We start from the raw sequence: 501178 nt of genomic DNA, 5'->3' as shown, positions 1-501178 counted from the left end.
TTGAAAGACACATGAGCTAAGCCTTGTTAGTGACTGGAAACTGAAGCCTGGGACAGTTCCTCAGACACATTGCAGGAGGAGGTAGCACTCTCTCCTTTATCTGAAAGTTACATTCGTCTAGTCAACACCCTGCCTCCCGCAGAGCTCTTTTACACCTCTTTGCCCAAGTGTCCCAGATAATCCAGTATGACCAAGCATGAGCCTGGGGCTTTACACAGAAGGCAGGGCATTTGAGTGCTTGCAGTTTTGATTGTCCAGGTTGAGAGGCCTTGAATCTGGGACTTTGGAACTTCAGATGATGTTCCAGGAGAGCCTTGCCATTGTAGGTATTTCCCACAGAGATATTCAGGGAAGAGGACTCTATAATTAGTCTCATCTGCATAACAGAGGCCACTCATTTGGTGTTTTCTCCACAATATAACGGAACTATTAAAACATGTTTTTCAGACAGACATATGTGCCACCATTTACTGCTAAGTAATAGGAGTACTTATGAGAATGGGTCCTTTGGAAGTGGCATGTCTGTAGCAGAGGACTGAGAATGGAAAAAAACAAATGCCTTCTGTCTGTGCCTAGCACCATGTCTTCCATTTGCCCTCATGGCAGGCATGTGATGCTGAGAAGAAAGAAAGAAGCCACTGCGCTGTGAGTTCAAAAGGTCAGCGCTGTTGTTAAGAGTAGGAGATTGAGGCTACAGTGATATGTGTGAGCCACAGAAAATGCATGCCTGATACTGTTTATAATTTCCAGTATTTTAGTGTCCACTCACAGAGCTCACAGTGCTATTTTCCTGCAGATCACAGTATCTTCTAATATCCAGTAATTCCCCATATAGACATACTAACAGACTAGTTAGGTGTCTCACATCAGCTTGAGTGTTCTTTAAAGCTTACAAATTCTCCAGTTTCTTACTTCAAGATGTATTTTCTGTAATCAAAATTACGTTTTCTTGCTGAACCACCTCTGTTTTTTTCATTGTCCTTTCTGAAGTATGGACACCAGAGGGGACACGATCAATAATCACATTAATATCATATCCAAAAATGAAGATCACCTCTTATGTATCTTTGCTATTCCTCTTTACACTTGAGATATACCTGCCGTGAGTGATCCCATATTATCTCTTTCTGCTATGGAAAAAAGAGCTGTTCATCTAGGCTGTATGCAGTTTAGTCTTCAAGTGCAAATGAGCCATCACTGATTTCAAATTTAGCATATGTAAATGATTTTTTACTTTCCTTCAGAGTTCTTCTTTTCTCTACTTCATTGTTTTATATTTATACTTAAAAGCAGATGGAACAATTCACTCATAAGAGAACTGCTCAGCCACTGTAACTGAAAAGACCAATGCCAGTGTTGCTTTGTAGGTCTTCTAAAAGTTTTCTAGACTTAGTGTTTTTGAGAGGAGGAAAAAGTGATCATTATAATGCAAATAGTTACTACTGTGTCTAAAGCCTATTATTAACAAAGACTGTTGACCTTGTGGTTTTCATCCTGTTATTTTAATTGTAAATACTGTTGTATCTAACAGTATAAATTAGTTCACAAATGGGACTTGGTAACAAAGGACATGGAAGAGGCTGAGGTACTCATTGGCATCTTCACCTTGGTTTTCCTTGGTAAGATTTGTCTCAGGATTCCCAGGCCCCTGAGACTCATCAGAAAATCAGGAGTAGTGAAGACATCCTCATAAGAGCAGGATCATGTGGGGAGGGGGAAGTCCTGAGGGCTAGAAAAAGCAAGTATCAGTCCTGTCTTTGAGAAGAGCAAGAAGTAAGGAAGATCTGGGCTAGTCAGCTTCACTTCTTGCCTGAGAAAGGGGCAGAGCCAATAATCCTGGAGACCATTTTCAGATGAATGAATGAAGGACAAGAAAGACCAAAGGTAGTTGGCATGAATTTATGATAATAAAATCATGCTCAGCTCACCTTCTAAGATGAAATTACTTTTTCAGTAGATGAGGAAAAAGCAATGGCTCTTGTTTGTTTTGACTTAGGCTTTTGACAGATTCCAAATAACATTTTTGTAGGCAAACTTATGAGGTGGGGACTAGCTAAAAGGACAGTGAAGTGGATTGAAAACTGACTGAACTTTGGGCTCAAAGGGTTGTTATCAGTGACATTAAGCTGGAGGCCAGCTATTTGTGGTATACCAGGTTAATTGTATATGGCATTAAAAACACCTCTTTTTATCAATGCCTAGTATTTTTCTTATTTAAATAAGAACACTTCCTCAGTAACTCCTTGGTTTTAAAAGAAGCATTCAGTGATAACCTGGAAGTATGAGCACTTCTAAGCACCAGAAACACTTTTTGGGTGAATGCTTAATGATGTTGTCATTATTTGTCAAGAGAAATTCTTGTCACAGCAGATATACAGCTAACACAGTTGAAGGCACATGCTTACGTCCTTGCTGTGGTTCCTAGGAAAATACTATAGCCTCATATAGCTCCATACAGACAGCCTGTAACACAAGTAGCATGCCTGTTTAAGGAGTGTGGTGAGCACTAGTGAAAGCATTGCTCAGCTGGCAAGTGCTCCCACAAACTGTGTGTCACAACTTCCCAGCAAAATCCCATATCTGGAAAGAACAACATGCTGCAGGACATGTGTGATGAAGATCTTTCACTCTTAAGGAGAAGCAGTACATTTGAGGAAAGAGCCTTGTTTTGCTTAGGAGAAATGTAAATCCCTTTTATTATTCTGTTTGAGTTTGGGCCTTGTCTGTGCTGAATAGCATTTTCCAGTGGATGGATCAAGAAATGTAACTCAGCAAACCCTGCAAATGCAAGCAGATTTCCTTTGGTTGTGGAGATAAGGGTGTTCCTCTTAACTGTATCGGTATTATTACAGCATCTACACTAAGGCATTTGCTGGCCTTGATAGCAACCAGAAATGGGAGGAGTGGAGCTGACACCCCTGCCTTTCATAAGTGTGCCAAGCAAATTTCAACTACATGCATGAAGATCACTTGTTATGAAGAAACTTGTATGCCATAAGTATTTTCATTTAAATTTGAAGGTCTTAGAGGAAAAATAATCTTAGTTGCTAATCATCAGCTAAATCCCAGGCCCACACTGAATTCAGTAGGACAGCTTTTCGTTCAAGGTATAGTTTACTTAGGAGTAAGTGACAGTATGCACTCCTATTTGATTTCAGCAGGTTTCAAATGTTAATTATAAGTAATCACAGCAATCTATAATTAATGCAACTTTGACCTTCTTTGGCTTATGAAATATGCTTAGGGTCTGTCCGTACTGATAAGTAAAGTGGACCACACCAATCTGTCCCTGCAAGGCAGGAGACAGAGTGTGGCTCACATGTAGCCATTTAGGTGCCATATGTGAGTTTCAAGGGGTCTCACTCAAACTGCATATTGGAAACAGTTTGATGCTGTTCCCTGAACTGTCCTCAGACTACTTGGAGGAGGGGTAACTGTCCAGGTAGTTCAAGGGAGTGTGATTCTAATAAAAAAATATGGACTATTGCATTGTAGAGCTTCTAGCTGGGTCCATGCTCAGGTCACATTTGGTTTACTATTGGACTTTACTGGCATGGAAGTTGTTTGCAGATTTTTTTTAAATGGTCAAAACCTGTTGTATCCTGTCCATTGTGAGCTGATACTTCTGTTAATTACAGAATTACAGCTCTATGTACTGTAAAAGACAGTGAGATTCTCTCTGTGGAAATACTAAGTCATCTCACAGAATGTAACAGGTATTCTGTTGCTGCTACATAGCTTTACATAAGGAGCCAGCCTCTCCTTAGCAGTGCCCACTGGTAGAACAAGACCAATGGTCATGAGCTGAAACACAGGAAATTCTATTTGAACATTAGAAACCACTTTTTTTTCCTGTGAGGTTGGACTACATGATCTTAGAAGGTCCCTACCAACCTCAGCCACTCTGTGATTCAGTGGTTCCATACATTACTTCATCACTGCAGGACATCTTCCCCTGCAAGATCTCAAGAGCCTTTGAAAAATCTGATAATTACATAGTTTATTTGGTGGTCATTTGATAGTCAAATTAGTAAAGCTCATTTACATAAGAGAAAGGCATGGAGAGAAAAATTTAAGGATGAAGCAAAGTCCTATTCAAGTTACACATTGGTAACTCTGATTATGATTTCACACTGGCTTTATAGCAGTAAGATGCCACTGACTTTGGTGGAGTTGTCCCTACTGAATACCACTGCTGGGAGAAACAGGCTGGAGAGTAAACTCATCAGAGACAAGTGTTGATTTGGCATTAATACCACTGCTGCGAGAAGAAGCTGAGCCCATGTTTTCACATCTGTTTTCCTCTAAAATCATAAGACAGCCTGGCTACTTGGCTTCACCATCTCAGATTGAGGCGGTGAAGGTCTTTTGTCTTGGATGGACATAGGCTGATTTACCAGGCTTTTCCAAAACATACTAGACCAAATAGCAACCCCAGTGAGGTAGCAAAACTGCCTCAGTAAATAATTATATTCACAAATAAATAAATAAAAGCAAGAATGCACAGTTGCAGAAGGATTTGGGCAGAGAAGAACTCAGCAAAAATAAACTTCTGGTATTGCCTGTGTACCAGCTGATGATTTTTTTGCCAGCAAATCACCTACTGTCATGACAGTGCATAAGAATTTAACCACGTTACAAGCCAGACTCAACTGGGGCTGGCCATACCCTCTCCTTCCCTCAGTGTTTGCACTCCAGCTTGGATGCAGGCTTGCATCTGAACTTCATCCATTAATTCTAGCCTAGAAACTCCCAAGAATCCAGTGTCAATTCAACCTGCTCATGTAAATAGAGGAAAATACTGAATTCAAGAAGCAATTTTGCATGAATGTTTTTCTCGCCAGCAGCTGATTTTACAGGATGCAACAGAGCAGTCACAGGACTGCCGAGGCAGTGCACATACTAATATTGCTGTTCTGCCTCTTTATTTTTAATGTAATACCTAGATCAGTGTGCTGCTTTCTTCATATTAATCCGTTGCATGTGGAATTAGCGAGTTGTAGGCTTATACCCGAGTTTGTGTTACTCAGGACCAAGGTGGTTAACACAGAAAAGAAAATAATGTCTAGTTTTCTTGCACTTAACACCACGGATTTGCTCAGTCTCTTGAGCGTAAGTCAGACTTAGATTCTGAAAGTCCATTTCCTCCTATGGAGAGGGGTCAGGACGTTGCCTATTTTAATCCTGGCACTTGTGGGTTTTTTTGGTTTGGTGCCCAAAGCCTGTTAGAATAGGCACACTGCCACTGCCTGATGAAAGAAATTAAAAGCACAACATTAATTAAAAAAGCCCCAACCCATTATATAACCAAATGGGATTTTCTTCATTTTCGGGGCTTTCCTTGACATTTTTGTGTTAGGTGGAAATGTTGCTACAAATTTTAAACTGGAGAAATGCTTCTGAACTGTGAACATCTGGTAATGAATAGCTTTCAAATCCAATTTAATCTTTGGAAAAACGAAACAACTTTGCTGCCCTACTGCACCATCTACAGGCAGAAAACCCCCATGCTCATGTTACAAAATGTTTTAACTCTTTCAAGCATTTTCTTTGATCGTTGCAATTAATACATAAACCCGGAATTTTTCTCTTTTCATCTTAATTAGTATGAGGGTTTTATGCCTTTTGTGTGTAAAATGACATTTCCCACAACTTTAAATACCTTGTACACTTGGGCCAGGGAGCTGTGCCTCTGCAAACCTTGTGTTAATTTGGATCTTATCACGGGATTGTAGAAAACAAAATTGGCTTGGTCCTTTATTGCAGTTTAGGCATTTAATGGGATGTAGATAAAAGCTGTTGCATTTATCAGCTGTCACACCCTTTTTCATAAAAACACCTACATAGGGATTATGATTAACATCAACTCGGTTGTCACCACTATGCCTTTTTTACCCATGATTCCTCACTGGCTAGAGTTAAAGATATTCTTAAAATGACCTAGAAAATGCTGCTTCCCTTTCCCACAGCAAATAAAACCCTGCTAAATATTCTTGTATATCATTATGATAAAACGAGAAGGGAAAATTTAATGCCTGAGCTTGTAAAATATGCTCTAGTTTTGCAAGGCTGTTTAAAAAGTGAATATTATTAGCATGTGAGGCCACAGTAGCTGCACATCTGTAGCTGCTGTTAGCTTAAATCTAACATGTGGTTTGGATGCCTACGTTCTTTAAGTAATCGAATAGGAAAAATACGACATGAAACTGATGGATCGAATCTCATGAACTGCCCTCCTCCTTTTTAGGAAGAAAGCAGACCTTTTTTAGTTGTTTTCAGCTTCCTGAAAAGATATGTGTTTAAAAAATTATATCCCAATGAAATAACATCCTTACTAGTGGTAAATAGATATATGCATTCTGTCAATAAAATTTGAAGGAATTTATGTGATTTTGTTTTGGTAGGAGAACAAGGGGCTAAACTCAAGATCACTTATCTACCTGGATTTTAGTCTCATATGTAGTGCCTCTGCTGGGAAATCTGTGGAGCAAGAACATTATTTGATGCTGGATATGCAGCATCCAGAGGCAGTAAGGCATGGATCCCGATTACAGTCTTTTTCCATTCATATAATGAAGAGTTCTGAAAATACTGCATGTTTTTGGTCTGTTCTTCCACATTTTTGCCTAGAAAATTATTATTTTACATTTTGATTTGTGCCTGGCTCTCTCTTCTTTTTTTCCTGAGCTGCTGTGCAGCAGTGCTGGTTTCTGATGTTAAGAGAGCTGGCATGTTTCACCCCATCATCCGTATTCAGCAGAGGCAGAAGTCACTTCCATATGTGGTTTGTGGAGTGTTTTGGGATTCTTTAAGGATGAAAGGTGTGATATAAATATAAGATACTGTTCATTCGTTTTTTTTTCTGCAGCACACATAGTACTAACAAGTTATCCTTTCATCTTGAGCTCCCCTGACTAAATTGTCAAACATCTCAGTAATACCATGAACGTTTGCTTCAGGCACAGTCATAATCACTATTCTGTTAGCTCCATCCTTACAAAAGGATGGCTATTCTCCAGGGACACAGTTGACTCTCCTGCTACCAAATGCTTTTTCTTACCATCCTTGGTAGCTTCTCTTACAGTTCCCCTTGAGTTTCCTTGCTTCGGTCTAATCCTCCAGATCTCATTCGGGTCCCATTTCCCATATTGGTTCACCAGCAGTACATTGTTAAATCTCTGCTGATCCTGTATCCTGAGCAAAAAAGGACCATAAAGGATACTACTTTGGACTTCTGAGTCCCTCCCTCCCTTCCTTCCTTCCTCCCTTCCTTCCTCCCTCCCTCCCTTCCTTCCTTCCTCCCTTCCTTCCTCCCTCCCTCTGTGTTTAGATGGCAATGGCTCTGTCCTCTTTAGGCAGAGCACTGTGTGGAAAGCAGTAATCAGCCTCTCCCTAGCTCCTAGGTGCTACCTAAGCAGCACCTCATTCTCTTCTCAGAGAGAGGCAGAACACAATTGCTTTTCTGAGCCCTTCTGCCCAGCTCTGTGGGAAAGAGAATAATTAGCCTCGTTTAGCTACAGGGCCAGCAGCTCCTTGCCTTCTCTGCCCTCCCCTCACTTGACCCCAGTGTTTTAGAGCTGCAGCAGTGCCTGGGTAAATACAGCTGAGCAGGTGGCCACTCCCAGCTGTGCCCACATTGCCGCTCCCTGCTCCTTCTCTGGTGCTGCCCTGACACCCACCCAAGGCTCCACAATTGGCCCTTGAGAGCTCTGATGGGGAAAGCAGAACATGAAGGGGCACTTCCTCACACTCCCTCTTTTTCATTCCTCATTATTTTAGCTCAATTAATTTGCTCTCATGTTCCTGAACCCTCTTGCATTCAACTTCAGGCTATGCAGGCTACTTTTCCTCCTGACACACTGCCGTCAGGTGGTAGGTAATATGTAGCTCACCAGAGCAAGAACTTGTCAAGAAAATCAATGAGCTGCTGTGACCCTTGGGGTCAGGCAAACAAGTCTTGTGGAGTTTGTTAAATGAGGTATGGGGCTATGCTGTCATGTGAGGGATAATATAGGAATAAATAAATGTCTATAAACATTCAGATTTCTGATACTTGAAATGATCCAATTCAATCACTGTGTCTGGTGCCCAATTTAGTAAAAACACATCTTTCTTTACTTCTGATTACTTTCCCAAGCCACCATTTGTGCTGGAATATAGCAGGCTGATATATGTCATGGCACATAATCTAGCTTCCCTCACTTCCCTAAGTGTACAGTGGGACTACATCCGTAGGACCCAGTGGTGGTGTCATCATATAAAACTCATGTGTGTATGATCAAAGGAGTCCTTGTTTTTCTTTCCCCACAGCTCATAACAGAGCTCAGAAATACAGAACCATTTTGATATTTAAAAACCATTTGATATTTAATCAGAACAGAAGCTTGGCATATGAAGAACATGGGCATATAGCTGAGCTGAGCTTTGGGAGACATTAAAAATGAATTACGCTGATAAAGAACAGCTGTATTCTTACATCAGAAACCATGGGGACAAATAATTAATTTGCCTTCATTAATTTCCCAATTCTTTCCTGGCAAAAAGTCCAGAAATGCTTAGATTACAGATCTAATTGCCATGAAGTGAGTGTATGTATTAAGAGACTGTATCAATTATTGGGCCATCAGGTATATTTATAAAAGCCAATTTCTGCTCTTGCAGTGTTAAGATCCCTGCTCACCTCCACCTACCTTGGGTCTTTTTTGTTGCCAACTAGCAGGAAATCTGGAGAAAAGAAGGTGATAAAATGTTGACGATCATTTTCTTACTTAATGAGTCTGTTTCTGAACCTTGGCTGAGCAGAGCTGCGTGCAGCTGTGAGGTGGAAGAGGGAAGCAGGGTACGATGTTAATTCCCTCTTGAAAGACAGCACTATGGAGGCCACAGTATATTTGTCTCCCTTGACATTCTAGACTGTGGAAAATAGTAATTCCTAGGTTTAAATTTGGTGGCTCATGTGTGGTTTAAATAAAATAAATAAATCAAACCAATTGATCAGGTAAGTGTGGGAGTTGAGTTTGGTGTCAGAAGAGAAGGGTACTGCAGGGATGGTGGGGTTTGTACCCAGTGTTTTTGAAGGAGTGACAGAGACTCCACTTACCATGCTGAAGAAGGACACTGAGCCCTTGCTGTCATGAGGAGTGCACACTGGAGGGCAGGGAAAATGCTGGGACACACTCAGCTGCCCCTGGCTTCCAATGAGCCAGCCCATGCAACAGTCCCTTCCAGGAGGGGGCTTGCCTCTGTCTTCTCTGCCCAGCAGTGGCCTGTAACGGGATGTGTAGTAGTGGGCTTGTTTGGAGGGAAAATACATTCAAGGCTTTGTCTACCTTGTCTATGCTTCAGGTCGAGCCTTCCGTCTATGCCTCTGATGCTGGAGTGTAATGTGGGTTTACATTTGGAGAAAGATAGGGACATACACATACAGAATATAAGTACATACAGTATATAAGAAAGCTTTACATCACAAACACTCCTGTTGCACCTAGCCTACAGACTGAGGAAAGTTTTAGGAACTGATAGATATTCAAAGGATAGAATGAGACTCTTGGGAAATGGAGGCTAAACCTCTGCTGGTGTGGCTCTTCTGAAGGATATAGACCTTATATTTATAATTTATTGAGTGCTTTTGGATGAGTCAAATTTTATTTCAGTGGCAGGCAGAACAGAAATCTTGGCACTTTTTTTTGTCATGAAGCAATCTTGACAAGTATATATGGCTGGTACTTAAAAATTTCCTACTGTGTCGTTGAAACACTTCCAGGCATCATTTAATCAGGTGAAGGAGATCTTAGCTCACTCCTTGTTCTCATTCAGTTTTGCCAATTACAGCTTGTCTAGAATTTTGTCTCCTCTTACTTGCAAACGTCTCTTCAATTCTTGCTAATTTCTGCAGCTAGACCAAGTGATTAAAACCGACCTTTCTGGCAGGCACAGTATGTGCTCTCTGTCTGTGCACCATGCTGACTGTGCTGGTAATCACTGTGAGCCCTCCAGCCTGCCTGGATGTAGGTCTGGAATTTGTTTAGCATGGGCTGGGAGGGTTTGGGAGGTAGGGGTGCACCAGCCCACAGACCCCTACTCATGGGCACGGGGCCCGTGTGGCTCAGGGAACACCGAACCAGACAGCCACCTTTGCACCACAGGCTGGGCAAGCTGAGAGCTGGCCTCTGTTTGGCTTGTGGCCAGTGCTTGAATGTATTTCATAGAATCATGGAATCATTTAGGTTGGAAAAGTTCTTTCAGACCAACCATTAAGCCCGACATTAAACCTTGTCCCCGAGTGCCACATCTACACATCTTTTAAATATTTCCAGGGATGGTGACTCAACCATTTCCCTGGGCAGCCTGTTCCTTGGACAACCCTTCCCGTGAAAACATTTTTATGTAATATCCCACCTGAACTTCCCCTGGCTCAACTTGAGGCCACTTCCAAGGGATTCCTGCCGGACAGTGGTGATGCCACATCTTCCATATTCTGTTTCGGTGTGGTTTGTTTTGTTAGTTGTTTGTTGGGGTTCTTTCCGATTAATATAGAATGCTAGCAACACAGAAGGAAGCGATTTATTCCCGGAATCCCTGAGCCCCGCCGTTGGGCGCGGTGGATGCGGTGCCCGGGTGCGTGGCGGTGGCGGCGCAGCCTGCAGAGGGCGCTGCACCCCCGCCCTGTGCCCGCGGCCGCCGTTCCCTTTTCCCGACGCGGAAAAGAAGCATTTACAGCGTGTAGTGTCTCCCCGCTTCTTTTCTTCCAGCCTGCTGGCGACAGAGGAAGTCACCCAGTCCACTGTCATCTGTTTGGCTGAATAACATGCAGTTCATTTGCGTGGCATGTGATTACAAGGGTCTAGAGGACACTAATTAGGAAGAAAATCTGGGGAGAGAATAGGGATTAGAGAGTATCCGTCAGTCAGATGCCTGTCAGCCAGCAGAATAATAATAATTAATCATTATTAACAATATGTCCTGTGTCAGTAGTGCATCTTATCTGAGGACTCTACAAGCTTTTTGTGTTTAATCTGTGCAGCTCCTTCTGAGGGGAATAGACATGATAAAATATTTAGAACTGAATTTGCAAATGGCATTTCTGAAATGAGACCCCTAAGGCAAGCCTTATATACAAGCGTCAAAATAAAGTGCCTGGTTTTGAGACATGCTGAGCATCTGCAAAGCCCCGAGTTGATGTGCTGGTGTTACCTCAGATGCCTCTCAGTGCAGACAACACGAGTACCCCCTTTATTCCTGGTGAAGGACAACATTTCAAGTCATGAAATGCAGGCTGTGCTGGGAAATGCAAATCTGGCCCTGTGGCCTTGCCTGGATTTATTGCTCATCTCTCCTGTTTGCATACAAGCATGCAGTCTGCAAGGAAACTGCCTGATCACACATGCAGGGCCAAGTTCTTATGAGTAAGCTGTGCACAGGCTGGGGATGTACAAGGCCAAGCATGCCACAGGCCAGTTCACCTGCAAATACTCCAGCTTCAACTCTTCTTAACCATGTTGTGAATGCTTTGAATACATCTGGGGTACTGCCAGCAGTGCTGTTTGCAGGACTCAGTGTACTCACTCCACCTAAATCAGCTCCCAAATCATTGTACAGGCATTGTCCAAAGCATAAGAAGTGTTCTGGTGAACAAAATGCCATGTTGCCTTACAAGTCAAACTTCTGAGTCATAACCAAAACAACAGTGCTGAGAAGAAATATCCAGCAGTTTTGAGAAGCACGTTTGGTTTTACATCTATGCATTTTTTTCAGTGTTTTATGCCTCAGATAGGATCTAAGAATGTGAAATGCTATTTTTAGCAGCATCTGAAAAAACCCAAAACAACACAGAAAAACCCCACCTCCCAAAAAACCGAGACCAAAACAAAACAAAAAACCAAAACCAGGTTTTGAGCTCACATGTACAATGTTTTGCTGCCATGTTTCCCACACACAGATGATTTCCGTCATTTTCATACTCAGCGGCCCTGAAATCAGAAGTATTGCAGCCTTAAAGCTTAGACCCCTAATCTCTCCAGTATCTCACTGGAGAGATACATGCCATTTCAGGTGAAAAGTGTTTGCTTTGTCCAACTAATAATGTGGTTAGTCACTTAATTGGATGCTGCTCCACCTCCTGCAGACCTGGCAATTTTTTTGCTAACACAAGTTGACTGAATAAAAGCAAATAAACCTATGCCACAAATGACTCTTTGCAACACCTAGGGTATACAGCCCTTCCTGGCCTATGTGCAGCCTTTTTTGTCCTTTTTTTTTATCACCATCATAACAAAGAACTGGTATACTCTGTAGGGAAGGAAGCCTAAATTATGCCATGTGATCTCCTAGGTCTGTAGCACAATGGTAGAAATCCTCCAAGTTCTGTAGCAAATGCAGATTAGTTAGAAAATCCCTCTTTAAAATTGATTTAAGTATGGAAAGAAAAATACATCCAGTGTTGCAGCACTAGTGCTATTTATTTGAGATCAAAAATTTTCCCCTCTATTTTCTAGGTCTCAAATATTCTATTTCTGCCATGCTGCAGTGCTTTTGAATGAGAATAACACAGACCCCTAGAAAAAGACAGATATAGGACAAAAGATTAGGAGTCCTGACAGTGGAAAAAGTGGCAGTACACAGATTTGTAATGTCCTTTTTGAGTCTCAGACTTGTCACTGCTTTGTAAGCAAATGGTCAAACTTCACAATCCTCATAGCTGTTGTTTCAAGTTGTTTGGGAATAGAGGCAGAGCCTTCTAAACTGGTGACAATCAGATACTGAAGTCAGTAATAATCACTACTATGGGCCCCAGTGTATTTCCTCTGACTTTAAAGATAAAATTCTGCTGTTCTGTTCAACACAACATGTAAAAATGTTATTTGTAGATTTGGCAATGTGGCTGGAGAGGTTTCTGGGAGTATTGTGAGCCCACTGTGACTTTTCTCCAATGCTCAGCTGGAGATATGTAGCTTAAGCTCCTGCAGAAATCTTTCTTGCATTTTATACAGAAGGGTCTTTTTATTTCCACAGATGCCTTTTCTACCCTACAGGAAGTGTCAACTGTGCTGTGACTAAATCCACTTAAACTGCAGTTACCCCAGTGCTTCAGAGGACAGTATCACTTGGGGCACGGAGTGAAAGTTCATCCCTTAGGAAAGAGTTTGCCATGATTTTGCAAGGCACAGCAGTAACCTGGTAACCGACAAATCCATTTCTGTTACATTTTCTAGGTCAGTGTGAATCATTCTTAAGGGAGAAAATGTAACCAGGCAAGTTGAGAGGGCTGTAACTGCTCTGCGCTCCACCTTCCCCAGCTAGTTCTGCCCAAGGAAAGGCTTTTGGGGCACATGGTGTAGTCAGGGAAATGCAGTCCCTATCCTCTCCTCATCCTCTCAGGATGCTTTGCTGCTGGCAGCAGGGCTTACAATAGTTCTGGTTCCAAGGATCCCACCCCTGGCATACCACTGAACAAATGCAGAGTAAAATGAGAGAATAAAGCAATTTCAGTCTGAGTCAGGAGGTGCAGATGTAAAAGCATAAGGAACCAGTAGGAAGACACTGCTCAGAATGAGAGGCAGATTCCAAAGTAAGGTGCCAGGCAGAGAGGCAATTCTGTTATACACCCTAGTCTAGCCCTATACTGGACATGTGAAGGAACCCACAGTCTTGGAAATAGTAAGAGTTCACCCATTACACACATTCAAAGGTAGTGACATAAGTATGAAAACAATACTCTTCCATATGCTGTGAACAACAGCATCAGTGGTTGACACGTCTCTCTATTACCTAAGGAGTAATACTTACCAGCAAGACAACAGTGTATGGCATATAAATTTGACCATGCTGCACCCTTTCTTTCATGTTATCTCTGAAGATACAGTGGGGCCATGGTCTTGGCTGCTTTCAGACCTGAAGCTCTCATGCCATAAAGGCAAAAAAATGTGCTGGCAAGGGTTACAGACTGCAGTGATTTGGGCTGAGGACCAACAGAGCATAACATACTGAATAACACTCTGTCTAGGTTCAGCAGTTTGTGGGCAATGAGCATCTCTCAGCAGGAATAAACCATGAAAACCACAGAACTCATCTTCTTCAATTACACAGAGTATTTCTTAGCCCAGCGTTATCACCAATTAGGCAAATTCTTTTCTCTAGTGATGAACTTATTTCTTGACCTTTTATAGGATACTCTACTTCCTTGTGCCTCAGTTTCCACACAGGGGATAAAAATATTCCTTTAACTTGCAGAGATGTTGTGCTGATTAATTAATGCCCAGCTGCACTTTCCAGACTCTTGAGATGAAAAGTGCAATGTCTGTATTTCCTTGTAAAACTATATTTTACTATCTTGCTGAAAAAGGCATAATTTGAACCACTGCCAGTGTGGGAGGGAGGACACAGGAAATTAGAATTAAGCATATCTTGTTTACCCCTCAAACCCTGCACTTCCAGGACTTGCTCAATGCTCATTGTAAAACCAGAGTATCTGCAAAGTACCTGCTATCTCTATCTAGGTTTAATCTTGGCTAAATATTATCCAAGGAACAAATTGTGACAGCTGCTGTTCAAACACTGGGCCTTCTGTTGATGTCAGTAGTTGTATGAGAAACGAATTTGGCTTGCTGTCCCATTTTAATGAGTGCATGAGTGTGTGTATCTCCCATGCGTAACACTGAGACAGTGTTAAAACAGGTCAGGATTTGGTTTAAATACCTCAGTCTCTGGGGCTATCCTATTTCCTGCTGAAGAAATCAGCTCTTCAGCAAAATGTGTGTCACCTTAGCAGAATCAGCGGTGCCATCTGCAGTTAGAAAGCTGGGCTTTACAAAATGATGCATTTGCTTTCAGTGACTGCATTACATCTCCTCATGAAGCCTCTTGGATCACAGAAGTACTGAATGTTCTGAGTTGGAAGGGATCCACAAGGATTATCAAAGTCCTGGCCCTGCACAGGACAGCCCCAAGAATCATGCCATGTGCAGCCATGGATGTGGGCCATGATTTTGGAAGAGGGGTCCTGGTTTGTTCTGTCAGAGCAACACTCACTGTTTCTCAGACTGCTGTGCAGGGTAAAGTTTGGTTTTTCTTTTTACTGACCTCTGCAACATCCCCCAAAAAGTGTGTGACAGGGAGAAAGAGCTCTACCTATTGGAAGACAGACAGGCTCTAAAGAGAATTTTTAGGTACAAAGAATGTGTGGGTTGAGTGAGTAGCTGAGCAACATCTGAGAAGCTATGGAAATCAGAGTTTTCCTAGATCTAAGAGGTTTAAATTTTTCAATGGAGAATAACTGTGCCCCATTGTAACAAAGCCAAATGTTTTTTTGGACTGTGTGTGAACCCTTGATTTTGGCAAATAATGGCTGACTGGGAAGCTGGAAGCCATGTGCTGTGCATGCAGTCTGTAAGCCTTTTGTCATTCTGAATGTTGGTTCAAGTAATCTTTCTTTGACAGCTCATTTGCATCTAAGCTATCCCCAAAGAGTCTGAGAGTTTGGAAATAATAGAGATGACATTTGGGTAAGTGTTTAAAAATGCACAGCAGCAGCATGCTCGGAGGCTTGCATTAACAAGCAGAAACGAATTCTGAAAGTGAGCTACAAAAAAAAGAAGAGAATCTGTCTGAATGAAGTAAGTTTCACTGGGCATCTGATGACTAAGTAGGAAGCGTTTTGTGCCAAAACCTGAGAAGGTAAGCGTTACTCGCAAGATGACAGTGCCAGAAAATAAACCACCACCAATGCGGCTCATGGCTAGAATGCAGTATTGAGCACAGCATACTCCCAACCTCTGTGAAGTGCTCCATTGAGAAAATTGCTTGCAAATCAGGCTGAATGGCAACGGAAAAACAGGGCAACAGAATGATTTCAATGAGCCAAAAAAATTATGTGATTTTAAGTGTTCCTGTCCTCTAGCACAGGCATGGTGCCAGCAAATCTGTTCAAGCAAGCTTTGAGGATTAGGGCGATGCAATTTTGCTAGTTCCCAGGCAGCTGATGTCATGTGCAACTCAGGAGATGTTGCTGGATACCAGTAGGGTGTATCCTGTCAGGAAAAGAGATGGTGGCTGCTGTGTTTGGAAAAAACCTGTTTGTGCCAGGATGGGTACATTAAAACTGTCTTGGTGAAGGTAGCTCCGTGCAACTGAAGCAACACAGAATTGTAGGTATCAGGAGCGTTAAAGTTCATTAACTGGATTTACCACTTGTGTTTCCATGATGTGCAAATGTTCTAATTTCCACTCCTATTGATATTGTAATAGTTTGTAAAGACAGCAGTTCAGCTGAGGGGTTGATTTTACAAACATATAAGAAGAGACACCGTTTGCCTGAAAGCTTGTTAGTCCAAATGGGGTGAAACTAATAAAGAATTGAAGAAGTGAACAAGCAAGATGAGGGGAGGAATTGCCATGAAGTAAAAGGACAGACTAGGGAAAAGCCAGAACTATCAAGTTCAGCATCATGCCAGTAACAACCGTTCAGAGCTGCTCAGTGGATATAAACCACAAGAGGACCAGCTTTATATATTCATTTTGCAAAGCATAATTGCCTTCATAAGGGAAGGCAATGTTAGGCCCTCTGAATAAAAAACTATGAAAGCCCTCAGGAATTTGGGTCTAAAATAGGCATTTTGGGCTCTGGAATGTTACAAAAGTATATTTATTTGTTGTGGAAGGATGGAGATGAAATTCAGGCTACAGAGTCAGGACCCAGCTATTCCTACTCAGACCTGATCTGGCTAGAGTTGGTGCTCTATTTATGTGGTGCTCACTACAGCCTTGACCCAGGGCTCACTCCTGCCCAAACTCCTGCCTGTTGCTGTCTATTCTAAACAAAACTCAGCAGAAACTGCTGAACTTTGGAAATTAGTTATAAAGGTCATTGATTTCAGCCATTTATCCTTGCTTTCCACATGCTGGAACATGCTGGAACATACATGGCTTTACCTGGAGCCTTTTTTCGGAGCTTTCTTTGTCTTCAGTGCCATAAACAGCCAGCCTGCAGTCTGAGCTCCTTTGCCTGTCAGTGTCATGCTCAGGAGCACACAAAAGCCAGAACCACTCATATAAATTACCTGCAAAGAAAGATCAAAGGCGGTAAGCGAGTGTTGAGTGTTCTCATCTGTTTCAATGAGCAGCCATAGCACAGCAGAGCTCTCACAGAGTGCCAGTGTAGCCTCTCCTATTTCCTTCAGACCTCTCACCTCAAGTAGTGCCTGTTCAGTATTGCTCCCATCTTTTAGATCCAGAGGAAGCACGTGAATTACAAAGAGGTAATACTGTTCTTCAGTAATACAGGAGCAGGGGTCTTTGATACCTGTGCTGCTGCCTGGAAGGCCCACAGCCTCACTCAAGTCTAGATGCAGGTATAAAGCCAGCAGGTGAAGCAGCATGGGCAGCAGGGATCTTGGACTTAGCAGGACTGGGGCCCCAAGCTAACACAGCAACACAGACAAAACCCCTCTACAAGATAAATTGCTTTTTTGTAGAGGTCATTTAGCCACTAGGGGGCCTTTGCACAGAGAATCTCTAATAAATAACTCGGAAGGGAACAGGATTTTCTCTGTTGTGAGAAAGATGGAGATTTTGAGAACTTATCTGCTTCCTCTTATTCTTGAACAGAATCTCAGCGTTCTTAGTGTGATACCTGTCCTCTTCATCTGTTTCCCAAGCACTTTCCCCTCTTCCAAAAAGGGCTGCATTGGGAAACAGCCAGGTGAGGCACCAGCTACTTGGACACTTAAGGAGCAGGCTGAAGAAACACCAGTTTTGATAACTGCTGTTTCAAGAAACACAAACTTTTTATGTTCAAGATTTTGTGAATTCCCATGGGGAATAAAATAAGTAAGATCCTACCTCAGAAAAAAATTGAAATATCCTGCTCGCCCAACTGCTATTCTGGGATGGAATACAAGTGAAAATGTGATGAAATACTCAGACGAAATAGTAATTTAAAACAGAGTTTCCTGTTAAACAAACAAATTTTTTAAAACACCAGCAGGATCAGTTTAAGGATGGAGCAGCTGATTACTGATAGATTTTATACTGAGGTTGTAAAGAATCTCGAAGCCAAATGATTTGTCAAGTGAAAATTTTGTGTTCATCTACTAAAGCTAAAATTATTTTCCACTTTTTTGTTTCTGTCTTTTTCATCTTTTCAACAAGGATTTGAGAAATTTTGGGTTAAATAGGCATGGAAGTCTTTAGGATTGGAATTATTTTGAAGATCTTTGCTGAACCCAACCCATTTCAGAGTATGGCCAGCTGTAGTGAGAACAAAGAAAAAGTAAACAGCGGAGGACAGTAGACCTGCTCCTCCCCATAGAAACCACTGCTCAAAAATACAGATAGAAGTTGCTGGAAAGTTCTGTGGCACTCCTGGGTTTTATTTTGGAGTGGGGAGCTGAAGAAATAATTATTTTCAGACTTGGGTCAGGAAATAAGAAGCCAGTGAAATGACTCATAATATCCTAAACCTGCTAAATAAAACTTGTTTGAAATGACAGCCCACTGGAGAGCACAGTGTCTCTTGAATCAGTTTAGAGCCTCAGTGTATAAATTCTGTGATCACAAAGATACCTTAAAAGGCTTTTTCATTTCCATAGTGCTTCAGCTCCTATGGATTTTGGACCCTCCCAAACAGAAGAAAGTAGGTGACTTGCTTGTTCTTCTGGACTAATGAGAGAAGCAGGCTATAGCTTTCTTTTAAGAAAGTGAAGGTGGATGTGCCTCTTTGGTCCACATCCTAAGAAAATACCTTTGTTGTTTGGGAACAGGCGACTGTAACATGCCTTGATGGGTATTGCAAAGGAAGGGAATATCCTGTTCACTTGTCTCTAACTCTAGCCCTAACTCCCTCTAGAGTGAGCACTTCTCACAAACAGGCTGCAGACTATAAAACACAATGAAATTCACAAAATCAATTAATAGTCATTAACTACAAAGGGCTCTGGAGAGATTCTTGAATGCTTTACTACTAGGGCAATTTTCATGTTTTCTCTAGATTTTATTCCTTCAGGCTTCTCCACAATATTTCCAAATCACCCATGTCACAGATTTTATCTAGGGAACATAAAGACATCTGCATAGAGCACAGTCCTTAATCAGAGTCCTTTCTTTGTTGTTTCCTCTTGTTTCAGATAGATAAGGTTGAACAATTTGATCACATACATGGTTAGTAGGTATGGTTAGTAACACAAAATGCCTTATCTGTGGCTGCATCTACAGTTGCATTTTGATTTGGTAGAGTAAGATAGTGTTGAAATGAAACCCCTGCTCATTCTCATTTCTGGTCCACAAAATTGCTTGGCACATGGGATCTAGGCTTCCTCTGAAAGAAACTGCACCAAAAGCTGTACTCCAGATTAGCATCACACATGCTCCAGCTCTCAGTGAGATTCTGGACCTATGACCTGTCCATCAGAGAGTTTCAAACCACTTGCCTGGGGCTGATCAGATGGCACCCTGCATGAAACCAGATGAATTCAAGCTCTAGATGCAACTTGTGTAAAAGACAGAAGGGAAAAAAGCAGCTTAGACTGCCAAGTGAACTCAACAGCAATGGTACAGATCACTCTCTTCCCTGGAGATACTTGCTGTGTGTCAGTCTTGCTGACTGACTGATTCCCTCTTTCTCTATGGCATTTGAGAGCCAAAAATAAATTAGGAACTTGTTATAAATAAATTAGCAGTTAGCACTGTTAGTGCTGTGCAGGGACGCCTGTAAAATCTGGGCTAGGACGCCTGGAAATGACGCTGCTGAAGAGTGAGGCCTGGTCAGCCATGGCCTTTGCCTTCATAGAGCACTGATGCCCACCTTGCTTGGGCTGAATTCTGAGGAATTAAGAGGTTGGTGTGGCTTGAACTCTGATGCCTGTCGGGAGCAAATGCGCCTGACTGTGTTCCTGCCTTCTCATATCTGTCAATAAACCATGATTTTGCCACTTCTTCACCTACCTGCTTTGCAGTCTAAACTATTTGGTAAGGGTAGCTCCAACTTTGAAGAGTAGGCTGAGTGCAAGCAGCTCTTATTTGTTGTTACTTTGCCTGTGTTAAGCATTGGATTTCTCTTGGAAAAGCATTTATTGGTCTGTGTCTTGCACATGCTCCATTCCTCAAATACCTTATGGGGCCGAGCATTCCTCATGAGCTGAGCACTGTGCTGGGTATGCTTCAGATCCTCAGTGTTTCTCTAACTCTGCTGTAGGAGACTAGGTGATTTTTTTGCCGTATTAACTGCTTTTGTATGCTATATGATTTCTGTGTGCTTCATGCATCAGAGCTTCTCCTCATTCTGTCTTCCTGTCATTATTCTGAACACAGACAACACTGCGAAGGCACATGGTGCACACTGGTGACACATCAGGCCAAGTGGTCACGGTGAGCCGGTTTCTGCAGCTGAGAGCTAGAGGTAGGATGGCATCACATTGAGCTGCTTCTGATTTACCACCTAAAGAAACTGATTATAGCTAGTCCATATGGGACTGGCATGAGTTTTGAGCCAGACCTCTGGACCAGAAAGTCAGACCTCTGTAGCAAAAGTCTGAGTGACAATGCCAGCAGGCCCTGCCATGGGTGTAGAATCATCCCAGATTGCCTAAATCCTTAAAATAGCAAATTTCAACAAATTGTCTTTCTTCTTCCATTTCTTGTTGGTTTCTCAAGGAAATGTCTTACAACGGCTCACATTTTAATACAGTCAGAGCATCCAAGTGTCTTCCAGGGTAGTCTCATCTTAAGCCTCTTCTCTTTGTTCTCACAAGAATGTAAATATAACTTCAAACCCTCAGGTCTTGTTCTGTTCTCATAAGATGACAAGCACCCATGAGGGCTTGGGATGCTGGGGCTGTGATGGGTTGTCTGCTGCAAACTGGTTCTGTAGGTAAGATGGCAGACCAAAACCTACCTGGACTCTGTCCAAAAATCACTGGGCTGGAATACTGTCCATTAAAAACAGACTTCAAGAAAAGGGCAAAAACATGGGTATATTTTTTTCTGATCTGCTTTAGCTACAACACTTAAATATAGTGAAATGATTGTACAGCACGAATAATTATTATAGTCTTATTTGCCTGTCTGCTGTATGAAAGAATTTCTCTCCTTGAAATATTTAAGAACAATGTAGTCACAGTCCACTGAAAACAATTACAACAGCAGAAGAACCTGAGATGCAACATAAAATGCCTTTGATTTTTTTCTTCCTTTTTCCTGTCCTTTTAGATTTCCTTTACCCGGTTTTGCTGACAGCATTAAGTCACATTTTTCCTAGGTAACTTTTGTTGTGAATTTTGTAAGATTTTTTTTTAGCCATACTTCAAGGCTGATGGTAAGATGAATTACTCAAGGCATCCCACAGTTCTGTAGTTCGTATCAACCTCATGATTAAATTATTTGACATGGATATATTCTTTGCACATTGATGCACTATTTTTTCTATATATAAATCAAGTGGGAATCAAAATAACAAAACAAGAAAATAAACAATGTGCTACAACATTGTTGGGCAAAGCAAGCCACAAGGCTTCTACTAACAAGGATTATTGATATATTTATTAAAATAATCCCCCATTTCCATCTCAATGTGCACTTGATTTGAATGTCATAAATAAACAATCAGTTTTTGATTTTTGCAGTGCTAAGCATAAAATTAGAGCACAGAGAAACCAGCCCACACAAAAGCCTCTGACGAATCATAGAATCATAGAATCATAGAATCATAGAATGGCTGGGGTTGGAAGGGACCTTAGATACCATCTAGTTTCAACCCCCATGTCATGGGCAGGGATACCTTCCACTAGACCAGGTTACTCAGAGACCCATCCAACCTGGCCTTGAACATTTCCAGGGATGGGGCATCCACAGCTTCTCTGGGCAACCTATTCCAGTGCCTCACCACCCTCACAGTAAAGAATTTCTTCTAAACATCTAATCTAAATCTCTCCTTTTTTAGTTTTAAACCATTTCCCCTTGTTCCATCACTCTCTGTCCATGTAAATGTCACTCTCCCTCACTTTCATAAGCTCCCTCCAGGTAATGAAAGCAGACTGAGTCCTTTTGGCTGAGCTTAGGTGTATCTGAGGTGCTATTGATGGGCAAAGATCTGTAAGTATTGCATTCAGACCTATTTCAGCTTAATTGGTGGATCTCATTTCCTAAGAGAAGAAAACGGTGTTATTATTAATTGCTTTCTTGACGGATAAACAAAACTCAGTTCTTGGGTTAGGCTTTTTATAGGAAACTTCTTTACACTCACATGGTTCACGTGAGCTCTGTCTGTCACATCCAGGCAGGAGCACAACCATTAGGAAAACTTTGAGTATTGTTTTTCATCTGCAGACTTTGAGGAAAGAAAAAGAGAATATTACAATATTGGCATATCCAGGTAAATTTATCACACAAGAAAATAAAATCCTTAATTTTGATATGCTGTGCTATCCGTGGTCAGCCACCTAATGGCCTGGGTTCAGCTAAAAGCCAGCAGAAATTCTCCTTTGGCATAAATGGAAAGGACTTGCATCTTCACATCTGGAGCCCACTGGTTGTCTCCAGGCATCCATGACTGGTGGTGCAGTTGTATCTGCAGATACACTGTGGCCATGGGATGGTTCTGCAGATACGTTTCATAGTGGAGATGAAATGTAAAGAGGCAGCATGACAGGTTTCCAGATGGTGCTGCCTCTTCACTGAGCAAAATACTCCATATGCAAGTTGGCTATACATGACTGTTGGCTTCTTCCAAAAATAAAGCTGGTCATTAACATGATTCCGTTCTTTTTTGTTGATGTTATTAAACTGAGAAATAAATCAAGTATTTGTGGGTATGTAGGAAGGAAGGCAAATAAAAGAAAAAACAGAAACCCAGAAAGAGGCAAACCCAGACAGCAAATGGCATGAAAGCACTTGCAGAATTAGGTTGTGTGTCTCTGCAGTGTTTTTATTTATTTTTCACCCTGCCATAATATGTGGGAAAATATCATAATGTGCTGATACACCGGAGGGACACAGTGGGCTTCTGTTCCTGTTCCTTGAGGGGCTTTAGTTTATTGAGACTGCCTTTAATTACTGGGATTGAAATTATAATCAAAGAAGGGCTTGAATAGGGATGTTGATATTTCTTGTGTCCACAGAAGTGAGAAAAATACCTCAGGCCAAGGTTGCTTCCCCAGAGATATGTTTGCTCAGTTATCTAACAGATCTTGCATTTGGCAATGCCTATATTTAATTACGACTTCAGAATCATGGTAATAGAAAACTGTTTATCCTCTGCCCTTAGACTCTTAGATGTCAGGCTGATCTGCTGCTCTTTTCCAACTCCCTGATGGAACTGCAGTGAATAACAAGCTGGTGCTTCTGGATGCACTGTGCATAAATACTCCTGGAAGCTACCCAGAAAATACCCTCCAGGAAAATTCCAGAGACACTCTTGATGATTCACTCAGCGCTAGTGAACCACCTAACTGGATGTGAGCACTCACCCTGTCATAAAGGGCTTAATCTAATAAGCAAAACAGGAGTCTTGACTCCCAGTCCTTTTTATTTCGCTTCTTCTTTCAAAGCCATCTGCTTCTCCGACCTATTTCAGAACATGCAAATTCACAAGCGAGGTGAAATTTCCCATGGACCAGTAGCCTGTGAAATGTAATTACTGTGCTAATTTTGAATTCCAAGCGGTCAGCACAGGCTAGGAGTGCTCACTCAGCAAACGTGTTAACACAATTACAACGAATATTAAAAAAAGCCATGTTGAGATTTGGCAATGACTCTGAAAAATGACAGGTAGCTTTTTTGGGGTCAGAAAACAGACAACAAAATGCCTGATAAATGTTTGGGGGGTTTTTTATGATGCACAGATGCATTCTCAATAGAAACAGTTGAAGGCAAAAGGAAATGATAGCAAGAGCGCATCGCATCCAGGCTGCTTTCCCAGCAACGCTCAGAAAATGAGAGGCTGTTATGAAATCTGTGCTCCCTTGTGAGGTCTTTGCTACCTTGGATGACCTCTGTCAAGTTATGTGCTCATTCAGCACTGCAGCCTGTCTGTAACAGGGGCTAACGACACTAAGCCTGCTGGATAAATCCATGTGGGATTTATGACTGTGCAATGCACAGCATTTCAAGGTATACAGTATGCCAATTTGACAGTATCAGTGACAGGGGTAAGGCTGAGAAGCTGTTTCAAAAAAATCTTAGAAAAATCCTGCTTATAAGTCTCCCATCGCTTCACAGTGGAATAGAAGACTGAGATTTAATACTGTATTTTAATGTAAATTTACGGCTTCCAGTGAAGACAACACATGGCTGATTTTTTTTATTCTTTCAGGGATGCCTTTGGGATTCACCTAGTATTAAAAAAAGAAAAGAAAAAGAAAAAAAAACCTGTTTTGATTATGATAGCAGGTGGTATATTATCCAATCTCTGGAGTAAATTGTACTAACACAGCCTTGCCAAAGTAACCAGGAATGTCAATTTTGCCCATTAGCACCTCTAACTCCAGTGGTGGGTTTCAGGCTATGGTGCTTTTGCAGAGGGAGCTCAGCTCAATGAAGCAAAGCCCCAGATCTCTTCTGGGGAAGCAACACTCTTTGACCTTCTGTGCTGCTTACCTTGGAAGAGGAGCTACAGGCACTGCTGGTGTGCTCATGGCAGGACCTGAGGGAGTCAGAGTGACAATCATATTGCACTTTGACTCCATTTCTTGGGAGGGCTTATGTACAAGGGGTGCAAGGAGTGGAAGGGGGAATATGTTTCCCTGCATCCAAGACTAATTTCAATCTATTGTGGCATAGACAGAAGAATCTGATGTACTCAGCAGGAAATATATGGAAGAGATTCCTAATGCAAAAATAAGACAAAATGTACTGAGGGGGTGTGGGGTGGGGGTGTGTGGAATTAATTTTTATATACATGCTTAAATCAAACAGCCCAGTGGTTACAGCACTGCTTCAGATGTAATCTGACTTTGGTCAGATGTGGCTGAAAATCCAGTTACAAAAGGCAATTGCTCTTCCCCCTTGGCATTTCCTGTCAGCACAGTAGGGTTTGGGGGCAGAAGAAGTTGTAGGGGTGCTGTGAGATGAAAGTGCCCAGCAGCACAGGGCTCTCCTGCTGCAGGTACTCGTGGGAGTGTGCAGAAGCTGCCCTGCAGATTCAGGACAAGCATCTGCAGTGTAAATGTGTTTTAACAACCAGGCAACAACATCCTACATCACACGGCTGGCATCGTGTGGGAGCTCCACGAAAAAGCAGAATTCAAATCCAGCTCTCCAGCCCTGAGAAATGCTGCTTTAAGCATAAAGCCAGTTTTCTCCTCCCTCCCTGATGCTAGCATGTTCTCCAAGTCAGAATCATTTGAGTGAGAAAGGGTAGGAAGAAAAATAACCATGACAGAATAGAATATATATATATGCAGAGATGCATCGATATATGTGAATACATGCATCTATATGATTTGGATGGCACACACACAAGGGTTTTGCGTAAACAAGATCTTTTAGGATTGCAAAACAACATATTTTTCCTTCGTGTCATTCTTAGAAAATTTTAGTTGAAGTTTAAAAAAACCTCCATCAATCTGAAACAGACAGGCAACACAGTAAAATCAATTCTAAGTGATGCAAATTGGCATAGTTATTTGAATAGTGTTATAGGCAGACATAATAATTGTTGCTGCCTGCCTATATTAAAACGTTTCTGCTATACAAAGCCTTCCATGAGCTGCAGTTCTCCTTTCTCTTAAGTAGTTGTCTGAGCTTGTTTGCTATTTATAGTAAAACAATACTGAACATTTTGCTGCCATGTGGGGTCACAGGACAAACATAATGACAGACAAATGAAAGCACAGGCAGACAAAACCGAGGGGTCAATGTGTAGATGTCTGACATTATATCTGGCTGGAAATGATTCCAAAAGTCAACATATGCAAGTACTTAAATGTGGCTTATATTTTCTCTTTGGTCCAGGGCCCTGACTTCCTTAACAGCAAACACTCGCAAACACACCATCTGTTGTTGAAGAGTGAGCAGTTTAATGAAGAGGATCAGATTCTTTCCATCTCACTTATTCCTTGGTGCCCGTTCCATTTTCTGGGCAGTTGTCTGCAAGTAACACAGAATTTCCTTAGGTTTCCTTGAGCTGTTGTTCAGACTCTTAGCTCATTAGACTGGTGATTTGGAATGCAATCAAAGATGTCAAATATATTTTATGATTTTTAAATAATTTCCTTTTAAAATGAAAGAGACCTGATGGAAACACTCAAGTGTTATTGTCAGAGTAGCTGTACAGTGTTTTAAAATGAAAGTGTAGCATCAGCAACAGCAGCGATACATGCCATGCACCTGTGCATATGCAGCCTCTGCAGTCACCTCAACCCAACTTTCATCAATCTGTCAACAAAGGGACATGATACTGGTGTCCCAGTGTTCTTCTTCATATGGAACATTTCTTGTGAGCTTTGGGACCACGATTTAGGGTACATCTCCCACAGCGCACTCCCCACACTGAACCGGAGAACTCATATCTTGTGGGCTTTTGCCTTTCTCCAGCTAAACAGCTTCACATCCTTTCCCTGCAGCTTCCCGGTGCTCCTTTCCCACTACAGGCCTGGCAGGAGGAAAAGGAGGACTTTTGCTCCAGGACATGATGAGACTCACTGAAGATTCACCCAACCAGCAGTCACATTAAGCAACCAAGCAAGGAGCCCATGAGCAACCAGAAAACTTAATTTCCATAAACCCAAGCCATTTATTTCTCTAACCCCACTACACAGCTGAAGAAGCATGGCAATCCAGGTGGAGCAGCAGAGGCTGCCATATTCCATCCCTGTCAGCTACCCCCTGTGGCAGTTTGGCCCTACACTGCGTTTGTGCCAAGGAAAGTGCCAACAGGGGCCATGTCCACACAAAGACATAACTGGATCCATCCTTACTGTTGGAGATGAAGGTCCTCTCATGTCACTGTCACCATGAAATAGGGCCTCAGATATGCCCCTTTATACAGTCCGGTTGGGTTAACATCAGTATGGAGAAACTGGAAATCCTGTTGGTCTTAGCAGCATTGATGGGAATGTATGGTTTGGTGGGATAAAGGAAACAAAGCTCAGAGAATAACTGATATCTCATCCTAATTAATGTCCACGTAAAGAGTCCTACAGCAAAATGAGACATATAACTCACCTCCCTTAGTCCTAAGCAGCTCTGGAGAAAATGTTCACTTGTCAGAGAAACAATCACAAGGGAAGAAGCACAGTTAACTCACCCACCATTAGCACTTCTCTTTTAACAGAAAGGCCTGTCTTTTGTAGGAGGGCATGGCATTTTCCAGAGGATGGAAACTCCAAGGTAGTAATTACCCGATTCTTCAAATTAAAAAACAGGGGGAAAGTATGAGTGTCAGGGGGAACGAACATGTGTCACTGTTTAACAAATACAAGAGATGTGCCCATGTCTCTGCACAGCTGAGATCCTGATTTAGGTGACAGTCTTAACTTTGAGTGTCCAAGCTGGAGGTTTATCTGGTTTTGCTTCAATGTTCCTTACAGATAAAAACCATGACCAAAGTCTAGAGAGCTTGAACACTGGCCTTGGGCCTGTATTTGTGTCAAACTCTCGCACCTTGTAAGAAGATCACTAAGAGGAAATACAGATGTCACAAAAATCTTTTAGGCAGATGATAAGAACCAAAAATTCCAGTCTAGACTAGAGTCTGCTTCAGGCTAAGTCACTGACAGTAGAGAGAAACAAAGGTTTAGGAGGAATAAACAATTAGCAACTCTGATTTATTGGAGACTGTTCAGGAAACATTGCTATAAATTCTTTCTCATCTTGGATGAGTTAGCTAGAGACATGTTTCCTCTCAAAGCCTTTGTAGATTCAAGAACACCACTAGGAAAATCCCAGAATTACTGACTGCACTTTAGGTGCCTAGTTGGCTTTTTCTTCAAAAAGGTATTAGTAGCATCACCAGTTTTGGACTACACATCTGGAAGACCAGCTATCTTTTGCTTCTTTGATATTCAGTTCATCGGAGATCCAAGTACCCACGCTGTGCCATCTCATGTTTTAAAAAATGCATCGATGTCCTTTGTGAAAAAGGCAAAAGATGAGAGGAGACAGGTGATTTGTAGGAAGAACCAAAACACAGTAGGTGTCTGTAGGGATTTGGGGATTTGGCTTGAATTAAGAGTAGAAGTAAGAATTTGCTATGTAGCAAAGAATAGAGCAGCATGCAGGCAGAAGGTGATATAGAGTTGAGGAAGCTGGAACACTTCTGGAATTTGGATCCAAGAAACAAAGAGTGCAGAAAAGGACGCTCAGAAATGGGAGACTGAGCCAGGAGTGATAAGCAGGGAAGTGTTTTGTGGAGGGAGGGGGAACAAGGAGATTACAAGTAAAGCAGTTGGTGGCTGTGGAGGGCAGAATACCATGCTGAAGAGAGAACATTACATTTTGAGACATTTTTCATGAAAGTATCCTTCCACTAAGATATCCGGCACCATGAAAATTAACCTTCAGATAAATGTATTTTGATAGGGATGCATTGGACATAGAAAAGGGAATTTGCAACCATGTGGGGGAATCAGGAAGTGGTCCTAAGAGACTGAAATATCACCTTGCACATGGATAATACTTACGGGTGGGTATCCAGTAAGGTGGTGGTGAAGCTGCAGAATATTTCATACAACACTGCTCTATCCCTTTCACAAACAGGCTGTGCAAGGAAAGGCTCCAAGGACAAATGTGCCCCAATGCAATCCTAAAGGACTCCAGTCTTTAGAAGAAATCCAGGGAGACAACACTCAGCTGAGGATTAGCCATGAGGGTTTTATCTATGCCAAAACAATGTTGTTTTTATGTGACTGGTATTACATAAAGAAGGGTTTAGCAGCTTGGGGTTGTTAGTTTAACATTTGCATAGCCAAGAGTGAGGAAAGAAACAGCATATGGTGCAATTTATTATTAGAAACCACAGCAAGGTATTTAGTTTCGGGGGAGTTTCCCTTTTTCTTCTTGTCATTTGTTCCTTACCCTTGTTAGTTCCTCTTTCCACAGTCACATGTTCCCCTCCTGCTCAAGGACACGATTTTCAGCATGAGCTGTGCTGCTGATTTTACAGTCACTAGGCTGTGCTCAGTTTCTGGTGTTACTCTGCCTCTTTCCATCACTACAGAGCTCCCTGCCAGAGAGAGGAGCTACTGTTTGCAATCCATGACGATGAAATAATGACCACGAAGGGGCCACAAAGATGCTCAGAGGGCTGGAGCACCTCTCCTATGCAGACAGACTGAGACAGCTGGGGTTGTTCAGCCTGGAGAAGAGAAGGCTCCAGGGATACCTTAGGGCAGCCTTACAGTGCCTAAAGGGAGCCTACAGGAGAGCTGTAGAGGGACTTTTGATAAAGGAATGCAATGGTAAGACAAGGGGAAATGGCTTTAAACTGAAAGAGGGCAGGTTTAGATTAGATATTATGAAAAAGTTCTTTACTGTGAGGGCGGTGAGGCACTGGGACAGGGTGCCCAGAGATGTTGTGGATGTCCCATCCCTGGAAGCATTCAAGGCTGCGTTGGATGGGGCTCTGAGTAATCTGGTCAAGTGGAAGGTGTCCCTGTCCATGGCAGATGGGGTTGGAACTAGATGGTTTTTAAGGTCCCTTGCAACACAATATTACATGATTCTATGATTCTATGACCTTGGCTTGCAGGACATGGCAGTTAATTTTGACAGAAACTCTTCAGTAAGAACAGGACTTGAGGGGGAAATGCCGGAACTTACACACGTGGGAACCTACGCAGCATTGTGGTTTTTTGGGTAACAGCATCCATTGTGGCAGCACATTTCTGTCTCTTTTTTCCTTCCAAAAGTTTTTCCACACCTTTTATTCCTACCAGTCTTCTCCAAGAAGAGGCTGGCAATTATTCTTAAGATCACAAACTATTTTCTCTCCCTCTCTCTTCTTAAAAAGAAAGTCTTTTTCCTCCTGTTGTAGCAGAGGCATTTTTCACCCAGGGAATAGATCGACTGTGGTCATACTTCTTCATCCCCAAGGGAGGTTCAAATGCACATCTCCCCCAGGGCTGGAGAGCTCTCCTGATAAGGTTGTAAAGCACCACTTTCAGTGTGCTAAGTATAAAGATCCTGCACCTGCCCTTTAAGAGCATACACAGTGTTGTCAGTGGGTTGTTCAGGCAGGGTGCTCTCAGGCCACTCCAGTATTGCTTCACTTTGTGCATCTTGGAGAGGGGAAGAAGTCAGCTGCTCAAAACCACAGCAGAGCTGAAGGCATTTTAAAAACATTCCAGTTCAAACAGTGACCCAGGCAAACAGTTTTAAGGTCAAACACAGACACCTGGTGTGTCAGTGTACCTTCAGGGCCAGTTTGCTGCTGGGCACGTGCTTTTTGCATTGCCCTTTTGGAACTTCAGCTTCTGAAGCAAGACTTGGTTTGTGTTTGCAGCACAAGTCCAATTTTTGTCCGTGTCTCTGTGCCTGATTTATTTCAATCATCAATACTGCTTGAATGAGAGTCCTCTATTGACTATTTATAGTTCTAAACAAGGAAAACAAATACTGTCTCTTTAGATGAGATGCCAACGTCTCTGTAATTCCCACAGTTGCAGTGCTATGATTGGAATTTGGTGCCAGATGCATGGATTCCTCAGACAAACAGCTTTCTGGCAGGAGAGAAGAAGATCTGGCTCTGGCAAATCTGTTTATGTAAAAGTTGCCATGTTACTGGCTCTCGTTACCTGCGTTGGCTTGATTTGAAGAAGCAGAGAAGCCAGACACCAACTACTGGATAAAACAGAGTGGGCTGGGTGCCTTTACACACAGATACACCTAGTTATTCCCATTGGACCCACTAAGTGACCCTGACAGGGTAGCTACAGACAAACAGTCTAATTTAGGCACCCCAATGGTGAGAGGAAAGATTATTTTATACTGATTTCCTTTTTTCTTGCTGCCAGAGATGGTGCCCTTTGCATTCCTGACAAGGCACAGAAAGAGGTGGGGGTTGGTGTGTGCATCATCCTCACTGGACAGGCTTGGCCAAAGCAAGTCAGATTGTTTCCTGGAGCAGAGTTTATGTGAACAGCTGCTAGAAGAAGAAGGGTTGGCTTCAGAGCCTGGATTCCAGAAATAACTGGTAAGAGAACAGAAGAGTCTTCAAGAATAAGGAAGGGTTAGCAAATAGCAGAGATGCTAAATCAGGTCACTCAGGAGAGGGTCAAAGTGAAAGCAGAGAAAGGCATCAGCTTTCAGGATCAGATTGGTTTCCCACCCACCCCAGCCTCCAAGCAGCTGAAATGAATTCTGCCTTTTAGTTGATGAGAAATCAGCAAGTGACCTGTTGTTAAGCTCTGGTAAAGCTGGTATGGTCTGTTTGCTTGACCTTTTACTTTCAGGAACTTGGCATATGCATGAGTGCTTTGGAAGTTTGCTGCTGGCCAGCCCCCACAGGTGCCCTATCCTGGCATGAACCAGAGGTCATGCTGAACCCCGCTCACCATCTCTGAGCACCCAGGAGCATCAGCCCCATTCACTCTTCTGCATCCCTTGTGTCCCACTCTCAAACGGAGAGAGTTTTCAGAGTTGTCACAATTTGTGTTCTCTTAGTACTGCACCCATCAGTGACTCTTTTAGCCAGGGCTCTGAGAGTCCCTCCTCAACATTCCTCCTAGCTCACACCACCCTTTGCAGGAAACTAGAAGGCCCAGAAACCATGATAGCTTTTACCACCCAGTGCTGTTGAAGGTCATGTTAAACCATGGAGTTCCAGTTGGTGGTTTACCTTGCAGTCATGTGATGCTCAGGGCTCCTTGCAGACAGGGAGGTTTGGCTGTGGCCTGTCTGAAGAGTGCTGCAGTGGGAGTTTCCCTGGGGCATTACTGGCCTGGCAGTGGCTTGCATGCCCCAGCATGCCTCCTCTCCTGCCTGGCCCTCTCCTGCTTCTCCTAGTCTGCATCCCACCCAGCCCTTCATGCTAAGGGTCAGTGGTGTTCTTGCCAGGCCACCTGTCCCAGGGGAAGCCACAGCCCTGTACACCATAGCAGGAGCCCCCACCCACACTTCCTCCATCAAAACTGCGCTCAGGCACTGCCTTGGAAAGTGCACCTTTCTTCCAGCAGTGTACCCAGGTTGTACGTTTTTTCCCCGCCACAATTTTAGTTTCTAAACCCATTTGTCAGTTCCTGCTTTCTGTTTTAACAAGCTCCAGCTTGCTGAATCTGAGGGCACAAAATGACTGAAGCATTTGCCTGGCACTACAGCATTCTTTCCCTGAAAATGGTGGTGGGTGGTGATTCCAGAAGTACTGCGGCTGGGTAGGAGTCTGTGGCTCAGACCCAGGAAGCCGTGACCGACCCAGAGAGAGTGTCCCACAAGGGACAGTTTTCCAGAGGTCTGTGGCGGTCCCTCAGCCGCCGGGATGCTTTCGCAGAAAGGTGCCTGTCTCAGCAGGCTGTCAGCTCTTTAGTGATTTCAGCGAGAGTGACTTCAGCTCTTGTTCTGCGAGGCAACCCCAGGCCAGAGCAGGAGAGAGACGAGAGGCCCGTACAGCAGCTCTGCATGGGGCAGCTTTATTAGTCCACAACCCGCGAAGGGGAGGCTAGGGACGAGCTCTCTGAACTCAAAGGGGGAGAAGGGTAGATCTTATAGGGATACAAGGGTGGGTGTGAGAGGGTAGAAGCCAATGGGTTACAAAGAATCTACATAGGGTCTCCCAGAAGATCATGGTTCTTGTTTTCTCTCACCCTCACTGTGAAGTGCTGCCTTTTACCAAGGGGATTTTGCTGGGAGGTTACACATCTACTTATCTCAGCAGGCCTCCCTCCAGGGCAGGGGTTGGGCATACCCCACACAGAAGTATGTTTGACCAGGCATTACTGAACCTAAAATTTGTCAATTCATAATTTTAACACTCCATGGAGTTGGCTGTTCAGAAGCATACACAGGAAATCTGAGCTGTTATTTTCCCTGTCTTTGATCAACATGCCAGTGTGCTGCTGTGAAGTCAAACAGCGTAGGCTGACAGATGAGAATTTTCCCCCGAGGGCATTCTCCTAGGAAGGCAACACTGCTGATTTAACAAGGAAATAAATCTCAACATATATGAATGCTGCTGTGTACATGCTTTTATGGCACTTGGGGAAGAAATCAAAATAATTTAAAAATGCAGAAGCCTTCATTCTACAGTTCTTTAGCATCTGAACATTTGTATGTAGCTTGAAATGAGCAACTACGAGCTGGAAGATGGAGCTGTGCCTTTATAACAGCTATAGCTTGGAACATCTCAACATGCTGCCTTTGGAGCCCCTCACCAACTGAGCTCTCCATAAACAGAGACCTTGGTGCAGCAAGGGGAGGATGAAAGACAGGGAGATACGAGTGGAAGTTTGGGACTTTGCATCCCTGTCTTATTTCTTAATAACACTCAAGTATAACTGCTTTAGTAGAATCTGTCTTCTCCAGTTCTCCCACATGTACCCCTCTCCCCACAGGGCTGCTCTTAAATGCTTTTCTACCCTCAGGAGGTGCACATCACTAGCAAGGCTCTGGCTTGGATTGACCCAGCAAGTCATGTTGTCTCTGAAGGTGTTTTTCCCATTTAGGTTGTAGTTATGGTGGAAATTTGAGACTATAGCCCTTTAAAGTGACATTGCACACACCCAGTGGGATTACAGCAGCTGCACTGCAATTCTGAAGATCAAGTTGTACCAGCTTTGGGTAGCAGATTGGTACAGGAGCTGACTTAGGTGTGAGAGGTGCCAAATGAAGCTTTGCGATCAACCCTCCTGCTCCTGAGGAAGTGTCAAGGACACAAACTCCAGTTACTCCCACAAACTGTGCTGTTGTTTTCTGGTTTGGGATTTTGTTTTTCCCCCCCCCTACTATCCATTACAAATTACAACATACAAGCATCTTAGGAGAAAGAACAGCACTTCAGCAAACAAGACCTGACTTTTTCTGCAGTATGACTAACTGCCATGTGGAGTTCAAGATTTCCTATTGTTGCCTTTACACTCTTCACAGCACTCAGCAGCTCACGTGGACCAGACACAGTTACTCCTTGCAATAAAGTGTACTCCACCTACAAACATTGAGCAACACAAGTCAGAGCAGTGTTGGATCGTTAAGCAAAACTTTCCTAGGAGAGCATGACCAACATTTCAAGCAATGCTTCTGAAGAAAGAAGTCTGTGAACAAATCAAAGCTATTCTTACATAGTTTTACATCAAATGTCTTCTTACATAAAAACCAACAGAGGCTTGTGTGGTGATTTACACCACTTGGAAGAGGTGAACTGCTGATCAATTCTCAGAACAGGCAATATCGTTTCATTAAAAAAACCACAAACCCACAATGACTGGGGACCCCTCCTAACACCACGGTCTGCTTTGCCAATACGGGCCCAGGTTCCCAGCAGCTTCAGGCACAGCCTGCACCAGGCCAGGCTCCTGCATGGACTCCGACCTCACAGCTTGGGCCTGCACAGCTTTTCAACACTAAACAGGGTATGTTTACAGAAGCCACAGGCTTTGCCCAAATTCCACCACTGCCAAAGAACTGGTCTCAAACCCTACCTTGATTAGAGTTCAAACTACTGGAATTATTTTTATTAGCAAGGTCTAATGACACAGTCAATTTAATAACAAGGACCTAGAGTTCATGCTTGCCTATGTTAACAGCTTGATCATGTTGCATGCTGTAAATCAGATTCCTATATTAACATCTATTTATATTAATTTACAATCCATTTGAGCCAGCTGCCATAATGGATTAGATATTACTAACATAATTTGGTTGTAATCTTGGGAAGCAAGGAAGGTTTGATCAAGCATTACTCTATGCTGGTACAGTAGCTGGATCCAGTCTTCTCTGAACACACTTGTACACCCACTCCTTCCCTTCCTTGTCATAGCAGAGCACAGCCCTGGAAGTGTGCAAGCACCATCTCTTCAATAATGTGAAAGGAGAATTTTAAGTTAACAAGTCTGAATAGCTCCAATCAAAAAAAGACACCAACACATCTGTAATTAAGAACTTGCTCGACAGGACTGCTGGAACTCCAACTCTCTACTCGCACGCTGCATTCTTTAGTTTATATTCCCCTGGAATATACTCCATAGATTTGGGGCCATTTACTGTAGAAAATGTTCTTCACAAAGTCAGTTCTGAAGGCTATGTTACAGTTTGAATATGTCAGCTGTTTTAAAGTTCACAGTCTGTAACAAATGTCAGTTTTCTTCCCTCCTTTGCACGCACTTGAGAAAACCTCATTACCTCAAACGTGACAAAATATTCAAGGACTGTAAACACAAAAATGCTGTACTGTGTTTTCAGTTCAGTAATGCCTCAAATGAATTTCAGAACAAAATCAGTCTTAGCAATTAACACAAAGATTTTTAAAGTCCTTTATTAATCTGAATATAAAAAAGACAGAAGCTGCCTACAATATAGGACAAAGCTCTTGCTTCATGAGGAAACAAAATTTTCTTTACAAAGTGAAAAAATAAATACCCTCTTAGAGTAAGGTTTATATGCTAATGTGTCATAAAAAAGTAGAGTTTTAATATTTTGACAAAATGTCTGTGCAAAGAAACAGATGCATAAACACACATTACTGCTACATTAAGGCAATATGAAAAGTATAGTCAGAAAATTTCAGTAAAGTGACAGTGTACTTTTCTAGCTTTGATTAAGCCAGTATTGCACCCAAATATGGTCTCCAGTTCCCTCTGTACCCTGGAGAAGACACTAGGAAACCAGAGCCCAAAATGCCCAAGTAGCGGGGTGGAAATCGAAAACATTTTATTGGGTAGGTCATTTCCGGCTAAAGATGCTAACTGAAGAAAGCATTTAAAATTATACACAACCCTTAAAGACTAATGGTGAATGTTTCATAGTTTAAAATCAGTCTCCAAAAATAAAGCCAACATGAAGGGCAGCTGACTGCAGCTCCCAAGACCAACAGCCAAAAATGGACTATGGGAAACTTGGCAGTACCCTGTCCACTGAGAGCTGTGAATGAAGTCCCATAGCAGTGCTTCCACAGGACACTGTCAACCACAAGACTTTCCTGACCCACCCTCAACACTTAAAGATTAGCAATCTTGTCTTCCCTTTCTTAAGCTATTCTCTCAGAATTGTTTTCTATTTAATAAATTCTGAGTTAAGCACAGCTGCTTAGTGAAGCCTTGTAACTTCAGTTTAAGAACTAATTTTAAAAAAAGGAGTTCTCTCCTCTTTAAAGCAATTTACTAAAAGCAGAAGCCATGAGCCTTACTAAACTGGTATGTGTAAAAGCAAGTATTAATATTAAAATAAACAATGCAACTGTACTAAAAAGGATTTAGAGCATGTAAAAGAAAAGGCTGCATTGCTTTTGCCGGGTACAGCTGCATGTGTACACCACATTTCTCCAGGGTTACCGAGCTTTGTGGCAACACTGCCGTGCTACAAACTTATGGATCATTCTTTAAGTAACATGAATCAATTACACTTCTACTCTCAGAAGATGTCCCAAACCATTCTGGACATGCTGAACAAAGAATATTTATGTTAAAAATGCAGTATTTTTTGCTTTTGATCGTGGATAGATGCCAGAGTGATTGCCTTCTTCACAATCAATGGTTGCATTTCTTATTAGTGCAGTTTGAAGAGTACACGATGGGTTTCAAGTGTGTACGTAGATCATATCACAGTCAGATTGAGAAGACTGGTGTGGGTTGGCAAGTACACATGCTGGACATGCTCTACACGAGATCTGCAAACAGGACACGACTGGAAAGGAAAAACATTGGGAAATTATTTTACTTTGTATTTTGAGAATCTCTGCACTTCCTGCAGACTTTACATACACAATAACAGAGCACTTTTTCCATCATATCCCATACCTAAGACAGGGTATGGGTGGGAAGCATGCAGCTCACTCTTATCCTCACTGCAAATTACATAAGCACATCATCCAGACAGCACACTCTCTGAAATTAGTTTGCCACAAACAAAATTTTAGTAGTTGTACTAGAACATCAACACAAATGTATTAATCCCTGACCCTCAAATATACAAAAAACAAACCTTCCACACAACTTGGTAACTCATAACTCAATGGAGCTGCATTTACCTGTAACTGGGAAGCACAGGACTTGCAGCAAACTGTGTGGCCACAGGGACAAAAGGTTGAATTTATCTCTTCTTCACAACACACCATACAAAGCATGGACTCCTTCAGCTTCCGCAACTTCTCTTGCAGGGCTTTTGTTTGTTGGCAGCTGAGACCCTCACAGTTGTCACAGTTCATGCTGCTTTCTGAAGACTTAAGAGGGGAACTTGGTGGGGTTTGATCACTTCTTGAAACAAGATCCACAATGCCAGCATTATAAAGAGCTCGCCTCGCATGATCATAAACTTCTTTTGATGTTCTTTTAATGTCAAAGACGTATTTTTTACCAAGATTAATGTTTTCATTCAGAAATAGAGATGCTAGGTGACCCTTTAAGTCTCGACTATACTGCATCATGACAGCACTGGTGACAGTGTCACACCTATAAAGCAACAGGACAAATGCAAGATTGGTTAGTTAATACCAATAGACCCATACTACAGTAATTTGTTCCCAAAGCTGAAGTACCAGTACTGAAATTAAAGCAAATGAAATGGTCTGAGGTAGTATTTAAGCTCTTGAATGATCTTTGCATGACAACTCTACTTTGAAAAGTGTAAAATGGAAAGTGACAATGGCTTTACATCTTCAAAATGTTAAGTGTCTGGTAAAACAGAGGCAGCCTATGGAAGGGACTTAAGGAATTATGCTAACAAACAGCAGACACTTGCTTAATACACAGTTCAGCCTGGCAACACCTCTTTGCATGGTATTTCAAAACACCGCCTTAAAGAATTCCACTTAAGAGTCTTTGGCTCTCCATTTTTATCATAGAGTCAAGTAGTATTTTTAACCCAATTTCCACCCAGTACTTTATATACTAGTATTATGTCATTCTGAAAGGAACCAGTGCGAATGCAGTGTAGAGAATTAAGGCATTTGTATTTGCCACTGTGCATTTCAGCTACCCTAACCATGCTTGTCACTTATTTCAGTGATACAGTGGAATCTGCAGAAGCCTATTAAGGCATATTGCTTCTCTAGGCAACACAGGAAAGAAAACACAGAATGTAAGGACTACAGCCTCACAGGGCCTAAGGTCCAAGATCTAAGCTTATGGCCAAACGCTATTGCCAAACTAAAATTCTGCTTAAATTAAAATCAGGGACTGCAAAGGACAGAAGAAATTACAAGCAGAGACAGAGATCAAAAAGTAATTGAAAGTGGTGTGTGGTAGTTAATTTTAAGAAAACACTGCTAAGTGTGTTTGACAGCTAGTCTGACTGATCAGTGTTGGACACCACTGAATGAAAGGGGGCTGAAAAATTGCCCACCGACAAATGAGTATAGCACCCCTACCTCAAAGGGCAGCAGGATAGAGACAATGGATAGCTGCTGGCAGGAAGCAAAATCCTGAGCATGTGAGCAAGGACAGAAGAACTGTAAGAAGGTTTAAATACAGGGGATGGGAAGGTGGCATACAGGTAACGTAACAAATGAAGGAGCCAAATAAAGGAACTACACAATCTGAGTAACAGGATCTTCCCCATTGGTATCAATCTCCCTCCTACATTGGAACAAAAAATGTATGTATTGTTTATTAAGTATCAAGGAACATTAAAAGTTTATACTCTGAAATGCTGTTATTCATAGTGGAAAAATTTTGCTTACTTTTCTTGTTACTCCCACCCCACAAAATGGAAAGCAGCAAAAACCTGTTCAGCTTCTGGACTTAAGAGGAAAGGAGAGGCTGCAAAGACAATGAAATTTTGCAGAGTATTTCCAAACTGCAGTCAGACTGCTGGCTGCTTAAGCACTTAGTTCAAACACTGGAGAAGAGCAGCACCACACGACTCTAGGGGCAATACTGACCTGTAAAATGCATGAGTCTCTGTAATTGCTCTGTAGAGTCCACTTGCTGCCCTTGTACTGATCATCTTAAACAAGACAACCACACTATTACCAGACTCCTTGGTAACAGTCAGATACACATTCTTCCCAGACTGAGTTGCCATTTGAACAACAGGATAAGAAATCCTATAAATTAGTATTAAAAAGGAAAGGTTATTTAGTTTTTAAGGATAAGGGCATTTTCCACAAAATACTACAGTGCATTTTTATCAGAAGTTACAATGATTTCTGACAGTAGTCAGCAATGCTGATTGAAGATGCCACCTCAAAAATAAATATAAAAATCAAGAGTATTAAGGTCACTTGTTATTTTGATTACAAGCAGGTAGTGCCCTCAGACCCTATATACAGTCACTTTTAGTAATTCTCAGAGCAGTTTTGTGTATTTATGTGAAAACTAGAGGCATGCTCAGTATTTCTGAAAAATTGATCATGCAAATGGTTCCAGAAAATACATACCTGTTGATTGGACTGAAGTCATCTTTACGGATGGATATGCCTTCAGGTCCAACACCAATAAGGAGTTTTTGTCCTTCACTATCTCTCACTGAGTGCCACTCTACCCCATAGTTCTCCAGTGTTGTAACAATCTGTAGAACCTGGTATTCAGCAGATGCTTGACTTAGACCTTCAAGCTCCTTGTGCTTTGTAATAATGCTGTTGATAAAAAGATTAAGGATAGGTGAATTAACTCAAGTATCTGCTGTTACTGTCAGCAGCTTGTTTTAACACGGGTTTTTAGATGACCTAGTTAAACAGATTAGCACATGCTCCTGACCTGCTTTATCTGTCTATAGATTTCCAGCAATTGGAATTGGAAGTAGCTGAGAATTACCAAAACATCCTGAGAATGTCAAGGAGAAAATACTGTGCATTTGCTAAGAAATGAAAAAGCTACATGTAATCAAGGCTTTCTAACTAACACCACCAGCCCCAAAATATTTCCCTGAACTACCACTAAGTTCATAGTTAAAAAAAACACTACGGAAAAGTATGACACACTGAATGTTTCCTGATATTCAGGAATTGAGCTATGAAGGTGTTTCAGAATTCTGTCTGCTTTTCAGGATAAGGGTACTAAGCCAGATAAATGCTTTCATTCACAAGTGTTGGTCTAAGACATACTTAAAATTTAAATACTTTGCTCCAGGTACTTTTATATATATATCTGTATTTCCTCAAGTACCAGAGTTTTCACAAGAAAAAAAAAACAAAAACAAAAGCCACAAAAAACCAAACAAAAACCCAAACAAGTAAAAAAAACAAGAAAAAAAAAAGCCAACCCCAGAAAACCACCAAAAATACCCCCACAAAAAACCACCTAATAACTGAGCTTAAAAATTTAACTGAAAACAGACCATCAAACATTCAGGTCACATTTTCATCTCCAAAGCTATTATTGTTAAATTACTGTTTTACGCTATAGCACCAGCAATTAAATGCATAACAAAATCTTCTGCTGTTGGTCTCCAAAAAGGAGACTAGATCATTGTACTTTTTACCTCTCCAAAATGGTAGTGGTGAGCTCTTTTGCACACAACTCTTCATAATTGTACTTGGCAGTGTTCTGGTTATAATCTCCGAACTTCATCTGTGCCAACAATGCACTAAGTTCAATTGCATGCTCTGAAGAACACTGAAGATTACCAGCAAGAAGATCTTCTTTTATATGCAAGAAAAACATATGCCTGCAACACAATCAGAAACATTTGCTTAGAGAAATCATTACATGACATCTGTAATCAAAACATGTAACAAGTAACACCTCAGCTATATTTGGTAATTCCAGAATTTGCAGTGAATGTACCCAGTACATAAAGTCTGGCACAAGGGAAAGAAAAGGGCCTCCATCTTATTCTTCACTTACTCTTAAACATGAAGCTACAAGTGAAGACAGTACCTAAAAGCACTGCTAAAAGAAATGAGCACTTTAATGTCATCAATAATATCTCAAGAACAGGAACTGCTTTAACTCCTAAGGCCACTTAATAACTTCAATTTAGTGAGTAAAATATCAATGAAAGATTTCAATTGGTTTCCTATGTTTACATTTTTTGTTGCCATTTACAAGTTATTCTGCATTTCACAAAACCAAATTTGGGAAGAGCACCTCAAAACATACACACTTCTGTCATGCAAGAGGAGAAGCCACCCTTTGTCTACACAGTGGAAATGCTCCAGCCCGTAGGGTTTTTGCCAGTGACATGATTAACAGAATAACCTGAAACACCTGAAAAGGCATTGTGGAATAAAATAGAAGAACAGCTTCTGTGTAAGCATTTGTCAGACCAAGGTTTGGCAGCTTGCTCAAAATTCACAAAGCTGCTCTTAATTATCTAACAGGTTACTTTGACAGACAAATCAACATTTTCGCCAACATTAACAGCAGCATGTTAATATCCCCTATGGGCTACCCTAGCTTCTATAGAATCATCCTTTTTTCCCCCTCAGGGGACACAATATAAATTTCTTACCATTTCTTTTTAAGACTCAACATATTTATGGAATCCAGATGCAGAATTATGTACCACAGTTATGTATCACTGAAAAAAAACGTTCAATAAATGAAGCCTAGCACCCACAGGGATGTGTCTTGGCTTCCACAGGAACGGGACATTTACTTTTCTAAAGTGAAGTGTAATCTACTTTTAAGAAAAGCTTTACTGAAGCTCTGTATTGAATCTCTCATCACTGAAGTTGAAGATCCTAGTAAGTGATGAGCTTTCCTTACAATGGGAATTTTGAATAGTATCTTACATATATTCTTTTGTAGCATTCTATAATTCCTTTGTACAACAGGGCAAATAGGACTTTTTTTCGGCACTACGAGCAATTACAGAACTTGAAAAAGTTGTGGTTTTTCTTAGCTCTATTGGTAAATGTTGAAACTAAGAAGATACCAGTCCAAAAGATGCCTCATATCCACAACTTGTTGAATCAGGAAAAAAGAATTGGTATTAAATTATCCTGTAACCTTTCCTACAGTCCATTTCCTGCAACAAGCAAGTCACAGCTCCCTTTGCAAACCATTTCTCCTGCTGGAGTATCATGATAGTTGTGATGCAAGTGCTTAATTGCGTCACACTGAAGTCTGAACACCAACCTACATCCTTCAGCAGCTCTGGAAGGGGTCTGGTGGAAGCCAATGCGCAGCCTCACACTGTGCAGGACACAAGTTTAGGTGGCAAGAGGACCAGAACTTCAGACAGAGCTGCCTCTACTGTTAGCAGGTTATTCCTTGTTTAGGCTCTTTTTTTTTTTTTTTTTTGAGAGTCAAACCTCTGCTCTCATCTGTTTCTCACACCTTGCAGAGTCATAGCTCTTTGGGCTTGGGCCACAGAAAGGCCTATCTGTGGCCTTTTAAAGTGATTTAGTTGTACAGACTCTTTTTGGTGCTCAGTCCATAAACCTGAAGAATTCAGTATAAATTACTAAAACACTAGGGCCAAAATAAATTCAAATAGTAGGTATTTTCCTAACTCCAATCAACATTTCATAAAATAACAGCTTCTCATGCACTCTTGATCCTCTGACAGAACAGGATTTCCAGTCACTTTAAGTACTAATTACAAATACAGTATTTTCAAAGAAAGATCTGACCATTTTTTTCTCATTAGCTGAAACATTTACAACTACCACACCTAAATGCTTGTATCTTCAGGGTTTTTTTTTTGCATATGACAGCACTAACTACACAGGGTAAAGTCAAGAGTTCTCCCCTTGCTGGGAAGACCTTATTGACATCTCAAGGGAAGCTGAAAACCAAAATATTGCTCCAGCAAATACAGATGAATTACAGATGAATTCTGAAACAGATACAGCAGATGCATGGCTTGTCACATTCCATTACTATAGAGCCAGTAATGGCATAGAAGACAAATGAGTTTAAGGCACAATGTGAAATAGCATCACATCAGCTAATGTGCAGTAACTTTCCATAACTGGCTCATATCACATAAGGGAAAACATCTCACAGATACTCAGCTACTTTGCATTTTTTTGATAAATGGAACAAACAGCACATATAAAGGACAGTTATTGCAAAGTAACTAGTTATGCAAATTCTTGTCCCAGCTTACACTATCATAAGCTGTTTTATTAAGTCAGAAAACAGATAAGAACAATATTTAACAGTCCATCTGCACCTAAATTACCTAAACTGCACTCAGGACAGTGAATGACTTTGCACTGATCTGTTAGAGCAGCTGCCCCAAACTAAAGTTCAGGTAGCAAATTCTCTGCCTTTTTTTTAATGTGTGTTGGGGTTTTTTGTTTGTTTTTGGGATTTTGTTTGCTTGTTTTGAGTCCTTAAGTGTGTTTGATGAAGGAAAGGCATCAAGAAATTGAAAGACAGTGAGGGTTATAAGCATTTTAGACATCTGAAAAAATGGTTTTGATTAGCCCATCCAGCTGCACTCACAGTGCACACCTTCAAAGTGATATAACTATCCACTGTAAAATCATCCCTCTTCAAAGGTCCAAAACATGACACTAGCCACAACATGATTACAAATGCAGATTTAATTTCTTTTTTTTACACAAAACTAAACAAAGTCTTTTGATCCTCAAAGAAAAAGGCATAAGAACGTGATTTTATTGCTGAATACAATAGCAAAACTAATGCATTAGGAGCCTTGATGCAGTTCCTTATCTAGTTCTGCAAATTCTAAGGGACCTAATAGACTGTCTGTAGAAAATCTGGTCATATCACAGATTTATGTAAGTTTCTGTAAATTAGATTGTGACCTAATCGCTTCATACACAATCTACCATCCCTCCTCTCTCTTGGAACCTTTAGCTATGATAAAAAAAAAATGTAAGACTTTTTCTCACCTCTAAAGATATGTTGTACAGTAAAAGGATACACTTTTTCCAAGGAATTATTTCAGCACTAATATTTTACACTTAATGGAATTTTTACCTAGCAAGTTTTAGAACAATGAACTGTTAAAACTAAAAACTGAACTGTTTGTAAGTTCCCTAAAGGTTCCAACATTACTGGTAGAAAATCTAAAGTTTGTCCACCATAAAAGAAACTAAATGTTTTTGTTTCTGCATCATTCACATTTCAGTTGCACTTGATGCATTAATATTGCATGTTATAAATTTGAGAAGTAACTGAAGTCAGACAAAAGGTAGGTCTGTCTGTTCCAACCCCCAGCCCCAATTCTTAGCACATTCTACAGCTCTTTACTACCCTTGCCAAAGCTTCATTTAGTCTCTAAATCTTCACAACTATGAAGTTTGCCCATCAATTGTTGTGTCTCCTAGTCATCTTAACACCTGCCAGATGTGTTGGGACATTGATCAACTAGTGGCAACTTTAAGGACAAACAGAACCTCCCATTGCACTTGTAGCTCAAGTTCTCTACACGTGACAGCATTGGTACAAAAGACAGTCTCTGTAGCCCAAAATAGCCTTTCCTTCCTCTCTGAACCTCATGCCACCTAGACATACCTGTGTATTCAATTATGGAACGTTCCCTCTGAGTTTGGTAGTTCAAAACACTACACAGGAATATTGACTAGAGGGCAACACATTAAGTTTGCCAAAGCTACACTTTGTCAGTCACTGCCCAGACAGATTGCTTCTTTTCCAAAGGGGAAAAAGGCATTTTTACAATTAGAACAGGATCACAGGCTTTCTTCAAGCACTAGCTACAGCGGTGATCTTATATTCACTTTGCATCCTTATTTTTGGATCCACGTTTTTCATATAATTTAATATTAATGTGCATATAAAACACTCAGTAAAATAAAACGTAGTTGATTAATGTATTGCAGTTGGATGTAAATAATTCGATACAAAAACTGTAGAAAAGGAAGGTTGCAAGGAGATTTCAGCAGATGGTCTGTTTCACAAAAAAGTGTAGCTACCAAACCAAAGTCACAGATCCAGATATCAATCCCATTAATTGCTTTTCGCTTCCCTCTAAAGCAGTTTATGCAGGCTGATGATACTGAACACTGCTATCAGAAACAGACATTAAGTATTTCACTACAATGGAATTCCAAGAGGGGGACAATCACCTAGTTAGTGTTCATCCAAATGAACTGGCAATAACAACTCCACAAAAAAATACTCTGAAAAGTGTTGAGTACATGGAATATAAGATCAGCTTTTCTTTTTTAACTCAGTGAAGACCTTATGTGCATTAGGAATCAACATTCTGCTAGTAGTTTCTATTACTTTTTTTTTTTTAAATCAAGGCAAGGGAAACAGAGCAAATAGGCAGCTAAAAATTTTAAGCTCTAAACTTAGCTGTCAGTGGAAGAAGTGGAAAACCCCAGTCCTTTATCAAAGAGGTATCTGCATCTGATTAATGACTCCTAAACTAGAAGCACAGCTGAAAGACCTCATTCTCATGCCAGACTGCTGGCAAGTATCTTAGCACACCTCCCAAGGAACTACCTGTTCTGTTTGCAGTATGATTCCTTACCACAGGTTAAGTCTCTTTCCTACTGTGAAGTAAATTTACTGCTCTGTAGTCTAAAATCAAAATTAAGAGGCATAATTGTTCTCCCTAAAATATATATTGATAAAGATCTCTAAATCTACAGAATATAATTCCAGTTTTAAAAGCAGACAAGGCCACCCCACATTAAAAAAAACAATGTTTTTTGCTTTTTTAATGCTCCTCAGTATCTTTGTTGTTACTTGCTCTCAGCAGAGTGGGTAAAAAGTTACCAACTGCAATTCAACTCTGATCTAGACAAACAGATTCATTAAACCCAGCCCAGTGTCTATCACACACACTTTCATTGCCTTGTAACAAATACCATGTCACTGCTGCGCTGGCTACCCAATGCTATGGGATAATAGGATGGTTCTCAATTTCTACCTACTACATGTATCTGACTGCTCAACAGATTTTACAAGGCCATTCTTAATTTCAACTAACTCATCAAAACAACCAGCAAAAAAGTGTACTTTGTAAATGTAATTCAAATACTGGCAAACATCACACAACTTAAAAGCCTCCAAAACAATAATTGCCACTTTCAAGGCTGGCAAAATGCAGCTCTTTTGAGTGCTTCATGATATAGAGTTAGAATTTGGTCATATCTTAAACTGTCGGGGCTTACGCGTGAATATTTGATTTTCATTCGTGCTACACAAGGCAAATATGGTTGAATTTAAAACCTAAACCCACCATTCTCCCAGACTGCTGCTGGACACCATTGGCCTCTTGGGCAGCTCAGCAAACACTCTCCTTTAAAAGGTGCAAGTTTCAAGACTCCTCTGCTCCACGTTCCACAACAGCCTGTGGCTGATGCCCGGAGCTCTCTGCCCCGGAGCTGGCTCCCGGGCCGGGGCTACTCCCGGTCACTGCCCCGCTGCTGCCCCTGACACCCGCATCCGGCAGGGCGGACCCGCCCGGCCCGCACCGCTGCCGAGCGTCTCCTGCCGGCCCCACCCCCAGTCAAAAAGTCTCCTGAAAATTCCGATTAGTGAGGTATAATCCTTTCTCTAAGCCCCAGCTCCTTATTGCAATTCAACACTTCACAACATTTGTTACATGAACCACCCACAAGTCATTCAGTAAAGAAGCGAAAAGCAGGTTTGCTTTTTTCCCCCAAACTGTTGCACGACCTATCAAAGAAATACAGAAAACAGTGAAAACAAACGCAACACAAGCCAGAGTTATGATCTCGATCTTGGACCATCACATGTGTCTTTCAGCAAAAAGATAGCAATCCTTTTCAAGCCAATGTGATTTTCCATGCTAAAGAAAACATGTAGCTCTTCACTCCTCTAAAGCAGCACACTGTTCACATCTCAGACTTATTTGTAAAACTCTGACAGCAGTAGATTAAATTTGAATGACATTCTTGCACTGAAGCACTTTTATTCCATTGAAAACAATTCTAAACTATGAAATCATGTGGTGCAATTCAGTACCAGGTAGTCAAATAAAAAACCTAGAAGCTGAGATCCAAAGAATAGAAATAAACTGCTTTTAACCCTGTAAAAGAAGTGCAGTAGATTTTCCATGCAATTCCCAAAGCACTTACAGAAGGTGGTTTGTTGCCACACTGGTCAGAGATACAATTATAACCTGCTCTGTAGCAAGAGGGCTGCCTTGTATAAGAGTATTAAAATTGGCTGCAATCTTCCACTGGGCTGATTAAAGATAACAGAAGCAGAGGTCGATGTTCTGTTGCCAGATCGGCTTTCACAGCATGTAGAAACCTGAACATTAAATTGCTACAAACAAACATATACCTGAGTTTTAAATTCAAGTGCAAGGCAAGGGTTGAACAAAGCACTGCAAATGGCGTTGGCAAAGATTCCAAAAAATACAGAAAAAAACCTAGTAACTCAGTCACAATGCTTGCTATTATAATCATGATGAAGCATATCAACAAAATTTAGAATTACTTGCAGCTTCTCAGGTTTCAAAAGCAGTTCTCAACATGCATCTAATTTATATGCAAAAACAGGATCAGAGGCTGCAAGCAAAAGACTGGAAAATTTCCCCAGCATTCTTCACACACAGGACCACAAGGCAACAGCTCTGCCAGAAACACCCCACACATCAAATATGGACATAACTGCTAAAGGAAACTAAGGACACCCATCACTTTCTTCCTCAAGACTTTGCAGATAAAGATGAAACAATGTGTCAGCTTTAACTGTACAGCTAATCCTTGCAATTCTACGATACATCTATTAATCTTTAAGTTTGGCAACAGGTTTACAAGTTTTTCATCTTCTCCTTGATGCTTATGCACAAACTAAGTATGAACTCACAGTTACATGCATATGTAAATCCTCAAGCAGACCCGAGGAGAAAAAAAGTCCATCTACTAAAACTCAGTGTCAACAATCCAGGAGAACAGACATTTACCACAGGCACTGGAATTCTAGGTCTGCTACATGTGCACTACCGGGCTTACACAACTAAAAGGCAGTTATTACAACTTGACATACAACATGTATTTGGTTTTTTCTTCTGATGCGTAACCCCAGATTAATTTAAAAATTGTTTGCTAAAAATATTAGTTTCAGAACAGTCTTAATTAGTACTTAAAAAAAGCTTGCCCCCATCTACATTCTTTTAAATCATCTTTACATTGGAGAAATACTTGCTTGCTCTGATGTAGGTGTATAAGCTCTGTTACATTTTAGCTACACAAGCTGGTCTTTGAGGCCCTTGGGGCATGTTTCACCAGTTCAACGTCTCTATTAACTTCCACCTCCTGCCAAGTCTTGCATTGACAGTGTTGAAGGCAGGGACACAGACGTCTGCAAAAGCCTTGTAAAGTTGAACAAGCATTCATCAATGATAGCACAAAAATGCTACTTTCAGGTTTCCTCAGATTTTCACCCTGATTTGTTTTGTGAGTGGAGACACATCCGACATGCCCAGGGTAATCTCTTCTGCCTCATCAGGTATGAAATTACATGGCTCCTTTTGTTCTACATAAATCCCATTTGTAATTTGGTTTTATACTTACAGAGAATATTTAAATAAGAGGAGAAGTTTCTTTAAGGAAAAATACTCAAAGCTATGTCATGGATAGTAGAAATTATTTCCTAAATAACAGTATATCAAAACTGGAATTCAGTTTGAATGCATTTGCCTAACTGGAGCTATTATCCAGGACAACCATGGTCTACCACCACAGCATTCTGAAAACTTCAACCATATTGATAAGCTAGAACCACTGCTCCCTAAAAGCCTCTCCCCTACACATTAGATCAAAAAATAAACTCTAAACCTTTTTCCTATGAAATAAACACCAAATCAGACTGTCAGCCTCTGATCAAGTTCTTTAGACATCCTGTGCAGAAGCACCATGGTGTATTCATGGTCTTAATTCTGAAAGTACTAAGTTAAGGATTCTAAGAGTACCAAGTTCAGGCGAGCAGTGAAAATGAGTTTTGGCATTATCATATAAACACTAGATTCCAGTTGGCTCCATTCATATTAACTGTACTATCCAAAACTAACTGGAAAAAGTAGCTGGAAGGTCAGCATTAAATATATATTTGCACAGCATTCTTTAAAGATAATTCTGTTGGAATTCATGTGGTAACCAAAGTCCTGGAATAAAAGCAAGTGTTCCCTACTAATCCTAGAAGACTATTTCTTCTGATTTAATAACAGTATAACAATTTAGTTAAGAGGACCAGCCACAGAGGCAGCCAGACAGCTGTTTCTTTTGTAGCCTCTAAGGGCCTGTAGCTATATGAAAGTTACTGTAACATAATACCAGACAAAAAGGAATTCAGCAAGTTTTTTTGCACTGTGGGAGGAATTGTTTCCTGCCTTTCTGTACTAGTGGTTCAGAATGACCTAGAGTAACACCACAAAACAGAGGTTACTATCGGACACACAAATACCATATGAAAAGTTTGCTACTGGGAGCTTAGTTTCTTCCAGTTCCAGCACTAAGTGCTCACAAAATTACTCACACTCATTACTTACTGGTAGCTACACAAAACTTCATGTTGCCAATTTAATTACATTTTTCTAAAAAAAATTATCAATGAACTTCAAAAACACTAAGATTTTAAAACTACATAGAAAAGTCAAGCAAAATTACCATAAAGAAATAAAAACAATGTGTAGTCACTTTCCTAAGTTACAGAAATTGAAAACAAAGTATTAAATGAAATGCACTTACAACCATATTTATTTACCTTGTCTGTTCCTGTAAGATAAGATGTGGCTCAACAAAGAACTTGACTCTCAATTTCAATCGATAAGGGGCTAAACCATCCATCTGCTGGGAGATCCTGTTCCTCAAATTCAGCCATAGATTCTCGCCTTTGCTGCCGGTGAACTGCAGTCCAAAATAATCAACTTCTATAATTCCCAACCTTCTGCAAACCTGAAAGAACGAGGTTCTTTACAATCAGGCTACAACATGATAATGAAAAGTAACATCTGAAGTGGTATTTCAGACTGCTCACTTAAAACACACACACAAAATCCTGCTGTCAGCACCTTCGTACAAAGGCTTAATTACTTGGATTCTAGGTTGCATACAAAACAGCCCAGAGAAAAACACTAAGCATGAATAGGAATTTCTCCACTAGCCAAAAAACACATGGGCTTCTATGGGCAAATTTTACCCCCAGGACAGGCACTTCAGAGGGTCAGCGGATTTCCACAAGAAGAGAACATCTGCTATTCAACATCAAAGCCAGTCGCACTTGCTGGGCAAGGAGGAGTAAAAAAAGTACAGTCACCCACAAGTTTTACTTAGGTGCAACCAGCAGACCGGACTGTTCGTCTGTCTCTCCCCAGCATCCCCACGGCAGCCACCGCAGACACACCGAGGCGGTGGAGACGGAAAGGCGAGAAGGCACCTGGACGGCAGCTCCAGCCCGCTCGGCCCCTGATACAGAGGGCTGGATGCAGTGGGTGCTACATCCCCCGCCTCTGGCCCCACTCGTGTCCCCTTCTCGGGGCCACTTCCAGCAGGATTCAGTGGCGAGGCCCGGGCCTGCGCTTCCCACAGTAGAGGTGCCGGAGAGCCCCGTGGAGGGGGATGCAGCACCCTCTGCATCCAACATGGAGAAGGCGTTGGGAAAAAGAAAAAAGGAAAATAAAGACCCAAAACCGTAAGGGACGCGGGGAGACTGCGGCGCTCCCCGCCCCCACCACCGCGGCCGCCCCCGCACGGCCCAGCCCCGCGCCACCGCCGCCCTTCGCCCGGCGTCCGGGCCCCGCCGCGGGGAGAGGGCGGCGGGTGCCAGGGGGAGCCGCGCGGCTGCGGGCACCAGCGCTCGGCACTGCCCCGTGGTCACCGCTACGCCCGTCACAGCCCCCGTCCAGAGCTCTGGCGCCTGGCGGGCGGGCAGCGGGGAGAAGCCCCTCACCTGGTTGAGGCAGTCCTCGCCGTTGGCTTTCGCCTCTACCTCCACCTCCATCACCACCGCGTCCGGCCTGGTCACATAGCACAGCATGGCTGGGGACAGGCGGCACCGCTGCTGCCGCCACGGACACGCGGAGCGGCCGCCGCCGCTGTCGGCACGGGCTGAGCCCCACACGCACCCCCCGTCCTCGCCGCCACCCACGCCCGCACCCAGCCAGCGCCCGTACCCCGCCGCCTGCGCGCCGCCAGCGCCGCTCCCTCCTTATGTACCCTCCGCCGCCCCGCCCCGCCCGGGCCCGCACCTGCGGGCCAATCACGGGGCGCCGCTCACGGCCGCAGGCCGCCGCCGCCGCCAATCAGCGCCGCCATGGCCGGCCGGGCGTGTGTTGTGCTCGCTCTCGGGCGCCCCCCGCCGTGCCCGCGCGGCCGCGCGCCCCCGCCGCTCTGCGGCCTCTCCTGGCCCTCAGCGTCCCGAGCCGCACGGCGCTCTCACCCTCCCAAAGCCGCCACAGCCCGGAGCTTGTCACCCCGCCATTGTGTCCGCTTAAATCAAAGCAAGGTGTGCTCTTCCTAGTGCCGGTGGAGGCTAAGCCTACTGGCCAGGGACAGTCTGTGAAACATGTGAGAGAGGGTAGCCGTGGGCTGTGTGACAACCAAATATTGCCTTCACAGAATCACAGGATCAGTTAGATTGGAAAAGACCTCTGAGATCGTCGAGTCCAACCTATGATGAATCACCACCATGCCAACTAGACCATGGCACTGAGTGCCACATCCAGTCTTTCTTCAAACGCCTCCAGGGACAGTGACCCCACCACCTCCCTGGGCAGCCCATTCCAATGTCTTATCACCTTTTCTGTGAAGAAATTATTTCTAATTTCCAAACTAAATTTCCCCTGGTGTAGCTTGAGACTGTGTCCTCTCGTCCTGTTGCTGGCTGCCTGGCAGAAGGGGCTGACCTCACCTGGCTACACCCTCCTTTCAGGTCATTGTAGAATGCGATAAGGTCCCCCTGAGCCCTGGCTAATCTCTCGGCTTTCAAACACTCCTTTCTGTCAAAGGGAAGATAAAATCCAAATTGATGTTCTCACTCCCATACTCTCTTTGGCCTCCTCAATTCTGTGTTATACAGCATGCAAAACCCTGGAAAAGATGGAAATTTGAAGAACAACTTGTCAAGCCCTATCACAGCCTCCATGCACCACCATGCCAAGGGATGGTGGAGACTTTAAACTCGTTTTCTGTAGATATGAATCTTGTAGGTGATTCCTGACCAGGACAAGAACAGGCAAGCCCTTAGAAATATTTGTTTGTCAAACATACCCAAGGTGCATAAAGTAGTTTATGGCTGCTTTAACAATGTAAATTGAAACAACAGGGAGGACTAAGTACAAAATGCACGCTGTGTGGGTTGCCCGAGAGAAGTGCAGATCAAAGATGTACTGAGCAGTGCAGTGGTGAGGAACAAGTAGGCTGTCAGGGGAAGAGCTGTGAGAGGAAATGGGTATCTGAAAATGCAGTGAAGAATAATAGGAAGAAGAACAAACCACAGCACTAATGCGAGGTCACTACAGGGCGGAATATTAGCTTGTTCCCATGTGTATGGGTCACTTGCTTCTGTTTCACAGTTTCTGCTATGCTTGTCAGGGTTGTTAGTATTTTCAGTTTTTATTAAAGAAATGCTCAGAACAGATGCTTATTCTTCTGGGAACTCTGGCACACATGGTATATGGAGCTCGATCCATTTTGTTCATGTGAACTCTAGAAGACCTCTCAGTTCTGAACCAGGCAGAACAGTAGGAGACAAATAAGAGTCAGGACATGAGATGTCAAACCTGAGTGGTGCTACATTTCACCTGCACACTTCCTAGCTCAGATTTCCATGCCCAGGTCTAGAGTGTTTAATTTGAAGAATTTAGAGTCTTAAAGGACCAGACTCATAGATTGGAGGGTTGAAAAAGGGAACTAACATGACAGAAAGATGAATAAAATTTCAAAATTAAATGCATCTCAACTCTGTGATTTTCTGGTGGAAAAAACCCAAACTCTTTGGGAGAAGCTTAATTATAAAGGGATTAACTACTAACAAAAAATTACAAAATATTTTAGTAAGGGAAAAAAGCCTGTGTTCTCCACTTCTTTATTTTTTGTTGGAGTGGGTGCAGAAAATTAGATTTTAGTTCTATTTTAGTTTTACTTCCATATATTGTGGTGATATAGTATTTTGTCTGATTTTGATATTTCTGTCATACTCAAAAAAAGTTCTAGATGCGTTATGAAGAAACCAAAACTGCCATGATGACTCATGCTATTAGTATTCTGATATCCTCTCCCTGACAGTAGCTCATATCAGATGTTACAGAGGAAGGTGCAAGAAATGTTTATATAATTGCGAAATAATAATGTGCTTGTATATTTTCTCTAACACTAAACAGTTAAAGCTGGCTTATACCTGATAGATTACCCTTTACTTTTTTATCCATTTTTCTTGTATAGTAGAAATCAGTTCACTTTATGCTAGGCACTGTCCAGACAAAGAGAAACATGCCCTTTCTATATGTATTAATATCCATCCTGTGTTTTCCTTTAATCTGACTTAACGTGAATGCAGGTGTTCTTATTATGTCTGTAAAAGTGTTATCCTGCTTTGAAATCTGCTAAACTGTAAGCCACAAAAATAGCTTGTGGCAGTAAATTGCATAGATCGGTTAAGCCCTGTGTAAAACAAGCATTTCTTTTCGAGGGTGTCATCTGGACACCGCTGTCACAGAAATACATTTCATTTTGCAGTCTCTTTGTGATATTTTATTCATGCTCTACAGGAGGGAGTAGAGGACCAAGCCCTGCGTTTGCACCCAGGAGACAGCTCGTGTGACAAGTGCCTGCTGCAGCCCTTTGGGCTCTGTCTGAGAGGAAAAGCTGAAACATCTTGCAGTCTTCTGCCTGGTGTCTTTGATGAATTATCAACACTCAGTGAGCTACACCGTCAAACTGCTCATAGCATGGATGTTCACCTTTTGTGTATCATAAAAGAGCAATGTTTATCAACATGTCATCTCAGTGCTGTATTTCACAAAATTATGTGTGCTGTAGATCTCTATGGTGGGTCAGCCTTTTGCTGCAGTGTTTCAGTTTCAGCATAAGTAAGTGACCTTATATACATTTATATATTTACATTTCTTTGCCTAACACCGGTTGATTATTTTTCCTACATGTAATCTATCTACAAGGTTAATTCTTTGTCACATCCTGATTCAAATAGTTAGTTGTAGTGCCTCCTTGTCTGACACTTGAACGGAAATCCTGTGAGAAGTCCAATTGCTACGAGAAGGGAAACAGTAATTTCAAGATCTTCGAATTTAGTCCCCAACATGACAAGATTGACCATAGTTTCCAAAGAACACTCATGCCTCTCACTGTACAGACTTTTAATCTCAATGTGTCCGAGGCAGTTGCCTCCAGCCTATTGCCATGATCCTTCATCTTGTGAGGAATTCAGCAGTGTAGCTGTGGTGTCTTTACCCAGATGTTTTTGCAAGATCTTCTCTAAGATCCTCAGTTGTTGCTCATGGTATTGGCTCTAATCAAATTCAGGATATTTTACTGCCACAGAAAGCCAGGGTAAAAGGTTCAAAATGCTCAGCTGCTGCCTGTGCTCAGGATGGGGCTTCATCAAGTATTTAGAAGTTCCTATCATTTATCTTTGCTGTTCATTCATAGCAGTCGCATTAAAGACATGAATGAAATACTGCGTTACCTCAGCTCTTGGTGCTAAAGGTGTGCTCTGCTGACTGTGAGGGAGACAATAACCCAGACAAATTATGAACTTCTTTTGCCCTGCATAGAAGAGGCCTGCCCCTCTCTAGGAAAGCTAGGCACCAACAGGCTTCTCACAGTGCTGGTGGTGTGTGGTGTCTTTTGCTCCAGCAAGAATGAATGGCTGCATGAGAAAATACTTCTAACTGGAATCCTAGTTTATATAACAATCACAAGCAGTATTGCGATGTAGATTCTGACTGTTTCCCTACTCTTGTACTTTGCATATGCTCTTCTGTTCTCACTTGTTGTTGTTTAACTTTCTCTGACTTAAATAAGAGATATTAAGTAGGTTTAGATACATGGTTTGTTAGGCTACTGACATATTGTTTGGTTAACACCACTGCCATCCCAGGAGAGTCATGAAAGGCCCATCTTTGCAAGCCCAAAGGAGCACAGTGACAATGGCAGATAGGAAAGCAAAGTAAGGACTAAGAGGAAAGGAGATCCTCTCAGGTCCCCTCCCAGGGTGGCCCAGCAGAGTCTCAACCCTGGTGTCCGGGTATGAAACCTATCACCGTGTGTGATGGGGAGCAGCTCCCCAGGTTACTAAGAGGACCTGCTATCCGAAGGTGTGGGACACATAAGGTGGTGCAGGGCAAGAGCTTTTGGGAATTGCACAGAATTCATAATGGGTATTCAGAGGAGGAACCAAAAGCAGGACAAAGTAGGGGTTTAAGAAATTGGGACAGTAACAAGTGTGGAACAAGGGAATAAAAGAGGTCACCTGTGTGAAAAGTTGCCTGGCTGTGCTGTGCCCTGCTCCTGACCAGCACAGTCTGTCCTCTCTCCTCAGTAACTCCACCTTTAACTGTTTTCCAGTAAAGGGCTCTTTATTGCCTGCATGTATGGGGGTAGAGAAGGTTGGCTGTGGTGCAGCAGCTGAATCGAGTGTGGGTGTGATTGTTGGCAAAGATAATGCAAATGAGTCAATGAGTAGGTAAAGGGCTTTGGGGGCAGGGATGGGTTTGGAGGTCTCTGAGGGCCACTTCTGGATGGGAGTGGCTGCTGGTCGGTCTCTAGGGACAAGAGCACAGGGAGGGGGCTATAGGGACCAGGGGAATCCCCAACAGCTCTGGCTCTGTGTGTGTGATGAGTACCTGCTCTGTACCAGCAGCAGGAGTGGGGCTGTGGCTTTGAGAGCTTGTACGTCCTGGTGGCAGTAACTGGGGAGACCAGAATCCAGGAGCAGCTGCTGGACACACCAAAGCCTCCTGCTGGAGGACTCCACCTTGTAGATGGGTATATATGGGCCTTCGCCCTCCTCAGCTAGAGCAGAGAGCAGGATGAGGCTGGTGGTGGTGTCAGTGTTGGTGTGAGTGGTCTGTGTGTCTGTACATGATCTGTACGGCCAACAGAGTACATCTGTGTATTTTGTGCTGTATACATGTGCTCTGGGTGTGTCAGCTGGGAATACACGTTCAGCCTCATTACTGGTTGGACCTGGGGATGCGGAGTGGCAGCAGTCTTGCCTCTCTCAGGCTGCCGAAATAGGTACTTTCCACTAACACAAATCCTTAGAGAAAAGCACTGGAAAGCACATACCATACCATTGCTATTTCAGTCCTGCTTTCCTTTTTTTTTTTTTTGTTACATTTTCTGTCTCTTTGTATTCTGTGTCAAATTGAGTAACCACAGACCAGGTCAGCACAACTGCAGTTTAGGATGATTTGAAATGAAACTGAATGTGATCATATGATTGTAGTCAGTCTCTTCTGCTGTCTCCTCCCTGACTAAAATTGCTTTGTGCATGAACACAACAGTAGTGTCTGTCTTCCTTCTTGTCACTGTCAAGTCTGCTGGTCATGTTGCAAATGCACATCACTCAAGTGGATGATGATCTTCTAACTGAAGCATGGACAGAAGCATAACATTGAGAAGCTATTCTGGCAATGATGGTTGCTTATGGGAAACACCATAATCTATCCATAAATACACAAACATTTTTTTTCCTACCTAAAATATTCTTTTCGTGTTCTCACATGTATCATGCCTTTGCCTGAACTTTTTGAAAAATATTCCTCTGTCCACAGTGCATAATTGGCTTCTATGGATAAAAGAGTGTGTCAGTGATTGACATACTTCCCACAGTGCTGGTTCTCCTTTACCAAAATAATGAACACGGAATAAAGTGCTGAAATTGTCTGTGCAGCTAACAGGCCATAAACTGATTGTTTTATGAAGCATTATTTGGTGGTCATCCCCAGGACTTTTGATAAAACTGGTCTAGGATGTTTTAAGAACATAGCAACTATCCTGCCAAATCAGACCAAGGATTCACATACCTCTGAATCCTGCTTCTTGGGAATTTTGTCCAGTGGTAGATGACATGTGTAACATACAAGAGGTACTTATTCATGTCTATGTGCTGCAAAGTGCCCAAGGCAAATACCTCATGTTATATCAAAGAGTATAAGAAGAAATTCTTATTCTTATTCCTCACAATGCTCCCCCAGCTTCCACTGATTTGTAATTCAGGGACTTTTTTTGTATTAGATAAATAATTTTATCTTGAATTGCATTTCATTCTCCAAAACTTTCCCAGTTTGAGAACAGACTTATTGTAGAAATCTTATTCTTCTTGTTGGAAAATATATCGGCTGCTCATGAAATCTATTAATTCAATTTAATAACTAATTATTTTATAATTGCTTTCAGAAGGAAATTCCTTAGTCTGCACTTTTTCAGAAGCTCCAAACATCAAATCACCTTTGAATTCGAGCTTGTTTTCTGGGTCATTGATTCCATTTCTGAGCATTTTGCTTCCTTTAGTGCTTGTAAAATGGAGTCATCATTGATTATTTTCACGTTGCTAAAATGTGCTCTTGTGGTCTGGAATCAAAGCTTTCACAAATTAAATTCTCACCAACATTTGTTCCTACTACTGTCACTATAAGCTCATATATTAAAGCTGGTTGCCCTTCCTCACACCACCTTCAGAACTGCCAAGACATTCAGAAAAATGAGTTGGAATTTGAACAGATTAAAACATGAAGAAAGACTTGTATAATAGGTATTTTTCTCTGTGTCTAATAACTGATAACCACAATATAAAAAAATTTATATGTATATCAGAAAGTTTTACACTGTCATAGTAATAGTCAGTTCCACAAAATAGAAAAGAATATAATGATAATAAAAAAAAATCTTAAAAAAGGCTTTTTAATTCTGCTGTATCAGACCTGTCAAACATTGACTTTATAAATCTTGTAGTATAACCCTTCTGGTTTTAACTCTGTCCATCAATCAATATAACTCTTGTAATGTGCTTTTATTACAAATAACACCTAAAAAAGAGACTTGACAAAATACATATTTCTCTATTTTTAGTTATCTATGCATTTGACCTAGCTTTGTCTGTACTCATTTCCACTGTTTCTCTCCTGCAAAACCATCAGTTTTTTGTCTGAAGAAAATGCAAAATATCACCACTGGCAGAAAAATTGAAACAAACCTAACAGTGTCATTACAGCTTGATATGATAAAGGAGAATATAAATTAGTACTATAACGTAAACTCTCATAATCAATTCTACTTTTTTCTGGTTTTATTTTCTTTCCTTTTTTAAAAATTTTTAATTTTTTTTTTAAATTTTAGGTTGATTTTTAATCCATGTACATTTTCCTGATTTCACAGACCCTGCACATCCTGTGGTCAGATCCATCCTCACTTTTTAAGGATCTGTCTGGGCAATCAAAAACATGTATAATAGGGCACATATACAAGCAAGGTGAGTACTAATGACAAAGATGGTTTTAATTGTAACATTTTTTTAAAATTCAGAATTCGTATCTTTGAAAATTCAGTAACTATTCAACAAACTAAACTATAATAATTTCAAATGGTTTACAAAAAATGTCCTCTCATTGCCTCTTTTTCTTCTTTTCCTTGTTGCATTTTGTACCATCAAACAATCTCAGTGTGACATTCTACAGAAACATTAACTCCACCACGCTGGCCTAGATTGAGCTGATAAAATTATTAATAGTAGTGGTATTTTATTACAAAAACAAGAAATTATGTTCTCCTTTTATGATTGGAAAATTTAGGCTTCTGAGCATACACAGAGTTAAGATGATGTTTATTTGATTGCAGAAACTGGAATTCTGTGAGGTGAATTCCTCCAGAATTATGATTAGACAAAGGAATCATTTCTAATTCTGCTGTCCTGTAATAATGGTCTAGCCTTCTGATTTTAGAGCTGCTCATCAGATTTCATGAATCCATGTGCAGATCAAAAAGTGTCACATCAAGTTTAAAAAAAACCAAACTAACCTATCAATCATTCACAAAAAGTTGGAAAGGAAAGTGGCAATTTTATGCCAAGAAATTTAACAGTAGGTATTGCCCTGGCTTCTTTGAAATATTAATTCTGAGGAGAAGAAAATAGTATAGTTACCAATATCAATTTATATTTTTATTTCACTTAGAATTTACAGAAACATAAGAATTTTCTTTAACCTAGCAGTATTTTTTAGTTTATTATCTTTAAAATATTTTATGATATTATTTTCATCTACATCCTAATATCCCAGTTACAATTTGTATAAGTTTAATTCACACCATTCTTCTAAGCAATTGAATACATAATTTGCTTATTGCCTAAAAAGGATAGATGAGAATTACCTGGGCTATCATATATCTGTCCTCTGATACACACTGAAGAATACTGTTTGCTGCTAAATGTTGTGTCCCCCAAGTGTTATTATTAAAACAGCTTGTTTGAGAAGATAGCATTTGATAGCAATCAACTGATTTACTCCAAAAAATACAGTCTCTAGGAATTAATGTCCCAGTATTTAGTAATTGAATGTCTGAAACAAAAGCACATGAGCACAAAAGCAATCTGATTGCACAATTTTATAAGCATATTTTTCAGGAAGGCATTTTCATGGACTATTATCTTTCAATCGCAAGTATTTGCAGTCAAAACAATTACATTTTGTTCTAAATGTCAGCCAACAAGACTGCCAACAAAACAGAAGCAAAGCTGGTTGCTCTTAGAAACAACATAACTCACCACTGTTAGTCATTTTTTCTCTCCGATCTCTTCAAACTAGACTATCTCGCTTCAGTGTTCTCATTTCATAATTAGAATGCAGTTTAGGGTCTACAGCTCTCATAATCACAGTAAAGAGCTCATAAACTAATTGGAGGGACTAATACTTTCATAGTTTTCAAATGTTGCTCATTATTTTTAACAAAAGTCTATTCTGACAACGTATCAGAAGTTCCTCTTTAGAGCTTGAAGCGTGCATGGAATTTGTTGTGAGTAGAAGAGGAACAGATATCAAGTTGTGGTAATTCCAGTTAAGTGGAAATACAATGAGCAAATTAAGTCAGAAACTTTCAACTCTGCCATAAAATGGGAACAAACCTTTTACAGAGGTGATTATTCCTTTCTGTGAATAAGATTATCCTTTTCTAAGAAAGGTCAAAGTAAGCAACTGTAGATAGAGTAGGATTGAGACATTAATGCAATGTGTGTGGGTTCTCTCTCCATACCATGTTTTAGGGAGAATTTAGGTCACAGTCAATGATTTTGTCACTAGACAGATCCAGTACTTATCACTTCTACAAATAAGGGAAGATCCAAGCGACACAGAATTCTGCCACACTGGCGGCGCAGAGTGTTTTTCAGTGATGAGGTATGGAGTAGGTAATGGCTTCTTTCAAACCCTGAAGGGAAATTAGCTCACAGATTAGCTTTTTGCCTGTGTACCTATACCAAAGACAGCACAGTTAATTGGGGGAAGGGGGGTAAGAAAAAAAAGAAAAAAAAGAAAGGAAAAAAGGTATCTTGTCATTTAGGTAAAGACAAAATATTAGTTCCTGCTAAAGATATATAGACAGGTGTATGTATACTTATATATATGCATATACTTGCACATGTACATTAATTAATACTGAGTGTGAGAGGTTACTTGTGTTGCATTGTAATTTTTACTCCAAAGGGTGATACCAATTGTTTAATGAAGTCAATGAAAACATTGCCAGTTTCAAGAAATGGATGAAGTGTGACAATTGATTTTCTGACACATTTGTCTCACAGTTACATGACACATTTTTAGCAGGATCAGGAGCTTGTTAGACAAGAGGCAAAGCTCATGATACTCAGTGTGAATGAATTTGTTTGCCTGAATCAGCTCCCCAAACTGACACTTGCTCAGTATATTCTTGAATGCCAAAGAAAAACAGTAATCATTTTCTCAAAACTGTGATCTGGTAGGTAGACTTCTTATTGCAAATGTTTTTAATAAGCTCATGAAGAAAGATATTTTATTGATAGAACACCCCCACCTCCACCCCCAAACTTAGCTGTGGTTGCTTTTACAGCAGATAATGAAACTGCTAACAGTTGGTAGAAAGAATTTGATAAGTTGTTTGATTAAATGAGTATAGTAAATAATCCAAACAGAAGTCACAAATGTCATACATATTTAAGGATACATAGTTGATATATGTGAAATGCTCCAATAGCCACATCTGCAGCTGAAGGGCACTGCCATGCTTCTCTGGAACAGGAGGCATCTACCGTGGAGCATGAAAGAACATCAGCAAAGAGAAAAAACCCGCGAGGGCTTGGAGAGGTGCATTTTCTAGGAGGAGAAAGAGGTTGTTTGCCTGGTGCAATTTGGGAAATTGGGAAATAGCTTGAGCACTCAGTAGTGAGCTAAGGATCTGAGAAACTGGGGCAGAGCAAAGGAGAGGAAAATAGACATAACAGAAAAATGACATAAACTAGTTTAGGAATAGAAAGAAACACAATGAAAAAGTTATGTCCTTGATAGTGAAAGAAGATAATTAGAATTTGATTTTCTTTGGTCGTGGAAGACTGGAGAAAGAAAGGGGATAAAATCGAAAATATGAAGAAAACAATATGAAAAAGGTATCTGGAAATTCTGTGGGAAGAGCTCTGTACATTAACCACAAAACACACAAATGCATGCAATACATCACAGAGAACATAACCTCTTGATTCAGGATCATCAAAAACTTTAAAAATACTTTGAATTATTTACTTTTTTCCCCCTGCACTTGCCTTCTTTTTAATTTGATTTTATGCTTGATGAGTGAGAATGCTTATCTGTAGAAAGGAAAGTATCCTAACAACCTCTGATGCTACAAGTGAAAGTACATAACATTGGTCAGACATTCAGTTAAACCCAAGAAAAGTGGCCCAGAATTGTCCTTTTAGCTTTACAAGCAACAAAAAAATTATTTACAGTTCCCAGAAGGCAGAATGGATACACAAAAATGGGTATCCTGTATGAGAATATCTTGAAGTTATGGTTGATTTGCAGTTGACCATAGCTGTGAAGAGAACAAAAAGCAAATTGTAGAATTTTCTATGAAATACATGCTATATAAGTAGAAGTCAGATAAATTATCCCTATTCTCAGAGGCTACTTTGTATGTCTACAGCTTGGCAAGAAAAACAGTAATTTCCATAGACAGTTATTGCATCTGCAGTTTTTGTGGGAAAAATGTATTGCTCTGAAAGAATTACATTGTGTTTTGTTGCAGTCTGTGTGAGTCATGTGCAAATCATTAAAGTCAGAGCCTGTCTTCTATAAACCTCATCATAATTATGTAGGCCAAGGTTAAAGAGAAAATGTCTGGTTTATGATTCCCCTCACTCTTCTAGCTGTACACAAATTCTTCTAACGAGAAAAAAAAAGTGTTCGAGAAATGACAATTCTTTGCAATTTCCAAAACTCAGTTCAACATCCATTACACAGCATCTGCTTGCAGACTCACTTGGCTAAAATATTATATTTGCACCTCGTAGCTCTCACAAAAATTGGAAGAAAAGAAAGAACTATAGCTGCAAAAGAGTACATGTGTAACTCTAACTTCCAGCACAGGAAATATAATTTCCCTGTTTCTGCAGAAGGTCCTAGACATTCAGAAATTCCATTTACAAAGAAGATCATCTTTATATTAATTTTTTTGACTGAAGAGAAAACTAAACCAAACCAGAAGAAAAGTAGAGTGATATGCCTGTGAAAGAGCACAGGAGTGTATATCTTGCTTGAGGAAACCTATTTTTCATGTGCCATCAACATGGGCTCTTTCACTTGACTTGCTCTGTATTTTTCACAGAGCTCTAACAACTACTTTAATGTCAACGTTCATTTAAGGCCAGTAGAGAAGAATCTCTCTCTAGGTTTTTAAATCCCTAAATGACCTTCAGATAGTTTTTAGAAGTTTTTTTTTCCTGCATACTGTCTTTGGAATCACCAACCCCGTGCCTTTTAGTATCACCTTCCTCTTATTACTGAGGTCTTCCAATTAGCTGGTGACTGGAAATATGTTGTCCTGTGCATTAGTCTTAATTACTATTGTGGGAACTCATTCTCAGCAGGAATTCTGTGAGTCAAAACCTATATTTTTAAGTAGGTTTTAACCTTTTTAAGCTGTTAGCATGTAGGTAACATAGCCCTTGACCTTGTCCTGCTATCCCTTATTAGATGTTCAAAAAGGTTGTGGTTTTGTTTTGGTCTATTGGGTTTTTTTAACGTCAAACTACTCCCAGTTTTGTATTCTATTTGCAAATTATATTTTGGTAGGTGAGAAAAATGATCTGCTTGTGAAGCTGCTTTTGGCTGTGGCAGGAAGTCATTAATGGGAGGTTTCAGTGAGTGCTGGCATCCCATAAATAACAACTATTTCCATGAGCATCAAAACTAATGAAGCCTATGGATTTGTCTTGTGATTGGATTCCCAGCTGCTTAATAACCTGCTACCTCTCACTGAAGCTTTTCCTTTAACTGGAGCATTCATAATGTTCCTCTTGTGGTTTCTCTGGTGTCTAATAAAGGCTGAGTTTGTGCTGCAATCTTTCCTCACTGAAGAGACCGATATCATCTCTCTTCTTTGCACAGGTGTCCAGTTTTGCAAAGCTTATATAATAATTTGGAGTCTTTGAGACAACTGCCTCTCTGTCAGACAGCTGAGACTCGTCCACAGTTTTAAAAGTTACTGGATTAGGAGTCAGCAGAGACACGTACCATATCTACTTAGGAATCCAGGCTCAGTGTTCTGTTTCCTTTAATATTTTTTTTTGAGGTTTTTTACATCCAGGAACTGAGGCCACAGGCTCCATGTTGATTCGTTCATGCATGTCTGTCAGTTAAGTTAATAAGTGAGCAGTCAAATAACGTTAAACAAATAAGTTAGCAGTCTCTGGGTTTGACTATACAATTGTAAGAGGAGTGTGTTTGCGACCTTCTTAAACAATCCATGGCCATTTCTCATAGGACAGACTCTATAATTCAGTGTCATAAATTCCCTTAAACTTTCTGTTCCAGGCATCTTGCAGTACAGGCTGCCTGGCAGAGCACTACCCTCAGATTGCTCGTGCAGGCAAACTGGGTTAGGCATGAGTTCTACAGTAATTGCTTTTCCAGTGACTACTTGCATGCCTTCTCTGTTGGACAGAATTACCAGTGAAGACCAGTGCCTCAGGGAATTTCCATATGTGTTGTGGCATTTGCTAATTATAGCACACTAATTCCATTACTGTGGATGATATTTGTGTTTGTTCAGCTTTGGCCCAATGATCTTGTTGTTACCCCAATTTCTATGTGAGACTTTTCAGATGGTCCCTCTTCGATCAAAGCCAACCTCTATGCAAACATTCTTACTCTACGTCACAAACTATCCATGATGCTTTGTGGTGAAACACCTCATGCCGAACAAAACAGATGCGGCAGAGTGTGGGGAACATCTTATAAAACAGGTTTTTAAATCTACACTAATATGCACTCTGTTTTGCCAACAGAACCCAACAGAACCCTGCAGATACAAAAAGACAAGAAGAATATTTGACATAATTTCATCTAGAAATTCTTCCTGTGTAAAGAGCAGAAACAGTAGAAAGCTTTTCCTTTTATGGATTTGCTTATTTTTGCTATGTGAAGCATTATTTCCATGGAGTGTTTAATTTCTTCTTTAAATGTAAAAAGTTATTCTCTCTTTTTGTCCCATCTCTTCCTGAGGAAAAAGAGTTTCAGTCATTATTTTAGCATATGCTTTAGCATGGACTTTTTCTGGGGTTACAAACTGTGGTCCAGCCGTGAGCCTTTCCGCTCTGTTCTGCAGAGATCTTCCTTTTGCCTTGGAAGATATCCTTAACCTCTTCCTCAGTTGTTCTATTCTCCTGAACTTCAATTGAGATTGTCCTATTGATTAGAGCAAAAAGGAGAAAAGAGAAGGCTCTGGCATGACCTAGCTGTGGTCTTCCAGTACATAAAGGTAGCCTAGGAGAAAGATGGAGAGAGGTTATTTACAAAAGCAAGTACAGATAGGACAAGGGGGAGTGGCTTTAAAATGATAGAGGGGGCGTGTTAGATTAGATACTAGAAAAACAAATCATTACTGTGAGGATGGTAAGGCACTGTAGCAGGTTGCCCAGTGAAGGTGTGGATGCTCCATCCCTGGAAGTGTTCAAGACCAGGTTGGATGGAGCTCTGAATAATCTGGTCAAGTGAAAGGTGTTCCTGCTCGTGACAGGGGTGTTGGAACTTGATGACCTTTAGGGTCCCTTCCAACCCAAATAATTCTATGATTCTATAATAATTTTAAATTCAGTAATGGGTACTTTGAATATAATACTATTGCAAATTAACATGCTGCATGGAGACAGAGGTAGGGGCTTAAAGTAGTTTCTTGAACTGGTGGTAGTCTTTTCTTTGCTCCAGCACTTTTTGGGGCACTATAATGCCTTGTACATCTTTGTCCAGTTAAAATAGACAGAGAAGTATCCTATTTACTGTCAGATCTCCATCTTCTACTGCAAGTATTGGCTTTTGCTATGGTGGTGATTTTTTTTTTTTTTCAGAACTGAAGGTGCTGATTTTGGTGCTGTTTCACTGTTATTTACACCAGCATGCTCTGCTAGTACCAGCAAAACATTGCAGTGATACATTCACTGAAATTCCTCTGTCTTATGTTATGACTAACAAGCCAAGCTCAGCTTGTGTTATTTACCACAGCATGTGCTGTTTTTTTGCAGGCTTACTTTGACCTCCACATGTCTTTCTGCTTCAAGCTTCTTTTATCAGAACTGTGTTATCTGAGCATTGTCTATTCTCTACCACTGCTGTTCTGGACAAAATAATTTTTTGTTATCAAATCCTTGTTGTTTCATCATGGGCTAGTTTTAGCCTGCCTGTTGCACTTGTGAACAATCAGTGAAGACACAGAAGAATTCCTTACTAGGAAACTGCAGCATTTAAACTGGATTTTTAATTATTCTTTAAGGAGCCTCCTTCTTTCAGCCCTTCCCTTTCTTTCTTCATTAATAGCATATGAAAACTATCCTTCTGATTTAGTTATCTAATTCATAAGACCAAACTTAGACAGTCTGAGTAGTCCTAAATGCTCAATAATGCATTTTTCCTCGTATGTTTCTTTAAAGTTTTATAGTTACCTTTTTCTGCTTGAGCTAACTGGAAGCTGTTAAAATAGTGCAATACTATTACCCAAAAAAAAGCCACTTTCTGTCCAATCATCCTGTTTTTGCTGGCATCCACTCATTTAACCTTCCCTGGTTGTCCTTTCCACTGTACTTCTCCTGCAGAGCTTTTAATTGCTCCATCCCTTTGCTGCGGTTATTTTCATCATTTGTACCACTACTCCTGGTATCACATTCTGCAGTTAAAAAGGCATTCAGAGCCAAATATCTGACAGAGGCCTGCTTCATTCAGTATCTGACTCTGGCTGATCATCCCTGTCTGCCATAAGACTCTGAATAATCTCAGCATCCACTTGCAGCTGGCTCATGTCCCAGCTTCTTAAAAAACACAGTTCTTCAGAAACAGTGCGTTTTCCAAAACATTGGTATTATAAATCCAAATATATTCTTCAAAGCAAATCCAAAGAAAGGTCCAGAACATAAAAGTCATAGCCTTTGAAGCCTGTCCCAACCCCAGCATACAAGTTTCTGATGGCATTAGTCTACATTCAGCCATAACTAATAACCATAATCAAAAAGAAACAATATTGTAGGGTGCACTCTGCAAAGCAGATTCCTAAAGCACTTTAGCCAGATGGCTGTGCTAATCCACGAAGACTAATTTACAAAACAAAACAAAAATGTTCCAATGTTAAGAAACAAATTGCAAATAGTGGTACTAAACCAGGATGTGATTTTATTGAAAGATATGTATAGTTCCATTAAATTAATGTCTGTGCTCTAAAAGACGTAGAAATAATGCCTAATTACTCTAGCTTTACATGTGCAATTACAGTTTTTGAAGGTTTGCATCATTCATATCAAGACCAACACTCAGTTATTGAACAGAGCGTGAGGGATTTTGAGTGTGGAGTTTTGTGCCTACGTCTTGCAGACAGTTATTGAAGAAAATAGGGTTTATTTTCAACGATTTTTTTAGTTAACATTTCAATGGATCTTTTATGCTTTTCAAATTTGAATAACTTGCTAGGAATTTGACATGCAGTACAATCTACAGATTTAAAAGTACCTGATACTATTGTTCTTTGTTATTTAAAGTACTGAAATATTTAGTCATCTTCAGCATGAATCAGAGTCCTAATGCTTTGGGTGCTTCAATAGATGGGAGATACAGGTTCCACTTCTCTTATTTGTGCAGTAGGTATAACTCTGATAGTGCTTTCATCATGTATTGAAGTGGGTTGGCATCAGTCTAAGAATAGGAGGTGTTTTAAGAGGGTATCACTAACCTATCAAATCACCCATTTAAACCAGAAATTTGTTCTCGAATCATGGCTACCTACAAACATGTACAACACAGTATTAGGGTCCCGTATTTGGGAATTTGATGAAGTCTTCAGTAAAGCTTATCACTGTTTCTGCTCCTGGACAGTACAGAGTTCTTTACAGACATTTGAAACAGATTCCAAGTTCTTCAACTACGTTGATATAATGTGGGTTGTTGCTCTTTGTTATCCAGCAGATTCACCAGGATTTTTTGCTATCATGGCTCTAGATAATCTCAGCACAGACTAAATCTGGAGGTGAATATACCTCAGTGTGAAAGTACAGAGGGCTGATAACGAGAAAGATCTGAAGGATAAACAAATATTTTATCTTTAGTGGTATTTATAGGCCAAAAGGGGTTTCACTGCTATACTGGAATTAAGTAAAGCAGAATTGAGCAAAAATACTACAACAACCTAGGAAGCTATACATTAGAGGAAAATATCCTGAATGCGGCATGCTGGAACTCCATGCCTCCAGGTCCAATCAGTAGCAGGGACAGATTGTGCTGATCAGTTGCAGGACATCACCAGACAGACATCCTTTCCAGCCCCCGTTTTCCGTAAGGCATCCTTTGTAAACTTTAATGCTACTAGCTGGAGGATTTTGTACATCATAACAACTGTAATTATCTATGATCTCTACACAGGTATTACAGAGGATCATCCTTATACCCTCTTCCCTTAAATAGCCATGAAAAGTTAACTGGAGTCTCTAATGCATTATAGTTCATGCAAAAAATCACTGGGGAATGAATAAAGTGATATAGAGTCCCCCAGAAAAGAACTAAGTAAAGCTTGGGGACAAGAAAGAAATTGTCCTTGAGGAAAGAAATGGCTGGACCACATCTGTGGATTATGCAGCAAACTGAAGGGAACACAGAGTGAGCAGTAGTGAGTAACCTGCATAACCTCAAGGGATGATAGGTTTTATGGCATCTTCCCAAGATTTCAGACTTAAGACACTTACTCAACTTGTCTGCAATATGACAGCAGGACTGAAAGCTGTGTTTGATTTTTCAGAAAGGTTTTACATTCTTGAAAGGACTGTTCACAAACAACAACTTCAACTGCCTCCAGGCATTTCTCTTGCTTATATCATGTATGTAAAAATAAGAAAATTAAATTAGACTTCTTAGTAAGTAATTTTCTGAATAAATCTGTTATTGTCTTGAACTACAAGTGTTTATGAACTCCTGAATATAATTCTTTATCTTCACAAACTGTAAGACAAAGAGAGAGTTTGACAAGCAATTAGGAGTCTCAAGATAGAAATTGCTCTGAAAGTCGAAGGTATTTTTGTTATTAATCATTGTGTAGCTCCCCACTACTGTAAATCAACACCAGTACACTGAAGTCAATGGAGTAATTGAAGCAACATTGATTTTTCACAAGCTGCACAGCTGACCCAGAGCATTTCAGTTTTATTCAGGTTTCTTTAAAGAAATATAGTTCTATTTTTTTATTTCTCCCCCTTTTTGTAAGTCGAAGAAAGTAAATACTAAAGCTAGATTAATTGTTTGGAGTTGAGCATATGAGACGATTAAGGACTTATATTAAGGCCTTTTTTTTAGTCTTTCAAGTATAAAATGTTCCTATTCTTGTTTTGAACTAAATTGTAATTTCAGTTACAATAATGTACTTATGGAGCATTGCTAATGAAATAGAGTGCTATTACTGAGATAAACATCTGACTGATAGTACTTTACATGTACTCCAGTGATGAATTTACAATGCAGCAATTTTTCATATAGGAAAAGTTTGCCAGAATACATTACAAAAATGTTTCCGTAGTCACAGAATTACAGAATTGTTTGGGGACAAACGGACCTTAAAGATCATCTCGTTCCCCTGGTGTGGACAGGGACACCTTCCACTAGATCAAGCTGCTCAGAGCCCCATCCAACCTGCCCTTGAACACCTCCAGGGATGGGGCATCCACAGATTCTCTGGGCAACCTGTTCCAGTGCCTCACCACCCTCACAGTAAAGAATTTCTTCCTAATAACTAAACCCACACTCTTTCAGTTTAAAACAGTTCCACCTCATCCTGCCACTACACTCCCTGACAAAGACACCCTCCCCATCTTTCCTACAGACCCCCTTTAAGTACTTGAAGGTTGCTACATCTGTGCTTGTTTTTCATCAGGGTGAAAAATAGATGCAATGGATTAATGAGAGGAAGGGAAATTCCTACATGTACCAAATAAGACACTATGCTTGTTGAAAGTAAACTTTTGAGTGTTGACTGATCACATTAAATATACAGAATATCTCATATAATACTTTGATACAAACCACTTACTCCAGTGTTTTGGATTACCTAAATTTAAGGTGTTTATTTTGAGCTATCACATTTCCAAAAGCTATAAAAGTGGAGCAGGGGAGAGAGGAGAATATCTCCATGGCAGCCCTAAAGCAGTGAGTGGGGAACAACACTGTTCATGTCTGTGCTTCTGTGCCTGCTGTACAAGGTGGGAAGAACACAGACTGCCCTTCAGTAACCGCAGTGACTTTTGACCTGCAAATGCTGTGCACCCCCACTCCTCCCATCACGTCCCGTTCCCTTCTCCTTTCCTTCTGCCAAGTCACAAGTCCTCACTCTTTCGCCCCAAGTCTGCGCACCCCAGTCTGTTACTGCAAACCTCCTCCTTTCCTGCCTTTCTCACAAACACATGCTGCAGCCCCTCACTCCGCACACCAGCCCACCTCTTTTTTGCTAGGACATCCTCCAACCTTAGAGTTCTCCATTCGTTGCATGTCTTACACCTCTGCCTCAGGTCCAGCTTCTCTGGGAGTCTTCAGTACTTGTCACACCAGTGCAGTCTCCTCCAGCTGTTGCCAGTCAGCTGCTGTTCCTGCTGTCCTTCTCCTTGCTGTCCATACTCCCATGGCTATGTTGGGGTTTTAGTTTAGTCCTAGTTTTTTTTCCTGTTAAAGGAATTTTTTCCCATATGCATGTTGCTAGGGGACAAATGGCTGTACTTAAGAAAGACAAAACAGCTGCCCATTGAGGGTGGGGTGGGCCCGGCTGCTCCTTTGTTTCACCTGGGTGTGGAGTCAGTTCGCTCTCGGGTTCTCGGGGAGAGGAGCCTGGTTCTTTTCAGCCGTTTTTCTTTCTGCGGAGAAAGATCCCAGGACCCCTGGCCCACCTTCCCTGCCCTGCTGGAGGCCGGGCTGTGGCCGCCCTGCCCCGCTTGCTGCTTCGAGCCTTCGCTACGCTGTAGCCCTGCCCTGCCTGCCCGACCTCCGAGGGCTTCCCCGTTTGGATACATCTCGTCTGTCCTCTGGGATCTGTGCTCGTCCCTGCCGCTCCAGCCCGCCGCTCCAGCCTGCTGTTCCCGAAGCTCCAGCCAGACACCGGGGCCAGCCGTCTGGGGTTTGTGAGGCCTTTGTCCATCCCTTCCCGGGATCCCAGGGCACCGGTGCCGCGTGCTCCCCGAGCTCGCTCCGGAGCGCCCCCTGCAGCCCGCGGGGGGAACCATCGCACCTGCCCTGCTCACCGGGAGCCGCCAGCGCCCCTGCCGGCTGCGAGCGGAACTGCACCCGAGGGGAAAGGGCCCGACAGCCGAGAAGGCTGGCAACTGGGTTTGTGATTGTTTGCTGTTACTGCCAGAGTTTATTGTTGTTTTGTTTGACTGGTTATATATATAATAGTAAAGAACTGTTATTCCTATTTCCCACATCTTTGCCTAAAAGCCCTTGATTTCCAAATTATAATAACTCGGAGGGAAAGGGGTTACATCTGCCATTCCAAGGGAGGCTTCTGCCTTCCTTAGCAGACACCTGTCTTTCAAACCTAGACAGGCTACCAGAACACACACAGTCCTCGCCTGATTTCAGCGCCTTACCTACAAGATCTTGCTTGTTGCAGATAGAAAGAAATCCAGGTACAGGTTGCATTTACCAAAATTCCACTTGGATGGGACAATTAAGGAAAAAAAAGATATGTTCAGAGAAGCCCACAGATGTATCATGACCCTACTAATTTCTCAAAATTAGCATTGTACTAATACATTATTTATTTGAACATGGTGCTAAATAAACTCAGATTCTGTTATGCAACAGATCACATCACAGAGAATACAATGTACCATAGATTCATTATATCTGACATGGAATGACCTCCAGCAATAGGTCAAAATGGAAACACTTTTGATTCTTACTGACAATTGGACCCAATTAGCCCATGGAAAACATCCAGTTTTGAAAGAATGGGTCTGATTTGGAAGCCTGTAAAGCAATCACTTAGAATCTTTGTGGGGTACTTCACCAGATCTGTATTTACCCAAGCCTTGTCGAACTGCCTCCAAACAGATGTTGTAAATAACTCTTGTCTGGAGTCGTATAATTTTATTGCTGAAGTAAATGAACTGAGGAGGAGACAAAGAATGCAGAGCAGAAAGAAAAGGTCAGTGTTACTCTCTCTACAGTGACAATAAAACATGCTAAAGTGGGGGCACCAAAGCAGAGGTGGGAGGGGGGGAATTGCAAGGAAGGAGGGATAGATACCACAGTACTGTCTTGCGGTAGCATGTGATTCATAAAGCAGCAGGACGTGACGAGGAGAAAGGGTGATTCAACTGAGAAATTCACACTGCTTAGTACTGCAGCATCTCTCATTTCAGGCATCTGAAAGCTTTCACATTTCCATGCCACAACCTCAGTGCTGCCCTTGGTACTGCACAGGCTTTCTCTGCAAGCAGTGAGTCTGAAAAAAAGAGACCTCATGTCTGATCAGCTGCCATGGAAATACAGCCAAAAAGTATACACCAACTCTCAGTGTCTTTTTGAAAAAGGAATTGCATTTTTACCCTAGTTTCATTGAAAATGAACTAAGGCACAGATAGATCAAGTGCCTTTCCTGAACTCAAAATACAAATAAATCTGTGGCTAAGCTTTCATTAAAACCCAGATACATTCTCAACTGTGTATCCTTCCTGCCCACAAATGACCTCTAAAAGTCTGTATTTCCTTAGAGTTCCCCTGAATTGGCCAAAGGGCAGCAGTGGCAGAAGCTGCTATGTGGCAGCAGCCAGTTAGGTCTCTCCATTCCACTCCCCCATCACACCTTTCCCATGACTAGCTGCCTTAATAGGAACTTTTTACCTTTTAAAATCACATTTCAAGATAAATACCGGCAATTTCTAAAATCCTATTTCCATGTTGGGCTCTTACACTACGTAACTCAAGCATAATGTCTGCTAACACTTGAGCGTTTCATACACACAGGAGTATCAAACCTAGTAAGTAGAGAAAAGAGACCCACAGGAGTAACAGCATCAACTTCCAAGCAGATTGGTTGAATTTAACAAACCATAAAACATTTCATTTTGGGGTCAGCAAGCTGCTAAGCCTAACATATGCAGATTCTATTAATTTCCATGCCTGGCTCTTGGAAAGACTGAAAGGGGAAGATATACAGGATACACAGGCAGAGCTGGCTGCAGTGCTGATTAAAAGGACACAAGAAAGCTTACTCTGCAGTATTGAGTGCTCGGATGCCATCTGTCTCTCCTCCTCAGAAGATCCAAGTTCTGCAGCACTGGACAAAGAGATGGGAGGGCTCTGGGTAACTCAGCCAGCCCTGGCAATTCACTGCTGCTCCTGATCTAGAAATAAAAGGATTCACTCATCTCTCATTTGCATGCATGTCTGAGGTATGGAAAGGAGGATTTTGCTTAGGATGATTTCCACAGAACTGATGAAATCTAGTGATAGGAGGGGAGCATTGCTTTGCTGGATATTGAGAAGCAATAACTGATATTACATTGCAACTGATCTGTGACATGCTCAGCATAGCTAAGTGTGCCATCATCTACCCTCAAAGATCAATCATCTCCTGGTGAAGGCTGTCCCAGGTTTATACTGAATTAAGGACACTATAAAAGTAAATCAGGCAAGGCTGGAAACTCAGGAATGATTTTTCCAATTATGAACACAAGAAGCAATTAGTTAGGCAAAATACAGTTGGAATTTGGCCAGTAAAATCAAACCCTATTTTTATAAGAAGCAGCACAGGATCCTTAGGAGCACAAATCTAATCTAAAAAAAGGAGAGAAGATGGAATAACTGCTCTTTTTTTCTTGTCGTAGTGTGGTTCTTTCATTTTCCTGATTTTTGCTTATAAATTACTTAATTATATTCTCTATTCATAAATATTCTATGATACAGTTGCTTGGAAGTCTAATCCTACAACTGTCATTGCAAATGAACTGAAATATGATTTGAAGGACTATATATTGAGAATAATTCCTTGATCAGGAAATTAAGCTTAATTTAGTGAATGGAGTACAGGTCTCATAATAAACACATGTATTCTAATACAAGTGTGAAAACTCCAAATATGAATCTGGGGACATGTTCAATTTTTATGTCTGAATCAGCCACTTTTTGCTACTCTCATGACTACAAAAGCCAGAGAGAAGAAAGGTGTCATTTTTGACACAGATGTAAATTTGTATTATATTGAACTTTTTTGTTTGCAAAGAACATTTCTGTTGCATAGAGTGTAGGTGAATTTCTAAACAAAACGAAGAACAAAGCATAGCCATAATAAACAATGTTCCCTGAAGCTTATAGGGCCACAGCTTGTTAAAAAAACCCCAAACCTATGATAACAAAGCGCCATGAAGGTGGATAAACATTTGTTGGTAATATGAAAGGCATGAAAGCTGAACAAAGAAACCTGACAGGGTAAGATGATTTTAACTTTTAACTGTACATATAAATATATGTGTGTGTGTGTGAATGTTACCGAGAATGAAAAGAAAATATTTCTTTGGATGGGTTTACAAAGAGAAGAGCTAGAAGAAGCAATTTTCATTTTTCTTTTGTAATCTAGACAGTGTAAAATTATTCTGTCTTTACAACCTCAAGGCAAAGAAGAAAGTCTGCTTCTCTAGCTAAAAAACAATCTGTCAGAGTTTTTTAAAGGAAGTCACAACTGATTTTTCATAGAATAAAAAGCAAGAGGATTAGAGCTTTATGGCGACAATGAAATCTGCTCAAATCTCTTACAGTGAAACCCAGGGCTCCAGTGAGATTGTGCTTGAGGCACTGATCCTGCAATAAATGCAGTTTAGATTCTGTAGATTCAGGGCTTGAACTGTCAAACATATAGACCTTCTTATTCATCCCGACTTAATTTTTTTTTCATAAACTCCTATATTTGAATAGAGCTAAAAGTTATCAAAATGGAAACAACCCAACAACAGCACACAGACCCCAAACCTACAGCATCAATGCTATCCTTGTAGGAGAGTGGTTGCAAAGCAGATGGAAAAATATTTTTCTGAAAATACAGTTCTAAACAAACTGTTTTGTGTAGTGTGTCCAATTTACTATTCTGCATATTACACACTACTGTGTCCAACTGGCGTTCTTTTTGTATAATACCTATTTGCTGTAACAGCTGGTTTATAACTCTGGGCTGATGCCCAAGTCTTTGGCCAGGCAAGGCCATGACTGGCGTTAATTCTGCTTTGAGGGGATTTCCAGAGGTGCCTTCAACAGGCATTTCTGTAACACAATGAAACCACATATAAATTTCTTGTAGGCTCACTTACATAATCTTGTTCTTTTAGAAACCCTGAGTTTACAGGATTTTAACCTTCACATTTTGTGTATGAGACTGGAGATGGGAGAAGTAGCAACTGATAGGAAAGAATGAATACTCTTTGTGCTTACCTTGACTGGTGTTTTCCAAGCCCAAGGTAAAATTTAAGTAGGTATTTTGTTACTGACTGAAAAGATGTGGCATTCATGTAATCCCTGAAGAGACAGCATTCAGCACCTTAAGCTGAATTGTATTTGGATTTTGTGCATGCATACAAAAACCTCAAAAGTCAAGAAAACTGAAATCTAAGGGACAGAACCTGACTACATAGAACAGCCTGACGTTTCACTCATAATAAAAAATGTGTTTTCCAGATAGATGCATTACATAGATTCTTCTCATTACCCTCAGTTAGTTTCAACACTATCTATCACTGTGCAAGTGGGGTAGGTACTGGACAAATAGATTTGTTTTATTGTTTGTAAATGGCATTTGCTTTTTGCTTATTTAAATGGAAATTTCAAAATCAGCTTTGCTAGTGCCTATATTCTATTTAGAGATATATACACTTTTATCAAAGAGAAGTTTTCACCCCCTCATCAAGAAGAGTGTGATAATTCTCAAAGCCCAAGTACGCAACCTGTCTTCAGCTTGAAATCATGCCTTTGAAAACAAGCATCCATTTTCAGTTACTTGCAGAAGCTTTGGCTTGGGGAAAGGAGGAAGTCTGGAGGCTGACTTATTTTTCTTTCAGTCAAGAGTAAGCAGTCTCACTCCACATTACTGTAACAGAAACACAGGCAAGGAACGAGCCATGTAGAAATCTGTGGAGTTGCCTGGAGGACAGAGCTGAGTTTACAGCAGGCTGCTCACCTCTGAGCACAACAGACTGTAGCAACACCAAAAAGCAAATATCTGTGCCACACTGAGCAGAATACCACACCTATTTACAAAGAAAAACATGTCAAGAGCAATTTTCTTTAGAAAATTCCTTATTACTCATGGTGGTTTGAAGCCCTCCTATGCAACTTTAGGAGACAAAAAAAGAAGAGAGTATGTAAGAACTAGGAATTCACCTATCACACTACCTAACATTCCTGGAACATAACTGGAACTAAAAAGGTACTCAGTCATTTCATAAACCAAAAGTAGCATTACTTCTGTTTTCTTGTCTAGGAAAGGAGATGGTATTTGCAGAATCACAGAATATGCTGGGTTGGAAGGCACCCACAAGGATAATTGATTTCAGCTCTTAACCCTGCACAGCATCATCCCCAAGAGCCACACCATGTGATTCACTGTGGGAAGAACCTTTTTTAATATCCAACCTAAACCTCCCCTAACACAGCTTCAGGCCATTCCCTTGTGTTCTGTCACTGGTCACCACAGGGAAGAGCTCAGTGCCTGCCCCTTCTCTTCCCCTCTCAAGGAAGTTGCAGACTGCAATGAGGTCTCCCCTCAGTTTCCTCCAGGCTGAACAGACCAAGTGACCTCAGCTGCTCCTCACACGGCTTCCCCTCAAGGCCCTTCACCATCCTCATGGCCCTCCTTTGGACACTCTCTAACAGGTTAATGTCCTTCTTATATTGTGGTGACCAAAACTGCACACAGTATCCAAGAAAAATAGTAAAATATTGGGAAACCAGATTGGCAAGGTGTCCTATCACATACTTTAGGTTGGATTCCTCATTTATAATTTATAATTTCATGAGGCCGTTCAGTTTGTAATTTTCTTTCTTCCCTTTTCTGTCACCAAAATGTGATAACAAAGACAGAAATAATGAATCAGAGAGAACCTTTTGCCTCTAGAAATACCCTTCCCCTGAAAGTAGAAATTGTATTATTAATTTATACAGTAAAGTAGAATTAATTAATTAGGAGACAAAACACAGAAATATATTTTAGCTTCAATTTTTATGCATACGCATTTCTATATGTATTACATATTTCATAAACTATGTGCCCACCTGAAGTACGTGATGGTACCCACCAGACCTGTTTTCTGGGACATCAGTGAGTCTTCCTGGCCCTGCAGCCTTGTGGTGCTCCACAGAAATACTGCCTACCCTTGTTCTCTCAAAAGGAGATGAGAGTATCTTTCTGCAGATGAACCAGAAGCAGCTCAAGCTTCCTTAAGCGTGTCTGCCAGGTTCATCCAAATAACCTGAGGCATACCAGCAGACAGACTAGGCTGCATTTTCATGGCATTTTTCAGCCAGTCTAGATGCAGACGGCAGCTGAAATGTGTGATCTCACACTCCCCTGGCACCATAGGAGATGTTGCTGCTCCCAGCTTTGCACTGGCATTGCATTAATGTGTGAGGGAGAACAAAAAGTGATCTGGCTGGAAAATATGGGTTTCTTCTGGAGTTTCAGACAGAGCAGCCCCCTGACCTCATTTGCATGAGAATACATGAATGTAATCGGGAATGCAAGGAGGCCTGGGGAAAGCGCCTCATGGAGCAGAGGGGTGGGTAGCATCTCTTTCAGCAGCAACTATTACTTAAATCATCTCAAAATAATCATGCAATCACTACCATGCTTACTCTTGTGTGGTAGAGTTCCTCCTCTGTGGAGTCTGGAGCACCAGCACAGGAGTGTCCTTCCTGGCTGGGCACCTCTCAGGGACACATGGCAAAAACCAGCAAAGTCCTTTACCTTCCTCCAGGGTCTTAATCTGTGGCATGCAAAGCTTGTGCCTCAACCTCGAACTGTAAGTGCTTGTATTGTCTTTAAATATTCAGTATGGGCCAGCCAGAGACTTTTAAACGCAGCTGCTATCAGGTAGGTTAGACATCTAGTGGAAGAAAACACCCTTGTTTTATTTTATGAGACATTTCCCAGATTCCCGGCAGGACTGTGGTTCTTAAAGACCACATATATGGTAGAGACCCTGGATAAAAGAGCTGGGAGTGTGAGTCCCTACAAAACATTGGACTGAAACACTGTGGGACAGCAATACGTGGCAACAATCAAAGGGGCAAAGGAGAGATGGAAAGCTAATTTTATAACTCCATAACCTTGTTTCTGCAGGTCCTGAAATCCTTTGTGGTTGTGAGATTTCAGTACTGATGTCCCATGATGAAATGTGGTAAGTCTTTATCAATGAGATGATGGCTTTATAAAGGATAAAAATCTAAGGCTGCATTAGAAAAAAATGTCTTCTAATGTCAACTTCCAGTTTGCATACAATAGAACTGTAGAATATGCAATTCAATAGGAATACTTGACAACACAGAAAAAGGCATAATATTCTACCTGTTGTCTGTGGGACAAACTGCCATAGATTTGTGTGGCATATGTAGGTACAGTTAGAAGAGAATCTGTACACATATATATCTAAATAGAAAGAAAAATGATTATGTAAGGTCAGTACTCCAGTTTGATATGGCACTTTAAGTGGTCCTGTTGTGTTACGTCTTTATCTTTTCAGAAGAGCTAAATAACATTTATTTTTTGCTCTTTGTAAAGGCCATGTAGCACTGTGGGGGAAAAAAGAATGGATTTAAAGTACACCTGTCTCGGTTTTGAAAGACAGGTGTCTGCTAAGGAAGGCAGAGGCCCCCCTTGAAGTGGCAGATATAACCCCTTTTTCCCTCCAAGTTATTATATTTTGAAATCAAGGGCCTTTAGGCAAAGATGTGGGAAATAGGAATAACAGTTCTTTACTCTTTCTATATATATATGTATATAACCAGTCAAACAAAACAACAACAACTCTGGCAGTAACAGCAATCACAGACCCAGTGCCAGCCTTCTCGGCTGTCAGGCCCTTTCCCCTCGGGTGCAGTTCCGCTCGCAGCCGGCAGGGGCGCTGGCGGCTCCCGGTGAGCAGGGCAGGTGCGATGGTTCCCCCGCGGCTGCAGGGGGCGCTCCGGAGCGAGCTCGGGGAGCACGCGGCACCGGTGCCCTGGGATCCCGGGAAGGGATGGAACAAAGGCTTCACAAACCGCTGGGCAGCTGATCCCGGGCTCTCGGGAACAGCAGGCTGGAACGGCAGGGACGAACGCAAATCCCGGGTGGCAGACGAGATGTATCCAGATGGGAAAAAACCCACGGAAGCCCAGGCAGGCAGGGCGAGCAGGGCTACAGCGTAGCGAAAGCTCGAAGCAGCAGCGGGGCAGGGCAGCCACAGCCCGGTCTCCAGCAGGGCAGGGAAAGCGGCTTTTGGGGTCCCGGCGTTGTTTCCAGCAGGAAGAAAGAACGGCCAAAAAGAAAGAAGCAGCAGCTCCTTTCTCTGCAGCTTCTCTCTCCGGACGCTCAGAGCGAACTGACCCCACACCCAGGTGTAGACAAAGGAGTAGCCAGGCCCGCCCCACTCCCCTTTTTGTCTTTCTTAAGTACAGCTATTTGTCCCCTAGCAACATGCATATGGGAGAAAATTCCTTTAACAGGAAAACCTAAGACTAAACTAAAACCCCAACAACACCTTAAAAATAGTGAGCTTTATCATTTTATCACCATTATTCCTACTAGAAGGTTATTGAAGAACTTCATTTCTCTTAATATAAGGCTTAGTCTAATTTTCAGCCTAAATCAATATACTTTCTAAACTAGACCCAAAAATAAACCTCCAAAGTTGGTTATTTGGCTGAATTCTCCTTGTTGCAAATTACACTAATTTCATTTTGCCATTTTCCTTAGCAGAGTGACAAACAATTATACAGCAACAATTTTATTGATCCATTCGCTATAACCTTTATAGCCCTTTTTGTATTACAATACATACATCTCACTTGAATTTTCTTGGGTAGGACCAAAACCAGCCAGGTTGTTTGAACTTCTATTCATAGGTCCTATTTTCTGAACCTCTGGTTTCTGTTGTTCTCTCTCTCAGCCTCCTCAGAATGTGGTGACCTTAGCTGGCACACACCTAAGCCAGCACACACCTCCAGCCTCCAGAGGCCTCTGCAGGAGGAGTAGAGCATGGTAATTATCTCCATGTGTACTACATGACTTTTACATACCATTTCCTGGGTTTGGCATCATATTGCAGGGTCATATTTCATCTGTAACTCTCTAACCTTGTTTTCTGCCATGCTGTTTCTCTGCCAGGTATTTCCCAATTAGTGTTTCTGTGTTTCATTTCCCTTCCCTTCCGTAGCTCTTTGTGCTCACCTCTTCCATAGTATTTCTGCTGGAGGTGACATCCATAATGCCTACCATCAGTCAGTCTGACTCCTTTATTACAGAAGAAATACGTGGTAGCTCTTCTAGGAAACACTGCTTACAGGTATGTCAATGATTACTTACATCTGCTTGGCGGAGAAGAGAGGCACATGGTGGAAAAACATTGATCAACAATTATGCAATTAAACATTAGTGTGGGTCCATCAGGCCCTCAAAGCTCTGTTGTGCTTGTAGATCACTGTCTAGAAGTGAGTGTACAAGTGTCCTGGAGAATATCACAGAAAGAAGGCAAACTGCACAGTGGATTTATGACAAGAACAAATGTATGCATTTGTGCAGCACCCCATGAAACCGATGGATTGCGGCAGAACAGCAGGGCTGTAGGAGTCATTTGCTAGTGAAAAATGTGCAGAGCTGGTTTAAACCATTCAAAGTACAAAAGGGAACAAAAATTCAAGCTCACACATGACAGTTACCATATGTCAGGATTTTTTCATATTCTTCCTAAAAAACACTGGGTAGGGGTGGGGGGTTGGGGTGGGAAGAACATCTAATTTAGGCACAGATTGCCCTTATTTGCATTTACGGAGGTGTGTGAAGAATTTTTCTCTGTCCTTTGAACTCAGGTCACCCACAGACCAATTCTGATACTTCAGAAACCATTTGTTTTCTCTGTAGGTTCTACTGCTCACCCTGGGAGGTTGCTAAGCTCAAATCATCATCATAGTTCCCCTTCCATCTTCACCACCCTGCCAAACATGGCAAGTGGAATACACTGTAGACAGTCCAGTTCACACATTGCCAGGTGCACTTAATGAAAATTTTTAAAGCTCATCCCTGCCTGTTATCAGAGCTCCTTCTCAGGAAGTGACACTGCATAAAAGATTGTGCTAATTGTGACAACCCCGCCTTTGTCAGCAATTCTTTGAAAGGTGACAGCATGGAGGAATGGCAGGGTATTTTCCCAAGGAAACCTGAGGTACCCCTTTCTGTAGCCAAAACAGTTCTGCATCTGCTTAGCTTGATGCATATCATCACCCTACCTGACACTTTTTGCCCACTGTAAATTGTGTCTGCATATTATCTCAGTTTACTTCTACAAATGATTGGAAAATTTAATTTAGAAGAAGTACCTAGGATAGTAAAATAAGGACCATTAGAATAACAGCTCTTGTGCATTGCTACTATGGGTTTGAGAAATGAAGACTAAATTATTTGGTAGGGTAATGTAAAACTGAAATGGAAAATGATAAACAAAAATTTTGTGTCTCAACTATAGACACTGTATTGGTGCACCTATCAACAATTATTCAGCACAAATGACAGAACAATTGAAACTGTCCCTGCTTATGCATAACTATTATGTTGTGGAGTTTGTACCCTTGAAACACTGGAACATATACTGGACACTCAGATTCTTCAGTGACATGAGTATATGCACACATATACATACATGTAGATATACATCCTTCAGTATGTACACATATATAATATATAAAGACACAGACAATGTTGCACTTACAATTTTTTTTGCATTTGTAAAGTGTAGGTAAAACCAGCAGCTTAAAATCTCATACCAACCAAATATGTTTTTAACTTAAAAATTCCTATGAAGTTGCTTTATTCAAAACTATTTCATTATTATTCTTCTGTAAACTTCACTTTCTTCTGATTCTTGAAGTTAGTATTCAGGTTGAAATGTGATACATTAGGAATGAAATACAAAGCATGGATCTCACTGAGAGCCTGCATGAATTATGGACAAGTAAGATCACATTCCCTGAATTCATGTCCTTGGTGGCTGTGTGTGCCTCAGTATTGAATAGCATTCACAAGCACTTGATTTGCTTCTCTCTTTACAGCCCATGACAGGTTGAAGACACTTGGTCATTGAAATGTCCCTTTAACTCCTCACTTACTGTCAGAGGACCACTGACTAACACTGTAGAGGAAAGTTTTATCCTCAAAACTTTGCTTTTCATGGTACCGACTCTCAACCCGTTCTTCAAGACTTGGCAAAAAACACACCCCAGGCAAGATACTCTCAGATATACTTAGGGTTTATGTACAATGACAAAATCCATATTTTCATCGTGATTTCTGCTGCTAAGAGCAAATGCTGGGGAAGCTGAAAGAATTTTGCGTGTTGAGTGTCAGTATAAAATTAATTTAAAGCTAGTAGTTCTAAATGTAGCAGATTATGAAACTGAGCATCTCCAGACTGCCACTGTCTTTAAACAAAGCAGTAAACAAAATTCTTGCTGACATCCATTAGACTACCATGGTCACAGTGTAGCAGTGTAGTTGTTTGATGGTTTTAAAAATGTAGTTTAATGGTAGCAAACTGTCCTGATGGCAGTCCAAGGTGGCCTTCAGGATGCCTTGGGAAATGCATGGCCTGAATGCTTCCCACGTACAGGTGTGAGTGTGGGTGTGGAAGATAATCAACATGCCTTGCTCCTGTCAAAGTCACTCCAGTGTCTCTCCTAAGGCAGATAATCTTTAAAGGGGAAAATTCATGTTGATTATAGCTGAATGTAAACAGCCATTGACGTATTGGAAACAAAGGTACTGGGGACAAGAGAAACCCAATAAAATCCTTTTGCAAACTACAGTTACTAAGGTACATTCCTATATGTCATTATGGATCTCCAAGACTTAAGAAACTGAGGAAAACCACAAAATCTTATACCCTGAATGTTATCATTAAGAATTAACTTTCTTCATGTTGTCTGGGTGATCTTAATTTGTATGTCCTAGAAATGCTGCTAGCTATCTTTGCACACTCTCCATCCATTTGTTTAGCACTGAGCATTTTGCTTCCCCAGGTTTTGCTATATTCCTTAATAGTCACATTTCTTCTTCTTGATTGTTTGTTCATCCTATAAGCAACAGGCTATATGAAGGATTTTTTTCCCTGTGTGGCTCCAAATCAACAGATGCTGAGCTCAACCTGAATCTGCTGAATTACTCTTTGGATTGCCTTGTCAAGCATTATTTAAATGAGGCTGGACACAATGATTTTGGGTAGGACTCACTTTCTAAATGTGTCATATTCCAGAATGAAAACTTCTTTTGTAGAGGGCCAATATGCAGGGAATATTGAATCAACTGCAGTAGCTATTAGGTCAGATGACTTTCTTTGACTTTGGTCCTAGATCCTGTTTTATGCTTTCCATAAAGTCAGTGCTCCTCAGTGTCCTTTCCATACAACAAGAGGGACAAAGCCAGCATCACTCTTACAGCTTAAGACAGGCCATGATACTTTTGGCTCACAGGCTTCCTACAGATGTAGTAAATACAGACTCTTACAGCCTCTGATCCAGCCCTCAGACAAGGACCTAACCTCAGTCTCATGATGTAGTACTCTATCCACAACACAAACCACTGTACCTGAGATTGGGACCGATCTCTTCCTTACTACTGTGGATAAGGACTGCTCTCTGCAAAACAGAGAATCATAAAACAATCAACTGGAATTACATTTATTACTTGTAGACAAAATAACTTGCTATTATTATTAACTATATTGATAAGACAATCTTTCAGAAAGTGGCCTTGTCTGGTTTTGACTACAGCCTGGCTATCTTATCCCAGAGTCCAAAACAAATGACATGAATGTTTCCTTGTACAATCCACTGCCTGGCGCATGTATTTTACCAGACTTCAAAGTTCAGGGGCATCTTCTGTCTTATCTAGAGGAGTGTCAATATGAAAAACTGGCAAGGCCAACATGTGGCCCAGGCCACTGACCTCTGAAAGAACTGTACTTTGAACTCCACTGTTTGTCACTGCCAGCTCAGAGGAGCAGCAATGCAAGACAGGCTGATGCATCAATTTCTCATTTGCATCCACCTGAAGAAGACAACAACAGCTTGTGCAGATACAGACCAGCATGGGAACATGAAAGGAAATTATTTATCTTAAAGCTGCTGTGGTTCTTCTTGATGTCATCAATGTAGAGTTCATGGTTAACCCTCTGTGCCCATTTTCTTGCTCCCTCCAACAGCAGCAGACCTGAATTATGAAGGAATAAGGACCAGATGGATCCCATTCTTTTCACCTCTGCTTAAAAACATGAAGAGGTGTAGCACACACAGTCAGCAGTACCAGGTTAAAGGCTCCTCTGTCACACACAGGACATGCTCCTACATCTGTAGGGTCGTCCTGGACCCTGATGATTGCTAGATCACTGCTCTCTTTTTCTAGGGGAAGAGTAAAATTCCACAGCTGAGTACAGGAGTCACTCTGCAAAGCAAAATAAATTGGGAAAGGAAGAAAACATTGTTTAAAGGGTAAAGGATTTTTGCAGTTTGATGGATGAGTTGTTTTATTTGGCTCTGCATACTGCTGATATTCTCTCCTTCTAAAATTTATACTGAAAATTCTTTGTCAGTAATTTTTTGACACTATCAACACCAGTAGTAAAGTTCATAAAATCCTAATCTTTCAATCGAACTTTCTCAGTCCCCATTATTTCTCCTACCAAGAGGACAAAGAGCAAGCTCATGGGTACACCTCTTGCAATTTCTGTAGTTTGGAACATCTGAACTTTACCTCTGTTTTTTCTCTGAGTTGACATGAGGGTGAGTCATATGATGCCTGTTTCTGTTTTTGTTTTCCAGCTGTTCCAGCTTTGCTGGAAATGACTCACATGAAAGACCATAAAGATGTACCTGTGGCTCGCTAAAAGGAAATTTGCAAATCATCTCTGTTTCAATTTGCTCTTTTTAAAGGGAATTAATTAATCTCCTGCCTCATGAATACAATGGGAAAGACCAGTTTCTCTGTGTGGGTAGATCACCAAACTATGTAAAATCTTACTGAAGTTGTTAGATATCCATATAATCCTTGTCATCATTTGTACCACAATGAATGCAGAGAAGAGAATCAATGATTTTTGAGGCTGTCATGGGAGAAACTGAGACTCTTATGATGTGTAAATTCTCAATGCTAGTCCTACAGTAATTGAAACAGTTAGGAAGTATCACACTCTTTTAGCTGTCTCTGAATGTGCTGGACTCAAGTTTTCAGCTGGCAATAATTTTTTCTTTATACTGGGTGCCATGGTCGGTTGGACAGCAAACAGTATCTTTTTCTTTGTTAACGAGCTTGCCAGCATGAGAAAAGACCTCATTTTTTAAAACTAAGATTTGTCTGCTTGTCTCTAAAATGTGTTTTTCAGTTCTGGAGGACAGAACCATAATTTGAAAATCCTTTTATATTTTGTCATCTTGGGACCTGCTGGCATATCTTATATTTTTGGACATCCCACAGTGAAGAAACTACACAACTCTTAAACAAAAAAAAATCAGTGTTCTGGATAGCATCAGGGCCACACTGACAAAAGACACCAACTAGAGGAAAAGCAAACATTGAAGGATGAAAATATTTCTGGTATGATCTGGATGATGAGATAGGAGAAAATGTCCTTTTTTTACAATGATAAGGGAACAGGGGGATTTTTTTTTTTTTTTTTTTTTTTTGTCAGTACAGGTAAAGCTGGCACTCCAACAGAGAAATAATGTACTGTATTTTTCAGGAAGAAGACTGTATGTTAGGGATACCACTTCATTACAATTACATGCCCTTGTGTTTCATTTTTGCTTTCTACTGCATGTCAGGGTCTGGTCTTTGGTGGACAAAAAATGACTTGCTAGACCATGGTTCCCCCTTCCTGCTCCCTCCTTTCTCCCCAGCTCTGGGATTTATGACAGCTGCTTTTCAAAATTCACTCTGTTTTGCAGTTATATATAGATCACTTGCTGGAAGTCTTTAATAGTAGGGGCCACACAAGAAACAAGCTTTTGAAAAATATTCACTTTATATTTGTTCTTAAACATATAAGAACAATGTTCTTTGGTTAAGAACTTTTGTTTCAGTTGCAAATTAAATACTTTGAATTTGAATATTGAATCAAGACTGTCCAACCTCTTGCTTCTCCCCTCTTCCATTCCTACCATGCCTGTGGGAAATAATTGCCTTGTGTTCAAAATGGTACTATCTCTGCCTACAATGACAAATTATTTTACTTATAGGAACATACCTCATCTGGAACATATCCAGACAGAAGTGAATGGGTGAGCAGCTATTCAATAGACTGCTTTATTCTTGCTTAGCATAAAGCTCCAAGGTCTCAACATCACCAGCCAAGCCCTAGTAAAAGGACCTTTATAAATTTTCCCAGGGGTCATCGCTGGCAGTCATCCCTACAGTATCTTGATGAATCATCAGCATGTTCTGGCCTAATTTAAGATTTTATAGGTCTGATGTTTTGTGACTGCTTAACATTACACAGTCCCATTGACTGCAAATGTAGTGTTGCAACACTTCCACATGCCAGTTTCCTTGAACCAGGAGCTCAGAAAAATCACAAGTACAAATATTAAACTGTCTATGGAAAAGTTGACTTAAATTTGTTACCCCACAGGAATCTGTTGTACAAGCAAAACTGAGTTATTTGGTATCATATTTATCTTTTACAGATAATTTAAAAGATTAATAAAATTGAGATCAAAGCCTCCATCCATCCATCCATCCATCCATCCATCCATCCACCTACCTCTCTGTCTTAAGAACGTATGAACCTGCTGGGCAGTTTCAACCCAGTTTCACAGAAGGTCAGTGATGTCAAAGACAATTAACACTCTTCAGATTTGACATGCTTGGGTGGAGCTGGGGACTTAGAATGGGCTCAGACACAACATGCAGACATATGCTTAGGCAAACAAGGAAGTTACAGAAGTAGGGGAAGGAGTTTAAAGAATGAATGGCTGGAAACCATGGGAAAAGAGTTTTTATTGGTTCTGTGGTTCATGAAAATATTTTTCTATGGACTTCCATATCTTCCAAATTTTTTAGGCAGGGCCCCTGTTTTTTTATTATTCTCTTTCCCTATATGACCTTGATGAACTCCCAGAGAAAGCGTAGGCAAAGAAGGAATAGGTGATATTTTTAAAGACTGTACCAGAACATATATACATCAGCAACAAAGGTGTGGATAGCAAATTATACCTGCAAAAGACTGCCTTAATTCTGCCCTTTCTTCCCTTATATGTGTTTGATGCTTGAACGTCAGAAACCCTGCTTTTAACAAGGTATTTTGCAAATCTAAGCTTTACACATACACAGATGGGAGCTGCAGGATTATGGAAGTGTGCAAAGCATTTCTGACTGCAGCATCGTTCCTGCAACTGAGAGTTTGAAATACAGAGTTCTTGTCTTATTAGTGAATTGGTAAATCTGGCGTATTTTAAATTCACAGTTCAACCATATTATTTGAAAGCAGGAAACAATTACTGAATCCACTTTTAGAAAAGCCTAAATGATAGCAAGATGTGTGAAGTATGACAGCTTTTTCATGTTGATGCAGCTGGGTCCTGAGTTTGAGGACTTATTTATTTTATGGATTTCAAGTAACACTATAAATGCCTTACATCTTGAAAGAACTTAACAGACAGGGGTTCATTCATTTCAAGAGACTGGCTTACAGATACTAAAAGGATAAAAAAGTTACTTGTCCAATTTTTTTTCCAATATTCCTTGTTCTAACAGGAAAAATACAATAGTTTTAAGTACATAATTTCTTAATTCAGGAACTGGGTGATTACTGACTGAAGAGAAAAAATCACATGAGATATCTCTAGTTAATCAGTGTTAAAATATATGAGCCCAGTGAGAGTGACAGGTCTGTAAGCAGGAGGAAAACGTCTAAGCTGCACATGCAAAATACTTGCTTGCATGAAAGCAGCTGCTAACTGCACAAATGTTTTTGTTTGTCTTTCTCTTCACATATGTGTATGCACATCTCATCATCTGCAGCCATTAATTAGGAAAAAAGTCATCCTGAGGAAGGAAGATTTCTAAGGTTCTAGATCAATGTTCAAGACAAACACAGACAGTCCCAGGTGCTCTCAGGCTGCGATGCTCTGGGCTCCCAGGGTCCAGGTCACCATGATGAATTTGACATATGCTAACGCAGGTCTGGAAGCTTAAGGTAGAAATTTGCATCTGTGCATGACTAGGGCAGGAATTAAAAAAATACCAGGAGGATGACAGAGAAAAGAAGAAATAAAATGCTTCCGCTTGGTGCAGGAAGCATCCAAGTGGAACAGGCAAAACATCTGGGATATACTGGAGATGCTTTATTGACTATGTGGCTTAATTTACTAAAAGTCCTTTTGAGTCCTAACTTGTGGCTGAGGGGTTTGAGTCAATTTGCTGACAGAAGGAATGACAAACAACATCATTCAGTGGCAACAAAATCAGGTGTGTCTCAGAGATTTTGTCTCTTCCATGATGCTTTAACCCTGGGATCTAGCTAGGAAAGGCTGGTTTGAAAAGCATGGCAAGCACAGGACTTTGTGCGTAAAGTTTCCCAGCAAATCAGGTTATTTCCCTCTTCTGGAAAATAAGGTTTTGCTGCTCTGTTTTTCCACTAGCAGAATCCAGCATAATATGGGAGGGAATCATACAGGAAATGAAGACAATGTTTCCTGATTTGCTTAAGGAGAGGAAAACGTAGAAGGAATAACTGACAAAGGAGAGGAGAAGTTGCGAATGGAAGTGGCATATCAAGGCACTCACTTGATGGTTTTAACACTGTGTGAAATTCCCGATGGGGATTTGAAAGCAAGAGAGCTGGCAGCCAGGTCAGTAGTTCATCATTTCTAATGAGGTGGGGTCATGGAACTGGACAGAAACTGACTGCTCCTCCACAGAATCTAACAGCCAAGCAAAATTCACAGGAGTTCCTTATAGTTCATAAGCTAGGCTACAAACCCATGATTTAAAGGCCTTTGGAATCACTGATTATCCAGGCATCTCCTGTGATAAACTGCCACACAATTTAATTATCTTCCGCAGTATCAATTTAGTGCGATCCCTTGAGACATGTCACTGAACTCTGTCTTCACGCTGAGCAAATGGATCTGTTACATCCTCTTCAGCCCTTTAGGCACAGAGGAGAGGCACGTTCAGCAGTCACATGCCCCACTGAAGTACCAAACACCAGCAGTCAGCTTTGGCAGCTTGTCCTTGATGCTGGGTTTTTTTGCATCTGTGCCAGCTGTGAGCCCTGTGTCCCATTGAAGAGCAGAAACCAAGAGACAGAGAGCAGAGGGAAACTCCCAGCAGGACACTTGCACTGCCTGCTCTTTGCCTTCTTCCTTGATGCACCTTCCTGTCCCTGCCTGGAAAACAGTTTCCAAGGGGAGAACACTACCACCTCTTTGCCTTGTATAACCCACTGGTAGTTATGGCAAGAAGCTAGGAAAGCGTTCAAAGATGCTTTCACTTAAGCAAGGCTTAGTTCCCACACATTTCACAGGGACCAGGCTCCTTTTGTTTGATCCCACAGTGCAGCTGCATAGCTGGTATGCAACAGCCTCCTTAAATTTTGTGATGACAGGAGCTCACAAAATCTTGTGTAAGCCCATAAGAATAGCATGTGATAGCATTGAAGATTAAAGCAGTGCTGAACAAAAAATTCCAAACCCCACTCTGCCCCTTAGCTTGCAACAGATCAAGGAAAACCCATAAGGTGAACACACACAACAGTAGAATGCCTGGGATTATGAGTCCAGAACAAAGAACAAGAAACCTCAAAGTTTTCTGTGGTGGAGGTGTTCATGAAGAAACCCTACCTCTGAGCAGGCCAAACTTCACAACAGCTTGGCTCCAGACCTGGTGCTGTGGCTCAGGCTTATCTCTTCTTATTGCAGGGTGTTGTTCTGAGAGCAGAATTCTGCTTTTCTGAGGTCTTTGCCATACTCAAGGTTATCCTTTAATCTTGCAGTGCAGGTTAATTCTGCCTGGCTGAAGGGCAGTGCAGCACAGCAGGTGCCCTGCATGTATGCTTGCTTCGGACATAAAAGTTGCACAGACTCCTGCTGGGTTTTTAAGAAAACCTGATCCTCCTTATAAGGGGAGCAAAGCCAACACTCGCTGGAAAAACCATTACTGGCAACAAAGGCCAGCAGGAGCTCAACAAAAGAGTTTTCACCTTTCCAAAATTCAAATGCCAGATCCCTGGAAACAACTGAACAACACTCAAGGAAGTGTTGCTGAGCAAGCTACCCAGAAGCTCTGGGACTGGAGCAAGCAGATGGATACAAGGAGATGGGTGCATTAGATCTGCAAAGTCAGTGCTGTCCTGCCCTCTTACTTGATTGAATTCCTGTAAGGGAAATTTTTCTCCTTGTACAGCTTCAAAGACAGTGTCTTTTCCACTGAATTATTGTTATTAGTATTACTGTCTTTAAAGGCTCTCTCACCCAATTTCTGTCTCATATCTTACATAGCTTTCAGAAAATTATTTAAGTTTGCTATGTTCCAGTATGAAGCACAGCTTGCTCAAGTGCACGAAGAGTATGGCAAGGAGAAAAATCACTTATGTGAGGGAAGCAGTCAATTACTCCATTGATGTGTGCTGCTTTATAGGCTTTTCACTGCCAATCAGTGTCATGGCTTTTCTACTCTCTTTACAAACCAGTGCACATTATTTCATGTAGTTCAACTGATTTTAGCCTGGCAGCAGTCTGTAAATAAAGCTGTCCCTTGTCAAACAGTTAACTCATTTCCCGTTGCACATCACCTCTGAATACTGCTGGAAAAACAAGCCACCAGCAGTGGTTACTGGCCCAGACATGCACCAGAAGGCAATCTGACCTTCTCCATTTCATGTCAAAATGCAGCTGGAGAAGAAGCTGGGAGCCATATCAAAGCAGAGCAAGGTTCACACTATCCTCCTCTGGAGCCTTGGGGCAGGAGGCAAACTCTGATTACTTGGTGCAAAGTTGAGTTAGTTTGAGATGTCAGGGCTGCAGAGGGATTGGGTGGTGTGGGTTTAGTGTGATGTCTGGTTCTGTTTTGGTTTGGGTTTGGTTTCTTTTCTTTAATTTTTTTAAGTAGCTAAGCAAGAAGCAATCTGATGTGGAAACAGCAGCAGTCTCATCACCCTGGCACTGATTTTATCTGCACTTCTCTTTGTTGGAATTTTTTCTTGCTAATGTTCCTGTTCAGCTAATAAAGACATAACCATTTAAGTTGTTGAAGACCCTTACAGTCAGGGCTCCTGAAGCTCTGAAATACCTTCTGTTGCACTAGAGGCCTCTGTTTATGCATCCTGACACAGGCTCTGGCAAAGGCTGTGCTAGAAACAGGAGATTGTTGTGTCCCTCAGACACAGAAAAAGAAAAATAAAAGGAACATTGAACTGGGACCTCCTCAAGAGGATCTTGCTTCAGTGAAATGGTGCTGGGAACTCCTAAAAGCTTTGCAGTGTCTTACCCAGCTGGGAAATGCACTCACTGCTCAAGAGACAACTTAGTTCATTCATGCTGTGATGCAACATTCATATTTTTCCAGCTCGGTGACTCTGATATGCAGACATGGGTAAAGACAGAGCTGAGAAGAAAGATATTTCAGCTTTTTCCTCTGGCATTTTAGCTTTAAGGCAACATTATTCAGTGATTAGGTTGCTGGTCTCCAGACCCAGCTGTTATTTTTGAATCTGCCCTTTTCCTGGTTTCTGATATCAGACAGTTGCTAAAATTCAACATGCCTCAGTTTCCTCATCTATAAAATGGGGGTGAAAACCACTTTTAAATCTCAAGGCAAAATATTTTTGAAATGCTGGGTGTTTACCTATCAATGGCTCTGTGGAAAGGCAAACTATGCCCATTTTACAAGCTATTATCTTCTATTTGGACCTCTCCTCTCTTCAAATTCAAAAGAGAATGTTGTGACTGGGTAAATAGTTTTTATTGCATCCACCAGGAAACCTGCTATCAACACTTCTATTTATCTGCTTGGATCCAAACTGTCAAAAGCTTTATCCTGCAGGTCCACACATGGAGTTATCCAACAATTCAACAGATTTATTTTTTTTCCTCCAAGTAACTCCACATAGAAGCATGCCCCTAAGGTTCACATCTTTCACTGAAATCAATCAACAATATAGGATCAGGGCCTAGTAAACTGCTTTAGAGGTGCTTCATAGATTAATTTGCTCAGCCAAACTGTTATTTAATTTCATACAGAGAAATGTCCCATCCCATCTCAATTCACACAGCTTCAGAGGGACATCACAAGAAAATACTGTCCCCCTTGGAAGAAAAATAGAAAAGATAATACATCTTATTTCTTTGTAGTTAGAAACCAGTTTCTCCCTCTGACTCAAATTTTTCCTGAACTCTACAGAGAGAGTCAATTGAAGCACAGGCTCACCCCTGCAATGTGAGCAGAAATATCCCTGGAAAGGGAATGAGAAGATGTTCCTATAATCGAAATACAATCCTGACCTGCAGGGAAGAAAGCAGAGGATATTTATTTGCTTAACTCCATCAGCTGATTAACATAATTTTTTTCTCACGGTATTTTATGATTCATGATAGTTGATTTGAGAAAAAAATAAAATTGCACCAATCATGGAAAAAACTAATCAAAATTTTTGTAGAACATAGGAATGTAGAAATTGCAGTCATGCTGCTAAAAAACAAATAACACCACTCAAATGTGCCTTGCGAAGGCAGAGGAGCAAACAAACTCGACTTCACTACATAAGGTAGCAACACCTTTTTCCTGAAGGGTTTTTCCTTAAATTTTTGATGGTAAACAGTTCAAATTATTATGAGAACTGTCTTCAATTTTCCCTGTGATGAGCAAAACTTCATCCTTCTTCCCAGAACAAGACAAAACCAATCCAGCTGGGGATTTCTAGATATATTTAGATCAATTTTATTCTAAAATTTGAGAAAAAGGATGAAACTTGAAAGCATCAAAAGAGAAACTGAATGTTTCCATAGTTTGCAGCCTATTTAAGACATGCCTGCTGAGCTTTTGAATTACAGCACCAAGTTAAATGCCACTGCATCTGCCTATTTGACCACTGGTTTAGGGAGAAGTAGGATGGAGAAGGATTTTATGAAGTGCAGCAGACATGGAAGAAGTGAGAATCCTAGGATGAAATAATATCATATCAATTGTTATAGAATAATTTAAAAGTGTAATGAGCAGCAGCATTATCTGATCTGGTGAGCAGGGGAAAGTTTTGTGTTCAATTATAAGCTAAAAATCAATGCAGAGAAGTCATAAGAATGTCTTTAAGAAAGACAAAGGTAACATCCTGATCAAAAAAGATAAAGACAGTGTTTTGAAAACTGAGAGTTAGATAAATTGCTCAGGTGCAGCATTTACCTGTGAACTGTCTCACAACATTGCTGAGATAATATTTGCTTCATAATGTTTCTTAATTCTGGAAAACTTAGACAGAAATTAATATGCTTTACAGATTAATATTAGCAATTTAAAAATCCAAGAGATAACGTTTTCTAATCCAGTCTGCCTCTTTATGCCCATGATCTTTTTGCTGCTTTATCAGAAGCAAAAAGAAATTAGAGAGGCTGCCAAGGCTTAACTTGCTCAGCAGGCTGCAGGCATTAGCATCAGCCTTGTAAGAAAATGCTTGTGCTGGCCTTATCTGGGGAAGGTCAGCTCCCACAGGGTCTGGGTGGCAGTAGCTCCAGCACTTATTAAATGCATAAGTTTCCAGTTCCTAGGACTGCTTCACGAAACAAATGAGTAAATCCAGCTTATAAGAAGCCAGCAAACACCACAGTTTGATACCTTCAAGGCTTCCTGGCCCTTGTGCTCAGGAGCACAAAGGTCAGTTGGCAAAGCAGGGTTTGGCAGGCTGCATCAGAAGGTCTTCTTAGCCTTTTTAGGAGTGGTTTGAGTCTCTTTCATGATGAAACTTTAGTTTTAAGTCCTTAAAAAAACCCAAAAAAGCAAACAAAAACCCAAACCACAACACAGCCCAGCAGTAACAGGAAAGATGTTCCAAAAAAGGATACTGAAGGTATTGTTGCATCAGCGCAAGACGTCTGTGGCATAGCTCAGCTCTGCCTTACCCTGTGGCATCCAGAACACGTCTGGTTTTATCTGTTATTTTTCCACAGCTTGTCTCTTGGCTTCCTCAGCCATCACAGTCCCATATTTACACAGCTGCCTCTGAAGCTGTAAGTCAACACAGAGATTGTTGCACAAACAAATGGAACATGTGGATCTTGCCAAATATCACTTACTCCAGTTTTCCTCCTCCTTCTTAAGCAGTTTATGTTTTGGCACTAACAGACTCCCTGAAAATTAAAAAGAAAATGCTTTGTGCTGTGTGTCATGTATAATGCATATCTGTTTTGGCAGAAAAAAAGTTTTGAATAGCTTTAGGATGGGAGAAAATACAAATAAGAGAAATTTCAGTGTAAGGCAGCAAAATCCAGTGTCACACCAAGACCAGTGCTGAGGCTGCTGTGTGTTACACCCCACCTGAGCCACAGAGCCCCCTTCCACATGACCCTTTGACTTTGACCAGAGAAACAGATCCTGCCAGGTCAAGCTTATTCAGTCATAGTGCATAGTCTGACACACTGGGGCCAGGCTCAGCACTTGCTTTCTCCTTCCTCCAAAACAGGTAATCCCAGACTAACCTTCAACATCTAGTTTTGTATTTTTTCTTAATCACACCAGTTGCAATAAATGAATTTATGCTGTTACTTGTCTCTGGAAAATAGGCACTACATGCTGAATAAATGCAGTGCAACAGGGAATGTCACGCTGAGTATGGGAGACAGATCAGATGAAGAGATATATATGCTCTGAAAGGAAGTTACCAAAGGTCTCCCAAGCTACAGATGTTGCTATAAATAGACTGACATCCTGCATTACTAGAAACTTCAGAGAAGCCTGTTTCACAGTACTTCATTCCTCCACTGCTCTAAGGGAAAATACAGACAGAGGAAGATAGGGCTGTACCAGGTGGAATAACAAAAGGTGTGTTACTGAACACAAGAAATAGGCAGATATCCATTTAGCAGCATCAAACTGTAGACTCCACAGAAGAATTTAGTCTGTGAGGAAACAGCTGAGTGAGGTCAAGTTGCACAGGGCCATGTCCTCCAATGCATTCAACAGAGGCTGTACCTCCTTGGGCACCCATGCCAGCATGGCATCACCCTCAGGGGGAAACAATTGTCTTCATATCTCACATCCATTTCCCTTGACTTGTATCTGCTGCCTCTCCTATCACTGTGCACCTTAAGAGAGTCACAGAATAAGCTGAGTTGGGACGGACCCACCTGGATCATCTGGTCTGGCTCAGTCTCCTCTGTGCCCTGGTGTGAGGCAGAGGTACACAGCAATGAATCCTCCTCAATACCTTCTCTTTCTTATGCTAAACAAATCCTATTTTCTGGGTAAATCTATCCAGCAGCTTCTAGCACTGAAGGAATTCATTCTCTCACTGCTCTGCTCCCCTCCCCAGAACACAAAGGGTGTTGAGACAGACTATTTGCACGGGTTAAACACAAAGAAATAGTGCATCTGGAGAAATGAGGGCCATAAAGAAGCAAAAGCACCTCCATATCACCCCTCCTTTTAGCAAATGGCCATGGGCTTTGCCAGTCAGAGCTGTGCCTACCAAGGCTAATGATAAATCTGAGCCCATTAAACAACACTACTGCAGCAGAAAGCAGCCTACCTGCAGTCCCACTACAGCCTCATTGAACCACACAATCTGCTAAGTTTTAGTCAGGGTCCGTGTTTGGGCAGAAAAAACTGAAGGAGCAAGTAGCAGTACCTGTGGCAGAGAGAGATCTCAGCTCTCCAGCACTTCATCTCCTGTGATGAGGTATTGAAACCCCACTGTGCTCACAGTCCTGCCATGCTGGCAGGGACGTACACAGTTAGGCCTTGCTCAAGTCCAGCAGGTTGCAGCTGCTGTGGTCCACAGGGAGGCCCAGGAGCATCCCACGGCTCCTGCCCATGGTTTGGCACCTGTGCATGCCCTGCCCTAGGAGCAGGAGGGGCAGATGGCTGACCCTGCTCCAGGGAAGCACTCAGATGCTGTTTCAGAGGCACAGGTTGGGATGCTGCCAGCTTCAGAACTTGCCCCATGCCTCTACCCTGAAGCAGTAAGGTCCCTTCCATGCAGGGCAGCACTGGGTTAGGCAGGAATGCCTCAAATATCAGGCCTTCACCTGGTAGAAGTCCACTCTCTAGAAAATAGCTATGCAGGGAAATTCATTAGCACTGAAGATCAATGTGAGTACCATTCTTTGAAGAACTATAGGTTCATGTAAGTCTCTGTGAATTTTATTTCACCAATTAAAAATATGTTGTTTTACTGCAGGATTTTCCGTTGTGGTGCTTTCAGTTAATTACACTGCCAGTATCTGTAGCCAAAATACCACCATGTGTCTCTTTGTAGGTGGTTCCTTTTTCAGCTGAGACTAAATGAGAGTTCAGCCTTTGAACACATTTGGAACAGTAAGAAACAGTTGTAGCCAACACTGGTAGCTTCCGAGAGGCACTGAAAGGATTTAGGAAGACATTTCTTCACTTTGAATTTAGACCAGGTGGCGATACCTGAATTAGCATTATTATTAAAGAGCACCATCCTTAGGAACTAATTTTTTGGCAGTCAGTTTCAAGCTCCAAATTAGAATATTCCTATATTCAATTTATGCAGGTAATTTTCCATAATTATTATTAGTGACAAAGGCCAGCACATGCCTTTTCAATTTACATAAAGAGAAACTGCAAACCTAAACTTCTAATGCAGTTCAAGATTTCTGGTATTTCCTGGACTTCCTTTAACTTCTTACTGTTAACTTGTGCCAGAAAGTCCAGTACAATCTGTCCTGTGCTGCTGAAGAGTAATTATTCATTCATGGTAACACATAAGGAGGTCAGACTTTATTAATTTTAATCTGTTTTACACAGACGTTAAAGCAAATTAATTTTCAGGTTTAATTAAAACACAGGTTTTAAATATAGATTAACAATATCTAAGAAACCAAAGAGGGTAGTACTGTTCTTATTGAACTTACACCCATGGGACTTCAACAGATGAAGAATCAGAGCCTTTTCTTTCTTCTTTAGCTTAATGACCCAGACTCAGCAGTGTCTTTTATGACTAATATGTGAAGAACAGACATTTGTCATCCCCAAGTATGTTGTTTACTAAATTTACAACTTCATAAAACCAGTAATTTTATCTTTCATTTAAGTGATGCTGTGGATCCTTACAGTTGTTACACTTCCACCACAATAAAAACTGAAAATTCTTAAAGTACTTGCTCTCCTTTATTTTTGGAAACAACATTTTGGACAATCGTGGTAGGAATAAACAAATTGATCAGAAATTGGAGACAACTGTTGTCATTATGAGGAAACCAGGTGATGCTTGGGAATATTTATGCTGGAGAGAAAAGATGGGATTTTAAAAACACTTGATTCTGTGAATTGAATGAACTATAGCTGGATAGTGGTTTCTGCATGACTCATACAGTTTGTCAAATCCAGATGTGTGAGTAGTGTATCAAGTGACAGAGCTGAACAAAAGAAAGGCTACAGCTGAGCTATAATAGCACAGGATTTCTGCTGAAAAGTCAGCTGGGAAACCCATGAACAGAGCATACAAGAGGTAAGAATACACTGCTTTGACAAGATTTCTTTTATAGTTTTGACACTATATATTCTTACCCAAAGCAGATGGTATCCTTGAACAAGGTGGTGAAATTTGTCTAGCAGGTATACTTACCAAGAAATAATATTAATTACATACTATTAAATGAAAGTTTTATAGTGCTATTAAAAGTGTTTTAAAGATGGATAAGGAAGAAGCACAGTTCTGCAACTCATTTCACGCTAGAATTCCAAACAAAATAATGTCTAAATGTGACCTCTACAAGGCCACGTAGTGCTTGAAATTGTGTGGCAGGTAAGGAAGTGTTTGGTTAGGTACAGTCCAGGGTGCTTACCTTATTTGTAGTCTTGAAACTTAAAGCCAGCAGTGGAAATGACAAATCATCAGGGGGAAAAAAAATAAAAATCACAAGAACAGAGACACATAATTTCCCAGCAAATCAAAGATATAAAAGGAAAATTATGTGTGCAATAAGAAAGCCCAAACCAACTGTCCAATATGTATCACTTCCCATAGATTTTGCTTTTTCCTTTAGTGTCCCACATTTTTGGCTTTTGTCTGCAGAACACTCTTCAGTTAAAGGAACTTCTGGTGATACTCTATCTGAAGGACACTCTAGTGAAATGTGCCTTTGATGTATTGTACTCCTAGGAGAATCTCTATTTGCATCACGTTTTCTGAGCACAGTTAAGCCATTAGATTTCAAGTTATATTTCAATATATCTCAGAGATTGAAAGAAGTGATGTAAGCACATAGGTTAGTCAGGGTGGTTGAGACCGGCCACTGGAGACAGGACATGGCCTAATGTCAGTATTTCCTAAGGAAATGCAGGTTATGTAAAGAGAGAAAGCACATGGCCTTTTTTGTACTCATGACTGACACTGAACATTTCAAATATGTTGTAGCAGTAGCCTCATACTCCAAGTATTTATCCTGGGGGAAAAGTAGATTTATCCATTAAACTCTTGTTTACCAATAAAACCTTCAAACTGCTCATCTAAGGAAATGTTTCTTGTAAACAGTGAATGGGAATCTTTTTCGGCATGAATGAAGTCATTTGATCTGTATACTGCCTTGACCATGGAAAGAGAATTGGAGGCATTTAAAACAAGAATAAAAACTTGTACAGCATTTGTAAGATCTTTTGCCAATTCACAAAACACCTTTAAAGCAAATAAACAGGAGAAACCTCAGCTTAGAGGTAAAAAAACCCTGAACAACAAAACATGTACCAACACTTGCCCTGCTATATAAAGGAAAGAATATCACTACTATATTGTCCAAATACTTCTCATTTGAAGTGAGGATGCCTTGTAGTTCCAGGAAGACTTCTTTTGCAGTGCTGATTTTGAAGGATATACTGAGTTGTTCCAATGGTAACTGGCAGCGGAGCTCAGAGAAATTCCATCCAGAGCACTTGAGTGAAAACTGATAGTTCAGTGATTTACAGCTTTGTTCCATTCTAGCCCATGGCACAAGAGAACAAGAGAAAAGCCAGCAAGAGATTCAGCTGTCCCAGCTTCATGGTCTAGCATAAAGCAGGCTCTGAGAGAGCTGCTCACCTCTTTTGAAAGGTTGTGCTTCTGGATACCTCTAACAGATGTAACATGCATATCATCACATGTCATCAGTTGTGGCGACAACATAGCCAAGACCCTCTTCAAAATTTGAGGGCAGTAAACCTGTTTTGCAGTTGCAAGCCCTTAAGTGGGGCAGGAGCCTTTCTCTTAGCGTTAGAAGTCACTGACTTCCAGCCTTCACCTTCTCCAGAGGTAGCACTTACCTCGATGCCAGGGGAGAACATCACCTGCACTGCTGTTACAGATGGGATTCAGGTCTTCAAGCTGTTCATTTCAGAACAGATAGATCCTCTCTATCTCGCTTTCCTCTTCTCTGATGCTGTTCTCCTGTAACTCCTCTACTTGCCAGCACAGCTCCTGTAGGACAAAGGGCCATCTCTCCTGGCCTCAGAGAGAGACTCCAAGCATTCCCCACAGCCTAGGACATTTGCAGGGCTGCATCCACCATTTGCAACTTACTCTGTGTCAAAGTCTCTACCTTGGCACGGAGAGCTGCCAGGGAAACCACTCTATGGTGTGTTAACACCATGTCTGAGACTTTTGCAGCAGAACAATTGACCTGAGTCCCTCTTCTTTGTTCCCTTTTGTATAAATGCTATTATCTGTGCTCTGGGAGCTGCACTCCTATATATTTCTTAGTTGAGCACCAGCTAAAAGAATGCTTGGCCCTCTTCAGCTGGGGGTGGCTGTAGCAAAGGTTCTGGGCACCTGGAACAAAGGCAGCTGATCATGCTTGTTGAAGCTGCTAGAGCATCTTCCTTACCTTGTCCTTGCCTGGTAGCAGCAAGTACCTTAAATTTCTTGGAGTGTTTTCAAGCACTCCCTGATGATCTTGGATCTTATCACCAGAAGTCCAAGAAGCTTCCAAAGCTGAGCCCAGAGACTGCTGCACAAAAACTGCATCTTTAGCTGTGCTCTCATAATATCCATTTCGCAATATTTTGAATTTAGCCTCTTTTTAAACCCTAAATGGAACAGTGGGTCAGTAAAATGCCATGATTTATAAAAGATGAAAAATGATTGGGAGCCATTTTTCACAGCAGGTCCAGCTCCATCTGTAGCTGCCTCTCACTGCAGACAGGTCTGGGTGTTGCAGAAGATGATGAAATACTTTCCCTTCTTCCATTTCAACTTTAAAATTCAACTTCAGATGCTGAAGATCAAACCTTGATTCACTATCATGATTTCTGGCACCAGTGGATGTTTGTGTAAGCCATGCCTCTGGCTAGCTTTTAATCCTACTAATTTCTTGACCTCCACATTATGTCAATGAATTCAAGTGTCTATTTCCACAGAAAAACACGTCATTTCCTAGGACTTATTTTGTTTACAACCATTATCATGCAAGAATCTCTTCTCTGCTACTGGAAATGAGAAATCTGGGTGTTATATTGATCCTTCTACTTCATTTAATACAGGCCTTAAAGTGAAAATGACACTCCATCCTGCAGCCTCCAACATAGCCCTGCTTTTGTGGATCAGCATTATGAGTCTCATTAAAAGGCAACGCAGACCCTTGGTTATCTCGATAAAGTAACTCACTTCTGCTGCTTTTCCTACTCAACATGTATGAAAGGGACTACTTCTCATTTTACCAATATCAGGCACGAGCCAATATGGTTTATAGCATGGTAGTCAAACCAGCTGTAAAAATTAATAGGTACTTCTGCTCAAGTTCACTACTCTGTTCCACTCCAGCTGGAATGAAACTCGTAAAACTTAAAACACAATTGAGTGAAGGCTTTCACACCTTCATTGCTTGATGTTGTTTCATGATTCATTATGTGGCTGTTTCAGTCAATCTGACTAACATTAGGACAGGGAACAAAATTACTATTCAAACAGGTCCAACAGGAAATTTCAGGTCCAACAATTGGTTTCCTGTCTGACACAATTCACATGATGCAAGGTTGGGGATTTTTTGTGTTTTGCATCTTTTCCAGTAGAATATCAATATCAAAAAATCAATCAGTGGCTGATAGTGAATGCTAAAACCCCTGAATTGCTAAAAGATAGTACCTTTTGAATAGATAACAGGTTTCTGGAGGCAGAGGGCAAGGAGACTAAAAGGTCCAAAAAATTGTGAAGTTTGACAGACTCTGGCAATGCTTCTGGCACTTAATAAACCTACATTGCATTTGTAAATTCCTATTTCAAGATTCTTTCCTTATTTGCCTACAACTAGCAAATACATCACATGTTACTTTGTCTAACACCTTGACACCAAGGCACTGTTTAGTGACTGAGGCAGCACTGAGGAAAGAAGCATCAGAAGATGTTAGCAGATTACACATCACACCAATTTAAAGCCTTACAGAGCAAATCAATTGTGATGGATAGAACTTCAAATAATAATCTGATTACAGAGGGACAAACCCAAGAAACATCCAGGGAATTCCACGATGTAGAAACCCAGCAGATTAGGTCTGAAATTAATCTCAACTGGATAATCGCTTTTGTATTCTGCATTTGCACGAACAAAGATGACTGACAAAAATGGATGTCCCCCAAGGGACATAAATTGGTAGCCCTTGGGGCTACCTCAGGAGTCAGGGAGAGAAACCCCCTCTTAATTGGCCAACATCGATTTTGCCATTCATTTCCAAAGGGCTTGCAAGTATCAGGACCAAACTGAGCTTTATAGCTTTTCCTTTCTCAAGAGCACATTTCTGTTATGCTCCATAGATTTTGGCCATTCCAAAGGGTCATGATGAGCTCTTTTCAGGGAGACAATGTAACTCTTCTATCCTTCATGTCCTTCTGTTTAAGGCTGTGAATAGTCCCACTGACTCCTCTGGGATTACATGGATACTGGAAGTCAAGCACATATCAAAGTGTTGGCAGGATTGCTGCCTAGGGAGTGAGACACAAAAGGATGTAGAAAAAATATTCCTTAATAAGACTCTATTAAAAAAACCCACAAATGTTATTAAATTTTGGTTAGTTTGTTATTGGTGGGGAAGTACACTGAATCTAGCAGTGTGTATTTTCACTATAATTTTTATTGTTTGGATACATGCTATTATGCATGCATACAGTGATGTTATCTACTCTAATATCTTTCAGATATTTTACTCTGAATGTCATAAGCACATAAAATCAGTTAATTCCTTCCATGTTATGAGTGCAGAATACTGATTGTGGAGCTATCAGTAATATGCATTCAGAGGATACACTGCACTGACTCTGAAGGATCCGCAATTGAATACTGAATAATCCACAAAATATGACAAAATGCAAATAAGGTGACTGACATGATATTGGAATGTTGAATTACTGGAGGAATACAAAGGAGGTATTAGTATTTTGTTCCTCTTGTGGAAAAACTACTTGTGAGACTCTGACTTAACTAATTTCAATTTTTATTAAAACCTCTTTCATTACTCTGACCCACTGCATATGACAGCTGCATTTCAAAATTAACACTAATTTGCAAGTGCAGCTGGGCTCCCTTGACAGTGAGACAGAGCACAAAACATTGTTAAGACAGAAATTGAGGGTGGAGTTACACACATACTTAATTTTATAGTACATATGTTTCAGAATAATTTATTATAAGTATACCCCTGAGACATCACTGCCAGTTTTGGACCCACAGTTCCCTGCTTCTGACTTCCTATAAGCCAGAGCTCTGCAGATCAGTTTGGGCCAGGTGTACCTTGCATTACTATTTTAGCTGAGGCAGATGTTTCCTCCCTTTTTATCCCTTCTGGGTTGCAAACATTGCCATGCAGAGATGTAGAGTTTGAGTTTAGGGAACTCAAAGACTGGTTTTCCCTTGCTGGAGGCAGTGACAGCTTTGGGAGGGAAAGTTTCTTGCAGACTCCTGCAGGGGCAAACACCAGCACATCCTGCCTGTTTGGTAATAATTAGCGTGGCACAGCAGGTCAGGCCCAGACTCGGCTGGATATGTGCTTGCTAAGCATGTGTTTATCCAAAGATCTTGCTTGAAGATTTAATTTGATAAACTAGGGCCTTAAAAACACTGTTGGAGTTCTTTGAGGTTTGCTTGTGCTGTATGTTAATAAAGTAGCAACAACTTAGACAGCAATTTAGATTTTGAAATTTCTAATATCTATATATATATATAATCATAGAATCTCAAAGGCTGGAAAAGGCACTTAAGAGTCCCACCATTAACCCTGCACCACCTCGTTCACCAGTAAACCATGTTCCCAAGTGCCACATCCACATGCCTTCTGAACTCTTCTAGGGATGGTGATTCCATCACTTCTCTGGGCAGCCTATTCCAATGCCTGGCCACCCTTTCTGTGAAGAATTTTTTCCTCATATCCAATCTACTGCAAAAAGTTACTGGCACAACTTGAGGCCATTTCTGTGGGTCCTGTCACCTATTACACGGGAGAAGAGACTGACCCCTGCTTAACAACAACCTCCTTTCAGGAAGTTATAGAGAGTTAAAAGGTCCCCACTGGGCCTGAGATAGATAGATAGATATGTCAATACATACATATAACTTCTAAAATATTTAAGCTGTACTGTATATCCAATTTTGGTTCGGAAAGATGTAGTATACTACCTTTCACTCTGACAGCTTTAAAAAGGACTTGTTATTTACAAGTGATCTAAAATCCACATGCAAGAAGACAGTAAGGGAGATTAGTGCAAAAAATAGTCAGGATTCAGGCACCAGCATCGAAGGGTTCTTGCTGGTCAGACACTTATTTAGAGGTGTCTACATTAGGTTTCATGTGGCCGTTTCCAGAGCTGAGGGATTGGTAAGGTGCCATGGGTAGGTTATAATTAGGCAGATTTCTAACCTTCTCTGTCCTTCCCTCCTCCAGCCTATGACTGTCAGTCTTAGTTTGAGCTGATCTAAGTTTCTAATGTTTCTTCTTGGGCACTGCTAACAGCCTGCAGCAGTGACCTCTCTCATCCCGCATTTTCTGCCTTTCTCTGTAAGCTTTTACTACAAGCAAAATCTCTTCCTGCCCCTTTAGCTCTCATGTCACACATGTGCCAAACTGGGGGCCCAAGCCCCACCTCATCAAGGTAGTCCCTGTGGGATCACCTCTGCCTGCTGGAGTCAAATGAAGGAACACCTTTTGTGCTTAAAAAGCTGAAGTTCACTGTAGGATGTTTAAGCCTTCACAGCATCCTGTAGGCTGTTACACAACGTGACGTGTTCCCACCCACACACTTTGCGGCGGTGTTTGTCTGTGAGCAGCACCCAGCAGCGTGACACCACATTCAAGGCCTGAGCCAACTCACTTCAGAACTGATCTGGGCACCCACCATAGCACCGTGTCTTGACAGGGACACAAAGCTTTTCAAGAAATGAGGAGAATACAGACAACTCTGCAGCAGTACTGGTGCTGTGCTCACAAGCTACTTGACGTTCAAAATATGCTAGATTCAAACCTGTCTCGGTCATCTCAGACTTCCATGGGTATTAATTTTAAATAAAAATGGAATTAATGGGAAATTTCAGCTCTTGATAAAATCAGAGTCCTTCACATTAAACTCTGACTCACACAGAAAGTGGTAATCTCTCTATTGTTTGTTTAATGAAATATGTTATTTGTCTAGTAAAAGAGAACGTTATGATTTATCTATCAGTGGTTTGCTAAACATCTCATTCATTTTGGTTTGCAAAGTGAAGCTTTAGGATGAGGGTGCTGATATTTTTGAATACTTGCCCATCCCCAGGGAAGCTGGAAAAGGTTAAAAATTTATTGCAGGCACTCAGAGTCCACTAATGTCTTACAGACAGAGCTGGCATTGATCCTTTGCCCTCTCCTGCTAAATCTTCCACAGATGAGAGCAGCTATTTACTTTACATTGTGCAAGCACAGCTCCTCAAAGAGAAATAAAATCTTTCTAACTTGGAACATACTGCTTGGAGCAGAGTTGGATTTCTGTTACACAACGACTGATTATTCTCATCTTAGAAATATCTGGGGCAAAGAATATGTGTCTTCCAAGGCATCAGCTCTGGTGAGTGGAAAAAGAACTGACAACCTGGAGATGTCTTCAGACACACATAAGACATTTATTTATCTGGGTACAGGCTGAACTGGAGTAGCAGCAAAAAAAGCATGCCTTTTTTTTAAGTTAGGAAAAAATGGTGGAGAATGTTCAACAAGAAGGAGATTTAATTAATACGAATAAAAGGAATAACTCAGTATAAAGACAGGAATTTTATTGTGATGGTGACGATAACTGAGGAGCAGTGTCATATCTCCCTAGGTATATCTGATGCTTCTTTTTGCAGAGCACTTATTGAAAAATTTTAAATTGACTCCAGGATTAGAAATATGTGTCTTATGAGTGCATGCCACACCTCAGCTCTGACTTCTAACTTGAGAAATATTAGATTAAAATGGTACATGCTATTATCAATACAGCTTTATCAAGATGTTGCCAAATCTCATGCACTGTGCTATCTGCTTTGAAAAATATAGGGAACGTCCATTTAGTTCCAAATTGGGCCCTCAGAGATGTATATTCTGAGTTCTTGTGAAAACTAATGCAAAGAGTACATGAAATCTGGCTTCAGAGCACAACCCCTTATGAACTATGCTTCTGAAACACTTATTTTTGCTTTGATTTACAGCAGTAAGTGCTACAGAGGCATCTGAAGGTCTCACCTGCACTTAGGAGCCTTTTGAGCTAGGTACCATTCACATTTGTGACTGCAGGCAGTCTCTGTGGTGTCCTAGTTCAATTTGTTGCCCTCTCTGGACAGCAGGGAGGGAGCTAGAAAGTTGAAAGATGTCCTGTGATATTCTCTGCTTTCATATAAACAATACTTTGTTAAGACATAAACGGGTTTGAGATAAATTGAAGATGAATTTACATTATAACTGTAGACTTCTAAGCAAATTTCTTTTGAAGGGACTTGGCTGGCTAGACTTCAGCAGCATCCTTTTGCAAGAAGATTGGGTTGAAATGTGAAGTAAGACTAGTGTTGCACAACCTACAAAGCTGGCAAATAACATAATAGGAGCTGAAGATGTGCATCAGCCGGAGTCACTTGCTGTGTGCCCAGGTCCCAAGAGTGGTTCTGTCTCCATGCAACTGCTCATTCTTCTGGGCAGATAAAAGCCAGTGACTTCCTGGTAGCACACAGTCACCACAATTTTGCACACAAAAGGTCTGAATTGTCATCAAATACAGAGCTACTCTCGTTGTGAGCCTTTTATGCATAAAGCACGTCCTGTTTTCTGCGACTGCTTTAAGGGGAGCACATTCACTCTCAGCCACACAACTGATGCACTCAATAAATGCACATACAAGCTGTAGAGCTTCGCTTTTGCCCTGAATCCCACAGTGCAGAAAGCAGCTGCGTATGGAAGGCAGGGTGAAAGAATACAGATGGTGTTTGCATGAATCCTGCACCCCACAAGCCTCAGAAAGAAAACCTGAATGGGAGGGGAGGGCTGGCTGGGATGCCCCAGGGCTGTCTGGTTGTGGCTGTGGCCTGGAGTTACCCTCCTGACTAATCGCCACTTTGCTTGCACAGGACTTGTTTGTGAAACGTCTCTGCACATAAAGCAGAGCTCTCTCACCTCCATTTCTCCCACCAAAGAACGATACTCCTTGCACTAAAGGTTGTGTAACTGAACACTGGAACACACAAAAAAGTGCTCTCAAACCATATGAAAGTCAGGAGGCTTTTTTTTCTTTCCAGTATTCCATTTCCCTATGAAAAAGCTCTCTCTCTTTACAGGTATGTTTCTTTTATACCTTCAAACATTCTTCTCTGTCTCTCACTGATCACCATGTCCCAGAATTTTCACCATTTGTACTAACAGACATGATGGTGAGGTTGGGAACTGACTTGCAGACTGCTTTTAACTTCAATTGCTTTTTAAACCAAGAGCAGCTAAAGTACTAGAAAACCCTTGATAAAAGACAGCTCTGCTCTATTTAAGAGAGGATTATTGTGCTTCAGTTTAAACTCCTCTCTTAATCAAATTGACATAAGCTTGCTTGATATCTATTTAAGTTTCCATCTTATTTTTGCTCTTGTTTAATTAAATCCATTTCGAATTATGCTTTGAGGCAAACCTGCACTACTCTGTATGTACACAAGCTCTCAGATGGTGTTACCAACAGCCCATTTGGAAATGGTACAGCTCATTAGCTTTGCTGGCTCGCAGACAGTTCAGGACAGTTTGAATTTCCTGCCAACTCAATGGTATTATTTAGTTTGTATTTAAAAGCTCGTGTTTCCTTTTGACCCAGGATGGTCAGCAAGCACAAGCACTGAAGGGCCTGGTCTTTCATTAGCGTCTGCAAGAGCAGAAGAGCCCTGAGACTCTGGATGAGTACAGTGCATTGCCTTTTGCTTCCTTTTACTGCTGTTTTATGGAACAGAAGGAAAAGACAATGTGAGCTTTTGTACAAAAGTGAGGTGACCTTTCCAAGTTGCATGTGGGATCTGCTGCTGTTTCTATAGAGACCAAATGCATTAACCTGAGTCAAGTGGGAATGCCTGAGGCTCATTGAAAGGGATATCATTTCTCAGAGAAAGCTGGAAGATTTAAGTAAAAGGCTTGATTCATGTGTTTTACTTTCTAAACAAAGGGAAGTTGCATTTAAGCTTCCTCAATTGGATGTCTGAGCAAAGACAAACATTTTGTGTCTGATTTCAGATTCCAATCCAACTTGCAACAGTCTTACCAAAAAGCTGTCCTACTTTAGGGTCCCAAATGCTTCCTTGGCTGAATAAGACTGTACAAGAACTAGGTTTAGACTGGTTAAATATGCTTCTTGTTCAGTCACAGAGTGTGCAAAAATACTCTGAGATGCTGCTTAGTTTGTCCATCCTACATCCACAAACTCATAAACCGAAAACGTCCCCTCAAGGCAGGTCCTAAGACCTAACTCATTCTCTTCAGACCTAAACCCATTTTGTTTCAGTACTGAGAACTAGTGTACAGAATAAAATATTATTCACTATGTGTAAGAAAGATTAAAAAAAAAAATCTTAAGAGATCAGTTGCACACCTTTTCTGGGAGCTGACAAGAAAAGACGATGATAAATTTCTATACTAATTAATAAAATAAATTATTTTCACTGATTTTAGGTGCTAGGCCTATTTAATTTGCACGTGGGTGGACATGAATCATGTCATAAGTACTGCTTGTTGTCATCTGTCTAGATATAGTCTGTCTGATCACTGGAGAAAATTCAGCTTCTGCCTATGTGCCTAGGCAGTTCGGTTTTTTGGTGGAGGAACAAAAGGTAAAGTGAGGATTCTCTCCAAATCCCGATTTCTACCTAGTCCAACAGGTATATTAGGTAAAACAATTCTTCTGTGGAAAATCATCCCCAAGCCCTCACCCTTCCAGTGGTTTCCCTACAGCGTATTAGAGAGTCTGAAAACAGAGCGTATTTTAGTGATTTTTCTCTTTGCATCTCTTAGGCATGCACTCCTATGCCCACCTCTGGCTTTGGGTAGTGGAGTATGCCTGCTGTAGAAGTTAAGAAAAATAAAACAACAGTCAATACCAGCTCATTAAAAACAAAAACAAAACCCCACATCCAAATAAAAACTCCACATAGTTAAAAATGGCAGAGTTTAAAATTTGATTTAAAGGCAAATCTGACAAATGTTGCATAGGAGAGAACCATGTAACTTACAAATAGGAAAATTTCTAGTTATCACCCATGAAAAAGAAATACTATGATTAGTTTGAACTGTGTTGAACCTTTGACTACTTAAGGAAAGAATTATTCACAAAGGCAGCCAGTGCACAAAAAGCTCTTCATCTTTTACCTAGCTCAGTTGGCTTTTAGATCAAACAAGTCGGATCAAAGTTTGTTTTTACAAAGTCCCCTTTAGATGGAAGAGTCCCAAAAGTACTTCATAAAATGGCCCTTTGAGAAATATAATATCTCTTAAGTAATTAGTTAGGTATGCAGAATTTAACAGAATAAAGAGCAATGCTGGGTATTAGCAACAAAAATAACTGTTTTTGTCATCTCAAATACAAAATTAAATACTTCGAACTGACTTTCATTTTCCATTCTGCTCCCCGATCACATAACACACACAAAATGCTGCTGTAAGGGCCTGAACACTCTGTTGATCTTAGCAGTTCTGATGGCACTGCTCACTGATGGTGTTATTGTTCCCAGAATGCTTGGTGGTCAATTGTAGGGTGCCCTTCGAACTGTCATCTAATTGTACAGCCCAAGGGTGAAGGTCGTGTCCCAAACACAACTCACTGAAAGTATCTTCCTGTTTTCTGGCTTGCTGCTGCTGGGAAATGCTGCCTGTACCTGGTGCTCTGGTTGTGAGAGGTGATGGAGGGAGCAGAGCACTGTCAAGGACCAGAAATTCTTTCTAAATTGGAGTTGTTCTGGCCTGGTGCTCCATGAGTATGTCTTCTTTGTTTGATAAGGGTTACGCTTTTTATTAAAGACATTCATGTGGGTGCTTTGTGTGCCTGCACAATATCATACCTCCAGATAAATAAAAGAGCATTAGTTTTGAACACAATCGTGGTTTATCCAGTGCAATAGCACATGCATATGAATTGACTGGAAATATTGACACAGAGTGACGGAAAAGGTTAAGTCAATGTTTGCTCAGTGCTGCCGTCCAGAAGTCATTTTGAGCGCAGCAAATTCTGAGACTCCCGAGCAGGAAGTAAACAAACAGGTCAAAGCAATTAACAGATAAGTTAGGCGAGCTCAGTGCATGCACAAACAGGCTCAGCAAAGCACTCTGTTCCAGTCTGCTGCCCAGCCTAACACTTTGGCAATGTCTTACTGCCTGTGGTTCTGCACTCCTGTGTTTTCCTCCGTGCATGGGGCATTAAGTTCATGCTTACTTAGGGAAGTGTGACAGCCAGCAAGGGCATTGAGGCCTTCCTGGGGAGCAAGGAATACAGGGAGGTACATTTGTGGGGATTGTGTTTCATCAAAATAAGGAGCTGTTCCTGTTCATATTGGCAATGAATGTATTGACTTCTATAGGAGCAAGACTGGGAGCTGAAGGAGTCATCAATCTTGTTATACAGTATTGAGCAGAAGTGTAATAGGTGCTCAATCTGGTCTGTATATTTTTCATTTGCAATAGCTGTGTATCAGGGGATAACACACGTTTATAGGAATTGATCTGACAGCCAGAATCTGTAACTAAGGACAAGTAGTGCAGCCCAAGAAGGTGGGACAGGACCATAGCAGGTCTTTGAGTTTCCTGGCTAGCAGCAAGGAGAGACAGTAGCCTGGCCAAACCCCAATCTGTTTTATTGCTCTAAATTACAGCATCGGCACCACCTCACGCTGGGCAGCAGTGAAGCAGTTAATGTCACTTTTGAGGGAGAGATATGAGCTCCTTGTCAGCCCAGGTAAGTAAGTCAATATTACAAAGCAAACTCCATAAAGAACTTCATGTTCTCCAGCAGAGGACCTTCATTAAAGCAGCAAGCAAAGCAGTATGCTTATTTCCCAGGGGTCAACCACTTACAGCTTAAACTTTCAGAAATGAAATTTATTCCCTGTATTCCAAAAGACATTTTATGTAGTAGTGCCCTTTTGGGATTATAAAATCAAAATCTCTGACATTTTCCTGAAATTCCATGGTAGAAGGAGGGCATAGGGCTCACATTGTTACAGCTGAAGGATGCTAGAGTGCCCCACAGTGCAAGAGCTCTCTTTTTGAATATTTGAGCTACTGTTGGCTGAGATGGGTTACCTGCTGGAAGAAATCAACATTCCAGTAAACTCTTGAAGTATAGATGGTTTACAGAGAGAAACAGAACTAAAGTCTTAGACTGGAGCTTCTCAAAAGTCTGCATTCAGCTGACAGTGACTTTCAGGTGAGGCCTTTTTCTGTCTAAAGTCTTTGTCATGTTTGTATGAATTTGCAGCCACAAATGTGAGAACTTCAACAAACACGTGGCAACTGGAAGAAGGCTTTAGTGAATGAATACAGTTTAGGACTCAGGGCAAAAAAAATAAAAGGCTATCTTGGGGCTCTTCATCCTTGACATGAGAAGATGAAAAGGGAACATCGTAACTTCAAAGTACATGGAAAGACTGCAGCAAAAGGAGCAGCTTCTTTTCTTTATTTACTTGTCAGATGGGACAAGAAATAATGTGTTTAAATGGAAGGAAGAATCAGGTCAGGCACAAGTAAAATAAACTTTCTAGCAGCAACACACTGAAGCACAGAAGTAAATTCCCTTGACAGCTCTAGGGATTATCTTTGCTGGAGGTATTGAAGTACTTGACGAAGCTAGTGACCTAAATATATGTGGATATAGCTGACATTATCTTATGAGGACACGAGACCAGCCTTCTTCTTGAAGTCCCTTCAACACCACTTCTTTTACACAGGGTCAGGAAAACTCTACCATAGACTGTTCCATAATTTCAGAGGCACTTCAGAGAAGACAGAGGAGGGATGATTAGCCTGGCAGAGTGGTTTGCCCAGTAGCAGGCTTTACTTGTACCAGAGATGGCACTCAGGACCTTGCAGTGTGGTTTTTTTTTCTCCTCATGCATGATTTCTCTGATGGTAAATAATATTGGAGAGGTTTTTACACAGTTTGTCAACTACTTTCTTAGCTGCAAAACATGACAGCATGAGTCACAACTTGTCTGAGGGTAGAAATTATTTAAATTGAAAATAAATATCCAAGTTGAAGCTCATAGAAGTCAAAGGGAAATTGCAGACCAAAAAAAATATATTCAAAATGAATAATAATGTCTCTCCATATAAATTACTCTTCTAGAAAGCAACTTTTCTTATGCTACATATTTGAGATGCTCAGGTAATTCTTAGAAATATGCCTCAGAACACTGAAAGTAATGCACATCATGTACAAAGTTGTGCTGTTTTCCCTGGCTTCAGCTGCATTTGAGATTTCAGGAACAGCTTGTATTACCTCATTCATCAATCTCTTGTCTTGTTCTGTTCCCACATTTTTCTATTTGAAGTATAAAAAATGCTCCTGTTTCATTTCACCATTTGTATGTATATCAGACCACCAGAAGAGCAAATGGAGTGAAAGATATGAAGTGCCTATTAGGTATGTGGGATCTATGAAACAGCTCACCTGGAGGTAAAACAAAATACTGGCTATGAAAAGTTTTCTTTTTGTACTTCTTCAAGAAATATTAAGAGTTAAGGCACAAAATGTGTTAGACATTTCATGAAGATCTCTCTCTGTGCTCAGACTACTGAACTGACAGGCTAAGATGAAAAGGAGAATTAATTAGAATCAGTAGGAAAAAGGAAACTGCTGGATCAAATTCTTGCAAGAGAAAGGAAGAAGTTGTTTCACTACCTAAGAAAAGAAGCAAGAGCAAACATTTTTTGATCTTGAAATCAATTGATCCAAATCAATTTCCACCTGACCAACAGTGGAGCTCCTAAGTAACTTGAGTGAAGCTAGATGAAAGAAAGCAGTGTAAATTAGCGAGAATACCCTCCCATTCTGACATGATTAGATCACTTTCAGTGTTTAAGAGATACTATTTTAATCTACCTCAAACCTTTTCACACAGCACTAGCACAGGTTTCTTGGTTCTGCTTTCACTACAGGAAATTGTACTGTGGTTGAACAGGAAAGGTTGACTATAACTGAATTTTAGGCTGATCTGAAAAGTCTTTTTTCTTTCTTTTTCATTCTCCAGAAAAATGGTTTGTACTTAAAGACCTTTTGGTTTTGATTTTATATTTTTATAGCTTTTTCCTAGGCGGTTTCTACTCCCCAATATATGTGTCTAAGCAAAACATTATTTTGAAACAAAAAAAGATATCTAGAAAAAAAATCAATTTTAATGAGAGGAGGGGCTTGCTAAACCAATTTGACTTTGTTGGTAATTTGTGCATACAAATTAGATAGATCTAAATTTTTTGCAGTTAACATTTAAGTTACTATAACTTTGCTCTGTGCCCATCAGTATTTTCAGTGTATCTAACTAAGAAAGCCCCTTAGTTATCCATGTGCATCTGCTTGCCTGTATCATAGTGCAATCTTAACACCCAAATGGAATTTCACCATCATGTGGTCCTGCTAACAGACTTCTGACCAACAAGCATGAGAAACATCCTTGTACACGTCCTTGCCTTGCTCTTTTCCCACTGCAGTGTGTTCAGGGAATGTCACGAGTGACTTTAGACTGCAAGACATGCATCCACTTAAAAGATTTCCATCCTAAGCAGACAAAGTGTAATCTCCCTCTGCACTACCAAGGATACCTTTCATGTCTTATACTATCTAAGAAATATCCAGTTCATCCATTCTCTCTGACAGGGAAAAAGATAAAGAATTCAAGACCTTGGAAAGTCTTATGACTACTGATAGAGGAGCAAATTTGGGTAATAAGGTCCATGTGACACAAGCTGATAGTACGTGTTCTTCCTAAAGAAGAAGAAACAACTATGGGATTCAGGACAAGTGAAGATTCTTGTCTTAGAGCAGCATCTTCAGAGCAGCAACCACTGAAAAGTCTATAACCAAACACCTGAATGATCCTTTCTGGAGTAAAATTATTTATATACTACAAAATCCTATCCCAAACAGTGCTTTCCAATGTGAAGATTTAGAAGGCAGAATAGTTTGTTTAATTAATTAGAAAATAGGTATTCTCCCTAGGAGTCACTGTACTTTCACCACCCTTCTTAAAACCATTTTCCCTCCCCATTTTTAAATGAAAATTTAATTTAACCCAGACAGCTTTTTGTGTCTCAAGATACATGTTTGGACTGACGGCCATTTGATGTGCTCCAAAGAGGTGAGATGCTCCTCTGAATCTGTCTATTGGGCAAAAATGCAGGTTGCCACATGTGTATAGAGGAAAACAGTTTCAGAATGTAGGCAGGGATTTTCAAAGGTAACTAAAGGGAAAGAGCTCGATATCAAGCACTTCTCGTTATTTCACAATTACCCTGGGGACATTTACAGTACCTCGAAAAACAGTAGAGGGAACAGTAAGAAAAATCAACACATCTCAAGGAGAATAAAGTCATCAGTGTTTTAAAAACAACTCTAACTGCTTTTAGGAACTGTGCAAGGCTAAAAGGAGAACACCAAATTTGGTTAACAGAATACCCAGGTACTCCTTGGTGGTAATTAATGTTTACTGTAATGATCTGCCCCTTCATTCTCATGTTAGCTAGGTTTCAAATGACTGGAAGAAATGAGCCAAAAGAACACGGCTGAAACAAATCAACGAGCAATACTTGTCACCGAGCGAGGCAGACAGTGCCACGTGAGGGCACAGGCTGCATTAAAATATTTGCCAGGTTTTTAGACAGGCAATTATCGCCTCAGTCTTTTGTAGGCCTCTGATGTATAATGTCATATTCACACACAAACACATTCTCTCTCACTTCTGCATTTGCCATTTTAACCACATTTCTCTCACTGAGCTGTTTTGATGGAGATTAGCAGGCTGCTTTCGCGTGGCAGCTGTGGCACTTCACCTGGAAGAGATGAGGGTCACCAGGGTCAGAAAAGCAGTCAGACAAGTTAATCATCAGCTGAATATGAAAATGACAGAGCAGGGAAACAGTCTGTTCTGTGCAAATAAAGACCTTTTGTGAGAGTAACCGATTGAGCTCCATGCAGCTTGTCCACCACAGAAGTTGAATAGTAAAGGATTGGGGGGTCAAAGACACAGGCTGCACTGCTGACAACAGTCAGAACTGGGTAATTGCGTCTTACCACAAATAAGTACCCCAAAGAGAGAGAAATTTGTTACATATGGTTATTCCTGGAGGTGAACACTCAATGTATTTTTTCACTGGCTCTGCAGGAAGCTTTCAGGACTCTGTTTTTAGCAAGTGAAGAACTCCTTTTTCCCACCCCACAGCACCAATTATTTGCATCACAACTTCAATGGCAAAAGATTAGCTCAGTAACAGCATCACTGAACTCACCACAAGTGTTTTATGAAGCTCATAGTGCTTGAAGGTGTCCCTGCCCATGGCAGCAGGGTTGGAACTAGATGATCTTTAAGGTCCCTTCTAACACAAACCATTCTGTGATTCTGTGGCTTAAACAAAGAGGGAAGAGACAGCACTGCCAAATTGGAGCTCCGACTTCACTGTTTATTGGCCAAGGTGCAGTAGGGAGCAGCTTAACATAGACCCACTGGATTTTTTTCTTTGTAATGCAGTGTTATCTTAGCCATTGCAATGCAGACTAAACACCTAGAAGCAGATAATGGGAGAAGGAAACACAGAGTTATGCTCTATAACATAAACACAGCTAATTCCATCTCTGCTGTGTCGCTGGATTGCCAAAGAATTTTCCAAAGGAAGGCAGAACACCTTTAAAAACTGTGCATTTTATATGGAAGACTGAATGGCTTCCCAAGAAAGACAAAATTCTATGTGTTTGATCCTCGCATTCATGTTATTGTTCTGAAAAGCACTAAAGACAAATGTTTAGACATTAGACTGTCAGTCTCTGGGGTAGGGCTGTATTTTCTATGTATATGTATAGTGCCCAGTGCAATGAATACCTTTGCAAACTAAATAATTAGTAACTCCTGAGATACTTCTAATATCTTCTGAGATGCCTCACAATATGTGAGCTAACACCAAATAAAGCATTTTTTAATATATAAACCACCACTATCAGGAGGAATTATTTGTTTCTCCACCAGTAACTCTGAGTGGATACATAAACAGAAAATCTAGTTGTGTGTAACCACTACTGGTATACCAAACACATCACTCATCACTGTTTCTGTGCTGCTCTAATATGTGGCTGAAGGAGGCCATTGCGTGAGTCCTTCACACACATCTGCCAGTATCCTTTGAGGGTGAAGTTCAACTGTACATGATGGAGTGGATAATACATCTTTTGTTGCTGTGTGGGTAAGAACAATCATCGAAACTATTTAGAGGATAACTGGTGTGCTCTATTTTAAAAGGAAATAATCTGGTTTCCAAGGGGACTAACTATGAGACCTAAAGCCTGTAGTTTATCTCAGTGTAGGAATGGGATCATTATGGCGGAAAACAGAGCACCCATCCAGTTCAATTACCCCAATTGTATTATGAATGTAAAAGAGGAAATTGTATGTATACCAAAAAGGAAAGTTTCCCACTCTTCCCCCTCCACCCCACTTGGAACCTACCCTGGAAGCATTTGGTCTCCTTCAGGCTACAATAGGGCTTTTGTGCTCAGAAAACTTGGAAGGTTTGTTCCTTGCTGATTAGTCAGCTACCTCTTAAACCCTTCTTCATCTTACATAATCAAAATGCTGGAGCTTATCAGACTGTATTCATGCCCTCGGTAAACTGCCATGTCTACAACTCCTTGCTGGTGCTTTTGCAATCAACAAAAGAACAATTGGAAAAAACACTGCTTGGAAGGGGTGAAACATTTGCCAGGTATAAGTCAACCATAATAAAATATATTCTCTTTGGGGGAAAAGTGTTCCTTAGAACATTCAACTAAAAAAATGTTGGGAGTGGAGAGGGTAGGATCCATGTTACCCAGTCCAGAAGCTTTTTTTCGGTGTTTGGATATCACTATATTGCTCTTACTCTTCTGACTTGACCAACATCCCCACATGCCGGGGAAGTTACGCAATATCAACAGCTGGTCAACATATGAATTCTGGAAACACTGCAGTGAGAAATGAACTGCTGAGGCTCTGCTCAAGAGGTTGTTCATGCCAGGCTGGGATATTCTGCCTGACCAAGAGAACTACCTCCTCTGCTGTTGGGCTGGTATTCAATTAACCACTGCAACCATCAGCTCTCTTACATGGGTTTCTAGCACTTTATGGGGCAGGTCATCTGCTAGTGGAGTTCAATGTAAAGCTCTGATTTTCTCCTCAACAATATCTTTACCTTCTTCCTCCTTGTTAACAACTTTCCTTTTCTCTTCTTCGGTAATCTGGAGTATTCAGTAACTTGGATCCTGTTTTGGTTATGTGTATTGACTGCATATGCCTGTGACCAGATCAAATTAAACACCATTAAAAATAAATGCATCTGCACCTATTTTGCTATTCTCTTTCAAATGTTGTCATATATCCAGGCCCACTATGCTGGATTATTGAACTTTGATCAGTATGCTCTGGAAATACTTTGGCAGTCCCACTGTGACACCCAGAAAATGTTTTCAGAGGGAAGCACCAATGCATTTTGGGATGCATGTTGAGAATAGCAAGAAGCGTTAGATGTGTCATGTTTATACTGATCTCAGGGAGTAAACCAAGTTGCTTTTTACAGAGGGTTGTGAAGCTATGATTGTAAGAAGAGAAAATATATATCCCAGGGTGTTCAGGACATTCTTTGATTTTAAATTATTCAGATCTTCTAAGTAGTGGCCTATTAGCACAAGTTTGAGAGTTGGCTCCTTTTCTTCTGAAAACTGTGAGTATGGTGCAGTCTTAATAATCTGTGCCTGCTCTCTGGAAAGGAACAGATGGGCCAATTCATCAGAGTAAGTCCATAAGTCAGTATGGCAGCTGGAAAAGTTCTCTGCAAATCCTGTGCATCACTGCAGATGGGACTGATATCCTGATGATCTACTGCCAGTGGTTCTGGTAGATGATGAAAATGAGCACTCATCAAGAGGGCAACATCTAATTTTGTGTAGATTTCCACTGCAGCCATGGTGCCACTGAGGCTGGATGGCTGCTGCTCTTGGAGACAGCCGAGGGAACCCTACCTTGCACTACAGTCACAGCAGCAACTTCAGACTTCAGTCTGGAAAAAAGCCAAAATCCCCCGACCCTTCTGTTTCACAACCCTTTGCAGGTACAGAATATAGTGAAATAGATATGATGAAGGTTTTGGGTTATTTTTTGTGGCTTGCAGTCTGAAAAACATGGATTTGGAGCTAATGAACAAGTACAGGTAGAGGAGCTCCCCCATCCCCTGCTTGTTTCCTCTTCTTTTCGATGGGTAAAAATCTGGTTGGGTGGATGGCCCAGAGAGCAGTGGTGAATGGAGCTACATCCAGCTGGCAGCTGGTCACCAGTGGTGTTTCCCAGGGTTCAGTTTTGGGGTTGATCCTGTTTAACATCTTTATTGATGATCTGGATTTGGGGATTGAGTGCACCCTCAATTAATTTGCAGACAACACAAAGTTGGGTGCAAGTGTTGATCTGCTTGAGGCAGAAAGGCACTACAGGGAGACCTGGACAGATTTGATCAATGGGCTGAGGACAGCTGCAGGAGGTTCAACAAGGCGAAGTGCTGGGTCCTGCAGCACTTTGGGTCACGCAACCCCATGCAAAGACACAGGCTGGTGTATGAGTGGCTCGAGACCTGTTCAGCAGAAGAGAGTTGGGAGTGCTGGCTCAGTATGATCAAACATGTGCCCAGGTGGCCAAGAAGGCCAATGGCATCCTGATCTATATCAGGAATAGTGTGTCCAGCAGGACCAGGGCAGTGATCATTCCCCTGTACTTAGCACTGGTGAGGCCACACCTTGAATACTGGTTCAGTTCTGGACCCCTCACTTTAAAAAAGGCATTGACCTGCTGAAGGGAGTCCAGGGAAGGGCAACAAGGTTTGTGAAAGGACTAGAGACATGCCTTATGAGGAATGGCTGGGTAGCTGGGTTTGTTTAGTCTCGAGAAAAGGAGGCTCAGGGGGAAATTAATCGCTCAGGAGGAACTTCATTACTCAACCTCACTTGAAAGGAGGGTGTGGTGAGGTGGGGGCCAGTCCATGTACTGTTCCTGCAGTGACAGAACCAGGGGAAATGGCCTTAAACTGAGACAGGGGAGATTCAGAATAGACATTAAAATTTAAAAATTCTCTGTTAGGATGTATAATAGGCTCTGGAATATGTTGCACAGGGAAGTGGTGGAGTCACCATCCCCAGAGTGTTCAAGAGGCGTCTGGATGTGGAGCTGGGTGAGGTGGTTTAGTGATTTAGGGGTTACAGTGGTAGTGCTGGGTGGACGGTTGGACTACATGATCTTAAAGGTCTCTTCCAACCTTGATGATCCTATGATCCTATGATTCATTCTCTGCCATCTGGGTCCAGCTCTGTAGGAACATTTAGTTCCTCATCCATTACAGATTTCAGCAGGAATTAGGCATTGTGCAGCTGAACCTCGCTGTACTTCATCTGCAACAGAGTTCTTTCATAACACTGAGTTTGCTTTGGGAGGATGGGGTTCCAGGAGACCCTGCAAGCCGTCAGAACCAGTTCTTCAAAATGCAGATCACAGCCATTCAACAAATCACAGTGCAGCAATAGCTAAAAATCACCTCTGTGCGTCTATGCCTTCCACAGAGACACACGTTGTGTGACTGAAAGAGAACAAGCCCATCACAATACCTGCCTGATACAATGCTTGTGTATAGTCAGTGCTGTCAGTGTCTCACTTCCAGGGGAAATAAATTCAAATATGAATTAGCTTCCCTGGAAAAAAGTTTGCTATTAGGAAGGTTTCTAATGCACTTGTAACAGACCTCAATGGATAGCAGAATTGTTTTATTGCAGGTAGCATCCTGTAAGAGAAAACAAGAGTTCTTAAATCATTCAGCTCTTGACAGCCCCACTTAAAAAAGAAAATACCACAATTCAGCCTAACAACAACTCAGTAAAAGTTACTTTTTAAAATGGCAACTAGTAAATTCCAGGGGCAGGGTTACAAAGCATTTTGTTAGCAGCTCAAGTGTACTCTAGTCACTTCTTTCTGTCTATCTCTCTCACAACAGGAGGCAATTTTAGACTGCAGAGCACAGATGTGTCTAGCAGACACATCCTTCTTCCTGCATCTTAAATAAGTGTCTCACAGACTGTGAGCCATTAATCTCATAAAAAACAGGTACTCAAATAGGATTAGAAAAAATATAACAACAAAAATCACCTAAGAATTGTCACGAGCTGTAAGAACCAAATAGATACCTCCTGCTGTGAAAAAAACCCCACTGTCAGCTGTTGCTGTTATTACTCTGAATCCTAGAACAAAGGCTGGAGGAATCCATTTATCTATGCATTTCCAGCGTACCCGTCCTTGTGAGACCAAATGCCACTGCCAGATGCATTCCCTTAAATATTTTATTTAACTACCTCACAATGCATGTTTGTTATGCTGTCATGGCGCTGACTAATGTAGTAATTTTGAACTTCTGTGATTATTCTTGATTAGTGAGTGAAATGAACACAGCTTCTTCTCCCTCAGCTCCCCATGCTCACTCTGGTATTCCACAGGCAGGTCCTTCCCATCTGCCAAGGCATAAACAGGGAAATATTTCACCCAGGAGTGAGTGAACTGAACCTCACTGCTCCACAGGCAGGGATGTTCTAACCATCTCTCCAGGTCACCTAAAATGGAGTCCAGAAGAAACAATATGAAAACGTTACATACTACAGACCACATAAATGCCTAAGTATTCCAGCAAGAGTTTGGTGCAAATTACATGGAACCTCTGAGACTGAGAAAAATTATTGACTCAATCTGATATTTTTGGAGACTGGAGGATGTTTTGGCTTTAGTGAGTTCACAGCACAAACCTACACAATAAGGCACTTGCCAGAGTGGGAGCTTTCAAGTCCTGCTGTCTATGCCTTGAAGTTCTTTATAAATTTCCCTCTGACTATACTTTTTGTGCATCATGCATAGTAGGTAGGCATCAGATAAACTTAGAAGAAACAGTGTTTTCCAGTATGACTCCTGAAAAAAAGAGTTAACTTTTGAGTGAATTTCTGCGCAATGGTTGAAACAAGGACTTGAACATTCTGAAAGCCAGACTCTGCCACTGACTGACTGTATGATCATTAGGAAGTTGTTAATTTACTCTATGCCTTTCATTTCTCCATCTGGGAAAGCTGATACTTTATGCTAGGTACATACATGGAGCTCAGTTACTTGCTGATTATAGTGCACTTCGACATGTGCATACAAAAAAGGTTTTGAAAGCAGAAGTTATAAGTGCTGATTGTAACATTTTCAGTGTTTTCAATTTCAGGTGAGTTTCCTTTCAAGACTAAAATAATAGCTAGAAATGATATATGTAAAGTAATAAAAATGTTGCAGGAATGCTTTGGGTTTATTGTTTGACAAAAATAAAAAAAATTGCATTTTTCAGCTATCCTACAATTTATCACTGTTATCAGAGCTGGGGAAAAGGTTTTCTCTGCACTCCATTCCTGAGAACACATTGAGCCTTTGCCAATCAGGGTAACCCATATTTTCTTGAGCACAAATTTATTCTTCCTGCCAAAACAACTTGTGTCCTGTTTTATGACACACAGCAGTCAAATGACATTCTAGACACAGACATGAATCCACCCACGAGGTGAAATGTAGCATTCATATAACAAAACCAAGTTAACCTCTTGTGCACATTTGCTCAACACAATTCTGAAACACTTTACCTTCTGGAAACCACCTCTTTGGGAAGAAATAAAAAAAGAAGTTATGTGACCAAAATCTATGTTAATCCACCAACTTCTATTCAGAACTTCTCAGACAGATCTTTTAAGAAAACAGCCCTAGCTGGCTTTAATGATTTACTTATGCTGCATCAAAACTCATATGGTATTTGATATAATTTACTTACTGCTTTCAGTGTAAGCTCTTTCCAACTTGTTTCTTTTAAATGAACGGTTGCTTTAATGCCGTAAATATTCAGCAAACATCAATATTATGGCCAGCACAATGTGGTTCAGTGTAGCAGTGCCAAGTTTTCATTGATTGCTGCTTGTATGCGCCAGTTTTAAGACAGGCTTTTAATAAGCTCAAAATATGTTCACGGGATTGGTCTCAAAATGTCTCTAGTGGAATAATCAACCTTCTAAGAGGCTGCAGAGAAAAACAACAATTTTATTCAAAGAATTCCAGCTCAGACACTCAGTCAAAACAATTCCTGGCTTAGCCTCGTTAAGCAGGTCTCAAGCTGAACATCCAGATGACAAAAGCAGCTCTGAAGGACTGCTTAGGGCTTCCCCCAGCCCTGGCATCAGGGCCTTTGAAGATGTAGCATTGCCACCCCGTGGCTGCTCCCAGGTCCCCATCCCCAAGGCCATCAAAGTCTTTGTTGCTCCCCCAGACACCACTGCAATCAGGGATCCCAGCCTATGTCCATGAACTCTCATCAGCCACGTTTCACAGGCTGAATGAAGCCCAGCCTGCTCACCAGCCCCTGCTGCTACCCAACATTTTAACTATAGATGGCATCTTCATCATAGGCTTTGGGTCTCCAAAAACCTGAGCTTCTGCCAAAACCCTGGGCAACTACCACCCACTGATGTGCAGCTGAAGAGTGCTGGGGCAGGGGAAGGTCCCCAGGCACTGGGTCTGGGGGACACCAGCCTTCAGCCTGAAGGACACAGGCAGTAGCAGAAGGCCACTGCCCAAGGGAAATGTGAAGAGGGGAAGAGGGGCATGAGTAATACCCAGTTTTGGTGGAAAGCGCTAGAGCACAATAATGTGGCTCTGCAAAGGAGAAGCTGTTTGGAAGGTGGAATGCAAAGCTGGGTAAAGGCTTTCCACTGTCACTTGATGTCAACCATAAGGAGCTTCTCTGCACTAGCAAGCCACTATTTTTATTATTATATTTCAAAAATTCTAGCAGTTCTGCAAATGAGAATTGAATAAAGCCTGGAGCTTTCTGAGGAGAAAGAAAAGGATAGAAATAGGACAAAGAGAAACACAAGAACAAATGGAGGATACTCTTTTCAGCTGGGACCTGTGATTCTTAAAGTTTACTAGGACCTTGGAGACAGTGAGGGAATCTTTAAAGCCAGCGTGATGATTTGACCACATTAATGGTGTATATACTAAAAAGAAGAACATGGGAAAAGACATACTTTGACAAAGTGTAAAGAAATTTTTTTTAAAGAGTGATTGTGACTTCACAGATCTACAAGTTGATTTGAAAGATTTTAGACTAAAACTAAACCCTTTAAATTAATCCTTCCAGACTTTAAGAAAAGTCAAGGAAAAAGATCAGAATTAAGACCTGAAATCACCTAGGGAGATAAGTTACATTTTTTTGTTACAACATTTTCCACAGAGAACAGAATAAATACAACAACATGTTTCTGAAAACTTCTCTTGCAAAATGTGAGCTGTTGTCTGAAGTTCAAATGCAAGTGTATTTCCCTGCCTCATATTCACCATCCACCCCATTTCAAGAGCAGTGACTTTCACTGTAGAATCAGCACTGTGCCTTCTGTTAGGGACTCAGCCATGTTCCCAGGGGAACATTAATTTGACCTGTGGCAAAGAGACATTTCTCAGTGCAGTTCAACCTGGGATAACTCAGATGTAAATGAATTGAAAAAATTCAGTCTTTCTTCCTTTAATAGAAAATATGCAAACCTAGAAAAAAACCCCTGTTATTTATGTAGCCTTTCTATGACGTGGTTTGGTTAATTTTAGATTCTGGAGGTGGTACTGTTTTTGCTGTTCTGTATTTTTAAAGACCTGTCACAACATAAACATTGACTCTATCACATATCATCCAATTGTGTTATTTCCCCATTGCAAAGTTAAGAATGTGAGTTTGGGACGGATGTGTACAAGTCCACACAGGTGCAGGCTGTGGAAATGAATCCGGGTCTCTTGAGTCTCAATCAAATACTTTGTCATACGGTTACCTTTCATCTAGGTGAGATTTCTTGCTTTACTTGTGCAGACACCAGCACCAGGCTTGCACAGAAACAACACAGAGTTAGAGGGATTGAAGCATCAGACCATTTTCCCCAGTAGTTGTCACCCTTTTTGTCATAGGGCAACTGATGTGTAAGCTCAAAGTTCTGGAATAAGATCTAGTCTGTTCCATTTTCTTCCTCTCCCACCCTTTAAAAGACAAACTGCGTCCTTCAGCCTTGAATACTCCAGGCTAAACTCCAACTTTAAGCACATACACAGGAACAAGCTCTTGCTTCTGCTCACATCAAAATCCTGAAGCTCCTGCTAAAAGAGAGATAACTATTTCTAAAAATGAATCAATCAACTGAATTACCTTCTTCAGGGCTCAAAATACATAGAAATTAGTTATAAATTGTTTCTTTGAGTGTTTATTTTTCTCATGTATTTCTGGCTTTGCCCGAGACTAAAACTCACAATGTCTAATATAATTCAGAGATAGTCTTTTTCTGTCTAAAGAGAACTTGAATATTTGAATGATTGACAGACTTTATAAAACTGATCATGATTTCTCCACAACATTGACTGCTCAGTGAGCTGTCAGATATTGTGCAGCTGGAGAACAAAAAAGTAAGTGTGTTATTTGCTGGAATCGAAATATCAATTAGATCCTGTGATAAGTTAATTGATATATTTAATGGAGAGTGATATTTTCCTTTGATGTGAAGGAAAGATAGTGCCATGAGTACCAAAAATGTTTGCTAAGTTTGCTGCAGCAGGCAATTGCTCCCTCTCCTCTTTTTGAAATACTTTGCTTAAAGGGGAGGGGAAGCTTTTGAACTGAAAAATGTTCACTGAGCTTAATGCCTCCTGTCAGACTATATGCATCTGCCTCCCTGAATAACAAAAAATAAAAGTTAAACTGGAAAATTCAATAGTTCTTACACGATCTTTGTTTTATTTATTCATCTTAGAGGAAAAGAATGAGCCAAGAAAAGAGATATGAGGTCATTTTTCACTCTTTAATTTAATTTTAAAAAATAAGTCTGTGTTGAGGCTTAATTCATTCTCCTACTTTCCCTGGCAACTTTCAGTACATCTGCAGTCATTGCAACTGCTTGGATCTCAGAGCCTAATGATGGCAGGCTATGGTTGAAACACAGAGAGGTGGTAAATAAGTTGAAATATTTCATGATTATAAAGGACCTTGTTTGGCTTAAATGCTGGCCGTGACTGACAAATAATTATGAACAAAGAGTTAATAATAATAATAATTATGAAGGACCTACAGTCAAGGCGCAACTCTGGAAAGTTCTCTGGTCTTCTGCTGATAGGTATCAAAGGAACTTGATCTAACTTCAGGTATATTAGATTAAATAGGATTTTGATTGCTGTATTTGCCTCATGATCAGCTCAGGATGCATAGCTGTGGATGACAACCATAACCTAGAGTTAGTTTAACTGGACTGATGAAGACAAATTGGCAGCTCTCTATTCTGGAGATCCTCACGTTCTGATTTAGATTCACATATCTTGATTTAGATGCATCTCAAGAACAGGCCAGGCTCAGCTCACAAGGATTGTGACTAATCAGTGCCCACCCCAGGAGAGAGCTTAACAAATGACCATTCCCACGACAAGAGGCCATTAGCAGTTCTTTCCAGCTGGCCTTCCACCTTCTCTCTATTGTCCAATTCTCCAAGTCTGATTAGATGGGAAAGAAAGGATGGAGCAGAAGTCAGTAGAATAACCTAGAACACTTCAGACCTGTGCTCAATTTGTTATTTTACTGATCCATGAATTTGTGTTAAAAACATGGAATAAATAATTAGTAAACCACCCTTGTACAGAATTAAAACCATCAAATTATATCAGTTGCTTACCAGTTCTATTGTAGCACATAAAAAATAATTTTGAAAATACTGAGGAATACATCCCATGCCTAAAGCTGTTTAAATGGCTCAAAACAAATGTGTCATAGTTCGGCTTCCATAATATTTTCTTTGCCTTCTTTCTCACACACAAAAGGCTAAAGCCATTTTCTTCTTTTTGAAAAATTTTCTCCCCTGAATTGCAGTTCCCTGCAATGCAGCAGGCCTTTAATGAAGCAAATAGGATTAGACCACTGGAGGAATAGTTTATCCTGATTTTTGAAAATCTAAATCCAATATTGTTTGAATGATACTGGCTCTTCTTTCATCAATCATAGTCCAAAAGATGTTTTGAACTTTCCATCGAAGTACATTGTATAACAGCAGTGATATGGCTTACTGGGATATCTCTGCTCCTCATAAGAGCAAATTTAATCAGACCGACACTCTGTAACATTTTCTGTTGCCACCATATAAATATATGCATTAGAGAAACAATATTTTGTGCTGTCCCACTCCAGGAAACTCCAGTCAGGCTAAAATGGCCCCTGTATCCAGACATGAGAGCCATGGGCAGGTCTGTGCAGGCAGCCCACAGCACAGCTGCAATGCAAAATAGAGGCATTAGAAGCCTCACAAAACAAACCAGGTCATCCAGGTAACTGCATGGTTCTGCAAGAAAAGTGCTTCTGAACTGGCGGCTGCTCCCAGCTTGGTTATGCCAGTCAAGGTCACATCTCATCTTTTCCCTACTTATGTAAGCGGATAAAACCTGCCAGAATAGCTCTGCTGGCCTGAACTGGAGTGATTTGATGTGGGAGCCTGTCAGAGCTGCCACTGAAAGGATGAACAAAGACGTAATCTCTGGCAGTCAGCACTGAAATCTGCCTTTGCTATGGCCAAATTCAGTGCTGCCAATTCTTCTTCTCAACTATGCTGGCTCTGCCTTTTGAACTACCCAAATATGAAGCCAAAAATTTCCCTGTGTATCCTGTAAACAATACAGTGAAGAAACATTCACGTAACCATTTCCTTCCTGGTTTCTACTGACCCAAATAATGCTGTAAATGAGACTTTTGAACACATTGTGCTCTTTGGCCGATGCCAGGTCTGTGTTGTAAGCATCATTCCCGATCTGCATGGGGCAGATTCTGTGCAGCAGGTCAGTAGTTGTTGTGAACATTTGTGCTGTTTCCCCAGATATTCCTGAATTGCCACATGCAATCCCAGCTGCATTTCTTCCCTCTCCAAAGGGGCAGCATTTGAAGAGCCAAAGGATCTGCTCTACCTTTGGCAAGAAGCCTTTAGTTGTTCTTCGACTTTTTTATGGTTTCACTGTGGAGAAAAAACAATCACTGCAATATAACATGGAGAAGAGATAATGCAGGTTTACAGCAATTGTCTCCAGCACATCACATCTACCCTCCCTGCTGTGCCCTGTGTATTATATGGCATGCATTTTCCCTTTTAAGGGTGGGAAATTGCACAACTGTGATACTGTCCTTCAGGGAATCATTTGGTTTAGTGGGTAAAATGCAGCTCTGTTGCAGTTAAATTCAGTATATTTCCAATCTGGTGTTGTTGCACTCACTTTTGAGAGGTCTTTAGAGACAAATGGACAAGACATGCACTCAGTGGTCTTTTTGGGGACAGGGTTCAGGATGAGTGTGGGGGTGTGAATTTCTCACTACTCCCATTAGTTATGGCCATGGGCATGCTAGCACATTGCATTTCCCTCCTACCCCATGAACTCTGCTCATCCCAAGCCAACCCACCCGAAGTGGGTTAGCAATGCCAACCAGCTCACATGGCTCCTGTCATGTCAGGCATTCACTGCACTCATTGAATCTATTCCAGACACTTTCGCCTTTATCCTGTGTTTGTTTTTTGCCCACGCCTTTGAAGATATTGTATACCAAGTCAGATTTTCTGCTTAACCAGCTACATACTATATATGTATATTACAGTCCACTACCCCTATAACCCAGTTTCCTGTTTTCTTCCAAGTTCACAGTCTTTGTAACTTCATTTCCTAGAGACACATAGCTCTGTCTAATCTCACTCTTCTTTCTGTCCCACTCTCAGCCCTCACCCTTGACTCCATTACTTCACAGCACTTTGTCTCCACCTAGCAATTCTTTGTCTTTTCTAACGCCATTTTCATGGCCAAGATCAGCATTTGCTTCTTTACCTGAGCTTTGTTCCTCATCTGATCCAGGGCTGCTGTTTCCTGTGTATGCACCAAAAATGAATCTTTGTATTGTGTCTGTCTCACTCTCAACATGAGACTCTCGGGTCAAACAGAGCATCTTCCTGCATTACTCATAGCACCTATGATGTTATATAAATGATCCAAATGGGCACCGTATCAGGTAAACTATGTCATACAGACTGGACCGTGGCCAGAGCACAGACGGAGATTTCTATTCATGGCATCAGTCCTCTGTTTGTTCCCCTGTCCTTAGCATATTCTTTCTCTGCGAGTCCAAGTCCTGTGTATTTTCCACTGTGACTCAAAGACTGAGGCATTTTCATTTTCTTCCCATTTTCTCAATCTTTTGTGCATCAACAAAAAACCATTAAGGAATACATTGCAATTAGCACTTCCTCAGATGCACTCATCTGTCAAGAGCACTCAGCACAGAGCCAGTCTTCTGCAGGTGGGTAACTTAATGCCTCCTCTCACCACTTTTATTTATCTCAAGTTAATTGCCAGAAGTGGAAAGCTCTCAGTGTTCTGCATTGAATTCATGATCATACAAATACTTAAGATGATGGATTGGGTGTCTGTGACAGCTATCAGTAAACCAGAGATAGAACCGGGATTCTCAGAGCCAAAAACAGGAGCACTTGAAAAAGCTGGTGCAGACAGGGCAGAGAAGAAGGCCTGAAGTTGATGCACCTTTAGCAGCTGTTTAGACTCCTCAGGTCCATTCTTGATGCAGTGTGGTCCTTGTTTACAGACACAAGCATTTCTCCCGGCTAATATTTTTATCCCTACTGGGAAAAATGGCTTATGCATTGAGTGAAGTACACATCACCAGCACCAGCACGTTTTCAGCACTGTAGTCACTGTGATGCCTTTTCCTGGTCTTAAAATCAAGAGTCAAACATGGTGAGAAGGGAAAAAGGGATTTCCCCTTGGTATTTATTTTAAGGATCCTTAGGTGCACTATATCCAGGTGGAATGCACCCCAATGCACACTGCAGTGCACACCTCACAAAAGATCTGGTATAACATTATAGGTTTTACTAATTAGCATATCTATCAAAGATTCTCCAATGAGAGGCTCGAGTGAGCCCCCCTCCCCGAGGAACCTTCCCCTGGATGGTTCTATCTTAGTTTACAAAGTATGTTCTAGAGAGGACCTTGGGGCACACTAACCCCTACCTACAAAGCTTCTAAAATGTTTAGTCTCCTAGCTTAACAAACAAGTCCAAGAATGTAGGCAAAAAGCACTAAGAATACAGAAGTTGTAAAAGGGTATAAAAGGGGTATAAAAGAAAAGGCAAAAAATCATCATGGCATCAACTGGGGCCTGAGAACAGGGCTGTGAGGTGTCGCCCTGAAAGAGCAGAGCATGACAGCTTTGTACGACAACTGTTTTTTCAACCGACAGGTTTTTCAACCTGTTCTAGAGCAGAACAAGGATGGAATCTTTTGCTGTCTCCCAACACAATATCTAATCAAAGCCATACTGCCACTAGGAATCAAAATGATAGATGGGTTCATCTCCTGCAAGGCACTGCATAAACAAAAGCAATTCCAAGTCCACAGAGCCAACATTCTGAAGCCTTCACCCAACAGTCACATTGTCCTTGGAGTCAAATGGTTGGCCCTGCCTTGCATAAAGCTAAATACTCTTGTATATTAGCAGGATGGAGCTCAGAAAATCAGGTGGTTATTACTGATTAGCCCCCATCAGTAATTTGCTAATTGTTTATGGATGCTGGGGGATGCACATATTGTGGGGAAAGACAGCAGTGCCGGAGCAGCGCAGCTGTGACGCACCAACCCACTGGGCGCTGCGCAAGAGGAGCCTCACAGGAGGTGTTGCATCGAAGCAGGGACTGCCTTGGCTTTCTCAGCAAGCTCTTCCTAACAATGCTGCTGGTGCATATACTGTTGTGAGAAGCCAGCTGGCTGGCATCTGAGAGCAGATGCCAAGTGGCTGTCAGATTGTCATCTTGAGTTTTAGTATTCAACCTGTCTTTCTGTGAATTGGCTTTTGGCCTTTTTTCCCCCAGGGAAGAGTTGTGCCTCAGCCAAACCACCTCAGATTTATCTCCTGTAAAAGAAATGAAAGTATGAGTCACTATTGCTTCTGGTGAAGCAGTTAATAAATTGCAATTCAAGTGCTTTAAGGTTTTTTCCACTCCCCTTGTTTTTTTTTTTTTTTTTTGGTAGTTACATAAGTTTTTCTCAGCCATTACTAAAAGAAGCCCCAGGAAAACACATAACAGCCACTTCAGACAGTTTACTCATTCAATCTGTCCATTATGTAATTAATTAGAAAAGCTGAGAGAAATACAGTTTTTCATTGTCTGAGCTCCTGATGGTCATATTTTAAGTTTTTAAAAAAAGGCTGGTTGCATATGGTGTTCAACATAGTACTGGTCAGTCCTGGAGAAATGTCAGCAATTTATCCAAAGATGCAAGACAAAAATAAATGAAAACTAACTAAAAAATACTCAAAATTAAACAGCAGAAATCCCTGGAGCAATTTTTCCATAAGTAGTGGTCCAAAAGATGCAACTTCAAGTACCCTTAAAGGTTTGCTACTTCTGTGAGAAGTGCTTCACTTGTGTTCTTTGGGAATGGAACAATTTTCAGATGTGTCATGGCAGGCAATTTAACTCACTGATCTTGTGGGAAAATAATACACTTAAGAGTTCCGGAGACTGGAATAGAAAGAAGTCGTTATTGCCATTGAAGCAAGAACGTATCTGCTGGGAAGATGCTTACATGAGTAGAAAGACCATGTTTTCCATCGGAACAACCACCTAAAAAATATGTAAAGGCCCAGCAAAGAAATAGTTCCAAGTAACTTGTGCCATTATACAGGATTTCCATTCTGTATTATCATTTGACCACCTGAAACCAATCATATTTGTGTTAAATCCCATTAATGCAGAAGGATTCATATTCTGCTCAAAAAAGTAAAATACTTTTTTCCTTTTGTGTTTCGGGCATTTGTATTTAAATTCTGACAATAAAATACTATTTAAGTTTATCCAGTGACACAAAACATCTGCTTGTTCACTGCCAGACCAAAGAAACTGAAAGAAGGAAAAATGTTTCAAATACACTCAGTTACAGAAACAGGTTTTAAGCACAAGAATCAGAGCAAAGCAAAATGCACCTTGCAGCACCCAAAGAAAAGATCACAAAAATGTTGAAATGTCTAATACAGAAAGATCACGCTGGTCTGTGCTGCCAGCTCTCATAGAACTAAGTTAATAATGAGGAAATGCATTTAATTTTAGGTCTTTTCAAGAAGAGGGCTGATGTCCTGACATAGCAGAAAACCTTGGGATACTGCCAGCACTTGGCACAGTATCCTTTCAGTATAGCTTACATAGTTAGAAATGCTGGTTTGGATGAAGAAGTCCTGATGTCATTTTGGTAACAGCAGTAAGAAATCAAAATGTTAAAGTAGAGACAGCAAAGAGGACGAAACCACAACATCCAAATGCAGCAGCATAATATTTCCTGGATCTCAGTGCCTGGGCTACGCAGGTTCCTAAAATAAGCATTGTTTGGTATCTTTTGCGTGTCCTGAAGTGCCACATCATAATTTTCTTGAGGTTTCTCATTTAAAATGTTCTCTTGTTTGAAAGAGTCAAATTGCAGGAGAATCAGGCACGTCTTCCTTTACCCACAAGCTTCTAGTATGTGTGTGTCTCCAGGAATTTGTAATAGCACCAAGAAAGATACTAAAGCACTTTAAACTATGGTTGGGATTAGAGGCATTGCAGCAGTGACCATGGAAGGCAGGTATCTAAATTACTGTGCTTCAGGGCTTGAAAAGCCAAACAGGAGGAAGTGCAAGAAGCAGGGGCATACCCTTTCCAGTACACTGCCAATCTTGGTTATTAGAGGACCTGAAAAGAGGATAAAACCACAATTGTCACATGTTCATTAAAATAAAAGGAACAAACCAAGTATAGATTTCTTTTAAAATAATTGGCTGGTTTTGAGAACAAAATATTTCGTGTTTCTAATTTATTGTTTTGAATCTTCATGTGTTGTTTTTCTCCACATTTCTCCATCTTGTCTTAAAATTACTGCATTTGATGGAAAGCTTGTGTCATCTGACCAGGCTCATTGAAATGAACATTTCTCATGAAAATTTTATTTTTGTGAAAATGTCAAATAGAAAAGGGCTTTGCAAAACAGGAATCTTTACAGAAAAAAAAAAATAGATAGGAAAAAAAATGTCTTTTAAACAGCAATCCTTGAAATGACATCCATTTTTTAAAATGCAGTTTGGCCTGCAAGGAATTACACAGGACAGTCAAACAGAAGAATCTCCCTAAGGTTGATCTCCAGGAGTAACAAAAATATTGCCAATAAACCATAAAAATGTACCCAAAAGACATTAAGAGCCCTGAGGTACTTTTGGTCCTGGTTTGGCCAGATTTCTGAAGACCTTGCAAAGAGGGAGAGGGAAAAAATGCTTCTGTCAGCACTGCCCACGTGGTCCTCCATGCACTGGAGGACACCCCTGGGACTATGCCCAGGCCTTTCACCGCACTGGTGGCTCTGGGAGCAAGGTCCCTTGGCACACAATTGGGGTCAGCTCAGGGACCTCTGCCAGGCACTCTGCATCTCTGCACTTGGGTCACTCTGTCCTTGACAGCTTCCCTTGCATCACTGCCTGCCCTGGCTGATGTGGCCATCAACCTATTTGCTTTCCCAGTCCATGACACTTGGTCCTCTGTTTTTCCTGTGCTCCCAAAGGCATGCACCAACATTGCTTCACTTGGAGCAACACTGCAGCCACATGTGAGTGTGATGACTGTGCTGGCCTGGACATGGGTGAGAGGAAACCTGGTTCTCCCCAGATCCTGCTGGCTAGAGCCGCTCTGCCCTGGGAGGAATGGGGCAGCACGCTGGCCTCTTTGGCCGCAGGGGTGTGTGGCCATGCTGCTGACCTTCCTGCCTCTCATTACAACTTCCAGTGTATGGCAGAGCTGGTCAGTCCCAGCACCACCAGTCAGGCAGCATCATCCCTCAGCTCCCTGGCTCCTGAAAGAGTCAGGCCAGGCTGGGTCGGGAGCTCCCCAGTCTCTCTGGAATGGAGAGACAGCCGACTAATGCGGTGTCGACTGGCAGTCAAATAGGTCATTGTCTGAACTTCTGGACAGCAGCACAAGCAAGCACTTGACTGCTCGACACAAGAGCTCCACAGATGGGAATTTCAAACAGTCCTGAAGATTTTCCATAGGATCTCCTGATTTGAACATCTCTCCAAAGGCAAAATCTGTGCATCGCTGTGTTGATTAGCGCTATAGGAGGAGGATCTGACCATTCAGAAAATCCTTCAGGTGGTTTCTGCTGCAAAACAGACCAAACTGATAGATAAGATGCCAGTATAAACTGTTCCTGCAGAAGCAGAAACAGTCACACAGTGCAGTGTTAGATATTGTTTAGCTAGTTAGATGTTTTGCATATAGTACAAGGGATGATGGATCCTGCCTGTGCAGGAATAGTAATACAGGAGCATTGGACAGATGGATATGAGAATTAACATCGCAGATAATACAATCATGAACATTATACTGTTTTTCCAGCTTTTTTAAAGGTTGGTTTAAAGTACTTTAAAGTCTGTAATTTTTGAGGCATGCACCCTCTCCTAAAAACTACTTTGAAGGCTCTGGTTATTTCAGAACCCCTTTTGCCTTCTAGACCAATGGCTCAGTCTGCCTTGGATAATATTTCTATCAGTGTTAGGATGTACTTCACACTATCATAGTGTTTGGAAAACGCTTGCACACCACCAAGCCCTCCTGCCATTGTGTGGTGCCACACCATTTTATTCCTTTTGAAATGCTTTCTTTGCACTTTGTCCAAGCTGTTAGACGCTTGGTTTGCAAGCCAGGTTGCCACTTGTCTTCTGTTCAGGCTGGAAATTTGCCTTTTAGCAGCTTCAAAAAGGAGATTTTTACCTCCTCAATTTCCTAGGCATATAATAAAGTCTTTTAACAGAGATGGTGGTATAGACATGTCTGCTGTGACAATGCTACTACACTCACATAAGAAATAAAACATTGGGCTAACCAGTGTTATTTCTTGTTGAAAGGCGTCTTCTGTGAAAGTCCTCCTTCCCTGTACTACCATAGGCCTGGGCAGATCAGGGCACCCTTTTGCCTTCTGTCTCCTCAGTTTGTTGCCAAAGCTTTTTAAAACTTTCTATAAGGTCATTGATCGACCAACAAGAAAATAGGTACAGCACCAGCCTCCACCCCATGATATGTAGCTGTGATCCCCCAGAGCCCTGAGTGAAAATGTCTGTCCTCATGTATGCCACAGTCAGGGCTTCCTGCTCTGACATATTTTCATAAAATAAAAATACTTTCAATATTTGGAAATAGAAAGTCTTGTATCCAACAAAGCAACAAAGTCTCTTAATGTAGGGTTTTAGCTCTCTGATAGAGTCCCAGTATCATAACAAGGCCACCAGTTATTTCATTGAAAACTAATGACCTAAAAACTTTACTGGATTTGGCCTACTGTTCCTGTTGGTTTCTTGTCCCATGACTATAATTTCCAATCAGTTCTGACTTAAATGACTTTTTATTCTCTTCATGGCAATCACAAGCTGACAATTAAATGCAGCATGTAGTTTCCAAGAAGGAAGAACAAAGTATTTCTCAGTAATGGCTACTTGGGGACTATGAGAACTACCTAAAAATATTCAGAGCATGTAAAAACACAAAACTGTAAAAGATTTTTTTTTAAGTAAAATTAATTGGATGGAGTTGAACAATGAAAAATGTAAGTCAGACAGTATCAGGAGGGGCGTCCTGGCACTCCATGAAACTGCAAAATAACCTCCTGATGGGAGGGGTTGGAAGCATCATTAGTGCCATTCATTTAAAGCAAGACAAGGCAAAGCAATGAATGGAGCAATGATCTTTATGGCCCTAGAGCACCACAATCACTTGATGAAACACCCTTGTATTGGCATTCAGCTGAACTTGTGGAACTGGTGTAGTGGTCTGTACTTCACCCATACCACATATGTCCATTATACTCCCATTTGGAAAGAAGGAGGCTGGATTACCTGGAGCCAGAGCAGGAGGACATGCAAATACATGTCTTGCTTTATGCAGAACAACAGAGCAGCCATGAGAGGCACTTCCAAGGCTTTTGGCAGACATGAAGTATTTCCCTGCCACATAGTAGCTTCAAGGCCCAGGGGTCTCTTTCATGTGTCACAAAGTCCACTTTCCTCATAGGTGGCTGTCAAGCTTCCTGGAAAAAACAGATTCAGAGGATATCAAGCAGAGACACCAGCTGCTAGGTAAGATAATGCATCTGATGCTTCTGAATTGTCAATGGAAAATAAATTTCTATGTTGCTCCAGAGCCCTGTCTAGTCACTTCAGGTAACTGAAGCGATGAAGTTTCCATGGTTTCTCCAGTGAAACTTTTCTACTCCATAGATTCCCTGAAAGAATTGATCCTAATACTGAACCCAAGTTCTCCTTTTCTCAGATTTACTACTCAAACCCCAATTAACGTTCTTGATGCGACACGGTTGTCTGATTACCATCGCTGTTATGTAATTGGAGTAACTTAAACAACTGATGTCGAGTGGATAAGGACATCCCATTATCCCGCTGACGATAGTCATCTCCTGGAGCAGCTGCACTGTTGTGAGGCCCCTCCCAGAATGACCGTAGGCAAGAACTACCGCGAAGATTTTACGAGAACATCTCTCCGGCTGCCACCTCAGCAGCACCTAAGATGCAGATGCATCTAAACATCTGCTCCATGCTCTCAGGTGACAAAGACATACGAGAGAGATAGCAGGCAATTAAAATTCAGTTTATGAGTGGGAACACTGGTTCAGCTACATAGATCACTTCAGAAAGGAAGTTATTTTTCAAGGGAACAGCAACACTGTGTAGTTAAGCAAACCATAAACTCTGGGGTTACCTTCAGAAGGCAGATTGCTGAAATCAGTGTTTTTCAACATTAACCTTTTCCTTCTGGAAAGGTCAGTTCATGCCTCTATTCCACTGAACATGGGAGCTTAAGTGCTAGAATTAATGCATCTTGGGAGCAACCATCCCAAGAGGGGGCCCTGTCAAAGCTGTAACAGCATAAAACAAGGGGATTTGTGTTTTTTTTCAGTCTGCCACATGCAGCTTTTACAGTCACTAGTATAATGCTCTTTTGGAAATCCCCTAGTGATAGTACACTTCATTTGTTCTACATTTAGGTTACCACTTCTCAACAACTAATAGGGGGGCAAAAGGGCTTTGTATTTTTTTTTAGCTACAGAAGTAAGCAGAGATATTATGGTACTGCAGAGCAGCTCACACAGTATCTCCACACCTTACCCTTACACCAGCACCCTAGATTTGTGAAGATAAAGTGACAGCAGATTGGAGGGTTGTATTCCAAGATTTTTGCTGAAGTTTGGAAACATTTTCAACCTTGAATAAGCATCTCCTTATACAAATGGCCCACTAGGCAAATAATCCCTCATTTCCTCATCTAGGAATGATCTTATTAAATGTCATTCGGTTATTGCTTCTATTAACAGTATCAAAATGCAGCAAACATCCTCTAGGTTTGCTGGCAATGACCGATTTGCAAATTGTGCTCTATGGCCATTATTTTTTTGCACACATAAGAGGCAATTCTTTTAAAATGCAACCTTAGATGATGATACTGGGAAATTGCTTACCCTCCTATAAAATATACATATAAAATATGTAAAGAGTCTGTCAGAGAAATGTTCCTCTATAAAGTATAACTTGATCTTACAGGTGTACTAGTCACTGAAATTACGGGTTTTGAGTTTCCAAGCTTTGAATTATTCCACCCATTGGACTTTTATGGCTTTCTAACCCAAGCCCTCACTCAGAGACACAAGGCAGCATAAAAAGTGAAAACAGCACAGGATGTGCAGGCTCAGGGGCACACTGATAGCCATCGTCCCCTCTGCTGTGACAAGTGCTTTAACTCTGTTCCATGAAATATTCTGGATAATTCCACGAGATTAGTTGATACTGAACACGTCTTTTTGACTCACTTAAAGGGTTAAATTTCTTCAGGTAAAAGAAAAGAAAACCAAACAAAACTTTCAACAAGCACATATCAACCTTTGCTACTCTGGGCTAGGGTAACCTTTGAAAAACATGTTTAAGAAAACAGTGTACTTCTAATATGCCCCACTTCTCCTAGGTTCTGTAAGGTCCATGTAAACATCAACTCTTTCTACAAGTATCAGGAGCCAGTAAATGATAAAGAGAGAAGGGCATTCCTAAAAACAGCAAGACTGCATAACAAAGTTCCTGTTATCTACCACTATTTAAAATTACAGAAGTGTCTCCCTTTTGATAGGACTTGTTTAAGAAAATGCCTTCTCACCAGAGGAAAGTCTAGGCAGATGTGAGAAAAATCCCCAGTTGTTTCAGAACAAGTTAAGTTTTAACTTGTTCTGAGAAGCTGAAAAATCAGTAAACTAAGAGGAAAATCATGTTCTTCTTTCTTGAATCTAGCTTGCATTGTCACACAGACAAATTCTTAAGTCAAGATATTTTAAGGTCAGAATACCCATTAAGATACAATCAAGGCTCTGTCTGAAACTTGGAGGCAAAACTAGAGCAAAGTTATTTGGGGGAAATGGAAGAAAAATTTATAAAAAGGACTCAAAATGAGTCAGAGGGCAGAAAGATGACTGACCATGTTTGTTTAAAAATATGCCAACTGTACACAAGGAAAAATGTGCTGTGAAAAATACTGTACACACAGCAGCTGGCAAGAGTTTAATAATTTTGAGTTCTCACTGGACAAGTAAGCTAAATAATTCAAGGCACTTTCACAGCTATTGAACTTAATTTATGAGCCTAGATTGCTGATCTTGCATATGGTTCAGGGAAATCTGCACCAGTCCATATCATTATCACCTTCAATTCTAACTCTCTTACAGTTACAGCAGTTTGGGAATGTTCAGTGTGAAAATTAAGTTTTTTACAAAAGCAGAGCTGGTGAGATTCTGGGTTTACACTTGATTCTTTGCTCTTCAGTCATTGCTGTCTTTGTTTCTAATTATCTCACATTACAGAATGACAAAATGAATCCAGGGGCAAGTGGAAATCCGCTGTGCTGAGTGCTGTACAAACAGCTAGAGACAGTCCTTGTCCCAAGCAGCAGGAGAAACATCAGCAAGCTTCTGAGAGGTAAGAAAATAGCCACCATATAAGAATATTTTTCAGGGCTGGATTGTTGATGGATTACGTATTGTATCTACTGGGGCTGTCTCATTTTCAATTATTAAGGTTACATTAAAATGAGACCTAGTATCACCACTTTTGGAATAATGCAGAGCAAAATCATGTGTGTGGGGCGGGAAGGCAGCAAAGCAACTGCTAACAAACAGCACATAAGCATTGGAAGATAAGAACAAAATACTAGGGGATGCTTATCAAAGATCTATAAATATAACCTGGAGAAAAGAAAACTTGTGGGGCCATAGCTTGAATCTATAAATACCTTCAAAATATAAATATAAATGAAGGAAGGGAATTACTCAATCTCAGCAGATGCTGAGACGCAGAAGCAGGCTAACGAGGAGGGAGTTGAGACTAAGCTCAGAGGGCATTTCTGAATGTTAAAAGCAGTTGGAGCCTGAAATACTATCAAAGAGGGTACCATCCTGCTAATACACAAAGATGTATTCAGTGAGGCATTAGTGGGAAGAAATGCAGGCAGGGTGCAATCTTGCAAAGAGTAGAAAGACAAGCTGGCTGCTCAAACAACCTTTCTAGCTCCCACATCTGTCTGGTGTCAGGAACGGCCTGAATGGATTCTCAACCCTTGGGACAGGTGTTTACACCACTCAGGCTCCTGCAATGTGACAGTAAAGTAGTAGCTGGAGATCAAATAACCTCAGTAGTAACAAAATAGACATGAAGAAGACCTTTTGGAAATCAAAAGACAAACAAAATCCAAACTGACTTTGGAATTCGTGAGAGTTTTGAGGTCAAATTCACCCCAGAGCATTAAGGCTTTTTTTCTTTCCTATTGTTGAGGGGAAGCTTGTAAAGTACTGACATGGCCCACAGCCATTCTCACATGGATATGCTGTCCTTGAAAACCTTGGCTCCTAGGACACACAGGTGAAAATGCAACATTGCACTCGGGACTGGCAGTCCCCCAGATTAGGTCTGAAGGTAGCTTGTTTTGTGCACATTACTCGGGAATAGGGGAGTCTGGGATTCTTAATGTAGCATTTGATTGAGTGGGAAAAGTGTAAATATCCTTTGGGTTTCTGTCAATCTTCACTGGTACTGACAGTTATGGAAGGGTCAGAAGGAAGTTTGGACTTTGGCCTTGTTTGGATACACCTGCACGCAAGAGCGTTGTTAATGTAACACCCCATGTTAGGAAATCACATACTTGTGGTGCTTCAACATATTTCAGCCCCATTTATTTAAATTTTAATTTCTTCTTTAAATGCAGGGTCTACGATTATACCTGAAAAAATGGGCACATTAATACTACTGTAGGACCACTAATTTACTCAACTTCTTGTGGTTTTTTACATCTATATTAGCAACTGCAACATTGCAGGAAGAATTGCCATGTATAACACATTCAATTCTCTTGGCTGCTGAATCTTGACTAGTGACATTATTTTAGATGTGTTACTGATTAAACAATGTTTTTGTAGTACAAAATGCCAGGCTTGGTAGAGAGCAATATAGAAGACCCTCTCAGACCTGACAATTTCTACGCACCTCAGCTTCTAGCATCTTCAACGATTTCCTGAAGACCAAGTCTCTTTAAAGGCTTTGGATCCTTTAAAGCTCAACTAACTATAAACAACATAGAAGAAGGAATAATTCTCCCAGTTAAGCCTCCCACAGAGACTGTTCTCCATGCCAGTGTACAGATGAATAGGCTTTGAATGCTAATTGTAACACTGTGTGTACTCTTCCTGAGCTAATCAGCTCACAGGGTACAGACAAGCAACTTTTATTATCAATTCCATTCCAGCACACAAACTCTCCTGAAATGCTTTTCCAATAGCTAATTTAGAGACCTCCCGTTGGCTTAGTTCAGGCTGTGGAAGGTTTGTAAACAAGCTGTGTTATTCAAGAGGAATTTGCTCTCTCTCACTGTCTCTCTTGCTTTCTCTCTCTTGCCTAAAGTATTAAGATCTAATGGAAATAGTTGCCTAAGAGAGGGAAGCAAAGCATGCTAATACCTATTGGCAAAGGCACATGTTCAATGTCTCAAGAGGTTTCATGTGCAACAGACAAGAAAACTCACTTGCAGACCTAAGTAGCAGTGTATCACTTGCTTTACGAAGTAAAAAATCACTGCAAAAAAGAAATTATTTTCTCCTTTTGATAGTGGAGTAGTCTTTACCATTAGAAGTTATGTACAAATTTGGGGTTGCCTCTCACTTTGAAATGAGATATTCCATATATGATCAAAGCAGTGATAACCTTCAGATATAAAACCTCTGCTGGGAACCCTGCCAACATGAACTGCAGACAGCATCAACAAGCTGAATGCTAAGAGCTTCCCCACACTGTGTATGGCTGTTCAGATTTGTATGGAATGGGTAAAGAAGTGCCACTAAAACTGAATATTTTCCTTTGTTATAAGAGACCACAACAGCAATGTGGTGGAGTCACTTTCAGACTAGATATTCTCTGTTTTTAAAACCCCAGTAAATGTACTCCTAATCTGTTCAGAAGTCTGTTTTGTAAAACAAAAAGTGCAGTTTCACAGAAAGAAGCCTTCTAATGTTTCTGGCACTGCTCTATTTTAAATCTTTAGGAAAGAGAGTGCAGACTGTGGAAAAACGATCTTTCTTTATAAGCTCAAGTGTGTGAATAGCTGGTAATAGTCCTCAGGGGAAAAGGAAACTTAAACCAACCACTCCTCTCACTCATCCCCCTCTCTTCCAAAAAAAAACCCAACAAAAAACCTCCATCAACCCAAGAGAGAGCTCCTTGTTTTAGATAAAGGGAGTTTTGTAATCTAACAGTATTCTTACTAAAGAACAAAGATCTTAGTGTAGCTCAAGTGGACTTTCAGAGACCCTTTGTAAATGTTCCCTTCTTGCTGGAAGTTAATTTGATCCCATTATGTCCATATTCCACTATAATAGGTGGTTCATTGCTATGACACTACTGTTCTGAACTGTACCTGGGAGCTGCTGCTCTTACATACTACAGTCTGATGTTGGAAAAGCTATTTGCAAGCCATTTAAAAATCCACATTGAATGGAAGCATGGGCAAACATTTTTCTGCCATGGAATTCAGACACAAAACAAGGACTTAGTCTTCATATAAGACATTCACCAAATTCCCAGCTTATGCTGAGAGAGGGAAACCTCTGAATGATCTGGTCTCTCTGAACACATATTTACGAAAGCCACTTAATTCTTTGGCCACTCTCTGTAATCTACTTTGTTCAGCAGCGGAGCCACATTTTTCAAAGGTCTTAATATTTTTCTTGAGCAGCTTTTGAAATGGGAAGTGAGATCAAACTCCCCTTCTGCTGAAGCTGGTAGCAGACTCCCACTTCTTCAGCCAGCAAGTAACTGTGGTTCCCACTGACAGTATGAGTACCTCAGGAAATAGTATTCGTGTCCCACATAAGTGACCCCTTTGTTTCTCATTCACATTGACTGTGTTTTGTCACAGCAGCTTTTTATACAATACAAACAAAGAGTCTAAAGAGAATTTTAGAACCGCATGAAAATGTCATCTTATCTTCTCTTCAGACAAGGATCTCTTACATACATTTACTTTGGCTTTTTCTCGTTAGCAAGGAGATGAAAATCTCAAGCATCTCATAGCTCATTATTAATACATAGTCATGCTCTGCTTCTCACAAGGGAGATGGAGATACTTGCAGCAGGCCCCTTGAGACAGCAGCCTGATTATACAACTCCTGTAATATAGGCAATTCCAAGTGACTGCTCAGAAGAAAGGACCAGTTACAGTCATTAACAACATTTGTTAGGCACCAGTAGTGTTTGTGGTGCTTTACAAGACAAACACTGTCCTACTTTATCCTGAAGAACTACAGATGTCAAAAGACTCTTTTGAAGATGCAGAGAAAGCGACAACTTAAAACATTCCTGTTGGGTTTGGTTTTGCTTTCCACTTTTTCTCCTATCATTAAAGGGCCTGTAAATAATATGGAATGGTGAGGACAGGCTAGTGACAATGACTCTGATAAAGTGGGCTTTGAGGAAGAATTTGGATGAGGAAAAAGAGATAGCCACATTCTGCGAGATAACAGCAGCCAGCAAGAGTGAAGGAAAGCAAAGAGAGCACTGCGGTTACTACACAAAAGGAACCAAAGATGGAGATTTGGCTTGGTGAGGCATTGGGATGAAGCATTTAATCTTGGAAGGGAGAGCCAGAAGATTCAATGAAGTAAAAACATGGTTTGATCGTCAGGAAGAAGGTTGTTGTAGGAGCTGCATTTCTGACATAGCAGTAAGGAACAACGAGGGTGTGTAAAAGGTGGGAAAAGGTTAGAGGTTACCATCAAATGAATGACACTCAAGATGAAAGAGAGTAGGACTATAATGATATTACTACTAAATGTTTAGGGACATAGAGCATTAAAATGCGTTTAGGACTTGAATAGAAGGAGCCACCAGATGGATGAAGGAGGGGGATGGAAGAGTTCAGTCATGTTGTCACACATCACCGGGGAAGGAAAAAGACAAGAAAAAGACCAGGAACAAAAGCAATTAGGAGAAAATAAGGTAAGTTCATGGGAAAAGCTTGTGACAGACCCCTTCTATCTTATTGTTGAAGTCAGTAACATTTGGAGGAAGAATGACAACAAGGCAGCTTAGTGAAAGAAATGAAAGTCTCAAAGAGGGACTTGATGGGAGCAGTGGGACTTCTGCTTGAGAAAGATTTGCAAAGTCCCTTGGAAGGAATTCAGTACAGACAGTCCCTCTGGCTCATGAATGCCCTTTCAAGATATTCTGTAGTGGAAGAAGCAGAAGCGAGATGCGACCTGTGGTTGTGTGTACATCACTCAAGTGCAAAGGAGAGAATTACAAAGTGGAACCTAAATAATTAACTTGAGCACTTTTGAAAGCAAAAGAAGGAGCAGGTGATAAGGAGACCAGGAGCTGCAGGGACATTAGACATGTCCATAACCTATGGGGTGTACCTGAATGGACAAAAAAAGGGAAAGACACAATGAGCACTGAAAGAGCAACGGCTGGTGACCACTGAAAATTTTGATAATGAACAATCAGCTAAGACACAATTAAGCACTTATATCCAGATCAATTTCGTGGCAAAGGATGACATCTCTCATGTTCTGGCTTCTTGGTAAAGAAGAAGATGCCATGTGGATGCAACTATGAATTTAAAACAGAAAAAGAGGAAAGTAGTCAAAAATAAGGCAGCCTTCAAAACTGTATTTACCAGAGATAAGACTAAATATACTGTTTTCTGGCATCATAGCTGAGAGGCTGAATGGTTCATCTCTTCCTTTCAATTTTGCAGACTCTTTGCGGACAAGAGTCAGCACTTGCTCAAAGGAAATAAGCATCAGTATTAGATGCAATCAAAAGACAAGTTCATGCATTTGTTAGATTTACTCCATATTTGATGATGCTAAAGGCTTCTTTGAAGTAATCTACAGGCAGTATTCAGCAGATGCCAATTTGGCTGAAATCAACAACTGAGGGATCTGGTAATTATAGTCTCAGATATTTCAACCTGTGGTTTCTGGACACCTGAGGATACATGGATTACTTCTAAGGAGTCTGTAAAAGCAAGAATCAGTAGGTTCAGATTGCTGTACAGGATAGGTATCTTCAGTGAGAAATTTTAAGGAATCTGTAAGTGTCCCTCTACATAGTAGTTTTCAGTTCCTTCACTCCCCAGATCATGTGGTTGATGTAGAGAAATATTACATAAATGTAATTAAGCATGCAATAGCTTCCTCTCTTCTTGAATTTTAGGAGGATTTTCTTTCTCTCACTTCTTCCCGAGGGGCATTCCATACTATTTAGAAAGCATTTGTTAAAAGATAGGTTAATCTGTTTATAAGATCCAAAGAATGAGGTGGATATCTGAGGTCTCTCCATTATTCTAGAAACAGACCACATGCAGTACTTACATGTAGTCAAGTGACTCAGTTTTAATGAGACTATCTCTGTGGAGAATAAAGAAAGGATTTTTACTTTACTCCCCGAAATAATAGGCAATTGCTCCTTTTTCTTTCCAAAACTGTCAGTTTTATCAGCATTTATCCTAGCCCTTTATAGAATTCTCTCACTTCAGCAACTCCAAGGTTAATTTTGACAGAGGATGAACTGAGACAGGACACTGGGATTTGCTTTCAGAAGAGAGGAAGGTTATATTAACCATACCAGCAAGTGTTCTACTGCTTCCTTTATTCTCAAATTATTAGTTTGCTTAATAAGAAGGTCAGAGGGAGAAGGCTTTCAGGTATTGTTTCACATCAGAGGATACACTTCAGATCAACCCTACAAGTAGTCTGAGGACCATAATAAACCCCACAGTTTTCATCTGATTGTTAATTTCTACATGGCATTCTGCAAGCAAGTAGGAGCTTGTTCTTCTTGCTCCAAGCCAAGTAGAAGTCATTAGTTTCTCAGCAGGACATAGCCTGAGTTCAGTGCCCCACTACTGAATCCATACAACTGTTAGGTTGTTGCAGTGTGAGCAAAGTGAGCATGCACTTGCCTTCAAAACACAAGAGAAAAACACTCTTTTTGTCCCAGGGCAGAACTATTTGTTTCTCTGATTATCAGAAAAGGATAAATACTACTTTTCTTCAAAGCAGTTAAAGAAGGAAAAAAAATACTGGCAAGTGGCTTGAAAAAATTAGTATGCATTTCAAGATTAAGGGTTAGATCTTTTTATTATGCCCCACAATTTACCCTTTCTCTTTCCACAAATAGCATTCTCACTTTATACAACAAACTGAAGTCAGTTTTGAGCATAAACTTATTGTTCTGTCTTCTTAAAATAGGAGCAGTAGGAGACAGCAAATACAGGTGTATAACCTTTACTGAAGAACATGCAGTTTGCTGTATACTCTTACCAAAAATAAGAGATTTCCCCAAATGCCTAACAACAGACACTGGACTGTACAAGACAATTATATATGCTTTAATCATGGAGGGCCCTCCAAATCTGCACTTTTGACCTGAAGGCTACTAAGGAATGTTTAAAGGAAATATATCAGAGACAAGATCAAGTAGATGAATGAACATTAAAGGGAAGAAGGGGGTCATATTTATGTAATTCACATAAGTTGCTCCAAGTATATCTTCAAACAGTATCACCTTTTTTCCCTACTTTCATAGAAGTAAAAGTGAATTGCTTTCAATTTTATATGAAAGATGACAAATCCATCGCATCTTTGTCATGCAGCAAAAACCAGCTTTTAAACAACACTCTGTAGTAACTTATTTCTGCGTTTTCCAGTTGAAGAGAATTAAAATTCTACATTTTACTTCTTGTAGGTAGAGGCGCATAAGCCATTGTAAAGTCAGGGAAGTCTGTTGGTGGGGGTAGAAAGTTCTAAAAGTCTTTGCCCACGTTCAAGAGGCCCACTGTCTTCCACGGATAATGCCAAGAATTTGTAATAGGACTCTACTGTCCTTGAGTTCAGGGGTTATTCAGAGCCTTTTCTTATCCACAGAGGACATTGCAAGCAACGGCAAAGGATGGCATCTTTGAAAAATGATAGAGAGTCAGAGAGTGTTCTCTCTGGATGACAATCATACTGCCATTTTCAAAGTTGGAAAAACCTCATGTAGTTCCCCCAAGCCTCCAGTTTCTGCCCTTGGAATCCAACCAAGCATGACAATTGGCAGCATGGGGACTGCACCTGTGTCCTGGTATTAAGGTGGTCAGTAAGGCATACAGATAGAGGAGATTACAGATGTAGTTTAGGTCTGGCAGGATACCTTAGTGCACAGCTGTACTGATCTGAGTACTAAGCATCTACCCAGCTACAGCAAGGTTACATCAGAGCACTGTAACTCAAAGAAGTCTTTCAGAAAACGAAGAAAGAAAGGCAAAAATCCATTCCAGTAAACCTGATTGCTTCAGTTGCCTGTAAGTTGACTACAACCAACAAAACAATCTGATGCAGTCTCACAACAAAATGAGTCTGTGCAACCAAAGGCACCTTTTTGATACCAATGTTGCGTGGGCTGACCAAAGATAACACGCAGCTGGATCTGCTTGTCACTAAAAAGGAGGAACGAGCTGAAGATACAGTAATCAGTAGTAGCTTTGGCAGTAGTGGCCATGCAATAGTGAAGTTCAAGACCCTGACAAGTGTGAGGGAGGACAGTAGCAGAGTACTGAGGTGAGCAGACTTGAGTTTATTCAGGGGACCCTAAGTGGATTCTGATGGGAGGCAGTTCTCAAGGGCCAAGGATCTCTGTGAATTTGGTAGACCTTCAAGGACAGCATCGTTTGAGCGCAAGAACGATTGCCCCTGAGATTCAGGAAGACAGGCTGATTCTTCGTGAGACTTTTGCTAAGCAAGGAACTTGAGATGAAGCTTCAATGTGAAATGGCAGTATATAGGAGGTGGAAGCAGGGACAGGCTATAAAGACTGAATTTAAAAATATTTTCTGGGCATGCAAGGACAACACTAGGAAAGCTAAAGCTTACTCAAAGTTGGCACCTGTAAGGGGTATCAAGGATGACAAGAACCCTTATAAAAAACCAAACAGTGAAACTGTGGGACCTTTGTTACATGGGGTATGTGACAGCAAGTCCAAACATGGCTGAATTAATCGATGTCTTCTTTGCCTCAGTCCTATGGAACAAGATGTCCCAGGCTTCACTGTTCAGAAAAAGGGTTCAAGAGTAAGAACAGCAGAAAATGAGGATTACAAGAGGAAACAGGCATAAATTGAAACAAGAGGGTTACAGACTGGCTATAAGGAAAAGCTTTTTTCCCCGTGGGGACAATGGGTAACACATTGATCAGAGAGGTTTTGCAGACTCCAGCCTTGGAGTTTTCCAGCACCCAGCTGGTTAAATCCCTGAGCAATCTGTCCCGATCCCTCAGCTGGCCCTGCTTTGAGCAGGAGGTTGGACTGGAGACATCCTGTATTATCATGTGATTTTCTGAACATGACAAGCAGTCTAGCTCCTGCAGCATGATGAAACCTGAAGAGTGCTGCAACTTCTTTCTTAAAACTGTGTTTTTAGATAATGAGAACACTTTAACAGAACTTGCATGAAAAAGAAATGAGGAAGCCAGATCACAGTATTTTATATGCCCTTCAGAGCCATGCAGACAAGCAGTGTCCAAGGCACCCAGCTTGGTAGATATTAAGGGAAATGTGAAACTAAGCACTCCCAATGAAACAACAAACAGCTGCTCTATCTACAAGGAAAGGAATACAAACAACATGCAGCTTTTTATTGCAGTGCTATTCACACTTTTATTTCCACTCACAATAAAGTTGGTAATATCTGCAAAATTTATTCCAGATTGCAAGGCTGTGCAAATATCTGTATAATTCAAGTGTAGTGCTTGGAATCCTGGCAGTTGGCCAGAATAGCTGTCTATGTAAACAAGTTTGGTTATTTCTATATTAGCCACTCACAGCTATACCTCTCTCCTGGCCTATCAAGCCAGAAGATTACCCTTTACTTTATGTTTCTCTGTGTGGGACAAAATCTAGCAGTGGAACTGCATTTACAGACAATATAATATGTAAATGATATGCACTGCAATTAAATAAATGTCCATTCTTCTGAGCATGGTCCATTTAGGAATGCCCTGCTGACTTTAGAGAAGGACTGTAGTCCCTAAGTTCCCAGTTGAAACAATAAATGAACTGTGTGAGTGGTAAAGTTAGCTGGAGAAACAAACAGAGAAGATTTGTGCAGTGACATAAATTAGGACTTAAAATTATCTCAACAGCTTACATAACATTTGCTGTGCACGAATGCATTGCATGTGGTGTTTAATATTGCATATATGCTTTGGCAGATCCAGTGCAACTTTACAGTGAAGCAAGGACACAACAGATGACAAACTCTCCACGAAGCAAGAAATGTGATAGCTTTATTCACATACTGCAGATGCAGTGAAATGAATCTGGGTTTAGTAATTATTTATTTATCTGCATGTGGGATTGTTTTGTCTGTTTCTCAGATTTTGGGTTGTTTTTTTTTTGTTGTTTTTGTTTGGCTTCGTTTTGTACATAGGTCACTGTTGCCTAATAAGGACCTAATACTTGTAAAGTACTGAGTACATCACTTGATGTTTTGGAGTCTGGTGGCTGTTGCTTCTTGAAACACATGAGTAAATTGAGTCAGTGATGCTGTTCAAATCAAAATAGGAAAGAGGATAACCTTGCAAATAAAATGGTATATGTGCAAATAAAATGCATATGTGTTTCGTCCATGTAATTGTAACTCTGAATGATAACTCTCTGCAGTCCTTACGACAGATTTTAAATATATGAACTGAGGAACCTAAAAATGCCCAATCACCCTACACAGAAATCTGTGGTTAGAAGAGAGCATTGCCAGAGAGCATTGCAGAGCCCTCAAAACATCTTGCTACATGTTTGCCAAGAGGACCAAACGAAGAACTTCAGTAAGCCAAAGACTTGCAAAGGGTACCCTTTAACAAGAAGCACATTTCAGGTATAGTTCTTGCTCTGTGCAGTCATCAAAAACCATTTAAAGTGCCAAGATCTATAGTTCTGCTTTCTGCTACATTTAGTGTCATCAGCAAAACGCACCCAAAAATTAGAAAACAAACCCCCAAAGCAAACAACTACCCTCAGAGGACCTGGGTCAAGAACTTTGTTGTTATCAAGTAGTGACTTTGTCCTGACTGCAGAATAGCAGGGGAAAAGCTCTACATGCAATCTATCCCTCCAATATGTAGATGAAGATGTGACTTCTGGAATTCCCAGAAGGTGCAGATACGGCATACAGGCTTGTACTGGCCCCTTTGAGCTTTGCATGCCATCAGTGATAACAGGGCTGTTTAAACAAACTCTGCTGAAGAAATAAACAGCATTTTCTATTGAAGTGCTTCAACAGCAAGCAGCCAGTCATCTTAGTGCTGAAGGGAGGAGTCTAAGGCTTAATTTTCAGGAGGATTGTCTATACAACAGCAGTTATGTCAGAGGAGCAATATCTAGTTTACACAACAAAATACCCTTGAACTATTAAGCTGCAGGAAAACTCTGCAAATCAAAATTAATTACAAGTATGTCTTGGCTGCATAGAGACAGAAATGCTGCAGCCCAGTAGAGAACTAAGAAAAGTCAATCAGGGCACTGGTGAGCATTTAACAGGAACTTATATTTTGAAATACGTGGAGTACATCACTGTGAGGGTCAGCATTTAGCAGCTTTCCCCTAATTCGGGGTACTTTCAGTACTGAGACCAAAATGAATTATTCCCTCTGTATCTTTTGAACATAAAAATATAGGGAACTCTCATAGGTGAAGATGACATCTACCATTTTTGCTTTAACCATCTTATCCCCATTTTGAACATCCTTTGCCCTGCTCTTACCCCCCACTGTTTATTAAACCATGACTACATGTTGGGATAGGATTATCAAAAGGCTGGGATAAATTTCTCTGTGATTTTCGTTGGCACAGCATTTTAAGCAAAAGCATTTGCTATTACACACCCTGATAATGGCACCCCTAGGTACAAATACCCTATTTTAGAAGATCTGTGTTAAACATTTTGAATTCCCAAATAGTTACCTCCTCGGGAACAAAATCATTAAGCTGGGTAGTTTGACTTAATTAGACTTAAATGTCATCAGTGATTCACTCTCTTTTAATAAACTCATCTGTTTTCATGTCAGTTCTGTAATTTACACCATAAAAACCCACTCATGTTGTTGCAATGTCTCAGGAGCACAGTCAGAAACTATCTGAAAGTCTTTCTTGGCTGCCTTCTTGAGGGATTCATGACATTGTAACAGATGCAAACAGTGTCTGTGAAAGTAAAGCCTTTTCATGGAAAGGCATCACAGAGAGCTTTGTGTCTACTAGAAAATTTGGAGCCACAACACAAAAAGAGATACAAGTGCTTTGGAGGAGGAGCTCTGTTGAGATATGTGCTTTGCCACAAAGCTCTGAAAGTGAGCAGAGTGAGAAGAGGAAAATATAAGAAAATAGGTGTTTATGTGAAACCCATTTCAAAATGGTGAGTATTAAAAGTTGCCTGGTAGCTTAGCAGGTCCACTGTCATCCCTAACTCTTTTGGAAAGAGGTGCCAGAGGTGTGGGTCAGAGCCAAAGAACAGGCTTTCTTTAACATATATACTCTATTCATTGTGACCCTTCACTCTCCCTGGACATTAGAGGTGCCTCAGGAAATCTGTGTAAAAGTATTACATGCATTCAGTCCACTGGCAATTTAAAAATCAATATATGACTTACCAATACACTACACTTTTACATACGGGAGGGCCGGAAAGGAGCTGTGGCAAGGATCTCACCTCTGTGCACTGAGCTGAGCAGCGCACAAATACCATCCTAAAGGGAATTTGAGCACTCTGCTGTGGATCTGCTTGCGTTAACCTCCAATGCACAAATGCTAGGAACATGCTCTTGAACTCTCCAAAGACATTCCTCCTTGACACTGGACAGAGGTCAAAACATATGTCAACAACTATAGGCTACCTAAATTTCAGAAGGCTGGTACTCACCACTGTGGTGGATCCAGTCCAGGAACAGCATTTGCCGGATGGGAAGCCTGCCCCAATCTACTTCAAAGCACAGTTGGGAGTAAACAGGTATGCTAATGAAGAAATTACACATGCTACTCATTTACCAGCTCCCAGAGGAACATTAATGGCAGAAGTTGATTACACATGCAGCAGCAACAAGGTCCTATACCTGATCAAACACATTTGTGGGTACGGCACTCTTTTCTGTGCTAGAAACAAGCAGGACAGGCAATATACAGACAAAATTATTCATAATGCACCTCCTGGTCAGATTAACAGGGGTAAATGCTCACCCCAGTTGGTGATATTTTTAATTGGAGACTGAAAGACAGCACTTGACATAATCTGTGATTAAAGAAGAAAAAAAAAATAGCAAATAAATGAGCATACAAATACCCCATGTAGGTTTATTTTTTTTTTTTGTATGGGTTTTCTTCCACTACAAATACTGAACAGGTTTATGTGCATGAGATTTATGTGCATGGTTGGATATTGCTGAAACTGTGTTTGCTTTCCATTTTGTTTGAAGCAGCTCCACTGGAATCAGGTTTGTTTATTTACCTGGTATTTGACAAACTGTCTCTGACACTCAGCTATCAGGGGTTCATTCCCATGTTTCTTACTGGGAACTCCATTCTCCTAATTGTTGCTGTAAGCAGGACAACACAAGAGGTGGTTTTGCCTCCAGGCTATTTTAGCTGGGTCTGGTATCAGCCATGTTTTATTATAACCTATAAGACTGACATCTCTTTGATTGTCTTTCCTAAGACTTCAGTTTTCCTTTTCTTTTTTCTTGTTTTTTCAGTTTCACATACACTCACACACAGAAGGTATATTTAAAGGGATATATTGATCTTAATGACCTCTTGAAATTTATCCTGGGGCTAATCAGAGGCTTGCTATGTTTCGCTGGCTAAATCTATCACGGTATTGAATAATTCACAGCCTGCCTTAAAGGCTCCAGACTAGGTGATTTACCCCATATTAATGTGATGCTTTTGCATTTTAATAGGCTTATGTTAATGTTTTACAAAATGATAAAGCATTCTTCTGAACTCTCCGGCGACAAGGGATGATGGTATGAACCACATAACTCTAGCAAAGGACAGCCAATAACATCAGATTTATGAGTGTTGCTACAGCATCTGTTATAAACTTGAGCCAGACCAAACCATTTTGTTGAGACTTACCCCTGCTCTGACTGCAGAAGTGGCTTTTCCCAGCCTGCCTGACACTTTAATGAAAGTAGTCAGGCACAGGAGAAAAGGTAGGGCATTCTGAAAGCAGAACTAACCTTTCCAAAACTGTTTCAGTGCAGAGGTTTTTATATCCCTTTGAGGAAAGACCTAGAGGAGAACAAGAGGGACTTCATAGCACTAAGGTTGAAATTTCAGAGAGAAGTGCTCATGGGTGGGGTCATATTTTTCCATTTCAAAGGGAGACAGCCTGTCAGCAGAGCTCAATGTGTTAGGCATATGTGGGGTGCTGAGAATCGTAAAATGCAAGTCAGGTGACGAGAACACTCACACCACTTCCCTCCAGCTGCACTGCACCTTTATATCTCAGCTGCTCAACAGATCACAGGAGAGCTTTCCCCAGCCTCTCAAGAGAACAAACAAATGACATTTATCTCTTAAAACCTGCTAATGTGCTTACGTGAGAAGGGACTTGAAGGTGGGGAGGAAGCCACAGCACCTCTTCAATAACTGCTGGTAGTGGCATCCTTATACCAACACAGGATGGAAACAAAAAGGAAAAATACTCCAGCCCTGGGCCTTCTGGTAGACGGCAAGGTGAAAAATGAACTCCAGTTCTGCTAAATGCAGACTAACATATACAAGGGGGTGGGGGAGGTGAACTGCTTACCCTACTGACGCCAGTCAACTCAAGCCTTTGAGAATGGGACTTGCTAGCAAGTTGCTTGGAAGATGGTGGCTTCCCATCTTCATACAAGGAAAGACTAGAGAAGAAGAAAAAAAAAGACAGAGAAATGGGAATAGGGAATGAACAACAGTACAGAAACTTAACATAAAACGAAGTGTGTGGCATTATGTGGAGTGGTGTACCATATCCTACCACTGACAGGCAAAATAATTGCATTTATTGATTTCAAAAACAGTTTTTTGTTGCAAAAGGCAAAAAAAAAATTCACGATTTAGTTTTTCATAATTCCTCTGACAGGAAAAGGAGGGTAACACTTAACAGACAAACCCATCTAGAAACGCTAGGATATTCAGGTGCTCACCTAGCAAACAGAAAATTCATTTTTAGCATGTGGCTTGCAGCAAAGACCCAAGCCTTCACTTCACATACTCCAACCCAGTTCCTCAAACGTCGTGATGTAGAAGCCATCTCTACCATAATGAATATGCAATGCACAGTGGAACATCTGCTGTTGGTTTTTAAATGGACTGCAAGCAATTATGACATACACCTGGGAATTAAAAGACCCAGGTTTTCATTCAGTGTTAATTTAGATAACCATGTTAGCCTCTGGCTTACTGGCTGCTATGAGGTGGGGCTACTTGTTTCCAGAAAATGCAATCTGCACCTGAGAGATTTTCATGACAGCTGGACCGTTTTGTTAAGACTGTCAATGTTAACAACCATAGCAAAAGTGTCCACCAGTTCTTCTGCACACTTCTAAAAAGATAATACAGAATTATTTTTCATACCACATGCAATTGGAATGTGGAGACTGTGGCTACAGTTCAGAAAATGACACAAGAAGTGACTGAACATTTAAAAGGATAACAATACCATCTGGAATTTAAACGATTGCTATTAATACACAAGCTGGAAGAAACGCTAAACTGCATGCTTCAGATTTTAAACCAATTTTAGCTACTAGGTATTAGTTGCAGATTATCCTATCACTGCTTAATTTAGAGTCTCAGGAATCTGTATTGGAGCATCTGGTGCAGTCAGAGAGGAAACTGAAGTATGAAGTTATGTTGGTATTTATGTTCTTCTCTACCTATAGCATGTGCAAAACTTAAAACCAAGCTGTGCACCTTCAGAACTTTAGAGAATTAAACCGTGCACGTGGCTGATAAGAACATTGTTACATACATGCCTCAGATTAAATACCTACATTTGAAAATATTGGCCATAACAAGCATCTACCACTGTAATGAAGAACCCATAAGACCATTCAGGTACAATGACATCCTAAATCACAGAAAAGAACTGAAAGCAGTCTCAGTAGAGGTTCTATTCCACCTCCCAGATCCTGAATGTTGAGTATATCAGAAAGAGCAGCTGATGTGCCTTCCCGGGCAGGCTCCTCGTACACTACTAGAGCATTTTCCTTTTTTTTGCAACTGTTGCCTCATGTTCAGCATGTGATCTACTACATCTGCCAGGTCCTTTTCTGCAGAGCTGAAAATGTTCAGATCTATCCTGTGCTTGTGTAGCTGATTCTTCTTGTGTAAGAGTAGAACCTTTACTTATTCTCACTCAAACACATCCCACACTTTCATGTCACTCAGTGTTTTGTCATGACCTTTCCAAATTCTCATCTTGCCTCTTAGTTCTTTGTGGTTTCTCTTAGTGCTGTGTTTTCCGCAAATGGAATGAATGCAGTTTCTATCCTAGTGTGAAGGCCCGTGACAAAATCTTCTATAGCAATATGGACACCTTGTAAGTGCAAAGATGAACTAAAAATCTTCAAAGCTGAGTCACCACTTTATTAGCAACTGCAGGCAAACCAGCTCAAACTTGAAACCTAGAAACACAGATTTTTTCATTCTTTTCCTCGTTAAACACTTGTTTGTTGCAGTTCACCATCTAAAAAAATCAAGCATTCACTTCATTCTTAAGTCAAACTGAGTTAATATCAGGAGTAAATAACATGTACTTCTCTTTGAGCACTAGTCAGTTTAAACATCAGTCATACAAAAACAGATTTACAGCAGAAATGAGTTGCTTTCTTGGAATAAAAGAAGCAGAAAGCCTGTTATTTCCTCACTCAATCTTATGCATACCACATATGTATTGTAAATATAACCCATGATTTTCAGGGCCTGCAGAATTTAAATGCATCCATATTTTGCAAAAGGATCCTTAAAACTTACTTTCAAGACACAGATTGTTCTGGAGCTGGAATCATTTGGGAGAGTACTAAATGAAAAGAGCCTGTGATGGGGAAGAAATTTTAGTCCATAGTTCAAAGACTTTTTTATTTTTTCTAATACCAAATTTTAAGGAAGTAGTTTATCTCCTCATGGTAAATACACTTGACTTCGGAAATAAATTATTTTATTTCTCTACCCTTACATAGCAAATTACGAATCCTCTCCACCAAACTGGATAGAAAGAATGTTATGTGTTTCAGATAGAGTTTCATAAAGCAGTAGAACAGCACCCATTGTTCTGAAAGAAAATTCAGAACAATGGGAGTATAAGAATACAAGCCAAAAATCTTCTTATTGGATCTTGTGTTCCTTACTGATCAGAACATGAGTAAGAACTTCTTTCTGTTCTGTCTTTGCAAGACCTTTTCAAGTGTAAGAATACATTTAGTGTCTCTGTACTCTCGTAGGACTTCTAGAATTTTTTTCAGCATTACAAGATTTAAATGAGAGATGTTGTGTAAGTGGAAAGCATGATGTTAATAAGTTTTTTTAATATCTCAACAATGATGACAATACTACTCTTCACTCAATTTCTTAGCTGAAGCACTTGGTAACCCTGTTCAATCATCTATACAGTAAAATTACTTATTTACCAAAACAAAAGACTTATCCTGATTGAATTGTCTCCCTTTAAACAAAGATGAACAATTTTCGCTGGGGGTCTTCAACACTTTGCTGAAATATAACCAAGCAGATGTCAAGAAATGGTGAGAAGCATCTGAAGAAGCTACTTAAGTTATGAGTGGGTTTGTGTAGTTTTAAATTTCACATCTTTTCCATTCTGAGTGGCAACAGAGTGGAGACTTACTCGTGTTGCATGGACTATGTTGTAACCAATCTATTTTTCACAGGGCCCTCCACAGTAAAAGACGACTTAATTTAAAACTTCATGTAAAACAAAGCCTAAAATAGGATCACCAATTATTGCAACTGCCTCACATCATGAGCAATGTTTGCTTGAGGACCTGAAGAGACCTTGCTCTATAGCCTTACAGAGCAGAAGGCCTTTTAGCTGCAATACCCTTGGACAGCTGTGCTGGTCAGGTGTGTATACTCTGTCTTGCACAGAGGAGCTTAAGATATGCCTGGTATTTTTTTAAGTCCTACGACAAAGCAAAACATCAACAATAGTGGTTTTTAATACTCTGAGTTGTTGCTTCCGGGCAGGGACTGTTTTTGTGTTTATAGGACACCTAATAAAACAGGGCCATAATTTGATTAAAAGGTCAAAGAGTTTTCAAAATTGAAAAAATGAAAAATAAATGCTATAGTAATGTGTTTCACAGAACCAGCCTACAGATCCTAAAGAACCTGTCTAGAATGGCTGAGCCAGTAGAGAGCAGGTGATAATTGATTTCTTATGTATGCCAAGTTCACATTAGGTCTTAGAGCAAATCTTCTTGCTGCAGCTTTAGCTCAGTATTTCTTTACTTAATCACCATGGACAGAGAAGAGATCATCCTTTTTCTTTCTGAAGCAGCCTTTTATGCTCTTGAACACTGTTAGTTTGAGTCAGTTAGTCTTCTGTTTCTTGCTCTTAGCAATACCAATTCACTTGGTCTTTCTTTGAAGATCATGTGTTGTAGACTCGTGCTTATTCTCATTGCTATCCCCCAACAGACTTTTAAGTGTTCATTTTTTCCTTGAAGTGCAATGCTCTCTTCTTGACCTAGCAGGAATATTACAGCATACTATCAGGTATAGAAGGTTTCCAGAAAGCTGATAAAATACATTCTGTTAAAATTTGAGCAGCAAAGAAAAAGATAGAGGAATGATAGTCTGTAGCAATGCCTACAGTACTATTTACTAATGTTAACACAGTAATAAGAGTATAGAATCATAAAATCGTTAAGGTTGGAAAATATCTCTTAGATCATTGAGTCCAAGCATTAACCCAGCACTGCCACCATTAAACCGTGTCTCCAAGTGCCAGATCTACACATCCTTTACATACCGCCAGGGATGGTGACTCCACCCTTTCCCTGGGCATCCTGTTCCTATGCTTGACTGCGCTTTCCATGATGAAATTTTTCCTAATATCTAATCTAAATATCCCCTTGCACAACTTGAGGCCATTTCCTCTCTGTCACTTGTTACCTGGGAGAAGAGAGTGACCCCCACCTGGCTACAGCCTCCTTTCAGGCAGTTGTACAGAGCAACAAGGTCCCACTGAGCCTCCTTTTCTCCAGGCTAAACACCCCCAGCTCCCTCAGCCACTCCTCACAGGACTTGTGCCCCAGACCCTTCCCCAGCTCCATTACCCTTCTCTGGACTTGCTCCAGCCCCTCAGTGTCTTTCTTGTGGTGAGGGGCCCAGAACTGAACACAGGATTGGAGGTGTGGCTTCACCAGCGCAGAGGGACAATCACTGCCTTGGTTCTGCTGGCCACACTAGTGCTGATAGAGGCCAGGATGCCATTGGTCATCTTGGCTACATGGGCACATGCTGGCTCTTGTTCAGTCACCGTTGACTTGTGCCCCCAGGTCCTTTTCTGCCAGGGATCAGCATGCTTGTGTGAGAACTGCCAGGTAAACACTGTCTGCTATGAATAATTTCAAGCCTCCTGGGGGCAGTAAAGATAAGAAACCAACACTCCTACCCTAAAAACAGACTCCAGCCAATTCAGTTTAATAGGTAAATCTCATCTCTCCAGTGCTGCATCAGTACTCAGTATAATGAAATGAGTCATCCCGTCACCTCTGCCTACTTCTAATGCCGTCACCAAATTTGCAACGCCTTAAGTAGCTCAGAAAAGAGTCTCTTTCTGCTTTTTTCCTAAATTTAACCATCTTAGAATTGCTCTGTTATGGGAAAAGAGTACAAACTGAAGGCTTCCTAGCAATATTTCAGTGAATAAAAGAGGGAATTACTGTTATTTACGAAAGAAGAAAATGTGATAGAAGTTTAATGAGATAAAATGAGTCTGGAGATAAAATAAAAAGCTGTTCCAGAGACACTACATGTGAGTTTATAAATAACATTGTTGATTGCATGCCTACTGGACAAGTTAATACAGCAAAAGATGTTTGAGGAGAGGAAATGAACAGAAGATTGAGATTGGTTTGCAGACATTTGAAAAAAACAGTGTCATAGTGAAAAGCCAGCAAGCCAGTCTGCTTTCAAATATGCAGTCAGTGCATTTTGGTTGGTTGATGATAGTGAGGTAAGTGGACAGCCAAGCTCACAAGACACAAGTGGCTGTGAAGTGATTAATACTTAAGATACCAGAGGCAGAGTAAAGAGAAGTGAAAGATGTAATTGAGAAAATAAAGAACATGAATAGTAATGCTTTTTGCACCTGGTGAGAAAGCCTGTATTGTTGACATAGTGTGATAGCTACAGATGGTTACTTGGAGTGGAAATTCGTGAGAGGCAGTGGCAAAATACAAGCATTTGTAGGACTTTTGTGAAGAAGACCTGATTTTCAAAGGTGCTTTCAAGCCAGGAGTATTCAACCCTATAAGTCAGTTGGAGAAGGTGGAAGATGAAATTTTGTTCTTTCATAACAAATATGTTAATGATAGCAAAAGGGTACTCACTAGTTATTTAATCAGTGCTACTTCTCTACTATAGGGGTTAATTTTGAGATTATGTTAGGTAGTTCTCTTGTCTTAAAAATGAATTAGCAGTAAATTTCAACTTGTCTCATACTTCACAATTTCAGTAGATGTTTAAATGTAGCTAAATAAATTGGAATAATGAGCACAATAATTAGGAATTTAAACTGAGAAATTATATTCTAATCTGCATAGAACACAAGCCAAACACAGGGAAACAATTCATGTGTAACACCTATCAGTGCAATGATGTAATGTATATATCACTATCAAATAACATTTGGAGTTCTATGCTTCTATGATCCCACTTCAGTTTTGTTTGCCTTGGAGTTAACAAATTATTAAATCAGAAACTCAGTAACAAACCTTGCATAAATGCCTGCTCAGACTTATTCTAGAAGAAAAGGCTGTGATCTTTTTTGTCATTTAGAAAGAATTAAGCAACAACCTTGATAAAGCGGTAACTTCTACTTTCATGTTTGAGACTAGTGGCATTTAGCAAAGTCTCAACAGCAAAGTGTACTAAAAAAATTACTTTTTCGGTATCATGCAGTCACCTTTAGCAGTGCTTCCACCACCATCTCTTTTAGCCCAATTATCTTCCTCATGTATTCTAGCATCTGACAAGCAAGCAGCCCTGAAATGCACATCACAGTCCATGCTTCCTCTTTAATTTTCCAAATAACATTCAGATCTAGGTATGATCTAATAGGATGCTGTGGATGTTGCCTTCTCAGAGAAGGGGTTACAGGCCTGAGAGGAGCAAAAATATCCACGAGAAATCATTTAACTTGAATCCATGTTTTCCTGAAAAATGAATATTTTGCTGTTTTAATGGACTACCAGCTTCTTCCCACAGGATCATTCTTAATACCAATCTCTCAGCCTCAGCAAGCCAAGCTCTCATTTTCTTCCTGCTGCATGGCAGCTCAGGGGCAAGGAGCATATACTTCTTGGAAGAACACCCTTCAGGCATTCAAAGGTGCTCTATTCCCACAGCACTTCTAACCTCTTATGAGATATGAAGATCCTGTGTTTGCTCCGATGATATCTTACCTACACCTCGTGCTCTAGTGTGGAGACAGGAACTAACCCATTAGGCTCTAACGCTCTTCTCAATAAATCAAGATGTTAGCATTCAGCCTAACTCCTTTGGCAACTCTGGATGAAATAAGTTATCCTGCAACAAAACCAAGAAAAGTTGTTGAAGTAAATTGCATGTGATTTTTTTGCTCTCGAGAGCTGCTATATTATGTGACTGGGGAAAAAAGAGGGGATTTTCAGGAAACAAAGGCTAAGTAAATATAAACATAAATCAGATAACAAGCGAATGTCAGTATTTGTTGGCTTATTTCAATACAGGAATTTAAATTGACAACTTCCTGGGCTGCAGATTAAATGGTTACAGAGGATGCAGATAATCTTTCATGCAGAGCATGCTGGAGGCTGGGAATTCACTCTCCAGTATTTGACATACCAGTGTTAATCCTCATGTTAGCTCTTGGAAACTATCCAATCCAAGGTAAACAGCCTGCTTGTCTCTTAACAAGCATCTGGACAACAATTTACAGCAATCTCAGGTTCATGTAGGAGGGATGCTGCCTAAAGTATGTGTGCTATTTTCTGGATGGGACACTGGAGAAGATTGAAATAAATTTTACTGAATGAAGTTAAACAAAAGTTTTCAGCAAATTACAAAATTATTGAAGCAAGTTCAACATAATCAGATAACTTTCCTAATGAATCATACACTAGAAATTATTTTCATGCTTAGCCAAATCTGCATTTATACTTTCCAGGTATCATTCTCAGCAGTAAATAATTACTATATTCCTATGCATAAATGACCATTTTAAATTTGCATGCATCAATTTTTTTAATCAATATTTTTAGAACACTGTAGTGCCATTCTTTCTTAACAGATACTAATTTCATGCAAGAAATGTACCTTATGTGAATGTAACTTACCCTATAAATTCTGTAAACTAGTATGAACATCTAAAAATATTTAGTCCCCACTTCTTCAAAACTAGCTCTTAAAATTACACTGTTCATAGCCACCTTCAATACTGGGTTTGGGTACATGGGTTAGAAAAGAAGACCTTTGTTTTTTCCCTTTCCTCATGGATTTATTGATCCTTTCCCTGTCACTGCCTAGTTGGATTTTAGTTGTCTCAACTCATTTTATCTGGATGATAGTGTCCCCAGGAACCGACATGCTCATAAACTCTCTGTTATTGTATCACTAGTTTTTAAAGCAGGACTTAAAATAATACAGAATTTTAAAAATCAAGATACAGAGTAACCACTATTTAGCTGAAACTAGAAGGGATTTTCACCAGACAGAATTCATAGCAGAATCCCCACTCACTTCAGGAAAAAGAAATTCAGCAAGGACATAGTAAGATCTATGAGAAATCTGTATTTACACTCGAAACCACTGAAATTACATTCTTGCTGCCTTTATAGTAGGAATCAAGTAAACACAGAGAGAAACTGTAGATAAAAATACTCCTATGAATCCAAAAGTTGGTGACTATGATTCATAATTACTAATCACTTCCTTACTACAGGCCTGTAATTTTTTTAAGGACTAAGGTTAACCATAGTTTCTAGCATTTCTTGTTTCCTGTTCTTTCACGAGATTAATAACTGCAAAATATTTGTCTCATTTTAATTGGCCAAAGAACAAAAAAATGAAGATTGCTCACCAAATACTTTTTCCAGACTGTAAGACAAACAAGGTTAAAAAACAGGAGGAAAATTAAACAACAGGAGGGGGAGTATGAGGCACTGTTTAATGCCTTTGGCATTATTTCTTTTAGCAGTGAATGCTAAGCAATGCTTCAAACTGAGATCACAGTTGAGCAGACAGAAAAGGAAAATATCATTTTGTCTGTGAAGTTCTCAGAAGCATGAACCTGTCAAGAGGTAGAGAAATAGGTCACATGAAAGTTAATGAAAAGTAATAAATGGAATACATTGTGCCACAATGCTTCATCTCAATTAAAAGTTCACTTGCTGAATGCCATTTAAATTGACAGATACCCATCTCTTATCAACTTGCCTATTTATTGTCTTTGCATTTAAAAAGGCTGCTGTTTATTCCACTGGGTAACCTCTGGAATCCTCCTGTTGTGTTTCTTAGTCAAGTATAATTGAAGTGCAAAGAAGTGAAATGCCAGGATTCATAGGAAAATGTTTCATGGGAAAATGTTTCCTTATTACAGATGTTCATGTGCTTCAGAATAAACTGACATTAGAGGAAGGCTGGATTTTAACTTCTGGCAGTGTCTGGCATCACACTGGCAGGAATTAGTGATTGCTTTTTGACCACTGCAATGCCATCACTTCAAGAGGCAGCTCCAACACCCCTTTTTAAGAGTTCAAGACAAAAAAAAAAGAGTAGTTTGGAAGGCGAGATAGGGAACATGTAATAGCTGCATGACATTCCACACTGCTGCGCCACAGCTTCCCACACAGAGGCATGATGACAATAATGAACTTGCTGAAAGGGCTGTGCTGTGCTTACTGTTGGGTTACAGCTTCAGCACTGTGTTACCCTGTTGCAAAAGGTGAGTTATAGTTTCTAGAGGTGACTTGACCCACTTATAGATGAGACAAAATTTTGTAGCTTTTATATGGGAGGGATATCTTAAGGCTGAAGCTGAGACACAGAAGAATACCAGAGGTACTACTAAAATTGGGAACATGACTGCAGCATGCTGAAGAGAAAAAGTGAGGCATCAGAAGGATGCACTTTTTAAGTTGCATGTGAAGTCTCATTTTCTCCAAGACAGCTGTCTGTCTTAAGCTTCATGTTAAAGTATTTCATCCCTCTTCTTAGGTTAAGTACTTCACAAAACTCACTTGTCTCAAGGTGGTAGTGGGAGACAGTGTCTCCATAATTGATTGCCCATAAGTCCTTGACCTTGCTCAGGAAATGAGAGCTGTGGTGCATAGTTCTCCTTCAGTGCCAGGATCTCAACCATATTTCCTTCAACTCCACAGTAAATGCCTGCATTGTGTGAGAGTTGTGGAGCACCTTACACTTCCCATGTAAGAGCTGAGCTACCAAGAGGGAGCAGCAGCTACCAAGAGGGAGTCTGACATTGCAGGAAGGGTCCACTACTACAAGGTGGGAGGGAAGAATATTGATTTCTGTTTTGTCATCCAAGGATGGATGCCAGAGTGCCACAAGCACACCAAATACAACAGAAACACACAGGGTGTTTGGGAGTTTTACTGATCAGGAGCAGGGCTGTGGCAGATTTTGATTATTCTTTGTTCAGGATGGGAAACCCGTGTGCGTGTGCAGAAGTCTAAATGTGGGCACCAAACACTTCCACTGCCAAAGTGTTCATGGGATGCTTCATTTTAGGCAAATGTGCAGGTGTTTCAGGCATGGTGGGAGGCTGGAATACATGGGAGACTTTCAGAGTAGCCTCACCTTGGGGGACACAATGCATCTCAGTGGCTAAAAACAAAATGTAACTCAAGAGATTCATCAGAAAGGAAAACGAGCTCACAGTTCAGTGGCTCCAGTTTACATCAGATCCAAGATCAGTGCTGCTCTGACTGTCAGGCTGGCAAATACCAAATCCAGGAATACCTCTTACGATTTGTGCAATTACACAAGTATGCAGACATATTTTCAGAGAGATTATATATGAAAAGGAGAACTGTTCATCCTTATCTCACAAACACATAAATGTACACTGCTACCATGCAAACTAAATTAGTTGTGTTTGGAATTTAAAAAAAATTATACCTGTGTCTGAAGGTCTGAAGCCGAATTAGCTGCTTACATTTAACTGTCCCAATGTCTTTATATTTTAAGGACTTGAGCAATAAGGATCTTGTACTGAATTCTTGCTGATTCTTACTTGTTCAGCATAGTTGAGAAATTGAGCTCTTTGGGTAGCTGTCTCCTCTCCTTACCCAAAGCCTCAGGCTGTTAAAAGCGTGAAAAAGAATGCATCAAGGGTTATTTTTAAAATGCTTCTAAGTGGAATTTGTGCTCAGTTAATATTTAAGTACTGCCTACAATGCACATAATAAAATGGGAGCGTGCTTTAGAAAGCCCTGATTAAATGTGCATGTCGGCTGGTGCTCTGCTAGCCTAATGCAATTTGATTTTGACATAATGTAATGGAGCACAGTGATGAAAAACAGCAACCCTAATAAGGCTCCTCTTTTCACAGCTTATTTATTTTTGGCCACTGAAGCAGTGTGCTTTTCTATCCCTCTCTTTCAGAGCATGTAATCTCAAAATAATTAGCTAAGATGACTTTTCCTTGTTCTTAATTAAATGAAATCTAAGTAACAGACTATTACTCTTACATTGCACAGCCATAGGGGCATAGTTTCAACTCGAATATACTGGCAGCAGAGAAGTCAGCTGAACAATGGGAAAACCTACAGCAGCAGCAACTTTACTGAAAGGAAAGCATTGCACCAACAGGACCTGACTGCCCTGTAGGTGCTCAGAAGAGAGCTGGCTGTGTTCCATGCTCTCTCAGTTGCCTGCTCTTTAGCATCCAGGCAGATCAGACTGTGCTGTGACTTGTATAAGGTGAATTAATGTTCAAAAGAGAATTGTATCAGGTTACCAAATTAATTTCTGCATAATTCTGGTTTTGAACACAGGTTTCTAGGGTGAAAGGCTAACGCATTAACTCAACACATCAAGCACATCTCATTATGCAGAAGTTAATGTTAATACACTCAATTTCCTACATTTTTAAGGATTTGATGCTTTCGGGGACTTTTTTTCTTTTCATGCTAGTTGTACAATTGACATCTTTTATCTAACATGTAGTTTGTGTCAAAAAATTCCTTTCAACAAAACAACCATCAGGCACTCACGAAATGTCAGATCATCTAGGAAGCAAGGGAAGTAAGTTGTGGCAGAATAGAAGAGGATGCTATTCTCAGTCCCGGTGGGCAGCAAAGCTAAGCAAATGAGAGTTACCCACTGAATTAAGTGCATTTACTCTTGGAAGAAAACTGCTCTCTCACTTTAGATGTGGATGCAATTATCCTCTTTCTCTCCCAGCCACATGTATACACATGTGGTGATAATCCTGGCCTTTACAGGATGTTTTTTATGTCACTGTGGGGAAAAATAAAAAGTAAAGAAAAAAAAGCTATAAATGTTCTGAACAAGCACTCATGGTATAAAAGTGCTAAGCCACCAGGATAGTGAATAGTCTGTGACACTTGAGCCTCAAAGACTTTAAAGGATGTGTCCAAGGCCATGTTTGAATTACACTGTGCTGAACCAAATAAGATGGTTCGCAGCAATAACTTCACATCCTGCACAGAGATGTAGGATGAAGTGTTGGGAACCTTGATGAAATCTGTTGCTGACATTTAAATAAATTAATGATGTACTCTGTATACAAACAAGAGAAGCTGATGTTTCAGCAGTGATGGGCCTGATTAGTTTTTAATTATGATGAAGCTAGCACTTTAATGGTTTGTGTTGAGCTTTTTAAGCCAAATTTTCAGTAAGCCTGTTCATGTGGAAGCCTAATGCTTTTACTGGCATATTCAGCTATGTGAAGGTATGTAGAGTCTGGTTAAATTTAAATTGTTTATCAAACCCATGCTCCTGGATTTTCCCACCAGCAGGCTTCGTGCAGGTAACAAACGTGCTCCCTTTACACCTGCACACATGCTTCCTTCACAAATAAACCACAAATCTGAAGGAGGACAGGAAATGTGTCTGTGTCTCTCATGGACATGTTACAAAATGTCTAGCAGCTTAATACACACAAGCTGAGAACTGCCTCTGGCTCAGTTAATCTAGACACAGCCTAGATTAGACATTTTCCTGTCTGCTGCACTTGCAATGAAGGGTAGTTTCTGTCGTTCTGTGATGGTAGCTGTGAGGTAACTGCTATTTTATGAGAGCAATTGATGCAATGTATTAAGAGAGCAATTTCAACATGGATACGTTATTGCTATTCTTTTTTTATTTATCACATTTATAGATCTTGATATTGACAGTCTGAAAAAGAGTGGGTACTTTTTTGTTTAGAAAAACCCATCTATTTTCATATAGCAAAGGGAAAACAGGAATGTTAACCCTGTCTGGTAGATTCAAGAAACTCATTGAAATTCATACCATTTTATGATACTGTGGTGTTAAGAAAGCATTAGTCTTGACCAAGACTACAGAGAATTGGTTCCCATGTCATCTCTAAGTGACTGTTAAAATGCAGATAATTTATCTGAGTTGGTGAAGTAATCTCAAGTGCTCAAAGGGAAGATGCTAAGCCAAATAAGGGGACAGTTATTAAGTTGCTCAAAAGGCAACAAAATGATAATGTTCTTTTACTTCCTTGCCTCTCAAGTGTTGCTTCCAGCCCCACAAAGCTGTTACAGACAGAAATAAATTAGATGGTTTATCATTAATCAGAGGATCATGGAGTCATAGAATGGCTTGGGTTAGAAGGGACCTTAATGATCATCTAGTTCCAATCCCCCTGCCATGGGCAGGGGCACTTTCCACCAGACTGGATTGCTCAGAGCCCCATTCAGCCTGGCCTTGAACACTTCCAGGGATGGAACATCCACAGATTCTCTGGGCAACCTGTTCTAGTGCCTCAGCACCCTCACAGTGAAGAATTTCTTCCGGATATCAAATCTAAATTTCTCCTCTTTTAGTTTAAAACCATTCCCCCTGTCCTAACACTACCTGCCTGTGTAAAAAGTCAGTCTCCCAATTTGTATAAGGCCTCTTTTAGTACTGAAAGGCCGCAATGTGGTTTCCCCAGAGCCTTCTCTTCTCCAGGCTGAATAACCCCAGCTCTCGTAGGCTGACAGATATATTAATATACCATTTGTGCTTATTTGTATTAAACTGCTGTATTAAAAGTGATAATGTGGAATTTTAGTGTTATATTTCTGTATTACAGCAAATAAAGGTTCTGAAATGGGAAAATTGCCAATTCACCTTCCTGTCCGGAGGTAGGTCAGAAATAATTTTTCTCTCTTACTCGATAGCAAAAGTCACAAAATAGTTCCCATACCCCAAAAAATACATCTAAAAACCCACATTAAGTCATTGTGAGGATAGAGGCACGTTACAACTCCACTGTGATCCACTTTAAATAAAAAAGGTATATTATGCTTTGAACATACAGGTTTTTGCCAGCATAACACTCATGAATGCTGATATAAGTTAAGTGTCATACTTGTAGGGGATAGGGTATTTTGGTTATAATCTGACACAAAATGTATTTTGCATTTTGTAGGTAGTGAAATGTCCCCGAATTTAAAGGCTGTGTTAAAACATGCCACATTTGGAATCAGGATCTTGCATTTTGTCCACCTGAGGAGCAGATAATTGTGTTTTACAAAATTCAAAAGTGACAAGAACTATGAAACCTGACTTCATAAGGATGTCTCTTGTGACTGGATTTGCTAACACCTCACACAGGGTCAGTTCCAGCTGACAGTCTTCCCAGCTGAGGTGCCTGCAACATATAGACTGTCTCATATAGACTCCCCTGTGCCTCATAAGGGTAGAGTTCCTGTTACAGTGGGCACCCCTTTCACAGCTCAAGCTGCCTCTTCTCTGCCTGCTGGAAACTGTGTAGAGCACAATGCATTTGAGACAACTACCTCTTCCAAATTTTGAATCATTCAGACAATTTCTGCTAAAGTCAGCAGGCTCAGATCAGATAGGCACAGAGAGGGACACTGTCTAAGTCTTGTTATCTTCTGAAACTAGTTAAAAAGGGGCTGCCATGCATGCCCCAGTAGGAGTCTGACAGGACAGACCCAGTTTCATGTTCCTCTGATCAGCTGCAATGCACCTCTCACCAGTTCCTGACAGACAGTACAGCAATGCCATGAGATGGTTAATTACAGAAGGTGCAAGTTAAAAAATGGAAAAAAAAAAAAGAAAAAGTATCCTTAGCTCCCTTTAGCACCATTCCCCTTTTCCTTGTCTCTAGCAGTAGAAGTGTACATTGCTAGCTGACACTCAGTCACGCTCAAACCCTGCAGGACAAAACACTAGTGTTTTGAACGGTGTTATCTCTTTCTGCTCTTTCCCAGCATACCATGTTACCTACCCAGCCAAAAGAAGGATTCCTTTACTTCCTGCTCTGAGGTACTAGGATATACATAGCATTTAAAATGCAATATTAATTTGAGTGGTTGCAGATTGCAGTACATTTAGTACTTGAAGAGAATTGTACCTGTGCAAGTAAGTCACAAATGTGGTGACAGATACTTTTTAAGAGAACCATGTAAGAATGTGTCAAAGTATTCTTCTTTTACAATACATTAGAAGAAATCCTACTCTGGAACTGCTGAGAAAATAATTTATCCTGATTTTTTTTAAGCCTGATTCAGTCCTCTTAACATAATTTCCTGAGCTTTGAACTCATTGAGTCTTCTAATAGTGTCCTTAGAAGGGAAGGAGGTAATTTTCTCTCTCACTGCCTTTAGGAGATCATCAATCATGCATTACTCGTAAGTATTAGCATTGCACCATTTGCCTTTTTTTTTTTCTTTTTTTTCTCTAAAGAAGCCTAATCATGCATGGAGAAAGTGCTGTAGTGTAAAAGTTTCCATTTATAAATTGCACAGTCTTTGTGCAGAATTGCTGTACCTCCTACAAGGCAATTTTAGTATAAAGCCTGACAATGATTCAAATCTCTAGCTATAATACATTTTTTTATAACCTTTTCGTCACCTGCTGCCACAACACATTTCTATAACAAGCAAATTCCATGGATGTTATCATGACAGATTTATAAATGAGCTGTGCTGTGATCGTGTCACAGAATATGTGCTTATTAAGCCAAGGGGTGATGCAAGTATTGAGCTATCTGAAAAGCCAAGATACTTCTATTTAAATCCCAAGAAACAGGCACCAAGATATTAAGAACTAGTTTGACTGAGCAGTTTTCAACATTTGCATATTCAGTTAATTTCAGTATTAAAACACTGTCAAATTAATATACTAGTCTTTTCTACTTGAAAAGCAGATTACATCACATGAAATGCGATGGTATTCGTCTAAGTCCTCAACTGACTGTCCCCACATTACAAAAATCTATACTTACTTTTTCGAAAAGAATTGCGATTGGCAGTAGGTGATGAGGAGAAATGAAGTCTGAATACTAACTGTATCCAGTGGCAATAAATGTCCAGGAGGAAAGCATGAAATAATTTCTTAATCTCACTGTTCATTGAAAATGAAAAGCAGTTCCATATTAGGCATTAGTTACTTCAGGACAATAAATCAGAACTGGAACAAAATATCCCTGGTGCATTCCTCCTTATTTACAAAGTTCTGTTTCTTGAATACACCATTGCACAGCAAGAGACAACATCTCTTCGCCATTCCAAGGCCCCACAGCACAATGTTCTTGCTTCAGGATCACAGCCCCAAGGACTTCCCACTTTCTTCTTCCATTACTTCCACATACCTTTCCATTCAAACAACACCCTCTGAGCTCCATTCACTCCTGTAATACCCATTTCTAAATGGCCTTACACGAACCTTAGCTGTGGGCAGTTGCATGCCCACCTTTCGCCATAGGAGATATTACTGTGTCAAAAGATGCTTATTTGTTTCCAAATGTTTGTGGAAAAGGAACACATCTTTTCCCACCGTGGTTTCATTACCAGTCTTTCATGGGGTATATGTAGTAGCAGCAGCAGGGAGCAGCCTACACTTGAGGCTAGCAGTCTCACAGAATTACTGTGCAAATACGACTTAGTGCTTTCTCCTCTTTCATGCAAGACTTGAGTAACTGGCACTGCCTCATGCCTGGCAAAAGACTGCTCTGTAAATCCATTCTGAGCAATAAAGAAAAATATAAGTAAAATGCACATGTTCACCAAGTCTGTTTTTTAACCTTTTGAACTCTAGAGAAGCTTTTTAAAGCAATCAGCTCCAAGTGCAAACGATATCCTGCTGCCACTTATCCTCCTTTCCCAAGAAACCCATTTGCAAAGTATTATTTGTTTATTTCTCTCAGGATAGAAATAAGCACTGAACATGGGAATGTTAATACACTTCATAATGATAAACCAGGGGTTTAAACGAGCACAAAAACTTGCTGAGGCAAAGCAAATGATTTTAAAGCTCTAATAGGATTCCTTGCATGAATTTGAAACATATGCACATAAAGCACTGACCCAGGACATTGTCACTGCTGTTTCTATTATCATTATGACTTTGCAAGTTCTGTCTTATTAATGAGCATTCAGTGCAGTGCTTTACCTATTGTGAGAGTCGCGGTACCTTTGATGTCCCCCCTTCTTCTGAGAACCACCCCCTATTAAATATAAAACTGCTGTGAAATGAGGTAATACCACACATAACAGAAAAAGCCCAGAGCAAAAGATTTGTGTATTGACAAGACAGTCCATCATAACACAAAGACACCTGTGCTGCCTGAATGACCAGTAGCCATCCAGCATGGGCCAGGTGTAGTACCTCCCCAGGCAAAGAAGTGAGATGCTGAATTACCCCTACCAGCATTACATAAGAAGACTCACCTCAGGGAGATGGAAAACAAGAGAAGTGAAGAATCACTGTTTATAAGCATGCAGATATTTGGTGTTCTTTCCCTTTACAGCCAGCGACCCAAACATGTACATGGAGAGCACACACAAAAATCTTCCTCCCGGCAGAAGAGAAAGGCACTGGTCACTGCACCAGGCTAATGCTATGGAAGCACTTAGCCTGATAAGGGAGGAAGGTAAAGAAGAGCCAGCAAACAAGTTTTGTTTCTGTAAACAGATGCCATCAAATTGTGCCTACACAGTGTAAACCTGATTCAAAGATTAGGTTACGAACTACTGCAGGAGGTTTGGATTCTACTTAAATTTTGCTGATTCAGCTTAATTCTTGGGGTTCCTAAGGATGGTACAGCTTCCATGGCTCTGTCTTTTCTCATCCCAGAGGCATATATCATGCAAAGCTTTATGCATGAGCAGTCTGGACTGGACTGTGCCTTCAGCTGCACAGGTCTTTTTATCTCCTGCAGTACTGTCAATCTCCCACAGGATGGCTGATGCCACTGGCACTATTGATGAAGCATCTTGCCCAAATATGTCACTTCTGTCTGAAAAAACAAGTTAGAGAGATTTCCTGGAAATGATAGTGTATCTATGCAGAGGCTCACATGCCTGGTCCCAGGGAGGAAAGCAATCTATGGCAGTACACAGATAGGATGGGATCCTTACCATGTACACCTTCTCAGACCCACATCTTTTTTTCATGGAACTTTCTCAGTTCTTCATATCAAGACAGTGTAATTGACCCTGCCAGTCACAACTACAATATTTCAGGTTTCTTTCTTCTTTGTTTGGCTCCAAGTTCATCTGCCGGGCAAACAGGGATGAAAAAAAAAATTATGAGCTGCTTAGCAGGAAACTTTATCCATTCAAACCAAATCTTCAAATAGTTATTAAAATGAAAGCTTAACTTCTCTTTCCTTCTGCTGAACAGAAGCAGCCTCAGTGAGAAAGTCACTCTTGCCTATTTACAGAGAATATTTTTCCCATTCTAATGTTTGTTTGCTGTTTCAAATGCAGCATATAACCAGTGAGCAGTTACATTTTGTGCCTCTTACAGAACCCTTAAGTGTTGAAATCCCACAGCACATTCACTGCTACGGAGCATGCAGTTTCTAGCCTCCACCCAAACTGATAATCTTTGTTTTCCACATCCGTATTCTCCATCACACATAAATCTTTGAAGCTGTCTATACATATAAATGCTAATTGACTACTGCCTTACCCAAAACTCATGCACAGTTTCAATGCAAAGGCTTCCACTGACCTCATGGATCAGAACTGTGATATACAAAAAAGACTCACAATGGCAGATGTACCTGAACAAAAACTCTGTTTAAGTTAAGTGAATGAATTATCTGCCAGCCAATTTTACTAAAAAACTCCAAATGTGCAGGATGATAGCTTTATGGATCTATTCTTTAGCCACTAGCTTCACAGGGTGTCAGGCTTGGCAGAATTATTCATCTGCCAATCTCCAATCTCCAAACAATTTTTTCTAAGAAAACGAAATAAATAAAAAAGGCTGACTGCATACCTAACCAGGTTTTTCAGATACAGGAACCCATAAAAGCATGAATATTTATTATGGGAACCTGAACAAAGAAGTGCTTTTACCATTAAAAAGTGATAGTACTTGAGAGAGCTATGCCTGCTCCATTTTCTAGTTTATAGGCAAACAGAGATTTCAGGCTGTTGTAGGAAATATGAAACAGATTTGATTTACAGGTATTTTTTGCTTTTAGGAGTTGTGAAAACTTTGCAAATGGAAGTTGTTTTTCTACCTCCCTTGTTGCCATGAGTCCCTAGTGTAGGGGAAACCTGCAGGTCTCAGAAAGTACAGGTGCCACTGGTACATTTTTATTCTTCTGACTTTTGCATGGCAATCTTCTTTTATTGGAATAAGCAAGACCACCACTGAAAAGTATACTCATTAATCTGTGTAACAATGACCCTTCTCTTTTTTATGGGTTCACTGCAGTTTAGGAAAAGAATACTGAGACATTCAGTAATAAAAATTTTCTGAATTTAAAATTTAAATAGTTGTTGAAAAAAATGTTGAAAAAAGTGCTGTAAATGAGATCTTTAGGCGGAAAAAAGCCAAACTCAGACTTGGAGTTGTGCTCAAGTAGAGCCTCATTCCATTATGAATTAAGAGGTTTTGACTTCCAGAGAGAACATGGCATAAATGACTTCTTATGTGTCTACTTCAGTTTATTTGTAATTGACTGACTGACTGGCTCTGCTTGGACTCTCTTATTTCTTTAAAATTTTAACTACTTATTATTTGAGCTCATTTGTTTGTAACCAGCTTTATCTTTCTGGAAATGTGCACAAGTAGCATACCCACACTGTTTTTCAAAATTTTATTCAAAGACACAGTACTCACATCCAGAAATAACACACTTCTATGGAAATCTGTTCCAGTCCATGTGGCTATGCTAGCAGGAACTTTTGGTTTGCTTTTTTTCTTTTTTCTTCTTTTTTTGATTTTTTTTAACACAGATTAAGTCATTCTTTTGAAAAGGATCATAACTTTCTTTGCTTAAGATTCATGAATATAAAGATAGAATATTTTCAGACAACGTTAATTCCTTTAATGCCCTACAGGAATCAACCTCTGCAAACGTATTGCCTAAAAATACAGTGTTGGATGAGAGGCTGGACATGAGCTGGCAGTGTGTGCTTCCAGCCCAGGAAGCTGATTGAATTCTGGGCTGTATCAAAAGCAGTGTGGCCAGCAGGGTGAGAGAGAGGATTCTGCCCCTCTGCTCTGCTCTGGTGAGGACGCACCTGCAGTGCTGCCTCCAGCTCTGGGGTCTCCAGCACAGGAAGGACATGGACCTCTTGGAGTGAGTCCAGAGGAGGCCACCATGTTGTTTAGAGGGATGGAGCATCTCTCCTATGAGGAAAGACTGACAGAATTGGGATTGTTCGGCCTGGAAAAGAGAACTGTGGCCTTTCAGTACATGAAGGGAGTCTATGAGAAAAATGGAGAGAGATTACTTACAAGAGCAGGTACTGACAGGTGGAATGGTTTCAGACCAAGAGTGTAGGTTTACATTAGATATGATGAAGAAATCATATACTATGAGGGTGGTGAGGCACTGGAACAGGTTGCCCAGAGAAGTTGCAAATGCCCCATTGCTGGAAGTGTTCAAGGCCAGGCTGGATGGGCTTTGAGCAACCTGATCTAGTGGAAGATGTCCCTGCCCATGGCAGGGGGGTTGGAATTAGTTGATCTTTAAGGTGCCTTCCAACCCAATCCATTCTATGGCTCTGTCATCATGACATGACTTGCTGTGGTGTGCAACTACCATGCTGATCTGTTGGGGAGAACTTTCACTCAGTGAAAATCCTGAATCTTGCAATCTACCACTTTCCTCTTCCAGGTATCCCAGCTCTTAACTCTAGTCCTTTCTTGGGAGATATTCTAAGAGATAGAAAAGACATCACTGCACCCATCCAGACGCTTACACAGGCACTTCACTGCACCAGTGCAGGAGGAGTGTTCCACTGCATGCTACAAGTGCAGCATCAAATGTGAGGAGGGAAGAGAACAATGGGAGAGCAGGGCTCTGCCCGCAGCATGGCTGCAGGCTGCCCACAGCTTGGTTATCACTGACAGACAATTGCACCTTAGATACACTGAGTAAGTTTTATGCTGGTCAGTCTCCCCAGACAGGATGTTTCTGAGCATTAAGAAAATATTCTATTCAGTTGCCTATGTGGTTAGAAAGATATTTGAAAGGATAGACTCAGCAGCCTTTTGCTGTTGATGTGCAATAGCACAACACATGACAGGATTCAATTTCTAGTGCACAAACCTGCATATCATTTCCCCACAAGCACACCTTTGAATGCCATCCTTTTGCAATAGCCCCTTTGCAGACTTATCCCATCTTCTATTCTTTTCTTCACTACTACTTTGATTCTTCAACTCTGGCTCAGATCAGCTTTCCACACAGTACATGATCCAGACAGACGCCTTCTCTTGTTCTTACTTTCCAAACCCAGGGATTTTGTCTAGTTCAACACACTTCTCTTCCCTCTTCTGTTTCTTTTGCAGTTTAGAGCCAGGCTTCTTTCTGTTCCTTCACGCTTACTGCACTTGCTGTAAACACCTTCTCATCTGTAACCTGCCATCTGAAACAGATTGCCTCTTTCTCTCTGCTTCATCAATTCATTCTCTTTTCAAATCTCAGTCACAAGCATAGATTTTCTCACTATGCTGTATCTTTTAATTTTTTTTCATTGTGTTATCAGCTTTATGCCTGAATGCCTTAATTAGCTCACTGTAGAATGTCTTTACACAAAGACTTTCTGTAATTTATAGTCCTCTGTATCTGTGAGGGACATTTCAGGCCATATTATTTATGACACTTTCTGTAAATAGTGCACAATAGTAATCCTGTGGTCTGCCAATAAATCAGTCTTACCTATAACAAAGTTATGAAGTGAAAAGAAAGACTGTATATCATGACTGTACAACAGAACTAATGAATAAACTGCTTTAAAGCATACCAGATTAGTTTGCCTTTTTTAAAATACTTGTGTTGGGGAAGATGAAACAGGAAAGCCTTGGAAATATGATTGCCTGACAAAAGATTTTGGGAATATGAAAACTACAGGCAACATCGAAATGAAAGCCACTTTTGAAATACCAGGTCTTAGTTACTAAACAACTAGAAAACAATGGTATGGCCACTGAAGTAATCCCCTCTTGATTGAACAATACCCTCTGCTAGCAGGCAGGTCCAAGGGTCAGAGCAGACCCTACTAGCTCAGCAGAAGGGGTCCAAAGAGTAGTTTTTAGAAGTTAAGATGTAACACTCTATGGTAATATAAGAACTCTTATAGGCTGTATGTAAATGCTATAGGATTTGTATCTTGTATTAGATTGGTTAGTGACAATTAGAATATTCAGTACAGAAGATGATTTATTGTATTGTAACCAGGACTTCAGACACTTCTACTTCAATTCTCATTCTCTCTTCACTTCTACTTCGATTCTCATACTTCTCTCTTCCACTTCTACTCTTGCTCTTACACCCTCTCTCTCTCTCACCCGTTCACTCTCTTGCTCTCTTGGGCCTGCTCAGAGCTGAGTCTAGCAGCTCTGAGCAGTGCCCCAATACCCACGCCCTTTACAATAAACCGGCTGTGTCCCGAGACCTGCCTATAGAGATCTCTCGTCTCCATCCGTTACCGTCTACATCCGGCCGTCCCGACTGGACCCCAGAACCCCCGAAACCTACATACTTGGATCATTTGAAGGGTAGAACTCATTTCATATAAAAGCAAGATATTTTTACCAAGTTAAATGAGTAAGACTTGTGAAATTATTATAAGGGCTCTCTGATTAATTTCATGAGCTACTGGTAAATTTACTGTAGGTGCAACTCCAATTCCTACTGAACACCTGACAGCCTCACAAGTGATGTCTTTGCAGAGACAATCAAAGGACAAAAAGCAAATTACAATCCAAAACTAATGATGGAAAAGATCAGTCGCATCCCTTAGGGAGCCACTGGTCCTTGCTGCAAACTGACAAATTCATGGTCAATCCCAATATGCCAGCAAATTCCACAGACAATAAAAGTACCATGCCAGAAACAGTGTACACACTGTTTTTGCCCACACTCAGATTGACATGAGAATAGAATTTTTCTCACTAGTTTCTGAATTAATTAATCCAATTTAATTTTTTCACAGAAAGCTTAAGAATTACAAAAATTTTGGATAACTGCATTTATATTGTACTGGATTTAATCATGCCTGTAGCGTAGTAACTGATAAACTAAGTACTACTGTTCTAGGTCATACTCCCTGGCAGTAATCTTTCAGGAATACATTCTCAGAGAAGGAAGCAGGAGAGTGAAGATAAGAAAATCAAAGCAGGAAAAAAAAGAAACCAGGGCACAGCACACTTAATGGAGACAATAAGGTCAGACAGCTGAGCAAAAACAGGGAAAATGAAAAGCAGACATCAATGTATGTGCAGTGTGGAGAAATGATAGGCAAGAGAAGAAAACCTATCAGGTCCTGAAGACTACTGTAAATGTTTCTCAAAATGAAAGAAAATAATCCCTATTCACCTTGCTTTAGATAAATGAGATAGATATGATTTAGACAATGCTTTTAGACAGGCTTTTTAGAAATGCTTTAGACATTAGACGATGTCTAAAGGACATTACACAAAAGTGATACGCGTATTTATTTTTCTTCCAGTCTCAGTTTACCATATCACCCATTGCTGTGGTTGACACATGAATGACATGAGTCTGTGACAGAAAATAGATTCTCTACTAACTTTTGGTCAACAACCTGAAAATGTGAGAGGACCTATTTTATGAATACATTCCTACACACCGCCTTTCTCTCTATTGGATAACAATGATGTCTTTCTTATAACACAAAAATTTTAAAGGAATTTAAAAAATGGTTTGCTACCCAGTTTAGTCGGGTAACAGAGTCTCAGAGTCACAAAATGGGCTGGGTTGGAAGGGACCTTAAAGACCATCTAGTTCCAAGTCCCCTGCTATGGGCAGGAACACTTTCTACTAGACCAGGTTGCTCAGCAGTACATACAATGTCAGAGTTTCTATCAAATACGTAACACACATTACCATCACATAAAGTCTGTCTTTTCATGTTATGTTCTTTTCAGACAGAAAATAACTATGCATTTAGCAGTGTTTCATACCACATAGCTCAAAGCACACACAGGGCTGGATACAGCAAAATCACCTGCAGCTGTGGGCTGACAGAAAGAGCCTGTGACTGTGGGAAAAATCTATTTGGCAACTGACAAAAACCTGTCTTATCTTGTTTTGCTCATTTTCTTCTAAAGACAATATTTACTGTCATAGAAATGCAGAAGAATTATGTTTCTACAATCTGCAAGTGAACAAGACTTGAGGAAAGAGGGAGAGGAGTATGGCTCACACAGCGTGAGAAAGCAGCTCCCTGTCTTTGGGTGCTCGAGGAAGGAGAGCAGGGCAAGTTTGAAGGCTCCCAAAGAACAGGAGCTGTTCCAGCCAGTGCCTTGCGAGGCAACTGTCTGGCTGAGTTAGGAGCCACAGCTCTGTCCTTATCATCAAATTTGAGCCCACTTTTTTCTGCTCATTAGAAAAAATGACAGTGTGTACAGACATCAATCACCGAGCACTGGTAAATAAGTAAAAGTGGGGAAATTCTGTTCCGCAGAAAGTGAAATTCTCTGTCTCTCCATTGTCTTCCCAAGCAGTTATTCCTCAGGATCCAATTCCTAAGTCCTTTTCTAAAAAGCCATTTCAATCATGAATTTTCCACCCTTAAATGAGGTAACCTCCCTGACCCTTTCTCACAGCTTTCTTTCACGGTGATTCTTGGCCATCTAAAATACGAACCTCAAAAACTGTTTTCCCTGTAGCAATAGCCCATATTTTGTCTACTCTTACTTAAATAATTAATCTTCAAGGCCTGAGAAACTCTCTGATGGCTTTCTGCAGAGCATATGAATTTATACTGGCATTCCCAGTCTACATCAGTAAAGGTGAAGCTGTAATGCATGCAATTAATGCTTAGTATACAAAATGGAGTCTGTAATTTAACACAGATGAATAGCAAAGATAATTCACATTTGTAGATCAGGGTTTTCTGCGATGCCACAGAAACTTTGAGGCAAAGTTATGCAGTTTTGCCAGAGTCCGTACCAGAAATGTACATAGAACCTATACCATGTGATTTCACTTTCATTTTTTATTTTCATAGGAATTATGTGTATTCACCGGGAGCATCTTTACCCTGAAGTCTTTTCTTTTATAGAAGAAAGACTAAGATACTGATTTAACAAGGTTTAACAAGGATCTGTGCATGTTTGCATACATAATTAAGTACAGAACAAGTCTTCTAGATGAGGACTCTCTATTAGCACTTGCAAAATGCCCACCACATGTTTCTAGTGCTTGCGCTTGGTTTTAAAGTTCTCTTAATTCACTGACATCAATTACCATTTCCAGGGACACAATTTTTAATACATGTGCTCAAAAGAATAATTTTTGCTTGCCATTTCAGTTCTATTCTCCCATCTACTCCCACACTTGCTCCCAGAGACACATGATTCCACATCTCTGCTGGGAGAGCTGTGGCTCACAGAGAGTATTGATCAACATGGCACTATGGACACTGACAAATATGGACTTTTTCATGTCTGAAGAGCTCAACAGAAAGACAGCCATTCCACTATGCAGGATAATCTCTACTGAAGACCTAGCAAGCTCACTTTTTATCATTCACACCATCGTGTTTTTCTTCTGCTTGCAAATTTATCATATTATAACAAAATACATCACATGCCAGAAGGCATTTCAGAGTAGTTTGATTTATTTGGATGAAATACATGTTCATGAAGAGAGCTGGAACTCTTTAGAAAGGAACTTGTTTTTCATTACTTTGTTTTCAGAAGACAAAACAATTAAGTGATTGTTGAATCCTGCAGGCACACTATATATTTTAGACTTTCCCAGTTTTTGGAACTTATAAAAATCCAATGGCCAGAGAGGCTGGAAAACAGTGATATGCTTTCCTTTCACAATTCTTCCACCCTTCAGAATGGTTCTAAATATATTTTAGCTTAGGGAAAGTTGTTGGTTATGGACTACTTTTTGCAAGCACTATCTTCATCTGATTTCCATGTTGTGAATGGCATGTGAAATGCAAGCTTTCTCTCCACCACCTTATGGCAGGGGCTAAAACAGGATAGAAGAATAGGAAAGCAAGCATATGAACAAAGATGGTAGGGATTTTCCACTCAGAAAGACAAACATGTTAGAGGACATCAGCCCTCGGTCCTCCAAATAAACACCCATCAACACAATCAGGAAGTCAAAAATAAAGAATGTAAACAATCTCATAATATTTAGACCAGAAGGTACTTTTGAAAAGTCATTGCACTTCCTCAGATCTTTTATTGGCTGAGAATTTTCTACTTTACTATTTCTAACTATTTGTGCTTGGGTCATGGGAATGCATGAATGCAGAGCGGATGGATGCATTAAAGCACACTCCTAATGGAATGGGGGAAGAGAGCGGTGAAACAAGAGTAAGGAGAAATAAGAATACCATGATCCTATTCCTGCAGCAGTGGGTTATACCAAGTGCATGTATCTATGCATGTTATACAATCCCAAGTTCCTAGGCACTGGAGAGTATCAGGAAGATTCTTTAATACTCTTCCAAAATGGTACAGTATCCCATCTTTTCAGCACATACCTTCAGACTATCTATCTCAGCCTAACAGTTTCTCAGAAACAGAGAGAGGAGGGGTGGAAAAAGTCTGCAGCACAAAAATGAAATTCTGGAAGTAGTACTATTACTGAGATAAAGGGATGGAAACATAATGTAAACAAACAATTTGTAAGAGTTTTGAAAACAAGCTCCCATCTGTTCTAGGCACAAAAAAATGCTACAGAAGGGCCTATAATTTACAGCATAAATGGTACTACTGTTAACCTCAATTTAACAGGAGAGGGAAAACTGCTATTCATGTCAAACACCATAGCATTATATAAATGATCCACACAGAGCAGTAAAATTGAGATGCAGAAATAAGATGGTATGACTTATTTCACAAGGAAGCCAGGGGCAGAAGCCCACATATACTGGTATGCCTGATACACTTTGCTCCATGGTAAATAAATAATAATAATTCCCCAAATTCTTCACATCTTCTGGGGAAAAGGAAAAAAAAAAGAACTTCCAAATATCTGGTATTTGGTCAATAATCCATATTCACTCTCTAGCAGCTGCTGTGATTTACTATGTTTCACTCCAAAACCAAAATGGCAAATAGGGCTGTTTGGGAACAGAGGTCTGTCTCTTCCAGCACTAGTGTGATTGGTGTGGCATTTGCAACTGCATTTAGATGATTTGGGAGCACAAGTCCTCTTCAAAGTCATGGCACAGACAAAAGAAATTAATCCACCATCACAGATGCAGGGTTTTTTTTCTAAGTGGATTGGTGGAATTACAGACATCAGAAAGTCATTCTGCTCTGCTAGTTGAGAGGAAAGAACATTTTCCAGTTCTTCAGCAGAAATCACTTGCTGAAGTCACTAGGATGAAATGGGTCTTACCCTTAGGAAACTACACCGCCTACAGGGATGTGCATTCGGCCTGTTTTGTAGAGATGCGTATTTTCCTGCAATTACCAGGGAAGAGGAAAGAAAGGGAGGCTTTGATGTACTGGGAAGAACCACAAATATTATCGACTGATTTGCTGAATAAAGATTCATATTATACCTTAAAAATATTAATTTTTCTTTCTTTATAAAACAATTATTTTTGTCCCAATGCAGCTGTTACAATTTTCCTATTGATCAGATTACTGTTAAATTTAACAAGTTTGCCCAAAGAACATTCCCTGTGGGATTATACAAAAATCTTCAAAAGGCACAAAAGGCATTTGCACAGGTAGAAAAATTGGAAACGGTTGCAACTAGAATAAAATACTTCCCCATCAATGACAAGCAATGGTTTTGCAGCAATAGGGCTCATCTGGTAGGACTGAGGTTTAATTTGGTACCATCTCCATGCTGCCAAAAGTTACAAGTCAGAGCTACAAAATTCATTACTTTAAAAAGAGACATTTTCTCCTGTGTTTCAAAGAAGCAATTGGAACTGCTTCCACAGAGCTGAGGGGGTTTTTGTAAGTATTTAAAAGATTTTTTTTTCTTGCATCATACCTCTGCAGTGACACTCTCCACCACATGCTAGAAATGGCACAGGCTGCCAGGAAAGTTGTGGGCTCTCCCTCCTTGGAGATATTCAAAATCCACAAGGACATGGTTCTGTGCAAGTGGCTCTATGTAGCCCTGCTTGAGTGGGGATGCTGGACCAGATTTCCCTGACCTTAACCATTTTGTGATTCTATATTTATCTCTCACCAGGAAAGGTTGGTACTAGCTTTGTCTCCACAGGTGATATTCACTCACACCAGAAGACTCTTTATTATGACAGTGCCATATACAAGACTTTCAACTTCTAAATTATTTCAGTCTCCAAGTGTACCATCATTACAGCAGAGCACATTTGAATCATCGGCTTTTTCAATAAAGTGACAATGTGCTTTCAGAACCTTACATATTTTGACACATGTTGCTTCTAATCCTAATGTGCAAGAATTTGTTGAAACACAAATACTGCTGGAGTTTCATTAGGTTGCTATATTTCATCTTAAATTATGTCACTTTACAGAGACACCTATTGCAATGAACAATAATACATGTGACTGCTTTCGCTAAGTACCAGTCACCGGACAAATACAAATTCCTAGAGGATGCTTTCACCATAACAAACTTTTTATTGTTTAACAGTAGATCGTCACTGACAGTAACAGGCTGCTGATAACTGCCTGTTAAATCTTTTGACAGACAGGATACAGACACAGCTGCTGAGTGCTGGACAACTTCATGTGTGACATCTAATTCCTGGAAGTTACTGCAGCAGCATGTTTCTGCCACAACATACAGACACACACATACTGTGTGTAGGATAGGAAGATGCCTGAGATAACTCATTATATGAGACCAAAATTCAAGTCAGACTTAAAAAGTTCCTTTGAAAGCACTCTGAAATACACTTGCTGAAGTCATTAGGATGAAATAGGTCTTACCCTTAGGAAACCACACTGACTGCAGGGATGTGCATGTGGTTTGTTTCATGGTTTAGAAGGGTCAGAGAAAACAGGTGAGGAAACTGGCTTATAAAGGGTGATGCATAAGGGAAAATATTTGGAATGACCAAGGGATAGTAGTACTGGAGAAGCCAGGTGATCCCTGTTCTGAGCAGGGAGGATGGGGAAGGTGCCTGGAGTAGCCTCCACTCACAGGACAGATGCAGGACACTGGGAAGAGGAGGTATGAGAGGACATAGCTCAAACTCTGACTGAGGTGTTAGCAAAGTGGCCAAAAGCCGCCATGAGTAACCACTGGCAACCTTACCAATCGAAACTGCAACATGCACAATTCACAGCATGCAAGCACATGACTCTTAAAGACCATCCCATATTACTAAGAAACACAAGAATTTCTGAAAGACATTACTGCTATATCAAGTAATGGTACTAGATACTCCTTTCAATAGAAGAAGCCATTTCTCCCAGGTTTCTTGACATTGATAAACAATCACCTGACTGTGAAATGGCCAGTGCAGTCCCAGTGCTCTCTTATCAGCAGCAGGAAGTTCATGTGCTAGACTAAGGAAAAAACTGATTTACAGAAACAGTGATATCACAGAATCAAAATAGCAGTTAGAGAATAGACCAGGGAAAATTAGGTGCAAATATTTCTCCATTGTTCCTTTCTTCTAAGAACAAAACAAGACAAATTCTTTATCAGAAGACATGTAAGGCCTTATTTAATAGGCCATGGTGATGACATCAACAAAGTGTACTAATATATATATTTAATGTGTGTATTAATATACATTAATATATAATTTATATATAAATATATATAATGTATAAGTTACTACACCTGCACAGACGAGAATTTGAATACTCAAATATTTATGTATTTGTTTAAATTATCTTTGACCCCCTCATATTGTCAGATTGGTTAAGTTGACATAAATGAAAGATAACTCACTACTGTGCAATCTGCTTATGCAAGAGAGATAGGCCACAGATACTGTCTAGGCAATAAAGAAGAGCAGTACTCATTTTCATCAAGAGATTTTTTAGATCATATTAACTGAAAACACAACAATTGTTTTACCACAAACAAAAAGTAGAGGTAAAGCAAAAACCACATAGAAAGAATTATTCTGCATTACAGCTCTATCCTAAAACTTCAGCACTTTGGTGCAGTATTTACTATATATCTCTTATGGTTTCTACAACATAAAGCAGTTGTATTTGGAGGCAGTCCCTAGCTTCAAGGCCTGATTCTCCTCTCTGTGAAATTAGAAGTACCTCAGTTGAAAGAAAAATCAGTCACATAAAACCTGAATCTAAATTATATTAAAACCTTGGAGCTATGCTCTTGGCTCCCCTAAAAGGAACATAGAAATGCACGCTCAGATTCCTCCAAGCATATCAGAAACACTACTTAGGTTACATGGCAAACAAATTACACTGACGATAAGACCCACAAGATCCTGGAAATTTTATTGCTGCAGACCTTAGTCTCTGGGGAAAAAACCCAGAGAATTCAACTGACACATACTTAAAAAAAAATAAACACAGTATTTTATGCTGTGTGTGCAGAAAAGGAAGTGAAGCTGATGGCGTGAAAAAAACAAGTGCAATATCTCATAACAAGGGAGTTTCTTATTATTACAGCCAGAAGGAAAAGGCTATTATGTGTGGGCATTTAAGATACAAGCAAGCACAGCATCAGAGGGAAATCATATGGCAAGGTGATTGTGATATTACCCTAAAAGAACTTCACAACACAATCTGTCGCCATGAAAAAAGGGTTCAATGAACTGCTTGATCACAGAAAATAATAAAAGAACCTGCATCTGGACAAAACAATCCTTGTTGTAATTCACAGAAACAGCATCTAGGAACAAACGGAGCAAACTGGAAAAAAATGCAGTCCTGTATTTGCATTCTCTTCAGCCAGCTGATATTTTTGTGATACAGTTCCACTGGCAAAGTAATACTGGGACACTGTTACTGCACTACCCACCTTAGAACACATGGTTGCACTTTTGCCACTACACTGCTGCTCATAAGCCCTTTTCCTCATAAATCTAGTATGAAGAGGCTAAAACACGACACATTAGCAAACAGTAAGGTGCAGCAGGAGCAGACCTAAACAGCCAAGTGAGACCTGACACCCTGCAGTGTGCGCATCTGGGGGCCACTCCTCTAGTTTATCTATAATCTTGTTCCAAGGGCCAATGCTCACTGGTGGCTGGAATAACTTGCAATCTTTATGTACAGTCTCAAATTTGACCCAGAAATCATAGACAGGATTTGGGTTTCATCTCCATTAATCCCAGCCAATGTGGGAAAATTTTGTAGTTTTGCTCCTTTGTTGATAAGGCCAGAAAATGATACAACCAAATGGAGCATTCAAACCAGAACCAGAAACAAACATAAACAACCTCTCAATAAAGCAGCCCACTTTAATGCCATTTTTCTCTCTGGAATGAGGTGTGATATTATAATGCGCCACTTAGTTTAGAATAATATATAGCTAATATCCTTCAGGAATACATACAACCATGTGATGTTTGATCACAGTAACATGGTGATACTTCGTGATGCTACAGAGATTATCAGTTATGCATTTATGAGATCTCTCCATTCCTGTCATTAAGGAGACACCCAATGCCTGACTTAAAAGTTCCTTTTCTAAGTGGTGAATTCGTGTCTCTACTATGCCTTGAGTTGGCCTAATTATTCTTAATTAATTCTTGCCTCAATCCTGTTGTTAAACGGAGTGGGTATTTGCAGAAACTTTATTTCGTGCTGATTTTAAGGAGAGAAAGCAAAAACATTAGAAAGACTCTAAAATAAGGTTTCCAGCTTAGATAAGTAGCTTCTGGTAGTTCAGCTAACTGCATTTTAACATCTTCCTTTTGACGCTTGACAAAGTAATGAGGATCTTGTTTAGTTCTAGGGCAAAATTTTACTTTTGTCATTGACACCTAAAGAGAACTTCAGAACCGGGTCGTTAATACAATTCCGCAGTTGTGGGGAAAACACATCCATATCGTCCCCTGCAGCACAAAGCCAACTTTGAAAAAGCTGCCCTAACAGGCACTTCAGTAAAGGCTTGTATGTTGAGAGTTGGCTTTTCCTCCATTTTCTGGTGACTCAGAAGGACTGTCTGAGACAGACATACAGACATACAGTGTCTGAAGATGATTGTACACCAGGTGGGAAGCATTTTCTAGAACCCAAAGCCAGGCTATCCATTTAAAACTGTAACTGTTAGATTACTGAGATTTATTTGTGTTTTCCAATTATGATGGGCAGAATAAAGAGTAATTCGATCTCTAAAATATTAACCACATTTAATTCCTTCAGGCAAGAACACAGTAATAACTGGCATTTCTTTTTTGTAGATTGTTATATTACTAATGCCTTCCAGTTATTTCACTCTAAGTTGAGACCATCCCCGTTATTAAATCACAGCCAGCATTCAAATTACCATTTGCATAAACTTTGCCTGCCTCTGGCAAGAAGACAGGAGAAATGCCTTTCACAAAATCATCAAACAAGTACTTTTCCAAAAATAAACTGAAGATTGCAGCCATTTTTTAGTTTCTGAAATAAATGCAGCTTTCAGCCAATGTATCAAATTATTAAATGTAGGGAAAACCTCAAAGAGCGCAAACTGCATTATAAATACAGTACTTGGTAAAGTGTTGTTAAAGGGCATTTGAATTGGCATGTTAAACTGAATAAAAATGCAACAACATCCGGACATAGGACTAATTCTTGTAAAGGTGTTCTCCAAGGACTGATGTAGGAAGTAAGTCAACGAAATTGCTGATCTCGATATTGCATTTTATTCTATCTCCATTTTTTGCTTCATGTTCAATATGCATTCTTGCCAGACTGATCTCATTCTTAAAATTATGAGTTGCAATGAGGGAAAAGAAAGGTAGAATTACAGTAAAACACTGTTTCAGTGTACATACCCTGATAAAAGAACTTTGGAAAGGAAATATAATAGCTGTGTTTTACCCCATATTTTCATCCCCATTCAACTCCTACATACTTTGTGCAGTATTTTACACCTCTCAAAAGCCAATGACATTTTTCCCCATTTCTCTTTTTGTTTCCCTATTACGTTTTAACAAGAAATACCTTTCACATAATAATAATAGTAAAAGCTCTTAGTTGTTCTGGACTAAAATAAAACATTGAAGTGCTTCTAGATTATGGAACATTTTCACAGGCAAGTGTCTAAACTGAAAAAACATACATTTCTCTGGATTTACACAGATATAATTGAGATGGGAAACAGATGCTGTTCTGTAACCAAAAGCCCAATTATGTCAATCAAATGTATCTTCAGGAAGTTAGAAAGCGACATAAAACTTGATCATCCTGCTAATATTAATATATAATTAGATAATAAGCCCCTACAGAGGGGAAGTAATTTAAAAAATTGTAGTGCTCACAGTATTGCATTTTAAAGATTAATGTCACTGATGAAAAGGTACACTTAACTGGGTTTTTTTGAATTTACATTTCACTACTGCTTTATTTTGTAGCAAGCTTAGTAATTAATTTAAAGATAAGTTCAGCAAAAGAAATCACAAGTCCATTATGTATATGAAGTCATTTGTCATCATGGATATTTTATGAGAATTTTGTGAAGCTGTAACAGATGGTGAAACTTTTACTTGGGCTAGAAAGAATTTTAAAAAGTAGCTCTATTTGATTTCATCAAATACATTTTACATACATGAAGAGATTACAAAACATCTTTAGTCTCTTGACTTTTCAAAGCTCTTTGAAATGTAATATTTTGTCAGAAAATTTTGACACAGAGTCAAAGCCAGCTGAATAGAATCAACTTAGGCAGAAAATGATGCATGGAATCTTAATCTATAAGAAAATCTGGACAATTTTGTAAACTGTAATAAAATAAAAGATGGAATAAACCCATGGAAATCAGGATTTGTATCTTATTACAAAAGAAACATATTTTTCTTGTAAAAAAAGAATAATCAGTTTTCAATGAACACTTTCAGGCTTTGGATGTAGTACTCTATCCCTCATAATATGGATATTAACATAACATGATTTAGCTCAATCAGTGGAGCTACTATTCTTTAAAGATCACTGTGTGAATTCACAAGCTTCCACCAACAACAATTCTCTTGTCTAAAGAATTCTTCTAGGAGATTTGAACCATTTTTTCCAGTGATGCTGTGTTTGTTTCAAGAACTTTGCCCAACTCTAACAGTTGACAGAAAGGTTGGTGAAGTAGACATGAAATGGGAGACTAAAAAGTACCAAAGCAGTCCAACATCTCTTCCCAGACTGACTCTACCATGGGCAGACTTCTTCATATTTACTCCTCTCTAAAAGATGTGCTATTATTTCCCTTCCTCCTTTTATGTCAAACACCTTGCAGTTTTGAAGACACACAGAATCTTTGGTGTTACAGGCTCCAATATCAGGTTTGACACCTGCTTCTAGTGAACCTGGATAAATGAATGCACCTTCTAGAAAGAAATTAATTAAAACCAGGACACAATAATTGAAAAAAACCCTGGATTCAAGACTGAGATAGGGAGGAAGAGGTAGATAAAACAAAAGGAAGGACTCCCTAATACGCTGTCAATAGCAATATCATCAAAGCAGCTATAATACTGTGTTATGTAACAAATAGTCCACTGGTGTGAAGCCACACAAAAGTCATTTCTTTGGTGCATGAATTGCAGAACAGCAAAAACCTGACCTAGCTCAAAATACTGTTAAAGATATAAAGCAACTCTGGAACTTCTGAACTTTGCAAAGAGGAGAATAACTTTGTAAGTATTATATTCTATAAACTTCCAGAAATTGCATGTGCTTTTAGTAGAATGAGAAAAAGATAGGTTTTTTCCCTAGAACAAGGCTTTGTTCTCACTATTTTAGCTTCATCCAATGCAACATAGCAATTGAATTGAAACAAACATTGACTTGGCAAACACTTGAAGTAAAATCAACTTGATAGCACATGTTCTTACTACTTTCCCCAACAAAAATTACAGCGTAGAAAAACTGCTTTCCTTAGGATTTGTGTGCACACAATGTAATCTTATGGCATAGAGAGATAACCAACTCAGAGGCGAAAGTAGCCATGTTAGAGCCTTCCGAATGCCCAGTGCCACTCAGGCCAATGCACTTCAGGAATATTCCCGTATTGTTCTCTGCCTATACTCTGGGAGAATACAGCAGCTCCTCAGAGCCAGGTCAGGCACTTCAGCCTCATGCTGTGCTGAGCAGGAAAGCTGTTTCACTACTTTAGCATTTTGTTTAAAGCTCTTCTTCCTGATTGTTACTGTCATAGTCTCTTTGCAAGAGAATTCAGCAGGACATTGTATTTCTAATCTCTTTGTCAAAGAGTTCAGCAGGTTGTAATATTTCTAGTCCTTCTGTTTTGCAAGGCTAAAAGATCCAAGGAATTATTTTCAGCTTGGCTCAGTTCTCTCATTGCCATGTAAACCTACACAGCTTGGAATTCTGCATTGTAACTCACATATCCAGTGAAACACCGCAAACACTGAAGTATTTCCATGAACTTGACTACCTGTTCCTTTTTCAAAATAAATCTGTAAGGGACATTGAAATCTCACAAGAGAAAGAGACCTGATTCCCACCCATGCAGGTTAGAATATACCCAGCTGTCATTTTAAAACTCCTAAAATCCCTGTCATTTCAGATATTTTAAATTTTCGTTGCTTTTTTCTATGGCAATGAAATGATAGTGTCCAATTTACAATAGGCTTCTAAAACTATTTTGCTTTACAATTGCTCTAGGGTAGAGCAAACATTAGTAGTCTAGATTAAACAAGTGGGTGGTGTCTATGTCTCCACAGAAACTTGAAAAAACATTATTGGCTTTTTGGAGTTGGGAAAATTGACCTAAAACATGAGGCAGAATAAACTCTGTATTAAAAGGCTAATCATTGCCTTGTTTATTCATGTAAAAATAGATCCTTTGAACTTTCTAAAAACATCCATGTGGGTAAAATTAAAAGTGAAAGAGTTCACAGCTTCTAGGACATGTAATTTTATGAAATTTAGAGTGCTACTTTCAGTTTACCCTTGGTAGTTCCGCTCTCTCTCTGTGACTCCAACAAAGCAAGGAGGAAAAAAATACCTGATATGGAATACATGAGTCTAAAGAGCACTATTTACAATGACATGTGAAGAAAAGTGTACTAGCCAAACCTGAGCATGTTCTTGCACTGCCTAAATTTCAAGTTGGCAAACTCTCTGTGAAGGTTACTCTCTCAATATAATGGCCAAGATTTTGAAACACTGCTATACTTGCCTTTAAATCATGCTTATTCATGAGTTCAGAAAGGATGTATCATACAAAGAAAAAATAAACATTTATTTAGATGCTCTTCCAATCCCCAGATGAAGCTCTTTTTCAGGTCTTCTCCCAGTTTAACAGTGTTTATTTTGTCTGTGCCTAATATTTACTCTATGTCTGTGGATTTTCAAGTTTGTAATCCAGGAGTTGGACTTCAATGATCTTTGTGAGTCCCTTCCAACTCAGAATACTGCAGGATTCTATGATTTTACGATTCTAGTCAGAGATAAAATCACACTGCAGCCTTTGGCTCTCCATGGGACTAACAGAAAACCACTATAACTGCAAACTCTTGATCTCTCTGTTAACCTTATCTGAAACAGAAGGTATGTTTTATATTATTTTCCTTCTTATTCCTCTAATTGTTTATGGGACTGAACCATTCCTTTTGTTCTGTTTTATGAAGGCATTAATACCTGGATCATGGTCATGTTCTCTTTTCTGATCCTATCCTCTAGTCTAACACTTATCTGTACAAGTTCCTTCTCAGATGGAAATAGGAAACACTCTCAGGAAGTGTTGCAGTAGGGAATTTCAAAAGTCATATTCTTCACTAGAGGTTCTGGTCTGGATATTGTTATTGCTGTATAGGGCTGAATGGTTTGAAGAAGATCCTTTCTTTGTAATATCCTTAATTCACACACTTTATATTTTTCCCCTAATCTTGTTCTCTCTCTTCACTCTCATCTTCCTTCTTACAATCCTCCTAGGACAATCTAACCTGGATGTTTAATTGAAAAATTCTCTTTGTCTTGTAAAACCATCATGTCATCTGCAGCCACACCTTGGCTTGTAGTAAATGTACTACTTCCTTCTCATCCTTTCTGTTTTCTATTTAGAGTGTGAGATCATCAGCTAAAAACTCTACTGTACAAGTTACCTTTGTACAATATCTGATAGAGTGGCCCTGCTCTGAACTCTCCACACTAATTGATATTTCAGTATCTACCTGCTAAGCCCACAAGAATCAACAGCCATACTGATAACATACTTGGGAGAGGAAAGCACTTTATGCTGTGCTCTTAGAATGGAGAGAGGCAAAGTCCCAGATATTCTCTTCTCTTTTCCACCAGTTCCTGAGTTTGTTTGCTTTGAGGCTGCTTTCTTGAAGCTACCTGAGCAGCCTTAACTTTAGCAGGTGGTGACAGATAAAACATGGAAATACATTATATTTCTGATTTCTTTGATCTGCTACCCTGAGATACAACCTTACCTTGTGGGGTCTGATATCATTAACCTCTCCCCAACCTGGGGCTGACAGTCTTTCCAAATTCTGCCTATTGAGAAGTCCACTGATCATGGAGTTTTACACGCTGTGTACTTGGTATCTTCCACTAAGCAAGTACAGCCATCTGTTTTAGTTCATCATAGTACCAGTCAGCCCTTCAAAACTTCATGGACAACTTTTTTTAACATTAAAATGCAAAGACCTCCACGCAGCGATAAGGAGGAAGAGAGAATAAATTAGGCAGTGCTTAGAATAGGAAAGACAGCAACCCTTAGATAGCTATAGATACTACATTCTCATTTGAATGTTAGCATGTTGCTAAGGAGATGGGCAGGAAGAGAACTTGCGAGGGGTATCTACCTTAAGGAGCAGGGTGAAAGAAGTACGTTGCCAGCTTCCCATCAGCTAGACATCAGTTCAGAGCTGAGGACAACGTCCACTGTACAAGATGTTGCTCTTCATCCCAATCTTCAACTCAAAGCACCTGGGATACATTCTGGGAATCCTAAGTGAAAGAGACTGAAGATCTGGAACATAATCTCAATTTCACACATCAAGATATTAATGAAATGAAAAATTTCCTTCAGGTCACCCACCAGACCAGGAGATGCAGCAATGCTTTTCTTATTCAAATAAACCACCATATTGAAACAAATCTAAATAGTGGAAGCATTAAATACGTGCAGGATTTGATCCAGAGATTGCAGCCATAGAAGTGGAGCTGTACCACAGATATTCCACTGAGAGTCTCTCTTACTAGATTGTGATCCTGCTAGAGACAGAAATTAAAACCAAAAAGAAAGCAAATGGCAGCTAGAATATAAGCTGCTGAGCATTCCAAACTAATTTAATCTCTTGAAACACAGTTCTTTCAAAATAAAGATGTTTAGAAACAGCAGTTTAGCAGTTCTAAGCATGCTAGGGGCCATCACCAGCGAGATTCATCCTCTGGGGAATTAGAAATACTCATCTATGGTCCCTGCATTATAATCAGCCAATCTCGTTATGCCTTCCTGCTTTATAATTATAGATCTTATTAACAAAGATGAATTTAATGAAAAATAGGCATTACAAATCGCACATTTTTTAAAAGAAGAGGGAATCATTTGGTTTTCGGTGCCAGTGAGACTGCTTCTTCATTTAGATAGAAGGTTTAGGTTTAGTTAAACACCACCTACCTGGCCTCAAGTTCCTTTCCAGCTGTGTTTTTTAACTTTTAGCTATGTTTTTTAACTTTTTTGTGTTAAGCAGGACAGTCAGGATGTCAACTATGACATGGGTTTGCCTGGGTGGCCAGAGCATGTGGCCTTTTAAGTGCCACCACTGCAATGGCACATTGAACAGCTCATCTGGGCCCAGAAAGGCCACAGTATTTTCCTGCAACCTATAGTAAGCTGGGAGGTTTGGAAGTGCATAAGCTCCCACTGCATGTACAAACCCAGGATATGACCAGTGTCAAACAGCAAAGTGGGTTAGGGGAACAAGTAAGTTTATCAAATCTATGAGAATCAGGTGCTGGTCTGACGGTTTTTTGCTATCACAGTTTTTCTTGAAGACAGCTATGACTGTGCCAGTATAATCCCCCTGAACTTCTCAATGAATTCCACATTTGAGTCTGTGAGATGGAAAGGGATCCCTTACGTAGCGACTAATCAGCTGATTTTAAACCTGCTAAAGAAATGAACTGACAGAGCTGGGAACTGGCCCCAGCCTGTGGTTGGATTCCATCTTTGAAAAGGAATGTCTCACTAAGTCCTTCTCCACAGAGAAGGAGAGACCAGGAACCAGGAATGCTCTTTAAGACAGTTGTGAGTGTCTACCTTTAATGTTAAAAGCTGAGTCTTGGCAATACCCTGTATAACACTGAGATTACTCTGATACAACTACTATTCTTACATACTGTTCAATTACCTTCATTTTAGTATTAGAGGAAGGAAAAGAATAAGAAACTGTACTTGGTGTAAAGTTTTTAGCAGAGCCTGTTGGGATAGTACAAAGGGTGATGATTTTAAACTAAAATAAAGTTTTAGATTAGGTACACAGAAGAAATTCTTTACTGTGAGGGTGGTGAGACACTGGAACAGGTTGCCCAGAGGGGTGGCAGATGGAAATACTCAAGGTAAGGTTGGGTGGGGCTCTGAGTAATTTGATCCAATTGAAGATGTCCCTGCTCATTCCATGGGAATTGGACTAGATGACCTCTAAAGGTCCCTTCTAACACAAATTACTCTATGATTCTATGATTTGATGAATGGCAAAGAGAAAATAACTGTATACTGACTGTAATGCACACACCCGTCCTCACATGTGCCCTCCCAGGACAAGGCAGAGAAGTTTGGTATAAGGGAGTGAAGCTGAGCATGGGGAAAGGGGGAGGAAAGGTGTTTTAACGTTTCTTTCTCACTACCCAAATGTATTTTAATTTGGAATAAATGAAATTAATTTTCACCAAGTCTATTTTGTCCATAACAGTAAATGGTAACTAATCTTCCTGTCTTTATCTTGAACCATGAACTTTCCTGTGGCTTCTTATTTTCTCCCTCTGTCCTGCTGAGGAGTGGGGAGTAAGAGAGTAGCTGGGTAGAAACTTGGTCCTTAGCTACAATTAACCCACCACAGAAACACGATTAAACCTCTTTAATCCCAAAAATCAGTAGGATGCTGTTACTTCAGCTCCAATGTGTTTCTGAAAAGCTTTTGTAATAGTTACTGCACCTTAAACTCAAGATTGCTTTGATGAAAGCAGTCTTTAGGCAAGACAAAGCATAATTTTCCCACTATCAACAGGGAGTCCTGTTTCAGTATGCCACAGATCACTGCTACAGTTTATAGGCAATAAAGTAATTTTGTTCATTTGAGAGTATTGTTTCTTATATCAAATCACTTTTAACAGTTGATAAATGGAACGAACTTAACCAAGCTGTAAGCTGTATAAAAAGGAGAAAATGAAAAATTAATTTCTTAAAGGAAGGCACCACGACAAAGAAGCAAATTAAGGAATATTAATATTCAACTCCACTCTTTCTCTTTGTGAGAGCTGGATGGAAAAATTCTTGGAAAACAGGTTTCAAATGATAAATGCAAATTTGACAGAAGATAATTGATGGAAGAATGCATCTATTCTCTGAAATTGCTCAGCAGGAACCTTGTTCACCTGTCAGACTCTGCAGGCTGATGAATTTCTGTTAGACAGCTCCCATGCTCCAGGGAAGATGAGGAGGACTTTCATGTCTGAAGCCTGCGAGCTTTGGACTTCCAGGTCACTGAGGCAGCAAGAAATCCTGCAATGTCTGGAATGTAGCACCTTGAAATCACTTAACACAGATGTGGTACTAGGAAAATAATAATCCTGCCTTACAGGCAGCATAAAGGCTCTCTAGATGCAAGCTGGCCTTAGACAAAAATGTGTACTGCTTTGATATTTCAGGTCATGGCATCCTTAAAGAAAAGAGTTCTCTTCAGAAAAATGGGAGAGTCTGCCTTGGGCCTGTGTATCAGTGGATCTGACCATTCACCACCTATGTTTTTAACCTCATGAGACTACAAAAGTCCTTTTAGAGATATATCTGTCATTTTATAACCTGAGCATTTTGCTTTCCTGCATCAGGATTCATCCTTCGCTTGTTATGGAAGAGACAGCATAATCGCCTTTTAAAACTTCTAAAATTTTAAAATATTCCATGAAGTTACACTCATGTAACCTCAGTAACTTCAATAGGTATTAAAACTCTGCAAATGGTTCTCCCTCTAATGACACTACAAAATTAAAAGCTATTCTGTTGCCTTGAGTAATTTAAGCTAGATCTAATAATTCTGATAATTTTATTAACTTTGATGGACTTTGAGATTCTTTTTTTCTGGGATGCGAGTATTATGTGACAGTAACTTTGGACCTGCTTTTCCAAGGAAGTGAATAAGGAAGCTCACAAGGCACTGTACTGCAAGGCCTCCCCTTCCTAAACCTGTGAGTCCATTGAGCATTTCAAACTTCAGAGAGATACACTGTTCTCAAAGACAGCAAATTCCCATACATTTTGTGAAAACTGATTGCTGGAGATGGATTGAAATTAGTGCTCCCACTAAGGAAAAGCCAGTTGCAGTTCAGCCAGTTGGCCAATCACCACGGATATAATGAACAGACAATCGGCACACGCTTATTTCAGCAGAGGCATATGTTGCCACATTCTCAGCCAAACTGGCAAAAGACATGAGAAGGAGCTGGAAGAAGTACTTGAGCACTGAGAATGGGAAGGACTAAGGAATGTGAGAGACAAAAATAGTTTCAAAAACTTCATTAGTTCCACTGTTCACAGAACAACTTAACTTTGGTATCTTAAAACTGCAGATTTTTCCTTGAATAAAGGAACGTATGAATCTCTTATGCAAAAGACATACAGATTTTGCCTTTTAGTCTGTATTTATAATAAGATGCATTTTATGGGAGGCTATGTTTCATTTTGACTAGCATGAAAACCAAGGAAACGTAAAGTGAGAGCTGTTGAAAAGGATTTTCTAACAGGAGAAGGAAGGTGATGCATTCTTATTCTGGTAATGACAGAACAGACAAATGGCATCATCGATGCCTGTATGTAAACTCAAATACAGAACAGACAAATGGCATCATCAATGCCTGTATGTAAACTCAAATCTTATGAACTCAATAGAATCACTAAATTTTAGTAAACAAAGCTGGATTGCTTTTCATTTTTCAGTGTCTGTTCTTCAGGCTAGCTGACAATTTGAAGACACTGAATTTTTTCTAAAAAAATAAAATTGTCTAATAAATTAAATATCTAATACTTTCCTCTGTTACTGCAAAAATGTAAGTATTACAGCCATTGCACGAAGTCATAAATGCACACATATGTACACCTACATACATAAAATATTATGTATACTACATTTTTTTTCCTAGTCATATTTAGGCTTGTCATAGTGAAAAAAAACCCAGGGAGTCTCATGCTGAAATGAGTTGCTGGACTAACATAAATATATAAGGCTGAGAATCTTGATGAGACCTGATTTCTAGTTATACAACAATTCCATAAGTAACTGATGAATATTTAAAATCTTGTATGTTTGTATATATTTGAATCTTCATTTACTGATATTCAGAAAGCATCTTCAGAACACTCAATATCAAATGAGCTAATGTGAAATTACTGAATCACTCCTAGAGAGTGATGATTAATTGGAAGCAAAAAACCATATCACTGGCTAATTAAAGCTATACAGGAAAGCCATTACAGCAAGAATCAAAGAATCACCATTTTAGCTCAGTCTTCCCCACAAAATCTAGGGAAACTTCTACTTTCAAAGATCTATGTCTTCAGTGTACAGGCCAGTTCCAAAAGTTGTATGTATGAGTAAAAAGGAAGTACCAATGAATCGATACAGTCATAAGCTGAAAACTTAATGCAGTATTTCAAGAAAACAAGATTGTACAGACATCAGTGAATCACAGAAGGGTTGGTTTTGGCAGGGACCTCTGGAGTCCATCTGGCTCAAGCCCCCCTACCAAGAAGGGTTACCTAGAGCCAGTTACCCAGGACCATGTCCAGATGGTTTTTGAATATCTCCAAGGAAGGAGAGTCCAACACCTCTTTGGGCAACCTTTGCCAGTGTTTGGTCACTCTCACAGAGAAAAAGTGTTTCCTGATGTTCTGAGGGAACCTCCCGTGTTTCAGCTTGTCTTTGGTCCTGTCACTGGGCACTAGTGAAAAGAGCCTGGCTCTTCTCACTCTCCCTTCAGGTATTTGATACCTGATAAGACTTGATAACGTCTTCCACGAACCTTATCTATTCTAGGTGAAACAGCCCCAGCTCTCTCAGCCTTTCTCCACTGGAAGGATTCCCCAGTTCCCTGATCATCTTTGTGGCCCATCACTGGACTCTCTCTACTATGGCCATATCTCCCTTGTACTGAGGAGCCCAGAACTGGACACAGCACTCCGGGCGTGGCCTTACCAGTGCTAAAAGAGGAGACAGATCACCTCCTTAGACCTGCTGTGATTACTCCCAGTGCATCCTCCTAGTGCAGTATAGGGTTCCATTAGCCTCCTTTGCCACAAGGGCACATTGTTGGCTCAGGGCCCACCATATGCAGTTAAATTCATAAAATATATTTTCTTCCTGTTCAACATATTATTTAAACACACGGTGACTTTGCAACTTTAAGGCACATGTGAGAAAAGTCTTTAATATGTACACACAGTGCCAATATGAACAGCAGCATTTACATCTATTTACTGCTTACTCAGTAAAAACAATTTCCTAGTGGAAGCTATGGGATGCAGGATATAGCTAGGAAAAGAATAAACAAAAACTTAGCATTTTATGAAGCTAACAGATTCAGAGATGAAAGAGCAAAGGACTCTAAGCTAGACTTAAAGATAGATCTTAAATACGTATCTTTGGAGTGAAACCAGTTTTTAGTTTAAAACCTGAGAGCAGTTCAGAGTTCTTGTATCTCCCTGTCATATTGCTTGAGTGCACAATTAATGTATACAATAAAACCATGCTGAATGGCACAAAATTGCTCTATGAGAACAACTGGATATTTGGCTACTAGACATGGATATTATTGCTACATAAACAATAATATAGCAATATTAACATTAAAAAAGCTATTAGTTGAATACATGAATTATTGAAACAATGTTTGATAACACTGCACTGAAAGAACTCAATTTCTGAAAGAAGTAACATTCCTTGTTGCAAGGTCATGCTGGAAATGCTCTAGGTTTATTTTTATTGTAATTTCCCAATAGAAAGGTCATATGATACATATGAAGGCCTGTGACTATCTTAGAAAAGTATACATACTAGGAAAGCTTTCTCGTAATGAATAACATTTATAACTCTTCTGAGAACAAAAATAATATTCTCACATGTTACCTAGTTCCCTTACTCTGCCACAAATGTTGTTTATCTCCGCTACTGAGAAAAGGCAAGGTTTCAGATGCATCTCTCAAGGCAGTGTATTTCTTCTTTCTCACTTTAGTACACATATTTTGCTGAAGGCTCTTTAAGCCTCCCATGCATTTCATGTCAGAGCCTTGGTCTGAACAACATTACCATCACACTCTCTCATTCCTGGAAAATCCATACAATGAAGGCTTTCTACAGAAGCCAATGCTATATCTCACAGCAGTACACCATCAACAGACAGGTCCAACCCAGTTTTTCCATTTTGTGTGCTGGGTTATACAGGTCAGAATGACAAAACACAGTGGCTTAAATTTGGCACTGAAATGTTTTTATGTTCAGATGTTGCGGAATGAGCACATCCCACTCTTAATGATCTCAAAAGCCCATGTCATAACTTCAGGCACCTAAATATGAACATTTGGCTCTTTGTCTCAGTGTTTTTCATATGAACAATATTTGTCTATGTCTAATGGACCTTGATATTCAGCAATGATAGCTACTTTCCCAGTGAAAAGCATGCCTAAAAAAAAAAGGAAAAGAAAACTGAGAGAGAGCCAGCAGACAACACTTTAAATCAAAACTCGCCTGTGCAATTCTCAGGTCCAGCCTGAAGCTGTGTAATTTGAAATATGGAGTATTTTCCAGGAGGATGAGATACTTTTACTGTAGCTAGTAAAGCAACTCTGGGTTGTCACAACAACTGTAAATACACAGATAAAATAAATCAAACTGACAAAATGTACTGTGATAAGAAAGTTCTGCAGAAGCACAAGAACCATTCTGACTATTTCATTTCATTTCATTCAAACTGAATTATGCTCAATAAATAAAATACAACATGATGTTAAAAAACCCCAGCTCTGTCTCCAGGCTACTTACAGCATAAGTGGATTAGATTCTATGCATAATGAACTAGTAAACCACAGACCCATATAAAATGAGGAAAGAGAATTTGATTTCAAATGCTGAAACAGTATGAAGCTGACAATTGCACAGAGTTATTAGCCAAATGCTAGGCAGTCAGCCAGAAGGCTTCAACAAAAATTGCCTTAAGCAAGAGCAGCAACCAAGGGGAGGAGTTAATGGGAAAAAAAAATAAAGGGGGAAAAATCCATTAAAATTACTCATGGGATGATATTTGTCACCAGAAAGGCCAGAATGACAGATGAGTAAGATCTTGTTGATGGAAAAAGGTGCAAAAAACAAGAGTGGACTTAATGTAAGAGGAAGTCAGTGAAATAAGCAGTATATTACCAAACACAAATCTAGAAAACTCCTCCATTAACAGCAAAGGGACAGCCATTTTATTCTGTTAGTCTGTTGTAACTCCCTTTAGAGTTCACTTGGATAATGAGTGATTAATGTCTGTGTGCCTAAAACTAAAACTGTGTCCTAATTGGGTTTGGCTGAGCTAATTGCCTCTGATCAATAAAACTGACACATAATACGCTTGTCCTTCAAGAATCTTACTCTGGGTATCATTCCACTTCCCTCAAACCATGCTTCTGACATCCAGGGGAACAGAAATTGGTCACGTTAATAGAAAATTGGAAGTAACACAGAAGAACTTACACAGAGCAGTAGGCACTGGGGAAACGCTTATTTTATTTGACTAAAAGCCCCTTGTGCTTCATGACACATCCCACCCACTCGCAGCAGTTTCCTACATGTCTGCAGTCCCTTCTCTGACATCAGCACTTCTATGCTTCCCTTACACCAGCACACAGACTCCAGTAGAGCTTGTTAGTGCAGACTGGGAATACAGCAATGGAAGGGGGGTCCCTCCCAGAACACCTCCAAAACACACAGGTTCTGCTAAGGTTCATTCACACCCCAATGCCTTGTAAGTGTGCCCCTACAGCCACCCTAGCATTTTCTGGCACTGCAGTGACACAGAAAACACACAAAACATGACTTTTTCCTCAAACCAACCAATTATGCTTTACAGCCATGGGGAACATCTAATCATACAGTACAATGCCTACTCTAGCAAAATTTCTCACAAGTGCAATAAAAATAGCAGACACAATGTAACTACTTAATACTACTCCAAATACTATTGTATGGCATTCATTCATACTTAATACATCTTTTAAATTTCCTTGACATCAGGGTCAAGGTTAGTTACACAAGCTATGCAGTCTATACAAGTATGTTTTCTAATTAACAAGATAAACCTGCCTGGCACTGGCAGCTCCGCTCTGTAAGGCCGTGGGATCCTCCTGCCAAGACACAGCAGCATGGCTTCTTTTTAAGCCAGTTGCTACCAAGTGCATCCCCTCGGATGATTTCCACAGAAGTGCCAGTGCAAGAGTCATTGCAAATGGCATGAACTAGTATTTTGCTAGGAGGCAGGGACAGGAGGCTCTTGCCTCTGCTTTGTTTCATGAAGATGGCCTACATAGTCCTTAAAATAACAAGTGAAACAGTGTAACACAGATCTCCCCACCTAGCTTAACCAGCAGAAAGGAGCTTATGAAAACCACCCTGTGACTATGTCAAATACCAGCTGGCCACTACACACTTGAGCTTGATGCCACTCAAATCAGTGGCGGTTTTTAAGGCGTTGTTCTGAGAGGAAATAAGCCATGAACTGTACTTAATACATTATCGGTAAAATTTTGATGATTTGAGATGCATGTCCTTGCGGAGAAACACTACCACATCCCTATTTTGCTTTTCTATACACAGCCGTGCCCTCTAGTGGAACTGGCTGGTTCACTGCGTGTTTAGTCCTTTCCTCAAAATCAGCACACTCTGAACTACATTCACCAGCTGGAGTTATGATCCTTACTTTCTTTTTGGAAGCTGCTGTATTATTAACTTTGAAGAATTTAATTGTACAGAGTTTTCAAGACAGTGAGAGAATCCAAAAGATAAAGTTTTAAATAAAGCTCTCATTTTTGAGGTAGCCTTCCTATTTGTTGTTCTTTCGATAGAAGAAAATCCTGCTTTGTGGTCTTTTACATGATGTCAAAGTCAAGTCAACTAATTTGGAAAGAGACAAAAGGAACTGAAGTAATCTGGGTCCACTCCTGACCTATTCCAAGACTTTCATAGCAAAAGCACACGAAAATGACAGAAAACTTCAGTAACAGTAGAAATTACAGTTTCAGGCCCAAGTTCTACTTGCAAGCTCACTGGTGGAGAAACACAGAGCTCATAATTTCATGCAGCTTTACACCTGATAGCAGCAGGTTTAACATTTGTCTTTGACTGTCTCACTGACAACAGTAGCACCAAGCAAAGGGCAGTCATGGCTGACTATTTTTTTTTAAAAAAGCAAAAATATTAAAGACTAAAAATAAAGTGAAGGCAGAAAAGAAGAGTAGGGGAAAGATAACAGGAGCTCATATCCAGTTTTCTAAATAGTTTGCAGGATCTGCCAGCTATTTGGTGATAGCAAATTTTTGTCAACATCTCCACGACTGAACACAGCTGTGACTGAAGATTAAGAAAATACAAAGTCATCCCACTGAATTAGGGTAGGTTTCAGGAAAGGAGAGTTACAGCAGCCATGTTGAGATGGTCACTCCCATCACGCCAGGATGTGTTTTCCCATTACATCCAGTCAGGTATAACTGTAGGCTGCCCTTGGAATTGTCTGTCCCAAGGTATGTGCTCTCGTCCTCTCCCCAACAGCAATTAAGATCCTGCGGAAGGGATCTGTTTAGTTTCGTAACTCTGCTTAGCCACTGATTCCCCCCACCCCCAGTTTTACCCTACAGTTCAGAAAGGTAGGAATTAATAACGTCTTCATTCACCAGATACAATATAAGGAGAGTGGGAGATGAGGACCAAGGAATTTCACCATTACCCCCTCCCCCCCCCCCCATTTCATAGAAACAGTGAAACTGAAGCAACATATGATTTGATTCTTTTGCACTCTTTTAATTCTCATTTACAGCACAGACTTACCTCGGGGCTCACCAATTCCAACATTGTTTTAATCATTGTCTTAGTGCAGGCTACTGTACATGCAAACTTTTCGTTTGGACTAAGCCAATCTTCAAAGGATTAAGTGTAGAATTTTAATGAACTTTCACGCTGTCAGAAAGGTAGTCCATTAAAAAGTTAACATCTAAACCAGGTCTTTGAACCTCTATCAACCTGGAGATTGTTCCATACCTGTTCCTGTGTGAACTGAATTAAGAATATTTTTACTTGGTATGCAGGAATTATTCTTCCAGTTCTCTTTGGGATTGGTAATGATTACTGTCCATTTCTTCTTCTGCTACTTCCAGGGGGAAAAAAAATTAAAGAATGCAAACTCACAATCAGAAAACAACCCCTCCCTCACAAATTCCTTTACTGAGATAAAAAGATATTCTCTATTCATATAACATAAAAGCTTTGTGTCAGCTGCAGAGACTATTACATAGCTAAACCCCCAAGAGTTAGTACAGGTAAGAGCAGAAATTAACTCTTATTAGAGAGCTATAAAGGTTAATTTGGAAAAATCTCAGAAGCTGATAGGAATGGTAATGAGGCCTCAGGATAAGTGAGACTATGACAGATAGTTCTTATGATGTAATGCTAAATTTAGTTTCCACTTATATCATGTAACCCTGCTAAAGTTTTGGGCACATAAAACTCTTTGATAGGTGCCAACCCTTCTTTTCAGCATGCAGTGGAATTCCTGCAAGAAATACTGAATCAGACCTTCACACACACTTTCACTTAAGTATTTTTCAATTACAATGGTAGTAGATGATTTTTAGAAATAGCTTGTCTCAGGTATTTCTAACAATATTTGAGCTTTATATCAGTACAGAACCAACTAGCTAAACAAAATACGTATAGAACTGGAGAGCTATAATGCCCACTAGTAAAGTTTTAATCATATTCTACAGATTATTAAAAATAAAAAGCCTTAAATTTGCACCCAAAAATAAAGATTGTTAAACCATATTATCAGCAAGGTTTGAGGAGAAGAGGAAAAAAATTACTTCCATAAACCGGAGAGATTCTGAAGGGCTGAGAGTTTTGTTCACTATTTCTAGTCATATTTAGTTTAAAGTTTAAAAATGTCATATTGGGGGTTATCAAGCTAACTGTACTCAAAAGAAGAGATCAAGACATAAACCAGATAGATACCTAAACAAACTACATTTCACATCATATCATCAGAATGAGAAAGTATTTAAAATCATCTTTCACTGAAAAGCTTAACAGGCTTGGTGTCTGCAGTGTCACTCTTGCAGAGCAGTCTTAATCTAAAGTCAATCTAAATGGGGGTAATTAAAGCCTAGGAAAAGGTGGAATTATGGAAAGGCACGACTAGGGATGACTTTGTGCTGCATAATCTGTTACAGAAATGTAGCCTAATTTATGCTTCTAAGGGAGGCTGATCGAGAAAAGAAAAGAAGTCTTCATTTGACACAAGGGCTATACAGTCAAATACATTTCTGTGCTCCAAAGATTTATTGCTACTGACTCATATCAGTATTCTTTACAGATGTGCAAAGCACAGAATGCTTATGCATTTTTCGTACAGCCCAGTATAGCCAGTTACAGCATATTTGCACAAGATTTTACATGTGCTTGCATCAGAGAAGCAGAAGAACGAACTAGGAAGTCCTCTCTCAAATTCAGGTCAGAATTAATACCAAATAACCAGCTGTGAACTACTTAATTACTAAATGAGCAGAACAGGTTATTGATATTAAAAAGTGATTTAGTATTCATTTTATCTCTAGAAAACTTGACCCAAAGCCCCTGGCAGAATTTTAGGTGGCACTGTGCTGAATTAACACCTGAAGAATCTGTTTCTGTCTCAGAGGTGTTTGTTGAATTAATTGCTATTGTACATCAATATTAATAAAATAGTATAAATATATAACTTGTGTTCAAAATGAAGCCATGTAATTCAGCTTCAGTGATGGAAATGCTATAGCTCTGCACTTTCTGGACAAACTGAGGAATGTGCAGATCAGACCAACACGTACAAGTTTGGAAAGTGACTACAAGGGAAGAAAAAAGAAACCAGGCCTATTCACTCTAGAAACAAAAAAAGATCAAGCTAAACATGTAAGCTGATAAGGAGCTTGCAGAACCTCCTTAATTTTAAATTCCTAAGAAGCAGTTAAACAAAACTTTACACAGTGTATTTATAATTCATCACAGGCCTTGAGCAGGGCATGTGCTTTTAGAAGTCTCTTCCAATCTTATACTTCTAGAATTACTGTGACTGTTAATACTATCTCAACACATTTCTTCTCCCAGATTCTACACAGACATGGGAAACAAAACTGTACAGCAGTCTATGAATAGTTTTTCTAACTGTAAAAGAAGCAATGGAGTCTAAAAGTGCTTATTCACTGTGAATTAGCAGGGCCACCACTGATAAAAATCATTTACAAGAAAACTGAAAATATGTAACACCGAAGAAATTCAGATGATTTCTCAAAGGAAAACTGAAAATTAAAGGTTAAAACCCCTGCCTTGTCTTCTGAACACTTTAATTCCTGTAACATCATATATTACATAAGGCCAGATTGCACAGCTTTTGTCAGCATTTGTAATGCGTGTCTGTGAATACATCAGAAAACACTTGTTTCAAAGCCTTCCCCTCCTAGTCTGGAGAGTTAACTATCCAGGCAAGTGGGAAGTCTCTGTTTTCAGATATTGTTGCTAGGTCAAGCATGAGAAAAACACCTCCTAAATGTCATACATTCTTTTACAGAACTTCATGTGCAGTCTGCCATGAAAGTTGTCTTTCTGACCTCAAGATAAGGCAAGCTACATCAATTTCAATGTTTGGAATATCAACACAATCGTTTTTCTTTTAGCAGGCATTTAGCTTTTAATCTGTATTTATGCCACAGAGCAATACTGTTTTTTCCATAAGCCAAAACAGAAAATATCTATAGGTCACACACTCTTCTAAAAGCACACAAGCTGTTTTTGGATTATGGTGTCAATTTTCCAATTGATTCAAAGTACCTCAAATCACTCCTAACTATACTTCTGCAGTATCAAATGATACATCCAGCAGTCCTCCTCTGCATACATTCTCCTTGTAACAAATTATTTCAGTGCTCTTCATTTCTTTGGAACTTTCAAACAAAATTTAGTTGGTTAGCAAATAAAATGTTTTGACTTTGAAATCTCAGCTTTTTGTAAAAGTTGAAGTCTCACTTAAAGGGAGATTAAGATTTCCCAGATCTGTCTAAATCCTAGGTCCATGTTGCTCAAATATTATCTGAAAACACACAGGGTGTGAGACTGTCTTCCTGGTACTGTGACTGTAAATATAGCAATCCAGAAAGACTGGCCAATTGTTCCAAGAAGGTCTTGATTTCACCTAAACTGTCTAAAGATTTGCTGAATGACTTTTAACAGCTATTATTTGAGCAGACAGTACCTAAAAATTTAATTATAGCTTTTCACTGCATTATTTACTATTTGTAAGAACAGCCTTTTTGCTTTTAGGTTATTATTTGTAAGAATCATTAGTATCTATAAAAGTCCAGCAGTCTCCAAAGAAAATAGTGGTGGAACCCATAGACAAATAATTCAACTACCTGCTTTGCAAGGACTTTGAAAGGTTGTCATCTTATTCCAAGATGACATATTCTTATTCCAATTCCTTATTCCAAGAACCCGGCAACCCCAGGGAGACCCGGTGGTTTTGCTTTCCGTATTTTTAAGATTTTGTCACAAGGTCTGATTCCCTGAGTTCACAGGATGGGTCAGGTTGGAAGGGACCACAGTGCATCATCTGGCTCAACCTCCCTGCTAAAGCAGGGTCATCCTAGAGGACATGGCACAGGATTGCATCCAGATGCGTCTTGAGTATCTCTAAAGAGGGAGACCACGACCTCTCTGGGCAACCTATTCCAGTGCTCGGTCACCCACACAGTCAAGTTCTTCCTCATATTCTGGTGGAACTTCCTGGGCATCAGTTTATGCCTGTTGCCTCTTGTCCTATTGCTTGGCACCATCAAGAAGAGCCTGGATACATCCTCTTGATGCCCTCCCTTCAGACCTTATGGTCCCCCTCAGCTGCCTCTTCTCAAGGCTGAAGAGGCCCACCTCCCTGAGCCTTTCCTCATAAAAGAGATGCTCCAGTCCCTTGACCAATTTTGTTTCTCTAAGGAGATCATTCCTACACTACCATCGCTGATGTCAAAATCACTCTGGTGAGGGTCCCAACCTGCCAAGGGGCTTTAAAATAACCTCTAAAAAGCCGCAACACACACTGCTCAAGATCTATCCTTGAAACCGCCCGGGCTTTAAACGCAGTTCCCCCCTCGCACAAGGGGGGACGCAGAACGAGCGGCGCGGCTCGGCTCCCCCCAGCAAACGCCCGCGCTCCCAACCTCGAGAAGATGCACACGGAGCCGGGAGAGACGGAAGAGACGGGGCGGGCTGAGGGGCGGTGGCACCGGAGGCGGGAACGTAGCCGAGCCCCGCCCGCGCTCCGCCCTCTGGCGCTGGCCTTCGCAGCCAGGGAAGGCCGGGAAGATGCTGGAGACGCTGCGGGAGCGGCTGCTGAGCGTCCAGCAGGACCTCACCGCCGGGTGGGTATCGCCTACGGCACCGCGGGGCTGGCGGGGGGAGCGGGAGAGGGGCCCGCGTCGCGCAGCCCGGCCGGGCCGGGGGGGCAAAGCAGGTGACCGGGTGGCGGGGAAGGCGTGGACTGGCACAGGGAAGGAGGAAGAGGAGGAGATTGCGCAGACGGGACCCACTGCCAGGGGTGGTCTGTCACCCGCGGTGTCCTCCTGTTTGCGGGGACAGGGTGGAAGCGCGGCTCCAGGGTCCCGTATCCCCCGTGTTCCCGCCTGGGCTGGGCGGCTGATGGCGGGCTGGCGAGCCCTGCGGTGCCGCGGGCGGCTCCGGGGAGGAGGAGGAGCCGCGGTGCCCGGGAAGCAGCTGCGGTCAGGGGAAGGAGGGAAGAGAGGGGCAGACAGACCGCTGTTGTGAGAGAAGATGTGAATGGGGTCAATTAGCGCGCTTGAATTTTTTATGAAGTAACCGACCTTCAAGGTTTTATGGATCAGTGTAATCCCTTAAAGAGCGTTGCTGGGCTCCGCTTGCTGTATGGAGAAACTTGCTTTTCCTTGGAAGATGAGTTACTGTCTCTTGGGGAAGAGAAGCGCAGGATAAGCAGATGGAACAGCCCCTCGCTTGCACTAAAAAAGTAGAAAGATATTCTTCCTATGTTGCCTCACAAGGTTTATTTGGATAGGCCCCGTGTCGATCCTGTTTTTAGTACAAGCAGGTGGTCCAAGTGAGTGTCATTGGAAGTCAGCGAGTGGCTGGAGGACAAGGTCATGCCTGTGCTGCAGAGCTGTTGGCTCATGATGAGCCACGGGGGAATATCGTGTTGTAAGCAATTACTTTTAAAAACTGTGTGGTCCTTGGCGATGTTAAGGCTGCCTTATAATACCCCTATGGTAAATATTTATATATAGTGAGGAATGTCTGTGTACCCCAGAAACTTAAAATAAATAGTTCATCGTGACTTACTTGTACCAGTGTGTGATGGTCAAGAGAAATTGATAGAAGAGGCTGCCAGTCAAACAGATAAATTGCTTACATGTTATCTGTCTCATCTTTTCAGACAGCAACTGAATATTAAACTGTCTTAAAAATACAGACCAAAGCATTGCTTTATGTCTGTCTGTGGTTTTTTTTTTTTGTTCTCAGAGGAGTTGATATCTCAGTAGTCTAAGGCTCTTTTGAAAAGTGTGTTTTTCACATGGTGAAAGAGGACAACAGAAAGGTCATAACATGCCAGATCTGGTGATCATTTAACTCTGTGTTTCCATATATTGCTGCAGTGGAGTCAGTATGTTTCCATGTAGTCTCTATTTTGCTTTCTTCCTGGTGTTGCAATGCTTTGTCCTGAGACCAGTCCCTGATTTCATAATGTCCATCTTTGTGTTTTGGCAGCTCCATTAATGAACCCTTGTTCCAGTGTCCCGTCTTTAAGTGGTATTTTCATCTGCGGTGTAATCTTTTTTTTTTGCCATTGGGAACCTGTATCTCAGAACCACAGTGGCAGAGACTGTGGAAGGCGTCTTTTTTTTTTCCCTTTAGTGTCCCCATGTAGCCAGAACACAAGTTGACCTGGTTTGCCCTCTCTTCCTTCCTAGACCATGCAACCTCATTTCTTGGTGTTCAGGATTACTCTGTTCTGCACCCCACCAAAGTAATAATAGAAGTAACTTTGTGATGTTGAGATTTTAGCTTAAAATTGTAAAATTCTCAAAACACAAAGAAAGTATTTTTGATGTCAAGTTGTGGCCAACTTGTTAACTTCACATAAATGCTTGCAAAGTAGAACAAGTTGAATTTCTCGAAATTGTGAGGGGAAAGGTTTTCCAGGGCTTTTAAGAAAATAATATCACTTCCCAAGGAATAAGGGAACATGTATGTATGTATGAAAAAGATTAAATCTGGTTTGTATGGTTTAAAAAGAGCAGTTTGGAGTTATTAGCCATTTCTGTGGCCTCGTTCTTTGCTCAGTTGTGTCTGCTGTCTATTTCTGTGTGTCCTGAGAGCAAGGTATCTAAATTTTGACCCATTTACCTGTTGGCAGGCTTTTGCAGGAGGAGGAAAAACAACCAAAATGGATGCAGAGGACTGCTGCTATTTCAGGCTGGGATGCATAGTGGAGAACATGGCAGCAGAGAAGGGCAAATTGCACAGCTCCCTTCAGCAGTGGGGTTCTTTCTCCGTGTGCTGTGTTTGTTGCTACTTGGCTTAGCTGTTATAAACAGTTCTCTGAGAGGGTGTGGAGACCTGCCTTAGCATGTCTTTTCTCAAATTCTCAACCACCTATTTTGCTGTAGAGCTTTGAAGTTTCCTTTAGTTCCTTGAAAATATGTGGTGGTTGAGTCTGGGGGAGTGCTTTGGCTCCCCCCTTGAAGCAGCCTGAATGTCTGTATATTAGGCTGTTTCTCAGTCCCTGGGTTACTCAGGATTACAGATCTCTCTGGAGGGTATCTTTGGCTCTCAAAGCTCATTTTCATCTTGCTTGTGTCTGTGTCATTTTATTTCTTCCTAATTCTTACTGTCCTGGACAGCTGTGGCTCCAAAAGGCCTCGAGATTGAGGACAGCCATTGCCTTGGTGGTCAGGGAATAGCCAGAGGTTTTGGTTCTCATTGTACTCACTGTACTGTGTCAACTCAACTAGCATATACAGGTTGTCCGAAAAAGAGTGGAAAGAGTTGGGGGGAGGAGGGTTGTTTGGTTGTTTTGGAGGGGGTTTTTTAGCTTTTGAGGAGCAAGATACCAGTCAATTTGAAATGGACCACGTGTGAAACAAGCCTCAGATATGCTCAGTAGCAGTGCACTGTGGTGATGCTGCTAGAGATTCTGAAAGCTGGCAGAAGAAAAGTTGAGCTTGTGCTAGTTTTGTGTTGGCAGACTTGTGGCAAGTGGGTACATGTGTATGTGTGACTGTCATGCTTTTCCTTGACACGAGAGCCTTCCTGTAAATGGTATTCCTCAGGGCTGGATTGGTTATTTCTATGCAGGTCTTTAATTCCTGTCTGCTAAGGAAACTGTATCAAGAGATGGATGACTTGTATACACAACTCCCATTAAACTTTTCATACTGAAATGCCTGATGCACTTCTACAAAAAATCTCAAGTTTTAGCAGCAGTGTCAGTGGAAGTAAATTCATATGAAGGTCTCCACAAAACTAAGTGAAATTTGAATTATTTGTGAAACAAGCTGAAACAAAATTAACTAATAGGCTGGAATTAACACATTATGTGTTCAAACAATTTTTTCTCTCTTTTTGGTGTTGTAAATGTCTAATGGATTTGTGTTTTGATTTGTAGGTTGAAGACTTTGGGCGACAAATCAAGAGATGCAAAGAAAAGCAGGCAGAGGTACTTCTGAATGTCTTAATATATAGCATTAATATAGGATGCTGTTGTTAAGGAAAAATTTGAAGAGGCTCATATATATGAGCCAATTACAAGATCATTTGCATATAACTTTACTATTTTGACAACAGAAAAGCTTAACCAAAGCAAATGCTTTGCTTAATAGAGCCTTCATTGATAGGCCTAAGTAATTTCTAATGGCTGTCAATCGACTTATAAATTACTATTTAAATGAAATGAATATGCAGTGTTATTGTAGTACCTCATAGAAGATTCAGGTTGCAGTACACTGAAATGTAATTGTTTGCAGTCTCTGTGAATCTCATGTGCTAAAATTGTAACTCAGAGGTTTTATAGTATAAAAACAGAAATAGGAGCCTTTTTATTGTGGAAAATATGTGTGTAATGAAATACTTCAACTATCTGTTTTAAGAAGTTTTGAGAATTGTGCTGGTTTGGGTATTTTTCTTTCATTGTTTTGTTTTTTGTTTTTTTCAGTCCTCCGCATTTTAGTTCTCTGCTCGCTCTTTCAACCTCTGTAAGCTACAGGGAAAGAATACTTGATGTCTGGAAATGGCATCTGTGAGAGTTACTTCTTCAGATCAGCTGAGTTATGCTTTAGTGTCAAGCATGTTCTTGCTAGAACACACTATGTAGACTCAAATTAGTTTATACACAAGCTCAGTGCTAAAAATAAAGCATCTGAAATGAACTGTCTTAAGTTCCGAATCCTGATGTTTTGGAGGTAAATTTTTTTTTAGCAAGACCAGTTTTATTGACAAGGCATGGAGACTAAGAATGGGGGAAAGTTTGAATAAAACTATTTTAGGCAACTGCCTTCTCTGTGTACTTCCAGTCCATAATATTTTGGTTCTTCTGGAATACTGTAATAAATATCCATCACTTTTTGAGAAAAGCACTGGGTGAACAAATTGAAACAAGGGAATGCTGGGGTGGCTTCTGCTTTGCTGATAAAGTTCAGGGATAAACACAGCTTAGTTTGATTGTAAGGATGGGTGAGGCCATATGGATGGGAGCCAAGGAGAGGCCAGTAAGGGTGGTGTTGCAATGGGAGTTTGTCACTGACCCTCTGACCAGGGAGAGAATGATGTTTTCTCTAAACAACTTGGGGAATCCTCTTATCATTAAACCCCCCTTTTTGTGGGGGCCTATAGCTTCCAGCTGCTGGAAGGACAACACATCAGGATGCGATCAAGAAGTGTCCTGGGAGGGTGTCAGGGATAACTTCTTGATGCCTCTTCATAACCTCTTTGGCATGCTGGAATAGCCTTAGGAAAGCCAGAGCTCACCTGGAATTGACATTTACAAGGGATGTCAAGGACAAGAAGAGCTTCTAGCCCTGCATAAAAGGGTAATAAAAGGCTGAAGGAAAACATGGGATCGGTGATGCATGGTGAATTACAGCAAATGTAGAGGCTGTTGAGTTATTTAATGCCTTTGTGGCTTCAGTGCCTTGTGCCTAGTGAAAGGGTTCAAGGAGACTGACCAGTAGTGAATGAAGATAGACTGAAGATACTCAATCCATAAAAGCCCATAGGACCATATATGCCTCATGAAAATCAAGAGGTACAAATTCCTGTTTCCCTGGGAAGAAAGTATCCCCTGCAACAATGCAGACCAGGGCTGACAGGCTATCTGGGACATAGCTTTGCTAAAAAGACCCTGGGCTTCTTGGCAGACAGCAGGCTGAATGTGAGCCAGGGACATGCCTTGCAGCAGGGAAGACCAAGAGCTAATAGGGTGGAACAAATAAGACCCAGACAGTGGGATTGAGGAAGGTGATTGTCCCCTGAATTCAGCACACTTTAACTGCCCTGTCCAGTTTGGTCCCCAGTGTGAGAAAGGTGTTAATATTCTGGAGCAATTTAGTGGAGGGCCACCAAAATGGCTGGGGCAGGAACTCTGTGTATGAGGAAAGGCTGAGGTGGGCAGTTGTTCAGCCTGGAGAATAGGTGACTTCTGGGAGACCTAGCAGCAGCCTGTCATTACCTGTGAAGTGGTTATTGAGGAAACTGGTGTGTGGTGGGAACACAAAAGGTGATAGGTATAAGTTGAAACAAGAAATGGTCAGGCAGGAAAAGCTGAGAACAGCTTCCTGAGGAAGCTGCTTCAATCTCATAGCTGATCCTGATTTTAAGAGGGGATTGCAGTAGAAACTTCCTGGGATCCCTTTCCACCTTACTGGTTCTGTCACTTTTCCCTTGCCTTAAGGACAAAAAGGTTTAATTTATGGTAGTTGGGTTGGGTTTTTTTCCACTCAAGTTGTTTAGATGGTAGTGCAAACCAGTCTGTTTGGGTGATCTTCCAGGAGATAATCTTGGATGACATCAAGATCTTCACATCCTTCGAAATGCCGCATTGTTAATTTTCTATAACTTATTATAAGATGTCTTTATAATTCAAGCTGTTATTGATGAAAGTGTATGCATGGAATAAGAGATCATGAGAGCATTAAACTGGCAAAGGTTCTTTAGCTTAGTATTTATTTTTAGTGTAGGATATATTAAGTGCAATATCTTGTATTGAGGGACATGAACTTGTGTAGTAGTCTTTTTTTCTGAATATTTCTGTGCTCTGTTTTAAATTAAAATGATTTTTGTCCTGTATCTTTGTTAACTATACTTAGAAATTATTTCATAAAACTTGTTTTTAATGGACACAGTTGAAAAGAGGTAAGAGTAGGCTATCATAAAACAACAAGGGAAAAAAGCTTTGAAATATTCTTGTAAGATACACTGTGTAATGCATTGTACACCAAAATTGGCAAAATGTTTGTCCAAGTAAGAACAGTAGGAAACATTTCTGTGCTCAGCATATCTGTCAAGTGCAACTGTGTGCACACATTTTTTATAACAGCCTTCTATTATTAATGATTTTGTATATTTGGAATTTGTTTTACAGAACTGTTCAATGTTTGCCAGAGTTTTCTGCTGGACTGGAATTACTAAGCAGGTATGACCTTCCTGTCCTTTATTAGTGTCTGCTTCCTATATTAGATTGAGAAAAGGAGAAGAAAATCAAAGTGTTGCTAATAGGTTCTTGGATGCTCTGCAGTTAGTAGTGTGGAGTGGTTACCAAATGACTAATGTGTTTAAAGCTTGCTCAAGCCTTAAGTGCTGTCATGTTAATGAAACTGAAATTCTGGAGGAAAAGCCACATTTGAAAGATGACTTTAGTCCATGTTCTAATGCAGAGGGTTGAAGGAGGCAAGCACTGAGCCCCAGTCTGTGGTCTCATAACTTAGACATGTTTGATATCATTTCCTTTTTTTTTTTTTTTTTTTAATTGGAAGGGGTATATGTATGACTACAGTTCTGTTAATTTTTTTCATTTTGTTAATGAACTTGGATTCCAAGTAATGTTTAAGGCAGTGTGTTGTCTTATGAGTATTGCTGGGTCCATTTAGCTTTTAAAGCCAGCTATCAGGTTGAAGAGTATGAATCACTTTTTCTTTAAAAGACATTATTTCTCACTGCATATTTGTCTTGGCAGAACAGTAAGTACTGGAAAGATTTACACAGCTTTTTAAGCTGTAATTTCTGGTAGTACCTGTAAATAAAAGTACAGTGACATCCATGAATTCCTTGGTAAGGAGAGCACAGTAAGAAAAGTAATTTATCTTTTCTTCAGATATGAAGATGCTTGGGCTGCCCTTCATAAAGGAGCCAAAGATTGTGCAAAAGCTGGAGAGGTAAGAAAAAATAATGCCATGCTTGAAATATTCTGAAGCGTGTAAATAATTTTAAACAAAAATTTTTAGTACTAGCATACAGGGCTAATCTTGGCCCCTAGGTAAGCGCCCACACAGCCTTGTTCACTCACACAGTAATGTATGCAACAATGTAATGCAAACCTGAAATAATGCAATGTAAACAGTTGCAAGGATGATGTTGCATGTTACTGCTGTAGCTCTTTAAAAGCAGTGCGGGGTGGCTGGGATAGTACAGAACGTATTTGGGGTTGAGGCACCTCAGTGGTTTGTGTCAGGGCAGGGCTGTTGCACTGACACTGTTCGCTGCCCACTCCTAGTGCCCAAGGGACAGCAAGATTGGATTGCCCAGCTGAAAAGATTTGGGAAGTGTTTGTGTTTTCTCCTCATTTCATTCACTATTCCTGCCCTGGAAGCAAAGTGACAAGTAGTGTGGTTTATTTGTGGAATGAAAGGAAAGGAAACTTCTAGTATTACCAATGCATTACTCAGCACCAGGCTTTCAATTTTGAGCCATATTTATGGGGCAGTGTAATCTGGGTGGTCATGATTCAGAGCAGGACTGAGCTGTGGGGTTCTCTGTCCTGGCTGAAACCTTCACTTTGGCTGGGTACATACTTCCTGGCTCTCCTGTTTACTTAGGAGACTTCTCTGTATAGTTTTCCAATGGATAAGTAACTCACTGTGTATTTATGGTAAGAAAGAAAGTCTCTTATGTTCTTCTTTCTCTTGCCTAATGGAATGGCCCTGCTTTTCCCTGCATTCTAGTGAAAACCTTCAGGCATTGGAGATGGAGTTCTCCTTGCCCGTTTGGCATGTTTTACTGCTCATAATGATCTTTTTTTTTAGCCAGTCTCTTAAATGATGTGATCACAATATAATACTTGCTATAGTTCGCTTTAAAAGCTGTCATTCTAAAAGCAATGAGAGGCTTCATATATATTAATCTAATATAACCTTATTTCCACATATTATGGCTGCTTGGGAAAATGAGAACAAAAAACTTGAAAAAGACTGAAATTTTCTGTGAAATGCAGATATTTACTTCAGGCATAAGCCAGTGTATATATTGCTTATGGAGTTTTGTTTGTTACTTTTTTTTATAAAAGTGGAAAATAAAAACTGTGTAAGCACAGAAGATTGGCTGTACCGTAGAAGACCTACAGGTGCACTTCTCCAGCGTCCTATTTCTTCTTACTTGTGCTGTCTTATTTATAAATGTTGAATAGAGAAGGAAACTGAAAATTTCAAGCTTTAATTGCAGCCTACAGTCTTACCATGTTAAATGGCAGATGTTAACTACCAGTTTCATGTACAAAATAGTCCTTTTAGATGATTGTCATTTCAGCTGCATTCAGTTATCTCCGGGCTGAAATGTTTGTGATGTTTGTCCCCATCTTATGGTGGCTTGGTTTGGGTTTTTTGTTTGCTTTACTGTTTTACTGAGAAAAATACCATATCCCAGTTTCCAAAATAGACCTGGCTTTTTTAAAATACGACTGTTTGGTCTTCTGAAGTGCTCCATTTCTCACTGGGCTTTGGAACAAATTTCCAAAACTTGTCTGGTGAAACAGGATGTTCTTTTAACAGGGATAGATAGCTGAGGGAATTTGCAAAAGATAGAAGTTGTTCTTTAAAAAGAATGGATCTAAAGTGGGTAGAATTGTAAATTTGAGGGCGTCTTTGCTCATTGCTCAGGCTTTTTCAGTTTCTGCAAATAAAAACTATAAAAATTGAGGAATTCAGAATGCAGATACAGCCACAGGCTGTAGTTGTGTGCAAGAGGAGGAGTGGGTAATGGAATTAAGAGCAGGGAAACAATAATTGAATCATGTCAATTATATGTAAGGGAAACACTTGTTACCTAAGATCTCTTGATCCTGGTGTTTTTCATAGAATCTGACCTATATAAGCAAAACTTTTAAGCAGTGTATCCTTTTCTCATTATCGTATTATGTAAGAAAAAATTAGGAAGAATGAAACAACAAAAATTGAGCTAATGTAGAAATGTGCTCATAAACACTTGGCACTACTGCAGTTTATCACAAGAGCGGAAGAGCAGTACTATTATAAAGGCAACTTTGTCATTCCTTTTACTTAATTTTCTAGACTATTTTGCACGTGCAGAGTTTTCAGTTTTGTTGTGAAGATGAAATTGGAATGGCTGGCAACATTAAACTGTTCATCTAAATATGCCTAAAATCGCAGTACTGCATTGTTGTTATTGTGCACCAGTGCAACCCTGCTGCCAAAATTTCAGGTACATCTTGTTTACAGTTAATAACATCCATAAAATACTTCCTGCATTGATTAGTATATTGAGAAATAGCTTTCTGTCATATTTTTCTTCAATGCATTTTGATAGAAATATTCCATAATACAGGGGATCTTTTGAGCATGTTGTGTATTTACTTGAGAAGTGCACAAGTGGCAGTGCTGTGGGGTTGCTGTGCTGATCTTATGCTTCCAAATGTATTATTTATAAAAATTAGTCAAGATACTCATAAACAGGTAAATAAATTTGCAATTAAAGACCTGTTTGTTGCAGCTGGTCGATAGTGAAGTTGTGATGCTTTCTGCACATTGGGAGAAGAAAAGGAACAGTCTGGTGGAACTGCAGGATCAGCTTCAGCAAATACCAGGTTTTTTAGCAGATCTGGAATGCCTCACAGCAAGCCTAGGTAAGTTCTTATAGACATAACATGCATTCAAGTTAGTACAGAGGATTAGGCTGTAGTTCAGCTGTTGTGAATGTTGTGGTTATAAAATTTAATTTTACTTTCTATGGTAAAACTGTAGTTCTTAAACAAACTGGTTTTTTTAAAAGATCAACAAGTAGCAGTGGCTGCTCTCCCAGCAGTTAAAATTTTGTATGTGTCATTATTTGAAAAAAAATAATTCTGACAGATGTTTGAACAGCTGAAAAACGCTATTCTTGAAGTCTTATTAAATTGTTAAAACCTTTGATAGTATGAACACTCATGTATATAGCTGCTTCTTTTGGAGTCTATGTAATTTTATATAATAATGTTTTAACTCATCATTTGGGGTGGGATGGGGGGAAATTTACCTGGCTAGGGACACTTTCAAGGCATAAGCCTTTGGTTTTGAGTAACTGTTGGTTCCAAAGCTAACTTCCATAGTTTGAATTAATATATGGGGTTAAGATATTCTGAAGGGATACCCAGCTTTTCTATAGGTGAATATTAATGCTGCCTTTTAAGATTAGGAAATACTTTGTGTTTGTTAGGTGGGTTGCAGTTTTTATAACTTTATCAAATATTAACCTGTTCATTTAATTTAAAGATGAAAAGGTGACTACTTTGGTGGACTAATTCTGGAACCTCTCATACAAAACTGTTGATTCACTGTTAAAAATTAAATTGGGAAAAAAATGCTGGGGACTCTGAGTCTCTGAAAATCTCTACCATAGCTGAGCCTTGAAAGGGGGATGCAGCATTTGACAAGCAGTAACCCTGTCTGTCCACAGCACGTCTCTTGATGCTTCCATGGAAATCTATACAAGGTGCATCAAATTAAAGCTTAAAAAACCTGCTGTCTGCATATGGATTTTAAGTAGCTAAGTTCCCCAGGGACCGTGACTGCACTCTGCTTTCTTTCTGCAGCTGGGAAGCATGCAGAAATTCCTCATGTAATTGCAGCTCTGTTTTTTTGTGGGGTGGGCTGGATTTACATGCTGATGTGATGTGAAGAAAAGGAGGGTTCTTTTCTGTCTTCAGAGGCTAATTTCTCATTCTGCTATGGTCAGTGGACATGCACAAATCAGCTTTTGTTCCTAGGTAGGCCGGTAATAACTTTGCTATTTATTCTGAACCAAGGAATGTATTCCAGCTTTTATTACAATTTTCTTATATCATTTTGTTTAATAAGGCTTTATCATCTGTGCTAACCATTTAATATTGGCTTTTTGAAAAAAAAAATTCTAAGGAAATAAAAATTTATATAATGTTTTATTAAAATACTGGTTTTAATATCATTGTACAGTCCACTGATAGCCCAAAGATAAACAATATAATAGAAAGCTAATGGAATTGCCTTTATAGCTCATAACGGCAAATGCTGTAAATCCTGATGAATTTGGGCTACCTTCTGATTCCTAATACAGCTTTATGAACTAGAATTAATCTCACTCTGATTGTAGAGTTTCTTGGAGAGGTATCTCTCTAGATATTTCTGATACTGCAAAAGTAGGATTTAAGGAAGCATTCAGCAGCCTGCTCAGGGAAGCTAATGAATTTTGAAGTATACTGCTAGGGCTGTGAGATTTGAACCAAACCTTCTAGCTTTACCTTTTGTGTCAGATTTTATCTGTTTTATTGTTTATCTGGAGTTTCTTATTCGCTCCTCCTAGCAACAGAAATTTACTGCAATATTCTACTCACTGTTTCTAGTTTCTGTAACTCTTAACTAACTGCTTCGTATAAATGTAAACTGTATTCAGTTTTCCAAGAGATGACTATTACTCTGACTGTAAATTTTCAATATGAGTGAAACATTCTGTAAAAAAAAAAAGTGGAAATAGAATTGCAAAGTGCTGGGTTATGCATCCAAGATGTAATTTGTCTAACCTTCATCATTTCAATAAAATAATGGTTCTGTCTTGTGACATGATATGTTTCTAATAAATGTATTCATGCTTTCATTTTCAAAGTAGATAGAGGAGCCTGGCTGCTTTTGGTAAAAGAAATTTCAGATAATGGAAATGAACCTTTTTAGTGACCTACTTAAAATTGGTATGACTCATGTACAGATTCTTCAGCTTTTGCTCTGTATTACAAGACACATTTTTATTAGCAATTATAAAGTTCTTTAGCTTAGATATTCATATTATCAGTCATTCCTCACTTGAAGTAAAAAGTCTGTGTCTTCATTTGATAAAATTATTGTATTATGCAACGTCTTGTAGCTGCTATTGAGAACTTTGAAGAAAAAATTACTCTCATGTAAAAGTGAAAAGGACAGTTACTGCCCTTTCAAAGTGCAAAATTGGAATCGTCACTTAAGGCAGTTTTTATTTGAGATGTTGTAGAAAATACCTGCTCACCGATATCTGACATACCTATCTTAATATGAAATACGTTTTATGTTTGAGCAGTGGCATTTTGCTCAAACATCTGTTTTGATTTCAGCAAATCAATCCACACAAACATTGATTCAAATCCGGTTTTTCTCCTTTCTTTTTTTTTTTTGAAGATCAGATGTTAAGCATTAACTGGATACTAGTTTCGGAAAGACTGGTCCTGTACATAGGTGACAGATCCAACATAGGTTGGAAATATTTTACTGGTGGGACTGGGAAGAATATAAGGCTGGGGGTGTATTTGTGGAGATAAAAGCCTTTGCCTCTTAGTCTTTAGGGGGTTTTTTTGAAGTATGGGCTAGATGGGTGTGAAAATCCATTGGAGAAGCAGGACCTTTTGCACTGCTTAGAAGAAGTATCCTTGTTTATAATCTTGAGCAGAAAGTCAGTCTTTTTTATTTCAGACTGTGTATCGAGTATGAAAGTTGCCATTCTCTAGCTTTGCAAAATTCAGTCTAATTTTTTCAGAATTTGCATTTATCGTTTACTGAGAAAATTCCGGAAAACATTGGGAAGATTTACATAAAACCAGGGAATTCAAATAGTATAGTGTAAAGATAGCTGTGTTCAACAGGGAATTTCTCCTTAGGCTCCAGGGCACAACACTTCAGCAGAGAGGTAGAGATAGATATGTATAAAAGGCATACATTTGGTGCTGTAAACTTGGAGATGTCTGAGGATTAAATACACAAGGAAAAGGATCCTAGGGTACTTGCAATGTAGCTGCAGCAATGAAGCTGCTTTAACTTCATGTAAGTGGTATAATACTAGCTGGGTTTAAGATCTTTTCTGTAAAAACAGATAAAAATTGAGCACTAGTAGAACTGTAATTATATAAAGTTCTTTCCTTTTTTTGTGGCAGTTAAATTGAACTCTTTCTGTTCATATATGTCTTTCACTGCTCATTTTAAGCTTTTAGTAATATCTGCCCCTGTGTGGCCTAGAGGTAGAGGGAACATCTTTGATGTAATTGCTTCCATCCTTTCTGCTTTTTACCTTTTAGTCAGGAAATAAATGAGCTTTGTAGAAATGTCTTTAATACTCCTGCATGGTTTCTGTTGTTTGAGTGGCTGGGACAGTGCAGGAAAGATACATCTAAAGTTAGTGGAAACCTGTTTTCTGACATACAGCTGTGATTTAGCTATTCTAACAAATTTTGTACTCATACAGAACTACAGATAACGTAGGTTTCAGTTAGAAAAATTAGTGGTAAGTTTAAATTAGGTACACTTTAGAAAGAAAGTGTTTCAGGTAAAAAAATTTGAAGTTGTTGTGTTCTCAGTAAGTACTTTAATATCTAATAGCTGGTAAACTAAGAAAAACAGTGTGTGCTGATGGAAGATAATTCAATGTAATGTCATCTGACCAAACTTGAAACATACTTTAGAAGAATTAAAACTAAAAGCTTCAAATAATGTTGTTACACTTGTGGTAATGTAAGAAATACAGGCTATAATTGGAGTGATGTGACCTAAAGAACAAGTTATTTTTTCCAGCTATCTAATAAAAAATACTATTTCTACCAAGTGTGGCATATTGCTATACATGAAAATTCTTAATCTAGAGGTAAATATATTTTTTAAAATCTGAAAAAGATTTAGAGGAGATGGGGTTTTTTACAGCCTAAGTTTCAAATCAATTAAATCTGTGGGTTTGTTTGGTATTGCCTTTGTATGCACAGTTCATATATTCTCTTTTGGGTAAGAGAGATGTTAATTCTCAGCTGAAGCTGGTGCTACTGCACCAGAGCTTGTCTTCAAACTCTTATTGTGAAATGCAATTTTTCTTTCACTTCAGAAAGGAAAAAAACTTCTGAAACCTGTGTTGCAGTAAAGCAGGATTGTTGCCTCCTGGTGAGATCTTTAGTGTCCATTCTTGTTCTTCAGGAGCACGGTGTTTTCTGCAATTCCCACTAGAGGCTGCTCAAATGCTAGTGCTAGGAATCAGTTGCTCTCTAGAATTCACTTTTCTTTATCTTCTTTATTTTCCTGTCCTTTGTTGTTGTCTTTTAATATTATTTCAATAGCAAATACAGCAAAGCAGGTGGTAGGTTTTCTAAGTGGAAAAAACAGTGGTTGATAGGTACCTTACAAAATTGTCTTCAGCCCTGCTGTGTTGGAGAATTTTGCAGATTAATAAGGGAGCAATCATTCTGAAAAGCAAGTTAGCACAATATAAGTATTTGGATTTTAATACACTCAGAGAAGTCCATTTCTTAAGCAGAAAGGGCCTGCCAATTATAATTGTAACCATGATACTGCACTTTGAATGCATCAGGATTTTGTGAGAGAAAATTGAGTATGTGGTAAACAATGAATGTTCCACATCACAAGATGTAGAACTGAAAACATTTTTTTCCTCTCAGACTTGTTTCTGCATTAATTGTCAACTGCCTTTCTTTATTTTTTTTGCCAGTCCCTCCCCTGTCCCCTCAGTGATCTGTATACAGGCAAATAATTAAGGGAAATATTTGCTGATTATATGATTCATGTTTCCCTTTCTTACTGTTGTGGATCTTACTTGTTAGAGAATAAAAAAATCGTGTTAAGTAAGGTGAATATATGAATATTTACCCTAGGAAATTTGCTTATGAACTCTTAACTTTTGCTTTTTTAGGGGAACCTTTTTAGGATGGCTATTTATAATGGAGCAATGGCTAAGGAAGTTGAAATTATGTGTAGTCCAAGATAGGCTTCAAGTAGAATGGCCAATCCAGAATGGAAGATTTGACTGATGCCTTCAGCTTACTGTTTCCTTCTTTTGAGCATTCAAAATACATTAACTTTGGCTGCTATTTGTTTGTAAAAATGTGAATTATTCTTGCACCTGCAATTTACTTTCTCTCTGGTATAGGAGAAATCCTGGCAAAAAGACAAATAATAGTCCTGTAATTTACACAGTTCCATCCCAGAGTGACTAGCTGGCCAGGGTTTGGGAAGATAGTTTTTCCACTGTGGAATCCTGAGGAGAGAAATGAAATTTAGCACTAATCACTGTCAGGGAGAGTAATCCTTTGATACAAGATTCACATGGGTTAATTCAGATGAGGAGGGACCTCAGGAATTTCTGCTCAAAGCAGTGTGAGCTATGAGATGAGATCAGTTTTCTCAAGACTTGTCATAGACAAGATCTATTTGAAGTTGAGACTGAGCAATTATGTTTAAAGGTGAGATCTAGAGATGTGTTTGTAAAATAGGTAGATTTAATCGTAAAATTTACGTGTATGTAAAATAGGTAAATCTCTATATTTAGCTATCAGTAAAGGGTCTGTCTTCAGAGACATAAATACATATTTACTTATATTACCATGAGACCATGTGAAAGTTAAAATTCTTCCCGTATGCTTTACTTTTGCTTCATTTGAATAAATGAAGATTTGGCTTGGCTTTGGTCAGCACAGCTTTATTCCTTGGACTGGTACTGTGTAGGAAGGGCTAAATTGACAGTCTGCTCAAGAAGGAAAAGTATGAGTCCTGCATGCTTCTCTTCCTCAAATATAGACCACAAACCTGTGAGACCACGATGCTGGGGCAAATAGAGTGGTTCAGCATCTTACCACAAGGGAACCTCAGGTAGATCTCCCTTCAACGTGGCTCTGCTGCCACTCTTTACTGTGGGATTTGGGCTGAGATTTGTTTATCTTTTGGAGCCTTTTATATGTGTGTAGTTATTACCATGTTAATTATTTACCTTTACTAAATCCTGCTTCTGTTCAGGCGAGTTGTCTGTCTGTTGATGCAATTTGATATTCATACAAATATTTCTTATAGCCCAGCTAGAGGCGAACTTTGAGGAAATGGAGAATCATCTGCTGTGTCTTGAGGAACTATGTGAGCAGTGTGAATTGGAAAGATACAAATGTATGCAGACATTACAGCTGGAAAACTACAAGAAAACAAAAAGGTAAATAGAACAATTGTTATAAATAGAAATTAGCATATAGTATAAACCTTTTGTAATCCCCCCCTTCCCCCCCCCCCCCCCCGCCTCCGTATAGAGTATAATCCCTTCTATTTTAATCTTTTAAAGAAACAATAGTCAGGACATTGCAAATTTGTAGTTGATTCATTGAATGTCTTAGTGATGAATAAAGAGTACGTGTGTTTGGAAAATTATCACTACGTTGTTGTTAAGATGAAGTCATGTTTATTATTCTCTGCAAAGAATTGGAATAAGGGCTGTTGTTAATAAGCACAGATGAATTGATGTTTCTTTTAATCCCTTGCCCTGGTTTATGGATTTCTTTTTTTTTTCTCCCACGTACCTGACAGTTTAGGAACTGAATTTTCCTCTATCTTCCTTTCAGTTCCATCATATCATATCATATCAGTGCCTTTCACTCTGTATGAAAGGTATTAATCTCCTGCCATTCTCTTACTTGGAAAACCAGGGCATTAATTCTTGGAATCGAAGTTCAACTTACAGCAGTATGTGTGAAAATTCTGAACTTTGAACTCGTGAGCTTCAGGTTTACCTAAAAGATAAAGTAGCAAGAGAAAAATATTAAGTGCTTAAATGACTTAAACTGTTGAGTTGCTTGATTTTTATTACTGCCAGTGCCAAAAATAGCCTAATATAAGGAGATAAGAAAAGCAGTATTACATTCATTATATAAATTAGGAAATGAGTGGAATTGAGCAGTTTGTAAAAGACAGTGTCTGACAGCCTGTTAGGGAGGGGTGGGTAGATGTGGGTGTTGACTGACATGGGGATAACCAGGTTACTTGATCTGTCCAGGCAGGAGTCCTACTGTTAGCCAGGGGAAGCACCCTGGCACCCTCCTTGGTTGTGGAAGGAAGTTTGATACATGTGGTAAGGGCAGAACAACTGGTTTGTTTCACAGTTCTGATGAGGATGTAGTGATCAAGAGCAGGACTGTGCCAGACAGCACTGGCCACATTTTGCTTAGCTTATCTGTGTTCTTTTTCTTGACCTTTCTTGCCATTTTTGTAGCTCTTTCTATTTTTATGTGTTCTTTTAAATCCCAGTCTTTTCCCAAAAGACCTATTCACCCCTGATTACTTTTTCACTATTGGTCCTCATGTGTTATCTAGGGAATCTTAGCCTTCTATGGTGTTACAGATCCAGTTACTGAAGGAGTGCTGGTGTTGTAGGTTCTGCCTCCAATACCTTACAGCTTCCCCTTCAGCTTTCTGTGAAATTTGGCTGTTTCTCACCAAACTCCCCTTTAAACACCTGTAAAATCCAATCATCCCTAGTGGTGCTGTCTGTGGCTTTTGTCAGTATCTTATTATGTTATCTGTCACATCTGGCAATTCCTCACGTCATGTCCCTTTAGTTTTTCACATTCTGTTCAGTTGTCTTAACCTCAGGACAGGGCCTCAGCAGTAGTCTGTAATATTCCTGCAGCCTGGATTTTCTCTTTCCCAGGTCAGGGCAATTCCATATTCTCTCTCCAAGAAGAGTCAACAGCAGACAGTATGGCTGAATATTCACTTGTTCAGACCTACTTGAGTAATCTAAATATTTAAGGATAATAATTCCAAAATTCTAAATATGTGCTATTGAACCAAATAACACGAATTTAAAATGTGTATAAAGCAACAGATTTGGTCCCAAATAATAATCTTTCTACAGTTTTCTGAGTGGATTTTGTTCTCTCTGCCATCCTTGCTCCCTTTCCCATAGCCTCTGCTTTCAACATCAAAATAAAGTGTTAAACCATTGCCTGCTCTGCTTAGTAGTATCTAATCAGTTTTATAAATAGAATGCTAAGCAAGCTACTTAGTGTAATTATAAGCTGATTACATTTGGTCAGAGCTAGCAAAACAGGAAGAATACAGGTAATTTCTGGTTGATCATTACCACTGTATTTATTTAGGTAAGAAATTAAGTGCTAGCTCAATTACAGGAAGGACACTTGCCACTGTAGGTACTTGAAGAGTGAGCAGCTGGTTAACTTGACGTGAGTGTGATTTGTGGTGTATGCTTGGAACTCGTGTCCTGTCTTCCTCTCTTTAGTGCTTGGGGTTTTTACTGTGATACCAGCTGAAAGAATCAAGGGGGGCAGGGTTCAGGAGTCTATGCTCTCTCTTTAGCACAAAAATTATTTTCAGGGACTGAATGGTTTTGTGTTTGGAAAAAAAAAAAGTATTTCATGTATTTTGACAATATAGGAATGAAAACTGAGATGAATATGAACTCTAGAAACTCTGGTTATTTTAAGCACGTAACAAAACGTAATGTTGTTATAAAGTCACTGTAGAGCTTAGGCTAGAGGCTCATGTATTTCAAATCTTTTGAAAAAATCCTATATGAAAGACTTAGAAGAAGGTGCTTTAGGTCAACATTAAACCTCTGAAATGCAGCTTATGGTAACTGTGGGAACTTATTTTATAAGTAAGTCTCCCTATTAAATAGAGCAACTTTATTTCAGTTCAAACAGATCAATTTTTTTCCCTTTTGTCATTGTGTTGAGTACTAATTTCAAAGTAGGTTCATCAATCCAGGATCTTTCCCAAGTTATTTAAAAGCCTGGTGTTTGGGGGGCCTGGGTTTTTTTTGTGAGCTTATCTCTGGAATTTTAGTATTTTCTTTTTTGTGTTTAAATCCATTGATCAGGGTACCAGTGCTGTTGTATGAAGTCTAGATTCTACCCTTGTTTTCTCTAGTTAGTCTGTCTGCAGTTTTGGATGTATGTTAGGATTAAACCATGTCATTTTGTTTCCTGTCTTTTTTCATTCAAGCACAGTTCTTCTTCCCTTTCCTTCATTCTCCTGCTGAGGATATTCTGATTGCAGAAAACCTTCTGTATCTCTTTAGTCTCATGTGGCAATTCGTGCTTCCCCAAGTGCACAGTGTCCTTTAGGAAGCACTGTCAGGAGCTCACTTTTGTGTCGTCTTTTTATGTGCCCTGAGTGGCAGCCTTGTGGTGTAAGATAAAATGTTTCTGACCTGAAGCTACACTTCCTATGAAGCTCTTGGTACCATTTGTGTCCATTTCAGAGAGATCACCATGTTTTGAAAAACAGAAACCTCTAATTATTTTGGCAATTAAAAGGAGCTGCCCAACTATAGCATTTTGTAGGAATACATTGGGAATAGCAGAATCCTTGTCATTGGAAATGAGTGAATAGATTTTACTGTGTGTTATTTGAGTTGAAACATAATTGTCTGAATGTTAATTTTTTAAGGACATCTTGTTTAAGACCCCTCTCTATTTTTCAGTATTTGTCAGCTTTGAGAACAGACATAGAAGGAAAATAAATGTAAAAATCTGAAATTCAAACCTTAGTGGGACTATTGTTTTTCCTTTTTGATGAGATTTAAACAAATGCTTTATTTGAAGAGAAAATGAGTCTTTAAATGTGTATTTATTCCTAATTTTTGTATTTTAGAGGTTTATTTGTGGTCAAATAATGTGTAACCCCATGCTTTCCTAATTAGTGCAGTGAGTGAGGAGTTGGACAGGTTGTCATAGTTTTTGTTGGATGCATTGCCATACCATGATGGCGCTTCAGTGCTTCTGGGGGAGAAGAATGTTTGATTTACTTTCTCATTCAAAAGAGTATAAAATTTATGGCAATAGCATTGCGTAGATCAGAGACGTGTGTAAGAACATGTCTTAGTTACTGTTGTTTTCTTCTATAGACTTTATTCCTCTTTTTAATTGCTTTGGGAACAAAAGGAACAGTAAGGGTTGTTTGGATGTAGATACGGTGGCTTATCTTAGCCCTGACCAACACAAACATTTGAAGAGTAAATTAAAAAAAACTTTCCATATCTGTAGCTCTTGTTTAGATCCCATAGCATTCCTCAAGTGGCAGGCTAGAGCAGTACTCTGTACTGTACAGCATCCTCAGTGATGATTCCCTCCCACCTGGCAGTGATACATTTAAATTTTACCTTCATAACCCTTTCAAACTTTACATGTAATTTTTAAACTTAATTTTTTATATGTAAAAAGTGTATATGCACCTTTGTTGCAGATGTTTCAAACAAGTATGTTTTTCTTTCTAACATTAAGTGTACTGTGAATTATTTCTGGGATCTCAGCTACATGTTTCATAGTTCTCATCAAAATTTTCGTCAGTGTAAATTTTCATCAGTGTAAATTTTCATGCCATACTCTTTTTGATCAGTCTCTTAGTGGTATAGATTTGGAGCTGCTACACCTCCATGTAACTGGGTACCTAAATAAACATTTTTGCAAGATTGGATGCAGAACTTTTATTATATTCAGGGCAGTTTCCATGGTAGATGTGCAGTGGATGACTGGCTTTGAGTTTTCATGAGGCACTGTATAAGTTTCTGCACTTGTGCTGCAAAGATGTTTTCTATCCTTTTTCATGAGTTTGCATACAGCACAATGAGCAGCAAGTGTTTTCATGGTGATAACTGGCTGGAATTAATTTTATGGCCATCAGTTGTTGCACTTCTTTGGGCAGACACGCGGAATGAGAATTCTTATTGATCCTGAAGAGACTTGCACAAGCTTTGGAGGAGTTTCATGGACAATTTTGCTTCACTTTTTTTGTAGTTTGAAGGCTCTGAACGTTCTTTTGTTTGCAAGAACTCTTGCATTACAGTAGTCTGCATACGCCAAACCCAAAGGAGTGTGCTGCTTCATTATTAGTGAATTTTACTCCCGTCAGTGCTCCCAGTATTTGGAAACATCGGGCAAGGCTGAACACACAGCAGATTTGAAGATTGCGGGGGTTTTGGCAGTTTTTTCTCTTATTTGCAAAGTGTGAATGTGCACTATAATTTATGTCACTTTTGAGTTGATTTAATTTTGCCCTTTCTCTGATGATTTTTGCTTGATACAGGGACACAATGACATTGTTACAAAGAGATTTGATGCTTACCTTCTCCTTATAGTCTTTGTTTTCTTTTGAATAGGCAAATAAAATATATTTTTCTTTGGCTTTTGTGACCTGTAATAAAAGACTGAATGTTTGTGTTGGATCCTCTGTATCCTGCAGCACCTTTTAATAATATTACCTAGAAAATGTTAAAACATTATGGCAATCCTGCATAATTTATCTCTACCTTTACGTGGTGCTTGTTAGTGGGCATAATCTGCAAATCCTGTCAAGCTGTTAATACCAGGCATTCTTTGTCCAGACTTACTGTACCAATAATAGGAACAGATGGTTCAGGGCTGCCTTAATCATCATTTTGTACCCTCCCTCACCTCAAAAATGCATTATTTATATATGTAATTAATTCATTGTGGCTAGTGGCAGAAGAACAGGGCTTAGGTGCTTGTCATTACCACACTAAAATTCATTCTCTGTGCTGTGCCTCCTGATAAATTCTGTGTTTCTTTGCTATGAATTATTTCCTGAGACCTTTCATAATTCCTTTCCACTTGCATTTAAAACAAATTCTTTTAAAAGTAGCTTAAAAAAAAGAAAGTATTAAATGCATTCATTGGCAACTCTTCTGTGAGGGAGATTTTGCATTCCTACGTCAAAGGGATATGTTGAGGGTGCCTGAAGAAGATACAAGTTGTAACTTCTCTCTGGCACAATTGCATTTGTGCTGCATGGAACCACATTCAGAATTTTAGATGAAGATTGCACATGGAGTCACAAGCTCTTTGTACTTACTTGTTCCTGTGAATTAGGGTTGTACTGTATGTCACTTACTGAATAAAGCTTGGCCAGTTTTTAAATACTGTCATTCTTCTTCTTTTTAACGCTTTTGGGGAAATTGATGAACAAGTTAAATGAAGGTCTGCAGTTTCTTGTGTGGCTGTTTACCAAAAACAGGTTTGCAGGAATTCCATTTTTTTCTCGAAGAAATTGGTGGAGTTGATGGTGGAGGTGGCCTTTGGTGGTGGAATTGTTTGTACCTTCTCTTCAACTTCTCTTACATTCTTTGTAGTTTCTCAAATTGTAGCTTCTCTTAATTTTCTGTTCTCAAAAGTCAGCTTTAAACTTTGGTTCCTAAAATTTTCATTGTATGATAAAAACAAACTGTATTGATACATGTAGGTTTTAGTGATCCAATGACATTGCATACTAAGATAAAAGTTTTAAAAAAAAGAAATTTAAAAACTGTCCCTTTTTTTGGATAACAACAGGATGAAAGCAAAAGCATAAAAACTGTCCTGTGCAAAATCTTACATCTGAAGGCATCAGCTTTTAGAAGGAGCTAAGCATTTATTCCACATTTAACATTCCATTTTGGAATGGTTCCAGTGGTAAATGGTCTGTGTCAGTCTCTTAGCAGAGGGCAACACTTGTTTTAATGATTTCACTTCTACCATTTTCTTACAGTTTTAATGCCATCTCCCTCATGTTTACTGTCCTTTTGAATGATAGTGCCTGGAAGATGACTCCTAGTGTTCTTAATGAAGATAACTATTTGTTTCATTTTTCAAAACATCTTAAGAGTAATGCTTTCACTGTACCCTGAAACTGCTGAATATATTAGGGTAGTATTTGGTTTTGGTTGTATTTATTAACTTGATTGCCAGTTAATGTCGTTTCTGTTAAAAAAATTCGCTGTTCCATCTGCTGGACTGAAGTTAATGTAGAAGTTTTTCTGGAAAACAGACTTCAGCTACTTCTGTATCTGCATGAGTATGGAAGCAAAAAAATCTCCATTGCAATTTTATTTAAATGCCTTAGTTCTCTGTTCTTCTCTTTCAGTGGATAAAATGTCACTTTTCATGATGAAGAATGCTGACCTCTCTTCAGTGTTTCTTCAAATGAATAGAAACCCTGGCCTGCTGCTCAATTCTAACAGTAGTTTAGTAATAGTGTTAGTTTTTACTGATTTTTCAGTACTTAAAGGCTTTTCATTGCTTCAGCCTCAAGTGTATTTCAAAGTAGTAGTTGGCCTAAGTATCTCAAAGGGGTGCTCAACCGATCTCAGGGATGGGGAAAACAGTTTTGTGTCGGGATTGACAAAAGTGATAATCCTAAGTACAAAAAAAAAGGACTTGAATTATTTCTGTGCACTGTGCTAGTGACACAGGTTTTGAGTTCTCAGTTTTTTGGCTTTTACTTCTGGTGACATCCAGAGGAAAGTCCCAGAGGAGACTTTCTGGTGGCTTTCTAGCTTACTAAAGCTTGAGTCAGGCTGTGGAAGGATTCTTTTTTCTTTTTAATATATAATTTTGAAAACTTAGCTGTACCAGACATAGCAGAGGAAATGCAGCATTTCTCACTTTTTGGGTTGGATCTTGTTAGGTGCCATAAATATTTTTAGATTAATTTGCTGATAAGCATCTATACTTTCTTCAAATGTATTTTTTTGTAAATAGTATTTACAACCCAGAATTTATTAACACATATTATTGTAAAATCTTTTAAATTTAATCCTCAATTTTTACCATTCATATGCTGTCTTGATACTGTCTTTTGTTTATATATGAGTCTAGTAGTTGGAATTTACTGACTGTTACTTTTAGAGCTAGTGTTAAAAAATTGTTCCTGACATTCATTTATGACTTTTTTTGCTTTCTTATCTGCCTATTCTTTTCTTGAGGATAAAATACGAAATGGTCAATTCTGACTGCTGACATCTTTGTAAAGAATGTGGTGTTTCTGTAGTCTCCTAGATATTTAACTAAATTCCATGATGTTTAGTTACACTTAGGAAATTGATCTTAGTGTTACAGCCCTTTGCAAGATACTGTAGAACCTGAGATTTTTTTTCTTACTGTTGCTAAAGAAATCAAATTCCATTTGATATCAGTAACTTAGAGCAGGACAGTTTTGCCTCCTGGTCCTCCCCTATTATTCTTTCTGGATTTATTTTTGTTTGTCAGTGATACCAGTGCAATCTTCCTAGTGTCCATCTCATCTGCTCAGTGACTAAAGCAGGGTTAATCCAACAACGCAATGAAAAGCCTGAGGGGAATGGGAAAGTCCTTGGGAATTTGTATCTGCCTTCTAAGTAGATTGTAATTCTAACTGGTCATGTCAGTTACTCTGTGGGACAAGTCATATAGTGTAGGTCGTTTGTTTCACCTGTTGTCTCCATAATTATATCTTCTCACCACAAACCCTGAATCTCAACTTTTCTGTAAATGAAGAAGTTGAGACCACAGACAGTGTCGTCATTAGAACATTCCAGGTAACTTAAAAACTGGTAACTGTGTTTGACTCGTATAGAATTTTACAGACCAATTAAGTCCCCCCCCATCTATTTTATGAAAACAAGCAACTGGAAAGGCAGGGATTAACATTATTGCCTCTATGTGTGGCCAGATAGTTTTCATGGATATCACTTGGGTGATCCTGTACAGCCTCTTGCATCTCAGGAAAGAGGCTGGGATTCGTAAACTGCTCTGCATGCAGAATGAGATTACTTTTGAAGTGTCTCCATGCCTTTATAGCCTGGTTATATTAGACGGTAGCCTGTTATTTTAGCCTTTTTTTCTTGCTCAGAGATGCTGAACTTCATCTTTCACTGAAAAGAGCTATTTATATTGTAATATGCCTCTTAATTCAGTCCTTTCTTCTGAAAGCTTACTGTTAACTGTAAAAAGGTAAAATGTATTCTTCCAGGAGTAACTAGCCAGGTTTGTTGTCAGTAACCTGGAGTTTAGTAGCCGAAGAGCATATAGTCAGATGCCAGGTAGTTGTATTGATTAGTGGTCAGACTCAGCATGGGAGTTCCTTGAATCCTGGACAGATGCTGAGCAGCTCACGCTGGGCTTCAAGAGCTTTCATGTGTAGCAAGGCCAGAGGCAAGGTAGGTGTGTATTTTTCTTCTAACAGTAGTGGAAAGGGTTATCTCATCCATCTGTGCAGTTCATGAATGTTCTTTTGGATGAAAACTCTTTAAAATCCAGGAGCATTTCCCTATGGAGTGTTTTCAATTGCCTTGTATGTTTCTTCCTGCTTGTCTTTTAACCTTGCTTTGAAGGCCACTTTTCCAAAACTGTTTTCAGTTTACTCTTTTTCATTTTAATTACTCTCACAAATTGCTGTTTCTTTATATTGTCTGTGTTCTGAATATGTAGTTCAATTCTTAACGTGAGTTCAGTGTATTCTGCAGATGACTTTTTGTCTCTAGACTCTTAGAGAAGACATAGGAGGTATCTTCTTTCTGACAGTTTATCAATAAATACAAAAATATTTATTTACTTATAAAGGGGAGAAATGTGATACTGTTATACATTTTTTCTGTACATCTGTGTGCAAGGTCTTAATTACCCAACTAGAAAATGTACTGATATCTTCTTAAGCCATCTGTTTTTCCAATATCATTACAAGTCAGTTTCCTTTCCACTTTTCAGTTTAGTGTCATGTTCTTACCAAGCCTGCCGATAAATGAGATTTAGGATTAAAATTTTAAAACTTCCAAGTTTTTATTTGTATAATTTGACTTAATAAATAAATTTTAAAATCTTCCATGCTGCTGATGCTCAACATGGTTTCAATAAGCATGTACGTTAGTATATAATTCTAAATGGAAGTTTTATTGAAAGTCTTTTGAGAAACCACAAGATGTGATTAATTCATGCGGTGTAAAATAAAAATCCTCAGTCTTTGAGGCTGAATTGGTATGAGGATACTAGGAAGTACAGATCCTTAAATTTTGAATCTGTATTTTTACTGTATGCTAATCATAGATACTTCTAATTTTCAGAGGTATGTGTTGGAAAAAATTTTTGTCAAATATTAGTTTCCAACTTTCTTAATGAATGGCAATTATATATATGGTTATAGGGACAGCATCTTAGTGCATCTCAACCCTAAAAATATTGATGGATTTTGAAAAGGAAAATTCTGGGGATTTAGACAAAATCAGTGATTGTCACTTGGTTACTGTATTATGATCTTGTTTACTAACCTATTTCAACACAATGGCAGTAATTGTTTCATCTTTCCTTTTGTGGACAAGTGTCATAAAATCTCCTGATTTTAGGTGCAAGTAACGTAGTTTTTTGCTTCTTACTTTCACAAGATGTTTCCTCCAGTATGGTTTTGTTTCAGTCCATGGAAAACAAGCATTTCCTGTGATTGTTGCCTCAACTACTGTGCCATTATTAAAAAATAAGGAGGGCAACTTGTGAGAGTGTTTAAGAATCTTGTAACTGTGCTTAGAGTATGCAGGGTAGGAAAAATTTTTTAGGGTACGAACCTGGAAATCACAGGTATTGTAAAGTAGCTTTTTTTCTCTGATATGAAAGGGAGAAACTAGCTTGGGAAAGGGATGAAGGAGAAGCAGGAAAGGAAATAGATTCTTACAGGAAGTTGCAACTAATAGAATTCTTCACTGTGAATCACACTCTAGCTTATTTCCTGGTAAAGCGCCCATTCTTTCAAAAACCTGTATTTAACATTGGTTACAAAAGTGGGATGTTCTCTGAAAATGTGGAGGTAAATGCATTCTCTTGCTTGTTTTAGAATACTTTGTCCTGCTTAGAAAATAAATTCTTTCATCTTTGAGAGAGTTTTGTCTGATCTTGATGCAAGAGTAAATGCTGAATTGCATCATCTGTTAAGGGGTAGAAGGAGTTGTTGTGGTATAGCAAATGTACTGTGAAACAGTGTCTCTGGTAGGTGACTGAAGGGTGCTTTAGTCTGTGGATAGTGAATAGAATAATTTATCTGGACAACTGTTAATTCAGTCTTTATTTTTCTTACAGTCACTTTTTCTTCAAAATTCAGAATTTAACTAGGCATTCTGTGAGGCACAGACTGAAAAAGTTTGATGTAAATGAGTGTTTTGTAAGGCCAGCATTCTGCCTTATCTAAGCTATTGCTTAGTTGATTCTTCTTTAGCCTTTAAATTCATGATGAATTACTATCTTGTAGTAATGACAATTGGAGCATTTTGCAGTTTCTTTAAAACAGAGAGAATATTTCCCTTCATTTTATAGCCTCTGCAGTCACAATTGCATAACTTCTAAAAGTGGAGGGTGGCCTGGTATGAAGGCAAAAAAGGTATTACTATCTTTAACTTAATTTCTTAGCTTTCTGGTACATGAGTACTATGGGTTATCTGTCATACTCCATACTCTGGTAAATCCTCTCCTCTGAGGAATGTCACTGTATGTCTCTTTGCCTGTCTCTGTTTTAACCGAGTGAGTGATATTGTCCAACAGTGTTGTCAAAATGTTTTTGAATGGCATTGATGAAAATGGGACACTAATTGTTATTTACTGTGCTGTAAATTGGTAAAGCTCTGCTAAGCAAAGGATGCTTTAGTAACTAAAGCCTTAAGAAGTCTTGGTTATTTTTGGAGACGTGTATCTGGAAATTATGTAGCTAGATACAAATGTGCAGTATTTGTATAATTGTGCATGTTTATAAAGAAGTGGTGGCCTAATTTCTAAACTGGTTGATTTTGTTTGCTTTAGATAAACACATGGTAATATTACCCTTATATATGGTGACAATCAGATTCTTTGATTTTCGTCTTTTAGTGAGTCTTAAAACATGTAAAATAAATCCTGTAGTTCTAGTTGTAGTATTTCTAATTATTTTTTTTTAATTCTGCTCTTCTCCAACAGGAAGGAACTGGAAACATTCAAAGGTAAATTCTATTTTTATTTTCTACCTAAATATTTGTAAGGGTTACAGTCATTTGTGTTTTGTGTGAAACTGAGAAGGAACTGTTGTCCTTCTTCATTTGACAATGTTAATTTTATGTTGACCCAGCAGGCTGTTTATTTTTCATTTTACCTGTTCTTGCTGCTGTTTTCTTTGGGAGAGTCCTAAGTGTAGGGAGAACACAGTTATTTTGTTGTCTTATCTAGGTTTCAGAGATTCCCTTGTCTAACTCAAGCCTTTCCCTTGGTGTTCAATTTTTGAAGTTTAGGGCTTTGTCTTCAACTGGTTGATGTCTTTTCTGGCATGGATATAATTTTGGCACATGTTGTAGGCTGTTACATGTTAGATTTTTGTCTAGCTGTTTCTAGGGAATTTTCACAGTATTATGCTATCAGACAAATTTAATTTTTGTAGCTCAACTTGTTGGACATACTTGATGATATATACAAATATTTGTCCAATATATGATGTAATGGCTGGAAACTCTGTCATGTATTATTGCTTTGTCTGTGGTACATAGATGGAACACAATCCCATTTTCAGTAAATCCTAAACTGGGGCTTACTCTACCTTCTGATGTTAATGTTTGATCAGCTTGAGAATTGCTATTGTCTTTTCCTTTGGCTAGAACGTGGGTTTGTGACTAGTATTTATGAGAATGAAGTCAGGTGCATTGACTTATGTCAATCAATTGTCTCTTGAAATTGAAAGCAGGGATGGAAATTTCTATCAGCTGCATTCCTTTGCCTTTTCAGTTCATTACTATCTCATCTTTATGTGATGCTACAAAAGGAAAATAACAGTTACAGTAACAGATAAGCAACACAGATTATGTAAAATGTCACTTTTCCTGTAACTTGCCAAACCAACCCTTTTGTTGATTGATTTGACAGCTTTCAGCACAGAGCAACTCAATATAAAATGGAACATAATGCCAGGCTCCTTCTGATCCAAAGCAAGGCAGCTGCTTTGTAGTATCTGGTGCTTGTGAGAACAGTGAATCCTGGTTTTTTGTTTGTATTGATTAGGTGTTTTAAATGAGTTTCTGGAAGCCAGGAGAGTGGTTTCCAAAGTAATTTCTCTTTTGGCCTCTTTTTATTTTAATAGAGACTTTAACATTATTTGACAGTAAGTATTTTACAGAGGCAATTATTTTGATGGAAGAGGAATGTGCTAGCTGTGTGTTGACCTTGAAATTTATACCAAACTAAGCAACAGGTTCTCTAATGGATACAGATTTCCAATACTGGTTATGAAAGACTTGTCTTGGTAGCCAAGAGAAGGCTGGATAAGCCTAGAGGGATGAATCTTGGAAAATGGATATTAAACATCTGTCAGCCTAATTTGTGTGGGTTTTGTACAGTGAACTGGTGATAAGCTTGTACCTGACAGAAGAGAGGAGAGTAATAGCTAAGAAAATTTCAAGAATGGTCTTGTCAAACAAGTCTAATTTCTTTCTAGAAGATGACAAGAAGAAGGTTTAAAATAAACAACAGATTCAGTGTTTTGATTTTGGCAACAACTTTCACTGTTTTGCCTGACATTTCCCAGGAAATTGGGATTAAACTACTAAAAATCCAGGTGCACAATTGATTGAAAATACATGCTTGGAGGAAATGTTCTTGGGTTTCTGACTTACTAAGTTGTTCGCTCTCAGATCTTGGAATTTTTGTTGTCAACCTAGATTGTGAAGTAGAGGTATTCATTATATTGGCTTCATTTGGTCTTTTCCTGGCCTTTTGCACCTTACATTAATATCTGAGTATCTGCCGTATCTTTCATCAGCTGCTTGGAAGTAGGGAGAGTAGGAGATTCCTTGTTGTGAAGGATTCATTACATAATGGCAGATGTTTTGGTTCTAGGGCAGCTTTGCCTGATCTAACTTGGGGCTCCTATTTGAGTTTCCTGTTTTGAGCTGCTTCTGGGGCTCACTAGATTTTGGCAAAAATGATCTGTCACTTGGTTGGCTTTAGTTCCGGTTGATGAAGCACACCGAGATAACTCGGTGGATGTCTGTAGGAATCCTGTCACAGAGGAAGGAAAAGGCAGCAGCAAGGGCAGGCAGTGTGTCCTAAGTTGATAGCCTAACACTGTAATCTAAAAAGCAAAAAAACCAGGAAAAGTTGTTTCCAACTGAAACATGTTAAGTAGTTGAGTAGATGGTTCTTTACATTTTAATATTGCAAGTATAGACTACAGCCTCAACTAATTTATCTTTGCATGACTGTCCAGAGTGAAATGTCCTCATCAACATTCTGTTCATGAAACAGAATGTTTCCTAGACCCTAGCGCAGGGTCTAGGAAAGAACAACTGTTTAAAATACCTTCATATACACTTGCATCTTTTAGTGCATTTGCACTTGAAATCATTGTACATTAAAATCTGTTTCAATGGAAAAACCCGAAATGCCATTTTTTTTAATAGTAACTTGTTATTTGTGAATTTGAATACCATATGCTAAAAAGTAATAGCTTCCAGGATATAAGGATGGTAAATGTCTTGCATAAAAATATCTTTCGTAAAGATACAAGATCATTCTATCTGAATATGCAGGAATTAAAGTACCACAAAAAAATTCCTTTAATATGTTTGCTAGAACGGTTAAAAGAGAGTTGTATGCACTTTTTTCAGTATCCAAATGCAACTCTCATGTTCACCAGTGCTGAGTTCTTATGCCTTGCTCAGGATAGAAAGTAAGTTTTACTGGAATTAAGATACTGGCCTAGTCTGAGGTTCAAAATAGCACAGCACTAGAAACTTGAATTCAGTGGTGCATCCCATCAGCTGCACAATGAATACAGAAAAAAATGTGAATTATATGTTCGTGCTGACCCTGAGAGTGCAGCTGTGACTCACAAGGCCTCTGGGTAGCTTCACAGACCTCTCAGCTCTGTTTTAAAAACTTTACTTCCCTGGAGTTTTGTGGATGTGTAAATACAAATACATACACAAGTGTAGTCTGTAAATTTGTGAAATCTTCAAATGTCTGTAACCTTAAAAACATTGCTAGGGCCCTTGTATATACCTAGTATTTACTTATGTTAATACTGAAACAAAATCTGCCTTCACACAACCAAGAAGCAGAATTGTTTCTGCTTTCATTTACAACTTCTCACTGTGTGCGCCAAGGTACAAAGTAGTAATTCATTGACCTTCTAAATATATTCTTTGGAGATACCAGGTGTCATCCAGAAGGGGCCCTAACAAGGAATGTCTATATGCCTGTTTGCAGCGTTGGAAAGTTTTGAGAATCCACTAACTCTCTTGCTTGTTACTACCTTTAAGGAGCATGAAATAAGAGTGTAATACTACTTTAAGAAATTATGAATTATTTTTGTATTTGTCAATGTTTTAGTATTTGTTCCTGCCATTTTCATGTTGGTATTGCAGATTGTACTCTATTTCATTGTAAGGAATAGATTTTACTAGTCTTCCTTTTGCTTTAAGACTTATTTTTACAGGGCCAGACATTTTCCTTCTGTTGTTTGCTGCACCCACAGTGTGCAGGGGCAGAACAAACCTTTCTGGTCTCTCTTCTTTCAACCACAAGGGTTTTCTATTACAGAGTAATTGAAATTGATTATTACTTAATAATCTGTGATGCTGAGAAAGTGAAGGTTATAAGCTTTCCTGCTTCTTTGTGTTAAACATCTCTCCCTGAAGAAGGCAGGGAATGAGTGTGTGGTGTCTTTGTTGACACTGCTGCAGCACTGGCATTTGTGTACCTGAAGTGTGAGTGTGAACCAGGACAGAACATCTCAAAGGTTGCCCAGTTCCTTATCTTTTTTTAGTACTTTATCATTCAGAGGTCTTTGCTGTAAAAGATGATGGATTTATGAATGGAAACATTGGTATGCCATATGGAGTAGCCTGCAAGTTTGTTCCTAGCATGCACCAATTTCAGTCTTTGGAGAAGTGCTTGTTGGAACTGGCTTATGCTCTGTGCTGTCCTGTCTTGGCCGAGACTCATAAACATGCAAAAAAAAGAAAAGTGTTCTGTTCTGAATCTTGGTAATTTCTTGCAATAGTAGAGTTAATTTTAGTTGATATTTTTGTGTGGTTTTGATTTTAGTGTTTGATGGGTTGTGCTCTTGCATGGTTTAGAAAGGGTGTGTATCATTTTCGTTTCACAGCTGAAAAACTGGAAATTAGATAGCACATACGTGGTTATTTGCTCCTGATACTTGAAACCTGGTGCATTTATGACTGAACAGAGATTTCAAATAATTCCATCATTCTTCTAGGCACATGGTACCATTTTTTAATTTATTTTTTTTCCTTTTTGAGTTAACATTTCTTTAGCTCCAGAGCAGCCAGGATTGTGTAGTAAATAGTTACAGAATACTGTTAATCTCATTAGAAGATGGAAGAGTGGAGCAGATAATGAGGTAGGTAATCAGCAGTGAGAGAGTAGGGGGAAAAAAAAAGTTCTAAAAGTAATAGAATTGCACAATGCATATGTTATTACATATGCTGTTGAGTTTACTTCAGAAATAGAAGTTCACTTCTAATTTATCCAAATGGGAACTGTATACATGATAGATTTTAAAATTGTTTATACAAGTCCCTTTCTATTAAAAGTTTAGGATGCAATGTTTTGAGTTCATTTCTGGAAAGAAAGCTAAAGCACTAGAGGCTGTTTAGAGATCAGCAACACAGCACTTTCGGACAATGAAAGGTGACAGCAAATTTGCAAGGGCAAATAAGCACATGGCTTTGGCTACTGAGTCATGCATATTTCTAAGCTTTAACAGGATTAGTTTCATTCAAGCTCAGGGAAACAAGGTCATATGACCATTTTCAGCACTTCTATTTACCCTACAACAAAATACGTTTTCAGCCTTTTGAATCAGAGGTCTCTCCCAAACAAGGCCTGATAAGTTTTAAGAGCTTTATCAAAATGTTCCTTGAGAAGGTGACCTGTGAAATAAAGAGGTGTTTTTTCTTGCTTTTGCCATCAAAGTTAAGTCATTGGGTCACATTTGATATGCAGATTTTTTTGTCATCCCTATTCATGCATATAAGATACCACTGTTGAAATTGCAGTTTTCCAGTCCTTTTATCAGGAGCTTAAATATGTCTATATCCAAACTTTAATTTTTCCCTCTGCTAAGAGCCCACAATATTTGGAGCAGTCTGTTGACTCCACCTCTTTGTTCTCCACTTTTTAAAATCTACTCACTTTAACAAATAGTATGTCAAACTGATTTTTTTTTTTTTCTTCCAGTCTAGGGATTCTCTTTATCATGCTGTGTTCTGATGGCTGTCAAAACAAAACTCCTTTTTCCTACTCTTCATCTTGCCTTCCAGATGCGTGGGTAATATGCAGTGGAGGTCTTTACAGCTCATGGTTGACAAAGCTCATACATTCAATGATGTAGCTGCTCTCGAAGTTGAGCTGCAATTTTGAGCACATAATCCTGTATGTTTCTTCTGAGCAAGAGTAAGATGACATTGTGGTAGAAATTCATTCCAGCCACATGGAGTTTGATTACTTTAACATTTCTGTGGTCCAAAACTGCAATATTTAAACCTTGTAGCTCAACTCTTACTTTGTCATACCAGAAAACAGCTGGGAAAGAATTGCTTAATTCTTTGTAGTAAAGCTAAAATGGAATTAAAATGTCAGGTTTATATTCAGATTTCAGGGGCTTTCCTCATTATTTTGCTATAAGCTGAAAATATCCTGATAGATTTCTGGTTAATACTGTGTTTTACTAGCTTCTTTACCATCCAGGCTATGGAAGGAGAGCCTTGCAACTTTGGATGTCTTGTGTTGTCTGTGGCAAGAATTGACCAAGACTCTTATATATGATAACCATTCTCTAGGGAACAGAAAGATTTGAGACTTGGGCACTTCTGATCAAACCTTGAGTGAAAGGAAAGTAAGTTTAACTCCTGAAGTCTTCCATTTTAGTGTAATTGGGTGAGGCAGATGGAGAAGGAAACAAGATCCTAAAGTGTCCTTATAGCTACCTTGCTTTTGATTTTGCTTTTTACATTTTCAAGTTTGCAGACTCTTGCATCTGTTTAACTCTCGGGACACGTTTTAAAAATTTCTAGGACTGTATCTAGCTATTTGTATCTTCTACTTTTGCTTCTTTTTTGCTTTCCTTGAAATAGATATGGCCTTAAAATCAAGCCTTTTAAAAAATAGTGGGTTTGTTTTAAAATCCTTTTAAATAGCATAATTTAAGGAAAGTTCACTCTTGGTCTTTCACTGGTTTCAGCCCTCCCCAGTAAATAATTGAATCTTTATACATCTGGGCAGATATTACCAACACTGAAATGTATGTGTGATCTTTCAGTTGTACATTTCTGTAGCCCATGGGTGGATGGTGCAGGGTTGCACATCTGATTCTGTTTGGCCAAGTTATCAAACTTACTGGAATCCTTTGAGAACTTGTCCTATCTATGAATACATACCCAGGAACATTGGAAGTTTTCAGTTTTCTGGGATAATACACCAAAGCAATTGCTTGTCTCTTGCTGACACTCAAAATGTGACTTCCTTCTGAATTGGCAACACAAATTGAGCATGAGGTGTAATTGAAAATGTATTAGCTGCCTTTGCCAAGGCAGCAAAACATTTGCTGGATTAAGTATTATTATGACTGGGAGTCAAACTACAGTGGATAATATCTTGTGTACACATTTATTTTGCAGATGACTGGGAACAAACTTATTATCTAATATGTTAATAAGCATCAAGTCTTCAGGACAGACAATATTTTCTATACAAGAAATAGAATTTACATTTCAATGGAAGAGGAAAAAAAGGGGAGGTTCGGCATATTTCAACGATAGAAACAAAATTATCTACAATTCTACCTTTGATTACTACGTCAGAAAGCCAATTTCCATTATGCTTTGCCAAAAGGAGGGCTGCATTGTCAACTAACTTAATCATACAATGGTTTGGACTGAAAGGAACCGTAAAGATCATATAGTTCCAACCCCCCTGCCATGCTGGGGGTGCCACTCACTAGGCTGGGTTGCTCAGAGCCTCATCCAGCCTGGCCTTGAACACTTCTAGGGATGAGGCATCCACAACCTGTCTGGCCAACCTGGGCCAGTTCCTCACCAACCGCTGAGTAAAGAATGTCTTCCTAACATCCAATCTAAACCTGCACTCTTTCATTTTAAATCCATTGCCCCTTGTCCTGACATTATCTGCCCATTAAAAAAAAATCCCTCTCTCTCCTTTTTATAAGCCCCCTTAAGACCATAGTGAGGTCTCTCCAGAGCCTTTTCTTCTCCAGGCTGAACAACCCCAGCTCTTAATAATTTGATATGATGAGGAATTATTTTCCTTTTGCTCATTTTTTATTATTATTTAATATTTATTATTATTTTTATTTTCAGCTGGTGAGGTGAAAACAGGTAGTGTCAATACAGCCTTGGGTGGATCTCAGTGATAAAATGGCATTTTGTTTAATTCATTACTAAGGTGGCTATATATTGGAAAAAGACTTGAATTTTCAAAGCTTAAATAGGGAGTAGGATTTCTAAAGGAAGTCTCAAAAGGATGCTATGGAGAGACCAGATTATTTATGGGCAAACTAGATAATCAGATTTCCTTGGAATAAATGGTGTGTGCTTGTGTAACTTGGCTGATCAAAGATAAGTTTTGATTTTGTCTCTTCTGCCCCAAACCACTTCTGGTTTAATGCTTTAAATGCCTTTTTGTTTATTTATTTTTTCATTTTTATTTTTTGGTTTATTGTGTGTTTGACTGTAATATAATTTTTTATGTTGCAGATTCGACAGTGCAGTTTGTAGCCTCCATGCTCAACTAGATTTCAGGATTTTATGTGATGGCTGTCACCTGAAAGTGCTATTCAGAAAATGAATTAATATAACCCATAGAATGCTAATGTTACTAATACTTCTGAAACCTTGTGTTTATCAGGTTTTTTTAATGCTAATTCTGACTGGGTAAGAGTGAAGAGCAGGAACACTTCTTTCTATTAAATTCTGCTTCATCTACATACATTTTCAGAGAATCTTGCGGGGTTTTTTTTCATGAGGCACCCATATGCCCTCTCACCTCGTCTTTGCTTTGCATTTTGAGGGGGCTGGTTTATCTTCCCAACAAATTTTAATAGTGATGCATTTATGTAGTTCTCTCTTTCTTTTCCTTGAGTCCTACTCTCTTTGTAATCTAGTATTGCACTATGTCAAAAGCCCTTTCAGAGGTCAGATGTATCACAACAAATTTGGCATCACTGCAGCTTAAAATAAGATGCCTCATGAGTGTGCAGGTGCAGCTCCTGTTGCCTGTGAGGGAAGTTTACCCTGTGCTGGAGTCAGCCTTTGCAGAATCCTGGTTTTGTCAGGAGTAGAGGAGGTCAGGGTGACAAAAGGGATTTTCTTCAGTCATTGCCAGGGTGAATAGCAAACTGTGTAGATAATAGGAAATAATTTCATGGGAACATAAGTCCTGTCATACTCAGTTTATGTAGAAAAGAAAATACTTAAAGGTGTAATATTTTAATTGTCCCTTGCTTAAATGCTTAAATGACTGATGTAGAAAAAAATAGAAGCCTGTTTTGTCTACAGCTCTAACTTGAATTCATCCTTTAATTACCAAAGTCCAGACTGGAGGTGGGATTATCTCATGATTATTATTATTATTCTTTTAATATTTCACATAGATATTTTTGGTGTTATTTTCACCAGTTAAATAAACCTGAGTTTTGTAGGCCAAACATTCTGGGTATTTTTATTTTTAATGATGTCACTTGGAGATGTATTTGTTATATAATTGCCTTTTGCTCCTACTCTGTATTTTGAGAATTGTCACAGAGAAGGTTCTCAAAATGTGATCTTTGTAAGTAAAAAAAGGGAATTGCTATGGCTATCCTGGTTTCTGGCACCACTGCACACCCTCCTAAACTGAAGAGGCAACGTGTGCCAGTGTTCCCAATTCTGAGGAATGCCTTACGGGTTTTGAAACATAAATGCACTGTTGTGTAACTGCAGCATCACCAGAGCCGAAGATTCTCAGTCATATCCTGTTGCTGTATTTTTTTTTCTGAACTGCATAACCTTTTTTTTTTTTAGTTTTTGATGAAAATGTAGCCTGTATATGTAATACACAAAAATCAGTTTTCAGTAGAGAATACTCTTCCTAGTTTATTTAAAAATCACATCCAAGGCTTTTAATATTTTATGTGTGAAGTAAGAATAGTATGTAATCTGGCTTGTGGAATATCTGAGCTAAGCCATGTTAAGGAAAGGCACTTTAAGGGGAGAGCCTTGTGAACATCACCTAATAAAAAAAAAGAATTCAGAACCCTTCTTTACCTTTTCCCTTGCTCCTGAATCACTTTCAGACGCTTCCAGCTCTCTGCCAGATAAACACATGCTGTAGCTGCATGTCATCAGATTATATCCCGCTGGGAAGATTTCAGTCTCTGCAGCACCCCTTGGTTCAGCAGCATGTGGTATCTTCCCAAATACATGCCTGCATTTCTGGTGGAGCCCAGCTGCTGGGAGCTTGTGCTCAGGTTCTGGGGAGGCGCTGAGTTGAAGTATCCATGTGTGTGCTGCTGCATCTGCGTGCGAGGGACCCATCGGAAACTGCCCGTCGCGGTACCACTGCTTTGAAAAAGCAGCCTTCTGGCAAAGGTCTTTGTTCTGCATCAGTGAAGATGCACATCACTGGGGCTGCTTGGTAACTGGAGCTTTCACTTGACCAGTGCTGGGTTTCTTTTTACTTGCTTATTTCTTACTGCCATGTCATCTCCGGGAGGCACTGAGAATACTCAGAAGAATTCATGTAGGTGGAACTTTATTATCATCTTTATTATTTGTCACCTTAACTTGCCAAGCTAATGTAAAATGCAAAATGAAATTAAAGTTAGCTTAATTAATTTCCTCAGTTACCACCATTGCCTGATTTGCAAAGAGTGTGCTGTAAATGGCAGGTTAATTATCGACTTGATTTAGCAAATTTGAATGAAATAGTGACTAAATGTCTATTTTTCCAGGGCTTTTGTTTATTGCTTTGCTTTTGTCTGTCGCTTTGCATTATTGTCAAGGTAATACGAATCAGAATTAGTAAAAGAATTCGAATACACAGATATCTTGTTAGCTAAAATTCAAGCAGGCGTGTCTAAGGGTGGGGTGACACCAGAGGATGAGAGGAGACAGAGAATTATTATCTGAAGATAAAACCACGAATAAAAAAAGAGAGTAGTGAATGTATTAGCATGGATACAGTTATGCTAATTTCCTTTAGATTAATAAAACAATAAGTAAATTCTAATGGTGTATTTTTAATGAAGCAGCTAATGCTATTTACATCCATATAAGCCCCCTGTATCATATGAAACAATGTTTTTAATAATGCACCAGTAACATTTTTATGCTGTTAATTTGTAACTAATGGTGTTTAGAGCTGTGCCCTAATTGAAGTGGGAATAAAATGTAGATTTCTACTCTGATTCTTTTTATATTCTTTTACATAACCACGAGGAGTTTTTTTTCTGTTACCATTCACGTGGATTTTTTTTTTTCAGTGGATGTCCAGGACCAAAAGATAAGAGTAAATTGAACTATTCGTTATTTTAATAACCTGTTGGAGCATGCTTTATCAAGGCTCTACCTATGAGTTGTAATTTTGACCACTAACGTTGATATTCATGTTAAATAATTATGTAAAGTTGAATATTTTGTTCTAAGCAATTCATCTGATGTGGGAGAACTCTTTACATTTGTGTTGATTAGAAATAATTAATTTGTAAAAATACTTGCTTTCCATAAGTCTAGTCAGATCAGTTGATTATTTACTTAAAGATGGCAAAATTTACCCTCTGTTCTGCTAAATGGGGTGTGACCACTTTGCACTTAAAATTGTCAGTATTGCAAGATATATATATATATATATATATATATACACACACACACTACTGGAATAATCCATTTTGTATTCTTAACTACTTTGTGCTTATTGACAGAAGTTGTCCCTGTACTTGTTCTTGTTTCCTGAAATTGCAATGGAAACATGGGCAAAGAGCGGCACAGCTGCAAATATTTCTTTTTTTCCTTATTTACCATCATATCTTGGACAGTAGAACAGCTGTTTTTTGTGTAGGGTGGGGGCCAACCTTGGACTTATATAAGGATTAGAATATGAAATTGGAGAATAGTTTGAAATGCAAGCCTTAGCAATATTACTCTAAGTACTTCTGGGAAGAGGTAGCAGAAAGTAGAAGCCTTAGTATGAACATTAATACTATAATAAAACTAATAATCAAATACCTCTATGGTATTTGATTATTCTAATTTCTTTTAATCACATTTTAATTTCTAGCTTTGTGACAGAAAAAAAGTAATGCAAAACATGTATTTTTTGATAATCTCTTTGCTTACCACCCATGTACACTAAGGTTAATGACAAGTTAAAAAATACTCATACACCTACTTTTAAACTCTCTAACAAGACCAGCTGTAGTATTTTTTGGGGTGCTGAAAGACCACATGCTGTAGGCTCTTGCTGCCTGTGACTTTATCTTGATGTAAATGAATTTTTGAACGGTCTTATAATGACAGTATTCTTTATTTTGGCATGCTGCTTCTATTTTATGTTAGAAATGTAACTGTAAGTGCAGACATTTCATCAGTTTGATTTGTAACTAAATAAATGTACAGTAATAGATTATACACTTTTTACATTTCTCTACATGACACTGTTTCTTTCTGCAGTGGTACTCTAAATATGATACTATTTTCGTTCTTACAGTGTTCAAAAATAGTAGAATTGTTTTAAAAGCTGCAGTAGAAATAATTTATTCCTTCTTTATAGCATGTCCTTACATAAATCTGAGCCCTGCCTTTCCCAGCAGTGTGTTATTAAACTACTTGTTCTGCTCAGGTTCTAATGATGTGTGTGGATGGCTGAGGTGTGCATGTGAGCATGTAGGAATTCTGAATGCTTCTCTACTCCTTTCAGTAAATGGAACAAAAATGTGGGTATTCTGGTAAACTATTTTGCCCATTTTGTTTGAGTGTTAGGAATGTCATGTGAAATTGTATTAAGGCAGCGGAGCTGATGCTGTACAAGCATAAGTCTTCAGTATTGTAGCTACTGTGGCGTCCTTTTCCAGGATGTGTTTGCTTTTGCAGGTGAAATGTTGGATAATAAAAATAGATATTTAAAATGTGAGCTATTTTAAAAAATCAGTAAAACATTTTTATATGTACATAATATTTCTAGATTGTGTATTTCTAACAGAGTGTGTGAGCCAAGGCCAAAAGCGGTTAAGAGGCTTTTTTGACTTAACACATTGTTTCATTTTTAATCACTTGGGTTACCCTGTGGATTAGGGTGAAATAAGAATCTTGTGGAGATGTCACTCAGCCCTTTTTTTCCTTTTATGTAGAAGGCAGCTAGTGCTATTTTGATGTTGCATAAATGAGACTTGATCAAAACGTAGTTGGCTGCGTCTCATTTTAAATCAAACGGGAATGGTGCCATTTATAGGAATAAGTTTCTGGCTTAATTAGATGATTATGTAATCACTCCAGACCTTGCGTACCAGCGTTTCCATTGGCTCAGGAGGGTTTTCCCTTGATCATAATCTTAAATCCTCATAGATTTATTCTCTCTTCTCTGGTTATTGAACATTGAACTGGGAGCCCACGCCTCACAGAGAAGACACACTGAACACCACACAGTTGGTTTTCAGTTATCTTGTGCGTTCACAAGGGTAGGAAATGAAATTGGTGATACTTGATAGGCTCGGGGTTTGCAGGTCACCAGTGATGTGGGAGTTGCAGTTCTGCTGACACAATGTCGAAAGCCTTTATTTTAAAGATTTACCTTTATTTTAAAGAGCACCGTTGTCCATGTGGTTTGTCTCAGATGGAGGGTAGTTTTTGTCCCTTGCTGGAGTGCGCAGGGTCTTCTGGAGGGGCCTGCAGCTTCAGCTTCTGTCTGGATATAACTGTGTGACTGGAAGAAGTCTATCCATATTATGGGTTTGGATGACATATGTATTTTTTCCCTTTCTGCTTGTTGGTACATATTTAGAGGGTTGTGCTGCCAGTCATTTAGTATCTGGTTCTTACTACAGTTGAACATGTTTCAGATGCAAAGCTGTAGGAAAGCTGACAGAGTAGAAAGCCAAGTCCTTGATTTTCAGCACATTTTGGAAGTCATAATGGGTATGAAAATGTCCACTAGTTGCAGGATGGGAGGAAGTCTGGCGGAGGTACTTCTGTCTCTCTCTCTCTGTCCCTGTGTGGAGTTCAGGGTGCTTTTCTACCAATGAAGATTTCTCCTGCATATTAATGATTATTAAGTCTAATGAAATCCATGGAGTGAAAATTAATTAGGTATGTGAAGGAGTTGTGGACTAACTCTAGAACAGAAGAGAAAACAGAAGAGGTTTTATCTAGCACAAACAATAAATAGCAAACCAAAAAGTTCTGCAAGTGACAGGTTATTGAGTGAGAATGATTTAGGAGGAAAACAGTCTCAGTTATGAAGTCTCTTTTGAGAAATGAACTATTAGGATTAATTCAATTGTGAACACGGTAAATAACATCCAGGAGTGGATCAATCATGAAATTTCCAGTGGACAGCTGCAAATGAGGTGTTAGAGAAATGATTGAGTTATAAGAAGAGAACTTATTTCACAAGATGCTGGGCGAGCTTGGCCTGCTTGACGGAGCAGGGGACATGGAGACTTCTACACGTAAACATATTGAAGGAGTTAGCATCAGGAAAAAGAGAAATTCCTGAAAGGCCAGGGTGTGTTGGACTAGGGGGAGCTGAGGAGGTTGTTTTGTAGTAATTAGAATGCCTCCAGCTAATTGTTAATTGTGTAAACTGTTCTAGTATTAATTTAGCAAAGAGGCTTTCTTAAATCCTATAAGCATGAAAATACTGTCTGCCTATGTTGTGATACTGCTCAGTTTCTTATTTTGTCTGGCATCAGTTGTTTTCTGCCTTACCACAGTCATCAAGTTACTGGGGAGGAGGAACACAGGAGTTTCGAACAACACGTCTGGAGTGCTGTGTCCAGTCTGAGCTGCGCAGTACAAAAAAGACAAGGAGCTCCTGGAGAGAGTCCAGTGGAGGGTCACAAAGATAATTAGAGGTCTGGAGCATTCCTCTTATAAGGAGAGACTGAGGGAGCTGGGCCTGTTTTGTCTGGAGAAGAGAAGACTGAGAGGGGATCTCATTAACACATATGAATATCTCATAGGCAGGTGCCAAGAGGATGGTGCCAGACTCTTCTCAGTGGTGCAGGTGACTAGATGAGGAGCAATGGCCATAAACTAGAACACAAGAAGTTCCATCTCAACATGAGGAGGAACTTTACACTGAGAGTGGCAGAGCACTGAGCAGGCTCCCCAGGGAGGTCATGGAATCTCCCTCTCTGGAGACATTCCAAAACCACCTGGATGTGTTCCTGTGTCCCCTGTTTTAGGTGACCCTGCCTTGGTGAGGGGTTGGCCCAGATGATCTCCAGAGGTCCCTTCCAACCCCAGCCACTCTGATTCTACTGAAGTCTGTTGGACAAAAAATGTCTGTTGGTTTTCTGATTCTTGGAATCTGCTGCTCTTCTGTCTTCAGAGGGTGAGAATTAATAGCTCTGTGGTATAAATTTAGTCATCGATGACTAACCTGAAACTTTGTTATATAAATGTCAATTTTGCCATATTCTGCTAATTGGATCCATGTTCCAGTGATGTCCTCACTTATCATTCTTAGTTGCTATTTTGATATAGAAGGCAATATGGCATCTGTCTTGTTGGCAAAGGCTTCTGTTAAGAGTTCTGTATAAAGCCAAAAAACTGTATGGAACCATTAACTTTGCTTGAAAGGGCAAGTCTGAGAAAATTGTGGGGAAGGTTTTTGATTCTGTCATTGCCTGAAGACTTGACCACATCTCAAGCACCAAAACCATTTGCATTTCTTCACAGAAGACAAAAGCTCTGAATACCACTTACTAACGTTAAAAATGCACTGATCTCAAACTGGTCATTTCAGTGATGAACATGCCTACCCTTTCATGTTCTAAGCATTGGGGACAGTATAAAATTTGATAAAAATGTTTGGGCTTTTCTTCATTTCTCTTAAAACTTCCATTTGAAATATGCTGGTTTACCCTTGTTTTTCAATTCCATGTAGTACATCATATTTTCTAGTTTACATTTTACTGAGCTTTGTGGAGAGTGTTAGATAATTTGTGTAAACATGACCTTTCTGTACAATGTAGCATTGTTTTTAGAAGCACCTTCCTTTTTTATTTAAGTTGCTGACTTCCCTCTGCATTTGTAAATGGAGCCTTAGTGGCCATCAGTGTGATCTCATATGTCATGACCTAAAAAGAAAATTTGAAAAGCTGCATTCCCTTCCTTCTGGAGTCCTGGATGATTGCCAGAACTTTGCATTAAAGCCCACAAGCAGTGGTACTAGGAGAGTTTTTGCCTTAAAAGATAGGTGGAGTTACATGCGGATCACCGCGCCAGCATCTCTGGCAGGATGGAGACAGATTTGTTCTGACAATATAATGCGCTTTACAAGCTTCTATTTTTAGATTCTTTGTGCTATGACTTTTTAAAGACTATATTGAACAAGTATTTTGTTTCTCTTAAGAGTCTTACACTTCAGGAGGCTCCAGGTTCATACAGACACTGTTAAATTCTGCGAGTCAAAAAGTGTGTGTACCTAGAGAAGTATTTTTCAGAGTACTTCTAAACATAGCTCTTCCAAATTTTTATAGTTGAGCTACTTCATAGTGTTCTTTTGCACTGTTACCCCTTGGGTAGGTGCAATCCAGTCTGTGAAGCACCCAGGGACTGATTTCCTGCAGGACTTTCATCATTCCACAAATATCCTGGAGCGATCTGCGAAGTCTTGACTTCCACATTCATCCTCAGATGAATGAAGGAGTGGCAGTGCAAGTGCCAATGGCACGTCCCTGTGCTCGGACCTGACCTCCAGATCTCTTCTTGAATGAGCAGGTAGCTCAGTTTCTGGGCTCTGACAGTTGTTCTCCTAGCACTGAAGCAGAGATATCATTTGTAATGGCTGAGTAGTTGAGTGGTTTGTATTTTGGGAGGCAGGGAAGCAGTTGTATTAATTTGCTGTGTCAGTTTATATAACCTTGGTGACTCAGTGGGTGCACATTATTCTTCCAGTACTGCTGATTTAACTAGTTGGCTGCTGCCTTGCTCTCAAATCTGTCAAGTATGTTCCTATGGATTAATAGAGGTGAAGGGTGAAATATGGTCAACTGTTTAGAACTTTTAAAGAATATTTAAAACAGAAGTTAATGTGAACTGTAAATGAGACATTGAAATGGGGTATTTCCAAATAGAGAATCATCAGATGTGGCCTATGTTATTATAGGCTGCCTCACTGTAAATTTATGTTCTTCGTTCTAACTTGTGGGTGTAAGAATAACATTTCTTGTTTTATTTTCTATATACATTGCTATACGTGCTTATAAAATGAAATCTCTTCCAGTCTTTTTTATTATGTTTTTCCCCCTAGGCTGTGTATCCTCATTCAGTTTACTATTTAGAAAGCATTAGACAGGTGTTAGAAAAAGCAGGCCATCAGACTTCAATAGCTGCTGATGTGATTACTGTTTTCACTTTAAAAAATGGATTATAATAGCAGTATGCAAGTATATAATGTCTGACCTATTTTGAATAGTAAATGGAAACTGCTGCCGTGCAAACTTCTTCGTCAAAATGCAGTTCATTCTAGCCCTTTAATATTTCATATGTTCATGTGTGAAATTCTGTGTAATACGTTGGATACAACGCATTTGTATTTAGCCTGGAGAAAAGGAGGCTTGGGGGGACCTTACTGCTCCGTACAACTACCTGAAAGAGGTTGTGGTGAGGTGGGAGTCAGTTTCTACTCCCAGGTAACAAGTGACAAGAGAAAAGGAAACGGCCTCAAGTTGTACAAGGGGAGGTTTAAATTGGATGTGAGGAAAAGTTTCCTTGTGGAAAGGGTTGTCAAGCATTGGAACAGACTGCCCACTGCAAGGAAGTGGTTGAGTCATCTTCCACACATTGTGAATGCATCCCTGGAAGCACTCGAAAACGTGGATATGGCACTTGAGGACTTGTTTTAGTGGTGAACATGGTGGTAGTGCTGGATTGGTGGTTGAACTTGAGGATCTTAGAGGTCTTTTCCAACCTTAACAGTTCTGTGATTCTGTATTTACCAGTCTTATTTCAAAAATACAGTATTGATATATTATCAAGTCTCAGTGCTTTATTTTAGTTTCTTCCTTCTTAACCAGGATTTTAGGCTTGTTAGGGTTGGATCTGTCTCTGATGCAGCCACTGTTTGATATATATAGAAACCCATATATTGTCAAGGGAACTTGTTTAACAGATAAGGCACAGATGAAAAATAATTTAGAATGAATAATATCAGCAAGGATGTTTCAAAATAGGAGGCTTTTTAACCAAATGTCTACAGTTTTATAGAGCATGAAATTATAATAATGATGTTACTTTGATTCCTTATGCATGCTTCAGTTCTCATTAGCCTTGGATAGTCACTATTATAAACAGATTTAATAGTTTATAAGAGAACCACAATAGGTTGAAGTTCAGTGCTTGATGAACACCTTAGTATAGCATTCATTCCATCTTGTAGAGGAAATATGTGTTCCAACAGAACAGGAATGTTCTTGGTTCCTTCCCACCCCCACCACAAGCTTTGTTCATAATTTCAGGTATGTTTACGAACTGATATTGAGGTGATTTGCCAGATGCTGTCCCTGGTGTGTCTGTGTCTTGGAAGACCTCATAGTCTTTGTTTGTCATGTTCCACAGATTTTGTTGTTACCCAAGCCCAGGATAGATTAGATTGTTTCAATGTTAGTCTTGTGAGGAGTTTCTTCTTTAAATTCTCTTCATTTATCCCACATTGCCTGTCTCATTTGTGTTTTAAAAGGCATTCCAAAGTCTCTGGGCATCAAATGTTTAGACCCTTCGGTATTGTTTGTAACCCACTTCCATTAAACTTAATCTTTTACTTAAAAAATAAATTTTGGTCTTCATGACTGTGAACAAAATTTTCCCTGCATTAAAATGTCAGTGAAATCAAATGTGGTGTCATCTGTTGTCATCTACAGCAGCAGTGAAGAGATGAGGAATACTCTGCCTAAAGCTTTGGAAAGCTTAGGTCTTAAAATTCATAATTTTATTTCTGTGTTAGTAATGAATAAGAATACTTTTGGTTGCTCTAAAAGGAGGCAGCAAATCTCTTTTGCCATGGAAGTTGGACACTGTTGGGGCTGACAAAGCAGATGTAGGATGACAGGAAGAAAGAGAAGGAAACAGGGCAGATATAATGGTGGCCTGAAGGCAATGTTTTCCCACTGTCATGCCAAATGTGTTGTGAACAAATAATTCATATTTAATAAAGGTCATATTGTGTTTTAATGATACCCTCCTCTAAAATTAGTTGATGTTCAGATTTCAAGAGGCATGTTATTCAAGCTTAGATGTGAAAGAGGAAAAATTGGACACTGAGTAGGATCATTACACTTCTGCTTATAGTTTATCCTAATGCTTCAAAAATTAGCATTTCCACTTTCTGTTTTAGAATCACCATGCAATAGAGGCTCTTTGTCCAGGTATGGGTGGCTATACCTGTTGTAGTGACAGAGTGTGTGATTTTTGTTGCTATAGAGAATGATACCTAGTAGAGAGGTGCTGTTTAGAGAAATAGAGCGAGAGTTAGGAATTTTAACTTTTTCAGAGATGAGCTGCACGTTTGCCATGTGCAGGAAATGTGCATGCATTTTGTGAGGTTTAAAGTACTTGTGACTGATTACTGCTAAAATATTCTGAAGAACAAAATCAAAAATTAGGTTAGCAAGGCCTTACACATATTCAGGAGTTAAGGAAAATAATATAAATGAAGTGTTCTTTATTTTTAGTTGGCCTAAAGGTGAATGTTTTTAAGGTGCTTACAAACAGCAGAAGTTGATTGATACAGATGTCAGGGAAATGAATTCATCATTTTATACTGTATTGCAGCACAGGCACAAGTCAGTACTTGCTGTCCCAAGGTGTGGCAGGAGATGTTAAAAGACCTGTGTGGCATCCATGTGCTGGAAGAAAAGAAGGTGGGGAGAAAAGCTGAGAGAGAGATTTCATATAGCTGTGTATATTGAAAGGAATCATCTCATAGGAAGTGTATTTTACAGGTTTCACAGTCCTAATTACACTGACTTCCCTCTTCAGTCAGCCCCCCTTCTTTTTTCCCTTCCCCCTTGTGCTTTTATCAGCGTCCTGAATTTCTGCTTTTTATTCACTCCTCACTGTCACTTTGATGTCTGTGCATCCTTCAGGTGGATTTTCTTTGTTTGCTCAAATAAGATACTGTATCCTAGGTGTCGTCTGTCAGGTCGCTTTCACCGTAGGCATAGGGTTTAGTCACTGATGGTCACAAAGCAGGATGTGCTTCCTCACTCAAACGCAATTGTTCCTGCAGCCTCTTGGGTTTTTGTCTGTCAGAGTAGCTTCAGTAGGGCAGATTTTATTGTAGTGGCTTTTTGTTTGTGGTGTTTGGTTTCAATAAGGCAAAGCCTTCTCTGCCTCTGTTTTAAATTTCTTCCTCCCAGTTAGTATTGTTTTTCTCCCCACAACTTGTTTAATCTCTGCCAGACTGGAGAAATCCAGAATGAAGGGTCGTATCTCATTTATTATCTCTTTTGGGCAATCTGATTTGCCAGTTGCCCTTCCCCTCTCCCTCTGCCCCATCCTCATTTCTCTTCCTTTGTATCTCCTTTCCTTTCATATTTCTCTTGTTTAGTGCTCCACTGAAGCATCAGTAACATCATCCATCTGCTCCCCCTCCTCCCTTGCTGCATGGGTGTCTCTCTTTTTGTTACATGTATTCATTGAGGTGTTGGGTTAAGCAACTGAGAGACCTAGGAAATTTTGTCCTGTTTTAGTGGTAACAATTCCTCCCAATGAAAAGCAGGTGTAAAACTGTGAACATCAAATAAGAGAAGTCTTAGCTATTAATTATACTCGTTCTTTGAGGGTACAGGTGACCTGGTTAGTTATGTTAGCCAGTGGAACTTGTCTAGATGCATTTAATATTAATAAATTACTCTATTAATTTCCATTAGTCTGTTAATTTCTATGTATTAAATTAATTATTTAAAGCAATCTATTAACCTAATGGTGTTAAGATCTTAGATATGGCACACATGAGAAAAGACCTGCTGGTTTTTGTACAGTACCTTTAAACCAGCCTGCTACAGTACTTGAAAAATTAATTACGTGGTTGTTTAAATCAGTTTGAGTAGCCAATTTGTGATCAATTTATCCATTAGTGCAAGCTAAACCAGAATAAGCACAAGTTTAAAATTACACTGTTAGTTTGTGCCTGGTGCTACCATTGACGAATTAATGACCAAACAGCAAAAATAGTTTTGAGTGAAGGCGGTTGCTGCTGGAGCCGGCAGTATGGTGGCTGTTGGTTTTATACCTGATGTCAATTCTCTGCCAGCTTCAGGAGGACAGATGACAGCTGATTCTGTATAAAAACAATCAAACAAACGCACACCTCCAGAAAGGTTTCTTTTCAGAATTGTTGGGTCTAGAAGAATTGTTTTTGTTCCCAGCCATCAGTGCTTCCTTGGTGTGGCAGTGCCAGTTTGATCTAGTACCAAAAAATCAGGTATATTGTTTGGGTGAGTGGTGATCTACCTTGACTTTGCCAACATTGATGCACTAGTTTAGTCTGGTTGTCTTTAAAGACAAAGTATGGTAAAACTTGTATGTCAGACGAAAAATTTGAGAACTACTGGTATGTTGAGACCTGGTAGCTTCTCTTCTTGTTAGTAGCAAATGTTGTCTGCCACGTGAAATCCTGTAAGATTTAAAGCGTGAGACATTCCTCGGGGTTGAACAAAAGAAGAGGGTGAACCCAGCCATAGACTACAGTTTACAGACTGTAAAAGAAGGGTTTTGGTTTTCTTCCCATCTGCCCTTGTTGTATGGGTTGCTCCTCAAGATTTGTCCTTAAATCCTTTAAAAAACAAATAGACATGTCAAAGTTGCAGAAACTGTTATGAGTTGGCAGTAAAATTATGGAAGGGCTTTGACACTCCAGATAAAGATGACCTTTATTACACCTTCAGTGTTGCACATCTGTACAGTTTGGAAGATGGCACACAAATAAGTCAGCAAGCCAGTGGGAGCAGATAATCTTTCAAGACTTTTTTTTTTCCCCCCCTTCAAAAGATTTATCTCAAATATTTTTCAAGTTTATCAGAAGAATTTTATTCTTATAATTGAGCTATTTAATGACAGCTAGTATTTTGCAAGTTGGAAGTTCTGTCAGGGCTGCTTTTTTTGTTTGTTATGGTCTGTTATTTCTGAGCTATAGACCATTTAATATTCTGTTAAAAAATGAAGAAGCAAGTGGAATGTCTTTGAGTATATGAAAACTAGATGCATGGGAGAAAGCTTAAAAGGTTTCATTAAAAATTTAAAACTCAATGTCCTTTCTTTAGAACTGACACACTGAATATTGCCTTACCTCTGAATCACAGCCCATGTGCTAGCTAAACTGTTTTTCACATTTTAATTTTAAAGATAAAAATGTTCAGTGGAAAAAACACTGTCTGTATTTCTGCACTTAACGTCAGATGCCCTATTTCTTGCTATATAATGCCTTTCCATAGGTAGAAAATGAGGAATTTTAACTGTGAAAACGTAGTCATATGTTCTGAAAATATGGCTTTATGTGCAGCCAGATTGTTCTGTTTGAAATGTAGTACAATTTTTGTTTTGGTTGTCTTCCTTTTATTGTGCCTATATAATTGTTACTGTCCAATTGGCTGAATTTAAAACAACCCATTAATTGAAAAACGCTTTTATAAGAGACTATTATAATGTAGCTTGAAGAGATTTGTCTTACAGTGTTATAAAAAGTATGGAAAAGGCATGCTATTGCTAATGTTGCAAATTGGCTTTACCAGCAAATAGCACTGGTACATGTTCCTTTTTTAAAAAGAATGATGGCATCTTTGAATTTGAGAATAAATATGGATTTTGAAAATAATCTGGTCTGTCATAACTCATACTCTGTGTGTAATGAATATGGAGGACTGCATGTGTTTTAAAATTCCTCAGCTGGTAACACATCTCTTAATAGCTGTCAGTCCCCTCATGTTTGGATGCTCATGGATGCTGGTTTGTTAGAGGGAATGCTATTTCAGATCTTGTTTCACTAATGATACCAAACAAAAGTGTTTGCTCATCTCTAGGATTTCTAAAGAAAATCTGTAGTGTGATTCATTTGGGACATTAACCAAACAGTGTTGAACTGGACTAGATTTGTAATCTAATGGTTCTTTTTCTAAGAAATAAGCTCAGCATTAATTGGATGAATGAATAGCAAATTTTTTTTGCTTGCATTGGAGAAATTGTTTTGGCAGAAATTGAGTAGGAAATAGACTAAGTTGGCAAGAAAAAAATACATATTTCAAACATGTTGTGTGTGCTACTGATAAAATGATTTGCTTATGGTCTTTTTAAAATACTGCTGCATATGAAACTTTGGTGTAAACAAATAAGGCTTTTTCTACCTGTGGGAGTGTTATTTCACTGGTGGTCCTGGAGTTCTGACTATATGAATATTTAGTTTTAATTTGTGCAGTTTCTCACCTGTTATAATTAGCTTAAAATAGAAAGAAAGAAATTACAAGTCCAGAGGAGGCCACCAAGATTAGAGGGATGGAGCACCTCCCCTCCTAGGAAAGGCAGATAGAATTAGGATTGTTCAGCCTGGAAAAGAGAAGGCTTTGGGGTGACCTAACTGTGGCCTTCCAGTACCTGGAGAGAGCCTACAGGAAAGACAAGGAGAGGAAGAGTGACTTTTTACAAGAGCATGTAGTGACAGGACAAGGAGCAATGGATTCAAACTGAAAGAGAGTAGGTTTAGATTTGATATTAGGAAAAAATTCTTTACTGTGAGAGTGGTGAGGCACTGGAACAGGTTGCCCAGAGAAGTTGCAAATGCCTCTTCCTTGAAAGTGTTCAAGGCCAGGTTGCATGGAGCTCTGAGTAACCTGGTCTAGTGGAATGTCATGGCAAAAGATTGGAACTAGATGATGTCTGAGGTCCCTTCCAGCTCAATCATTTTATCTAGAATTAATTCTACGATTCTATGATATGTTCCTATGATCTGTTACCAAATATAGTCTGTGTAATAAATACAGAATGCTTTACCAAGCATGTGAAAAAATAAAATTCACTTCCAACTAGTTACATGATAGTTTGTAAAAGGTATGTTTTTCCTTTTTTTTTTTTTTCCTGTTCTGACTGTGCCGTCATTGGTTATGTTAACCTAAGACTTGTATTAAAAGTATGTCTTCCAAAAAACCAAAATCCCTCCTCAGGTCTAAAATATTTCACTGTCAATGTAAATTAAGTCCAGTTAGGCTGAACTGTACTGAGACTACTGTACTAGTTTGAAAACAAACCAGTGGGAGGCACCAAGTCAGAATAACAATTTAATGGAAATCAAAGAAAAGGGGAAAAAAAAGGTAAAAGAAAACACTGTCAAACTGACAGAGTCAAGGTACAACCTGACACCCTGTTAGGCAGGGTGGTGGTAGCAGTCTGGTAGAATGGTGGCTGCAGTCCTCTGAAGCGGTGATCCTGTAGTAAAAGAGTCTGCTCTTCCTCAGGAAGTCCAATGGTGGCTGTGTAGCTCCTGTCCTCTGGAAATCCAGTGAGAAGCCAGTGTCTCTGGTGTTCAGCCTCAGCTTATATCCACGATGGGATGCTTGGTTCCTCCCTCTGGGTGGAGCATCTCACAATGGGGTAACGAGTCATGAGGCAAAGTGTTGATTAGGCTCATTAACAGAAGATAGTCCGGAGGGAGTTATCTCTGAGTCATGTGGCAGGACAATGATGGGCAATTAACAGAAAGATAGTCTGGGGGGAGGAGGCAAGGAAACACTGCCCCACCTGGTTTCAACAGCTGATGGGGATGGTAATAGAATACACTGCAACCCAGGACAACTACGAATCTGCAGCTCATTCCTTTTGGCTCTGAAGCCTCTAGGACTGTTCAACAGGATCTGCTCCTCCCTCCGAAGAGAGAGGTATAAATTAGCATGTTCAGTCAGAAAACTGGTTATTCTGAAAGCAGTTTATGGAGTGAAACCCTCATTTTGTTCTAGTTATTAGGAAAGAAGGCAAAAATTTGTTTGCCTTCGCGCTTTGAGGCAAGATTTAGTTCAGTGCTGAATGGTGTTGTTCTGTGTGTCTGATGATGGTTATAGTTTGGGTGAAGAGTAGTTCTGCTGCAGCAGTAGTTTGGGACTGGGTGTTATTCTTGAGGACAAGTAAAAGTGATACCTGCCAACTGAAGTGCCATGTCGTGGAACCTGTGTTTTCAACCTGTGCACAATGTGTTGTGACAGCAAAACAGTATCTCATCATTAATTTACGTGTCTGCACATGCACGTAATTTCATCTAGAAGGCAAATAGCTCACAGCTGTGCTAAGGTTAAGATTGACACTATTCTTGTAGCAGCAGAAGCTACTTGTCTGTCTTGAAAGCCTTCTAATTCCAAAGCAAGGGTGGTTATCTTTTTGGAATGGAAAATAGTCATTAAATTGTTTGATAGATCAATCTGTGCTTAGACGATGGGATGTTATTAATCTTATTTGGGACAGTTTCATGGACCTTTTAGAAACATGAATAGAATACTGCAGTACTGTGGTTTGTATTTTAAGTACTTTGGGTTTAGATTTGCTATCGATTAGTTTTTCCATTTGAAAATTAGTATTTTTGAGGTAAGGCTGAAAAACCAGTAATTGGAGAGCATATGCATTAAATACTGCATTTCGTGACAGTAGAATTGTGCTGAATCATTTGAGCTGTTTTCAGGTACAATTTCTGTAATAGTGGGATTTTTCAAATGTGTGGCTAGGTTTTAAAGCCAGATTGTCTTCACGAACTTAAATGTACTGAAGGTACATGTGACATTGTCAGGTTTATTTATAGTGGAAATACACATTTTGCAGCTCACTAACCGAATTATTGTTCTTACATAATTGCAGATTTATAGTTTTTATAGTATGGATTTATATGTGGATTGTTCTCACATAAATGGTGGATTTATAGGGAGGCAGGAAACAAGTGTGTGAGCGTAGATGCTATTTTTTTTTTTTTTTTCTTCTTTCTACACTGAGGAGGTTCAGCTTAATGTTATCCTTCCCTCCTTCCCTTGCAGGTCACTTTTTATTCTGTTTTAGTTGGGTAGGAATCTGACTAAAGGATAAATCAGGGAGGTAGAAGACCCTCTTGCTAACAGAGCCTGTCCTGGTGGAAGCTGAGGAAGGCTTGTGGTACTCACATCCCACTGAAGCCACAGCGCTAAATCCTGTATTCTAGAAAGACGGATATTGTCCTTGAACACCAATGACCATAAAGGACATTGAACCAGAAAAATGGAAGATGATGGATTGCAGATTTGTTAACCCAGGAGTAGTCAGGCATGTGCCTGAAGGAGAGAATCCTCCTCCAAAGCTTTTGCTGTAACATTTCCATACTTTGCATGACATGAAGCAAGTGTGGAAAAACCCCACCCCTAATCTGCCGTAGAACAGTACATGCATGGTGATTTTGACTGTAGTTAAAACCAGTTAAAACAATTCTAAAGTCGTTCCTGTTTACCACATCTGCAGGCATAAAAATGTGTCTGCCCTTAATTTAAAAAAACAAAAAAAAGAGAAACAGGCAAATTCACTCAGGTTTTGGGATGTTTTTAGTGACAAATGAAGTGGCCAAAAGCATTCTTGCTGTTTCTGAATCACAGTAGATCTAGTTCTAAAATGAGAATCCATTACAGTGGTGTGGGCCACCTTGCAGAGCAGTCAGCCTGGCATATTTTTAATCACAAATGTGATTTTAATTTTTTTTTTTTTAAATTCTAGATGTATTTACATTTTTAGAACTCAATTTGTGCATTTGCTCTTTGGTGGAGCATATTTTTAGTGTCTCTTAATTACAATGATTTCCTGGTAGCCAGATAAGGTTTGGAGTTCTGTGGAAACCTTTTCCCAAGCTGTTTCCTGTGGCATTGGTCGGAAGCTGCCTCTTCCTCCAGGTGCTGTGTTAGTAACTGGAATCCTGGTGTGCACAGGCACCTATTTTCTGTGGTTTATTCTGATATTTATTTAAGCTTGTCTTTTATATTCCAAGGATCTCAAGTAAGCAATGTGTTAAAGAGAATTTTCAAGGTAAGCCAACTTATTGAAACTGCTTGCTGAGAAATGTTAAAAATAATTTTTCTCTGCACTGGTAAAACCTCTGCTTTTCCTCTTGACTAGATTGCTTGTGAGCTACTTAGAGTTTTCATATTCTGATGCAATCTATAAAAACCCTAGTTAGATATTATCAAGAAGTACGTACAGTCATTCTTAATGACGGATTTTTTTGATAATCTTAATTTTAGTAAAACATTTTTTCATGAAAACGCAGGCTTTTGAGACTTGGCAGACAGTAAATCTCATTTGGAACAGTGTTTATTTTTTCAAACACAGATGATCTTTCTGTCACTGAGTGAAATCCTGACTTCACATTCTAGTGAATCAGGACTTAATTCTTTTGATTGTAAGTATTTGAGTATACCTTTAGTAAAAACAAATTGCTTTGTGAAGAGGCTGTTAAATAAGCCTTTAAAAACAGCTAGGTCTTGTAGTTTTCACTTGTTTTCCTTTCACTCACCTGTGGAAGAAAGACTGTGTGCACCTAGATCACTTATTCTACTTTGTTTTCCCCAAGTTTTGCCAATGCACTCTCCCCACCTGTCAGCAAACTATAGCGCAAGAGTGCTCTGCACATCCTCCCTTGTAGTATCAACATGTATTCTAAATTCTGTCAAGAATAATTTAAACATTTTTGAGGGAAACTGCATCCTTTGAAGCACTCCCCAGTGTCTTGTCTTGCTTTGATATTTGTAGTTGAAAGGGTCTGTAACGAGGCAGTTGCAGGATAAGTTGCTAAGTCATAATGCACTCGAAAAGCTGCTTGGCTCTCTGCCTTCCATTGTCTGCCTGTATGATTTTATTGTTCTGATTTTTGAAGGGTTTTGGTTGTTCAGTGAGTAGCCAGCTTACTGATAGGTTTTGACAATCTCACATGGTGTTCCTGCAGCCAAGTGATGATGATGTTACAGTCTGGGTGGATGGGCAGCACGGTGGACAAATGACTGGCTGGGTGGGAGGGTGGAACTTCATGGGTCATTCCCTACCTGGGGGCTGGGACCAGAAGCCACCGCTCTGTCCTGAGTGAGGAGATGGAGCGCTCTGGCACTGAGCTTGGAGATGACCCCGGCTCTGTGGAAACCCGTGAGGGCAGCGAGCCAGGTGCCAGCCTGCAGCACATCCGGCAGCAGGGAAGGCCACAGCACCCCGGGCCGTGTGAACGGGAACGTGGCCAGGACATCAAGGGAAGGGATTATCCTCTACCCAGTGTGTCTTCATGCCGTGTCCAGTTTCAAACTCTCCCAGCACAGGAGGAACATCAAAAACCAGGAGTGAGTTCAGTGAAGGGCTGCTTGAAACTTTGATCTCTGTCGCAAAAGCAAAAAATCCCTCGAAGAATGTGTGCATGCATTTTATGGTCTGGTTGGATGAGGCTACAAAAAGCAAATGGACTCTAGTGGGAAGAAAAGGGTTATTTTTTTGTGTTCTCTGTGTCCTTCTTTCTTTAGACCAGATGCATTTATGGGTTCTACTTCACATGAGATATAAAGTTGCATAATAAATTAGTTGAAGGGAAGTAAACTGGTTGTGTAACAGTATGAAAGCACCAAAAAGCCATCCATTTGGGCAACTTGACATCTTTCATGTTTGCTCTAAGGGATGTGTTAGCCATGTAAACAAACAGTCTTTTCAATTGCTGATTTTTTATTTTTTTTTAAAGTAATTCTTCTAACTTATTCAGGAACTCTGTTGTACATAGCTGGAAAATATTTTAGATTAAAGCATAAAATGGTCACTTTGTTCATTGGATAGAATCTTCAAGTACTGTGGCAGAATTTTAATTTGTAGGAAGTGTCAGCCAGGCCTAGGAGTGATACCAGGAAATGGTGCCCTCTACACTTGAGGTGTATGGTTATAAGCTATTGAATTTGTTCCTTTGGAGTTTGGATTCTCCTGGTGTGTGGTTCAAACATTGAAGATGCAGGGCAGGGGAGTCAGGCTGTGGGCTGTTCCCTGACAGGGAGCAGGGTGAGCTGTGGGGCTGTTCCTGGGTGTGGTGCAGAAGGCTGTGCCTTAGCACTTGAGTGTTTGCTTTTTTACGAAAAAATTGCCTGCTTTTAGTGTCTGCTCTCTTAAAAGTCATAGCTGGTGAGGAATTAGTCATCCTTTATTTGGATTATTGTGGCAACTCCTGTATGTCCGCATCTAATTGTGCATTAGCATTTTCTGTGTAGTCTGTATTGTTTTCTTTCCTGTGCACAGCACTGTGATAGAGAAAAAGGTGCAGTAGCTAATTGAAAAGTACGATTTTAGAGTGAAAGGAAAAATACAGTATTATTTTAAGTGTGCCAAGCCTCAGTTTGCATCCTGGGAGGAATTCATAAGAGCAGTGTATAATGGCATATGGATGATACTTTTCAATACTTTTCAAGTATGGAGGATACTTGGAATTCCTTTGGTGCTGTTTCTATTCAGTGTTTTATAAACTACACTTGGCTTATGGAAAATGTAATTCTGAGTAGCCTTGTGAAAGAAACAATACACCTGTTTTCTTTGGTTTCATGTGTGACTGTTGGCTTCACCTACCCATCCTTAGTATTTCTGACAACAAACAGAAACCCCAAATGCAGCAGTTTGGTTTTGCTTAGCCAAGCACCTCTTACTACACCTGGCAGGGCGTGAAATCATGCAGCAAGGTTCTAGATGTTAACTCTCTCTCTCTGACTTTGGAGAACAAGTCTGTGACAGCAGCTCTGTGTTTACAGTTTCCTGTGAAACATGCCAGCACAGCAGGCAGCTGTTGCCATTCAGCTTTGGCCAGTGACAATTTCAACAGTTTTCAGGACATTTTAGGCAAAAGTTAAAAACAAAAAACTCAATGTCAAGAGGGAGATTGTATCAGTCTCCTGTCACTTGGATGCCATCTCTGTTTTGGGATTAAAAATATCCTGAATTACCAATCTAGAGTGCAAAACTGTCAGAATATATTATGAGAGAGACGGAAGATTCCTGTTGTCAGTGAGAGCCACTGGCTTTTATTATTACAATTGAATAGCATTTCTGCATCATAGACAATGTTATTAATAATTGCTCATCATCCAGGACTGCAGTAAAGGAGTTGCTCCAGGGGACACAGAGTCATCATACACCACAGTGTAATTGATAATAAAGACATGTTGCCTTCAGGGAAGATGCTTTCTGTTTCATACACTGATGTTTTACTTCTGCAATCCCCTTAAAAAAGAGAGATTTCAGCTTATTTACTGATGTTTTAATGAATATCTAGTGTATCAGTCCAGTTTCCTGTCTTCTTGTGGCATCTACCACAGCTCAGTTGCTTCTGTGTATGATCTGTGACCTTGATTCAGGCCACAGAGTGAATTAACTGCTCTCTGATGTTTTGCCTGGTTTCATAAAACATGTTCTGCATTTGGGTAATAATCTCCATAATGGTAACTGCTTTTAATGAATGTCCGTGTCTTAGAATATCATTAACATAATGTTTTTCCTGGAAGACTGACACAGCGCTTGTCCTAGAAAACCTTACACTCCCTCAGCATTTATCCATGTGGATGCCATATTCCAGCTGTGTCTGTCTTGCATGTGAAAGCTTGGACATTTTTCACCCAGTGGTATTTGTTGGACCTTTCCCTAACAGGCAGAACGGAACACACCAGCAGCTCTTCTCACCACCCCCGTCCCTTCCATCAGCAGCTCAGCTGGAAAATTCCTTTTTATTGTAAGCAGAGTGCTCATGAGACCAGAAAAGTGAACAAAGAACTCTGGGAACAGGGTTCCAGGTTATATATTCCTCCTAAAAAGCAAATTTTCTGAAGCATATTTTAGCAGTCTGGCTGCAGTCAGTACTTCAATAGCAACTACATTTTTTAATCTAGAAGATGGTTTTCTGCAGTAAACAGCACAGTTCTTTTCTCCTCTGTCCAGTCTAGAGCAAAACAGGGGGGAAGGAGCTCTTCTAATGATACTCTGTCTAATATTCCTAATTCTGTCTAATATTTCCTTTGCTGCATGTACATGTAGGATTCTTCAAGGGATTTTCCCATTCTGTCTGGAAGCTGGCAAAGCCAGAATTTCAGGCACACATGTACACACCCACATGTTATGTATGTGTACATATCAGTACATGTATGTATCTTGCCACTTGCATTGTAGGGGAAACATGCTGCAATATTCAAATTAAAAGTGTTGCTTTTGTGTGCATTAGGTGCATATGACTGCAGAAGCATCATTATCTGAATTTTTTTGGGCAGAATTCTGAAATCCTAGTTGTTGATGGACAGTGCTCTCAGGTGTTTCTGTTTGTACAGCTCAGGAAATTTGCATTTTGCCTCAAGATAAATCGTTGACATCACTTTAATGTGAAGGTTATCCTGCCTAATAAGGCATCACTGTCCTGGTTTAAAATACAGTTGCAAAGCACAGAGACCTCCTTTATGGCAGCCTGTGTTAACAGCCTGTAGTAACAGCCTGTCAGAATTTATTGAACAGGTTCTGTGGGTTTTAAATTCTGAGAGTTGGGGGGATACACCTGCAATATTTGATTTGTTTGTTTGTTTCATGCTCAGCTGAACTCGATGCTGAACATGCACAGAAGGTTTTGGACATGGAGCACACCCAGCAGATGAAGCTAAAGGAGCGCCAGAAGTTCTTTGAAGAAGCCTTCCAGCAGGACATGGAGCAATACCTTTCCACAGGATACTTGCAGATAGCAGAGAGGAGAGGCAAGTTGTAAAATACCTTCTGCATAATGCACAAACTCCCAACTTGGGAGAGCATTGTTGAGGGGGCAGAGTCAGCAGTGGTTTTAATGCACAGAGGAAGCTCTGCAAAAATGTCCAAATTCTTCCTCAGTGGAATTGGAACTTCAGATAAGCCTTTTAAACAAACTTTGTGTCCCAGGGGCGCTGGATACCTTGCAAGGTTAGTCAGGCTCTACTCCTTGTCTGAGGAAATGCAAAGCACTGAACTACCTCTGGAACAGCATTTTTCTCTGCAGCTGAAGAGTGCATCTATGTAAAAATATGGATGGAGGCAGCTGCTTTGTCCACTGGAGTTCCAAAACCTGGGATTGTCACCTGGCAAGGGGATGCCTTAGAACACTTTGCAAAGTGCAGAGGAAAGCTCAGTGTAGCATTTCAGAGCAGTTCCCAGGTGGCAGCTGTTCCCTATCACTGGGTGTGATTAGGACACGGGAGGTCACATTAAGAGTCTCCTTATTATGAAATGACACAAGTCTGGCATCTCCGGACTGGTTAAAGCACAAGAATGCCAGAGATTACAGGCACTTCTGTGTGGGAGGTTTCCATCTGCTGGGCCAAAATGCAGGCACTGTTGGACCAGTAGGGAAGCCAGTGGGAAATTAAGCATTCATGTGGCAGGAAAAAATGTAGAGATTCTGTCCCTGCTCCAAGTGCAGTTCTACTATAATTTGTAATATCAGAGCAGGGAATACAATCCAAGGTTTCCATTTCTCTGCATGAATGCTATAAATACTCATCTGCAAGATGCTCTGCATGGGTGGCCAGGGAGAGGTGGGATATGTAAATCCGAATTCACAGTCGGGAGGAACTGAGTTTGAGTCTCCTGCTTTGTGTAATGTGTGGTCTTTTAGACTAAAAGTGGACATTGTCATGGGCTGGTACTGGGCACACAGGCACACAGCTCTGTTAAGAGTGTTAGGCTGCCTAACATTAGGAACTTCAGCTTTTTAGTATAATGTGGAACCCACGTTTATCAAAGAAAACTGTTTTAATGAAAGATTTGGACCAGCAGTAAATGTAAAACTGCAGAGCTATAGCATATTTGAAAAAAAAAGCTCAATCAAACTACAGGATTTCATCTCAGTTCACCTATGAAAGCTTTCAATAGGGTAATTGTTAAATTTAGATAAACCAGTAAACTCTTGGTTGTAATAATTGATATTATGCAGCAGCTGGACTTTGAGTGGCCTTGAATTTGTTTTCTGTTTGCATGTTTTGCTGTTCAAGGAAGGAGATGCTCACCCAAGTATTTACCTCCCTTGCAAATTGTCAGTTCTGTATTGACAGATAAGTAATTTGCTCAAATAATTAATAATGTGAAATCCCCATGCTGAGAGAAAATACTAGCCATGAAGCCTGGGTTTACAGACTACTGACATTTCTTAGATTAACTGAGAGAGGAGCAACAGCTGCTCTCTGTTAACATTAATCCTGATTTCTGAATTTCTATGTCCCTTGTATATTGACATGTAGTGACTGTGTGCTTAAATGTGTTTGTTTTTCTCTACAAAGACTTTTGGTTGAGAGAATTGAAAAGGAGTGTTCCAAAAGGGAAAGTTTCAATCTTTGCCCCTGAGTCCCATCTCAGCTTGTTTCTGAGAAGGTTATTGCTATAAATACTGCTGCTAAAAATGTTTTGGTTTACAAAAGCTGTAATGGATGGTTGTTAGCTTCACAACAAAGATTGCAGAATGCTCTTGGATTTGGCCTGAGGTTGCTGCTGAGCAGCTCCCGTGAGTGGGCTCCTTCCATTCCTAAGTTTAATTATTGCTAATGCAGGCAATTACAGCAGCTTCTGCAGCCTTGGTAGGTAATAACCTCGTGTAGCTGATTGTCAGTTCGCTCATTGCGCTGTTTCTCCTGCAGAGCCGATTGGAAGTATGTCTTCCATGGAGGTGAATGTGGACATGCTGGAGCAGATGGACCTAATGGACATGTCTGACCAGGAAGCACTCGATGTCTTTTTAAACTCAGGAAGCGAGGACAATAATGTGCTGTCTCCCATGCTGGGTATGGTACTTGTAATGACAGCCTGCTTAGAGACAGTGATAAACCACCAGAACTGCTTTCATTTGTAATGGGTGATGTTATCTCACGACACATCACACTTGATGTAGATTGACTGTTCTTCATTAGTGCTTCCCGACACATTAACATTTAGTTGCTGTACAAGGGAGTTGCTGCAAAACTACGTGGTATTTCCAGACACTCTCATTTTTCTTACTGCAGCTCCCTGTTGTATTCATCACAGCCTGGGTAGGTGATGTGTTTCATACTGGCTTGAGGTGCATTTTTGCCAATATAGACTTAGTAGAGGACATTTTAGCAAACATAACAGAAAGCTGGCAGTAATGAGGCTTTTATTTTTAAGACTGCTTGCTTAGAGTTTGTCCATTTTTGGACCAGTTGTATAATGCAAGATCTTCAGTGAGAGATACTGAGAGACATGGTTCAACACAGCAGTTTACACATACACTGAGAATTAGTGTCTCAATACTAGATCTGTTTTCTACCATGGAAGTGTTTTTCTAGTTAAAAACTTCAGTACTAAAATACCTTTCCTTGAAAGAGCCAAAATGATTTTTCTTGTGGGAGATGATGAAGCTCCTTTAAAAGGTCCTTCTGATTTCTTCTGAAAATACAGATTGAAATATTTTTATGGAAATACTTACAGTGCTCCCAATGTACAGGTGATTAACACCTGCTGTGAACATGAAAAGCTTATGGCAAATGGTCAAGGCACAGTTAACTACTAAAGGTTTTTTTGTTTCATTGCAAAACCAGAATTCAGATGGGTGGTTTTGGATAGACATCCACTTCATGCATTATTAAAGCTGATCATCGTTTGAGCTTGCCAGTAATTACAGAAACACCCTTGCTGGCTGTTTGGCAGATGCTGGACCAAGAAGCTTTCGTGTCCTAACAGCAAACAGTCTTAGCTGGATTATCTAAGGAAGTGCAGAAACTACTTTTTTAACTAAGCAGACAAAATGCATTAGCTTTTGAAAAAAATACATTATTTTATGCTGTAATCTTAATATTACAGCATGTATGTATAGTGTCTATACATGCACATACACTGCAATATAATGTACCTGTGCTGTAGTAATGTTCCAGCACTGCAACATTACTGCAGTGTAAGTCTTGTGAATCTTGCTCTTGTGGTTCCAGACATTTTATTTCCCTCTGATTAAGGGATTTTTGTGCTTGCTTTAAGAACTGGGCACCCCGGTATCAAACCAAATATGCAATAGTCTTCATTCTCAGAAAAATGAGATGGCTTAAAGGTAACCCTTCATTTTGCTGTCAGGGGAGAACTGGGTTGTCAGGGCAAGGTTGGTTTGACAATTGTGCTGAACACCACAAAATAAAGGTAAGTTTTCTTAATAACTGGTAAAAATGAGAATCAGCTCAAGACATTGAAATGTTTTCAAATTTGCCTTGCTACAAACATTGCCAGCTTGTGGGCATTGGCTTTGCAACGTTTCATGACAGTAAGTTAAACTGCAAAATTGAGTTAGCTCTGTCACTCCTGAAAAACCTCTTCTGTGTGTTGTGTAAGTTATTCTAATGCATGCTGGTGTACACCACATTAGGCAGGTTCTCTGAAATTTCTAGCATTCAAATTTCACTCAGGTACTTGAGGACCAGTCATAGGCAATGTGGTTTGAACTGCTCTGCAAACAGTCTGAGCAGAGGTAAGGTGTAGCTTATATCCATCTGACCCTTCTGAAACACTTCTCCAATATAAATTTTTAAAATAATTTTCTCACTAAAGTTACCAGCTGAAGCTGGGTGCTCTGACTATGGAGGAACACTTGTTAGGTAGAAAGGAAAGAAAAAAGGGCTTTTTTTGGCAGATCACATGGAAAGTGTTTAGATGTTTCCTCATTTTAACTTACTTGTTGTCAGGGACTGTCCAGGGAAGAGGATCTAATTTTGAAACCTGAACTCTCAAACTGCAAGCAAACACTGTTACACTGAACTTGCCTACAAGTCTTCTGTGCGCAGGATGTGGAGGAAGCAGAGTCTTAAAATCCCACTCCTGTGCGCCTGAGCTGTGGTAGAGCTCTACCAGAGGATTGCTTTCATGCTGTGGACAAGGATTTGTTTTGCTTTTGCATCTTCATTTTTAGTCAAAACTGGGCATGATTATTCTTGCTTGCTTCCTAGTTGTTTGTTTGGTTTTAAATTTCCAATTTGTGTAGTTCTGTTGCACTGCATTTGTTGGGATTTTCTTCTTGGTGTCTTGCAAAAGAAGAGAAACAGCCTGAAAGTGACTCCCTAACCAGTGCAGAGCTGATGTTCATGTACTGACTTCTCAAGCCCCTTGCTGAGCCAGAGCTTGACTTCTGTTGTTGCTGTTGTTTTCCCAACTCTCAGGACCCGACTCCAACACCTACGTGAATGAGATAAGTCTTCAGGTGCCGAGCCAGTCCGAGTTACGGCAGAAACTCTGTTCCCTCTCCTCGACATGCACCGACTCCGCCAGCCAGGATGCGAGCGAAGGAGAGTCTCCCGTTGTTCAGTCTGACGAAGAGGAAGTTCAAGTGGACACTGCCCTTGCTGCTGTAACTGAGAGAAAGGGTGCTTCAGATGGCAGTGATGAAAGTGACTCTCAAACTATTTGAATCTTAAAACCATATCCTTTAAGAATGACTTCTGAATGAATGAACAAGTGAATGAAGAGCTTGCCTGTGTAACAATTTGCTAACCAAGCATAACAGCCAGATCTTTATACTTAGTAATACTGCCTTTTTACAAAATTGCCAGTCATGCGGAGGTTGGTTTTTAAAGAAAAAATTATGCCTAAAGCACACACACTTTAACAGTCTTGGGGCTCAGGGGAGCAGGAAAACTGTTGTATATACTATGTATAAGAGAATTTAAGGGAAGAGGTAGAAGTTACTTTGACCACTAACCTTTAAATGGCTGATTTGGAAGTACTTAAGAGTTGATGTGTAATACTGAACCCAAATTGTTCCTTTGCATGTTTTCAGCTGCTGCAACTGAAGATTTAGGATCCAAACCAAAATGAAAAGTTATTTTCTACTCTTTACTACCTACTGCCTCCTGCCTTTGTCTACTAATGCAGCAGTCTAATGTCTACTAACGCAGCAGTGTCTACTGTTCTCACACTTCTTATTCAGGACCAACTTAGTTATAGGTGTTAAGGAAAAAATAAGAACCTGAGAAGGAGGAGAGATGCATATGGAAATGTTACACTCCTTGTGGAGCAGGTATCTTAGCTTTGTGTAAACTTACTCCTCTTTCAAGATAAAATAAAGTATTTCTATCCCAACCATGTCTTTTACTTGATTACCCAGGTATTTTATCCATGACAAGTGAACAGAGGAGCCTAACTCAGAAACAAAAATGGTTATTAGGAGCACCAGTGTAACGTGCTTTTTCCATGGTAACATCTGTTTGACTACACTAGGGAGATAAACCTGACTTAATTATTAATTAAGTGCATGTATTTTAGAAACCTCAGGACCTATAGGCATCATCTCATTGCCGTTTTTTCTGCAGTCATTTTTCTCTCTGAACTCGAGGTCTGACCATGTCTAACACCTGTTGCTTGTCAAGTCTCATGCTCTATTTGCAGGGATCTGCTCTCCTTTGAGAAGGCTCCTGGCTCCTGCTCTTCCTGCACAGAAGGAAGGAATGTAATCAGAAACAGTGTAAGTAAAAGGATGAGCTGTGATGTAGATTCCTTCCAAAGACCTGCCCTGACAAAGCCAATGGTTGGGAATGAGGCATCTCCTGCTGCCTGCCACCTGGGAAGCGGTCAGCTTCCTTAAGGACTCTCCTGTTAGCTGACAAAGTGTTTCCTGACCCCTGTCTGGGAAATGAAGGCTGGAAGCTCCCTACCTACAATTAGAGATTTACTATTTAACAAGGCAGCTGTTGAAAGAAATTCATCTTGAAGGAACTTCCTTTACTCTCTTGCTTTCCAGAAGACAGACAAAATGTCCAAAAAAGTTTTGTTTTTTTTATTAAACCTCGTAGTACAAACCTGGAAAGTAAACAAAAAACTGGCAATAAACAACATGAAGTCTTTCCTTACAAGGAAAGAGAGCAGAGCAGCGCTAATAAATTAAAATGTCAAACTGTAAGCCATAGTCAGAAGTTTACTGTCAAGAGGGAAAAGTACACAGCAAGGCCATAAAAACCAGACAACCACATTTGAAAACACTTGACTCTGTTTATGTTATTGTTAAATATTCCAAAACAGTTCAGTCTTCTGCAACAACAACCAACAAATTGTATTATAGGACTTTCCTGACAGTCACCACTGGCAAGCTCAGTGCAATATGGGTAGCTACGGTATTGTTGAATTCAATTACGAAACAAAACAGTTTGTGAAAACATTTTCCCTTTTTTATTCCACACATACTGTACACACAACCAGAAAAGGGCAACAGCTACTCCATTATTATTTTTTGTTGTTGTTCAGTGATGTAAGCAGCACTTATAAATGTTACAAGAAAAACCCTGTAAGCATCCAATCCAACCGATGAAGAAAGTGAAACGTAAGGCTTTTCTTCATCTTGTCTCTTTGCCATCCCTCCCCCCACCCCAAGAAAAGGCTCAAGTATTTAAAAAAATTTACAGGCATATGTACAAAAGGTGTTGATTTTTTTTTTGTTACAACATGAAGAGAAAAAATAGACAAGATGAAAGCAAATGCATTTTCACATTCAAAAGAAATATGCAGACTTGCTAGTGGCTCTAAATGTGATCATATAATGAAACAAATTCAAAACGAAAATTAATGCTTGACTGTGTAAAGGTGTGAAAAACAGCAGTGGAATGGAAATGGAATGTTAGAAAGATTGCACGTCTATGACAAAAGAAGCACTTATGGCTTCAATCACTTTTTTCTTTTTTTTCTTTTTTCTTTTTTTTTTTTAAAGGATGCTATTGAAGGGTTTTTGATAAAGTAGCCAACAGCACCAAAAAATAACAGAATGGATTTCCTAATGAAATCAGGCACAGTTTTCCCTCACATGACTCCTCAAGGCAGGCAGTCTTTTTTTCCTCCTTTTTTTTTTTTTTTTTTTTTTTTTTAAATTTTTATTTTTCCCCCTCAAAACAGATGCATAGTGATGTGCTGGTAAAAGAGAACATACTCCAAATCTCCTCCTTTTGCCTACAGTTAGGAAACAAAGTCCATCTTCAGCTGCCATAACCTCCCAAAGAAAGTGTGTATTCTCCAATTTAAAAAATTACAAAACTCATCTTGCTGTGACAGAATAAAAGACAGCCAAAGTAAAGCAATTTCTTTCAAGTTTTTGTCTCCCATCCCTTTTCTCTCTAGAAAAATCTGCTCACATGACTGGAGAACAAATTATAAAACACATCAAACTTTAACCTATTCAAAAAATGGGTTAAAAGCCTTTTTTCACAGTTACCAAAAAGGCTTTTGATTTTTTCAGCCATAGGGACAATACAAATTAATATTTTATCAGCCCCTTGCCGGTTTTAAAACAGTGACCATACGGCAGTTTAAAAAAATCAGACTGCTGTATCTATCTATTCTAAGTACAAAAAAAAAAAAATTCAACAGTTTAATGCTAAAACAAAATTAGTTCTCTAAAACCAGAAGAAAATCTTCTTTAGAGCTAGTGCAAAGACAGCTTGTATTCTACAGCAAGTACTCCAAACTATGGTATAATAATTACAAAAAATATATATAAATTGACAAAATGAGAGTGTTGGCATCTTCAGGATTAACTTGAAGCACTTTTGGATGAACTGGAGGATGAAAGCCTAGATGATGGCACGTCCACTGTTGCTCTCTTACGAGGTCCTCTTTTTGGTGTAGGCTTGCTGATACAGTTCTCAATGCTGCCATTTTTACCAGATACTTTTCCACAGATTTGATTGACCAGACTGATTATTTGTTCCTGTTCAGGAAGCGGGAAAAACAAAACACAAATTAGCATCTGCTCTTCCTCCAGAGTCACTTAAACAGGACAGCCATGGAGTGCTCAGAAATGCTGGGAAGCCCATCTTAAAAAGCTGCTTGTACCAGTGCTGCTCTCCAAGAGCTGACATGGTCATTTCTCCCACTGCTTTGCTATTTACCTTCGGGGCCAAGTCCCCTCACAGGTAAAGACATGGGAGCCTCACCCCAGAACGCAGGCACAGTCCTAAATCACCAGCTTGACTTCTGGGATTATTCATCATCACACTTGCTTGGAGCCATTACTGCACCTCTCATCTAGACATGCTCTGCAAGTCTGCCTTGAAAGGATGCTCCTGCTGGACTGGAGTAAGTCAGCTGAGCTTCCAGTTACCAACAGAGGGAAGGTATTCCAAAGTACAGAAGTTACCATAACATAACCAGTGAAAGCAAAGCCTCCTGTTCCATTCCAAAGCATTAAGTGGCTTATGTTCTGTGGTACATACTCATGCAGTTTATGCTTCAGGTTTCATCTCTGTCATCATGTTTCCCTCTGTTCTGTTTTTTTCATTTAAATCATAATAAAGCACCTTCTTCACACATCAAAAACAAAACCAACCCCCAAACCCAAGACCATTTTCCTGAGGACTCAGCAGGGCAATGGCAGAGTTAAGTCTACTTCCAAGTGTTGGTTACCCAGCCCCCAGCCCTGGGGCGGTGTCACGCTCACCTCATCGTAGCGGTACATCATCTTCAGCCCCCGACACGACTTCTGCTTCTCCACGTGCCGCAGGGCACACTCCAAGCAGAAGACAACATTTTCATTCTCCTGTACAACCTACATAAAAGAGCAGAGGTGGGGGGTAAGAAGTGCAGTTAAGGTTCAAATTGTAGCCGTGTTCCCCACACACTATTCAACTAGTGCCTGGATTACTACACCTGGATTTTACTGCAAGCTAGTGGAAGGAGGTGTAAAGCACTACATTTTGTGAAATGATTCAGGATGTGTAGTAAGTAGAAAGAACATCTCTTTCAGAGTGCTAATGTTGGTAAATACATATAATTTTTAAAAACCAAAACAAAAAAAAAACCCCACCAATAGTAATGAGGGCTAAATCCAAACTGTATATGCATTTATTGGCATTTCCTATGCAGTCCTAAAGATCTCCTGAAAGGAGGATTTTCCCATTACTTAAAATGCTGTCTTGAACAAGGATGAAATCAGCTTAGCCACAGGATTCCTCAGCTACTGTCTTGTTCAGCAGAAGTCACATTTGCTTAGCTGGCTGCCTGCCAGGCCTGCACACTCAGCTTGGAATTTAACGTCCAAGTTGGGTTTTTTTGTCCCTAACTACTGTTAAAGACACGGGAAAATCCTTCCCATGATTAAACTTACTCCAGAGCAAATGGACCAGAATTAAGAGATTCTGGTTAGTGTTTTGGGTTTTTTTTCCAAGAAACTTACTTTAAAGTTACTTCCAACTAATGCTGCTTAAACAGTGGTCTAAAGACATGTAAACTCAGCATACTTTATCCTAGGGAGGGAAATGGCTACATCTGATTATATACTGTTACATTTCATTTCCATTAAAAACCTAACATCTATAACCAAAAAAAATCCCCAAAAGATGACAGAGAAAAAGAACTCCCAAACGGAAAGGACTAAATATGGACTCACATGCACTTTGTTATGTTTATTTAAATACCTATTCTTGGAATTAAGTGGTATTTAAGGTAGTTGGGAGGGGCTTTTGGTATTTTTAATGATACTGCTGTGTTTGTAGGTGTTCTGCATACAGCTCAAAGCCTGGAAGTGTCACCACAGTGGTCAGCACACCTTCAAAACCCACTAGGCAATTCCCTCTAAAAAAGAGAAAGCTTAGGGGCTATTTTTGGACAGGTTGGCAAACAGCTTGATGGATAGGATAAACTTCGCCTGCAATTTGGCTTGCAGGGACATTGTCTCAGCACAGGCTGTGGCTGCATGCCTGTGGTTCATGGCATGTGTGTGAACTGTACCTCATCCCGAGACCTACTGTGCCATGACTTACTGCTGCTGGCAACCTGCAGGTGTCTTTGTTAGCCCTCCTCATGCAATGCAAACATCTCACAGGTGTCCAAGGGCAGCTGAGTGCCTGGATAATTTATCCCCTCTTCTGGCAGGGTGGGAAGCCAGCTGACACTGCTGCCTTCTGCCACCACTGGCCAAGGCAGTAAGTGTTCTGACAAACTCCATCAACACCTCTGTGTCTTGCACGGAGTGCAGGACGTGGCTCTGTGGCCATGTGCTGTCTCAAATGCCTATAGATTACTGGAATGCTAGAACAGGGGGAGAGTACTGCAGGAGTGGCAGAGGACTGTACCCACCATGGAAAGATAGCACAGGTGCTGACAAATCTGACACCTCCTCTCTGACGTTTCTAACTGCAACCACTTTCGAGGCTTTTTCTTGCCATCCACGCCGGTGCTGCTGCTGTCGTGGCTGCCGTAGCGCGCCGAGGAGTGGAGACCAGCCTCGTACAGCTGCTGCCGCTGCCTCAGCTCCGTGTCCCTGTGAACGGAGGGACAATCAGACACTGGCACTGCCTCCAGCCACCACAGAGCCACACACAATCACCCTTTACCACACTCATCACTGAAACCTGAGCTCCACACAGCAAAGCCCTGAGTGTTGTCAGAGGTTGGTGCCATTTCCTAAGCATGGCAGACACAGCCAGCACCCGGGAAATGCTGCCTAATTGCAAAAGCTATCTCCAGATTTTAACAGTGACCACTGTATCAAGCCAATGGTTCTCAAACTGCTCCACAGAGAACTGGGGATTGCCGAAGACTTCCTGGAGGTCGATGGTTGTTCGGGCCATGTGGAGAGTCAGGAGCTGTGGCTAACATGACTGTCATTCCTGAAGTTGCCAAAAGCCACCTTGAGGAAGAGGAGCCGTTGCTGTCAGGAGTAACAGCCCCTTCATCAGGAGGCAGAGATGAACCAAGGACCTGCTGCCATAAGGTGCTTCAGGCAGGAAAGGGGGAGCAGGGCAAGTGATTGTGCCAAAAGACGAAGATCTTGCTGTACACCCAGGGAAAAAGAAGGAGATGTCAATTAAGAACAACCACCAAGCCCTCCGGCTGCCCTTCCTTCACCCATGGCGTGTCTAAGGTGGACAATACCTCCTGTGCTGAACTCTACAGCTTTAGGAGAGCAGGTTGGGTTGGAGCTGAGTGGAAGACAGCAAGTGTGGAGTGAGCCGAGCAGATGGAAGGGGAGGATAAAAAAGTGCACCACCAGACACAGCTGAAGATGAGTGGAGAGCCAAGCTAAGCAAATGGCACGGGCAAACTGAGCAACCAAGGCAGATCAGGAGAAGAGGCAGCAAGAGACACAACAAACAAGCAAAACAAAGGAAAAAAATATGTACAGTGTTCCACTTCAGATGGCCTTTTTTTTTTTAGATTTTGTTGTTTGGGCTTTTGTTTACTATAAGCAGCCACAGGAAGGATCGATATCCTCCAGTGAATTCCAACCTATGCATAAGAACAAGTTTGAGAACCACTCTGATAGAGGTCGATGTGATGGTCTAAGAACAAGCACCAACATTTCTCTTTCGCCTTTTGTACTTGCAGACTTCCTCTTCAAGGGGAAAAGAAGGGCACTTGAAAGTGGTTATTCCCACAGGGGAACCACCTGCAGGTAAAGCAGTCAGCACACCTCTTTGCATTTCTTTCTGAACACTAAACAACACATGGGCTGTTTTCCCCTTCAATATGTCACTGGAAATTTTCCAAATGAACATGCTAGTTAGTTAAATACAGTTTGTAGACTCCATTCATCAAAACTTTCTTGACATCTCGAGTATCAGTTGTCACAAACTTGAAAGATAGGTAGCAACTACATGGTAGGGAACAAAAGAGAAGATCATTACAAAGGAAGCCAGGCAACATTATACTTTCTTTTCTCACCTATCTAAAGAGAAACCCTGAACATGTGTCCTTAATACTGGAGTGAAAAAGGAGTGTGAAGTTTTTAAAACACTGGCAGTCTAACACCAGATGTGCTACCATGCATGCACAACTGCTCACTTACTCACTGGTTTAAACCAAGACAACTTTCTGTATACAAAGGACCTTGTGCACCTGTCAGGTAACAGTCTTGATGCTGAACACAAGGGTTCCTGGTGCAAAACCCACTACAGACATGGATTCACAGTGACTACTGATGCCAAGAGGTTGAAAAATTCGAGGTGTTTGACCACTTGGCACCACGTAGTTCACATAATGCATCAGGAAATCTTGACTCTCAGCACCAAGAATTAACAAAATAAAAACCCAGTGCAAACAGTAGTTTTAATTCTTTGATGGTGTCTAAAGTAGGGAATTCTTAGAGTAAGACATCCCAACCATGGGCACTTTCACATCAGCTACAGCCAAGGAAGCTGCTTCTCCCATGTGTGCCTGTCTTCAGGTACATTTGCTGGGCTTTTGCTTGGATAAGTAGGGGCAAGGTGTGTCTGAACGGGTTACTTACGGCATCCACCTCTGGAGTCTGTCAATGAAAACAAAAGAGGTACAGCAGGCCCCCAATTCGTTACCTGAGCTCTCCCAGGAGCGATGATATTGTACTCAGAGTCGGTCCATTTTCTTTTTTTGCTTCTGCTGTTGCAATCTGATAAAGCAACTTTTCCATTGAAAATGGTTTGGCTATACGGCGCCGCTTCATTTCCTGGGACAGAAGGAAATTGCCACATTAGTTCCCGAGCAAATTTGAAAATAAAATGTTATCAAGAATTAATTCAAAGTTAATTAACTAATATTATTAATACTAATAAATTAAGACAAAAAATAGCCTTTTAAAACAATCACAAGTAAAATCTTTCCCTAGTCCTAGTTGAAGTGTTTGTGTTCCAGGCACCTCAAAATTCTCTCCCTAAAAATTAATTTTTCCTGTGGAGGCCAAGAGGAGCAACACCATCACTCAAGCTCAGTAATATTGGATGGCTCAAAGTGCAAACTGTAAGATCTATACATATGACCTCCTTGAAACCCAGGACTCGTGTTTTTTTGCATCTTTAAAACAAAAAAGACAACTAGCGTAACAGGCAGATGCCAAGGAAAACAGAAAACAGGGAAAAGAGAGGGGTTCAGGTCTGCTTGTTACTGGTTCCTCTCTGTGAAAGCTTTAAAGTTATATTTTTCACTCAATACCAACGGAGTGATTTTGGTAGCTTTTGGTAATTCTTAGGTAGGCAAAGTCCTTGATTTAATGTGCAGGTGGGAAAAGTGTAGCATTTTCCCTGTACCTGCAGAGATCAGTTTTGGCTTATGGAGAGTCAGGGAGTTAAATGACGCTAACACCAGACTGTAATGTGAGGGTAACATTTCTGGTTAGTGGTTAAACCTGCCAAATACCTACACACAACCCCGAAGATTTAGTTTTTTACCTTAAATTTTTTTCACCCTGTTCTGTAACCCTAATTACATGCTCTGGGTTATTTCTTTTTTCAGAACCAATATATCATTAAATTAATCATTTTTAACAGCACCAATTGCATGCATTCAAGTGGTAACTATCACATTAAATGCAATAGCAGCCTTTGCTGACCAAAAAGGGTTCAAAAGAGGTTCAGAGGTAAGAAAAGTGTTTTTCAGAAGCTATTTGCTCTGCTAGACCCTGCATGGGGTTGGAACAGCTACACTGCTAGGAATGGTATAGGAGGATTTTTCCATGTTAGGTTTGCTTAGTCTGAGGTTGTGTACACAAGAACAGACTCCAATCCAGGGAAAAATCCTGCACAGGCAACACACACAGCAAGGATAAAAGGTCATAGTGGGTGGCTGGAGAAGAAAGCAAGGTCGGCTCCAGCTGGGTGACAGCTCAGGGACATTGAGCCTGAGCTGGGTTTAGCACAACTTGCTGTATCTCTGCATTTATCTGAATTTCTGAATCCATGTACATTTTTCTCTTTCATACAGGACTGAAATACACAGGTAAGTATTTTACAACATACTTGCACTGCTGCCTAATTGTTTCTTTTAGTGACACATTTTTCAGTGTCATGAAAGTCAACAAACATTCATATTATAATTATCATCAGCCTGGCACTTGTGATCTCTCCTGCTGTCATACATCTCTTGGTCCTTCATTTTCCAGGCTGAGCAGTACTCTTACATTTAACGCAGAGGCTAATTAATAACTTTAACCATTGATCTCAGCTGTGCTTTTTCTAGTTCCTCTATATTCCTTCTGCAATTAGAATTGCACAAACCACCAAGACTACACAGTGCCAGGGCAGTGTTTCTGCTTTGTTGTCTGTTCTCTCCGTGTAATTCTTAACATTCAATGTATTTCTGTTATGCCACTCCAGAGCTTGACTGGAGCTTGACTGACAGCTCCATAGGAGCTCAAAGACCTCTTTTCTCAGTAGCAAGAGCCTGTCATTCAGAGCCCATCTCTGTATCTGTCACATTAGGATTACGTTTTTAAATTTAAATTTAACATTTATCAACACCAAACTTCATCTACCATTTTCTCACTTGGATCACTCAGTATCATGAAATCTTTCTGTAACACTTCATAGCTTTAATTTTTGCTGCCATTACCATTAATATCCTCAGCATAAAGAATTTGTTTTGCTATTAGCTTCCCTTCCTAGGTTATTTATTGATACATTAAACTGTGCCAGTACAAATTCCTAGGAATGCAGAAAGAGACCTCCTCCCTTTGTGATAAAAACTGACCCATCCTCTGCTTCTCTTTAAATCAGTTATTTTTTTTCGGTGTGTGAACTTCATCTCCCAATTTATTTAAGAGCCTTTTCTCCCAAAAATGCTCACAGACTCTGTCAGCTGCAAGTCTTCTTCTTACCTACTTCCAAAAGTTTCAAGGCCTGGAGGCCATGACCTTGGTGCAAAAGCCACCATTGGTGGTTGCCCTGCTCTTATTCTTTTGTACATTTCCTTTTTCCTTTTGGTGTTTAGGAAGTTGTTCTCTGAAACCTCTTTTTGGTCTGCATTTCTGTGTATTTAATGCATCTTGCTGCAGATGTTCTATTACTTGCATTTTCATCTTCTGAGTACAAAAGGGATTTTTTGGTCTTATTTTCAGACTCCTTTCTCCTGGTGTTTAGCTGTGCTATGTTTGCCATTTGAAATTGTTCGTTTTGGGGGTTTTCTGCTAAGCAGTGTGCATGTATTGTGAGCCTCTAACATGGCATCTTTAAGCAATTTCTATGCTGCATGCAAACACTTGACCCTTCTTTCTGCACTCTCAATTTAACCAGCTTCCTTGTGTTTATGTGAGGCTATCTTTTAAAACACACCACAGCAGTGGTTATTGCATTTTACTGCTCTTCCAAGGTTCTTAATCTCCACTCTCCACCACAGCACAGCTCTTTGCTAGTGAGGACATCAGGTCCGTTTCTGTAGGACATCTTTCCCTTTGGTTTCATCTGAAGGAGCCCCATGTGCTCAGGGCGGGACAGCTCTGTGTCAGGAGCCAAGGAGTGGGAATCCTGTGGCATTTTAAAGGCATGTTCCACACCCAAACTAAAACTGGAGGCAGAGGAAATACCTGTCCAGGCCCTGCCAGCATCTTCCCTGGACGGTCAGGAGTAGTGTGCAATTTTCCTATTGATGAGATCAGTGCAGAGGGATTCTGTCACTGGTGACAGAGTTAAACCTGGCTTATGGACAGTAACCTCTCCTGTGTGTGCAGCAGTGCTGCTCCAACTGGAAGACTAACTCCATCTTTCCTGTGTACTTCTTCCTCTTGTATTACAGTACCAGCTGAGTCTCTTCCCACCAAATTTCCAGTAGGCCCTAGAGCACCAAAGCCCTCCTTTAAAACCAGACATCCCCTCTCATTTCCAAACCTCTAACCCAGAGTGTCTTCATTTAGTCCAACATTCTGTACTTCAGTTTCCTAAATGAGTTTCACTGACTTTGCCCAATGCCTTATTTGAAGCTATGGAGTTGTCCCTTTGCCACTCCAAACACACGATCTTCCACAACTTTAAATCTTCATCTCATCCTTACCTTAAAATTTCAAGAGCTCTTAGGGTGCTTTTTAAAAACCAGCAAGCTTGTTCCAAGTATGGTCTAGGTTAAACCTGACTGTCCCTTTACACAGGTGTTTATATAAACTCTTTTATTCCAACAATTTTTCCAAAGGGCTTGTAAGACTGAAATCAATGCAATTTCAAATGCAGAATTTCATTTTTCCATGTATTAAAGGAGATTGAGCAGTCATTCAATACAGAAATGAAACAACATCATTTTAGTAATATAAAGAGAGTCACTATAAAAAAAATCAGGTCACAGTATCACAGGATGAAAACAAAGTTAATTTATCAAATGCTAAAAACTGTCGGTATTGCTGTGGAGAACGGACAGAAGATACAGTTGTTTATCAGAGAGTTTCTTTAACAGTCCAAAAGGGGAATCTTGCCCATTACACAGAACATCTCACCACCTCTGGAAAGCAAAATCCTGGCTAGCCTTGTGGCAAAGTGCCTTGTCAAAGTGGAGGAATGAAAGAATAATTTCCAAAATTAAAGGGAATTAAGAACATAAGATAGTTTGAGGACAGAAAGGGAAGGGAAAAAAAAAAGAAAAGAACAATGCAGTAGATGTTTTAAAAGTTATTTTGATATCAACTTGTTATCTGTGGTTTTGTAAAGTTTGTGAGAGCTGTGACTTCAATTTCCAAGGTAGGTTACCATAGACTGTAATCTGCTGGATTTTCAGTCATCTTATATTTACCCAGTGCAAAGCTCTTAAAAATTAATCAAAAGAAACTGTTCTTCAAAATTTGAGGCACCAAGAGCTGTTTAATTGCTGCATAGTGATTTCTGTCTCTTACAGGAGTAGCATTTTCATGAAATCAAACAAGTGTTCAGCAGAGCGATAAATACAGCATATGGAGTTAATATAATCATGTACGTTCAGACAGGAAAGGTTAGCTCAGGATTCTTATGCCTTACTTAAAGATATACACAATCCCCACCTTCCCCCAAAATAAATATGTAATAAAATAACCTTTTATTTCAAACTAAGTTAATATACAGTTAGTATAACCAGGCTGGAAGAATTCCATTTACCCTAAAGAAGCAATCCCTAACTGTGGACATATTACAGTTAATTACTTAGTAACTTGGTCTGAAGCTGTAAAGGATCATTTACTAGTGGCTTAGCTATAAAACACTACCAAAATAGTATCTGTAACCCAGAGTGTATTTCAGAAGGTTGGGAACACAATTAGTGACGTATATTCTTTGTCCAAGAACACAGAAATGTAGCCAGAATCATGATGACTGGACCATTCACCTACTTCTGCAGGCAACCTGCCTTGGTCAGTTGTGTGAAAAGGGAATGGGAAAGTTATTTATTTACATCTGGTATTGGATGGGCTGGTCAGTGAACCTAAGGATTTTCAAGTTGATTAAAATTGAAATTGCCCTGATCAACAGCTTTTCCTGAAGGAAGGAGCAGAGAAAAACAAGCAATACAGCTGTGAGTGTTAACTGACTCTGCCTATCATAGGAGCTAACAAGCACAGTTATTGAGATATTTGCACCTGAGATTCTAATGGTTCTAGAAAACATCACTTAAAAAAAAATTAGTAAGCATAATACAATGTATAATCATTAGCTCTGACGGGATTTTTGAAAAGCTTCCTTGCAAACTGGTCTGCAGGCATAACAGTCTTCTGAATTTTTTTATATATACACAAGTCTTTAACTGTCAGTGAACAACTCAGTCACTTTTCTGAAAACACTGGATCGTCTTATGCCTTGCAGAACGTTTTCCTTTCTTTTGTTTATTTAGTAGTCCAGAAAAACAGATGTAGTTGCACTAGTCTCACAATGCTACCAATCCTGGAATGTCTGCTTTGCTGTCCTTTTAGATGGCAGGGCCGTGAATCCATTCTAACTCCTTTTCTCAACTTACCTTGGCTGTTTTAAAGCCCATACTTGTCCACTGGGTGGTAGCAAAGTGCACCGATTCGGAAACACTATAGCCACAACACACTTTGGACACAAAGGATCCCGGAAAACAGACAACAAACTGCCCGCTCTGCTGTACAGTACGGTGCACCCTGATCCCCTCCTTACACAAGATCTCTGGGGAGATCTAGAAAGACAGAGAGAAAAAAAAAAAAGAGAGAGAAAAACAATCAATTGGAACTTTGTTTTACAATTCTCTGATCCTCTCTGATCCTCTTCCTGGCTGGGTGCTGCCACATGCTACTGCTCATGGAGCAAAGTGTGCTCTGCCAACAGCTCTGCTCCGGTTGCTTTCCCTCTCTCATTCCTCAGCATTTGGAGTGACAATTGCAGAAGTGGCTCTCCTCAAACCAACATTTGCCCATTGACAGAACACTGTCTACTACTACAGAATGCAATGCAAGTCATTCAGCTTTCCATCCAATCTTTTCTGACTTGGCACTGAATCCATTGTGCTACTGCACTTCTGTGAGATGTTAACATGGGTAGCCAAGGGAGGGATTTTTGTTATGGGCTCCCAAATTATACTGAAATGCACTAAATAGAAATTGTTATCCACAAGATAAACAAAGGACCCAAAAATACTTAAGTATTAGGCTTCTCCTATCCATGCTGGCTGGCATCATAAAACGTCAGTCATGGCAGATGAATTGATGAAATCCCACTCCCTTTTTGAGGCTAAATACATTATAGACATTATTAAAAATGGACATTTATTGCACTGTCATGTTTATTTTTATATTAACACACAATAACAGCCTTGTTAGAGAAATACTATGTGGGTAAACACTGCAAACAGACAGTAGCCCACTCTGCATCACTGCAGTGTAAGACAAAACCAAAATAAATCCCCAACCAACCAGCCTCCTGATTAGCCTTGGGTTCTCACATGGGAATGCCTCTCCCAGTGTTAACCTACCATGACATTACTTTCAAGCATTTCCAGCCCTGGAGTGCCATTGGCTTGCAGCAGGGTATGTACCACATCATCAAGTTTGTTCTCCTCCGCAGCAGGAATGCAATACCTGTTGTTTTGTCAGAGGAAAAGAGAAAGATTTACTGTGGAGTAAATAATGGTCCACAGCTACACAGTACCAGGCAATTCAGATCAGCACATTGATTAGAAGAAAAAAATCACACACAGGCTTTCACACACAGTTCTTTTGGTAAAACACTGAGGATTGAATGGAAGTTGTTTATTCAGACTCAGTCTGATCATGTTCAGCAAGTATCAAAGGACACAAAATTCCCAAAACAGAAATGTGAAAACTCAGCGCTCTGTAGTCAGAGGATAGAAACCAGCAATAGATTGCTCTTCATTTTAACAGCACCAAACCAGCTAACTATGGGCAGAAGTTTGCATCTTGTGAGCACCAATATATGTTGTCATCTTTACCATAAAAGGCTGCATTTATTATCTGTGCATCAACCAAAGGATCTTCACATTTAACAACATTCTCTGTAACAGTCAAGGAACCACAAATCCCCTCTTACTGTTAGTACATGAAGTTGCCTAAGACCTTCTTGCCTTACTTACTGAACAAATCCCACATCCCTCCTCTCGGTTGCAACAAAAGACCTGACTAAGAGCAGCCAAAGTGGCAGGAGAGGTTTCAAACTCTGCTGGGCATCTGCCAAGTTGCAAATCCTCCTCTCCTTAGAAGCCAAGGAAGCAGCTGTCCTCTTGTGCTCACTGCCAGCACTGCTCCCTCAGCAGAAGTGACAAGAAGTAACATAGGAGTCTCGAGTCTTAGAGCCACACATCCACAGAACTATTTTTTATATAGACCTTTTATATATGGATACGGGGAGGCGATACGGTGACAACTGATCACTGCTCTTGCCTGCAGCCTGTCTGAGGGTGATGGTTTATGTCCACCCAGAAGGTACCTGCTCCCAAAATCTGGCAGTTCGTACTTGATGACTGCAAACTGAGCAGCACAGCTCAGTGGGAAACACAGTGCTAATCCTGGGATTCCCAAACCTGTCCGGAGTTGCTGCCATGCTCTGCTTTATTTGTGATGTTAGTTTATTTAGGTTTGCTATGCTCAGGCAAGTAAAAAGCATCTCCAGCTTTTTCATGACTACCCTGTTCACTTTGGCAATGAGACCTCAACCTAGAGTCCATTTGCCCCCACGCCAGACACACACACACACACACATAGAGGGAATCGTTTTTCCAAACTTGGAAAAAGAGAATGAAGCTAGAAAGATTTTGGGGAACCAGTAGTCTTTCTGCCATTCATCTGAACTCTCCAGCAACTTCAGGAAGTGTTCTGCTGGCCTCACAGCCCTTGTCAGGGTACTTGCTTATAATGTGGACTAAGTCCGTGTGCATCATGCAGAGTTATCCTGACTGATGAGTTTGTAGGAGGCTGCACTTCCTAGGATTTGAATACCTCATTACTGTTCACTGTACTGATGATGACTTTGATTTGTGTTTGTTGATCTTCAAGCCAAGAGGCAGAAGACATGACATTATCTGCTCGTACAGCTAATTACAGCCACAATAAGAGCCCTAATAGGCTGGTTGCCGAGGTGTATGAAGACCAACTCCTTACACATATATTGACAGTTATCAGGACCTTGCTAAGAAATCCCAGGGTTAGAGAGAGGTGAAGTAGAAGAACTTTGTCTTGATAAGTAAGGATCAAGTCCCAACAGCAATTTTAAATGCCATGTCTCAAATACTTTACAGTGCCTATGTTGCTAAAGTGACAGCTTCAGTACAGCTCCCCACGTGTGGGGGATCACTCTAGTCACACTATAATAACAGATTTGAAATAGGGATGAAAATTTGAAATAGGGATTTTAAATTTGAACCCAGATCATGGCAGAACCCACTCTTCTCTTCTAGAGTCAGAAAATACGGCTGGAACAGACAAAAGACTCAAGCATGCAATCCCTCACAAGACACGCACAGGAAAATGCTTGGGAAGGACGTGTGAAGAGGAGGGGCAGTGCATGGAAGTATCTGAATACTGGAGCAGGACTGAGGGGAATGAGATCCTTTTCAACTGGTGTATGCTGCAAATGCACTCATCTGCAATTCCTGATGTACCTATAAAAATGGGAAGTTAGCAGCCAGTATAGACTTCTGAGTGTCTTGGGCAGAAGATGATTTCCTTCTCTCTTTTAATGGGCACTGAGGATCCCTCCAAAATAAAAAGGTTAGGTAAATGACCTCTGCCCTGCATGCAAATTGAGTTCTCCCCTGTTTAATCTCCAGGAAGTAAAACCTGAGAGATTAGAAAGTGAGCTGAGCAATCTGCAGTAAGTGAAATGATTTGAGCACCACAGGGATCTGTCCTTGGAGGAGAAGATTTCTGGGTGGTGGATGGACTTGGCAAGAGAGAGGAGAGGTGTGGAGCCCAGTGGCTGCTTTGTTGTCACCAAAGCAGCAACTGAAGGCAACGCTGTCAGGGCTACTCCAGGTACTACACCAGACCTGCAGATATTAAATTCATCTTCTCCTAACACAGTTGGGTGCTTTATTGCACTATTAAAAGTTGTAATGAGCTAATGAATACTAGCCTGACACTTCAGGCTGGCAGCCTTGCTAAAGAATAGCTTCAACAGACAAAGGAGTTTCACTTCCTTCTTATGAGTTACTCCTGCCTATTATCCCTGTTTCATTAACGCAATCATCACAAACATGCCTTAAGCTATGTACTCATCTGTGTAAGTCCAACAAGAAAAAGCAAATGGCTTCTTTACTTTTATTCTTCTTGGATTGGAAAAACAGGAATATTAGCCTTTCCTAAAATTTGAGCTGTCTGCATTCAAGCCTGTTCAATCCTAGAGTCACATCTTTTGACACACACAGTACGAAGAGTGGCCTCAGAACTTAATTAGGGGATTCTTGAATGCCTTCTGTTTGGAATCTACTGTAATTTAAGACTAGATCAATGTCATAGACAGAAACAGACTCACCTAAGGTTGAGGACAACACAGCTTGCTCAGCAATTTGTCCTGATAGTATATTATTATAAAAGATTACGGATTCCTGATTCACAGAACAGGGAGAAGAGCCATGAAATGCCCATGACAGAAACTGACAAACTCTCAGGTCTGCAGCATAATCCAGCAGTTACCTTTAACCCTTGAAATGATCACATACAGACCATTTCTTCAACTGAACACATTTAGAGAGAGGAGATTCTGCTTTAATGGTTTTCTCCAGATCTCAAATCCTTTTTGTTGGGCCATGTGCTTTCCCAGTGACAGCTGGATCAGCACCCCTGACCTCAGCAGCATCTGAGAAATGTGTGAGAACACACTTTGCATGTTCATAAAGAGCAGTTCATGATGCCACTGCCACCATGGGAACTTCTGGGTGTAAAGGTGGCCTTGCAGACCTCCTCCTGTCACACCACATGAGCAGTCAAAGGCTCAGAGAGATCCGAGCTCAAGAAGGGAACCACTGGAACTGGTTAAAGGGAACCAGAATCTCACCATTGCAAGGAGGGGACATTATTTCAGTAACTCTTCTGTTCTATTTATTGCATTTTCTCTGATCAAGACACAATCACATAGCTTATCATTCATTGTTCCTACTGATGATGCCTCACTGGTAGTAACACCAGTATCACAGGAGCCTGGCAGAAAGGCACATGACCTGCCAGCAACATCTGCTTTCTCGCAGTGCAAACGAAATCATCATCGTCTGCAGGAGCACATATACACTGAATTCAGGTAGGATTCACCACGTTCAAAACCATTCATAAGCTGACTGCTGAGTGTATTTGCATGATGTGTCTACAAAATATGACAGCAGCTGACTGGTGATGTCCACATCAAGACACCAGAACAGACCATGGAAGGCCAAGTGAAACTTATCCTCCAAGAAACAGGTTTTCATCTCCTAAGTTTATACCACATTTTCCCATTAAAACTGGCACCACACACACACACACTGGACCTTCTAGGTGAGATCCCCTCATGTAGAAGTACTACACAAGCTGCTACTAATACCAGCCTACAGGCAGCCACCGCAGGGAACGTGAAGAAAACAAACCATGGGAATACCTACCAAATGCAATCAGCACCAGTGTGTAAGTAGTCAATGTATGGAAGGTGATTTTGGTCTCGAGACCAGCATGAGGTAGAAAAGACCATGCCAATATTTAGCCAAGGAATTGTCACTCCTAAAACAAAGAGATGGAAAAATGAGTTTTGAGTAACTTCAGTTTGTTCAGTAAAAGACAGTTTGAGAGGACATTTAAGTCAAAAATCTTATACTCCCTGTAAGCTGACCCTTCAAGTTTTAAGTCTTCCTATCAGTGCGAATAATTCACAGGGAGTAATTAAACAAAGTCAGTGTTTTCCACTAAGAAAATATCTACTGGTCAACTGCAGTGCCCTTGAACATATTTGTTTTCCAATTGCTGTACAAAATTGATATTCTTTGGAGAATTTACAAATACCTGTAACTGAAGCTCATTGCCATTGATCAGAGGAGGTTGCTTCATGTTGTCAGGCATACATGTAATTTTTTAACAGGTATCCTGTTTCCCACTGGTTTGTTCAGGCTCAACAGGAGATTCCACTGTGCTTTCCATGTTTCTTACCAGTAAATTGCAATGGTGTATATGCAGCTGGAGAGCTTGTGACAATTCATTTAGAAAATGTGTGTGCTGCTTTTCCCAGTGCTGCAGACTACATTTTGCAAGTATGGAAGTTGCACAGCTCTGTCCTGACACAAAAGAACATGATACCCTGGCAAGAACAGCCAGGGATACTGCAGGTACAACTGCTTCCTCCCAGGAATACAGTCTCAACTATTCACTAATCCTTTATCTGCATGGCTGCCTTCACCCCTTTAAATAACACCTGCTACATACAATTGCACATCTGCTCAGTCAGCTGGGGAACAGGGGACCAGAAAGAGGGTGAAGCCTTTGGTGCCCACAGCACCACATTCAGAGCACACTTGCACCAGCTGAAACACCAAGAAGGGACTTGCTTACCAGGCACAGCACCAAGATGTCGCAGGATGGATCCTGTATTATTAGGAAGGACTGTGAGGTTCCACCCATGCCTGTTGGAGGGGTGACACAGAGGCAGACAGTGTCAGTGCACATTCCCAGTGCCAACACTCCCAGTGCCAAGCTGCCCTGCTGGGCTCTGCTCAGGAGTGAGGCAACAAAGAAGGTGGGTTTGGGGATCTTACCTTGAAAATGGTTCAGATTTTCCCACAGGAAAACCACTCCCGTGGGTGTTGGTATCTACTTTTCCACAATGCACTGCTACATGGCAATCTTTCTGTTCCACTATCCGCCAGTATTCTTGCTGTGGTAAGAGAAAGCAGTAGTGCATTTTTTTATTCGCTGAACAAGGTATCTCTCATTAAAATATAAACTCCAGAAATTTACAAGGCTTTCATGACCTCAATGCAATTCAACACAAAATATTGCTTAAAACTAAGAATATAAATAATTAAAAGTAACAATAAATTAGGAAGGCAAAATTTAGATCCTCTTGGTTTCTGTGTTTCAGCATATGTCAGATTAAGAATTCTTTCTCTTCCTCAGTTCATCAACACCTTTATTAAAAATGTTAAAAAAATTTTTAAAAAGGAAGAATCATCACCATGTCTATTTAACTTTTTTTTTTTAATTCCAAACGAGACAGCCTTAAACTGATTACAGAAATGCTTGAAAGTCAACTATCCTGAATCCCCATACTCAGTGCCCTGAAATAAAAACTTTTACCATGCCTTGAGCTGGCCTCACCTCTACTTCAGCTACTGTAGGCTCCTTTGTGAAGCACATATTCATGATATTTCTTGCTGTTCGGTAGAAGGTTGTTAACGAAACAGACCTACCCTGTGGAAAAATACAATAAAATTAAAAGTGAAAATGAAAAAACAGACCTACATCCCCCCACCATGTCCTCATTCTTTTCCTTACAGGCTCAATCCCAGATGACAACAGAGGGAAAGAGGACAATGTCTCCAGAAGAGATATGGGTCTAAAGCTCATTTTGTTGCTGAGAGAAAATACCCCAGAAGATACAGAAATTCAATTGCATGAACTCACCAACCCACCATGTAAAAAGGCCAACTGAATGTTCCCAGAAAGAGCACTGCTTTGTCCAGCACAACGCTCAGCGTTTGATAAATACAGAGGATGGACATGGCCCAGCTTCCTATGACAGGTTGCAAGGAATGCAGTGGGCAGCCAATGAAATCCAATACATTATCCAGGGACCATGTGGCCATGCTCTTTATGTACAAGCAGCAGGTGAAAAATACTTAGAAAATTCACAGAAATGCTCAGCATCAAATGCTGTATATGGTGGAATAGGGACACAAAAAGCAGAGTTTGCCAGCACTACTGTAATCACCTGCTTTCAAAAACTAGTTATGCTCAATTCAACAGAAGCAGTTCAAATGCCAAAGAACCTGCTATTACAAGGTTCAGAAAAATAAAACACAGTAAAATTGCTGAATGAGTGCATTCTTTCTTGGCACTGCTGCAGGAGCTGTACAAGAAGAGGATCTGACTTGGTTTTCTGCTTGAGCTACCCCGAACTTTCCAGACACCCACCTTCCTGCACACCTACACCACCAGAAGCTGGGAAGCAGATGGCTTTGGAGGAAAGAGCATGAGAACCCACCCCACTTGCTCCTTTCAGCCCTGACATCCTGGTGTGCCCAGACAGGAACACCTCTGTTGCCTCCTCTGCTCCAGGGCAGAAGGAAGACGCTGGGAAGCTGAGTGCCACGAGAGCTGGCAGGCACCACACGAGGTCTGAGGGCACTGCTGCAGGCAGAGACCAGCAGCGCCCTGCAAACGTGGAGTACAAAATGTCTTTGCTCCCTCACCAGATCCACTGCTCCTTCCTGCTGTGCCCCCTGACGGCTCATCTGAGCAACCACAGACTTAAAAACTCTACATAAATGATTTTTATTATTTGGACTATTACCTTTCTAGTTTTTCAATTATGAGACAGATCTGCGCCAAAGCACCTCAGCCTTTTTTTGGTGTTTAATTTATTTAATAACTATGTCCAAGAGTAAACTTGAAAGAACTATAAAAGCAGCTTTCCCCCAGAGGCCAAGTCTATCACTCCGCCATGCTCATACGGTTGCAACGTTGTCACTTTTTAAATTGAATGCTGCATAATTAGCTTTAGCAAAAAAAGTTTGTGAAATGCCCAGGGCCTGGGGCACTCTGATTCCCATAAACTTCAGAGCTGGATTCTCTGTGATCCAATAAGCAATTTCCTTCATCTTTTAATGCCCTCGTGAATGGTTTATTGAGGCAGCCTTTTACAACAAAACCTCTCGTAAAGCACAGGCCCCGCACCAAGTCACCGCGCTTGGGCACTGCCTCCACCGCGTGCAAACCAACACTGCAGCAGCTGCCTCCTTTCAGTTAGTTGCCTCTTCCTCTCATCTTATGCAGAGAAACAAAAATAAGGCCTCATCTTCCAAGATTAACCATGCCTTTCCATTTTTCAGATATACAAGAAAGAAAATAGAAATATATAGCAAGCAAGAAAAGAGAAAGTGGAAAACCAGAACAGTTTAACCCTTTAAAATTGCATCTACCCATTTCCTCCTCTGCCAAGAGTTTGGTATCTTTTTAGTCTCCTAAAAACTGAAAACCAAATTGAATGGCTGAGGGGATTTTGTTGTCTGTTTGTGCAGTTTGTTTGTTTCCTTTAATCTGAGGGATCCCGTAACATTTTCTGATGCCAACACAGAAAATAATTGAAAATGCTGTAATGGAGCATTCTAACCAGAATACAAAATGAATTGCTGAGGAGCAACACACCCTTTGCAACACCCTGAGAAATAAATATCTCAGCAGTTCAACAACTGTCCTGGGAGCTTCAAGCTACAAAGGAGAGTCTCTGTTGCTGTGACAAGAAGAGAGGAACGTGTAAGAAAAGAAATTCCTACTTCCTCCCCCGATTCTTCTCATGTCTGATGCAGGGGCCATGAGAGCCAACCCAGGGAGAGCATCACCACCACCACCAAGGCTGAGAGAAGGACACTGCAACACTATGAGTGTTAAGACATTTAAAGCAAACATAAATATGAACTCAAACCAGAGATTTCACAATAGTCACAGGTAGGAAGGAGTGGCTCCTATTAAGTGGAGTATGAAAATGCCAAGTCCCTGCCTGAAGAAAGCTCAGCATAGGATTTCCATGATGGTTTTATGGGAGGGCTGGCAAAACTTGCACTGTGATTTCTTCTGTGTGTTCCTCTAATGGGACTTCTAATAAGCCTTCAGTTTGTTCTGTATGGAAACAAATGCTGCTTTCAGTCAGCACCAGCACAGATTTTTAAAATATTTTCAGAGCTAAAACTGGGCAAAGAAGAGTGAAAATCTTGCATCAGATCCTTCTCTGATGTCAGCAGTTTACTTCACACACTTATAAATGACATTTTAATCGTCAGGTAGAAAAGCCACTTATTTAGGAGCAAAGCAAGCAAGCACAGCAGCCTGCAGCACACACTTAAAAGCACAGCAGGCCTCACAGCCTGGGAAGGAGAGACACTGAAAACAATTTGGGAGTCCTGGCAGAGGGTCAGCTGAACACAGGGGAGATTTACTCTAACCTTGACATGTGATATGGCAGTAACTGCTCCTGGAAGACTGGATGTCTCTTGCTAAAAACAGCTCAAGCATGTGCTGACTGCAGCAATTACTGAGAGAAACCCTAAATGTATGGCCTCTTCGTAGTCTGAAGAACAGACTTTATGGCCTAAACTGGACTACAGCCATGTGATTATGATGTGCTCCCTCCAGCCTTCGAGATATTGACCTGGGAATTTTTCACATACATGAGTTTTTTGGTGGTTTTTTTTTGTTGGTTTTTTTTTTTTTTTAATGTGTTTTTTATTTTTAATTAGAATTAGCAGTGTGCTTTAGAAAGGAACCATTACAATCCCATCATCTGTGGAAACTGTAACATGAGGGCAGGTTCTGGTAATCAAATTTTGAATTTTCTCAGGAACATGTTACTAGCTGAAGAACACTCCCCCATCCACACACACAGGATTAAAAGGCTTGTTTCATTAAATGCCATGAAGCACCCTCTGCTTACAACTGGCACCAGCACCACCTTCCTCAGTCTTTTAAGCCTAGTGATGAAATACAGCAATTTTACATTTTGTGGGCTACTCTGGTGCATCAAGCTTGAGGCATAATTTCTGTGTCTTGAGGCTTGCTCTAAGTGACATAACCACTATTAATGCATCAGTCCTCCTACAGGGCTTTCCCCTGAGTGCTGTGAAAATGCAGCTTCATTCCTCTCTCTGCACTCAGGCGGACCAGGCATCCCACAGTGCATTCCATGGCAGGGATCTCTCCAGAATCCACCAGAGATTTGCTTACCCCTGCCTTATCCCCAGTCCATCACCTGTGACAGCAGTTCCCAGTCTCTGCCCTACAGAGAACATGAGCTGGGATCGACACAGGCAAGCCCCAGTGTCCAAGAAGCTGCTGGTACCACAGTGGGCAACCCAAAGCATTTTCTGAGTGGCTCCATATACTGCAGCTGCTTTGGTGGGCGGGGAGAGCCCTGGCCCATGGGCTCAGTGATGCTCCTCTCTAACAGCCTCTGTGCTCAGGACAAAAGTATTTCTACCTGGTATTGTCAGACTCAGACAGGGTCTGATGCTGCCAATACTGCCAGTGCTTTTTTGGGGACAGAGCAGAAATTCTGGGAGTTCTCAGTCTTTTGGGGTAAAGGCCTGGTACTCAGCAGACTCAGACTGGTTATACCAGCTACACTTTGATTGCTTGTTTTTTTTTTATTTTCTAAGTCAGATTGGGATACTTCTCACAAATCCCAGTCTTGTTTCCTGAGTGACTTTGTATCTACTGAACTTTAAAGTGGGACTTGCACTGGAAAAAAAGAAAAAGGCATTCCCCCACTAAGTTTGAGGTTGTTCATGCAGCAGTCAGGGTAAGGTGTATCAAGTTTTTCATTTAACCATCACTGAGCACAGGATATTAAGGACAGAAATGCCACTTCACTATTTACAAAAGCTGCTGTCATTAGACAAGCCTCTCTCCATGGCAGCATGGCAAAGAGGTTGCTTTTCAAAGGTGGGATTGAGGCCAGAGTCCCCAAGAAAAACAATTTTGGGGCTGACAAATCATAACAGGCTGCAAAAGAAAACTGAAGCAAGCTTTCAAAGCCCAAGTCGTGAGCTCATGCAGTCCCTAAATAGCTTAACAATAAGTCATTTTGGCCTATCTGGCTTAATTTCCTGGTGATGGAAGCAAGATTGGAAGGGGAAGAACACCATATTCCTTTACTGGGCACGGACACTCAATGCTATATTTCTCTCCGAGCACGGCTACGCCATTCAACACAACTCAAAATTGCACTGTGAGTTGCAGTGCCAAGTCCTGCTCCAGAGCAGGAGACTGCCAAATAAAATACAGTGAAAGAGTCAGCATTCCTTTGTAAATGGATGTACTTGATATGTGCAGGACTAAGTGTCCATGTGACTGTTAGTGCTGAGCAAAGTCTGGCATTGTGGATGAAAATATTGTTTGCATTTCAATTTGCCCTTTCTAAATGTAGTAGTATTTCTAGTGATGTTAATTTTGATGCGCAGCACTACTTCACTCAACAAGAGATTTGCAAGAAGCAGGAATGAGAAAGCAGAACATTACTTTAAATGTCGCTAGAAAATGAAAATAAAATCTGTGTCTGCAAGGATAATTGGGCAGAGATACTCAGGGAACCTCTCACAAGGAGGTGAAGGGGGGGGCAGAGCCCAGTGCATCTTGTTATGACAATAATGCCTCCCAGCTTTTCCAGACATCCCACAAGAGCCAGGCAGATCAGATAAAGCCACCAGACTGCCCGGCCATAATAACCATGATAACTGCTGCCTTGGGGATGCCACTGCAGCCCAGCAGCTCCCCTCAGACAGCTGGGTGTTCATCTGGACGCCACCCACACAACAGCATCATTGGCTCTGCAAAACAGACCGGGCAGTGCCAGCCTCATTACCTTGTATATACACTTGTGTAAGTCGCTAAGGACTCCCTCCTCCTCCTCCTCGTCCTCCTTCGTGGTCTCCTTTTCCTGAGCAAAGAGCCGCCGCCTGCCTGTCTTCAGTGGGACATCGACCTCTTTTAACTTGTTGCGGAAGCCATTTTTGTGAACCACGCCATTGATGAGTCCATTTTTGGGCTCAAACCGGGGCAAGGAATGGAACTTGTAGGCATTCTCTGAATGTCCCTCCAAAGGTCCTTTCCTCTTCTCCAGGATTTCCTTTTCCAGCAAGACCTCCTTCTCCAGTTTCTTGTGCTCCTCGGGGGAGAGGGAGTCGTAGGAGAGCAAGTACTGGCAGTAGGCTTCTTGCAGCTTGCCCAGCCTGTCCTGTGCAGTTTTGGGGATGCGCAGCATGTCTGCCAGCTTGTTCCATTTCTTGAGGTCAGTCACTTGCTGCATCCCCCCCATCTCGTTGATCAGCTGGACGAAGCAGGCCAGGTCGAGCTCGCAGCCTCCTGGGGTTCACGTGTGCCAGGCAGCAGAAGAAAGGAAAGGGAAACACAGGAGTAGATTAGGAATGCTGTGGGCAGCTCATGTCAAATGTGCTACCAGGCTGGGCACACAGGGGACATGACAGCTCCAGGCACCTGGGCACCAGAGCAGAATTGTCGCTCTCTTGTATGTCTCCCTCTAAACAGAGGCACACACCACTGTTTTGCCAGCTTAATTCATTCACAGGCCGTATTCTGCTACTTGCAACAGCCTTCCCTACGATTCAGTTTGCTCTCCTCCTTGAGTTTCATTCCCTTCTCTCCTCAGAGCACTCCAAGCTACCTCCTTGACACGCATCTGTGCCCTGGTCATTACCCAGTGGCTGGGGAGATGAGAGTTGCCCAGCTCTGTAAAAGCCCACACGCCTCACCCAATACCAGTCCCACATTTGGTTCATACCAGATATAAACAAAACCAGTGTCAAGTTGGGGTACTGACAATCAGAAAGACAAAATACCTATCCTTTCTGGAGGTGAAATATCAATTACCTAATATCTGCACAACACCTTGAATGAAGTTAGTATTTAAAAGGAGCACAGTAACATTATTAATTTCACTACAGGTAATAAAGTTCATATAAAAACCAAAGGGAGGCAGGGTTGTTTGGGGCTGGAGCCAGCAACTGCACAGAAAGTTCCAGACACATTATTCTTCCAGTCTGAAGCCATCCATATTTTATACTCCATTCTGGTTTTGTATGCTTTAAGATGACTAGCACATTTCACACTCCAGTCAAAAAAAAAAAAAAAAAGGATTATACAAACTGCAGCATAAAAAGCAGCCAAATGGATGAGGAACAATAAAAGACACATCATAAATACTCTCAAAGCACAGAAATAAATCATCAGTGGAAAGAGTGAAGAAATGGCCCAAAGACCACCTACAATTCAACAGGGCACTGTTCAGGGAAAAAAGAGAATTAATACAAAACCAGCATCAACATCTCTGCTGCCACGCTGTCTCCTTTTGCCTTTTTCTTTGAGAAAAGTAAAGAACCATTATGCCACAGCCATTTCAGAGCACTCAGAAATGCTATTGCAAAAGAGCAGGGCAAGCAGCAGCATTATGGTAAATGTTTACTGTAGGATGCACACCTACATCATCTTAAGTCAAATCATCCTGCCTGCTAGCGCAAGCAGTATTACTTTTTCCAAACTACCCTGTGCTGCATCTCAGATGCTTCATTGCTGATTCCAGTTTTCCTTCTTCCCTCTGCTTTCCCCTCTTCCACCACTTGCACCAAACCACTGAGGAGGGAAGGCTCAGCAGTGTAAACCTGCATGCAACATTTTGGGACAACAGTTGCGACCGAGGCAGAGTAGGACCAGAGGTTGCTCACATTTATACTGCCCACACAGCACAAGGCAAAGGTGTTTGGCTGCAGACAAAATCAAGCATAAGGCTTTGGGTAGAATTTGGTAAGGGTGGAGGCAGAACCATGAGGCAGGCAGATTTATCCTGTTTAGTACATTTGGGAATGGGTTGGGGGAGATTATAAAAAGGTCTTGAAGCTGAGAAAAAGTAAAAACCATTGGGAAAAAACCAAAATGAGTTTGGAAAGTTTTCTTTCTTTCTTTCCTCTTTACTCTTCCATACATAACATAATATAAATGTAATTTCAAGATGGCTTCGGTTACATTTTTGGTCAGTGGTTACTATGTGCAGGTCACAAATAAGCTGAAGGTGTAACTCAAGATGACTTTCCACACCAACAGATTCAGCAATCTACATAAAGTTGGGTAACATACTCCTAACTTGGAAAGAAGTGTGGCCCAGATTTACCCTTATATGTGTTCTCCAGTAGGACAAACAGCACACACCCAGTTTAAGGTCCTAGTTTCAGCACTGTTGAAAATTCAATTTTCTCCCGCATCATGGAATGATCACTCACTCATAATCACTCTGCAATATTGGAACTCGAGTAGCACTTCATTCAACCAGAGCCTACAGCTAAGGTTTGCAAAATGCTCTCAATTATAATTCCATTTCACACAGTCATAACTTTCGGAAGCATTTATATCTCAGACTGATGTTTTCCAGGATCGACCTAAGCTTGCTGCTTAAACTTTCCTTGAAAGACTGAAAGAAAAAAAAGGAAGGAAAAAAACCTCAAAAACAACAACAAAAAAGGAGTTCTAACCTCTTTAAAAGCACCAATAGCAAAATGGCTTAAATAGGAGATCTGGCACATTATGCAGAAGCAGTGTCTAACTTCGGGGTTTTTTTTTTAATTGCCTTAATTTCCCTACTTTTAAATTGCTTAGTGAGCAAGCTCATTTTAAAAAAGAGAATCTTAAATCTTCAGGTATGCATTTAATACCAAATGCTGGCACTACACAAGCCATTGGCAAAAGTCCCACTTACTTCAATAGAAATGTGATTTGGCCCTGAGTGAAGGGCTGTGTATGCATGTCTACTTAAATAAGCGTGCATTTATCACCACAGATTATTTTATATGTTTCCTGCTAGAACCAACAGATTTTTCCTCTTTGTGCATTGATGATCTCCAGCTTCTTTTCTCCATTTTGTTTTTGATTTCAAACACCGGATAGGCAGGAAATTAACTGGAGAAGGGATACATAGGATGCAAATTTGTAAGAGACCACTGTTTGCTCTGGTTATATGGCACCCAGCAGAATAGAATCCTTGCCTATTCATTAGGCTCTTAGGTGCTTAAATAATACAAATAATTAACAGTAATGCCATCTTAATGCCGAGTTAAGGTATTTCATTAAAAAGTTAACATTGTTCCAGGAGCACTAATCGAGCTGTCTTGCACATTTTCTTCTCTCTCTTGCCAATGTAAATGTAATTCATTATTCTTTTCTATTAGCATACAACCATTGCATACATTAGGCATACAAAATGTTCACTTATTGCTGCTTGAGTGATTTTAATTTTCAGATTTCCTTGAATGTTTTTGCACAGCTACAACAACAAAGCGCTAACTCCTCGTTCCTCCTTCTTAAAATTTTGTTATTTCTCTGCTGTGCCCTGCATCAGTTCACCATAAAGTCTGCAATAATTTTGTGCGCTTTTATGCATTTTCCCTCACTAACCATATGTAATATAAAATAAAGCTTAAAAAGGAGGAGGCGGGGGCAAGGAAGTGTTGTGAATTGTTTAAACAGAAAAGCGTGTCCTTTAATCCAACCAGCGCCGAGAGCTGCCTCGTGTTGGGTAATGCCTCAAAGGCAAAACTCTAGCCTCAAGTTGCAACATGCAGGTCCTGTGAGCTCTTGACTCAAAACACCTCAAAAACAAAGGGGAGAACTAACAAAAATTAAAAACACAGGTTTCTTACTATGCGGTGGCTGCAAAGGCAGTAGAGATGGAGGTAGCTCATTCAATAGTTCATTTGTATGCTGCTGTTGTCATGTTTTTACAAACTATTGTCACATTTTTGTCACGTGTCATATGTGACAGCAGACCATAAACCAAGAATTCTGTTAAATAAGTGATTCTCACTCAGGCATTAGCCCTGGCAGACACCTGCTGGGAGAAATAATGAAACCTCCATTTCGCAATCAACTACATTTTACTGCCTATTCTTGACACTTAATGGTTGTTAAATGTCAGCAGGTCACTGCAAATTTGTGATTTTAAGTGTCTGAGTACCCAAACACAAGTCAGTTCTGAGATATTTTCTTTCCCCTTTGGTTAAATGTTTTTAAAGAAAGAGGGGGGGGGGGGAAGGGGAGGGGCGCGGCTGAAAATGTATTAAAGCCTGGCAGCATTGCAACCTGTTCGGAAGACATCTTTGGAAAGGTCTGAAAATATTCTGAGACAACCTTTAAAACAAGGCTATCAATATCCATAGTTGTACTACCCACAAAAATAAACAGCAGGGAAAGAACAAGATTCTGAAATCTGCAGACCGAGGTTCCACATAGGATTTTTTTTTTCCCCTGGGTCAGATAGGGAGGAAAGTGGCAATATAACGTCACCCTGGAAAGCTCTCCAACAACCTACCTGCATAGTGCCTGGCCAATGGAAAAAGAGAGAGATCCAGAGCTCTGCAGTATGAATTGAACAGGGGTCTGGTTAAGCACAAAGGCAAACGGAGCATAAAGTCGGATACGGACACTTACAAGCAGCGGCAAATTGCCAGGGAATCACAGCCCTTACCTATGAGTGGGAGTTCATCCATGGTAATGCCCTGAGATTTGAGGTGCTTCTTGATACAGGCCAGCCGCTGCACGTTGGGTCCCCAGCGCCTGCCTAGCTTGTGTATGTGCTGAATCTGTGTCACAAACCGCATTTCATCGTTTAGCTTGCACTCAGGTCTCCAGTCTGGAGGAGGAATCACCCTGCACATCCCATACTTCTCTACCTGAGCTCGGACTGACTCAATGTATATCAGTGGGTCATGAAATTCCTTGGGGGAGGGCCTTAGGATGGGAATCTCCCCCAGCATCCCCCACCCAGACTTACTACTGCCCTTTTCGTGCTTTCCCATTGAGTCTTGTGGCTTGTGCAAGGACTCCGCTTGAGAGGTAGAACGATTTTCACAGGAGGCATTTTCAGTTTTGCCATGTGCTTGTTTCCCTGGCGTACTCTTTCCAGCAGTGGCTCTTTTCGGCCTATTTCTTTCCAAACTCTTCTCTGGCACTTCCTTTCTAAGGTGTCCATTCAGCAAAGGCTTTTCTACTGCTGCCTTTTTGCTGGCAGCTTCTGCCAAGTTGACGGCCCCTTTCATTCTCTTGGTGGGCGACTGTATTTTGTCTATGTGATTCGTCTCTTCCAGCCTCCTCTTTGAATTGCGCAGCCCCTCCCTTAACTGTCTCCCCACCTCCTTAGTGCATGTCTTTTGGTTCAACTTGCCATTGACTTTTACACCATTAACAGCGGTATTGTTAGACTTGGATGCTCCAAGGGATAGCACCTGTTTGCGGGTTTTTGCATTGCTACTTTCTATTTTCCCTGAGATTGTGTGGTTGACAGGTGAACTGGGTTTGTGGTGATTTAGTTTGGTTTCCTTGACCAGTTCTTTCTTGGCTTTGGTGTATGTGACAGTTCCCTTTGTCACTGTTGCAGTGTACTTCACAGTTTTGGACGGTGAAGGTCTGACTTCTCTCATCTTTTTGGCACTGGCTGCATTTGCACTCGGAGATGACATTCGAGTGACCCCGTTGACTTTAGAAACCTGAAATGCCAGAAGTGTTGCAGGAGGAGCAGAAGGAAGGAAACAGAAAACAGAAAAGTAAATTAATAATGTGACCACTCAGCCCCAATGTCCCATTTGCTGGACAACCATACTCTGCAGTCCTGACTGCTGGCCCCATCATACAATCTTCATATTATGGTTTGCACGCAGGAAAGAGAGGGGACTAGGCATTTATAATAATCAAATAAAATAGAGATTTGGTTGTTTTTTGTTTTTTTTTTTAATTTACCAGAAAGCCCCCAGAAAAACCCCAGTCTTGCTTTCAGAGGGTACAAAGCCTCTGGCATTAGGAAGGGTGAGGTCCCTTGTTTGCACTACCCCCTTCCTTGTCTTCCAGAAAGCTGGTATGGTATTACAAAACACAGACAGTCTGATTTACAAACTGATACCTTCATTATCTCTTTTTCTGGCCCCCAAGACACACTGTCTCTCCCACCCAACTTCCTTTAAGTGCACACACATTTCACTGCTTCTTAGCTAAGTAGGGAGCATATATTATCTACTCTAACTGGAATCTGCACATTTTGCAAAAACACACACTGAGATTCAAATCAATTTACCATCTATCCGTGTATACATATAAAAAGAGATGTGGAACATATTATGCACCCAACAGATCAGCATGGCCATGAAGGATTCATACATACTAAATATTGTTGCTGAAGTCGATAATTTGAAATAAAAAAAAACATATACAGTAGTCCAATGGTTTTTTTTTTTTTAAAGTTTGGTATCTGGGCAATTTTGCTGACACATATTCTATTAGATCATATTGTGTCAATGCAGCTTAGCATTGCTGGACTCTGCTGCTTTCTGTCAGACATTTAAACCCAGTTATGAGACTAGAATTTGCATTTTAATCACAAGATGTGTTAAGGACCAAAAGCAATCCTCAGCTACAAAGGGAATTGAGACAGCTCAGCACTGCCAAAGCTAAACCCCGCTACTAAAAAAAATGAAGTTCAAGTTCAAACCTCAAACAAATTTCAGCATTTACACGACTTTAAACATTGACTTCTCACCTCCTTAAATGACTGTGAGCACAGAAAAACACACCCAAAAGTCAGGAACATTGATAAAAGTGCTCAAAGTGAAAGCATACAGTATAATCACCCCTTTTACAGTGCTCAGGTGAGTAACACCATTTCCTGCAGAGTTGTAATACTTTCTCCTGTGAGATTTTGAAATCCTTGCTATATCAGTAAGCATGGCAGCTTCTCTCAAATAAATGCAAGAACTACAGTCAATTATATAATAGGGATGATATAGAATAGGGATCAAATAGAGACCAAAAATACTGTTCTGTGGTCTTGCACACAGTGACTTGTGGAAGAGGAACTGGAACCTGGATATTCTGCATACACACACATACGCGTGTGTGTTTGTGAGTGTGTTTATGCACATTTTCTCCTTTGTACTCCAGAAGCTGGAGCAGGAGTAAAGCTCTTTTAAAAACCATCCATATTCTTGTCCTTCCTGTGCTTGCAAGGTAGAAACGCTTAAGGAAAATCCGGTTAACTGATGACATGAGTTTTCACCTTGAGCTTTTCAAAGATGTATGAGATATCATCTGGAAAGCAAACAGTTGCAAACAGAAATGCATTTACCCATTTCCCTTGAAATTTAAGCAGTGCTCTGTATTTGAAATGGATGCCTGGGTTTGACTTTTACAGCACTTTTTCATGCTGCAGAACAGACGTGGGTAGGGAGTTGCTGAGACATTACCTCTTGCCTGCAGCAGTCACAACAAGCGCTGAACACCCCTGGCTTTATAAATAGACAGGAACATTGATTACAGATTTCATCTAGACTAATAGAGAAGAATTGATTGAGAACTGGAAGGGGAAGGTAATCTGGGTGACAGTGATCATGAAATGGGTTTTTGTTTCTAAGATGTGACAACAGTAGAGAAAGGACAACAGACTTAAAAAAAAAAAAAAAAGAACAAAAAAACCCCAGAAACAAAACAAAAGAAAAGAAAAATCCACCTGAAAAAATCCAAACCAAAGCAATTTCCACTCAGAGAAAAGGCACAAAGCACAGGCCATTATGGCTGTTCACAAAGTTCTCTAACAACTGGAAAATTAGAAAATAATCACGGTAAAAAGTGGTAACACAATTATGTGACTAAGGGCAACAACACAGGAAAAGAAAAAGCACACATGAAAATCAGAAAGGCCAAGGAGCTAAAGAAACTTCAGTTAGCAAGAGACTAAAACAGAAAAAAAAATTACAAATACCTTAAAAATACAAGATAACAAACAATGGAAGAGATAAGGCACCACACAAGGAAGGAAACCAAATAGCCTGACTAAAGTGTTCCTGCTTCTTTTGCATTAACCTTCACCAGAAGTGCCAGTGACTGAATATTTATCAGGTATAGAACACAATCCATTTCAGCAAAAAAAGGCTAGGAAAGCAACCCCATTAAGCTAGAAGGTACCTGGATAACTTAGGGCATGGCTCCTGGAAGTAAGCTGGGGGCAGACAGAGAGTCTGCCTAATTTCAAACCCTAAAATAATTCTGGAACAAATCATCAAACAGGTAATTTGCAAACACACAAATGACAATAAAAAAATGTTAAAAACGAAACAGCAAAATCTACCCAGAGTTTTGCCAAAATAGCAAATCAAGCAAATTTAACCATCTTCCAACAGACACCTGGCTGAGCAGGTAAAGAAGCACCTCCACTTCAGTAGGATTCCATCACTGCCCCCTGGGACATTCCATCAAACTCCTGAGACACATTCCAGACATAATTACTCTAAAGTGGCTTCACAAGGGACTAAATAAAGTCATCCTCAAGAAAAGTTTTCATTGCTACAGTTTGCTACTGTCCTGAGAGGGCATTTAATGGGTCTTTCTGCAGGGACTTGGCTTAGCCTTGGTTCTACCAAGTATTTTCATTATTGTAAAATTTGGCAGTGAAACACACCTAGAAGGGGCTGTAATCACTCACAGGACAAGATCAAAACCAAAGGCAATCTTGAAGAACCTATTTCAGAACATTTCTACAGTAGGAGGAAGTGCTATTTTTAGGAAGCACAGATTATATATATGTAGAGGAAGAATAGCATTTGGGGACCACAGTGAGCTGCAAATTGCAATGCCAATACAAAGCACACAAATCACTTTCTGAGACTTATTATTAAGGATGTCAAAAGCAAAGGGTGGGAGCACAGGCTTTCCTATGAAGAGCTGGACCCAGCACTGGGGCCACACTGTGAGAAAAATCTAGATAGAGGAGAAAGTCTGAAAGAACACAAAGTACTCAGGTGTTTGGAAAATAAGACTGGCTGAAAAGCCAAGGGAGCTGGTCTTAATTAATCTGAAAGAGATCACCATGGGATAACTCTGTAACAGTCTTCTGATGCAGAAGGAGCTCCTCTGAAGAGAGACAGTAAATGCTCTTTCCTTGTTCACTGGGAAAAGCAGGAGGAAAAATTGCTTTAAATATCTACAATGATCTGAGGCACAACTACAAAAACTTGCTCATTAGTAGAGAAGGAAAACACTGGAAGAAGCTGTCAATGGACATTGTGGAGTCTCCTCTAGAGAAGGTTTTCAGAACGTTTCAGGAGGTTGTAGCTGTATTACTGTGCTGTCAGACAAAATCAAGACAAAATGTCAGTGTGAGCAGTCAGGTTACATGGAGGCACCTTGTCACTCCAGCCTGCCGATGACTTTTTCTAAGGAAGTTGTGACCAGAAGTCTGAAAGGCCACCTGGGGCACTCCTTCAGCAAGAGGTTGTGACACAAGGGCTAAGAACAGAACACAGGAAAGTGGTGATGGAAAAAGGCAGTATCCTCACAGCTTCTCCTATTCAAAGGAAAACATGTCATCAGCACCATGAGCTTTAGGACAGAACCTCCAGTTCTAGATGGTAAGCACAGTATTTTGAATTTTTATTCCAGCTCATCTTGGAATACAACCATTAATCCAGCACTGCCAAGTCCACCACTAAATCCTAAGTGCCACACCAACAGGTCTTTTAAATACCTTCAGGGGTGGTGACTCAACCACTTCCCTGGGCAGCCCATTCTAATACCTGACCCCCCCCTTTTCAGCAAAGAAATTTTTCCTAATACCCAATCTAAACCTACCCCGGTGCAAATTCAGGCCATTTTCTCTGGTCCTATCACTTGTTATCCAGAGGAAAAGGCCGACCCTCACCTGGCTACACCCTCCTTTCAGGCAGCTGTAGAGTGTGATAAGGTCCCTCCTGAGCCTCCTTTTCTCCAGACTAAACAACTCCAGCTCCCTCAGCTGCTCCTCATCAGACTTGTACTCCTGACCCTTTCCCAGCCCCTTTGCCCTTCTCTGGACGCGCTCCAGCACCTCAGTGTCTTTCTTGTGGAGGGGCCCAGAGCTGAGCACAGCACTCGAGATGTGGCCTCACCAGTGCTGAGTACAGGGGGACAATCACTGCCCTGGTCCTGCTGGCCAGGATGCCATTGGCTTTTTGGTCACCTGGGCACACACTGGCTCTTGTTCAGCCAGATGTCAACCAGCAACCTCAGGTTCTTTCCTGCTAGGCAGCTTTCCTGCCTCTCCGGATCCCTCTGTAGAGCCTTTCTACCCTCAGCAGATCAATGGTCCTGCCCAACTCGGTGTCATCTGTGAACTGACTGAGGGTGTCCTCAATCCCCTGGTCCAGGTCATCGATGAAGATGTTAAACAGGGCTGGCCCCAACACTGAGCCCTGGGGACCACCATGAGTGACCAGCTGCCAACTGGATGTAATGCCATTCACCACCACTCTCTGGGCCCAGCCATATAACCAGTTTTTAAACCAGCAAACACTGTACCCATCCAAGCCACAAGCAGCCAGTTTCTCCAAGAGAATTGTGGGAGGCAGTGTTAAAGGCTTTACTGAAGTCCAGGGGGACAACATCCACAGCCTTTCATTCATCCACTAGGTGTGTCACCTAGTAGGAATAAAGTGATTGACATTAGCCTTACATGACTCAAAGTCTTGAGCCAAAGGTGAAACTAGCGATACGAATAATCTTATCTTTGCTTTTCAGCAATGTTCCCAGTTTTGCTGACATATATTTGTCTTCAAACCACTCTTTTTTCTCCTTTACTGAACACTTGCCCTGCAGTAAAACATGGTATGATATTAAATTTTGTTGTCTTTAAAAAAAAAAAAAAGAGAACCAGCACAGTCTTGCAGCAATTGGTTTGTTAGATTTGAACTGGTCTACATACACACCTCTGCATAGCACCTAGGTTTCAGCCTCCAAAAGCATAACCAAAAGATAAACAACCTGCTAGACAGCAACCACAGTGATAAGAGCAACATTAGCGACACTGACAACAGTTTTGGTCCCAAACAAATCCAAGTTATGCAACTGATCTTGAATTCATTCATAAAAATAGTTCTGTGCTGCTAAGAGTTGTACAGAGGTAAATTACCATATTAGGCCAAGAGAGGGCCCCATTGAACTACATTTCCTTTGCTCACAAGCCCTTAAAGTAGCAAGGCTTTGGAAGATGGCAAATAAGCAAGCAAAAGAGATAAGGAACCTGTTACAAGTGCAAGGGCACACCAGATTAAGAAAGACAGAAAAACAGAAAGAGGGAGGAAAAAAAAAAAAGTAAATTTCTGGTAATTTCTAGTGCTCTGCCTTTATTTTCTGTAAGACGTGACAAAACAAAAATAAACACAAATCATGCAAATGCAGTGATCAAAGAGCAAAAATATAGTGGAAGGAGGAGGAACATGTGGCTAGTACCCTGTGAAAATGAAAAAGTCAAAGACTCAGGACAACAGCAGGAAATTTAGCAATGTCCCATAACTGATTAAGTCTAGGGTTTTGTACAAAGGTAAGGGTTTCTGTCAGGGAAAACATATAATCCACCTTTAATTAGTTAGTCACATTTTTATTAAAATTGTAAGAAAGTTCTTATGCTACTGTGGGCTGCAGAAGAATATTTAGGTGCCTAACCGTTTTTTAGGAAGTAAAAAAAAAAAAAAAGAAAACACACATAATCCATCTTGATTTAACCCTCCCCTTATTTTCTGAAGCCTGGGGACCACCCTTGGTGAGGTGTCCATGTGGTGTGACTGCTGGCTGTACTGCATCGCTTTAAACTTTTCTCCATTGTGTGTTGCACAGTCGAAAACATTTAATACTCTACGAAGCCAAACCACTTGGGTTGTGGACAAAACTGTTCTACACTTGTCTTTTTCCTTTCAGAACTACCTTCTGAAGTGGCAGCAGTTAACTTTCACAAAAGTTTTAACCAACCAAACTCTGATGATACAACTTTAAAGCATTTCACACAAGTGTTCCAGTAGGTTAAAAGAACTAAGAAGTTCATCCTTACATTTTGGGAAACTTGTTCAACACAATGAGCTCATGACAGAGCATGCCACAACAAGGACCACAGGATGCTGTTAATCACAAAAAAAGAAATCCAGAAGGATGCGAAAGAAGGCAGATATTTACACTGATGCCTAGATAAGGGCAAATTGCCATGGTGGAATAAAGAACTGAAGTCTTACAGAGGTACTGACAAATAAACTGTAAATAGCCTTCAGAATCTCAAATTTGCTTCAGAATGCAGCATAAATCCGGTGGAGGCATCTCAGGAGAACTTAAACCACCACTGAAACACAGAGCATTAAAGACTCCCTCAGCAACAGCATCACTGCTTTTCTTTTTGCCATTTTTTATTTTGAAGCCTGTGTCTCAGAAGTGTCATTTCAAGGCCTTGACAGCCCCCTACAAGATGGCAATTCCAGCTCCACTGAAGACCAGGTCAGCCTACTTAGGAGAAAAACTTTCAGATGTCAGCAAGCAAAGGCTGTCTCTAATTAGGCTGTTGAGAAATAATCACTGCAAAACAACCAGCCAACCAAAAAAAAAAACCCCCGAAACAACCAAAGCAACATCCCTCCCCACACCCCCACAAAAAAAACCCCAGGCCCCCAAAATGCCTGAGAGCAGCAAGATTTCTGTACTGCATTGCCCTGGTGCAGGTACTCTGCTAACCCAGCCTGGGCCTGATTAAGGACAGTCACAAGCACTAAAAGACTGGTTTGCTAAACCTTCACACCCGAATTCAAGTTAGGTTGAAACAAATCCCTTGCTGAATTTTTTTGCTAGCTTTCAACCAAGTAACATGGAACTCTATAAAAATTTCTCCCACCAGGTACCTCCACTGTGAAGGAGGCAATATTTTTGGAGCGTCTTCTTTATACATCAGACAAAACATTTTCCCCAAACTCCGACGTTTGTGCTGCCCATGTGCAAACCGAGGCACGTGAGTGCAATGTCAGCTTCTCCACAGCACCAGTGAGCCTCTGAGATAAGCCACACAGACCAGCTCCTTCTTCCATGTGCTGCCAGCCTTGGCACTGTCAGCACGGAGTGCCAGTCAGAAAGGTTTCATAAACAGCAATATGAACTTTACTCTTTCATATGAATATACCAGATAATAAAAAGACATGTTTATCATACCGATATCATAATTTTATAAGCTTTATCATACTGGCTTCCCATGTATATATGCACTTTTATTTTCTTTTCTTTCTTTCTATCGCTGAAAATTAACTCCCTGCTGTTCCAGAGCATGCTTTTGAGGATTGCCACATTCGATCTACACCAAGCAGTGAAAAAACAAGCTTAGAACCTTAACAGCCTGTGTTTCCTGTGTGTCCACAGTACAGTACAACTCATTACCTGTTTCCTTAAGTCCTGAGCCGATCTATGAAGAGTGTGGTGGTTGTTAGCCGTGAGCCCTTTCGTAGAGGAGCCAGTGTTTGTAGCAGGATGGTGATTAGCAGCAGCCTGGTCTTTTCGACTCTCAGCCTTATGTTCGCTGTTCCTCTCCTTCCCTGGGGTGGCCTCTTTGCTTTTGTGTTTCTGAGCGGGTTCTTTCTCCTTCGATGATTTGCTGGACCCATTGAAAACTGAGAAGAGAGAAAATCAGGTTATTAAGGAAAAAAAAGAAAAGAAAAAGTATGTAAGACCAAACACTTCATTCAAAAGACCACAATTCTCTCTGCTCTCAGTCTTGGATATTTAGTGAATGCCTTCTTACATCTAAAGTTAGATCAACATAGAAATAGAAGCACTATTTTGCATATTTCTTTAAATGAACAGGTTTACTAAAGTATTTCCTCTTCTTGTTAGCACACATTATCTTCAATATCCAAATTAAAACATATAAGGTATATTACTGTTTTGACTGATCTATATTTAGAATTATGAGTTTGATTTTTATTTATGACAGTTTTAATTATCCTTCTTTGCTCTTGCACTGAGGGAATTCTAAACATAACCTAAACAGAAAAAAGATTTATTTTTATACCAATGTAACAGAAAGGAAATGTTCCATGAAAAAGCATGTTTTGTTTTCATCAATACCCAAACTGCTGAATCAAACTGACAGCAGTTTGCCTATAGCAGGAAAGCTGCAAATAGAAAAAGGTACTTCTGCAGAGAAAGGAAAATACTAAAACCATTTTGGAACATGCAACATGAAGTAACACTGGGACATGTGCTGAGGACTGTAGCCTTTTAATGAAGTAAAGGGATAAGAAAGCGTGGAACAGAAACCTTTATTTTTTGTACAATAAATATTATGCAAATATATAGAAGCAAGTTTTGTTCCTGTCTCTCTACTGAATTTGTTTAAGAACAGTCACTGCTCTTCTGTTGTCAGGGAACATGAAAAGCTGAAGCTAAAACAAACAAACACAAAAATCACATCCCATTTCTCTGCTTGTTAATCAGAAATGCGCTGAACTCATGTCAGTGATGCCCCCTCTTCAGTGGACAACTTGACAGAGGTCCACAAGGCTTATGATCCGACATCCACAATGGCAAGTGCCCTCCTGCCTTTTACTCTTGATTTCTACCCTTTTTTTTTTGGACATGGTTTAGGAAAGGATGCAAACAAGAAACTTCATAAATACTTAATAGCACAACTATGTGAAAATCTTATTTATTGCACACAACATACACCATCTGTTTGGGAATAGTAACTAAATGCATGAGGTTACTGTTTTCTTGTGAAATGAAGGCCTTCTTTTGTCACTAAAGGTCATATTCCTACAACACATACCTTCTTATCTAAGTTGTGAAGCTTAGCAATCCCTACAGATGTCCTGCAGTATTACAGTAGGAGCAGCAGCAGTAAGAGTAGCAATAAAAACCCAACAATCCTGCTGGACAGAAGAGGGGCAGCTAAGCTGCTTTTGACTAGACCCTACCTCCAAACCTTCCCAAACAGTAATCCAGCCTCCTGCAGCACCTTCAACAGCCAGAACCCCAGCAAACTATTGACAGATTTGATTTTCAGGTCACTTATCATATTCAGTCAGTTGTAAGTGTTGAAGCAGATTACATTAAAAATAAAAAACTGCCAATTGCTTTTCCTCCTCTCTTCCTTCTCACTTGCATAAATGGAGTAAGAATGAGAGAAAAGCTGTCAGCAGTGAAGTCACCGCAAATTTCCCCATGGTTCTGTCACTCCTGAGCTCAAGAGCAACTGGTGCTGCCCCAGCCAGCCAAGGATCTCTCAGTGATTTCAGCGAAAATCACGTAACCCTTCGTGTCTCATTTCCAGTGATGAAACTGATAATAATTGCCAACCCCTCTCAGGAAGTTCATGTCAATACATTCATCCTCCTTCGTAAGGAATTCTCACATCACATGGAAGGCGCTAGAGATGCACAAAGCACAATTATTTGTTTTTAATAAGACATAGCACAAACCACCAATGGCAGCTTTGTTAAATGTATTTTATCATTTAGAGTGATATCTTTCTTTGGAGGGAACAAATTTTATATACTGATCTGCTCCTACGGAAACATTCAAGTCAGAGAGATTAATTTTCTGTAATCAGTTGCCACTTTAAAAACCAAAGATTACTAAAACAGAAAACACAGCCAAAAAGCCAAATTGTGCACTTCTCTGGTTCACCAAAAAAAAAAAAAAAAAAAAGGCAAACATGAGACAAGGTATATTTTATATGCAACAGCTCATTAAATTTAAGTGTCGTGGGAACCCTGCCAGTTTTACCCTCTGAGTAATTATCTTTTGTCTTAATTTGTAAGATTCTTGAAAGGGGGAAGAGAGAAATAGGAGGAAAAAAATGTTCAGTCTCACAGGAAAAGCTTAAAAAGCTTAAGTCTGAAAACACAACAAAGGGAGATGTAGATGCAAAACAGTTTTTGCCATGCTGTCTCTCATTAAACATTGGATGGTATCAGTTTCTATAAAAATCAGTATTTGTTTCTTCCAACACCTAGATTACTCTTATACCCAGCTACTTTATATCCAGCTATAAAACCTTTCCGCAATAGTAAGTTCTAAAAAGTTCACAAACATACTATGTGAAAAACTATCAAAATGTTAAGTTGATTAATTACAAAATGCTAGCACAAGCCAAGCATTTAAGGGGGAAAAAAATCCCTGAGACTATGATTTTCCTCCCATCTTACTAAAAATGTCGAAATAAGTTATTCAGATAATAAATAAGTTATTTAGTACAATAGAGTTAGATTAAACTCTGGCCCCAACAGCTAGTAAGACAGTTCAAAGAAAAAATGTATCACCAAAAAATGACCAAAAACCCCCTCAAAAAATTTTGTTGAAGAGTAACAGAAAATAAGCCAGCAACACCCACTTCTAAAAGGAAAGAAAACAATAACCCCCAAACACTCTGCATCAAGTATTACCGAGACCAAATCTGATTAAACAATGAAATGATTACTAATTCTTTTGTGTCTTCTTATGCAGCAAATTGCCTTCTCCTTCATGTCTGCCAGCTCTTAAATATTTCTGAGGCACTCAGAAAATCAGGTAAGGTGTACGTTGTGCTTTACTAACCCCAGACAGATGTGTTCCACGACAATCTCCCACATTAGAGGTTAGTCTGACATGCCAATATCCAATGTTTTGTTCCCAGTCACTTTAATTCCTTGCTAAAGAGTAGTCAGTAAAAGTTTCACCCTTGAAGCAATAATTTCATCAAAAGATAGAAAGACAAAATACCAACTCCAACCAACACTAGTGATGAAGCTTGCATTCCCGAAGCAGAAATGATATGTAGTCTTGAATTATGATTATTTTATGCTACCTTAACCAACTCTGTATTTCCAGAACAGCTTTTAGTTAAAGGTAAGAAGTGCTATTAACAAATAATTAAAAGAGTAAGTAAATTATTAGTGATCAGACACTCCAAATAGAATAAATGGGTATCATTATACCCGTATCCATCTGAATGCTTATTCTCAAAATGCTGTGTCCTCCAAAGCTATTATTATTATTAAACTGAAACAGTAAGAGTCCCACAGTGAAATACTTGTGGGTCTTTTGGTTAGCAGTGATGATCAAACGCAAAGAAACTGAACCACTATATTCAAAACTCACGAGCACTGGGGGTTTTTAAACCACTGATATAATTTATGGCAGCAGAGCAAAACCTTATGGCAGGCATGATCCCCATGGACGCATCACAGTGCTCTCTGCGTCAGGGGAACTAGACCCCGGGCACCAATATTCACTCAGGATCCCATACAGGGACTTTGGGGTATCTCATTCGAAACTATGATAAAAAATCCCTACACAAACCAATGCAAACTGTGCAAATTGTGCCTGTATTAGGTGCAGCTATAATAATGCCTAAAAAATTTTCGGTCAAGTAAAGACACAGATGTGCTCAATTACTACAGATTAACTAAGCATTTACTACAGGAATTGACACTGTAGTGGGCGATAAACATAATGTGTTTTCAGCAATTTTCAGAAGTATTCCTACAAATTAATTTGCACACAAACATTTCACAGGATACAGTCAGCCAGCCATTCAGAAGCTAATTTATATTATGTACAATAATCAGCCTTTCACTGTGGAAGCAGCAGAATTAGTGAACTGGGTTCAGTCAGCTATTGACTCCATGGGCAAAGCTTTGTTTCCCAAGCCCTCCTGGAGATTATTCCTGCACCTGATATGCTTTATAGTTGAGGTAACTGGGGAGGTTTAATATGGACTGCAGAGTACTGAACCCTTTTGCTGTGTGCCAGTGTCTGGGAGATGAAGGCATGGAACATACATATATATATGTGCTGCATGTTGCAGAGCTTGTACTGCATAAAGCAAGTGACTGTGCATTCATAAAATCATCCAAAAAAAAGAGGGGAGATAGAAGTGAAAGGGAGAAGTTTTGTTTTGAGAAGGAGAAAAGGGAACCTTGCCAATATTGTGAACCCGAGCCAGCTATTCCAATGCAAACCTCATGTTGTTACATAGATCGTGTTTGGGAAGAGATGTAGTATTAATCAACTTTCTGGCATGGAGTATCCATTACTGTACAAAAACATTCTTGCTCTGGCTTTAATTCAGTTCTAAGTCACTGTGAAAACATTTATGTGGCTCTAAAACTGCGTTAAAGGACCCAGGCAATAATTCTTTTCCCCTCCCAGAGGAACTAAAACAACCTTCTACTTCCACAAAACACAGTATTTTAATACTGCCAATTGTTTTCCTTAAATGTTGGGTATGTTCTGACTTCCATAAATCATTCCCAGGGATAGAAGCTGTCTTCTGGAACACCCCAACATGCTCTGCCTACTCAGAGTCAGGAGCAAAGAGGTACTTCAGAAGAAAAGGCCGGCACCACACCATATGAAAACATGTCGTATTGCTGTTTCCACACTTCCCTATCCCTAATGCAACACCACTCAATTTCTCAGTGGACAACACCACATGAAAATTTCCATAGCTGCATGCTAGCAGGAGTCAAACAGGAGAGCCACGGCAGAGAGGTAACACTGAATTAGTTTCTGACACCATCAATAACACGGCTCAAACCCTGCGCGCACAGGAATATATTGGGCCACAGGGAGAAGTGTTATTGGTATGAGACACCGTGCCACCGTTTGCAAAAATTCAATACCAAGTGTCTCATCTCAGCACAAATTCATTACTCTCACCTAACCATTACGACACAAACAGCATCAAAAGGGTCACTCACTAAGCAGCAAGTCCATACAAGAAGTATCTGTCTGTTATCACGAGTCTCGCACCAGGATAACAATTCAATTTTTTTTTTTTTTGAGCAACTTCCAGCTCCCCTATTCTTCTCCACAGGTCGTACATCTAGCTACTGAAAATCCGCAAATCCCCAAATGTGTTGTGCCTGATTTGCATATTTAAATATGCAAATTACTGCAAAACGGGTAATTTTCGTGTTACATATTTTTGCAGAAAAATTAAATGTGCAAAAATGTTTATTGCAACAATTACTGGTTCCATGGTCTTTCAACAAAAGGCTGTAAATCACCAAAATAATTGCCTACCCATTAACTATTGCAGCACTCTGCCTGAAATTTTCTCATTCTGCAAAAAATATTTTTCTTCTAAATGTTTACCTCTTCAGGATTAGTTTCACTAAAAATGATGCATAAGCCTCAGACTCTGTCTCATGTACCCACCCACAAATACCAAATTTAGTTAAAACCAAAACTAAATAAAGAACTGCAACCATAAATCAGAATTTTCTGACAACACACTCAAACAGTAATGTATGTAAAAGATGTGCCACTCAAGCCCAAGATACACAAACGCTGCACTGAACTACACCCTGAAATAAGAAAAAAGCCATCTACAATCTTTTCCTGCATCATCTTTGTACTGTTACACATGTAAGGAAATTACTCTGCTAAACTATCCATTGCAAATTGAGAAGCGAAATGTTCTTCTGCGTTTCTGGTAAGCGAGTAAGACAGCACTGAAGCAGGGTATAGTGTTTCTAGCAATGCTTGCTTTCTATGCACTACTGCCAGGTCTGTTTTGACATTTGAGCCTCAAGAGAGGAAAAAAAAGAAGCATTCATACAATTTTCTCCCCTGCTCATTTCAGGCAAAAGGCATGCAGAGCAATTTTTATCTCATGTTAACAAAACACAGCATGAACCAGTAACCATTTCTGACCCTGTAGGTTTGCTGGCACACTGGAGCTGGTTTGCTCCAGCTAAGGACACCAGACTCACCCTCCATGAAGAAATCTGTTTACAAGCAACGATGGTTAATTCTGTTTTCCTAAAAGTAAATTAGAACTTAATTGTCTGTCTCTGGCATCCAGAGACAAACAAGACATTCCCAGGTGTGCTGGCCCAGATGTGCACTCCCCTCTGCCTTTGAGCTGCTGTGCTGGTGTGGGAAATATGTAATTTTCCAATCATTCTTCCTGAGAAAATTAGCCAACTATTATTAGAGGAACTGTAGCCTGCTGCATGCAACGTCGAAGTTGTCTACACAACTGTATCTGTGTGTGCTGCTCTGCCTGAGGCACTTTTCCAAGCCACAAGCCCTTTCAAGTAGAGTAATGCCTATCCTCCTTTGCTCCTGAGATGGGACCGATAACCCAACAACTCTCCAGCTCCACCTTCCAGCTCTCTATCACAGCCTGCCTAGCAAAACACTTGGCACCTGCAAACACTTTTTTCAGGAGCCTGAAGAGAAAACCTTCCATTGTGTTGCAGAATGAAATCAAACTAGGATTTATTTAGTTGAGGGAAATTCAAAGAATTAAAGTTTACAGGAACAGAGACTTAAGCCTACCCTCTTACCTACAACTTGGAATTTCCTCTGAGCAGCAGAGAGATGCAATTTAGACCCAATACCTCCCTGGAAAGACTTGCACACTCCCTTTTACACACTCCCATGAGTGCAGGGGATAAACACTTCTGCCAAACATTTCACTTTGCTCTTTTAGAGCTGGATGAGTGTGCAGCACATCAGCAGTACTATGGAAGGAGGGTGAAAAGGCACGGGTAACAATTTGATGCTCTAAATGTATCTGTGTAAGCAGTAAGATTGGAAGGCAACAAGTCAGTTGAGCTAATTACTTCATCTTGTGCAGCAAGCTATGCCACGTGCTATACGTGCTTCCCATTCACACTCAGGCGCTCTCGATTGAGTTAGCTGTCCAAAAGGTGGCTCAACAGGCTCAGTTATAACAAACAGTTTGGTGTGCAACCTTAATAATGCCCCATATTGGCATCAGAAGAGGATATTGACAAATGACTTTGCCCAGAAAAGTTGTTCTGGCCCCCACTGAGTAGAAAGCAATCATTTGACACTGTCTAATGACATTAATCAAGCTTTGAACCTTTGTTGTTGTATGTCATAGCAAATGCTTAGCATTTTCAGGTCCAAAGTGCTTGACTACACATTGTATATTAAAAACAAAAGACTTTAATTCATTAAAAATAGACTCTCACGCTAGATTAAATTCATTTGCTGCACCCGTCCCTGGTCTGCCTTTGTGTGTGGTCTCATTTAAAACAGACACACATGAACCAGAACCTACTTTATTCACATGAAACAAAAATACTATTGGCTGTCAACCAACATAACAGACACTGAAGAATGGGAATACCCCTGGGTAAGGAAATTTTAATTAAAAAAAAAAAAAAAAAGAGAGAAGAAGAAAAAAAGAAATTACAATGATGAAGAAGAAGCAGCTGCCTTCTCTGGGAATTCCTGTTTCTTCACCTTTGTCGAAACATCTCACATTGTCTCCTATGTATTTTATAAAGGTCTTTTGCAGCTCTATTAAAGCAGCAGCTTCATTTACACTCTCTCTGATCTATATTGATTAAGATTATGAAGCCATTATATGGCTCATTATGTTTGCCTTTACTTACCCCCAATTAAGATTTCAGGTGTCTCCGGTTTTGAGCTAATTTCCAAGTGGCTGCCATCTGGGACATTCTCAAGGAACATGATCAGCTCCTTTTGCAGTGATATATCACATTTAAGGGAGCAGTTCTGTTACATGCAGCCTCATTTTCCATAAGCAGAGTTTTGTGCGTCTTATTTTGGGGGGGGGTGGGTTATTTAGAAACCAATCCTAAGTGCCAAGTTTTGATCTATGGCTGGTAAAGCATTAAAGCTCCTGGTCACAGCTGACAGTTGAAATGCTATTAGGCATAACATCCCCTTGCAATTATCCACAAATCATTCACAAAAAGTGAGTTTTTGAGCTTGGGTGCGCAATAAAAACAGATTCAGATGCAGTAATGAAAAAGAATTTTGGCATACGCAACAAAGGCACCCTTTATAGAAAACTCCCTTTTGAAAGGCAGAGATGAGGATTAGCACAGGGAAGTAACTGGGATCGAATCATCTCTTCTTTGGAGCAAGGTAGCATGAAAGAACAAATAGAGAAGGCACAGGTCACCTCTCAAAAAGTGCACTGTAAAGAGACCTTCCTATCAGTCCTTTAACTAAGAGGAGAAGAGCTGAAGGGGCAGTCACCAGAAAGAAAGATTTTCATGGAAAACTAATAGTGAGGAAGGGAACAGAGAACATAGGCTACATTTTGAAATTATGTCAGGCAGAGATGGCACAGAGGTGTTATGATACAAGAGCTCTTGCTGGAGCAAGAACCACATCACACAGGATGCTGGCAGGGGAGTATTACAGCAGGCTCTAGGAATTTTCAGCATGGCTTTAAATGTTCCATTATACACTAGGTAATCCTGCAATAAGCATGGATCCATTTTTCAAGATACGGCACAAGGACATCATGACACAATTACTGTGTAATTAATGCAGCTTTTGCTGATTTGCAGAGAAATAACTGACTTGAAAAAGTTTCTTCCATAAAATCTTTCAATCAACAACATGAATGCAGTATCAACCCACTGCAAGCGTGGTCTCAATACCACATGAGAGAAATTAAGTATTGCCCCTGACACGTGTTTTGATAACACTTATGAATGCTTATATTTAACTTTGATAAAGTCATTCTCAATTAAACATCAGTCTCAAAAAAGCCAGAGAGAGTGACTGTGTGTCTATACATGTGTGTGTGTATACATATATATAAATATATATATACATAAATATATATGTAATATATATGCATATATGTGTGTGTGTATACATATATAAAAATACGTCTCACAGAATCATAGGATTTTTTAGGTCAGAAAAGACCTTTAAGATCATTGAATCCAACCATAAACCTAAGATATCCAAGTCCACCACTAAAGCATGTCCCCAAGTGCCACATCCACATGACTTTAAAATACCTTCAAGGGACAGTGACTCAACTACTCCCCCGGGCAGCCTTGACAACCCTTTCAGTGAAGAAATTCTTCCTAATACCTAATCTAAATCTTTCCTGGTGTAACTTGAAGCCATTTCCTCTGGTCCTATTGCTTGTTACACGGAGAAGAGACTGACCCCCACTTCAGTATATATGTGTATATACACGTGTGTGGATGTGTGTATACAATTCCAGCCCTGCGGTAGTTCTGCCACAGAGAGAGTACAGGTTGTCAGAATAAACAGGTTAAAGTGTAAGATGCTAACACTGCATCTCACTCCACCACTTTTTCAATCAGATCCAGAAGAATGGACAAGGTTTGAGCACATTCAGCACATTTCTTTACTAGGGAGTGCAGGAGAACAGCACTACTTAGGACCTACCTTGCCCATTTGGTACATGTTTATGCGTTTTTCCTTTCCTAGGGGTTGACTGGCATGATGATGAAGCATTGTTTGTGGCTGTTTTTGTGTCCTCTGTCTCCTCCTCCTCCTCTTCTTCATCCTCATCATCCTGAGAGCTTCCAAAATATACCATGTTGCTGGGCAGGGCTGGAGAACCTGATCATTATAAAGAAATGGCTCATTAGCATCATTACATTCACTTAACGCACTAACCATATTGATCATAACCTACTTCAGTGTCATGCACAGCAAGGGAAGAGTGGGACTCGGAGCTGGAAGGTCACACCAGTGCATGGCTAACTAGAGGGTTTTTATTTATTAGTTTTTACCAACAGGATATGCATGTGCTTGAAAAGCAGGGTTCTCCCCCCCTTAAGCACATTCTATTCATACTTCAGACAATCAGTCTTGCTACAAGCCCTAATTAATAGCTCTGTGTATTCAGAAAAGGACTAATGCACATGCTTAATTTCAAATTCATGCTCAAGTGCCTTGCTGAAGTCTTAACACATAACTGGAAGCTTACAGCTTTTCCAAACAGAAGAAAAATGAGCAAAAAACCAATCTGCACCACAGAGGTATTTTGAAGTTATCATTACAATAAAGCATCAGCATTTAAAGTTCACAATACTTTGCAGACCTCCACAATATTGTACACAATGTTTTGCAGTATTCTGCAGTAAGAAATAAAGACAAAAGCCAGGACATTGAGAAGCTTATTTGCCTAGCAGACTCCTGGGAAGGGAGAAAAAAGAGGAAAGGCCTTCTGATTCCCTGTGTGCTCCTCTTGAGGATGTTGCTTCTCATCTCTTGATTACTTCCCACGACACTCCCACGATTTTTAAATGTACAAATACTGCTGACAACTAATGGGCACCTTCCCATGTGCCCGATATCACTTTCTACTTCAAAATTAGTCTCCTGTCTATCCCCTGCAGGGACAGGTGCCCTAGGAGCCTTCCACTTACTCCCAAAGAAAAAATTTTGGTAAAGAAAGGGAAAAAAATATAGTCAGCACACTTGGATAATAGCAACTTATCACTTCAAATATTTTCCTGCAGCTAAATAAAACAAAAGGACTAAGAGAACTGGGCTAGAGACCAACACAAAGTAGTGGCTATTTGGCTGGTGCTTCCTTAGGAAGCACTTCTGGCTTCAAGCTCTTCAGAACTGCAGTTCTGTGTTTTGTTTGGTTTTGAGCTGTTGGTGTTGCCATTGCCAATAATTAACTAAAGCTTATTTTTTGGTTGCATATTTTCCGCTTCCACCAGGTTTGTACAAAACACTCTTCACTATAAAAATTACTTTTTAATTAATGAATTACCTAAATGTGGAACAAAAACTGGGATAGGCTGTTTCTGATATGAATCATTCATTCTTAAGTATACTGGTTTTGACTGGGATGGAGTTAATTGTCTTCATAGTAGCTGGAACAGGGCTGTGTTTTGGATTTGTGCTGGAAATAAGGTTCATAACACTGAGATGCTTTAGCCATTGCTGAGCAGTGCTTGCATGGTGTCAAGGCATTTTTTGCCCCTGTTTTTCATGCTGCTCTACTAGCAAGCAGGCTGGGGTGCACAAGGAGATGTGAGGGGACAGAGCCAGAACAACTAGCCAAAGGGATAATCCAGACCATAGGACACTGTTCTCAGCAATAAGAGCTGGGGGAAGAAGGAGGAAGGTGGGGACATTCAGTGTTACAGCATTTCTATTCCCAGGTAACCATTTTATGTGTTGGAGCCCTGCTTCCTGGGGATGGCTGAACACTTGCCTGCCAACAGTGAGTAGCAAATGAATTCCTTGTTTTGCTTTGCTTGCAGCTTTGCTTTGCGTATTAAACTGTCTTCATCTCAATCCATGAGTTTCCTTACTTTGACCCTTCCAATTCTCTCCTCCATCCCACTGAGGGCTTAGCCCCTACCTGTAAAGAAACTTGCTTTTGGCCTCTCTAGCAGCCCCTTTGGAATGGTGGCTGCCTCAGGGGCAGAGAGAACTCCTCACCAGCATCCTGTGCTATGTGTGAGTGGTAGCCCTGGGGCAGCCAGGAGAAACACTACAGCAGCATTGAGGGCAGGATGATTCTTCCCCCTCAAACAGTGTATTATTCCATCCAACCTAGACAGAAATGTATGGAGATATATGGTTATCCTGGAGGAAAAGGCTTTTGCATGCCACAGTTCTTATGTTTACATAGACTAATGATCAAATTAAGACTGCTGACATATTTCACGGCATGGAAGCTGTAGCAACTTACAGAAACAAAAAACCTTCACATTTTTTATGCAAGCCCAGAACTTTCTGGCACACTCTAAGCAATCAAACATAGTAGGTAAGAGGTGTTGAGAGGCACATTAATTCTTCTACTCGTAGGGGAGTGGTAAGTCTCAACAGCAACTAACTAGAAGACTCTAAAACAGCTACTCTAGGACAGTGCTGTCTGAAAAATAAATGAGTTTTTCTTCCATCTAGTTACCCAAGCGTGTAGTATGGATTCAGAAACTGGATGCAAGTGCATCTGCTCTTATCAGAATCTGAAGTTTGACACCATCTGACACCACTGTGCACTGACAAATGATGGTGTAAAAGAACCTTACTGTTAGGAACCCTCAAAATTAGATTCAAACACATACTGAAATCTCCCTATCATAATTAGAGAAATACTCAAGAAAATGTATCCTTCTGAGACACTTAAAATAGGAGTTCAGATACAGTGTCTGTTCTCTGAGCTTCACCTTCCTTAGAATTCCACATCTCTGAGCTTTTTTTGGCAGCTGCTTTTAACAGCAACCAACAAAAATGTATCATCTACAATGCAAATGTTTTTATTACAATAGCAATCTTTTTTTTCTTCTTAAAGCACAGAATAAAATACAGTAGTGTGTAATTCTGTTTAGAAGGGAGCAAGAGTCTTACCCAAGTTCAAGAGCAGGCACAAACTTCACCTAACTCCTGGTATTCAACTGCTGTAATCTCAGTGCATAAATCTTCTGTCAGAATGACAGTTTTTAATTCTTTCCAATCGAGAACTACAAACAACAATGGTTAAACTGCATTCCTGGGACAGCTGGGACTGTTTGGGAAGTACATTTCCAGAGAAGTTAGACTAGCAACATCCAATAACACAGAAGAGTCCCGCTAACCCTGACTTTATTGATCTAAGTGCTCTGCAATATGAGACCTTGGAGAAAAGCTGGCATTCAGTCTGGGTCTCCTCCCCTCCTTCCCACCAGCTTTCCCTACATATTTATTAAACTTGACTTGCCAAACAGAAAGAAAGAAAAAAAATTCTGGACTTGCGTATTTTTGTTCTATTTAAGCATTGTTATGGATGGAAGACTCTGAAAGAAATTTTAGCGCTCTGAGTTTTCTTGCTTAATTTTTGTATTTGAACTATTTTTATCCTCGTCTTTTATAATACTGCTTCAGTTCTGGAATAGCCTCAAATAATTTGTTCACAACTATGTGTTAAACTGGTTAAAACCACTTTCACTTTAAGCCTATGTAGCTAAACATGTCCAAAAGGCTGAGAAAACACTGGTTTAAAATATTGAAACGGGCTGCCCAAGCTCAAGACACTGCAAATTCCCTTTATGAGCAAACTGAAGGGAAGACATGCCTGTAAGTACACTGTGATATCATTCAAGCTAAAAGAATGACCATCATGTTTATTAAACAACATCTAAGGTGAGAGTGGTTTATGTGCACTGCTGGTTTACACCAAACAAAGACCTTATAAGCAACACCCCTAAAGCCCCTCTTAACAGAAATAATACTCAGAATTCTCATGACTGAAGAACTAATGAAACTCATATGAATGAAACTGCACTGTGAAGAGTGAAAGCTATGTGATCACTCACCTTCTTTAATAATGATTCCTGTCCTAAATATCCTTCATTCTCTCTGAGATCAGATAGGGATGTGTATACAATGCCACAGCCTACCTGTACAGGGGACCCCATTTGTTACTCAAAGCTACTGATTTATATAACAATACTAAGAAGCATTACTGTAGCCATGAATGTTCAAGATCACTGGAAATATGAAGAAGAATGTGCCCTCAAGAGCCGGTTTGTTTTTTCCAACTGTATCAGATGGTCAAATAAAATACATTGCCCTTCCTCAAAAACCTGGCCAGTCTTCACTGCAAGTTAAGACCATGGTGGTTTTCCTTACAGACAGACTTTGTTGAGAGTTGTTCCTCTCAGGTTACTCCCTGTGTAACAGTTATTTACCATGAAAATGGTGTATGACAGCAAGATGATAAAAGCCCTCCAAAATGACATGAGAGTAAGGAAAACCGCAGGTTCAGCAGACACATCTGTACACACACATTCACAGAACATACAGTTGTAGGGGCTTCCCTGATATGTAAAATTTATGGATCACTACTCTCCTTGTTTGTCTCTTCCTGGACACACTCAATAACAGAAACCTATGGGGCAGCTATGCTGGTTCCTTCTTGCACATATTTGCCAGCCAGGCAGCAAGAGTAAAGATGAGTAAACATCCCTCCTCTTCCTCTTGCTCTCCCCAGCACAGAAGTGTGATTCTCAGAACCTACCAAGGGTAAGATAAAGAGTGACACTGGAATTAATAACCAACAGCAAAAGAGAAGAGCAGCAATGCTGCAAATAAAGGGCAACATCTGTGCCTGGGAGGTGGTGCCTGCCAGGTCTCAGCACTCTAGGTATACAATTCCCCACTTCCTCGCTTTCCATCCCCAAGAAAACAGCAGAAAAATCTGCAAGAGAGAGTTACGAGAGCCTGTGGCTGTATCAAATTTTACAAGTCTCCTTCTGTGCTGGGAGCCCCCACGCTGTGCAGGCAGCTGCTACCATGGGCACTGGAGCACATGAAGTGGAGAGTAGGGAGCAGCCCTCCAGAGCTTGGGGAAAGCACACAAGCAGCCCTCCACCCTGAGAAACCCGCTCTGCCACATACCCCATCAGCAGGTGCCTGAAAAGCCCACTCACTCAGCAAATCTGATGGCAACCTAGAAATTAAATTTGACTTGTCACCACTCATTTAGAAGACATTTCATGCAAGGAACCATCTAGACTGTTGGTGGCTGTGCGGACATTTTTCTTGGCATCAAACATGGCCTACAGAACATCTACCAGCATCTGGCCTCTTCTCATTCATTATACCTGTGCCACCACCTCAACTGTGGCAGTGTAATTTTTTTGTGAGGCCATGTGGTGAATCAGATCAGGGAACTGATTCAGATTAAAATCCCAGACTAAGGAAATTAAAGTCCATTAATAAATGCTGTAACCGTAATGTAATGTTACAAGCTCTGAAGAAAAGATTTGGAAAATTTCTATGCACACTTTTACTTATTGAATGTGTAGCATAATATATCACTTTATGTTATTAAACAAAACATTAAATGCAGTATGTTTCCAGTCTCGTGTAGGACCTGCATGTTTTACATTCTGTCCTGATGATGCCTAGGAGGCACACAATTCCTAAATGCTTCCCCCCCATGCCCCAAGACAGCTGATTTGTTTTGCAGCCAACATTTGTATAAAAGCATATGCTATCACCAAAGATCTGGATGGGGCAATTGCAACATGTTGGGAAGGAAGGAGAAGCCGTGGCAGAAGGAGTAAGCTGTAAGAAAGGCTGCAAACTGCAGCAGCAGCAGAGTAGAAGGGAGGAGCCCAGATGTGCTGGGGCTGGAGAAAGGTGAGTGGTAAGAGGTATGCTAGCAGATGGACACAAGCTGCAGGAGCAACGGGAGAAGGGAGATACGGAAGGGATAATTGACATGAAATAGTAACAAATACAGTAAAGTGGAAAGGACATTCCTGTTAAGGCTGCTCAATACAAGGCATCCATCTGATAGTGCAGTCAACCTGCTGCCCTGATGCAGACATGTGCCACTCGCCTTTTCTTGCTTAACAACTCTCACAGTTGAGAGCAGAGAAGCCATGGCCAAAGCCTGGCAGCAACCTGGAGGGAACTTCCTAGCCCTCTCCCCCTCCTCCAAAACACTGGGGAAAGGCCAAATCACCAAAGGTGGACCTCATAGTGAGATTTTGAAAGCCTAACAAATTTCCATGGCTGACTAAGGGATTGCAAGCCATACAGAAAGTTTGGACAGCTGACACAACCCTAGGTACCCTCTCCTCACCAGTATGAGAGCTCCTAGGATTGGATACTACTGCGTGTGGCAAATTTTGAGAGAATCATTAATGATGAGTTGTTTTTCTTAAAACCACTCATCTAGGTTACAATGACCTATGAATTATTACAAAAAGGGAGGACAATCAGCTCTTTTAAAAAACTAGATTTGAAGTATGTTTGGCAACTGTTTCCAGATACTGATATTGAAATTCTCCCTTGAATATTTTTGTCTTTCCTCCTATTGTGAGAGCAACACAAAAGAAAACTTAACTATATAGGAAAAACGATTACCACAACTACACACAAAGTGTGGCCTAATGCATATGAAAGAATGACAAATGTATTTCATGTCCTCTATTACAACAATTTGGTGCTTATACAACAAAAAGTACACAGTAAAATATGTGGGGTTTAAGTCATGGTGCTACTTTTAGCAATTTCCTAGGAAAGATGTCACCCTTTGCATGTGCAAAATTCAGGCTCACTACTAACAGTAGGCAGAATTGATGCTTTTGCAGCCTGTACATACAGATGTGTTGACCTCAGCAGCAAGTGCCTGATTAATAGAATAAACTATACTCTTTTTCAGCCATTTTATTTGACTGATGATGTTATTACTTTTGTTTTTTGACAAATGTGTAGTTTTCCCTCCTAAATTATGGTTTTGTTTCTCATTAAATTACATTAACTTTTGTCTTGGACTAGCTAAACATGTTAAAAAAACCCTCTGAATTTGGATCTGAAGAGTGGAATCAGAAGTATGGAAAGTGCATATGCTTTGCCAAAAATACTATTTCATTACTCTTCAAAATTAGCTGGCAGTGTTTCTGCAGTATTTACTGAAGTACAAACCAAATGTTTTCATCTGGACAGGATTCAAACTCTGGTATGTTACAACCACAACAAAAATCATCTCAGTCCAAGAGCCTTCTCTGTAATTTGGACTGTGGTTTCTGCAAAATTGGAGGATTCTTCTCCATGAATTATTTACACCAACTCCCCCTGTAGCTCCTCTCTTTTTTTCCCCCTAACAATTAAACATAACCCAGATGTGCTTTGGAAAAATCTTAAAACAATTTAAGACATCAGAATGATTTAAGCACAGGGCAGGTCAAGGTATGCGGGACTTCAGCCCGCCCCAGAAAAGCACACAGCATGCCAAGCCCTACAGTGAGCCACGTTCAGAGGTTTGGCTTCTCTGACATGCAGCCCCATTTTGTGGCTGAATGCAGGTGGAAAAACCTTGCCTCTCAAACGCTCCTGATGTGCTGGCATCTCAATGCTTAACATTTAGGGCCTGCTTCTCATTTATTATATGTCCTATTTATTATGTTTTGGCAGGACAACGCCAACTCCCTGAAGTGCAAATATATGTAATTTATGCCTGCACCTTATGGTAGTTTTAACAAGCCAGGCTAAAGGAGTACAAACTGCATAAACTCTATAGGAAAGAGCAATTGCAGTTCACTTGTGTGATTCCACCTGCAGGAACAGTCCCAGAGGGAGCTCCTCAGTGCCTGAGCGAGAGGGAAGAAAAGGCCATCCCAAATACGGAATTAAAACAGAGCTCCAACTCTTCCCTCTGCTGCCACCGTATGAATCACAAGGTGCCACTGGTGTCACAGCTAATTTATCGACTAGTGCAGCAACATAAACCCCATTTTCTTCTCAGTCTGTTCTTCAAACTAGTAGAGTTAAACCCAAAAACCTAAAGAAAATTCTTCCTTTTCTAGGGAAATGGAGCAAGGGTGAAGAAATGAGTGAGTATGCAGGAAAAAAAAAAAAAAACAAAGGTTGACTTTCCAAACTTAGCAAAACACTCCAGAGTAACAGAGTACTCAAAATTTTAAAAAACCAAAGGAGTGCTTCTCACATTTATAATTTGTATCTGACAATCCCAAAATAATTTAACTCCACCAGCCCGAATAGATTTTACAGTGAACCTCAAAACCAACCCTTTCCACATGCACTTCAAACCCCAACTTCATGTTCCCTTCCACCAAGAACAAAACAAATATTGACGTTTCAAACCACTGTGATGCCATTCCCAAAAAGCTACCAGGCAGTGTTTCATACCCAAGAGATCCTGGGCCCCACCCCTAGCACAAAATCAGTCATTTGGGTAACACTGAACCTATGGCATATTCCCAGGTTAGAGAAACAGGCTCAGAGGTTTTTGCCTGGGATGAAGGGCAGGAATTGCCTTTGCCAGAATACTTTACATTCCCCAACTGGGCAGTGAGCTTTTGAATTGCTGCTGCCATGGCAGGACTCAGATTTTATGCCAGTAGCTCATCCATAATCAATGTCCAGCTATATCAATGCCTATATACAGAGTTAAATATTTATCCTCATTTTACAAAAAACTAAGCAACTCGCTGAGGGATTCGGAGTGAATCTGTGGCAAATACAAAAGCTAAACCTCAAGATCAGTCTCCCTTTTCAGTCAGTAAACTGCATCCTGTGGCTTTTTGCAGGGGTAGATATTGGGGTCATTGACATCAGAAAGGGCTCAAAAACTGGAAGAAACTTTAATTCAGCTCTAGTACTACACACAGGATACTCTATCTTACTTCATTCAGCACCTCTTCCCATCTCTTAAATCTCCCAGTAGGCACACACTGACATGAAATTGCATCTTCCACTGGAACGGATGCCTGGTGGTTTGGCACTCCAGCAGCACTCCATTCCCTTGGGAAGAAATAATGGCATGGTGGTGGTCACCAGGCTCTTCTCTCTGTACTTCACACATGTGCTGTTCACTGTGAGCCTGTATAATCACTTCTCCCTGCCAACACTGATTAAATTACTCTTGTCCTAAACCACAAGAGTTGCTTGATAGCTCATGTTCCACAGGTGGCCTAAATGGTTGCACATAAGAGAAGTATCTAATATTCTACACTTCAATGTTACTCCTAACTTTAAACCAGAAATTTTTGAGATTACAGTTACTAAATACAAACTTATTTTTATTAAAGGATTTGTGCAATTAAAATTCAGCACCCTAAAGTTTATTCTTGGATTTTTCAATCCATCCTAAAATTTTAGTTTCAAATACTAAATGATTTAGTAATAAAATCAATTACAATTTTTCTTCCAGTACTTTAAACTAATTATTGCATGTCTGCATGTTTTAATGCTATTTTGGATTTATAAAAACTAACCCAGACTTCAAAGAAGCTCATACTTTTGGATAGTGTCAGCATTTCATTGCTTTGCTTCCACCCTAATCAAGTTGCTGTGCCATTCAATCTGCTTACTCTGATGTGGTGAGCAAGTCTCCACGGTGCCAATGGCTGGTGCTTCAAGAATGTGACTGATCCAAGTCAGCAGCTCTCCAAGTACAGCACACGTTGATTACTGTACCTATTGACACTGAACTAACAGCAAACATACCTTTTGCCTTGCTGAAAGATAGGCAAATTAACAGTTGTTTTCTAACATGCCATAAATTAAGAGCTCCCAAGTTTTGGTTCTGGGGGCTCTCCCATTGTAATCGAAAATCTCTGCAGGTATGAACTGACGCAGTCAACCTCTCCTATCAGGACTCAAAAGAGAAGACTGGGATCAAAGGCCCCTAAGCCTTTCTACCGCCCAAATATAGGTGTTTGAAAGAATAAAAAGCCTGTTTAAGAGCACACTGCACTACAAGTTAGAAGTTACTGAAGTTCACACAAATATGATATACTGAAAATTTTTATTTGGACTTTGCCCAATTGCAACAAATCATCAGATTATTAAGTCAAAACAGCATTCAAAGAAAAAGAACAACCACATGTTTTGCGGAATAGAAGAGCCTGAAAACTCAATTTGTGAGATCTCAATTAAACCATCTTTATTTAGGAATCCCTGAAATTCTCTAGCATGTAACTCCCAGAGGCTCAGCTTAATTAGAAAACTGATCATGGGAAAACTTCTTAAAATGTAGTCTCCTAATCACAGCCTTCCTGTTACCACCTTTTGCCAAAGATCTATTGCTCACAGGGAGTTGTTTCTCCTTCCTCCTCTAGTCTGATATTTGACTCACGATATTTTAACCTCTAAATAATTACAAAGAGCAGAGGTAACTTAAATGCACTGTAACAGAAGCTATTAAGAAAAATATGATCAGAGGCAGAAAACACAGTAGAAGTGAGAGCTGTTGTACAACCACACAGAGATGACACATTCGTATCTACACACTGCTGAAAGATGATACTAATTATGCCTCTGGCAAAGGGCATACAGGCTCCTTCAAAGAAGCTATTAAAGATAAGAACACTGCAGACAAACACTTCAGAGATATCTGCATTATTCCCTTCCTTGTGTTGAAAATTCTAGGTCACAATTTAATAAAATACAAAAAAGAACCCACCAACTTTTTTAAAAGGAGGATTTTAAAATAATAGAAAGCAGAGGAGCCTTGCCAAGTTTGGTCAGTTTAGAAATGTATTCCAAGGTGCTCAGATATTCATCAACTGTTACAGCTTTTTCACTGTACTCCACTTACCTTTAAAAAGTAATTAGTACAGTGTATTACCAAATCAAGAGTTTGAAAAACAAACTAATTAAAAATATGTCTAAAGCTTTAGTGTTCTGGATAATGAAACCAAGCAGGTTATCTTGGTTAAATTATTTCCCTTTGAAATTACAGGATGCTAATGGAGTGGCAGGGGGAGTTAAAATTATTTGTATCATTAGATTTTCTTACACATACCAGGACAGGTAAATGGTACTTCTTCTCCTAAGTATGGGACCTTATGCGTGTCAAGGGCCTTCCTTCCACACTGTAGCATGATAGTATTGCTCCTTCACTGACAGAATTCAGCTGCTCCCACTCAAACCCCGCAAGAACAATGAAGAGTGAACCTCTAGTGGTGACAGGATTATTACCTTTCTCTGTTTAAAACCAGAAAATAAAAGTACACACTGACATGTGAATTCATGGTGGAATTTGGTCAAAGGCTGGACTTGGTGATCTTGAAGGTGTTTTCCACCCTTAACGATTCATTATTCTATGGTGTGACAAATTTATGCTCTGCTTCTGACACCGCTGGGGGGTGTGGTGGGACAAGGACAGAGAAGACCACTCAGCTGCATTCCCACCAATCCTGGGAAAGACTCCTTTGCCCAAAAAAAGACTTTGATTGTGAATCCAGGGACTATATCACCAGAGCATTTTGAAGGACTAGGACCTAATATAGTCCTAACTTAATTTTTTTTTTTTTAATTAAACAAACATGGCAATTTACTGTTCTGGATCTTATCACTACTACACTTAAGATTTTTGAAGTGCTGAACAACAACCCTGTGAGTGTGTTCTTATTTCTGTGCAATTGCATGTTGCATTTCATTGTCAAAGAACAAAAAGACAAGGCTGGACACATGCAGCTGGACAGAAGTCAGAACAACCACCTGTTGTGGTCCAACAGTTCTGAAACCTTCAACACTTCAATAAATAATAGCACGGAGGCTCCAAATCAAAATAAATCCCTTCCAAAAAATTCCAAGTCTTCCCTATGCAGGGTCTTCGTAAGCTACTGGCTCTTCCCTCTCCAAGCTCACTAGGCACCACCAGAAGAGTAGAATCCAACTAAGCCTGCCAGTGCCCTGGAAAGCCACTTGTGGGACGTTTCTGGAGCTGGATGTACCATCACACTGCTATATGAACTCCCTACAAGCATTAGCAACCAGCTTCCATCTCCTTTTTCTGAAATAGACACATCAAAAGAGACAGCCACCTGGAGCTAAACATTCCCAGAGGCCATATGGACACAACCTCAGGCAGCCAGGACCTCTTGAAGGACACAGTAGTTCAGGCACACAAGCCAGAACGATGAAAATACAAGTATGAACAACCCAGTCCTCCCTCCAAGCCACAGCACTCTCCTGATCCCGCACAGAGAAGGATCCAGGTAGCTGATGTCCAAGAAGATTCCCCCACCTCGTTTTAATTAGCTCTTTTCACGTTTTATACAGGGGTGATGGAGTAATAAGCTTGTGGGGGTGCTGAAACAGAAAGCTGACAGCTTTCCCTTTCTGCTTTTCTTCAGACTGTTTAAGCACACCAAGAACTTGCTATGTGTGGCACTCAGAGCAGACTTTCCCTCGTGGTTTTTAACATAATTGTAATTGTGATCTTGCCGTCTGAATGCATGTGTTGTCAGAAATGTACGAGTACTCCTGCATACTGAAGAAATTAGGAATGAATTGGAAGTTCTTAACTGACAGTACAAAACATCAATTATGCCACAGATGAATAACAAAGAAGAAAATTATAGGTGCAAGAGCTAAACAGCCATTGATTTAAATAAAAATAATAATACTTTAAAAAATTTTTTTAAAAAAACCAAACCAACCAACCAACAACAACAAAAAAAACCCCAACAACATGAAGCACTGGAATACGACTAAAGTACCCATGCTTCCCATTTGCATTGCTAAACCAGAACGCTAAGAGAGTGCTAAGAGAGTAGGAAATGAAAGTGGAGATAAGTGACACCCCCACACAGGTTGCCTTTCTATAAGTGCAAGTGCCTTCAAAGCTATAAATAACACATGCTTAGTTAGCAAGCAGTGGAAACAAGTGTGTGAATGCAGCCACGTGTACTCACACACAGACACACACACACAACCCCCATCTGACTCTTCTCACCAACAACTGTGGCAGTTGGCCCAGATCACAGCAGTGACATGCTGCCAACAGACTGATCAACCTCACACTAAATTAGAAATACATTTCCACAGATTATATTTCAGAGGACCATGATGCCACTTTAAACTCCATTAGATTCTGCTCCTTTCCATCCTTTAAACAAACACAAAGGCTAGCAAATCACCCTCCTCTATCCCCTCCACCCACCCACTTTACCAGAGGTCCCAAAAGGATGGAGGCTCCATACTGGATGTGAATCAAGTTGGATAAATTAGCAACCAGTCTAAAGGTACCACTAGCCTAAAATCTTATAGAAGAGAAGAAAAATGAAATCAAACCACACTGCATTAAGGTGAGAAAGCCTCAGCAGGAAGCTACGGGTGGTGTTGATCACAGCTGTCCACAGATGCAACAGAGACCTACGAAAGGGGAACTCCAACGCAAGCGCTGAAAGATTCAGCCCACTAGGTAAGACTTTTGCAGACAAAGCCTATCTGTAACAAATGCACACCCTTTCAGCAGGTAATGGGACAAAAAACCAGCAAAAGGCATCATTCCAGCACAGAGGACGGAGCAGTGACTAAGGAGACAGGGAAAGCACCTATAGAGAAACATACCGCAAGAGATAACATGACCACTGGGGGATTAAACTGAAAGATGCTATCTTCAGTACATGACTTGGGACACAGGGCCATGGAAAGTCCTAAGAAAAATGACCACTCAAGTAACATCTCCTTCTCTAGCTTAATCTAGACACTGAGCTGTACCTCACGCTCAGGCCCCCCAGGTTCGACATGCAGGCTTGCAGACACACAGCCCATTGATCCCAGACACACCACACAGCTCCAGCCAGGCTCAGGCACCTGTTACTGTGAGGTGATTCAGGTATCTCACTCCACAATTTCAGATGTGTCGTTTGTACTTGGGTTGCTGAGAGGAGAAGCTCACCTATTTTAATTATCAACACAGGAATAATGCAGCTCTTGAGGTGGACAAGAACAATGGCAACCCCTCCACCCACTGTCAGATGAAAAGCCTGACTCAGATTGAACAATAAAGGACAGTGAGTAGGCAGAGAAGGGGAATTTCCAAGAAGATTTTCTCCTCTTGCAGGAACAAGTACACAAGCAAGTTAAGCACTTCTTCAGTTTATAGTCAGACAAAACAAAGGAGGATGGGGAGGACTTAAGAGAGCTAGACAAAAACCTATTCAGGGTATCAGAGAGCCAAGCATAAAAGAAATTTCTTTTTGCACTATTACCAGGCTCATTTTATTATCTTTAGAACCATGAACTCGAATGCTCCTGCTGAAGAATTGCTGAGAGCTGAAATGAACGCAATACATTCAAGTGCAGCTCCAGTACATTTGTCTGGCTGTTGCTTGGTGTGCAGCGCTACAGCTCCTTCTGTGAATGAGACTGTGCCCCAGGGCTGCTGCAAGACACCTACCTCGAAGACAGAGGAAAGTGAGAAAATCTTCTGTCTTGGGCTTCCTTTTGGAGAGGTCAGAAATCTGAGTGACAGGAGGGGGTAACAACGGCTCCACTATCTTTATTGGAGTTGTGCTGGGACTGTTTGGCTGGGACTGAGCAAACTTCCTTTGTGCTTGCAGCCTTGGCCTGTGGAAACAAGAGCACATCAGAAACATGTTAGGCAGAAAACATAAAAATTCACCTTTTAGAAGAGAGAGACAGAGACCTGAATCCATCTCCTACCAATACCAAATCCCCTGGGTCAATTATGAAGACAGTATTTTATTTGTTTTATCCTTTGGTATCTTCTGCTACAATTTGGAAAACCAGAAAGGGAACAGCTTGACTGTAAAATCTGTGACTACTGTTTCATATGTTCTGAATGTCTTCTTGCACATGATACAATTACAGTTTACCATTCACTTATTTGGAAATTAAATCTGTATTTTGCACCATGAAAATGTCTTTTTTTTTTTTGTTAAGTGTTAGTGCTCATTGCTTTCTGTTTTTAATTAATTTACAAATTAGGTTTATTTTAGCCCCATTAAGGTTTTAATTTATTCCAATCTGCTAGAATCTTATTTCCATAAATATGTAATAATAGATAAGGTATATATATTTGTGCCCAGTTCTTAAAAAAAAAACCAAAACCTTTAGGAGAAGATCTTTTTGACAGGGAAGACATCGGGTCAAAACCTTTAGATTTTTGTTTGCTTGGCCACAGCCCAGAAGACAATAAGCAAGGAGGTTGGCAGTGGGGTTAAGTAAGATTTGGGATAAATTTGTAAGAATGAAGGACATGCATGGAGTGAATTTGTTCAGTCCTGGTACTGGGCAATGGAGTGGCACTCTCTGATTAGTTTTACAGCATGCCTGAGTACGGCTGCAGGAAGCGAACGGCTGCAGGTGGTTTTGGCAGTTGGCTGCAAATAATTTCAAGCCCATCTGAAGGCTCTGATTAACTGCTAGGTAGCAGTGAATATGATTTTCTTTAATATGTCTAGAATGTAAATTGGTATTAGGGAAAGCACTTTGGGGCAGGACAGATACCCGGAGGGGGTCTCACTGGGATCCTGGCTCAGCTCAACATATAAGAACATGCTAATTTCTCACTTAAGCAACTGGGATTCTAATTATGATCTATCTTTATTACAGCTTCAAAAAGGAGAGAAGCTACAGAAAGAACTTAAAACCTTGTTGAGAAAGGATGCAATTTTATGTCATTTTCTTCCCTAATAGCAGAGTATTTACATAATGTCAAAGTGAAACATATCAAACAACACTGAAGGGAAGCCCAGGTCTTGTCACTCCACAGCAGCCTTGACTGTTGTGACTTAAGGAAAGCACAGTTATCATTCAGTATGGATGAAACGCATAATTGGCAAACCTCTTGTTTTTCACGGGTATTAACCTTAACTATTTGGGTAATAAGAGGTTTATTACTGTATTTTAAAATTCTGCAATCATGTCGCTAAGATAGCAAAAAAAACCCCTGAAAATCCCAGCAACGTTTATATGAATATACACGTTCCCTAATGACAACAAAGAGCAAAAGTAACATTCAGCAGTTTTCTCCCTAAACTCTGCATAAAATTGTCCATGTCCTCACTATCCCACCCCCACTGCCCCGAACAACAAAACATACCAGCCATTCTTAGTGCTTATTTTCATCTCCTCCATGGCAAAAATAACCTGGTGTTTACAAATTTTTTTATCATGGTGCTTATAATTTGTGAACTGGAAATGAAAGACTATTTAACATGTATATTTCCTCATATCTATGAACAATTATCTTTCTAGAATGAAGGTGTTGTATAGATCTGCCTGTATCTCCACAAAATTACTCAGATTGCTTTGCAAAGCCCCATTCCTTCACGCAGACTGAGGACTCCCGCACAGGATGAATGGGATTTTAATTTCAAGCAACTACATTTCTATCACCAAAACCATACATGCAGCCAGAGAAAAACGCTTTGTGTTGGCTTCTGTTCTGCACAAAACATATGCTCTCTCGGCAAAAAACAGACTATAAAGGTTAGCAAGCATCCCGGCTTTCTGCACAGCAATTTTCTCCCACTGATGTGCTTCATCAGCCAGGCTGTTAAAAACATTCGCCCACCCAATCTCTGCATCTCTGTACCTGCTCAAATCTCACGTGATCGATGATAAGCAAGAAGGACGACTACCACCCCAAAAAGTGAAGGTTAAGCCTGTTTCACAGTTCAAATGTAACCCTTTGCAGCAAGAATCATCCACACTGGTTTGTAGTATCCCTATTATCAGTTGCCAGAGCACTGAAAGAGGATTAGAGAATGACTTGCAAGTTTGGCATAGATATGAAATGAATTAGTGAACTGAAAGCACTTTTGGTTCTGTCTTTGAAAGTACACTCTATGCTAGCGTTCTTCTCTGGGACAAAAAAACCCCTGTGGGGCATGGAGCCTGGCCTGGCAGCATCACAGGCTCTTCACTACCCTTGACTTCAGCAAGGACAGAGAAAATGCCAGGTCTTACCTCTACTTACAACCATAAACTTTTGCCCCTTCCCCAGGGAGGCTGTGGAGACTTGTTGCTATATGGGCAGATGTGTCCGAGATGCTTCTCCTCTCAAACCAGTGTTGAAGATTGCTGTACTTCCATCTGCTCAGTGTGACCTCACCAGTGCCACACAAACAGGCCTCCTTATGAAATATCCATCTTTTATTAAAACCACGAGTTACAGGGTGGAAATATCACTGATTCAATTTACGAACACTAGTAAATGAAGGCACTCTTTTATGACTGCAGCATCCTTTAGGTTTCTGCAACAACTACTGTTCCTTTCATGGATACGTATGTGCTCCACAGGCTTCTACTTCAGTGCCTGAGAGTGCATACAGAGTGAGCTGTGAGCAAGAAATAAGCTATTCTGTAGCTACAGCATACTGGGATGATGAATCAAGATTAGGAAGCAAAAGACGTTCTTAAGCAGCCCTTACTTCAGATTTATGTAAACATGACCAATTTCAAAGGTGGGCCAGCAAAGGAAAAACACGCATATTTCAAAACATTAGCAACAACTAGAACTGTTTCTTTGTGAAGGCATGTATGCACCTTAATAAACTTGTATGTCCCCATGAAAACCTCTAGCAGCATAAAGCCAATTATTTCAGGTATGGTTTCACATTACACTTAATCCAATTTAAGTGTGAAGCTGCTGCCAAAGAAGGATTGTACCCTCCTTCTTCACTACAGTTACATCAGATGAAGCATAGCAAGTTGTACTCACACACCACTTCTGATCAGGGAAGAATAGAAGTGGTAAAAGTGCTCAGAAAGACACTGTGTGTGTATGATGGTGTCTGTCAAAAATTTAGAGAGGAACAGTGTGGCCAGCAGGACCAGGGCAGTGACTGTCCCCCTGCACTCAGCACTGCTGAGGCCACACCTCCAATTCTTGTCCAGTTTTGGGCCCCTCACAAGAAAGACACTGAGGTGGCAGAGCATGTCCAGAGAAGGGCAACAGAGCTGGTGAAGGGTCAGGAGCACAAGGCCTGTGAGAAGCAAGTGAGAGAGCTGGGGGTGTTTAACCTGGAGAAAATGAGTCTCAGGGGGAATCTCATTGCTCTCCACAACTGCCTGAAAGGAGGGTGTTGCCGCCAGGTGGAGGTCAGTCTCTTCTCCCAGGCAACAAGTGACAGGACCAGAGGTAATGGCCTCAAGTTGTACCAGGGGATGTTTAGATTGGATATTAGGAAAAGTTTCTTCACAGAAAGGGTTGCAAAGCACTGGAATAGTCTGCCCAGAGAAGTGATTGAGTCACCATCCCTGGAGGCATTAAAAAGACACATGGATGTGGCACTTAAGGACACGGGTGGACTTGGCAGTGCTGGGTTAATGGCTGGAGTTGATGACCTCAAAGGTCTTTTCCAACCTAGATGAATCCAGGATTGTTCAAATGCCTAACATCACACCCATGGCTTTGCTCTTTGCTTCTTAATGCAATGATTTCTGCTGGAATGGCCTATTTAGCAGGCATTTGGCAACAACAGACAGATTGGCATGAGCAGCAGAAAGAACAAAAAAAATCCTGTTTCTGTCCTCAAAATAAATTGCTCACTTTGTCCTCATTGAGAGGGTACACACTATGTAAGGCTTATAAATACGAAAACAGAAAAAACTTCACAAGACGGAAAAGGATGAGGAAAGAACTCAACATAATCCCACATCTAAATGTCATGTGAACACCCAACACACAGCTAGAAATATCTAGACTATTTAAAAATAAACAGTAAACCACCTTCTCTCAACACAATCTTATTTTCCTTCTACTGCTTTTGAGAGACTTTAAACACGTAACTATGACACAAAGTTCAAAAAAGCCTCAGCCTGAGGAAGTCCCACCTCCTTTAGGTACGCTTTTATTCTACTGAACTGACTGTTTAGGTCTGAGAAAGTAAATTTCAGCCAGAGACTAAAACTCCAAAACAAAACTATCCTGGTTGCAAAAACTCAGACTGCGCTACAAAACATTTCTCTCCCAATACAAATATACTTTTTGAAGCTTTTCTAGAGTAGAATTTGTTTTTAGTTGAATATTTTAAGCAAATTGCATTCTTTATAATTAAAAGACTGCAGTCTGTGTGTTAACTAAAAATACTTCAGAATGTCTTTTAAAATAGAACATCCTAGCACCATTCCTTTAGCTTGTAAAAAAGCTCACATTTAGGAAAAGACTTAATACACAAAGGCAGTCTTTTCTTTGCAAAGCAAAGCTCAGGCTAGTAGTACCAGTCTGTGTCAAATTTAGTAAACAATAATATTCTAGATAAAAATGCACGTTGTGCTAGCCACAAATCAAGTATTAAACTATCAGTATATGAGATTTATTTGTACATTGGTACAAAAATCGGACTCTTTTCAGTTTATTACTCCATAACTCCTAAGCAAAAATGAAGCATAAGTACTATAAAACATACACAAAAACAAATATGCACAATCGGCGTTGTAATATATTTGCATTCATACTAACCTATTTACAGAAAATTCTGGGTTTGAGAGGCTGCTCTCATGCCTAAGCATGTCAACTGGGAAGAGATTTGCAAAACAAACTATCTTCTGCGAACATTCTCTAATCTCCAGCAAACTGCAGGTTTTCACAAAACTTCCTGACTAGTATGTGCTACAATATGTCCTTGCTGTTTGGTCTCATTACCTTTCACTTACTCCTTGAACTCCACTTTTGCTTTTGTCTTTTCCTGCTTTTTTGTAGCCTGATGTTTCCTTTTTCTTCATAACAGCACGACAAGGAGTTAGGTTTCCAAAAGCTATAGGAACCATAGCTGAAGTAACTGCTTGAGCAGTACAGTTTTGTGACTAATTCCCATTTTCCTTCTCAATGTAATGTGCTTTTTACTTAACAATTAAGGGAAGGCTCTGGCATGGCTGGGCACTCCACCTCACAAATTTTGTTCTGACCACTCCATGCTGCTATCATTACAGCTTACCTTCTGCTGTGTACCTGGGTTATTTACTTCCTTGCAATGACGTTTTGCTGGCATGGTGAAATACTTATCTCTGAGGTTTACTTGGCTCTGAACGCCTGATCTTGATGAGGTCTGAAGTGCACCATCTTTTGGTCTCATTGGAGGTGATAAACCAAGTATGTAAATTGTGTAACTGCACCCTACAACGTGGCACTCGGCCTGGCACACAGCACGTCTGTACAGAAACATTCACTTGTGTGTGCAGCTTTGTTTAGCAAGGTAAACTTACCCAAACGTGACAGGCTGCAGAAATATTCTGCCCTCACTTAAAAGTAAACAAGTAATTTAAGCTTTACTAGTCAGGCGTCTGCTGGAAATCAGATGATTATCAAATGTGTAATTTCCACCTCAAACAAAATCCACCATGTGACAGGCACTTCTAGGCAAGCTCAAGATGTGCATGCAAAACTTGTTGCTGGAGGTATCATTCTTCATGGGACGAGCAGGAAATCTTTATCACTATCACATGTGCCAGCAGGAAGCATGGCTAAACTACATTTTACCCTTTCAAGACTCAGAGTTAAGTCCTAAGACACTCCCTCCCAACAGTAAGCTTTTAGAAGACCACCAGTTCATGTGACTAGGGCTCCAAACTTCAACAAGTTGTCTACATCCACAATGCCAAAACTTAAATGAAACATATTCTTTTTTCTCCCAACTGTGAGGGTAAACATTTGGATAATCAAAAAAAAAGATGGGAAAAAAATTCCCAATGAAACACAGGATCTTGTTGGCTGTCTCTGGAGCACACCTGAGTGCATGTGTTGGCTCTGCTGGCACTAGGCAGCGTTTCTGTCTGTACTCACACACCTCTGCCACCACAGTGTCCCAAGCTACGCTGGCAGGTGAATCAATGGCACCACACCAAGAGCAAGAAAGCAGGCAAGCGAAGGAGTCCTTTGAACTGCATTTCCTCTCCCACATGCCCCAAAGCTACTGGGATAGCATTTTCTGCCCGTATCAGTGGTTATCTGTTGCCCGTTTGATAACACGCTGGCTTCATCGCTAATGCCAGCAAGTCTGCAGTAGTGGAAACAGAGACTCAATCAGCATCCGTCCCCCCATGCCTGTTTGTACCAGGAAGGGAATAGAAGTTAAGAGACCTGGTTGCTCCCATCCATGCAGATACTGAGTGCAGGTAACTGGTGCAAAGCATGGGGTCACTCTCAGATATGGCTTCTTCAAAGTAATTTGCAAGATAATGTAATCCAAGACACAACCAAGACCTGTACTACCAGGTAGGAGTGTAATTCTTAATCCTGCCATAGATCAAAAGAATCTGGGCTACTTTTCAGCAAATTAAACATTCCAGAAAGGTTGAATGCAACAATTTTCAGAATCTGTTTTTACTAAGACCTTTATTCACCCAATCTTTTTTACCTTCTGTGGGCCAGTAAATCAAAATTGGGCCTAAATTAACATTATTTTAAACCAGATTTAAATTTTCAAGTGATCCAGTCAAAGCACAATATTAAGCCCATCTTTATTCAGTTCTTGATTGTTGAGCCTATTAGCACAGCACATTTCTGTAAAAAACACTTCTTGCTCTAAAACTTTAGCTACAATGAATGGATGCAGATTTTCCATTGAGATTTTTTGTGGTTTTGTGGTTTTGTGTTTTTTTTAAATGGGAAACAGTTGGTTTCTGAGAATCTCCTCTCCGGTTAACAACAGAAAGGTATTTGGAAATGGCATCTAATGAACAATAATTGAGCTAACCCACATGCTTCATGATGAACTCAAAGTACAGCCAGACACAAACTTTTTTTGCTAAAAACTGCTCCAATTATCATTAATTCTGGAACTGCCTGTTTTTCCTGACAATGCTCACTGATTACAAGAAGGTACTTGCAGTCTCCAAACCCACCTCATGTCATGCAGTTAGCAGAGACACTTATACCTACTAAGTGAAACAGCTGGCTGTTCAAACAACACACAAGATAGCATTGGGCAAAGTAGGGAGTCCTTAAAAGCTGCTGTTTACCACCCACCACCACTTTAACTGTAGAGGAACTGGACAACTCCAGCCACCATAAAAGAGCCGTGTACATACCCCACATCACATACACAAGCAGTCACAATGATGCAGGTATGGAGAGCCTGCCTGCTAGACTGAGGCCCATACCAGACAGTTTATAGAAGACACTGTAGAAAACTAACACTGCATTCAGATTTCACCTGTGGATCCAATAAGTTCAGGTGTTTGTGTCGTCTAGATAACCCTGAGAGGGCTAAATCATACTGGGTACTAAATGCCCTGGGTTTTTGCCCTGAAACATCCATGGTGGTCAAGGAATTTTGACACTACTCTTATGTAGCAGTAGGATTTCGCGGTGTGAACTTGAGTCCCCTTCATAGACTTCAGGATACAGGGAAGCAAAGAGGAACGAGAAACAATCCAAAAAACCAAAAGCATAATTAGTCAAAGTTGCATCCCTTCTCCAGGAGAATGAGCTTCTTCTCATCTTACTGCTGCAACTGGTTTTAACTGGACTTGATTCAAGAACAGTCCATGCTTATCACACACAATTTACATCACTGCAGCACTGTAGGCCAAGGGGTCACAACCTCTTGTTGTGCCTAAACCAAAACAGAACTCTGAAGTTACCACGGTGCAACTCTAGCACAACACAATTACAAAACCATGCATCTACCTTCAAATACCTCAACAATGGCATGCTTCCAGCTCAGACTCTAGCAGATGGAGAAAGGCTGACTTAGATTTAAATACATTAATGACCATCAAATACTCAAACCCTTCCACCTGTCCCATGTGCTAGTGGCTGTGGCAAGTACAGGAGGGTTTATCAGCTGCTGTCCAGAGAGAAGAAGCAGCGGGAGTGTGACCAAATGAGGATATGGCAGCTGAATGAAGCTCCCAAAAAGCAGTCTTCTTACAGCCTTTGTCATCAGATCACACTATAGCAACTGTCCATAAATCCAGGACCAAAGCCTTATTCCTCTATAAGTGTGGGATCTGGACAATCAGAAAGACAATGACTCTTTTAAATCTACTTTCTCCAGGGCTGTACCACCTGAGATTGGACAAAAATTTTTCCTCTCCATACAGACATGTGGTGAGCTATACATGGCAATAGATGGCAGAAGAGATCCTTCTGAATACTGGAGACAGGTGGTGCCACCCTTCCTTTGTCCTGCAACAGTTCTTAAAAATTCCCATTCTGGAGTAGCTTCATTTCTAGTCTAAGAACATAAGTACTGGTACTTCAACATTTGACTGCTCCAAGTTGTACTCCAGCTGTGTCTACACTGTGCCATATTGCACATTGCATAAAGCCACCCAGGCTAAGCCTTCAAATTCATCAGTCCACACGGGAATGAATCTAACAACAATGCTGCAGACTGTGAGTCCTACAAATGCTCCTGCCAAAGTCCTGGTTATTGCTGACACCCTCAACACCACAGCCAACAGCATTCAGCTGGGCCAGCTCAGATATGCTCACAGAAGCCACAAATGTGCATAGTAATGCAAAAACAGCCTCATTTGGAAGGAACAAGAAACAGGAATGTATTCCAGAAACCCATTTTGGAGGGGGCTGTGTCCTGAATACATCTCTTTCCTTGCTGTTCTTTGGGCTATGCATGCTGCAGGGGTTGCTCCCTAGAGACAGTTTATGATACTTGAAAGACAAGTTGACTCTTTGGGACTGAGCTATAGTGGGAGTCACTGCACTGGTGTGAAACAGTACCAAGCACCAGCTGATGAGTGCTGATTTCACCAGTACCATAAAAGCTACAACAACGTCCCACTTGTACACGGCTTACTTCTGCTCCTGCACCCATGCTCTAGGAGCCATTTCTCTTCTGCAGCATTCTTCACCTCAAGCTGCTACCTGGTTCTCTTCACCAGAGTGCTCTGCAAGCTGCTTACCAAGCACAGCTGAGCACAGCTACCTACAAAAGCACTTGGCAAATGGAGACTAGGGTTTCTGGTTCCTGTATCCAGAAGTGAGGGCTGCCCCTCTGTTCTAGCAGTGTGACCCAAGATTCCTACTCCTTAGCTTGAGCCAAACCCATCATGCCATACCAGAAAGTTTTACAGGAAAAACATGACCAAGGAGTAACTTTAAGGCAGGTCTGCCATTTTATGCTGTGCTGCTGCACAGAGAAAAGCATCACCACATGCTAGAAAGTTAAAATGCAAAACCACAGCAGCAGAAAAAAGAATTAAGGAACTCATTTACATTTGCTTGGTTTTTAATAATCACTATCAGATGTTTGAGTGTGTACTATGTCTGCAAACTTCTGTTCAAGAAGAAAACCACAAGAACAAAGTTATTTTTTCACATTAAACCCTGTCCCTTGTGCTGGAAGTAAACAAGGTTGAACTCCACGCTAACAGACACCTTCTCCACTGGAAGGAGGATGCAATTTCCAGTTCACTTGCATGGTCTCCACCTACTGGTAAGGAATCTGTCAAGGTCCTGCTGCCAGCTCTTGCTGAAGGTGGAAGAATGAAGCAACCCTCACAGTCTTTTGATATTCAGGTAAAGCCAGTGTGGTAAAGCCAGTGTGGGAAAGCCTAGGGGCACAAAATGGTCTCCCCTTCCACTTCACTGCTCTGCATCACACCATGCTGCTGTCTGTGTGGAATTACAGGAAACTTTGTTATCTACCACAGGCTTGGATTATTTTCAAAAGCATTTTTGACCCCTACAAAAAGATTTCCCACTCTATGGAAGACAGTCTATACAATGTTAAAACCTGCCCATTTTCAGAAAACTTGAGCATTGCCCCCTATTTAATTACAGAGAAGTCAAAACTACTTCTAGCACAATACACTGTGCAGCTTCAATAATCTTCTAGTATATTATTTTCAGTGTTCTCAGACATCTGAGGTACCTCTGCAAAACCTGTTCACTTCCCAGTTACCAAGCGGGAGGCATTAAACAAAACCAGCACAGTTCAGATGACAGAGCTTCCCACTTCCTTACTCATGCAATACCTGGGCACTACCCAAACTCCTGGTCTCTGATCAATTTGGAGATGCTCTTTGTTCCCTATGATATGCCAAATAATACCAAACGTATCAGCAGCTCCCTCCCTAGTAATTTGACCAGCTGCTAAAACTCAAGAGGATGCAAAATCAAAGCCATGCGACTGAAGGAAAATTCTCTTTTCACTTCGAGCAGCCTTTTCTCTTCAACTGTGCTTTAAAAAAAGAAAAAATTGTTTTACGGACCATTTCATTCTTGTTTTCCGATCTCAAAACAACACGCGTACCTCAACTCTAGCAATCGTTCACCTTTGCCCTAAAAGCAACTTGCACTAGCCAGAAAGCCACAGATTACTTCTGGCAGAAATGTCAAAAATAACAGTGCATGGATCATTTTAGCCATCATCTGAATGGCTGAGAAACTTCCTGTTCAATTAAGCCCTGCATTAATCCCTAGCATTTGAATACAATTTTCCATCTACTGGCAGGAAGTGATAAAAGTTGCATGGTCAGTAGGTTGTGGGCATTTTAACCTCTTACAGAGGTTGCAGATTGCAATTTAACCACACCTGAAACCACGTATCTGCACTTCCCATGCGGACAGCCTTTACAAGGCTCCTCTACCATCTGGCTATTACCAGGAACTCGACATTTCTCTTGTAAAACTACAACATTTAGATGCACAGTGAGGAAAAAAAAGAAAAGAGACACAAGATATCCTATATCTGCTGCACAGACTTTATTCTGATAAGCAGCAAAGTGATCACTTTTGCATAAAACACCCATCAGTCACATTTACTGTCTTGCCAAAAAGGATTACTAAACAGAAACATGCAAGTGAGCTATCAAGGGAAGGAAAGAAAAAATAACAATCAGTATATTCCATTATGTTAATCCTATGCTATTCTTACATAATTCTGAATTCCATTATGTTAAACCTATGCTATTCTTATATAACTCTGGAGATAAAATACAAATTTTAGCAGGTACTGTCTCTACTTTCTGGTCTCTTTTCCTTCATCAATGTAATTTTTTGCATTGAGTTTCCCTTGGAAGGAAACCACGACCCTCTCCAGGCTTCCTCCCCAGGAGTCAAACAGCCCATTCTTGCAAGTCAATCAGGCAGACGCAGTCAATTGTCCCAGTAACTCTGTTCATGCCTTCTTTCAAGCCATGCCACATCCTGCTACCAGTCAAACTGGCCTGAAAAGGAAAGGGGCCATTCACCTCAAACCTCTTCTTTACATAGATGCTAAATCCTATGAGAGGGGGCTGGCTGGACTGCCAGAGCACGCTGTCTTTCTCTTCCTCCTGAATGCCAGAAAAAGTAGTTGGGAACTAATGATATGAATGGAAACTATGGTAACAATTCCTGTGCCACCACAATCTATAGCCTTCCCTGCAGACTCTCTTTCTTTACCTGCAGTAGTAAGTATTCAATACTCTGTTGCTTCTTGTCACATGTGTCACATTCCCCTGGCCCTGGAGACTCCAGTAAAAAGATATGGTGCATATCGAGCTCATTTCAGTAGCAGGTAATCATAGTAAAAAACCCACACAGACACACACTAATTGTGCGTACACACCATGCATCTGTCCAGGAAGTGAAAAAATACAGTCCCTCTGAGAAGACTTTGTTCACAGAAGAGTGAGATTTATCAGTGCTTCTTCCCTAACACCCACCTTAATTTTAGTTTTAAGATACACGGCAGTACATGAGCAGCAGGACACCTGACATTTGATGATACAACCCAGATAAACTAAGAGCTTGATGATAGTGGAAGGAGAAAATCATGTTCCTTCTGGTTCTGCATCCCACTGTGCACTCTGACCAGGAAGTAATGGGAAGGCACAGTCCAAGTGGGGGGAGGACACAGGGAGTGGGACCACACCTTTCAGGAGCAGCAACTGCTGCCTCACCTGCATCTTCCCACCCTAAATGAACGGGTTCAGTTTGGTTTAAGCTGATCTCAGAGAGGCTGCTGCAGAAAAAAGGTGTGGTATGTGTTCTTCCCTTCACCTCCAGCCACATGCTCCTGCTTATGCCAGCACTAGAGCTCCTGAGACCCTATAATCAGCTGGGTGAGGAAGTCAGTCTAGCTGAAAATTAATTTATAGGTTGGGTTTTTTACTTTTTTGGGTTGGGTTTCATAAGCACAGAAGTGCTTGTGCTGGCACAAAAGAGGTGGCAAGAACACACTAGAGGGAAGAACAGGACTGCCTTTTCCAGCAGCAGCTCGCATTATCACCCTATGCTGACTGAGAAACACATTAGTTACTGAACTGTAAAACTTTAACAGAAAATGTGCCTGGCAGCAATGCCAGTGTCCCCTTCACTGTCAACCCTTTTGCAACAAGGAGCCTAGTTTCCACCAAGACAAGCAAGGGAGACAAATTTGGGTGGGCTTTTTTACTTGATAACCTTGGGGGTTTTTTAAGAGTTCTTTTGAAATAATGAAAAGGCCTGATTTCCATCACTTCTGCACCCATGAGCAGATCACCCACTACCTTCCCTGTATCATCACAAGCAAAGGCCCAGCTTACAAACATTTAAATAGAAAGGAGCGGGTGGCATTCCAGATGCTGCCTATGCTGACAGTGACACTGCACAGAAGTGCAGTGAGCACTTTCTAGGTGCCCCATGGTCAAAGCAGCTCCTCTGGAAGTGTCCCTGAGGTGTGGCTACAAGGCCCTGGCACTGATCAGCTGTGCCCAGCCTGAGGGGACACCTGACAGCAGGAGTGAAGGAATGGCCTCAAGAGTGGGCCACTTGTAACTTCCAGGAACACACACTTGCAACAACTCTAGGGTCACATTCAGTAGACATCTCCATTAGTCTAAACAAGCTCTAATAACTAATTTCACACTTCAAGAGGAGACCATCTTCAGCCATTTTAACCTGCTGGTAACCTGCTCTGTGACAGGCAGCAATGTGCCTCCTTCCTCTGACTGCATTATGTTAGAAACTCAACAAGCCACTGAAGTAATTCCTGCTGTGTATGTACACACACACACCAGCCTGCTCCACACCTCTGACATCTCCTCTCAAATGTGAATCATGACAACCAGCCTCAAACGTGATAGCCCCAACGCTCACCTTGCTCCTCGCTGGGCCTTTGTTTTAGCTGCAACCTGATCCTCCAAAACAGATTGAATGCCTAAGCTTAAACTTCTTTCCAAATCTGTGTTTTTCAGAGTCTCCTTGCAAGAGTCCCTGCCTATCGCTACAGCTGGCTCTCAAACCCCAATGGAGTCCAAACAGCCTCTGTCACAGCCCATCAGCAGCATCCATTCAGCCCTGTCACCTGCAGCTCTGGCTCTGAGGGACAGGAGGCCACTCACCAAGGAAACTTCACATCACTAAGCACAGTAAATTTACGAAAACGCCCAAAACCCTGGGATGCTTCCCGGCACCTTCTCTCCTCCTCAACTGCACTGAGTCAATATTTGGTCACTGATTTACTGGCAGTCCTCAGGCAAATCACTTTTGTATCCCTTTTCCAGGCTAAAATTAGACATTGACTGAAAGAGGGCAGGCAGAAGGATTAAAATCCTATGAAAAACAGTATGTGCACACCCACGCCGGCTTGAATCAGATGCGGTCCTGAGGTCAATTTGTCACATGGCCGTACAAAAGGTAGTGGCAAGAGTGCTCCCACACAGGAGTGGCAAGAAATTGGCAATTACTTCAGCTGGGACTGCTGGGGAACATTTGATGAACTCGACACCAGTTCACTTAGTTCTCAAAGGCTGGGCACTTGAAAGGCAATTGGTGAGAATGCCACACAAAACCGCACCAAGAACTGAAGAAGTGAAATTAGAAAGAACACTTGGGCAGCAAGAGAAAGCAGGCAATAAGGCCAGGAGCAATAGAGAAAATAAAACATTGTGAGGGAATGCAAAGAGCTGTCGGTATGTTCAGGAAAAGTGGAAGTCACCCAAAAATAAAATTGAAATCCTGTGAGGACCAAGGATGGATGACGAAGGAGAGAACGGCAATGCAGCCACAACATGCCTGATTAGAAAACTGCAGAAATCTGACAAAACACACAATCCTTTTCATACCCAGCCAACCACTGAGCCACAGGTAAACAAATATGTGGAGGATTTCACAAACCCCTCGAGTATTTTCTTGTTTTAAAATTATATTAAATATGGGTTCAGTAGCTTGGGATACTGTTCAAAATAACAAACAAATGCAACCACAGCGGGTTCTGTGAGCGACTGCCCTTAGCACTAAAGAAATCTTCATAGCTTAAAGGTGAGAATTAAGTCAACAAAGTCAACAAATAAAATAAATGCATCTTTTATCACACCATTACCAAGGGAAGACAATGCCAAAAGGCAGAACTAGAGATGCTTCTCCTGAGGCCTTGCTGGCAACACAAGACTGCCCCAATTTAATTTAAGTTTTGTTAAATCAGTTCAAATCCATGTGGACTGTTATGGGTTAAGAGTAGGTTAAACCAGTGCCTTGTTGACAGATAAATCAAAAAGACAGCCTGTCCACACAGTCTCTTGTGCCAGTTTAACTTCATTAATTTAAAAGCTGCATCTTAATTTATCTTAACATAAGCCGTCTAAAAATCTCAGCAAAGCACCACCACTAAGACCTGAATGATTTTGGATCAGTAAATCCAAAATCCCTTCTAAAGCTATACCAGATTCCAGCCCACCTTCCTCACAACCTGCTATTTTCTGTGGTGGTTTCCTACTGCAGACAGAGGCAGATTTTGCCTTTAGAAGAAATTTGAACTGCAATTCCATCTCCAAATATTCAAATTCTATACTTTGGAAAAGGTAGTGACTCCAACTTCACATTTTGAATCTATATGGACAGTATTAAAACCACACCAAACAGAGACATCCCTGGTCTCATACAGGGTTCAAAATCTAAGTAAGAATTTTGCTAAACATGCTCATCTATATTTTTGTGCATTCACCAGGGCTCTCTCCCTACCCACGAGGGACTCCTCACAGCCAGCTCCCAAAGTGTTCTTGCTCCTCCATACATTGTTACATACCGCTGCAAGATCAGAAGATACACTAGAAATAACTGGGTCACTAACAGTATCTCTCTTCACAGCCACTGCGTGACCTTAAACAACCTGACATGACTGATGTGGTCAACAATACTTTAAGCTAAATAAAATTAAACTATATGGGTAAGTTTTGCTTATTCAATGTTTTATACACGCATATACATGCACACACACATGCACACATGCTATGCATATGTATGTTATCTGCAGTGAAAAGCCATGATTGGAGACAAACATCACAAATATGAATAGCTGATTTTTAGATTACTATAATAAGCTTAGCAGAAAGTATTTCATAATTTAATGAGATAATAAACTGTCATAATTAGCTGCATTTTACATACCTTTCCCCTTCCCCAAGGGGAAACGAAAGCTTTAAAAGCAATCAAAAATCAAAACTAAACACTCCTCCAGATTTAGGAACCCATCCTACCAAAACTGGTGAGCTAAACACCTTAATACCTACAAAACATGGTTCTGAGGGAACTGAGAGTTTCAGACCATTTCCAGCTTTAGCCATTTAAGAAAGGCTTTCTAAATCCAAAAGAAACCAGTGGAATGCCAACACCCTCAAAGTGCAGATGCAAAGCAAAGCAGCTGTTGTAGCTCACATATTCGCTCAGCATTGGAGTGTCAAATTAATGACTACTCAGTTTTATTGAACAGTTCCTTTAGAAGGATTTAGCAGCCAATTATTACATACAATCATTTCCCTGAAGAAAGAAGGTTTTAGGAGGAAAGCCAGAAGTGGGGGGAAAAGAGGACAGTGAGCTTTATCATCTTCTACAAGCCAAAAGCAGCAGAGATGATCTGTGGTGTGAAACCCCACCACTGTGCCCATGAGGTTCCCTGGGTCGTAGGGAACAAGCAACAAGTCAGGGCAGCTCTTCCTCTACACCCCTCTCTCAGCAGATAACAGGGAATTCTCAAGAGGTATTTCTTGGCAAGGTTTTAATGTTCTGCATTCCACTCAACGAAGGAAAATCATGCTCAAGGCACTGTCTTTGGAACAGCTACAGCTGATCCAGAACATCAACCTCCCCCATCCAGACAGATGCCATGAAAAGTGAGATACGTCAAAAGTTAGGGTTTATCGTTATTTAAATGAATCATTTGTTCTACTACAGAACAAGGTGGTACTCTCCCCTCCCTTGACTTACATGCTTCTAGATAAGAAATACGAATAAAAACTATGGCACCTCAATTTACAGAGTCTCAGAAACAACTCCTGGGGGGGGAAAAAAATAAAAACCTATCAGTCTACAAATACTGTAAAAGTAGCAGTATAAATAGGAAAATTTAATGAATCAGCTTCATAATACAGCAGGGTTACAGCACCTACATGTGCTGAACCCAAGTTTCCTCATGCTAAGAGCAACTTGATGCAGAAGCTGTGGTACTCAAATGAATTTGTTCATGAAACAGAGGATGTTCATAACCTGCAGAAATGTGTCATTTTTGTGTCAGGTGGTGGGATGCAGCAGAGAGAAGGAATTCTTCAGGAGAAGCAGTGAAGAGTCTACAGCACGTGAAATGCTATTCCACAGCAGTACTGATGGATTGTAACTGTTAACAATGGGGACTTTAGAAGGCTAAAGTAATCAGCTGTCCAAAAGAAATACCTATGGTTTTTCATACCATCTCCAAGAAAAGAGCAGCTATTCCCTTATTCTTATTTATATTATTTGTTATATTTATCTTATTTATATTTCCTATTGTATAAGAAATATAAATCTGCAAGAAAAAATAAAGCCTGAGGGGGAAAACGAAACAAATCAAACCCCTTCAAAAACTGAAAGTCTCACACTGTGAATTCCAGCAATTCTGCCTAACACATGGCACTGGGGGGCTCTGGGATGCCACCACTCAAGGGCTGGTTGCTGCAGATGTCAGTAAGCAGTTTGTTTTCATCAATAACATAAGATGCCTGTAGCATCACCAGTTTTACTATGTTCATTGTTTATTAGAAAACACAACTGTCTTATTTGTTATTAGCTGGCATTTCTCAAGGTTCCCTGCCTTTATTTTTCTCTCCCTAGTATAAATGAGCACATTTGCAATAGTACAAATAATACAGTCTAAGGAGAAAATGAAGCTCACACTGTGGGATGTTCGTTGTGTGAAGCCAGAAAATTTAAAGCAGTGATAAATGCATTAAGTTACATTTCACATATCATTAAGTAATGCTGAATTCTATCCTTAGAACACCCATCTTGACAATACAGCCCTCCTAACAGAGGGGTGATCGCCCAGCAGACATGGCAAAGCACCGTGCTGCATTATATAACAGCATTTTCCAGAGGAATGAGCAGAGCACTTTCTGTGATGCACGGGGAGCACACAAGCTGTCACTGTGCACTCAGCAGCCTCTTCTACAGGGACTGTGCAGCAGAACCAAGTTGCTTGTAGGTGTATTAAAAGGAAGAATAAATGACATTCAAGTGACATCCATGTTTTGAAATGCAGGTAGTGCCCAGCATCACTGCGTTGCCTAATTAAAATCCACAGGACCTCAAGGCAACACCCATCCAGAGGTAAAGGACTCTCACAAAGGCACCTCAGGTATCACTTCTGCCTTCCTATCGAGCTGGTAGAGCACTGCTCTGCACTGCGACACCCGCTTTCTGCACCAGCTAAGCACCATGATTTATATGTGTCAGCATTCATATGGAGGGAGGGGAGGGCAAAAAGAAAAGAAACACAAAACCCCATCTAATCTCAAATCTCATCCCACTTAAGAACTTTCAAGGGCTTTTCAGCTGATGAGGTGTGCTGCTGGAATGGAGTATTGCCAGTGCTCAGACCTTCTTGCTCTGTGTTTCATCCACCCCAGTATTGTAGCTCAAAATCTTCATAAATCCTCCCTGTTATATTCAATCTGGAAAATAACCACTGTGACACAATGCTTTGGAACTTTTCATTTCTACACTCATTAAAATAACTAAAGAACTGAGACTGACATTGGGCTTTTTTTGTGGGGTTTTCCACATCCTCGTTAAGAGGTTCCCTGGCTGACATGACTCAGAAATTTAGAGTTCATTATACAGAACCACTGAAATTAGTATTCTGTTCATGGGCTTAATAGGTATTTAAGCAATGTAAGAGACAGGTTTTGTTTTGTTCTTTTTTAATTGATAGAATAAACTGTATTCAAATGCTCAGAAAGTCTCACTTGTCTGAGAAGCAGAGAGAGATGAATGAGCCAAGCACAAACAGTCCTAGGGCCCTTTGTTGCCAATAAGTGGGTTTCCTCCTCCATCTCCAAGCCCTTCATAATTAAAGATAGCAGCTCACCTAATGCTCAGGAAATGCCGTAAACATTTGTTTTCATTAAGGCTCATATTGGGAAACCACGCGGATTCTGTTGAATAAAACCTAGCAGAAAAACACTTCAGTAGAAAAGGTTGAGACGGTCCAAAGAAACAGCAGAGTAAGGAACAAGCAAGGAAGAAAACAAAGCAGAAAAGTCAACAACTAATTCATGCATCCTGGACTGACTAATGATCACTGAAGAAGTACAGAGAGGAGCACAAACAGAAAATGGATTTCTGTTTTAAGGACTAAAGGGTTCAGTGCTTTTCATACAAAAACCAGCAAACCAACAGAAGAGGTTACCTCAGAAGAGCAAAACATTCTTCACACTGTTAAAAAAAATGAACCTGAGTGAGAAAAGCAAAGAGGGCTTTTGCTACCCTTATTAGTTACTGGGGTGGGAGGGGTGCGGAATATCCAGGAAGGCAAGAGAAGACTTTCTTTGTCCTACATTTTATTTGGAATCATGAATAACACTGCCCTACATCTTCAACACCTGTTCTTGATCTACATCCTGGAAGCATCTTGCTAGAATGCTCCCCCTAATTACACCCTCCCCTCTCCCCACCAAGAAAGCTGTCTAACTCAGCAGGGTATTCTATCTGAAATAGGAAAAAAAAATTCCTGAATAAGTGTGTGTGTGTCCTCCTGCCTCCACTTAAAGGAGTTTTTGTCAGTCTGCTTTTTAAGCTGGGAATGTCAAGCTCTAAAAGACATGTCCCCTGAGCATTGAGAAGTCTTGGGGGAAAAAGAACACCCAGAGGAAAGGATAGGTCAGAACAACCACAATAGTATCAGGGTCTGGAAATCTGCCCAGATACTGAAATACTGTTGCCTGTCCTCATGTCAAACACTATTTCAGGCCAAAGGTCTTTAAAAATCATTATATGAAGATATGGTATGTGAAGATTACATTCACACTTCCTTTTAGAAGACATAGTAACAAGAAGTTGTAACAAATTCCCTTTCAACTTGCCTTTTGCATGTTAAAAATCAGAAATAATGATGTGACATAGCTGCATTTCTAATATCAGAGCTCTGTCTCAGGAAAAGAATCTTCATCTCCCACAGCTGAGAAGCAACAAGAAACAGCAACAGGCCCAGACTCTGCCTTTCTCACCCATCCCAGCCAAGAAACTTCCTCCCTCTGTATCAAGAAGACCAAGTACTTCAGCAGTGACCTATGAGTGTTTTGTTGAAACTGGGAAATTAGCATACAGCTGCATCCCCAGGCTGGCAGAGGGCTTTGACTGGCACGTAAAAACCTGATAGAGAAGCAAATCAATCTGAAGCCTTGAACTGGTGCAGGTAACACCATGGAATCACACACACACACCCCCCCCCCCCAAACATCTACAGCAGTCAAGTTTCCTGAAACTGAGCAGTTTCAAAGTAACGGGCTGGGAACCAGTGCTCAAAAAGATGCAACTAAGAAGCTGAAAATAATGACCATAATTTGGAGTAAAGTTCCATATTGAGAAGTTTCTGTGACTTGAAATAAGAGGAACACAGCATGGCTTAGGATACAATGGGGTACTTTTCTCATAAAATACTGAGATATTTTCAGTGAATTACCCCATAATACTGGAAAAAAGTCTAAAGGAGAGATTATTCCACTTTTACTATAGATGACATATACTCCTTGTAGTCCTGCTGAATTAGTAACCCTGCACAGCTACAGCCTTGGGGCAAACGACACAATACAGGACCTCCAACGCAGACTCTGCAAAAAAGGCTTTGAACGAACAATCTCATGGGTGAAGAGGACGCCCTTCTCTGCCACCAAAATAATCCAGCACCCAACAAGTGTGAAACCCAGGTATGCAGCCGTCCAGTCAAGGAACAATTTATAACTTCACACTGACCACCTTGAGCAGAGGCAGCAAGACGACACAGGCCAGGTAAGAGCCTGGAGAAATACATGGCAGAGGGTACACGGCGTCACTTTCTGATGGTTCATTCTGTGGTGTAAAACTCCAGCAGGCATACACAGAGTAAGATAATTGAAAAGGAAAATAAACAAGACTCTTTGAAGTCAACTTCCAAGTGCAGTCAAAACCACGGGCATTTAATTTACAGCATTCTTCAGCCTGCAGACATCTTAGGAAAATGTCCAATCCACTGAAATCAATAATAAATAAGCACTTTCAATGGATGCAGGAATTAACTCTTGTTATTTAAAAATGGATTTGAATGCAGTTGTGCTGATAAAGCACTCTCAAAATCCTCCTTCAGGGAGAGAATTTATTTTTGTTTATTTATGAGTATCTATGTTAATTTAATATCAGAAAAAGGAAGAGCAATAAATAAAGCCAAAAATAAACACATATACAAAACAGATATAAATAATATAATTTGCTTATACTTTGCCCTTGAAAACAATAAAAAACTATTACTCCAATCTTTAACTGCTTAGAACTCTGCCAATTAAACTTGAAGATGGAAGAGACATAGAGCAATGAAGTGCTGTGCAAGGCCACCCAGTATGGCACGAATTTGAACACAAGGCTACCTGGTACTTAGAGATATTGTGGGTTGTACTGCCCAAAGAAGAACAGATGTTTGAATTTATGTTTTAGTCGGGTCCTGCAACCAAAAGCTTCAAGGAAAAACCAAACTTTTTTCATGTGGGGTCCTTTTTATGAATTACTTCAATTGATTGTTCTGATAAGAAGAGTATGGCCTTTACTCAAATGCTATCTCCCCTCTTTTTCCATTTCTTATCTGATTCACCTTTAAAGTTTATTTTGCAGTCCATCTGGAAACTGGAAGCAATTAAATATTCTTGATCTGGGACGGCCTACAGCACAAGTATCACAAGTGAATTTAACAGCAGGATTTCAGTGCAACAGAAATGAAATAAAATGGGTAAAAATCAAACCTTGATTGCATGGTAACACTTGTCTAGGTATTACTTTATACTTTAAATCTAATTTTCAGGTAATGAGAGGATTTCATAGGCCTAGAGACATAAAAGTGAGGGTCTCAGAAATTGTGCCACACCTAGTTTGTCTTCTTGTTACGTTACAAATCAACCAGGTGGGATGAACTAACTTTCGAGGAAAATCAATAGTGGTCAATTTTTCTAACCAAGATACTGCAATTAGAGGGCCAGCTTGATTTCAGGCTTCTGACCTAAGAATCAGGGAGGCTGAAGGATTTCTCATTCTCTACTAGTAAACGTCATGATTTTCAATGTGCAGGTGTAAAGAAGATGTCACTAAAAATAGAAGTAATCAAGAGAGTCCCAGCTGCTTACTTTAACAGCAAACTAGACATATGCAAAAGAAAAACATGAGACTCCCTTCTAAAAAAAGAGTTGATTAAAATTTTAGAGTAATTTAGCTTAAAATGCATATTTTGCTTGACAACTTGCAGAACAAATTGTCAGGGGGCCAGGAATAACCTAAAGCATAATAAAAGAGTACAGGAGACACAAAGTAAAGGGTTTCAGAGTCTCTCCCTTGCCTCATGAGGAATAGGAATGACCAAACAAGACACCATTGTTTGCTCACTTAGAATAAAACTGAGAGCAATGTTATCCTGGAGGGCTGACTTGATCAGGGCACCCAGCCACCCCCCAGAGGGACTGATGCTGCTCCTGTTCATCTTTTTCCCCAAAGCCACCTCTGCTGTACTCCCTGTGGTGCCCAGGACATCTGTCCAATACCAGTTCCACTAACCCAGCAGAAAACCACCTACCTTTGCCTCGGCCAGGTGACAAACCACACCAGACTCAGCCCAAATGGGGTCAGGGGAAGGACACACCTCCTTATGTGATACATGTATCACTTGGCTGCATAGTGGGCTTTTAAACTGCAATTTCCACCCAACACTCTCAACGGGAGGCAAAGAGATTTGCATGGCTGACCAACAGCCCAAGGTAGGGTGTTCATGCAGTTGTAAAACAGAGGATCTTCTCAGTAGGCTTCCTGGCTGTGCAAAGTCACAGGTGACAAAGTGCACAGTGCTTAGCAGGCCAAAGTAAAACAGTGTGACATTGTAATAATCACGTAGAGCAAGACGTCTCCAAAGAAAGAGGGGGAAAACCTCTGAAGATGCAGGTACCATAAGAAACACGTCCATCAAAAGAGCAGTGCAGCTACACTGGCTTTCCAGGTGGGATGTCTGCTCAGACAGGCACTTGTGGTAGAACTTCTCGGTTGGAAAGCACATTTCAAATCTAAGTCATTCAACAAAGCAATGGTATCAAACCACAGACACCAAGTGAAACAATGCTCCCCCAAGCCAAGGGGTTTAAAAATACAACAGCACACATGCAAAGGAAAATATCTGTTGCAGAATAGCTGACTATCCAAACATCCGTGTTTCTCCGTTAAGCTGGAATATATAAAGCTGTACATAAAGAGCTATCAAAATTATGATGAGGTGCAAAGAAAAGTCTCTCAGACTTAAAAGGCTAACGATGTGTTGTCTCAAGTTTTCATTTCTTCACCCGAGAAATTTTAACTTACACCAGAATATGTTTATATTAAATTCCAAAAGCTGCCATTTAAAATAAAAAAATTCTAAAAGCTGTCCTTGACACTCAGCATACATACACACACATGCTCCCAGTTAATTTATTTTACAGAATTATGACTTCAATGAACAACTCTTCAACTGCGAAGAAAGATCAAATCAGATAATAGCTCCACGAGTAACCCTTTTAACTAGGGACCTCCTAACTCTCTACTCATATCCCAAATTTTTTGTCCATATAAACAAATACCTACAGGATTTCATGAAAGTGAAAGCATTACAGGCAAATGACATGTTGCAAGAGAAGAGATATTAGAAACAAAAATCTGTACAAACTTTATTGAAAAGATAAATAACAGCTGCAGGAGCTCCAGGAAAGGAGGAGGGCAAGGGAGGAGAAGAGGAAGAATGGACAGATATCTCCATAGTAACTACAACTATGAAACTCAGGGGAGAACTTGTCTGAAAGCTGAAAGAAGGATGCTACCAGAGAAAACAGACTGCGATATAACTGGAAAAAAACCAGAAACTTCCAAATAATTTTCCACATGGTCAAGGGTCCCTTAAGCTTTAGTTTATTTAATTAGAGCCAAGAACAAATAGAGAGAAAAGCAAAGAAAAAAAGCATAAAATCAAAACATGATGATGACATGGCCATTACTGTACAAATTATTTAACAATAAACATACTGCTAAAAAACCAAATACACCAATATTCAGGTTAAGAAGAAAAAAATAGTTAGTTTCCCTCAGGAAATTCTGTGCTATTGAACACAACAATGGAAGAAGAGAAAGGAAAAGCACTATACCAGCATAAGCTAGGTGATACATGTAAAATTACCTTGATTTTTCTATCAATACAAGAGACCTGACTAGAGGAGATTTTTACAATACAGAGGTTTATACTTTTCAAATGCAGTTCAGACTTAGAAAACTCCTACAAGTCCCAAACTGAGATGCTGGTGACACGGACTGACCTATTTCTGAGCAGTAATCACACAACTCCAAGCCTCTGTCATCCATCTGGGAGTCTCAAGACCCACACCCTTACCTGGAATCTTAATCTGACCCATAACAACACTAATACCCACATTCCTGTCAGTTTTGGTGAATCAGCAGTAGCTCACATTCATGCTGTCATTTGCAAGGAACATGTTGAGAACATGTTCCCATCACTCACACATTGTCCATGTAAGCCACAGGAATAATACAGAACAGGATTTTGTATAGTTCAGTGTATGCCAAACCAGCATGCAATATGAATACAATGTTCAAATACTTATAAAGATGAAAAAAACCCAACCAAACCAACAAACCCAAAACCCAAACCAAAACAACAACAAAACAAAACATAACAACGCACCACCAATATTCTTAAAATTCAGTATATTAGGACACACTTCCACCTTAAAATATTGGAATGGTGCTCTCTTTTTTAGTATCATTATCTTTACACAGCACATAGGACAACACCAGGTGTAGCAAAGAATTATGTTAGCCCAAACATCAGCCTAGAGTTTTATACAGACAATGGCTTATTTGCATTAAAATAATTACTTTCACATTGGCAAACAAATTTGCCTGAAAAAAGTGTCTTTTTCAACTATTTCGTACATCATTTTAGAGTGACCTCTCCCTAGTATTAAAGTAATCAACATCAAGCCTGTAAGGCACAGGGGTGAGACATGAATTATGTGAATCACAGTTAGGGATGGGTTATCAGGCAGCTGAAGGAGTGCGGGCCATACACAGAACGACAGAAACAACTGCACCTATCCTGTCTGGTTTGGAAACTTCCTTGATTCCTCAGTGAATGAGTCCAGACTCAAAGTCACAAAGACCTTTCCCAGCAACTCTGACTTCTGAAAAGATGGTGGCAGGTGAGAACAAGCAAGTTTGAATTGGACATGGCGTAACACTTCTCAGCTTGCTATAAATCATACCTTCATAATTATTAAATCACTACTCAAACAAGTTGTTTACATAGCTGCCTACCCACAAAGTTCAAGTGTTCCCAGATTATTGTACCTTGTTATATCTTTGCATGTCAGATAGAAGAATTCGTGTCACAACTTCTGTTTGTTCCTTATGAAAATACTGAAAGAACATTAATCACCCTATTTCTTCCTTTTCAAACTACATACAATGATCTTCTTGACTTGCATTATAAAGCAGGTAATCTGTCTTTTTACTATTTCTCTACAAATCCACTCCAATGGACTATTATTGCTTTGTTTATATGGCTAGTTATTTAAATATAAATGTGCAGCACTAAAAATATATTCCAATCATATCAGCATTTCCAGAAAAGGAGGGAGCGTGGGGGGGAGAGGCTTTAAGAAAAATTATTATACATAAATCTTATTGCCATTTTGGTTTTATTGTGGATTAATGCAGTTCTTCATGAGCAAACAACTAGTGCAGATTTGCACTGCCTACTGAAATTAGAATAAAATAACAGAAGCACCTGGTTGATAAGTGGGCTTTCATTGTGTTGTAGCAGGCAACAGCTGAACACAAACATATTACATAGTGTTCCAATTAGTGAAAAGACTGTTCATTAAAAAAGTCCTGGAAAAACACTTTGATATTAAGAGCAGTCTCCTGCTTTCACACCCAAGTCATAATACACTGCTCTCTCCATCATCTACAATACCAAGCAGAAATCCCTCACAAACTTACAAATGTGGGAACAGCATTGACCTTGTTTTACATCTTGCATGAAAGGTGCTAAGTCTAGTGCTAAAGAGACTGTTCATTATTAACTATAAAAACAATCTGACAAAAAGAAAAAGAAAAAAAAAAAGAGGGGAAAAAGATCCCCATCCCCAAATCCCCTCAACCTTTTGACAGCTCTACTGCAAGAAAGTCCTTTGCAAATCAAGCTGAAAAGGATATATCACTAAAAGAAACTACTTAAATTAGCAGCTTGCCTAATATGCAAAAGCTTGCCTACCCTTGACTGGCTTTTTTTTGTGCTGAGGGTGCAAAACAGCTCTGCCAGCCTAGCAGCTGTGCAGCCACCAGCCAGGGGAGATCAGCATGCTTGTCTCCCCCTCCTTGGACACATACTCCCACCTTTTTATTTGACAAACCTTAGCCCTCATGTTGCTCCACAATGAGCCAGTTCAGGGAGTTAAAACTGGCATCTAAAAATAAAATTTTAAAAAGACAAACAGGAAAAAGGAGCAGGCAGCAGGGAGCCAGCACAAGGCAAGGAGCATGAGCACATCCCATGGGTTGGCCTTGCTGTAGTGCACAATCACACTTCTGACTGTCACATGCTTGAGACCGTTAGCAGAAAGCTGCTGTATTAATTAAAGGCCTCAGAAGGTTCCTAATAAGCAATTTCTGGCCAATCTAGCGGTGGCAGCTTAAAATGCTACTGCTCCCCAGTGGGTTGTTCCTTTCTCCTACAGCCAACAACCTTCCCTGCAGCAGAACTGGACAAAGAGTCTTCTCCCAGGAGCTCTGCACACCCTTGCACCAGTGGGCAATGTCCATCCCCTGTTTTGCTACTGCAAGACGGGAAATTTCTCCAACCCTAATTTTTTCCTAAACTAAACCAATGTCTTTTTTCCCCTTAACAGAGAGAATATTCTGACATTAAACTTTAAAAAATCCCCGATTTAAAGCTTAACAGTGATCAAAATCAGTCAGCCTCCTCCCACTTCTCACAGCCCTCTATTAAGACAACTTTACAATAAAAGATAAATGCATTTGTGCATTTGGCAATTCCCCATGTGAATTTCTGGGAAGGGGGCCATGTAAATGAGTAGCCACCTGATTAGTAACAGGAAGCAAGCAATAGCCGATTATCACCAAAGATCAACATACTGTCATATGAAGTCTGCTCTGCATATCTCTTCCTGGGTAAGGTGGGCAACTTGTTGCTAGAAAACACACAGCTGTCTCTGCACACTGTTATTAATTCCCAGTGGTTGCAGTCCTTAAGAGTTGCCCATAAAAATGTACGAGCATCCAGCACAGACCAAACACCTTTGGACAGTTACCTATTGATTTTCTCAACTGAGAATCATAGCTGGAAACTGGAGATTCACAACAAAACATGCAGCTACATGGAAGCTACACTTCTCCTTCAGCAATAACCTTTTGTTCATAGGTTTTGAAAAATGTATGATCTTTACATGGTGAAGGCCACCCAATCTGATAGTTTATCAAGCCCATATACCAACAGTTTTGTTCATCTCTCCCCAAAGCATTGAACAAACCAGCAACTTCTCTCATTTACATGGCAACTAGACAGCAATCCATTGCACAGCAGATTCAGTGTAACACTTGAATGCTTGGCTTTTGCCAAATGTTAGAATAATGCTGGCACTTTTCACCTTCACTGGCTGAAAGAAGTATTTACCGCTTAGGATTATCCTGCTGCTTCCCTTCAGACCTGACCACTAGTAATACACACAGCTCAGATCAAAGTAAGTGTTTTCCATCCTTTTGAGTGTAAACTCAAATAAAGCTAAGTATTTTGAAGCACTAAGCTTGCCACTACTGCCACTGCCAATCCTCCCCAAACTCCATTTACTCTGTAAGAAGGGCTTGCAGTTTTGGACATATCTGGAGGCTGCAAAGGGGCAAAGCTGTACATGTGCTCCTTTTCCTCTTTACCACCACCAGCAGCTGAAATCTGTAGCACCACAAAAGGCGGGCTGCAGACTTTTAGAACTGTTCCAGAATATTATTTCAATATAAAATAATACATGTAAAAAGAAATGGAGATGGGAATTTTCGCATCAGATGCAAACCTGGTTGTGTAAGAAGCTTCCTCCAGTCCCCAGAGAGCAAAGGTATTAATTACTGACTACACTCTGACTAGCTGGAACCATCTGAAGCCTAACAGTGTCAGGCCAGTGCATTCAAAAATCCTGCTCCATCAAACAAAGTATCTAAGTGAGTTTCTGAACAAAATCTGCAGTATTAGATTAAATCTGCACACCTTCAACATAACAGCCATCTCTTTCCTTTATGGCTCTTCAATCAAGCTATGATACTAGAAAAGGGGTTGAAACTGGAAAATTAAATAGATATGATAAACCTTAAGCTGTGCTTGGCTGGGGGTTCTACTGTTGTGTTATTCTGCTTGACATATATATGTGAAATAAGGAACACTTGTCTCTGATCTCTTCACTGGTCCACAGCCAGGCTGGTAGGGATTTACCTCCCCCACAGATGCCTGCCAGCACCCACCTATCTACAGCTGAGTCCAGTAAGTCACTGGGACCATCCACTACCTAGTTTTGACCCAAGGGAGGGCTACACCAGGGATAGTTGGCACCAACAGGGATAGTGAGACCACAAGGCAATGTTAACTGCTAGCAAATTCACGCTCCACTCAGTTTGCTACAAGAACTTACACTTGCTGCTTATCCAGGCTCTTGTGCAAATTGTCTCTGAAACTGGAGGAGTTTGGATCAACTATAAATGCAAACTAAAACCACACACATGCTGCACACATGCATGAATCCCTATCCCCTTTATGTAAGGTGACCTGCTCTAGGCAGGGGGAGGAAATGCTGCCAGATTAGTCCCTGAACTGATGGACAGGGGGCCAGAAGGCTGCCAGATAGAGCAGCTGGGAAGAGGTGGGAAGAAGGAACTGGGAAAAGATTGCCTCCACAGTGCCAGCCTGCCATTACATTTAAGAACTGAAAGGTCAAACCAGAGTCTTAAACTACTGAAGAAACTGGATTACAGTTTAAGAGAAGCAACCCAGAAAAGATCTGTCTGCAAAGAGGAAGCTCAGGGAGGAAAAGAAATAGGTAAAAGTCTGTGTTGGGTGTAAATGGAAACAAAGCAAGAACAGTCCCCTTCACAGCAACTAAAGTAACAACTGTAATATTATCTCAACAGCTCATGATGCTTGAAGAAGTTGTGAAGTGATGCCTTGCCTTCCATGAAAGCCAGAGAAAGTTTTCATCTTGGGTCTGTGTTGGGGCTGGGTTTTTTTGTTGTTGTTTTTAACCTGAAAAGTACCAAAAGCACTGAGCTCCCTATTATTATGCCTGAACCACCTAGCTGCCTCTCAAGGGTCTGAATTCCCTCAGCCCAAACCCACCAAATATTCTTCCAAGAATGTTTCACCCAGAGTACTCAAGTGCAGTTTCTGGAGACTGGTGATGTAGAAATCCCACTCATTTCTGAAGCTGGACTGTGCAGGGCACCAGAAGCAGGTACAGCGTAAGGGACAAGCCCTCCTGCCCCTTGCCAGCCCCAAGAGAGGAAGGGGATGTCCCCCTGGTTGCACTGACAGCTGCTCCTACAACTATACTCTGAACAAGAGATAAAAGTCTCACTCACGCTAACAATGAAGAAACCTGGCAAAAGGCCTCAATTCATTTTCTTCTTGCTATTATTTTTAATCCTAACCAGCTTCTTGAAGCTACTCATGGTGTAACCCTGCAAGCCATTATGCGAGCACAGCTAAGGAATGAGGGGACCAACTAAAGCACTGAGGGAAGCAGAAAGAAATTCCTTAAGATAATGTGCATGCAACAGGTTGGCTGTGAAATAATGACCACGGTGTCCCAGGATCACACCAACAGTAGATGTCACCTAAATAGCTCAGCAGAAATAATTTTCAATCCCCCGATGTATCTCATAAAGCCCAAAATCAGCCCACAAATATCTTTGCCCTGACCAGCAGTAGGATGCAATAAGCCTTGCAAAATTTCTACCAGTATGGAAGATAACACAAATTTTACTCTGATATGCCTGATGAGCTAAGTGGGCATATTAGTTAAGAGTTTTAGTTTGTTGCTTGGGTGCACAGAAAAGATTGTGGGGACCAGGGATATGAAACAGTGGAACAAGAACAGGAGGGTGTCCAGGAAAGCACCAGTCTCCTCACCCCATCAGGCTTCTCAGTGGAATTATAAAGTCATACAGAAAACAGGAATACTTCTTTTGTTTGGAAGAAAACTGTTGTTGTTGTTATTATAACTATATGGTTTGTTTTGGCTTGGAACTAGGATGCAAGAAGTGTGGAGGAAAAAAGGTTGAGGAAGCATTTCTGATCCTGTCTTTTAAGTGGCATTTTTTAGACAGCCTGTTTCCGTTCTTACTTCACAGAGAGGACAACTCCCAGCCACCTGCATTCTCAGCATATTTTCTATAATAGATTGGCTTGAGGTCTATGATTTTAACCCACATTTTGCACATTCAGTGAGTTCTAGGAAAGAGGAGGCAGCTTGCTGCAGCAGTATCTCAAAGTAGTCTTTTGCAACCGATACCCACCACACTCCCTTACTATGCAGTCCCTCTTCTCAGAAGCATCTGTTTTGTCCTTTCCTATCTTTTTAACCTTACATGGTTTCATTCACTGAAAATTAGAAATACCAACAATAACTGTAACTACTTTAGTGATGCTTTCCTTGAAATTGCACACACATACATATTGACATGACCTGAGAGGCAAACACCAGGAGAGGAGAGAGTCTTAAGGCATTTAAATTAGCATTCACCTACTGTAAAATAATAACAGCTTTTCCATGCTTTCCAAAACAGCAACGAGAACCATCTATACCAACAGGTGAAGCAAAGCTTGCTATATCTTTGCTGTTCATAGAAGGAATCCATGCTGCAACATCTGCTTATGGTAGGGCAGTAGGTGCGACCACAACCTACTGATAACATAATGCAACACTCTAAGAGACAAAGCAGAAAGGCTCTACTTTAATCATAACGCACTACTGACCTTTTCCTTGAGGGCCCTTCTTCAAAATCTGAAGAACTAACATCGTTGCTTGTTGAGGACACTTGCGATGCATCGTCCTTCTCATTCTCCAGCTGTTCTGATCCTGGTCCTAATCCTTTAGATTGGCCATTAGTGAGAAGTCCTGCAAACATGACAAAGGAGTACACAATATTCAAAACCTGCATTACCAGTGATTTTATAAAAATTCACATGTGACACTTACGATAGAGAGCTGATGTCCAAAGCAACTGTCTTGCAAAGAGATAGACTGACAACACTGATTTTGTATAGAGGTACTTTAATAAAAATCTGCCAGCCTGCCTGCTTCTGATTTGGTTAACTCTAAGACCCCAATCTCAAATAACTCCAATATGAGTGTTTGCAATAGTGTTTATAATCTTGTCACTTTCGAAAAAGGGACACATCTTAGTCAAATTCATCCTTGTTTTACAGAATTCCTGTGACTGGCATAGATGAGAGTCTTTTGCATTTATCTGTGGATTCATAAAATTAAGCTGCCATTTGGTCCAATTTGACATCATCTTGCTCTTCATTCTGGCGCCTCCAACTACTGCAATTTATGATCCTTTGAAAAAAATCCTACATCCCAAAGAAGTGAACATCAAATGTCCATTTCCTGACTTTGATTCTTCTGGCCAAGTGTCACTCATCTACAGAAACTCCAGACTGCCAGAAAAGGTACACAGGGCATCAAAGGTACACAGGACGCAGCTGCCTTCCCTTTTGTGCCTTTCCTCTCCTGGAGAAATAATACAGCAAGCAGAGTCCCACACAGATGGAAGAGAGCATTGGACCTTTGCAAGCATAACTTTTAACAAATTTTGTGTATTCTATGCCACCAAGTAACTACAATATAATATGACTCTTACAAACAACAGCAGATAGGCAATGAAACCACTCATACTTAAGGAAGAATTAAAATAGTAACATATTCTTCAGCAGGCTCTGGGATGAGAGGGAGGAAACAATTTTATTAGCTCACTCTTTACTCCATGTTATAAGAGCTTATTACCAGAGGAGCTGCAATTTCATCCAGGAGAATGCTTTCTCATCTCTCCACCCAAATAGTTTTACAAATGGCATAACAAAGCTTTGTTTCACTGCTGTACTTCCTCAGAGAAATGTTGATAAGACTTCTCTCCCTCCTTTAGCCATTTCAGTCTCTCTTTCAAAAACTGCACCTTAGAAAAGAAAATGTGGCGGGGAAGGGGGTGGGGGCTACCCTTTCCAAGATGAGCCAGGCAGTGAGGCTGGTCAGAGTACTAAACTGAAAACATTTACTAAGAACTGCAGTTCAAGAATTTCTACCAGCACTACATGAGTGCCAGACCATTTCGGACCTCTGTTTTCAGGAAAATCACCATCCAGTACCACCAATGCACTTACTCATTGCATAACCAAGCATTCCGCCAAGCTCAGCTCCGAAGAGACATCGAAGCATAACCAGAGCAAGAGCAAAGACACCTGGCTCCGGTGAGCTGCTGTCTCTAAGCACTGGAAGCTTGGCCACAGTTGTAGCCAAATGCTCCTTCCTCACAAGGCCATTTATTCACTGGTCGCTTGGGCACTACGACTGCCAGCGGGCTCTGAACTTCACCAATTCCAATCTAATTGCTCTGACTGCCCATTTTTAAACAGCCTAATCCAAAGCCTGCATCATATCTCTCACTCTCATTTTACCAACTGAAGTCTGCTCATATTCATTGTGAACTATACCACATTTCTGCTGACTTGGGCTATGTGATGGCCACATGCTGCAGTTTTTGCATATGCTGTTTTAAAAACTTCACCTACAAAGCAGAAACATGGATTGTTTTTTTTGTGGGGAAGAGTCGGTGAACTGGTAGCTCAATTTTTTTCCCTAATACACAGCCCACAGAGCAAAAGTTGAAACTACACACCAATTTTTGCATTAAATTGTCTCTTCTAGCCAGCTCCAGACTGTCAGGGAGAAGTAAAATGACCCAGTTTACATTTTCTCTCCCCTTTTGTTGAATTCCTTTTGATATTTCCTTTCCATTAAAGGGATCTCAAACTGTGACCCAACAAATAAAACAAATTTCAGTATCAGCACATGATACTACAAAAGGGTTTGTAGTGTAACCACACAATCATATGACGTGGGGTGACAGCATCCCTTCAAAGCATTCCCGAGGAAATGAAGGCAAACTTTGAAAAAACGCTTGAATAGATTATATTTCTATGCTGAACTCACTCCCTCTAGAAGCCCTAGTGCCTAAGTTTATTCTTATAAAAGTTTCAACTTTTGCTTTGCATTTTTCCATGAAACCACTGCTGATAAAATTTACAATTTTTGAACTCCAGGGAAGTCTAAATCAAGCATATCATTTGAGGCCTGACACTCAGTAACTTAACTCTTATGGCAGAATTTGATTAGGTTTTCCAAAAGCAATATTTGTTCTGGAGACCTGCCATATGTAAAACCCAGGAACCTGAAGTATATGAGTCAAGAAAATCACCTTTCAGGCTGTCAACTTGCATGCACTTGGAAGGCAATTTTTATTCATCCTTTCACCCTGCCAAACCATCAGCTCACTTGGGAGACAAGCATGATTTGTGTTCCTCAAGGAAAAAAGTATCGGTTTGCCTACCATTACTCATCATAACCAGCACCATTCCAAGACGCAGTAATATTGCCGATAACTGATGTTAGCTATCGCCCGCTGGAACCAACTAAAACAAGTGCTCTGAAAGAGAGGCATAAAACTACAAATGAGAGATACTGATAAATACTGGGAATGGGTGTCATGTTCTACAGGTTTTCAGGGCAAGCAAAATTGCAAAATCCACTCTGAAGTGATGAAAGGCACAGACAGCCACAATCCAAAGCCTCCTTTCAAGCCCTGGAGAGAAAGCACATGCTGAAGCAGGCTGTTATACAGTTTACTGCCACTCGATCATTTTTATATCAAATGCATTCAGCTTGCCCCCAGATACCTTTCCCTTCAAATGCCATTCCTGTTATCTCTAACTGCAATAAGCCACATTCTTTTCTGCTGTGCATCAGCTGGGAGCCATGAAAGGTCTGGAAGCCTCAGGACAGGATGGGGACCCCACAGTTTTGCCAAGTGATACTCAGGCACTCCCATCACCATTAATGAGTTGGTACCAGTGCAGTGGACAGGTCATACAGGTCTGCTGGTGCACTTAAGGAGCATCAACCCATGTGTTTGACTCTCCAAGGCCAACCACACTACAGGAAGCAGCAGGCATTCGTATTTCTTAAAAGCTGAGTAGTACAGTTGTGTACGTATATAAAGAGAGAAAAGCAACTATGCAAGAAAACACTCTTTTGTATAGTCTGGAAAGCTGAACCACTCCAAGGAGTGGCTACTTCAGAGCACCCAGCAACAGTCAAGGAATCAGCAAGCCCTCCAGAGCCAAATCAAATCAAAGGGACAAATAGTTCCTCTACTGCTTTTCCATGGCTGTGCCCTTCAGCCTCTAAAACCACAATGCCAGCAAGCCCTGGCTCCTGTCGAAGCCCATGACATTCTCAGCTGCTGGAGAGCTGGCAGAGGCTGCCTGCCCCTTGCCCACTAGGCTCATCTCAGCCCTAGCTCTCACTGCCTTCTCCCCTGGCAGCTGGACTCATGACCAGCCACCAGACCTGAATAACTAGGCAGAATAAATCAGGGTTGATAAAAATAAGACTTTATTCCTGTAATAGAAAGTGTTTGTTTTAAAAGTCAAATTAGATTTTTCAAAAAAAATAAACCTCATTAAAATTAAGTTTGAAAGTACAGCAACTTGCATTATAAGTCACTGTAGGATTTCAGTTATTAAAATGACTTACATGAAATAATTTATATATACAGAGAAGCACTGCATATTTGCTGTCAAAGTTTAAAAGGAACTGAACAGTTCAAAGTCACTGAATAAACACTACCTTAATTAAGTCAGTAATAATGAATTATTTAATTAAGTCACAATACAGGAACTTGCATATCAAATGACATCTATGACCCTTTAAATACACTGTTCTGGCTCTAACTGATCAAGACTAGACACTTTCAGAGAAAGGCCAATTACTAATTCCTAATAATTAAAAAGGGTAGCTTAAAACTGAACCATAGAGATCTTAACATCCTCTCTAAAATGCATTTTAGTCACATAAATGTCAACTTCACCATTTTCCTGAATTTGTTTTTAAACTTCCAAAAATGCTGCAATACCAAACCGTTTAGATACTTGCTGCTTAAAAAGACCAAAAGAAAAAGAGCTTCCATTTATCAGTACTGAGAAAAAGCAGCAAATGTCACTTTTTCATCCACTGTTACAAGTGAGAGGAAGTACAAAAGCCCTTTCTGCATACAAGTCATTATTAAAGAGACTTCTATCACCTCCTATTTATTTGCCTTCCACACTGAATGTTTTCAGATCTGTCTGTGGCTACAAGTCTGTTTGTTTTTTCACATGCAGGAAGGGCTCTGCTCTGAGAGCTGAGCCCTACCCTCTAGGGTGATCCACACAGAGTACGGATATTATGGCTTTACAACCTGCCCACAGCGTGCTCCCTCTTGTTCCCACTCCATCTCACTGCCCCCTTCGCTGCTCAGCTGTAGCTTGTAGCTGAGCAGAGGTCTTGCTGAGCCTACTCCAGCAACCAGAACATCCCTCTCACCAAAAACAGAGTGTGTAAAGAACAGTTAAATCTGCTTAAATTAGCTTATTATAGGGGCATTGTGCTGACTCAAGTGGATTGCTTCTCATAAGAGCCTAGCAAGTAAGACTTAACAATACCAGCACACGCAGGGCTTAATTTACATTGGTACACATTTGCTGACCTTACTGGTTTTGGTGATAACACACCCAGCAATCTACAACTCTTCTCAAGTCATGATCTAACTCATCTCTGGTCATCTGGAGAGATGACTGACAGGCACATACAGGACAGGTCTTAGGAGCATCTGAAGATGTGATACAAAATCCCAGTACCTGGGAATGCACCATATAATAAAACATGATGTTAACTCTAAATACACAGAAGGAAAACTGAGGAGGAAGAGAGGAGCAGAAAGCAGCAACGTAAGAGAAGACAGAAAAAAAGTAAGGGAGGGTTTGGAGTTAGTTGGTTTTAAAAATAGATGAGATTGCAATTACTGGTATGTTCTTCATTATTAAAGTTACTGAATAATCGGGAAACCAAACGGGAGCATCTGAGCAAATTTCAGCATCATGTGGTTAGTTAACTAAGTGGTTGGGTGAAGAGACTTTCACAATGTTTCCAAAACACTATTTCCACATCACTTACTCTAACGCCAACAAGGCATCTCAGCATGAACATTTCCATGTTCTTACAATAGAGCAACACCTATTTTAGCTTGCTGTTTCCCAGTCCTAAGGCAGCTTAGGAAAAAAAATACATTCAATTGTATTTCCAGTCAGTTCTCACAGTCAGAGGCAACCCACAAAGCCATTATGTTAGGAAAATCAGCAGTCAACACCCCACAAACACAAGCCAAAGATATCAAAACCATTAAATGACCTAAACAAAGACAATTTCAACATGACCATATTCACAGCTTTCTATATGAGATAACGTCAGAGGGTCCACAGCCCAAGGGAGCCATCCTGCAGATCTCAACAATATGTGAAATACGTAACTCTGCTCCTGGGTGCTTTTTGACTACACAGGGACACTTTTCTTCCCACTGCCAAGAGATTCTGGGTTGGTTTCCCCCCTGGCAGTCCTTTCCCTGCAGTCCTCCCTGGTCCCTGCAAGCTGAACTGCTCTGGGCTGGTAGAAAAGGTCCAGTTTCCAGGGCAAGCAGCAAAACAAACACAAGTTACAGTAAGTTAAAAAGGGGATTTACCCAAGGCAGCATTCTCACTGTGCTAGGATGACAATGCTCCTTATGAGAGCATGTAATAAATAGCAGGGACTGTAGTTACATAGCCATGGAGCTAGAGCTCTGTTCCCTTATGGAGTAACATGCCTGTCCAAACTTCAGCTGTGCAGTCATGGGAGTTGTACAGGAAAGCTTTGTTTAAAAATATTAATGATTTCTTTCTTTCTGCACCATCTCATTTAGGAGAGCTGACACAAAAGTTAGAAAGCAAAGGGTTTAAGCACAGTGTTATAAAGTCTGACGGTTAGCCATCCCACACCATGGTCTGGAAGTTTAGTACCACCTGAACATGGACAAAGTTTTGAGCATAACCACACCATGGAAGACCACCAACATGAATTCTATGCCTAAAATAGAAAGGAAAAAAATTACTATCTTCAGCTCTTTAAATATTTACTCTGGCCATCAGTTTCACAAAGGTACAGAATGTTTCGCACACATTCTGTACAAAAATCAAAACCAGCAATAAACTGGTGGCTCACCTACACCTCTTGTTTTCCTTCAACCTTGTAGATATTGCCTACCTAGACTTTAGGGAATGGTCTTTCACACCATTTCCCACACACTTTGCTTGAGAAACTGGCTGCTCATGGCTTGGATGGGTGCAGTGTTTGCTGGTTTAAAAACTGGTTATATGGCTGGGCCCAGAGAGTGGTGGTGAATGGCATTACATCCAGTTGGCAGCTGGTCACTCATGGTGGTCCCAGGGCTCAGTGTTGGGGCCAGCCCTGTTTAACATCTTCATCGATGACCTGGACCAGGGGATTGAGGACACCCTCAGTCAGTTCACAGATGACACCGAGTTGGGCAGGACCATTGATCTGCTGAGGGTAGAAAGGCTCTACAGAGGGATCCGGAGAGGCAGGAAAGCTGCCCAGCAGGAAAGAACCTGGGGTTGCTGGTTGACATCTGGATGAACAAGAGCCAGTGTGTGCCCAGGTGACCAAAAAGCCAATGGCATCCTGGCCAGCAGGACCAGGGCAGTGATTGTCCCCCTGTACTCAGCACTGGTGAGGCCACATCTCGAGTGCTATGCTCAGCTCTGGGCCCCTCCACAAGAAAGACACCGAGGTGCTGGAGCGCGTCCAGAGAAGGGCAAAGGGGCTGGGAAAGGGTCAGGAGCACAAGTCTGATGAGGAGCAGCTGAGGGAGCTGGGGGTGTTTAGCCTGGAGAAAAGGAGGCTCAGGAGGGACCTTATCACACTCTACAGCTGCCTGAAAGGAGGGTGTAGCCACATGAGGATTGGTCTCTTCTCCCAGGTAACAAGCAATAGGACAAAAGGAAATAGCCTCAAGTTGTGCCAGGGGAAGTTTAGACTGGATATTTGGAGAAAATTTCTTCACAGAAGAGGGGATCAAGCACTGGAACAGGCAGCCCAGGGAAGTGGTTGAGTCAGCATCCCCAAAGGTATTTAAAAGATGTGTATATGTAGCACTTTGGAACATGGTTTAGTGGTAGAGTTGGCAGTGCTGGGTTAACAGTTTTACTTGATTATCTTAGAGGTCATCTCCAACCCAAATAATTTTGAACTACAGAGTGTTACAGTTTCTTATGAGCTACAGCTTTGTATACAAGTTTATTTGCATAGTATCATTAAGGAACAATTTTCACCATTTTTCGTAAGTAACAGACAAACAGCTGTGATGCAATACAAATCTACATTGCGTTGTCTGTAATCCTAAATTTGTCTTCTACCAAAACCACACTTTACGTACTAGACTACGTGCTGAAACACTACCAAAATCTTGGTAGGCATGTTAAATAAAACCATTAGTCATTTGATGCTAAGTTTAACCGCACCGGTATCTCTAAACATCTGCAGTCTGCATTAATCAGCACACTGTACCGAGTTACTGTATTTAGCTGTTGTACAGCTATGCACAAAAGATAATTTAGTTTTATAGTGCAAATGCCATCTGTCACATTGTCACAGCATGACAAGGTATCACATTACATATTAAACAGACAACATGCTTCAAAAATAAGGCCTATTTTCATGCTCTGGTTGTCTCAGAGACTAAAGAATGGGGTTTTCATAATAGTGATATAATTTAAAAACAAAGCAAACCACAATATTTTTCTCTGGGATAAGAGATATTAATTCCGTGTCTACTTTTTTAAGGATAGCTGTCATAAAGGCTATTTTGATCTAATTTGGTAATGCAAAACCACAACAGTTTTCTGTCTCTAAATAAAAAAGCCACAGCATGAAACCATCATCGTTTATGCCACACGATGCTCTGTGCTGCCACCACGATGGTAATTAACAGTACGCGGGCTTTTCAGATGACAAGCCACTGGACATTAGGTTGATTGTGGTACATAACAGAGCATATGCATGAAGCAGTACCATTATGCCAAAAACTGTTAGCAAATAGCTTGTATAGTCTTCATAAATGACTAGAAGAGTGCTTTTATATGTAGATATAAATCATTACTATGGAAGCCACGCATGAATGACATTACAGCACAAGATGTGTTTGTCAGCCTGTCAAAAGACCAGATCACCAAAGAGAACAGACTAAATAACACAGGTTGAAAGAAGCTCCTCACTCCCATTATAGCTCCATCCAAAACCACTATTAAGCAACCAAAGACATTTTGTGACTTTGCATCCTGCATATTAGTCCATTACTGATTAGCAGCATTAATTGAAATTAACTGTTCTGTTGTTTCAACACAACACTTTCTAGGGTGTTTTGTTTTCATTTGGGGGAGTTTGGATTGAGGTTGAGGTGGTATTAAACTCATAAAAGCAGGAATACAACAGTCAAAAATGAACCTTATTTAATTCTGCCAGGAAACTACCCCAGGCCATATGACATACTTCTAGCCTCAGTTTGATTTACGAAATATGCATCTGAAAGAAATTTAAAACAAAAGAAACCAATAAAGCACCCCCCAAAAAAGCCTACCAATGTCTGCACTGTATAAATAGAGAAAAACCTCACCTGAAGTTTGTTCATACTTCTGTTATTTTAGGTTTGGGGTTTTTTTTTAAAGTACTCAAAGAGACACACCTCTCTGATTAAAGACATTTCTCCACTTTAAAGGGCACAATGAGAACTCTGAATCTCTGATTCACCCAAGTAAACACACAACCCCTTCTGGCACTTTATACTTCATAAACCAGAACAGAGGCCATAGCCTGGGCTCCATGATGGTGTGGCCTGGATGAGGGAGCGAACAGGAGTATCAAACAGGCTGAGCAGCGAGGTAGGTGTTCATTGACAGGTGAAGGAGATAGCAGCAGTAATGCTGACCCAAAAAAAGCTGAGGGAACAAACACATCTCTTAAATCCCCTTCCTACAAATGCAGACAGCTAAGTCATAGCTTAAAATCACAAACGGCTACCCCTTAGATTTTTCCAAACTTTTTTTCTTGATTTTACAGAGGGGAGGCTGGGGGAAAGGAAACTTAAGGAACAACTGCCCCCAAACCCAAAAGATAGAGCTGTCATGAATGAAGCAGAACAGAGAGGAGGAAAGCGAGTTGATGGTCACGACCCTACCAGCTGCTCACTGTGTGTTATATTGTACCATTGTGTAATTGAGCTTCTACCAATTGCCCCTGGAGCTGTATGGTAAGGGGAGAGCAGTAGCATTTCTAATAAGTAGGTACCAGGCTGTGTAAAGACATTACGTTTTGACAAACAAACACAGTCAATTTTATGGTACCATAAACACTCCCTTTTAGCACCAGGGAAACAAGCATCATGTACTCTTCCCGTACTTTGTCAAGGAATCACACTATTTATTGTACAAATTTGTTGTACTCGAATCTACCTCAGTCGCACAACCTCCTTTGACTGCAGTCAGAAAGCTTCAGAGGAACAAGAGGACTCCAAATGCAAGCTATAGACCTTTGCTGTTCAGATATGTGGCTGGAGAAGGCATGAAGCCCTCAGCAGGAAAACAGCAACAACCAACAACAGGAAGAGAGCTTGGTTAGGATGCAGGGACCTGGACTCTGTCCAGATGCAGCCACTGCCAAGCAGGTGCCCCTGAAGAGGCCACCTCCTCTCCAGGCACCTCAGCTCACCCAACTGTAAAATAAAGGTAGTGAGTTCAGCTTCCATAGTGAAATGCAGGGAGGGGTACAGACAGTAACCACGACATGAGACACAGGGTTTGTGTTACTAACATCCCTCAGTGGTGTGTGCCTTGTGTAGATTTTGGTCTTGGACAGAGTGGCTTTATTTCTCCTTGAGGAGAAAAGTGCCCTTAATTGCCTTAGATTTGCGTCTGTCCTGTAAGACACCTTCTCTCATATGCAACCTGGAAACAGAGTTAAACATGCTTTTTATTAGAAATTACAGACACAAGCAAGTCCACAAAAAATATAATTTATCGCCATTTAGTTCAAGGGTATCAGCAACTGAACTATCAGCATAACCACTGAGAGAGAGAAAAGTCTAAGTTCTCAGGTATTAACAAAATTCAGGGAGATAGAAATAAGGTCTTCTTTGGTTTTTATGCCAAAACCATCATGTCTTGTTTATCCTGCCTTTCCTGGGGAATTTTACAGCTGAATGGAAAACCAGTGGGGTGACACCCCATGGGAGAGAGTAAAGAAAACCTGCAATATGCCTATGAAAGAAGTGATTTCATTTTAAAATGTTTTGTTCTTCCTACCTTTTTTTTTTAACCCATTTGAGAGCTATTTGGAGAAAAGTTATTGACTGTTTCCAAAGTATTTTTACTTGTTCTTCACAAATACCCCCCATGTGAGGGAAAGAGCATGGGTTACACTGCTAAATAAGAAGTAAAGCTAGCTAATCACTGTTGCAGGTCTTTGTCACCCATATGTCAGTAAGTGAGGGCAATTCCTCCCCCTCCTGAAGCAGGAGCTACAGAGCTAGCTTAACTGTAACATACCATAGCAGTCCCATTTTTCAGACAAGTTATTTCCCCCTACCTCAGCATCACAGGGCTATGCCTTTAGACGCACCCTGTTTCAGAGTTAAGCTTTCACTAGGTATGGATGGACAAAGGAACAATAAATCCACACTTCAAAAATATCCATACCTTGACACCTAGGGACTAGACAGATTAGTAAAGATGAAAAAGAAAATTTAAAAAAGACATTCTGGTATTTTAAGTAACATGAGAAAGAAACGCTCTATGCCAAGAGCATGTCTCTAGACAACAGCTATTCTACACTAGAAAGTAAAAATTAGCAATTGTGTCTCCACAGAGTATAAACGAAGGAGGAAGAAAGAAGGTGAAGGCAAACACAGTGAAGCAAGAAAGAGCCTGCTAATTGGAAGAAAATACAACGTATGAATGTGCAAATAAAACAACAAGGGAAATAAAAAGGCATGCAGTGTCTCAGTAACAATGAATACTTGTGAGCCTGAAAAGGAAGAAATGTGCAGCTAAAACTCAGAGGCTTAGCAAGGCTTGACTGTATTTGTTAGGATTTCTAGGAAACCCTCACGGATTGCAAAATTTGAAAACTGCATATCTGCATGAAACTGGGAACAATGCAAAACAGCATCTTGATGAACACTCGCTACATGCTTTTCCTCTAATGAAGCACAGTTCCCAGTGATCTGCAGTGAGGGATCACACAAACAGGCCGGGCTTATGATCTGGGCTGATGGAGAGGAAGAAAAGCTCATTTCTGGAACTGGTGTCCTGGACAGCCAGCACCTCCCCTAAGAAGGCAGCAGCAGGCAAGGGCCAGGCCAGCCCTCTGCTGCAGTCTTTGGGGAGGCCGGAGAGCTGACAGCAGGAGCTAAGAATGCAGCAGGGCTCTTATGTAACATCCACACTCCTCTGATGGACTGGGACAGCCCTACTCCATTTGCAAATCGAAAGCAGCAAGAAGAGAGAGCCTGAGTTACTTCTTTCTCAAGTAAACCAAATTAAATAAAATTATCAGAGACATAAATGTATGACTTGGCTTCTACACACACCTCAAAAGTAAGCAAAACAGCAGATTCTGAAAGAGTAGGAGGGCTTCAGCACAGCAGTGTGCTCAAATAAAAAGGATGGGGAAAAGACAAGAGAAGTGCCAGAAAGCCCTTTTGGGGAAGTTATCCTCTGCTTAATTGTCTCTAATTCTGCGCCTCTGTGACAAAAGCTGTGAAAGGAAAACGTTGAATGACATACGTCTAATTGCACAGTCCCATTTGATATTTTAATGCATGTCATTGAGGATTTGCTTTTCATGACTTTTGCCAGGAGCATGGGCAGCCCTCCAGACAGATAGAAATTTTTTCCCCAATGTGACAGGAGAGATGAGGATTCTGTTTGCTGCAAGAACACACAGCCTGTTGATACAGCGACAGTGATTGTCCCATGCAGCCAGCAGATACGAGCATGGATTCAGCCCTCCCTTCACTGGAGGTGCTCTGAACTTTCAGTCAAAGAAAAGGAGAGAAAAAGTCCTCATCCTGTCCTGGGAAAAACTGATTGAGCTAAATGCTAGGTGTTCTACATGAATTCAAGTTACATATGACAGATACTTGAATTAAACCACTTTAATTACTTTTGCTCCACATTTTCAATAACTTTTTAGTGAACATGCCCTCCCTAACTCTGAGATCATCCATCAGTCAGCCGTAGGAGTCAAGCTGTTCAACCTCTTTTGCTGACAATGGGTTTTTTTCCTCTGGCATGTCACATCCTTCTACTAAGCACTTGAATTACGATCTCTGAGTATAGAGCAATTAAATATCCACTGACTTGAAAAAAAACCAGGACACAGTCTCTTCTAACATAACACCCTAGCCTCTTCAGCAACATGCCAGACAGCCCTCCCCTGGTGCAGGAGGTCAGGGCAGTCTAGCTGGACTGAAGCAGGGAGGCAGGCTGCCTCCCACAACACCAGGGATGCATCGCCACTGCCTGAAGCCAGATCTCAAATTCCCTGCCAGCGTGACTGCACACACGTCTGTTGAGAGCCTTAACACAGACTTGACAACCAGGCCAGCATAAGGTCCTGTGACATCCCAGAAAGTGGGAGGGGAGGAAGCTGCCTGAGCAATTCTCAAACACTTTTTTTTAAGCTGTTGGTTTCAAAGGCTTTTGTCCAGAACCCTAAATGTCATCCATGATGCTCAGTGCCTTGCTGCTAGTAGGGAAAGGGAACTCTCTTCAGGGGAAAACCAGAGCTGCTTTTCCTGTGGGAGAACTCTTCCCCTTGGCATCATCTACCCAGTGTTTATTTCCTTTCCTTCACAGAAAGCATCTACAAGGTATCATAAAGCAACATGAAAATTCAACCACCTGGAAAGCTCCCAAAACTCAGCCTTTGATCTTTTAGGATGCCTTCATCCTTGTCACTGGTTTTTCATCTAGCTTGCTAAATTGATTATAAAAAATATATTCTTAAAACACTTGACATGGTTCTAACACATGAAACAGCACTGTGGTCACAGAAAGAATTTTTTTACCACAGTGAGTAAACGTATTTAAACCATATTTTCAAAACCTGGATGCTTAAAAAAAAACAATACAAATAAAAAAAAAGTCCACCTATCTTACTGTGAAATCTGTTGCAGATCTGTACTCTCCCCTTCACAAGGGAAGGGAATTTTTTTTTCCTTTTTTTAATTTCTTGTAGGGGCAGGCAAGTGAGTAGTCTCATTTCCTCACTTTCTAAAATTAAAGGTCAGAGAAGTATGCTCCACACTCAGGATGAAGAACTGCCTTGTTGTTGCACTCAGTTCCCTGTAATCTGTTTGCAGAGTTATTGTCAGAGGAGAGCAGGCTTGTGACAGTAAAACATTGAGACCAACTGCAGCAAACTGAAAGCACAAGTGCAGTATGAAAGCCCAACACAAATGAACAAATTGTTCTGCCATGGGCGTGCACGGCAGCGATGACATTTCACCTCTATTTGAGCACTAAGCCTTTGCCTAAGGTAGGGATTCCGGCCCATTCCTACGCGATGCTGACAGCAGTGGCACAGGTTGGCGGATGCCTCTCTGATGCACCGCAGCCACCTACCTGCTGGGAACGTGCAATGGAAAAGTACAAGCCAGGAAATAAATCTGTAGCTGGAAGACACTCAGGAGAAATCCCTGCCCTCCCAGACCAGCTCCAGCACTGCAGTGACTGGAGAGCAGGTGAGGGGATACAAGCAGGAGGATCCTACATCCAGCCTGTAGCTGAGCTCCGAGGATCTCACTGCACAAGTGGAGCACAGGCCAATGGGAGAGTGACTCAACTTTAAAGGTGTCGGAACACGACAACTTCAGCCACCTGCCAGACTGTACGTGGAGACCATTCTCATTTTAACTGGGGGGACAACTGATTCTTGCCAGCATTAATGCAGATCTCTGAAGCATCGGCATAGGAAACTTCAGTGCTGTAACAGCCTTTAAGGAAACACTCCTCACAAGCTAAGCAATTTCCATCTCTATTTCCAGCTCTTGAGACCAGCAGCTTAACCTTACTTTCACCTCCCTTTTGTGAGCTCTACAGGCAAACCACGGGGGGAAGAGATGAGAGCTGGGGTAGGGGGGCAGCCACTTGAAAATCTGATGCTGGAGAGAAGTCTTCTGAAATGTTAAGGAGACTTCCCGACACACCAGCCCCCAGAGGAGTTAAATTCCACCACCATGAAACATTCTGCTGCTATTAAATAGCTTTTTTTGCTCATGTTTCAGGGCATCAGAAGAGGAAGTGAAACAACATTAGCTGCTTCCTGACTTAATAGAAACCTTGGAACAACCATCAACACACCCTTATCCAGTCAAGACTATACACTGATGTGCATTTAATGGTTTTATCTTTCTGAACAGGCAAAGGAGATAAAGTACTATCTTCCAATTTTTTAAGAATACTATTTCCTCCTCCCCAACCAAGAACTCATTACACAGAACGTTCCTGTCATGTATTGGTGTAATTGAAGGCTAGCACCCATTAGCATATTTCTTGTTTTAAGTACAGCATCAGAGAAATGGGAGTGAGAGGGTGGGAGGTACATGCAATGGAACAGCATAGAAATACATGATAAAGAGGTAAATGAGCTTTCAAAATATACCAAAGAGACTGTGAGTATACTGAAGTTCACCACCGTATCACTACAATCAAAAAAACCCGCTGATCTAGGGCCAAAAGTATATTATTGATAGTCAAAACACTGCCTAACTCTATTTCCACATGATGTGACAATACTGGAGGAGGAAAAAATGTAAGGCAAATGGAATCCCTCTGTACATTCACAGTACCCCGAGAATAAAAAGCTAGAGAGACATACTAAACTGAAACAGTTCAAACAAAGTCTTCCTGGAGTTACAACATTCCCACCCTACAACGTTTCTCAAGCTGCAAGGACTATTAAATAGTATTAATGTTTAGCATGCATTTAGCACTTCATGTGTTTAGAGTGATAACAGGCACACACACACACCAGCCCCCCCCAAAAAAAACAAGAAAAACCCCACTGAACAAAAGGCAGAAGAATTCTCCCTGTTCCCACATGGGGCAAGGCTATAGTGACATTCATCCTGCAGTTGGAGATGCCAGGACATAATCAATCCCATGTGCTGGGATGAAGCAGAGAAGATGGTATCAAGCACACTGTGAGTATGGGAAATACCCTTTCAATAGGGGAAGTCAGACCAATCTAATGGGAAAGCAGCACTGACAGCCTTTGCTTCTGTGCACACCCAGGCCATCCAGGTTAAAGTCTAACTCCCATGCAGAACTGTTTATCAGTAACACCAAACAGCTACACAGTAAGGGCGAGAACCAATGTGAACAAACCCAGCATTTTAAACATACCATCCCCCCCACAAAACAAGCAAACATAAAAAACATCCCATTTAATCATAAAAAGAAAATGTATGACTAGATGCAAATGAAGAGCAGGATGCAAGAAGGAATGAAAGCCCAAATTTTTTTTTCCTACTGCCATGTAAATTCAGGAAAGGCTTTGGCAGAAGCAAGATTGATATAAGTGGACCATAAAAGAATAGGCTGGGCTTCTTACATTTAGTTTCTTTCTGAACCTAAAATCTGCCTCAGAGATACTATGGAAAACACTTTCAAGTCTTTTTAATAAAAAAAATCATTGGGGACATGAAGGCCTCATTGTTTTCCCCAAACTTTATATGTCAACACATACAAACGCATTAAAAAAAACCCTTACCTGCCTTCTGAGACATTAAATCCACACAATGTTTCTTGGAAAGGGTAAAAAGAAAATGTAGGTCAAGATGTTGAGATAGGGATTGCTTCTGAAAGATGAAAGCATAAGAGGACTAAGCTTTCATTCCTTATGTTTCTTTGAGATTTCAAACAGAGTGTTATTTGATAATGGTTCCTTTCAGAAAATTGAAATTTAATATAGCTAATTATAAGTTAGAGAATTAATGTACAGTCAGTACTCCAACAGAGCTGGTATACCATGCTGATGCTTTTTACCAGCATGTCCCCCGTGCTTATTATAGATCTTTTCTCCAAATACTAAGGCCAATCTGTTCTCACATTAGGCTGGATGGCCCAGGAGTCAGGGTGGGGGAAAGGAAAAAAAGATATCTCCATGGCTGTAACACCAAGCCTGCAGCAAGCAGCCTGGAGTTGCCGGCACAGCTCGGCACTGCGTGGCACTGGAACAGACCCTCACACTTCAAAGGGAGCCCAGATAATAAGAGGACAAAGACAGAATAAAAAACACAAGCAGCTCTAGAGGAAAAGTACACTGAGGAAACAGCAAAATACCTTTTCCTCCTTCCAGTTAAAAGGGAGGAAAAAGGTTGTCAACAAAAGATGAAGAGCTCAGATAAACAGAGAGGGAGGAGTCCTAATTGTCCAGTATTAGCACAGAAGTATCTGAAAATATTTGTCCTATGAGCAATCATAACCTAAAAATCCTGACTTACATTTCACAGAGAGCAAAGGGGTATAAATAGCAACATCTCTCACAACAGGCACCGGCAGCAGACGCTGCTAGATTTGGACCAGGAACAGTTTCTCTGCAATTCTGATGGTAGCCATGCATCAGTGTTTCAGGGACCTATGCAGGTTTGGGACGCTCTGTTTCTAGAGACGGCACAAATGTGTTCAGCAACATCTGCTGCACATAGCTGCTTAGTAAGTACAGCAAAACTGCAGCTTGTGTAGACTTAAACATAGATTGTACTAAGGTGAATTTTGAGAGGGAGAACTTACGTTGTGGGAATCTCTTGCATTCCATAAGGTTCCAGCAGCTTTCCCTTTGTTCTTCACTGTCATTTCTGACTACGTATTTCTTTAAGTTCTCAGATGAGCTCTGTGTTGAGGTGTCAATCAGAAGGGCCATACCCCCGTTTTTCCTCAAAACAGTACCTACGGTCAGTTGAGCTGCAAGCTTTGGGGTGGGGGGGCAGAGGGAAACGTGCATTCTTTTGAACAAGCAGAAGTTTCTTACACCTTAGCAAATTAATTCCTCTGATGTCATATTTTCATTTGGCATGTCCCCACCTGGTTTTAGAGCACGACCTATGTAAGTAGTGCTAGCCTCCAAAATACTCTTCTGCTCTTAAAAAGCCATGTCAGGACAAAATCTGCCCCTACAGAGGGCACCTTCCCCCTCCTCATACCACAAGGATTGCCCAAATCCCACTGAAATTGACGCTACCACCTCTTCCCAAACCTTGGGGCTGAGAACTTCAAGCTGCAGAATAGCATTCAACTTTAGAGCACACAGATACACCAACCAAAAGCTCGGTGAGATCCCTCCTTAGCACTTTAGGAAACTGAAGACTTCTCGTGACAAAAGGACACCAAACCAGTACTTTTCCATTGCTTTCAGCCTGAGCAAAGGGGAACAGACAGCATGGAAAACTCCATCTCCTTCAGTCTACTCTCGTTCCTGCTGCCTGAAGAACTGTCTAGTCAACAAAGGTCAGGAGGGAGAGCAGCCACGAAACAAAAACTGAAAGTTATTTTCCTAAAACCTTGGTAAAATTTCTGACCCCTTTGTCTGTACTGGCAGAATCTCCCCTGGAAGTAGGAAAGCACAGACTGAAGAGCAGACTCTTCTTCTCACAAGAGTCTGTCCCCTTCTAAGTTTCCCTGCAAATCTAGTTTTCACGAGACTAATCCCACTGAGACCAAAATTATTTGAGAGGCTTTAAAAAGAAAATTACTGAGCAGTTATAATTTTGATCCAGCCAGATGGCAATCCAGCACCATCTCGATATCCAGCTATGCCAGAGAAACTAAAAGACTGCAAAATTTTCCCCATAAACCCCAATATTCAAGTTTGCATAAAGTATTTTAAACTCGTTTTTCCAATCAGTCAACTATTTCTAAAAAGTCTGCTTTCCAGGCTGTTAACAGCAGAAGCCTAGATCCACAACATAAAGAAAGGTCATTTTCTGTGCTAAGCAATGCCTTAACTAACGGCCCATTTATTCTACTTTATAAGCAGAGTACTTGTATATAACCCTGTGTAATGCTGTGGATGTTAATCAACCTTCATGACTTTGCATGCCAGGTTTATTGGAGCGCCTGCCATGCTGGCATAAAGGGGACTTTGTACCAAACAGTCTTCCTCCAGCCTAGCAGAGATCAGCATCAACTTGCAGCTCAAAAACCTCTTTTTCACAAAGAGCATTTACTCTTTAATTCTGGTCTCTTGTTAGTGAGACTTTAAATATTCAAGGACAGCGCCATACTGTGCTGAGGTAATCTATGAAAGAGTGCATTTAAATCTACAATTGCAAATGGGCTGTGTTTATCTACTTAGATAAGACAGCCTTGTTCATTTCAATTAGAGACGGCCAGTTCCAGGCAAACATAAACTGGCATTTGAAGTTCATCCCTACAGGACAATGAGATGAGGTAAAGCTTCTGGGACAGGTTTCCATCTAAATAAAACCTGACAACTAGTCCCTAACCACAGACCTCATTGTTGCACAAAAGGCCATCTTCAATTGATTTTGGGGAGGGGGAGAAGAGAAGCAAAAACCTATGTTTCAAGAAGATTTGGAATTCAAGCCACATTCCTGTAACTTCTATCCCTTATTCATGACTTCCACCTGAAGGTAATTGCTGCTGACCTCCCGAGATGCAAAGAGGCAGAACAAGTACTCTAAAAAGCACCAGATTTTATTATCTTGGCAAAACAAAGTTATTTGCTTACTGCCCTGTCAAGTAGATTGTCACAATAAAGAGAACAGTTGGGTGTCTTCTTCTTGGAAGAGAAACAGCATGTTTCTAGACAGATACACTACAGGAACCAAGAGGAGGGAAGGGAAATTAAGTCCTGCATGCAGACTCTGTAACAGGAATATGCCTCTCCCCAGCCCCAGCCAACTCGGGTACCATGCCTCAGAGGTTTGTGGCTCCATGCAATCTTAACACTTCCTTCTGGCATATGGAGCCAGAGACTGAGAGAGAGCCTGAGGCTCTGAAACAAGATCTCAACATCCCAGCAAGGGAGCAGGGGTCAGGAAAAAATAAAAGGGGATGAAATTCCTCTTCAGCCCTATCCATCCAATACACCTGTATGTGCATGTGCCAGTACAACCTAGATGCCTATTCTCCATGAGAAAATATAGATATGTGAAAGGACATATTTCTATCGTTGCACCCTATTGCTAACATTGTGACAGCATTTCCACCACGAACAGAAAGAAACTTCCCACGTTGTGAAGAAAGGAAAAAAAACTGTAGTCTCTCTGTGCCATTTTCATAACTTTTAAGCATCTTTCAATCCATCCACATACACAGGAGACGTAACATAAAAACACTGGGGTGCTCACAGAGCATCTTTAGAAACAGTTGGCCATGAAATGCTTTCACCTTTCACAGTACCAGAGACAACAACCACTGTCTGAGGGAGGTATTTTACGGAGAACTGCTTTTGAGACAACCTGGCCAGAAGAGAGCACAAGATGCGATTTAGCTCTAACATGTCTGTTTACACACATGCACACACACACAAAGACTAAGAAGAGGCTGAACTGAAATATTTTTAAGGTCAACCACCACTGAAGCTAAGTGGGGGATGAGAGAAGGAGGAGAAAAATGCAATTAAATGCTGGTGCGGTCTTCAGGCATTACTCAGAATGGCTGGCTGAGGCTGCCAAACCTTTAGCAGGAAAAGTGGCTTATCTCCTGGCTTCCCAAATTGCACCAGAGGTCAGCTGATGAGGTTTCAGGAGTTTGCCAGCTCCATCCCTCTGTGGGATCTTTGGCAGATTGCTCCAGCTGGGCTCCTTCCAGCTCTTCCCTTTTTTCCATTTTAGTGTATAGCTTGAATAAAGAAAACAAGATGAAGGCTTTCAAAGATAACACAGTCTTTTACAAACAGATGGAGAACAAAGCACAGGAAATTCTGAGCAAAGTAAAAAATGAATGTTGTCTGTTCAGGGCTTATCTGGAATGAGTTAGCCTCTTAGTGGACAGATCTGAAACATCACACAGTCCTGACTGCGATTGCAATGCTCACTAACAGTCTTGTAAGGGGAGAAAACAGGATGGAGAAGGGTGGAAATTCAGCCGTCTTTAGCTGTCAGAGCTGGAAATTCCTTCAGATGTACCAGAAACAACACTTATGAATTAAGCTTCTCACTGTCATCCCTTGTTGCCCTAAGCCCAAGGCTTCTGCATCTATACCTTTGACTTGACCAACAACCCCCTCCACTATTAAATTCATTTAAATTGGGAAACAAAGGGCATCTGAGGCAGGTTATTGAAAACATGACAACTAATTCTGAATACAACATCACCTTAACCACTTGTAAAAAATCTGTGCTAGTCAGACACACATACACACACAAAGATTTAAAAATGCAGGCACATTTATTACTATGGAAAGCAATCTGCTATGACTTAACTGTATACATACGAGGCTATATTTATTTTTTGGAAGACATTCACCCACAAGCTCTGGAACATATCTGCTATGTGATGAACCTCTCATCATCATCAGTTACTTAAAGAGAGCAGTTATTCCAGAATGGTTTCTTGCAGATTTTAAATCAAAAAGATCCAAATGAAACCAAACCAAAATGTGGAGGCATGCGCTCAGAGCACAGACCAATTCTCCCAGGCTGTTATAAGCTGTGAAATGAATGTGACTAATTCCTGAAGACTTTCATTGCTCTAAAAAGGTGACTGATTTTCTTGCTTTTCACACCAGAAATTCTACACTCAGATGTGGACCAATGACACCTAAAATAACATTATACCAATCTACTGGTGCTTTCAGTTTACTCCACATCACTACAAAGATCCCCAAACCTATTTTGATTGGCATCCCATATTCTTAACAAGTCAAGGCCTCTGAACACAGGTAACGCAGGGGGTTTAAGGTGAAGAGTATGGTACATTGGCAGCTGTGTCAGGCAACTTGCTGAAGTGGCTACTGTGCCCATCAGCAGTTATAGAATCTCTGCTTTTTCTTCTAAAACCACTTTACTGTCAGGGTTGATACAATAAGGCTTACAGCACACATGACACCTGCTCTAATTAAACACAGCCTAATGGCCTTAGAAATGTCCTGCTGGAGCATATAGTTCTCAAACTCTTTCAAACAGAAAGTCATTTCTAAAATGCCCCCACATCAAATAAAAACTACCGTGGAGGTTCTAGGACACAAGACAGCCCCTTGAAGGCTGAAAACATATTCTCTCTAATACTCTGAAAGCACTCCACAAATACAGTCTTGCACTAAAAGCTGAAAGCTGTAGTGTAAAAATAATTAGCAAAGGCCTTATTCAAAGCCAAGCAGAGACAGTTTCAGAAAATACAGTTCCCTAGGACTAACTACAGTGAAGTGCATTACACAGTCTGTCCGTACGACTGAAACATCTCTGCACTTACTTGTAATACTCATTTTATTTCCCATTACATTCCTATTTTCTTAATAAAATAGAGTATGCTATTTTAATGACTGATTTAGTGGCACTGATTTACTCTCATTTCTAAAATAAGCAAACTAGAATTGACAAAAGGTACAATTTTTGACAGAGCTGGCAATCCTGTAAGGTAAAACCACCACCACTCTTTTGGTTGTACATGCCAGCCGAAAAGATGCCATGGTGCAAATTTAGGCTGGAGATATTATGGTCGATAAAAGAGAGAATGAGACAGTTTGCCTGTCTACACTCAAGGGTGCTCTCCAGACTGTTGATACAGAAAACAAACCCAAGGCAGCAGCTATACAGAATTACCGTGAGTCAAGGAAAACAAAATCGTTTTCTCTGTTGGTGTTAAGGCCAAGCTTTGAATTACGGACAGTCAATGTAACAAATTTCACCACTATGTAGGTCATGGGTTTGGGGTTTTTTTTTGTTTTGAGTGGGGCTTTTCTGGTGTGTTTTTTTGTGAGGTCTTAGTGGTGTTGGAGGTGGTTGATAGAATCATAGAGTATCCTGAGTTGAAAGGGACCCACACAAGGATCATCGAGTTCAACTCTCAGCCCTGCACAGCACCATCCCCAGGAGTCACACCATGCCTGGGAGCATTGTCCAAACACTTCTCAAACTCTGTCAGGCTTGGTGCTGTGACCACTTCCCTGGGCAGCCTGTTCCAATGCCCAACCATCCTCTGGGTCAAAAATGTTTTTCAAATACTCAGCCTAAACCTTCTCTGACACATCTTCAGGCCATTCCCTTGAATTCTGTCACCGGGCACCACAGTGAAGAGCTCAGTGCCGGCTCCTGCTCTTCCCTTCATGAGGAAGCTGTAACTGCGATGAGGTCTCCCCTCAGTCTTCTCCAGGCTGAACAGACCAAGTGACCTCAGCAGCTCCTCTAATGGCTTCCCTTCAAGGCCCTTCACCATCTTTATAGCCTTCCTTTGGACTCTCTCTAACAACTTTATGTATTTTCTATATTGTAGTGTCCAAAGCTGCACACAGGACTCGAGGTGAGGCTGCAGCAGCGCAGAGTAGAGTGCGGCAATCACTTCCCTAGACCAGCGGGCAATGGGTTGATTTTTGGTTTGTTTGTTTGTAAGAGAAACATAAACCTAACACCTACACTTGTGAAGCACTTTTCAATGAACTTTTAAGCTGCATCTTTTTTTGCTCATATTCCTGGCAACTGTTGTCCCTTCTAGCATCTGAGGTTGTGGTTAGACAAGATGACTGTGCCAGTCCTAAGGCTGTGGTAAAACAAGATGAATGTGCCAAGTCAAGCAGCTTGCTACTATCAAAAAGGATGAAGAGTGTGGTATCTTCCTCCTCCCGCTTTCAGTCAAGGTACTCTGGTCCCACATTTCCACCAAATGAGCACATGGTGCTCACTTGACCTCTTAATGGACATGTGTAGTTCATTAAACTAGAAAAAAATTACTTATTTTTTTAAGTTTTTTTTTTTCTGGGCCAGTTTTCTGCCATGCTAGTTTTCTGAACCGGATGTACTGCATGGGCGGAAAAATGGCAGAGCCGGCACAAGGTGGAAGGAGGGGGACCAGACCCATCAGCTACTGCTGAACTCTTTCCCACCTTTCCTCACCTTATTTATTTTAGGTCTACAGTAACTCAGTCTGCTACAGATTATGCACACGCCTCTGCGGACTCTTCATTGCCATTTTCATTTTCTATTACGATTAGCAATATGCAAGGAGGCAAGATTATTTTTAGAATTTGTTTGCCTAGAAATGCACTCAAGAGCAACAGAAACTCTTTTTAGATGGTCATGAAATAAGTTTTAAGAAAATTAATTAAATAATTTCTCTGTTTCACAGGCTAAAGAAATATCCATCCCTGTTATGTTTGAGAGGAAAAGGAATATGGGTGTCCTGTGAAAGAAAATTTTCTATTAGTCTTGCCAACAGTGAAATTATATTAAGACAGAAGCACAATTTGGATGGACATAATCAAATTCAGTAGACATCACTGAGGGCATAATTTGGCCTGCAAATTTTTTTATAAATGGTGATGATTGAAAAGGCAAAGAAGAACCTGTGTCAGCCAATGAACAAGCAAGTCCCTGGCAGGTTCAAAATTAATTCTGTTCTAGAAAACAAAGAAAGGAAAATAGATCTGTAAATTTTCAATGAAGCTCAACTCAAACATCCTATTACTTATTTGTTAATCTTTAAATTCACTTGACAGCAAGCACCGAAGTAAAAGTGATGTTGAGTGCCATGACAAATTTGCTCAAATGCTTATTTTCTGAACCTTTTAGTTGAAAACATCTATATTTAATCACAGTTTAAAACTAGCCAAAAAGGCTGTTTACTCTGAATGTAAAGGGAAAATACTGCAAAGCTGAAAGAGGTATTTCTGTTTCTGTAAATACGTTTTTTTAAATCCACTTACAGACAAGGGTCCTTGGCACAGTTACAATCTTCTACTAAAGCTTAGGAGACAGACAGACATTACCCACTGTCAACAAACACAATCTCACATCACTGATGGAGTGAAAAGCTCCCTAGACAAACGTTAGCATAAAACCTTCTTGCAGTACTTAATTGCAGCGTTCAGAAATAAGAGAGATGAAGTTATCAGTATATCTGAACCATCACAGTGAATGAAGAGGGCTGCTTTCTTGTTCAAAATTGAAGGTTGAGTAGTGACCCAACCAGGGAAGGAGGCCCACACCGCTCTGGGTACTCAGAGGTGCAGCTGAAACAACAGCACTTCCTCAAGGGCTGCTGTGTTTTCATCTGCACGAGTGAGAGGAGAAGAGACGTAGTCCAAGGGAAGACATGGTTCCCAGCTGGCAGCTGCTGCCGTCCCCTTATTTAGCTTTTGGCAGATAATACATGGCACTGAGCTGAAGCACCCGGCTTAGCAGTGTTTAAGCATTTCTACCACATCTGTTGTAATTTTCATGCCACGCCTGGAGTACCATCTACATGGCCAGGGAAAAGATGTTTCACCAACAAGCTGAAGTCAGATGAAGACAGTCCCATGCCACCCAATCACTGGGCACCTTCCTTTCAACATGGCTCACTGGGGAGCATGGACAGAAACCCCCATGCAGGAGCAGCGAACATTTGAAAACGCATGCATCAATGACAAAAAGAGCTATTTTCAGATTGCACTGCTGCCTGCCCCAGCTGGCTTGAACAGCCAGTGTGGAAGCCAAGGGATGGGCAGACCCAGGAATCAGAGGCTGGTGCTGCCATTGGGTCTGGAAGCACAGTCCCACCAAGAACTGTCTCAGAGGCTCCTGCCTGTCAGTGTGGAGACATATAATTTGTGGAAAAAAACAACTCCCCAACAAAAGTCACATGAACTTTTGTGTGGGAATGACTGAGGGCAGAAGCAGACCAGCACGAAGTGGTGGAGTCCCCATCCCTGGAGGCGTTCAAGAAACAACTGGACATAGTGCTATGGTCAAGTTAACAAGGTAGTGATCAGACAAAGGCTGGAAGTCTTTTCCAACCAAAATGATTCTGTGATTCTGTGACAGGAGAAAGGGGCACCGGAGACTTTATGGTCCAACCACCACCTCCATCCAGGTGCTGACATGGCTCCCACTCCTTTAAAGAACATACATAAAATAAATAATTTCCTTTAACAACCTTAAATGTAAGGTGAAATCTCTCAGAATAGCAAAATTACATTTTTTTACTCATCTCTTTACTTCCTTAATGAACAAGACTTCAACTTCTGCCTTAAACCAAAGCATACCCTCACATACATTCGATTTCCTAAACAGATTATGGCTGCTGTGAGCTTAACCTAGATGACATGTTTGGAAACCGCCATGACACCTTTCTAGGACAAAGTATAGCTGGTGAAAACAAACTATGTGCTTGAATAATTCTAACGTCTGGTTTGTCATCTCTGTAGATTAACTAACCATCTTAAACAAATAAGGAAACTTTGTCACTTTTTCCATTCAAGAAACACACTTCCGCATCACAAATTTCTTTATTGCAAGTTTTGAAAAACAGAACTTAAAATCTTAGGTCATAAAAGTTTGCTTTATAATATCATCTTTTGAGGGTACTGGGTTTACTCTCATCAACAGAATGCAAGCCATTATTACATCTTTCATTGCCTTTTTTATAGCCTTATCTCACATTCTAAGCTACACGAGAAGAAAACAATTTCCCAAAGGATTTAGTTCTCCTTTTAGATGAGGATCTCTGAAAATTGGTATCACTATTCCAAACACCAATCGCTATTCTTAAAATCCTAACGCAAATGACAGGTAGCACTACTCAAAATCACTCAAGAGGTCCCTCTGGGTTTTTCCAGCGCACAACCGTGTTTCCATAATCAGAGTTCCAGTATCCCTTTTAGGGCTGCAGAGAGTTTCTTGACAACCAGCACAAGCACCTCCTTCAAATTTTATATTCCCAAGTGCTGAAGACGAACATGCAGGAAACAAAGGCATACTGTAAGGTGTCATTCTATAATCTGAAAATATCCACAGTCAACATAAACACGCATGCAATATAACCATTGATACAACAACCAAAATATACCCACTCACCTTTCTCTTTCATCGGAACCACTTAAGTAACAGGGTTTCAGACACAAACTGAAAATGGCAGGATTATTTTCAGGATAACAAGTACATTTAATAGTGAGACAGAGACAGCTAAGGTATTATAATACATAAAATTGCCCAAAGTAATTTTAATTTTTATTTATTTAAAATTCTATTTTTATTATTCAGAGAGGCACAGAGTTAATTGTCTCTGCGCCACCACCAGCACATCAGAGCTTGCAGAAACTTTAATACAGAAAAGACTCCTGTTAATGGGTTCATCTTCCACATTTAAAATTAATTTGCTTTTCACACAATCAATCGAAGAGGCACCAGTATTCCAGCTACTAAATCATTAATGATACTACTAAGACCAGATGAAATACCACTGACAATCATTTTCACACAAGTTTAGCTGCACAAACACTGGCAAAGGAACTTTTGCAGCATGTTTATCAAACTTCAGCCGCTCCAAATTCATAAAAACTTCTTAAAGACACAAGTTGCAAGGGGCTGGTGTACCTTTTACCTTCCTCTATTGCTACAAGTAAATGCTTTCTACTAAAACAAATACAGATTGCAAGTCTATGAATAAATAAATTTAAGGAACGACAGTTATAAAACCAGACCAGAGAAAGTCTCTCAGCATTACAGAGGGTGGCACCAAGATTGAATCCTGCTACCCAGTTGCTTGCAGTCCCCTCAGGCATCAGAAGCATACAAGACCAATCCATACTCCTGCACAGAGCAGGGAGTTTAGAGAGCCTGATTCCCTCTCTCACCCTTCCTTTCCACTTTTGAAAATGCTTACATTTGCCAAGTACTGAAAGGTGACCTGTTTGATTTTCAACATTACATAAATAAATTAATAAAAAATGGGTGACTCACATAAAACTATATTTAACCGAATGCTACCCCCTTTGGAGTAACATGCAAGAAACAATGGATACGGCCTGAAAGTTGAATGAAGGACACATACAAGGAAACATTTTTTATTCCCAACAGTATGAAATCTGGGATCTAAGACTCATCCTTAAAATACTACACATTTCCCTGAATTCAAAATAGCTCAGTAATTTCTCAGGATGACCTGCTTTTTTCTCAGTCCATAGAGACTCACAGATTTGAAAATACATGGCTACATTTTTTTTTTTAAATGTAATGAACAAATTGCATGTTTAAATTGATTTTCTTGATGTCACTGCACAATATCAATCCTCTTCCCTTTTGCTCCTTTTTCTCTCAATGCTCATTTGAAACATTCTTCCAGATATCAAAGGCTAAAAAAAAAAATGCTTTTCGACAGAGATGTTGAAACAGAGCAGTGCCAAGACAGCACTTTTTAAAAATCATTTAGGAAACAGAAAGAGCAACATGGAATATCATTCTGGCTCAAATAAAAAAACCCAACCCCCAAATAACTGGTCATCTACTTCTCTGAAGGAGAAAAGCTCTGAAGATGTGAGCTCTGCTGCTGCCAGGGGAAGCCGGTGGCATACTCCACGTCTGGTATCTGCATTGACACAGCATTTCCAGCCAACTTACTTTTTATCTAAGATGCCTTTGGAGAAACTAGACACCATGAAAACCTCAGTCATCCCGTAACCTGGCACATCATCAAAGCCTCCTAACACACAATTACTGTGCTTCATGCCTTTAGATTTTTTCCTTTGACTAAACAAAACACCCACAATGGAATAAGAAACTTTCCAAGAGAAATTGTGTTTGACAGAAGATCAATGATGCAGAGGTGTTGGAGGGAAAAAAGCCAACTCTGTTTTGTGTACACCTCCAAGCTCAAAAATGGCTTGCTCTTAAAGCTAGATGCCCCTTCCCATCAGATTAGTATTTGATATTATTACTGAACTCCAAAGTCTGAGGTCTTCTTTAATACATTAAGGAGTTTGCAATTTCTTATGCAATACAGTGACTTTATCATGCTGCCTGTAGTTATCCAGCCATTCCTCTAGTTTTCTGCCTTGTCGGCAATAACACTCAGTGGAATCTGACTCACCATGTCAACAACACAAGCTACATATAAATATGAATAACCTACCAAGCAAGCACCCAGCTGCTGCTTTAATGCATTAGCACATGTATAGTTATGCACATGCCTAAAAGGAACTGCCATAAACCTCCATAAAGAAACAAATAAGCTCTTGTGAGTGAAAACTGTAAGCCTGCCCAGAAATCCGAATCCTGCTAGTCATCACTTTCAAGGCTCAAGCCAGCATGACAAAGCCTTTTCAAGTAAGGGTCTAAGTGAATCTGAAAGAAACACACTTCATATTCACCTCTCAGGACACCACAGCTTTTTAAAGAAAGCTTTAAGGGAAGGGGAGGCAACAGATAATAACTGACTAGAGCATTAAAAAAATAAAATTCAATTCCTTTCAAGCTCCTGTCACCCAAGCTTGTCTGCATCTCCTTTTAATGCCTTTAAACAACTGCTCTGTGAACTACTAAACTAGGGGAGTCCAATGTCACAGTGCTTGTGTCTCCTCAGCCCTTTAACTCTGTATGTAGGTCCTATGCTCCTCCACCTATGGACTTGGATCACTCCAGAGACAGATGCTACTCAGTTTCTTGCATCTAAGTGACAGTATGTAAATTCTGCCCAAGGTAACTGAAGCCAATCACCTCTAAATGGTTACCTTCTCTGCTGACATACTCAGCACATCAGGAAGCAGACTGACTAGAAAGGCTCCTTTCCTCTGGATTGGCACCCTGTCCCTGTCCTCCCGCCTGGCACCTGCCCTCCACCCTGATCCCCACATAAGTCAGTTAGCCAGAAACCATGTAGACTGTTCAACCCAGGCATTTCAAGCACTCCAGAAACAAGTTCCTCTGTGCGGATCACAAGGGCACAGTGTATGCCAGATGGTGCACTAGTCTCCCTCCCTGCTACAGCATGGAAAAAGAACTGAGTCCTTCCAGCAGTACCACAGAGGTGTCTCACCGTTCACTGCCTTGAGGCTCCCGCTAATGCCATCGCTGTGCTGCCGCTTCTGTGCATTCTTGAACTCCTTCAGAGATAAATAAAGGACCTTCCGCACCACCCTCTCCTCTGACCAGGGAATCCCATCACTGTCATCCTAAAGGAGACGGAAACAGAAAGGAGACATTAGTTGCATGCACCTGAAACAAAACAAAAAACCAAACTAAACCAAACAAACCCCCAAAAGCCTAGGGCTACACAGATTATTTTTAATTCAGAAAAAAAAAAAAGTAAAACCGAAGAAAAATACTATGTAAGAAAATGTAACCTGATCAGCTCTAACAGAGAATAGAAACATAAGTATTATCATCAAATCAGAGCATTAGTCCCTCTAATCCTTTATTCTGCAAACAGCAGTCGGCATGTACCAGGTGTTAGGCAGGAGGTAAAACGTAATTGTTAAAATCCTTATAATGAATCCCACACAGAGAAATTTATCACAGCCAGGAAGTGTTCTCCCAGGTAATTAGGAGGAGGGGAAAAAAACCCCAACAAAACACTAAAACGAATGTTGCAGAAACTGAAGAGGCAAAGTTTGGTGAACCAACTTCTCTTGTTGCCATTTTGGCTTTCATTTGTGCCTCTTGGCTCAGGTTATTTTTCCTTCCGGTTTAGTGATTTGCATTTATTGCAGTGTTACAATGATGTTGTATATTGATAACAATGAAGTTATTCTGAATTTATCTCAGTATGAAGCCAAGTGGAATTTGGCTCATGGGGCATCTGTTTTCTACTTTCTTTATTTTTAGAAGAAAAATGCTATTTTGTCAAAAGGAATACTAGTCTATGTCAAATTTAGTACTAGCTTTAGTTAAAAAGATTAACTCCATGGAAAAGTATTTCCCTAAAGCCTTTAGCATTCAAATAAATTAAGTCAGCAAATTGATATAAAGACGTAAGTCAGATAGGTAAGTCATCATATTTTCATAAGCCCTATAATTGTCTTGGGGTCTTTGGAAATCACTATTTGAGCATTCTTGCCCTTGAATTCCTCAGGGGCTACATCATTGCCAAAGCAAAGGAATAACATTTCTAGGCAGATCTTAAGTGGTAAGTGTACCACAGCGTACTGTCACTGTCACCTTACACTGGAAACTCCACAAGCCCCATCAGCGATCCCCACCAGGAGGCAGGAGAGCTTAGACCATCCATGTGCCAAAGAAAGGACAGACAACGCCAACTTCCAAAAAAATAAGCATAGTTTAGGGTGACCAGCAATAACTTTTTCTTTGCTCCTCTAGTGGCATATTGGCATTCAGCTGCTAAATTGTGATCAAAATCATTTCCTTCCCTCACCCTGCCCCCAAAAAAATTCTATGACAAATTACTTGGCAGGGGTTAAAAAACAAAACAAAACAAAACATAAAAAACCCCAACAACAAAAAAAGCAACACAATGAGTGCAGTGAAAGCAGCCAGTATTTTGGCAGCAGGATGTGCATTTTGCACGAGGGACAAGCTACTACACTTTGAAGAAGGCTGAGCTATGCCCAGAGAGTTTTAGAGTACAGGCAGCTCTGGGCCAAGAAAGCAAACTTTGTAACCCAACACCCACAGCAACCAAAAAAAGACAAAAAAATCTCTCAGCAAGCATTTTAAAAGGACTAGTACATCCAGTTATTTTGTCAACAAAGGTTTACACAAACAACTCTGGCTTACCATTTTGCTGCCAACGCAGCTTCAGGCCTAACCAGAAGCAACACTAAACACGAGAGGGCTGCAGCTCTATTTTAACAAAGCCTGCCCAAGGACGCCTCCATTTACATTCCCACCACCAAGGGCCCAATGGGACATCATGCGTTTCTCTTTTCATGGGAACTACTTAATAAATCCTTAAGGGAGCCAGGCTCAGTTAGGAAACAGTCATAAGCACCTCCAGCCCCTGTCCATGTTACAGACACAGGCCTGTGGACAGCACTCACTCCCTTCACTGGCATTCATACTGGAAGTTGCACAAAAACACCCATCGGTTCCTGATCTCACTGGCCAATGTACCGTGATAAAAACACAAGAAAATTAAAATAATGTAAAGTAAAGTAAAGTAAAGTAAAGCAAAGTAAAGTAAAACCTGAAAGAAATTCAATCCACTCTGTCACACAATCTCATGGCAAGGAGCACATGGCAGCATTCACTGCTTCAACAGTGACAGGGTGAAACCTGCTGATAGGACTGGTCTTTAAATCAGTATGTGCTGACCCACAGGACCTGTGCTCTGACACCAGCTGGCTACAGCCCCTTCTGTGGAAGGGAAGGTGGTCACCACAGTCCCTCCTGTGGGAGGGAATGCACTCACCACCACACACTATCGGCCTCTGGTCTAGGCCACCCTCCAGTGAAGAGTCTGGAGTCACCTCCCCCTCCTCCCAGGCAATGTATCGGATGAAAAAAGATGTCGTGCAACCTGACACCTTATTTTCCTGCAGCCAAAGTGTCTCTCTAGTGCCAGCTGGAGGCCCTAGCAGGCCCAACATGCAGGACAAGGTCCCACCAGCCTGGGGACTGCCTGGGCATTAGTGCCACCAGCAAGAGATGGCTCCCAGAAGGTGGGAACAAAGATCTCAGCACTCCTTGAAGCAACTTCACATCACACTCATTTCCTGGAGCTGTAAAACTCCAGACGAACCATCTTGGTTTCATCCGCCCTGTGAAACGGCAGTGCTGCCTCCAGAAATGCACATGGAGAGTCTCTCCACAGCAGCCCAGTTGTGTCCAGGCTGCAGCCACTGTCCTGCCTGCACCGCTCTGCTGTGGGCTTCCCCTGCACACACCACCCAGCTTGAAAAAAGATCCTCAAGTTCTCCAACATCATGTCCTATCCAAGGCCAGCAAAATGAGGGGCTAAGCCACTGCCAACACCTGTATTCACATGGCTCCATACTGCAGGAACAATAAAAAGGTTTCACAATCACCAAGTGCATCTTCCCTGGAGCCTTTGGCACAAAAACAGCCACATGCTGGACAGCAGCTGACTCAGAGCCCAGCTGAGCCGCAGCTCCAGCTCCCGACACATTTAACCATAATTACATGGGTCAGATCACCTCTGCGTCATCACCCCAGTGGAGGGAGAGCTGCTGTGTGCTCATGTGCCCACTCTGCACTCACACCACCACCAACTGCAACAGTTATCTCACTTTAGCAAAACATACACACACCCAGAACCACTTAGAAATATGGTCAAGTGAAAGTCTTGAGGAATTTAATCTATGTAACTTCTCAACACCACCCCACCACCCCCCCCCCCGCCAACCCAAGCTCAAAGGGACTGACTCAACTGCTGCTTTTAAATATTTCCACAGGGAGTAGAGATTTTTTAATAGATGGCTCTCGAGGCTGGCAGAGAGAGGTATAATATCATCCAACAGCTGGAACTCGACTCAGAAAAATGTAAGACAGAATTAAAGAACAATTTCTGCAACTGTGCAAGTAATTAGCCATTGAAACGACTTACGGGGAACCAATGGATTGTCCATTATTGACTCAGACCCAAAAAAGGACTGAATAACATCTTAAACTGCAGGTTCATCACCACAAGCCCACAACCTTCACTGTGCAGGTTTGCTGAGATGATTTCTGCCTCCCAATATGACAATAAGATTATCTTATAAACTCAGAATAAAACTAACAGATGCAAACAACCAGGGAAACCCTGGGGCAGAATTAAGAAACGCAACTGCATAATTTCCTTTAAATTAAAAAAAAAAACAAAAAAAACAAAAAAACCCCAAAACAAAACAAAAAAAACCAACCAAAAAAAAAAAAAAAAACAAAACCCATGCCACCTTTTTTGTTATGCCATTTCAGGAAACAACACACTGTACATTTATGTCTGAACTTCAGCTACCAGGACAGTCAAGCAAGAGTTTGGCAAGTTCAGCCCAAGGGGACAGGGAAGAGGAGCACGACTTCCCTTTACCTACACAGTACATTCCTACTCAGGATGTTACCTCACACATTGAAGAACAACTTTCTGTTGCACTACATGGCTGAACAGACTACTACAACATACTGTTAATCTGGGAATATGTGTGTGTTGTGTGTGTGTGTGTATATATATATCTATATATCTACACACACACGTTTTGCTATATGAACATTAAATGTATATAATACACACTAAATGTATGTAATACACGAAATATAAAATATATCTCTATTAATGTGTGCACACCAACTAAAATACATATTAATGTTTTTAATCAACATATAGCAATAATGATATATATAATACATCGATATGTAACGTGTATATATTTGCAAAGAAATCAAAATGTGCACCAGCTGTAACTTCTTGCCATTCACCTACAACCTAGGTGCTTGTTCCCTGCAGTCCAGCTGCCTGGTTTGCCCATGTAGCCTGCACACAACCTTCCTATTGCCAAAGCTATACTCAAATCCTAATTTTAAAAAAGTAGAAGCGAGGGGCAGGCTTCACATCACCTCCTGAGCAGATGAAATGTCAGCCTGAAATCATGAGAGCTGCTGTGCTCCTTAGGCAGCAGCAGCAGAAGCATGACTCAAGCTTCTCCATTCACTGCAGATACAGCATTCTTTAGCCTGGCCCAGCCTTGCCTTAAGCAAACAGGAGTCATAGTTCACAGGGTAAAACAAAGCTGGAACAAGAGAGAATGCATGCAGCACTCCATACTATTTGCTTTAATTTCTATGTAAATACTTTTACAGCAGTGGTGGTTTTATTTGAAAAGTCAGGACTTTGTAAGGTACAAAGATACTTACAAGCATGTGTGTTATGACTCAGTGTGGCTGGCGTATTTCCAGCTCTCTCTTTGGGTCTTTCCCAAGCACGCATCTCCTGACCTCATTCTTCATGCCAGGTTGCAAAAACCAAAACAACAAAACACAAACTCCCTCTTTTTTCTTTTTCCAGCACTGCATCCAACACTTGGTTAAAATCACTGTGACACCCAATGCCCTAAATGAATATGCTTTCATGGTTCAACAGCCCCCAGAGAGTCTTTCCTGCAGATGTAAGAAGGTCATTTTGAAGCAATGGGAAAAACAAACCACAAGTTTCTACCCCTTCCTCAAGGATATTTTTGAAGGAGAACTATTTCAAAGGGTGGTTTTTACTGCGTTTATAGCAACATAAAAAAAGTATGTCTTTTACACGAAAAACAGACAACACATTTTCATAGATCATACGAATTACTTTTCAGATAAAGGACTGAGATGGAAATGTTTGTTTATTAGATTCAAGACTTGCAACAGATTTTTGCCTTTTGGCTGTATATTATCAATGGGAAACAGTTATACCTGTTTTTCTCTAAAAGTCAGACCAAAGAGGAATTGGTGGAAAACCCAGATTCACCTTCCAAGGCTGAGAGCGATCCTTCCGTGCAGTCTTGGGCGAGTTACCACTGCTAAGTGTGATTAGTACTTATTAGCAATTATCTTACTCATTTACAAAGCCTAATTTCTCAGTATCTGTATGGCACAGAGTGAACCTCACAAGAAAGTGCAAAGTCTTATTGCTGTATCAACACACGTACTTCCCCTGCTGCGTTAGCAGGTCTCCATCGTATTGCAAAGTTCCATCAACTTCCTCACCACCCCAAACACACGTTGCAGGGGAAAACCCCACTGTAGGCCTGTCGGTGTAACCTCCCTCTCTAAGTAACCTGCAGGACCCAGTGAGCTGATCCACAACCAGACAGCGGAAGCTCTTCTCGGCACAAACTTCTAGCAAAAGTTTAAACTTCCAGGGAAACAATTTCAAACCAGACTGTAATAAATTCAACTGAAGCTCCATAAATAAACATTTGTGGCTCCTTCTGGCAGTTATCATGCTGCTTGGACTTCTTACAGCCAAGCAGAGCATGGTGCAAACTAGTTATATATACCCACAGCAATATCCTTGTAGTCTTTCGCTTACTATCAAGGTCCTTCCACTCCCTTCTCCTCTCAGAATAAAGTTCGCACTTACTTAATATTTAACCTTTTAATCAAGTTTAACTATCCAGAGAGGATGTAGCAGTTTCTCATTTAAAACAAACTGCTTATATTCAGTGAGAAAAAACAAAACTTCATGAATGGCTTAAGTTGATGAAGATTGATACAGCTTGGAGACTTTATAGTAGAGTGACTCATGCCTTCTGGAAAATGTAATCTGTTCTGTCTAGTTTAGGAAAATAGGTCATGTTTTAAAAATGTGCTAACTAACATGAAGAAAGGGGAAATTTCCTTTATTAATGGCTCTGTTTTAGCATTTAAGCCTATCTGGTAATTAGAGCTGCTTTTTCCTCTCGTACTTCCAGAAAACTTCCCCAAAGAACTCACGTTACATTACAGCTCCCAACTTGAAGAACCAATGTTATCACGGCAAAGAATCAGTGGAAGAAAACAAAAATCTCTCTTCTTCCTGCTTTAGCACTTCTCCCACAGCTTTCATCCCCTGCAATCTCACTGCCTTCTGCTGCGCCAGGGACTGCATTTCCTCCTTTCAGATGAATTTTGAAGAGCAGCATGGGAGAGAAATGCTCTGGTTTTTGGGTCACTAAAGGCCTTGGGCACTTCTAAACCCAGTGAGCTTCAACCTGCTCTTGCAGAAATACATTATGGTAGAAGAGTTACGGTCAAAATCTCAAAATACAAGTCACTCCCAGAAGTGAGGAATAAAATATAGTTCCTAAATTTATCTTAGGCATAATAATGAAATTTTTAAAAACAGCCGGTTCATGTGTTGTTTCTTTTACATAAACTTAAGAGGCCTTGATGATGTTTCTGCACCTCTAGAAAACGATTACTCAATATGAAACTAGTGAAAGCCTACAAGCTGTCAACTGTTTCCCATATTGGTCCGCCAAGATAAATACTAAAAAAAAGAAAAAAAGGCTAAGCCCAAACAAATCCAGAGTAAAGACAGGTCTCAAGTTTTTTAATTTATCAACCTGCAGCACAACTTCAACTTGAACCATCTCACTTATAGCACTGACTCCACAGCTATGACTTTCTTAGGCCAGATTAGGAATCTAAACAACCATTTTGCACCCAGAGCATCTGAGCTATGGGATCTGACATGAACCAAGGGTGGTAGAGTGCTGGTAGAAAGAGGTATGGAGGTGTAAGGTGATTATTCAGACTGAGGGAGTGGTTTTCATAACCAGCTTAATTCACCTGGCACCATGTGGGATGCATCTGCTACAAAGCCAATGTCCATTTGACCAGCTTGATCAGAAGAGTCAAAATCTCATTCCAAGACAAGAGTTTTCATCCAGATCAGCTTCCTTATTCTTAAGTATATGACCAAAAGACAACTACTGCTGGGGCAGAGAAAAAAGTGGGGCTGTCCCTTTGCACACCAACTCATGCTAGGAGGGATGCAAGCCCACCACGGCACCAAAACATCACAGTCACGGTAAGAGGGCATCACAGATGTATTCAGGAAATTAATGCCACCTTGCTGTAATGTAACTAACTGTGAACCCCAAATATCTCACTGCATTCTGATGAACCTTACCTACTGCATTCTGAAATGAATTATGTACTTTAGAGAAGTGGAAGGGAAATACAAGGGGGTGGCAAGGCATCTGTTACAAGGGCAGGGCCTGCAACGATTCAGGTAGATCACAGCCTGACATGGTACAATCTTCTGTCTGACCATCACTAGTAGACAATTTATGCCCAAGCAAAAGCTCTGACTTTATAAATAGGTTCCTTACCTCGTGTTCTCTTCAAATAAAGGGAATGTCTCCTAAAAAGTACACTGAATGGTCTTTGAAAAGATATGTTGTATACAAGTGCATGCCTCCCAGGCAGAAACCAAAATAATTCAAGAATCATTTCCTGTGTTGGTGAATGGGTAAGTCTTTCTTAAAAGAAAAACAAACAAACCAACCTGATGGGTGATGTTTACATTACATGTCTTCACTTCTCTGAAACACCATGAAATAATGTATATTTATCTTTGATTACAGAGTACAAAAAAAAAAAAAATACAGCTGAAATTGGATTAGAAACTTCTGCTGAAAAACAATTTATTGCATAACACAACTCTGACAGCCTGGGTTTCTGGCCACCAACTGAGCCTTTATAAAAATCTGCTGGGCAGCTGCCAAATCAGTTCTTTGAGTCTTGGCATGTCTGACATCTGAGACAGTAGTCAAGGCAGCCACATGTCCCGTGCCATCCACAGCCCCGCGCTTTTACGGTTAAATGGTACCGCAAAGAACAGAGTAGTGTGAGCCATTAAACACACAAAGGTAAAAAAATCTCCTGCAGCTGTGGATCTGACAACTCTGATCATGCTGCAAAAGACCAAGAGCCACAACAAGATTTCTTCCTTTTCACGATCTGGTATTAATTTGAACATAAAAGTAGCTTAAGAAAAGGGGGAAAAGAGAAGCAAGAAGGGTAGCAAGCTCCGAAAAACCTTTACACTCCTAGCTGAAAATCACTGCCATTTATAAATTTCACATTCCAAATATTCTTACTCTGCCTCCAGTTCTAATTAAAACTCTCCACCAAGTACACTTCAGATAGACACATAAAACCCAGTATGCAAAGAGTATTCAGCAGCTCAAGATAATTAAATTCAAATATATTCTTTCTAATTAATTTCATTTTGATTCAGTTCATATTTTTATAAAGGTGTTTGAGCTCCAGTACGCAGTCATATGAATACAGTCCAAAGAAAGCATTTTCTGCAGTTTCAATATCTGCTAATAAGACCTACAGATGTGTATGGCTAATCCAATCCTGCTGCATATTGCTAATTATATTAAGACTTTTTTCCACCCTCAACCGGAAAGCTTGATCCTCAACTTGCAGGCCAAAATAGTGTACAGGTAGTAGGGAAGAGAGAAAGCTGAAACTGATGTGCTATAAATTTGCCTTCAGTATTTCAATCAGAATTTAAAAATATCTAATTTTTTGGTGTCTTGCAATGTCTGACAGGTTGGTCAGTGGTATCAATATTTTAGAGAAGCTGAAGAACTGTTAATATGTTTAGCATCTATCTTCACACGTCCAACAGGAGGTCAGTGTTTACACCATTTCTTTTGTAGGACTGTGTTACCCAGATGCTGAAGCCTTGCCTATAACACAGGAAAAGATCTGCTCATCTATCTGCTTTCTAGGAGTATAGTAGTATGTGTAGTGTGTGTGTGTGTGTGTATATGTATGTACCTCAGCAAAAATGTGCATCTGTGAATACAGAACTCATATTGCTCCCTCAGTGAAATAAGTACACTAGCCCAAAGCCTATATAGTTTAGCTACATTGTTTAATATAGCTGTGCCCACCAGGAATGTGACGCCTTCCAGGCTTCAGGCTGCAGATGGAGGTCCCCTTGAAAATGTGGGAAGGACACCATATTCCTCCTAGATGACCCTGTACTCGCCCCATTTAAACCTTTCCAGTATGAATGGGTTTCACTGGCTTAAAGCAACCAAAGAAGAAATTTTGGCTTACCTGATTCACTTTGATGGCACTGCAGCAGCTCATGCCTACATGAGTAGCTCCGCCACCAAAGCCCTGCAAGACGACCATGGCCAGCAGTGAAGAGTGTGGCATTGCCAAAGCCGGGGCATGGCAAACTCTACCCACAAAGTAACTTACGCTGTGATGGACCTGCAAGTTTGCATAAATGTGAGCCAAAGCAGGTCTGGGTGATGCATGGAGTCCCTTGTCTTAGCTTGGAGATGTTTAACTTGATTTCTTCCTCTTTCATGTCAGTCTACAGGATGTCCCTCATTTAGGCAATCATCAGATTTAAAAAAGGATTTAAAGAAAAAAAGGGAAAAGAAACTGTTCAATTAAGCTCAGGGAGGAATAATGACAGTCAAATATGCTGAACCTATTGCTAGGAAGCCTCAGGATACTGGGGCCTAAATCAAACTTACTGAGCCGGATGGGGAACCAAATTAGTTGAATTGACACAGGCTCCTGGGATGGACACACTGACACTGCACTAGAGTGTGACGTTGGTTTTGCTTGATGTACTACCCAAAAAGGGAGATTTCTATCAGAATCATTTTGTCCTTGTTTACATTCCTGACTGGCAGAATATCCTTTAAAGCTAGGAGGGAAGTATCCATTGAAGCTGGAAGATGTAAACTAAACCCATACTCTTTGCTCCTAAGCCAGTTAAAGGACACATATGAGGAGACTCTAAAGCTACTCTAAATGGATTTTCAGGTCAGTGTAGTTATATCAGTAAATTTTCTGCACCAAGAAAGATAAGCTACATAAGCAGTGAACACCTAGACTCTGAAGCTTTTCCAAGCTCGCTCTTCAGTACTAAATACATCTGACTTCCAAAATATTACCCAACAAACAAATGATGGTTTTGTAGTAGCACAGGGAAGAAAATAATAAAACCGACATTTGCTCTGTGAGGCCATCGCTCAGTAAAAAAATCAGATGAATGTATCCAAGTATCTTCCCAGAAGGCCTGTGAAACATTTGTCAAAACAACCAGTGCCAAGGAGGGTAAAAGACCATTCCCTGGAATACAAGTTGCAGCAGATCACTTAAGAGTACCCAAGTCAAGAATTTCAGACCAAGCAAGACGAAAGAGCTGCTTTGCCACACGCAAGCTCCATGAGACCTGTTTGGGTTGGTGTACAATTCCCTCATCCCTCCTCTACTCCCTGATCAATGGCAACAGTCAAACTTTACTGGAGGATTTTAGAAGTACATCAAAGACAACCATTAAGCTTTTAAGTGCACTAATTGACATTTTAGCACTTACAAATCCATCTATGTGTTCTATCACTCAATTTAAGAGACTTGCTGCCCCACCTGGTATGAGTTCCCTGTGTTTTTAGCGGGTAGAGGGGGATTTTCAAAGCTATTTTTTCCCCCTCAGACAGGATTTTAGAGAATTCGAATTACAAATATAATGCACTTCAAAAAGTAACACATTTCACAAATTTAAGATCTCTTCCATAAAAGCTGTAAATGGCATCACAGCTATAACTCACAGGCTTCTAAGCTCCAATGAATTCTGCAGCTGTTGCAGCACATTGAAGCCAAATCATTGTTACCTTCACACCACCGCAACTGAAAACCCCAGCTATGGTATTACTAACTGCATGGTGCTACATGAAAAAGAGGAGGGGAAAAAAGGAACCCCTGCGTGATTTTGCAGCTCCTTCTTTTTTCCTTCACAAAGCCGGCATAAAACAGATGCTGAAACCATGACGGGCTGCTTTAGGTTTTCCTACAATAACTATCCCACAAGAGGATCCAGGGAAGCATTTGAGAACAACAGTCCCCATTGATGCTGTAACATCAGAGGATACAGCACTCCCCCCTCCCCAGGTACGGTGACTTACAGCAGACAAGCCACTACCCACGGCCAAGCCCAGCCTCTGATTACGAAAGAGCATCTCAATGACAGCAGGTCTGGACCCTTCTTCTATTACTGTCACATACCAACATGTTCACCTTCTGTTCTGTTAGAGAAATCCTCATTCAGTCCCAATATTTAAGGCAACAAGAAAGATCAAATTAAATTCACAGGGTTTTAAGCCATTCAGTTCATTGCTAGATCTATTTTAGGGTCTGAGGCTGCCAGCCACCCCCACAGAATCTGCGCGCTAAACAAGGCTTTTGACAGGCTTGTTTATACCTTCTGCAGCAATCAAAGGCAAAACATAACAAATCAAAGAACCAGGAGACAAATACAGTACTGTGCATAAGAGAAACCTCAAAAAGCTAGCCAGCAGCAAACCTGCTGCTCACTGAGCCCGGCAGAGCAATACGAGATAACACAGGAAAACAGAAATGGATAGTTAAGTAAGAACAGACTTGTGCTATACATATGCAAACATCTGCAGGCAGAACCTCTGAAGCACACATCCATCAAAAGAAGCAGATGAAGAATCCCAAGAAAAGAAGTAGGAAAAAAAAGTATTAATTTTCTCCAAAAGTACCATGGAGAAGGGCCATAATTTAAGAATTCCAGCTTAAAGATTGCAGAGAACTTCAGATTTTTACTGGTACCAGAAGAACAACAAAGAAAAGAAGTAGGCATGGGCAATGTACAGTGTTTCTGAGGGTGGGATTTAAATGGAAATGGCAAAGGCTGCATTTTGGGGCCTAGGCAGTTACACCACACAAGGCAGTTAACTCCAATCCATGTCCTTCCTTAGAGAAGGCAAAATCACATTTTCTGTTCAATTCTTCCCTCTGTGAAACATGTGATACGGATGGAGTCCATTTTACTCAGTGACACACTCACTATGAGCTGCACAGGCCATACTTCAACAAACCTGCCACATCAGGGAAGCATCTAAGTTGTATGTTGAAATACACCCAGAAGAAATTCAGCAGTACACCTTTGCTACTGTGTTCCTTTAAACCTTTCACCTCTTAAACTGCAAGTTCAATGTCAGATTATAAACATTGTAAAAGCTCATAAAATCCAATCATAAACCTGCCAGCTCATTTCAAGATTGTTTGCTCTTAGCCTTGCAAAAACATCATGAGCAGTACAAGAATTGCATCATTTCTCTGCAAGCTCTCCAACCCTTCATCTGCATCGAGCTAATGGATGGGCAGGTGTTACAGCCTTACCTCAGAGACAGACCTTTGCAGGCGATTTTCACAACACATCGCCTGCCTCCTAAACCATCCACAGCAACATCTGCAACATTAGCTTCTGATGAAACCACCTACTACTTTATTTTTCTCTTGCAAAATCTAGCTTTGCTTATTACCATCACAACTGACTGAGACGAGAAAACCTTCTGCAACTGCAGCAGGAGCAAATGCTAAGTTGAGATTTTTGGACAACTCTACGGTGCCCCATGTAGCAATGCCTGCCTCCAGCCCTCCCAAAGGCTGAGCCAGGCACCACTGCAGCTGCCCAGGGAGTGAGCAGAAGCACAGGCTGATAGACACCTCCCCACACAGCAGGTGCTGGTTGCTCTCATTAGCCTGCTGTAGGAAAAGAGGGGTCATTTCGTTATGTGGGCTGGATTTCCTGCATGACCAGCCACATCATTTCAACCCTCCCAAGGGAAAAGACTATGGGCTTGATGGAAGATGTCTGTTGCTCCTCTGTGGAAAAGGACGGTTTTAGTGGAATGAAATTGTCATGGGGGTCTAGACACAGGGCTTATCAAAAATAGGTTTCTGCCAAAACATTCCAGGAACTGGCTAAAACGTATCTTGTAACACCACAGTGACGGTTATGAAGGTCATTTGTGAACAAGCCTGTGATTTGACCGTACCCACAGCACCGACAACAAACTCAACCTGAACTTCACACTTCAAGCACACAACAAACCACTCTGGTTTTCAGCTTTGCTGTACGCTTGCAGAAGGCAAAACAAGGTAGCCAGAAAAGGGAAGGAAAAAAACGAAGACTGGATTAGAGCACCCCTACATTTTTAGGTGTGGATCAGCTCTTGCAGTCTCCTGGCAAATGAGGTGGCAACAGAGAATCATCCAGGCACGTTTAGGAGCTGTGTTTCTATTTATTTTAATTTGCAGTCTATTGATTCTACTGTTTTGTTAGCTCATTCATGAGTAATGCTGGAACTGGAGGCTGAATGCAATGATGGACTGGGGAAGGCAGATGATATATCCACCCAAAGAGGGAACCTCCTCGGCCACCAGCCTCTGCTCCCCACAAAACAAGCAGACCTGTTAGAGCCCAGCACCATTCCCGTGATGCTGCAGGCAGGCAAAAGATTAACAATCCATCATTTCAGTCCACTACAATTCCTTATCAAAAGACCATGACAGATACAAGGAGAAGGAACAGACTAGTGATGCCTACACTACGCGTTGTAGGCAGGCACAAATTTGGTAGCTCGATTTTCCTACTGGAGCAGTCTCAGATGCACTGGGCATGTGACCACATCCAGTGACGTTACATGAATGCAACACCCTCTGTGAGCAGCGGCTCCAACAGGATGCAGGGATGGAGCTATGTGTCCCTCGGGAGAGCAGATTGTGCTGAATCTTAATTAACTTTTTAAAAAAAAGAGAAAAGGTGTAACTTGTTTAAATGCCTTTGCATCACTGGGTGACCTACTCCTCCCTGTGACTCCTGCATCCTAGCCATTGCAAGTCACTGCATACAGATGTAGCAGCAATGGTACAGCTTAATCAGTCAATGTTTTCACAACACATATTTCAAATATTAAGCACTTATTGAAGACTTAGAAGTTACTGTGTAAATATTTGTATTATATTATACTGCTAACGCTTCCTCGCCAACTGTGGAATTTTAAATCTATCTCGTCTGATAAAGCTTTATTTACATATCACACTGCTCTCGATACTCAACAAAGTGAACTGACTAAATTTACACCAACTCCATTGAAGGAGTACTTGTCAGGAAAGAGCAATTCAATGATTTTCTGTCTCTGCTTTGTGACCAAACTAAACCATAAGCAGTCACGTGGCTTGTTTTGGGTTGACATTAACTGTTTTCACTAGGCAACAATGCTCCCAGGGAAAGCATTCCACAAACACACCTTGCTCTTAAAATATGAGGCAACCAGCATGGTCTACACTGAGCTATGTACTCCCAATACAGAGTCTCTGCTCAAAATTTGGGAAGCTGCTGGTGCCCACTGACCTTACATCCGGAGCACTGCTGCAGTCGCTTTAGCCCTCTGAAGCATTCCCAGGATGCTACAATGTCCTCAGGCACCAAAGTAGTCCCAGGGGTACCAGAGGGGAGAGGCAGGATTACAGCCACCAGTTACATGTGGAGGCAAGCAGAGTTTGTCATTTATTTGGGTCAGATTATCACCTCCCACTATTTTACAAGAGGGGAAGGCCATGAGAAGGCTCAGACGAGCAGTGAATGCTTGGCAAAACATGATCAAGACGCAACCAACAGCAAATGCAAACACCATTATTAGTCCCAAAGTACGTTATGTCGAAAAAATAACAGCCACCAAAATGTGGTGAAATTTTTTTCTATTTCTGAAAAAGATGACAGATTTAAATGGCCTGGTTTTCCACGCAAGCTTTAGGAAACACTGTGCAAACCCCTTATCCTCTCCCTCCTCTTCTCCCTCACAAAAAACCCTAAAAAGCAAAAGAGACTTATGGGACTTTATATCAACTTCAGCAGTTGATATCAAGTTGATCATCACATCATCTTTGAAAAATCTGAGTGTCTAAAGCACTCACAGTATTGAAGAAAACCCTGTAGTACAATAATAATCTGTTTACTCACTGAATCCAGCTCACAGATTTATTCTTTATTTTACATACTGAAGGAATATTTATTCTCTGATGAACTTAAGTTAGACTTGCACAATCATAGGTTGAAAAGGAAGAAAAATGGAGTTGAAGTTGCATGCTACCTTTCGACAGCTCTGCCAGCTGGAAATATGCCATCAATTGTCTGTTCCCTACGTGACTCGAAAGCAGAGGAGTCTGCTTAATAGAAATTCACTCAATTTCACCTTGTTTACTTCAGATTTAAGAAAACGGCCAGGAAGAAGACAGATTAAATATTTTTCCTTTTACGAACATCCTTGTCTTTCTTAGAAACAAGCTTTTAGTGTCAGACCAAATTTATGACATTTCTAATCTAAAGTGTTACAGAAATTGGAAGAACAAAGTAGAAATGGATATATTAGAAGAATTTTCCTTAGTTTCAAAATTTGAGCAGAATTGTACTAAGAAAAAAGAAGTACCTCCAAGCATTCTGTATGTGTTACTACCAAGCTATGCATTCATTCAATATATGTGCATTTCTGTTCTGGAGAAGTATGTTCTGCTTCCACAGAAAGTCACAGGCACATATAAACAAATAGCGGAAAGCAACAGTTTCTGTCAACCGGTTTATTCAAGGAAAACAAAATTCAGTACATGTCACTGTCACACAAGTCTTTACCCTACCTTTTGCTATGCACAGGAAAGGACAGACAGACGTACACACAAAGAAGTACATGACACGTATTGCCCATGAGCTGCAGTGGCTCAAGCCTCAGCTGGCTGAGCTGAAGCTCTCAGCCGCTCACAGCCCCCTGACAGTGGGCCAATTCACTTGCCCCAGCCTACTACAGACAAATAAACAAGGAGCACATTGTACACAGACATCTTTTTTTTTTTCCTCCACCTTACCACTCAAGAAATGCTACTAATGCAACAATTACTTAACCATATAAATCTGAGGTTAATAAAAAGACCATGCTTTGAGTGACAATATCTACTTTGCCATCGCAGAACTAACTCTTTTTTTCCCTACAAATAAATGTTATTATCCGGAAATTGAACCCTGAGTGGTGAACTAGCAGCTTGCTTTCTTAGATGCTTCAATACATTAAGTGCTTTGCATTATGGACAGATCAACTGCCCATTCACTAAGGAAGTGATGCCGTAATCTCATTTAGCTCCCCCAGCGTTTACCTTCTACAGCCAGTCTCGGGTAGCAGGGGGAAGAAAAAAAAACCATGCAGTAATAAAGCTGGGACATTTCAAATGTGGAATGAGAAAATATTTACTTCTCAGGTTAGAGATCCTTTTGCTCGAGCTACCTCACTAAAAAAGCATGGTGCCAGAAGTATGAGGAGGTAGAAAGAGATTTACAGATTGGAAACGTTTTGAAATGTAAATGAAAAATGCAGCAAATCAAAACTCTGTGGAAGTTACTTAACAGTTAAACAATCTAGTGCACTTTACAGCAAACTTCATTGGGTAAAAATTTGGATTCACAACCAAAAATACACACAAACCCAAGGCAATGAAAAGGAGGATAAAAAAGACATAAAATCACAAAGTTTGAAAGCAGTCATTCCATTTGCGCCTTTTTCCTGTGTTTCTGCCCCGTAACACTTGCCAGAGATGGAAATCTGGTAAGATTCTCACAAAATAACCCCTACTTCCTATAATAATATACCTCCTTATTCCTGTTTCAGAATAGGTACTGAGCTGAAAACTACTGGAACTTGGAAAATGGACAGGGAAAACAAAAAGCTCAAAATTCATCTCCAAAAGGACTGAGAAGAGCAGTAGAAGAAAAACAAACAAACAATTAAAGTTACTGGTGCGAAAATAATGTATCTTGCCTTAGTCAGGTAAGAAACATGAAATACTAATTAAAAAAATACAGTTAAAAAGAAATAGCACCAAAAAACTGGCAGTGAAAGAAGGCTGACCAGATTCTTCACTTTAGGCAAAACACGAGCCTGAAGAACAATTTTTACCTCTGGACAATAACCCCCTTCAGTGTACAATGTGCTCTAAGTGGAGACCCACGGAGAGGGGAAGAGCAGGAAAGCAAGGCTGGGTGAAAAGCCAGCCCAGTCCAGTGTTGGGAAATGCCCAGCATATGTCTGAGTGTGCAGAACCAAGCCTAAAAAATGAAGCATTCACAGACCTCAAAGTATTTCATATTGCAGAGTTGCAACAGTATGCCACTGCTGAATGCCATGTCCAATTTCACCCACAAATAAATTGGTTTTACATGGAATTTCCAGGAAGTAACACATACTTGTCTGCTTGTGCTGAAATCAGTCCTTTTCTTTGCGCTGCAGACATGCATAAGGAGAAACATGGCTGGCCCAAGATAAGCACTTAAGGACACAGCACCATTTATGATGCAGATGGCACCATGACCTGGTTCTGTAATAAATCTTATTTTAATTTAGGAAACAGTTTTGAGATCCTGGACACGTTAATTACTGTGAGGAAGCAATGCTCAGGGAGAGAGACCCATCCACTGTGGCTGCAGGCTTGGGCACCTGCACAAGAGGCCTCTGCACACTGGGTGGGGGGCAAATGGGCCAAGCTCAGGGGGGATCAGTGGCCATCCAAGCAGTGGGATTAGTTTATGATAGACACTGGCACAAGCTGGAGGTAGTCAGCATGACGGCTTATGTTTGTTCATATTGTAGAGTGCCATGGCCAGGGAAGGAAGGAAGGACTGACATCAAAATGGGAATACAGAAAAGGCTACCAAACTGTCCGCAGGACTGGGTACAGAGTGTGGTGAAGCTGTAGCCACAGTAGTGGTCCTGGACCATCATCAGAAGACATAAAGCATAGAGGGATATTGTGAAGAAGAGACGCATGTAGGAAAGGTTTTCACCATTTTTCCCTACAGTGCATCTCAAACACCTCACATGGGTTCATTCCCTCAAATTTATGCCACCGAATTTCTCTTACATGGAAGAGAGAAAAAAACATGTTTCTGCTTGAGTAGTAACTCAAGGTGCCAAACCACCTTGGGACCAGGGCAGTGCAATTTCACTTCTCAGGGACAGAAACTTGCTTATCCCCTCAAACAAATGTGTGCCTCCACACAAACTCTGCAGCAAGCGGTCCAAGGGCCACCATGTCCAAAACGCCACTGTGTCTGGGCACTGAAAACCAATGCCACTACCCAACCCCAACACCGCTCTGCTCCCAAGCCCAGTCACATGGGGCAAGGAGAGGCAGGGCACCCATCCCACTGAGGCATGTACTATCAGGGAGAAGGGCTCACACAAACCTGCCCCACGCACAGAAGAGCCCACCCACAGAGAAGCCCAAGCTGGCACAGGGGGAATCAGCCCAGAAAGGAGGAGACAAAACGGCTTCACTTGATTTTTACTTTGTTTTCCCCACTCTCCCTCTTATCTCTATTGCTACACACAGCTGAAAATACAGGGAGTTCAAAAGCAAAATCAATTAGTAAACGGAATGACCACGTCTCCATTTTAGCCAAGCATTTTACAGAGTCCAGCTGCTGCATTTAAGTAATAAAGGTGGGGCTGTTTAATTACTCATCTATCAGCATCAGGTTTGGGCACTGCTCTGGAAACATGGGCACTCTCCCATTCACTAGCAGGGAAAAGGCAGGACCATGCTCTCAGAAGAGCTCCCCCAGCTGCCACACGAAGTGAAATACAAGTAAAAAATTAATCTTACTGTTTTCACAGACATAAATCTGAGTTACTCAAAGAAGTTGCTTTGTGAACAGCTGAATCAATGAGATCTGACTGCATGTGGGCCCATGTGCTCAGCTTCCCCAGCACCGCGCTCCCTGCCAGCCGGCATGCAGCACCCAGTGGTCAGGAAGGGCCATTAGCCTTCCTCCTACTCCTCAGTTCAGCAACACCACTTGCAGGAGGTACCTTTGGGAATCCTACCCCTCTCTGCAATTTCCTGGACATATGCTGATATATTATAAACCTGCTGGTGAAGGGCAGAAGGGTGATGGGAGCATACTAGTCTATTCCCCATGCTTGATGCCCTCTTCCCTTCATGGTATCTTTGCCTTGCTGCTCCATGCATTCAGCATGGCCTAAACCCTCACACTGGCTGTCAGCTCCTCAGGTCCTACACCAGCTTTCCTCCTTGCTAACAGATCACACTGGATTTCTACACATGTACTTCAAGTCTCCACTGAGAACAACATTCAAGATGTCTGTGAAGCAGCTTACACTTCATTGTAATTTTCCCAGATTTTCTTCCAAAGGCTTGGCAGGCATCTACCAGCACTGCACCTCCAGGAAAGAGGAGGAAATGAAGAGAGGAAAAGCATGCAATTGCTAGAAAGCTCACAAAACCGATGAAATTACATCACCTCATCTGATCTCAGCATTACCTTGCCCCTACAGAACAGATTTTTGGTCCAGCCCAAAATAATCCAATAGCACAACTGCAAACAATACCTGCAACTGTGTACCCTTGCAAATATCTGCAAACTAAGTCAGAGATCTTACAATTTTATAAATGGAGGCCACAAATTTCCAATTACTTTACCTTCTTTTTGGTGTACACTTGTCTAAATGCAATTTATAGCTGCTGCTTTTTTATCTTCAGCTTGTGTAAGGTCCAGCTTTCTTTCCTTCTCAACAGCAGGGGAGAATACAACATTTAAAATATTACCCCAAGTTTACAAGCATGGTGACCTAATCTTACAAATCAAGTACTTAAAAACCAGTGCTCCTTTTTCAAATGTTTCCTGCATATTCTGTATCATCTGACTCACCTTTATGGACAAAGTACAAGTATTAGAGGCATCTTAGTCCATCTAGGAGGGCATGTACTTAGATATTCCTTAATAAACTGAATACACGAAAAATCCACCACAACAATGATATCCACTTTTAAATGCATGACGGTGCTGAGGTCAAAGAAACAGGTTCATTATAGAAAGGGGGCTCTTATTCTTGAATCTGCATGAAATGGAAAATTAAAATACCAGGACATCTGTACGGTGGAGTTCATAAATACTATACATAAGGGAACTGATGTCCATTCAGTCGTGCAACAACTATCACAGTCATATTACTTTTCCTATACTTTTGTTTAAGGTTTCGGAGCTGTTGTGACAAGACAGTTTCTGGACAGGATTTTCTAAGAAATTCAACTAACACAAAACTGAACAATGTGTGTGTGGCACACATGAAAACAACCTTCTGGAAGGAAATATAAAATAAATGGTTTTCATCAAATTGTGGTCTCCAAAAGAGCGGATACATGAGGTGGCTTTCAGTGCACTGATTAGAAGAGTGACAAGTGACATCAGAATTGGTGTGCAGAGCTCATTACCTGCTTTCCAGCGCCTACCACAATTCAATAAATTTTCACTTCCCATAGGCACTGTGGAAATTCTGACGGCCTTTGTAACAAAACCAGGATTCATCTTTCAGTTATGACAGGTCCAAACAGATTTCATTTCCGCAACATTGGAAACGTACGGAGGCACATCTCAAGCAGTCATACTAGCAATTTGACATTCAACAACAAACACTGCAAATTCACCAGGAATGATTTACTAAAAACTCAAGCCAAGCAAACAGCCAGCAACCTAAAAATAAGTCTTTTCCATGCTGTAAAAACTGACTGTTTTCAAAGGTATACCTTAAGTATATGAAAAGGATTTTTAAAATTATTGCATGAGAATTTAAATCAAGAACCACCATGTCTAGCTGAAATGTAAGGTTTTATTTCTGTAAATTAGAAGTCTCTTCCCAACCCTTTTACCAAGAATAAATTATTCAAATCATCTAAAAAATGCCTTCCCCCCCCAATTCAGCATTACAGGTAAACAGCATGGCTTAGGCATTAACAGCCTTGAGCAATATTAACAGCTGGATAGGCAATATCAGGAATCAACTGGGTAGTGTGTTTGGAGAGAGAAGTAAAACTCTGGGGAAATGAGGGCATCTATCAAGGCCAGAGAAAAGAAGTATAACTCGTTTCAAGATCTCCTTTCCCTCTGTCCCCAGTTCCCAGCCCTTTGCTTCAGCTGATCCCAAATAGCAACTCTGAGGGGTTTGTTGTTTGTTTAGTTGGGTTTTTTTTAATAAGGAAGTACTAAAATGGATTTCATGCTGCTACTCCTGGAAGAACTCAGAGAAGTCCATGACAAACCATTTTTTTCCTTCCATATTGGAAAGTACTTGACTTTTAAGAAAATGCAGACCATCATTCCAATCTAACCTGAGCACTGAGTCCTGCATCCATGCATGGGCTGAGAGCTGAGTTGGCTTCTCTTTTAGACACAGAATGAGCTCCCTTCAGACACAATGTATGGAAAACTTCTCTTACTGTAAGCAACCATCAACTAGTTTCTCATGCTCCTAACTAAAAGAACCTTTGAAGCAGATCCTCACTATGTCTGTCTGATTTCGTAAAGGTTTTTAATTAATTTAAGTAGAAGTGGCATTAAGGATGTGACAGCACAGGCTTCAGCCTCAGCTACCAAACCACCATTACATGTTTTGGGCCTACCCAGAAGGCTCAAACCCACGCTGCTGTACCCTCATGTGTTTTATTTTCTTTCATATATTTACACCTCTGCTGGTAGGCTGAAGCCAGAATGGGCAACACCCACCTGAGCTGAAATTGCACCTTCCTATTACTACACAGACACACGTCATTCCAAATGCAATCAAGTCTGGAAATGCTGGTACAACAGCCCAACCCCTCATGTAAACAGAACTGTAAATCAGGCCCTGTAATCCACCTTGTGTTTGGGAAAATGTTTTTATTATCCCTTTTTTATTATTGCTTGGAACTGTGATTCCATACAGACTGGGGACTCTCCAGCTCTGGCACAATGGCTGCCATGAATGAAGGTTGCTTCTCAAAAGCATGTGAAAACCAGATGAGCTACAGAGATGCTCTAGATGCACCGAGGTATGCAGGAGAGAAGCTGGAGCCACAGGAATGGCAAGAAAAATGATAGAGGTAGACACATAGCTACAAATCTGATTAATGTTCCTGTTCCCATGAATAGCAATGCAAAGAGATTTCTTACTGTGGAAACAACATGGTTAAGAACAAAGGAGGAGCCTGGGAAGTTGAGAATCAATTTAGGGATTTTGCAGTGTGGTTATGACAATCCTCTACTACCTTGCTGCTGAATGATGAGTGGCACTGCTAGAACAGACAGATAAAACAGAAGTCCATAAAGCAGAGTGCAATGAGTTCTCTGTTTTTACACTTCAATTCACCTGCAAATCCTTAAACATTGTGTAAAATTAAAAAACTCACAGACACACCAAGTACCACACACACATTAATCACCTTAACAGCTGGGGGTGGGGGTGGCAGGAGATGCTTCCCACTTTTCTAAAATTGAAGGCATATATATCCAAAAAGATGCACGCTATAAAATTATAGATTCTTCGGAAGTCAAAGGCAGATGTCAAAGTGATTTTCATCTGTTGGGGATTTCACTGAGATGCATATATAATATTGCCATGAAATTAGGGGAAGCAGATAACGGTGGTTATATTTAAGTAGTTCAGCAGGAAGTCAGGCTGAAGAGAAGCAGGGAAAGTTAAAAAAATTATACTCCTCTTACTATACAGTTGCTACTTGGAAGCAATAGAGCTGACTTTGAAAAAAAAAACCAAAAGCAGCAATGAATTAAGAGTATCAAATACATTGTATCTGCCCAGTAACCAAACTGGCAGGAAAGAGCCTGTTACAAATGCTGCATTCAGCCGTCTCAGAAGGCAGCCTGGCCAACTCTCTCCTCAGCCAGGCAGCTGCAATGAATCTGCACACCTATCCAGGACAGCACACCGATTGCTACACAGTGCACCTTAATGATCCCTGAGGATGTCTATCATGTGGATGTACAGCGTTCACATCTCAGAGGAGAATTTCCCTAGGTCTGCACGGGAAGCCAGAGGCGGGGAGGAGTTCAGCTCAGGCAAAGCTGTTACAGCTTTTTTTACCTTGGCGAGTGTGACTTCATCAAGTGAACTTTGTTACATATAACTACAGCCACTGGAAATCCTGAGTGCTTTAGCACTTGTGAGGCCTCTAGGTGTTGGCAAGGAAACACAGAAAGATGCACACGATTAAAACCAGAGCTGGAAGCTGAAAATTGCTTTTTTGAGTCCCTTGCATATTTCCCCCCCTTTGTTTAGCCGATCCAGAACTGCTGTTTGCATGGGGGGAGAAAAAAAGTGTTGGCATTTTCTTCTCAGGCTTTATTTCCCTTTATGGTATCCTTCCTTTCATTCAGCTGTTCCACAGGAGATACTCTTAGGTCTGTCAAGCCAAGACCTATAAACTCTGCCAAAACTATACTTCTAAAGCCAACTGGTGCCAGAATCCTGCTTTACTTCTATGACAACTTTGCTCTTCTTACTTTTCTTAAGTCAGGCTTTTACATTAGACTACTTGCTGGAAATAGACAAGTATTTCTAAAAAGGATACATTTCATCTCAAGGTCTTTCTTCACAAATCCACCAAATGAGATAGCTTATTATGAGGAATTAACCAGAAAAGGATGGTCAGATAGAGAGCTGGGTTAAAAGAAAAGACATCTGGAATCAGTCTGGTTCTTCCAGAAGTATTCTGAATTTCCCCTCAGGCTTCAGTACCTCCAGACACTGCTTTATTAAAATGAGTACAAATCAATCCTTAAATGTCTTTACCTTCCTTCAGGAGTTTTCTGCAACGGCATAATGCTGCAAGAAGATCCCCAGGAAGTCCCACTCAAACTGTTTCTGTTGGCAAGTCGGGGGGTCAGTAACTAAGTAAGACACGAGCATCAGAGATCCCAACAAGGCAGGTTGGGAAGCAGCGGCACCACTTCCTGTTACAGCCAGGAGGCTGGGACTCTCACACTGATGTGTAAATGTCCCCCAAGCCAGATCACAACACGTACTGGGGAAAATCCCAGTATTGAATGTATTTCCTCTGAAAAGATTGGCTAGTCTTGATTTTTACCAATACTTTCATAACTGATCTGTGAAACAGAAAATACAGAAAAAGATTTTTTTTTTTTTTTTTTTTTGGTAGAAGAATTCTTAGCATTGCATGGAGGGAGCATTTAAAAAAGCCTGCAGTATTTGCAACTAACACATTGTATTTTTGACACCAGAAAGAACAAAATAATCTACCTAACATCACTGCCTAAATTAGTTGGAAAGAGAAAAGGTGATAAATACATTTTAATTACAATCTAATTATTCACAGATTACAGCCCCCAGCCAGACCCAGCCAACCAGAAAGGTTACTCATTTGGGGCATCACAGTACGTACCCTCTTTGACAGGGTTAGCTTTACTTAGCAGCCCATGAAACAAGCAGGACAAATATAATCAATATATTACTAGAAAAACCTTGGGGATGACAGAATTGTAGAATATATCCAGTTGAAAGGGACCCCTTAGGATCACACATACTTTTTACACTTTTAATTTTTATTTTTGTCTTCTACAAAAACTTGTTTCAAATATTCACATCATTGCATCTGTCTGTGACACATATACTTGAGATTATTTTTCCATTCCCAAAGAGATATACTCTGTAGATGACTACTTTTCACTCAACCTGAAAGTGGTCAACTGCATCTTTCAAGTCCAAAAAAACCCTTTCACCCTGATTAATGAAGCTAAACCTTTCCACTCCATTTTCCTTTCAGCACAGCTGCTTCTCTTATCACTCCAGCTGTACTTTCCTCAGAGCTGCAACATGATGCTCAGGTGTGGAAAAGCTTAGAAGTATTTATTTTTTAACGCACGGGCTTGGGAGGTTTTTTTCCCAGTAGACATAAAATACCAGACTGGAATGATCCTTTACATCTTTTTTCCAAAACGCTGATTGATGAATAGCTCTTTGTAGAATTCTAGAAATTTTCAAGACCAAAATTTCTGCCTGAAGAGGTTAAAAGACTGCAGAACTTTTATCAGGCAATTTCTAAAGTCACCAAGTAACAGGAAGCAGCTATGGGTAATTTTTTAAATTATTATCAAATTTATCCACTCTCAGTAAGCTTCTGTGATGGAAAATTCACTACATGGTTAATGTTGCTGAAATGTACTTAGATTAAATAAAGCCAAAAAATGACTGCTTCTGAAAATAACGCCTAAAAAAGTTGGGGAAAACAAGTCACAATTTCTGGTAGGCTTCAGAGGCTTTGGGGCTCTCAGCATTTAAGTTGAGAAAAATGTTTCAAGTGTCTTATGGAATACAGAACATAATGGCAGCAATTTACATTTTGAAGTTAAAAGAAAGAAGGCAATGTATGTTACACAGAGGGAAAACACAAAGAAAGAATTACTTCAACAGCTACGAAAATCCCTTGGGAAAAGAGTATTTCGGTTTGAATGTGTTTCTTCCTATTTCTTTCCCCTTCTGGAAAGAATTACTCCTTTTTTTTTCTTTTTAACAAGTATACACATATAATATACACGTATGAACTGCATTTAAAATTGTTCAATAAAATTACTACATTAAAGAAACCACACACATTTCCAAGAGAATCAAGAAAGACAAGACAGACCCTGTTCTCACACACCAGAAATACTGCCAGATACACAGGACTGCCCAAAGTCACAGAACAAAGAAAACTCACGCAGATGAGCAACATGTGGCAAACCTTTAATCAGACATTTTTTCTATGCGTGCTAACACCAGCAAAAGCCAGCACCAGGAATGTCAATATTTCACAGAGCAGAACAAAACCAGTCCTGACAGCACGGGGGCATCTCACAGTGCCAGCAAACCACAGCACTGCACAAGCCGAAGAAGAAACACCTTTGAAAATCAAAACCATAAAGCATCTTGGATGATGTGTTCAGATGATCTGGGATCTTAAAGAAAGAAAAAAGAAATCAGTTCTATCGTAATTCAAACAGGTGAATGGCAGGCAGCCATCCCAGACTGCCTACAGAAGACATCTATCGAGACACAGAGAGAGAGATGGCTTGCGAAAACGAATTGTTTGGCTCTCCCTCTCCCAAAGAGAGGACAGCAGGAGTCCCCCAAGCACAGAAGGGACAGCCTACTCATCCTCTTTTCCAAGGGTCCTGCCATCCCTCACCTGTGCTGAGATGGGATGGCACATACCCACAGAGCACATGGGCACTGCCCAGGAAGCCTGCATTTCCAGGCTAAGATCTGGAGGCACGTAAGGAGCGAGTGGGCAGCAGTTTCCCCGTGAGCTTTAGGAGAGCCAGGGCAGCCCCAGGCCCCAGCCCCACAACGCTCTGGTCCCTCCTCACCGGGGCGGCTCTGCATAGCTCCGCGGCACTCCAGTCAGCTACACAACAGAGCGGCAATGTGTGCGCTCCTAAATTAGGTTACGCTGAGCAGTGGCTTTAGAAAGAACACATTTTTCTCCTCCCCCCACCTCCCCAGAAGTTGACAGAAAAACGGGTTGGGGAAAGTACTTCATAGATTCTAGAAGAAAATTAAGAGTGCAAGGGAGGGAGGTATCTGTAGCCAAACATGAGTCAAACTGGCCATGATGACAGAGAGAAATATTTCATAAAGCTGCTGCTGGAACTTTTATTGTACTTCTAAAAATTCTCCTGAAGGCAAGGCTTTGTTCAATTTTTGCTCATTAGATTTCTGCAGTTTCTACCCTATACTGAGCTATCTGACAAGGTAGATTGCTCTAACCCACACAGACACATCAACCCCGTATCAGAAACCTGAAAGGAGCTGCAAGATCAGCCTAAATCGTTTTTTGTGCTGCAGCTTTGTTCTCTCTTTTTCCCTCTGATCTGGCAAATTAAATTCTGTTTAACCTAAGAGTTGATACTGTTACTGATTTGCATGTACTTATTACAGATGCATATGTGGATTGTCTGAGAGGGAACATTTTTCAGAGTGATCTGATGAAGATTAAGGTAATTTACTTGATAAATCCATAAACATAAACTTAAAAAAATATTTTAAAGCATATTTCGCTGTCAAAGCCTTCATATTATTTAGAGTTTAATCTATGTATTTAAGCATTAAGTAGACCTGCATTTTCAGACTCAATGTTTTCATCTTCCTCCTTTTCCTCTGCACACTCTCAGCCATACTAAATTTCTCCATGAGAGCTTCTGCTGCCCATTAACAGTTCAGTGCACAAGATCAGGGAGTTATCACAGCCATTTTAGACAGCACAAAATCCAAGAATAGAGCTTAAAAAACCCAAAAACCCCCAGCCAAAGAGGGAACCTGATTCAGAAAAAAATGGCTTAACGTGCCTTATGAGCTTTTGTTTGTCTGTTTTAATGAACAATGCATTGCAGGGGATGAAGGCTGATTTATAAAGAGACACGGATGTTCCTGCACAGAAGGCAATCAGTTCCCAGTTTAATTATTCACTGTGAAAACAGAATTCCCTTTAACCATTTCAAACATGGCCTTTTCATTTGACTTAAATGCCTCTGTGCGTTGCAATTGCCCCTGCCCTGGTTAAAGGAGCATGTCAGAAGTCTTGCTGGAGCCACGAGAGAAGCAGGATGACCTACTGCACAGCAAGGTTAAAGACAGCAGTGCTCCATTTACTTCTCTACTGCTTATTACGTTGCACACTTCTGCCATTTAATTTCTACCCATACGTAAGTGGCTTACACATTCCCTTCATTAAATCCACCTGCCTACACTTCGCAAGCATTTTACCTTTTCATCTCTATCTCTTCAATTCCACCTCCCCAACTACTTTAAAAAAAAAAAAAAAATTCATTTCCGGCCAGCTTTTTATTCCGTCAGTATTCTGAGATGAGCAAAATTAAACAGTTTTAGAGCTGACGCCAGACCACCGAATTCTGTAAGAACAACAGAGAAGTTTCATAACTATATTTCATTCTGTTCTGTACCATTTTATTTTATTTCTGCCTGACTATCGTCATGCTGTAACAGAACATGAAAAGGTTTGCAAGAGCCAGGCTGAGTGATGCCTGTGCCTTTTTTCCTCAGTAGTTACAGTTAATTTATAACCCAGTAACGTGCATGTCTCATTCAGATTATTCCTTCCAACGTGCATTACTCAAAAATTAATTTTATCTTCCAGCAAGCTGCCCATGGAGCCTACCGGGGCTGTATATCACATAACAGAGGAAGAAAGACACTTATTTGGTCTCTGGGCTACATCTTGTAACTGCATGTCCACAGAATCCAGCAACAGCACAGGCTGCCTGCAGATAAGGAGAGTGGGGCGCGCTCCAAAGCTGCTCCAAAACAAGCGTGCTTTATGGCAGACGGTCCCTCCACGCCTTTTCGGTGGAAGCAGGGATGGAGGAAGGCATACTGTGGAGATGGGGCCACAGGCTGGCAGGAACCTCACAGATGAAGAGCCCCTGGCCAAAGAGGCCACAAGCTGTCAGGGGCTTGTTGATGTGATGAGGTCTGAGCCCCATTTATAACTTTAATCCCACTCAGCTTTAAAGCAGGCGAGTTTGGTGTGTTGTTTTTCTGGTTAATTTTTTTAAGTAAATCTCTGTATACACTTGCAGAGCTCTATAAATAAAAAACATGTGCATTTATCTCCAATTAAACTCCTATGTAAATTTATATGCAAATCAAGTGCAACCCTCAGGCTGCTGGCAAGGTGCCAGTTCAGCTCAGCCCCTGGTACAGCAAATTGCGCACCACCAGTGGGATGTGACCTGCAACTTACGAGTTTAGCCAGAAGAAGGCAAGCACGGATGGGCCCATCCAGGGGAGGAGGCAACCAAGAGGGACTGCGGGTTTCGAAACCTCTGAATGCAGCGCATCCACGCCATCAGAAAAAGAACGCACGTCACTCAAATGCAAGGGAAAATGAGACTGAATGTGTCATTCTGTGACGAGCAGATTTCTCTCGAGCTCCTCATCTCCCCACCCCCGGCTCTTCGATGCTTCACCCAAGCCTGCACAGTCAGAGCCAAAACCTTTTTGTAGGTTCTGTATACAGGTGCAGTAGCAACGCCCCTCCCAAAAAAACCACCAGGAAGACAAGTGATATAGGAGAAGGGGAAAAAAAGAAAAACCCAGATTTGAGAAGCACATTAATCTGCTTGACAAGCCATGAACCACATCACCACTTTAATTAGAAGCAAAATCTGTGGAGGCAGAGGGAACACGAAGGTGCAAGCATTTATAACAAAAAAGGGACTTGTGATTTAATGACCTCCTCTGCTAGTTTAAAAATTAATGGGGCCAAATCAGATTAAAGCATTTTTAATACAAACCAGTCTGACATTTATCACTGGTGTTAACTGTAAGGTGGTTCCCCCATCATTTCAGGAGAAGAAGAAATTCTGCTCCTTTTTCATCTAGGCTGGCTCCAAAATTAATTCTTAAAGCCACCCTGTATTTAAGGTAATTCTGCTGTGGTCCAATGTGTACCACTGACTTTCAGTCTCAAACCCCAATTATTTAGGATGACTTTTCTCTATCTTGCTGCTTTAGGCACAGCCTGGGAAGGGAGATTGGGAAACCCCAGCCCACCTTCAGACTATAATGCCAGAGGAACTAGCCCTCTGCACACCTGCAGGGCAGGGGTTTCTTTCCTCCTCCTCACCCCAACACTTCTTGCTCTGAGGGACCGTTTTTTTTTGCAGTGCTTCTTTTTAAGCCAGACCAATGCAATGCTCTGTTCCACAGAGCAGCACAAGAAGTAATTTGCGGGCGCAAGTGGGAAGCAGCAGACTTGGGGCTGGATGGACACAGAGATGGATGGATGTCACCCACCTAGCCTCGGGGAGACACCAAAACCCCTCACACACCACTTCCTTGCATCAAAACCTGCCTTTGATTTAGAGCTTGTGATTTACCACCACCGCCACGGAGAAAGACAGGAAGCACAGCAAGCAATATCCTGATGGGGGGGAAAAAACCTCTTTTTGAGTGTGGCATTTCTGCACTGCTTTGAAGGCCTAGTCAGCCTGGAGAGATGCACGTGCCAAGAGCATGGCTTTCCACATTAAACCTTCCAGGAAACAAACCCCAAACGCATCTTGCAAGCTCCGATCAATGGCAAGGTGATGGAAGAGCCACAGTTGCAACACTCTGGTGCTCTTACTCCTGCCCTCCTGCCCTGTCACTGTGGTTCAGCTTCAATGAGAAAAAACTTGAAAGTAATCACCTGAACATCACTCCTTCTCAGAGAAAAATTACACCTTATTCCTTAGAAAAGTAATTGACTAAATTTGGCATAAAAAATTCTGGGATAGCAGGTTAAAACATTGAAAAAAGTCAGCCAACTGCAAACAAAAGTTTATTTCCTTTGGACAGGTATATAAAAACCTCAACAGTCTAAAGGCTAATGTCACAACTTTAAATAACTCTTTCAAAGCAAATTACCAAGACTGTAGAAATGAACCTCATATATAAACTCAGGTGATTTATTTCTCAAGTGCATGAGATTTACATTTGCTTCCTTAATGCTCAGAATCAAATTTTCTTGAGGCATATGAGCCATTTACAGAGAAATATTCTTAATTCAAGGTGCAGCATAACTTGAGTTTTACTTCTTACAGATGCACAGTGCCCATCAAGCAATGAGTAGCGCAGAGGAGGCTTTGAGCTACTGAATGAAAACCAGATTAGATCAATCCAACACATTGCTGGGGTGTACGAAGTCACTGGTGAGAAACATAATGAACTCAACCCCAAATCTGGTATTTTGCACTCTCTCCCACCCAAGCATTGTTATGTCTCAAGCCAGAAAAGAAACCCCTCTGTCCGTCCCAGCTGCGGCATGGGATGGACTCTGCTTCCCAAAGGACAACTGATCTAAACCCACTCACCCCCAGTGCACCTGGACACCTCTGTGCAGCTGCCTGTGCTGCACCTGTAAAGCACCAAAATTAAACCTATACAAGTCTATTAAACAGCAGCAAGTAGGTAAGCTGCAGAGAAACAGCCCATTACACCACTCCACTTAGCAGGTAAACGATCTTATCTCTTCCACTTGCCTCCTTAGAAAAACAGCAGAGCTGGGAGAGGAGGAAAAGCACAGGGAGAGCAATTTTTGGCAGTGACAACTGTCAGAGGGAGTTTGGTTTGAAAAGAAATATTAAAAGCTTTTCCCCACTTGGACCTTTATGGCATGGAGAGTGCTTCATGTTATGTATTAAAGCAACATCTATTTTTCAAAACCTAAGAATATAGTATCAGTACATACTGCCTCGGGGTTTACATCAATTTCCTGCTTATTAATTAATTGGCTTGTTAATACAACAATTTGCAGGCCTGTACTGCCTAGTGAGCTCAAGGAGCCTGTGTTCTCCCTGCCAAGATCAATGTGCATTAGTCTAAACTCTCTGATGTAGAGCAGACCCTACTTCTGTCAGGGATAACTGAGAAGCGACATTAACTCTTGGAAACATCTGCTCAATATTGGAGGGACAAACGAAAAACAAGGCATAAAGTTTAACTCCCAAATGCCATAATTTAAAGGGTCAGGTGAAACATCACTTCCAAGATCAGGAAAAAAAAAAACGGGGCAGGGGGGGAACAAACCCCACAAAAAGAACACATATAAAAAAGCCCTTCCTTTGCCAGCAGTGCTATCAGTGAAATGTAAAAACAAGACATCTACAACATCTTGCAGATCAGACATAAACCCCCCTATAACTCCTATATTCTTTACAGTCTGGACCTCTAGATAACACAAACCTCACATTACTTAAGTGTATCAGTAGAAAAACACTCACCTGGCTGCAATATGAATACAAATAATCCATCTTTGAGGCACTTCCACAACACACAAGCTTTGTTCCTTGGGTCACATTAACATTAGCCCAATAAGGTCTGTCACAGAGCACATACCAATTCCCAAATATTCATGGACAACTTTAAGAGGCATCAGGATGCAGCATATTTATGCATTGTTTGTCCCTCTGTTTTATGAGTGTCCTTCGTTCTTATCAAGTCCTCCCTATCAGTTCAAACCAGCCACCCCCACTGATAAATAGAACAAAATACCAAACAGCTTTCCAGAAATCAACATGCTTGAACTCCAGTTGTTTACAATTGTTGCTTGCAGCCGAGTTGTGTTTTTTTCTCTCCATTAATTCATTCATTTACATAAACATCTTTGGAAGGAAAGCTTCCAGTGATGCTGAAACTTATGGGTATGGTTTCATGCTTCACTTCAGCTGATCTAAAAGCAGGCTGTTGGTAACAGGGGCACTCCTGCTCTCCACTGAAATATTCCTACATTTATCGGTAGCCAAATGCTGACTGTAAGACAGGAAGGAGGGACAAACTCCCAGTGAGGTGGGGAGAAACAGATCTCAGGCTAGCATGTATCAACTGGGATATCGCATCCCAAATCCTACAACACAATCCTTGCACCTCTTCCCTTTGGTTCCCCCATCCACACACCAACCAAAATGAAACACCTAACAACTCATACAGCACCTCCATGCTGCTTCTGCTTATTTTATCTCCAGCAGCAGGCAGATGTTTTCTACATCAAATCCCCAGAACCAAACTGCCAAAGAGACAGCAGTGTTTTTCTCAAGGCCTTGGCTTTCATAACCTGCAATCGTGCAGGGAAAGCAGCACACGGGAAAATTCAGAGCTGGAGTACACGGAGTAGGCAGCGTTCCTCCACCTGACCCATCCTGCAGGGACATCCTGTTGAAAGGCAGAAATTTGGGAGGCTGGAAATTTGGGTTGCAGAACCACGTAACTGTTGAGAAAAAGCTGACAAAGATGAAGCATGTGCACGTATGTCTGAAAACATCTCTCTACAAATGTCGGTATATACATACAGTTGTCTGCTCAACAGGTTCTCTTTCAGATTATGGGGAAAAACAATAACAGCAGCTTGCTATCAACATTTTCATCAACAGCAGAGCAGGAATTAAAATATCAATCATCTATACAGATTTTAAACAAACTTCTCCAACTCTGGACACACAAAACATGCAGAGTTCTTTGCCATGAGAATCAAAAATGTAACTCACAATTTTAAAATTAGTCAGTGGTGAAAAAATTCCTTCTGTGTGTCGAACTTTAGTTTCCAAAAGGTAATTTTATGGATGAGGCCAAAAATCATTTCTAATATGAATTTCAAAGGATATCCCAGCAAAAATCAATTATGAAGTCAATGCACAGAAGCAGGCATGTTGGTTTTATGGTATTTCTGTTACCTTCCTCTATATTAAAACACAGAACATACAAAAAACTGTAGACTGTCCTGGATTTCATTCCCTCTAAGCCAGTGCTTCACGAGACAGTGCAGGAACCAAACACTGTTCTTTTACTTTTGCAATACCGTAAGACAGAATGCAGGAGCTCTTCCACTACCTAACTGGAAGAAGGGGTGGGCCAAGCCACCAGCCCTACAACACAAACTTCATGTGATGGTTCCTTGGAAAAGGACAACAAAATGGAATGGCATTATAGTCCACAAAAAAAAAAAAAAAAAAAAAAAAAAGAGAAAGAGAGAGAGACTAAGCTGTACAAATTGGATACTGACCCCAAAGCCTTTACTGTTCAGCACGGACTTCCTGCACTCAAAGGAATGAAGCTCCAGAGCTTCAGCCCTGGGTTTAAGCCAGTCAGTGAGGGAAGCACCATCCCCAGGCCACCTCCTGATCAGAGCAGTTAACACCACCACTTATTAGCCCATAAAAGCCCAGACCTCTAACACAAAAACTGCAGCCTGAATAGGAAGTGGCAGTGCAACTAGACACAAATGCTAAATCCCCAAGTCACAAGAAAGATGGGGAAAAAACCCATGCTGGGCAGATGCAGCCCCCTGCAGAGTACATGCGAGAGGGACAGAAGAAAGAAGCCAAATTATTTTGCAGACAGAAGGAACGTACCTGCAGGTAAATACTAAGATATAAACTGATGCAGGGATTGCTTCAAGGATGTAAAACCATACCAAAAGTGACCTGAGTTTCTAAAGCAAGGATTACAAGGCATAAACTGCTTGGCTAAGTAAGAACGCAAAATAAAGAAAAGTGAGAAATAGGAAACACTGACGACATGTCAAATGGCAGGTGTTACCAAATGCTCTGCCAAAATTACTTTTTGCAATCAGCTGGAAACAGAGGGCATGACCTACCCTCCCCAGTACATATACTGCAATTCCTTTTCCCCCACACCATAAATCAGAAGGGGGGGGGGGGGGGGGGGGGAAATCGCTCTAGTTGATTGTTGTGTCTCCAACAGGGAAACCCAGTGGGTTTGTGAAGCAGGCCAAGTTGTCCTTCAAGCACAAAGCAAAGGTTTAATCAAATACAAGGTTTGCCAGCTTACTGGAAGCTGCTCTTCACTGAGATTATGTAAACTTTTTAAAACGCACATAGGAAAACACCTCAGAAGATTTAGAGGATTTGTAAATTGAATGCCTGATGATACCCTGAAGGGAAGGAAGACTTAGAGATGTGGGCTTGACCTCACATGGAAGGCATCCTCCAGCAGAACAGAAAGCACCATATTTGAGAGAGAGCAAAGGCAACAATATCACCAACATTTTGCCATCAACTGGGATTAGTATCATGAAGAACTGAATTCACTTTTGTACTTGTAATACAGAGAAATACAGGCATGTTAATTCACTCATATCCAACACCACCTTAGCTGCCCTGGGCATGAACCCTTACTAACTTCTTGCTCTTGAGTGAGTTCACCTACCCCCACCTTGTGATGCAGAAGCTGCCAGGAGCAGTGCAGGAGTCTTCCAGCAGAGACCACCACAGCCAAACCATCTGCCTACCTGTGCCCCAGAGGGTATTTATAACCAGAACGCAGCATCTTAATGACACACTTTACCTTCCACAACATGTAATGTTTTCTCAACAGAAATGAATTCAAGTGTCAGGTGTATCAATGTCTTGTCTCCTGCCACAACTGACTTGCAAATGCTCGCTCTACTTATTGAAGAGGCTCAAAAAAAAAGCTCTTTTAGAGCCGTCTTTCTATATATCCAAATTCTCTTTAGACAAGGCAAAACCACCACTTCTCATCTCAAATCTTAGACAATGTCCCCAAGTTTTCCTTAAGAGAAATAAGCCTGAGTGAAAGTGTACACAAATCCCAAAGTCACAAAGGGTCACTCTTCAAGCAAACTAAGCAAAGCTGTATTTACAAAGTAACATGGAAACCAGGGATTTTAAGCACTAGAGCAGACTGACCGCAAGTATTAATAAAGTTTGTATCGTGCCAATATTCCCCTTATAAAACTTGTATTTTCGGGGCTATGTTCCATGTCAAGCACATTGTTCACAATTTCAGACCACAGTGCTTCTAGCAATGACATACTCAGCTTCAGTGTAACAAGGAATATGTATTTCCCAGTTCAAAAAAACATTAATAATCCTTAGTGCCTTTTCTGAATGCCCAAATTTTCACTATTTAACTTTAACTACAGTTGCTACAATACTTTCAGAGCTGAAATTTGACCTCAAAATGAACGTTTAAGGATAGCAAAATGTTTACTTTTGAAATGTAACAATTTTCATTGGAGGCTAAACCTGCAGATCAGCTGTTCTGATACTACACTACTCAGCCAGTAGCAAACTGTTGAAAAGGCAAAACAGTAATTTTAGTCCATCTGGAAAGATGCATGAGAACAAACGAGCAGTACTCCAAGAAATAGGAAATTCTCTTCTGGTATAATAAGAGGTGATAATCCTTGCCATTTTCATAATTTTCTTTTTAAATACCTGAGAAGTGGAAACCTTTGCCATGTTCTGACAAAACAACATGCAGGATTTATATTGTCAGATCTATCAAATATTTTTATTTTTAAAGAAGAACTTACTAAGGACACAAAATTTTCCCATCTAACACTAATCTAGCACCATACAGAAGGACATTTCTGAAATACTCAAAATACTTCTCCTTTCAGTCAGTATACATTTGCACCAGCTATTGAAGTCAGAGGTCTGGAGCCTATATACAAGGTCATTAACAAGTTGTAATAGTTCTGTCAAAATGAGACATCTCGGGACTTTTAAAAGTAGCCTATGCTTTTTCTAAATAACTTACATATTTTGCAACCTCTTTCAAAGAAAAAAGGAAAAATTAAAAATTAAGCTGGTGGGAGAAAATTGGAGAAAGATTTGCCAGTTATATTATATTGGTTTCAAAGGGAAATGGCAGAAGGTAGCCTCTGCTGAATTCAGAAAAATTGCACAACAGGAAGCATGCATTCAAGTTACAGTATTTAAAACAAACAAACAAAAACCTAAAAATATGCTCTAAAACAAACCCCAAACAAAAGGATGGAACCAAGAAACAAAAACACAGATGAGGACATAACGATACATACATGACTTATATCAACTCAAGAAATGCCATGAAAAACCCTTTTCATCCAAAACCACACTTTAATTATTCTGTGGGAAATAATGATTTTCATGACCCCATGAGCTCCCACCTCTCTACTCATCCTTCCCCTCAGGCACAGCCCCTCTCCCTCAGCTGTGCCCTGTTTCTAAGCGAAGTAGCACACACATGGACAGAAAGAAGATTAATTCACCAAAACCTGGTTTGCATCACATGGATCTGCAGAGGCGGTGTGAGAGAACTCAGAAACCACAAACACTTTTGGATGGGTGGGGCTTTTTTTCTGAAATGCATGCTGAAGCCTACCACTAAACCTCCTCGTTAATTTACTGAGAACATGTTTTTGAGTTTCCTTGTAACATAGATTTGTGCATTACACCATTCACACAGTTCTCACAGGACTAGCTGTGTATTAGCTCACTGCACAACCCGGGCCGCCTAACTCAGATGCAGAAGTCTGAATTTCCTTTGCGTCCCACTATCAACTACAAAATGTTCAAAGGCTCTACAACATGCTGATGACGTGGAGAACATTCTTTTTTACATGTAATGATGAATTTGCATTCTTTTAACTTCTTTTTTTCCCCTTCCACATTTCTGAATATGGGGCATATGTACAGAATATTTGAGAAAAACTCTGCTATTAAATAAAAAATGAAAAATATAAAAACTTAAGGTATCTTCATTAAAGATGCCCCAGGAATTTGAGCTATTTTGCTTCCTAAGAGATAAAAGAAATCTCCACCATTTCAAATTGTAATTTGACAATACTGACTTCTCACAGACATATCCAGAGGATTTATTTCTTTTGAAAGGGCCTTCGCTAAACGTACCGTCTAAACAGTGACTCAGAAGCCCTGAAGTGACTTGGAGGCATGTCAGCTTAATCCTGAGACAACGTGAGCGGTTACTGTTGCTCTCAAGGTGCAACAAGTCCTTTTATGATCCTCACCATGAATGCAAGGAGCTGTCTCTGCTGCAGCAGCAGCTGGAAGTAGAGCCAGCTTCAACAGTCCCAGACAAATTCAGTGCACAGTGCCCCTAATTACCACTGTTTTCCTCCAGCTATATCCTCTTAGGGCTTGTTTTTTTGAAATCAAGAAACACAGTGGGAACCAGACTGAAACAAAACCCTGTCCAGCCCTGTTTCTGCACCATACCAAGCTGCTGCAGTGAAGTGCCTATCAGTAATTAGATGGCGACAGTATTTTTGAAGCTGCCACTTATCTGTTTAGATTTGGAGGCAGGAGTTTGCCTGCCTGTGACTGTCTGATGGGTTACCTTTACCACAGGACTCCATCAAGGATGCATAAAAATTTAAAAGTCATGCAGAACATCTTGCAGAGGCATTTCCAGCTTCAGTGTTCCGCTGGAAGTGTTTGCTTTGTCTGTTCAAGTGAAAAATGATCCCTCATCCAAGAAACTGACAAAACTATTTTTCTTACTTGTAGCTTTTGCTCTCTTCTTCCATCGAGTTTTACACCTTTGCACAAGCCTGTGGTGTTTTACAAAGACTTGTGCAGGATTCCTCCAAATCAGAAAAGAGGCTCTTTAATAAATACAATTTCAAAATCTAAATGAGTCAAATTTACTTCTGGATAATGGAATTTTTAAGTGTACATTTTTAGCGAGACTTCAGTCCTGGGATTAAATTGAAATTTATGTAGGCAATTACCATCACTGGAGAAAAATACAGGATAATCCACATCTAACAGCTTCCTCTTATAATTGTAAATACTGGCCACTGTGTTGTATCAAGAGCCGGCCACACAAGTGGATAACTCAACCATTCCTGTACTCGTGCAGGATGTACGCAAGGTGGTATTAATGAGAGCAAGGGTCTGAAGTAGAGCTCACCAGACCAAATAACCTCCTGACCACACAAGTAGAAAATAATTAAAACAATGCACGGCTCTCACTTGGTTTTTGGGACCAGATGACAGATGCTCAGGCAGCCAGTGCATGACACAGCAGCAATGCTGTGACAGGGCAGGGAAGAGGAAATGTAGCCTAGTCCAGGTTGGGCATATGTAAATATAGATAGGTTGAAGGAAGCAGCGTCATCCTGAGCACAAAACCTTGGAGCAGAAGCCTATTTCAGGGCAATCCATTTCACTCAGACATGCCAGGTGGGAGTTGGCTGCCTGTTAAAAGCCAAGCCACAATGTCTTAAAGTGGGGAGAGAAATGCATGTCCTACTTCTGAGTTGGTGCCTTTAGAGCTGAGTATTTAATGGCATACCGGTAAGTACAACTAAGGGGCTGGGGGTGGTTTTTGAGAAAAAAAAAACCTGCTCATTCTGAAAAACCACTTAGAGTAGAAGAGCATCCTTTGAGCAGAGCAGGAGGAGTGGGGTCACGCTCAGCCTTTGCACTGGGGCTGCGTCACCCTTCTGCACCCGCTCCTGCAGAAGGCTCATAACATGGGGAGAGGAAATCAAAATGGTAGTGTGACCTTCACAGGCTATAGACAGCTTGAATGCAGTTTAACCCCAGCATTATGGATGAAAGCCTAGGCTCATGAAAGGCAGGCATTAACTAATCTGCTTACCCATACGAAAGAGAAAAAAAAAAAGCCACGTACACACCAAAAAGCACACTATGGTTTACAGTAAGCCTGCCAAGAATGTAGCAGCATAATCATAACAGAGTTTATTTCAACACATCATTGCGACCATGCCTAAACGTTGTTCTTTGTACTGGAGGAGGCATGCTGTCAGTTATCCCTCTAACGCCTATCTGGGAGGCGCCGAGGCTCCCGCAGCCACCACACTCCATCCTGTGCTCCACTGAGCCTGGCCAGCGCCAGCCGCTATGTCCCCCTCCCAGAGCCTGCCATGCAGTATCAATCAGAGGCTGGAGCCACGTATGACAGAAAGCTGTGGGTGGGGAGGAGGGATTACCAAAACAAAAATTAAAGACCATTTGCTTTTACATGTCTGCCAGCTCAGTCAGCTGAAGAAGCAGGAAGAAAAAAAAGGCATAACAGGAGGAGAGACAATTATTCTTCTTCCCTTCATGAGTATTTTCCTTCCTGTAGCAAACGTGTTCCTTCCCTGTCTTCCGACTCCTTTGCATCCTACATCCCTGACAAGGACACCCAAACTGACACCCAGCTCTTACTGAAAGATTTTGGCATAGAAATATTTAGACTAGAGACATGGCATAAACATATTAAATAATGTTTCTTTATCTTTCTCACATAGAAATCCCTCACCCTCAGCCTCTTCAGCCTCTAAATGAATTTGCTTTCATCTATTCAGCAATGCTTTTTGGCTCAAGTTTAATTAAAATTTCAACCAGCCTATATGAGTGAGATGGTATCTTTCCTTTCAGAGACAGAAGACAATATCCTCTAAGTATTTCATATCCTCATTTCTTAAAATCAGCTCATCAGAAAACCACACTCCTCAGCAACAAGTGTTAGATTATCTTTAGCCACCAGCATCAGCGTACTGAAAGACTCAAGTCATTTAATTACCTCACTGAGATATTATTGTACATTTCTCTTCTCTGGCGGATTTCTCTGCCTTTCTTTTTTCAATGTTACTTCATTTCACCAGTTCACCTGTTCAAAGGATTCCTTAACACAAGGAATTCCTAAGCACAAGGTTCACAAACTAACACTGTATCTCTAGATTCACAAACACTGAAAAACTGAAAATATTCTGAGCTCTGCTGCGTGTGTTTTTTTCCACCTTTTTGTTCAGCCACAGAGTTGACATCTTCCAAACTTCCTTCTATAAGCACAAGATCTGGTAATACTGATTTCAAAATGAAATCTGATTTTCCCATGCAAGTGAATAGTTTTGGGATCCAGAAGATTCTAAAAACATCCACATAAATACCATGCAAATAATTGAAACTGTAATTCCTACTAAGTGATTTTGCTTCTTTCTTCAACTCAGCCCAGAAAAACCTTGTTAGGATGTACCAAGGTGCAAGGGTGGGTGTCACATCTGAGGAATTCTCTTAGCTAAACCCTAGCTGCTTCTTTGCTACCCTCTCCTGCATCCCATGGCACATCTCTTGCACTTAAGAGAAACTCCAGGATCCTCTCCTGAGCTACTGCATATCTCTCTTTGGGAAGAGAAGGAATAAAGGCCAATAAAACCACTCGCACAATCAAACTGGATGGGAATGTACCAACTTAAGAGAATATGCTAGAGTCCAACTCCAAATGCCTGTCTCCAGCTGCATTTGAAGAAGACACTGACAGGAGCCAGGAGAGAGCTCTGAGTAGTATGTCCAGAAAGAACCACACAACTAAAAAACTCTGGCTTTTAAAGGAAAAACACTCAACTCACTCTTGTCATTACATGCACTTAAATCTGGGGGGGAAGGACTCAACAGATGGACACACTCAAGTTTGATCAGGATCTTCCACAAAGGTACCAAAAAACCCCCCAAAAACCTCAACAAATCAAATTATTTGTAGACATACTAATGAAATTCACTGTTTACTATTACATAAAGTATTTGCATATTTGAGTATTATTTTTAAATAAGACCATTTCCTCACTAGATAAGGCAAGTTAATGATATTGCATAGCAGAAACTGCACGATAGTTTGCAGGGTTAAAGCTGCTCCATCAATAGTTCATTATCGAATATATAATTTTCTCATTTCTACTGTTTATTCTAGAGAGCTGAAAGTCAATGGATTACACCACTACTAAAACTGAACAAATACATTTGCCAAAGATGACAGTGGCTCTTTCATCTGACCAGGATCCCTCATCAGGACACTGTCTGCTGCTATGGGAACTCCTACAGACACTTCAAGGGAATATTCTCTGTAATTCTCCACACAAATTCACCATTAAGATTACAGACCTAAATAATTTTCTTTTGACTCATAAATATAGTGGAAATTCATCATAAGGTAGAAGAAAAAAGCCTTATATTTGTATACTTGCATAGAGGTGTGGTGGCACTGCTTTTAATGCATTCATTTTTTAATCACCATTGAAGCAGTCTTCTTTTCTTTAACATGGTACAGTAAAAATTAAGTTGAATTCCAGGTGGTTGCTACTGTAATCTTAAAACGGACAGGCCTCCCACTTATGCAAGTCTTGTTCTTTTACCACTATCATCACAACTTTCTGAAAGGTATTCATATTTATCTTAAGGCAGAGCAATACGGTCAAACTGCTGTTTTCCTCAGAGGCCCCACAGCCATTTGTCTACTTTTCCTACCCCTCTCTCCAAGGTTCATGGCTGCTGTCAGGACACAGACCTGCAGGATGGAGATGTTCACAACCACTATCTGCTGCTGCTTCTAAGAAAGATCTCATACAGGAAGCTCATGCCATTGACCTCATTTGATCCAGGCTAAAAGTAATAACGGAGCTCCTGTGGCTAATTGCCAAGAGAGAAACACTCTAAAGGACTTATTTCCGACATCCTCCTCTCCTCTGATGAAGATCTAAACCGGCATCTTGAGACAGGCTTCTGATTAGATCAAAGTAGGAAACATTTCATGTTATTAGCCACATAGTTTCATCGTGTTTATGAACCACGCCATAATGGACCCCAGACAAGTTAAAATACAGTAGCTTGCAAAAACCATGATTATTATTAGAATGTAATTATTCACATCCAATATGTATCTTTCTAGTAAATGTTTGAAAATATTTTCTGTCCCCAGCCTCACTGGAATTTAGTGCAGGTTAGCATCAAGTCTTCTAGTTTATGACCTCTATAATACTTGAAAAGATTGCTTCTGTAAATAACCAGGAATGTTTAAGAAACCAGTTTACTATATTTGCTGTAAAGACATGATACTATCTCAACAGGAAGAGATGGTTTTTCATAAACTAATTCCCCCATAGCCAGTTGTCTAAATAATGCAGGAAATCTCTTGTATATAAAAAACATCCAAACAACTAATTGTCCAACTACCAGCGCTGACATCGTGCTGTATAAGGGAAGATATAGCAATTCTAATTTATGAGAATTAAAAGCATCTTTGACCAATCACAGCACTGCATTTTGAGAAGCCACTTGTCCCCAGCTGAAGCCGGTGCACACAAAATTGTCTGCCTTTGCCCCTCAGAGGAAGAACAGGCTGTGGTTTCAAACTGCTGTGACATAAGACAAGGTAACCATTTGGGTTCCTTATGTTTATTGATGGTGCTCTACTTTAGTGGGACAGGAGGCTGAAGAAGCAAGGACTGGTCCACAGGAGCAGGGAAGCCACAGTTTCTACACAGGGCAAGGCTGTAGGTATGGGTGACATTAAAAAGCCGCTTCTGCCTCCCCAGTGCATGGCAGGCAGCGGCACACTGAGAGAGGGTGCTCTTTGTTCACCACTAAATTTCTTCACCAAAAGCCAGAGATGCCTCTCTCTCTCAGGCTTCAGCCAATTTACATCCTTGAAATACCACCTCCATCTAAATCCTTATTAAAAAAATTTAAAAGGGAAATTGAAAGTATTTCTTTAAAAAAGAATCCTAGGCATGTATTATATTTTGTTTGGGTTTTTTTAATATATATGGAAATGTATATACACAGAGTTCCCTTCTTCAGCTATTCAAGGTCTTTATGTGCAAGTTACTTTCTTCTCTGCACAACATACGGGCAATCTCCCAATATTAACTTTTCATTTAGGCTCTCCACTTATGCAGGAGCTTTCATCTCTTTTTTCTTCCAAGCAACAGCCTGATGTTACACCTAATGAGAGCCAGCAGCCAGCCTGAGCAGGCAGAGAGCAACAACGGGCTGCCATAAAACATCTGAACAGACCAGAAACAAACACGCTCTCTAATTCTCAAGCGGCAACAAGACCCTAAAGGGAAGCGTTGTCTGAGCTGCTTCCTTACACCTCCTTAATAACACCAGCCCTAAGCCAAGTAACAGCAGTGGAAAACAGGATGGAAGGTGGGTGATTTCTTGCCACTTGCTTCCAACATCCTTTGGTCAAAGCAAAGGCATCTCAGCGGCCCTTCACAAGATCAAAAGGCAGCAGCTCTATTTACAACATCCTGAGCAATTTAGGCATCGCACTCAGCATTGTTTCCTACCTCCCGCCCAGTTCCCTTTTAAATTGGATGGTTTCTAAATGAAACCTCTACCCATTATGAGTTTATAGCCATGGCGAGCCAAGGAGTCCCACACAGACAATTTTAAAAGAAATTAAGAAAATTTTCTCCATCTTAACCTTGCAGCACACGAAATGGTAGTGCACGAAAAGGAGAAAAAAAAAAATTGCCTGGCATTTTTTAATTACTGACTTGAAGGATTTATGCTGTTATGCATTTTATGGTCTATCTCCACTTCCCAGTGACGTGTCCGGTACTTGTGAGTGTGCAGCTTCTAAAGTAGTTCTCTTTAAGGGAAGACGCATTTATGGGTAAGGAAAAAACCCTTTAAAAATTAAGTGTTGGGTAAATGCACAGGATGTTGCAAGCATCTGCTTTATTTGCACCTTCTTTCCCCCTCCTCTTTTTTTGTGGTTCTTTTTTGTTTTCTTTTTTCACAACCTGTATTTAAAAATTTAGGGCCACTATTACACCTGTCACTGTAAAGGGACAGGACCCATAAGGGAAGGAAGGAGGATGTGCACATGCTAAGTAGTCCCCTGGAAGAAACAGTGAAGAGAAATTTCCCAAAATACAGCATGCAGATGTTAACAACCCATGTGTACACCACCCTCCTCTCCCAGCAAAAGCAGGGGATCCCAAGACCGAGGGCACAAACCTGTGCCCGAAGGCAGGGCCAGCCCAAACGGCTGGGACATGGCACCAAAGCCCAAAGCCACCAAGCCCCTCCCAGCCCATGATCCCCTGTGCCACAGCTACTGAACATATGTAAGAGCTGGATGCTCATCTGTCCCCTTTTAACCAGAATACATCAGGCAGAGGGACTAAGGAACATACCCATGCTCTTCCAGAAACACATTTTCCTCATCCTCAGTCACATCTGCTGTAAGCATTGGACACTTTAAAAAAGATAATCTTCACTGGACACTATTTAAAAGACAATCTTACTTTTCGAATGTGTAATTTGTTTTTCTCATCCTCTTTTCTACCTTAATTAGTAGTTTTATGTGCTTCATATATTGTCAAGTAAGATGTCTGCGTGTATAAAAGCAAAGAGAATTAAAAATCACAAAGTATTTTAATTTACATAAGAAAAAGTTATGATTACAGTGTCTTATAAAACTTCTAATTTCATCAACTTATTATATGTCATTCTTCAATACAGAGAGCACTTACAGTATGAAGAGTTCTTAAATCAAAAACACACTGTTGGGGAACAATCTTCCTTTTAATGATGCTCAGTAACAGGGATTAAAATATTTTATGAGTCACAGTTTCCATTAAAAAAAGGCAAAACTAAAAAAAGGACAATGGTGATGAATTTGTTGGAAGTATGGGACTTGTTCATTAAACACACCAAAAAAATGTGTTGGGGAAGAAGGGAGCATGCATCTGAAAACTTATATACTGCATTGTACTTTAAAGCCCTAACTATTTTTCCCTTAATTGGCTTCTGCAGATCCTAAGGAATCTGAAAACCCACCAGCTCCACAGCACAAGCAGCCGCTGTCCCGGCTGCTCCAGACAGGGGATGAAAGAGCCCTTCAATCTACAGATCTATTTATATTCCTTCACATGGAGACTATAAAAAGGTTTCCTTTCAGGCTGAGGTTTCTCAGCATTAAAGTTAGTAACTGTTTGAACGTGAAAAATCCTATGTACACAGATTTTTGAAACAGGGGTGATGCCTTTGTGTTCGGGTAAATTTGGTTTGAAGCAGCAACGACACATTCTCGCACATCTACAAACTTCCTCTGTAGTGCCTTTGCAAAAAGAAAATGGAACCCAGACTAAAATGAAATAATGCATTAAATAAGTGATGCCGCTGATTTTGAACAATAATAATTTCTGACCAAATGTGCTCTGTCCCAGTCACCTCTGTATTCCCCCAACCTCTGTCTCCCCACCAAAGGCAGCCAGCCCAGCATGACATACCAAGCCATTCCCAAAGGACAGAGAGGGGCACCGAGCGCTGGTGTTTCTCATCCGAGCCTGCCCTGGCTTTCCTGGCCAGCCTCACACAGAACGGCTCTGTGCTTCCACTTCCTCCTATGTAAACACCAGTAATTATATTTCCATACCTCACAGCATGTAGAAAGGAATGACAGCTCATACCTTTCCATTTAAAAAGTCTCCCACTCTGCCATGCAAGCTGCTCCAGAAACAGACTTGTGGTGAAAACAAATTGCTTAAAAATTAAAAGGCATACAATAGAAACTTGGAGCCAATTGCTACAAATCCAGCTCTATCATGGGAAAGGAAAGCACTGCTTTTAAAGTAAGCAGAGAAAGAAGCACTGTGTCTGGCTAACATGCATGGTCGTGGTCTTCTTTTCAATTTGCTTTAAGAATGTATTCTTTCCATTAGTTCAAGAAAACAAGCTTAAAAGGCTGATTATTGAGGATCAGCATTTTAAATTTAAAATAAAAAGTTTTAAGATTGAGCCTAAGCCAACTCCAGCTCTCAAATTCACACACTTCTGCCTCAAATCCACCTGCACCAGCAAGAGCCAAGGCTTCCTAAAAGCAAATGAAAGCACATCTCTCTCTTGGGAAGATCATGACAACGTCTTGGTATGACAATTGCTACTTTTTTTTTCCCCCCTAATTCACAGTGCAGTGAAAAGAAACCAGTGTGACAAGGTCCACACAGGTCACCATGACAATACTGCATGACAGCACTCCTGCTCTGCCCACTACCACCCCCATGGCCACTAGACACCATGCCCTGCATCCACCCTGTGTGTGCTACCTACAACTTTTAATTGACACTAGAACTGCAGAGCAGCCTTGCCCAGGGCAGTTACTGCCACCCCTTCACCAGACCTGCATGGGGAGGAAATGTCAGAGCTGGGGGTGTAAGTTGCTATTATGGCCAGAGGTGTAGTTTTCCCAAAACATACATATTTTCCAGCTTGAGTGGTAGAAGTAAGAGTGGGCTGGCTGGGCAGCCAGACAGCAAAGCAATGGCCAAAGCATCTGCTCCAAAGCTCTGGAGTTCAGTACCAAGTTAGCTATACCAGTGCTGCCCACGGCTACAACAGCGGAAAGCCCACTAAGTACTACAACAGTACTGGCCTCTAAGGATAATTGCCAAGGCACAGAAGTGCAAGAGCAGGTGTATTTGTTTCTGAATTGTTGCAGAACATGGATGTTTCTACTGCAAAGGGATTTTAAAAAAATATGTATCCAGTTGGCACAACTAGAAATAGAGGAGAAAAAAGGGGGAGAAGTCTGTCCAAATCCTGTTATTCATACCAGAGGTAACGTCCATACAGTTTCTCCTAATGGCAAAAGATGGTTTCTCCATTAGCAGCACGTTAGTTAACAGAAATTCAAAATCACACAAAAACTGATAAAGATACTTGTACAGAATCAAATCCTCTGTAATCATACTGCAGCCTTCCTTTGCAACAACCATTAGCAAAAGAAATCAGGACTCAGAGGATAGAATTTAAAACTTTTTCCACCCCTCCCATAGTTGCTTCCCTGCTCTTGCATATCCTACCCATTGCTGGGGGAATGTCTTTAACGGGAGCAGCTAGTAATGTATCATAATAAACCAGCCAGGTGCTTTCATTCCAACCAGAAACATAAATTATTACGGGGTTTTAAATACATACTCCATTCCAAGAGCTCTTTTATTAGTTATGCATATTTTAAATCAAATTCTGTGGAAAGTAACTTAAAGGACATTGCAATCGAGAGCTGTGCTGGCCCAATAAAGCACATCAATCTCCTGCATTCAGTGAATAAATGGCAGGTAACAGCTGTTATGCTGCACAAAACTCTTTTCTGTCCTAGACTGAACATGCATTTGATCAAATTGTCTCCAATAATGCCAGGAGCGCTGCCAACCAAAAGATTAAATATTCTGATTTCAAAAAAAAAGAACCCCCAAGATGCGATAAATATTTTTAGCTCTGAAATAGAGGAAAGAACATTCTGTTATTCCCGTTCTTTAAAGTTACATTAAAAAAATTGACATCTGTCCTAACATCCAGATTATGTAAATCCTGCTTTGCAAAGACATAGTGCTTGCCCAGAAGTGAAGAAATAAAAATGGAAGAAATGTTCTGGGTCAGTTTGAACTTCCACGTTATCTATAGGGACAAATTAAAGAAGCCAGTTTTGCATTTTGTCCTGAAGCAACAGAAAAACCTCTTTCTCCCAACAGGTTCTTCTAATGACAGAGATTGCCAGACAGAAAGAAATCCACTTTACCAGAGCCCTGGCGTGCATCAAAAGCAGTGTCTGAAAAGCAGGTTTTGTCAGAACTTGTAAATCGATGGAAAGGTTCGCTGACTCACACCGACTGATGCCAAAATGCCTTCCCTCTAAATCTGCCTTTAAGGTAGCATGCATAGATAAAGAAAATTGGCAGCATCTACAGAAAAATTAAATTATGCCCTTTGTTTCTTTGCAATACAGAAAGAAACCTTGTCAAGAAAATCTGGAGGGTGGATTGGTGTTTAAGTACACACAAAATGTGAGGTCTCGTTCTCCCTAAAAAAGCTCCTGGTGATTATAGAGCGCAGAACAGCAGCCTATCCTGTGGGACTAAAGCTGCAGGAACTAGGAGAGAGGAGTTTAATCTACAGCTGCTTGCTTCTTTTTCCCCCTCCACTGGTGACTGATGAAGGCGTAGGAGTATGAATGCCTTCACTGAATGCTCCATATCCCTCCCACTATTGTAAAATGTTTGAGAGGTTTCAATACACATTTAAGTTCCTACCACAATCTTCTGAAGCAAAACTAATGAAGAATCTGTTTTGACTTGATGTTTTGGGGACTATTTTGTTGTTGTTGTTCATTAGCTTTTTTTTCCCCCTAGGAAAAAATAAAGGAAAAAAGCCAAATACAACTCCCTTAACACCAGATACAAGGGAGAATGGGGAGAATGGTGTGCAGAAGATCAAAACAAAATCTTCCTACATAAGGTATAAGGGACAAGTTTAATAGCCTATGAATGTGGACCACAAGGTTCACCCTTTCTGAGCTCTTCAGAGCATTTTTAAAATAAAAGCTTTCCTGGACTTCAAAGGAAAATCTTTGAAAATTCACAAGCAACAGGGGACAACCACAGAGGAGAATTATGAATACAGATAGAACTGGTGTTACAGATAAATTCCCTTATCAGGCAATGGGACAGGTATCTTAAAAGCAAGAAATAAAAAAAGAATGGCAAATTACTAATGCTCGGTACACTCTGAATCTCCCTGCTAATTCTGACAGTAACATGGGGAAGATTCATATAAATGTCTCCAGCCATTCTGCAGGAAAGATGAATCAATCAGCCAGGCTGACGGATGCCTGAAAACTGGCAGCAGAAAATTTCAGCTTCTAAGGTATTAAGCAATGATGTGATTCACTGCCTGCTGAAACCTCCATCAAGACAAAGTGTAATGCCTCCTGGACCGGAGCCTGGGAAAGGTAGGACCGTGCATGTGCTCCCTTCCCAACCTCCACTCCCAAGCTCCAACCTGAGGTACTCTATAGAGAGAATGAGGCACACATAGTCTTTACAGGAACAGCATCTCCAACACTGCATTTGCCCAACACTCAGTGAACAAGCACCAGGAAGACACAGCTGGGAATTAAGGGGAATGGCCTTAGGAGGTTAATGGCAAAGGGCAGAGGGTTAATTGCAACCTCCTGGAAGGCAGAAGAAAACTGTGAGCAAAGTGCAGCACAATACTAAACGACCTCTGAAGATCCACAGTATTCTGCCCTATTTCTCTGTGGACACACACTTCTTTCACACATACCCTTCCCTTCTTTCTAAACCAAGCAGTGGTAACACCTCTGGTGAGGAGAAGGACTGGACAGGCCACTGGGGTGCTACAGGGAATAGGACTGACTGGCCACAGAGCAGCAGGCCTGTCACAGGACATTTTGCCAGCCTGCCACACCGAATACCCTTGGAAAAGCCCCATGCTTGGCTGCTCAGATAGCTGCCATATAGTCCCCCAGTTACTTCCCAGGTACTTCGGCACATATAAAATGATGGGAGCCAATCTTAAATCTGAAAACTGGAAGTGACAGAGCATCAGAACAACCGAAAAGCACAGTGCCCCTCCAACAGCACCCTGACAGTCTTTCTACAGATGCTTTTTGGTAAGATGATGACACCATGCTATGTGATGGCTGGTCTACGTAGAAAAACAATCAAAAGGAGAAGATGAATTTGAATTAAAGGAAGGCTCTTTAGACCAATTCAACAGAATTGTCCAGGTTGTATACCGACAAGACAATATAAACTCTTAACACACCTAATATACCAGAGTAATGGTCCTAAGAAAAAGGCACATGCTGTGCTGAACAGGAGTTACTTTGTCTGTTCTCCTCCATGTTAAGCCACCCTGTTTTGCACATTCTTAACATGATTATCCAGTAACAGTCCCTGCCTATATGTTTGGCTACGCATTTTACATGTAGCACTGCAGAACAGAGAGGTACTGAGGGGGAAAAAAAAGGTACAAATGTGTGAAGCTAAATTATACATATTTAACCAATCACATGCCTACCTGAAAATCTTGCACTGCATTCAAATTCACATTTTGTAGGAAAGACCTGGCAATATTTGGTCTGCTTGAATAAATATTTATTAATCTCAATATAAAAGATCAGACACCAAATTTATATGAGTTGAGCACAGTTCGGGGAGAAGCCAATAATAGCTGCTTTCAGAATTTGCAGCGTTGGAGTTTGCCAAATGGAAGTGACAAGTCTGGACCACTAAGAAAAATGAAGCCATTTGGTAAGTTATACGCTGCGTAATAAACAGTCTGTCAGTTTGCTTCTAATCCCCCCTCTTCCATAAGGGTGTTTTTTTCTTTTTTTTCTTCTTCCTTTTCCTTTTTCCTGATGCACCCCGCAGAGCACATACGTATTATAAATTAAACAGAAGCTACTTTGGCTCTGTGGACCACACACCATGGACAACTTAGACAGGTCATTGTTACCTAAACAGAATTTGGTTTTTTGTTTGCATTGTACATTTCCTTTCTGTTTTGACAGCAGGTTTTAAAAAGAGGATGTTGCCCTCCTTAGAGCTTTGAATCATTGACGAAGAAAAGAGAAAAAGAAGTTGTTCTGTGACAATAGCACAAAAGTAAACCCTTGCAATTTTTCGTTTCTTCCCATGACATCTGTGGGTAGTCCTGTTCATAACGCCTTTGTTCCGGGCTGATTTACTGCAGTTTGAGACAAGACACCATTCAGAGTCTATTCCAGGAACCACGGAGGAAGTAGAAGGAGGATGCATCTAATTTGTTAGCTGCTGTGACATTGCCACTTACGATTAATACAAGGCATTGAGTGAACAGAAAGTATTTCCTCCAAGCATCCTCCATCTCAGCCCCTTTCTGTGCACACTGAACAGGGTGGGGATAGCAAGACTGCCATGACAGGTCTGCTATTTGCAACACAGCTTGTCAACTGTGCAAGGAAGGAAAACACCTTGTATTTCAAAAGCCAGCATACCCAGCCAGCTGGCTCTGCCCAGAAGAGCACTACTGGTGTAAGTGGGGCAGCCAAGAGGGACTGCTGGAAGAGAAGGTCCTGCACAAAAAAACCCAGGAACAAGGAGCAGGTCCATGAAAAGTTCTTGCCTTGTTTGTGACTCCCTGCAAGTTGCTGCACACACAGGACTCCCTATTTACAGAAACACAGTCACACTCCTTCCTGCCTATGAAGATTTGTAGGAGAAGGACTTAAATGTCTGCAAAACCCTTGAAGATCTTTTCATGGCAGACACTGCACAAGTATTGAACACTTTGAAGGGAGGAGCTGGCAGAAAGCATTCAGTTCCAAATGATAAACCAAACAAGAGCGACACAGCTGATCCTTACCCCTACTGAGTCCTCCCTCTGGCAGGCAGTGGGACCTTATTTTGGTGACGGGGAAGCCACTCAGCTCGCCAAGCCCACCCACCCCATCAAACCTACATATGTGGATGTGCTGGAAGCATCACACTTAGGCAGCACATAAGACACAGAAGTTTTGTTTGCAGCACACACATAGGTACCAGATTAAGTTCCCACCCACCCAGAGATCTCTTGGAGTACCAGCCAGTCAAAGGAAAGTCATGCTGCCAAAATAACTCAGTGTCCCACTTTTTTGTCTGCTCCCTTGCCCCGGGGTATCTCTTGTAGAGGGCTATGAGCAGGCTGCCAGCCAGGTAATTTGCTGTGGTGATGGGAGCCTGTTCCTGGCACCCACCGTTCCCACGCACCGCAATCACAACCAAAAAGCCCTCCAAGAAAGCTGGTAACAAGTGAACTGCTGTCCCAATACACCTCATCTGGGAATGTCCACTCCTGCTGGGCCCTCAGCACCGAAGTGCAGGCGCCTCGACCCCACACACTTAAGCTCACCTGAACTACTCTGCAATTTCAATCTACTGTTGCCATCCCTCCTGAATAAGCAATGTCCTTGCTGCAAATACCGACCTCAGGTTGCGCAGCTGACGGGTCTGCCTCCCATAAAATGGGCACCAGAGCACTTACAGTGGGCTTATACTGGGTCTCAAAGGCAACACAACACAACATAACCTTTGTAAAGTAACAAAAAACCCCCAAAATTGCAGAATAAAGTTTTTAGAAGTTCCTCAACATCACGTGGAGTAAAACTTTCTTCTGCTATTAACTTTTCCTGTTTTTCTCTTTTTATGCAGCTACTGCTTCCAGGAGCTTATCAAGAAAATAAGCCTGCTCACATCGGCAAAATCCCAGCTCACTCATTTTCTTAAGTAGCATGTTATCAAAATGTACCGACACAAGCTGTACTTTCTGGATACAAAGGAAGCCCTTATAACAACTACGGTAACACCACATTTGCAACCGGTTAGGTCAGTCCTGCAGACTTCCCTTAGACTCTTCCCTAGCCTGCACTTAGGTCAACCAATTCTTGACATAGAGAGGCTGTCAAAGACTCAACAGCACTTTCTCAGGCTTGTGACTGATCAGCTCAGTGGATGACCCTGTCTACTCCTATTTGCTGTCACTGAACATAACCCTTGTCAAAATATCCTCTAGGAAACAACACGAAATGTTTTATTTTTTACAGAGTGAACATACTTTAGTCTTCAGACTTTGGCATTATTTCCATAATATAAACCACTCTAGTTTTGATGGGAAATAGATATCTAACTATCAATTCTAGAATAAATTACATTCTCTACCACATCAGGTTATTAATATTCTCTACTATATACTTCTCACCTTTGTAACATCTACAGAGCAATGACCACTTCGGGACAGATTTCAACTTCACACCTCTGACTCATCCAGGATGTTGGGTTTGATGCACAGTCCCTGAAGCTGCAATGCAGCCACGGCTCATAGAAAGAGTCTGGAAAGGAAAACTGGGTAAAATCACATTTGCGTGCACAGCCGTGCATCAGTGTCAAAGCGAGGCAGATTATTTCACTTCGGCATTCCCTGCTTCCAGTCAGCTCATGTGCCCACTGCTTCTCAGAAGGGCTCTGCAGCCTTTACAGTCAAAGGCCAAGGGATGACTTCTGGCAACCAGAGAGACTATGTTTGTCCCAGGGTGTGGTTAGAGAACATGATTGAGCAAGCTCCTGCCCTTGCTGGCCAGTCCAACACCTTCCTCTCCATCCCCGCTCCTCCCTCATCACGTTTTTTTGATTGGGTGTCTAACAAATGAGCAAATTGATCATGTTTGCTGTGCAAACAGATGAAGGGCTGAGGTGATACAAAGGGCAGAGCAGAAGCCAGCAACTGGAAGCTGATGAGGAAGGAGGAGGGAGCATGACACCCCTTTAGGCAGAAGCAAGCCACCAGTCTGGCTCAGACATACCTTTAACTTCAAAAACTGTATTTCCAATTACTAACCTTTTGGAGTAAATAATACAGCATGCACCCCCGAATAATGAACTGTTTTAGGTACATGTGTTATTTCCTGATCTAAGCGACAGCAGCCACACATTCACAACGTTCATGAGCACCTACTCCAGAAGTGGCTGCCATTCCGGGTAGGCACCACAGGACTCTTTTACAACAAAGCAGGAAAACCAGTGCCCCATAAAGATTGTCAGAGGTTTTTTTGGTGCTGCGTTGGCATTCAAGGAAGGACTGTGTTCAGGATTCCTTTTTTCCTGCACATTGCAACTCTAAAGCGTTTCCTGACAAGTAAGCCACAGGGACAGGCTGTATCACTCCGAGGCTGAGATATGGTTGAAGGCATGGGGAACCAGCACCCTCTGCTAGGGCACAGATCAACACACAGAGAGCGTGAACACCCCCCCTTTAAATGTTTATAAAAAGTGCCTGTTGTAGCCACCTTCTTAATACACACACAGTCACAACCTGCAGCAAAACAACCTTTGGCTGAAGCTCCTTTTTTCCCCTCACAGATGATGCACCACAGCCTTTCCTCCAGCCACCCTCCTTTCCCTGGGGCTGCGCCACCCTCCTTTCCCTGGGGCTGCACCGCAGCCCAGCCTCTCTGACTCAACCGGCCCTCTTTTACACAGCTGGCACCTTCGACAATTTCCGAGACATTAGCATTTTCCTAAAATAGTCTCGATCTTACGTAAAATGACCGGCATTTCAACCATGCCTTTTGTTTTCAATCCCCCTGACCATGCCATCTGAATAGAATGAAGTCCACTCTAAGTTTAATAGGGGGGGACAGAAAGACAGAACCGAGCTGGGGTTGCTGGATGGGACGAGTGGGGTTCTTCCCTGGCTGCATAGCCTTTGCTCTCAAAGCTCTTCTGGCGGCAGAAATGACATCTTTCCTCCATCCCTGCCAGCTCTCCCAGCCTCTGGGCATGAGGCACAGACACACTGCAACACAGAGACAACTGCTGAGCTTTGCCTGCCTTTCTGCTCACAGGGCCACCAGTTCAGGATCACTCTAGCTCACTCCCATGTTAAAAAGACAGAATTGGCAAATTACTTCAAATATTCCCAATCCTCTTCTGGTTAGGAACTGGAAGACAGATTTTCAGAGCAGGATGACAGAAACAAAGCTACTGTACGTGCCCTGTTTCCCTAAGAAATTAGGCTCCTCCACTCAGCATAGACTGCTGGACACCTAAATCGGGGGGGGGGGGGGGGGGGGGGTGTTTATTGTACTACACGTTTACTGAACTAACAGCATGCAAAAAAAAAGGTTCAAGGGGAGCCTTTGTCATATCCAAAACTAAACAAACTTTAATGTTTAAACTCATTCCAGATCACCAATAAACAAAGCCCTAAGTAGCAACTCTGCGGCTCTGCTGATCCCTGCCAAGGAAGTTCATCTATTTGGATGGAGTAAGCACCCGATTCCAATGGAAAACAAAAATTTAAAAAGGAGAGAAACACAGTCACATTTGGGAGCACAAGAGGTGGAAATTAATGCGAAATAAAAAAGACCAAACCAGGCTGCAAGTTATAAACACCAAATATTGAAATTCCGAAGCTGACCTGCAAATTTCACGGTTAATACGATGCAGATCCCTTTTCTGCAGTTGGGTTAAAAGTGCACAGCCCTCTCCTAGGCAAACCTCCAAGGAATTTTAAAGCTTGAATGAAAATACTAATTACAATGTACTAAAAACAGAGTGAGGAAGTGTGCGAGATGACTTTCGAGCACTGTAAGGAAGAGAGGAGGAGACAGTTCGGTCACTGCTGAAGCCAGAGACATGCAGCAAAAGTGGCCTTCCTAATGAGACCTGGCAACTTGTAAAGGATTCAAGTGCTTACCAAGCTTTGTGTTGTACCTGTTACGATGAAGCTGCAGCACTTACACAGTTAAGAAAAGAATGCTTAAAAAGAGTGGCTCACCATCCCCAATATTTAGCATGACCAGCATAGCCATCCTCTTTAGTAATTACAGGAAGACTGTATCTTAGCAGCTGGTTTTGCAGGGGGAAAAAACCAGATATTTATCCCTCACAAGGTTAACTAGAAGTGTAAACTGAATTCCATGTTAAATTATCCCCTGTATGCCAAAGCCACAACATCTAGTACTTGTTATTACTCTTTCAAAAGAAACAGTCCACAGTTTACACACATGTATGTTCTGAGGAGAATATTTTATAAACCCCACAAAAACATTTACACAAAATAACTCAATTTAGGCCAGCAGAGCAAATCTCTCACATACAAAATGTCAGCCAATTAAGCTTTTAGCAGAGCACCAGGGAGACCGATTTTAGAAAGCTAAGCAGGTTTCTCAGTCTAGGAATGCCTGAAATCTGTTTATTCTCAGTCAACAATGACTTTCTGCCTTCTGCCAATTACTAAAGTAGTGGGGGGAAAATGGATTTACTCTCTGCTTTTACAGATCAGTTGGCTTAACAAAATCTAAACTCATACACAGGCACCTCACAACCCCTCTCATTAATGCAAGCAGGCGACAACAAAAAATTTGCTTTACTTTCCCCCTCGTCCTCAATCTGCTTATCCTTTCTTACCAACAACTGAAAATGGGTAGTGCTCCCATGGCATTCTTCCCCCTCCTGCCCGTCAGGCTGCAGGATGTAGCAGGATTTCAGGAAGAGCTGGCATGCAAGGACACAGCCGTGGGCTGTCCACCAAGTCCAGTGAGCACCCTCAAACTGAGGGACCTGATGAGCCATACCACAAACATCAGGCTTGTAAAAAGCCATAAGATGAAGTTCCCCTCAAGGCCGTAACACCCTGCTGCCAAATGGTGAGGTTCACTCCTCTGCTTGCTCTTACCCTTCTCCTTCCTTTACTTCCCCTTCCACTGAGCCCTAGAGACATGCCATGCAGCCCACCTCTCCTTCTCCACTGGCTCTGGTCTCACCAGACATCTCTGTGGACCAAAGCAACTGATTAATTTGACCCACACCACCCATTTTCACAGCAGCAAAATACAGCAAATCATCACATCTTTCCCAACAGCAGCCAAACTCTCCCTCTCACCTGTGCACCTTCCCCAGCTCCCTCAGCCGCTTCAGTGCATTTATCCATCAGAAAACCTGCTGGTCCCACACAGCCCTTCAACGGAGCCAAAACCACCAAATACTGTTCTTGGGGTTGGGATAGCTCATTTACTGATGAACTCAGAGCAGCACTTTGCAGGCATCTTGTAATCACTAAAATTATATTCTTCTTGTCTGTGTTTCATTCCAGACTCAAGAAAAGGTTTGAACATAACCTTATCTTGGAATAAGTCCCAAATAAATTTCCATTTCCCAAAAGACAGGTTTTCTCCAAGGCAAGTAGTGGAAATTTGCAACAGTTTATTTAAAAAAAGCAGCTTTACCTCTGGCCAATACCATGTATTATCTGGATGTCACCAGAGGTCTTGGAAAGTAGCTTACTCCTAAAAGCCTGGAGGCTCTACAGCACATATGATGCTTACCAAATATTCCAGAACACAGTAACTTATTTAACTTTCACTCAGTAACATAAGCTTTCAGAAGTAAAATAAAAAACAAACCCCAAACTTAACATATTTAATCTTTTCATCGTAACACATTCAGAATACCCAAATGCTAAAAAGCAAACAAAGAGATGTGCACATACCTTACCTCTGCAAAACACCGCAGGGATGATGCTCGACCAGCTACAACTGTGCCTTGTGTTTGTTTTTCCACCTTCAGTTACTATGGGTATCCTTCCCTAGGAGCATTTTTTTTGACTGTCAGCATCCCCCCAAGACTACCTACACCCACAGGAGAAAAGCACTGAGCACAAAAGTTAGCTAGCAACTACTAGCAAAATGAAGCAAACTCTGTTATTCCCCCCAGCTAAGTACTGGCAGAGGAGAAAATGAAAGTTTCTCTGCATGTTCTCCACATGTAACATAGAGCACTACCATGCCACTGCAACACTGCTGATGAAGTAATAACAAAAATGCCCCAGCTGGTGAGGGTCTACATCACTAACGATGAGAAATTAACTCTCTCCCATTGTGAGGCCAATTTATTGGGCTTATGAAATGCAATCAAGACATTTCTGCATAGATGATGTATCATGAATAAAACAATGAATCATTCTGTTGAAGAGTATAACAAAGAACTTCAGCAAAAATGAAAAATAATCAAAAATTCACATAGATTTCTTTTTTTCCAAATAAGCAAGAACAGTTTATTTCATAATAAGCTAGGGAGCTAAACGCATCACCCCAGCTCAAGAGTAAATACACTGTCATGCTGGGTTTGAAGGGGCAAGTCCTTCTCACAGCACTTTGGAGTAAGGTGCTTAGAGCCTTCAGCTCCACTCTGAAGACATGTGAGGTTGTGGGAATTAAGAAAGTGCTTGCAGGCATTTGCATGGCAGAAGTGACAGCCAGGACCGCCAAGATAATGACTGGCCTACAGTATTTATATTAAATATAACTGAAGATGCTTCAAGGCACTGTGCATACCAGGTAGGTTACCAATACCTGGCATTTTTCCACTTGAACTACTCAGCAGCATGAAAACAATTCATCCTATCGAAATTATTCAGCATTTATGAAATGTTGTAAAAAACAAAAGGAAAATCCAGTTAGTGATCCGTCAATCCTCATGTTGTGAAAACATCACATATTTACAGACTATGGGGCGGCTTAAAACAAAAAATCATACCATACATTTCTTTACTTTCTGAATGAAGACGGTTTCAGTAAACTCCATCTTGAGGAGGACAAAATGTCTCAGGATGAAGGAAACGATCTCACGAAGAAACAGCAGTGTATTTCAATATAAGGACTTGCTATCCGGATATGGTAATTTCTCAAAACCTCAAACAAAATACCACAGCATGCTAATCTGCTCTTTCGCAGCAGGTAACCTCAGACATCCTATAACCCTACAGTGTGCTTATTCTTGCCTTGTTTAAAGGCTCTGACATGTGCAGAAACCAGCCCCAGCCCTTCCTCCTGCTTACCAATCCTGCGCCTTAGCATCAACTTTATTTCACGTTCCAGATTTCAGAAGTTACTCCATTTCTTCCAGGAATATGCTTAATCTTCCTGAAGTTTTATTTACTTTCTAAATAAAAAATACCATTAAAAAAAAAGTGTTGTTTCAAGAGGGATTTTAAATTTCACTACAATCAGGAAATTAACAAGTGTTCCCCACAACTCAGTTCTGCCCGGCTGCCACCAAAGTGAAGTCACGCCTTTCACCACCAGCCTGAATGACATCGTACAGCTCAGCTTCATGCTACAGCCCATTCCCCACCCTGCCAAAGCCACAGCTGCCCCAGGAGCAACCCAATTCAGGACTGCTGGGCTTTCCTCATCCTTCTGCAAACCAAGGTTTGGTTCTTACCGCTGCAGTAGTCAGCACTTACCATTTCCCCTCTCCTTTCCACACTTGACTTTTTGCCTTCCAACACAAGAGGAAGAAGACAGAGACAGCGACCACACAGTCACAGTGTACATCACGGAAACATGTTATGGGAGCAGAGGAGATCGGAACAATGCTTATCCTTCCAGAGCAGGATTCTCAGTATTTCATAACACTAAGTAATAGCTCAGCTAAACCTTTCACTACAGTTGAGTCAGAAACTCCAGATCTCAGTAAAAGAAATTGAAAAAACACTCTTCTCTTTAAGGGACTGATTGAAGGACTTTCCCAGAATGATAGTATCCTGGCTCTTACTGCTCAAATATAAAGCCCACACTTGCTGTAAAAGACAAGCCCAAATGCTGCTTTGGACAGCGGCAGAGAAGTCAGAGTTTATGTTTATAGGCTCTAATCTAATTTCCCGTCTTCCCCTTACTCTCACTACCCTGTCTTAAAAATTCATGTTTTATTAGATTCATGAAACAGCTATAGCTCATAATGAGATAAGCCAGCTGATACTGTCGGTGGGGTGTTTTGTACCAAACATTAACACTAATTATATAACCTTCTACTGCACTTTGCTGAACCCATACACTTACACTGCTTGCTGTATTACTGCAAACAGTTCATTAGCAATAAGTTTACAGGCCTGGGCAGCATTAACCTTTCCTCAAAATTCGCCCAAGCAGAGAATGTGGACCTTGTGCTGTTAATTACAGGAGGCACTGCCAGACTCCCAGGTGCTGACATCCTGCTGGGGTAGCACCTCCACCAAGAGCTGGGAGAACCTTGCATCCCCAACACCATTCCTCTGAGCCCCAGTAGGGACAGGCAGGCTCCTCCATCCCATATATGGTCCATAAATTTTGTCCCTGCCTTGAAATACGAAGGTGTCAAACCAAGCAATCTGTAGTTTAAATGCTGTCGTAACTTTTCTGACTGCACACGGTTAAGGGGAGCATCGTGCTGGGTCTCCTGACTGGGAGAGTTTATGGTTCTACACAGGACAAATGCAGCCAGCATCTCTTCAAACTGGGTTGTTCAAATGCAGGATTCCTGGATCAATCACAAATTAATCAGTGATGCAAAACGTGCACAGTCCTTGTTTTCACTAAGCTACACACATCTGTTCTGCAGTTTGGGAATAAACTCACACCATAGGCACTGAGTATGTCAAAATAATTTTAAAAGTGACAGCAGGTCTTTATTTTGTCTTCAGATTCCTTTGCATGTATAAAAAAGAGGTGGCAGATGAGAAATAAGTGTGTGATAAAACTCAGTCACCTATTGTCCCACAACACACAAAAAAGAGCTTTTTTAGAGCTTTTTTTTAAACGACAGACCCAAATATGAAAAAATAAGCATTCCTGACCAGAGTTGAGTTCATAGAGTAGATAGAAGAAATGCATTAACAACAGCAACAACAACAAAACCAACAAACAAAAAAGACAAAAAAAAAAAAATCCAAAGCCATAAATTGCATTTCAGAACATGGTTTCACTGATATGCTCTGTGGCTTTACCTAATGTGAAGAATGCTCAAAAAAATAATAAATACAGAAGCAGAATTCTTTTTAAGCTCCCCATGCAATTATAGAGAGTCTAGAAGAAGTGAGAAATCTGCAAAATGAAACCCACCACGAAGATACTGCATTTGAACAGATTTTGTCACATACACACCAGTCCGAACAGGAATAAGCACGTGGGGAACAGAGAGGGAAGGGAAGCCCAAGGCAGAACAGAGCTGGGCCAGGCACGCTTTGTTAGCAGCAGGGGAATTCACTTTGCTGATAATAAAAGAGAAGTATTTTAATCTCTTTCACAAGCATAATCACGGAAACAACTGAAAACCATGACGGACCAATTGACGGTTCGTTACAGGGAACAATGCTTTTTGTTTTCTAAAGCCTGCTTTCTCAGATCTTCCAAGTAAAGGGAGACACATCACAGATTTGAAAGGCAAGGGAGCTGTTTAAAATTAATTTCAGTTCCAGTTGCTGCAGCAAGGGAAGAAAACCCATCTTCTCCCATTCGGCCATTTGCTTCAAGTGTTGCCTTGCAGAAGGATGTTTGTCCCCGAGCCACCTTGGCTCCAGACAAGTTTGTCCACAGACTCTGCCTTGCCCAGGTCAAGAGCAGTTTTGTTATCAGCATGCTTTAACCTCAGGAAATACTTCAGGGAGACCGATACATCACCCTCTAAGCACACGTTTCAAGAAACTATATCCAGCTATTTTGCTGTGTGCAAACAGCTATTTTGTCTTTCAAGATCAAAACACAAGCAAACAAATAAACAGAGGACGATCCAACTGGAAAAATATTTTTGATGTGAGGAAAAGACTTTGCTAACCAACTATTAGAGAATGCCAAACTGTCTAACACTCAATTCTAGTATGATACAATACATGGTAAGTTAAAATGAATATACATGCACTTTATGCATTGATTTTAAGTAGTTCAGCACATCTGTTCTGCAAAGGTTTACCCCACTACCATCCCAACAACATTAATTCTCCTGGCAGGGCTGTCAAAAGCCTGTATTTCCTCAAGGAATGTTTTCCATAATTGAAAATATGGGTAAGAGGCATGTGTTTGTTTAGCAAATGCCAGCCTCACTGGGCACCAACGCATGAACACTCACAGGTCAAACAATTCCCATAGTCCTGTCCCAAAAGCCATTGGCCATCTCTCCAGCCCCACTGAGTCCAGAGAGCATTTTCGAGAACTACAGACTTCTTACTAAGAAGGCAGCACACCACAACAGCTTGTAACAGTGCTAAGGCCATGCTAACCAAACCTGCATCTCTGCAGAATAAATTTGCAGAGTGCAAACGCTCTCAGTCACGCTTCCAGCACACCACAGATCACCCATTTCAACTTCTGGTGCAAGACGATCAATACGAACCTCCTAAAAAATGCCTTCTGAAATGCACTGGTGCCTTTGAGTTTCCTTATTCAATGCCTCACATTCCTTTACAAAAGATTTGTTCATGGTTTTCTTGACAAATAACAACATAATCGTAAATTGCAGTATTATAACAGGGTTTATGGACTGAGACCTTCCAGGATATTTATTGTGCTGCTGCATGGGGGAGGTAGCTTCCTTTTTTTACGTGCCCTTGTAGGAATGAAGTCAAAAGCAGACCCCAATGCTAAGGACAGCCCATCCAATGCAGAGCAGCAGGAGTGACGCAAAGGCACTGCCAAAAAGGTGTTACTTCATTCTGCCAGGTTAGGGTGCCATGAATCACCCCCTCTGATGCCAATACGCTGTGGTTGCTGCCTTGCTCACACTTAATAGGAATTTGCTAGCTGGTGACATAAGACTAATCTTATTCAGAGCATTTTAAGGCACCCCACTGTGTCTGAGAACACCCAAAACTTTGTAGGGCTCAAAACCTAGAAGGTACATTCCAGACTCAGGACAGTGGAAAAGTATCCCTTCAGGGAATTCAAGACAAAGATAAAAGCATTAAACAAGAGAAAAAAAAAACAAAACAGAACAAACCAGACAGGAATTGCTGACTAATTTTTTTTTTTTTATGACTTAACATTTTTTTTAATATATAAATGCTCAATGTACACCTTCCTAGTAGCCATTATAAACCCAAATCCATCACTTCTTGCTTGCCTTTTTAATTTCTCTAAGTCTCTGAGAAACTTTAAAACATTGCATATATAGATGAGAAACCTGTATATTTGGTTTCCATTTTATTTTTTCCCTCAGTTTTGCAAAGTACATTTCCAAAAACCTGAGAAACTAGGAGCATGATCAACAGCCTTTTGACCTCAGGCACCCTTCATTCCAGAAAGAGCTGGAAAACCCAGACTGAAAGGTTTACTTACAGGGTAGTTAGCTCAATTTAGCTCATGTGGTAGCAGGAGCTTTCACAGAAGCTTTTGTACAGTGCTGTCTATGGCTCACTCTTTCTGAAATCATCCCACCAAAGTGAAAAAGTCAAGAATCTGAATGATGTGGCTCTACCAAAAGTGGCATTTATGTCAAAGTACAAATTAAAACCGCTAAGGATCACAGAGGCCTGATACATTTTAGCATGGAAAAAGACACAATAATGGTTAGCTGGCTACCCTCTGTTTCTCTGTCATCCCCATTATTAAAACATGGAACAAAACCTTTTACAGAGGAGGGCCTAATGATCACTCAATATACCTTTAGTCTTTAATTTAAGCAAGAACTCTGATTAAGTGCATAGAATTAGCTTAAAATAGCAATACAGCTGGCCACCTTTGGCAGATTCACAACCAATACGCTTCATCTATTTGTAGCCACTTCCTTTTGACTGCACCACCTTCATTTAGCTGCCAAGTTAGAAAGAAAAGCAAATGTTGTGCTTCTTTTTAGAGATTGAGGAATTAATTCTTTGTATTTTAAGATCAAAAGACCTCAGTTCAAAAGCACATGGAGCTTTAGTCACTTAAATCTACCCATTATTTACTTAAGAAACTCTCTAGACTGAATTTACAGGATGTGACACCAAGCAAAATTTTCCCCAACACAGGCTTGCACCCAAACTTACGTCTACGTTTCAGAGTATAGGGAGAAACAAAATATAAATGAACAATGTCAAATTCTTCTTTTTCAAATCCAGCTGTTACAATAAAGCATACTTTCCTTTTAAACATTTTGTCTTTAAATCGAAGTAAGGTGTTAGCAAAGCCATTGTAACACGGCTTTTTTTATCCAAATCTGATTTTACAAATGCAACACCCATGAACTTCCATGCTCTGAGACCTTTAGGTACAAGCCCTGCAGGGATGGAACCCAATACCCTGTCAGTAAGGAGCAGGTATTCAGCAGTGCTAGGTGTCAGTAGGAAAAATTTTGTTAAGGTACAGGTCTCACAGAAAGAAACATCCCAACTAATGCTCAATTTCATCCATACAAAGTCAACCAAAACAGTTAAACTCCCACAGAAAATGTCAATACAACTTTTCTCACAACTCCAGTTGACTAGTTCTGGCAATTTTTTGTGCTATTTTGTCTCTGCTCTCCCTTTCAACACTTACAGAAATGAAAAATCACATAACATACTCAGCAAAAATTAATGAGCTGTCTTTACCCCATACCAGCTCATGATACACACGGTCAAAAAGCAAAACCACTTCCAAAGGAATCTGCAATCAATTTTAACACATTCAACAGGTCTGTCAAGAGAAGCATGTACGCAATGCTTCATCTCCATTCGTAAATACAAGGAGGGACAGAACAATGTAATAAATACTTTATGAAGTATCATTAAAAGTGAAACAGCACAGCTGACAGCCCAGCCCAGTTAGGTCCAGTCCATCACCCAGGAAACCTTGGGGTCACTGAGAAAAGAGGTGAAGTTACTGTGGTTCAGGTATCGCTGCCACTGCATCTCCTTTGGAAAGACAAGACAGACAACACTCACTATAGCCTGGCAGAGGAAGGATGTGGGTTAGAGGGGCAGCTCCAGTGCTGGAGTGCTACACAAGTAATTTCTGGCAGTCGTGCCCAGGGGAAATTAAAGACGCAGTCACACTTCCCTGCAAGACTCAGAAAGGACAAACAGATCAAATGCAGCTCCAAATTCACAGAAAAAAAATCACCCTGCCTTTACATGCCACAAAACAAGTAAACAATTTTTGCCAACCCATGACACTTGTCATATCTCATTGTACAGCATATGGTGGAATTCTTTCTAAAGCCGCTCTTTCTACCCACTGCAGAGCCAAGCAACAGTAGCTGTTTGGAAATACCTGCAATTGTTATTTTTCTGAGACAGAGGCTTATACCTTAGACACAGTCAGGACCAGCCTTACCTCCATCTGGCTGTTGTAAGCAACATGAATTTTGGCATCGTTACCACAGGAAATCACACATAATAGAACATACGCTCTCAAATATTCTATTTAATTATACATTAATTGATAACATACTAGCACCTACATGTGTCATTTCTAACAGGGTGTAGAAACAACACTATCAAATCAAATTCTGCCTCAATGACCCATATTCTGTCCAAAACCAGGCTAGTCCTTGGCCCCACCACACCCCTCAGCTTCAAGAAATGCAATCTCAAATTTATAAAATTTTAAAGTGACATTTCCTGCTGTATTGGACTTGTGTGAAGTCATGGCTATGAAAAACCAATTTTTCCATCATCACCAGGAAACCAGAATCACCAGGCAGGGAAAGTAGCACTTTCAAAGTAAAACTTCTACTGCAGTCATGGGGGAGGGTAGGGGGATAAAGAAAGAAATGAAAAAAAAATGCTGTTTGCAGTTGAAGTATTACTGAATCATTTCAACATGCAAAATAGAAAGAAAAAGTATGAAAGGCACTAGAATAACTTTTCTCCTCTCCTCTTCTGACCTGAGAAAGCAAATCTGAGAAAGTAAATTACATAAAGGAAAGAAAATACTTTTTTTTTTTTTTTTTAAGCATTCAGTGTCTTCTTTACAGCACGGCAATAATTTTCTGGCCATAATCATGTCCAGCTTCACTCCACACATGATCCAGCATTCCCTGAAACTGCAGGAATGCATTGATTATGAAGCCACATGTGACTTGCAGCACATAATACAGAGGCATCTCTTCCAGGTTACACAGCTCCTCAGACACACTCTCCAGCAGGAGAACAGTTGCAGACCAAGAATCAGATTCTGAGTTCTGGTCCTTGGGTAATTAATTACCTTGGAGGAGTTTTTTGCAGCTGAAAGAAGCAAAGGGAAGAAAACTAGAAAACCAGACTTTAGGCTAAAAAGCTGGACAACAGGATAGGATTTAACACACCACACAGCTGAAGAAAGCATTTCACTCAAGTCTTTGATACACAATTACCCATCTATCTATGAAGGAAGAAACGCAGCCAAGCAACAAGGCTATGCAAACATTTCCAGGTTCTAAAAAGATCGAGCCAGTCAAGCTTCCCCCTTGTGGTTTGCATGTCGTCATCAGCATTGCTCCGTGTTTGTATAGCCTTATAGCTCAAATATGTTTTATATGTCTTTGGAGGATGAGTGCACATATTTATGAGTTAGAGTGATTGCTTCTTCGTGAGCAGTGCACAGACATGTGCAAAACAGAGGTTCCCAAGACTGTAATCCTGTCTCCAACCAGAACACTGTACGGAGAAAGAGAAAGGCAGGAAACCAAACCAACATACAATGGTACTGACACATTTTATTAGGAAGGAGTGTATATAAATTAAACAATACCACAACAGCACAGCCCTAACAAATCCTCTCTGCCACAACTAATTCTTAAACAGCAACATTCTATGACGCTAAGGTAAATAATCTAATTTTCTATATTTACTCAGTACCCTTCAATTTAAATACCCCACAATATAAGTGGTATTTTTCTAACGCATATATATCTCTCAGCTGCCCCTTTCATTCTTATTCTTCTACTCCCTCACCTCCAAAATAATGCTGCGGCATTGGGTACACAAGCTGGTACAAGGAACTAAAAGCAAAGAATCCCACGAAGAGGAATGTACTCAGGAGAGATCCATTAAAATTCAACTGCCAGTTTCTATCAGATGAAGATCTCACCTCCCAATTAACTGAAATTTGAGTGGGATTAAGACAGAAAGGTGCACCAAAACTACAATGGAGCAGGAGTACAACACCTGTGGTTCTTGCAGCTTTCCTATGCTTAGACATTAGGAAATCACAGCCATCATTTTCAAACATGGATGCAAGATCAAAGGCATCTTTGGAATTTCTGTTGGCATTTTATTTCTAGCTAGGAGCGGGTCAAGCCCAATGCAACATCTATGGGTCTACCCTTAAAAGGCCTACTGCAATTTTGCTTGTTTCTAATCAGATGCTTGGGTTTGTAACTGGTTGATTTCCAAGGTGTCTTTTGGTTGTTAAGTACAAATAAATAGAGACGACCAGAGGATTTGGTAGGACAATCACAATATTTAACCCCAAACCAAACAGTCTCACATTTACCCTTGCATCTAAAAGCCTCTTGAGGAAAGTTTCTCCATTCGGCTACACCCTCCCCTACTTAATACCTGTGATGTAGGAAAACTGGCACTAAGCATTTTTTAAGACTAGCCCAGACTTCCTTGGCCATCAGTTTAAAGGAACTGAAAAGCAACAGCAAACCTCCTGGCCAGTGAGGGTAAAGCCATCACCACAGCCACAGTGAGAAAATCTTCCCAGAGAGTCTGAATTCAGCCCTTTGCCTTCATTACAGACGTTTCTCTCCCTTCAATCCCAAAAGAGACTAAATAGCTAAGATTTTAAGTCACATCTATATGCGTTTCAAATTTAGAATTCTAAAAATGGTCTTTTCCCCATGTATTTCAGAAGCTGCCTATAAACAACTCCTCTATTCATATAGGCCTAAAAGCGGAAGTGTCTTAGCTGTAAGACCAGATGTAAGCTGAACTTGTGCCCATGAACTCAGAAGGAAAGCCAGAGTCAGATACTAAAGAATCAGACACCCATGCCACCCTGCATCCTTCACACCATATATTTTTTTAATTATTTTACCACGTTACTAGTAAGCTTCACATTTAAGTGCAAAATCACACCTGCTCAGATAGCACTTACTCCCTTCAGTGCCATGCACAGCATAAACCCTACTGCTGCTGCTGAGCCCTGACCTGACCCACTCAGCTCTGCTGAGACCAGGGCAGGGATGGAAAGGACAGGGAAATGGCAGATCCAGAGCACCCTGGAAGCAGCAGAGCCAGCACTACACAGAAACTCATTTCTCAGCTTGGCCCCGCTCTCATTTAACTCAAATGGATTTAGAAAAAAAGCTACATTACCACAGTTGCTTCTGAGCCAACATTTATTCTGGCAGGCTATCATCAGAGCTATTGAAGTTTTTCTCTCTCTTTTTATCCTACTGAAGTGTTATAATAGGAGCAATAATACATTTACATTCACTTTATTCTTCCTTAGTATAAAGTTCAAAATTGTATAAATGACACTGACGTAGGTAGCAGAGGCATTTGGGCTGTACTGCTTACATCCTCCAGGCACTCAACCTCTCCACTGTAGGCTACAGCAAGGACAAATCCTGCCATTTCATACCAGCTACTGAGACTCTGATTAAACAAAGCTGCCTACAGAATGGATTCTCCACAAAATATTGACATCACCCTGGTCCATCATAGATGGCTTTGGGATCAGCGAGATCCACTCACACACTATTAGTAACAGAAATAGGGAAAAGGAGAGCCTGATCAGAGAAGATCCATCCTTTTCCACCACAGCTAACTCCAAATTTATTCTGCTCAACTTAAAGATGCTATGTAATCATCTTGCTCAACACATGGCAATTACAGAAGTGGCTGATGAGTGGTGCTAACCAAGAACATTTGACTGCGTGCTGGCAAGCCAGTCAACAATAGCATCCGCCCCATGTAAGCCACCAGCTTGTCTATAAAGGAATCTAGATTAAAACCAACATGGAAATGCTCACTGAGATGTGAGTCTGTTTACCACAATAAACATGCTATTTTCTACTGTTCCTGAAGATGCTGCCGGTATCACTTCCAAACATTTACTTTTTGTAGTCAAAATGAAGACAGATGTTTTAAGAGTTGACAATCTCTTCCTCTTACTGTTGGGGAGACTCATAACAGAACCAGCCCCCACCTTTCTGCACACAACTGCATGAATAGTTTTGTAAAAGGCTGCAACTTGCTGCCTGACTAACCGTCACTCAAAATACAATATGGCTATCAAGTGTTTCACACCCCTCTGCAGGCACTAGTGCTCATACCAGGGACAAATCTTGCCAATTCTTCCTGCAAAATGTCACAGAGACACAAATCTTCCTCAGTGCCAAAATGCTTTGTGAAAGACTCTCACTCTTTTCTTTCCCCATTACTGCAATATTCTTTTACTCCACAGTGATGAATCCCATCAGAATATTTCACAGAAATCATTTTTATAACTACTGTGTTGGCTCGGTCACTTCTATCTTTGCATTTCTCTAATGCAAACTAATTTTCCCTCTTCTCTGCTGTTTCACACTTTAAAGCCCTCTACAATCTATCTACATCTTCTCTGTCATCTTTGCATGAACAGTCCAGATGTTGAATCGCACCTCTGATTAATCTACTGCCTATTTTTCAAGCCATAAAACAAGCAAATAGGCCCAATTAGCTTTATTCCTTTTTTAAGCTACATCAACTCTACTCCTGAATTTTAATCTCTACTAGAAGGAGAATAAGGTTAAGGCAGTACATCTTCTTAAGGTATGTTTATACTCAGAAGGAAGCTTTGGCAGCAATGTGGAGTCCATGTTTGATGGCTCTCCATGGCTTCTTATATCTAAACATACTAGTACAAAACCAGTAAAATTGTTTTTCTGCAGCTGTGCAGACTGCAACAGCTCTAAGATTCAGGCTTATTCAACACTTAAATGAGTACTAGTCAGAAAAGAAACCTACTCCTTTCTGTCTCATCTGTATGGGAAAATACTGGCACATTTTAATAAATGGAAAAGGAACTGCATCCAAAACTAGGTACAGAATCATACCTAAGCTTTCTAACGTTGCACATTTTCTTGATACAGATATGCCCTTACTCATACACGTACCAAAGCAGTAGCTACATGTAGTTTCTGCAGGACGTGGAAGTTGAATGATGTTAAGAATAAAACAGCTAGTAAAAACTAGCTCTGTCGGTGCAGTTAATAGACTTGACACAGAGAGATTTCGTTAAGTGACATATTTCACACAGGTTTAACTGTTGAGTTCTACAGGGCTATTTTTACATAGGCACTCTTTTGACTAAGATTACATTCTTGATAAAATTGAGAATTGAGGCCTACATGTGCAAAGCTCTATTCTCATTACAATTAAACCACAAGAGGACCACCATGGTAAAAATTTTCAAATTCAAAAGTAAACTAAGGATATTTCAGATATCACATAGACAAAGCATTTTCCTGATACTTTACTGATTCAACTGACAAGTGAAAAAGGCTTTTATACATGAGGAAAAAGGATGTATTTCAGACCCATTTTGACATGAGTGCTGCTGAATTCTGGGCTGGGCACTCTGTACTTCCCCACATCCACCCTGGCAACAAAACCCAGCTCCAGGGCAGCTGCTAAAAAAGCCTTTTTGGAAAACAGCATTTAAAATGTGCTTGTAGGGCTGGGATACCACACAAGGATGGCAATCCAGAAGTAAAGAAATTTTCTATGATGTTTATGAATAAAGCATTCAGAGGAGAAAGTTTTAATCTGGCCACACGTGGTAGCATATGTGTTTTTTTTTAAATCTGAAAATGGTTTTTTTTCCCTATGAGAAGAAAAAAAGAAGGGGGGGGAGGAAAAAAAAACCAAAAAGGAAATCTTAATTAAAACTGTGACAGAGATAGCAACCAAAGTGAAAACCTACAAGCACCAAGAATTGAATAAAATTGAAAATCTGTATCACTCATTTTCCACCGTGGTTAACTACATTCAGTCCCAGTTCTAATGCGAAAAGGGGGAGGAAGGGGCCACAGAGAGAAGCTTCTGTCCCCTTAGCTCCTGCTCCTAATGCTCCAATACTGCATTTTGTTTTAAATCAACTTCCCCGGTTTTCATGGTACTTCCCTTCTGCAGGATCCTCTTACTCACAAAAGGAAAAGTGATACTTGACTTCAGACTTTACCAGAAAGACAGTTTCTTCTGCAAAACCTAAAACCTCGTACCATAATGCAGAGAAGTGCATTAGCTTTCACCCAGGATGGGACGAAAAACTGAATAAATACAAGCGAAAGAAGGGAATTTATATTACTCTCAAACATAATTGCCAGAACGCACAACTATGCTCAGTTCCTGCTGAATTTTTTCTGCATGATCTCATCCTTATAGCATCTGGATTTGGAAGACGCTCATTCAAAAAAACTCAGCTTTGTCAGTCTCCAGACAAACTCTGGTTACTATTTTATTTATTTTTTTAAACTCCTGACCTGACACTTTTCTCCTTGCCTGTGTGTGCAACACAGGCTGAGTGCTAACAAGACAAGCACCCACACCTGTAGGAAGTGGGGAATTTAACCTAAAAATTCTGACTGACATTTAACTTCACACAGTAATACTTCTCTGGGGGAGGGGAGTTTCCTATAGCTGCATTAATTCAGGCTAAAAATACCCATGCTGACATGCTGTCAATGTGAGAATCTCTTTGATTCCAAGAGTTTATTCAGAGCTTTCGTGTTACTTTGAACTTTTTTGTTGTTTAATATGATCATCGCTCCATTTGTCATCATATGACAAGAGCAGACAATTACACAAGCTGAAGATATGTCTGCCAGTCATAGCATGCCGTCTTGCTGCTGTCAAGCAAGGAGATGTGCCTCTACACACCTCTAGATTGAGTTCATTAAACCAGCCTGCAGGATATCCCTCAGTAATGACAGAGATGAAAGACCAAATTAAAATTGCTTAATTCAGATACACAATCTCTAGCATTTTCCACCTTGCAGTCTAACTGGTTAAGCTACATGTTTGAATAAGCCGTCCTAACACAACAGCAGCTCTAATTCTCCACTTCCACCACTTTCAATTAAAGCATCTGAAATATTTTCACAGTTTGTTTTGTACTTCCCTCAGCCTTGAACGATAGCTAAGCTATTTGAAAGAAAAGCAGACGGGGCGGCCACATATTAACATGCCTTCTGCCAACCGAAGCACAAAAGCAGCTCTCCCCTGCGCTACAATTGCCACAGGAAGAGCCCAGCACACCAGCGAGGGTGGGTATCAAGCAAGAGAGAAGCAGCGTCTCCTCAGAGAGCTTGTGTCAGGGTTTTCAGTGCTCACCACTGCTTTTCCAAGGCAAATGCACTGCCTCCAAAGCCTCGGTGCTTCGTTAGTAACAGCACATTACCTCCACATTCCTCATCCAAAATCCAACTTTCCAGTAGGATGTTCTGAAAAACTGCTTTTAACCATGTGCTTCTTGAGTTTTTTCATTTCCTAATACAAAATACTATGTTCTTACTGCACAATTGTCTTTTTCTCATACAAACAGGATAGAAGAATCATGCCTAAAAAGCAAGTATTCTGGAATTTTGCATTAACACTGTAAAAAGTCCATGGGCAAGTAGCACCTACCTCAGCTAGTAGATTGAGCCATGTTTTCAAACAAAGCCTAATTAAAATAAGCTCTTCTGAATCTCCATCAAGAGCCAATTCACCAGCAAGGAGACAACTGCTTAACACAGCCTCCTATCATGAAATACATTCCTGACACTGGCACAGCAAACATTCCCATTAGCAGTGCAAGACTATTTCCAAAGTCAATGCACTTACGAGTCAAAATAAAAAACTGGAATCCCAGTTTCCATTACTTCCTCATTAGTGGCTTAACACATCAGAGTAGGGGGAGCAAACTTAATAAGAATCATAAAAAAGCTTATTACACCTAAAACATTACTACTGCATTTTTCAGGACAGCTGAATGTATCCAAGTTTTTATGTAACTACTAAAGTGTTTTCTTTACCAACATTATCTGGCATGTTACCAGAAACCCAAAGGGCAACAGGAAACCACAAAGATGATTTGGCTCAAAATTTGCGTTTTCCTAAAGCCTGGTTCTACAACAATGCCTGGTTTTTAAAAACGTGAAAAAAAGAAAATAAAAATTATACTGTTCATAATTTGGTTTAACTTTTAAAATATTCCCATGAAGCAGCTCTATCTCTAAGCTTGAACTCAAGGGTCAGATGGGACTCAGAGCTGAAGCAAGGACAGGGAGGCAGCAGCAGCTGCTCCTGGAACAGATAGTGCAGGCAGCTAAAAAGCCTGCCCTGGGAAAAGAAGAAAAAGTCACGTTCCCTTTCTGCTCCTTCCACCTTTTGAATTTAATAATAATTTCCTTTTTTTCTGCCACACGACCTATGGAACACCAGAGACTTGGAGGAAAATGGGAGGAAGACCTTAGGAGACAAATTTGCACTACTCCCATCTCCTAACAGAGTATTTGTGGCATTCAGGACAGAATCTGGCCTCTTATTAGGGTCACCCACAGCACAGAATTCGCATCCCTGCTTGACTGCAATCTGCTTAGTGCAGGAATGGGGCACGGAAGCAGCAACATCATGGGCACAAACCTCACCTCCTGGTGCTCCAACACCCTTTTCTGCCTGAGAGGACTCCCTGTCTCTCACAAAACCATATTTCCACCGCTGGGGGATAAAAGTAGCTGCCCATCCACCATTCCATGCCCACACCAAAACCAGCAGCTTCCCAGCTCAGCCTTTCCTGTGCAGGCATCGCCAAAGGCTGCTTGTAACTGCACCATGCCCCCAAAATGTAAACGCCCCACGACGTGCTCAAACACTTTATTTCCATGCACATTTCAGAGCCTAACTACTGCAGCATGAGGCCAAGCAAGGCCTAAGGGCCTACACACTTAAAAATGCACAGATCTTTGCCAAAGAGGTTTTGCTCTTTCTTAAAACGGCCTGCTTAAATAACATTCAGTGCATTTCCACCTCTGCTGAGAGAAAGCACTATGCTGAGGATCCATCAGCTGTAGTCAAAGCCCAGTACCTTTCTTCTCCGATCTATGGGCCATAGGGACGGAGCCAGCACTGTCGGCACAGCTCCTCCAGGTCCTGCCCAAGCACCTGCTGCCGCTACACCCCAGCTCCGCACCCCAGGGCAGCCCTCCCACGCCGCTACCAGTCCTGCAGCCAGTGGCAAATAATAAAATAGAGACTCCAAGGGAAATAAATGGCAGTGCTTACAGCGACTGTAAATGAGGTGCGGGAAAGGCAGGGATGTAGGGCACCGGCTGCCAGGTAGGGCTTTCTTTCGGCTGCTGCTGCTTTTCTAGCTACAAAGTGCTGACAGAGGGAAAGCTGCAAGCAACTTGCTCCCTGGAACAGCATGAGAAGAGAAGGCTGGTCACTTTTGAGCCTGAGCCGAGAGATTATAGAGGCCACGAGAGCAGCAAGGAGCGCAGGGAGGAGGTGGCTCTCTCACGTCTGCTGGGGTTACAGCAGCTCATGTGCCTCAGTGAAGCAGCTGAACTCCCTGCCTTCTCACTTCACCTGGCAAGACTCAAGGGTATCCTTGTCACACATCACACCTGGAAAAGCGCTGCTTTAGCCACAGGCCAACAATTTAGCCAACAAACATGGATCCCACCAGTCATGCACTGAACTAAACATCATTTGCTCCAGCAGAGGAATCTGCCTGCATTATGGCAGAAGAGCTTAAGCAAGAACACAGCTTCGACTGTCCATGTCGACCAGCCAGAATAAATCTCATAATCTAATTTGTATATGACTGTTCCTAAGGTATCCTACATTCACGTTGTTCAACTCACCCATACACGGCCAGCATGCACCAGCAGCAAGCATGCTTCCAGACAAGCACCCCTCCCTACAAACCAAACTTGGCCCCTGGGGTGACAATATCACACCCCCAACCAGGAAAGCAATGGCTGCCTGAACACTTCAGCAGCAGTCTGCACCAACACTGTTTAGCTCATTTCATTTCCAAATGCACAAGACAGGTCTCCAACACACAGACAACAAATCCCCACTAGCCTATTCTTACATTCAATTTGCATAACAGATCACTCTACAGCATTAGCAAAATTCCACGCTGCAAGCACATTTAATAAAATCATAGCGACAACGGCTTAAACGGCGCATTAGTTAAAATTCCTGCAATGCCTATTATCAGCGGAGTTACATGATACGGGAAGGGTGGCGTGCCCTAATGAAACCTCACGCACGCAGCCAACAGACTGCAACAAAGACTGGAAGATCACATGAGTGCTCCCCCAGAAAAACAATTTAAGACCTGAACCCCATCACCCCCAAAAGCCAGTCTGGCATCATGTAAGCAAAAGCCCTACTTCATGTTACATTTCTGGAGCCGAAAGCAAAGGAAAGGAGAATTGATAGAGGAACTGTGTGTTCAGCCCCAGCATGCAGGCATGCTTTGCATTCTTAAGCAGCCCTCTCTGAAACCAATCATCATTACTTGCTAATTGGCTGGAAGGAACCTTGCTCAAGCCTTGACAGCCAAAAGAAGTACTCTGACTTCTGGTGACCATAGGAGACTGCACAACTCCTCCGGCTGACAGCTAAGGGGGAGCAAAAATCTGCATTAAAGCTGTGCAGTTATTTAATTGTGACTGCTTACAACAATCAAAGTATGAGCAAAAAAGATGCACAAGACAGGAGAACTGAATTACTCATGTACGAGGTAGGTATAGTGCAGTAATTCAGATGTACATTTACACGAGTCAGGGCAAACGCTGTTAGAAGCCAGGACTAAATTGCAGAGGATCCTTAAACCATCTTACTCCTAAAATATTTTGCTCTAAGGTAAAACATGCACCATGTATTTTAAAGCATTAAGACACTAATTCTGTAAACAATAATGCCTCCAGCATGCACACCGTGCGTTGGAATGGATTCCTCAACTTGGCCTCATCACTTATGCATCTGATGAAACAAACACTGACAGCTTTTTTGCATTTGTAAAGGCCCCACAGCAGCTGTGGTGATCCCACCATAGAGCAATGAATTAAGCCTGAAACCCAGCTGGGTCTGCACAGAAGCCTTTTTTGCACAATACAGCAAGACTATCATTGTTAACCTAGGCATTATTGTAAAATATTCTGCATTACATTAAGAACGGAGATAGAGATGCCCTGGAAAATTAGCTTTAATAGGCAATTTATAACATTTAAAAATATGGATACCACATTGATTGCTAATTGACAACAAATTTCATAGTTTCATTTACACACAACCAGAGTGAATCAGGTAATTACAGAATACCACTTAAGCAGGAAACAAAGCAAAATTAAGAAATAATTCACATTAAAGTCATAAAATACATGACAAACTTTTATAAAATAAATGTATAAACATATGTATGAATTTAAAATAACTATCAAAATTACGAGTCTTGAAATGAGAAGGAATTTGAGACAAAATCTTAGAGGAAATGGACATATGCGTGCTTTCATCTAATAGAACTGTTAAGAGTTTCTTCCAAGACTAAAGCAAGGAGCTTAACACTGTGTAGTAATACTTAGGTATTATTTTTACACTTCACAAGTACATAAACATGTACTGAAAAAAAAGAGTCAAGAATTTCTTGGGGAAAAAAAATTTGAAAGTAATCAACAGAAAATTTTTTCACAGACAGAATACAGTGGCTCAAAATTGGAAGTCCATTCCATGCATTTAACATTGTACTTAAGAGGCCAGAGAAACCAAAATAAAAGTTGCCTACTTTGTAAAATAGACTATTCAGCTCACTTTGCTTAGTTATTAAGAACACTTCTTTAAGACGGAACCACAAAAACGTCTATTTTTCAGGTATGCATAGAGACATTAAAAAAACAAATCTAAGTTGTATGAAACACTTAGAAGAATTCAAGGTGCTACTCTACTGACATGAAAAAATTTTAAGCCTGTCCTCACAACTACTGAATGTGAGGAAACTATTTCTCTGGGTGCCACAACAGAAATACACCTTCTGATTTCAAGTAGATATTACACGTGGTTTGTCTTCCCCCCCATTTCTCCTTTGTCTAGCTGAGTGCATAGACTCCCCTGTGCCAACTTCATACAGGCTTACCAAGGAAAGGTACCCAAAGAGAAGCAGAAAGCACCGATGAAGCAGGAGGAGGAAAACAAAGTCACAGGGAGCAATTTGGAAATAAGCAGCCGACTTAAGAGGTAGGAGCATGGTTAGCAAAAATAGCAAGATGAAAAATATCTTCCATTTACCATTTTTGAAACACATGCATTTCTCCACAATGCAGAACTATCTAACCAGAGAAATTAAAGTCTTACTGAGAGAAACCAAAATTACAGGCAGCAACAACAAAAACCCTAATTCCATTTGTGGGATCGCTTTTGTTCCCAGACCATTTTTATTTTCAGCAGAAGGAACTGAGGGAAAAGGAAGAGAGAGCAAAAGGTATTAAAAAAAAAAAAGGAGGGGGATATTAGGGACGAAATGCACTTCAGACTCTGCGCCACATGTGGTTAAAATGAAGCAAGATCCAATTGGCAGCTTTTGAACATATGACCCTCCAAAGGCAAGCTGTCAACTCTGTATCAGCTGAAGGAAATGAACAACTCTGCAGTGTTCTGAAACTCTTGCGTAATGAAGTTAGTTTCATCCTGGAAGATGGCCAAAAAGCACAAATCAATGAGCAACCAACCTCCTATCATTTTTATCACAACAGTAATACTCATCCAAAGGCAGGTTGTTATTAAGCCCTAGTAATATTTGCATTGGTCTTCCACACCAGAAAGTCAAACTGACAATAACAAGGAGACTCGCTGTACTGAGAAAACGTGGGCAGAACCACTTTTCAGAAGTGACAATAAAGCAGCTCTACAACCTAGTCCAGGAAGAGCCAGACACATCAATCTTCTACAGAGAGAGCTGTGAGATTACCAACCTTGCCAACATGATAGCTCTGCAAGTTTACTTCGATAGACATTAGACATGCCAGGATCTGGAAAAATATATGAAATGAGACTGTATAGCATTACACTTTGCTCCAGAGAACTTTCTCATGCTGTGGCATGAACCAAGTATGAAATGCATCAATGTAAGGAGACACAATTTTGAGATGGGTAACCCTGAGAGTAGACACTTGCACCCTCAAGAACCTAAAGGCTGCATCATTGTGGAAATTCTCTTGGTTTCTCTCTAGGGACTTCCTGCATGAACACACAATCAAACCAATTTACAAAAAGGAAAAAAAAAAAAGCCACGCAAATTACAGCAACCTGGGAGATGCAGATTTAAAACCCTGTTTTTTGACAGTTTTATATTCTCTTATCTATGACAGGATTAGGAGCCCTGATAAGAAGTTCATTATAACCAAGATTTCCCTTACTAGATGTTGTCCTACTTTCTAAGCTGAACAGTACATCAGTCAGCCAGTATTAGCATTGTTCTTACAGTCTTTGTCTCAAATAATGATAGCTATTCAATCTTCCTTCTTAAATACTTAAAAATTTATAAGATATTACTTCTTGTTTCAAAGGATTGCCTCAAGAGATCACCTATTATTTTGTTCTCCTTAACTAGACTAGTTTATGCACAGGCTTAACATTATTCACATATGTTGAAATTAAACTATGTATTAAATCCCCCAGATCATCTGGAGATCCTTGCTTTTATTGAAGATGATTTAATCACTGAGAAAGTCAATGGATTGGAAATTTGGAAACCAGCGGAAACTATCTTAATGGCGTTCTTCCACAGAGGAATGACCTTTCAAAGCAAAGTGCCACACTGTGTTGCTTCAGCTCTGTAACACGTGGGTTCCTGACTAAAATACTGGATCTTCTCTTGTGGGGAAGAAATACCTGGACATTTGGAGAGTACAAAATTAAGGAAGAAGCAGTACAGCACCATGAAGTCTTTTAAGAAGAAAGGATAACCTTTCAGCCAAGATGCTATTTACTGCTCCATGAGAACAGAAGAATGGTGATAAATCACCTATGCAGAGGATAGTTGGGAGCAATTTCAGAACACCTTCAAAAGCATGACTGAACAGACACCTTCAAAGTCTTCTTCCAAAGGCAACAGCGTAGTGTGCTCATATATATTCTTCCACTGTAAAAGATGAAGAAGCAGATCCCTCCTACACTATCATGTCCATCAGACAAGCCGTAGCTGACCTTCTGAAGACATGACCACAACAATGCTGAGGGAGAGCACACAAGTAAAAGCAGCAAAAATACCACCAAAATGGCTAAAGACAGGGTAGGACCTACCCAAGAACTCAGGACAAGCCATCCTCCACATGAGCAGGACTCCAACCATGGATAAATATCGTGGCCGTTTTTCCTCACATTATACTAACCTTGGTTTCACAAACTCTGCTGGAGGGCAAGTTAGCTCTCCAGAGCTGAGCACGCTCCTGCTCTTAACAAAGCCCCAGATGAAGCTGCAGTCTGCTTGTAGAGTGCAGGCAATAAACTGACAAAGATTTGAAGCACCTCTGAAGTGAAGGAGACAGATTCTGTGACTGCTAAAAACCAGGCAGTCCTTCAGTCAGTCAGTACCACCTACTCGTGATTATGCAAGTGAACAGGGACACAAAAAGGAGAGAAAGAAAATTAAGAGACAAAGGCAAGGCATACCCAGAAAAAAAAGTTCCAAAAAGAAAAAAAAAAATCTCTGTGGTCAACTCGATGCTACAGCAGAGAGGAAAGCAGGACACATACAGACAGGCATGCGTGCAGGAATGCTGCTTCTGGTCCCATCTGGGCCAGGAGGCATAGCCTAGTAGGAATGGCCTGACTAGTCATCGGGCATGAGGACAGCAGTGGTTATAATGCCTTAAGAGATGGGCAGTCTGCAGGGGGAAAAAACAACAGGCTCACCACTGGCAGGATCTGAGCAAAGCAAGCATAAAAAAAAGAAAATAATAGTTTACCCCTTCACTTTCCTCCATCCAAATTAGAGAACCAGTAAATTCCAAAACGCCTACAGGGAATTAATCTCACTGCATCCCTGACTGCAAGAGTAACAGGCATAAAATTACACCAAGAAAGGAAAAGGAATCAACAAGTATATAAGAAAATATGCTGGGGGGTGTGGGGTATGGAGACACACATAATTATTTACATCATAAACACATTTCCTTCTTCTGTGTGATAGATAACAAGCTTTCACAGGAGCCAGCTCAAGTAGTATGGTAATGAAATACTAAGTATGAGATAAAGAAATTATATTACCCAGAAGACTTTAAGAGACCATACTTTTCTCAGCATATTTTTCCTGAAAATTGTATTCCTGCTCTCCAATGCAACAGGGTCCAGAAATCATTATACCTGGTCTGTCACCCAGGCTGGAAGAAATCTGACCATCATTAGTTATTTTGGAAAATCATACTCAAATGAAGATTACAGAGCCCCTTTCAATAACAGAAGCTATGCGGTGGTTTTTATGATTGGTCAGTTGTGTCACAAGTGCTGCTCTTGACTGAAAAAGTATGAATATTAATGGCTCATAAATAAAAGCCTTTAATGTATGCAAAATACAAAATTAGCTTTTCCTGAATGCTCACATCAGCAGGATTTGATTTCCCAAAAGTTCATAAAAGGACTATAAAAGAGAATGAGCAGGGCCACGTTCTACTTTCCTCCACAGTATTTGTGCATTAACAGTTTGTTGAACACCTTGCAAAACATAAACACACAGCCAGTATTTTCTATAACCAACACTCAAATTCTGCCCATGGGCTTGAGACACAAGTATCAACAGCACAACCCCTCCCCTTCCAAAGTGTTTCCTATGGAGCTGGGCCCCCAAACGAGCTGCATGAACCTTGCCTCATCTCCCCACCTGGCCTTCAGGAAAAGAAAATAATACTGCAACAATAGTTCATTTCGCTTTCTTGCAAAGAGACGGCAGTAACTCTGTAAGAGCTAATTTCCTCAGACAGGGACAAAGTGGATAGGGGAGCTCAGTCAGAAAGACACAGAAATGAGAGAGAAAAGCATAGCAGTGGAAGACAAGAAGGGAGAGTGAATTGTAAAAATGCCAGTACTATGCACATATGCATATATATGTGTGCATAGCACTGGCATTTTTATATACCGTGCACACTATAATGAAGAGTAAGGAAAGAAAAATAGCAGTTATTACCTTTAAATAAAATATTAAGAGGCTTAAAAAAATAGAAAAAAGAAAATGTTTCAGGAGTGTTGGGGTCTCCTCCTCCCCCATGTAGCCCTGGGAGAGGGGCCCTGAGGGCACAGACACGGGGTTTCCCTGCCCTGCTCAGCCTCGTTCCCATGGGTTGGTTTGTGTTCCCTGCGCGGGCAGAAGGACCCTTGGTCCCGTGACTGGAACAGTTCCTCGGCAGAGCTCCGGCCATGCGGCTGGAGAAATAAACATCTCTGAAACATCTACCAAGAATCTGTCTGCCCATATATATTTCCTTTCCACGGGACTCCTGGTTTGGTATATGCATGTTGCAGTATCCCCACTGCAACACAGGAGAAAAAAAAACCAAAACCAGGCATTTAGTAAAGCCATTAAAACCATTAAATGGCTATCACCCTCTCAGCAAACTAACATTCCTGCCTGCAAATACTTGCACACACTCTAACACAGGAACGGCAGAATCTCAAGCCCTGAAAAGCACTTCGGCATGTGCTTAAGTCATAAGCTCCAAGTACTTCAATTGACGTCAGTGAGAGTATTCGTACATTTGAGACAGGCACGTGCTCCAGTGCCTTGCTGGATTCAAACTGAGGGTGCCAATTCCATGTCTTTTTATTAATCCGCAGCAAAGCCAAAGAGGTCCTTGTGCCTCGCTACTCCCTTAACTGCCACTAAAAAGTCCTGCGGGCCTGCACTGAACCCAGACCATTTAAACATGAGACGGTGGAAGAAAAAACAGCCTGGGAATAACTACTCTTTAAGTCTGATAATTTCAGTGACCCTATTTCACATGCAGCTCTTTGGCCAAAGCACCATACCACGAAGGAATGATTCACAGGGTCACCACTGCTGGCTTCAATGGTGAGAAAAAGGAATGTGATGCCACATCCTGCTGTTCCTATAATTAAAGGAAGCCTTGGTTTTTGTAGCTTTTTGATTTGACATGGTTTGGCCTTCTCAGACTACTTGGGAACCTGGGTAAAAAATACATCAGCACTTCAGTTCATGTGCACATTCAATAGACATGAGTAGTTTTAACAAGAGAAGCTATCTGAACTTATTATTCAGTGGTACAAAATAAAACAAATAAAGCCATGGGAAATTTCTGGATGAACTTCCCTTATGTACGCAGGTCCTTATCCTAAGATGTAGAAAATAGAACAGCACACTGGCTTCACTTCCACAGTGGAGTTCTTGCATATGGGATGGGTATGTGTGGCTGTTGAACTAAAAAAGAATTATAGTTCTACTACCACATTCAGAGTGGAACTTAGCCTTCAGTAGCACAGCTATCTTAATTTTCTTTTCTTCCTCTTTTTATTTCTCTCATTGAGGTATAAAATTGTTCAAATCCTACCTAAGCAAGCATAACATGTAACAGTAGTACATTTTGAATTCTATTTGAACTGATTTTAGCACTTTGGAAACAATTATGGCACTACCATCACCACAGGCACAAACACCTTTAGCTTCATTTTCACCTGCGAGGCCTAACTTCGTTTCAACGTTATTTAATATTCACCATGCTTCCAGCAATAAGGCAGTACAGCAAAACCTAAATCCGAACAACTCTTAGAACAGACAAGGACAGCTAATTTTGCTTGCTACGAAATAAAACATGTATCTTGACTCCTATTTAGTCATAATTTCACAGCCCATTTAAATTCACTCTGCTGCTAACAGACGCAATCCTACCCCTCCCTTGCCACTTCACTGGGTGTCCCTTAACACTTTCCTGGGACCAAGTATTTTTCCAGCTACATTACAAACTGCAATATTAAATGAATCCACATTAAAAATCAACCACGTTTTGTCAGTTCAGTTCTAACCTGCAAAGTCCCCAGCCTACGGTGGGAGTTACCACCTGGCACACGTCAGCCTGCAGAAAGGAAGGGGAACAGGCAGCCAGAGGGAAGGCTGAACCACTTCTTCCAGTGCAGTGCAGGCTTAGAGTAATCACAGAAACACAGCACTAGGCACCTCACTGGTCTCCACATTCACAACACCGTTACTGAGGGCAAAATGCATAAGCTATACACAGGACATTTCAACCACTGATTAGGAAAAAGAGGAGAGTAGAACAGGACAGCTTCTCTTGACAGCTACTTCTTATTTTGTTGTTTTTACTAGTTCAAGGCTTCACAGATTTGAGGAGGGAAAAAAAAAAAAGCTGACTCAAAATTATTTGCCATTAGGATAACCATTATTTCTTCCAAATTATAAATAATTCACAAGTTACAGTTACTGTAACATGCCCTAAGTCCAGCTTTTAAGTAACATGAAGTTGCCTGTCTTATGAAGTGATATTACTATGTCCCCATTATAAGATGAATAACTACAACAAAAAAAATAACATTGGCTTTCTGAGACCAGAGAATGTCCCTTTCAGTTGTGGCTATAAAGCAGAAGTTAGCTGGAGTAGTATTTCTTCTAATAATTTATTAAAAGCTGTACTACACCCAAGCAAGATTGTAACATGAAGGCAGTCCTTCTGCTACTAGTGCCTTAATCTTAAATCTGAAAAGCTTTTACCAGTCTGCAAGGTGGCAACAGGCCATGAGAATTATCATCATTATCACTACACTTCAAGAGGGGGTAAAAAAAGTGACTATCAATCAGAAAATCACATCTCAGGTGTCCATCTAGGTCATCCTTATGTGAAATACACTCAAATTAAGACCAGTCACTTGGAACACCATCCAAAAAGGAACCACATGCAACACCAGCTTAGTTATCAGTCAACTTAAAAAACAATAACAAAAACCTTCTTTTCACTTGGTTTTTTATGAACTCAAAAGTCTGAACCAAGTTTTGTAGGGCTCAAATCAAAACAAAAGCAGGTTGGGTTTTGGGGGTTTTTTTTCAGCTCGAGTTAAGAAGTTAATTCATCTGGCATATGTGCAGGGTTGGAATTTTGTGGTTTGGGGGTTTTAACATGCAGGCTGCAGCTGAGAGATCTGGCTTACAACTTTGACGTACCAAAAAGAACTGCAGGACAAAGTGGCTGAAAGTAATATCCATAAAATAAAAAAAGGTGAGAAAGAAGGAAACATACCTTCCCTAAGTCACCCTCAGTCTGCCTAATGGGTACACCTTATAAAAAGAGAAAAAGCTATAAACATATGGTGGTAGCCTGCAGCATCTGAAAAATCTAAATGCAATTTCTACACTATGTACTTTGTGGGCATAAAGACTCCCAGTTTTAGAACAGCACAGGAAACTATATGCTAAATATAACAACTAATAAAAATAATGATAAGCATCTCAAAGAGTGAGACACTGAACAGACTCTTGTCCAAGACTCATGGTTTCTGTCCACTTTAATAGTAGCAACCTGAAAAATATTTGTACATTGCCATTGACTTGATCTGCAGGCTTTACATCGCCAAGTTCCTCACTGCAATTCTTAAACATGCAGGCCATTCAAAAACGTAGCTAGAAAATTGTTATTTAGCTGCTTAAATGGAGCTGTCAAGGTCCAGGGGAAACTGAATTCCTGTCACTGAGGAGCCTCAAAAGCTTACTCTCTTGGCTGGACTCCCCAAAATGAAGCATGACTAGCAAGATGCCTAGCACAAGACTAAAGCTTACCCAAAGCAATAATAAATTTTCTAAACCAGGAAAAGAATAAAGCATAATCCTCAAAGAGAAAAGAAAGTCCTTCCCATAACATACAAATGTGGGAAAGGGCAGAGAAGACCATCCTGATCTTGTGGGCAGTGAAGGAAAAAAATAACCTCATCAAAATGCCAGTACACAACAAATCCAGAAATATTGTGGAGCATGTATCTCTACCCACTCACATAAAACTGTTTCAAAAATAGGCACGGAATAAACATATAGTTGAAAGAGCTGATAATTTCTCCAAATTCACTCCCATCATTTTTAATTGAAAAGCATGCATTGCTTCAACATTCATCTGCAAGCAAAGCTAAAAATGAATTGCTTGCAATATATAGTTATCCTAACTTGGCTCAGACAACACAGTATCAAAGTGCAAAACTAAGATTAGTAGATTATGTCAGAATGAGCTCCCATGGTTTATTTTTGAATGCTGTAAATATCGTTAGCCAGTCATCATAGTATGTGTGTGCCAAAATACGCTAATCTCCAGCAACTATCACGTCATCCAAAAGTTGTCAGACCAGCAAGGCAACCTTAAAGAACTGAAAGCAGAGCACAGGGACTCAAATACCACAAACCTTCCTGGAGTACAGCAGCAGGCCACAGTTTCTCAACTTATTATTTGCATTTCTTCTCAGTCACAGATCCAAGGCTGCCTTTCTTGCAGAGCAAATCAAGGGAAGAACCTGGCAGAAAAGATGGCAAGAAGCCATATAGAAAAGACGAAGCCGATTACAGAGGAGAGACATTTAGAAAGGATTAAATCATGCCCCTCAAGCGATACAATTACGAACTCTTCTGGGGGCATCATCACATTTCTGCTGAACTGATTTTAGCAGTGTCAAAATGTCCGATTTCGTCTGCAGCATTCCTACAGGCACTAAGCTGAACCTGACCAGAAACTACCCTGGCTCCACAGGCCTGACCTAGATGCAGAAAGCATATAGAGACCTTAGTTTAGCTTTCTCATTTTGTTTTCAGTGTCTATTTTTAATCACACAATCCAATTTTTATGCCCGATAAAAGGAGGTTTTTGTGCACCAGATAAAAATAGGGGATATTGTTTGTGACACGTCAGTCCAGGATGAGACATTTGCTGCAGAAATGCTGAAGCAGCTTTACATCTCCCCTATGTGTACCAATGGAATGATGATTTCCACCTGGGCCTTTTTCCCTGCTTCCGTTCTCAGCCAGGCTGGTCACTCCGAACAGCTTCCTGCAGCAGCATAAATTAAGCCAATAAACTTGGCACAGGAGCAGATGGGGTGCACTCCCAGCATCCGTCTGCTTGCAGACCAGGGAGCTGTGATCCCGAGCCTCGAGACACGGCGTTTGGCATGGCAATGGTCCCAGCCACCACTCAGCTCTGCCACTGATCATGGTCACCCTTGCAGAGCAACCTGAGCAGCATTCTACAGCTTCAGATCCCTCATCTGCATAGGGAAGAGTCAGACAAAAAGACAGGACACACAGAGGGGAGGAGAACTAGCATATTTTCAAACAAGACCTCACTGCTATAATTAAAGGGTTTATTCCTTTCCCACAGCCCACCACTGGAAATACCAGGCCTCCGTCTGATTACTGAAGGAACAACTTCAGAACAGGATGTCATTACACAAGGGAAAGTGTGAAACCCGAGCAAGTGAAACAGCAAATGGTTTTAAACCTTCTACCTACTGCTTCATTGAGGAAACGTTTTTGTGACTGACTGAAATAAACCCACCCCTCCAAATGAAAACCAAGAGCTCCCAAATAAAACCTGCCTGTTAAAAACCAAGGATTGCATCCAATATTTCCAGAAGTAATGAGCCCGCAAAACAACCAACCCCACAAGGATCTAAGAGAACACCAAATACATTTTGGCAATCATACTATTTCCTGTATCTGAATTTCGGTACCAAGTACTCCTCACATAGTAGACCTGAATTTTACAAGTGATTTGCAGATTTTAAGTTTCCTGGTGGCTTCCTACCGCTTAAAAATGCTTTAAACAAAAAATGTTACTTAAGTATAAAAAGTCTGTGCGTACCATGCCCCATCATTCACTTGGACATTAAACTCCAGGTACATTTTACCCTTTCCTCTAAAGTCCTAACAAGAGGTTAAAAACTCTCAGCTGAAGTTTTGGCCTGTGGGGTAGGGACATTTAGGGCCATCAGCACCAGGAAACACTTAAGGCAAGTTCAGGTTTGGCAACACTGAAATTTGCATTAATAGACTTGAATTTTAATGTCCCGTTAATCTTACACAGAAGCAGTCAAATCCATCAGCACTATTGTTTTCAGACTGTCTGCCCACTAAGGCAAACAATGCATCATTTACACTTGGTTTACATTTATAGTTGGGAAGAAAGCCATGCAAAGGACTAAAGGGGGAAACCAGAATGTTTTAAATGCAAATTCGGATTTCGAAGAAGCATGTATTCCTCTGCAAATTCCACATCTGCTAGATCACACAAAAGCTGGGTGCTTGTAATAAAAAATAATAAACGTGTCTCTGCTTTTCCTTTCCCTACTTTAAAATTGCCTTTAAAGCCTTCCTTTCACTTGACTGCTGCAAACTGGAAACTTTAGAAATGAAAGCAGCTGGTCTTTCCCCTCCGTCAAGTTGATTGAATTCAGTCACTATACAACAAAAATGGGCAAAAACAAACCCCAAATCAACCCCAAAAACATTTCCCCACCCCTCAAGAACTTTCACTTACGTGCAAACCAGGAAATAACAGTAATGTGTATAAACAAAACGTTAATTTTTAACGTGGATTCTCTTTAGCTTCAGACTATAAGATTTAAAAATTGACCTACTTTATGTAATACTCCCACAGCTGAGTCATCAGAGTATCAACTGGTCTCTATCAGCTACAGGGTATGATCATCTCTTTAAAAAAAATGTAAGTATCCATACCGAAATGCCTCTTTTATTATGTTAAAAATATAATGTTAATCTAACAGTCTAGACCTGAACTGGGGAGGGGGAAAATTTTGAGGAAAGTTGGAACTGCGTAAAGTAGTCCCTTATACAGCAGACACCATGCCTTGTAGCAAAAGCCTGTAAGCTACAGGATAGAATACTGGAGAAGGCAGCAGAAATACAGATTAGTTCCAACTCTGCTGTCGTTAAGGCATGTAGCTTCAGGCAAGTAATTTAGACTTCTTTCTTTTTCATCAAACAATAAAATGGAGGGAATACTACTGCCTTTCAGAATCAGCTGACGTTTATACCACACTTTAGCATATGCATAACATTAGCTACAGAAAAGGAAGGCGTAATATGTTTTTAATGCTGGCTTAGTAGGCCTCACAAGAGAAGCTGAAAATGCTTAATGAACACTAGAAACTCTTCACAGGGGCCTTTATTCACTCTAATTCGCTCTGGGCAGCATCTTACACACACTCCTGGCTTGCAGACCATGAGAGTGAGCAGGAGTCCATTAGTATCTCAGGGCAAAGCATCTGTTGATAGCAAAATATTCATTTAAAGAAAAAAAGTATTTTAATTACTAGTTTACACTTATGTACCATCCTATAGCCACTTACAACATAATACTGTAGTCTCAAGAGACCAGGAGGAGGTTAAGAGGAACCCAAATGCAACTCTCGAGTGCAGCTAGCGTCCGTAAGTTTTACGTACACTGAGAAGAAAGTAAGACTTGAGTGTGCTATGCTGCTGGAATTGTTACTGCAAGTGTGAAAGAGACCCAACAGAAGAAAGCCCCAAAAGGTGATGTGCAGTAAGATGCAACGTACACTGAATACTGTCTCTGCTGCCAGCAACCTATTTACATTATTTCTTGTAGGAAGTGGTCAAACTTAGAGCCTGTCATCGGTTGTGGGATTGGAGGACAGAAATTAACAAACTCGCACAAGAAAAAAAGCAGGGCAGGCAGGTCTGGCTGAAGCCCTGGAGTGCCCACGGTCAGGCTCCCGTACAAACACCCCTAATGCCGAAGAAGGTGGCGGTGCTGCAGAGTCACCATCCCCCCGCCCCAAACTCCCCGAGCCCACATCAGCACACCCAAACAGGGAGTATTGTTTCAAAGGCTGCAGCAGGCACAGGAGCTCTCAGATGTCTGCAGCATGCTAATCCTGGCTGGGCCTTGCTGGCCCTCTGTCTGAGGGGCTTACCAGGCCATCCATAGGTGAAGCGTGTCACCTCATGGCAGACTACAGCACTTTTACTTCTGCAAGGACAAGGAAACAAATCATACGAGGTGACAGTAGTGACATTACTCCTTAATTATACTTCGCCATCTGCTATGTGGCTAAACCGTGCAGGTATTTTAAGGCAGTAATCCAGGTCTGATACTCTGAGACCTAAGACAGCAACAACAGACGATCTGCTATTCGGCATCACAAAAACGGTCAGAAAAATGCACCTGTGAAATTACGTTCAAGACTTCAAAGCTTTTCAGTCAAGAACTATTAATTCCAAGCGCATACTGAACGCAGTCTGGCTTCTCAGTGAATGCTTTACAAAGCTGTCAGTTTTCTGAGGCTGGAGCCAAAAGGCAATATTTGATACGTAAAGATGTTTGAGAAGGAGGAGGGTAAAGTGAGAAGAAAGAGTTATATGAGTCAGCCATGGATCTTTTAAAAATTAAGTGATAGCGTTTTTAAACCACAGGAAAAAAAAGAAGTATACACAGATTTCCTCATTCCTGGGTTACCAATCTCAAAAGATAACGCTCCCTAAGTTTAAGAGAACTTTCAGTTGAGAGCATTTATGGAGCAGGGAGCCAAGCCCCACGACGGCAGCCTACAACACGGAGGCTTTACTCCATTGTTCTCACCACCTTCTTGTTTACAGAATTCATTTCGCAAATGTTGAAAAGAAAAAACCGGCGGCGGCAGCAGCCTGAACAGGCTCCGCTCCTGATACAGGGCCAGGTTAATTAAGCCCAGGTTGGATGGGGCTCTGAGCAACCTGGTCTCGTGGAAGGTGTCCCTGCCCACGGCAGGAGGGCTGGAACTAGGTGATCTTCAAGGTCCCCTTCCAACTAAAACCGTTCTGTGATTCTGTGACAACTCGCAGTGGCAAGAGAGGAGCGGGGCCACGAGCACCACTGATGCCCGTGCGGCGGGGGGGGCGGGCGGCTGTGCCCTGGCTCCTCACGGCGGACCATCACCTCGGGCTGGGGTACCAGGGGCCCGGGGTGGGAGCAGGGCCGACACCGGGACCCTTGTTCCGGGTGCAGGCGAAGCTTGTGCTGGCACCAGCGAGGAGGAGGAGGAGGAAGAGGAGGAGGAGGAGGAGGAGGAGGCGGCGGCGGCGTCCGCGGGCTGCCGTAGCGCCCAAAGTCACAGGCAGGAGACGTGCCACCCACGGTGTGCCAGAGGGCGACGTGACCAGCGTCTCCTCACCCGGAGGCGGCAGGGCGGCCACACCCTGCTCAACCTGGAGGCGCCCTCCCCTCTATCCTGCCTCCTCCCCCGCGGCGCGCCGAGTGCTGCCCGGGGCTCTTCCGCCGCCCCGCTCGGTCTGACGTCACGGGGGCGGAGGGGGGCGAAGTGCTGGGGGGGCGCCGAAGATTCCGCGGCGCGCAGGCCCGTCCCTTTGTGAGTCACGGGGAGCGGGGCGAACCTGGCGGGGGCGGCGTGGCCGCGGCCGCGGGCTCCGTCACAGCCCCGGAACCTGTTGCTGCCGCTGCCGCCGCAGCGCGCCCGGCACCGCCGCCCCCTGCCAAAAACAATGGAGAGGAGGCGGGGGGGGGAAAAGAGGACGGGGAGTGGGGGGGGGGGAGGAAGGGTTAAATAAAAGCGCGCCACGAAGTTGTGAGCGGGGAGACCATGCACATTGTCCGCCTCGTCCTCTTGCTTCTTCCCTGGGAGCCGTGCTCTCGGCCTGCCGGCGGTGCGGGAGCGGCGCGCATTGTTTGCCCTGGGAGCCCGGGGAGAGCTGAGCTTGGGGGTCTCTCCCCTTTTCCTCTTCCCCCCCCTTTAATTATTAACACCGGTTTCCTATCCGCCCGCTTTTGTCTGCCTGCCTGGGAAACGTGGACGCCTCGCGTGTTCGCCAGACTTCACCCGCCGTTCCCGTTTCGATGCCATACTTTAAACTCGCCGGCCCCGGGCTCCCTTCCTCTGCAATGCGGATGTATTTTAATTCGGAAATTTAGGGGGGTGGCGGGGGGCTGGAAAGGGGAGAGGGACAGCTCCGAAATAGCGCGGAGGCCCCCCCCCCCCACTTCATCCCAAAACCACACACATCGTTCCACACCTCCCGGGCAGCGTTGCAGCGGGGCGGGCAATCGATAGCGGCAGTCAGCTGGAGTCAACTGCAGTTTTTACCAAATCTATAGAATACCCAGGCAAAGTGTCCCGAAGGTCACCCTCCCCGCCAAGGAACACCCCTCCGCTGAAAGAAATCGGCGCAGACGACAAGACGCGATATAAACTACAACTTTTAAAGCCTCGCATCAAACACGCCCAAAACCGAGGATTTCTATTTCTCCCCCCACACCCGCCCCCCAAAATACGATTCTTTTTTTTTTTAAACAGGGAGATAAAAATCATTATCCGCTCTACTGCATATATGGATAATCCCCTCCGCTTTTCCAAACGTAAGGAAAAACTGCTCTGTGCCAATCAAAACGTAACTGGAGCACGAACAAAAATCCAACTACCCATCCACATCTATATGTTCAAAGGATTAGACAATTACAAGGGATTGGTTAAGCGGCTGAATAAAGCAAGGCAGAAATACAGCTCAGGCTGCGCTGGATTAGCCCAAATTTTCGAGCCATCATAATGAATTATTTTTCAAACAGAAGCGAGCCATTTTCCTCATTATTACAGTCAATCCCGAGGAACGCGCTGCCCGTAAGGCGATCCCCGGCTGCTCCGGTATCTATCGCAAGGCAGAGCGGCCGAGGATCGCACACAGGAGATAGGATGTGGTACTGCGAGAAACCAGCTCGCCATAACCAGACACTCGGTTTCAACTTAAAGGGCTTCCAACAACCACCGCCGCCGCTTCACCAGACAGGGATGGACACACGTATATCATTTAAAAAAAAAAAAAAAAAAAAAAAAAAAAAAAAGCCGAAAAGCCACACCAACCCAAAAAACAACAACAAACCTCTTTTAGCATGCAAAAGCACAGAATTAAGAAAACCGCTTGAAAATGCAGTTTGGTGACATTATCGCGGACAGCCCCCTGAGCTCCCCACGTTTCATCTAAAACTAGATTATGATTGTGTCATTTGAGGTCAATACATTTATTCACTGGAGGAATCGCTACACAAATCTGGTTTTATAACCGAACTGGATAGCAGGCTTCCTCGTTAAAAGGGGCCTCTGAAACTCCCCCACCACACCACAGAAAAATCAAATTCAGCATCACATTTGTTCCCAAAGCCTTAGAGCTGCAAGATTAGCTATAAACTTGACATTCACTGCCATTTCCTAAAACTGGGAGTCAAACGATATATGTTATGGCCACTTACGTATTTCTTTTGAATTATATTCCTCTTGGGTCTTTCTTTGCTCATTCTGGTATCCAAATTCTGATTGCAAAAGGGGACAATTGCTTCATGAATTAAAGCCGAGACAATTAAAAAAAAAAATTAAAAAAATACCGAAAAAATCCAGGGGGGAGGGGGTTGTTTGTAGTGGTATCTTGTAATCCGACTTTCTTTCCTCACAATGTGATTCTCCTAGCAATAAATCCGAGAAATGGGGGACGGAAGAAAAAAAAAAAAAAAGACGAATGCGAAGGAAACAAAAAAAAAAATTCACTTTAGTGAAGCATTATAATGGAAAATTTCCCCCTAAACACAAAAAACGACGCCCTTGATATCCCCTTTTCTCTTTCTCAAGCCGCCTAAGCGATCTGCAGGTTCTTAGTGTCAGAGCTGTAGTTACATCTTGGAGGAGGAAAGGGGCCGGGAGGAGAAGATAAATAATCGGGACGTTGGAAGTCACGTTTGTGCCGCTGCAGCAGGGAAAGCGGCAGGGACAACTCCAGCAGCGGGGGGCTCCGGCGGCAGCAGCGGCGGGGGGCGGCGAGGGTGCACGCACCGTGTGTGTCTCCGCTCTCCAGCTCCCCCTAACCATGAGAAAGCTCTCCGCCAACTTTAAATGGACCTGGTCTTTTTTTTTTTTTTTTTTTCTGTTGTTAATATATATGTCTGCGTGCGTGTGCGCGCGCGCGCGCGCGTGTATGTGTGTGTGTGTGTGTATATATATATGTATGTGTGTGTGTATATATACACACACGGACACACGCACACACATACATGCATACACCGCCTAGGGCTCGCCCTTAATTCCCAACCGGGGCAGCAGCGTAGCGCCCGGCCCCTCGCCGCGCTCAGCACATGCAACAGGCCTCGCTAAACACTCCACGCCGGTCAAGCGTCATGCGCTTCCCTCTCCCACTCCCACCTCTTCCATCCGTCTTTTGGCATTCAAGCGCGGCACCGGGCACAAGGTCGCGCGAGCTGTACGCCGCAACCCGCCCTGGGAGTTTGACGACGGTCCCTCAGAGCGCACCACGCTCGATCGCCGTGCCTGCCCCCTCCCCGCCGCTGCAGCCTCCTCTCTCCTCCCCCTGCCAAGGGTCTCCTTCCGCTCAGTCTGGCCCGCGCGCCTCCCACGGCTTCGACGCATGAGGGGCCGCCGGCTGGCAGCACCTGAAGGTCACGACTGGCGCGCAGGGCCCAAGAATTGTCCTTGCTCCTGGGGAAAGTTGTAGTTCCCTCGCCACAAAATGGCGAATGGCGGAGAATACACCTCCCGGCGTGCGATGCGCGCCGCCCGCCGATTGGCTGCTGGGGAAGGAACCCCCTTCGCCACGCTCGTCCTTCCCCAACACCACACCCCCCTGCCCCCCCTTTACGTTGGTTTCCCCTCCCGCTTGTCCAGCTTCCCCCCTCCACGGCGCTTGGTGGTAGAGGCTGGGGGGCGAGGGGGGGGAGAGGGAGGGGGAGAAGGGCGAGGGGGAAGTTTATTGGGAATTGCTGACAGGGAGTCGAGAGCAGGCAGGCGCCGCGGGAGGCTGCAGGGAGAGCGCGGGGATTAATGTGTCTGGGTTGGGCTGGGAAGTGGCGGCACGAAAACTTCGTGTCTGTGGGCTGCGCCTGTCGAGGAGGCGGCGGTCTGGGTCTGCCGGACAGACAGATGGCCGGACAGAATGCCTGCCGGGCGGGCGGGCGGTGTCAGCTCGGGACAGGCTGCGGGCTGGGCTGCGCCGTGCGGGGCGCGCTCGGTGTCTCCAAGGTATCCCGAGGTCGCGCCTGCTGCGCTGCCGCCGCGCCGGGGCTGCCCTGCGGGACCCGGGCCGGTGGCCCGGCGCGCCCGGGAATAGCGTTCCTGTGCGGATGGATGTGTGCTTTTAAATCCGCGGAGAGCCCGGCAGCTTCCCAGGAACAGCGGCCCGTCCTCTGCCAGGGCTGGTCCCGGGGCTGGCCAAGCCCCATCCCCACCGGGCTCTGGCGCTGGACCCGCCGGCGGTGAAATCCGGTGTCGGCGCGAAGTCCCGAAGGTCAAATTCTTGATTAATTTCAAATATATTTTTTCTTGAATATTAAAAAAAAAAAGTAAACTGTTTCCAAAGTGGAAGGTGTGTCTTCAGCAAAAACGCAGCAGTTCCGTAATGGTAGATTAAGGTGTTGGAGCAAGCGGCGAGGAGGGTCACAAAATTGATAAGGAGACTGGAGCACCTTCCCTACGAAGACAGGCTGGGGATGTTGGGGAGACTCCATAGTGTTCAAAGCCAGGTTGGATAAGGCCTTTGAGCGTCCTGATCTAGTGGGAGTTGTCCTTTCCCAGGGCAGCCAGGGCCGCGGGAGTTGTAACTAGGTGATCTTTAAGGTTCCTTCTAACCCTTAACATTCTATGATTCTGTAATTACATCTCCTCTAGGGACAGGGAGAAAAGAGTTTCATTAATGATCTCCCTGGTGTGAAGTATCACCGTACCCACTGTGTGTTTGTGCTTTTCTGTAGGACTCACCACGAACTATAAGCTGATGTACTTTTACGCTAATGACTACACTTGGGTGATGCTTTTACACTGTCTTCCACATGCAGTTTTTATGTTCAGTTCCCTTCTGGAGTGTATTATAGCTGCTCCATAGAGTTGAAAATTCTTGTGCAAGACTCTTGAGTGGCAGTGCTCGAAGTCAGGAGAACAGGACACAGAACTTGCCAGAACCTCACTCACTGGTTCCTAGCCTTGAGTCATCACCACAAGACCATCTTTCCTCGCTTACGTAGATAAGTGACCATCGTGTTCTCCGTTCACCTTAGACATAGAATGCAAATAATATTCAAGATGCTAAATGGAAAAAATAAAGTTATATCATAATTTCTTAGTTTCCCTTAACTTCTTCATGTTTATTGCTGATTATTTCAGGACTCTTTTCCTAATCTTGTTTAATAAAAATTGGGGTACAAAATGATCTGTGCTTGGCCTCATCCAATATCAAGCTTTTATGATAATGCTACTCGTGATCAGGTTAGTCTTTTGAAGCCTTTTCTTTAGGTCTTTTATAAGAAAATATAGATTACTTCTTAAGAGTAAGTCTAAAGTGAGGTTTTCGTTCCTTTAAATTGGAAATATGCACATTTCTCATAGGACTGTTTAACTTCCTGCTTTCACTTATTTTTTTAGGGTATTTATGTAACATGAAGATCTAGGACATCCTTGGAAGAAAATGCTTTTGTCTTGGCTTTTTGTCAATTAGTAATGATGAGTCTGTGCTTCTCTAGAAGACATGTTGGAAAGCCAGAAGAGACAAAGATAGCCATTCGTGTATTTCTGAGTCAACAACTGAGCAAAAAGTTTTCGTAGAAAATCTACCTGGCTCTTCTCAAATGACATAAGGGAGCAAACCCAGCTATTCCCCCGCCCCTTACTTTGGAGATTACTTCCTGAGTGTTCTTAAAAGTCTCGGGGTTGCTATGTTTGCTACTGGCTTTTGTGCCATGTGTTGAACAAGAGCTTACTGTCAGTGCAAACTAATGAATTTTCTTCTCAAGGCTGGGTGGCAGAAACCTTTCCCATAGATCCGTGGGATCTATTTACATTTGTGTTCTGTTACACATAGCATTGTATTATGCACATGCTGGGTATCGTGTATCCGCCGTGGGTCTTGCCTTTCAGTTCTAGTTTGTGTACATTTTGGAGACTGACCTTTTAAATACTGAAGCTGAACTAAATTAATTAAATGCTGGTACAATAGCACTTAGTATCACAGGTTAACTGCTACTGATGTCAGTGTTTGCCGTTACATTTGATCACTTTCTTTTTCTAGTTTCATTGTGCATTTCACCATGGTCACTTGCAACTATAACTCTGCTTGAAGATGTTTGAGAAATGACTACTGTTAGCATGACAGAGTTTCCTTGTTCCTTTTTTTCCTTGTTTCCTTCTCATTCATTTCTTCATTGTAAATAATCTTTTTACAGGAATTACACACTTTTATAAAGTAGCCCCCAAACTAGATTTATGTGTTCTACAATTAGGATTTAGTCACTGTCCAGCATCAACGTTTCCAATAACCTCAGTGGTCTGAGTATAATACTATAGTACAAAAATCTTTGGGGATTTTTTGTTTGTTTAGGTTTGTTGGGGGTTTTTTTGGGTGGGAAGGGGAATTTCTTGATTTGTGTGGTTTGTTTGGGATGGGTTTTTGGGGGGGTGGATTATTTCTTTCCATGAGCATAACACATTTTATGCGTTGTTCATTTGGACTTGTGCATACTAAGTATCCTAGGTGCAGTTATGTCTGAGCAAGAGGTGAAACATGGTCACTTTCTAGTATGTAAGATAATGTTCTAGCACACAATTCAGTGAAAAGTGAGAGGAAATGTCATTGAAAACGAACCTTGGTGATACCTCTCCAGCTACTAGAGTTTTCATAATACTTGCCTAGTTCACATCTCAGTGAAGGTAAAATCCCTTTGAGGTTAGAGGAAAAGAACATTCATCACAGCTGACTTACATATGACTGCACTTCTTTTTTTTTAAATTTTAATCAGGGACTACTGCTTTTGACACTTTCAGACTTGGAGGGCAGATATATGTGCAGATTGGTTTGTGGTGTCCTCAGAGTTCTGAGGCAAGCGTTTTAGTAAGCTGATGTGGAAGGTCCTGTTACGGGTGCTGGCCAAAACAGGTCAAAACAAATACAAAAGTATATGTAGTTCATAAGGAAAATTATTTAATTTTTGAGGTATTTGTGTTCTTATAAAACAATAGGCACAAGCAGTACAGGGAAGGCAGAAAAAACATGGGGTGAATTCATGAGCCACAATTCACCAGTCAGCAAACAAAGGGCATGATGGTAGACAAGTTTGGCCATAAAAGAGCCTTGTCTTGGGGGCAGTCTGTGATTGTTTGTGGACAGATGGCTGCTTACCTGTTCATAAAAATAACTTCTGGATGCCTTTTCTTCAACTGTGTTGTATTTACCTGAATTACGCCTCAGAAAAGAAAATGCTAGGTTCTCTAGTGTTGACCAGGTTTTCTACATCTGAAAGGGATGCAGCTTTGAATTCCGAGACCTTATGTCTTGTGTGGATAAAAGCAAAATATTTTGTACATTGAGAAGGATGAGAGTGAGAGAGGGTTGGTAGCTTTGTGCTGCTAGATACAGAACTTGCTTCGAGCCCTAGAATTTGGTTGGCAATCTGCAGAGATATGTGGGGAATTCTTGGGGGTTTTTTTGAGGTTTGAATCACTTCTTGGAAGCTTGATGGAGTAGGTAAAGAGACTTTAAAAGTGGACCCCCAGATTTCTCAAATCAATACACATTCCCACAGGGTAGCTTTTTGTGCAACAAGCAATGACAGCATTTATGTACAGCATATTTTGTTTCATGTTTGAGAAGATGGAACTTTTACCACAGGCAGACAACTCTTCCTTCTAGCAGGTAAGAAGGATGTGGAGATCACAGAGTGAGGCCTCTGCCTATGGATCCCTTGCCACTGACTTGAGTTAATGTCTAGACCCGACATTCTGGTTTCCACATTTCCTAATTGAGGTTCCCCTCCACTTTCTGTCATGTATTCACATTCTGCCTTATTGTTTTGCTTTGGTCTTTAAAGCCCTGTAGCACATTACAGTAATATTGGAGTAGAATATTTAAAATAGCATTGCAATACTTATTTAAGAGAAAACCAGTTACTGCTGTGAATGAGTCCCTGGGGGAAGAGGGAAGTGGAACTTCCTTTTATTTGTTCCCATGGGGAAATAGAGATATGAGTAGCCAGTTACTGGTAATCAGTTTGGCCACTTCCCCCCAACCTTTTTTACTTGTTAAATGTGTGTGTAAAATGCAAATATAATGACCATGCAACACAGCTGGTGTACATGCAAGGGATGCCTCTGCATCTCGGTCTAAGGGTTTCCCAATAGGCAGCTTCCAGCCTGCACTTAAGCTCTACATGTGTAGTGGATTCTGTATTACATGCACAGAGGCTGGATTCGTGCCCCACAGATTTATGCACGTGATTTAAAGTCCTCTGGGTAATTGAGACATGGTGCCTGGCATCTCCCGGATCCTTGAAGCAGCCGTACATACACGTGCAGGCAGACACTACACAGATGGTCAGAGTGAAAAGTTATTAAAGTGGCTAAGTTAAGCACTCAAAAGTAACAAAATGCCAGAATTGGGAAAATGCTTATGCAATCTTAATTCCATCCATACATCTATATATTGCTTTGTAATAATCTTAAAATAGACTATATACATTTCCCCCCAGCTCCCTAGGATGATTGGGTTTTTATTTGGTGCATTAAGCGAGTCTGCTCTGGGGATGAGTTAGAGTACATGCTGAAGGAGAAGAGAGTGTTGTCTGTTGAACTCTTACCCTCCTGTGTTTCTGTGAATGTAAGAAGGGAAGACATAATCTCATTGTTAAGGCAGCTGAATGTTGCTTTGGAGAAGTTGATCCTCTGCCAAGGAGTGTGATGCTGGGTAAGCCATTTACATCAATCTTTTAATAGTGGCCAGGTCAGCACTACTAATTTGTACATAAATAGCTACAGTTGTCAGGTGGGTGATGAGTTGTGACTTGTGACCATCATGGCTCTTAAATCCAAATCTCCTAGGGTGCAGGATACTTTGTTCTCCCACTTGAAAACGTAGAAGAGGGGATGGGGAAATAAATATGTCTGTGCTTGCTAAAGTGTTCCTGTTGTAGCTCTTGCATCGTTCCTCATTTTATGGGTTTTCTTAGGTCTACACGTGTGCATCTTCACCAAAGGCTGCTGGAAGCTGTATCCTTTGAACACTCAGAGAAAATGCAGTGCTCAATACTAGCAAGAACTGGATTTTAGGTACTTTGAGACTCTTCAGATCTTAATTTCTGACTGCCTCAGTTTACAGACTGTAAAATGGAATTAATATATTCCTTTAGGTCACAGAACTGATAGAAATATATCACTTGTGGACTATCGTGATGTTTTCGGTGCAAGCACCACAATCTCTTCATTTGGCTCTTTGCCTTTTTTCTATTGAATTTAGTACTTTAGTACTTTGTCAGCTTTTCTTTTCTTTGAATTTTATTTCACTCCTTTTTACAGCTGGCAATATAAGGTTGCTTGTTCTTGCCACATTGTTCAGCATCCAGTGCAGTTTGCTCAGTTGCCCTGCATCTGTTGAGATGTAGGACTGTGGGACAGTAACCCCTGAGGCACAGAAGCTTGAACAAAATCCTCAGAAGTACACAAGCTTGAACAAAAATTGTCAAATTGATGTGAACTTCTGATTTCGTTCCAGTGCACAAACGGTAATTTTGCATAAATGTGAACTGTTTTTGTTGAGTTAGTGATTTAAACCATTTCATTAGATTGAAGTAGGAGGCTTTTACATGGAGATAAGAGCTCTATGAGGAAGAAGGGGAACAAGAGTGTCTTAGTGAATGGAAGAGGGTCTGGAGAGAAGCACTCCATCCTTCTTTCTCCTCTTCTTCCTCCTCTTCTTCTTACTTCTCTGCGCTCATTTGAAAATCTGTCTTTCTTCCTCCCTTCTCTCCCCCAGCCTTATGAAGAGTATGATACTTACTTTGAGCCATGGGTAAGATCAGGCTTGTAGACTAACACACTCAAAGTTGTGATGAGAGGACAATGTGGATGGGCAAGGGAAGATCCTCTTCTGTGGCCAAAAGAGACATGGGACAGAGCTGGAGCAGGGGAGGGAAAGATGACTGCCTTGCCAGCATTTCATTGGTGAAAAGTGGCATGGGAATGGGGGAAGAATTCAAAGAGGAAAGTGGAGGGTGGGACTGGAGTGAGTGCAGAAGCAGGTAGGTTGTGAGAAGGGAGAAGGACTGGGGAACAGGGCAGGGAGTAGGTAGATGGAAATGGGAAGGGCTAGTTTTGCTGTAGAAGTTGAATCTGGTGATTCTGTGGGAGGAAGGGAAGAGGCAGCACAGGTTTTGGTGCTCCAGAGTGGACTGGAGGCTCTGGAGACTCCCAGTTCAGCCAGCACCATTCCATAAACCAGTATTTGCATGTCTGCTTTTCCTGGCTGCACATCAGCTGTCTGGGCAGAGCCTGTCTTCCAGGGCTTAATTTGCAAAGAGAGAGAGTACATATGGCTCTGAGATGAGATGTTGCATGCTGAAGCCCATCTTCATAGGCAGTATTGACACTCCTCCCAAGCACAGGACACACTCAGTTTTCCTGTTGGGAAAAACACCCAGCTCAGTTGCCCAGAGCTGGTTTCAGCCGATGAACAGCATGGAAAAGTGGTGAATCAGGCCTTGAGCTTGGCTCCAGTGCTAGCACAGTCTGTGCTGCTGACGTCCAATTTACTAGCCAAAGATTAGCCATAATTTTGCCTTGTCACTGACTGTAAATTTCAGATGTTTGAAATATCATTTGTATTATAGCCAAGCAGAATTAATTTTGAGCATGGCGGAAGCTGTGTTTTTAATACAAGACCATGTTTATAACTAATCAAGTAGCACACACAGTGATGTCTCCTACTGAAAGGGCAGAAGCAGCAAGCTCTTGTAGTCATAAGGAAGGTTATCAGACAATTCAGTGTTTAGTAACAGTATAGAAAAGGCCTGATCCTTCAAAGTGCTGGATGCTCTCAATTACTTTTGATTTTTCACCAGTTTTTGATGTACCCCCACAATGCACAGAGTCAACACCATGAAATCATTAAGCAAAGAGGAGAGTGTAAGAAATAAAGTATGAGAACAGTTTGCTTGTTTTTAGGAATAGCTTTTATTGCCCAAAAACTGGGGTATATTTACTTCTTGTTTGTGATAGACAGTTAAAGTAATAACTCCAGTGGTGGTCTCTGTTTTTATTGAATTTGTAATATGTGCTGGCTTTGGATGTGCAGTTTGTTCTGCTGATGTGAGACGGAATTTGTGCTCTGTTTGGTTCATGCCATGTCTTCTGTCAGTTCAGTGCCTGTATAAGCAGGGTTGATGGTATGCAGTAGCTTGGTGTGAGAGGCTAAGATAAAACCCCAGCTGTTTCTTAAGATATCGCCTGCTGTTATCAAGAGGTTCGTTCAGGTTAGCAATTTTAAGTGTTACAAGGACCTATGTTTTTGAACTGCTTTCCTGAAGAGAAGATAGAAATGTACATGCTTGGCTATTTTAGGAATAATTCTTTCTTGTGTGTGCTTATACTTTATGAAATGTGGACTCAGGGAATATGGGTAATAAAGCTGAATTATCATCCTTGAGTGTTTGTAGATTAAGGATATTGTGTACAAATGAGCCACGGTAAAAGCTGATTTAGGTTTAAAATACCAGCAGCAGCAACAACAATAGAGAATGGATAGCCCAACCAAGTGTCAGTCACGTCACTGTAATTCTTAAGGGATTTCGGTACAGCTGAAGACTTGCCTTCTTCGCTGATGTGGACGCAACACACCAGCAGCCAGCCAGCTTCCACAATCCCTCCTGCTGACCAGTCCATGAAGAAATAGCTATCTGCCAAACAAGCTGTTTGTTTCATTTCAAAGCCCCAGTGGGCCCAGCCCTTCCTGCCTAGCAGCTGCAGCACGCTCCGTTCCTGCTCAGTGCCTGGCCTGGGAAGAGATTGCTCATTGGCCCAGGAGAGTGGTTCTCCGTAACTGGCTTGTGAGGAATGCTGTGTGAGAGGATTTGGCCTTTTTTTTTTTTTTATTGTTTGTTTTATTAAAGTTTGTTTATTAAAGTGAGTATCTGGTCACAATAGAAACATGTTTTTTGAAGTCTGTGTATTGCCAAGAGAGCAGGATAGAGCTCTATCAGGTTATTGCTTCCCCAGGATCAGTACATAGGCAGCTCTGCAGGTCCTTGTGGGCAGCGTCCTGGCGCCTTCTTTCTTCCCTCTTCCCTCTTCCAGTTGAGCTCTGACAGATCTGCTGCAGTCATCAGTTCCCTGCATCTCTACAGAGGGGACAGGGATGTGGGAGTTGCTCCACCTGTGGCATTTCTGATAAACATAGGTTAGATCTGTACTGCCGATTGCAGGGGTACCAAAGCTAGCTTTGAACAAGCCAATCCGAGTGCCTCTGGCAGTCTAGCTGATGAAGTAGAGGGGTCTGGATATGCTCATTTATACCACTAAAAAGTGTGATTGTTTACCCTTGGATGGTAAATTAATCTGAGATGGTAAATTCCTGCAGAAAGCCAAGTCTGCCTCTAGTACCCAAGGCAGTTTAGCCAGCTTTGCACCATGCATGTACCCAGTCAGTTGTGTTCATTAATTAAAAGTTTTAAACTGCCAGTAAATTAAAAATATGTTTGTCATAGGGAGTTCCTATACCATTCTCCCATCAGTTGACAGGAGAATATGATGCCTGCAGCTGTCACAAAAAGTGTGGGCAACAGCCCTAATAGCCCTTTCTAGTAAGTGTGTGCCTTACATATGGTTACATAAACTGTAATATGTCAACTTGCCTTTCTGGGCCATGAGATGGTTCATCTTGTGAACATGGGAAGATGAATTTTAAACCCAAGATAATCTTTTTTGGAATTTATGGCTTTTGGAACTGGAGCATCTCATCACTATAGGATTATATGTTTGTATGTTGTAGTTTCTCTGCATGGAGCATAACATAAATAATCTCAGGCTTTCTTAGCAAACCGTTGAGGAGGAGGGAATTGTCTGGATGAGGGAATGGTGTGGGAACACTGTTATGGACCAGTGAGTCAAAGACTGGAATTCCCTGTATAAACCAGTAATCTGTCTGGCGAGTTAATGTGCTCAGAGCTGCAGTGGTTTGGGTTTGTTGACACACTTCTCAGTGAGACTGGTGTTATTCAGTCTTCTGGCTAGGACTGACTTTGGACAGCTGAGTGAAACAAATGTTCCTAGGGAGAAGCATGAACTGAAGGCTTGAGGTTAAAGCAAAATATCCTTTGCTGGCCTTGGAAGAGAATAGCAAGAGTGGTGATTTTTAAATCCTGCCTGTGAGATCAGTGTTAAAAGCCTTGAGCAATGTGGTTAGGTCTGTGTCTACAGTGTGTGTAGCTGCTGTGTCCTTGTAGTCACAGCAGGGATTTCTGCTTGGTTTGTGACTTGGCTCAGTGTTTAAATGGACGCCCTCTGAACTAATCTTTCTTCTATAGCTGGCTGTAGTCTGCTCTTGTTGGAGACCCAGTCTTGGCACCCCACTGTGATCCAGTAGCTCAGCTGGATGAACTGAGCTTATGAGGGTAGGGTTTAGGATGGACTTCTCACTGAGGAGAATTCATCAGTGTCCCGTTGCTCATTGGCCTGTGTACTGCAGGTTGCTGTGCTGCAGAAGCCTTCTTTCAGGACGCTTCCACTGGCAATCCTCAGACCACAGGTGGAGGTCCCCAGCAGCAGCTAGGGGCTTCCAAGTGCCCAGGTGTTTCCTCCTCAGCCATTGTGTTGCCAGTGGGGAGAGAATTTCTCTCTACTTCTGTTGCAGACCCTTTTTGGGACCGTAATGATTTGTGAGATAAACAGGATGGGTTGCTAAGAGATTCTGAGTTGGCTGATTGTCACCACACTGACTGACCCAGAATGGCCGGGGCTGAAGCCTGCTGGATGTCACCACCTGCTTTTTGCCACCCATGCGTTTCTGGCTTGCCTTTTCCTATCTTGCTTCCAGTCTGCCCGCTTCAAAAGGAAAGAAGCTAGCTGAAGAGACCTGCACTACTGGTTATTTGATGTAGATTTTGCTAAAATGGACTGACACATACATACAGTTCTGGCTGGCGGTAGCTGTGCATGAATAAACATAATTACCCGTGGCTGTGATGTGGTATCTAGCTACTGTAGATGCAAAGCATGAATTTAATAACTGTGTATGGTGAAATGGTTATAAATGTACAACTGTGCAGTGTAGACAGGGCCTGATATATCACTCATTTGTACATTTGTAATTAATTGTAGGAACAAGATTGTTCTTTGCATGTGTTCTTTCTTTGCTGCCAAGCACAACAGAGAGCTATAACGATCTTATACCTTAAGCTTGTAATAAAATGTTGTTGGTAACCTAGCAAAGAAATTTCTTAATTAAGTTTGCTACACAAAATCCCATCATGCTTTTTAAGATTTTTTTTTTTTTTGCTAGGACTCCTTAATGACTTTTACCTCTGAGTGTAATCAACAACAAAATTTCTGATATTTTAGAAACATTTTCTGCATATTTTTTCCATCTGGATATAATGGAGCATAATTTAAGACTATGGGCAGAAGAGGGGGTAAATGATGCATGTAATGATTGTTTTAACATTTACAAGAAAATAATTTATTTAAATTGGATTAAGCCTTAATATTATCACACTTTTCTACCTGATTTACCATGGGGGGAGGGTGGGGGAAAGGGAAGAAAACGATTTCATGGTGAAGTGTTTTAAGTATTTAGTATTTTCTTTGCTTTTTGATCATCCAGGCATCCTGCCCCACAGCCATGTAAATTTTCTTACATACAAATGTTCATTGCCATCTTTTACATTCCTCTGCTGATAGTGAAGAGGTCATGCTAAATCAAACTGATGGAGAAACTGGACATCATCTTTACCCTGAGTGCCCAGATTATTTCTACCAGAACAGAGGTAGGGTAACAGCAAAGAATAATTTGCTTTTATGTATTACTGCTTTTAAGAACTCTATTCATCATATTGCTAACTCTGGTATACATATTCAGAGTGAGACAAAGAAATAAGTACCTGCTTAGGTAGGACATGAGACCTCCAGGGCCTGTGGCTTTTTTCTGTCCCCAGCAGTTTTCCTATCAGCCTAATTATTTCTGCTGAGAATGGGTCTCCAAGTCCCAGTCCAAACTTTATCATCTTCATCTAATTCTTTTCCCCGCTCCAGGAGAGAGAAATCAAGTGGGATAAATTCTGTATCTGTATGCTACTCCATCTTTGAGTCTACTGATTGAAGTGTTTTGTTTATAATAGATGCTGTTTTGACGAGGGAAGAAAAAATCTCCTGCAGTCAAAGGAGCTCCATTAGTGGCAGAACCAGCAAAGCCTGGATTTCTGTAGGTTGGTGCCTCATGGTTTCATAGTGAATTACAATTGTGTCTTTTTTCCTGCAGTGGGGTCACTTGTTAGGTCTCTCTCCCATGTGGATTCTTTAATGCTTCATAAGGTTTAAATTCATGTTACAGCTTTATTTTTTTCTTCCAGCTATGATACTTTTAAAATCACTTTCTTCCCCTATTTATTTTTTTACAAAGAGTGTGGAAATTTGAGTGTTCTGTGTATCTATTGCATTTTGTTAAAATAGAAAAAAGAAAAAGCCTGAAAACTCAGTGTGTGACTTCACAAACTTCAGTGTCATAGCAAAAATGGTAGTATCTTGCTAAGTACATTGCCCTGTTTGGGTCTGTATTTAAGTTCATGTCTTCTGGGAGATGTAAGTTTGGATTTCTAGTTAGTCCTGCTCATCCAGTAGAGCTACTGTCATCAATGGAGGATGTTCTGGCTTTCTGAAGCATCAAATAGTTATTATGTAAATTCCTATTAAAATGCCAGGTTTCTTTCCAGTCGCATTTTCATTAGAGTCAAATATAAGTTCCTCATCACCTTCAAGACGAATTTGATTGCTTTTACAACTGTAAAAGAATTCAGAGTTTGGGGCAGGTTTATTGTCACCAATGTACTAAAAATCACTTACATGTAAACCATAAAAAATTTCTTCCCAAATCCAGTTTCAGTACACAAAGCTGGGTGTGTGAAATCTCATATTTTTAAATTGAAAAATTTTTGTTGAATTTGTGTTGTGGTGGTATAATACTCGTGTCTTGGAGTGACTTCATGATGTGTATCCTCTATTGCTTGCTCTATGCCCAGACATGAATCCTGTGCCTTTCTGTGCCTTTAAAACTGGGTCCGAGAGATAGAAAAGAAAGCCAGGAGAACTTTTCAAAGTGGTTTTGTGTTCAAGGACACAGATACACACTCCCCTGCATTCCTGGCTGCTACAGAGCCTAAGAAAGCACCTTCCTGCTTTTTTCCCAGCTCTTGGCTCTTTTTCTCAGGAGAGAGACGGAGAGTTAAACTCCTTTGCTTTTCACCTAGTCTTCGAGCTGAGGCAAGAAAGGGTTTTTTTCCCCTGGGGCTTTGGTTCTTCTTCTTCTCTTGTGGACTGTTCAACAACAGCAGAACATCGGCAGGCAGACCCTACATCATGGCCCGGAGGGGCCCACGCCAAACCTCAGCTCCAGAGAGGAGAAAGCCACACCCACAAAGGACTCTGAAATCTACCCAGGTTCTCTCCGCAGCGGGAGGTTTTATTATTTAGCATTATTCTTCCCCCGTGCCTGCGTGCACTGTGTTTGTTAAATAAATAGGTTTTTTCCTTTCACTTTCCTCCGAGGAAAATTCTTCCCGAACCTGGTGGGGGAGAGGTGGCTGTAACCTGCCTTCTATCAGAGGACGTTCATTTCGGACGTTCCCCCGAATTTGTCTGAAACCGGGACAACATGGAATTCCATGATACCTTTTTTCTGTAAGAGATTCACTTTTAAAACTTAAAAGTACACTTCAGATAAAGGGAAGGTTAAATTCTATTGATGCACGCATTCCTTGTATGTGCATAAGCTTCAGTTTACTTGGGAAGTATAATATCAGTAGAGTATTTCTCACTTTAAAGTTTATTAATTTCTTTCTTCTCCTTTCTTTGAGGTGTCAGTACTGAGATAGATGAATCATTTATTAGTGGGAGGCCTGACACATGATGAAATCACTCTCTGACACTTCAATGACTTCCAATGTTGTTCTGTGAACATTCAGCAAAGTGCAGATGATGTGATGTTGCCGTTCTGTGGGTAGTGTTTTCTCCTTTTTTTCGCAAATGGATGAAATGCTTTATCATCACATAGTGTGTGAGAACTTCCCCGTTTGGGATGAAGAGCCTTTCCTTATTATTTAGAGTGATTCATAATCTGATGTAGGAAAAAAATAGAACACATCTGCAACTGGCAGAGAAGATCTTTATATTTCTCCTGAGAATCAGTGAAAAAGCAGAAGTCGATCCATGGGGTTTTTTTCGAGGGGAAGGGTGTGGGGGAGGCCACAGATAACATTCTTGGCTGAGTGTTGCTATAGTTTGGAGTCCTCCTCTTAAGACAGAGCATGCAAATCTCCATTATGTTACAAATGAAGTGCACCTAAGGGACAGTTCTCTGTGGGCCACAGGATTACCTCCGGAACAGGGCAGTGATCTCAACCCAAAGACATTTAGGGTGTAAATTGGCATCTGACAATCAAGCAATTGGCAATAAACAAGTGGGTGTTTGACAATAAGCTGAACAGTTTTACGTACTTAAAAAGTAAGTAAATTTTAATTCTAGTGTCTTCAGTAAACAGTTCTGCAACCATATAGGTTAGAATTTTTGCCTTACTGAACTTACCTTCTTTCCCTTCCCTTCCCTTCCCTGTATAAATGTTTTCTATTCCCTTCCCTCCCCATCCCTCCCAGAAAGTGTTGCAGTAATTTCAGACTATAAAGATATTTTCCTGCATCATGCAATTTGAAATCTGAGCAATGTTACTCCTGCTCTTTTCCCAAGCTACATCACTCAAACATTCAGATGCCCTGCTGAAAGTAAAGTGTCACAGGCTGGGAAGGTGTAGGTGTAGACGTGCTTCCCAGTACCAAATCTGGCATCTAAAAGGAGGCCCCGGGGTTTTCTTCCAATTTAACTGGTCCCTCCCTTTGTTTCCTCAGAAGATCACGGTCTTTTCCCGGTCCATCCCCTCTCATTCCTTGAAGTTAGGGGGTTTTTCTCTCTTGTCGACGTTGTATAGTCCTCATGACTCTGCTGTCTGAGCATCTTCAGTTCCTACTGTGTCTATCACCACCGTACTTTGCAGAATGTACTCTTCACAGATGTATGTGGGTACAGCAGATCTAAATATTCATCAAACTAAGGTGGTGAGGGAAGACCAGGAAAGAGTTGGCAATTAAACTCGCCTTTCAAGTAAAGACACAATGTATCTTGTGGGATATTCTGTGTCTCTAGTGGCTAATTTTTGTATCCTTGATTTTGCCCTCCGGAGTTTTGGCTCTAAACTGTTCTACAGCTACTGCTGTAAAGAAGCAGGTGACCTTTGGAGATAGTAAAACTGTCTTAGTTATGTGTTTGTTGTTTGCTATTGCATGTTCCTCACCAGTATGCACACATCAGATGTAATTATGTGTGCAAAAAGTCAGGAGTTTGAAACCACTTTGCTTACTGCCTTACTACTCAGGATCTGATTAAAAAAAAAGGTAAACTTCAAAAAGGGGAAGAAATTATATCAATTTCTAGTCCAGAGAGACTTTGGTGTGTCTCCACCAGCTTTCCTTGGCATCTCTACATTCAAATCATCTGTCCCATTAGGTGTGGATCCTGGTAGGTCATCACAGCTGCCCAGAGTACCCTGGCTGGTGGGATCTTGGGAGGTTGGCTCTGACCCTGAGATGAGCTTCTCCTGACTTAACACAGAGGACTGCTCCTCAATGACTGTCCTGCCACAGGAATGCAGGAACTCCCTGTGGCCTTCACGGATCACGCTAGGCCATTTCCACAAAACCCTATGTGCAGGTGTGTCTGAGGAAGGGGCTGCTGATAGCAAGGGGAGGCTGCCCACCCCTTCTGATCTGATGAGGAAGCTCATTTTAGGACCACTCACAAACTTGAGGCAGGCAGAAAGAACTAGATCATCACAAGCTTTATAAATAGCAGGCATTGGGTGGCTCTGCCAGGAGTGCGGTTCCAAGATGGTCTAAGCTGATTCAAACCAGAGCAGTTGCTTTGAATCATGTCTATCCCCACCCCATGTATTGCACCAGCGTTGGTGCTTGTTTGACTCCACAGGGAGATGAACTAACAGGGCAGTGTTAAGGTTTTTGAAGTTAGTTCTGTCTTCTCTGAACCAGTTCAGTGGGAGACCAGACAAGCATCCTTGCTGGCACAGGAAAGGGCAGCAGCTGGGGAAGGAGGGACTGTGGCAGCCCAGTTTACATCGGATTAGACTGTCATGGAACCACGACTTCATTTGGAGAAGGCACATGAGCATCTCTGGGTGATTTGAGGGGACAATACCCCCAGGCAGGAGGACGGGCATTGTGATAGTAATCTCTCCGAGTAGGACAGATGATCCAGAGAAAATATTTGTGTGCAGTATAAAATAAATTACAGAAGAACTCTCCAAACACATTGAAAAGACCTAGAAGTTTGCTGTCAGTGTTCTGTAAAACAAGTTAATTCAACATAGGCTTTGAAAGATGTTTGTTTTGCTCCCATCCCTCTTCCCGGCACCCCGCCCCATCCTCTTCTTGCAAGGCATAAGATATCCTCTTGCCCTGGCCCTCTTAGGTCATGGTATGACAGGCACCCTGCCAAACGAGGCTGATCTTATAAGCTGCCACTGCCCTGATTGTTGCTGGGACTGTTTGCATGATTTTTAATTCACTTCTGTGCTGCCCTCATTTTTTTTCCAGCCTGAGCTTGAAGTGGGATTGTGCTTAGTTAGCTGTGAACTACACTGCTGCAAATTCATGGTCTATTAGCACCTTTTCAAAGCTCCTCTTTCTGTTCTCTGAAGAATTAGAACACAGCTATTAAAAAAAAAAAATAACCAACAACAAAAAAGCAACCAACGACAACCCCAAACCACTCAAGGCTATTGCACAGTGTCATTGTTTAAGGCTTTGTTTTTAAAAAGGATTGCTAAGAAGGTTTGTTTATGTGCGTCCTTGCTTTATCCATGCTGTATTTCGAGTTGAAAACAACAGTATCGGTAATAAGATGCTGATGAACCCAAGGTAGATGTGACAGCGTAATGCGGATAGTGCTCGTAGAATTTGTCAAAGCAGGCGAAATAACCCCACCTTGGGCAATTTTCAAAAGAAATACACCGCAGTACTTGTCAGGTCTGGGTAACTGCTACATAAACATACTACCTTCTGGCATGCGAATATCACTTTGTATAAGGCAGTCGCACCATAAAAGAAAAGGGAGAGGCAGGGCAAAGACCCTGATCTTGCAGAGTCTTACAAGCGGCTGAGATCTCACAAAAATGCTAAAACAGAAATCAGCCTTCTTTGGGGATA

At 40.8% G+C, this 501178-nt stretch overlaps 3 protein-coding genes and 2 long non-coding RNA genes across 7 annotated transcripts; 1 reads left to right on the top strand and 4 right to left on the bottom strand.

The window, feature by feature from the left end:
- Positions 1-10342: 10342 nt before the first annotated feature.
- Positions 10343-22305, bottom strand: LOC120409828. The gene is made up of 3 exons (XR_005601643.1): positions 22232-22305; positions 16927-17054; positions 10343-10870 (listed from the first exon to the last, which is right to left on the bottom strand). It is a non-coding gene; the product is annotated as an uncharacterized LOC120409828 (long non-coding RNA).
- Positions 22306-35365: 13060 nt separating this feature from the next.
- LOC104691417 (myosin regulatory light chain interacting protein) lies at positions 35366-51039 on the bottom strand. The gene is made up of 7 exons (XM_039549203.1): positions 50823-51039; positions 49638-49828; positions 40489-40674; positions 39446-39643; positions 38948-39112; positions 37097-37517; positions 35366-36753 (listed from the first exon to the last, which is right to left on the bottom strand). The coding sequence occupies exons 1-7, from the start codon at positions 50907-50909 to the stop codon at positions 36664-36666; spliced, it is 1338 nt and encodes a 445-aa protein (XP_039405137.1). The 5' UTR covers positions 50910-51039; the 3' UTR covers positions 35366-36663.
- A 77941-nt stretch (positions 51040-128980) lies between these two features.
- On the bottom strand, positions 128981-191107 carry LOC104691418. 2 transcript variants are annotated; one of them, XR_752156.4, is made up of 4 exons: positions 190361-191107; positions 152350-152443; positions 134813-135003; positions 128981-133083 (listed from the first exon to the last, which is right to left on the bottom strand). It is a non-coding gene; the product is annotated as an uncharacterized LOC104691418 (long non-coding RNA). The 2 variants fall into 2 exon arrangements; XR_002046213.3 differs by lacking the exon at positions 190361-191107 and adding an exon at positions 159233-159331.
- A 14242-nt stretch (positions 191108-205349) lies between these two features.
- DTNBP1 (dystrobrevin binding protein 1) lies at positions 205350-269419 on the top strand. Of its 2 annotated transcripts, none has more exons than XM_010402892.3 (10): positions 205350-205455; positions 208731-208781; positions 211701-211751; positions 212430-212490; positions 215057-215189; positions 221380-221512; positions 233055-233077; positions 263923-264078; positions 265984-266127; positions 268501-269419. In XM_010402892.3, the coding sequence occupies exons 1-10, from the start codon at positions 205400-205402 to the stop codon at positions 268746-268748; spliced, it is 1056 nt and encodes a 351-aa protein (XP_010401194.1). In that variant the 5' UTR covers positions 205350-205399; the 3' UTR covers positions 268749-269419. The 2 variants fall into 2 exon arrangements, with proteins under 2 accessions (XP_010401194.1, XP_010401193.1); XM_010402891.3 differs by having other exon boundaries at positions 215042-215189.
- Positions 269420-270092: 673 nt separating this feature from the next.
- Positions 270093-483718, bottom strand: JARID2 (jumonji and AT-rich interaction domain containing 2). Its single transcript, XM_010402890.4, has 18 exons — positions 483136-483718; positions 391676-391811; positions 362474-362615; positions 331417-331586; positions 317184-317360; positions 307413-307642; positions 298681-299698; positions 294016-294515; positions 288759-288851; positions 288197-288315; positions 287994-288064; positions 287057-287171; positions 282944-283049; positions 281969-282151; positions 276613-276743; positions 274397-274580; positions 272760-272867; positions 270093-272030 (listed from the first exon to the last, which is right to left on the bottom strand). Exons 1-18 carry the CDS (start codon positions 483178-483180, stop codon positions 271854-271856), a joined length of 3705 nt encoding a protein of 1234 aa, XP_010401192.2. The 5' UTR covers positions 483181-483718; the 3' UTR covers positions 270093-271853.
- Positions 483719-501178: the final 17460 nt, after the last annotated feature.

This window comes from Corvus cornix, chromosome 2, assembly GCF_000738735.6.
Source record: "Corvus cornix cornix isolate S_Up_H32 chromosome 2, ASM73873v5, whole genome shotgun sequence".
Lineage (NCBI taxonomy): Eukaryota > Metazoa > Chordata > Aves > Passeriformes > Corvidae > Corvus > Corvus cornix.
The sequence above is the reverse complement of the archived record's forward strand: the minus strand, read 5'-3'. Positions and strand labels throughout refer to the sequence as shown.

Bases quoted from the DNA above. Each gene is read 5' to 3' on its own strand.
- LOC104691417 (XM_039549203.1), bottom strand. From the start codon at position 50,909: ATGCTGTGCTATGTGACCAGGCCGGACGCGGTGGTGATGGAGGTGGAG. The intron at 40,675-49,637 runs GTAAATAAATAT...ATTGTGTTGCAG, and splicing joins ATCTTACAGGAACAGACAAG to GCATATGTTTTTCTTGCATA. The intron at 39,113-39,445 runs GTATGTATTTTC...ACTAATTTATAG, and splicing joins GACTTCAGTCCAATCAACAG to GATTTCTTATCCTGTTGTTC.
- DTNBP1 (XM_010402891.3), top strand. From the start codon at position 205,400: ATGCTGGAGACGCTGCGGGAGCGGCTGCTGAGCGTCCAGCAGGACCTC. The intron at 208,782-211,700 runs GTACTTCTGAAT...TTTGTTTTACAG, and splicing joins GCAAAGAAAAGCAGGCAGAG to AACTGTTCAATGTTTGCCAG. The intron at 266,128-268,500 runs GTATGGTACTTG...CCCAACTCTCAG, and splicing joins TGTGCTGTCTCCCATGCTGG to GACCCGACTCCAACACCTAC.
- JARID2 (XM_010402890.4), bottom strand. From the start codon at position 483,180: ATGAGCAAAGAAAGACCCAAGAGGAATATAATTCAAAAGAAATAC. The intron at 317,361-331,416 runs GTAGGTGTCTTG...TATAATGATCAG, and splicing joins CACTTTCCTCTGTCTTCGAG to GTTCTCCAGCCCTGCCCAGC. The intron at 288,852-294,015 runs GTAATGAGGCTG...ATTTTTCCACAG, and splicing joins TACACAAGTGTATATACAAG to GGTAGGTCTGTTTCGTTAAC.